This window comes from Apodemus sylvaticus, chromosome 12 (assembly GCF_947179515.1).
Source record: "Apodemus sylvaticus chromosome 12, mApoSyl1.1, whole genome shotgun sequence".
NCBI classification, from domain to species: Eukaryota; Metazoa; Chordata; class Mammalia; order Rodentia; family Muridae; genus Apodemus; species Apodemus sylvaticus.
In genome coordinates this window covers 77,497,859-77,965,208 of record NC_067483.1, presented here as the reverse complement: position 1 = coordinate 77,965,208, position 467,350 = coordinate 77,497,859, and the positions used below count along the sequence as shown (strand labels likewise).

General features: G+C 43.8%; 3 protein-coding genes, 1 long non-coding RNA gene and 1 pseudogene across 9 annotated transcripts; 1 reads left to right on the top strand and 4 right to left on the bottom strand.

Moving 5' to 3' along the window:
* Window positions 1-64,269: 64,269 nt before the first annotated feature.
* On the top strand, window positions 64,270-359,022 carry LOC127697198 (carboxyl-terminal PDZ ligand of neuronal nitric oxide synthase protein). Of its 6 annotated transcripts, none has more exons than XM_052200160.1 (12): window positions 64,270-64,836; window positions 142,966-143,037; window positions 270,309-270,401; window positions 283,213-283,271; window positions 309,858-309,966; window positions 320,119-320,260; window positions 328,166-328,332; window positions 329,769-329,948; window positions 337,091-337,256; window positions 338,594-338,746; window positions 354,411-354,738; window positions 355,600-359,022. In XM_052200160.1, exons 1-12 carry the CDS (start codon window positions 64,732-64,734, stop codon window positions 356,099-356,101), a joined length of 2,076 nt encoding a protein of 691 aa, XP_052056120.1. In that variant the 5' UTR covers window positions 64,270-64,731; the 3' UTR covers window positions 356,102-359,022. The 6 variants fall into 6 exon arrangements, with proteins under 6 accessions (XP_052056120.1, XP_052056119.1, XP_052056118.1 ...); XM_052200159.1 differs by having other exon boundaries at window positions 283,198-283,271; window positions 355,606-359,022; XM_052200158.1 differs by having other exon boundaries at window positions 283,198-283,271.
* LOC127697201 (uncharacterized) lies at window positions 252,356-265,101 on the bottom strand. Its single transcript, XR_007980423.1, has 3 exons — window positions 264,980-265,101; window positions 264,628-264,726; window positions 252,356-252,632 (listed from the first exon to the last, which is right to left on the bottom strand). It is a non-coding gene; the product is annotated as an uncharacterized LOC127697201 (long non-coding RNA).
* Window positions 344,847-348,445, bottom strand: Spata46 (spermatogenesis associated 46). Its single transcript, XM_052200164.1, has 2 exons — window positions 348,331-348,445; window positions 344,847-345,461 (listed from the first exon to the last, which is right to left on the bottom strand). Exons 1-2 carry the CDS (start codon window positions 348,431-348,433, stop codon window positions 344,950-344,952), a joined length of 615 nt encoding a protein of 204 aa, XP_052056124.1. The 5' UTR covers window positions 348,434-348,445; the 3' UTR covers window positions 344,847-344,949.
* Window positions 359,023-368,639: 9,617 nt separating the features above from the next.
* On the bottom strand, window positions 368,640-390,884 carry Sh2d1b (SH2 domain containing 1B). The gene is made up of 4 exons (XM_052200376.1): window positions 390,628-390,884; window positions 378,059-378,122; window positions 374,386-374,548; window positions 368,640-373,001 (listed from the first exon to the last, which is right to left on the bottom strand). Exons 1-4 carry the CDS (start codon window positions 390,759-390,761, stop codon window positions 372,964-372,966), a joined length of 399 nt encoding a protein of 132 aa, XP_052056336.1. The 5' UTR covers window positions 390,762-390,884; the 3' UTR covers window positions 368,640-372,963.
* Window positions 390,885-420,512: 29,628 nt separating this feature from the next.
* LOC127697078 (ornithine decarboxylase-like) lies at window positions 420,513-422,953 on the bottom strand (annotated as a pseudogene).
* Between the last annotated feature and the right edge of the window lie 44,397 nt (window positions 422,954-467,350).

Below are 467,350 nucleotides of genomic sequence, written 5' to 3'. Positions count from 1 at the left end.
TCGCGATGAGGGAGCATCACCCCCTCCCTCTTCTCTTTGAATATGGCTGTGGTGCTTGGAGCTAAACAGCTGTCTTTGGGATCATGAGTCTCTTCTGCTTCTCATCTAGAATAGAGCTCTTTTAAAGTATCTTTTAAATGTTCAGCCCTATGGCCCAAGATAGAATATGGCTAAGAAGGTTCCCACCAGAGGGAAACCCATTTCTTTCCCGTAATGATACAAAGTAACACTTTCTAAAGCACCAGGTTCTCAGACCAGGTCTCTGTTCTTCCTCCACTTTCCTATTTTCCTCAGACTACATGGTTTTCCCAGATGCTCCATTACTCTAGGTTTTTACTTGTATGTTTGTTATTTGGTTTTGTTTTATTTTTTTTTTCTCCCCCTAGAAAGGCCCCAGTTTGAAGATAGGGTAGAACATATAGAAACCAGTTTTTCTCTTCCTAAACTCAGCTCTTTTTTTTTTTTAAAGTTTAATTTTGTTTTATTTTGGTTTTGATTGGTTTTGATTTTGAAACAGTTTCTGTAGCCCAGGCTAGCCCAGAACCATTCTGGCCTGGAACCAACCCATGGCAGTCTTGCTGCAGCAGCCTCTGCATGCAAGGGTGACTGGTGTGGGTTAGCACACTCGCTCTCTGGCACAGCTCTCTCACTCACGCAGCACACAGCCATGTCAGCCCTGAGCAAGCACATTTCATGCTGATTTATTTTTTTAATGCAGTTTTGTTTTTCCTCTGTGAGTTTAAGTGGGTGGTTTCCTCTAGTCCCTCCACTTCAGTGATTTTTGTTCAGCCCAAGTATGAGCTTTTACTTTTCTAACCACTGAAAAACATGATGGGCTTGGCCCATCTTTTTGATCCTGGTTTTTTGTTTGTTTGTTTGTTTTGTTTTTTAACCTTTCTTCCAACTTTGGGTGAGTTCCAAATTCAACAAGCACAATATCTGTCTTTATTCAAATTATTTTTAAAAAATATTCCTTCAATGGGGTACTCATTTTAGAGCCCTAAACCTATAGTAAGAAAAGTCTCTCCTCAATTTTCCCCCCTCCCTTCCTCCTCTCCTCCCCACTCCTCCCCTCCATCTTTTTCTCTTATTGGATCCTGGGCCTCCTTCTGGCTTGAGCTCCACCACTAAGCTACTTTTACTAAATACCCTTTCCTTACTGATATTTTAGCCAGCAGTCAGAGATGGCCGATGCCGCCGGTCTTTGATACATCTACAGGCACCTCCCAGGAATCCTTTGGGAATGTATCTTTCAAAGATCTATATCCCAGGGCATCCTTCTACATGCTAATCTGGCACCCTGATCTGAAGATACCAGGCTAGGCTTAGTTTGGCTTTGGAAAAGCAGAGTTATGTAGACTCTCTAAATCCCTTCCTAAGAGCCTGTTGATTCCTGTCCCCCTGCCCTCAGCGTGGTCGTATAAAGTAAATACTGCCCTCCGTGCCCAACCAGTGAAGTCACCAAGAGTCTGTATGATGGCGACTCTGCACGAGTGCTAAGCCGATGCCAGGTATCAAGTGATGTTTAGTCCCAGAGTTGGTGACGTCATTTCCTCTTACACATGCGGAAATGGATTTGGAGTGGGCCACATTGTGAAAATGTTCAACAGGGTCTCTGAAGCCCTGAGTGTGCCACTTGAGCTCCCCTAGACCTGGAACCCCTCCCAGTTTTGCCTGCCAGCGTATTGCTAGATTGCCCAGCCACCTCAACCATCACGCCCTCCCCAGCCGCGTGAGTTTGCTTCTGGCAGGAGCATCTGTTTTCCAGTTTACCCAGAAGCCCCCTGGCTTTGCTCTGAAATGTCTGTCTGTTGCCAACCAAGGCTTCATTTGCCAGGTGGGGCTGGTGGCTAGAAATGACCTGCCACCTCCGTGTGTAATTTAGAAAAAACACCTGCCCCACATCAGCGGAATCAAAGAGTGGAGCAAAGTCCCATGAGCAACATGATTCTGCCATCTCCTTTCACTGGCCGGCTGAGAGTCGGAGCCAGGCCAGGGGACTCCAATAAATGATGGGGAGGGATGAAGGAAAACTCCGCCGAAAATGAAGTCTTTCCTCTCTGTGTGCTCGGCTTTGCTCTTTGTTCTGCCCTTGATCTTCCGTGTTCTCTCTCCTTCAATTCAGCTCAACTCGATTCCTGAATATATATATGATTATATATATATATATATATATATATATATATCCAGGTGCTCTAACTCGCTGACACACGATGATGCCCACAGCATGGCCTCAGACTTCAGGATGATGAATATAGGGGCCGGAAAAATGGCTCAGAGGATAAGTACTTCCTGCACAAGCAAGAGGACCAGAGTTTAGATCCTATCACTCACATAAAAAGCTGGCGTAGTGGTGTGTGCCTGTAATGCCAACACTGGGTGGCAGAAACAAGAGGATTCCCGGGGCTCACTGGTCGGCCAGGCTAGTCAATGAGTGGGCTCCGGGTCCACAGAAGGACCCTGTCTCAAAGTGTGAAGTGGAGGCCAAATGGAGGAGACCAGGTACCAATACCTGGTCTCCATAAACATGGGTACACACACAGATTATTCACGTGGGATCCTAGGGACAGGCACAAAAGAGAATTTTTTTCACCAAAGTTTTTGTTTGTTTTCAAGTCAAATATGTGTTTCTTCTCTTGACTTCTCCAGTTTTAAAGGACAATTTATATTTCTTAACTATGCCAATCCTGGAGATTTATCTTTTTATTAAACCAAGTTTGATATAACAAAATGTAGATTTTTTAAGCCAATCAAAGTAAAATCATCATGTGCCTATCAATTAGAATTATGTTTCCAATAAAGACATGCTGTTTAGGCTCTGGATTCTGAGCCAAAATATGTTGCTGGAATTTCTATTTTCTCACATTCTCTGTGGATCCCACAAAAGGACATTATTCCTCTCTACCCCCTGAGACTTGTCAACACGTCCAAATGTATATTATCTTTGACAGCCCTGCCCCCACCTTGGTGAATCTGTTCCCAGTTCTATGTCTCTCCGCCCTTCTGGGCAGCTCTGATTTCATAGAGACTCTAGAGCCGGATTCTGCTTTGTTGATGATCTTGGGGGGAACTTAGCTCAGAGATGCAACTCAAATACCTTCTCAGTGACGTATGAGGCAAAGCCGTGAAGGTAGGTGTGCTGGCCAGGTTGCTCCATAGCCTGACTGTCTGGGCTGAATAAAAAGGTGAAATCAGCCAAGGATTCATTTCTCATTCCCGGGTTGCTGGTGCAGGGTGCCCGGTGACCAGCTAGCTGCCTTAGGCTCTGGCTGCTAGGATTCCCACTACAGTGGACTATAACCTTTGACTATGAACCAAAATAAGACCGCTCTCATTAAGTTGCTTTGATCAAGTGGTTTATCACAGTAATGGGACAATTAGCATACTTGCTACAGTGCCCAAAGGCACGTGGGGTAAAGGCTTGGTCCCAGCCTGTGGTACTAGTGGGGATCGGTATAACCTTTAAGAGTTGGATCCAGTGAGAGGTCTTCAGGTCAGGAAGGTGAACCCTTAGGGGAGAGTGGAACCCTTCAGACCTTCTCTCTTCTTTCCTTTTCAGATGAAAGCTCTGAATGGAGGCGCCTACTTCTGCCTGGTATTCCCCCTGAAGAACTGTACTAGAATACGTGGAAAAGTATGAGTTATGAATGGGCTTGGTACTGTGTGATCACACTGTATCTTTTAAAAAGACCATTTTTGTGAGAATAGGACCAAGGGTGGGGAAGGGGGCGTTGAGAGGCAACAGCCATGTGACTGGTCCCTGGCAATCAGACTCCGAAGACCAGTTTCAGGGTGCAGATCTGAGTTTATTGCCTAGCACATAAGCTTATATACAGTGTTTGAGCCAATCCCAAGCCCCTAAATCCTTGCCCAATTGTATCTCATCACACGTCACTCTGCTCCAATGAAAGTCCTGCCTGATGACGTAACTCAGAAGGTGTTGTGGGGAATATCGCCTCCTGTGAGGACCTCTGTGAAGACCAGGGAGGTGGAGCCATCTTAGATCTTACCAGGAGCGGAGCCATCTTAGATCTTACCGGAAGCGGAGCCATCTTAGATCTTACGTCCTGTGAGGCAGATCAGAGTTGTAGCAGGAGCCTATGGCTCTTTTGTTCTCCGCCTAAGGGCTGACTTTCACATTCCTCACACATTTTCACTATTTTTTTTGAAAAACATGTTCTTTTATTGAAAAAAGGAAGTAAAAACATTTTATGATCAAATTGAAGATTTACGTGGAAAATATTTCTGATAAAATAGAAGAAATATATAGAAAAACATGTAAAAATTGAAGATTATCATGAAAAATTATGCAGATAAAATGGTAGACAAAAAATTACTAAATTAATTGAAATCAATTTTACAGTTTCGCTATTGTGAGTTGTTGATACTACTGTCATTATTGAGCGCTTGTCCACTGGAGCGTTAGTGTTTTTTGTTTTTGTTTTTGTTTTTTAAAGAAAGCAGCTTCGAGCAATGAATGAATTTCTCCTGCAGTAAAGAAGAGCCATTTTATAACTTATTTTGACTTTTTTTTTTTCTGTTCTTGCGTCTTTCTTTGTGGTTAAGTGATTTATTCTACTGGTATGTTTTGATTCCTTGCCGATTCATTCTGGTGTGTTATTACACATTTTTGTTGTGTAGATGCCTGAGGCTTACAGAAAATACCTTTCAACTCTAACAAGCTCTCTTGAAAGGAGAACATGATATGATCTTAAAGAAAAACAAGAGAGGAAAGAAAAAGAAAGGACATATATTAATAAAACACCACACTTGCATTCCACCCCGCCCTTTCTTTGCCAACCCATTTTACATCGTTCTGTGTGGCCCATGTCTAAGTCTAGCTTTGACTTGGGTTCTACCCTATCCTGAGCACACAGTTGGCTTTTTATAGCACCTTGCCCACATACTGTTTCTCTTTCTACACTTCCACACTGAAAGGTATTCTAACCACTACATGCAAAATGACAGAACTATACAAACATAGCTGACAGTAGCCTGTGGGTAGTAAGATAGCTGAGCCCAGGAGACCTGGCATCTGGTTTCAGCATTGCCACCTCAGTTGTGTGGGACCTGGGAAGGCACTGGCCTCTCTGGGAAGCCCCAGACCTTGGTTTTGTATACAAGAAATTGGTTTGATCAGATGATTTCCAAGTATCTCATTTTAAACCTAAGATGTTGAATTCTTTTTTTTTTCTGTTCTTTGTTTCTTTCTTTGTTTCTTTGTTTCTTTGTTTCTTTGTTTCTTTCTTTCTTTCTTTCTTTCTTTCTTTCTTTCTTTCTTTCTTTCTTTCTTTCTTTCTTTCTTTCTTTCTTTCCTAAGCTGTGAAAAGGATGGACATTCTGTATTTTCAAGGTATGATTTTCAACAACTCTGCATCCTGTTTCCTTACATTCTAGTTTAATAAATATTAAATTAATTAATAATCCTTAAATTCTAATTGGAGCGGTACCTGATGCTAGGCTGGTGGGGGGGGGGCAGCCTGGCTAACCCAAGGCTGGCTGCAGTGAGTGAATTTGCTGGTTCCTCTCAGGGACATCTCCTGGTCTCAGCTGAGCCTGGTTGTTGAACTGTAACTGGCTGTAGGATGAGGAAGCAGGGACAGCAGTATGCCTGACTATGTCACTTCTTGGATGTTTTACAACCTGTCCTCATCTCTCTAAGCCATGCTAGGAAACAGACACCTTTTCTGTTATGTCACGGGAGAGAAAACAAACTCAGAGAGTGTGAGTCATCAGGCCACAGTAGAACCCAGGGCTTAGCTGTTCATGAGCCAACCCTCGCACACTCACACCTGTGAGGTAAGGTTCCTTGGCTCCCCGGCATGCAACATTCATGCCATGGGGAGCACTCCAGCATGTGACATCATTCATGCCATGGGGAGCACTCCAGCATGTGACATCATTCATGACATCGGGAGCACTCCAGCATGTGACATCATTCATGCCATCAGGAGCACTCCAGCATGTGACATCATTCATGCCATCGGGAGCACTCCAGCATGTGACATCATTCATGCCATCAGGAGCACTCCAGCATGTGACATCATTCATGCCATCAGGAGCACTCCAGCATGTGACATCATTCATGCTGTTGGGAGCACTCCTCACATACTCACATCTGTGAGGTGAGGTTCCTCGGCTCCCCAGCATGTGACATCCATGCCCTCAGGAGCACTCCAGCATGTGAGATTCATTCTGTTGGGAGAACTTGGCCATATTTTGGATGCTAGATTTTCATTTTTCATTTTAATTGCTCTTTGGGTTTTTGTTTTGGTTTGGTTTTTTTCATTTTGAAGTGTGTTAGAAAAACAACATGCATGTGTGGGGGTCGGGGGTGGGGGGTGAAGAGATGACTCTGTGGTTAAGAGTACATACTGCTCTCAAAGAAGACCTCAGTCTGGGTCTCAGTACCCATGTCAGGCATTTACAACTTCCTGTACCTTAGATTCAGGGGGTCTTCTGACATCCTGAGGCTCTACACTCACATGACCAAACACACACACACACACACACACACAGAGAAAGAGAGAGAGAGAGAGAGAGAGAGAGAGAGAGAGTTTAAAACAAGCAAACAAAATTAAAGTTTAAAAATGCAAAACTAATAACTTCATGGTTATTGTTTGAGTCTGAAGAATTTTCAAAGAGAATTATTGTAAGGTCTAATTAAAGAAAAGCCAGTCTAGGTGATACCGGGGAAAGTGGTATAAGCATTTGAAAAACCTTCACAAATCCCTGAAGTTCTGGGACAGCTGAGCAAGGTCACTTGCTCTGCTGGCTTTATGAAGATAAAGCTAGACTATGGTCTCCCTAAACCTCCTGCACTGTGTCTCACCCCTCGGGCAACTGGTACCCTTTGAATGAGGAAAGAAGCAAACTATGCCAACAGAAGATGTAATAAGCAATGACTCAGATGGCAACCAACAAATTGGGAAAAGATCTTTACCAACCCTACATCCGACAGAGGGCTAATATCCAAGATATACAAAGAACTCAAAAAGATAGACTCCAGAGAGCAAAAAACCCTATTAAAACATGGGATACAGAGCTAAACAAATAATTTTCACCTGAGGAATATTGAATGGCTGAAAAACACCTAAAGAAATGTTCAGCATCCTTAGTCATCAGGGAAATGCAAATCAAAACAACCCTGAGATTTCACCTCACACCAGTCAGAATGGCTAAGATCAAAAACTCAGGAGAAAACAGGTGCTGGTGAGGATGTGGAGAAAGAAGAACACTCCTCCACTGCTGGGATTGCAAGCTGGTACAATCACTCTGGAAATCAGTCTGGTGATTCCTCAGAAAACTGGGCATAATACTAACAGAGGACCCAGCTATACCACTCCTGGGCATATACCCAGAGGATTCCCCAGCATGTAATAAAGGCACATGCTCCACTATGTTCATAGCAGCCCTATTTATTTATTTATTTTAATATTTTTATTTTCTATATTCTTTGTTTACATTCCAAATGATTTCCCCTTTCCCAGATCCCCCCTCCCCATATGTCCCATAAACCTTCTTCTCTCCATCCATTCTCCAATCACCTCCCTCCTTTTTCTCTGTCCTTAAATTCCCTTCCAATGCTAGATCGATCCTTTCCAGGATCAGGACCCTCTCCATACTTCTTCACGGGAGTCATTTGTTATGCAATTTGTGCCTTGGGTATTCAGGGCTTCTGGGCTAATTAATGTCCACTTATCAGAGATTGCATTCCATGTGTATTCTTTTGGGTTACCTCACTTAGGATGATATTTTCCAGATCAAACCATTTGCCTAACATTGTTTCTAATTGCTGAGTAATATTCCATTGTGTAAATATACCACATTTTCTGTATCCATTCCTCCCATGCTGGGGAATCCTTTGGGTATATGCCCAGGAGAGGTATAGCAGGGTCCTCCGGAAGTCTCATGTCCAGTTTTCTGAGGAACCTCCAGACTGATTTCCAAAGTGGTTATACCATCTTACAGCCCCACCAGCAGTAGAGGAGTGTTCCTCTTTCTCCACATCCTCGCCAACACCTGCTGTCTCCTGAGTTTTTGACCTTAGCCATTCTGACTGGTGTAAGGTGAAATCTCAGGGTTGTTTTGATCTGCATTTCCCTAATGACTAATGATGTTGAGCACTTCTTAAGGTGCCTCTCGGCCATCCGAATTTCTTCAGGTGAAAATTCTTTGTTTAGATCTGTACCCCATTTTTAATAGGGTTATTTGGTTCCCTGGGGTCTAACTTCTTGAGTTCTTTGTATATATTGGATATTAGCCCTCTATCAGATATGGGGTTGGTGAATATCCTTTCCTAATTTGATGGTTGCCGTTTTGTCCTTTTAACAGTGTCCTTTGCCTTACAGAAACTTTGTAATTTTATGAGGTCCCATTTGTCAATTCTTGATCTTTAAGCATAAGCTATTGGTGATCTGTTCAGGAACTTTTCCCCTGTGCCCATGTCCTCAAGGGTCTTCCCCAGTTTCTTTTCTATTAGTTTCAGTGTGTCTGGTTTTACATGGAGGTCCTTGATCCACTTGGAGTGAAGTTTAGTACATGGAGATAAGAATGGATCAATTCGCATTCTTCTGCATGCTGACCTCCAATTGGTCCAGCACTATTTGTTGAAAAGGCTATCTTTTTCCCACTGGATGTTTTTGGCTCCTTTGTCGAAGATCAAGTGACCATAGGTGTGTGGATTCATTTCTGGATCTTCAATTCTATTCCATTGGTCCACTTGTCTGTCACTGTGCCAATACCATGCAGTTTTTTAACACTATTGCTCTGTAGTATTGCTTGAAGTCAGGGATACTGATTCCCCCAGAATTTCTTTTGTTGTTGAGAATAGTTTTAGCTATCCTGGGTTTCTTGTTATTCCAGATGAATTTGAGAATTGCTTTTTCTAACTCTGTGAAGAACTGAGTTGGGATTTTGATGGGGATTGCATTGAATCTGTAGATCGCTTTTGGCAAGATGGCCATTTTAACTATATTAATCCTGCCGATCCATGAGCATGGCAGATTTTTCCATTTTCTGAGGTCTTCTTCGATTTCCTTCTTCAGAGACCTGAAGTTCTTGTCATATAGATCTTTCACTTGTTTGGTTAGAGTCACACCAAGATACTTTATATTGTTTGTGGCTATTTTGAAGGGTGTCATTTCCCTAACTTCTTTCTCAGCCTGCTTATCCTTTGAGTATAGGAAGGCAACTGATTTGCTTGAGTTAATTTTATAACCAGCCACTCTGCTGAAGTTGTTTATCAGCTGTAGGAGTTCTCTGGTGGAGGTTTTCGGGTCACTTAAGTAGACTATCATGTCATCTGCAAATAGTGATAATTTGACTTCTTCCTTTCCAATTTGTATCCCCTTGACCTCCTTATGTTGTCTAATTGCTCTAGCTAGAACTTCAAGTACTATATTGAAAAGATATGGAGAGAGAGGGCAGCCTTGTCTAGTCCCTGATTTTAGTGGGATTGCTTCAAGTTTCTCTCCATTTAGTTTGATGTTGGCCACCGGTTTGCTGTATATTGCTTTAACGATGTTTAGGTACGGGCCTTGAATTCCTGTTCTTTCCAATACTTTTAGCATGAAAGGATGCTGGATTTTGTCAAATGCTTTTTCTGCATCTAATGAGATGGTCATATGGTTTTTTTCTTTGAGTTTGTTTATGTAGTGGATAGCATTGATGGATTTCCTTATATTGAACCATCCCTGCATCCCTGGGATGAAACCTACTTGATCATGGTGGATGATCGTTTTGATGTGTTCTTGGATTCGGTTGGCAAGAATTTTATTAAGTATTTTTGCATCAATATTCATAAGAGAAATTGGCCTGAAGTTCTCTTTCTTTGTTGGATCTTTGTGTGGTTTTGGTATCAGCGTAATTGTGGCTTCATAGAACGAGTTGGGTAGAGTTCCTTCTGTTTCTATTTTGTGGAATAGTTTGAAGAGTATTGGTGTTAGGTCTTCTATGAAGGTCTGATAGAACTCTGCACTGAAGCCATCTGGTCCCGTGCTTTTTTTGGTTGGGAGACTTTCTATGACCCTTTTTTATTTCTTCAGGTGTTATGGGACTGTTTAGTTGATCTATTTGATCCTGATTTAGTTTTGGTGTCGGATATCTGTCTAGGAAACTGTCCATTTCCTCCAGATTCTCCAGTTGTGTTGAGTATAGGCTTTTGTAGTAGGATCTAATGATTTTTTAATTTCCTCAGTTTCTGTTATTATATCTCCCTTTTCATTTCTAAGTTTGTTAATCTGGATACTGTCTCTGTGCCCTTTGGTTAGTCTGGCTAAGGGTTTATCTATCTTGTTGATTTTCTCAAAGAACCAGCTCCTGGTTTTGTTGATTCTTTGTATGGTTCTCTTTGTTTCTACTTGATTGATTCCAGCCCTGAGTTTGATGATTTCCTGCCTTCTACTCCTCCTGGGTGAAATAGCTTCTTTTTGTTCCAGGGCTTTCAGGTGTGTCATTAAGCTGTTAGTGTATGCTCTCTCCATTTTCTTTTTGGAGGCACTCAGGGCTATGAGTTTTCTTCTTAGCACTGCTTTCATTGTGTCCCATAGATTTGGGTATGTTGTGTCTTCATTTTCATTATGTTCTAAAAAGTCTTTAATTTCTTTCTTTACTTCTTCCTTGACCAAGGTATCATTGAATAGAATATTGTTCAGTTTCCATGTGTATGTGGGTTTTCTGTTGTTTTTGTTGCTATTGAAGACCACTTTTACTCCATAGTGATCTGATAGGAGGCATGGGATTAGTTTGATCTTCTTATATTTGTTGAGGTCTGTCTTGTGACCAATTATATGGTCGATTTTGGAGAAGGTACCATGAGGTGCTGAGAAAAAGGTATATTCTTTTGCTTTAGGATAGAATGTTCTATATATATCTGTTAAATCTAATTGGTCCAAAGCTTCAATTAGTTTCATTGTGTCCCTGTTTAGTTTCTGTTTTCCTGATCGGTCCATTGAGGAAAGTGCAGTGTTGAAGTCACCCACAAATATTGTGTTAGGTGCAGTGTGTGCTTTGAGCTTTAATAAAGTTTCTTTTATGAATGAGGGTGCCCTTGCATTTGGAGCTTAGATGTTCAGGATTGAGAGTTCTTCTTGTTGTATTTTTCCTTTGACCAGCAAGAAGTATCCCTCAGAGTCTCTTTTGATGACTTTGGGTTGAAAGTCAATTTTATCTGATATTAAAATGGCTAGTCCAGCTTGTTTCCTGAGACCATTTGCTTGTAAAATTGTCTTCCAGCTTTTTACTCTAAGGTAGTGTTTGTCTTTGACCCTGAGGTGTTTTTCCTGTATGCAACAAAATGTAGGGTCCTGTTTACATATCCAGTCGGTTAGTCTGTGTCTTTTTATTGGGGCATTGAGTCCATTGATGTTAAGAGATATTAAGGAATAGTGATTGTTACTTCCTGTCATTTTTGACGTTATTTTTTAAATTTGATTGGTTAACTTCTTTTGGGTTTGATGAAAGGTTCTATCTTGCTTTTTCCAAGGTGAAGTTTCCCTCCTTGTATTGGTGTTTTCCTCCTATTATCCTTTATAGGGCTGGGTTTGTGGATAGATATTGGGTAAATTTGGTTTTGTCATGGAATATCTTAGTTTCTCCATCTATGGTGATTGAGAGTTTTGCTGGATATAGTAGTTTTGGCTGGCATTTGTGTTCTATTAGAGTCTGCATGAGATCTGCCCAGGATCTTCTAGCCTTCATAGTCTCAGGTGAAAAGTCTGCTGTGATTCTGATAGGTCTTCCTTTATATGTTATTTGGCCTTTTTCTCTTACTGCCTTTAATATTCTTTCTTTGTTTAGTACATTTGGTGTTTTGATTATTATGTGACGGGAAGTATTTCTGTTCTGGTCCAGTCTGTTTGGAGTTCTGTACGCTTCTTGTATATTCATGGGCATCTCTCTCTTTAGGTTAGGGAAGTTTTCTTCCATAATTTTATTGAAGATATTTGCTGGCCCTTTAAGTTGTAAATCTTCACTCTCATCTATGCCTATAATCCTTAGGTTTGGTCTTCTCATTGTGTCCTGGATTTCCTGGATATTTTGGGTTACAAGCTTTTTGCATTTTGCATTTTCTTTAACTGTTGAGTCCATGGTTTCTATGGTATCTTCAGCATCTGAGATTCTTTCTTCTATCTCTTGTATTCTGTTGTTGATATTTGCATCTATGTCCCCTGATTTCTTCCCAGGGTTTTCTATCTCCAAAGTTGTCTCCCTTTGAGTTTTCTTAGTTGTTTCTACTTCTGATTTTAGATCCTGGATGGTTTTGCTTAGCTCCTTCACTTGCTTGTTTGTGCTTTCCTGTAATTCTTTAAGAGATTTTTGTGTTTCCTCTTTCATGACCTCAGCCTGTTGACCAAAGTTCTCCTGTATTTCTTTAAGTGTTTTTTGCATTTCCTCATTATTGGCTTTTGTATTCTCCTGAATTTCTTTCAATGATTTTTGTGTTTCCCTTGCAAGGGCTTCTAACTTTTGATCCATTTTCTCCTGAATTTCTTTAAGTATGTCCTTCATGTGTTCCTGTACCAGCATCATGACCAGTGATTTTAAATCCAAATCTTGTTTTACTGGTGTGATGGTGTATCCAGGACATGCTGGTAAAGGAGAATTGGGTTCAGATGTTGCCATATTGCCTTGATTTCTGTTAGTGACGTTCCTGTGTTTGCCTTTTGCTATCTAGTTCTCACTGGTGTTAGTTGATCTTGTCAATGCTGGACTCACCAGTGCAAGCTGCCTCTTCCCAGGTGGCCTCTGGTGCACAGCTTACCTCCTGCACTGCCTGGAGACAGGGTGCTGTTGCCCAGGCTGTTCAGATCCTGAAGCAGACACGTGAAGGCTCCCGCAGGGGCCTGCTGGATTCACCAGAGCACACTGACTTCTCCCAGCCGGCCTCCCGGAAGCCCCTCTTGCCTCTTTTTTTTTTTAATTTATTGATATATTTATTTATATTTCAAATGATTTCCCCTTTTCTGGACCCTCACTCCCTGAAAGTCCCATCAGTCCCCTTCCCTCCCCCTGTTTTCCCACCCAACCCTTCCCACTTCCCTGTTCTGATTTTGCTCTATACTGCTTCACTGAGTCTTTCTAGAACAAGGGGCCACTCCTCCGTTCTTCTTGTTCCTCATTTGATGTGTGGATTATGTTTTGGGTATTCCAGTTTTCTAGGTTAATATCCACTTATTAGTGAGTGCATACCATGATTCATCTTTTGAGTCTGGGTTACCTCACTAACTTCAAGACTCTGAAGAAGGAAATGGAAGAAGACCTCAAAAAATGGGAAAACCTCCCATGCTCATGGATCGGCAGGATCTATATAGTTAAAATGGCCATTTTGCCAAAAGCAATATACAGATTCAATGCAATACCCATCAAAATCCCAACTCAATTCTTCACAGAGTTAGAAAGAGCAATTCTCAAATTCATCTGGAATAACAAAAAACCCAGGATAGGTAAAACTATTCCCTCTTGCCTCTTGCAGGACCTGGAGATGTGGCGTTGCTGCCCAGGCTGATCTGGATCCGGAAGTGGAGAGATCTGAGGGCTCCCACCAGAGGCCTCAGGACTGGAACCTAAGCTCTGTGCCACTGGAGCAAGCTGTGCGCTCCCAGACTGCCTCCGGGTGCACACCAGGTCTCCTGCACTTCCTGGAGACCGAGTGCTGTGGCCCAGGCTGTTCAGATCCCAAAGCAGACACCTGAAGGCTCCTGCCGGGGCCTGCTGGATTCACCAGAGCACACTGAATCCTCCCAGCCGCCTCCCGGAAGCCCCTCTTCAGCAGCCCTATTTATAATAGCCAGAAGCTGGAAAGAACCCAGATGTCCCTTAACAGTGGAATGGATACAGAAAATGTGGTATATTTACACTATGGAATACTACTCAGCAATTAAAAACAATGAATTCATGAAATTTTTAGGCAAATGGGTAGAACTGGGGAATATCACCCCGAGTGAGGTGACCCAATCACAGAAGAACACACATGGTATGCACTCACTGATAAACATATATTAGCCCAGAAGCTTGGAATACTCAAGAAACAATTCACATATCAAATGATGCCCAAGAAGAAGGAAGGAGTGGCCCCTAGTCCTAGAAAGGCTCAGTGCAACAGTGTAGGGGAATACCAGGCTAGGGAAGCAGGAAGGGGTGGATTGGGGAACAGGGGGAGGGAAGAGGGCTTATGGGACTTTCGGGGAGGCGGGATCCTGGAAAGGGGAGATCATTTGAAATGTAAATAAAAAATATATCGAATAAAAAAGGAAAAAAAATCTGAAATTAAAAAAAAAAAAAAGCAATGGCTCAGTTTACCCTGCCTCTAGCATCTCCATTTCTCTGAGTGTCCTCAGCATTCAAAGCTTGCTCTCTGTTGGGTACTTGCCAACTACCCAACCCCCACCAGAACCAGTAGCTCATCATAGGTTGCAAGGTAAGTGGCTGCAGATGTGTTAATTAGGCCAGTACTATTATTTTTTGTTTGTTTTAGTTTATGAATTTGAATGTATTTGTGTAGGGTACGCCTTAGTTACTGTTTCATTGTTGTAAAGACACACCATGAAAGACACACACACGTATAAAAGAGTTTAACTGGAGGCTTGCTTACAGTTCCATGGGCCAATCCATGCCCATCATGTTGGGGGTGACGGCAGCAGGCAGGCATGGCTCTGCAGCCATAGCTAAGAGCGTATTTCCTGATCTGAAGACAACAGGCAGAGGGAGAAGCTGGGCCTGGCATGCTCTTTTGAAACCTCAAAGCTCACATCTTCTCCAAGAAGGCCACATCTCCTCCAGCAGGACCACGCCTCTTAATCCTTCCTAAATGGGCCACCGACTAGGAAATAAACATTTAAATATTTGAGTTTATTAAGGGGGGCATTCTCACTCAAACCACCACAGGGTGTATACTCTAGTTTGCCGAGCCTCTTTCTTTCCCTATAAGATCAAACTTGGTAATTACCTTAGTGCAAGTTTGCAAACCCTGTTTAGCTTCCCCAGTGACTCAAAGGGAAGGTTCCTCAGTCATAGAATTCAATGGCATACAGCTTGGATTCCTAGGGAGTCATTCACAAGTGTCCAGCTTGCTGTTGAATCTCAAGCTTAAGTAGACTTTCTAGGACAGCCCTGCAGGAGGAAGCAGGGCAAAATGGAGCCCAGCCAGAAGATGGCACTCACACAACTTTGGAAGATTCCGTTTTCAGAGTTGGGGTATAGTGACACCTGGTGTTCTTTTCAAAATCCAGCAAATTACTATCTGCATTTATTTTCTCCAACCGGATTCTTCTCCTTCCCTCCCTCTTTTCCTCGTTTGGGTAAAGGCTGCTGGAAGGCAGGAATCCTCACAGTTATCATGAAAATTTCTGTCTCGTGTCCAGGTCTACCAGTGTAATTGTGCTGTTTAATCAATTTGCCACTTCTTGCTGCTGCTTTTTGGGGGTTCAGAAACTCATCTCTCATTGTATAATTTTCTTAAGTATTTTCTGTGGTTTAAATGTCTCCCCCCCCCAATCTCTAGCTGAAATTGAACCCCCATTGTGAGATCTTAAGAGGCGGGGTCACCTCCTAAAGGTTCCACAACCTTCCAAAAACAGAGTCACTGTCTGGGGACCAAATGTTCAAAGATGTGAGTCTGTAGGGGCCATCTCCCATCTAAACCATAACACTTCCACTGCACCTTTAAAGACCTGAAGGTTTCACGTGGCCAGTCTTTTTCTACAGTTACACACATTCTACGATCCCTTTCAGAATGTAGCATTGCTTCTGGGTCACTATTTTCCCAGACAGAAACATCTCTAGCGACCTCTAGTTAATCTTTTTCACTATAATGGCCCTCCCATAGGTTAGAGAACCAATGTGTGGATTCTGCCAGAGCCTAGGCATGTCTAGTCTAACAGTGTACTAACACCTAGAGAAACCACCACAGAGTAGACTCGGGACTCACTGGACCAACTGTGTGTCAGACCTAAGGTAAAAACTCCCTTGGTCACATGACCTACACAAACCTCTCGACACTGACTAGAAGGCTACAGCGACATTTTGGGTTTTCTAGAAGCAATGCCCCTTAAGAGGCAGAGCCCAGGTCTAATTGAATCCTTTTCTCCAGGGTACAGCCACCTTTGTAAAAAGAGCATGTGTCCCTCTGGGGAGAAGTAGGGAAGAGGGAATACAACATATCTTGGGGAGTATACAGGAGGTCTTCCTCGCAGGGGTACTGTGGGCTTAGATTTTTTTTTAAACAAACTTTTAATAAGGTTCTCAAATACTTCGACCTTCCTTCTAGTCCACCATTCAAAGGTATGGGAGAAAAGATAGTAAATAGGGCAATGGGGTATGTACCCATTTAGAAATATTTCCTCTTGGGCAATTCCAATCTCTGTTTATCAGGATACCAGTGGTAATTCAATCGTGTCAGGATACCAAATATGAATCAGTAGTGGTGGCATAATCCAGCAGAAACCACCAGGCTGTCACTGAATAGGCATGAGCCAGCAGGTGTGACCAGGACCAGCCTGGTCTTCAGGAGAAGTTCTCTGCTGTGCCTCTCTCAGCAAAGTGAAAACTGGGGAACACAAAGATGAAGATGTGAAACAAACAAATCGTTACAAGGCTAGCTATGCAAGTGTGCCTTCACTGTCTATTGAGTCCTCTTTACACTCTCTCCAAACAGCACATGCCCTCCCATAGGTCTTGCCTCAGCAAAACACCACATGAGTCTGTCTTAGTAAAACACAAGTCTGCATCACATGACATATCCAGAAACATCCACTTTAGGATATGCCTCCTCATCCAAAGTACTCTGGACACCGAACCAAATCTGAGAATTCATTCATGGGCTATAACTTTACTTTTGTGATGAGCTAACCTTTTGGTTGATTAACCCCAAAGATTTCTTCTTATATAAATCAATTGAAAATGTAATAGACTTTCTATCTATCACTTCTAGGAACTCCATGATCACCAAGTACAAACCAGGGGTGTGGCTATTGCTTTGTCTCTGCTGTATGTTATGACAGCAATACCTACCTTGTCCCTGATGGGTTCAGTGCTGACACTGGGGTCCTGTCACTCCAAGGTCCACTGATTTTCATTGTATTTAGATTTACCAGTTCAAGAGCCCAAGTTCCTATGTAAGGCCAATCTACAGAGGAAAGGTATCAGACAAAGAGCCCTTCCAGGATACTAATCATCTACTACAAGTCTTTCTCCGAGTCCTGATAAAATGCATATTTTCTGGACCCTCTCAAAGTAGGTAAGTAGCTACAGCTGTTAGCGGTAAGTCCACTCTAGCATTTCAGTCTCCCTGAGCTTACTTTAAACCCAGAGGAATCAGGTATTTCCTGTTCACTCAGTCACCATCTATGGATCATGCTTCAGTCAATCAAAGAAAGGCAGAGACATTTTTGCCTCCACTAAAACTAGAATTAAAGGCTCTCTTCTATATGGGCCTGTTTCAATGAATTTAGCCTGTCTCAGTCATAAGTTCCTTCTACTGATACCTAGCACTTGGAATACTCATTTTCATATAAGATGCCCTGATTTCTGTGTTGTCAGGTTTCCCTTCATTTGATTGAATTTTATATGCAGGGTTCCAGAGTTTGTCATGGTGGTACATGCTTGTAACCTGGGCACTGGAGGCTAAAGCAAGAGAATCACAAATTTGAGGCCATCCTGGGACACATTGTTTGCACTGATCTGTTTTATTGTTGCTGGCGTAGGATTTTGTTTTGTTGTTATATTTTGAGGCAGCGTATCTGTGTAGTCTAGGATGGCCTCATATTCATGAGGTTTCAACCTCATTCACCTGGGTTCTGGGAGTGTGTGTGCTCTACTACTTCCAGCTGCTGCACATCAAATTTGAAGCCAGCCTCGTAGTAAGATCTACACACACACACACACACACACACACACACACAACAGAAAAGAAAAAAAGAGAAAAAGCAAGCAAGCAAGCAAACAAAAACAGATTCCATTTATTTTCAATTAAAAGCCTCAATTTAACAGTAGACCCCTCACAAGGCTAGGGTTCAACTTTAATTCAGCCAATTTAATATAAAAGTCTCCCTCCCAGCTCGTTTAGAGTTTTTAGTTAATGATTGTCCGAACCAGGAGCTCAAATCATCAAAAAGATGAACCCAAGCTCATCTTTTTCTCTCAGCTCTTTGAAAGTAAACCAGCAATGTTATTTTAATCACTTAATTCTCTGGTAAGATTTGGGATGTTCAGGGTCCTTTATTTTGTAAATGTTTGGAAGTCTAAAATACAGAATCACTAAGTTTCTTGCCTCTCTTAGCCTTTCTATCAGACTCTTGTCTCTTTCTGTCTCTCTGCCCCACCCCGTCTCTGTCTCTTTTGTTTGTGTGTGTAGACGTGCAAATGCATGTGCCCATGCTTGCACATAGAGGTTGGAGGAATAGAAGTCTTTATCCATCTCTTCTCCTCATTCCCTCGAGACAGGGTCTGCCACTGAAACTAGATCTAGACTGTTAGCCAGCATTCCCATTGAACATTCCTCACAGAGCGGGAGTTTCAGGCAATGTCCAATTTTTTAAGTGGGTGCTGGGGCTTTAAACTCAGGTCCTTACGATTGTTCAGCAAACACTCTTAGCCACTGAGACTCAGAGTGACAGAGTGTCTTACTAGGGTTTTACTGTTGTGAACAGACACCATGATCAAGGCAACTCTTATAAGGATAACATTCAATTGGGGCTGGCTTACAGATTCAGAGGTTCAGTCCATTATCATCAAGATGGGAGCATGGCCCTGTCCAGGCAGGCATGGTGCAGGAGGAGCTGAGAGTTCTACATCTTCATCTGAAGTCTGCTAGGAGAAGACTTGCTTCTAGGCAGCTAGGACCAGGGTCTTAAAGTCCACACCCATAGTGACACACCTACCCCAACAAGCCCACACCTCCAAATAGTGCCACTCCCTGGGCCAAGCATAGTCAAACCATGACATAAGAGTTTTACTCTATAGCCCAGGCTGCCCTTAAACTTACCATCCTCCTGCCTCAGCATTTCAAGTACTGGAACTGCAGCTATGTACCAGCAGGCTTGACTTCCTTGACTCTTACAAATGGCGGCTTCAGATTACCTGGTTATAGTTGTGATGTGTCTTTTAAATTTTAGGCATAAAAACTGAATCCACAAGGCAATAATACTGATTAATGAGACCTTTAAAAGGCAGTTAGATCCTTGGGGCTTTGCCCTTACTAGTGAGTGAGCTCTACTACTTTGGGAGTGGGTTCACTGGAAACAAAAGCACCCCTCCATTCCACCATGTTATGGCATAGCCAGAAGCCCCTCACCAGATGTGGCTCCTCCATCTTGAACTGGCAGAACTGCCAGGCAATTCAACTGCAAATTTAAAAATTGTTTTATCATTGTTAGACACAGGGTCTTATTAAGTAGCTTAAACTGGCTCTGAACTTGTGGTCCTCCCTCAGCCTCCCTGAAGATGTGTGTCATCATGGCCAACAGCTTCTATTGCTCCTAAATGATCCAATCTGTGATATTCTGTACAAGAATGAAAAATTAACCAAGACAGTATTCCCACACGGATATTTTGTGTGTTTTTGTAAGCAACCTGTGTCATGGGCTATCAGTACTGGGTGTACATTGTGAATGGTGTAGTCATTTTAAAGTCAAATAAGATTAGAAAATAAGTTCCAGAAACTACTAAACCAACTCAAGAAACTTACCCTAATAATTCTAGTCTCCAGAACTCTCCTGGTACCAAATCTGTACTTGTTGGAATTCTCCTGAGAAGCAGAATCAATAGGCTAGACGGGTGAGAGGGGTTTATTTGGGGAATAAACTCGTGTTATGGAGACTGCTCAGTCCCATGCTATGCCACTTGCAATTTGGCTCAGTCTAAACCCAAAGTCTTGGGAGTCATCGGAGTCAACAATGAATTTCCATCTGAAGTCAAAGATCTGAAAGCCTGGGGTTCTGGTGTCCAGGGGCTAAAGAATATGGATGTCCAGCTCTAGAAGAGATGAGAATTTTTTCTTTTCTCTGTCTGTTTACTCTATCTAGGCTGAAGGTAGATCTTGCTTCCTCTCTCTGTTGTTCCAAATGCCAGTGTTGTCCATCACATCATCACAACTAATCAAAAATAATGCTTTTTGCTCTGTATAGCCATGAGTGTGAACCCCCTGACAATCAAAATATAAAAGCAATTTCAGACAGCTGTTCAGTATAAGTCAGTAAGAAAGACACTGACAGGCTCCTGACTCTGAGCCTAACAACCCGAGTGGCCAGGGGTCCACATGGTAAAAGGAGAGAACCGGGTTCTTCAAGTTGTCCTCTGACACACACACACACACACACACACACACACACACATGTAATTTTTAAAAAGGTTCTCATATAGACCTGACTCCATCTTAGCACAGGCTTGAGGATCAAGAGTGGTATGAGACATTGAGAGAACATTTCCCGAGCCGACATTCTGAGAGCAGGGAACCATTCACAGACGTCAGCTCTCAGGGAGGCTCTGCTAAGATTCTTCCCAGTCCCTCCACTAAAACTCATGAGGACCAGGAAGGTAGCTCTGTAGTAGAGTGTCTGCTTGGGATACCACAGTCACCGAGTGAGAACCCAGCACTAATATAAATACAGAAATCTATGTAAAATATGTAGCATATAAAATAACAAATTACACTTTTATATGCTGGTATGAGTTGATACTTTCATTTAATCCTTACAACCCCGATATAATCTTTCCAGATGTTATTAATAATTCTAGGTCCAGTGGATCTCCTCTCAACCTATCCACCAAGGCTGCTTTTGGAGAGGTTGAGTCAGGAATGAAGTGTCTTTTTGGACTCGAGTCTTGCTCAGGCTGATAAGTGTGGATCTATCTGCATTCTCTTACATGCAGCCGTCCAGTTCACCCAGCACCATTTGTTGATGTTTTTTCCCTCCTCTCCAGCATGTATTTTTGTTTTCTTTGTCAAAGGTCAGATGTCCACAGGTATGTGGATTTATGCCTGAGTTTTCAAAGTTGATTCCATTGACTAACATGTCTGTGTTTCTGTCAATGCTATGCCATTTCCGCTACAATTTCTCTTTAATATAACTTGCAATCTGGATGGTGCTACCTCGCTCAGCTCTTTGCTTATTTAGAATTGTCTTCACTATCCTGGTGTGTATGTGTTCATGTGTGTTTCCCTGTGAAGTTGAAGTTTTTATTTTTCAATTTCTATGAAGAATTGTGCTTGAATTTTTGTGGCGACTACACAGAATCTATATTGCTTTTGGTAAGATGATCATTTTCACAATCCGACTGATCCACGAGCACGGGTGATCTTTCCATCTCCTGGTGTCTTCTTCAGTGTCTTAAAGTTTGTATTATACACAGGTATTTCACTGGCGTGGTTAGAGATATCTAAGGCTTTTGCTCTGTTTTGTTTTGTTTTTGAGGCTATTATGTTTATTTTGGTAATGTGTACATAGGTAATCTACTGATTTTTGTGTGTTAATTTCTAGGTGGTCAATGTTGTCTATACATAGTTCTGAGTAGAATCTAAAGATCCAGATAGGAAGGGAACAGACACAACATGAATACAGAGACAGCAAGCCTTTCATCCCACTTTTGTCCTTGAGCAGAACTCTTTTTTTTTAAACTTTTTTTATTTGATATATTTTTTATTTACATTTCAAATGATTTCCCCTTTTCTAGCCCCCCACTCTCCGAAAGTCCCATAAGCCCCCTTCTCTCCACCTGTCCTCCCACCCACCCCTTCCCACTTCCCTGTTCTGGTTTTGCCCTATACTGCTTCACTGAGTCTTTCCTGAACAAGGGACCACTCCTCCTTTCTTCTTGTACTTCATTTGATGTGTGGATTATGTTTTGGGTATTCCAGTTTTCTAGGTTAATATCCACTTATTAGTGAGTGCATACCATGATTCACCTTTTGAGTCTGGGTTACCTCACTTAGCTCCATCCATTTGCCTAAGAATTTCATGAATTCATTGTTTCTAATGGCTGACTAGTACTCCATTGTGTAGATATACCACATTTTTTGCATCCACTCTTCTGTTGAGGGATACCTGGGTTCTTTCCAGCTTCTGGCAATTAGAAATAGGGCTGCTATGAACATAGTAGAGCATGTATCCTTATTACATGCTGGGGAATCCTCTGGGTATATGCCCAGGAGTGGTGTAGCAGGATCTTCTGGAAGTGAGGTGCCCAGTTTTCGGAGGAACCGCCAGACTGATTTCCAGAGTGGTTGTACCAATTTGCAACCCCACCAGCAGTGGAGGAGCATTCCTCTTTCTCCGCATCCTCGCCAACACCTGCTGTCTCCTGAATTTTTAATCTTAGCCATTCTGACTGGTATAAGGTGAAATCTCAGGGTTGTTTTGATTTGCATTTCCCTAATGACTAATGAAGTTGAGCATTTTTTAAGATGCTTCTCTGCCATCTGAAGTTCTTCAGTTGAGAATTCTTTGTTTAACTCTGTACCCCATTTTTAATAGGGTTGTTTGGTTTTCTGGAGTCTAACTTCTTGAGTTCTTTATATATATTGGATACTAGCCCTCTATCTGATGTAGGATTGGTGAAGATCTTTTCCCAATTTGTTGGTTGCCGATTTGTCCTTTTGATGGTGTCCTTTGCCTTACAGAAACTTTATAATTTTATGAGGTCCCATTTGTCAATTCTTGATCTTAGAGCATACGCTATTGGTGTTCTGTTCAGAAACGTTCTCCCTGTACCAATGTCCTCAAGGGTCTTCCCCAGTTTCTTTTCTATTAGCTTCAGAGTGTCTGGCTTTATGTGGAGGTCCTTGATCCATTTGGATTTCAGCTTAGTACAAGGAGACAAGGATGGATCAATTCGCATTCTTCTGCATGCTGACCTCCAGTTGAACCAGCACCATTTGTTGAAAAGGCTATCTTTTTTCCATTGGATGTTTTCAGCCCCTTTGTTGAGGATCAAGTGGCCATAGGTGTGTGGGTTCATTTCTGGATCTTCAATCCTGTTCCATTGATCTGCCTGCCTGTCACTGTACCAATACCATGCAGTTTTTAACACTATTGCTCTGTAGTATTGCTTGAGGTCAGGGATATTGATTCCCCCAGACTTTCTTTTGTTGCTGAGAATAGTTTTAGCTATCCTGGGTTTTTTGTTATTCCAGATGAATTTGATAATTTCTCTTTCTAACTCTGTGAAGAATTGAGTTGGGATTTTGATGGGTATTGCATTGAATCTGTATATTGCTTTTGGCAAAATGGCCATTTTAACTATATTGATCCTGCCGATCCATGAGCATGGGAGGTTTTCCCATTTTTTGAGGTCTTCTTCCATTTCCTTCTTCAGAGTCTTGAAGTTCTTGTCATACAGATCTTTCACATGTTTGGTAAGAGTCACCCCAAGATACTTTATACTGTTTGTGGCTATTGTGAAGGGGGTCATTTCCCTAATTTCTTTCTCAGCCTGCTTATCCTTTGAGTATAGGAAGGCCACTGATTTGCTTGAGTTGATTTTATAACCTGCCACTTTGCTGAAGTTGTTTATCAGCTGTAGGAGTTCTCTAGTGGAGTTTTTTGGGTCACTTAGGTAGACTATCATGTCATCTGCAAATAATGATAGTTTGACTTCTTTCTTTTCAATTTGTATCCCCTTGACCTCCTTATGTTGTCGAATTGCCCGAGCTAGTACCTCAAGTACGATATTGAAAAGATAAGGAGAAAGGGGGCAGTCCTGTCTAGTCCCTGATTTTAGTGGGATTGCTTCAAGTTTCTCTCCATTTAGTTTGATGCTGGCTACCGGTTTGCTATATATTGCTTTTACTATGTTTAGGTATGGGCCTTGAATTCCTGTTCTTTCCAAGACTTTAAGCATGAAAGGATGCTGAATTTTGTCAAATGCTTTTTCAGCATCCAATGAAATGACCATGTGGTTTTTTTCTTTGAGTTTGTTTATGTAGTGGATTGCATTGATGGATTTCCGTATATTGAACCAACCCTGCATCCCTGGGATAAAGCCTACTTGATCATGGTGGATGATCGTTTTGATGTGTTCTTGGATTCGGTTGGCAAGAATTTTATTGAGTATTTTTGCATCGATGTTCATAAGGGAAATTGGTCTGAAGTTCTCTTTCTTTGTTGGATCTTTGTGTGGTTTTGGTATCAGTGTAATTGTGGCTTCGTAGAAGGAATTGGGTAGTGTTCCTTCTGTTTCTATTTTGTGGAATAGTTTGAAGAGTATTGGTGTTAAGTCTTCTTTGAAGGTCTGATAGAATTCTGCACTGAAACCATCTGGTCCTGTGCTTTTTTTGGTTGGAAGACTTTCTATGACTCCTTCTATTTCTTTAGGCATTATGGGACTGTTTAGATGATCTATTTGGTCCTGATTCAATTTTGGTATTTGGTATCTGTCAAGGAAATTGTCCATTTCCTCCAGATTCTCCAGTTGTGTTGAGTATAGGCTCTTGTAGTAGGATCTGATGATTTTTTGGATTTCCTGTTGTTATATCCCCCTTTTCATTTCTAAGTTTGTTAATTTGGATACTTTCTCTGTGCCCTTTGGTCAGTCTGGCTAAGGGTTTATCTATCTTGTTGATTTTCTCAAAGAACCAGCTCCTGGATTTGTTGATTCTTTGTATAGTTCTCTTTGTTTCCAATTGATTGATTTCAGCCCTGAGTTTGATGATTTCCTATCTTCTACTCCTCCTGGGTGAATTGGCTTCTTTTTCCAGGACTTTCAGGTGTGTCGTTAAGCTGCTAGTGTATGCTCTCTCCATTTTCTTTTTGGAGGCACTCAGGGCTATGAGTTTTCCTCTTAGCACTGCTTTCATTGTGTCCCAAAGATTTGGGTATGTTGTGCCTTCATTTTCATTAAATTCTAAAAAGTCTCTGATTTCTTTCTTTATTTCTTCTTTGGCCAAGGTGTCATTGAGTAGAGTATTATTCAGCCTCCATGTGTATGTGGGCTTTCTGTTGTTTTTGTTGCTATTGAAAACCACTCTTACACCATAGTGATCTGATAGGAGGCATGGGATTATTTCGATCGTCTTATATTTGTTGAGGTCTGCCTTGTGACCAATTATATGATCGATTTTGGAGAAGGTACCATGAGGTGCTGAGAAAAGGGTATATTCTTTTGCTTTAGGGTGAAATGTTCTATAAATATCAGTCAAATCCAATTGGTCCAAAGCTTCAATTAGTTTTACTGTGTCCCTGTTTAGTTTCTGTTTTCCTGATCGGTCCATTGAGGAGAGTGGAGTGTTGAAGTCCCCCACAATTATTGTGTTAGGTGCAATATGTGCTTTGAGCTTTAGTAAAGTTTCTTTTACGAATGAGGGCGCCCTTGCATTTGGCGTATAGATGTTCAGAATTGAAAGTTCTTCTTGGTGGATTTTTCCTTTGACCAGCAAGAAGTGTCCTTCTGTGTCTCTTTTGATGACTTTAGTTTGAAAGTCAATTTTATCTGATATTTGAATGGCTACTCCTGCTCATTTCCTGTGACCATTGGCTTATAAGATTGCCTTCCAGCCTTTTACTCTAAGGTATTTTTTATCTTTGACACTGAGGTGTGTCTCCTGTATGCATCAAAATGTAGGGTCCTGTTTCCTTATCCAGTCTGTTAGTCTATGTCTTTTTATTGGGGAATTGAGTCCATTGATGTTAAGAGATATTAAGGAATAGTGATTATTACTTCCTGTCATTTTTGATGTTCTTTTTATATTTGAGTGGTTATCTTCTTTTGGGTTTGATGAAGGAAGGTAACTATCTTGCTTTTTCCAGGGTGTAGTTTCCTTCCTTGTATTGGAGTTTTCCTCCTATTATTCTTTGTAGATCTGGGTTTGTGGAAAGATATTGTGTAAATTTGGTTTTGTCATGGAATATCTTGGTTTCTCCATCTATTGTGATTGAGAATTTTGCTGGGTATAGTAGTCTTGGCTGACATTTGTGTTCTCTTAGAGTCTGCATGAGATCTGCCCAGGATCGTCTAGCTTTCATGGTCTCTGGTGAGAAGTCTGGTGTGATTCTGATAGGTCTTCCTTTATATGTTACTTGCCCTTTTTCTCTTACTGCCTTTAATATTCTTTCTTTGTTTAGTGCATTTGGGGTTTTAATTATTATGTGGCGAGAGGTATTTCTGCTCAGGTCCAGTCTGTTTGGAGTTCTGTAGGCTTCTTGTATATTCATAAGCATCTCTCTCTTTATGTTGGGAAAGTTTTCTTCCATAATTTTGTTGAAGATATTTGCTGGCCCTTTCAGTTGTAAATCTTCACTCTCATCTATACCTATAATCCTTAGGTTTGGTCTTCTCATTGTATTCTGGATTTCCTGGGTGTTCTGGGATACAAGCTTTTTGCATTTTGCATTTTCTTTGACTGTTGAGTCAATGGTTTCTATGGTATCTTCGGCATCTGAAATTCTCTCCTCCATCTCTTGTATTCTGTTGTTTATATTTGCATCTATGGCCCCTGATTTCTTCTCAAGGTTTTCTATCTCCAAAGTTGTCTCCCTTTGTGATTTCTTAGTTGTTTCTACTTCTGTTTTTAGATCCAGGATGGTTTTGCTCAGTTCCATCATTTGTTTGTTTGTGTTTTCCTGTAATTCTTTAAGAGATTTTTGTGTTTCCTCTTTCATGACTTCTGCCTGTTGACTCAAGTTCTCCTGCATTTCTTTAAGGTTTTTTTTTTTGCCTTTCTTCTTTATTGGCTTCTATCTCTTGGGCCTTATTCTCCTGCATTTCTTTAAGTGATTTTTGTGTTTCCATTATACGGGTTTCTAGCTTATTCATGTTCCCCTGTATTGCTTTAAGAGATTCTTTCATGTCCTTTTTGTGTTCTTCTAGCAGCGTCATGAACAGTGATTTTAAATCCAAATCTTGTTTCTCTGGTGTGTTGGCATAACCAAGACTTGCTGATGTTGGAGAGTTTGGTTCAGATGCTGCCATATTGCCTAGATTTCTGTTAGTAGCGTTCCTGCATTTGCCCTTTGGCATCTTGTTCTCTGGAGCTAGTTGGTCTTGTCTCTGGCTGGTGTTTCAGCCTCCTGAGAGGCTCTAGGGCTATTTCTGCAACACTGGATGGCAGGGTTTCCCCTGTTGCAGATTGCTGATGTGCTGTCCTCCTCTTGGGTGCCCTTGCAGCCCTAGTGTTCTTTGCCCCAGATTGTGTCTGGGAACCAGATGGTGCCCGTTTGCTCCTTCAGGGAGTGCTGAGGGTGTATGCTGCAGGGACCTTTTCTGAGTGCTGATCACTCTGCTGGGCAGTGGAACTCCCAACCGGGTTGGTGCACACAAGGCTAGCCTAGCTGCTTGGGCCCTGAGTCTAGGCAAAAGCCTGGCAGGCCAATGTCCGAGCAAAGTTCCCCTCAGCTGTGAGTGTTAATTGATTCTGTCAGGTGGCTAGGATGGCTGCGTGTGCGCACTCCCTGAGAGTGCTGGGAGAGTCTGCTGGGCTAACAACCTCCTGGCTGGGTCGGCACACAGATGGCCCACCGAGCAGCCCAGGGCCTGGGGGCAGTCCAGGGCCTGACCGTCTGAGACCCCTGCTATGTCCGCCTTGGGCTAGCCTGTTAGCCGGTTTGGTTTTGCCTGCTAGGACTCTCTGGCTTCCCGTAGGCAAAATGGCGCTGGCCTGGGCAAACAACCTCCTGGCCAGGTTTGCACACCGGTGCCCCCCCTTTCCCACGCCCGTCGGGCTTAGACCCCCGTGATGTTGGTCTTGGGTTGTATTTGCATACCTCAGTCTGTCTGATCTCTCTGGTGTCCGAGAACCAATATGGAGGCCTTGTAACTGACTGGCGGGAGGCAGAGTTCTGATGTGGCTTCTGTGTGGTGAAAGGCGCCGTAAATATTCCACTGCTTGTAGCTGCGCTGGCCAGCGATGGCCAGTGGTCGTGGGCGCAGGGTCTGCCTGGACCCTGTCAGCTTGGTTCTACTGCTGATGGCCCTTCCTCTGGACCAGCCGCTGCTGCTGTTGCTGCTGCCGCTGCCGCTCCCCGACATGCCGAGCAGATCTCTTTTTAAAGATCTTGTATATAATATATGATAGATGATAGATGATAGATGATATATAGCATATAGCATATAGCATATAACATATAACATATGACATAACACATAACACATATGACATATGACATATAACACATGACACATGACATATGACATATGGTATATGATATATGATATATGAATGATATATGATATATGATATATGATAGATGATAGATGATAGATGATAGATGATATATATGTCTTTTTAAGAGCTCTCTTTTGTAAGATCTTGTATTTATTTATTTATTTATTTTTTGTGTGTTCAAATTTAGACTCTACTAATTGACCCATTTCCCATGATGAGAAAAAACTTTCAATTGTTGAAAGTATAATTTAATCTCAACATTGTTTTCCTTCCCCTAACCCTCTTAAAAACCTTCTATATACATGTTCCTACTCCCCTCCAATTCCATGGCCTCTTTTACACAGATTATTATTTCATGCATATGTATCTAAGTATATACATATACATTCCTAAACATAATTGGTTGAGGCTTTATATTGTCAATTATACATATTTATTTCAGGATTTACAGATTGCATGATGGTAGTTTCCATAGGCAACACTACTTTAGAAACAACCAACTCTGTTTACCAAAATTACTGGTTCATCCATGAACTTATCTCTGCTCAACAGCTACACACAGAAACTAATCCCACGTTGTATGTTTCCATCATTCTCAAAGCCAGCCACTTCCTTGCAAGTATCAAGCTTCCATTGGTCATCTCGACTCCGCCATCTTTTTCATACCAGGCCCCTGTGTGCGTGTCAGATGTGTCCATGTGTCAGAGGTGTCCGTGTGTCAGATGTGTACGTGTGTCGTCAGATGTGTCCGTCTCTCAGCAGCAGCTTATGGGGGTTTGTGATCATTTTGCTGTCACAGGTCTTGACCTCACTCTATCTCTACAACACCATCATGAGCTTGCTATTATTATAATCTTCCCCGATCTTGTATTTATTTATTTAATGCATTTGAGTGCTCTATCTGCATATACACCTGCATACCAGAAGAGGGTATTAGATTCCATTATAGATGGTTGTGAGTCACCACGTGGTTGTTGGGAATTGGAACTCAGGACCTCCAGAAAAGCAGCCAATACTCTTAACCTCTGAGCCATATCTCCAGCCCCTCATCTTATCTTTTCATGCTAAAGTGAGAAACCAGTCTTTTTAGCAAAAGCAGCCTTTACATTTTCACTAAAAATGTAGGCAGTTGTTATAACTCACATATCCATGGCACAAACACCAACAACCTGGTGAGAAGTTGACAGTGGATCACTCGACTCTGCAACCTCCGATATTAGTGATTTGTAAGTCGATTAAGAGCAAATCCTGTTGATCATGGAGCCTCATCCTGTGGTCCCAACCCTCTGGAGGCAGAGGCAGAAAGATGGAAGTGAGGTCCAGGCCAGCTACGGCAACACAATGAGCCTTATCTCAAAAACAAAACAAAACAAACAAAACTTGTGTGAATGCTGTGATTTTGCTCTGACAGATGACCTGCCATCTGTGATGAGTGTGGACACACCGAGGACAGTTTATGGAATGCAGATTCTCCCCAGTAATGAGTCCCCTTGTCTGCTTGTCACTGTGTAGTCATGGTGTCTTGCATGGTATAATAGGGCATGCCTGATATGTAAACTTTCTGGGCTTGTCCGCTAATGTATGTCTTAAGACGATGCACGTGAAAGCATGCTTTTAATGGGTAACTGGTCAAGGGGTCAGAATCATTTTGCCTTTTCCCCTTTCTGGTGGTCCCTAACGGTCTTCTTTCCAGGTTGTTGAATGGATTGACATGCTGAGGAGCACACTCGTGGAGATGGTATGGAAGCACGGCACCTCACAAAATTTCCTGGTGTGTTTGCTCCCGTAAGGTCTTCTTTTACTCCTGATGTCAGCAAAGCACTTTCGTGAGTATCTCAGGTCACAATAAAAAATCATAAACAGGGTGCTGGAGAGATGGCTTAGCGGTCAAGAGCATGTGCTGCTCTTCCAAAGGTCTTGAGTTCAAATCCCATCAACCACATGGTGGCTCACAATCATCTGTAATGAGATCTGACACCCTCTTCTGGTGTCTCTGAAGACAGCTATGGTGTACTTACATATAATAATAAATAAATCTTTAAAAAAATCATAAACAGGAAGGTGGGTGACTGGGGAACCTCTAGTTTGGTAGCTAAGTTGGATGAACCGTGGGTACCTGGAGACCTGGTGATAAAGACAGGCACGAAAAGTGACTACAAGATTGTAGGACTAAAGGCCTTGAACTAGAGTTGGATGAAATTACGAGACACTGGTTGATGTCAGAATTGGCTGGTGGTGAGAGAGAAAAGCAATGCCGCTGGTATCACCGAGGGAAGCTGTCTTAATGCTCACCATGAAAAGCTAAATAGACACAAGCAGATTGTATTAGTTTGGGTTCTCTAGAGTCACAGAATGTATGGGCAGTCTCTATATAGTTAGGGAATTTGTCGATGACTTACAGTCTGTAGTCCAACTCCCCCAAAGTGGGCAGCAGCAGCTGTGGATGGAAGTCCAAGGATCTAGTAGTTGCTCAGTCCCACGAGGCAAGCAGGCAAGGAAGAATGAGTAAATCTTCCTTCTTCCAATGTCCTTATACAGATCTCCAGCAGAGGGTGTAGCCCAGATTAAAGGCGTGTGGGTCTCCAACAGAGGGTGTGGTCCAGATTACAGGCGTGTGCCTCCTAGCCTTTAATCCGAGATGACCTTGAACTCGGAGATCTCCTTGTCTTAATCTTCTAAAATTCATAGCCACTATGCTTCAAGATCTCCATGCCAAGATCCAGGTCAGAAACTTATATCTCTGAGCCTCCAGATTAGGATCATAGGTGAGCCTTTCAATTCTAGACTGTAGTTCATTTAAGATATAGTCACGTTGACAATCAGGAATAGCCACTACACAGATTGAACTGACAAACAAAGAACTTACCTTCCCCTTAAAGGAGAAGTAAGGTGTTGTAGCACTTTCAGGCAAGTTCCGGGGAGCTGGAGTCAGGCAGATCTCTGCGAGTTCGAGGGCCACAAAGAAAGACCCAGGCCAGGGAGGGCTACAAAGTAAGACACTGTCTTGAAAACAAAGCAAAGTTTAGGCTATTGCTAAAGGAAGCTATTGGCATTCTCTCATAGTGTAGTATTCTAAATGTTCAGCATCTAACAAAAATATTACTAAACACACACACACAAACACACACACACACACACACACACACACACCATGCACACACACAGACATACATCATGCACAGAAAACATGATTCATCATCAAAAAGAGTATCAGTCTGAGATGTGGTGGCCAAATCTCTAATCCCAGCACTTGGGAGTTTGAGGCCATCCTGAGCTACAGAATAAGACCTTATCTCAAAAGGAAAAAACATACAAAGCAAAACCAGTCAATAGAGATGGACCCAGGTAACTGAAAAAAGAGTTGATAGTGTAGCATTCAAAGATAAAGGAAACCTTAAGAATTTTAATGAATGGGGCTGGAATATGGCTGACCTGGCAGCACGTGTTATACTTAAGGCTCTAGGTTCAATGCCTCAGGACTGAGATGGGGGAGAGAGAGGGCTGGTGCATCAGGAAGGCCATTGCTTTGGTCTGAGCTCCTATGTGTGGCCCCAGTGACCAGGGTAAAAGTGAAACTGCAATAGCTCATGTCACTCTAAGCTGTATATCTGACCAGCACAAGAAGCCAGGGGCAGAGCGATAACAGCCCCATTTCCCAAACAGGGCAGTTGCCGTTGGCATGATAAGAGAGTGTTTGTGACGCAATCCAGTCTAACCAGGTAGTTAATTTTAGTGTGTGTGTGTGCCTGTGTGCACGTGTGTCTGCTTCTCTCTCTCTCTCTCTCTCTCTCTCTCTCTCTCTCTCTCTGTCCCCATTAATATACTTATATACTTAGTCTGTTTTAAGAAATGAAAGTTACCTGACTCCAGAGGGGGAAAAAATAAAGCCTTTAAATGTATGCAATTTTGTTCTTTGACAAATGGAAATTTAGTAATTTTTTTCCATTTTTAAATGTTGTTCTTCAAGCTTTTTTTCTTTTTATCATATTCATATTTTCAATTTGTCAAAGAACAAAATTATATACATTTAAAGGCTTTATTTCCCTCCCACCTCTGGAGTCAGTCAACTTTATTTTTTTAAAAAAGAACAACACGTAAAAATGAAAAAAAATTACTAAGCAGCATACTAGGTACTATAGACAAATGGTAAATAAACTTGAAAATGCAGCAATAAAGATTGTCTAATGTGTCTGTCAGAGGAAGAACTTGGGGTGCGGGGAGGGTGACAAAAGAACCAATGACATTTTCCCAGCACCACGAGCTGCAGGTTAACAGCAAGAAGCCAAGCATACACAGAGCCGGAGCCACATGCAGAGGTGAAAAAAATATCTCAAACTATAATAACTGAAAATTCTCCATGTGGATGAAACACACACAACTAATGATCCGAGGTGCTAAGTGAACTCCCGGTAGAAGAACACATACATATGCACACCAAACAAAAGAGTGTGATAATCACACCAATGAATAGTAAAGAGAAAATCTTGAAAGTAACAACCAGAAAAAAAGATACTGCAGTGATACAAAGATGTTTTTTCTTTTTTCTTTTTTTTCTTTTTGAGATACTATCTTATGTGTCCCAGGCTGGCCTTGAATTCTCTTGGTAGCTGAAGGTAACCCTGGTCCACCTCCAACTGCTAAGCTAACAGGCATGACACCATTCCTGGTTTAAGGTAGTACTAGGATCTAACCTAAGCAGTTGCGCATGTCAGGCAAGCACTCTGCCTACTGAGCTATGTAGAGGAATTTTAATCCAGCAACATGGCTCCTCTGGCAAAGAATCACATCTTCTAGGTCTGTGTGATCCAGCTGGGATACAGACACACCACTCACCTTTAATTCCTCAGGCAGTAGTACAGACGTGCCCTTAATAACCACCTTTAATTCCAAACAGTGCAGGTAAGGATAAGCGACATATAATTGAGGGACAGACAAAGAGATGGATCAGAGAAAGATTTGACAGAATGAGTCAGAGACAGGATTCTTCCAACTCTCGTGAGAACAGACAGGAAAGAGAGGCCACTTAGGAGCAGCGCAGAGTTAGTCAGGGATTGAGGGAAGTTTAGTGAGTACAGTTCGGTTGAGTTTAGTGAAGTTTGGAGCACTTCCGTTGAATGCAGATGGGTTCAGTTGAGTCTGTGCAGTTCTGTTCAGTTCTGCTCAGTTCTGTTCAGTTCCAGTGGTCAGTGCAGACAGCACAGTTCAGTTTATGTAATTCAGAGGCACTTTTTCTAAGCAGAGCAATTCAGGGGAAAGCTGAGAGAAGCCGGTTTGAATCAGTCAGCTTGGAGAGGAGTTTTGAGCCAGAGCAGCTGAATTGCACCAGCCAACCAGAGTTCAGAAAGAACTAGAAAGAGTGAGTTTATTCAGCACTAAGCCTCCAAGATGACAGTTATATCTGGCTAGTAAAAGTTACATTTACAGAGCTATATCCCCAGCCCCCAACCAAGTTGACTCTAACTTTTGATAATAAACAATACAAGCCAGGAGATGATATAATGCATGACTTAAAGTATAAAAATATGTATCCCAACCTAAAATTCTGTATTGGCAAGGACAAGAGTGATAAAGACAGGATCTCTCTCTCTCTCTCTCTCATACACACACACACACACACACACACACACAGGAGTGCGGGGAGCAGTGACTAACATGTTTGAAGGGTTTGTGACACGCTACCACAAGGTTTTTCTGGAAGGAAAGCTGCCTTGTGTATCTGTCTGACTTCCAAAGGAAACCAGTGACTTGGTACACCTTAGTTTGCATGAATAGTAACTGCATCACTATAGCTCTGCATCCACTGCCAGACATTCTCCTCTTGTCTTCTCTCACAGGAGGGGTCCTTAGTAACACCATTTTAACGATATTGACAATGACTATTTTCAAATAAGCTTACATTCTGAGTTCTTCCTGCTGGGTATCAATTTGGGAGTGAGGACACCATCAGTCTCATAGATCTAAGAGACCAAAAATGGAAATAATGTTGAACTATAAAAACTAAAATGGAGTAGCCAATTCAGACAATCTCTTTGGGCATGAAGAATGATGGAGTTAGACATCATAGAGCTAACCTGGCTGGGTTTAGGCATTTTCTTGAGAAGATAACAGTTTGGCTACTCATGCATACCTAATATTCATTTTTCGTCTCTTATCCAAGTGGATTGTCTTGGGGTAACCCTGTGTGTCACTCAGAGTTGTTTTGATGGGCTTCGGCCACTGTGGTTGGTTTCTGGGTCTTGCCAGTCAGTTATATGGGCAGGTAGTGCACATCTGGCCAATGAGGCACAGTGGGAGAGACTAGGAGAAATAATACACACACTTGAAAAAACAAAACAAAACAAAAAAACCAAATGAAATCGTTATACTTGTGTGTGTGTGTGTGTGTGTGTGCGTATGTGTGTGTGTGTGTATTTGAGCTAGCCAGTGCACATTCACAAATGTCATGGCAAGAAGGCAGAGATCAGAGGACAACTCTTGGGAGCTGGTTCTCTCCTTCCATCACGTGGGTTCTAGGGACTGAACTCAGGTTCTTTGGCTTGCCAGCAAGCACCTTTGTCCACTGAAATGTCTTGGCTCCAGATATCTATAATTGTTTATGTTAATTATCTTTCTCTTGGCCACAAGGTTAGCCTATTCCTTATCTATACTCGTGACTTTATCAGTTATGCAGCTATTAATAAATGTCTTACCAAAACATCCTGCCTATAGGTGATCATGTAACCTGTGACACATATCTATGGAAAGTAAGATGTGTGTAAGGTTTGTATTGTGATAGCACTGCTGTTGTCTTCATGAACGATCCAAACTGCTGCTCCTGGTGTCTGCCACTTGTAATCCCAGCATTCAGGAGGCTGAGGTAGCAGGATTGCTGGGAGCTTGAGGTTAGCCTGGGCTACATAGTGAGAACCTGCCTCCCACAGAAATAAAATTGCAAGAACTGAAAGAAAAGGAAACTTTGCTGGCATTTAAATCTCATCAGAATTTTTAATCTTACTATTTTCATTCTGAAAATATTCCAAAGGTCGTGTATAAGGTATTCTGAAGCGCGTGTAAGGCTTCTGTGATTTTAGTGTTCACACTCACATTGGCACTAACAACTCTGAGGTTCCTGATGATAAGCTAAATGATAGCGCTTGGCTCCATGTTATCTTTTATTTATTTGTACTTTATCTGTTTATTGGTTTATTTATTTGACACAGAGTCTTGCTATGTAGCCCAGGCTGGCCTCCGCCTACCTCGACCTGACCACTGGGTTACAGGTGCTCATTACCACACCTGGTGTAGTACTTGATTCTTCTTCTTTTTTTTTTTTTTTTTTTTTTTTTTTTTTTTTTTTTAGCGTGAGTTTATAATTTATTTCTAAAAATATCTTTGTCACAGAGATTATAGTTGGTACGGCATTGCAAAGCTTAAATTCTTAAGTGAGTGCCATTGTTCTCAATAAAACACATTTCACTAGATATGTCTGTTGAAGCTGAAAGTTGCACTTATAAAATTAAACATAAAGACTCCTCCAGGACACCGAGAGCTTAAGACAGGTACCTCCTCACCAATGTTTATCTATGTACCTCTCTACAGAAAAGTGAAACTTTCTGGCCTGTTCTGGGTTATACCATCTAATCTAATGGAGTCCTAAAGCTTGTTGTATCAGAGATACTACATTACAACCGAATTATTGGTCATTAATCTACATCCATTCATTGGTTTTTATCTGCATTTCTGCAGTGTGACTAAGTTAATGCTAACATTATTATATTAAAATGAATTTATGGAACAATTAAAACTTACATTCTATGCCCCATGGCCACATTGATTGAGATGTTTGAGGAAAGCATTACACTGTTTGAGAGTCATTAATGAACCAAATATTGCCTGAAAATTTTAAAACTTAATCTATTTAAATCGTTTAAAATCTCAAAAATATTTCTTCTTGGTTTCAAATAAAATCAAGAAAATGTATTAGGTTCAGCTATGTGTATTGGAAAAGATTACGCTATGTGAACATAAAAGTAAAATGCACATAATATTTTTGTAAATCACAAAATAACTAGTTCATTAAAATAGCAGTAATAATTAATTTATTTTAATGTTTTAGGAAAGCTCAAAGTGATGAATGTTAGGTTTCCAGACTTAAGCAAGTTTCATAGCATACCAATATTCTGAGAGCATTTCTATTGACATAGTATCAACAGAGATCATATCGAATTATCTTGAACTGACTATCTGAAACGTAGTACTTGATTCTTACCGTGTTGGTGATCAAGTCAGATATGTCTTAACATCAAATGACAATGACCCACAGCTGTAGTGATCATCCTGCCTTCTTTGAACAGTTCAAGGGCTAAGGTTTCCTTCTGCAACAAAAACTTAGGCTGTAAACGCAATAATCTTTTCTTTAGCATGATATATCATTCATATGTTTAAAAGAACTTTATAAAAATAGTATTGATGCAAAAATGCAGATTATTGCAAGTTCAGCATCCCTGGGGACAACTCAGTCTCCCTCGTTTTTCGCTGTTTGAACTGCCAGGGTTTACTCCTGTATATATTATTGGCCTACGCCTGTGTAGTACCAAACACAAGCGAGAGTCTTGAAATCTATGGCAGTATAGTTTATTACTTGATTATATTATATATTATTTGGTTATATGATTGACCGTATGTTGGCATTCCAGATGATCCAAATGTTTTTTTATTGTGTGCTTTGGCTTTAAAACTGATATGGAAGCTTGCAAACTCAGGAGGTTTTTCAAGGTTGGATTGGTGCTGACTGGCTAAACTGTGACCAGAAGGGATTCATTTGGGCTCACAACACACCAGCGCTCCAGTGTGGTGTCACACCAACTCATGTATCTGCTTCTATGTCTTCCGTGATCACTGCGTAAAGGTTGGCATTCCAGCAGCAACAGTCGACCAGGTAACTGTGCATTAGAAGATACGGCTTTAGAGAGACCTGGGTTCACCTCAAAACAAAAATCTCATCATAGCAACTGTAGTGTGGCACAGTGTGGCACACAGTGTGCCCTTTCATCCACACAGTTTTACTTGAAAATAAACGTTCATTGCAACGAGTCATTGGTCTGGTTCAAGGCCTCCGGCTTCTGCCACACCATCTATACTGGATCCTCACCGAGATTCCTCTAGAATATCTCATTGTTGCCCTAGGTCATGGAAACCCTGCAGCTTTGGATCTGCAGGACTGGCCCCTTTACACACTCCAGCAGTTCGTAGGTGGGGTAGATGTTGGGGTGAGCCAACCTAAAGCCCTGGAGCTTGGCCTGGATGGTAGCTGGGTTGGTCTTCTGCCAGCTCTCCTATACCTATACCACCAGTGCCCACCACTGCCCCAACTCGCTCACCCAGCACCACAGCTGGCAAGGGGTAGGGCCAGTTCTCCTGCTCTCATGTCCTTGGGGCTAGCTCACCAGTGCCAGCTCCACTATCCTGTCCAGATGAGGTACAGGGCCTGCTCTCCTGAGTGCTATAGCCCGTGAGGGGCAGGGCCAGCTCTGCACAGCCCTTGGACATTGATACAATCCCAGGTAGCTGCCATCTGTATGACCTTTAGTGGTAATATGAGCCCCAGACATGGATGGATACTGCTTCTGCACACCCCCCTCCAGGTCCAAACATGGCCCTCAGTGGCAGCATGGGCTGGGACTTCACCACGGCCTCAGGTGAGTCTGTTCCTCTCCGCCCTCACATCTCCAGTTCCATCTCTCTTCACCATGCTCAAGCTGTTCTGCGTCTCTTTCTCCCCGTCACTCTACCACATACTTGCGCACCATTGTGGCTCCCACTGTGAGCAGGCCACATGGTGGGCCTCTGAGTATTTCTTTTCTTTCTCCATCTTCCTATGTGTGTGAGGTGTGCAAGTGTATGTTTATTTGTGTGTTCGTATGTGTGGACACATGTGTATGGGGTATGCATGGGGATGCTCAGGCATGTGGAGACCCAAGGCTGAGGCAAGGGCTCTCAGTGAAACCCAGAACTCGCCTGTATGTCTCTCTAGCCAGCTTGCTCTGAGGATCCGCTTTCTGCCTTCTGGGGCTGGAATTACGGGCAGGCCACAATGCTCGCCAGGCATTTATGGGCTCCAGGGCTCCAGACCGATAGCTCTTATACTTTTGCTATAGTTGCTTTAATTACTTATCTGTCTCCTTAGATCCCCTTTCTATTTTTAAGACACACACAGATATCTAGAGTCCATATATGAGAAAAACATGAGGCAGAAAATCTAATTAATTATATATTCAAACTTTAATTTCTCAGATTTTACACGTAGAGATAAAAGTAGATAGCACCATAAAAATCCACCCTTGGGCACATAAAACAGGATATGTTTAAGCAAATATATCAGCATTTCCAATTTCAATCACGGAAACTTCTGTTGCATAAAATTATTGATGTTAAAAATGGCACTGATCAGTTGTGTGGGTTTTCATACGAGTGCATGGGTCCTTTTCAGTAACATATTGATGTCTTTCTTCTGGAACTGGTGTGCTATTTGCAAGGTGGGTGAGGAGACTTGTTTCTCATCTAGACTTTCCTCCCTAATATAAATACAGAGAAGTCTTTTTCACCAGAGAAGTCTTTTCTTCCAGAAATCTCTGTGGATGTTCACCAGATCTGTTTAAATTGTCAACCCTGTTAAAAAGAGGCCAGTAAATTCTTGAGGGGTTTTCCCCCTCTCTCTGATAGTAACCAAAGCCCCAAATTTTTCTTTTTCTTGGATGGTGATAGAAATCATTTTTATTTCTAGTAAGTCCAACAGGCCGGCACTGGGGACGTAGCCCACCGGGCGGAGCACTTGCCTAGAACTGGCTGAAGCTGTAGATTTCTGCACCAGCACCACATAACCAGGCGTGGGTGCATTGCCTGCCATTCCAGCACTTGGGACATACAAGCAGGAGTGTCAGGAGTTCAAAGTCATCCTCTGACACCGAGTGAGTTGGAAGACAGACAGGCAATGTGATAAGTAAACAAAAAAACAAAAAACCAACAACAACAAAATACATCATTTGAAAATTGTCACCTCTAGAGAAGTTATGGCAAACTATATTTCACACCAGAAAACTTTTCAGATTGCCTGTTAGGTCTCATATTTTAGGGAAGAGCTAGGCACCAGAGTCCTCAGATTCAGCTCTTTGGGGCTAGTGAAGGCACCAGAGTGGGTGAGGATCTCCTCCCCGCCCTCCAAGGTGGTTCCGCACACAACATATTCCTTTAGTATCAGAGGTTTCGTCCAGTTGTCTGTCCTTCTCAGCTCAGAACCCCAGCCTGGAGAGGTGACCGGTTGTGGTATGCCACTGTCCTTAGCTGTGTAAATCTGTAAAGAAACAGGACCTTCGCCAGGAAAATGTCAGTCTGCTTTCCAGACTGCCACAGAAGCTTTCTCTGCCCACCCCTCCCCCATCTTTTCAGTAAGCCCGGAAGGGTAGTTCAGTCTATCTCTTGTCCCAATATTTGTAACTTCAGTGCCAGTTCTGACTTGCCTTGCCCTGGACTGTCTTCTGTATTGTCTACCTGTCTGTCCGTCTATCTGTCTGTCTGCCTGCCTCCTCATCTACCCACATACCTACATATTTTATCTATTTACCTTGAGACAGGGTCCCATGTATCCTAGGCTAGGACCTTGAACTCATTATTAGCCAACTATGATTTTCATTTCCGATCCTTCTGCCTCTATTTCCCCAGTGCAGAGATAACAGGCCTGAGCAACCACACCCAGTTTATATGATGCTAGAAATAGAACCCAGGGCTTCCTAAAGACCCCAGGCGCAAAAATATAGTTTGTTTATATATATATGATATTTGACTTCTCCTCTCTCATATCAAAGCTTCGGCGTCTACCTACTGTGAAATGCTGTTCTAGCTTAGGTGACTATAACAACATCTATGATCCTTCCAAATAGGAAGAGTCCCTGATGGCAGCCAGACAGCCATCTGGAGAGCCCAGCTTCAGTGGTCAAATGCACATCCTCACCCAAAAACTCTGCGCAAAGCTGAATCGTGCTGCTAGCCTGAGGAGGCCAAGTTCTTCTCTCTCAAAAACAGTCGCCTGAGCGGACACAGAGTCCCGTGGAGGTGACAGACGGGAGGAGCAACTTCCTGAGCCATCATTCTATTTCTTTAAAAATCGCAAAGAACTTTATTATATTTAAAAAACTGTCACACATTGATAATAAGCAGACACAAAGCCTGTATATCTCAGTGAACTTCTAAATCAGTGTTTCTCAACCTGTGGGTTGCGACCCTTTGGGAGAGTCAGATGACCCTTTCACAGGGATCGCCTAAGACCATATATCCTCAACACAAAATATCCTCATTACGACTCATAACAGTAGTAAAATTACAGTTATAAAGTAGCAATAAAAATAATTTTGTGGTTAGGGGTCACCACAGCATGAGGAACTGTGTTAAAGGGAGGCAGCCTTAGGAAGCGGAACACTGTTTTTCACTTCTCAGTTCTGCCCCTTGAGGGCGCCAGAGACTGCCCAGCTGCTTTACAGAGCGGTCCCTGGAGGAGGCCCGGCTGCGCATCTGTGAGGAAGTCAAAGGGCTGTCAGCACCCAGAGCCAGGGCAGAGCCCTGAAGCAGTCCTCACAGCCGGTGATCACCTCAAGGCACACGGTTAGGGACAGAACCCAAGAAGCAAAAGTTCTGGCTTTCATTTGCTATCGCTTTGCCGTGTGGCTCTGAGCCCTATACCTTACGGTGCTGTGGGCTTGAGCCTCTTCCTGGGTAAGACAGTGATTAAGAACACTTTCCAAATGTGATGCTTCAAATGCACTAAGTGATAAGGAAAGCCGAGCTTGGTGGCACGGGCGGGCCTGGATTTCCAGCTGCTCCATAGGCAGAGAGGCAGGAAGGTTGCAAGCTTAAAGGCAACCCAGGCAACTTGGTAAGACCGGACCTCTACATAAAAAGCACCAAAGAAGTCTAGGGACGCAGCTCAGCGCATCAGAGATTATTTTGTAAAAATAAGATCTTGGACTCAAGTCCCCAGCGCCAATATGCTTTTAAAGATAGTAACAGTTTGGAAGACCTGCAAATGATTACAACAATAGCATATATTCTAATTTCTTGAAGCCTTTGAAAGTGTAGCTCTCCTGGGCACTATCTTAACATCACTAGAAATCAGTTATGGCGGAGGTGACTGTGAAAGAGGAAAATGAGGCTCACGGGGTGGATTAAGGGTGGGAATCTTGGAAGATCTTGATGGAACAAACAGAGCCCAAGCAGGGATTTGGACTCACTCTGGCTCCACGGAATCAGGGCATTTGTTTCTGATGAGCTTTCTCTTCACACCTGAGTTCCACACAATGCTTTCCTCTCAGTGACTCACTGGTGTGAGAAGAGAAAACAGGTGTGTGGTAAGTAGCATTGCTCCCAAGCGCATCGGCACTGAAGGGTTAGCCCGGGCTGAGGTTGGAAAAGGACCACGCAGGCACAGGCTTAGGAGGAAACCCTTCTGCGCACATGGAATGTGTGGGCGAGCAGGGGCCCTGGGGCACTGTCCCAGAGTGAGCTTGTGCATAGGTTGGACTCAGAATCCAGGCCATTGTAAAGGACTCAAGACAGCATGTGGAGAGGGTGCAAGAGGGTGGTCTTCCGTGCGGTGATTGCCACACACCAGACCGTAAGAGGCAGTGTGAAATTCTGGATTTGGTTGCCACTGTGCTGGGGACAACATAAGCAATGGTCTTCTTGCCCTGTAGTTATGTCAGATGGTGCACGGGCCGGTGAAGCAAGAATAATGTTAGGAGAAGAAAACTGCTCAGAAGCCTCAGAGTGAATGAGGCCTCTGGGAGCCATTCTAGAAAGCATAACCGTCCTCGCTTAGCCATTCCCGCTCCCCGAGGGGGGCCGTATGGGGCAACTTATGCTTCCTTTGGTCTTGGCTTCATAGCTGTTCCTCTTTCCAGAAAGCTCCTCCCATGAAGGGAAGGACAGACCAGAGCAGGTGATGGAACCTGCGGACTAAAGAAAGCAAAGCCCTGGGAAGGCTCCTGTGGACATGCCTGGCTCACCTCCAACCTTGACCCCACTGTTATTACATCTACCTACCTGCAGGGCTGGCCTCCAAACCTGAGCCCACTGTCACACCTACCTGATTTTGGACAATGTCATAGTCCACCTAAGTCCCGGTTTCATTGTCTACATGTGGGAGAAGGGCTCATGATCGCCTCTCCCTCGGAAGGGTCCCATGAAGTTCAGCCGGGGTAATAGATTGGAAAGGACATTGTAAACTGTAAGGAGTGGTTGAGCACAGGGCCCTCTAAAAGGCAGACAGAAGCAGTGGGTATGGATCAGAGAACCAGAATTACCATTCCTCCCACTCTATGTCTTGGAGACCCCTGAGGTCTTGCCAGAATTGTTTTTATGGGTGACTGCAGCTGCTTGCAAACTGGATTTGTTTTTGTTTTTGTTTTTGTTTTTTTAGTTGTTTTTTTGTTTTTGGTTTTTTCCAGACAGGGTTTTCTCTGTGTAGCCCTGGCTGTCCTGGAACTCACTCTGTAGACCAGGCTGGCCTTGAACTCAGAAATCCGCCTGCCTCTGCCTCCCAAGTGCTGGGACTAAAGGCGTGCGCCATCACCGCCCAGCCAAACTGGATTTGTAAGAGGCTCAGGAGTGCTCTCTGTGTGTGGCTTAAACCCTTGTGCTTGTCTTCTTCAGTCTGGTATGGTACGCTGCCTGGCGAGCAGGAATCACTTTTTGTGTCATAGGCCCTGGCGCACGGGGTGGGGGTGGGGAGTTAGTGGGGGGGGGGTGCTGAAGGAAACTTACACATACTGCTTGTAGTTCTTTTTGGTTTTGTTTTATTCTTTCCTCATTCTCTCTCTCTCTCTCTCTCTCTTTTTCTACATTCTTTGTTTACATTCCAAATGATCTCCTCTTTCCTGGTTCCCCCCTCCCCATAAGTCCCATAAGCCCTCTTCCCTCTGCCCATTCCACAATCAACCCCCTCTCACTTCTCTGTCCTGGTGGTCCCCTACATTGCTGCATCAAGCCTTTCCAGGACCAGGGCCCTCTCCTTCCTTCTTCTTGGGAATCACTTGATATGTGAATCGTGTCTTGGGTATTCAGAGCTTCTGGGCTAATATCCACTTATCAGTGACTGCATTCCATGTGTGTTCTTTTGTGACTGGGTTACCTCACTTAGGATGATATTTTCCAGTTCTAACCATTTGCCTAAGAATTTCATGAATTCATTGTTTTTAATTGCTGAGTAGTATTCCATTGTGTAAATATTCCACATTTTCTGTATCCATTCCTCCATTGAGGGACATCTGGGTTCTTTCCAGCTCCTGGGTATTATAAATAAGGCTGCTATGAACATAGTGGAGCATGTGTCCTTATTGCATGCCAGGGAATCATCTGGGTATATGCCCAGGAGTGGTATAGCTTTGTATAGCACTTGTATGACAATGGACAGTAGTGACTAGAAAAACCAGTAGGTCATAAATACCTCCCTAGAATACCAAGCCACCCCACCTACATACTGTGGTTAAATAACCAAGCATTCGCAGGCGAGTCTAGTCATAGGGCCTAGGAAGATATATCCTTGAGGCCACATTAACAACTTGCTACATCAGGATTTTGTTCGTTTGGTTTTAGGGTGTGTGTGTCTGTGTGTGCACACACATGCACAAGTGTGTATGCATGGGCTGGGGGTTGGGGCACAGTCTGAAAAATGATCTGGTGGCCCAGTGGTCTCAGAGTTGTTATATAGCTGGAGATAACCTCACTCATGATGATCTGTTTCTACCTCCCAAGACTAGGTTACAGTCTTGGGCCTCTATGCCAGGTTTTAGATTGGATTGGAACCCAGGAACATGCTTGGGAAGTACTCTGTCAACTGAGCCACACCCAGAGCCCATCTCTGAAAGGCTGGGTGATCCTTCTTGCACGGACGAGGTGAACACTCTGCCGCTGGGCTCCATCTCCAGGTCCTGGGTGGGTCTTCTTATCTAAGAGCACCACTAATGTGCTCATGACGTGCCTTTGACAGCAAGTATCCGCCAGGAGCTCACAATGTGATAGAAAGTGTGTTACATACTTGACAAGTCATGCGTGATGTCATTGTTTGAAAACATTTATTTTGGTAAAATATACTTAACAGGATTTGTCTTAGCCTTTTCCTTCTTCAGAAGATCAGATTCGTGTTTGTCAAGAGGGAGAAAGGGGGAAAGGAAATCTACTTTGCCAAGGTTCCCCCAGCACAGCACAAAACTTTCAAGGATCTGGCCTTCAGTTGTGTGTTGGGGGCAGGGGCTGTGAATGCAGGGCTGTGGTTCCAATGAGCACAGAAAGAGGCCGAAGACATAGCCCTCCCTGTCACAGGCCCCACGCTCAGCCCACTCTCCAGCCCCTGATCTCTGCAAGCGTATGTGCTGCTGGCCTGGGTTCCGCCTCCTCACCACAAACACCCTCTGCCCTGACAGGGTTAGCAGAAACATGTGTTCTCCACAGACCACAGACATGCACTTGAAGCGGTGTGAGTGTGTTATGCTGAGATACAGCCAGAAGCCACAGACTAACCAGCTGCAAAACAGTGCTAGCTGCTTGCTTGCCATTATCAAGTACCCGAGTACCTAGGTCAGTCTAATACCTAGCTTTCCCAAGGCTTATCCAGGTGTCAACTAACTAACTTCCTTCCTTCCTTCCTTCCTTCCTTCCTTCCTTCCTTCCTTCCTTCCTTCCTCCCTCCCTCCCCCTTCCTCCCTCCTTTCATCTCTCTCTCTCTCTCTGTCTGTCTCTCCCTCCCTCCCTCTGTCCATTTGTCTGTCTGTTTTTTTAGGCTTTTGACACCTAAAAGGGCTTCACCATGTAGCACTAGCTGGCTTGGAAACATGCTAAAGTTGCTATATAGAGCAGGCTGGTCTTGAACTTGCAATGATCCTCTTGTCTCTGCTGCTTGAGTGCTGAAGTGTTAGGTTTACCACCCCGACTTTCAGCTAAGAGTAGTCTTCTTTTTCTTATCCCGTCCCTCATTATTTTATTTTATGTTTGTGTGTATGGTTGTTTTGCCTGCATGCATTTCAGTGCATCCCATTCATGCCTGGCACTCACAGAGGCCAGAAGAGGAATCAGATCCCCTGAGACTGGAATTATAGATGGTTGTGAGCCACCATGTGGGTGCTGGGAACTGAGCCTGGGTCCTCTGGAAGAGAAACGTGCTCTTGAAGCAATCTGTCCAGCCCCAGGAATTATTTTCTTTTTAGGGTTAATTAATTGTGTATATACAACATATTATATTTATCTTCTTATAGATATTTGAATTGTTTTTGCTTTTTGGTTACTATGAATAATATAGTTTGGCACATTCTAATGTATATATATATACATTAGAGTATATATGTGTGTATATACACACATATATATGACATATATATATATATATATTTGGTGTAGAGGGGACAGGGCATGTAGAGGCCAGAGGACTGTGGGAGTCAGTTTTCTCTTTCTACCATGTGGATTTCAGGGATCAAACTCAGGTTTTCAGCCTTGATGACAGGTACTGTTACCTGCTGAGACAGCTCACCATCTTGGTTTAAACTGTTTTCAAAATGGAAAATTCTAAACACATAAAAACATAGATGACAACAAACGTAATGAAAAAAATGAAACAACTCTTAAACTCAAATGAACAAAGGGAGCCCAACATGTGACAGTAGCTCAACAGTCTTGATGCTCATTGTTCCTGCCTGTTTGGTGCACTTCCTAGCATTATGAACCACAGAACACCAGAACAGCAGCTGGCGTGGAGACTTTGGAGATACTGGCATGAGTTGAGTCTGAAGTCTTACGTCCTAGTTGTAAATCAGTTCAGCAGTCCAGAGATGTGAGCCTAAGTGAACAGAGGTCTTCGCTGCTCATTGGCTCAGTAGAGGCTCAGGATGCCTCCTAACCTGTGGCATGCGGGTACACGTCTCCCCCTCCCTGCCTTGTGGGGCAGTCACTTCTTTCCTCCACAAAAACAAAGATGAATAACCCTAAACGAGCAGAATGTGCCCCTCAGTGATGGACAGCTTTGTGCTGTGAAATCAAGGTTTCTATCCTTTGACTTGAGATGCAGTGTGAGCAGAGCATAGGGGTATTGTTAGTTTTTGTTGCTGGAATCGTGTGTGTGTGTGTGTGTGTGTGTGTGTGTGTGCGTGCGTGCCTGCCTGCCTGCCTGCCTGTCTGTCTTTCCATTTATGTGTCTATACTATATGTGTGTACAGTGTATCTAGTGCATATCTCTACATGAACAAATGCAGAAACAATCCCATGGACAAGTTAGACTTTATTATTTTTCTTTAAAGAATTATGATCTCAAAATGAGGAACTATGTTTTCCTTTCTTAAAATAGGAGGGGGGGGGGAAGCCTGTGTGAAGCTCTCTTCCTTTCTGGCCAGAAATGTATAGTCATAGGACAGCAGTCAGAGTTCAGGAGAGTCGTGAAGTCTGGCTCATGTCCTTCTAAACGTCTGTGCCTAAGGTCCTCGAGTTAATTTCGGAAAGGCTCAAGAGCTCAGTGGACAACTGAACAGGACTCAGCTGGTAGAGCAAAAGTCAGCCAGCATCTGGAGAGGAGGCTCTGGTCTCAAGCACATGGACCAAGAGCAACAGCCTGATTGGCTCTTCTCTCTGTCCAGAATGATCTTTTCTGTCCTTGCTTATGGAAGTAACAGAATTCTTCAGTGCTGGGCTCAAATGCTACCTCCTCTCTGACACTTCCCCTGGTTCTCAATCCCAACCCCTAACCCCCAGCTGCCACACAAAATACCTCTCCTGTTCTTCAGTTTCTGGAGTCACTTTGACCCCTTAATTTTTCTGTTTTATTTCTGTACCATGCACATACCAGGATACCAGTCCTCTCTGGTCATTTAGAGAGGGTTTTGCTATGTAGCCCTGGCTGGCCTTGAACTTGTGGCAATTGTCTAGCCTCAGTTTTCTAGGTGTTGGATTGCAGGCATGCACTACTACTCTGGGGCGTGATATCAGTCTTCACTCCTTGTTTAGATCAAGGTTAGTTTCTTGAGAAGAGAAATTATTTTTTATTTATCTTTTTTTTTAATTGTTCAGTACAGAGTCAGCAACTAGCAAATATCTATTGACCATGTGGCCTAAAGTCTTATTTAACAGTGGCATCTGTTCAGTGCTCCCTAAATTCATGCAGAGTAAGGTAGCATTGATTTCCAGGCACCTGGTAAATACAAGACAATTTTGTCCTGTCTTAGGAATTCAGCGTGAAACCAGCTTCATGTAATCCTTCAAACAATAAAACCTGTCAAAACTTCCACGGGAATAACTATAAAAGTGCTTTGGGAATCCATTGCCCAGGCCTCAAATGGAGTCTCAGGTAGATCTTCATATGGTCAAAGGTAGCATTCGTTTATTTCAATTGGCCTCCAGAAGAACTTGAATGTCACAAAATAGTACATGTTTGTTGACTTCACATGGTCTTGGTTAGAAGACAGGACCAGTCAGGAAATTTTCTTTCATCAGCAGAATGAGTATTGATTTCACATTGATGGATTGATTGCGGCTTGCGTACCACAATACTGCGTGGAGGTCAGAGAACAACTTGCAGGGGTTGGTTCTCCCCTTCTCGAATGAGGGTTCCAGGGGTCAAACTCTGGTCATCAAGCTTGGTGACAAGTCCTTTTATCTGCTGAGCCATATTGCCGGCCTGAGTTTTTTAATTTTTTATTTTTGACACAGGGTCTTGCGTAGCCCAGGGTGACCTCAGATTCACAATGTACCTGGAGATGACCTTTAGTCTCTGGTCCATCCTGCTCTCCCTCCCATGTGCTGGGATTACAGTTGTGTGGTACTACAGATCAAATGCAGGGTTTTAGACATGCTACACAAACACTCTGAGCTGAGTGACATCCCTAGCCTGAGGTCAAGGGACAACCTGTGGCATTGGTTCTTCCTTCCACTATGTGGATCTTGAGGACTGAATTCCAGTTGTCACTCTTGGCAACAAGTGCCTTCAACCACTGAGCCTTCTTGTAGGCCCATCCCTATCCATCTCTTGAACATCTTCACCATCCTTTGTATCCATTAAACTGTATCTTATTTAAGGGGAGGAATAGAGTGTCTTTTTGCAGCTGGCTTGTTTCACTTAGCTTAAGTCCTCAAGTTTGATCCCTGTAGAAGCATTGGCCAAGATCTCGCTCCCTTTTTAAGACCATAACCCTGTTTCATGTAGACACCATTGTTCTTGTTGCTGTTGTTTACCTATTCATCCTTCAACAGACAAATTGACTTGCTTCTTTACTTTTTGGAAAGCTTTGGTGGCTAATGGTGCTATGAACACAGGTCTATAAATATACAAGTCAAATAAATACTTAACCTGTTCTGAGAGGAGTGTGCTTTGATCACCTTCCTCACGTGGTCCTTGGCAAATCCCAGACGCATGACAACTTCATATATCTGATTCATTAGCTGATTCCATTCCTCCATGGTAAGGGCTTTTCCTGGGTTGCCGTGTGCAGCAGGTACACGATATAGGAAGTGATAGGAATTACACTGTCATCTCAGGAAAGGGGATGGAGGCCCCTGCGTGATGAATGGACTGTAGTAGCTTAGTGTGTTCATGGGGACACAAATCAAGATCTTTGGAGATCCTCCCATTGGGCTCTGCCCCAACCCTCGCCTTGACGCCCTCACTGTTCCAGCCATTGGGATGGGACACTTTTCCAAAAAGGTATGAACACGAGGAACTTGTTCTGACTTAAGCTTGGCTGCAGTTGAGGTGTTATCATGTACACAGAGCTCAAATTACAGAGGTTGCCTTCGGCCAGTGACTAGCACGGGGAAGTTTGCATGGGGAAGTTGCTCAGAGAGGTGGAAAATGATTGCAAGAAAAATGCTAAGAGTGGTGTGGAGAGGGGCCAGCTGGGGATGTCAAGGGATTTATAAAAGAGATTACAGGACCTTTTAAGGGAATGAGGCAGCTGCTAATGATGGAAAACTGCCGAGGCTGAATCCGAATGCCTGCCTCATCGGCTGCTCCTCCTGAGGTGCCTGCAACTATGGAAAAAATGGATCATGTCATCATTGCCTTTGTGTGTAGTTCAAAGAGACACAGCAGAGTGTGGGGAGCAGAACCTGTTTCTGTGTAATCCCTGGGGCCCTCAGAACACATGGAGCCCGAAGTGGGAACATACCTGGTTGCACTCCACACCTGTACCTCACTGTCTTGTTTGCTTTTAAGTTTCATTATTACTTTAGCACGCCAGGGATGGAATCCAGGGACTGGCATATGCTAGGCAAGTCTTCCAGCACTAAACTCTGCTGTTGGTGCCTTCTTGTTTCCTTTTAGCATTCTCTCTCTCTCTCTCTCTCTCTCTCTCTCTCTCTCTCTCTCTCTCTTCCTCTCTCTCTCTCTCTCTTTCTCATGTGTGTGTGTGTGTCCAGAAGAAGCCTATTTGTTTAGTTAGTGTGATGGCCAGAATCCAATCCAGCACCTTGCACACATACTAAGCAAATATTCTATTGTCTACTGCCTTCATTTATCTATCTATTTAAAACTTTATTATTATTGTATAGTGTGTTTGATGGGTGGAGGTCAAAAGACAACTTTGTAGAGTTGCTTCTCTCCTTATATCCTTACATTGACTTTGGGGACAAGCTCATGTCATCAGACTTGAGTAGCAAGTCTTCACCTGCTGAGGCTCTCACTGGTCCTGTTTGTCTATTAAAACAGCAGTGAGGGAGGGGACCCAGCTAGGAGCACACAGGGCCTAAGATCAGTGGAGCAGCTGGGACAGAAGTCTTCCCACCCACCGCTATTTGCACCAGGGAGCTGGGAGACTCCACAGCTTTCTGAGCATAGCCCGCTAGGAGGGAGTGATCTCCCAGAAGGCTTTCACTTTTGAGTGCAGAGGTGAGATCTCCACCTTCTCTGTGAAGGGGATCCAGCTAGGAGCACACAGGGCACAAGATCAGTGGAGCAACTAGGACTGAAGTCTTCCTGCCGCCATTTGCACCAGGAACCAGGAAACTCCACAGACTTCTGTGCATAGCCCACCAGGAGAGAGAGATCTCCCAGTAGTGCTTTTACTTTTGAGCTCAGAGGAGTAAGGACCCAGGCTTACAGGTCCACAGGAGGAACAAACTCCAGCCAGAGACAAGAATACCAACTAGCGAGAGGCAAGCACAAGAACCTTACCAACAGAAACCAAGGCTACATGGCAACATCAGAACCTAGTTCTCCTACCACAGTAAGTCCTGGATACCCTAACACACCAGAAAAGCAAGAGTTGGATTTAAAATCGTATCTCATGATGTTGGTAGGGGGCTTCAAGAAAGACTTAAGTAACTCCCTTAAAGAAATACAGGAGAACATCAGTCAACAGGTAAAAGCTCTTAAAGAGGAAACACAAAAACCCCTTAAAGAAATACAGGAGATCATGGGTCAACAGACAGCAGCCCTTAAAGAAGAAACACAAAAATCCCTTACAGAATTACAGGAAAACACAAACAATCAAGTGAAGGAACTGAACAAAACCATCCAGAATCTAAAAGTAGACGTAGAAACAATGAAGAAATCACAAAGTGAGACATCTCTGGAGATAGAAAACCTTGGAAAGAATTCAGGAGTCATAGATGCAAGCATCAACAACAGAATACAAGAGAAAAAAAGAAAGACCCTCAGGTGCTGAAGATACCATAGAAAACATTGACTCAACAGTCAAAGAAATTGCAAAATGCATAAAGCTGGTAACCCAAAACATCCAGGAACTCCAGGACACAATGAAAAGACCAAACCTAAGGATTATAGGTATAGATGAGAGTGAGGATTTACATCTTAAAGGCCCAGTAAATATCTTCAACAAAATTGTAGAAGAAAATTTCCCTAACCTAGAGAAAGAGATGCCCATGAACCTACAAGAAGCCTTCATAACTCCAAACAGACTGGACCAGAACAGAAAGTCCTCCAGGTACATAATAATCAAAACACCAAATGTACTAAACAAAGAATGAATATTAAAAGCAGTAAGGGAAAAAGGGCAAGTAACTTATAAAGGCAGACCTATCAGAATCACACCAGACTTCTCACCAGAGACGATGGAAGCTAGAAGATCCTGGGCAGACTTCATACAGACCCTAAGAGAACACAAATGTCAGCCCAGGCTACTATACCCAGCAAAACTCTCAATTATCATAGATGGAGAAACCAAGATATTCCATAATAAAACCAAATTTGCACAATATCTGTCCACAAATCCAGCCCTACAAAGGATAATTGATGGAAAATACCAACACAAGGAGGGAAACTACACCCTAGAAAAAGCAAGAAAGTAATCTTCTTTCAACAAACCCAAAAGAAGATACCCACACAAACATAAAAACAACATCAAAAATAACAGGAAGCAACAATCACTATTCCCTAATATATCTTAACAACAATGAACTCAACTCTCCAATAAAAGGACATAGATTAATGAAATATTTCTCATGAAATCTTCAATTTTATCAGAAAATGTTTGCAATTCCCCTTTTAATTAATTTAGTAATTTTTTATGTCCACTATTTTATCTGCATTATTTTTCATGATAATCTTCAATTTTAATATGTCTTTCTATATACTTCCTCTATTTTACCAGAAATGTTTTCAATGTAAATCTTTGATTTTATCACAAATGTTTGTAATTCCACCTTCAATTAATTTAGAAAGAGTTTTTACATCAACAATTCTTTATGTAAAAATTTCCATGAAATAGTCAATTTTAACGTGTTTGTCTATTTATTTCTTGAATTTTACCAGAAATATTTTCCATGTAAGGCTTCAATGTTTATAATTTCACCTTCAATCAACTTAGAATTATCTTTATGCCTGTCATTTTATCTATATAATTTCCATGACAATCTTTAGCATGTTTTTCTATATATTTCTACAATTTTATCAGAAATATTTTCCACGTAAATCTTCAAGTTTATCAGAAAATGTTTATAATTCCACTTTTAATCAACTTAGGAATACTTTTATCCCTATCATTTTTATATCTATGTAAAAATTTCCATGATAATCTTCAATTCTAACATGTTTTTCTACATTTTTCTACAATTTTAACAGAAATATTTTCCACGTAAATCTTCAATTCTATCATAAAATGTTTCTATCCCATATTTCAATTAATTTAGCAATGTTTTACATGTCTACCACTTTACTCCTTAATTTCCATGAAAATTGTCAATTTTAACGTGTTTATCTGAAATATTTTCCATGTAAATCTTTAATTTTATCATAAAGTGTTTTTACTTCCCTTTTCAATAAATAAATAAAAGAAAACGGCAGCGACAACAACAGCGTTAAAGGTGTCTAAAAGCTGTATACCGTTAGACATCTTCAAGTAAAATATTTTGTGCTATATTATTCCCAATTGTCCCTATGGTCTTTCTACAACCCGTGTGTCATCTTATCTTAAGCTTGTGGGTTTTATAAGGAGAAAGCAAGCTCCACTGCAATGCCATAGGATAAATACAGTCTAATAGACAAGCCCAGCTTTCTAAATTTAGCAGCTGGCTTTCCTTGTGTTTTAAATAGATAGCTAATGAAAATAGTCCCAGATTTAGGGACACAGCTTGTGAAGTTTAGAGGGCCAAAGGAGAGGCCTTAATATTAATTTTCAGTAGAGGAACTAAATAAGGAAATAACTCTGTTAAGGTGTGTGTGTGTGTGTGTGTGTGTGTGTGTGTGTGTGTGTGTGTGTTAGGAGGTAGGGACAGGCATCAGGTGTGAACCTTTAACCTCAATCCAGGAGTTCAAGGCTAATCTTTAAAAATACCCCAAACAAATGACCACACAAATAGAACTCAATTTGCCACCCAACAAAAAAGACCAAAGCTGAAACAGTAAAAACAAAACCAAGAATGATCTGGAAGCAAGCAATAGAAAGATACTTTGGAGTCCGGGATACCGAGTCCAATCGATTGAAATGTTCTTTTCATCATCTGTCATCTGTAAACACAAAAGACAGTGCAAAAACTTGTCTGGCCTATTCTGTACCTTTATAAAACTGAAAATCCACTCATTCCTTAACTGTCAAACCTTTTGTCAGTGATAGTGGTGACTGTGGGAATTGAACCCAGAGCCTGGTGCATGTTTGTCAAATGTGTCCTTGAGCTGCCTTCCCAGGAGATAGCTTCAGTTGTTTCTTAAAATAAAAGGTCAGGGGATGTATATTGTTTTTCTCTTTTCTTTTGCTTTCTCCTTTTCTCCTTCCTCCCATTCCTTCCTTATTTCCTTCCGTCTTTCTTTTCTTTCCTTTCCTATTCCTCCCTCCCTCCATTCCTACCCAAGTATTTCCCTTCCTTCCTCCTTTCTTCCTTCCCTCCTTTCCTTCCTTCTTCTTCCCATGGAAATGGTGTGGTGTGGTATGGTGTGTGTGTGTGGTGTGTGATGTGTGTGTGTGGTATATGATGTGTGTGTGGTATGTGATGTATATGTGTGGTGTGTGTGTGGTGTGTGTGGTATATATGTGTGGTGTGTGTATGGTGTGTGTGGTATATATGTGTGGTGTGTGTGTGTGGTGTGTATATAGTGTGTGTGTATGGTCTGTGTGTGTGTGTGTGTGGTGTGATGTGTGTGTGTGTGGTGTGTGTGTGTGGTATGTGTGGTGTGTGTGGTATGTGTGGTGTGTGTGTTGTGTATGTGTGTGTGTGGTGTGATGTGTGTGTGTGTGTGTATGTGTGTATGCGTGCATGTGTGTGTGTGTGTGTGTGTGGTGTGTATGTGTGGTATGTGGTGTGTGTGTGTGTGTGTGGTGTGGTATGTGTGTGTGTGTGTATAGTGTGTGTGGTATGTGTGGTGTGTGTGTGGTATGTGTGGTGTGTGTGTGTGTGTGGTATGTGTGGTGTGTGTGTGTGTGGTGTGTGTGTGGTATGTGTGGTGTGTGTGTGTGTGGTGTGATGTATGTGTGTGTGTAGTGTGTATGTGTGGTATGTGTGTAGTGTGTATGTGTGGTATGTGTGGTGTGTGTGTGTGTATGTGTGTGTGTGTGTGTATCAGCATCCCGTGTCACAGCTCAGTTCAGACACTTCTCATGAAGTTCAGTCACTGACCCCGGTTCTGAAGTCCTCCCCCTGGCTGTCTCCAGTCTCTTACAGCTTTATCACCAGTCTCTCCCAGAAGATCCTCCTTCCTGTGAGTTTATCTTCCCACAGCCCCCTAAGGACATTTTGCAGATTAAATGTCTCCAAAGACCCCGTCTCCATGTCTCCACTCTCTGCTCTTCTGATCTGTTATCAAATTCCTTTCCCCCTTTCAAATGCAACTCAAGCCAGACCTGTTCTTTGAACCCTATTTGATCATGGGGCCCCAGTGATTTTCTCCCCTTCATACTAAGGAGAAGTGTTACCTTTGACTTGTCTGCTTGGACTACGTGCCACCTTCTGTGCACTTCAAAGTCTCTTTCATCAAGGGCACAACACTATCTTATGTCCACTGCTGCCACTGGAAAAATCTTATAATAGCAAGAACGCGTGATAAGAGGGATGTAACTAAAAAAAAAAAAAAAAAAAGAAAAAAAAAAAAAGAGGGATGTAACTGTTATTGATCACAGACTAGTGGATCAATAAAGACTTCTTGCCTGAAATACAGAGTCGAGCCCAGAAACACAATTATTAAGTTTAATATGAAAATTATCCTTGTGAGTTAGGAAAGTGTGGGATGGTTATACTATCTGTGGGAGAGGACTGGGTAAATCTATATGAGGAATGGGATTCTAAACACGCTAAGAACCTAACTTCATTCTTCAACTCAAACTTCTTAAGACCTTATCCCTTTTCTCACCTCACCTAACTCCTTACTGCTAGGAAGCTGGCCTCTAGCTCAGGGACTTGGGCGTCTTCCTTCTGGAGCGTCCTGAGTTGCTGGAACCACAGTTGTTCACCGCAGGCCCCAGGGGCCGTAACCTTTGGTACACAGCACTGGGTCAGCTCTCTCTGGTCCAGCGATGTGTGTGGGAAGGCACTACAGGAGGAAGATACTCCGGCCAGGCAGCTTTTCCATGCTTCCCACTCGGTAGCCTCCACCCTTCTTCCTTGTCCTGGACCCACAGGCTGTTGGGGAAAATTGAGTGTCTCAAAGGCATTTCCATCAGGAAGTGAGGAAGGGAATTTCACAGGTCATTTGGGTTATAAAGATAGAGCATGCACATACTTTTGAAGAAAGGGACTTACTTTACAATTACTGGTGGTGTAGTGTTGCAGGTAGAATACATAGGTCTCTAACACGATATATGTTACCTTTTAGGATTAAAATTCCCTTTCCTTTTATTCCCTTTCCTTGTTTGTTTGTTTATTTGAGTCTCAGCCAAGTAGCTCCAGCTGGATTGGAACTTGTACTAACCTTGCTGACTCCATCTCGCCAGAGCTGAGGTTATAGGAATGAGTTATTATAACTGGTCATTTGTTTTATGCTTTTTTTTCAAGCATGGCCTTGCTGTGTAGCCCAGGCTGGCTCTTCACTCCTAGCAATAATCTTCCTGATAGGTATGTGCACCACTACACCCACAAAGTAATCTTTCTATGTGGGAAATCATCTCACATAGCAAAGAGCATCATAGCTCAAACTTGGATTAGAAAAGGTTTGTAAAACAGGTCTCACTATGTAGCTCCGGCTGACCTCAAACTCAATATGTAGACCAGGTTAACCTTGAACTCACAAGATCTGCTTGCTTCTCCCTTCCAGGTGTTGAGAGTACAGCCACACCTGGCTGACTATGCTATTTATTTTTCTTCTCCAAAGGAAAGCAACTTAATATCCTTTCAAATAGTTTTTTAATACTTATATAACTTTATAACAGTATACATACTATTATGCGTGTAGGGCCTTCCCACACACATCCCCGGACCAGAAAGACCTGACACAAACACTGTACATCAAAGGTTATGTCCCCTCCGCCCTGTGATGCACATCTGTGGTCCCAGAGACTCAAGTAGTATAAATGCACGTCCGGTGTCCTTGAAGGCCAGAAGAAGGTGTCAGATCCTCTGGAACAGGAATGACAGGGAGTTGTGAGCTGCCGTATGCAGCATGGGTTTTTGCTATCCTGCTTTGTGCTCCCGGCAGGTCATGCTCCTCCAGCTACTCTTCCAGAAGCTCCCTGGATCCATGGATGAAACACACACACACACACACACACACATGCACACGCACATGCACACGCACACATGCATGCACGCACACACACACACATACACACATGCACACATGCATGCACACATGTGTACACACACACACACACACACACACGCACCCACACACGTGCACATGCACACGTGCACATGCACACATGCATGCACACATGTGCACACACACACACACACACACACACACTAGCTTATCTTTAATGTACTGTCTAGCTCAATGACCGGGCAGTTCTAGTCCTCCGCCTGTTATGCCAGCCCAATTGGGGAAGCAGCCAGTGACCTGAGTTCTCATATGGCTCGATGGTTCTCTCTCTTGCAGCTCTAAATCTGGTCTCCCACCACATCAAGGCAGTCCTCCTTCTCCTCCACCCTGAGTCTTAGCCTGGGCAACATTACGTGTCCAGCCCCACTTCCCTTTGCCCATCCATTAGCTACTGGCTTCTTTATTGATCAATCAAAAAACCCCAATTGGGGATAAGGACCGTTTGTGTTTGGACACACAGATTCCCTACTGAATAAAAGCATTAGAACCAATCTCCAACAGCTGTGTGCGTGTCCTCTGCAAGAGCAATAAGCACTCCTGACTATTGAGCCATCTCTCCAGCCCCAGTCACTGGATATCTTTAGTGTCATCCTCTAAGGTGGGCTAAGGACTCGTAGCTCTAGACTCCCCACAGACACTGTCAGGTAAACATGGTACTGTGAGCACAGTGCTACATTCCTCTAATGCCACTCTGGAGCTGGAGCCGGGGACGTGCTTGTCCAGAGACCCAAGGTAACTAGAGCAATATGGTGAACTCCTCTTTCAACAGGAACGGAACTATGAAAAGTCACTTGAGCATTTAGAGCCTAAACATTACCCAACGGTGGTAAGAATTTGTTGTCAATGTTTGATGTTTTATTTGTATACATTTTTTGTTCTACCCATTCATGTGTGTACCAGTTACTTTTCTGCTGCATACCATGACCATAAGCAACTCACAGAGGAGTTTGTTTAGGTTTATAGTACCAGAGGGATAAGACTCCATTATTGTAGAGGCGTGACAGCAAGCTGCAGGAACAACACACTGAGAGAACAACACATCCTTAACCACTAGCATGGAGCAGAAAGAGTGAGCTGGAGGTGGGGCCAGGCTGTGAACTCTAAAAGTCTATTCCAGCAACTACCAGTTCCAGCAAGTCTCCATCTTCTAAAGAGTCTATGACACACCCCTGCCAACAGCAACACTACAGTGGAACCAAGTGTCAACTATGTGAGCCTTTTGGGAACACGTCTCATTTAAACTACCACACAGGGTCTCACTCTACAGTCCAGGATGGATCAGAACTTATGGCAATCCTCCTGCCTTAACATTCTAAGTGCTGAGATTACAGACTTAAGTCACCATGCCTAGCTGCTGATTAGAACAGTTTAAGCTTTTGCTATGCTTGATACATTCTACAGTTGAGTCTTATTTTTTGTTTTGTTTTTGTTTTGTTTTGTTTTCCAAAATCTAGCTAGAATTTGCAGGGTCGTCTCATGGATGTTTTCTCTGGACTTGATTTACACATGATCATGGAGGAGCGCAGCCACAGGGGCTGTGGCAGCCCTCATGGGGACAGAATAGAACTGGGCAGCAGGGAAATGAGGGCGTTAATATTTCTTCTTGAAGAAGAGAAGAGAGTGCCAGGACACTTCCCTAGGATCCTCTCTTGATGTTGTAACTACCACTGTCTACTGCTCTGGTACATGAAACCTAGGAATGCTAAAGTGTCTAAGGTGTAGACAACAGACTGAGGTGGGTTTCAATAAACTGAACCCAAAGAATCTTCCTTCTATCTGTGAGCATCCCCAGATGAAATTTTTGATGAATAAACACATGGTTTACATCTCCCCAGAAGAGCCATGAGACAATGAAACCAGCCATGTGACTGGTGTGTGTCTTAACATAGGATGGTTAGTTCTGTCCTATGAGTTCCCGTCACCTCTTCCACTGCAGAACATGCCATTAGGTGACTTTACTCCACATCCCTAGGCCTTTGTCACTCCTATTTAGCCCAGAGTAAGCTATGTTTTGATGTTAGGATGGCGACTGACGACTGAGTATTCCAACAATGGCTGCCTCACACTGTGAAGGATGAGAATTGGTAGTTGTTCAGTCTACAAGAGTTGATCCTAGTCTGTCACTGGAGGTCTACAGAGATGCTGGATGTCTTAGTCAGGGTTTCTATTCCCGCACAAACATCACGACCAAGAAGCAAGTTGGGGAGGAAAGGGTTTATTCAGCTTATACTTCTGCATTGCTGTTCATCATAAAAGGAAGTCAGGACTGGAACTCAAGCAGGTCAGGAAGCAGGAGCTGAAGCAGAGGCCATGGAGGGATGTTTCTTACTGGCTTGCTTCCCCTGGCTTGCTCAGCCTGCTCTCTTATAGAATCCAAGAGCACCAGCCCAGGGTTGGTACCACCCACAAGACCCCCCCTCCCCCCTTGATCACTAATTGAGAAAATGCCTCACAGTTGGATCTATGGAGGCACTTCCCCAACTGAAACTCCTTTCTCTGTGATAACTCGAACCTGTGTCAAGTTGACACACAAAACCAGCCAGTACACTGGTCTTCAGCCTGTGTTGGAATCCTGAAGAAGCTAGTTCTAATATCGATGGAAGAGCGCTGCAGCAACAGAGTAGATGAATTTGCCAGCAAGAGTGATAGCAAAGCCTGGAGATGGTGGCACACACCTTGGATCGATCCCAGCACACTGAGGGGTAGAGGCAGGCGGATCTCTGAGTTCGAGCCCAGCCTGGTCTACAGAGTGAGTTCCAGGACAGCTAGGGCTACACAGGGAAATCCTGTCCCCCAAACCAAAGCAACAACACAAAACAAAATGAGCAAGCAGGCAAAAGCTTTATTCTACATTCATTTATCCGGGCTGCCATCGGAAGGTGCAGCCCAGGTTTTAGGTCTGTCTTCTTGCTTCAAGTAATCTGATCAAGAGGCTCCCTCATATTTTTGTAGTACTGGGGACTGAACCTAGGCTAAATCCCCTGGAAGCCTGGGGGATTGGCTGAGTCCCTACGCAGTCAAGTTGACAGCCAAGAGTAGCCATCACAGTACGTCTGGCAGTATTTAGCCAGCTAGCACATTTTCCATTTTTGATGGCTATGTTCATGCAGGGATTCCAGGGACTTACTGCTTTTCCACCAATACAAAGGATTTCTTCCTCTCGGTCTTGGTTTGCTCTTCTGCCGAATGAAGATATGAACAGGAGGTAGCTTGTGTGATCAAGTAAGACTTCATTAGCAGGTCAAAGCAAAGCTTATCTATTTATTTTTGTAGTACTGGGGATTGAACCTTGGCCATATCCCCACAAAGTAGAAATTTTGAGCACTCAACAACTATCTGTAACTCCAGCTCCAGGGTGATAGGAGTACACACGGTACATATACACACATGCAGGCTAAACACCCGTGTATATAAAATAAAAATCAATAAATCTTAAAAAACCCTAAACAAAGTTAACCTAGGAAGTATTTTTATGAATAAGCAATTTCCATTTAAACGAAATGTAATTCAGATTAAGTTTTATTATGCAATGATTGAGATACAGAAGGTTTGGCTGGGAGTGTAGCTCAGAGGTACAGCACTGGCCTAATGTGTACTTGGCCTTAGATTCAGTTTCCTCACAATGAAAATACATTTTTTTTCTTCATGCAAATACATAGGTGATAGTGACACAGGTTTCATGCAGTCACACACACTTGCAACCCCGGCATTTGTGGGCTTGAGGCAGGGGCATCATGAGTGCCAAGCCAGTCTAGGTTGCATATCAAGAACTTTCTAAAAAATCTAAAATAAGACGGTCCTACTGGGATGGCTCTGAGTGGAAGCAATTTTGGAGACTGAAGCAAGGGCATCAAATACTCAAGTCCCTTCTGGGCTGCTGACTGTGAGAGAGTCTATCTTGAAATAAAAACATAAAACATGAAAACTAAAACAAAACGGAAAAATAGAATGGGAGAAATCATGCTTTTATTTGCTTTTTTTCCCCCCTTAAGTATGCTTGGAAATTCTGAGGTAATATTCAGTTGTATTTAAAGGTGTTGTAAAAAAAGATTGGTATCACTTTAAAAATATTAAAAGAGGAAATCACTGTGGAGGTCCATTGTTTTCTGAAAGAAGGCTGTTTGCATGCCTGTCTGCTGCTGACGTGAAAGAAGGCAGAGGCCAAATCAGACTGGACTCCCCTTTCTGGAACATTCCATCTCACCGAAACAGAATGAATACAGGCTAGCAACAATACACACTGAAACAACCCATCACCCTCCAATTTCACATGTGTCGTATTTGTAAATAAAATCATTGCAAGACCAGTCTCTACCTTTTGAAACAGGGTTGACCCGGCTGTGATTTTGGCTCCTCTCCTGTGACCTTGGCGAGCTGTGCAAACCTCTCTGTGCCTCAGCTTTCTCATGCAATCTGCTACATTAGGGCTGATGTATATATCATATGAGGCAATGTGAAACCGCTAAGAACAGTGTGAGACACAGCAGAAAACGAATGGCTATTAGCCGCTATTCTTACTGGGATCCAGCCCCATAAATACTGGTGTCTTCTATGGAGTACTCTCTGTGTTAGATCCTGACTGATCTTTGAAGCCTCTTGCTTCTTTGTGCCATATCTAGACACATGTTACAGTTTTAATTATGAAATTCTGATAAATTCATCAGTCCAGCAAGGTTAAAGTTAATTTAGAAGAAAAGGCCTCTTAGAGTCTGGGAACACTATTAATTTGGGATAGAATATGAAATATAAATAAAATAGTTATTTAACATCTTGCCTTTAAGTTGTTGAGTTACTGTGTTAGGTTTTACAAAGCACATTTCTGATGCATATTAAAAAACCACTGTGACATTCAAAGAGTCAAATATGCCTGATTAGAGCTTTGGGTCTTGTATTTATAAAAAGGTTACTGGTGCATTTCCTCCGTGCAAATTATTTTTGGCTCTTACTAATATTTACGAATATAATGAAGTCTGTGCAGAATAATGTATGTGATTAATCTGTCCTAGTCATCGGGTTGCTTTTTTTTATTTAGGGAGATATCCCAGAAAGATGTTATCTCTTCGCAGGAATTCTGGCAGACAGGGAACAGCAGCACACAGCAAAGGGCAGGTGTACTCTCACCCTAGGGGACAAGATAAGAAAGATCATCAGGGCAATAATGTGTTTGCTTGCATAAATTTATCACCGAGATGACACAGAACCATTTCTTTGGGGGCGTTTCACAGAGATGCCAAAGGTAGCCTATGAACAAAGGTCTAAGAATGATTTGGAAGATGTGTTCATGGCATTAAAAGCTGGGTTATTCTTGGCTTGGCTTGGTAATGCAGGTCTGTAATCACTGCCACTGAGGAGGATGAGGCAGGAGGATTGCAGGTTCAAGGCAAGCTTGGACAATTCAGTGAGCCTGCTTTGAAACAAAAAGTCAAGACGGGGCTCAGCAGCCGATTTGATCCCCAGTGCTTCGAGAGTAAAGCCAGGCTAAGACAAAACAGAGCAACACACATGCACTCATTACTTTCCTTGTTGCTGTGACCCATCCCGGGCAGATCGGGACTTCAGGAAGGAGGGATTTATTCTGCCTCACCATCCCAGAGTATTCTGTCACGACAGGAGCGCATGGTGGCAGGTGCCCTGCTCACATCACATTCACAGCCAGGAAGCAGAGAGAGATGAAGGCCGGTGCTCAGCTTGGTTCTCCCATCTATTCAGTTCTGGACCTCAGCCTGTGGAATGGTGCCACACACCTTTAGGTACATCATCCAATCGCAGTCACCCAGCATAGAGCCTCCCTCATGGACATGCTCAGATTCTAGATCTAGCTAGGAGATTCTAGATCTTGTTCCATTAGCAAGGTAGGGATCAGTATTGGTGTGGGACACCCCAAGACCAAGTTCTTAGCACAGAGGAGATTCATTTGCCTCTGAGAGACAAAGGTCGAGAGATAAGAGACAAAAGGCAGGGGATTGAGGATGAGGGGAAAGGGGAAGGGAGCATGGGGAGGGGAGGGAGGAAAGGGAGGAGTACTTGTTTTTGGGGTGGGGAGAAGAGCTGCCTTTGGATAGAGGATGCAGATGGGTCATATAGGCAAATGTGGTTTATTAAGGTAAAAGTGGAAATGCTGTGTTAGGATGTGTTTAATTTTGACTGGGCATGTTAATTAGGTGAGTCAAAGGGGGCTTTTGATTGCTGGACTTCAATACTTTGATAGTTGAACCCTGACAGTCAGCTTCAAGAGGAAGAAGTGGCCAAATAAGGGAATGGAGCTTGGTGATTAGCTTTAGGAATGTAAGCTAATGGTTTTAGCAAGGCGATGATGAAGAAAGGCAAAACCAGCCAGGGCCATGTTTGCTATGTGTGGGCTAGCAGAGTCCCTTCCAACAATATCAGCAATCACAACAGATTTGTGCAACCAAAGTTGATTATTTCTGTCTCCCGGGATCTCAGATTTGACACTAGCTGGGCTAGCTACTATTGGGGAGTCTGGAGTTCTACGAAGAGGTAGATTACAGATACTATGTATCTGAATGTTGTGTGAGAAATCTTTCCTGGGGAGACAAAGAAACATCTATTCATCCCAGATAGGAAACTCACTGCAGACCAAAGTATGGATATCACCAAAGTCCCACTTGGTTGAACCAATGGGTTTTTACCAGGGTTGCTTACAGGAAAATGGGTGAGAGGTTTCTTTTATGTTTCTTATTTAGTTTTTATTCATAATCATAAACTTAACTTTGCAATCCAGCTAGACTTGAAGGAGAATGAGGAAAATATGGAACCCAAAGACCTTCAGTGAGAGCATGGATTATAGGATCAGAAATGACTCAAAGATTGCTGCATCAAGGCCCAGCCCCATATAGGTGACAGCTCACAAAAGCTCGGGACCTGGAGGAGAGTTCGGAGCCTACAGGCAGCTCAACAGGTTGGAGAGTGTACTTTTCAAGTGACTCTGATCTAAACCTCTTCCTGGCAGCTTGGTTGGTTTTTGATGCTTCTAGGTCTGGCCTGAGTTTTTGCAGCCTCTCTCCTCTGAGAGTCTGCTTTTGCAGCTCAGCTTCAAGTTACTTGAGATGCTCTGATTTTATTGTTTACTCTGGCAGGGAGGGGCCTTGTGGATCTGGTCAGCTTCAGGAACTTCCTGAAGCTGCTTCGAGTTGTTTACCTTCCTGCTTAAAGACCTTCCTGCTGGATGCTGGACAGAATGTTTCAATCTCAAAGGAAACTGTTACACAAGACACAGAGGTCTCCAAATCCTCCTTTGGCACCTTCCAAAAAGAAGCCTCACAGAATTTTGGAAACTTTTCGTTTTTCTCTTCTTTTCCTTCCTCTTCTCTCTTTTCTTTCTTATCACCAGCCAGCTAAAAAAGTTTAATGACATAAGAACATTCTGCAGTTTCTTATCTCTAGTGCAGCCTGCTCAATTGTAAAAGGCTGACGACTTTTAAATATTTAAATTCTTCCCAAAGAAACCCTGCTGAGTCCCTAAAAGCAAGCCACACACCCAAAGGGGCAAAAAAAAAAAAAAAAAAAAAAAAAAAAAAGCACTGGAGACAGTCCTCTTATTTGGCTTTTGCCTGGATTCTGAGGAGAAGTGGGGATCTCTGAATGAATGCAATCCAGACCGAGGGTATCTGGGACAGATCTCCGGCCTTCTTGAGAAAACAAAACCCCATAAACATCGCTTCTCTCCAGCTCCCGAAACAAAACAAAACAAAACAAAACAAACAAACACTTGCAAGGCGATGTCGTTTCACCGCTACTAGCTGAGCGGACTGCGCCTGGATCGCCACGGTCCTGCGGTCCGGCCAGGGCGAAGTTCCCCGGTCCCGGCTAGGCGCTGCAGGGACTTTCACCTGCTGGGCGCGCGGGGCGCGGGGCGCGGGGCGCGGGGCGCGGGGCGGACCCGACGGCGGCGGGCGGGGCTGTGGCGCGCGGGAGGAGTCGGCCCGGGCCCGCCCCGCAGGAGGAGCCGCGGGCTGGCAGCCGATCCGGCGTCTCCGTGACAGGCACCCTGCTCCGCCGCCACCGCCGCCGCCGCTGCCTTTCTTCCTCGTCCCGGGCCGTGCGCGCCGAGCTCGGGATCGGGCTCCCGGTCTAGCCACGCTTCGGGCCGTGCGCCCTTCGCTCGGCGTCCCGGTCCGGGGCTCCGTTCCACCCGCTCCCGCCTGCCCGGCCGCCTGGCCGCCTCCCCGTAGTCAGAGCGCGGCCACCGAGCTGCTCGCGCCAGCCGCATCCGCGCCGCCCCTGCCGCTCGGCCCTCCAGAGGCTCCACTCCCGGGTCACCCCCGCCACCTCCTGGCACCCAGGCTGCCCACCTCACGACCCGGGTCCTCGCCGCCGCCTCGCCCGGCCCCACTGTTCTCTGCACAGGGTCTCGCCAGCTCTTTCTCGTCGCCACCACCGCCGCCCCCTTGGAGCAGCGGGTCCGCCGCGGGTCACCATGCCCAGCAAAACCAAGTACAACCTTGTGGACGATGGGCACGACCTACGGATCCCTTTGCACAACGAGGACGCTTTCCAGCACGGCATCTCTTTTGAGGCCAAGGTGAGGGGCTACTGGGAGGGCAGTACCCCGAGGGGGCAGGTCCGGGGGAATGGGATGCCAGCGGTCCTGGACTCAGAGCAGGTGGGTTAGGCCTTTCTCAGCTCTTGCCCAGAACAGCTAAAAAAGAGCACCTGCAAAGTTTGAGGTGTACTGCCTCATCCCCTTCTCCTACCTGCAGACACCCCATCCTTGCCCGCCAAGGCTGGATTGAGTTACTTCCCGGAGAAGGCTGAGCAGCGCAGCCTGCACGTCTGGCTCTTTAGAAAGCTTTAAGGAAGCGCTGGTGTTATTTTACCTGCTGGTCTCCCATGAGAGAGGTGCATTCTGGAGATCTTTTAAAAGGAGAATGCCTGTTTCCTGACCAGTTTAAAAAATCACACACACACACACACACACACACACACACACACACGTGTATATAGGTATATATTCATTCCAAGTAGTTGGGTGTAGGTGTTAAAGTTACTTCCCGAATGTCTGCTTTAAATGACACTTTAGCATGTGCCAGTCATTGGCGTAGTAGTGGGGTGAAACCTGTTTTCTAGTTTTGTGGTGCCCTGTTAACTCTCAGCAGTTGCTGATGAAGAATTTAGCCGAGAGGACTGGAATTTGCAGGGCCAAGGCCAAAGCCACCCCTGGGGGGAGGGGTGGAGTGGAAACCTTCTCGCTGGACCAGTGGTTGTGTTTAAGACCGGCAACTCGCTGACTGTGAGGCACCTCTCTGGGTAAGGAGTTCTGGCTTCTGAGACTGCAGTGGAGTTTCCCAGAATGGTGCTTTTCCTGATTGGTGCCCTGTCCTACCTATAACTTACGGAAAGAAAGGTGCAGGGACAGCAAGCATGCACAGTGTGTGTGTAAGTTACCGAGTGAAATTTAAGCGAGCTCTGGATAGATTGGGTTTTGACAAGACTTTTGACAAGAAGGCAAACTTGCTCCATTCTCTTTTCTACAGAGACCCGCAGGTTAGCGTATTGTGCAAGAACTGCCTTCGGGTGCTGGTTTCCTTCAATTTGTAAAGCATCCTTGGCGAGTCAGATGCCCAGAGGCCATCCGTCTTACGCTTCCTCCCCACTTCTCAGGCAGATAGATGCACGAATTGGTGACTCATACTCCCCCAAGCCCCAACTTTCCTCAGCCATATTTTCTAGAACTAGAGTTACCTTTTCACCCTATCGATATCAAACTCTACCTTGGAATGCAGGGCTGAGTATAGTTGGGACCAGAGGGGAGCTGTCAGCCAAGATCCTATCTCATGTCTCCATCTCAGAATACATCTGGTTGGCCTAAGAGATAGGATATTTGGGCTCGTGTATGTCTGGGCCTATGGATTTGGTAAGCAGGTTTTTTTTTTTTTTAAAAGAATAAGTTTTTATTATGGTTAAGATTTAATTTTCTTGGATACGCATATACTAAGAAATTGGCATTGTCTTGCTTGGTTCATCAGTGTTCTAGTAAAAACATTTTTTTATTATTTTAAATTGTTCGTTGTGTGTGTGTGTGCGTGTGCACATATATGTGGTTATGTGCATATGAATGAAGGTCCCCTGGAGTCCGGAGGCCTTGGATCTCCCTGTAGCTGGAGTAACAGATACCTCTGAGCTTCTGAGCTGTTTGATGTAGGTTTTGGGAACTGAACTCAGATCCTCTGCAAGAGTAGTGTGTGTGTGTGTGTGTGTGTGTGTGTGTGTGTGTGTGCTCTTAGCCACTCACTGAGCTGTCTCTCCAGCCTCAACAGTGCCCCCACCCTTTCTTTTTTTAAAGAACTGGGGGGGGGGAGACTAGTAAGATTTAAAGTTTTTTATTTTTATTTCTTTATCTTTTATTCTTTTTTTCCACAGGCCTCTGCATTTGGTTGCAGATAGGTGTCAAAAATCTAATGTGTGCACATAAAAATTGCAAGGAAAGTCCAATTCTTAGTATAATATGCAGTTGGAATGCTGAGGCAGGGGGATTACCATGAGTTAGTAGCTTGCCTTGGACACATAGTCCTATCTGAGAAAACCAACCACCCACTGAACCAAGTAATAGTTTTAGACAAAAATAGTCCAGTTCCTCTATGCCCAATTGTAGCTTGATATATTCCTGGGATATGTGTAGTTTTAGTGGGTATTCAGGTGACCTAACGAAGCTGTTTGCAGTCCTTAAGAAATACTGAGCTTGAGGCTTTGGCTCCGACTTCCTAGATCTCACTCTTTTCCCCCCCAGTACTAAACATGTAGTTTCTTTTCTGAGCAAATGTCTGAGGGCTGCATGGTGCAGTTTCTATAGTAACTCTCGGGCCTCTCGGGATTCACAGATAGTGGTGATCAATAAGAGGAGGAGGAGTCATGGCTGGTCTAAGTTGTGTTCCCAACACAGATCTGAAACACTTGGGGTGGGGGTGTGTGTGGGGGGTGCGAGGAGCTCTGGTGCTAAGCATTGACAAGTGTGAAGTAGAGAAGAAGAGGACCAAGGGCAGGTGGGGCTTCTGTAGGCTCAGGCTGCCTTTATGGACTGAGTTCTGACTTCTAGCTCTTTGTAGTTGATGCTGGACTCTGGCATACCATGTCAGCCAAGATCTGCACAAAGGTAGAAAGAGAAGATCATCTCTTTGTGTGCCTCTCACTCCTGACCTTGGGCGTACCAGTAAGCACCTCTGTAGCTAGATTCCACCTCTGCTGAGCAGAGCCTGTCCCTAGGAATGAGCCATCATGGGGATTTCAGGGTTAAAGTCACAAGGCACTTGCTCCTTGTTTTGGAAAAGCACAGACTGGAAAATGCAAATGCACTGTTACCTCCCTAGGTTCCTTGGGAAAGGAGCCCAAGGCTTCCTCTTCCAAGGGTTGGCACCTTTTCAGAAGCAACTCTGGATGGAGAGATTCCATGGATGTATGCCTCTAGTTTTTCAGAGTTCCACAGAGACATAAAGATTTAGGGTTACTTGGGAAGGCATGTCCCTGGCTGAACTTCCGTGTACTTAAATACACATACCTTCCGGTATCCATCCGTAGAGTGCTTACCTACCATGCAGGAAGTCCCGGGTCACATCCTCAACACCACTGGTCTAGGTGTGGTGGTGCATGCCTGCAGTACCCAGGAAGTGCAGGAAGGAGGATCTGGGTACCTGAGACCCTGGCTTCTCCTATGTACCCCACCCCAAATCGTATCACAATGAAGCTCAAATTATATGCTTTTATCTGCAAAGCCTAACTTGAGTCTTTCTACTTTTTTTTTTTTTTTTAAAACCAGGCATGTCACCATATGTCTGTTTTATATGACCTATAGGTTTCTGCCAGGGTCCCTGCAGCTGAGTTGACAAAGCTAGCTTTTGGACTCTTACATCCTCCAAATGCTTATATATTTGGTAATTTCTTAAACGTCTTAGTTGCATGGCACTGATTATTGTATTGTGAAGCACTAATCCCAAAGACTTTTTGTACAAATAGTTACACCGAGTGTTGTCTGTTCCTCAGGTGGAAACTTAGAGATGAGACTCACAGAGCTTGTAAGCATCAGATAATGAACACTATTTTACATCAGTCAGGCTCGGGTCATTGTGGTGGAATACCCAATGCATGCACCTTCAAGAAGGAAAGGTTTATTTTAGCTCATGGATTCAGACGGTTCAGTCCATGGTTCTAGTTGCTGGTCCTGGTGGCAGAGGGGAACCTTAACCCTGCAGGATCACTCACATACCTGACATACAGCCAGCAAGATGGCAGCGCTCAGGTGCTTGTTTGCCCACAGAAGCAAATGCTCCACACAGTGGAGTGCTCCTTACTGCCCATCAGGATGGTTGGAGCATGTGGCGGAAGTCAGCCACCTCATGGCATAACAGAAGCAGAGATAGCTGGTGGTGAGCAGACTGGGGACCAGGTTCGACTTTCAAAGGCATATCCTCATTTCCTTTCTCGAGCTAGCACCCACTTCGAGAAATAACACCTAAAACAACACCATGAGCTGGGTTCGACACATGAGCCTGTGGGGAACATTGCTGTAACTGCAGGCTTTTCCACCTGATCCAAAGTTCCCGAAAAATCACTCTGAGATTCAATTATTTGTGAATAATAGCCTAGGCCATATGCTTGGGCTTGTTCCCTGACTAGCTCATGACTTAACCCTTTTATTCTATCCTATTTCGGCCATGTGGCTCACCTCAGGTTCATGAGACTGTCTATATCCTCGTTATGGCGAAGTCTCCTCCATGCGTGACTATCCCAGAATCCTCACTCCCTGATGGGCCTCCCACCTCCTATTTTCTGGCTAAACTAATAGGCCAAGAACTTTTTATTGACAGGCGAAGCTTCTGAACAGTACACAAGAGATTTTCTCTACATATTTCATTTCCAAACCATTACGTACTGATCACTTACTATTCTAGCATTATTCTAGCGTCTGTCTCCTTTGGTCAGGACCCTCCAGGGCATTTGACCTCTGCTCTGTGGCTGCCTTACCTACTCCTGAAATAGTTTTTCCCTCTGTATGCCTAGCAGACACTGTCTGGACTATGGCTCAGGTTGTCAAAACTTGAAGGGTGCTTTAGCTATCTAGTGCAGACTCGCTTTATGGATGGAAACTGAGGACCAGAGGGGAAGTCTTGACCCAAGGTACATAACCACTTGATAACAGAACTACCCCTATCTCTGGATATAGTTATCTGTTGCTGTCTAATAAACAACCTTAAGACTCAGGCTAGGAACAACAGCTGTGTATTTTGCTAATGATCCATGACCTGGGAATTCAGGTAGGGCTTAGCTCAGCTGAACACGTGATGAAAGTTCTGCTGGGTTCCTTTTATTTATTTATTTATTTATTTATTTATGTATGTATGTATGACCAGGCTGGAAAGTCCTAGAAGGCTTTACTTATATGGCTGGTTCTCTCTGTCACTGTTGTAGTTAACAGCTGTCTTATAGTTCTTCACAGCACGGTGGGTCTTCTGTTTGATAGGATACTGTTAAGCCTTGAACCTGTGAGTTTTACAGGATCTCTTCTGCTGTCTTCTGTTGATCATAACTGACTATAGGGGTAGAGAAATGTACTCTGCTTCTTTTGATGTGTTTGAGTGTGTGAATGTGAATACATATATTTGTATGTACACATGCATGTGGAGACCAGGGGTCAACCTAGAGTACTCTGTGTGTGTGTGTGTGCGCGCGCGTGTGTGTGCGCATGTGTGCGCTTGCACTTGTGTCTATGAACCATATATATGTAGTGTCAGCAGAGGCCAGAAGAGGGCATGAATCCTCTAGAATTATAGACAGCTGTCATGTGGGTGCTGGGAACTGAATTGGAATTATCTTGCAGAGAACTTCTGCTCTTAATAGCCGAGCCACCTCTCTAGCTCTCCACCTCGTACTTTGGAGTCAGCCAGTAGGCCAAGCTGACTCATGGGCAATCCTTCTGTCTCTGCCGCTCACCACTGGGATTACAAGCATGTATCACCACCGTTCATGTCTTTTTTATATGGGTCCTGGGGGCTAAACGGAAGACTTTATGTTTATGTGGCAAACACTTTACCGGCTGAGCTCTCTCCCTAGTTTCCCAAGCCCCACTTCTTAATGAGGGGGTGTCAGTGTCAAGTTGCAAAATTGCATGTGGGGGTGAGAGATCCTACCGATGCAAAGAGCTTTGTCATTCTCATAAAAGATGGGCCAGAGTGTCCTGATGGACAAATCTATTTCTACCTTAGTTTTGCATTTTATGATTTAATGACATTTGGTTCTAGTTCATTTGCCTCAAATATCTTAGACCTTTTTAGTGGCCAAAATCATGCAAGCCATGTGTAATGATGGCCTGTCACCTATATATAGGACTCTAATTAGGCTCAACTTAATGTTTAGTGTTGCTTATTCATAATGGTGCTTCAAAGCACAGGAACATTCAGTGCTGCTGCTGGCTATAATTACCCATGAGCTCTTCACACTTGTCACCTGGGTGCTGCCTGTAGCTTCTTGGAGACCTGTTAGCTGTCCTTATCCTTATGCCCAAGACACATGCTGCCTTTTTCTTGTCCTACACTGAGAACTTGATTTCTGATACATTTCTTCTTCCTTTTGGTGTGTGTGTAGAACTTCACTCTTCCCTGTTCCTTTCCTTTTCCCTTTCCTTTCCTTTGCAGTGTATATATTTGTGTGCATATGGAGACCAGGTTGCTGTCCTGTGTATGGATATATGCAGCAGATACCGGCTGCAGAGGCCAGAGAACGGTGATCTCCTGGAACTAGAGTTACAGACAGTTGTGAAGCATCTGGTATAGGTGCTGGGAACTGAACTTGGGTCCTCTGCAAGAGCAGTAGGTGTTCTCACCCGGAGAGCTAGCTCTCCAGCCTCCTTATTGCTTGAGACAGGATGCCCTGCTGAATTTCGAGTTCAATGGTTTAAAGAGACTTGCTGGCCAGCGAGCTACAGGGATCTGCCTGTGCCTGTTCCCGAGGGCTAGAATCCAGATGTGTGCTGCTGTTCCTGATTTTTTAATACGGACATTGGTTGATCCTGACTCAGTTCCTCATACTTGCAGCAAGCACTTTACTGTCCGAGCTATCTTCCAAGCCCACCTTCTTTCTAGTAGCTTTACTGGATATGATTCATGTACATATAATCCATGGATTTAAAATGTACAATTCAGTAGGTTTTTTTTTTTTTTTTGTATATTCACAAACATCCATTGCTGCAGTCCATTTTAGGACATTTCCACCATTGCAAAGGGATCCCTGTCTTCAGTCCTAAGCCATTGGTATTCTAGGTTCTGTTTCTAGATTTTCCTATTCTGGACATTTGATAAATTTAAATATATAATACATATGGTTTTTTTGGCTCTGACCTTGTCTTAGTTTTTTTTCCTGTTGCTGTGATGGAAACTTTGACAAAAACAACTCAAAGGAGAAAGGTTTTGTCCTGGCTCACAGTTCCGGGAGGTCAGTCACTATGGAGGGGGCTTGGCGGAACTGGTCACACTTCATCCAAAGGGAGAGGAAGTGGTGAATAAGTCTGTCTGTCTGTCTGTCTCTCCCTCTCCCTCTCCCTCCCCCCCTTCTCTCTCTCCCTCTCACGTTCAGGACCCATGCCTACAGTGAGGGCTGTGTGTCCTGGCCCCATTTCAGTCTCCACAGGGTCTTTGGGTCTGCATTCCTTTTGTCCCCTGTGTCCTCCACAGACATGAATATAATGTCTTGTGTGCATAAATGTGAATGAATGCATACATGCAATTTCTTAGCTGTTCCCTGTGAGGCCTGCCAGGGTCCTCCCTGGCCACCCCTCAGTGGGAGATGCCATGTTGGTGCCAGCCTCTTCCCGACTGCTCCTCCTTCAGTTCTTGGTCCCCAGTGGCTTGAGGCACTCTGTGTCATGGTGTCTAGTATTGTTCTCATCTCACTTTTCACGGTGCCACTTCTCAGTAAGCTTTTATTTTTTCCAGAATGAAAAAAAAAAAACAACCCTATGATTGATGTGCAGTGGGGAATTAGAGTTTGAATTAAAACAGATGTTTAATTTCAGGAATAGGTAGTTATCATTTACTAAGTGTTCTTTATGTTTTCTTTAATGAATGCATCCCCCACTCCCATTTACTGTCTTTTTTTACTTAAATTTTTCTTTTTCTTTTTTCTTTCTTTTCTTTTTTCTTTTCTTTTTCTTTTTTCCTCTCTTCTCTTCTCTTCTCTTCTCTTCTCTTCTCTTCTCTTCTCTTCTCTTCTCTTCTCTTCTCTGTTTTCTGAGACATTGCTTCTCTATGTGACTCTGGCTATCCTGGAACTCAGGAACTTTGTAGACCAGGCTGGCCTTGAACTCAGTGTCCTGCCTGCCTCTGCCTCGCATCGCAAGTGCTGGGATTAAAGGCATGTGCTACCACTCTTGGCTTACTTTATTATTTTATGCTATATAAATTTGGTTGTCAAGAGTGCCTAGCTTAGGTTTAGGAGCTAGAGCTGTGGTTGGCTTTGAACCCTAGCTCTGTCCCTTACTTGCTATGTGACCTTGTATGAATTCCTTAACGTATTTCTTCTGGAAGGGAGGTTCCATGTTCGTGTGCCCCGTAAGGAGGCTGGGAGGGGGGGAAGGGACCTGTCCCTGCAAATGCCTAGCACAGGGTACAGAGTGGACTGCTGTTTTCATTAAGTTCTACAGCTTGCAGTTTGTTTCATCTGATTGGTCTGTGCATGGCTTAGTCCACACAGTGGCCGCACACACTTGTCTTCTCTAACTGTGAGGTTTGGTAATGTATTATCTTTATTATACATGCCTGCTTTTAAAAAATAAGTCTAGCTGCAGAATTACTCTGATTTCTCAAGTTGCAACTCAGACAGCGAGACTCTGCGTGGGCTTAAAATAGCTGTCAGCTTCCTTGGAAGGGGGCGGGGAAGGGTTAACTAGGTTCTGGTGTAAGCCCTCGTCACATTTGTTCCAGCCTTTTAACCCCTGTTAGGATTAAAAATCACAGCATCTTAAGAATGGCGTGCTGTCTGTCTTCACTTGCCTTTGAGTTTCTTGGGTAAATATTTCTTTAAGCGGAGCTAATCTAAGCACAAGGAATCCTGCAGCATGGGATTAATTAATACCTTGCGGTGCTTACATTTCCCTTCTCGGTTTTTATGCTCAGCACCATGTTTACTTTTAAACATCAGAGCAGCTGGCTTTAAAGTTGTTTGAGAAGGCGCGTCTAGCGCGGTCTGTGCCCACAGAATGCTAAGTCCTCATATACTCCTTCCTGCATGCAACCCGGTCGGTTTTCTGTGGTAAGATTTGGGTGTCATCTGAGAACGGAGGGCAATGGCTATGCCTACTCAGTCTTACTGATAAAATTAATTAGGTGTGTGTGTGTGTGTGCATGTGCACATGTATGGGTGTGCACATTCACTTGCACTTGACACACACAGGCATATGCTTCAGATAATAATTTGGGGGAGTTGGTTCTCGCCTTGTGCCCGGCTGAGGCAGGTCAGTCTCCTTTCTGCTACTTGAGCAGTCTCCTCAGTGAATTAGCCATGAGCTTCCGGCTGATTCTTCTTGTCTCCACCCCTCATCTCTGCGTAGGAAGGCTGGGATTATAAATGTGTGCCGCCAAGTCTGTGTTTGTATGTCAGTTCTGGGAATCAGCTTCCCGTCTGCGGGCTAGTGCTGCAGTCACCTTTACCTGCTAAACCATCTCCCCAGGCCCTACCCCGACTTCTTCTGGAAGCCACCACCGTGGGTGTGGGGGATGACTAGCTCGAATGACAGACTCCTCACAGTAGAGCTGCATTGGCCGGGAAGAGCGCACTTCCCATCGACACGCAGTGAATTGAGAGCATGCTGATTTCTGTTAGCCCGGGATCAACAGGCAGCTGTTCTCAATCGTTGGCCTACAGCAGAACAATCTGAGATTAGAAAGGAAAGAATAAAGCCTCCACGCCCAGGTTGGCAGAAGTAGCATGGGTGACTGTTTGAAGTTTTCTAGGTTATTCTGATCGAGTGAGCCCTGGCGTTAGAAGGTTGTCTCTCAGACATCCTGCTGATTGGAAATCTGGGCAGTGAAATAAAACGAGAAAAACTACCAGTGGCTGGTGCTCTAGTTTGGGCTTCGGGTCCTCAAAAGGACCATGTGTTAAAGGCACTATGGAGAGGTTGTGAGCCCTCTTGGGAGTGGGGTCTACTAGAAGAAAGATTACTGGGAAAGCGTCCTTGAAGATGATACAGAAACCCAGGCTCCTTTCTCCTGGTCTCTTTCTGCCTGGATGGGGTGAGAAGCCCTCCTGTGCCACATGCTCCCATGTGCTGTTACTGTGCCAGTGGAGACCCTGAGCCGGTTCAGGCCCGTGGACCGTGGACTGAAGCTGTGACTGGAATGAAGACCGTTGGGTGCCTGTCCTGCAAATGCCAGAGGGCAGCAGAGGCAGGAACACATCTTAAGTTGTGCTTTTGTCTGTGAAGGTGGCAACTTAACACCCTGGGAGACCCCATGTCTTTGTTAGGGTTTTACTGCTGTGAACAGACACCATGACCAAGACAAGTCTTATAAAGGACAACATTTAATTGGGGCTGGCTTACAGGCTCAGAGGTTCCGTCCATTATCAACCGAGACAGGAGCATGGCAGCGTCCAGGCAGGTATGGTTGAGGAGGAGCTGAGGGTTCTACGTCTTCATCTGAAGGCTGCTAGGATGAGGGTCTTAGAGCCCACACCCACAGTGACACACCTACTCCAACAGGGCCACACCTCCTAATAGTGCATGGGCAGAGCATGTACAAACTGTCACACCAGGCCTTCACATCCTGCCTCCAGTTGGCTGGCTTTCCAGGGACCTGGACCAAGGCAGTCATTCCAAAGCCCCTCCCACTCAGGGGCCAGCAACGGCTTTAAGACTTGTGATGTCTTTGTCTCTTTTATCATCTTGGTACCTGTTTGTCATTTCCTGCATATTTGGGCTCAGGTGCTTTGGGGTCACTCGTCTAGTGAGTGCTTGTGGGTATCGATCCTGTACTCCTCCAGTGCCTCTTTACTGGAGAGTCAGAACAAAGAAGCGACTGTCACTGTGTATGTGCTAAGTTAATAACAGCACACGTGTGCAGATTCCTTTCGACAGTATGGAACCCAGATGTATCTTTATCCGTCTCCAATCAAAACCTCTGAAACCGAGAGTCAAGAAAAAGTCTTTCTTTCTTTCTTTCTTTCTTTCTTTCTTTCTTTCTTTCTTTCTTTCTTTCTTTCTTTCTTTCTTTCTTTCTTAAACAGTTGATTATCTCAGGTATTTTGTAACATTGACAGAAAGCTGACTAATACAACTGAGTAATCCTAGAGATTTTAATTCGAGGATGGGGCTATCCTGGAGCATTGTGACTTTCGTCTTTTATTTGTTGATTTGTGTTTGCTGCCACTTTGTATTTTTCATTTGTTTTAAGCATTTTCATAACGGGTGAGGAATTTCCTTGTGACCTTCTGTACTGGCTGGTTTTGTGTGTCAACTTGACCCAGGCTGGATTTATCACAGAGAAAGGAGCTTCAGGTGAGGAAATACCTCCATGAGATCCAGCTGTGGGCATTTTCTCAATTAGTGATCAAGGGGGGAGGGCCCCTTGTGGGTGGTGCCACCTTTGGGCTGGTGCTCTTGGGTTCTATAAGAGAGCAAGCTGAGCAAGCCAGGGGAAGCAAGTCAGTAAGAAACATCCCTCCATGGCCTCTGCATCAGCTCCTGCTTCCTGACCTGCTTGAGTTCCAGTCCTGACTTCCTTTTGTGATGAACAGCAGTGTGGAAGTGTAAGCTCAATAAACCCTTTCCTCCCCAACTTGCTTCTTGGTCATGATGTTTGTGCAGGACTAGAAACCCTGACTAAGACACCTTCCTTGCGATGTGACCTTGAGATTGACATCTGTTTTATCCTTCCATATTTGTGCTGAGACTTTTTTGGTTCTTTGAATGAGGAGGACAGCATTGTGGAGGTGTCTTTTCTTCCTTTCACTTTGACATGTTATCTGGGCATTGGGCTTAGTTATCAGGCTTCTGTGACTTTGCCTGCTGAACTGCCTTGCTGGAACTCAACTTTTAACTACAGCAGTTGTTTTTGCCTTTGTACCCTACCGTACCTGGGAAGGCACGGTGCTTGATGTACTAAAGACATGCTGTTGAATGGGCCGAAGACTGAATGGACGTGGTATCATCGAATGTCTATGAATTCCTTTCTCAGCATGTTTTCTTGGGTACCCTTGTCAGGAGTGGGATCCTCAGCATGGCTGTTGTAGTCTATGTGTGTGGGTGTTACACGTTTGTGCATACCTGGTACTTGTGGGATCCAGAACAGAGCATTGGTTCCTTAGTTGTGAGCTACTGTGTAGTGCTTGAAATATAACCTGGGCCCTCTGGAAGGGCAGTCAGTGTTCTTTTGTTGTTGTTTTCTGAGACAGGGTTTTTCTATGTAGCTCTGGCTGTCCCGGGATTCATTCTGTAGACCAGGCTGGCCTTGCACTCAAGAGATCTGCCTGCCTCTGCCTCTGGGATTAAAGTGCTGGTATCAAAAGTGTGTGTTATGCTCAGCTGAGTGGTTATCTTAAGCACTGAGCCATCTCTACAGCTACCTAGCATGGCTCGTTTGCAGTGTAATAATTCTGTCTCCCGAGCCTAACCCAGTTATCATCTAATGCGAATTGAATTTGGTTTATAAACATGGTTTCTGGAAGCCTGGGTGGTGGCGCACGCCTGTAATCCCAGCACTTGGGAGGCAGAGGCAGGTAGATTTCTGAGTTTGAGGCCAGCCTGGTCTACAGAGTGAGTTCCAGGACAGCCAGGCTATACAGAGAAACCCTGTCTCAAAAAACCAAAAAACAAAACAACAAAAAAATGGTTTCTGGAGAGGAAGGGATGTTTGACTTCTGCACTCAGGCTTTCCCTTGGCAAGGCAGTGAGGCTCTTTATGGCGAGGCTGTCGCTTTCCCTGAAAAGGTGACTTAGTTTGTGATCTGAAGCCAGCCTCGTCGTTGGAGGCTCAAGATGATGATGAGTATCCCAACTCCATGGAGAGGTTTACTTAGCCTGTCAAATCCTGGTATCTCTCTTTGCTCCGTCTGCTGCTATTACAGCACTTGATTTCTACTCTTAGATTTCTTTATGTACTTGTGTTGCACAGGTCCATAGCCGTGGTTCCACCTTCGTGCTTCCTAGAGCACCAGCCTGTAGCAGGTGCAAAGACACATAGTGTTGGCTGAGGTTCCGTAAGGATCTTGCCTTTTCAGAGTGAAACGGGTATCCTTAAAGGTGTCAGGCATCTTGTGACAGTGATGCCTCTTCCCGATTCCTTACTTCCCCTCTCCAGTCCTAGCTGGAAATTGCTTTTCGTTAAAAATATGCCTGAAGCACACACTTGAGGCTACTGACTCACCTCTTCTAAGGGAAGAGTCTCCTGCCTCAGATGTGTCAGTTGGGAAGGCTGCAGTGTTCCTGAGTCCCTAGCCTAGTTTACATTTTCCTTCCTTAATAAGAACTCTTGGCAGGGAGCTGGGGCTGAGGTCTGGAGTGGAGGCATCATGGAAGCCATCTGAGTTGGCTGCAGAGCCCATTATACCTCTTGTTGCATAGGCAGCCTTGAATAAGTCTCTTCTACCTCTTTGTCCCCAGTCCCCTCATCTGTAAATAATGGAGGAGAGCTAGTCTCAGAGCGAGGCTCTAAGCCCCTCCCAACCCCATCTCTCTGGGCCTCTCCTTATTCCTCCTGAGTTCTCTGCAGATCATTCCCCCAGGCCCTGGCCAAGTGACATCCCCATAACTTCAAGCTCACATATTGGTTGACAAATCAATTAGAGTGAACAGACAGAGCCTAGCAAGGCTGCACTGTGCTCACAGCATGGGTTCTGGGGCTGTGTAAAGTGCCCTTAGTGATCAAGAGAGTGGAGGAAGATGTCGTGTTTCTTCCTCTGGCTCTTGGTCCACACGTGGCTCCAATGGAAGTACCTGCAGGCAGAATGGATTCTCTACATAGCTTAAATAGTTATATCATTAAATACACATTCTCAAATAGTTATACCTTTTATTGCTTCTTATTGTGCGCTCCCATGAGAGTGTGTATGTGTGTGAATGTGTGTGTGTGTTCTTGAGTGGTTCACAGTCTTTAGTTTTGTCCTATTAGAGTCTAAGGGGAATTTTGTAAAGCAACAGAACTCTATATGGTCAAATTCCACAGAAAGTAAAAGTAAAAAAAAAAAAAAAAGGTGGAGCTGGGATCTTGAATACTGACAAGTTCAAGCAAAAAGAGGCCAATGTGTGTTTGCCCCAGGGGCAAGGTCTTGACCTTAAATTATGGCACCTGTGGTCCACAGTTCAAAAGTCTTGCCCGTAACCTTGTTGCTCCAGAAACAGAATTTTGGATGACAATGTTTGCAGTCTAACTGAACCTTATGACCATCCAAAGTATACAAAGACCTTACAAAGTATAGTCCCCTTACACCCGTGGCTTCTTATTTCCTGCTTAGCTTGGGGGTGGGGCCCACATTATAGTTTTTAAAAGGTTCCAGGGTGATTGCAGAATGCATCCAGATAGCTGTTGGTGTGCATGCACACAGAATAGGGGCATTTATGGGCAGATCTGAGTTATTCAGGTTGTCAAACCTGATTTATTAGTCCAGAGTGCCCTTTTTATGAATTTACAACGGGATGCATAATTGAATGAGATACTGGATATACTCAGTGGATATGAAACCAGCCCTTATCTCCCTGCAGGTATGGGGGTAGTGGCAGGAGGGGGATGAGACATTTTTGAGAATGTCTGATGGCAGCAGGCCAGGGAGGCTTGGTGTGTACATTGCATAGGCACTTTCCTTGCTGGAATCAGTCTTCAAAGTCTCTAGGTCAAAGCTCTCTTCTGCAGTTTTGATTAGATACTGCCAGCGATTACCTTTTAAAAACATGTTATTGATCGATTGATTGATGTCTCACAATGTATACCATGCAGGCTGGCCTTGAATGTGTGATCCTCCTGCTTCAGTCTCTGGAGATCCAACCCTCCCTGTCTGGTCTGTGCCTGTTGTGCAGGGTTGAGTGATGCTTCCTTTTCCCTTGGGATAATGCCTGCTTTCCTTTTTTTTTTTTTTTTTTGGTCTCCCCTTAATGTTGGGAACCCAGTGTGAGCCCTTTCTCATGCCTTTATTGGCATTTGTAAGTACATAGTCTAGGAGCTGATTTGTCTTCTGGGTGTGGGGAGTTTCTCTTTCTCCTTCTCCATGTTGCCTGTTCTCTCTTGTTCTCCTTCCTTTTATTCCTTTAGACTTCGTACATGGTTTTGCCTCAACCCTGGGGCCACCCATTTCTCTAGGAAGATGTCTTATCTTGTTCAACAGTGGTACAGAAGTGCCATCCTGGGCACCAGGGCTGCCCGTTTCTACTGAATCCTGTGATGGCAGGGGTAGAGGTCAGTTTTCAAAGACAGAGCTGGGAAATTATATAGAAGGGTAGTATGCTAAGAAGGGCTTTAGTTAGGCCACCCTGGTATTTCCAGATAGAATTTGAATCTAGAAATTTGATATTCTTTCCTACTTAACTGGTTCTTTCTTCCACTCCAAGAATTCTAGTGTTCCTGCACATAGAAGGAAGCAACAGTTGAACATCCCACAATTACTCGTGTGTTTTATTCTGTAATGCGTGATTAGCACTCTCAGACTGATTGTACTAATAATATCAGTACCGGCTATGATTACTGAAACGTCTGAAGACTTTTCTTTTGCAAGTGCCGTCTTTAGTCTGCCGTTTAAAAGGTGATTGTGTGCTGAGTATCGCGGAGCATGAGGGTCTGGAATCCCAGCAAATCTGGAGGCTGAAATAAGAACATGGCAAGTTCAAGGGCAGCCTGGGCAATTTAGGGGGACTCGGTCTCAAAAAAGAGAAATAAGTAAATAACCGACTTGGCATATGGCGCGCCGTTCACTGGCAGAGTGCTTACTTAGCAAGTGTGAAGCTCCAGGCTCACTCTCTAGTGCCATTAAAAATAAAAGGCGAGGAGAGCGATTGGAGAGATGGCTCAGTGGGTAAGAGTAGATACTGCTCATGTAGAGGACTTGAGTTTGGTCCCTGGCACCAACATTGGCTATAACTCCACAATCTGGGGGACCTGCAACTCTCATCTTGATTCTGTGAGTCTAATGTGCATCTTGGCACTGAGCCGCACTCTTACTTACATGTACAAGTAGTTAAAAAGTAACAAAAATAAAAGAGATTACTCCTGGGGTCTGCTGTAGGTTAGCCAAGGAATGACCCCATAAAACCCACTATGCAAACAGTCTGGCTGGGGAGATGGCTCGGTTGGTAAGGCACCCACTGTATGAGCTTGAGGACCAGAGTTTGATCCATCTAAGAGCCAGATGCCAGGGAGGCGGAGAATCCTTGGAATTTGCTGGCCAGGTGATCTGGCTGAAATAGTGAGCTGCAGGTTCAGAGAGAGACTCTCTACCAAAAAGTAAAGTAGTGGGCGATGGAGGAAGACACCCAACATGTGGAGACCTCATCAGTGGAGGTTGTAAAACCTTTAAAAAGAGGCATCAATGGAGGTTGTAAAACCTTTAAGAAAGGGGACCTCATTTGGTTGTGTCCCACAACTAATTCTAACCCTTGGGGAGCAAAGGCAGAAGGATCCAGGGTTCAAGGTTATCCTACACTACATAGTGAGTATCAGGCTAGCTCAGGCTACTTGATATTAGAGAGATGTTTCTGTTATTAAGAGCATACACTGCTCTTGCAGAGGACTTGGAGTTCAATACCCATCACCCATGTTGCACGGCTCACAATCACCTGTAACTCTAGCTCCAGAGATATGACACCCTCTTCTGGCCTCTGAAGGGACTGCACACACGTGGCACCCATTCACACAGACACATACATACTCAGAGATAAGCATAATAAACCCAAAAAGTAAGTAAATAAATAAGTAGGGCCTAGTGGGAGGTGTTCAGTCGTTGGAGAAGGGCCTTTGGAGGGCCTCTAGGGCTCTGAGTTCTTCGGCCTGTTTTCATATCCTGAAGCTGAGGGGAGGACTCAGCCTTCCTCGCTTTGGCTGTGGTAGTCGTCACTCCAGGTCCCAAAGTGGCAAGGTCAAATTACTGCAAAGGGAACATCCAAGACTGTGAGCCGAATACTTGTTGATGAAGAGAAAAGTTTTATCTCAGGAATGTGTTACAGTAATAGGAAGTTGGCAAGTTTTGCAGTTATGAGGGGCAGGCTAGGGAGCGGCCCTTTAAAAAATCCCCACTCTTCAACCCCTGGGACCTGTGACTGTCACTCTGCACAGACGACTTTGCATCCATGATTATTTTGAGGCTCTTGGGAAAAGGAGGCTGTTCCTTGTTATCTGGGTGGGCCTTAAATAAATCATAGTTGTCCTCAAAAGGAAGGCGAGGGAGAGTATACACAGAGAGGGGTGTAACCATGGAGACGGAGGTTGGGGTGGTTCTGTTACAAGTTTCAGGGGGAGAGGAAAGGAATGGACCCTCCCGAGAACACCTTCAGATAGTGCAGCCTGCCAGAATCTTTTGATCAGTCAGGTAAAATTGGCTTTGGATTTTTGACCTCTCGAATGGAGAAAGAATCAATTTTTAATGTTTTAAGCCACTGACTTTATGATCAGCTGTGATGGTACAGCACTTGCCCAGCATTGCCCAGGACTATATATATTTTTTTTTAAAAAAATCTCCTTTTTAACCTTCATTTAATTCTTCAGCAATTACATACTTAATACTACTGAAACTTGGGTCTGTGTGCAGTCATTTTGCGCATGTAAAGTTCTTCTCTGGTATCCATAAGAAGGGCTCATGGGGCTAATAATCCTTTTATTTTTCTGCATCTCATTAAGCTTTTGTCTGTGAAAGGTCAAAACTACTGTGTAGTGAGAAGTTTGGTTTAAAGACACAGTTATGTTTTGTGACTGTTTTTGTTTAAAACCCAGGTGTGCGGTAGGAGACTGCTCAGTTTGTCCACAGCAGCTGACTGTGATTTGTCTCATGCTCTGGCAGGGGCATGATTCTGCCAGCTGAAGACAGTTTACATACGGAATTCTCTGTCCTCTTGAGAGGATATAAAAATGCCAGAGCCCTGAGCGGCAAGAGGCTCTGCTGCTGGTGCCTGCTGCTGCTTTGGTTGCTGGTAGCTGGTTGCAGATATCCTCACGATGATTGGACTTGCCCCAAGGAACTCCATGCCCCTAATCAGCTGGAAGTAGTTTAAAGAGGTCTATGCTCCACTTCCTCTTTGACCTTCTTTCTTGCCTGCCTAGTGTTGGGGATTTGGAGGGGACTGGGGTGGAGAAGGGTGGTAGATATAAGAAGCCAATAAAGTAGCCAAAAATTATGGTCACACTACTGGAAATAAAGTCTTTAGTTTACGTTTTCTTCAGTGTTTCTTTTTCTTTAGTTGCTGTAGGTTGACCTAACTTTTCCTTATGATTCATGTACTTTGAAAAGAAACAAAAAGGTGCCTATAGGGTGGTCTCTAAAGTGCATTAATTTAACCAGTGATTTTTCTTTTTGTTTTGAAACAAAGTCTCGTGTAGCTCAGGATGATCTCAATTTGCTATGTAGCCAAGGCTAGCCTGGAGCTCCTGATCTTCTCAAGTGCTGGAATTACAGGTGTGTACCATCACTCTCAATACTAGAGAATACCTTGATATAGTTGTTCTAGGTGCTACCCAGGTGTACCACATGCTTCCCTTTCTCACACTGGAGATTAAATTTAGGCCCTTGGACAGGTTAGGCAAGGCTGTACCACTGAGGTCCACATCCAGCCGTATAGCTAGATTCATAGCTTTTTAATAATGAAGTTTCAGATCTTTTTATTTATTTATTTATTTATTTTGAAAAACATTCTCAGATCACTGTGAAATTTTGTCCTCTGCTTCAGTCTTCTGAAGTCTCTTTCTCTCTTCCTATATTTCTCATTAAAAATTTTCCTAAGTTTCAGATATCTGTTAGATTTGATTTTTCTTACATTTTTTCTGTCTTCACGTCCTTGCCCCTCCCCCCTGCTGGGAATCAAACCCAGGGGTTCATACCCTAGGTCTTAGATTTTATTTCTAAACTAACATTCTCAACTTCCATTTATCTTTTTGAAATCTGTCATTTCACTTTGAATTTTCCAGACTCTAATTTATGTTTTTTTCCTTCCAAGCCTTGCATAATTTAAAATATTTATAGGCTATTTTAAAATATGTTATGTTTCATGTGCTTTTTAAAATGTCTTTTTGGCATGCTTTCATTGTCACATATCCCTAGAGATGTAATTTCATCCCTTAGCCTCTCTTTCTTATAGAAATGCTTATAGACTTACTGCTTTTCTGTTAATATTTATATAACTAGTTTTCATGGAGTTTAAAAAGGAGTCTTGGGTGCAGGAGAAATGACTCAGTAGTTAAGTTGTTTCTCTTGCAGAGGACCTGGGTTTGGGTCCCAGCACCCACCAGGCGTCTCACAACCATTTGGTCCATGGTTTCTGACGTCCTCTTCTGGCTGTCATGGACACTGCACACACATGCTTCACAGGCATACATGTAAGCAAAACACTCATACACATTAGGAGTCTGGATTTGATGACTTTTTTAACTTAACAAAGCTCCTCTATTTTCAGATCAGCTGAAAAGCTGGTGGTCTAGGCTATAGCTCAGTTGCCTGGCATGTATAAAACCCCAGAGCTCGTGGTTCTCAGCCTTTCTAAGGCTGTGACTGTTTAATACAGTTCCTCACGTTGAGGTGACTTCCAACCATAAGTTATTTTCATTGCTGCTTTGTAGCTGTAAATTTGCTACTGTTAGGAATTGTAATGCAGAGATCTGATGCTAATGCTCTCAGGTGACTGCTGTGGAAGAATTGTTTAACTTCCCAAAGGGGTCATGATCTAGAGCTTAGGAAACAATAGGAAAGAGTGACCATGCTTTCACAGTCTGTCTCCTGCATTTATCTGTCTATTCATTCTCTTTCTACTGTTGCCAGGTTTACTCTGCTCTGATTCTGTCCCTGGCCATTTCTCCTCAGAGTGGTGTTCTGTCCTAGGGAGTTGGTTCTGAGGACTCCAGTGAGTCTTTCAGAACCACACTGTTGGTCCCTCGCAGTTCTGTGTGGAGCTATAGTTCTCCAGTTCCTTCTGTTATAAAAATAAAAGGAAACCAGAGATATGATTGGTGGAGGTGCAGTAAGGTGTAGGGGAATGGATGCCTCTGTGGGCCCATGCTGAGGCATCCCTTCCCCACTGAGGGACCAGCCACAGAAGGTATAGAATTCAGGGCATGGGAAGAGGAGTTGAGAGAAAGGCAGAGAGGGGGGAGGGGGAGGGACAGGGGGAAGAGGAGGGGGAGGTAGAGAAGCAGAGGCCTGCGGTGAGCATGTGGAGAGAGGAGGGAGGGGAAGAGGGTAAGGGAGCAAGGGCAGGAGAGCAAGAGAGGAGGGGCAAGCAGTCCCTTTTATGGTGAGGCAGGCACACCTGGCTGTTGCCAGGTAACCATGGGGCAGAGCCTAGACTAAATGCCCACAATTCCCTTCATCCAAATCTTTGTGTGACTCATCACTCTTACCCCATTACCTTTATCTTAGTTCTTGTGCTGTGAGGCATCAGTATCACACTGGCTGCTGGCGATTTGCTTGTAATTTGGGGATTGTGGTTAACACCTTGTCAGGAAATGTTGTTGAATGTCATCTGAACTTTTAGTTTTGCTTGGTTGCTCCATTAACATCTTTTGTAGGGATGCAGAAGCCCCGCCCCCTCCAAAGTACACTGGGACATCATTTTTAAAAAATGTCACCATAGCATGTCAAATCATTGCTTTGAGTTTTAAATTTTTTTCCCTTGTTGAAGCAGCAAAAGATGTATATATTTACGTAAGATTATAAATCCTTTCTGCTTGCATGTACTTCCTTTTTCTGTTTGACCTGTGAATTGATGAGTTCCTGGAGGGAAGATCACAGGTGCCCTCTCACAGGTGCCATCTCATGGGTGCTCCTCTCACAGGTGCTCCTCTCACAGGTGCTCCCCTCACGGGTGCTCCCCTCACGGGTGCTCCCCTCACGGGTGCTCCCCTCACGGGTGCTCCCCTCACGGGTGCTTCTCTCACGGGTGCTTCTCTCACAGGTGCTCCTCTCACAGGTGCTCCTCTCACAGGGGCTTCTCTCACAGGGGCTTCTCTCACAGGTTCTCCTCTCACAGGTTCTCCTCTCACAGGTGCCCTCTCACAGGTGCTCCTCTCACAGGTGCCCTCTCACCTCTCACAGGTGCCCTCTCACAGGTGCCCTCTCATAGGAGCCCTCTCACAGGCGCTCCTCTCACAGGTGCCCTCTCACCTCTCACAGGTGCTCCTCTCACTGGTGTCCTCTCACAGGTGCTCATCTCTCAGGTGCTCCTCCTCTCACAGGTGCCCTCTCACAGGTGCTCCTCTCACAGGTGCTCCTCTCACAGGTACTCCTCTCACAGGTGCCTTCTCACAGGTGCTCATCTCTCAGGTGCTCCTCCTCTCACAGGTGCCCTCTCACCTCTCACAGGTGCTCATCTCTCCGGTGCTCCTCTCACAGGTGCTCCTCTCACAGGTGCCATCTCAGAGGTGCTCCTTTCATAGGTGCCCTCTCACAGTTGCTCTTCCGAGTCTCACATAGTGGGCCAGGAACCCATGGAGTTCACTAGTCCCACTGAGCACAGGTTGTTTGCTTTGATTGAGACATGTTGATGGGGGTTAACTTCACTTAGGGCAAAGAGGCATGGTTTACAGAGAACATGAGAAGAAATGGAGTTCCAGAGAAATAGAATTGCAGAGTCAGCCCCATTGTTTATAGATGAGGGCACTTGGGTAGAGAGAGGTGAAGGGGCCTTGTTCAGGGCTGTTAATGCACCAGGCAGCGGGAAGGGCTCTTCAGCCACTCTGGCTTTCCTTACTCAGGCTAGACACTCAGACCCCCGGCTTCCCATTGAATAGTTGCTAAATTGAGCATTGCAAAGAGAAGAGGGTGTAGGCAGAGTGGACTGGAGGGTCCTCACTCTTTTGTTTTAAGAAATTCAGTGTTTCAAATAGTGGGTTTACTTGAAACAGAGGCTACGTAATTTGGTGCTTGCATGGAGTAATTATGGAGTAGAATGGTGGATTTCCGAAGCACTCTCATGACTTGTTCATCACAGAAGCAAGGGCAGGATTGCAAGGCCTGGCTGAGGGAGTCCCAGATAACTTTCACTCCACCAGGTGGCAAACATGGGATTGGGGACCTTTCCAAGAAAGGGACTCTCATTGATTAATGGTTCTTGACAATTGACTTGATGAACTGACCTTATGTCTGCCAACAACTAGTCTATCCCAGTAGTTTTCTTGTTTCCTTGGTCAAGAGGATAGTAATTAAAGATGACAGTTTTGCTATGGTAGAGCATGCCTTTAGTTCCAGCACTCAGGAGGCAGAGGCAGGAGGATTTCTCAGTTCGCCAGCCTTGTCTATAGAGGGAGTACCGGGATAGACAGGGCTGCATAGAGAAACAGTCTTGAGCCTCCCCCCCCCCCCCACCCAAAGACAACCAAGTACATAATTCATGTTTATGTATCAAAGCCTAGTAATGCTTTGTATTCAGTATATATGCACTGAGTGAATTTGTTTGGACAAAAGGAACAAGGTTACTGCCCACGCATGCATTATGAAGTATTAAGTTATATGATATAAAGGCTGAGAAGAAAGTGTGGGAGGCCTTTCTATATGTAACATGGCAAGGAAGATTTGGATATTAATCCTTCTATGCTCTTCAGTGCATCCTTTATTCAATTTCATTATTATAGTCGAGACATCAGCTGAGAGGGAAGATCATAGAAGTGTATTTACCATTAGAGTAAAATGATTTCATTGAGGGGCACATGTTCTTTTGCTTTTCTCTCCTCTTCGGTTTCCCTCCCCCTGTAAACGTTTCTGATCTTTTGCAAGTTTTCAGATACTTGGACTGTGTTTATGAGAATGACCCCATAGGTTCATATGTTTGACTGCTTGGTGTCTTAGGGTTTCCATTGCTGTGAAGCGACACCATGGCCAAGGCAATTACAATGGACAACATTTAGTTGGAGCTGGCTTGCACTTTCAGAGGTTTAGTTCATTATCATGGCAGGAAACATGGCAGCATGCAGGCAGACATGGTGCTGGAGGCCCTGAGTTCTACATTTTTTTAAAAAAATATTTATTTTATTTATATGAGTATGCTGTAGCTGTCTTCAGACACACAAGAAGAAGGTATCAGATCCCATTTCAGATGATTGTCAACCACCATGTAGTTTCTGGGAAATGAACTCAGGTCCTCTGGAAGAGCAGTCAGTGCTCTTAACTACTGAGCCATCTCTCCAGCACCTCAGAATTGTACATCTTGATCTGAAGGCAAGTGTACCACACTGATCATATCTTGATCATAGGAGACCTTAGAGCCTGCCTTCACAGTGACACACTTTTTCCAAAAACCTGCTCCAGTAAGGCCAAATTTCCTAATAGTGCCACTTCTTATGGGCCAAGCATTCAAACACACGGATCTGTGGGGGCCATACCTATCCAAACCACCACACTCAACCATTAGGTACTCTCACCTCTGAAACCATAAGCTCAAATTAAACACTTTTCTTTTATAAGCTACCTTGGTCATGGTGTTTTATCACAACAATAAAAAAGTAACAGACACTTTTTAAAATTTGAAAGCATGGATACTTTTCACCTGTGGCTAGAACTAAGTTTTAGCTGCTGAATGTTATAGCATCCCTTTGCTAATTGAACCTGGACTTCAGGGCTTCTGGCAGAGAGAATGATACTGTGCAGAGATGACCTTGATAGAATTATCCCTCATCTCCCAGCAGAGGCTCAGTGGAGAACTGTTAAAATTGGAAGGGAATTTCATTCATGTAGCCACTGCTTTGTGTGCATTGTGGTAAAACCAGGTCCAACACTGGGTGCTGGGGATGCAACCTTGAAGATAAGGTTATCTTCAAGGACTATGTAATGTAGATATGGAGTCAGGCAGTATGGGGATGTCCTGTGGACCTTGCTTGCTTCTTTCTCCATGCAACAGGTGGGAAAGGAATGCCTTTTCTTACGCTAAGCAAGGCATGTATGCATGTATTTAGCATTTCATATCTCCTTTGGGTTATGTACAGAGTAGTGGAGGAGATACCATGGACATTCTTGAAATGAAGAAGCAGTCCAAAAGATTTAATAAATCATTATCGACATAGAGCGCAGTCTAGTTTTCTCTCCTTTAAGACATATTTCTGATGATGATGACCACGAAGCTGGATTCTTGATTCCTTCAGGAATCCCCCCACTGGTCACTCTGTGGCATGGTATGAACTTGGGGTATATAAAGTGCTCATCTGTAACCTCCCTGGCCCCTTATATCAGAGTTATATCATAGGAGACACTCAACTGATGGCAGATAACAGCTGGACTCTGAGCTGATGGGTGGGACTGAGGAAGGAAGGACTTTACATTATCTTGCCTCACCCTAGAAGTAGCTATGGCTATCTGAGGACGTGGTCTCACGGCATCTTACATGCGTTTGTTCTGATCTGTCCGCCCCATGCTCCTGAGTCCATCGACTCTCTTAGTCTGTCATCGTGACGGCGGCTGGGTTGGTAGAAAGCATACCATTTCCTTCTTTTGCACATTTGGGTCTCATTTATATATTGGCAGTGTGTGCCTGGTCAAACTTGGCAAAAATCTTGCTTGATTTATTCTTCCCCTGGAGCCCACAAAACCTATAAAACAGAATTAGAGAACCACCCCTTCCTTAATCATGCTTGCGAAGGCTAACCAATAAACACAGTCTCACTGATGGATGCATGGTTTAGTACACACCTGCTGAGTGTCTGAGCTGGGTCTGCAGGCGTCTGGCCCTGACCTGGCTGGGAGGTAGACACGGGGTGGATTTCTGTGCATTTAGAGGTCTTTCCCTTCCATTTTCTTTGCACCATTTGAGACTTTGATTTCAGATAGTAAAAATGAGTTTGACTGTTTATCCAGATTCACACAGTTGCCTTAGGGGTGAGCAGGGAAGACACATCCCTGCCTTTTGTTTCATTGATAGTCCCTTCTAAACAGCGGGCCAAGTATTTCATCCATCCTAGCTCTAGATCGAGTACCATGTACCACAGGATGCACCTTGTAGGCAAGTCATCTAGTAGCTGCAACAGCTTTTACAAGTACATTTCACTCATGTTCCCTGCAGAATTTTTATTGGTGTCTTGTGCCATGAGCATGAGTCTCATGTAACCCTCTGTTTTCCATAGTCCACTGCAAGCATTTGCTAATAACCCCAGAGTTGGGGCATGCAAGTTCTTCAAGCAGAGACTTCATGAATGACCTAACGGCGAGGTGCTGTGCACTGAATGCTCCTGTCCTACCAGTTCCATATATTGAACACTGATCTTTAGTTTGACAGCATGTCATTGAGGTAGGACTTTAGGGAATTAGGTCCCAAGTGTGAGGGTTGCAAGAATACAGTGAGTGGGTGTGTGTCTACAAGCTAGGAAGAACCTTTGCTAGAGACGCCAAGTCTTTGCTGGAGACACTGAATCTGAATCTGCTGACATCTCGATCTTGGACTCTCTGGCTTTCAAAATCATGAGAAACAAATGTCTTCTGTGTAAGCCCCTAAGTCCACAGTTAGAACATCTAAAGCTAGGACGGGGCTGTGCATCTATGCTCTGGCCTTGGAAGAGAAAGTTGGGAGATGCCATCCATCATGGATGGTTAATTTAGTGCTCAGTTGTCATTTGTCCTGTGCTTGTCGAAGGCCATAGAGACTATTTGAGATTGCTAACACATCTGTAAATGGGATTTCTCACATCCTGAACTTGTATGACCACACGTGTGTGGTCATGTGTAAAATGGAGGATTTTCAGCACCAGGACACCTGAGTTCAAAATCCAGGCAAGCCACCTTTTCAACTTTAGTTTTTTTTTCCTCCTTCCTTCCATTTATTTTGAAATGCAGGGAATTTAACACAATGCTTCATGTGCAGTAGGCAAGTGCTCTACTGCGGAGCCTCAGACTTCCACTTCCTCACTGATAGAGCAGAGTAATAAACTGTGCCTCACAGATTTTTATGAGAGTTAAATAATGTGTTAATCTCCTCTCTTCCCCCTCTTCCTCCTCCTGCCCCCCAACTACTACTTCTTCTACTTCTTCCTCTTCCGCTTCCGCTTCCGCTTCCTCTTCCTCTTCCTCTTCCTCTTCCTCTTCCTCTTCCTCTTCCTCCTCCTCCTCCTCCTCCTCCTCCTCCTCCTCCTCCTCCTCCTCCTCCTCTTCTTCTTCTTCTTCTTCTTCTTTTTATTAAGACAGGGTTTCTCTGTGTAGTTCTGTCTGTTCTGGAACTCATTCTATAGATCAGGATGGCTTCGAACTCCTAGAGATCCACTTTCGTCTATCTCTTGAGTACTGGGATTAAAGGCATGTGCCACCCCCACTCCTCCGTTAAAGGCTCTCAGGTAGTACCTTCTGGCTTTGCTTGCAAGATAACGTGTTGTATAACTAAGGACATCCTCTTTGTTATTGAATGTCAATCAATATTCTTAAGTGTTAGTAAGTTTTAGGGTTATTTTTCATTCTTTCATTTTTCTTCTGGCATTTCAAGAGACAATTAGTGGTTTAAAATTTCATTAGTCAGCGGTATTAATCAAGGGCTTCAAGCAGAGGCAACACATTAGAGTTGTAATTTATTTTTTTGCAGAGAGCTGACTTTTTTGAGACAAAGTCTTGTTTTGTAACCAAAGGTGGCCTCAGATTTAGGTCCTCCTGCCTTGGTCCTTTTTGAGTGGCAGGGTTACATGTGTGCACCACTGTGCCTAGTAAAAAGATGTAATTGTCAATGGAGACAATGTTAATGAACCTTCCCCTTTCAGCATCTCACTTCTATCCATGTAACTCCAAGGATGGCAGAGTCCCCATTTTCCGTGACAGAACATTTTCTGTAGAGACAGCTTTTGCTGTTAAAAGATTCCTTCCTTAGTTTGAGCGAGTGCCTCTGTGAAACCCTGATAGTTAGAACCACAGTTGGGCCTCTTGGCATGAATTTAATTTCTTTTTGACATTAGGAAGTATTTTAGGCATATGTTATAGATAAAACTATAAACACAAGGGCTTAGTGCAGCACACCTCTAATCCCAGCACTAGGGAGGCTGAGGCAACTGAATCTCTGAATTTTAGGCCAGCCTGGTCTAAATAGCAAATTACAGCCAAGGCAGGGAGGGCTACCTAGTAGACCCTCAACAAATAAAATGAAACAAAGAAGTCACACACACACACCAGGAAGAGAACTTACATAGTTTAAATTCCTGTATATTCAACTTGTTTTCATTCTTTTCTTTTTCCTTGGAAGTAACCACCATCTTCAAGTCATTGTTTTATTTTTTTCTTATAGTTATTTTTGGTGTGATGACATGTCCCTGTAATCCCAGCACCCTGAAACAGGAGTGTATGAATTTGAGGCTAGCCTATGTTTCCTGCTGAGAGCCTGACTCAAGAAGCTGGCCACATATAACTATCTAATACTATTCTTAGGGGCTGGAGAGATGACTCAGAGGTTAAAAGTGCTGACTGCTCTTCCAGAGGTCCTGAGTTCAATTCCCAGCAACCACATGGTGGCTCACAACCATCTGTAATGGGATTTGATGATCTCTTCTGGTGTGTCTGAAGACAGCTATAGTGTACTCATCTAAATAAAATAAATCTTAAAAATACCATTCTTAGTCTTTTTGTTTTTATGCATATGTGGGTTTTTTGGGGGGTAATTTTGGGGGGTTCTTGATGTATGTATGTGTTTGTATATGGGTATATACACATGTGTATAGAGGTGTGGATTCCTCTCTGTTTGCACATGTAAGCATGTATGTGTGCATGCATATATGTGTGTGTATGTATGTATGTGCATGTGTGTGTGTATGTGTAGGTCAGAGGTCAACATGACTATCTTCCTCTATTATATCATTACCCAACCTGAAGCTCCATGGTTCTCTTAGTCTGGCTGACGAGTGAGCTCTGGGGCTGTCTTTCTCTACCTTAGCCCCAGCATTGGGTTAGAGATGCACACCACCACACCTAGTTTTTAGATGAGTTCCAGGATTGGAACTCAGATCCTCAAGCTTGCTCAGCAGGTGCTATGCTCACCATCCCCCCCCCCCCCCCCCCCCAGTCCTCAAGGGTGAACTTCTAAGGTTTGGTTTTCTTTCATTCATTTGTTTTCATTGTTAAGTAGATTCCATTGTGTGGGCATACCATCATTTATACATTGTCCTAACATAGATTTAGGTTATTTCTAGTTTTTCAGTGTATAGAATGCCACAGCACTCTTATTTAAATCTCTGTATCTCCTTGAGCACCACTGTAAGTCCTTAGTGCTAGAATGGCGGTGGGGGAGGGGAGGTTATGGGGAGGATGGGCCCATCCCCCACTTCTTCCACTTGTGTGATTTCTGGGGGATACGAAGTCTCTGCTGCTTTGTGACAGGCCCATGCTAACACTTGGTTTCGTTAGCATTTTTTGGTCAATATGCTTGATGTGAAATACCTAAAATTCCTAATTGTCAGTTACTGTTTATTCCTAATGGTCATTTTCTGTTTATTGGTCATTAGAATTGTTCTCTCTCTCCCCCCCTTTCTCCCTTTCTCCCTCTCTCCCTTCCTATTTCTCTCTCCCTCTCTTTTTCTTCCTCCGTCCCTCACCCTCCCTCACCTCTGTCTCCTCTTCTGTCTTTCCTTGTCCTGTGCCATTTCTTAATTGCATTTTATTTTTATTTTTTTAGGTAGAGTGTTAGTATGTAGTTGTGGCTGGCCTGTATTTTGCTTTGTAGATCAGGCTGTTCTCAAACTCATAAGGATCCACCTGCATCTTCTTCCTGAATGCTTGGGATTAGAGGCAGGTGCCACCGGGCTTCTTAATTATATCTTTATATGCTTTTAGTTGGATTGGTTTTTAGAAGCCTTCCAGTTTTGGTTGCTATAGTTTCTGAAGAACTTAGATTTTTCTTACTGTTGAAGTGAGCTCTGGGGCTGTCTTTTCTCTACCTTAGCCCCAGCATTCTGGTATTAGGTGACTTCACCATGAAGCCTCTAAAGTGTGTCTCATTTTTCATGTTCTGTTCTGTTTAGACTGTTCAACTACAGACCCTTGAAGTTAAAACTAGGAACACCGGGGCCGGGCTGGAGAGATGGCTCAGCCGTTAAGAGCACTGGAGTTCTGATTATAGGCAAGGCTCCAAATCACTGACCCCGTAGCAGGAAGCCTGCCTTTGGGCCAGGCTCTTCCGAAGGTCCTGAGTTCAAATCCCAGCAACCACATGGTGGCTCACAACCATCCGTAATGAGATGCCCTCTTCTGGTGTGTCTGAAGACAGCTACAGCGAGCTAGTGGGGCCACAGTGAGAAGAAAAAGTGTCTGAAGACAGCTACAGTGTACTTAATACTAAATAAATAAATCTTTACAAAAAAAAGAAAGGAACATGAGGGCCAGCCAGGTGGCTCCGTGGCTCCGTGGGTGAAGGCACTACTCACACCAAAGCTGGCCTACACAAGTTCCCTCCCTGGGATCCACATGGACGAAGAAGAGACTGGATTCTCACAAGTGGTTCCCTGATCTCTACTGGTGTTCCATGGCATGGTATATGTACAGATACACATATACAACACACAGCATAAAAATATGAAAGCCTAGAAACATGGGTTGTTATGATCATGAATGTGTCAAAACCATGTGAAAAAAATGCTCAACTTGATCAGTGATTCAGATCACACAAAGATGGCATTTCTTAGAAACAGCGAGAAGAAGGCCACTGGTGTGCTTACCAAGTGTACCTTGAGGCCTTGACTTCAGTCTCCAAGCACTGTGTGTGTGCCTGTCTGCCTGTCTGCCTGTGTGTGTGTCTGTCGGTGTGTGTGTATGTGTTTGCCTGCCTGTCTGCCTGTGTGTATGTGTCTGTCTCTCTCTGTGTGTGTGTGTGTGTGTGTGTCTGTGTGTATCTGCCTGCCTGTCTGCCTGTGTGTGTATGTGTGTGTCTGTGTGTCTGTGTGTGTCTGTGTATGTATGTGTGTGCATTGGGGGAGGGAGGTACTATATCTGCAGTGGAGTAGTGAAAGCACAGATAACATTGCCTCAGAAGAGACTATATGCCTTTGTTTACTTCTTGTTTGTTTTTAAGAAGTAGACGAGTGAGTCATGTAGCCAGAATAGTAACAAAAGGCTGTGTTTTTAGTAGAGAGTGAACACCCTGGAGGGAAGGGCATGATGCAGCCTTTCTTTAACACACCTGGTCTCAGAGATTTAGTGCTGGGAAAATATAAAATTATACATAGTTTTAAAATAAAATGCAACCTCTAAGAAAGCCAAGCCAACGTAACTGTTCTGAAGTGTTTGGCATGACCCACTGGATCAGAGGTTGCCTGCTGTCTCTGTTGCCGTGGCCTGCCTCCCCAAGTAACAAGTCGTCAGGATGGTTCTGAAACCACAGAAAACATTGTTAGACAGTTCTCCAGTTGTCATCGTTGGGGGTAAACATCTAATTACACTGGCAGGAGGAAGTGCTGACGTAAAGACAGTGTGGTGACGGAAATCCCACAGTCCTCAGTTTGGTGGCTCAGTGGCAGGCACTTGTGAAGCATTTTATTTTTTTAAAGATGCCGGTGTTCTGATTATAGGCAAGGCTCCAAATCACCGGACCCTGTAGCGGGAAGCCTGCCTTTGGGCCAGGTTGTGATTGACAAGGATCATTTCCCAAGAAAAGCAGCCAGGCCTCTTTGGAGAAGAGGTGGGTTTCCGTTCTGGGACAGGAGGTAGAATGTCCTGGAGTTTCTTGTCACACTAGCAAGCAGGGAAATCCATTAAGGACGGCCAAGGTCGTGTTGAAGAAGTCTTTAAAACCAAACTGGAGAGGTTTCTGCTGGCCAAATGGGGACAGTTTGGACATCGTTAAAAGTTAGCATGGCAATGAATTGAATAATATCCAAGGGTAAAAGTCATTTTGCTGGATGCTTGGACAATAAACCCATTACTTTGACAACTGGGAAATAGAGGGAAAGAAAGAACTTCCCCAAGTGCCTTGGGAGGTGAGGGTAGCTAGGGGAAGGGGTGCAACAGACTCTCTGGTTTATAATCTCTGTAATGGATCCATGGGTCTAGGTGGTGGTTCGAGGACACACTGGCAACACAGAGGGAAGCTAACCAGGCTTTGTGTGCCTCTGAATTAAGAAAAAATAGTGTGTGTGTGTGTATGTGTGTGTAGAGGCCAGAGGGAAACTTGTGAAAAGGTCAGTTCTCAGGTCATCAGGCTTGGTAGCAAGTACCTCTAGCCACTAAATCAGTTTCCTTTGTCTCTGGATTTATCTTGGCCCCCAAATGCTTAATCTAACGAAACCTCCAGACTTAAGACTTAATTTTTTAAAAAATTGTTTGAGACAGTCTCATTTGGCCCATACTGCCCGTGTATTTGCTGTGTAGCCAAGGCTGGCCTGAGACCCCTGTACTGCTATGTCTAGTCTGAGTGCTGGGATTGTAGATGCACGCCACCGCACATGGCCAACATACTGTTGAAAAGATCTCCAAGGAGCAGAGGACATGCTCAGTACCACCAAGGAAGCACAGTCGGCCAAACTCAGGTTATAGAAGACCCATAGGAAAACCATCTGAGTTTTCTAATTAGCGCCTAAAGTAAATTACAGAGAAGAAAATTCAAGATGAGCCCAAGGATTAAAAATAGATGAATGAAGTAGTTGTAGTTTGGACTTCATTTGAATGTTAATGATAATGAAATATATAGCAGCGTCTTTGAGGTAGTGAGGGGAATCTTGGGCACTGAGTGATGGTAAAAAAAATCAAAGATAGTGGCCGTGAGGCTGTATAAGGAATGATCACGGGCTAGGAGATAGCTCTCTTGGTAAAGCATTGAGGACCTGGGTTAGATACCTAAAACCCACATAAAAGGCTGGGTATGGTAGCCCATACCTGTAACCTCAGTATTGGAGATGTGGAGACACGTGGATCTCGGTGCTTGCCGGCCAGCCTACCTAGCCAAACGGGTGAACAGCACCCGAGGAACATTGCATTCCGGCCTCCACACACGGACTCACACGTCCATGTGTGTGCATTCACAGATACGTGTGCACATACACTCATGATCTCTATCTTGTATATTTTGAATTACTTTGGAAATAATTTGATATCTGGGGGTTTCTGTGAGGTGATGGGCTGATGAGTTGGGGAGTAATGTAAAAAGAGCTAAACTAGGTGACTCTGAGTTGGTGGTGACTGAAACTGGGTCGTCCCTGGGGGCTGTTACAGCATTTTTCTCTACTTTTGGGCATGCTTAGGGTTATCCGTGCCGAAACATGAAATGAAAATGGAATGCTTGGCATGGATCGGCTCAGACAGGGAGTATCTGAAAAGTTCTGTGTGGATGGTGTGGAACTTCATGTCTGTTGTCCCGGTACATTAGAGACAAGTTCCCGGCAGGAGCAGAGCACACATGGGTGCTTGGATTTGTCCCTGTTTGAGTTCACTGGATTAATACTCACCAGGCAGACGGCCCATGCTGAGGGAGGCAGTCCAAGCTGGCAGCCTCAGGAGGCTCTTCATTAGCGGACCTCTCACTGTGGATTCTGAGTCTCTTTCACTCTGGTTTGTCTTTTGTTGTGCTGGCCAGGGCCAGCCGTCTACAGACTTCAGGGTCCTCTGGGATATTTCTCCATCCGCAAGTTTCACAGGTCTGTTGAGGGGCTGTGACCTTGGAACAGCTGGGATTTAATCCTTCCACTGTCCTGCCCCCATTGCTTTGTGTTTATTAAGTAGGTTAAAGTCTATACGTTGTCCCGTGTAGGGAGGCTTGCTTGTATTTTTGTTGTTGTTGAGCCTCTAGCTTGCTGTTTAGAGTTTTGCATTAAGTCATTCATGGTCCACTGTCTGTCTGGGCACATAGTCATTAGCTAGCCCCTACCCCAGCCCACCTGCCTGTTTCAGTTCAGATAATTGAACTCAGGGCCTCTCACGTTCTGCTACTAAATTAAATCTCAGACCCATTTTTTTGGTTTTTATTTTAAGACAAGTTTTTTTCTAAGTTGAGTAGACTATCCTTGAATTTGAGTGAGCCTTAAAATTGTGATCCTTTTATCTCAGCCTCCTGAGTAGCCTGGGATTCTAGGCTCGACCAACCAGGTATGGCATCCTGAAAGCTTTGAACGCATCCAAGGAGGTGAGCAGAGCCAGGGGAACCCAAAAGAATATTAGACTATAGATAGGGAAAGTTTTCATGTTGATAATATCCTGGAGTTCAGGGAACTTTTCATGTACGTGTACCATCTCCCGCATTCCTCCTCCTCACACCTGTGCTCAAGGATAGAGTGGTTAGTCATGTCTGAGGCTCTAGTCACCAGCTTCTGATGATAACCTCCTTGCTGTCTCAGCTTTGTCACTCTCCCTCCTTCCTTTAGACCGAGTTAAAACTATCCTAGGAGATTCTAGTGGCAGATCATTTGAATGGCACAGGCCATCACAATTATTGCCCTGGCCAGAGAGTGACAATTGCTACTAATATCAACTCAGAACATAACTGTGCTCCAGGGATACTGGGAACTTGAGTCCTTAACCCTAACCTTAATATTTAAAAGTAATAAGGCTTAATTCTCTTTAAAATGCTGTGGCATGCATATTAAAATTCAGGTGCTGGATCTGGTGCACACATCTGTAATACCAGCATTCAGTTAAGATGGAGGGCTGCCTGGACTATGCAGCCCTCTCAAAAAAAAAAAAAAAATACGAATACCACATAGTGTTGCCTTTGTGGCTTTAGGTAAGATGAAATAGTTGCCTGAGTCATGGCACTCATGAACATCAGACCCAGGATTTGAACCAAGGGGTAGCTCATGCCAAAGGCGTGAGCTACAGCCATGAAGTTACTCAATGGACGTTCATTTAGATAACATCTATTGAGCATCTGTCTCCTGCATGCCAGGTACTAGGGATGCAGTTCTGAGTAAGACAGATAGTCTTTTGTCCTAAAACAAATCCAGAGGCTGATAGGAAATGGTATATTTTTAGGCAAGAGTTTGAAGGAAATAAAATGGGGCCAGATCACACTGAGTATTCAAGGTATGTGACTGGGGCTGCTTTTTCTGGCTCCTTGGGGCTAAGTTAGACAGGATTTGACAGCATCAAGTGGGAAGAAGCCCAGTGGTGGGAACTGGTGTGTTGTGTTTGGGTAGAATACGTGGGGAAGGTGAAGCTATTGGAGTCAGGGTTTCTGGTTCAGGGGTGAGGGCAGGGCTTCGGGCTTTCTCCTTGATTAGCTGTGGCTGTGGTGAGGAGTACCATCTTTGACAACAGAGGAAGAGAGCTCATTGACCTACGATGGAACTCATCTCTGAGAAAAAGACTGCATCCCATAAGAACGACTTATTTTTTGTTTATTGTATTGTAAGACTTTTGGAGCTCTAGTCTCAAAATGAATAGGATGGTATTATGAACTGTGGAGAGGCCTGGCTTGCTTGCAAGTGTGAAATCTGTTTTAGGGTCTTAAATGATGTCAAGTGAAAGCAATGTCAACAGAGTGACTTGGTTGCCAGCAAGCTGTTGCAGTCAGAGGCTTTATTGATGGATGGGGTACAGAGAGGATGATGCCTGCCAAGTAGGAGGATGATGTTCCTGGACGAAAACGGACACAGGATTCTTGGATGCTGCTGCTGCACTCCCTCGTGGTTGTCGAGAAGTTGCGCTCTCCCTCAGCAGGATGAGTCAAGCCTGACTGGAGTTGGACGAGAACTTGGAACAGTTTATCTCTTAAGTCTTCCATTCTGCAGACCCAGGAGCCTTATTGCCCAGGAATCAATCAGTCCACAGGCAGTAGACATTGGTGGTAGTAAAGGTTCAGAGAAGATCCTAAATGATGTCCCTTTTGGCATGGCATGGTGGTATCTCATCATACTCGTCTCACTGTCTTGCGCCAGGGATGCCTGTATTATTCAGGGGTCTCTTATTTATCTTGGTGCCTTATTTAAGGTAGCTTAGATTTTTAACCTAACTGGTAGTTAGTAACTGTATTTCTTAGAGCCTGCCTGCCTACCTGACTCTTTGGCGGTTTGGGAACCCTAGTGACAGTCTCTGAGGATATGATGCACTTCAGAACTCTTTCTTGGTGTGGCCAACAGAGGTATTGTGTAGTGGCTGGGTACCAGCAAAAAAACCTCAGAAAGGAAGGTTCAAGTTACCATCTTAGGAGCTTCTTGTGGAAGGCACATGAGAATTTAACACTGAGTTTGATTGCATAGTCTAGGCTGATGCTTTCAGTCATCTTGGTCTCCAGTTGATGTATGTCTAAACATGTTGGGGAGGTTAGAACAGCGGCTCCCAAAGGGGCCATCCCTGCTTCAAGTTGTTCTTTGCTTGGGCTTTTAACATCATTGATAGGTTTGGACCTTTAGACAGGTTTTCTTTCCTCAGAGCTTTTGATCTAAGACATTCTGACAGAGATGCGCATTTGAAAAATACACACCCTGAAGACTATTGAATAGTTTTGTCAGTCGGGTGCTAAAGCTGTCACTTATGAAAAAGAAATGTTACATTTTACCTCTTACTTTTGCTCTTTAAATCACTTGTCTAAGTATAGATGTACTTATACCACAGACTTCATGGATTAGTGTCTAAACAGATCAGGGGTAGACCAGTTGTCCGCAGTATTAGTTACCTTTCTCATTGCTGTGCCAAAACCCTTGACAAAAATAAAATTAAGGATTTATGTTGGCTGTGTTTGATGGTGTGTCCATCATGGTGGTGCCATGGGTTTCAGTTATCTGGGCACTTTGTGCCTCTAGTTGTAAAGCAGGGAGAGATAAATGCTGGTGCTCAGCTTACTTTTTCTCCCCTGCCCCCTCTATAGTCTAGGAAGCCAGTCTGTGGGAAAGTGCCACCCACATTCAAGATGGTTTCCCTCAGTTAAACATTCTTGGAAACATCCCCAAAGCTAAGCCCCAAAATGTATCTTTCAGGTGATTCTAAATCCATTCAAGTTGACAGTGAAGATTGGCTCTCATTCCATCTCCTGCCTACATTGTTTGTGTCCTTAACAAAACTATAGATTGAGTTGCCATGCTCCAATGAAATGATGTGTAGGTCTCCAGTGTGTGTGTGTGTGTGTGTGTGTGTGTGTGCGAAGTATCCTGAAGGTTCTACCATGCCTGGTACTTCGTTAGTTGTTCTGTGCTCCATCTCTGCAGGAGCATGTTGGGCCAGTAAAGTATATCAGGAAGAAGATGGTGTCACAGAGGTCACCAAAAGAAGCAAGTTGACAAAATCCTGGTGCCCAGAGACAGAATGAGAGCACACATACCAGTCTCTTCCTGAAGGCCTTGGGGGAGGTGACATTTGGGACTGGCAGCAGGCCCGTGGTGGGTGATTTTGGTTCCTGTAGTGAGCACAGTTGCTTCTGAAGGAGAAGGACTGGCAGATATCCAAGCATGACTCAGTTGGCAGGACTTCCACATATCAAGTGCAGAAATGAGTCTGGGTGCTCAGTGGAGTCCTGTCAGTGGTGTGTGGTGTAGTGTGGGGCTTAGGCTTTTTGGGGGGGTGTCTTCTTCTACCTGGGCACCCTTCTTCTCTTAGAGGCAGGGCAGCCACAATAGAATACATGCCTGCTCCTAGTTTTAAGTAATGGAATGGTAAATATGGTTTTGTGTACTAGTCCATAGTCCTTGTTTAAGGTGTCATGGTGTGTACACAGACACACAGTTTAAATGGGAAGGACTGTGGTGGCTTTCACTGTGGATGCAGGTGGTCATGCTTTTCAGCAGGATGAGATCACCTGCTTAGCTGACATGTCAGTCAGGGTTCACAACTAGAGAAATGAACTAGTCTAAAGTAATGTCTAAGGAAAGATGTACAAGAAGGAGCTGGCTTTTACAATTGTGGGAGTTGTTAGACAAGTCACAGGGTGATGTGTTATGTGGGAACATTGTGCAGGAAGGCCAGCTGTGGTCCAGAGGTGGAGTTCCTTTAGGGGGTTCTCATTCTGCTATGCAGGTCTTTTGACCAAATCAGTCTCATCGAGGTCACCTGGGTATCTCCCACGGACTGGGTATATCCACGGACTAGGGCTCCTAATCACATGCGTACATACCTTCACTCCCAGCAGCACCTACACTGTTCTTTGTTTGGCTGATTGACAGAGGGCTGTACTTTCACCATCTTGACACAAGGACATCCTCATACCTTGTATTAATCTTGGGAGTTGGATGTGTTCCCGTAGTTGGTCAGTCCCTTCTTCAACAGCTCCCTGATGGACAGTCCCACTGATGTCACCTGTCTCCACTCATCCAGGGTGTTGTTTTTTCGACTTTATCTAGTTCATCCTATTTATTTATAGTTTTATTTCTTAATACCTCTTCCTTAGAATATGTGGAAGGCCTTGCCAAGGTGGCATATCAGTTAATTTTCTTGAAAAGAAGCAAATTACGAAAAGAAGAATTTATTCTCATCAGTTTGATGGGATATGGTCTGTCATGGTGGAGAAGGCATGGATACAGGTAGTTCCTCAGTGGCAGGAGAACATGGCTTCTAGGATCCCTTATCTCATATTTCAGTGGATGAGAAAACAGAGGCATGACATGAAAGGGAACAAGGCTATAAACCTCAGGGCCTTCCCCATATCAACTCACTCCTTCCAGCTATGCCCCATCTCCTAAAGATACAACAGCTTCCAAAAAAATAGGATCTGGCTATTCATATGTATGTACCTGTGGGCACATTTTACATCCAAACTATAACAGGTAGGTTGGCATCTTCTGCACATTTGTTCCTTGCTAGTTCATGTCTATCTTGTAGTATTCTGAGTAGCTTCTCAGAAACTGGTGGCTGAGACATATGACTTAGCCCCAGCTTCCAGAATGCTTCAGTTCATGGTCTATGTCATTATTGAAGAAACATCCATATATTGCATTTTTTAGCATTTACTCTTTCATTCAACAGCTATTATCCATTGCCCCACTGTGAACTGGATACTGTTCTAGGTTACATCTGGGGATGTAATAGTCAAGAGGACAGAAATAACCCTTGTTAGTTCTGAGAATTGCAAGCTAGATTCAGTGTTAGGCCTATTGGTAGAAGGAGAGAAAGAAGACTAATTACAATAATGTGAATAAAATGAGTAAGGTGATTTTAGATAGAGTTAAGTGCATTGAAGAAATCACAGCAGTTTAATGTGACTCTAAATTTGGTAGCTGCTTTCCGAGTGTAAATGTGTTGCTGGCTGAGTGATGTGGGGCAAATAATTTCAGCCTTCAGAATCTCAGTTGCAATATTAATGAAAAAGGACACGAATACATGAGATATTTGGATTTGGAGATATCCATTGTGGGAACCATTGCGTGCGTGTGTGTGTGTGTGTGTGTGTGTGTGTGTGTGTGTGTGTATATGTTTATGAATGGGTCCTAGGAAGATGAATGGTCCGGTAGCTCGAGTTTTACCTTCAAGTGTGACTCGTAGACCAGTAGGAAATATTGTAGTCCCTGTGCAGTTTACCAAGATGTTCTAACTGAGCCTGATACTCAGGTTGAGAAGCACTTCAGCGAGAGGCTGCAGACAATTTGGACTCTGGTAGAATAACTTGGGCTAAAACATTGGCTTTGGATGGGAAGTGGGTGGGAATGGGCAATGTTGCGCAGGAGAGCCAATTCTAAGGTATTTTCTTTCTTCCAGAGTAAGGCCAGTCTCTGAAGAATTGACTTAAAAGAAACAATGCTTTGGGCTGGAGGGATGGCTCAGCTATTATAAGCACTTGATGCTCTTACAGAGGACCCAGATTTGGTTCCCCGCACCCACATGGTGGCTCACAACCATCTATGACTCCATTTCAGGGAATCTGATGCCCTCTTTTGGCCTCTGCTGGCATTAGACATGCATATGGTGGTGTGATATACAGCAAAAGACTCATACAGGTAAAATAAAAAAATCTTAACAACAACAACAACAGCAACAACAAAATCAACTTGTTACCATGATTGCAGGGCCATCAAATCATAATGGCATGTATGCAGTTTTTAAATTCTGAAAAGTTTCCTGTCTTTGCACAGGGTGCTTCTCTCTGAGTTTTCTCTGTGAGATGGAGGATGATAGGTTGAAAGGAGCAATAAATTGAAATTGATCGACACTGGAAGGCCTTTCAACCTGCTGTTGCTAGATAAGTCACCCCATGTCAGGAAATGTCTCTTTTAAGGTCTGCGATCAGCATTGATGAGGCTGAGCCTGTGACCTGTTTGTGACCTTGGAAACTTGGGTTCTGTTCTCTCATCTGCATTGTCTTCTGCAGAGACTGGGAACTGGCAGGCGGCAGTCTGACCATCTTCATTTGTAAATACCATGCCAGCCACTGTTTCTCTCCTGCTCCCTGATCACCTCTGCTGAGTGCTTCAGAACAGGATGCTTCCAGGACGTTCCTGGGGCAGCTAATCTCATCTACAAGGTGGAGATTCTTCCGTGCCTCATTCTGCAGAGGGTGGTCCTGCCCTCCCTCAGGCTCTCCTCTTGTCCTTTTGAGACATGTTATACTCAAAATGTTCACTTCTTCAATCCCACCTTTGTGCTCAGCATTGGGCTGGTTCACTGCATTTCCTCCTAATGACAGCTCGGGGGGGATCTTACATGAGTTCTAGCTTAATATCTTAGAGTCCTTGGGAAAGACTTAGGGACCAGCCCTAAGTACGGTCATCTGTGGATGTGAGAGTTCTCTTGTAATAGCAAATGCAGAAGATCAACAAAACTCTGACATGGGTACAGATTCAGGGCGTGTTGTGTCTTAGAAGTTCTATCAGGGAGGCTTCACTTGGTTACCCTCCCCCATCCTCTTTTGTAGATTGGTCTTCTCAGAGAGCTTTCGGTTCATTTTTTTTTTTTTTGATGTTCCTATATAGATCTGTGTTCTTCTAATATATGGGAGCATATATTTCATCAGCTTTGGAAAAGAGGCAGCCTTTGTTCCGTTGTCTGAGTCTCCGTTAAATCCATTTTGTTTAAGTTATTTGACCTCTTGTGATGCCTATTACACATATATGTGTCTCTCCAAGCACCAGGGGATGAGGAACTGTGAGTGCATTTAGACATTTTCTTGGGCTTAATCTAATAATCAGAAAATGCTGGCTTCAGTTTCCAGGGGACAGGAGCTCATTTCACACAGTGTTCGTAGTGGCTGTCTCCAGATAGCACGGACTTCCTTACATCTGTCCTGTCGACAGTGGATTAATGTCGGCCAGTTAAGGCTACTTTGTGTGTGGATTTACTTGATGCTGCTTAATGGATTATAGCCTGTGCCTGACGCTTTACCTCTCTTTTTCCCTCCCCCCTCCCCCTGCCACTAGAGAATTTATCACCATTTTTTCTTTCTTTAGACAGGAAGCATGAACAGAGCCACTTTAGCTGTTATCCTGTTGAGAGGAAAGCAGAGGACATGAAAACCAGGGGACAAATTAAATGCCCTGACTTCCAGGGGTTTCTCCAGCTACCCCTCAGTTTGGATAGCTGGCCTCCTTCCTCTTCACATTTTAGATAAATTGCTGAGCCCAGTGGTAAAGGAATGTGTCCTTGTGTGTCCCATAATATAAAGGGCTGGTGCCCTGCCAGGCTGCAGCTCGGATGTCCTCTGGTTCTTCCTGTGAAGAGGCCAGCTATTCTTCCAGCTCTTCCAGGAAGGCTCTGAGCAGGAAACTATGTGTGTTTGTGTGTGCATGTGCGTGTGCGTGTGCATGTGCGTGTGCGTGTGTGTGTGTGTGTGTATGTGTGTGTAGAGAGAGACAAAGACAGAGAGACAGAGAGAGACAGACAGACAGACAGAGCGCACACGCATGTGCACAAGCATCAGGACACAGGGGTCTTCCACTGTCTCCTGGAAGCCCTAAAGGCTCTGTGACTGCTGGCCATCTGATAGACAGGCCCACATATCCGTCCTTTGTTTCCACTTTCCTACGTTAAGGCTCTTACCCTAGCTTTGGTGTGCGGGGCTATTGCATTGTCTTCCTTCTGGATGTTATGAGAAGATGGCAGATGAAAAGATTGTTAAGACATTTCTTCTGTCCCAAATTCCTACAAAGTGTGTTGTCTTGCTGATTCCACAGTCAACTCCTGACTTAAAAAACAAAACACTCCTCCACAGATTTTCTGTATGATTAACCAGTATTTGTGAGAGCTTTTACACAGCCGGTTGTCCTCTGAACCGAACTTGTGATCATCCATATTTTAAAATCTGCTTGCGCTTGCTGTGGGGTCTGTATGTCACTGAGGTTGTACAGAGGTTGTGGTAGAGGTAGAGTAGAGGTCACATACATCTTGTGGGAAGTTTCTGAGTTCCTCTGAGTCTTGGCAGTTTCAGCTTCTGTCTTAGTCAGGGTTTCGATTGCACCATGTCCAAAAACAAGTTGGGAAGGAATGGGCTAACTTTGCAATCCATCACTGCAGGAAGTCAGGGCAGGAACTCAAGCCAAGAAGGAATCTGAGGGCAGGAGCTGATGCAGAGACCATGGAGGAGTTCTGCTCACTGACTTGCTCCTCTTGGTTCGCTTTCTAATCCAGGAACAGCAGCCCAGCGGTGGTACCACTTAGAGACGGCTGTACCCTTTCCTGTCAATCACTAATTAAGAGAATGCCCTAGGGGCTTGCCTGCAGCCTGGATCACTTGGTGACATTTTCTTAACTGAGATTCCTTCTTCTCAGAGAGTATGTGTGTGTCAAGTTGACTCAAAACTAGTCAGCACAGTCTCTCTTCTCAAAAAACTTCCCCTAAACAAAATTTAGCATATCATTTCAGGAAGCCTTTGGCTCCTATAGCAAAATTCACTGCAGTTTTTAGAACCTTGGGATGAGACTCACTAATCTTGATGAATTGGTGTTCTGATAATTTGCCATCATTTCCAACATTTTGGGGGAGATAGAGGTACCAGGTTTTTTCTTAAAAAATTTATTTAGTGTGTGTGTGTGCACTATGGTGTGTATGTGTGTGTGTGCGCGCGCGCGCGCGTGCATGAGTGTGCGTGTGTGTGCGTGTGTGTGTGTGTGTGTGTGTGTGTGTGTGTGTGTGTGTCTGTGTGTGTGTGTGTGTATGTGTGTGTAGGTCAGAGGACAATTTGAAGGAGTTGGTTCTCATTCCTCCATGTGGATTGTCACACTCTGGGCTTTCAGGCCTGCTGTCAAGGCCTGTCCCTGCAGAACCATCTCACCTGGCTCAGGTTTTAAAGAAAGAGCAAGAAGAGGGACTGCTCTGGGACTTCTGGCAGGAGTTATCCTAGTAGTCTGTGGAGCAGCACAGCCGGTCTGGAGAGTCTGTGGACGCATTCCAAAAAGGGCTTTACTTTCCTGGTTTACAGACACAAGCCAATGTGAAACCTGATTAACCGGGAGGGATTTACAAGACATAGCTATGCGGGCATCGAGCCGGGAGTGGGGCATCGAGCCGGGAGTGCCTGCGTTTCCCTGAGAACTGCACTGGGTTTCTTTCTTGATAAAAGTGAAAGTTCTACTCAGTTTACTCTGTCTCCTACAAAAGCCCCAAACAAAACACAACAAAACCAACGGATGGCAAAAAAATGTAAGCAAAGGACTAGCTGCTCTTTTTGTTTTGGTATTTTGTTTCGCTTTGTTTTCAAATATTGTTTAAAAGTTGCCAACACAAAAAGGACTCAGTTAAAAAGTAGTAGAGACCTACTCAAGTGACTTTTTTTTTTCCCTCTATAAAAGGGTTGTGATGGCCTCCCCAAGCTTCTATGCAGCAATACCTTTCTCTTGACTTCAGAGTGTTTGGCTTCCAGGCTTGGGATCTCGATCTTGTTTCTTAAGGTACTGAAGGGCAGCAACAGGGATGCTAAGTGAATAGGGGACTTACAGGGACACTTGGAATTGCCTGGAACTGTCTCTGGGGACTTGAAGTGTGAGTCGTATTAGGGATCCTTGGCTTCCCGTGACGGAAACGGATGTTGAGGAGGAGGCAGCCTGGGTGGTAACAGTCTGTACGCATCCCAAGTGAAAAATAGGATCTGATGGGAGTGGAGGGGTTTCTTCAGGCTGTTGTGGGCAGTGGAAAATTTCCTCCAAACTCCTACGAAAGCTGCTGGGTTTTAGGCAGCGGCATGTGCACGCTCAAGGGCTGCGTGTGTATAAGGACATGCGTGTGGGTATACGAAGGAGCTTATCAGACCTCTCATCAGATCATGCTATCATCTGGGAACCTACCCCAACGAAAGCCTAAATACGCTCGACTGCTTTGTGCCGTGTCTTTTTACATCCGTACAGTTTCATCAGTGCGGAAACAGAAAGCGGAAATGCAACTTGAATGTTCACAACTGAGGAGTTAGTCTTTTCGTGAAAAGCGCTTCAGCTGATGGAAATCTGTACAACATTTAGCTGATCAGCAGGTGGGAGACGAGGACAAACTGACAATCCGGCCCAGGAACTAGGCAAAGGATTGATCTGGACTTTTTCCCCTTCACTTTTGAATGTTCTCTGTATGCACCGTGTGCAGTTTCCCCAGTGTCCCCTCTGTGTCTTCCCCACTCCTGACTGCCGTTCTGAGCTCTGCTGCTACCCAGAGTGTCGACACCTCTGCTCCTTCTCCTGATCCTTCTCTTGGAGTTTGTTTCTCTTGGATATGGATTCTGTGTTGGCCTGTTTAATGTCATCTTGACACTGCCTAGATAAGAGTCCTTTTAGAAGAGGGGACCTCAATCAAGAAAATGCTGCAACCAGATTGGTCTGTGGGCAAGCCGGTTGGGTATTTTCTTGATTGATGATTTATGTGAGAAGGCCAGGCTCACTGTGGACAGTGCCACCTTGAGCCAATGGTTTGGGGGTCTATAAGAAAGTAGAAAGTAGAGAGGCAGGCCACGGGGAACAAGCCAGCAGGTAGCACCTCTTGATGGCCTCTGAATCAGCTCCTGCCTCCGGGTTTCTTCTACCTTGACTTTCCTCAATGATGTCCCTAGAAGTGTAAGATGAAGCACCTTTTCCTCCCCAAGTTGCTTTGGACATGGTGTTTTATCGCAGCAGTAGGTACCCTAACTAAGATTCTGAAAAGAGACCCACACTAAGCTGAAGCTATAGCTTAGTCAGTGAAGGACTTGTTGTACAAGCATGTGGCCCTGAGTTTGGTAATCACAAGGAGTGTAAGAAAGCTAGGCATGGTGGTGTGAGCTTGTGACCTCAGGCTTGGGGAGCTGAACAGAGGTAGATCCCTGAGGCTCAGCTGGCCAGCTGGCTTAGTGAGAGAGCTTTCATTAAAAAGCAGGGTGGGGGAGGGGTGGAGTAGAGGCCAGAGATATGGCTCAGTGGTAAGAGCATTGGCTGTTCTTCCAGAGCCCCTGAGTCCAAGTCCCAGCACACCCATATACATAAATAAATTAAAAAAAAGAAGGTGCATATATCCTGAGAATGACTATTTCTGGGACACACACACACCTACCTACACTGGGATTCTTTTTCACCCACATCTCTGCAGGAGCAGAGTTCCCCATGGTGTGCCTCCCCACTCTTTTCATTCGGAACATTGCCTTTGAGGGATAATGGGTCCATTTGTGGAGTCTGAGAGGTGTGGTCCAGCCCCTCCCTCCACTTTGCTGTTGAGGAAGTGGAAGCCCCGTGGCTTGCTCCCAATCTCACAGCTGGGAGTCATAGGATGGCACCCCTACTTTTAGAGTAGTGCAGTGAAAATGTGGTCCTGGCCTTAGTCAGCTCTGTAGCGACACAGGGTCTTAGGAGGTGCAATTGTAAGGGAAGTGCCTACAGGGCACGTGCACTGTGTTATCTTCACGTGTGCACAGTAAATGATAGTATCAGAAGAAACAACAGTGATGGTGAAAGTTAGCAAGAATTCCTTCTTCCTTTTCCTACCATTGAGGAGGAGGCGCTCTCCTGTCGTCTGGACTGTGTCAGGACTCAACACCTCGCCTCCCTGCCTGCGTGGGATAAATGCTTAGGTAATATGTCCACACAGGAGTCCTGAAGCAACGTGGCAGCCAGGGCAGACTAACTGGTTCATGAGACGTTAAGGACATTTGAAGCGAGCATATTACAGCACGGGTGAACGTCTGTTATAGGACAACAGCATTTAAAAGCTGGAATTTATGGATACCTAAATCTGGGTGAGAACTAGAATTACAAAATGGTCTCTTCCTTTACGAAACAATTGATTTCTGTGTGTATTTAAATAGAAAACTCCAATTGACTACTATAAGATTGTATACTGATATTTCCCCATATGATAATAATTAGCAAAACAACAATAGTATAAAGCAAGACATATATACATACACACACATACATACATGTACACGTATATATATGTCAAAGCCATTAATGTAGCATATTCAGAGACTTTGTTATTCTGTATCCCTCTTACCTGAAATATAAATATGAATTTATTAGTTTTGCAATTGTCTTTTTAGTGTTTCTCTTGCAAATGTGGTTCTTCATTTCCTTTCTGAACCTCTACAGCATAGGGAATGTCAGAGTCACTGTTGCAACCCCACCCCTCTGTAGTGTTCCTACAACAGGATCTCCTTAGCCTGCACTGGCATTGACCTGCCTCATGAGCGGGAACTAAAGGCATGTGCTATACACTGGTAGGCTTTTTCTCCTCTTATTTTGAGTTCATTTCAAATATAGAGAATTGTAATTGCCAATAGGATGAAGAATGATAATTTATCTTTTCCCTTTCTTCTACTCACCAGCATATATACACACAAACTTTTCTTTTTCCTTGAAACACTTTTTTTAATGTTTTTTAAAGTTTAATTTATTTTATGTGCTTGCATGTGAGCCTGAGCACACGTATGTGTGCCACATGTGTGTGGTAACTGTGGAAGTTAGAAAAGGTCATGAAGTCTTCTGTATTGGAGTTATAGGTAGTTATGAGCCACGCCCCCTTCCCCCGTCCCCATTGCGGGTTCTGGGAACTGAACTCCGGTCCTCTGGAAGGGCGGCAAGGATTGTTAAGGTTGGAGCCCTCTCCCAGCCCCTTCACAAACCATTCGGAAGTGAGTTGCTTACACGAGTTTCTTTATCCCTAAGCATTTTTGTACAGCTTCCAAAGAAACAGAGTGTTTTCTTACATACTTAAAGCACGGTTGCCAGTTAGGAAAGGAATAGTGACGTCATCCCTATTGGTCATGCCTCTGGAAGCTTGGACAGGGGCGCGCGAGATGGCTCAATGGGTAAAGGTGCTTGCTGACAAGCCCGAGGACCAGAGTTTGATCCCCAGGACCCCATGTGGTGGGAAGAGAGGACTAACTTCAAGTTGTCCTCTGACCTCCACACGTATGTAATGGCCCATACGCCCCCTCTCCCAAATACAGAAATTAATTTAAATTTAGTATCTCACAAAAGAACCTTAAGGAAGGAGAACTTTATTCTGGCTTACAGGTCTAAGGTTAACTCCTTCATGGCAGGGACATTCCAGGTGGCCGTGGGTTGTCTAAGACCTCAGGTCCCTTGCAATACCTGCTGTTAACCACTGGGCATCTCTCTAGGACACCCCCCTGCCCGACCCCCAACACTCACACCCCCACATACTCCAGTGTGAATTATATTTCTCAAAAAATTGCAATTCAATTTTTCGAATAGTATTTGCTACATTAATTTTTTCCTACTTGTTCGAAATACAAGCTTTATTATATACTACATTTCCATATGAAGGGTTTTAATACTATTAGGTTTCATTGTCTGTCCTCGGAGACGTACTCATTCAGTGGAATTGAAAATGCTATCTCTAGTCTTCCCATGGTTTAGCTCTGATCACAGTCTTCATCCCTGATTCACATTTACAAAAATGTCATCATACCATACTGAAATATCCAACATTATATTAAATATTGATAACCGTCCTCATTATTCAACAGCTCTTAATGAGCACGCCTCGTACAAATGTCTGTGTGCTGAGCCTGTTTCTCTGCGGTGCTTTCCTCTTTTTCGTTCTTGCCTGTGTTCCTCCTCTCCTCTCCTTACTCACAGTGCAGGTATTTAAATGACAGCACACGGGTTGTATTAAGTGGGGGTGGGTGATTCTCCGTAGCTGACCCCTCTCTCCTCACTGCTTGAAGCGCTGCTTCTTTACCCTCCGGGATCTGCTGCAGGCCAGAGCACAGCCTGGGACGCTTCTACTTGCTGCTCTGTTTGGGGGCTGTTGAGTCACTCCTGAGTGGGTCTGATCAGACCCTGGGTGGATTTGATTCTTTCTGTAGAGAATGTCATTTTTTTTTCTTTGATAACCCCCTGGCTTCATTTCTCATATTCTCTGCACACACAGACTCATGAGGACTTAGATGAATTAAGTTTTGTAAGCCAAGTTTACCAATTTCTGTGAATTTTAAAATTAACTAATTTTTAGATTTTATTTATTTATGTGTATGAGCGTTTTGTCTGAACATATGTATGTATATCACTCGTGTGCCTGATGGCTGCTTGGATGCCCTGGAACTGGAGTTGCGGGAGGTTGTTAGCCATTAAGTGGGCACTGGGAACTGAATCCCAGTTTCTGCCAGGACAAGTGCTCTTAACTCTTGACTCATCTCTCTAGCACATTTCTTCTTGTCTATCCTATCTATCTATCTGTCTGTTTATCTATCTATCTATCTGTCTGTTTATCTATCTATCTATCTATCTATCTATCTATCTATCTATCTATCTATCTATCTATCTATCTGCCTGTCTGTCTGTCTGTCTGTCTGTCTATCTTTCTATCTATCTATCTATCTATCTATCTATCTATCTATCTATCTATCTATCTATCTATCTATCTGGGAAGGGTCTCATGTATCCAAGTCTATCCTCAAACTTACTATGTAGCTAAGGATGGCCTTGAATTCCTGATCCTCTTGTCCACACCCCCTAAGTATTAGCATTACAGGTGTGTACCACCGTGGCCAGTTTTATACAGTACCAGGGATCTCATCCCGGGCTTCTTACATGCTTGTCAAACGTGCTACTAACTAAGCTCCATCCCCAGCCATCTGAGTACCTTTGAGACAGTGTCCCTGTCTGTCCCTATGCAGCCTGTCCCTATGAAAGCTGTCTTGCCAAGTGCTTTGAACCCTCAGCTCAACTTCCTCTGCTGTGCTGTCTGTACTTCTTACAAACACGCCTCCTCTGTGATGTCACTGTAGGCCTTAGCCAACAGTTCTAGCCCTCTGTGGCCTGCCTTCCAGTCCTCTCATTTGTCCTGTGGTCACACATGCCTCATGTCAGCATCTGGCTTTGTTCTCTAAGTGACTGACCCTTCAGTCAGTGAAGCGGGTGCCTCTGCTATCCAGCTTCAGTTGTCATAGCATTCTGCCATCGTTGCCCATTAGCCTATAGTTCAAGCTTTGTAGGCTGCTCAGACCGGTCTTGCCACCTCCCACGGCCCATACCATGATGCGTGTACACTTATGCCTGGCATGTTTCCCCAACTGTCTACCTCAGATCAAATGCTGCATCTCTGACATTGGAAGAAGGCAGCCTCCCTCCAAGATGATCCCATCCCTTCTGAGTCCTCAGTCCACTAATGCCAGTCTTTGTGGAGCCTCTAGACAGATCCTTGAGGTTTCAAATCATCTTTATTAAGCTTCTTTCCTCTTGGAAAGCGTGGTGTTGGTTCCGTAGCCACACTTGTGTGCTGAAGAGTGAATGAGTCCACATGTTTTCCAGGTACAAGTGCAACCTCCTTCCATTGGAAAACCCGAACAGTCTTTAGAGAGCTTGCGATGCTACAGAACACAGATATCATGCTGATGGTATCTGCAATTTGATTTATCGTATAATTCTTCCTATCTAAATTGCATGTCACTGAAGGCCAGCGGCCTCTCTCACTCCCACAGTAATGAATGTGATTAATAAATTGCACGAGACTAACATGCACTGCTTGGCCTCATTGTGTAGTATAAGCCCTCTGGAGGAGACACTGTGCTGGACTTGGTGTGGTCCTGTTTCTCTCACCTCCGCTGCTTATACCACCAGGTTCACCTTCGAAGTGTCAAATTTACTGAAGTTTAGCGATAGCTATCATCTGTTGAGCTTCTGTTCATTGTTCAGTGGCATTAATAAAATCAGGCCTGTAAGGAAGGGGCCATTTTCTCCCTTCTGTAGATGAGGAAACAAAGGCACAGAGAGGTTAAGAGATTGGACCAGTTTTTGGAGGAACCGCCAGACTGATTTCCAGAGTGGTTGTACCAATTTGCAACCCCACCAGCAGTGGAGGAGTGTTCCTCTTTCTCCACACTGTCTCCAACACCTGCTGTCTCCTGAATTTTTAATCTTAGCCATTCTGACTGGTGTAAGGTGAAATCTCAGGGTTGTTTTGATTTGCATTTCCCTAATGACTTATGAAGTTGAGCATTTTTTAAGATACTTCTCCGCCATCCGAAGTTCTTCAGGTGAGAATTCTTTGTTTAACTCTGTACCGCATTTTTTAATAGGGTTGTTTGGTTTTCTGGAGTCTAACTTCTTGAGTTCTTTATATATATTGGATATTAGCCCTCTATCTGATGTAGGATTGGTGAAGATCTTTTCCCAATTTGTTGGTTGCCGATTTGTCCTCTTGATGGTGTCCTTTGCCTTACAGAAACTTTGTAATTTTATGAGGTCCCATTTGTCAATTCTTGATCTTAGAGCATACGCTATTGGTGTTCTGTTCAGAAACTTTCTCCCTGTACCGATGTCCTCAAGGGTCTTCCCCAGTTTCTTTTCTATTAGCTTCAGAGTGTCTGGCTTTATGTGAGGTCCTTGATCCATTTGGATTTGAGCTTAGTACAAGGAGACAAGGATGGATCAATTCGCATTCTTCTGCATGCTGACCTCCAGTTGAACCAGCACTATTTGTTGAAAAGGCTATCTTTTTTCCATTGGATGTTTTTAGCCTCTTTGTCGAGGATCAAGTGGCCGTAGGTATGTGCGTTCATTTCTGGATCTTCAATCCTGTTCCATTGATCCCCCTGCCTGTCACTGTACCAGTACCATGCAGTTTTTAACACTATTGCTCTGTAGTATTGCTTGAGGTCAGGGATACTGATTCCCCCAGACTTTCTTTTGTTGCTGAGAATAGTTTTAGCTATCCTGGGGATTCCCCACCATGTAATAAGGATACATGCTCTACTATGTTCATAGCAGCCCTATTTATAATTGCCAGATGCTGGAAAGAACCCAGGTATCCCTCAACAGAAGAGTGGATGCAAAAAATGTGGTATATCTACACAATGGAGTACTATTCAGCCATTAGAAACAATGAATTCATGAAATTCTTAGGCAAATGGATGGAGCTAGAAAACATCATACTGAGGTAACCCAGACTCAAAAGGTGAATCATGGTATGCACTCACTAATAAGTGGATATTAACCTAGAAAACTGGAATACCCAAAACATAATCTACACATCAAATGAGGTACAAGAAGAAAGGAAGAGTGGCCCCTTGTTCTGGAAAGACTCAGTGAAGCAGTATTCAGCAAAACCAGAACGGGGAAGTGGGAAGGGGTGGGTGGGAGGACAGGGGGAGAGAAGGGGGCTTATGGGACTTTTGGGGAATGGGGGGACTAGAAAAGGGGAAATCATTTGAAATGTAAATAAAAAATATATCAAATAAAAAAAATTAAAAAAAAAAAAGAGATTGGACCAAGGCCTTGAGTCTTCTAGGTGGCAGCAGTGTGATTTGAATACATCGCAGGGACTGTGGTCCTCCCTTGCAAGCGTAGGAGCGGGCTTTGTTTGCTGCCTTGCTTTGCATCTGGAAGAGTCTCACTGCACCTCAGCTTGTGTACCACAGGGTTGAGTCTTCTTTTCTCAGGCAGTAAGCACAGGACGATTCTGGCACTCTGTGTGTTTCTCTGCTCCCACCAGCTTCTCCCCTGTCGAACTAGAAGCAACACTGTTGCAAGAGAGTGTCTGGAAATACTTGGAAACTTCACAACAAAGGATACTTTATTTAGTTTAGTAGGGATGGCACATACGTGTATCCTAGACATGTGGGCTCAGGCCTGCATAGGAAGGTGGGTTGAAGCACCTGACCGTCGTGGAGTGGTTGTTGGGAGGTGAAGGTCATGGAATACTGGACTCCGCCAAATACTTTGTACACTGTGCCAAGTGTGCTATTCCTTCTACTCTATGGGCAATGATGGGGTCCTGGACTTCTGTGAAGGAGAAAGTACACCTCAGTTATACCTCCCCAGACAAGGGGCTCTCCTGAGGGCAGAGGTGCTTTTGGAGAGGACGGGGTGGTGGATGTAGAGCTAGTTAGTATGTAACTAATTTTCTCGACACCTTGATCAGAGCTTAGGGAAAATCAGCTTAACAGAGAGATAGTCAGGAAAACCCAGAGTCCTTTCTGAGTGGCTGACATGATGGAACCAGGAGCCTTAACTTAATTTAATTACCCACTGAGGTGAGCTCATGGGAATGTGACAGTTATTATTCAATAAGATAACTTCATAATTATTCGATTGAGTTTCAGCTCATTAAAGTAACATGGAAAGTGATGGTAACCTTATTCGGAAGATCTGTCATGGGTAGAAAATGATCTTCTGATGTCAGAGCAGAAATCCAGACCAGAGAACATCTCAGCCCACATCTCCACCGTGAGGCCTGAAGCTATGTGACACTGAGGGTGGCCTCTGAACTTCTTTAGTGTTCCTTGGTTCTGGGGCCATTATGGCACATTTCCAGAACTGGTACTCCGTTCTTGTTGGGACTCCCCGCCTTCCTTGAATCCTAGTTCCTTGTCTGCTCTGGCTCTTCTCCTTGAGCTACATTTTTTCCCCTCCTCCTTTGTGCTAGCTTTTGATTGTCATCGAAACTTATGTGTCAATGCAGTCTAGTGTGATGGTACTTGATGCAATATAATATCACCAGCTGTCTTTCTTAGTGAGGGTTTTATTGCTGTGAAGAGACACCATGACCAAGGCAGCTCTTATAAGGATAACATTTAGTTTGGGCTGGCTTACAGTTTCAGAGCATCTCAGCCCACATCTCCACCGTGAGGCCTGAAGCTATGTGACACTGAGGGTGTCCATTATTTGTCCATTATTATTATGGTGGGAACATGACTTTGTGCAGGCAGACATGGTGCTGGAGTTGCCAAGAGTTCTATATGTTGCTGTGATGGCAGCCAGGAGGGGAAGGATCTCTTCCACACTGGGTGGAGCTTGAGAATCAGGAGACCTTAAAGCCCACCCCACAGTGACACATCTGCTCCAACAAGGCCAAGTCCACTCCAACAAAGCCATGACTCCTAATAGTGCCACTCCTCATAGGCCAAGTATTGAACCACATGAATCAATGGGGGTCAGACCTATTTAAACTACCACACCTGTTGACTTCAGTATCCGATCTATGGCTTAATGTCCTTTTGAGTTCATTCTGTAGCATCCATGGGCCTAAGTTTTTTCTAGGTGTGTTTTCTTGTTTCATTTATTCTTGATCAGAACCAAGTCTTGTTGATTTCATGTCTGTGTTTTGGTTACCATTGTGCCTGAATTCAGAGATGATAGTTTTCTCTAGAAGTATATAAAGTCATACTGCACCAAGGTTTCCTTGTTCTAAAACAGTGGTTCTCAACCTTCCTAATGCGGTAACCCTTTAACACAGTTCCTCATGTTGTGGTGACACCACCCCCCAACCATAAAACTATTTTTTGTTGCTACTTCATAACTGTAATTTTGCTGCTGTTATGGTTTATAATGTAAAAACTTTGGAGATAGAAGTTTTCTGAAAGGGTCATGACCCAAAGGTTGAGAACCACTGTTCTAAAGTATAATTTAAAAATTTTTATTATATTTGGTGTGTGTGTGTGTGTGTGTGTAGATCAGGAGATCAGAAGACAGTCTGTAGGAATACAGTTATGTCTCTGGGCTGTGGAGAATAAATTCAGGCCACCAAGTTCCCTGGCAAGTACCCTTCCCCTTTGAGGCATCCTGTTGGCCCGAAGTATAAGATTTTATATGAACTAGATTTTAGGGTGGGAACATTCTTCTCTGGCATTAGTAAAAATTGTTGATGCTTCTTCTCTCTCTTCCATGATGGATTAAGCTGTTCAGTTGTAGTGTATGGGTCACTCATACATTGTTAGCACTTTTCTGTGGCATTGGGCAGTCTTGAGTAGTTTCTGGACTATTTTTATAAAATGTCATGCAAGAAGCATGTTAGAGCTGGTATTTGTTGCCTTAATCTTGTTGTCTACATTGGGACATTTAGATGCTCACTAAATGTTTTCTGGAGCTTTTTCTTAATTGCAGTGTGGTTAATTCCTCTCAACTGCAGGAAGCCAAGGTATTTATAGGTTGTTATTATTTTTGCGGTTGGTAGAAGAAATCAGCGTTCATTGGGTGCCAAGAGCATGTTTGGCATGAAGGAGAATTAGAATCATATCTCCTTTTTGCCCTGTGAACTCGATGTGGAATGAACTAAGTGGGAAAGAAGGAAAGAGAGGATACATTTTCACAAAATTGTTTTTTTTTTTTTAATTTTCTAAAAAAGGAAAGATAATGAACTTCAGTTCAAAAGGACACCAGAATCCAACCACAGCGTGAAACTCAGGTGACACAGTGATCAAGATAGTATTTGTGGTAAATCTGACAGATCTGACGAGTGAGTCAGAGCAAACCCAGGGACAACCGATAACTGATAACTTACCTCAAAGGAAGACCATAGAGGTACAGATGGGGAGGGGGCGAGAGCTGAGAAAATGGCTGCTATGCCTTTGCTGTAGGGCAAGGGAACCCTGGAACGATGGGTTCTTCTCCCTACCTAGTGGCTACCTTGTTGGACTCTGACGTTCTAGACATCCCCTCACCCTGTTCCCGACTCTCATGTCCTAGTTTAGAGCCTCCTCAGCTCTTCATGGTGTCACTCTCATTTTGCCCTCTCCGATCCACCACCCACCAAGCGGCCAGATACATCTGACCCAAGTGCATTGCTCCAGTCTGGAGAGATGGCTCAGCGGGTAAAGCTTGATGACAGGAACTGGGTTGTCAATACCCAACTCCCACAAAGTTTGTTGCGCAAGATCCTAAATGGCTGCCCATGATTTCAGTAAGGCTATTAGACCCTCCTACCTTGCCCTGTGTGTGCATTCTGCCTTCTGTCCCTGGTGGGCCAAAGGCTGGAAGCATCTAAACATTCCAGGGAATAATGCTGGCCTAGCTTTTGTTTCTGTGTGTACTGCGCACATGCCTACAATGGGGCCCTTCCTCTGTTTCTACCCAGCAGTTCTCCTTCTACTCAGCCTGCAAGTTCACAGACCATCTCACAGAGCACTTCTGGCCGGTGCCCACGTGAATTATGTGCTTGTCCAGCTGAACTTGTGCTGGACTTTGTAGATATCACCTTATCGCAGCTGTGACCCCTGCATGCTGTTACTGTTAAAGCGTGTGTCTGTCTCTTGTGTGCTATTGGCACTTAAAAGACTAGCGTCCTCTTTTCCTGCTTTGTAGCAATCCTTGCAAGGAGGACTGGGTCACGCCAAGCTGCCAGGTCCTCAAGGACACAGTGTGTTTTGAGAATCTGCAAAGATTTTCAGCGTTAGTATATTTGCAAGGAGAATAGGCTCTTGGAATCCTGAGAGGATGTATTTATCTCCCATTCTGGACTATTTCCAGGACTGGAGGACAGGAACAGTTGGTACAAATGTCCTGGATTTGTAGATGTCATTTTGATGTGGGGGACACCTGCTCTGGGTACAAAATTGGTATTTTCTTTGGACCCTGAGAATCAGAAGACTTCACGTCTCCTACGGGTACAGCAGAGTCTGCGTAGGGGATGGCTGCTCCAGGTTTTCTTTGTAATGCAATTAGTGTGGCCATCTGGGGATCTGCCTTAGAGCGTGAGGATATCTTGGGCACTTCTGACTTGTGGAAACTGGGGGACAGGAACTGACTTCAAGACTAGTGGGAAACAGGCAGACCCACTTTTGAGAGTACTGCAGACATCATAGTAAATAAAGGTCGATCTGTTCAGCTTTCCTAAATGTGTGCAGGAAATGATATAAATAGAGTCTGTTTTGGGAGAGAGGGTTTTCCTATGTAGTTCAGGCTTGCCTCGAACTCAGGATCCTTCTGCCTCAGTCTCCTGAGTGCTAGGATTAGAAACACGAACCAACGTGTCCAACCCAGAGTTGTCTCATATGAACCTGGGCTCACGATCTCCCCACCCCTTTGCCATGCCTCATTGTCATTTGTAGACCCATCATACCTTGGTGGAAACAGGATGCAGGGCATCACCCTTTCCTCATAATCAACCTTATTGATTACTATGTTATATAGAAAAGCTGAGAACTAGCTGCAGGGTTCAGAAATGAGAATGGAAAATTAGAGCTGGAGATTCTCTAATCTGTTCAGTGGCGGGATCCCTGGCTTACTTTCCTGTGTGTGTGTGTGTGTGTGTGTGTGCATGAACCCCCTCTCTCAATTGCAGAAGTGTATAAATTTCTTCTCTGTCTTATATCTGGTTATTGGGAAGTCTCTTTTAGCCCTTCTGGGATGAAGACTGCCTTTCCAACCAGGCATGCGCTGCTGTATTAAGGGATGTGGATTATCAAGCCAACTCGAGCTAGGCCGGAGTCCAGCAGATCCGGAGCTGCTCCTGAAGGACGGGGGACTGGTGAACTCAGCTCCTAGACTGGAGATTCTGCTCAACCTGCTTCTTGACCTTGAGCTTCCATGCTGGCCAACTCCAGACCCCTCAGAGTTTGAGTTTAGTAATGAAGGTGGGAATTGAGATTTGGAGCCTGTGATCTTAGACTTTCTACATTCATGATTGGTGCACCCTCTCCACCCCCAAGAGAAAATTAGCAGGCAAAGTGTGATTCACAGTTTACACAACCTTCTGCCGCAGGGCTGGTTCCCTCTATTTTCTATGCATCCATTTCCTCTTGGTCAGCAGCATCCTCCTAGCCACACCGATGAACACATCTGAATTCTGGACCACTCTTGCTACCCCCAGAGCTGTTTCTTTTTAACTTTGTCTTCTGTATGTCTCCAGCACTATTGATTTGCCATCCTCCTTCAGGGCATTGGGTTAGCCTGTGCCTCTGGAAGCCTTCTGTCTATCAGCTGGTCTGAATTAACACCCTTCACCGTGGTTTATAGGAGTGCTGTGCAAGGTGGTCTAGAACTCCAGGACTCAGAGAAGTAAGCCATAGGGCTGTGCTCTCTCCTACACATCCTCACTGTCCATCCTATCCATCTCTAAGCCTGCACGCCTCGGCATTCACTTGCTTGCCCCACATTCTGCTATCCAGATAATGACAGCCTTCTGCCCCCTTCTGCTGGGGTTACTTAAGTCTAAGTCCACACTTGTGTAGAGCTGCACGTGCAGTTGCATGTTGCTGTGTTGTCATATGTGTAGAATGTTATTGTTGCTTATCTATGTCTCCATTTTGCATATTTATCTGTGAATCCACAGACAGAACAGCTTCCTTAACTGAAAGCAAGAGGCAACAGTTCTCCTTGGTTTCCGGTATATATGGAAGCACTTGTTGATCTGTGAGAGACTAAATGTGTATGGGGGTCGGGGTGGGGAAGGTGTGGGGGTGTGTGGGGGGTGTTGCGGGTGGGTGTGTGGGGGTGGAGGTGATGCTCGGAAGGTCTTTGAAGCCATTATCCATTCCTTATAGTCAATATTATAAGTAAACCCAAGGAAAAGACTGTAACAGGCAGCTCCTTTTCTTTCTCCTTAGGTATGCAATATGTTGACTTGCTAAGTAACTGTAGTTGACATAACAAATATATCCTATTCATTGGTAACCAGTTGCCTCAAAACTCATCAGTCAAGGGCCAGCAAGATAGCTTAACAGGTGAAGTGCCTGCTGCCAGTCCCAAAGACCCGAGTTCAATCCCCAGGACCTACCTGATGGAAGGAGAGAACATGACTCTTACAAGTTGTCTTTTATACTTGTATTGTGGGCTTGTGCACCTCCCTATCAAAAAGTAAATGTAGTGAAAATTAATAAAAACCTTAACAGTCAAAAGCTGCTCTTGTCCATTTGTCATTATGGTTTCTGTGGGTTGGGTCTAGAGGAGGAAAGTAACTGTGGTTCTTACTGTAGGTCTTGGGAGATTATATTTAGTTTGTCTCTGTTGTGCCACAGGGCAGGGTGTTGATGGGATATGTGGTTTTCCTTTGGTTAGGTTTTGTAAATGTGGGCACGGTGACTCAAGAGGATAAGACTGTAGAAAAGGGGTGGGTAAAGTTCTCGGAATGTGTATAAAAATATAAGAATTTATATTAATGTCGTTATTAATAATTATGGTGCTAGAGCCTTTATTTCCTTCACTTGCCACCTGTGCCACATCCAACCCTGGCAGGGGATGAAGAAGCTGGTGTGACTGAATCCCTGTACTCCTGGCCAGGCGGGGCCTGGGGTCAATGTAGTTCACTGCCTGCCATTATAAGGCTAGATGCCCCAGTGTAGGGGAATGCCAGGCCGGGGAAGTGGGAGTGGGTGGGTGGGGGAACACCCTCATAGAAGCAGGTGAGTGGGGATGGGATAGGGGGTTTTTTTGGAGAGGAAACTAGGAAAGGGGATATCACTTGAAATGTAAATAAAGAAAATATCTAATAAAAAATAATAAAAGAAACTATCCAAGGCTGGATAATTAATAAAGGAATGTGGTTTATTTAGTTTGTGGGTCTGGAGCCTGGGGAGACCAAGGCCATTTATCTGTGAGGGCCTTCCTGCAGTGTTACTGGAGGCAGTGGGTATCACATGGTGAGAAGGAGCAAGCCAATCAGAAGAGCTTTTAAAACAAAGCCACTCCCACAGCCACACATCCATTAATCTGAGAATGGGTAAATCCATCCGCAGGGGCCCAGCTCCTCCCCTTCCCCCCAGCCAGTCACTTTCCAGAGGCCCTACCTCCAACTGCCACCAACATGTGACTTTGAAGGTTAAGTTCCTGACACGTTAAATCCTGGGGAACAAACATTCAAAGCATAGCTACTTCAGGTCACCCTGAAGGGCAGTTCTTTCTCTCTTGGAAATCTTCCTTTATTCCCATGAGGAGCATGGGGATGGAATTTTCGTAGCAGCACCTATGTTCTCTGGTAGGTTAGGGTGTTTACTGCTACAGGAACCCTTCAGGGTCGAGAGGAGAGGACACTTCATCCCAGTATTATCTAGGACTGGAGATTCCTGGCATGTGGGGATTTCAGGGCTAAAACCAGGACATGGCCTGGAAGACCGGACTGATTGTCCTATCTAACTGGGCCTAAAGTTGCTTCCTGTTGCAGTCCTGCACCTAACCGTTCTTGCTCCAAGAACTTCCCAGCTCAGGAGAGGCAAGCATGTAGCTCAGGCCTCCCCTGCTTGGGGGTGTCGCAACACTTAGCCTGACCCAGTCGCAGCTGCCTGTGCCTGACTTGAGTTTTGGCCTCATCTGTTCCTCGTGGGTATTGCTCTCTGAGCTTCCTGTAATTCCGAGGGTGAGGAGATAGAACATCACAGATACTAACCACCGAGGTACCGTGTTTTTGTGTGGTGCGGGGGACAGACGCAGACCTAAGATTATGGCTTGCTTCTTGTCTGTTTCTGAGGGTGAGTTTTTTCCTGTCACCCATTCTGGGGACAAGTCTGTGAGTGACTGACAGGTGTTCTGTGACTGGAACTGGCTTGATGGGAGCAGGTTCTCCATTCTCTGTAAGGACCAGTGGGTGTTTCCTCAGAGGCTCCCTTCTGAAGTTTTGCTTGTGTGGATTGTGCACAGTGACTGTTGAGGAGATGTCTTGTGAAGGGGAGAGAATAGGATGTGTCTTCTGCTGCGGTAGATGAACAAGACTGTCTAATGGAGACAGTATGTGGTGCTGGTGTAAGGAGCATGAGTCTTTGGCCCCCTCCATAAACATTCATGTTAGGCTGGGCAGTGGTGGCGTATGTCTTTAATCCCAGCACTCGGAAGACAGAGGTAGATGGATATCTGTGGGTTTGAGGCCAGCCTGGTCTACAAAGTGAGTTCTGGAATAGCCAGGGCTATACAGAGAAACCCTATCTTGAACCCCTCCCCTCCAAAAAGAAAAAAATCTTGTTAAAATCAGTTTCTCCTTGAAACTGTCTTTTCCTTTTGAACCCACCCTACAAGTCTGGACCCTTGCTGTTGGTCTTTAACACAGTCTTTAAGCCAGACTTGGCACAGTCTTACTTAGGTTTCCAAAAAACACTTTTCTATGTTGCAAAGCAGACGGTTGTCTGCAACCTCTTCTGCCCGGGATGGCCTCCTCCTTCGCTCCTGCGAGAATCTCCCATCATTTCCAAACCCTGACCTCTGCCTTTGTGCTTCCTTTTCTTCAACAGACATAAAGTGCTCTGTAACTTTCTCATAAAGATAGTAGAGTTCCAGGGTGGCACTGCATGCTTCTCCAGCACGGTCTGGTTTAACTCCTGAATTAACATTCTACTGCTTTGACAAATAACTGAGAAAGATAAGGGAGGAGAGACATAGTTTTGGCTTATGGTTTCAGTTTGTAATCACTTGGGTTTGCTGCTTGTTTCTGGGCCTGTGGTGTGTTAGGGTGTCATGATGGCAGGACATGGCACAGGGCAGATCTTTACTTCCTGGCATCCAGGAAGCAGAGAGCGACAGGGGACAAGACATGCCCTTCAAAGATGTGCCCCCAGTGACCCATTTCTTCCATCTTGGCAGGACCTCATAAGTCTCTGCCATTTTCCAATCATTCCATCAAAATAATTCGTCAGCGAAGCCAGAACCCTCATGGTCCAGTGACTTCCCAAAAGTCTGTCATCTGAGTCTCCAACACTGGAGGCTTCAGGGGACATTTCAGATACAGACAGTGCCGGGAACAGTAGGGAACACAGCTTCCTACAGAGGCTGTAACAGCCCAAGGATTTAACTTCTGAGACCTCTAATCTGGTGAGGCTGGGAATTCAATTGATACTACAGAAAGAATTTCAGTTTGACCAGGGAGAGCAAATTCGGGGTTTTTTAGGTAAAGAAAAGTGCATTGTTTAATACAAGAAAAGATAACTCACACTATGCATTTGAGCGTCGGCATTAAGACATATCCACACAAGAAAGAATAGAAATACATAACAAGGTTGGCGTAGGCATCTGCTTCTCAAAGGAGGGAATTGGAATTCACACACACACACACACACACACACACACACACACGCACGCACACATGCACACGCACACATGCACATGCATGCATGCACACATTTTTAAGGCCCTGAATATACGTGTGTCTGTGTGTGTGTGTGTGTGTGTGTAGACTAGTGGCTGACCTCAGATGTCTTACTTGCTCACTTCAATTTTGAGGCAGGGCCTCTCATTCTGAACACTGACCTTGGTAATTTGGTTAGGCCAGCTTGCCAGCTAGCCCTAGGGGAATCCTCTGTCTCCATATACCAAGTGCTGGGACTGCAGGTAGGCAGTTGTGGGTATTGGACATACATGGGTGCTGAATTACCTCCCTAGCTCCCATTTTGGATAATGGTGGCTTTGAAGTTATGGGGTCCAGAGGATTTAAAAGATTAAGTAGAAGTCTTTTGGGTATTGGTGGTCTTAGCGTGGCTGTTGCTGTGGTAAAACATCACGACCAAAAGCAAGATGGGGAGGAAGGGGTTTACGTGGCTTATGCTTTCATATCACTGTTCATCACTGAAGGAAGTCAGAGCAGGAACTCAAACCAGGGCAGAATCCTAGAGGCAGGGGCTGGTGCAGAGGCCAGAAGGGGTGCTGCCTCCTGCCTTGCTCAGTCTGATTCTTTTTAAATAGAACCCAGGACTACCAGCCTAGGGATGGCATCACCCACAATTGGGCTGAGCTCTCCCCAGTTAATCACTAATTAGGAAAAGGTCTTCCAGACTTGCCTATAGCCCAATCTAGTGGAGCCATTTTCTCAATGGTGCTCCTTCCTCTCTCTGATGATTCTAACTTGTATCAAGTTGGCATAAAGCTAGCCAGGATACTTTTATTAATCAAAATTCTTTTGTGGTACCTGGGATTACAAAAAATGGTTTACAATGTGCTTTGTATAGATTTCAGCATAGAAAGATTTACAAGTAAGTTTGCTGATTAAAAAAAAAAAAGCCAGGTGAAAGAGTGGAAGGAATCCTTCCTGCACGTAGGTCAAACGAAGTCAGGATACATGCTTCGACTGTAAATACGGCGCACAACCTTGTTTGTGATATTTACTTAGGGAAGTAGAGCTTTAAAGATGAGAAAGAAATGTCAGTGAGGTTAAAATTAAAGGTCATGCACATATTGGCTTAAGTGTGGTTTAGCATTCCTGCTTGAAATATCTTTCAAAAGGAAAGGGATGGTGGTGGTGGTAGGAGACACTGTATCTAATAAGGCATTCTGTTTAGCTGTGTCAAAATTATAATATACATATATGTACATATGCATGTACATGTATACATACATATATACATATATGCATATGTATATACATATACACATACATATACATGAGAGAGATGGGTTCTAAGTGGTTTAGCCTGACTGGTCTGGAACATACTATGTATATCAGAATCTCACAGAGAACCACCTGTCTACCTCTGCCTCCTGAATGCTGGGACATGGTGGTGCCCTTTACTATGTCAAAATTCTTACCTATCAGCCAGATCCTTAGGACAAAAGTTCTACTTTCCCTTTCAATGTTCCCTCAATCTCCCTGTCTTTCTCTGCAGCCCCCGAGACCACGGCATAGCATTCCATTACACTGGTGAGAAACTGAGGGACCAGCTGTTCCCTGCTCATAGAGCAGCTGAAAGGACTTCAACTAGATAGTCATGGAAGTGTGTAAAAATGACCACAGGGCTGTTCCATGTTAAGGGGAAGGAATTCATTATAGATATGGGAGAGAGAAAGCCAGACGCATCTGGCAGGGTCCAGAGCAGAGAAAGAAGTAGATTGAATATGGCTATTAGACTGGACCTGGCTACGATGGGGAGAATCAGGAGCAGAGAGGGGTGTGGGTGGTGTTTGGGGGAAATACAGGTGGTAGGGACAGTGAGTAGCAAGGGGGAGGGAAGTCTGTGAGCTTGAGGCTGGAGCAGGGGAGGAGCTGAGGAGGACTAGGGTGGACTCTGAAATGTGTGACTGGTCCTTGAGGTACTGCAGGAGTCTGGAGGCTAGCATGCACTTTGATGTGCTAATAGGCACCACAGATGGCCATTTGTCCCTTCTGCCTTTTGGAATATGGGAAAATGGAGTTTCCTTTGGATCTGACTGGAAGTACTTGCCATCTCCTCTGATACTGTCTAGTGTGGTATGTAGACCACTGGCTTTGAGGCAGGATCCTTGGGCCATCGTGGATGAAACACTTGCTCTGTAGATGTCAGTGGTGGACCTTATTGGAATAAAACAAGAGGTCGGGCTGAGAAGTGAGCTAGGACCTACCTTGCATGGGTCTTCCTCTCCTGCCAGGGACATCTGCCTCCACTGTGCCCCCACTTTTGCAGATGGTCCATTGTCTTTTGATTAGAACTCATTATCCTTGTCTTAACCTTTCTTTCCCATCTTTTGGAGGGAGGAATGGCCTTCCTCTTTCCTATAGGTAGGTTACTAGGATTGCCTCAACGGAAAAATTTTGCAACGATGATTATGCTAATAGGAATGATTAAGTCTTCTGCTATGAGGAATCCTGGGTGGGTCACTGTAGGAAGTTGGGTAATAGAAGGGAGTCTTTACAGTGTGGGAGGTATGGGACTGCCTGAAGGCAGGTAAAAGAATGAGATAGCATCTTAAATGTTCTTGCTTAAAAACAGGAAAAGCCACTGCTTCCTTTCATTTGGAGGATGGGCCAGGCTTTGGACCAGATACATACAGTATAGTGGTGCACCCTAGAGTTGTCCTCGAAGTCTGTTTGGTGGGGATGGGGGGGAGACATTTAATTGGAGACTCAAGCAGATGTTAACTTAGGACTCTGCTAAGTGGGACCAAATAGAACAGGAAAAGCTAACCCAGCCGGGGAGCCAAGCACTGTCAAACACTTTCCACAGTTTGACTCTACTGTGGCTCTCTGAGCAAGGTGATGCTTATAGTTGTCCCATGTTATAGAAGGCATTAGGCTCAAACTTCAGTCCAGCCTTTCCTGCCTCTCCTTGATAACTCCCTGGAAGGCTTTAATCTCAGCCCAAGTAATTTTCTGTGCAGGAGTCATTTAGTGAGAACAGATGATGGCTTCTGGGCTTTGATTTCAGGCATCTCTCTCTCTAAGCCCCTCTCCACTGACTTGCTCTTCAGTGCCAAAAGTCCTGATGACCAGTGAAGAGCCTTTGAGGATACTTGGTTTCTATGAAGTCAACCAAATGGGGGTGGTGTTGGTGACTGTAATCCCAGGATTCAGGAGGCAGATCTAGAAGAGGGAGTTTGGGACAGATTGAGGGACTCCAGGTCAGCCTAGGCTCTAAAGTGAGACCCTGTTTCCCAAACAAAACAAAATGAATAAATAAATGTAACAGGAGACAGGCTGAGCCTAGAGTGCATTAATTCTGGCTCACTTGGAGCTTGGGTGGCACTGGGTGGAGTCAGGGTTGTTTCTGTCTCTAGGGTACCTTCTTTGGCCCTGTGCTGGTTAGTTTCAAATGTCAACTTAATTCAACATGATATCACCTGAGAAAAGCATCTTAACTAGGAATTGTCTGGATCAGGTTGGCCAGTGGGCATGTCTGTAGAGATTTTCTCACTTGTTAATTAATTCAGGAAGACCCAGCCCATTGTGGGCAGTCCTGTTTCATGGTCAGGCTCTGGACTGTGTGAGTAGCTAAGTATTAAGCAAACAGCAAGGGTGCATTTATTCTATTTTCTCATCGCCCTTGCCTGTGGATGTGATGTCACTAACTGCTTGAGTTCCTCCCTTGCCTTCCACAAATGGTGAACTCCAACTTAGAGTTCTAAACCAAATCAACCCTTTCTCCCCGTTGGGAACACAGTCCAAGAATGGAGTCATGTGAGAAGATTTCTGAGTGCTTGTGAGAAAATGCCAAATGAAACAAGTTGTGAGTCTGGTGACCTCAGTTTTTTCAGAACACAGAATTGTTCTTGGAATGTGATTTTGTGCTCCTCCCAGGTACAGCAGATAGGAGTGAGTTTACTTCAGCTGTAGTTATCCTTGTGCCTTGATGGAAAGACATGTTTTTGCCTCACGCTGCTTGTCCTTGTGATTGTAGCCTTTATTCAGGCGGTTTCTTAGCCCACAGAGTATTAATTGTCTGATGCTCTGAATAAACTTGGCTATTGGATGAGACGTTAGTAGGCCTCAGATCACAGCATCAGCTCTATCGGTAAACACTCCCTTAAGTTTCTCTTTGTTCAGGATGTTTTATCAAAGCCACAAAGAGAAAGAAGGACAAGCATCCCCTCCTTAGCTCTTCCGCCATTTGCACTGCTCCCTCAGTCTCCTGCTTTCAAGCCTTGTTGCTTTTCCATGAGGTGCGTGCCTCAGCCTGCCACAGTGACGGCAGTGGTCTTGTTTGGTAGGGTAAGCAGGCTTTGAGAAGTGTGAAGCCTTGATGACAGTGCGTTTTACAGATGAGAAGGGTGGATCTGCACAGAAGAGGGTCCGTGGGCACCACAGTGAAGAGACTGAGTTACAAGGTTGAGAGAAAAGATAGGATCCACAGCTTGTATATGAGCAATTTTGTAGATAGGGTCTCACAATGTAGTCCAGGCTGGTCTATCTGGAACTCACTTTGTAGTGCAGGCTAGCCTGAGACTTGCAGCAGTCTTCCTGCTTTATCTCATTCTTGTCTTGTCTTGTCTTGTCTTGTCTTGTCTTGTCTTTTCTTTTCTTTTCTCTCTTCTTCTTCTTCCTCTTCCTCTTCCTCTTCCTCCTCCTCCTCCTCCCCTTCCCCTTCCTCTTCTTCTTGTCCTCCTCCTCCTTCCCCTCCCCTTCCTCCTCCCCCTTCCCCTCTTGTCCCCCTCCTCCTCCTCTTCCTGACAAGGTCTTGTTATGTAATCCATGCTGGCTTTGAACTTATGACTTTCCTATTTTTACCTCCCAAGTGTTGGGAGTACATGTGTGTGCCTTTTTCTTTAAGGTCTCCTCCAGCCCTGAAATTCTACTTCCCCCCTTTAATTCTCTCCACTGTATGAAACAGCTCCCATATCAGTCACTGCTTCTGGATATTTAAGATTTATAAGTTGGAAAATGTGTTATGTGTTTTTATTTCTTTCTCAGTTTGTCTTTAAAAATACACTCTTGCCTTGAATATTGGTGCTGGTAAGAAGAAAACGACCTTGAAATGGATCCACTTGGGGTCACCTAAGGCAGTCCTAGAAAATGCACAGTGGCTGGAGAGTTTGTTCTGGAACCTTCAGTGTGGTATAGAAATGATATCATTTGTGAGTTTCTGTCCCACTTACTGCCTCAGGGAGCAAGCATATACAATGGGATTGCTATACTTTTACAGTATGTGTGTGTGTGTGTGTATAGTGTATGTGTGTGTGTGTGTATATATATATATATATATATATATATACTCACACTCATAATCTTTGGGAGAGGAAATATATATTCTGGAAGAGCTAAAATTCAGTGTAGTTATAGCTCAGTCTCTCATGAATTATTTATCTAGTGAACTCAAACATCCAGATGACAGCCTGTAACACAGAAAGCCACAGAAGGGATAGTTAGTGGCCAGAACGGATGGAGGCTCACAGTCTTAGCTTGGAAAAACACTCTTCAAAAGCTTATGCAAGAACCAGTTTGGTTGTAGTTATATTTGATAGTTCACAGAAAGCCAAGTAGGGAGGATAATGTGTGTGTGTGTGTATGTGCATTGTGTATCTATGTGAGTGTGTATGCACGTGCATGTATATTTGTCTTCAAATGTGTGTATGTGTCTGTTATAGCTCTATGGAGACATAACTCACATGTTACATTTACCTTTTCAAGTATATACAGTTCCTTGGTTTTAGTGCTATCACACAATTATGCAGCCATCACTACTATATAAACTTATGTGGTGGGGGTCCCTGCAAATGCTGTGGCTGGCAGGAAAATGAATCTGTATAGGCAAGAAAGGAAATCTGCTTTAGCTCAACTCAGCTGGACTGGTTCAAACTTCTAGAGACTGACACTGGACAGTTTATTTTAGACATATTTAAGTACAGTATTGTTTTAGCAAAAAAAAAAAAAATCCTGGTAACAATGATCTCAATCCTGTGTGTACAATAAAGCTTAAGGCATGATGACATGGAAACTTTTGCAAAGTATATGTGACCTCTACTGTGAAGATGGGTCCTATAACTTAAGGATCTAGGATCTAATGTGGTCTCTGTGTGCGAGAGAGTAGAAGTCACCAAACTATAAAGTCTACATGACATCTCACCTAAGGATGGGTTCTGTTGACTCAGAAGCAGTGCTCAAGATGAGGGTCTAGGGAGGAAGAATCTTAGATAATCATAATAGGTGGGGAATTTGAGTGTGGCCTGGCCCCACAGATAGCACAGGTCACCAGGCTGGGAACTTAATCCACTCCTAGCCTTCTGGGTGGAAAACAGTTATACACGTCCCTTCCACTGAAGAGGCAGGCCTGTGTGCTAAAGTCCTAGTTTCTCTCATGCTTATCTGTGAGGACCTTGGTCCTTTTATACCACCCTTCCCCCCACCCTCCCCTTAAAAAATTTTGATAGTTGTTCGTTTTGTGTCTGTGGGTTGGTTGTTTCAAATAAAGGCGATATGATCTTTGTGTATAGATTTTATGTTGCTATATATCTTCATATATTTATATGATATACGGAATTTTATATGAGTTGAAATGCTGGTTCATACATTAACATCTGTGTATCAGTTTCCCAAAATGACTACACTGCTCTTCAGAGCTGTGGATGAGAATTCCAGTTCCACACCCTTGTGGATTCTGCTTTTCTCTTTTAAAAATTTGGAGTGTCTTAAGAAGAGGTTTTAATATAGACTTAAGTACAGACATTAAGGGGAAAGAGAGACAGAAATGTTAATGAAGTACAGAAGGACTGTAGAGGAAGCACAGAAGGACTCTGCAAGAGGAGAGGGGTCATGGGGAGAAGAGCAAGGGGAGGAGGGGATGATAGAAGAGAGGAAGGAAGGTAGAGATGGAGAAGAGGGAGGGGCAGAAGGTGGAAGAGGGAGATGGGGGAGAGATGGAGGAGGGAAGAGTGAAGAGAGGGAGGGAGAAAAGAGGAGAGGAGAGTAGGGGAGAGAAGACAGGAGGGGAGGGGAGGAGGGGGAGAGGGGCGGGAAGGAGGAAGATGGAGCCCGAGTAGCAGACTGGATCCCTGAGGCCCCACAGTACCGGTGCTGCTTTGGGACAGGCCTTGTTATGTAGCTGACACTGGCCTTTTACTCACTGTGGACCGCAGGCTGCCTTGAGCTTGTGGTTCTGACCTGGCTCCATGAGTAACTGGGATGCATGTGGATCCTGGTCTCTCGGTGGTTTTGATTTGTGTTTCCCACGTGACCGATTGCCTGACCTCACTTACTGTTAGTGTGTTTCCTTGGAGAAGTCTTTATCCATAACCCTTGTTTCTCTTTCTTGTCTCTCTTGCTTACTTTTTTTTTGAGTTACTTATGTTTTTAATTGTTACATTATACAAATGTATTTTAGATATGTTTCCCCAAAGAGATGTTATTTGTAAAAACTTTGGTCCTGAGGTTAGAGAGATTTCTCAGTTAAGAGATGGCACAGGAACTGTATCTGCTCCTCAGCATCTGTGTTAGGCTCACATATCATTTGTAATTCTAATTCCAGGGGATCTGGCATCCTCTTCTGGCCTTCAAGGATACCATAATATACATTTCTCTCTTTCACAAACAACAAAGATATAAATGAATTAAAAATAAAAACTTAAAACTTTTGTCCTGTTCTATTGTTTTTCCATTTTATTCATTTTTAAAGATTTATTTTTTTTTATATGTGTACATTGTAGCTGTCTTCAGACACACCAGAAGAAGGCATCTGATCTCATTACAGATGGTTGTGAGCCACCATGTGGCTGCTGGGATATGAACTCAGGACCTCTGGAAGAGCAGTCAGTGCTCTTAACCACTGAGCCATCTTCTCCAGACTGATTTCCCATTTTATTTAAAAATATGTTCTTTCATTTGTGTGTGTTTGAGAGGTGGAGAAGAGGGAAAGAGAGGGAGAGGGAGGGGGAGGGGGAAGAAAGAAGAAGGAGGGAGGAGGGAGGGAGAGAGGGAGAGGGAGGGAGGAAGAAAGAGGAAGGGGGAGGGAGAGAGGAAGGGGGTGTTGGTTCTCCCATTTTATTGCATGCATCTTGGTTATCCAACTTAAGTCATCGGGTTTGGCCACAAATGTCTGTCCCTGCTGAGCCATCTTGCTGGCCCACAATTTATTGATGTCTTGAACTCTGTTAAAACAGTTTTTTTCACTTCAGCTAAGTCTAATTTGTTTTCCTCTTTTGCCTTTTGTTCGTTGATGTATCTAAGCAACCATTCACTCAGATTCTGTATTCTTCTAAGAATTTTATATTAGATACACGGTACAATTTGAGTTCATTTTCGTATATGGTTTGAAGGAGAGATCCAGCCTCATTCTCTTGCATGTGGCTATTCAATGCTCCTAGTACCCCTGTAGAAGACCATTCCTTCACAAATGACGTGTTTTGGCTCTCCTGTCAAGAGGTGATCTGGATGTGGTGACATAAGCTGGTTAATTTCAGGATCTACAAGACAGAAGTGTTCTACCTGGGATTACTCTTGCTGTAACGAAACACTGTGACCAAAAGCAACTTGAGGAGGAAAAGTGGTTTGTGCTTCTCCATCTTTGTTCCCCAGTGAAGGAAGTCAGGACTGGAACTCAATCAAACAGGGCAGACACCTGGAGGCAGGAGCTGATGCAGAGGCCACAGAGGAGCTTACTGGCTTGCTTGCCATGGCCTGCTCAGCCTTTTCTCTTATAGAACTCAGCACAACCATTGCAGGGGTGGCCCCACCCACAATTGGCTGGGTCCTTTCACATCAATCACTAACAGAAAATGCCCTACATGCTTATAGAGACATTTTCTCAGTTGAAGCTTCTTCCTGTCCAATGATGCTGACATGTGTTAAGTTCACATAAAACCACCAGCACAGTGAGGGTCAGGAATTTAAGGCCAGCCTGGGTTGCATGGTGAGGAAATAAACACATGTATACCTAGCTGACTGTGATCACAAGGACTCATCTCTGGACCCTTTCCTTCTATTGGTCCACATGCCAAGCTGTGAGAAAATGCTCTACCATGTTGATTGCCACAGTCAAATCAGGTTTGAATTCCCCCGGGGTCCTTTCTCAAGATTGTCCTCTCTCAAGATTCTAGGTTCCATACATTTACAATTTTACTTACAATTTTAGGATTGGCTGACTGATTTTGCTGGAAAGGCTAGTGAGATTTCAATAGGGATTATACCACAGACCCACCTGGAAAGTATCTCATCTCAATGGTTTTAGTCTAACTCATGAGCGTGGGATGTCTTTCTGTTGATTTATGTCTTCTGCAATGATATTCTCTGTTATACTTTGTAAATTTTAGTCCATGAATCTTTGATAGAGTTAGTCCTGAATATTTTTTTCTTTTTTTGGTAGCATAGCAGATGTAACTATATCCTGAATTTCATTTTGAATCCCCTCACTGGTTTCAAACTTTACTTTTGGTGGATTTATAGGGATTCCGCATAGGAAATTGTTACCTGTGAACGTAGAGCACTTGTTTTTAATTTTCCTGTCTGGGTGCTTTTCATTTCTTTTCTTTCAGTATTTACCTGAGTCGTGCTTCTAGTCCTGTATTCAATAGAAGTGAGGAGTGTGGACATCCTTGACTTGTTCCATAATCACTTGTAGCCCAGGCTGGCCCTAACCCAGGTCCCCCCGTCTGTGCTTCTGAGTGCTTGGGTTATAGATGTGCACCCTTACATCTGGCTCTCTTCTCCTTTCTATTTTTTTTTCTTAATGGAAAGATGTTTAATCTTTCACATTAGTTATGACATGGGGTTTTCATAAATACCCTTTATTAGGTTGAGCAATTTCCTTTCTATTTACAGTTTATCGAGGTAAATTTTTATTCATGAAAGGATATTGGATTTTATCAAATTCATTTTCTTTGTGTTCTGAGAGTAGCACATGATCCTTTGTCCTTTCTTCCATGAAGATGGTATCTTACATTTATTTATTTTCGTATGTCGAATAAACCTTTTCTTTTTGGCATTAAGTGCCTCTTGCTAATTGTATATGAGCCTCTTTATGTGTTGCTGGATTAGTCTAGGTGGTACTTTCTTGAGGATTTGGGACAGTATTGCTAAAGGTAGACATGTCATTCTGATGGAGGGAGGGGTGGGAAGGAAGTACCAGCAAAATCTTGAAAGTCAGCTTCAGCGACTCAACCAGGTATAAGAGCAGAGCAGGCTGCTTCTCTCAAGGTCATCATTGCCTAGCCTCGTACATGGAAGGGCGTAATTAGTGGTTCCTCTGATTCCAAGGAAGCATGTTGAATTCTTTACTTAGGGCAGTGTATAATAAACCTTTGGGAGACTTCAAATCAGGAGAGACAGAAAACAGAGAAAGCTTTGATGTTTGCGTGGGTATTAACCTGCTGGTCATCTGGGGATGCTGCTCATGTGTAAGGGTTTCGTTTAGCACCAAGGCTGACCATGGATCGGTGACATACTTTGGACCCCACATCCTCAACCTCAGGAAAGCTTTTTCTTTAACAGCGAAGGAAGGAGGCATTGCCTCCAGCTGACCCCGTCCTGTGAGTGACGACACAGTTGGTCACTCTCTGAGGAGGAAGGCTGGTGAGTCAGGGCATTTGTCAGTTGTCTGTGAGTCTGGCCACTGGCGATGGGATCTGCTTGTACCCTTCACCTGGCTTCCCTGCTGATGCTCCGTGATTCCATGACGTCTCTGGTGTGTTGGCTTCGCCGCTCGCCTCACTTCTGTCATTTTGGATCGCATTGCTCTATACTCTGTTAGTCTATGTGAAGTCAAAGGGGGATTGTTAGAAAGCTACAGATTATGTTTCCTCATGGTGGTCTCATCTGTGCACAGAGCAAGAACATAGTAATGTAAAAACAGCCTCTCCAAGCCGGACCTGATATCAGCACAGAGAAGAAACTTGGACATCCAAGTTCCGTCTCAAGCTGTGGGAGCGATTTGCAATTGTTAGCTGCTGGGAAGAGAGTAGGCTGTTCACTAAGTTGTCTCCGCTCCAGTGGAGGACATGCATGGAAGACATACATGCAAGAATGTTTTGGGCAACACAAATTGGTCTTGAAGAGAAGCCTCCCCACCAACATATGATACAAAGTTGTGTGGGTAGGGAAGGAGAGGGATAGATTTGTTATGGGGTAAATATGATCAAAAAATGTGGGAACCCCCCCTTCTCAACTAATTAAAAAATTAACATCTTTTTGCTGTTGTATATTTTTATAAATGATGCAACTTTGGTTCTATTAGTTAATTTTTATTTATTAATTCTCTCTCAGTCTCTGCTGTCACACATACAGGGAGGGAGCAAGAGGGAGGGAAGGAGGGGGAGAGAGAGCACACGCACACGCACACGCGCGCACGCACCAAGACCTTGTATAAATCAAGTAGGCGTTCTCTCTTAGCTTCCGTCTCTAGTGGTTATTGTCTAATTTGTTCCTAGGACAGGTCTGGCGTGTAGGCAGTATACCCATGGGTAAAAACAGAGGCTTAGAGACTTGAAACCTTAGGCTTTAGTTGACAACAATGGTGGTATTGCCCAAAGCCAAGTATCTTGAGGCTTACTTGCAGTGTGGTCCTCGCTCACTTCCTGCTCACTTCCTGCTCACTTCCTGCTCACTTCCTGCTCACTTCCCGTGGTTCCATGTTCCTCTGTGGTAGCGGGATTGCCTCTCCCCTCCTTCACCGACAGGGCTCCAATGTTCATCAGGGAGCATCTTAGCTCCACCCTGAGGTGTCTTGATGGAGCCAGATGAGGACCCTTTGTCCTCGAGCTGTCTACCTCAGCGCTTGGCAGTTTTTCACTGGGTTTGACCTCGCTAGTATTTGAATGTCTGCGCACACACAGCCTCATCCAGCTTAATTTGCATCTAATGCATCGATCGAATCAGGCCTTAATGGGGCACGGGGGTGTGTTCTTCCTGATTGCTTTTATTTCCTGTTGGGATATGGAGTAGGGGAAGCGAGCCACACTACTTTCCAATTCTGCCACTCACAGGCAATGTTTCTGTTCTTTCTTTGAGTCACAATTTTCTCCCTGTGTGAAAATGAAGGGGTAGAGCAAATGCTGTTTCAGGCTACTTAAGCTATTGACCCAGCTTCCTGTCATTGTTGTAGCGTTTTGCTGGTTCAGGTCTGCTTTCCTGGTTGACTAATTGTTTCACAGACGATTTAAGTTTTGTGTGGCTTTTGTCAGTGTTTCTCTTCCCATTCCTTGAACTTTCTTCTCTTCCCTGCAGGCTGAGTAAGAATCCTAAGTGGGCGGGCGGCTCTCTGGGCAGGTGGGAGGTGCCCTTGGCCCAGGATGCTGTCCTAGCTTTGGCCCCACACCTGCCTTTGTGACAAGATCCAGGGATGTTAATTGCCACACGGAGGCTTCCATTCAAGAGCTGAAAATCTAGAGCAGCTTTTGTATAGCTTTTACCTGACAAGACCTCATAAAGAACAGTCAGGACGCCATATATCTAAGTGTTGTTAATAGTGACTAAGAGACAGTCATTGATGATTCTGTCCTGCCTCTATCTCTTTTAGAGAATTGCATAGCATTAGCCTAAAGCACAGATTTATTTTTTCATCCAGGCCTTGCATGTTGGGGAGTGAGAAGGAATCTGCTCTGATCTCTGGTGTATTTGTTGGTTACACTGCACTACTACTGATCAGAAAGCCTTCAAATACTTGCTTTTGGGGGCAGGGGCTAGCAGAAAGATAAGTGCTTCAGTCTTTGAGTAGAAATAAATAAATATGTGGTGTACAGCGGCATTTGAAGTTTTCGTGTGTGTGTGTGTGTGTGTGTGTGTGTGTGTGTGTGTATGTATGCATGTGCACGCGAGTGAGTGCATGTGCATTTGTGCATGCCTGTGTGTATGTGTACGTGTATGTACATATTCCTGTGTGCAAGGGAGGGTTGGGCACTGAGGCCTTGCCTGGACTGTAGCTAAAAGGTCTATAGCATATGCCCCATCTCTCCTCGGGTCCCGAGCACCTCAGTACCCGAGGACCAAGCTGAAGGCCTCAGAGTTGGGACTGGAAGTCTGGGTGCAATGTTTTCCTCTTCCTCCCCTCCCCTCCCCCAGAGCAGTTACTAGAAGGTCATTCACTGCGTGTGCTCTGGAATCTGGGCTGCTCTGGCCACTGCAGTTCGTCTTTGTTCCATGCTAAATGAGGCGAGAACTGCAGCCCAGGTCACATTGGTGATCCAGCACAGCAGGGCACTCAGCTGTGTGCAGGACAGTTCTGCAGGGCAGGAAGGTCGTTCCCTCTGGAGCAGAGCCACTGGCCTGCAGGAGTGCGTCTGTCCGCTGTCCGTCCATCCGTGGTGGGGTTCGGGACTCCTGTGGGCTCCATTTCCCCTATGCTGATCCAATGGGGCTTTTCTTGTTGTTATTGGGTTTTATTTTTAGTTTATTTATTTTGGCTGTTGAGCAGCGGGGTAGGGCAAGAGTCTCACTCTAGCTTAGGCTGGCCTACCTCACGGGGTACCAAAGGCTGTCCTGCAAGTCACAATAATATTCCCATCTCGGCCTCCTAAGTGTTGGGACCAACAAGTGTGTGTCACTATGCCCTGACCAGGAGATGTTGAATCTTCCTTTTCCAGACCGTGTTCAAAGAGCTGGAGTATGGAAAAAGAGCAAAGCCCCGCAGAGGCTCATATTATTGTGGAGGAAAGTAACCATGTGATCCAGATAGAACTTTTCTTGCAGGCCAAGCGAACTGCGGGGAAAGATATGAACCGGGTAACAAAAGGAGTAGCTTTAGCTGGGGTCAGCGTGGTGAGCACTCATTTGTTTTGGCAGGATGACCCCACTGAGTCTGTGACACTTTCCTTTGTGAGTAACCTTGGTGTGACTCGCACACCTCCCTATGATTCTCCTCATCTGTAGGGTATCAGGATGGGGGAACAGATCACAGAACTCACTGAGATGGATAGTTCCGGCCAGTGAATTCTAGCCACAGGCTGGTCGTCCCATGGCTGTATGCTCCTGTGCGTTGGAGAGGGGACAGGATGTGGCCAGGAGACCAGAGGACTGTGAGGAGGTAGGCAGTATACAGGATAGAAAGCAGACCTGGTTTGGGGTCCTCAGGGAAAGAATTGGGAAGAATACAGTAGGGCGGGACCTTAGGGCTCTGTTCCCTGTTAACCCAGGGGGGTGTTAAAGCATCTATCTCATCACACATGCTGGGGTAGAGACCCAATTGAGCAGCTTCTGAGAGAAGAGGTGAGGGTAGGGGGTGGGGATACAGCAGCACTGGGGACCTTAATGTTTGGCCTGTTAGCATGACTGTGACCTCCTCATGGGTGGCTATACTTGTGTTGGCCAATCAGTGGGGTGTTTAACAGATGCATGCTAGAGGATTCTGTTGTCTTTCCAAACATGGTTTTCTTGTTCCTCAAAAGAGCTGACTTAGTTGCTCATTAATCCTAACTTTATTTCCCGGGGGCAAGTATCCAGCCAACTCACCATCCCTTCTGAATGGTGTCATCAGACCAGAACCCATGTGTCCCTGAGCGCACGTCCTCTCCAGAGCTGGAGACCTGCCAGTCTCAGGCTGGTTCAAGTTATTCTAAACATTCAAATTATTACTGTTTTAATTAGCAGTCTTTACTTTTAAAATTCCATGTTAGGAACACACAGTTAAAAATTCATTGCTAGAGTAGAGAGTTCCCATAACCCTTCTTTTTAACCAAGGTATTAACATGCAGTTGACTAGAGTGGGTGCCTGTTAACACATTTAGCTTATGTGATACTTTTCTCTTTATGCTGTACATTTGATATGGTTATTTATTTCTTTTGTTTATTTATTTGTTTGTCTATTTATTTACACTTGAGAGTTTATGTTGTTGTCCATGGGAGGCTTGGTCTGATACCTGCTTGTCCGGTCATATCAGCAGCAGAATCATAGGCAGTGTTCTTCTTTGACTGCATTTCTACCTTGTCGCTGGAGACACCTGACATGAGCTTTGTAAACAGAGGGAGCCCCCAGGAGGAGGGTGGTGGCAGACATGACAGGGTGTGTGGGTGGCAAGTGTAATATGGGTGGCTACGTCAAGCTGTTCTGTCTTTCTGCTGTTCGCATTATCGGTCACACGCTGGGAGACACTGCAGTTCCAATCTTTACAGACTCCAGGAGTTAATCTCCGGAAAATACAGTGGAAGCAACATAATGGCAGAACTTCCTGAGACAGTCATGTTGTACCCAGGCTAAAGTTGTCCAGAAATTTACAAAAAAAAAAAAAAAAAAAAGCCTTTGAGGTTCTTTGATAATCTTATATGCAGTTATAATTCCTGCTTGTCTGAATCATGAAGCCACAAATATAATGTCTGTTTGTCTGTCTGTCGTATCACAGTTACTCATACAGTTTACACCTTCCTTAAGATTTCCCCTTTTCCTTTTCAATGTCTTTGAGATAGAATCCTATTCTGCAGCCTGGGCTGGCCTTACACTCATGGGAATTCTCCCACCCCAGCTTCCAAGGCACTGAGATGACAAACCTTAGTTTCCCCACCTGACTTTTCTTTTTTTAAAAATTCTTTTCTTTTTCTTTGGGAGTCTTATGGATTTTTTTCTTTCATTTTAGATATTGATGAAATAGTTGTAAGCTGTGGTATTTTTAAACTCCTTTCTTTGAGTCCTTCCTCTGCTCTGTGTCCTGTGTGGTGTTGCGCTGCAGGGATTCCTGGAAGGAGGAGGTCACAGAGCTGCTATAGGTCTATAGAAGGCCTAGTGATTAAAAGCCCACCAGCAGCAGGTTTAATATACCGCTGTCCTTTGGTAAGCTGGGAATTGTGTGTGGCACTTACGGGTACCTGGCTTTGGCTGTGATAGAAAGGGAGGTGATTTCAGCCATCACACCTTCTGCTTTGGCCTGAGGAGCTGGCTTTCTGACCTCTCTGCTTCCAGGGCATCCTGGCTCTCATTCCATATTGATAGCGTGGATGTTGAGCTCTCGTCTGGGAGATGTAGCCCTGAGTCCTCCTTTGAGTATATCTTCCAACTCTCTCCAGTGGACCCTAAGGTGCGGCTGGGTGGAGCCAGTTTAGCTCCTGCAGACTCATTTTCAGGAAGGCAGATTTGTGATCTTTCTTTACAGGGAAAGGGAGTCAGGGAAGAAGGGAGTGTAGGCGTGTGGTGTGAGTGTGATGAGTCAGTGGGTGTGCACTGTGAGTGGGTGGGTGTGTTCGAAGTATGTCAGCACACACACACACACACACACACACACACACATGTATAGCAAGTGTATGTAGGTGTGTGTTGGGTACATATACCAGCTTGGGTGGGGGCTGGCGGAGGGAGGCAGGCCCTTGTAGGGAGATGGGTCTGGGAATAAGGGCTCTCTTATATGGTATACATTTCCTAATTGTTCCAGTATTATCAGTCTAACTGCATCCTTCCCCAGGATGGAGAGGTGGGCTGTGGCACAGCCAGAGTACGGGTCCCCTTTGGGTGCTTGAGTTCGGGCTCTGTGGCTAGCAGCTCCTCTTCTGGGCTGGCAGTGATTCCTCTTCCGTGCACCTCCTCTTCCCGCTCTGGCTCCTCTACAATGGATGACCTTGTTCAGTCCCGAGGCCTTGGCCTTCACATGATCGAAGGAGGAACTGAGCCCAGAAGGTTTGGGTTTCTGAGTGCAACAGGTTCAGGGAAGATCAGCATGGAACACACAGGAACGGGATCCTGGAAACTCCCGCTGGGCTGGAGAGCCTTTGAAGTTGGGCAGTCATGGATGGCACTGTGCCATCTCTGGCTGCACAGGTCATTGACCTATTGCTGACCTTGAAGCTCCAGCAGAGCTCACTGGGGAGAATTGCTAACCCTAGAGAGACCTAGGGGCTCAGTTGTTCAGCAAGGGTCAAGGCCCTTGGCCAATCAGCTCTTATACTTGGGTGGGCTCCCCCAAGGGGCTGGCAAACCAGGGGTACACAGACTGCAGTGTACCCCTGGTTTGCCAGCCGACTCATCTGCTGCTGGGAACTTCATTCTTCATTGTGTCAACACAAGCTGTTGGTCAATACTAGGGGAACTCCGTTTGTTCCCCATGTCATTTGTGAAACTCTTCTGGCTGGAGCCAGTCCTTAGCTCCAAATTTTGGGGAAAGGCTTTTCTTTTCTCGTAACCACAGAGACTGTCTTTCAGATATGACTGTTCCTATTTCTATTAAGTCCACCTGTGCTTAGTACATGTCAAGCTGTGTAGACACATGTCAAACTGTTAGACTCCTTGACTAACTCTCGGGCATGTGGATGGGGTGATTTAGGGAAGCGAAGGGCTCTGGTATGAAGGGTCTGTCAGGAAAGGAGGCCTTATGTTCAATTTGATCACCTGCACACAGGGGCTTAGACACTGAGGCTGTGTTTAAAGTTATGAATAATATAACCTTTCCCCCTTAGAACTAATTGAATTTAGGGCCCTTGGTAAGCAAAGACAGAGACTGGTACTAACCAGTGGAGAGTGAGGGTTTCATTCTCTTGTTTACATATTTTTGCATTATTTGAGTAGTCTTTAGCAAAGAAATACTTGTTAAACATTAACCTTAATGCAATCTAGTTTAGTGGACAACTTCAAAGTATAATCAGGGCAGGTGTGGTGGTGCACTCCTGTAATCCCCGACACTCAGGAGGCTGAGACACAACAGGTGATTTTGAGGTCAGCCTCAATTAGATGGTGAACCTGTCTCAAAAAGCATTAAAAAGTCCACTTGAGCACTTTGTTTTTAATAAGGAAAATTATTAGTCTCTTCTTCCTCCAGTCAGGAACTTAGCAAAATGTTGGAGGTCTACAATATGTCTAGGGAGAACTCAATAAAATTCCAGTAATTAAAAAAGAGTAGCCAGATGTGGTGCTTCGGGCTGCAATCACAGCACCTGGGAGTCTGAGGCAGGAGACATGCCGTGAATTGAATTACCAGCCTGAGCTACAGAGTGAGTTCCAGGCCAGCCTGGGTTTACCAGTGGGGGCTTGTAAAAAGACAAACAAATCTAAAACAGAGCAAGCAAAACAAAACAAAATGAAAAAAAAATCCCAGACAATAACTCCAAAAGTGTCTATTTTTCTTAGTGCATTTATTTTTGGCAAGCACTTTTATGTAAGAGTGTCTCTGTCTCTCTGTTTCCTGTCTCTGTCTCTCTGTCTCTGTCTCTGTCTCTCTCTCTCTCTCTCTCTCTCTGTGTGTGTGTGTGTGTGTGTGTGTGCAATTCATTTGATCTTACAGATGAAGAAATTGAAAGGAGAAAAAGGAAAACTGCTCTTACCATGTCCCATAGACAGGGGCCAGGACCTCTGCCAGGAGCCTTTCTGCTTCAGATGCCTGCTTACCCAAACACAGGGCTTTGCTACTTTAGGAGCAAGATGAAAACGGGAGCAGTCATTTCTGGTTAAGCACTTATTTGTTATTGAAATCTAGAAACAATTTCAAAAGCAGCCTTTGGGATTTTAATTTCCTCCTCTGTAAAATGGGGAGAGAAATCATGTGGCCTCCAAGACTTCGCACCCCTGACATTCTGTGATTAGGGATAGTGCCTCCCCCATTCCCCCATCTCATTCTCTCTTTCTTTGCTTCTTTTCTACAGTACGTGGGAAGCCTGGATGTGCCCAGACCCAACAGCAGGGTTGAGATCGTGGCTGCCATGCGCAGAATCCGGGTGAGTGGTCCGAAGGTGGGGCTGTGTGCGAATCCGGAACTCAAGTTTCCTTGCTGCCACCCTTTCAGGCAGACTAGAGCCAGAATGGGTGGCTTCCCTCCAGGCCCCAGAGCCCATATTCCTGTATCGTTGGGGAAAACTATTGTGAACTAGGGTCAAAGATTGAGACGGATGTGATGGGTGAGCAGGAGCATCCTCCCTCTGTCATGTCCAGTCGCGCTTTCCACCTGGGACACATGCGCATGCGCTGTGGTTAGCTAGTCAAGGAGAGTGGTAAATGTAGAGTGAAAGTTTAGTAAGCAACTAGTCACCAATCAAAACATTTTAAAAGGGTAATTTACTGTGGTACAGGATAGAAGATTTAATGGAGATTTTAAGACTGGATATGAAATTCCAACAAAACTTCCTTGGTCAGCTGCTCGAGGCTTCAGGATGTGTAAGCCTCCCTTTTCTGCGACTCCTGGAAGAGTTTGGTATGTGTGGTAACCCACTGCTGCCTTCTGACTCTGATCCTTGGAGCAGGGATCCGTAAAGGAACTCAATCGGGAGCTCTGCACCAGAACCGAACTGTGCCTTTGGAGGTGGGCTTGGGATCACTTAGTCGCATTTCTTATCGTGGTGTGGCGTGAGTGGTGTTAGTTAGGGCGGTTGGCTCGGTCGTCTCTGGGTGCAGCCCGGCGTGTGTCGTGTGTCATTGTTCTTTGGAGTGATCTGTTCACCTAAACGGAAAACATGGAACAGGTGCTGGAGCTCCATTTTCCCCCTTGAGCTCACTCTCTACCCAATCAACAGAAGCCTCAATTCACTGACATCAGCGATGGGGAGGGTGTAAACATATTTACTGTTTACATTGGCTCTCCGCGTGCCTCAGTGGTGCTTCCAGCCTCTGAGCCTTTTCGTCTTTACCAAGCTGACTTTACTGAGACTGTTATTATAGATAACAGTACTTAGAAATAAAGAAATTCGAAGTACTTTCAGGAGAGTAATTCTGCTCCATAGTCACAGCGTTAGGGGATCATGCCGCATTGTTTTTTCTAGATTGACCTGAAGCTCAAAGAAATATTGAGAAGTGATGGAGGCGCGGGAGTGTGCGTGTGGCCTGAATCTATCCTATCACTTCCTCTTGGTCTCAGGGAAAAGCTGTACATTTTCCTTCCCCTTTGGGCTGCTGGTTGGGGCTCAGTACTTCCGGTCCCCTTTCCTGTCTCCTTTACCCTGCTACATGAATAGAAGCAGAGTTCATGCGTTGTGCTCGCTGCTGTGACAGAAGGACTGGCGCTGGAACTACCCACACGTGGGTGTCCACCAAAGTTCTCTGTTGTTAGCTTTTGACTGACGGGGCAGAGAGTGGCAGCTGTTGACATCATCACCATTGTGAAAGCATTCTCTTTACCAACAGTAATAGTTACTTCCATGCTGGATGCTTTTTTTAGATGCTTTGATATTGAATATGTTTTATTATTATTTGTAGATACTTTAGATGAGGTGGGGATATTGTTAGCACTTTTTATGGATGAGACCTGGAACCCAAGACAGCCTAAGTACTTCAGGTCAGGTTACTGTTCTGGGGATTCATACTCAGGCTGTGCCATGGCCCCTGGTACCCTGCTGAGCATTCGATGGAACGCTGAATGTTTGAGTCTTGATCTTAACTGGGTGGAACCAAATGACTGGAACATGACACCTTCCCAGAAAGGGAGCCTGTGGTAGAAACAACTTAAAGCGGGCAGAGGCATGGGAAAACATTCCCTGGAAGCTGGGGCAGGCCAGACACGGTTGGTGTTGGGATCTGCAGGAATCTGGGCCTGGAATGTGGCAGGCTCCTCTTCCCTCATTACCTGTGAGCTGTGCCAGCCTCACGCCTCTCCCTACAGCCAGCCCCCTCTGTGGGAGCCGCTTCCAGCTCTTAATGAGCCGCTCATTACATTAGAGGGAGAAATTAATTGGTCAGAAAGTTGTTTGGGCTGGCAGTCCGGTGGCTTGTGTGGACTGGCTGCCATTAGTAGCATAGTAGATTGTGTGTTTTCCCCACCCCCACCGCCGCCCCACAATTCACTGCTAGGTCCGGGCTGCTATTTTCTTCTTTCTCTTTGCCTTTCAGAAGCTGTTTGGGCTGTAATTACAGCTGTCAAGAACTAGGGCATGGGATTTCTGTGTAAAGGACTATAACTGACACTGTCCTTTTATGTTGAGTGGTGCTAGGCTAATACTGGATAGGACACTACAGACTTTGGATGCTGGGTGCTCGGCTGGGCTTAGAAGCCCCAGACCCCAGGGCTTGGCCAGAGCAGTAGGCAGTCCTCAGAGCAGCTATTGATAAGGACCCCGAGAGCCTTACAGGTGAGATGTGAGTGCTTGCCAAGACCGCCTCCCTCCCTCCTCCTTCCCTCCCTTCCTCCCTTCCTTTCCCTTCCTTCCTCCCTCCCCCCTCCCTTCCCTTCCCTTCCTTTTCCCTCCCTCCCTCCCTCCCTCCCTCCCTCCCTTCCTTCCTTCCTTCCTTCCTTCCTTCCTTCCTTCCTTCCTTCCTTCCTTCCTTCCTTCCTTCCTGAGATAGGGTCTTACTATGTAGCCTAGTCTGACCTTGAATTCGAGATCTCCTTGCCATGTGCTGTGGTGCAGGTGTGGCTCACCATGTCCCTCATTGCTAAACTGTAGATCTCATCCTCTGGTCCTCTCTGGAGAGCTGTACTGTGCTGTGGCAGTAAAGATTCTTATGTTTCCCAAAGGATGCATGCAGGGAGTGGAGGCCCCTGCCTGACACCGTCTTCAGTCCTCTTAGGACTTGGGGCTTTCTTGTTCATCTCCAGCCTTGTGCCCCAGTGTGGACTCAGTTCCGTCCACACTCCATCATTCACTGTGTGCTTCCTCTGCCCTTGTCTGCAGTTGCCTTCCCACCTTTTTCATCTTCTTTTTGAAATTATGATGTCTATCTTAGATACATTTTTCTCCTTTTAACCTGCTTCTAAGAAGTAGATGGTAAAAGTGCATAGCATTAGATTTTCCTTTTCATGTTTTTTTTTTGTTGTTGTTGTTTTGTTTTTCGAGACAGGGTTTTTCTGTATAGCTCCGGCTGTCCTGGAACTCATTCTGTAGACCAGACTGGCCTTGAACTCAAGAATCTGCCTGCCTCTGCCTCCCAAGGGCTGGGATTAAAGGCATGCGCTACCACGACCTGGCTTGTGCTTTCCTTTGTAAAGGCAGACAGTTCAGTAGTTAAGTGTATCCCCTCCTGTTGCATTTAGGATCTCCAGTCTTTCCTTTTTTCCTTTGTGTAAAACTGAAACTCTGTATCAGTTAAATAGGATCCCCTTTCCCTTGATGGCTATCTTCCTATCTTCTGTTTCTGTGATTTTGACAATGTTAAATTGTCATAAGAATGGAACCATGCAGAATTTGTCCCCTGGTATGGACATAAGGTCTTCACAGTCCATCGTGTTCTATAGTGTCGGGATTTCCTTCCTAAGGTCTCCTTGTATCACTTTGTATGGACAGAACACATTTACTTTATGAATTCATCTTCTGATGGGCATTTGTTTCTATCCTTTTTAGCTGTTGTGAATAGTTCTGTGAGTACACGGGTGTGCAAACATGTCTTCCCAAACTTTCTTTGATTTTTTTTTCCCTTGTCTATATTCTCAGAAAAGGAATTTCTGGGTCACAATGGTAGGTTAAATCTTTGAGCTGGCATCTCATTATGGTATCTAGGCTGGTCTTGAACTTGTGGGCATAAATGATCTTCTTGACTCAGCCTCCTGAGTAGGTGGGACCGAGGACATGCCACTGTGCCTGGTGGGAGCTGTGTTCTTTGAGAATCCTCCGACACCCTTTTCATACTGGTTTCATTTTGCCTTCCCACCAAGGATGCGCCGCAGTGTGTACTCTGTACATCATTAATAAAGGGAAAAGAAGCTAAGAAAGCATGTGTGCGACTGGGAGATTAAACCCGATTTATGGGAGACAGGAAAGGCTTTGTGGGAGTGTAGAGGGATAAGCCAGTGGTGACAGGTGCCACAGCTGGATGGCTTCTAAGCTGTGGCCATGGCCGCTGTCACAGCTCAGCGAGGTCTAGCCCTGGAGGAAGGGACCACATCCTGTCATGACCATCTTCGAATCTCCAGTGTCTAACATGATGCCCAACTACCCTGTGCCCTTTGTTCCCAGATATCAACACCAGTCCCTGCCGCTTCTCTGTAGTCTCCTTGGGAAGGGCACTCAGTGTAGTCAAGAGGGCTCTCAACAAAGAGTGGTAAGAGTTGGGCCTGGATCTTACCCTTGACTTAATGTGTGACCTTGGCAAAGCAGCTGAGGGCTGTTAATCTTGGCTTCCTCATTTATAAAAGACAGCATGCTGCCTCTCATCCTGTCTCTCTGGTGCTATTGTCGGATCCGGGATGGTGCGTGAAAAAATGCTTTATAAACCATAAAGGGCTATTTATATTCATCGCTATCATTTTTTTATACCTTTCCTCTGGGTTTCAGAGCATTTCGTACATGCAGATAAATACTCTGAGACTTCTAGCTGCTTTTAACAGCCAGCTGCCTTATCTAGCTGCTTTTAACAGTTAGCCTCTTGAGTGAACGAGGTCCTTCCTTGGGGAAGCCATCTTGAGTGGCTTGTCTTGTCCTTTCAAGTTCCTACCACAACATCCCCATGACTGGTGTCATAAGAATGACTGTATTTCTAGTGTCCAGCACATGGCCCTGGCCTCCCATTGACTTCTTTGACTAAGGGTTGGGCACATTCTGGTCCACACTACAAATGGCTTCCAAAATGATACAGAATGGAATCAAAAATCCCTCCTTAGTGTGTCTTGGTTTCTCTAGTGTATGTAGTCTGTGGTTTGATAACCAGGAACTGGCCATGCCCACCTCCTCTTCTGGCAGCTACCATTTTTGCCAGCTTTACCCAGAACTTTTCTCAAGGAAAACCAAAGGGTAGAAAAAAACCTAAGAGGCCCTGGGTATTTTCTTAGGAGGGCTTACATTGGATGCATTTTTGGGAGTTCATCATGGGCTGGTGGTTTTGTGGAGCTAGTGACTAGAGCCACAGTTCCTGTCTGCATGCCCCTTTCCCCGTGGCAGAGGGCTTCTACCATAATAAAGAGGATTTGTTCCTTTGTACCTTTCTTTGTTAGTAGCTTGCCTAGGTCAGCAGTGGTCTCCCCTTTGTTATTATGTTCTCTTTTTGTCAGAGTCTGCAAGGATCACCTCTGCTCTGTCAGCTTGGCCACTTCTTGGAACGCACTAACCAGTCACAATGTAACGGCTTAAAGTAACTCTAACTTCTCATCTTGTAGTTCTGGAGTCAGAAGCCTGAGACGGGGAGCCGCCAAGGCTTTGGTAGGCCTGCTTTCTGCGTTTCTGCTGGAAGCCCTAGAGAACAGTCTGTTTCTTGATCTTCCAGCATCCTTGTAGGAGGAACCAACCTGAGGGCCTCTGAGCACATCCTATGAAGCAGACATGCATAGATAGGAGCATATCTATGAAGGTGACCCAGCATGCCATTATAAACGGACTACATGATGAGATATTTTTCTTTATTGTTGTTGTTAATCTAATTGTGTGGTTTTCAAATGCAGCTTGTCACATCGTGACACATGTCACAAGGTTATATATGCCCAAAGATTGCCCATGATTTTGGCAAGTGCCTCCTGTCTGTCTTCAGAGCCAGCAGGGCTGCCACTGTGACCTCTGCTTCCCATCACTACATGGCGGCGTCACACTCTGTAGCCTCATCGATGGGGGACCTTTGTGATCAGCTCTCTCTCCTCTGGTTTCTCCCAAGAATCCCAGATTATTTCCCTGTCAAGGTTCATCCTCTTTTCTAAAGTGCAAAGCCTTTAGAATTGTCATGTGATACAGCACCTTTAAAGGCTTGAGGGGCATTTTTGAGTCTATCCCAATGGATTAGAGCATCAGGCTCTAGCGGGAACTGGGAAGGTCCTTCCCTTACTTAAAGTCTCAGGTACAAGATGAGGCAGAACAAAATTTAGATTGTGTTTTGTTCTGTGTGGAATCAGGGGACTTTGGACAAGGTTCTCAACCTGTCAGTCAATGTTTGATCATGAATAAAATCCGTATAATAACTTTTCTGTAGATAGATTTGACCAGATAATATGTGAATTCATACACACAGTACAAACAGATGCGCCTGACACGTGGCCTGTATACCCCAAATGATAGTTGCAGGCTGCAGCTACAGTTCAGTGGTAGACTTACCTAGTTTGCACAAGGATATGGGTCCTACACTACAAAAACAACAGCAGCAAAATGCCCTGTTATTTGCATATCTGCAATTCCAGTGTTTAGAAGGCAAAGACGGGATCACTAAGTTTGGGGTTGGCCTGCTCTACTTAGTGAGTTGCAGGCTAGCCAGGTCTACCTAGTGATACTGTGTCTACACCCCCACACGCACGCACGCACGCACGCACGCACATATAAAAACTTCTAAAAATACCAATACCGCCCCAACAAAAACTCCAAAAGGTTCCTTTCTAATTGCCCTCCATTGAGAACAATGATAAGCAGCTGAAAACCCCTAGCTTTTATTAAAGATATGAATTCATTTGCTCTGAGACCCGTTGATTATTTTTAACCAATTTGTAGATTAATGTTTCTCTGAGTAGGTTCCCTGGAACTGTAGGGTCATCTTCATTTAGTTAGGTGTTTGAGAGTTCTCTGTAAGACTTATCAAACATTGTGTTTTCGTTTGATCCTAATGTGAATAAAGTAAAATGAGCTTATTGTACGCCCTGCACGGCTCATTAGCCTTTGGCCTTTACTTCTGAGTTTGTCTGCTGGGTCTTCTAGAGTGGGCAGACTATGTCTCCTCACTGCTGACGCTCTAAAAGAGAGCAGAACCATGGATCTTCATGTGTATGGAATGAATTCTCCTAAGGCAAATCGGCCTATGGGCCCCTGGCATAGGAAGGAGCTAGGAATTACGACTTCTGTCCAGTTGAGGGAGAGGAACATGACCTTCTGGATAGTCGAGACAGAAGAAAGTAACCCAGGAGTGGAGCTAGCGCCTGCCTGGTACCCAGGCTGCAAGGAAGACTGGCAGTCGCCATGCCCCTGTCATCTCCATCTGGGTTGCTTGCAGGAAGTGTTTGGCTTTGCTGCTTTTAGTATCTTTTCTGACTTGTTGGTACCTGTGCTAATTACGAAATATGATAGGCCATAGGAATGACAATACCAAGACCCAGCTATTAATTAGCTATCACCCATTGACAATACAGAGACACCTTCACACAGTGTACCCCAGCCTTGACTATGTGGTCCTGGTGGTGGACATTCTGAGTATCACCGCTGAGTCTGCTTGAGCTGGACACTGCAGCGCTCAGAGAGCATATCCACTGTGTATTCACAGAGACGTGATTTCAGTGTGAAGTCTTCTCTGACTTGTTTGAATGTATTGATTATATAATATAACTTGCGTTTAAATTATAAATCTATATAAGGCCTGTATGCATAAGCAGTTTATATCTAGATGGATGTTTTACATATTTAAATGATATTATAATTTGCCAATACTTTTTCGGGTAATGACTTTATTGAGATATACCTCATACACTATATAATTTATACATCATGCACTATACAGTTTTAGCAGTGGGATTTAGTATATATCTATATACATCATTATACAGCCGTCATTATAGAACTTACTTCCTCCCCAAAGGAAGCTCTGAACCTCTATTGGATTTTTTAAGTTTTTGCAGCATTGGGGATCAAACTCAGGACCTCCAGCACACTAGTCAAATGCTCTACCACAGGACCACGTACTTCTAGCCAACTCTGTGCTTCTGTCCTCTCATCTCCCAGTGTCCCCGAGGCTCCCAGCCACAAGTCTCCTCCAGCAGTTCACTTCCACCCTGAATGGATTTGCCTGTCTTGGACATTTACCATTGATGGTCTCATAAAATATGTGGACCTTCGTCTCTGGCTTCTTTTAGTGTTTGCACAGTTAACCTGCGCCTTTTATGCACCAACACTTCATTTCTTTTTATTATTGGCTACTATTCCATCTCGTCGTACTTCTGATATATGAGACATGAGCTGATCAAACAGTGGATGTTTGCCTTTTTGGTTTTCTTCGAAAGGGAGCTTGGTGTTTTCAGCAGTGTGTGATGAGGGGGTTACAGAGGTCTTCCTTTGGAGCAAAGGATGCAGATCAGAACTCCCAGGTGGCCTGAGACAGGCATTCTCCTCCGAAGGAAGAATGGTGCACAGAGAGCCAGCTTGATCCCCCTCCTCACTGGGAGAGAAAGTGTTGACTTCTGAGCCAACATTATTTTAGGTTCTGGAAGCACAGAGTCTGAAAAACAAAGTCCCTGCTCGGATGAAACTTACAGTCTGATGGTGAGAAAGAATAGGAGAGACTAGAAACACGGAGTCACGGGGACATTCTCTGCAGACTGCTAAATTAGGACATGAGACCAGGAAGAGCCCGAGGTGGCCTGGTACTGGTTTTCTGCAGATCGCAGGGGAAGTCGTTCTTGTTCTTGGTTGTGTTGAAGTGAGTCTTTATATGTGAGCAGGCAGAGGGAGGGAGCCGTCTGTTTCTCTGCAGGAAGTGCTTCACACAGAAGGAGCAGGAAGCAGGAAGCCCAGAGCAGGTATAGGCTTTCTAGGTTCAGAAAGCAGCCCAAAGGAAAGTTTGAATGGTGACCTGTAGGAATGGTAGCATTATTTGTAGGAATTTTTTCCCTCCAGGTCACATCTCAAGAGAATCTGGGTCACTAAGAGGCTCCTGAGTTCCTGGACTACACATGAATAAACCCATCTATCTTTCCTTGATTTCAAACCAGATTGGAAAGTTACTCGATTCGGTTTTGTTCCAAAGAGGAAGGATTCAGGAATGATTCTCGCTTCTCTTTTGAGATAGGGTCTCATGACTTAGCCCTTACTGTGCTGACCTGGCTGGCCTTAAGCTCCCAAAGATCTGCCTGCCGCTGCCTCTTGAGTGCATGGAGTAATGATGTGAGGTTCTACGCTCTGTTCAAGAATGATTTAAACAAACAAATAAACAAAAAACCAGGGCAGAGATACTTCATTATCTTCCAGAGTTGTGGTTAAAGCAAAGCACACAGTTGATTTTAAATAAGGGGCCTGGCTCCATTACAGCCTTGCATCCCTAAGAGTCAGCAGTGATATCTTTGAGTTTTCAAAGGAATGTCAGAATGCATCCTGCTCAGTCCAGTTTCTTGTAAAGATCCTCTTCCTTCAGCTGGCTGACATTATGATGATGTTGTTGTCCACCACCAAGCCTGGCTGTTGGGTATCCTTTAAACAAAGTTTTTTTGCTGTAAGAAAAGGAAATGCTGAATGTCAGTGTTTGAAGCCTTTGGGGACCCTTTGTTCTTCTTTCTGGCATTGGCAAAGAGGGTGACATTGTACATCTTTAATGACTTCTTTGGATTTAAAGACATATTTATGTGTAAATGGATTTTTTTCATTTTAGCCACTCGTAATGTATGACTCGGTGGGTTTAAATATGCCACACTTTGTGCTCCTCACCACTGTCAATATCTAACGCCTTTCATTAATAATCTCTGTCATAAATTGTGCTCATTCAACAGAGACTTCGTTCCAGCCCTGGAACTCTGTCCTGTCTCCTGTCTCTTGATGTTATCTATTCTACAGACCGCACACCGGTGAAATCTTATGCTGTATTTGTTACCTGTTCCTGTTTATTCCACTGGCCAGGATGTTTTCAGGGTCCTCTGTGTCATGGTGTGCATCATCAGTTCACTCCTGTGCAGAGCTGAAAAGTATTTTCCCTTGTGACTTCTGCGAGCCAGGCTCTGACAGCCCAGGCTGGTCTCCCGTGACTTTCTGTACTTAGCGTATGACATAGGTTTTGATGTATGGCCAGAGTGCTCCCAGGATCATTCGTGCCCTATAGGATAAAGATGCAGTGCGATCTAATGAGACAGCTTTGGAACCACAGTGAAGACAGCTTCCAAGAGGCACATGTCTTTGACTTGTGTGGTGAGGTTCCACCTTTGTGGCTTCCGTTGTCTGCACGGTTGCTTGGGTGGGTTTTGTATCTACTGTGATTTGATCCTAGTTTCCAACAACCTTGTAAGGGATGGGTATTACTGAGTTTTCTACAGAGAAGGGTCATAGGAGTGACATCACTGCTCAGTGTTCTGGTCCTTGTGCAGCCTCGGCAGACCAGAGTCTAGATTGCTCTGGGCTGTGTCTGGCCACGGGCAGAGAGCACATCATCACCCTCTAAGGGTGAGATCGCCCCACTTTATAGATGAGCAAGCTAAGGCAGAGAAAGGTTAAACAGGTTGCTCTGGTGAGTTGGGGGTCTAGGATTTGCTGCAGAGTCTGAGCTTGGTGCTGCTGTGGTTGGGAACTGAGACTGGAGTCTGGCTCAGAGATCCTACAAGAGCAGACTGATTATCCTCATTTTCCAAGTGTCTAGCCAGACAGTATCATCTGTGTTCCTGATTGTGTCTGTCTTCCATCCGGGAACACGGCCAGGCAGTGCATAGCACTAGATGTAAGTAAGGCCATTATTTGATTTGTATAAACTTCTTTTCAGAGCTTGAAATTCATATATCCTGTGTGGCATCCCCACCTCTCCCCTTGTGTTCCAAAGCCACCTTGAATTTGGTGTGTCAAAAACCTGGCTTCGTCATTTCTGCAGACGTTTCTCCTCTTTTCTCTTTGCTTTCCCTTGGATTTTTACGGATGCCAGTTTATGCCAGTGAAAGCCGTGTTACCCAGCTTCAAACCTCAGGGTCACTTTAGACACTCCTTTCTCCAGGTTTCACATGAGCCACCAATGCCAAATTTCCTTCTAAGCAAATATTTCTCAAATATGCAGATCCCTCTTGATCTCTCCAAGTAGAGGGAGCCCTGTCATTTATTGCACAGATGGCTGCATTGGTCGGGGTGTGGCTCGGTGGTAGAGGGTATACTTTGTAGAACCCCCTGCACCCGCTCCTTGAGTCCCCGTGCTTTCCTTTCTCCTGCTGACCAGCTTGTTTCTCTAAAGGCAGTCCTGTTGGCATTGCCCTGTTTACAGTTCTTTGTGATGCTTCTCTATCATCTCTGGTTTGGACCCTGAGCTCCCAGCAAGGTGTGTGGGCGTCTGCAGGTACCGCAGGCCTGCCCCAGCAAAGGTCAGAGCATCTTCATATCAGCCTCCATCCTTCCTTCCACCTGGCAGGTGCTCCCTTCTCTGTGTGGCTCAGGCCCGTCTCCTTAGGACCCAGCTCAGCTTCTGCTGCCTCTCCACGTGCCCAGTTTTATTTCCCCCCCCCCTTTTATTTCTATAAGTTTCTCTTGACACCTACAAAATAACTTTTCTGGCTTTTATGTCACCACCACACTCTGTAGAGACCTGTGCATTTCCCCAGCTATCTCGGAAATGGTTTCCGTTTGTAAGAATTCACTGAGAGACCTCATGGAGGGCTGGGGCTGGACAGGAGTTGACAGCGCAAACTCCTTGTTCAGGGCCCTGGCTAGGAGAGCATTCCCTGTCTGGTGGTTCTCCCTGCTTGCCTCTGTTTGCCCCATCAGGGCTAGATTGAACGCCTGCAGAGCAGAGACCTGCTGACCCAGTGTACACTGTGTAACACTCAGCCCCTGGGTATTCAGTCAGCGTCAACAATGCTGTGTAGCTGCTGTTCCTCACGCTCTCTGGGCTGCATGAGATCTGCTTCCCTGGAGAGGCCTTTTAACCACGCAACCGTTGGCTGTGGGAGTGACAAATGGCTTTTCCACATCCCTCTCAACCCTGTTGCCTACAGTGGCAGTTGCCCTGTTAATGTGATGTTGGTGTTCTATTAGCAGCGCGTCCTGCCTCCTTACCCGCTAGACCTCCTGATGCAAAGACCTGACACTTGCTGTGTTAGTCTTCCCCTCGTTCATTCCCCCAGGGCTGATTCAGTAGGTGAGCTACACCTGCCTTTGGCCTCCTGAAAAGAGTCATGGAGGGAGCTTGGCCTCCTCTCTGGCTCCTTTAGCTGCCTTGCTGAGCCCTGGGGCCTGGATCACAGGGTGGTCTGGCAGTGGGCCAGGGAGTCAATGGTTTGTGTCCTGGCTTATTCAAGATGCACGTTCTGAGTAGGATACTCAGGGGGGCTATGAGCTGAGGAAGGTCAAGTGTGCCTCATTTTCTATTCCTTGACAAAAGCAGGCTGGCCCTCCCAGAAGCCCCCACCCCAAACCCCAGGCCACTGTCCTTCCCTGCCTGCCTTCCGTTTCATATATCTCCCAATGCCTCAGCTTCTTCCAGACAGGGAGAACTCTTCAGTAGCTCAGGTACAGACTACTGGCATTGTGTCCTTGTCAGTTGTCACCTTGTCCTCTCAGCCTTGTTCTGTCCCTTGTGGAGCCAAGTGGGTCTTTGTTTATTCTGGCCCAGGAGGGACTGGGCGCGAAGGCAGGTGACTAATGCAGGATATATATGAGTTGTGAATATTGTTAAATGTGGTCTTAAATATCCCCAGAATTTTAGAGATAGGAGCCGGAAAGCTATTTCTTAGAACAATCAGGGAACAGCAGGAGTAGGGGGAGGGATTTCTTTTCAAGAAATATCTGTCTAATTATGTGTATCTATCTATCTATCTATCTATCTATCTATCTATCTATATTATATATCTATGTAGTATATATGTATGTATATATAAATCATTTATCATCTGTCAATTTATTATCTATATGTCTATGTATCTATCCATCTATCATCTGCCTATCTATCTTCTATGTATCTATTATCTATCTATCTGTCTGTCTGTCTGTCTATCTATCTATCTATCTATCTACCTATCTCAGAATCTCACTTTTTTTAAAGATTTATTTATTATATGTAAGTACACTGTAGCTGTCTTCAGATACTCCAGAAGAGGGAGTCAGATCTTGTTTTGATGGTTGTGAGCCACCATGTGCTTGCTGGGAATTGAACTCAGGACCTTCGGAAGAGCAGTTGGTGCTCTTAACTGCTGAGCCATCTCAACAGCCCCCGGAATCTCACTTTTATAGAGTAGGCTAGCCCAGCACTTTCAGAGTCCTCTTGTCCCATCCTCTAGTATATTGGAATTACAGGCACAGCCATGCGTGACTCCTGGCATGGCTTTCTTTCAGGTTCAAGAGTCCGCTTAAACCCCCCAGTACTGTGCATATCTTTGACACCAGGTGTTACAGCGAGGTGCTACTCTCTGTGCATCTCATCCTACTGGTAACTCACTGAGCTTAGGGAGCTACTTTGGATGAGATGGTTCAGCAACTTGCTCAACATTGCTATGTTGCTAACTGCCCAGGATCTGGGATCTAGAACTTGGCTTCCTCTCTAAGGCAGATAGAGATAGCTACTGTATCCTCATTGGGAGCCTCTGCTACTCGGGCAGTGCGTGTTTCTTGCCAAGTGTGGCTGTGACCTTTCCTTAGGTCTGACCCTGCATAGAGTCAGCACTAGCCCACGTTTGGTCTGTCTGGCTAAAATTAGGGCCCAGCCCTCTACACTTCTCTGGACTGCTGGTTGAGCTGGCCTGCTCAGGTATGAACTTCCACACTGACCTGTTCCTCTTGGGCCACAGCCGTGTTTGGTGACATCAGCTGCTACAGCTGTGAAGACAGCTGCTGGACAGTTAGGTTAGGACTCCATATGCTGGGACGCTTGCTGGGACTCAGGGGCTGCTAGGGGCTTGGGTCCTGAGCACACACTCTTTCTACCCATTCCCTTTCTTCCTACATTGACAAACCAAACTGAGGGGCTGGGGATATAGCTTAGTGGGTGATTGCTGTGCAGGCATGAGCACCTGGGTTCAGAACTCTAGCATCCATGTGTTTGGCATGCATCCGTTACCCCAGTGCTGGGGGTCAGGGTGTTGATGGACAGGTGGATCTCTAAGCTTTCTGGCTAGCCATTCTGCTGGAATAAACAAGATTCAGATTCAGTGAGGTGACCCCCATCTCAAAAACATGGTGGAAGGCTGGGAGCATGGTTCACTGTGGGTAGAGAGGAACATCACAGCATTGGGAAGGTTGAGATCCACTGTCTTGGGGCTGAGGCAGTGAGGGATGAAAGAGATTTTGGCTTGGTTCAGGCATTCTCTGGAAAGGGTTAGCCTTGGCTAGTGTGAAGATTTTAGCAAAGGGCGTGGGGCACCAAGTTTGATTCACACTACTGCATAAGCTAGTCATTACATCCCATGCCTGTAATCCTAGCAATTGGGAAGTAGAAGCAGGAGGATCAGATGTTTCACGATATCCTTGGCTACATAATGAGTTCAGGCCTAGCCTGGGCTATAGAAGGCACTGTCTAAAACAAGACAAAACAAACAAACAAAGAAACAGACAGACAACAACAACAACAACAACAACAACAAAAAACCCAAAGGCAGAGGGTGAAAAAAATAGATGACCACATCTCGTCTCCAAATGTATGCACACTTGAGAGTGTGGCCCCTCAAATGTATATACACGGACACGTACACTCTGTGCCAACAAAAGCCAAGCTAGGTGTCGTGGTTCTTGTCTGTTATTCCAGCACTCGGAAGGTGAAGGCAGGATGGACATGAGTTTAAGATAAGTCTGTTCCGCTGTAAAAGCCTGTCCCAAACAGAAAGAAAGGGAAAAGGAAGGTGAGGTCCTGTGGAAGCCGACACACGGAAGAGGCTCTGAGGCCCCAACCCCTCTCTCTTTTCTACAGTGGGATAATGTACCACATGCTGCAGAGCGGGAGACTTTAGAGCAGCAGTTCAACCTGTGGGTCTCGACCTACTTGGGGTGGTGGTGGTGTCAGCAAATGGCCCTATCACAGGGGTCTCTAGGATATTTACATTATGATTCATAGCAGTAGCAAACTTACAGTTATGAATAGCAATGGGAATACTTTTATGGTTGGAGGTCACCACAGCGTGAGGAACATCACAGCATTGGGAAGGTTGAGATCCACTGTCTTGGGGCTGAGGCAGTGAGGGATGAAAGAGATTTTGGCTTGGTTCAGGCATTCTCTGGAAAGGGTTAGCCTTGGCTAGTGTGAAGATTTTAGCAAAGATGGCTTTGCCTGCTTTGGGAACTTGGGCTAGGACAGTGCCCTCATTGGTTTTAGAGGTGAAGGTAAAAGACCAACTGCACTTTCCGAGCTGAGTTGGGATTCTCACTGCCTAGAGAGAAACCGTGAGCGCCCCCATGTCTGGGCTTTAGGACAGCATCAGCCTTCCCTTGCCGAGTGACCTCTCATCTGGAGCCCCGGGTTTGTCTGTCCGCCTCAGCCACCTGCCCAGCTCTGCCGGATCCCAGCCTCCCTCAGTTTTCTCATTTCGGGCAATCCTTTCTTCAAACTTGATTAGATGCCTTTGTTGGCTTACACATCTGGTCTTCATTTAGCAGGGATGACACTTAATTTAAGTAAGAGTTTGGCTGCTTCTAAACTAAACAACCAAATCCTGCTGAGAGACTGGTGGGGAGGCAGTAGCTGGGTTGTTTATTGAAAGAGATCATACTGATTTATGATTTTCACTTAAGAAATCTATCCCAGATTCTCTGCCCTTAATTGAATGGCTGGGCACCCCAATAGCTCCTTAAAGAGTCTACGTCTCACTTCCAGGAAGAGGAAATCTTCCCAGTGTACACAGGGCCCGTGTGTCTGGAAGTGTAGCTATATGTCCCCAGAGAGCAGTCGGAAGGTGGAGAGCTGGGAGTTCATCTTAGTTCATCTTATCCACATAGAACCCCACCTTTGGTCACTCACTATACATACACACACACACACACACACACACATAAAAGTCACTATATATATATATATATATATATATATATATACACACACATATATATATATAATTACCCCTCCTCTTCCCCCTCCCTCTCCCCCTACCCCTCCCCACCCCCTCCTCCTTTGCCCACTGGTCTGTTTTCTTCACAGCCTGTCTCACACTGAAAATCGTTTGCTCTCAAGTCTCTTGATTTCTCTGCTATAGCTACCTGAAAGACTGCTACCCTCTCCATATGTCTCTGCATGTATATCAGTCTGCTTTGATTATGATTTTAATTTTAAAGATATGGTCTTAGCCTAGGCTGGCCCTGGACTTGCTCTGTAGACCCAGGGTGACCTTGAATTTCTGATTCTTTCGCTCAGATCACTGGCGTTACAGGTACCTGTGGCTGTGCCTAGTTCATATAGGACTGGAGATGGAGCCTGTGTCTTTGTGCATCACTCTAGAGGAGCACTCTAGCCACAGAGCTACATCCCCAGCCCTGATGGTTGTTTATTCTTATGCGGAGCTGTTTAGCAGTGGAGATCCTGTATTCACCTGTGTCCCTTGGTGACACCGGGCTCAGGAAGTGGTAATTAAGATTCCCCTGAGTGGTCTATCCTCAGCACTCCCAGGGTGCTTGCCTTGTAAGTCAGTGTTTCTCAGCCTGTGGGTCATGACCCCTTTGTGGGGTCAAATGACCCTGTTACAGGGGTCACATATCTGACATCCTGCATATCAGGTATTTGCATTATGACGCATAAAAGTAGCAAAATGACAGTTATGAAATAGCAGTGAAAATCATTTTATGTTTGGAGGGTCACCACAGCGTGAGGAACAGTATTACAGGGTCTCAGCGTTCTGAAGGCTGAGAAGCAATGGTTTAACTCTTCACCAAAGTCCCAGAGGGAGAGAAGTGCTCTTACTAAGGCTATTTGATAAGGTAACTAGGATCAAGAGCGAACAGCTTGCTGAAGGCCTCAGTGTGTGTGTGTGTGTGTGTGTGTGTGTTAATGTGGCAGAGTGGCAGAGCTGCGGCCTCCTCCAGGACTACGTGGTCTTTGACCCTGTCTCTCAATCTCCGTGCTGTGTAATGTCCCTCATCATCGGTACTTGCTCTGCACATGCTCATAAAGAAGAGCGTGCCCTGTACTGATAACAAGATATGAAGATGAGTAGGAATAGAAGCAAGAAACAGGAAGAGGAGAAGGAATATGAGCGTGGCTGGGTAGGAGTAGATGATGGGAGACCCCAGAAACTCTGGAACTGAAGAGGAAAGGCTGCTAAGAGGGCAGAGCTAATCCTGTGGGGAAGCTTGACTTAGCCAAGCCTTTGGAAGTGAGGTAGGGTGTGTCTGGGGTATTATGATGATCAGCCTACTGGGGCTGGGGGGGGGGGGGCGGAGACACAGGAAGTGGTTATTACTGTACACTTTAGTAGGCTCCTGGCACACTTAGTAGGTCACTCCAGGTACTCCAAATGTGATGGCTTTTATCAAAAGGGCTGGAATAGGGAGACACAGAGACCAAAACTCAGCAAGTGTCTTTCTGTTGGGGAGGAAGTCCGCGAGGTTGTGTCTTCCTGGGGATCCGTCCACAGGCAGCCTCTGTGCTTCATGTCTTTAGCTTTACAGGTCCCTGGGATCCTCGTCTGCTCTCTGTCAGCTGGGATCCTCGTCTGCTCTCTGTCAGCACCGGTTTGTCTTTCCAGAATGTCATGTAATTGGAATGGCGGAGGCGGCGGGGTGGGGGTGGGGGTGGGGGTGGGGGTGGAGGTGGGGGTAGGGGAGCTTTTTCAGAGCTGCCTCATTTATTTAGCAATGTGTAGTCAAGATTCAGCTCTGTCTGTTGTGGTATGAGAGCCCATTGTTTTGGTTACCAGGTAATATGCTAGATGTATGGCAGTTTATGCTGTCACTTACCCAGAGGCCTTTGGTTGCTTTGATGACTATGGTCATCAGAATTTGGTGACCATGAAAGCAGCTGATATAAACACTCATGGGAAGGTTTTTATGTGGATACAAGTTCAATTCAATTGGATAAATGCCTAGAGGGTTTTTTTTCTCATTTGAATATCCTTTTAACATCTTCTTTCCCCTAATTCTACCAAAGCACTATCAACATGCCCTGAAAACTGGCAATTCTACTCTTGACCTGCCTATACACTGATCTATTGATGCTTTTCTTCACTGTCTGTAAGTGGCAAATGCTGTCATGTCAGAGAACTTTCAATGATTTTTTTTAAAGTTTATTTAATTTATTTGTGTGTGGGTGTATGTGGGCACAGGTGTGCCACATTGTGTGTGTGGAGATCAGCTCAGAAGACAACCCGCAGGAGATAGTTTTTGAGTCCACAATGTGCATCCCTGGATCAAACTCAGGACATCAGTTTTAGCCAGCACCTGTTCCCAACAGAGCCATTTTGCTGGCCTTTCTTTTTTAAATCCAGGAATTGATATGGGGGAGAAGGGAAATTCTGTGATCTGGAGCAGAGGATCCTTCTGTTGTTGAACCGTTGAGTCCCGAAAGCATTTCCTCTGCATTAGTGAGGTCTTCAGGCCAGTAGGCCTGGGGTGGTTGTGTCACACACTCACCTCGTGTGACTCAGCAGAGGAACTGGCTCACACATGACCCTTTCAGGTCTCTGGGACAGGCTGTGACGGCAGATCTTCCAGGTAGGTTGGGAGGGAGTCCTCCATTTGAGCAGCTGGCATGAAGGCCCTGACCATGGATGGGGCGGAGTCACCACAGTTCATCTCGGCCACAGGCTGGCTTTCTCCCGTTTTGATTCCCGGCAGGTTGCTGCCCCCCGGCATGTCAGATGTTGACATCCAGAGTTTGCCTACTCTTTTATTTACTTATTTTTGGTCTGTTTGTGCACCTTTTTATTCACTTTCTCAATTGTATAAAGGTGGAAATGTTTTCTGCTTGAGAAAAATGAATAAGCCAAGTTTTTTGTTTTTGTTTTTTTTTGTTTGTTTGTTTTTTGTTTTTTGTTTGTTTGTTTTTTGTTTTTTTGGTTTTTTTTTGGTTTTTTCGATACAGGGTTTCTCTATAGCCCTCGCTGTCCAGGAACTCACTCTGTAGACCAGGCTGGCCTCGAACTCAGAAATCCGCCTGTCTCTGTGCTGGGATTAAAGGCGTGCGCCACCACTGTCCAGCCAATAAGCCAGTTTTTAAGAACAATGTTAGCCACATTGCACGGAAAGTACAGAGGAAGTCCCGGTGTCACCGCCATGTCTTGTCTCCCCTGCTGATGCCGTGCTGTGCCCAGGCGATACTGTGATTACAATCAGTGACCCTGCCGTGACCCACTGTTATCACCCAAAGTCCATATGTCACGTCAGGTTCACGCTTTTGCAGCAGTCTTCCCCGTGGCGCTGGACAAATAGATGACGGCGAATGTTCAGGGTCAGAGTTCTGAGCAGGACTTTCACTGCCCTAAAATCCCGTGCTCTGCCTGCTTCTCCTTCAGTCTCCCCTCTCCTACTCCCACCCCGCCCCCAGCAACTACTGATCTTTTGACTGCGTCCACAATCTCTGTCTTTCCCAGAAAGTCATGTGGCTGGAATCACACACAGAAAACAGTCTTGCAGACTGGCTTCTTTCACACTGAGGCGTGTTGAAGGCCCTCCATCTTTCTTCCTGGCTGTCTAACTGACGTCTCTTGAGCTCTGATTACTACTTCATTGTTTGATGTACCACAACTTGTTTATCAATTCGTCGGCCGAAGCACATGCTGGCTGCTTCCAAGGTCTGACAATTATGAATAAAGCTACTGCAAACATCTGTATGAAGGTTACTGTGCGGGCATAAATTTTAATTTCAGTTGGATAAATACTCAAGCTTACGACGGTCTTAGGGGTGGGCTGTGTTTACTTTTATCCTGTTTTTAAACTATTCCTACGTTTTAGAGGTAATGAAACCAAGGCACAAAGAAAGTGAGCAACTTGACCCGAGTCACAGTGTGTTGTTGTTGTTGTGGCCTATAACAGAGACTTATACACCAAATAAATGACAAAGAAAAGAAGCTTTGGAGCTCAAAGTTGAAATGGCCACATATGGCTTTCTGTGGCAGAATCCTGAGGTGGTGTAGGGCATCATATGGGCAATAGATGCATGTGTATGTGAGCGCGCGCACGCTCAGGCATGGGAACTGCACCCTGATGACCTCATATAATCCCAGTGACCTCTACAAACCCTACTATAGCCCCACCTCCCATTACCGTAGTTAGATGAAGTTTCATCTCTTAATTCTGAACAATGGGAATTAAATTTTAACATATGGAACTTTGAGGGGAACCCAAATTATGTCTAAGCTATAGACATAATATTAAGAGCACAGCTACTGGGGACCAAGCTGGCCTCCAAGCACAGGCTGTGTGGCTCCCACAATCTGTGTCTTAATCATCATGCTGGGTGAGAGACATGATAAATTCGGTAGCCATTGCTACTATTTATTCCTTAGAACTACTGAAAATGTAGGAAGGAGAAAAATTACTAGCTTTTCCCTTCAGATACTCCCAGTCTGGAGGAAAAAGTGAGCTGGAAACTCGTAGCTATCAAGTAGAGCAGAGGGTGTAAGGTGCTAGATAGTCACACAGGAAGTTCAGTGAGGGTATGTCACATAGTGCCTCCAGGGGAGGTCAAGGCCGGTTTCACAGAAGCCATGATCCTCCAGATAAGAAGGTTAGGTGACAAAGAAGAGAGTCGGGACAGATGGTACCTACTGGGCCTACAGAAGAGAGCACAGGGAGGCTGGACAAGGATGCACTTGGAATTCTCTAGACAATAAGGTCACAGATCTTGTCTGTTGAATGCTGAATTCATCCTGTGGATGGTAGCGAGCTACTGAGATAGTTCTTCTGTCAGAGAAGAAACGTGGTGAGTGTTGTGTGCTCTCTGACAGTGTTGAGGATGGATGAGGAAGAAAAGGCTGTGGAGGCCTAAACTAGAGCCCCAGAGCGGGGATGGAGAAGATGATGCGAGAGATGAGGACCAAGCCGGGATGGTCTTCAGAGTCTAGCTTTCTGATTTATGATGTAGTTTGGAGAGCAGCTGTGGCCCTAGCAACTACACAGTCAGCTTCTAAGACAGTCACTTGTAGAAGTAGCCAGTGGCCCCTAGTATATCAGGTTCTTTGTTGTGTGATGTAAAACTCCATTTTAGCAGACAGGAGTGAGGGCTGCTCTCTGTAGGCAGTATAGACAGACCTAAAAAGCCATGTCATAAGAGGGGCAAGTAGGAGGAACTGCAGGGGCCTCTAGGATCTTCCTCTGCAAACTTCTAGCAAGGAAGTGAGGGCTTTAATTACTATACAACTTGTTGTGTTGCTGTGACAAAAATACCAGAATCAACTTATAGGAGAAAGGATGTATTTTGACTGATGGTTGGGAGGCTCTATTAGGTTCATTATAGCATAGAAAGCCAGAGAGCATGGCAGAGCTTGTGTGAGGGGAAACATATTGCTAAGTTAGGAAGCGGAGAGATGAAGTCTCCCACTTCTGTCTCCTTAAGGTTCCATAGCCTCTCCAAATCGCCCTAGCCTTGGGGAGCAAGTATTGAAAATATGAGTAATAAGGAATTCTCAGTTCCCTGAGTTCCCTGGTCTTGTAGCCGCAGGGAACTGAGTTCTACCAACAACCACATGAACTCCGAAGAAGATGCCAGGCCCTTCAATGGAGCACAGCCTCATGGACATCGCAATAGAGGCCTCGTGAGATCCTCCATAAAGCCCCAGGAGAGCAGTGTGGGAAGTGTCTTAGTTAGGGTTTTACTGCTGTGAACAGACACCATGCCCAAGGCATGTCTTATAAGGGCAATATTTAGTTGGGGCTGGCTTACAGGTTCAGAGGTTCAGTCCATTATCATCAAGGTTGGAGTATGGCAGCATCCAGGCAGACAAGGTACAGGAGGAACTGAGAGTTCTACATCTTCATCTGAAGGCTGCTAGTGGAAAACTGACTTCCAGGCAGCTAGGATGAGAGTCTTAAACTCACACACCCACAGTGACACACCTGCTTCCACAAGGCCACACCTCCTAGTAGTGCCATTCCCTGGATCAAGTGTATATAGACCATCATAGGAGGGTTGACCCAGGGAAACTGACAGGAAATAAACGTGTGTTATTTTAATTTCTGAAGTTCAAGGTCATTTATTACTGAACAGTGGGAAGCTAAAGGGCCTCTTTTCTGTAACCCCTCCCCAGCAGCTTCTGGTCCTGTGCATTCTTCTGTCAGCTGATCCCTGCAGTTAACCAGGACCTAGCTTTCATATTTGCATTACAGTGCAAAGTCCATCAAATATATTTCAAAGTCAAATTGCAAATCTTGTGGAAGGCATAGGATTATAGGTAGTCAATAAAAGGATTGCTGGAGACTGCGCAAACCTGCCCGAGATAAATGAGAACAGGGCAGGGTGAGCCCCACACGTAATTGGTGAGAAAAACATTTAGCCTACTGACAAGCAGCTCCCTTCAAAAGAGGAGGATTTGAATATTTTTGCATATTAAGACACACCTTTGAGAAAGGCCTTACATAATTTTGCAAGGATTATCTTCTGTGTTGAAGTGTTGTCATAGTCAGAGGAGAATTAAAGGATGCCATGTTCTCATGTTGTGTCAGGAAAAACTGCAGTAAATCAATAGCTAATTAACTCAGCCCAGTCTACAAATTTAGGGACAATTCAATCTAATCTTCATGTCCCATATCTTAAATAATGATTTCCATTTAAAATAGCTCATTTGCATAATTCGCTCATTTGGAGAGATTAATGGGCTCTGTCAGCCCTTTTAGATTGTACATTATTTACTGTGGGGTGGTCCCTGTGTTTAGGGGCATCTCTGGTGTCTGCTGCTTCAGGGTAATGGTTATCTACAACCTCTGAGAAGGTAAGCAGTGTTGGCCTGAACTCTTACTAGTGTGGCTACTTCCCCATTGCCTGGGACCAGAGAATGGACTTGCAGGGGTTGTCCAGAATACCTGTTTCCCCCGTGGCCTCAGTGAGCGCCGATACCTACCACATATGCTCCTCACAGCCTGCAGTAAGGATGGTGAATATCCCACGATGGGCTGAGATGAATTGCGAGTGCCCAGCTGTGAAGGTTCTTCTCTGTCTCTGACCCGAGAAGACCAGCTCTCCTGAAAGAGTCTGGCAAGTTCATGAATAGAAATGAAAGCTCTCCTATTTTGTGTTTGTGTTGGGCTTGTGATTTTTGCTGGTCTTCTTCAGACACTGTTGTTTTTAGTTCTCAGAGTAATGGGATGAAGTGGATAGGGGGGCTGTCTACTTTATTTATTTACCAGAAGAGAAAGCTAAAGTCTGTAGCTATTTCCCATTGTTCCTTACCCTGGCGAGGAGTGCAGATAGATCGAGATAGACAGGTAGAGAGGTAAGTACGTAGGTAGGTAGATAGATAGATAGATAGATAGATAGATAATAGTAATTGCCATTATTATGACAGTTACCATTTATAGTGACTACTCCCTGGCAGGCACTGTGCAGGCAGGGGGCTGTCATATGCACCTTTATGGTTGGTTAGTCACATTTCTGTCAAGTTGGTGTTTTTATCTTGTTATACGTGAAAAATTAGACTTGGATATGTGGCTTGCTGCTTGCTGAGATGGGGAACTGAGATTTCAGCCCCTAACACCTCACTCCTTCTCCCACATCCCATGGCATGTCCACCACCATTGGGAAGGTTCCCAGAGGACGCCTGTGCAGAGCTGACAGTCCTGCTTTCCTGTAGCTCCCAAGACTGAAGGACTGAGAGGTTGGATTGAACTAAGAAGTCTTGTTTGTTGTGCCACAGTGGGGACCAGGTTCTAGCTAGCTATTGCATAACTGTGATAGTAATTGTTCAGTTTGGTGTGGCAGTCCATGCCTGAAGTCCCAGGACTGGGAGGCTACAGGAGGTGGATTCTGAGTCAAAGGCTCCCTGGGCTACAAAGGAAAACCTGGTTTTAATACAAAACACACCATTCTCTGCTGTCGGAGACTTTGTTTTGGGCTAGAGAGATATTTCAGTGGTTAAGAGCACCAGCTACTCTTCCAGAGGTCCTAGGTTCAATTCCCAGCAACCACATGGTGGCTCACAACCATCTGTAATGGGATCTGATGCCCTTTTCTGGTCTATCTAAAGAGAACAATGGTATACTCATATACATAAAATAAATAAATCTTAAAAATAAAAAAGAAACAAAGGTAGTATCTATGCTGTTTTATATCCTGCTGTAACAAGTTACCACAAGTGTAGCAATTTAACAAACTTATTGTAAGGTTATGGATGTCAGAGGCCTAACAGTCTTCCTAGGAACTAAAATCAAGGCGTCAACAAAGCTGTGTTTCTTTCCATAACTTCTAGAGAATCTTTGGCGTTGGGTTTTTCAGCTTCAGGGGATTAGCGGCATTCCTGGTTTCAGCCTGTTCCTGCATCCTCAGATCTTGGCCTTTTGTGTCATCCTTCTGCAAACGCATCTCCTCTGCTCCTCCTCTGCCTCCTTTTCCACGCTTAAGACTTTGCTATTACATTGGTCACTGGATAGTCCTGAGTAACCTATCTCTAGGTGCTTTACTCAACCTGTCCAGTTCCCCTTACAGCCTTAGGTTCCATGTTCACTGGCTTGGGAATTGGCATGGGGACATCTTTGGGAAGGAGAAAGTGCAGTCACAGCCATCCCCATCTCTGTTTGGTGGCATGAGCTGGTAGCTCACGATTCTTCTGTGCCAAACTAATGCTGCTCTACTTCCCAGAACTCATTACGATAACAGAGAACCTTAGTCTTTGGTCAGTACTCTAGTGCCTTGAAAACTCCAGGGTCTTGATCAGGGTCCTCCAAAGAGCCAGCTGGGTAAAGGGCAGGAAAGTAAGGAGGTGGCCGAGTCAGGGCTGTGTCCGTCCTTGCGCTTGAGTTCTCATGTTAACTCATGTGCAGAGGGACAGATTACGTTGGCTTGTACAGATGTGAGCATTCCAGCCACATTCAGAGATGCTCGAATATCTAGATTATAATGCATGCTCTAAAGGAGCATTTTCACACGTGGGCACAGAGTATAAAAACAAATATACTCTATAAGGAGGAGTGCCATGGCTTAGTGATGGAGAGAAAAATCACATGGACACCCACTCTAGGAAGGATGTACCGTGCATCTTCTCCCAGAATCAGATTCCAGTTCTGAACCATTGGCTGATGCCTCCTGCCCCAGCTGACACCTCTTGCCTGCTCTGAGGATACTTTGAGTTTCTGTAGTAAATCTAGGCTTCACCAGTGCCAGGCCCTAGCAAGGGAGTAAATCTGGTAAGTTCACCCTGGGAGCCAGGCAGATCTTCCCTCTGCTTTCCTAGTTGCTGTTAAAGTGTGTGTGTGTGTGTAAGTGACAGAGAGAGAGAGAGAGAGAGAGAGAGAGAGAGAGAGAGAGAGAGAGATTGATCTTCCTCTTTTTTTCCATGTTTCCTAGTTGCTTTTCTTACTTTTTGGTGATGTGTGTGTGTGTGTGTGTGTGTGTGTGTGTGTGTGTGTGTGAGAGAGAGAGAGAGAGAGAGAGAGAGAGAGAGAGAGAGAGAGATATTGATCTTCCTCCTTTTTTCCTTGTTTCCTAGTTGCTTTTCTTACTTTTTGGTGGTGTGTGTGTGTGTGTGTGTGTGTGTGTGTGAGAGAGAGAGAGAGAGAGAGAGAGAGAGAGATTGATCTTCCTCCTTTTTTCCTTGTTTCCTAGTTGCTTTTCTTACTTTTTGGTGATGTGTGTGTGTGTGTGTGTGTGTGTGTGTGTGTGTGAGAGAGAGAGAGAGAGAGAGAGAGATCTTCCCTCTTCTTTCCTAGTTGATTTTCTTACCGTTTTGTTGACGTGTGTGTGTGTGTGTGTGTGTGTGTGTGTGTGTGTGTATGAGAGAGATCTTCCCCCTTCTTTCCTAGTTGCTTTTTTTTTTACCATTTTGTTGATGATATGTGTGTGTGTGTGTGTGTATGAGAGAGATCTTCCCCCTTCTTTCCTAGTTGCTTTTTTTTTTTTTACCATTTTGTTGATGATATGTGTGTGTGTGTGTGTGTGTGTGTTAAGAGAACACTGGTAACTACCTCATCAAGGCAGGTCTATATCCAGCAGCATTTGTTTAAGCTCTGTGGAGGCAGGCAGCAAAGCCACACTGTGGTTGGCCCTCTGTTCTAATGCCTGTCGCTGGGCAGAAATCTTAACACTGGCGCACTTGCTTCTGAATTGTTGTGACAGCCTCCCACGCACGGGTTTTTAAAGCCTATGAGATATTCCATGGTACATTTAATTATTTTTAAACAGCAATTTCTAGTTACTTTGATGCAAAGCCTGAATCACATTTTTAATAAAAGGGTTGCTTATTTATTTATTTTTAAATGTGGGGGATGGGGAAAGAAGAACAGATCTCCCTAAAATGGTCACGGTGCATTTTGCATTTTCTTGCTATGGACTGCAAGTTTGTGTCCCCTTCTCACAAATTCATGTGTTGAAATCTCAGTTTCTCATGAAATAGTATCGGGAGGTAATACTTAGGTCTAGGTAGTATCAACGGGGTAGGGCTCTCAGGAGGGGCTTGGTAGTCTTATAAGAATTAGAAGATATCACTGAACTCTTTGGCTATTTGAAGATACAGTTTGAAGATGGACATATGGAAACTAAAAATCAGACTGGTTTGAATAAAGTGGGTCCCACAAGCCCATAGGGAGCATGGCCCTGTTGGAGGAAGTGTGTCCCTGGGGCAGGCTTTGATGTCTCAGATGCTCAAGCCTGGTTTTAGTGGCTCAGTCTCTTCCTGATGACTTCAGATCAGGATATAGAACTCTCAGCTCCTTCTGTTACACCAAGTCTGCCTGCACACTACCATGCTTCTTCCTGTGATGATAATGGACTAAACCTCTGGACTGTAAGCCAGCCCCAGGTAAATGTTTGCCTTTATAAGAGTTACAGTGGTCATGGTGTCTGTTCACAGCAGGAACACTCTAAGACACATGTCTCCAGCAGACGTTGGATGTGCCAGCATCTTGACATCAGATTCCCTGGCCTTCAGAATTTCAGATGTGTTTGTTGTTTAAACCACAAGTCTATGGTGTTTCTGTTACAACAAAAGACAGATGCTTTCAGCTTACAGTTTTTGCAAACAAAGCTGGTGGTACATGCTTATGGTCTCAGCATCCTAGCACCTGTGAAGGTCAGGGGTTCAAGGTTAGTGAAGGTACACAGCAGAGTTAGAGGCTAGCCTGTGCTACATAAGACTCTGTCTCAAAAATCCCAAAATAAAATACAATTGATTTCAAAAACATGGAGGGTTTTTTTTATTTTTTGGAAAAAATGAGATGTCTCCATGCATGTAGAATGTTTTATAATTGTTATACAAATAATTGTTATAAAGTAATTTTTGTCTTTAAATAGCTATTTCTAGCATCATTTAATAACATTCTAAATAGCTGTAATAGTTTATTAAAATATTTTAAAATACATTAATATGTCTGTATATTTGTACATGATGTGTGTGCTTATACATGTGCATGCATACATGTATGTCATGACATGTGTGTAGGTTAGACAACAAATTTGCAAAGTTGGTTCTTTCTTTTAAACCTTTATGTGGATTCTGAGGATTAAACTCAAGTCACCAGACCTGTACATCAACCACTCTGCCTGATGAGCCATCTTTCCTTTTATTAAATTGATATAATTTACTTAACCAGGCCCCATTGTTTGCCCTTTAGTTGGTTTCTATTTTATCATAGACCATATTTATTCTGGTTTATTGCTGACCACATGAAGAATTATTTCTTTACATTTCTAAATGGAATTGTGTTCAAGGAGTTGCAAAATTCTAGGCCTTTTGATGCATACATTATCAGTGCCCCCAGTCCAGTCTTCTAAGTGTGTGAGAGTGCTGGCTTCCCTGTCCAACATGCAGGGGTACGAACAGACACGTGATTCTGGTTGGGAATGGCGGTGATGGCTGATTGGAGGGATTGAGGCAGACACTGCACTGGAATCTGAGAGAGAGCGACTCTGTGTTTGCAGTCATATCAAGAGCCGTGACCATTTAACCCCTTGCTATACTGTTTGCCTGTTGCCCAGTGTCTGAGAGGCCACGCCATGTTCTGGCCTGGAGTCATACAGGCTTTCGGCTGGTGCAGCAATACATTTTCAGTCACGTTCGTTCAGAAAGAAGGCAGCTTGCGGAGTTAGTGTAGTAGGAGACATCTCTTGTCATTGTTCTGGTTTGCCATCCTCTCCTCTGTGAGGAGGCCTTTTCCCCACAAAGGTCAAAGTCACAACCAATATAATCACTCATTGATGTCCCATCTATTGGGTATGGAAAAGGGCTGGTCTCTTTAAAATTAGCACCAATTGTCACTCACACTTAGGACGACGTCTGTAGAAGCAGCCTCTGCTCAGGTGGCCACTGCAGTTGTTCTATGGAAGGTACTAATTTTGTAATCGTTTTCGTAAGTGGCCTGCTGGGACACTGCTCGTGGGCTGCTCCACAGACTCTGCCCAATGAGATTGTTCTTCCGGGATTGCCATGGCTGTAGATGGGCTCACACGCTGTCTGCTTAAAGGCCAGTTCTGTAATGCTTGACTAATGCTCTGCTGCTAATGTCCCTTTTAAGACCCAGACCACTGGCTTTACTGATTTTTTTTTTAAAGAGTACAGGGCCAACAGTCACGTTTATGGACTCGTAGCACTCTAGCTAGCTGTTGAATCTTTAGGAAAAGTGAACAGAGGAAAATTGTATATAGGCCCCAAGTGTGGTGGTATTATAGACCAGCTTGAAGATACAATACATTTTGCTAAATAGCCCCAGTATGACCAACATTTCTATTTCCCCTTTCTTTTGAGGTATTTTGTTTTCCCCTTTCCATTCCTTCTTTCCTTCTTTCCTTCCTTCCCTTCTTTCCCTCCCTCCTTCCCTCCCTTCCCTTCCCTCTTTCCTTCCTTCCTTCCTTCCTTCCTTCCTTCCTTCCTTCCTTCCTTCCTTCCTTCCTTCCTTCCTTCCTTCCTTCCTTCCTTCCTTCCTTCCTTCCTTCCTTCCTTCCTTCCTTCCTTCCTTCCTTTCTTTCTTTCTTTCTTTCTTTCTTTCTTTCTTTCTTTCTTTCTTTCTTTCTTTCTTTCTTTCTTTCTTTCTTTCTTTCTTTCTTTCTTTCTTTCTTTCTTTCTTTCTTCTCTACTCAGTATCCCAGGCTAACCTAGATCACTATGTATCTCAGGGTAGCTTTAGTTTTTCATATGCTGAAATTATGAGTTTAAACCATCAGTTTTTATTTTCAAGTTTTTTTTTTGGTTGATATTAAGATTAGCATTTTTCTGAAAACATACAGAGTTTGCATTGAAATCATATAGGCATCAGGCTGCATCCTTCTGTTAGAAGGTCTAAGAATGGTCTTCTGGGGTTGCAATAGAGCTGAGTTGTAGGTAAACACTTGCATCCCCCAGAGTCTGAGGCTGATGACTAGCACTGCTGACAAACAAAAGCTCTGATCAAACCTAACAGCTAAAAGGATGGTCTTTTCCATGCTGAGCATTCGGCTATTAATAACTACCCGGTAATTATCACTTGAAACCAGTGTTATACAAAAGCAAAATGACATGCTTATCTGAGCTGGCTTCATCAGAAACACGGAAAGCATTTAAAATTCTTCTCTACTAATGATTTATTTGAGAGGAAATGGCAGTTTGGTTAGTTTTATGCTAATTCTTTCCCTTTCTTTCTTTCTTTCTTTCTTTCTTTCTTTCTTTCTTTCTTTCTTTCTTTCTTTCTTTCTTTCTTTCTTTCTTTCTTTCTTTCTTTCTTTCTTTCTTTCTTTCTTCTGAGACAGGGTTTCGTGTAGCCTAGGCTAGCCTCAAACACCGTGTAGTTAAAATGTCCTGAACTCTTAATCTTTTTGCTTCTGCTTCCCAGATACTGTAGTTAAAGGCATTTGCTGCTGTGCCTGGCTTTGGTGTCCTAATTCATTAAAACAAAAACATCTTAAGACATGTATTTATTTGAATATGTGTGTGCGCACAGACATGTGCCGCAGCAAGCAGGGGGGTCAGGGGACTCCTGGGAGTGCTTCTCTCTTTCTGATGTGGGTCCCAGGAAGGGAACTCAGGTTAGTAGGCTTGCCTTGGTAGAACTTGGCTCTGATTCCAGATCTTGGGGGGTTGGGGGTAGAAACAGGTTCTTTGGGGCTCCCTTGCTAGCCAGTCTGGTCTAATGGGCAAGCCCCAGATCCTGGATAGCTGGTAAGGAACAGCATTAGAGCAATGGAAGCTAAGGTTAACTTCTTTCCATACACATCTACATCCCCCTTTGCACACACATGTATACATGTACACACACAAGCACGCATATGATGATGTTGGGGATGGTGATGGTGATGGCGATGATGATGATGATGATGATGATGATGATGATGATGAAAGACAATTCTGCTCTGAGGCTCTTCCCACACGCTCCCTCTGCTCCATCAGCTCTCCTCCTCCGTACTCTCCTGGCTTTTCTTTGAGCATTCTTTTCAGAATAGGGAGGCATCTTTGTTGCTTGAAAGCATCTCAGCATCACAGAGATCTGTGAAAGGAACGGCTTAGTTTCTTTCCTTTCTGTTCCGTCTCTATCACCGTAGAACTGAGAGGAAAGGCGGCAGGCTGGGAGGTGTGGTGGGAGAGCCCTGCATCCTCTCAGGACTGTTGGTTTGTATTCTTTGATTTACTGGGTTGCTTGAGAAATCTGTGTTTGGTCTGGCAGAGAAGATAAGGGATTCCAGAAATTCTTGCTGCCTTCTTCCAGATAGCTAGCTACTCCCCCTTCTCTGTTTGCCCCATAAAGAGGCTTCGGGGCAGGAGAGAGCTGGGCGCAGATTGATCCCGAAATTGACCTCTTTGGGTTTGGCTTCTGCTCTTGATCCTTCTGATCAAGATTTATTGGCCAATTAACTTTAATAACGGTGATAATAATAATTATTGTCACTGCAGTGGCACCGCTCATTTAGCCTTGGCATCATTCTGTTCATCTAGAATTAGATAATGTAAGCTGCCGCATCTGCGTAGATCCCGGCTTGTGGTTTTGGCTCGGCTAATAGATTTTGTGTTACTGCTTCTCATAGATAGGAAGGGGGTGATTGACCCTTTGGAAGGGAATTGTTAGCCATTGTCTGATCAGTGGCTGTGTCGTTGAACTGAGAATGTAGCTCAATGGTAGATAGACTGTGTGCCTTTCATGTGCAAGGTGTGCACATGTGCGCGCACACAGACATACACACAGACTGACAGACACACAAAGACACACACAGAAATTCAGGTAGACAGTGACACATACATACATGGAGACACTCGAACAGTGATTGTAAGTGTGGTGTAAATGTGCTACCATTGTCAGGTTCATCTGGGAGCTGACTAGCTATCTAGAGTCTTGGGCCCTTACACAGGACCCTAGAGCTTGGGCTTAACAAGATGTATTGTGACAAGTCCTTCAAGGGCTTTCGATGTTTGCTTGTTACATCATCTAAGCCATCAGCTTGGATTCTCTCCACATTTTTGTTTGTTCTTGCTTTTGAGACAAAAATGTATGCTTGGGCTATGTAGCTCAGGCTAGCCCCAGACTTGTGATCCTCTTGTTTCATCCTTCCAAGTACCCCGGGGGTGGGGGAGGGTGGGGTTGGGATTTGTAAAATGCGAGTATGAAAGATAAAACTCTCTTAAAAGCTATTTATTTTGTGTGTAACATATGCTATGGTGCATGTGTGGAAGTCAGAGGGCAACTTTTTGGAGTCCTTTCTTTCCTTCTACCATGTGGATCGCAAGGATTGAAGTTAGACTGTCAGACTTTGAGGCAAGCACCTTTATGCCCAAGCTGACTCGCCCAATCCAGGTACTTGCTACTATTAAGATGAATCTGTTACGTGGGGAAGGTCTTAGAGTTAAGCAAAGAACAGCTGACCAGCCAAAACCCCCTAAACCAGGAGCCATTCCCAGAGGGACAGACCATCAAAAGGCAGCTGTGGCGCAGAGACCCAGTGCCACAGGCCAGTGGCAGGGTAGAGCCTTGCTGTGGAGGTGAAACTAGACTTCAAGGCGTTTTCTTCCCCTGGGCGGTTTTGCATCTGCTGTATTTGAGTTTTAAGCTTAATGCTCAGCAGAAGTTCTGATGTACTTCTAGAGCCCTGCAAGCAGTCTTTATATAGTCTACAGAAGAGCTGCTGAAGTTACCTGGTCTGGTTACTCCACCTTCTAACCTGCCACTTATGAATATCAAGGGCATGTCAATGGATGAGGAATGGTTAGTCACAGTGATGGCGTTGCTATGTTGAGAGAGTTCAACTTGACCTTTGTAGAACACTCAGTATTTTAATCATAGTACTGTTTAGTTGTAACTGAAAAGGTGACTCTAGGACTACAAGGAAATTAAGGAGCAGTACTGAAGTGTCCAGAACAGCCACAACCAGGAGCCCATGGCTTGTTCTGTCATAACAGGAGTGCCAGGACCATTCTCTCCTCATCCCCGCCCCCACTTTATATTTCTTTCTTTCTTAACAGGGAGTAAAGGCTGTCCTTGAAGCCCTGATGATTCTGTCTCCACTCCTAGGTGCTGGAATGTCTGTCTTGGGTCTCCCACTTTAGATTAATTTTAACAGCAAGTTATCTATTGTGTATGGGCTTAAGATGGAGTTGAGGACTCTTCCAGGTTGAAGAGGAGGCCAAAGGAGGAGATGGGAAATGAGATTCTGTGCCCTGGTGCATGTGTGGTGTCGTACTGGCTCATGCCCCCGCCCCCCAGCTGTTGGACGTGGGGCTATTGGAACCGATGTAAGCGAGATCAAAGAGGAATGGACGGTGACTGGAAAGGAACTAGGTGCAGTCAGGTCGGAGTGCTGGGGGGAGGAGAGGGTCTTGGAGCAGAGCTGTGCTGTCGGATAATATTTCCCTTTTCTCATTTCATAAATGTTTGTCTTGTCTTCCTGATGAGCAGCCAAGACTGGATCCCCGTGGCTTTCTTCTGTGTCTGTTTGGGTTGTCTGTTCCTTTCTCTGATAACTCTCCCAGGGAATCTCACCTGCTTTCTGAAGAGGAAATGGAGAAAGGGGGTGTGTCTTAGAATGACACCTTTGTCCCTTAGCCCCGGGGTTGTCCTTCCTCCACCCTCTGGTGTTGTTGTTTTGTTCTCTGGGTACAGACAGACAGACTGACAGACAGATATTTCTTTTCTTTCTTATTTCTGTCCTTCCTTCCCTCCTCCTTTCCTTCCTCTCTTTATGATTAAGAGGTTACTTTTCTATCTGAGCTATTGGCAAGAGTTTGCCCAGAGCCAAGGCACAGCTGCCAGCTTCCTGGAGTGTGACACACTGCTAAGGCTGCCTGTCTCACAAGCTCTGCAGAGATCCAGGTCTGACACTTCAACCAGGCACATAACATGGTGGTTGTAGAGTTTCCTGTTGGCAGCCTTGAATGAGAATCCCAGACATATCGTTGTTTCCCTTCTCCCATTCCTTCCTTCCTTCCTTCCTCCTTTCCTCCCTCCCTGTCTTCCTTCCCTCCTTTGAAGTGTATGTGTGTGTGTATGTGTGTATGTGTGAGTGTGTATGTATGTGTTTGTGTGGTATGTACACATGCATGTGCATGGGAGACATCCAGGGTCTGGTTCTATTACTCTGCTTGTGTGTGTGTGTGTGTGTGTGTGTGTATAATGTGCACATGCATGTGCCTGGGAGACATCCAGAGTCTGTTTGTATGTGTGTGTGTTTGTGTGTGTGATATGCACATGCATGTGCCTGGGAGACATCCAGAGTCTGCTTGTGTGTGTGTGTGTAATATGCATGTGCCTGGGAGACATCCAGAGTCTGCTTGTGTGTGTGTGTGTGTGTGTGTGTGTGTGTGTATAATATGCATGTGCCTGGGAGACATCCAGAGTCTGCTTGGGTGTGTGTGTGTGTGTGTGTGTGTGTGTGATATGAACATGCATGTGCATGGGAGACATCCAGAGTCTGGTTCTATCACTCTGCTTGTGTGTGTGTGTGTGTATATGTGTATGTGTGTGTGTGTGTATTTGTGTGTATGTGTGTGTAATATGCACATGCATGTGCCTGGGAGACATCCAGAGTCTGCTTGTGTGTGTGTGTGTGTATGTGTGTGTAATATGCACATGCGTGTGCCTGGGAGACATCCAGAGTCTGCTTGTGTGTGTGTGTGTGTGTGTGTGTGTATTTGTGTGTATGTGTATGTGTGTAATATGCACATGCATGTGCCTGGGAGACATCCAGGGTCTGCTTGTGTGTGTGTGTGTATGTGTGTATGTGTGTGTGTGTGTGTGTGAGAGATATGCACATGCATATGCCTGGGATACATCCAGGGTCTGCTTGTGTGTGTGTGTGTGTGTGATATGCACATGCATGTGCCTGGGAGACATCCAGGGTCTGGTTCTGTCACTCTGCCCTATTCCCTGCTCTCAGTGAACCTGGAGAGCTGGGCTGGCATCTGGCAGTCTCTATGCTTGCTCTTCCTGTGTCCCTCCCATGGCACTCAGATTCTAGACACTCACCTGCTGCCACGTCTGACTTTTTACATGGGTACTGGGGATTTGAAAGCTCTCCTATCTACTGAGCCATCTTCCCAACCTCCACTCCATTATTCTCTCCCCTTTTGCACCCCCCATCCAGACAGCTTCTCACTCTATAGCCTAAACTAATGTGTAACTCACTACATAGCTCAAGCTAGCCTTGAGCTTGCAGTCATCCTCCTGTCTCAGCCTCTCAAGTGCTGGTTTTATAAGTGTCATTTACCATGGCCCAGTTTTCCAAACATTTTCCAATTTCCCAATGACCACTGCCCTGGATCTACCCGTAGTCCCTTCCCTCCTTATCTGATAAAGTAAGGAACTCAAAGAGCCGTTGCCATTTTTCAAGACTGGAAAGCCAGCTGTGTTGGCTGCTATGTCTGGCATGGGTTGCTGAGAGCCTGGCTGGGCCTTGCCCTGAGTGGATCCTTCTCCTCGTGAGGAGTCTTCCCCTTGTTGAACCAATAATTTCAGTTCCTTTTGTGTCCCTATTTGATTCCCTTTCTCAAAGGGCACTGTGGTTTTCTTCCCTGTGGTTCTGTGAAAGTTTCCTCGCAACCTTTTGGGGTTTGTGCTGTGTTCTGAAGGGAAGCTTGTGTATGAAAACGGTCCTTTCTTTCTTAAATGATCTCACAGATCATCAAAAGAATCACATAAAAACCGCCCCTGGGGTTTGGCAAGGTTGCCTCGTTCTCTTTACCTCTTGTCTGGGATTGTGGGGATGAGCTGGTGTCTTGCCAGCAGCCTTTGGCTGTCCTTGGGGACAGGGATGGAAAGAGAAGGGGAGGCAGAGGGGGTGACTGGAATACTTTGAGCAAATAGAGCTGTGTTTTTATCCTTGAGGTATTTGAAACTGGGTTGGCATACTGTGTCCTGAAGAAAAGCAAGCTTTCTGCAGCAGCAGTTGGCTGCTGAGCCGTGTCTTGGAGGATCGCTTGGGTACAAGGTGTCAGGCCTAACCCATGTTAGGAGTCTGTCTGGGTTAGGATTTCTGTGCTCCAAGCCATTAGCAGAGGAAATGCCAAATGTGCTGTTGCTTCCTGGGTTCAGGGGCTGCCACTGAACACAGTTCTTTGATTTTATTTTTCTTTAAATAAACATCGCTTCTTGCCTAGTGCATTGGGAGTAGGGTGGCTAACTAGAGTCTCTCTCAAGTCAGGTAATACCTAAGCTGTCTGATACCTGGTAGATGCTGTGATGGGGGCTTGCAAACCCAATACTGCAGAAAGCAGGGGCAGGAGGACCCCTGGAGCTTGCTGACCAGACAGTCCAGTAGAACTGGAGAGGGTCAGGTTCAGTGAGAGACTGTCTTGAAAATACTGTGGACAGCAACTGAGGACATCCTCAAACATGTGCTGGCTTATAGGCTTTGTCCCAGAATGCCCAGGTCTGTTCCCCTGCCTGTATGAGAGTGCTGTGGGGTTCACTGTCTCTTAAGATCCTCATATTTGATGCTTCAGTTCCCAGTGTGCCCTCCCCCTCCCTCACGCTCTCCCCCTTCCCCCGGAGTCCATTCTCTCAGACATGTAAACATCCTGATGACTCTATGTTAACCATCACACTCCACCATCTATAGCATCTGGCACAATATCTTTCCATTGCCATTGTCAATCTGATTCACTATCAGACTGAGGTGGTAAGGGTGAGGGAAATGTCTGCTGTGGAAGAGTCCTTAGCATCCTGTAACTACGGTGCTTTGAAGACAGGTGTCAACACCGAAGCGTTGGATTTGGTTACCGTTCTTTCTCTGCTGCCACATTTAGATATCAGTTCTTTACTGAGAAGGGAGGAGGTGTCCCTTTCAAGACTTCTCTTGTGCCTGGAAAATGAGCCTGGTTCAAGGAACCGTAGGACTGAAGGATGGAAGGGACCCTCCTCCTTAATGCCGGAGTCTTCGTCTCCTCATGATGAGCGCCCACCCCCACTCCCCACTGTTTGAAGAGTGAAGAGTTCACACCTGTTGAAAGGCTGGAAGGGAAGTTTCCAAAAATGAAACCCTCTCATCTGGCTCTGGGGATCAGGGCCACATGCCTGGCACTCACTAAGGAGACCAGGCTGAGTAATGGCAACATTTGAAGCTTACCCCTGCTTACAGCTTACACCCGAAGACCTAGGAGGCCTTCCTTTTATGAGGGTTATTGGTACCAAGCTGTTTCTCAACTAAACTATAACTTAGTAATTCCTTCAGTTGACCTTTATTGAGACCAGATGTGTAGCAGAGTCTGTTTGGAAGGAATTTCAGGTGTGATCATCTTGGTGTGGTAGTTCATGCACTTGGGAAATGAGGCAGGAGGATTCGTGTGAGTTCAAAGGCGGCCTAGGCTGCAGACTGAGACCTTATCTCAAAAAAAAAAAAAAAGGAAGCTATGGTATGCAGTACATAGTAACAGCTTTGTTAGTGTGTTAGTGTTTGGGACTGCCGCCCACCCTCAGGGATGCCGGGCCTGGTCCGAGCTGGGCTGCAGTGGCGGTCTGTGTGAGTTATGTGTGTGAGGGGGTCACAGGGGTCCAGGAGTCAGGGGTGCATTTCCTGACAAGAGAGGATGCCAGCTCTCAAGGGGAAGCTGGCAGGAAACAGAGGCAGGAGCGATGCTGGGTGAACTTCCCATGAGTGTGCAATTGTAGAAGGCCAACTGTAATGCAGATGAACAAATGGCATGGAAAAAAATGCAATATCATATTCTATTATAAGATAAACATTTAAATCATCATAAACTTTACAGACTAACAGTGGTTTGAGGGAATAGACTCCGTGGCCCTTAGCAGATGGCAAGAGACATTTATTGTGTGAATGAATCTAGGGCAGAGGGTGTTGGGAGGCTCACCATGCTTTTGACTGATCTTTCTTTCTTTCTTTCTTTCTTTCTTTCTTTCTTTCTTTCTTTCTTTCTTTCTTTCTTTCTTTCTTTCTTTCTTTCTTTTCTTTCTTCCTTCCTTCCTTTCTTTCTTTCTTTCTTTCTTTCTTTCTTTCTTTCTTTCTTTCTTTCTACCTACTCCAGCTCCTGGTTCAGGCAGCAGCTCTCTGTTTTCTAACTGTGACTAGAGAACTTTCCAGACTGGTTACGATAGAGTTTCTGGGCTACTCTCCTTTTCTTCTCCTATTCCTTGTGAGGAAGAGCCTTCAGAGCTACTAGTATATAGATATTTACTGACTCGTGAGTAGAAGAGACCGTCTGGGGCAGAGTCCATACATTTCAGTAATAATTAACTGCTGGTGGTTCTGCCCTGAGTGTTTTATTTTATTTATTTTATTTTAATAAAGGCTCAAGAAACAGGCCTCCCTCAGTGAGAGTTTTTAGGCCAAGGCAAAGGCCACACACAGACAGACTCTGAAGATGTTTGGCCCAAATTGGACTGAACAATGGGGAAATATCATGGTTTTGTGTAGCCATGTTTAGCTGTGTCCCTCACTGTTTTCTTGTCTGGTGGAGGGTACAGACCTATGGGTGTCCTGCCCAGTGAGGAGGACGACAGAATTGTGTGTATGTGTGGGGGGGGGGCTTGTTTGTTTTTTTTTTGTTTTTTGTTTTTGTGTTTTGTTTTTTGTTTTTGTTTTTTGTTTCTGTTTCTCTGTATAGCCCTGGCTGTCCTGGAACTCACTCTGTAGACCAGGCTGACCTCGAACTCAGAAATCTGCCTGCCTCTGTCTGCCTACCCAGTGCTGGGATTGAAGGCATGCACCGCCACCACCCAGAAGAACTTGACAGTGACCACACGGGCCCTGGTTTCCTGCTGCGGCTGGATCCCAACTGGGAATTTTCAGAGCTGAGTCTACACAATGAAACAAGTGAACTGAGCCTGCTCTGGTCTAAGAAATAAAATCTAAGACCCAAAGTCTGTGGAGAAAGGGCCTGGGACAAAGCTGGGTTGTACACTATCCAGGGTTCCTCTTTCCCAGCCGTTTGAAGGGCCAGGAGAGAGGAAATGTGTGGTTCTGCTCACTTAGGATCAGCCCTGTAGGCTGGGGTTGCTGAAATTCTGTCAGGAGCTCTTTTCCAATTACCAGGCTGTTTGCCACATCTGAGAAAGCAAGCTGAGATGGGCAGGGCCTCAGGTGTGCCCCAGAACCCAGGTCTGAAACGCTCACCTTCCTGGCTCCTGTCAGTGTCTGTGGCTTAGTTGGGCCTGTGCCCTGAGGGCTGTGCTGGCCCCATGAATGGTGGGGTCCCCCTCCCCCACCCCCACCCCCAGGCTGCCTTGACAGTGTGCCTCAGTTCTGCTGCTGCTACTGCTCTATGACCGGGGAAGGTTTCTTGGGCCTGGTGGCTGGCTTCTGGGGTCACCTCCTTCAGGTATGACCTAGAAGGCATTTTAAGAAGCTCTGAGGTGAAGGGGATGCTCCTGTAAGGGCTTTGGGAGGGACTAGGGAGCCAGGGGAGAGTGGCAGTTTAATTACCCTGTGGGCCGGTTGGGCCTACAATCTTCCCTGATGGCCTTCCTTAAATTCCAGTCACCAGAGACATCTGCATATGAATCAGAGGTTTGGTGCTAAGGCTAAGGCTTATCCTGCTAAACTGCCCTCAATCTAACCTTTGTGATCCTGACTTGAGTGAAAGGAGCTGGTGTGGTAACAGCTGACACCCAGGGGAGTCAATTCAGGCTGTTCCAGGCTGCTTTTAAGAGACTTGAGGCCAAAGTCAACCCCTAAAAGACACCTGAAAACGACGTGGGGTTCTAGGTTATTCTTGCTGCCCTGACTTCAGAGGGGTGGGTCTCAGGCGCCCCAGGGACACTTTATTTCTCCTCATAGACACTGGAAATGTGCATGCCGAATTGCGGTCCTCCTACTCAGGTTGGATTTATTTAGGTTCTCGTTGATTTCTTTACTAACCCGATGCTTACTGAATCCCTTCTCTGTGCTGCCCTTGGGCCCTGAGAGGGCTATGGCAGACTCGGCTTACCTCTTGCCTGCCTTCTGAACTCGCACGGGGCCTGCAGGACACTGTCTGGCCTGGGGTACTCTGCTTCTTTTCTGCCCCTGGTTCCTGGCTCCACTTTCCCAGCTAGCAGGTAAGCAGTTGGAAGGCAGCATCTGGGTTTGCCTTTCTGCCTCGAACTCCAGAGAACAGCCACAAGACTCCTGTGGACTCTTCAATTAAAAATGGCAGAAATCTTCCTCACTGTCCTTTAGGAGATGCTTCTAGCTCCCTGCCTCAGAGCAGCAAAGACTTAGAAATTCCCCCTTTCTCACCAGTAGCAGTTTCAGCCATCACTTGACCATCAAAGTTCCTTCTGCTTCTACAATTGTGTGGCTCTTAAAGCCCAAGACGGGTAACTCTTTCAACAGAAACCTGCAAAGCTGTCATGAAAGAAAGAACAGGAGAAGGGTCAGCGCTCATTGTCCACCCTGCTAAGCTCAGCTGCTCTGCCACAGTCATTGTTCACGCTGCTTTGACTTAATATTTTAAACCGTTGTAAGGCCCTGTAGATGGTGTCGCCCGCCACTCTGCTGAGGACAAGCAACAGTAAGTGGCAGAGCTGGCTAAAGCTTCTGTCCTAGGGTTTCCCATTCTGATTGGCAGCCAAAGAAGTGGGCAGGAAGGTGAATCTTGAGCTTGAGTGGCTCCTGGGGTTTCTATAAGGACTGCTCAGGAGAGTGGAACTCCTGGTGATTCTGCAGTTAATCCTGGATGTGTGTGTGTGTGTGTGTGTGCGCGCGCGCGCGCGCGCGCGCATCCTTGTAAATTCTCCAGTAAATTCACTCTGAAGTGATTACAAAGAAACTGTCAGTTTCAACAGCTAATCCTCCAGGGATTTCTTATTCCCTGGGCTATAATTGAGCAAACTCAGCTTAATATTTAATATTTTTTGGCTAAAATACATAACTTTGGATTTGAGGATAAGTGCAGCAGACTGGGCCTAATTGTTTAATTTACCACTTGAAAACAGGTGCTATTAATTCTATATGCAAATACAAAGTAAGTGAAATGCAAATTAATGCTTTGGCCTTAATGCCCAGAAAGCAGTTGATGCCCACAGCAGCAGGCCCTGGTGGAACCAGCGTGTATGCCCAGAAATGGGCACTCTTTGTTACTGGGGCAGCTTTCAATGCGAGGTCTTGGGAACTCAATTCACTTGCACAGTTTTCCTATCATGCACTAGGAGAAGAAATGATGCTACTGCTGCCACCCAAGCCCCAGGGCTGGTTTAGCAAGCTAAGGTGTTCAAGGAAGGGGAACTATTAACTTTTTTGGGAAGAATAACCTCTCTCTCTCTCTCTCTCTCTCTCTCTCTCTCTCTCTCTCTCTGTCTCCTTCCTTCCCTCCCTCCCTCTCCCCCTCTCTTCTGTGTGCTCATGTGTGTGTGTGTGTGTGTGTGTGTGTGCACATTTGATATGTGCCTTGGCATTCACCCTCATGGGCTTTCTGCTATTCATTTCACAAGGCCCAGAATGTGGCATACTGTCCCCTGAGCTTCATTTCCTACAGGACTTTTCAGAGAGAGCAGAGATGCAGTCTGTCGCTCTGGGGCCACATGCTGCTCATCCTTACAGGGTCCAGGAAGCCATTTAAAGAAAGTCTGTCCCAAGGGCTTCTGTGTGCTGTGAATCTGTGGATCTCTAACATTGGGGAACAGAGAGGATTATCCCCAGAGAGCTTTGACATGTAGAGCTTCTGCTGCCCTGAGATTTCAAAGGTGCTACAGCAAATGGTTCATAGGGATACTGCCTCCAATGGGGAAGGCTGGCTTGTGGAGAGTCAGGGGCCTTTGAAAAGAAGGGAACTATCTTTGGCTAAGTCTCAGGTTCTTACTTCTCTACCATTACTTCTCTACTCCTGAGAAGAAGAAATGGGAGTTAGCGCCATATTAATTAAGATGCCTGGCTAGACATAGAGAGGCGAAATTTCCACTTTGTGGATGCAGTTTATTTTACAAACTTGGAGTATCGTGAAGAGGTCTCACTATGTAGCTCAGGCTAGCACCAAGTAGATGAGTAGATTAGAATATTTTAGAGGGTAACAACATGTTAGAGCATGTTCAGAGACAAACAGAAGAGCCCACTCTGGTCTGTGGGTATGGGAGAGCTAGGGTAGTAGTTTTAATGTCAGGTTAAGGCCATTGGTATATCCATGTCTGAAACGGATCAGCGGTGCTTACAGGATCCGCGGTGCTTACAGAGGGGTTAGAGGCTTTGAGTAGGAGGCTTGGGCAGGAGGCGGGGTGTCTAACATAAAGAGAGGTGCCTCTTTCATTTTGAGGAATGTGTTGATTTTTTTTCCTTGATAACTAAAGTATTATATGCTCGTGGAAAAGTATTTGATGAGCAAAAAATATTAATGAAAAACAGAACACCTGTAATATCCCACAGAGAAGCAGCTAATACGTACATCTGATACAATGTTTTCTGTATTTTGTATATTTTGTTTGGCTTTGCAAAGTTAAAGACAGAATATAGATACTTTAAATCCTTTTACTCACCAGTCTAGGCAAAATGTTTCACATTAAATTTACTAATTTGTGTAAAACATACATTTTAATGGTTTCATTAAAAAATGCATTAGTATTTTATCCTAGAGCTGTGAAGTCATTTTATTTAATCATTTTTTTCCAATGAGGGCCATTGAGTTTATTTCCTAGTTTGTCCTTTTACAGTAAACATGGTTATACATACATTTTTGCATGTATTTCAGATTATTTCCTGGAGTTAAATTCCTAGAATCTAATGTCCAGAAATGTCAACAACAAATTTAAGTTTGGTGACAGGTCAAAATACAGAACAATTTAAAAATCTTGATGTACATTGTACATGTGGTTTCACAAAAAAAAATACCAAATTTTTATTTTTTATTTATCAGAGGTTGGGGAGATGGCTCAAGTATTAAGAGCACTGGGCGCTCTTTCAGAGGATCTGGGTTTGATTCCTAGCACCCAACGGATCCAATACTTTCTTTTGTGGCCTCTGCAGTCACCGGTCACACATATGGTACACGCAACACACATGAAGGCAAAACACTCATACATGTAAAGTGAAATTAAACAAATACTTTTCTCCAAATAAGTAGAAGATTTTACCTTAGCAGATTTGAATAAAAGGGGACTCCCAGTCTCCTGTTATCCCAGCACTTTGTAATCACAGTATTTGGGAATCTGAGGCAGGAGGATCACGGGTTTAATGCTAGTCTGGGTTACATAGTGAGATCAGATTTCAAGTAGTAAACAGAGAAAACAGGAATTAATTCAAAACTTAAGGAGTGTATTGCCTTTATTAGCAAATATAAAGCTAGTTTAGTGTCTCATGTAGTTGGATACAGGGGTTCAAATCTGTTCTTATGTCCGTAGGAAGGGCTTGTTGGTGTGACGTGTTCATGGCGGCCTTGTGCCGGGTAGATGTGGCTGAACTTGAGTTATCAGGCAGCCTGAGTCACAGTCTGAATCCTCTACCTGAGGAAATGCTTGCTTTCGTTCTAATAGGTGTGCTTTGTTGACATGAGCAAAGTTGTTTTTCCTATGCACTGTTCTGTGATGTAGAGCAGGTGGCTCTCTGGACCTTAGAGTGTTCACTGGGCCACTCATCTCGCCCTTGCTTGCTGGCCTGTTCACTTCTCCAGCCAAGTGAGGGACTTCATTGAGTCCTGGAGCAGGAGTTAGAGGTATGGATTCTAATCCAGTTCCCTCCCACAGTTCCATGTCTTAATTTCATTGACCAAAGCACGGAGAGGAACAGTTTTCTTTCTGGGGTATATCCTCCAAAATCTTCCTTCCTTCCTTCGCTCCTTCCCTCCCCTCCTCCTTCCCTTCTTCCTTTCCTCCCTCCCTTCCTTCCATCCCTCCCTGTTTCTTCCTTCCTTCCTTCCTTCCTTCCTTCCTTCCTTCCTTCCTCCCTCCCTCCCTCCCTCCCTCCCTCCCTCCCTCCCTTCCTCCCTCCCTCCCTTTCTTCCTTCCTTCCCTCCCTTCCTTTTTTCCTTCCTTTTTCCCTCTCTTCTCTCCCTTCCTTCCTTTCTTTCCTCCCTCCTCCTTCCCTCCCTTTCCCCCTCCCTCCCTCTTTTCCCCCCTTCCTTCCTTCCTTCCTTCCTTCCTTCCTTCCTTCCTTCCTTCCTTCCTTCCTTCCTTCCTTCCCCTCCTCCTTCCCTCCCTCCTTCCCCCTCCCTTTCTTCCCATCCCCTTTCTGCTTTTCTTTAAGTTCTTCCTCTGAGACAGGATCTCACGGACCCTACACTGCCCTTGCACTTGCTGAGTAAACAAAAATGAAGGTGCTCTTGAACTTCTGACCTCCTCCTTTCCGCCTCCCAACTATTGGGATTGCAAGTGCGTGCCGCCATGCCCAGCATCTCCTTGTGGCATGTTTTTAAAGGCGAGATGGCAGCACTGTGACAGAAACAACAGGAGAGGGAAGAAGAGGGTCAGGGCTGCCCGAGAAGGTCAAAGTGCAGCCCGGGTCTGGCTTGTTTGGATTTTGTTTTTGTATTTTAGGTTGACTCACAGGTATTTCACAGAAGCTCACTCACTATGTCTTCAGCTCCTGTCTTTGGTGTCTTCTCTGAATATTTCCCTAGTATTTAAGAGGGCTGATGCCACTTCTGCCAGTCTTAGGACATCGAGTGACAAACAGTCATGTGTGTGACTTGAGGTTTTCCATATGTGTTGCCTGCCCAGATCCATCTTGCTTCTGAAGGGAATTTCCCCACAAGTTCAACAGGGCCCCAGAAGAGTGGGTCTTTTCCCTTGGTTAAGAAACACAGAGAGAATTGTAAGAACATGTGACAATAGCAAGGCCCAGGAAGTGCCTGCCACAGCCCAAGTGGGCCGTATACCTGTGATCTCAACACTCAGGAAGCTGAGGCAGGAGGATGGTGTGTTTTGAGGCTAGCATGGGCTACATAATGAGACCTGGTCTCAAAAGACAAAAGCAGAAGCATGCCCCAAAAGCAGTTTCTTTGTATCATTTGTTGCCACAAGTGCCTGGGACTTGGGTTAGATTTGGCTGTCCTCCTTCCCTCCCTCCCTCCCTCCCTCCCTCCCTCCTTGCCCCTATCATTTTTCTTTAAAAACTAAATTAGGCTAGAGAAATGGCTCGGGGATTAAGAGCACTGGATGCTCTTTTAGAGAACCTGGGTTTGATTCCCAGCACCTACATCATGGCCTATAACCATTGGTAACTTCAATTCCGGGGGATCTCTTCTGGCCTCTGTCAGCATCAGGTATGCAAATGCTACACAGATGTACATGTAGACAGTACACCCACACACAGCAAATAATGAATGAATGAATGAATGAATGAATGAATGAAATAGAACATTTTGAATCATACTTCATTTGGTCTCTGTGTGTGTGTGTGTGAGTGTGTGTGCACACATACCACCATGTACATGCCACAGCGTCTGTAGGAGTTGGTTTTCTCCCTCCTCCACATGGATCTTCAGAATGACACTCAGATCCATGGGCTTGGTCTTCTTTTTATTTTTATTCATTTTTATTGAGACAGGATCTCACATACTCCAGCCTAGCCTCAGACTGGCTATGTAGCTCAGGCTAACCTTGAATTCCTGGTTCCTCTGCTCGCCCTTTCCAAGTGGTAGGGTAACAACTAACCTAGAGCTCTTCCACTTCCTCCACAGGTTATCCAAGCGCTCTTTCTAAGATGTCTGCACCCCCACCCCTGCTGTGGCCAGCCATTGTTCTTAGGGCTGCAGCCTTCCCTTCACATCCTCAAAGGCCACACGGAAGTGACCTGGCCTGGTCTTCCTCTTCCTTCTCTGCTGGTTCCCTCTTGGCCCTATGAGCTCACCTGCCCCAGGCCTTCCTGTTTGTCACCTGCTTTTCCTTGGCCCCCAGACCCTGAAGCTTTTAGGTCACCCCTCAGGTTCCTGTGTACCTATGGTGTTGAATGTCTGTTGAAAGTGGGAGGAGCGGGAAAGCTCAGGTTTCTGATTTCTTAGAGGCCGTTCCGGATCTGAATCACTGGCTGGCGATGCTGTAATTATCTGCAGACTATATGTCGCATGTGGCTGTGTGCGTTTGTGCGGGGCACGAATTCGTGACGATTTGTTTACTGGGTAGGAGTGAGGGGCTTTGAGAAAAAGCCCTGCACATTTTATCCCAGATTTTGTTCAATCAGATTTAATAAATAAACAAACAAACAAACAAATAAAACCAAAAAAAAAAAAAAAATGAAGGTCCAGCCTTGGTGGGGGTTTGTTGCTGCTGTTTATAAAACCAAACATTTTTATTTTAGTATTTTATTTTTTCAGACGGGGTCTTATACTATAACCCAGGCTGGCCTGGAACTTACTGTGTAGCCCAGGCTGGCCTTGAATTCTCAGTGCTTTTCCTGCCTCAGCCTCCTGTGCTAACATCACAAACACATGCTGTCTGGCCAGGCTCTCTCAATAGTAGATGACTCAGGAACTGCCTCGTTTGTAATGCTTGACTGACCACAGATCTCTGGCTCAGAGTCACATTGCTAATAAACTGGTCCTAGTGACAACGCCTTGTAATGAATTAGGATATGAAAAGAAGATTATTGAGTCCCAGACAGGATGTTGGTTCCTGGTGATTATTCATCCATTAGTTGAGCAAACATTTATTGATTACTGTGTGTCAGGCATGCCTGAGCCTGGATACACATCACACCATTTTCCCAGGTGCTAGATGACTTTGCGCTGTATTTTAGGAGTGTTTAGGAATTAGCGTTGCCTTGGTTATACGGGCTCCTGTGTTTAGTTAATAGGAGTGTGGCTTACTGTGTCCCTGGCTTGTAGGACAGAGCATTGGAAGCAAGCGAGACCCTCTGCCTGGTGCTGCTCTCTGATCTTTGCACTGGTGAACTATGACTATCAAGCATGGGGACCAGAGACCGCTTGGTTAAGTTAAAGGGGTTTCCTTCATTGTAATCACCACTTAGTATGGCCGAGGTCACCTTTCCATTTGCATTTCCGTGCAGAATAATAATGCTGTGTTTCCAGGAAACCTTTTCGTCTCATCCCTGTTGGATCTCTGTTAAGGGGGGCCCAAGATGTTTATTGACGGGAGGCTGACACAGAGATCAGTTTGGGAATTGTTGGTGTCCTATGCTAGGTCAGCCCTGCTATAACCGCTAGCATGTGTGTGAGCCGACCTGCAAAGTAGACTTTGCTCCAGGGCCAGCTGGGGCCTTTCAGGTCTTTCCTCGATCTTTGCTGGTGTCAAGAGTAAAGGTTTTTATCCAGCTGTGTTGTATCTATGGGTGGAGTCAGTGCTCCTGGCCATGTCTTTGCACAATGAAGACCCCTTTGGGAAGGACCTGGGAACCATCTGGTCCCACTTAGAAAGGCTAAGCAGGACCAGAAACCCTCGTAGAGAATGTTATACCAGAGATAGGAAAACTGGAAAGGAGAGGGGAGGAAGGAAAATGGTGTATGTGTCAGACCTAGCAAGAAGGAGGGAGTAAGGGAGAGAGGGAGGGACAAGGAAGGAGGGATAGAGAGAGACAGACACACGGGTACAGTCAGAGACAGAGAGAGAGGAAGAGAGAGAGGAAGAGAGAGAGATAGAGAGAGACACACAGAGATAGACACAAAAAGCAACAGAGAGAGAGAGAGAGAGAGAGAGAGAGAGAGAGAGAGAGAGAGAAGAGAGAGAGATGGAGAGAGAGAGGGAGACAGAGAGAGAGAAAGACACAGAGAGAGCCAGAGCCAGAGGAAAATTTGGCCAGTGGCTGGAGTAGGTAAAGAAATGCTTAGTTCATGAATTCTGGAGAGGGACATGACCATGGTATCTTGAACCTTTTTTATTAGGCAACACCCACACACTCAGCTCAGTCTTCCATTAAAAGCATGGGAGAGGGGTTGAGGGCATGAGGAGGGGGCTGTAGTTCTTATTCCCCAGATTCCCGTTTTGTGAATTTGACATCTGGAAGTCAGATTAATTTGCAAGATGGTGGGACAGCCCTCTCGTTGGCTCAGGAGATGGTGAGCTAGCTCTGTACACAGATCTGCGCTCTACGTCTCCTTTGTGTATCTGTATTTGGAACAAATCCACACCTGTGTACGACTGCTTTTGCGCAGGGCAGAAGTGAGTGATTGTGGCGTCTCCGGTCTGTCTTGTAAAGCCTACATTGCTCTAGGTTTTGCCTACCTGAGAAATTAGACAAGTCATGTTAAGGTAGGAGGAGGGCCTGGTCAGCTGTAGCATGCTGCTCTTTTTTGACTTCCAAATGCACATTATTCTGTACCAGTTGCAAAAACACAGAAAAAGAAGGGGGAGTAAAAACCTACCCACAGGGCTTTGCAGAGTGGCTGGTTCAGGACATCACTACCAGGGCAAAGCCACTGGGCTCTGAGGACTTTGCTGTGTGCTCATGAGCAATACATCTGGCCTGTTTGAGCCTCAGTTCCTCCCTCCCCTCCCCTCCCCTCCCCTCCCCTCCCCTCCCCTCCCCTCCCCTCCCCTCCCCTCCCCTCCCCTCCCCTCCCTCTCTCCCTCCCTCACTCCCTGTATGCATCTTTTCCTTTGAGACAGGGTCTCTCTACATATCCCTGGCTATCTTGGAACTGTCTATGCAGACCAGGCCAGCCTAAAACTCAACAGATGCCTGCCTGCCTCTGCCTCTGGAGTTCTTGGATCAATGGTATGTGCTACTACACCTGGCTTCAATTTTAAATTAATTTAGTTAGGTCTATTTACATAACTATCGACAAATGTATATTGAATTGGAAAAAAAACCCAGGATTTATTTATTAAAATTAATTACTGATTTTCATATACAAAGCAAGAAAGTTTTAGAAAAGTTTTCATGTTGGGAATACATTTCCCTTGTTTTAATTTTCCCTAATACCATATATGAGTAAGTTTGAAGCCCATTATTGTTTACTGAGTTATTATTGTCAGCAAGTATCATGTACCCTTATTTATGATCATGTATAGAAATGGGAATGATTTATCATATCACATAGCTAGAACATTAGGACCACTTGGAACAGACAGACTTCCCTGAATATGTCTGATGTTTGCTGCTAAATATCTCAAACACTATATGTGAGTTAGACTAAAATGTTTAGAAAGGCAGATGGAAGAGCTCAGATTGGCTAAAGATTTTGAATCATTAGGAAGAGCATGCTGATAGAACATTGCCCCCCCCCTCCATATATCCAACACTGAGAACCAAAGAAGGCTACATCACAGAAATAACATAAATCACAGATTCAAACTAAAACAACTAAAGCATAATAAACAGACAAGCAAACGAAAGATTTTGAGTGCTGGCGAGATGGTGGAGCAGTTGAGTGCTTAGTGTTCTTGCAGAGGTGTGTGGAGATCCCCAGCCACCTATAACTCCACGTCCTAGGGATCCAACATCCTCTTCTGGCACGCACCAGTCACATACATAGTACACATATGTGAATTGTGACAGGCTCATATATGTACATATACACTTTAAAAATATTTTTTAGAATATTCTAATTTTATTTTTAGTTATGTGTATATGGGTACATGAGTAAAAGTGCCCTTGGAGTGTGGCATCCCCTGAAGATGAAGTCATAGGTTGTCAGAAGCCACCTGGTGTTGGTACTGGCAACTGAATTTCAGGTTCTTTGTAAGAGTTGGATATGCTCTTAATTTCTCTGCTGTCTCTCCAGGGCCAAGCCTCAGTTTCTTTAGCTATGGAATGGAGATAAGATGATGGATCTTATAGCATGGTTGCTTGGATCTAGTGAAGTTAGATCATCAGTTCTTCCTATAAATGGCAGGAGAGCTGTATTAATAGAAGGAATTAACCAGCACCCATTTGAGCTGTTGCAGCTGCTGCCAATACGTGCCTTGGAAACCTACCCTATTATTTAGAGACTGAGAAATATTTGGATGGTGGTAATGTGCTGCTTTGGGCAAAGCAGTTGCCAGTGGGATTTTTATCACATAATTAGAGAGTACGTTAAATGTGCAAGTGAAAAGAAGTTGCATGTGCTCTGCTGCCCGGGTTTAACACATGCCAGGGTTTGGACTTCATCCCCAAGGATGCCCTATGATGCTGTCCTTGCTCTGGTTTCTTTTGTGTACCAGCTTCTGGCTAATGGAAGCCGTGGGAAATTCTGGGTAAGTTGTAGTACTAGTGCCTCAGTGGTCTTTGTAAAATATGTCTCATATACTTACTGAACACATCTGCTGTGGACAACTGCATGTGCTGTATAGCCACTGCATGTGTGGCTATACAGAAGAGAAGAACAGGGCATCTAGAGAACAGTAGGAGCTGGCCAGATCCCAAGTTCATCTGTTTAGGCTGGTTCTCTGTTGGCTGATTGTCAATTAATTAATTAATTAATATTCCAGGTACTGTATAGTGCTGTAGTCAAGGGCTAAATGAGATACTACAGAAAAACTGTTACACAACAATCTGGCATGAGTAAATGTTCAGTAGATGAGAGCCTTTATTTTATATAATTTTCTTTCTATTAATTACTCTCGTGTTACAGGCATAGGCAGAGGTGGGAGGAAACTGTGTACTGACTCTGGTCAGCCTTGACTGCCAGCTGGCCGTGGTGTGGGAGGGCCAAAGGAGAGTGTGTTTCCTGGCTTGTCCTTGTAAAGCCAGGGATGCTGTGAATGCCACGTAGCTCAACCTGTTCATCTCCCAGACTTCCTATTCAAGTGTTTCCTATACTCTGACAGCAAGCATGGCCCCTTCTTCCTGATTAATGCTGTTAATTAATGCTGGCTGTAAGTTGTTGAGCATTTCTCAAATCCTAAAGTACAATTTAACTCCGGATCATGTCACATCTTATTTGGGGTGGGCAGCAGGGAAGCTGGCCTTGAACTCAACTTGTGTATACAAGGGGTGAGGATGATCTTGGGCTTCCTCACCCCACTTCCTGAGTGTTGCCATGCAGAGCCCACTGAGCCACATTCCCAGCCCCACATGTTGTATTTTACAACCAGAAAGTCCAGGAGGACTTGGGCTAAGCCGAGTTTTCTATTTGAGACTGGGTTTCATTCTCAATTGAAGATTCATTCTCAAGACCGTTTCTTTTATATTTCCGGAAGAGAACATTGGTAGCAGAGTTGGATCAAGGTCCCACCACACACTGTAAGGGCTCGGCATCTTCCTGCACTACACAGACTGTCGTAGAGTGGCGAGCCTGGGGTGCTTCTGTGCCCTGACAGTAAAACTCAGAGAAAAGAAGCCAGTTTTTAGCTGGGCGGTGGTGGCACATGCCTTTAATCCCAGCACTTGGGAGGCAGAGGCAGGCAGATTTCTGAGTTCGAGGCCAGCCTGGTGTGCAAAGTGAGCTCCAGGACAGCTAGGGCTACACAGAGAAACTCTGTCTCAAAAAAAAAAAAAAAAAACCAACCCCCACCCCCCCAAAAGGAGCCAGTTTCTAGCTAGATGTAGAGAGAATCTCTAGCCATCAGAATTGTTGGACACTTTCCTTCACTAGGGATGCTGTTGTAGAAGTCCAGGAAGACTCACGTGTGATAAATTGATGAGATTAGCTGACTTTCTCCTCCTTGGGATTTTAAAATATTATAAGCTAATTATATATTATATATAATATATATGTATTTATATATCATATATAATATTTATATACTATATATTACATATTATATACATATTTTATATATTATAGATAATATCCATTTATTATATATAATATATACGTATATATGGACATATGTGTGTATGCATAATTTTGATTTTATATGTTTATAAGATTTTTATAAACATTTTATAAGTTTAATTTAATGCTAATTCTGGGGAGATGGAGGGATCTTCCTGTCAGGAGATGAGTCCTCTCTAGGGATAGCTGGTTAATGTTTAGGTTCTGAGGGAAAGCAACTTTGACTTCAGGTCTGGTGACCCTGGCTTTATTACTCTAGCGATGCACACTAGTGGGGGCCTAAGAGTGGAGGAACTCTGGTTTACCTGTAGGATTGTTTTTAAAAGGTAATTTCAGTGGGGAGTCGCCCACCTGAATGTAGGTTCTCAAGGGTGCATTGAGTTAATAACTCTGGCCTGATAACTTCTTATGCCCAGTGACTGCCCGCCCCCCACCCCAAACCCACAGCTGCACCCGTCTCACTCCCTGTGAGCTGGCTTGCCTTCTTGAGCAGCCAGCTAAAGCTTGCTTTCCCTGCTATCTGTCCCCCTGTAGCTCTAAATCAGCTGTTCCTAGAGGTGGCTGGGACTGAGAATCAGAATTAATCTATTTTTTGTGAACATTCCTTCTTCGGGGCTCATGACTGTCTCAGCTCTCAGAGGCCAGCCCTATTCTGTAGTGTCCTTGGTTTTCAGGTCCCTGTTTCTGTAGGACATAGATTACCTGTTCCACGCTGTAATTGACTGGACAAGGTTTTGCTGCTTGTAATTACCTCTAGGTAATTGCCATCTGTCAGGCTACAACAATGGCTCCTTGGAAGAGTGGTGCCCAGACACTCAAAATAACATTCTCCCTGAATGTGGACCAGGTATAATTCAGATGTAGGACGAAGGTGACACGTCCAGATGGTTGTGTGACTCTTCTTTCTCTACCCTCTGCCTTTATTTCATCTCCATTGCTGTAGACAACCGCCGTGGCACAGCATGGGAACTGTCACCCACTTAGCTGGGTCCCAACCTGTCAAGATGCCAGTGTGCATGCTGTCCTTGTGCCTGGAAAGTTTAAAAAGAACTATTTAAACTTTTCCCTGGCAGTCTCCTGTTTGACTCCCGTGGTGTCTCCCTGTTCCCTGATTCATCCCCACTAAGCTCAAATTTTCATGTGGAAGTGTGAAACCCAAGGCATGCCTCTCTCGCTTTGGAAATGAGCGTGTGTGGCATTGGAGAATGGACAAAGAGGGGGACTAATTGGTTCTCTTGCCTTAGCTTGGCCTGCCATGGACCAGTGTCTTGGATAGTAGAAATTTTATTTTCTCGAAGCTACTGCCATCTTGCTGTGTCTTTACTTGGTCTTTCCCCAACGCGTGTACATGGGGAGACAAGGGTGGAGGTGAGATAGATATCTTGTCTTAATCCTTAAAATTAAAAAAGTATTTATTATTGTGTGTGGGTGGAGGACGCATGTCCATTGATGGCAGGTGTGTAGAAGTCACAGGACAACATAGTGCAGTGAGTTTTTGCCTGTCACTCTGTGTTTGTTTTCCAAGACCAGGGTTTCTCTGGCTGTTCAGGAACTCACCTTATGGCGAGAGAAATTTATTTCTTTGTAACCAGGCTGGCCTCGAACTCACAGAAACCACCCTGCCTTTCTCCAGAGTGCTGGAATTTCAGGCGTGCGCCACCATGCCTGGCTTTACATTCCCTTACACTTTTACAGGGTTCTCATGGTCTAACTCAAGACTTAGGCTTATGTGGAAATCACTTTACCTGCCGAGGCATCTGACTAGCTTTCTTTCCCTATTCTGAGAAGCCTGCAACCTTCTTGGGTTAAGACCTTTGCTACCTCGTTTAATCATTTTCTCCTAACAATTTACAATAACATTAAGGGTGAGTGATTCAATATGCGAATACAGGGACATGTATAATTGAGTCCATGTTATTTGGTGTTTTGTTAGAAAACAGTAGGCAACTTTCTGAGGATACAAACAAACTTAGGATCTTCCCATTAGTACCCTGGTTCTCTTCCCCTGGCATTTTCCTCACTATGTGGGGAGACTCTCACCTTCCTTTCCACGTAATTCTGTTCTCAAAAAAGAACAGACCATTTCCTCATTAAGGAAAACAGATAAGGGTGTAGGTTTTACACGTGTCATGCCATGGACATGTATGAAGGGAACAAGCTGCATTAGGGCTGCCCACCTCTGGGTCATTCTCAACCCCCAGGAGTGGTTTGTGTTTTAAGCTGGTCCTTTTGGCCTTCCTCTCCTTAAAGATGATTTTCTAGAAAGAAAAACAAAGACTCTAAAGAATGAAATGGCTGGAATGAGATCCGCAGAATCGTTAGCTTAGCTCCTCATCTCTGGTTGCTAGCATGGTGGTGAACTTCTGGGCAGATCTACGGAAGGAGGAGATGTTTTGCATGGATTGTCATGTCACCCTTCCTTGTTCTGCTTTGTATTTGAAGAGACAGTGAGAGGCCTGTCAGCTCACTCTCCAGCCTCTGCTACAGATTGCCGTGCTATTTGTCCTAGTTTCAAACCTTCTGAAGTTATAAAAGATTACGACAAAAGCAACTTTAGGGAGAAAGGGTTCATTGAACTCTCAGTTCTAGGTTAGCCCATCATGGTGGGGGAATCCCAGAGGCAGGAACTTGAAGCAGCTGGTTCCATTAAGTCTACAGTCAGAAGAAAGAAATGAGTGTTTGCATGCTAGCTTAGCTGGCTCCTTCTTAGACAGACAGGGGGATGCTAGGATGAAGAGTTAGCTTGCCCTACCTGCAAGTAGATTAGTTTGTTAAGACCTGCTCAGCGAGAGGGAAATCGTGCCTGGTACTGGTAACCTAGCCTAACTACTCAGTGCTTGTGAATGCATGGTTATTGGAAAAGAATCTACAACTACTACTTTGCTCAACTAGCATAATTCCTAGCAACAATTTATAAACTGTACTGGGGCATTTTCTCAATTAGTGATCAAGGGGGAGGGCCCCTTGTGCGTGTTACCATCTCTGGACTGTATTCTTGGGTTCTATAAGAGAGCAGGATGAGCAAGCCAGTAAGGAACATCCCTCCATGGCTTCTGCATCAGCTCCTGCTTCCTGACCTGCTTGAGTTCCAGTCCTGACTTCCTTTGGTGATGAACAACAGTGTTGAAATGTAAGCTGAATAAACCCTTTCCTCCACAACTTGCTTCTTGGTCATGATGTTTGTGAAGGAATAGAAACCTTGACTAAGACATTAACACTTTTCCATATACCCCAGATAAGTGTAGTCTTCATGCCTCATCAAGAAAATTTCCCTTTGCAACAGAACCCACTACAGAAAACCACAACTAGTCAAAATGCAGAGTTATAGACCTCAGTCCCAATGGCTACATCTACAAAACACTCCTGTGTCTAAGGCTAAGGGATTATTGGGGAAGGAGAAGAGGAAAGATTGTAAGAGCCAGAGGATGGGGGCGTTTGCTGTGAGATTGTATCTCCTAGAAGTGCCAGAAGCTACACGCCCATAAAGTCTCACCAACATGTCTGCCGAAATGCCAGCTGAACCAGGATGACACCAAAGAACATGTCAATGTGGAAAGGAAAAGTCCACAAGGGCCCTACCCTAAAAAAAGAACTATAGGCAGCTGAGAAAAACCGGGAGCACGAGAGATGGCTGTCCAATTGGTCGTCCAGTGTCAAATAGTCAGCCCTGAAAACATATATACATTTAACATTATATAGACTTAACATGTTATATTTAGGAATATATATGTATACATTTAGGGACATATGCATATGTTTATACATATACTCATACAATAACCATCGATGAATAAAGAGCCGTAAATTTGAAGAAGATTGGGCAGGGGTGGGATGGGTAGTTATGTGGAAGAGTTTGGAGGGAGGAAAAGAAAGGGAGAAATGTTGTAATTATATTATACTCCCCCAACATAAAAAAAGAATGAAAGAAAAAGAAAGCACAGTCCACTAGGTACATCTGTATGCTCCTCGCTCACATCCTCATGGACATGTGAAGATCGGGAACCTCTGAGCAGCTGAGGTCCGGGTGGGTGATGTGTAGGCCCTGATTCTGGCTTCTTCCCCCAGGGTAACAGACGTGCATTTAGAAATGGTAGGGAAACAGAAGCCCACAAGGTGACAGCAGATGGTAACTGTGAGAAGCTTGGAGTTTTGTAAGGCAGAACAGTTTAGGAGACCTCACCGTGGGTGGAGATCTGGGAAAGGAGTAGTGGGGTGAGGGAGATGGTGGCTTGTCGCGTGGCTATGAAGTTTCTCCCCATCCCCGTTCTGCTCCGCTCAGGTCGATCTCACACCCTGGCCCCTCCCTGGACTTTGGCTGTTGCTATATAACTACCTTAATCATACATACACACAGTATACAGTTCATGGACAATACCAGGTCCTGGGAGTCTGGAGACTCCTTTGAAAGCTTCTTTATGGCTACTTTGAGCGTATAGTCCCAAACTACAGACTCTTGTCCAGTGTAGCCTTTTCTGACTATTCTGTAATACGGCACAATGTAGGGCACAGTGTCTGGGCAAAGTAGGTGGTTGGTATCCCTGGCCTTCATAGCAGGACAGGCTGCGTGCCTCAGTCTCCACGATTCGATGCATAGTTAGGGAGTCCTGGAGAGCCTGGAACCCAGGCCTGTGTCCTTAGGAAGCAAACTTGTGATCGTGACCCCTTCATTAGTTCCATCCGCGTTTAAATAGTATTTAAGTAGATTGGCACCACTTGTCCCTTGCACCGGCCATAATAACCACCTTCATTTCCTGTGCACAACCTTTCCTTCTTTAAGAATTAGCTCCTTTGTTTTGCTCTTTTTGTTCAGTGGTGGATATGCCGGGTACTGCCAGCTCACGGAATTTTTGCCTCACGGGAGTTTTCCATTGACCCTGTGCAGGCATATTTGCTGACAGATTACTCACCTGGAGCTGCCTAGAGCAGGAAGCAGAACCTTCCACCTTCACCCAGACTGGCTGCTTTAGTGAAAGAGGCCATGCCAGCCCCCTGATTGACATCCAGCTGTCCAGTCTGCCGTGCTATGCAGTGAATTGGATAGTTTTTAAGTTCTCCACTGGATGAATTATGAGCTTCCTTGACTTTGGTCAGGGTGCCTGGAGTCTGTCCCAGCTTGGGCAGGTGCTGTGCCAACCTCCCTGGCATGTGCCCGTGCCAGCGGATTTTACTATTGACCCCTAGCTCTCCCTTGGAAATACCAAGCATGAATCTCTGGAGAAGGCTCTGCCACTCGTGTAGTTCTCAAAGGCTGCCTTTGTCTGGAGGAATGCCTGTCTCAATGGAGCCTGATAAATAGCCAGCTCATTTCTCCTGTAAACTGAAATGAAAGGGCCTCGCCTGCTAGAAGTAACTTTCCTTGTCTCCTCGCATATTCTTTGTTCAAGTTTATTTAATGAATATCTGTTTAAGTCCATAGATCTGGTGCTGTGCCAGGCATTATAATGGGGAACAGAGAAGTAGAAGTTTGTAGTCTCTGCCCTCCGGGACCTAAGATGTCTGGAAGACATAGTGAAAAAACATGGTATATGCACATCAAAACCATATAAAATTGAAATCCATTAAATGTCAAGTAAACATGTTGTCCTTTTGTTATTTTTCAGGGGTAGGGGGCTGTTGTTGTTGTGGGTTTTTCTGGTGTGCATCATGGACTTAGTTTCTGTTGCCCATAGTGTTCAGAGAAAGCCTTTTCATTCAGTCCTTTTAATTTGCTACATCATTCATTCATTCATTCATTCATTCATTTATTCTTTCATTGCCAATGTAACATGTATCCTTTCCCCAGCTATGTGGTAGACACTGGGGACATGTGTGTGCAACATGGACCTCTCCAGGGTCACAGTCTGTTGGAGGTGAAGGAGAAGGGTAAGGACAGAGAATAGCAGCCTTTGCTGTACCAGAGGCCGGAATAAAACATCATGTAAACAAGAGGATGGAAGAGGTGCTTTGCGTCTGGGTTTTGATTTGACTTGATAATTTGTCTTCTGTTCAAAATAGCTCTCAGTGTTCCCCTTATCTGCCCACCATTCAGATGGCTGAACAATCTCCGTCTTCTGCTAACCCGCTGGTCTTGCTCCTGTTGGGAGATCCTTTGCTACACGAGTCCTTGCATATCCCCTTAGCTCTTGTCTCATATCAGATATTTACTGTTCTCCGTTGTGCCTAGGAAACATCTTATAGAGCTATCATTTGTTTACCTCTTATATGTAAATTATTTATTTTCCTCCATATGGAATGGCTGACAGCTCATGGGGTTTCTGACTCCATGTTTAGATTTGCATATTTCTCCTGCGTAACGTAGCTGCTCGCCTTGAGTTACCAATATGCCATTGTTATTAATGAATTCGTAACATTATTTTAGATTGTCATTTTCCCCCTACCAATATGCCATTGTTATTAATGAATTCTTAACATTATTTTAGATTGTCACTTTCCCCCTCTCTCTGGGGCTCAGAAGATGGAATAGTAAGAATAATAAAGTATTATTCTGGTTTTGCCCCCATCTACTATAGTATCTTATGTTTCTCTTAAGACTTTCCCCAAGAATGCATGAGTGTCCCCGGTACATACCTCATGTGTTTGCAAGACCACGTGATGTTTAGGATGCCTTCAGCTATGACGCCTGCATGAACCCTCAGCCAAAGAGTCAACCATCTCAGGATGTACCTCCCAGAGGCCCCACGGCTTGCCTTCTCTTGACATTTTCCAGAGTCGGGGCCAGGCCCCTGCTGTGGTCCTGGTACTGCACTGTTTGAAGCTGCCTTGCTGGCATGTTAGTGACCCTGTTGACCTCTATTGAAATGAGGTCACCTTAACCTGTGGCACTGGGCAGGTTTCATTGCTTCAGCCCACTGTTGTCTGTGGTTCTCAGACTTCTCCTTGGTCCTTTCCTGAGATGTAAAGGTGAGAACCAGGATGCCAGCTGGATGGCAGTCAGAGTGGCAGGTGGTACGTTATGCTTAGAACTGCTCTGTGTTTGGCTCAAACTTGAGCTTCCCATTCTTTTGCCCCAGAAGAATAGATTCCTCCAACAGGTCCTCCTGCCCATCATCTGCAGGGCTCCTGACAGAATGGCCTCCTGCATTCTTCACTTACCCTCAGATCAGCCTGATTCTTTCAATGAAAACATTTCAGGCTCAAGCAAGATACTGTAACCTTCTTTAAGACCATTTGGAGAACAGGACAGAGAGAGAGAAAATGACAAGCCACTATCTTTACTTTGGTTGCTTCTCTGCCAGCCTTTTGCCATGTAAGTAATCATTCTGTACCATGCAGCTTTTAGGCCATCCCCTGTGTGTGTGTGTGTGTGTGTGTGTGTGTGTGTCCAGCTTCTGATGTGTTTGCCTGTGCATGGTACGGTAGGGAGAGCCAGGGCAGAGCCCTCATGTGTACCTCTGTTTCTTTCCCGGAATTCCTGCCTCCCATCATCATCACTCTTGGACCAGTGACATCTGTTTACATTCCTTTGCCTCTGCCCTGTGCTCATTCTTCAGATGCCTTCTGAGGTTGCCTGCCCATTAGTGCCTCACTATCCTGAGCTACCAGTCTCCCATTCCTACCTTACCCCCTCTTTTATTTTAAAACCCCTGCTGGATACTTCCTCTAGTCGACCTACCAAGAGAAAAACCTAAAATAGCAAGACAGAAGGAAGCCTAGGATGGGGCTGGAGCTCTCTCAGAGTCTGTGCAAGGCAAACTCTCCAGGTCAGAGCTATAGAGGAATAGGTGTTGCTGATAGGAGAACATTGATAAAGTTGATTTCTTGATAGCCACCCCGCCCCCAACAGTGACTTTACATTGCCTGGGCTAGTCTTGAACTCATGAGCATCCTGCCTCAGCCTCCTGAGTAGCTAGGGGCTATAGGTGAGGGCTGTCAAGTTTGGCTCTAGTTGTTTTCATCTGTGCCCCAATGATCTTTGAACTCTTTCCCTGTAGCGTGGATCTGCTATCTTACGGCTGCAATCTTGGTGACTTGCACCTTAATTGTGGTGGTCTTATCCACTTAGTCCTGTCAGAGACTGTAGGTGAGTTGCTTAACCACAGTGCTTTAGCTTAGTTGTTTGTCAAATGGGAATATAAATACACACACACACACACACACACACACACACACACACACACGTTTGCACACAACACCCAAAGCCTGTTATTAGTCTAGGAGTGCCACAACCTGTAAGAGGAAAACGATTCTTTCAAATAGGTGTGTCAGAACAAGACTATAGGAACTGTGGAGCCCTGCAGACTTAGTTCACATCTCTGCTCTGCCGTCATCACTTCCTCCTGGGTGAGTTCCCTGATTGCCCTTCCCGAGGATTCTCCTTCCTTCCAGGGGTCAAGGTGGAGTAATAGTGCTTAGCACATCTATAAGTGTTATTGCTGCTATCATCTCTAAAGGCCCTCTGTCAATAACCTTTGTCTGCTGTTTATGGAAAAGTCCCCAGTGACTCACTCAGAAAGGAAGGGAGTTGGTGCCTATTGGGTGCTATTGTGATGGTGCAGCCTGATGTATATCATGTCTCTGTTTTATCTCTCTTAGCCAGAGAAGCTGATATCTCAGGAAAACTTAGGGAGACTCAAACTTCCCTAACTCCAGTTGGTGCTGTTGTGTCATGGTGCTGCTTCCCATGTGGGTCCCCAAACCTGTGGGGCCACTTTCTAGGTCAGTCCCTGCCATGGCCTCATGGACATAAGTACCCTGGTCACCCTCAGAGCTGACAGGCAACATGAGTCTTTGGTACTGGCTCTGTGATGCCTGGGTGAAGGGCACAGCCCATTGCTTTCACCCCGTGGTTATCAGTGATCACCTGTCCACCTTTCCCTGCATCTTTGCCGCCCATCACCTGTTTTCTTTGTGGTTTGATCAATGTTGCTTGCCATAAGGAGCCTCTGGCTACTCTGATGCCCAGTTTGCTGAACGCTGTCAGCTTCCTTCTAACCTCTTGGTAGAGTCGCCGGAGTAATGACAGTCACTGCTGTGTTTCAAGCTCCCAGGGATTTGCCATGTGCGCGTTTATTCTTTATAACCAGCCATGAGAAACGTTATCCTTATTAGAGACTGGATTTTTACATTTCTCATCCCTGTATCTTGTTAATGAACAAATGAACCCCGAGGGATGAATGGAGTTTATCTTTGCTCATAGCTTAAGAAGAGCTATAGTCTATCCTGGTGGAGATGCAAGGTACAGCCGCTTACACTGGGTTGGCAGTGAGGACGCAGAGAACAAATAGGAAATGGGGCATGCCTGTGAAATCGCAGTGACCCATTTCCTCCAACAAGACTGTGCCTCTGAATGGGTCTACAACCTGCAAAAACAACATCACTGTGTTTGCAGACCACAGGTTGTGGGGCGGGGTTAGGGGGGGGCATCTCTATTCAAATCAAAGCAGAACTGAAGAAACTAAATCTCCATGAGACAGATTAACTTCAAGCTATCCAAGCAAGTAAGTGGCTGAGTGGGTTTGGTCTGCTCTGTGCTTGGCACGTCTAGCACCTCTGAGACCATCGTCTTTGGACTGACTTAAAAGATGAGCTACTGGGGAAGATTGCATTTGAGCTGGGGTCAGGACCTCACCAACTGGAGTGACCTATAACTTAGGATCTTGCTGTGATGCAGAGTCTCTTGACCTTACTAAGCTCAGTGTCCCTGTTACACTTTAGGTTTCAAGCTAATGAGTAGCCACTGTGGTGGCAGGCTTTGAGCACACCCCTTTGGTTCTGCCTTCAGCAACCACAGTAAGGATTTTGTTTATTTGTTTTACACTGTAGCTATCTTCAGATACACACCAGAAGAGGGCATCAGATCCCATTACAGATGGTTGTGAGCTACCATGTGATTGCTGGGACTTGAACTCAGGACCTCCGGAAGAGCAGTTGGTGCTCTTAACCGCGCTGAGCCATCTCCCCAGCCACAGCAAGGATTTTGAATGTGGAAAGCTACAACTGCTATTCTACGGTTGCTCTGGCTCCTTCTGTTCTCCAGGGCCACGCCTGGCGGTTACCATTTACAGACCTTGAGGACTTCTTATAGGCTTCTTGGTCTTGGAGAGCTGATCATACGCTTTCTGCTTGTCAGTGGTAGAACCAGCCTGAGGTCAGTTTCTCTTGCTACCTGGCTCTTCTGGGACCCAACCTTGAAGGGACCGGGAGAGGTAGGCAGGACCATCTAGAGAAGACTATCTCCTCTAGCCCCTGACACCTGGGGCTGATGCCAGGAGATGGGTGTGGCTTGGGGATGCTGGGACTTCTTCCTCACTTCTTCGGCTACTTTGGAATGTCTCCTTTCCACCCGTGCCTGGCTTGAATATTTGTCGATATCTGGGATTAGAACAGCATTACAGGTTTTGAGCTGTCATAGGATGTTCACCACCATGCCCAGGAGAAGTGTCAGGTGTGACTGGCAGGAGTGAGAGATCATCAGGGCGTGGGTGACAGTGTGGGTGCTAAGTGACAGCTGGATTCCTACATCTGTCATTTACCTACATCTGCCCCTCCTTAAACAACTCCCCAGCTTTCAGTCTCACTTTGTGTAAAGTGGGGGTGAGAATACCTCATTCGCTTCACGGGGTCACTGTGTTCGTGACACGAAGAGTGTCAGGCGCACTGGACAGTGGCTGGTACTCTTGGTTACTCTGAAGGTACTTAGTAAAATTGGATATTACTAGTAATTTGCCTCCAAGGATATGAGGAGTCAGACTGAAGCTCTTAATGGTGTTTTAGGTATTGGATGGACCGATGGTCTGATCTGTCTGCCTTTCATATCATTGGTCCTCGAGGTGGGTCCTTCTGCTTAGAATTCAGCCATCCTTTTCTTGTTACCCTACCTAAAAGCCATGAATCCAGGGCACTGGCTTTTCCTTCACCCATTAACCTTTCTCCCCATTCCTTCCCTGACACCCATCCTGTCTTAGGGCTTCATTGCCTCAAAGAGGCACCATGACCAAGGCAACTCTTACAAAAGAAAACATTTCACTGGGGCTGGCCTACACTTTAGAGGTTCAGTCCATTGTCACCATTGCATGAAGCATGACAGCCTGCAGGCAGATATGGTGCTGGAGACAGAGCTGAGAATTCTACATCCTGATCCATAGGCAGCCAGGAGGAGCCTATCTTCTACAGGCAGCTGAGAGGAAGCTCTCTTTCACACTGCATAGCACCTGAGCCCTAGGAGACCTCAAAGCCTGCTTATATAGTGATGCACTTCCTACAAGGCCACACCCCTAATAGTGCCACTCCCTATGGCCAAACATTCAAAGTGAATCTATGGGGACCAAACCTATTCAAACGATCTCACATCCCTATTTGTCTGTCTGTCTGTCTGTCTGAGGACAGACAGCTTGCAGGAAGTGGTTCTCCTTTTATTATATAGACAGGTCCTGGAGATGGCCTCAGATCATCAGCCTTGCCCTCTGAGCCATCTCTTAGGTACCCTTTTCTTTTTAAGGGGTACTACTGCAGGCGTTTATCAGGAAACAGACATGGTGCAGTAATTATTCATTCGCAGAACTGCTGGGCAGAGCAGCGTGTCACCCCGTGGGTAGCAACCCTCCACACCCTCCAAAATTGCAGGATTGTGTCCTGCAATCAAGGACACAGGACCTCCTAGGACTCACCTTGTGTTAAGCTTTAGTCTGTGATCGTCCTGATTTGGACTGATGGCTCTGTTGCTGGAGGGAAAGATTGATAGCTTGGACAAATGTTGCCTGTAACTTCCATTCCGGAAGGAGCTTTAATCTGCGGGTGCCCCTGGGGAAGAGTAAATATTGACATCTGAAGTGAGGACCTCATCCTGTGGATGTGAGTGATGGGTGCTGTGGATTCTTCCTTCAGCAGAGTCTCCTCCTTCCGTTCCCGAGGCAGCTGCTAGGTAAAGGGCTTGCCTTTGAAACCAGCATTGTAATATGGAGTAGAGGTGACCAGGGAGCTTTAGTTTCCTGATTGGGTGCAGAGCCCAAGGTTCTCGGTCATTCAGAAGGTCCTTCCCAGGCCCTCTGGGGTTGACCTGAATGCAATTTTCCATGTAGCTCTACATTTCCACACTTGGCTTCCTTTAAGCAAATTTACTCCTTCCCCGAGAACCCCATCCAAAGAATGCCATGTTAGTTTACACATGTGCATTGGTTTTCTTTAACATGCGTTTATAGACTATTTGGGTTAATGAGAGGACATGCATGCTGGTGTGATCCTTTATTTGAATGTACACATCAGTAATAGGCCTTATTATCCAGAATAGGTTAAACTAATGATCAGGGCTCTGTTCTGAACAAAACATAAGAAAACCCCTTTAAACACTATTCTTATATTTTGGAGGTGGTGGTTAAGCTAATTGCATGGTGTTAACCTATTCAGGAATTTTACAATGAAACCTTGCTGATTTATGTTTCTCTCTCTCTCTCTCTCTTTCTCTCTCTCTCTCTCTCTCTCTCTCTCTCTCTCTCTGTGTGTGTGTGTGTGTCTCCCCCTCCCTCCTTCCTTCCCTCCCTGTCTGTCTGTCTCTCTGTCTATCTATATGTCTGTACTTCTGCTTCTGCCTCTCTTCCCCTGACCCCCTCCAAGCCTGGGTTTACAAGTCACGAGCCTCTCCAAGCCTCGATTTCCTAAGTTTTCAAATGGAGAACATTAAATAGCTTTTACATCATTAGAATTGTTACACTTCAAACTCATGTTGATATTTTAACACAGTGTTTGAACCATGAAGATTTCATGAATGTCAGCTACTAATTTTACTTAAACATAATAGGATTGCAGTATATACATGGGATCACAGTGTATATATATTATAGCTTTATTTCTCTTTATTTAGTTATAAATCATAGATACCGTCCTGTGCTGATAAATACAGACACCCCATCCTTTTCTAATGGTCTCATAGTGTTCTTTTATATAAATAAGGTGACAAAACATCTAGCCATTCTCCCACTAAATATTTGTATTAAAATTCCTTGCCATTATAAACATGTCACAATGAATATTCTTGTCTGTCATTGTACTCTTTGTATTTTAATAGCCTTGTCCTGAGATGTGAAATAGTGGAATTAGAGACTATGCCAGTGTGTGTGTGTGTGTGTGTGTGTGTGCATGTGTGTTAAAAAGAGGACAGTCTTGGGTGGTGTTCCTTGGGAACGATCGCCTTATATTTTGAGCCAGGATCTTTCTTCGGCCTGGAGCTTACCTGTTGGGCTAGACCAGCTTGCTGGTGGTCCCTAGGGATCCATCACCTGTCTCTACCTTCCTAAGCTAGGATTACATGTCATTATGTCAGGCTTCTTTTAAATGTGGGCTTTGGGCAATCCAACTCAGATCCCCATAATTGGACAACAAGGACATTAGTCCCTGAGCTGGCTTTCAAGCCTGGTTATGCCAATTTTGTTGGGTATTATCAAATTATCTTTTAAGCGGTGCATGGAGTTTTGCACTGTAATATTTGACTGTTGATGTGGCATTGGTGTTCCTCTTAGGCATTCCTGTTAAACATGGTGGTAATAACACCCCTGATGGACAATATACATGTCAAACACATTATAATAATTTATCCAGAATATTGAGTGTATGACATGCAGAAAATTTAAGAAAATGGTTCTAAAAGCAAGCCCAGTAGTGACATCTGTACCCCTAATATTTAGAAGTAGAGACATGAGGATCCGGGATTTAAGACTTGCTTTCATGGTAAGTTGAAGGCAAGCTTGAGACAGCCAAGACCATGTCTCAAGAACTAAAACAAGCAACAAAGAAAAAGAAGAAACGACAGAAAGAAGATTCTTAAACTATACCCAATACAGTTGTGTTTTCCTCCATATAAATGTGATGTTAAACCAATAAACACATTGTTTAGAATAGGTAGAGTTTGAAGATCTGTTTCCTATCCCCATGTCATTCTTTCCTGCCCCCAACATTTGGGGGCTGGGGTCCCATATTGAAAAGAAACAGGGAAACTCAGCTGAGGATAGAAAAACAATGAAGACCTAACTTTCTGCGGAGCCACAGTATAGACTTTTTACTGATCAGTGGAGGTAGGGCTAGGGCTTGAAGCGACAGTAATTAAGGTAAAGCATCCAGGAGGGCCTCTGGGGCCAGGCAGAGCTGAATTTTTGCAAGGTCTAGGGAATGGGGTGCCTGGGGTAAGGTATAGAGAAAAGGACAAGCAGTTGAAGGTTAAACTCTAAGCCCAATTAAACAGTGACATGGGAGAAGAAATTCTCAATTTCATTTGTAATTGCTTACATAAATGATTTTGGTATAATTATCTATTGTTAAATTCAATATTATTTAGCGTTAAATTTAATAGCATCAATTTTGTGGATGGATTATAGAGAGTTAGTACAATGCCAAGCCGTCTGTCCTATAGTTCTACACACCTACCCCACTGCTCACAGCATAGATGGTTTGGAAGACAAAGGTTGAAGATGATTAGGATAAATCAACATCAATATTTTACTACTATACATGAGATTGTAGAATGTGTGAGATTTGTTTTGCATCTAAAAAACTCCTTTCCCTGTGCCTGGGCGCCTGGGGTAATGTGGTTTCTGCCAGACTCATTCACTAAGGGCCATGTCTACTTCACTTTTGGGAAGTGTATGTAAATAGCAAGCTTAATTTGTGGTAGATGGCAGTTTTCCCTCGCAGGTTTAAAGACTGTAGAGGCATTAACTTGTAATTAACTCTGCCATCCTCACACCTTATTCAGGAGCACAGGAGTGTTTGGGGGAAAGAAAAATAACTGTAGAACTTCTGTTCACAAGACACAGCTGGTGAGACCTGGTGTGCCTCTAGGTAGGAATTTTGGAGACAAGACAAAAAGAGCATCCTCCATCCTCCCCTCCTCCCTCCCTTTTTGTCTCTTCCTCTGTTCCTCTGTCTCCCCTTCCATCTCTACCTCTCTTCTCTTTGCCTCTCTCCTCCCCTTCTTTTATCTCAGTCTCCCACGTAGCCCAAGCCACTTGGGAGTGGTTTCTGTGTGCACCCCCACACCTAGCAGAATTGATTTTAACAGTCTCCTGCTGCTTCTGGCCACCACACATCCTTCCTTGCTTTAGTAATGATCATTCTTGACTTCATTACTTTTTTGAGAATGAGAAACTTTTTGGTAGAGGGGATCAAAAGTTGCTAGTGAAAAACTAGGATATTATTTAGTTTTTAAGGTCATCGAGCTTAATAAAAATTAATCTTGTGGGCTGAGTGTGGATTGTAAAGTTTTTTGGACTCTAGAGTGACTTTGGTTAGGAGGAAAAGAAGCCTTGGGGAGACTGGAAGTTGGCTGCCTGGTTGCTGCTATGACTGAGTAGATTTTGCACTTCTGTTTTGCAAAGGCTGGTGTTCCCTTAAAGTGTCTACTTTTATCATGGTGATTCTAGTGATAAATTAGGGCCCTGGAGAGTCAGGGTCTCACTATGTAGTATGCAGGAGACTTGAGATCAAACCCACTCGTTTTTTATCTATGAATCTTGGTCCCCCAAAGGCCCAGAGTACTGCCATTGATACAGGAGCCGTGAGCACCCCTGCCATGCCTCTGCCCGTGGGCACTCCTGCCATGCCTCTGCCCGTGGGCACTCCTGCCACGTCTCTGCCTCCCTCACTCTCTCCTCAGGTTTCTGCTCCACCCTTGTGCTTCCTCTACCCCAGCAGGAGAACAGTCCTCTGTACCTCTAGGGACATTATTTATTCTCCACAATTTCAGTATCTTGCCTGTGACCTAGGCAGAAGAGTGGTTTGTGTGCCTCTCCCTAAAGATGGTTTGTAAGAGTCACTGTCCCAGAGGGCTTTCTACTCACCATGAGTTAAAGAAGTAACCTTCCTTTTCCAGAGGCCACCGAGTGCCACCAGGTTGTTTCCTAAGCAGCCAACTCTGTCCCCTATTCTGTTTCTTCTGCTCTGGATCTGAAGAATCCAAATTACAGATGGGAATTTGCAAGCCTCTGAGGTTTTATTTACTTAAGAGGGTGGGGGCTTAGGAACCAGGCCTCACAGAGTCCCTCCCCCACCCCCCCCAGCCCTTCTCCATCTTTGCTTTCCAGGAGACTTTCCAGGATAGGACAGGGCCCCAGGGGAGAAGGGACACCTCCCATCAAACATGTTTATGTAAAATGATTTAAGCTAATTGACTAAATGTATTTTCTGTTTGGAAATAAGGCATATTATAGAGGAACTGGGAGAAATTGAAGCCAAATAAAAATATTTTTTGCTTCTATCAGCCATTCAGTTAAGAACTGTTTCTTGATACCTGTTCTAGTGACAGGTATTCTAAGTACCAAGGCAGCATACCTTCAGGAAGGGTGACAGTGTTGTAAAGTGGGCAACAGAAGACTGACCGGTTAGTCCAGACATACCAGAAAGACCTAGCAAGGTCACAACTAACTTTCAAGATACCAGTTTGTCAAAATATAGATTGTCCGTCGGTAATCGACGCTGCTCTGGGTTGTTCCCAAGTCTGAAACACAGAACCCAGAAAATTTCAGAACTCAGAGCACTTTGGATTTAACTCTTGGATTTGGGATGTTTAACTGGGAAGGTCTAACAAACCACCCCATATCTGAACAGCTTTCTGATCTGAAACACGTCTGGTTCTGGGTGAGCGTTCGGATCTATGCAGTTTGTATTTACTTTCCCCTGTAGGTGGCTGCAGTCACTTTCCTGCCTCTGGGCTGTATTTCTTTCTAAGCACTGTAGCCAGTTAGGGAAGGAGTGATGAATACTTCCATTAGCACGTGGTGCCTTTCTAAACTAATGCTGCCCTGGGGAGCTCCTGACTTCTCCCCTCTTAATCCCCTTTGAGGACAGCCCTTGCATGCGCTTCACACACGCTCTCCAGTGGACTTTATTATATGCCTCAGCTTTATATGTGTGTGTGTGTGTGTGTGTATGTGTGTGTGTGTATTATACATATATATATATATATGTATGTATATATATATATTCATGCATACATACCTATCAAAAGCAGTTTGATAAGAAGGGCTGGAGAGAATACCTAGACCCTTGTGCTGCCTGAAATCATGTTGTCTGTTTTCCTTTTTTTATGTTTTGGTTGTGCAAGGTCAAGAAGAAAAGCATCCTGGGTGATGAGACAGGGTTTCTCTATGTAGACCTGGCTGTCTTGGAACTTGCTCTATAAACCAGGCTGTCTTTGTACTCAGAGACCTGCCTTCCTCTGCTGGGAACAAAGGCATGTGCCACCACTACCTGACTTCTTAACAGTCTCGTGAAGGTGTAATACAATCAACACACTCAAATCATCTTTCTTCTTGTCTGATCTGAACACACAAGGACAATCTTTAAAAATCACTCAGAAATGATTTAAACTTCAAGTGGGTTTAAGGCCAGGGGTGGTGAGGGAGAGTTATGGCTAGCTCTAGAAAATGGTTCCACAGAGCCAGGCCCATGCGTGGACCTGGGGTTGGGATTGGGTAGACTGGAACCTGGTCATTCATGGGCAGATTTGATGATAAAGAGGAATCCTGTGACTGTGGAGTGAAGCAGAGGCAACTGGAAAGAGTCAGACCCAGAACTGTGTAGCACACAGTTAGGTGTCTAGTGCTTTCCTGTCCATATTCTAGTTGGTCCTAAATGTCTACTTTAGAGCCTTGGTCAGAGCTATGTATTCAGAGTTGCTAGGCCTGGCATAACATTAGCTGCTAGGGAGGGACAAATGAGAAAAAAAAATCTTGGCAAGATGAGTTTTTAAACAAAAATCCTAGAGCACTCAAGGAAGTTGGCTACTGTATGGAAGACCCCTCAAAGAAAATCAAAAGCCAAGAAAGGGAAATGACAGCTCAGTCTGAAAAAAAAGAAGCTCAGTCTGAAAAAAAAAAAAAAGAAAGAAAATGCACACATTAGGAGTATCAGAGAGAGGGGCTGGAGAGACGGCTCAGTGGTTAAGAGCACTGACTGTTCTTCCAGGGGTCCTGAGTTCAATTCCCAGCAACTACATGGTGGATTACAACCATCTGTAATGGGGTCTGGTGCCCTCTTCTGGTGTGTCTGCAGAGAGCAAAGGTGGTGCTCTCTTCAGACACACCAGAATGCATAAAATAAATTAATAAATCTTAAAAAAAAAAGGAATATCAGAGAGACAAAAGGAGGAACATTTATTAAATGAAAATAGGAGTTATTGAGCAAGGTAGATCATGATGAAGGAGTCAGTTCCCACTAGAAATCTCTGAAGTGAAAAGGGCAGAGTTGGGAGAGAAACACAGGGGAGAGGAGGGATCAGGAAACAGCCAGGCTGCACAGAGAAAGAGCTGGCAAGTTTCAAGGAAAACAGGAGCAGCTGGAGTCACAGCTCAGCTGGTGAGAGCTCATGCTGCTCTTGCTGCGGCCCCGGTTCTGTTTCCAGCACCCACTTGGTGGCTCACAACCACAACCAGTTCCAGGGGATCTGATGCTCTCCTCTGGTCTCCATGAGTGTCTGTGCATGCATGGTGTGCGTGAATACATTTAGGCATGTGAGTCAGTTCATCAAATAAAGTAAATCTTTTAAGAGAGAAAAGGCATCGTGTAGGCAAGTCTCTGACATTTCGTGATGAATGGTTTTCTTAGATTTACCCCCTGCTTCAGTTAGCCTTATGGTATCAATAATATCCCTTCCACGTGGAGCACTAGGAAGGTCCATCTCTCTGCCTATCGTGTGTGTGTGTGTGTGTGTGTGTGTGTGTGTGTGATCTCTGTCTAGAGCAGGCTGTGGCAGTGTTACTGAAGAAAGCAAGATCCTGCTCTGGAGGACAGAGCGATCAAGTGACCCCTTTCCTTCCAGGTAATTCCCAGTGTGGATGTGGATGTGTAAAGGCTTTTAAATAAGTGGTTGGAGCTCTGGCTTGTGTCAGAATAGAGGCAGCGTGAGCTGTATTTCATAGTCTAGGGCTTGCTCAGGTGGAGAGACTCTGGGAAACTCTTTGAGATTTCAGTTGGGATGCACACGGTACTTTCTGTCTTGGGAATAAGGACAACCGAGAGATAAAGTTTCCCTCAGCAAGATCAGGTAGGCTTCTGGTTAGCTAAAGGAGGTGGAGACTGGTTTTTGTGGTCCCACCTGCCTGCGTAAAGCAAAGAGAAGGCTTCCCTGGAGGCAGAGGGCTTCACCTAGAACTCACTTCACGCTGATACTGCTTACAGGTAGGTCGTCATAGGCAATGCCTGTTAGATAGCAGACACTTTTGGATGTTTGAGAAGGTAAAGCCAAACACAAAACTGAGAGGAAACAAACAAATGAGATAGACCATCAGGTGAACCCCATAAACAGGAGTCTTCCATGTGGATCTTAACATAATTGTGATTAAGAAGTTCATAGAGGACAGGAATTTGGGGGCAGGGAACTGCAATCTATTAAAAGAAATGGCATGGAAATTCTAAAGCGAAAAGTTTCCCAGGAGAGGCAACATTTTTTAATCCTTTCTTTACTAAAGGTGGATGTGGGAGTGTGGGCTGGGATCCTGGCGGATGAAATAGTGCCGCTTGTTTGTTTGAGATTGTCTTCAGGGGTGTGCAGCGGGCCGGTGACTCAGGAAGGAAGCTGAGGTGAGCATGGGAACAGGGAACCAGGCTCAGGCTGTGCACATCTACAGGTTGCGTGCAGTGGCAACAGCATCTGCGATTGCTGGGTGACAGTCCGGGGAAGCCCTGGTTGGTAAGCCTTCAGAAAGGTTCCTGGAGCAGAGAGGTAATCCCGGAATGAGAAAAAGAAGGTTCCATTAAAAAAATGTTTTCTTCATAAATTTTCCCATGATTAATTAGGGTATCCAGAGAAGTGGTATATTTTCTGCTGTAAGTTACTTTATTTTAAAAAGCATTAGTTTTCATAAATGTATATATTGTATAGACATCCCTATGTTGCCTCCTTTGTTCCTTGCTGTCCCTCCCTGCAGTTAGCCCTCATTCTGCTTCCACATCTATATAGGAGAGGGAAACGCAAACATTTGTTTTCTTTCATTACTTTCTCTTGTTCCCCCCTACAAAGACTGCTTCTTTTCCCTAAAAATCAAACACCAAATTCTAGATTCTGGATTTGGGAGAAAACATGACATTTGACTCTATGAGACTAACTTCACATAATATATTGATCTCTAGTTCCATCCTTTTCAGGGAAGTAGCATAATTTCATTCTTCTTTACCCCCAAAACCCCCTCTCCTGCTTTATCTATGTATTTGTTGATGGACATCCAGGCTGGTTCTGTCTCTTGGCAGACAGTGCTGTGGACATCTCTGTCCTATTGTGGATAGACTGTCTCAGTGGTGCACTGACTTAGAGTCCTTCAGGTGTAGACCCAGGATCACTGAGTCACATGATGGTTCTGTTTTAGTTTTTTGGGGAATCATCATACAGATTCCCAATAATGGCTGTACCAGTTTATATGCCCATAATCCTGTCCCTTGGATCCTCACCATCATTTACCCTTTCTGCACTTGATGATAGTCGTTCTGCTTGGGGTGAGACTGGATTTCTGTATAGTTTTAATTATGTTGACTTTTTTGTTTTTAAACTTTGAGACAAGATCTTATCAGTAGACCAGGCTGGCCTAGAAGTGACAGCGATGCCCTGCCTCTGTTTGCCAAGGGCTATCACACCATTTCCTGCCACACATTTATTCGCCATTGTAGACCTTCCTTTGAGAACTATCCACTCAGTTGATTTCCCGTTTGCTAGTTTGCCCTTTTGGATGTATCCTTTGTAACTAAGCATTCCAGGTATTAGTCTATTGTTTGATTTCTAGTTGGCTGAGATTTCCTCTCAGCCTCCTGTGCAGTTGTCCTTGCTTTGCAGAAGCTTTCCAACTTCTACGAAATTCCCTCCGTCAGTTCTTAGCATCATTTCTTTTTCAGAATGTCCTTTTCCTGTGTCCTTGCCTCTGCCTGTGGCTCAAAGGATTTCTCTCATGTTTTCCTTCAACTGTTCCAAGGTTTTGGCTCTTTGATCCATTTTTTTTCCTTTTTCTTTTTTTAGTTGATGTGTTTGCAGAGCTGGAGATGTGGCTGAAGTTTCCCTCTTCTGCGTGTCCTTCTCTAGCTTTCTCACAACTCTTTGTTGAAAAGGCATGGCACCTTGGCCAACATCCGGCCATGGTGGCAGTGTGGGCTAGCATCAGGGCTCTTCCCTGCACTGGGTGCCTGTCTGGTTGGGGGCAGTGCTCTTTGTCTACACTGTGACTTCTGCAGGGGAATTGGGAAGCAGATCCTGTGGTCCTGTTATCAGCATTGCGCTTTCCACAGGCAATTGCTTTGATTTCTTGAGCCTTTTGTGTTTTCATATGAATTCCAGGATTATGTTTTTATTTCTGTGAAGAGTGGCATTAGAATTTTGATAGGGATTGCATTGAATCTATCCATTGAATTCTTAATCCCACTATTTTATAACCATTAGTTTTTTCTGTCTCAGCGTTGGAGGTCTTTCCACATTCTAGACCAGTGGTTCTCAACTTTCCTAATGCTGTGACCATTTAATATAGTGCCTCATATTGTGGTGACCCCCCCCCAACCTTAAAATTATCTCATTACTCCTGCTGTACCACTCCTGGGCATATACCCAGAGGATTCCCCAGCATGTAATAAGGATATATGCTCCACTATGTTCATAGCAGCCCTATTTATAATAGCCAGAAGCTGGAAAGAACCCAGGTATCCCTCAACAGAAGAATGGATGCAAAAAAATGTGGTATATATACACAATGGAGTACTATTCAGCCTAACAATGAATTCATGAAATTCTTAGGCAAATGGATGGAGCTGGAGAACATCATACTAAGTGAGGTAACCCAGTCTCAAAAGATCAATCATGGTATGCACTCACTAATAAGTGGATATTAGCCTGGAAAACTGGAATACCCAAAACATAATCCACACATCAAATTAGGTACAAGAAGAATGGAGGAGTGGCCCCTGGTTCTGGAAAGACTCAGTGTAGCAGTATAAGGCAAAACCAGAACAGGGAAGTGGGAAGGGGTGGGTGGGAGAACAGGGGGAGGGAAGGGGGCTTATGTGACCTTCGGGGAGTGGGGGACCAGAAAAGGGGAAATCATTTGAAATGTAAATAAAAAATATATCGAATAAAATAAAAATACATTGAAAAAATTATCTCATTACTACTTCATAGCTGTAATTTTGATCCTGCTATCAATTGTAATATAAATATCTGACATGTAGAATATCTGATATTTGACCCTAAAGAAGTCAAGACCCACAGGTTAAGAACTGTTCTAAAGACTTCTTCAAGGTCTTTAGTGATTTAAAGTTGTCAGTACAGAAGTCCTTTCTTCTCTTTTTTTAAAAGACGTAAAGTGACATTTTTTTTGTCAAAAAGTTTGTCATTGGTATATATATATATATAGTAAAACTATTGATTTGTATATGTTTATTTTGTACCCTACTGCTTTGCTGAAAGTATTTATCAGATCTGTGGGTTTTCTGGTGAAGTATAGGATTATACTGTTTGAATAGAAACACTTTGACTTCGTTTTTCTCTTTTCATTACTTTTATGTTTTATGTTATGCTATTATTTGCCTTATTGCTCTAGCTAGGACTTCAAACACTATACTGAATAAAAAAAATACCATTCCTGATTTGGGAGGAATGCTCAGGTTTTCTTGCATTTGGTATAATGTCAGGTACAAGTTTGTCATGCTGAGCCTTTGTTATGTTGAGTTGTGTCCCTCTGCTCCATGTTTCTTCAGGGCTTTTACTGTGAAGTGGTAGTGTGATGAACATATGATTCCTGTCTCTGAGTCTGGTACTTATACTCACTATTACACATATAAGTTTGCTTATATTGAACAATCCTTACATCAATTATGAAGCTAACTTGATCATGACATATGTTCTTTTTTTTATGTGTTGAAATGTTTGTATCTTATCAGGAATTTTTATGCTTATGTTACTTGGGGAATTTCATCTGTTGTGTCTTGTGTTAACTGGTTGTGATGTCAGGTTATTTTTTGGCTGATTGTTTATCATTTTGCATTTTCTTTTCTATTGAATATGATTTGCAGCATTATCTGTTTGTTATCTGTTGTGTGTGTTACCCCAGGTCTCTGCTTTTTCCTGTTTTCTGCAGTCATTTTTCTTTCCCTTCCCTCGCCTGCCATCTTCCCATACATGGGCAGCACCCTCACATCACAGTAACTAACATAAATGCCATGGGAGGAATAGCAGGAAACACAGCTCTCACTTGACTTATTAATTTGACTCCATAAAAACGTGTCTGAATGTAAACTAATCCCAGAGTGGTAGACATGCCATGGGAAACACATAGTTACCGTGGGGACATTAGCATTAGGGAGGACAAAGTGAGACTCACGGAGAGGAGAGAAGGCCTACATTGCAACCGTGTATCTCACTCCATTAGCAACTTAATTCTCCTCATTGCCGACTATATCTATGGAGTTCAGACTATAACTGCACTTTTCTGTTTTCTTGATAGCGTCTTGTGGCATGGCTCAGGCAACTTGGTACAGATTAGTCCAGGCTAATCTGGATCTTGTCATGCTCCTGCCTCAGCCTGCTGAGTGTTATATTACACATGTTCACATGTATTGCTTGAAGGAAATTTTAATACAACTATTAACTAGTAAATGATAATGAACCCCTGAGAAGGGTTAAAGAGAACTATGAAGTGACTATGTATATATGTATATATGTATATATTGTGTATGTGTGTGTATAAATATATATATATTAGATAGATAGATAGATAGATGTATAGTTTAGGGGTATTCTCAAAGGGCCCATGTATCAGAAGCTTGGTCATCAATCTGTGGCACCTTGGGGACATGATGAAACCTTTAGAAGTTGAATCCTGGCAGAGCGCAGCAAGTCTGAGGTGGCATGTCCTTGAAGAGGCTAGTATACATTCACTGTGATCAAGCACTGGGGAGGCAGAGCTGGGTGGATCTCTGGGCTCATTGGTGAGCAACTGTAGTCAAGTCTAAATCAATGAGAGATACTGACTCAAAACAAACACAAACAAAAGCGGGTGGTGCCTGACATTGAGTTCTGACCTCTATAGGGACGCTCGTATGTGTGTGCAGCACACATACACACAAAGGCTTGCGTTAAATCACAGGCTACAGAATTACAAATAGTGGAACATCAATATTTCAACAACATAAAACTTCAAGCAAACATTTCCGTGTTGCAAAGAATAAAATGTGAATATACCAACACAGCCACAGGGAGCCCTTTGCTGGGCTTAAGTATTCTGAAGTTTTTCCTCTAATGAGACCACAGTGAAATCCACAGGAAGTTCCTGCTCATAGTTCAGAACTGTTATTTGTGATTCCAAGCAGAAGAGTTTCTTTGGGGGGGTCTGAGTCCTTGGGCTTCCACTGTTTTTGGGAGGAAAGGGTTTTTAGTCCAATGCTGTTGCTATTCTGAGCATAAAGCAATAAGCAGGACCCTTGAGGTAGCAGGAAGCCTCACCTCCGGGTTTGTGGGTAAAAGATGGCGGCCTGCTCGGCTCCAGCTGAAAGTTGCTTAGCGATGGCTGGCTTGGAATGCTTGGCATTGCTCCTTTTCTTTCTTCCTTGGGGATCAGGGGATTAAAGGGCTGTTATTAGAACTGATTTATTTCACCTCTTTTATACAGAGCATTTTATCCCCTCTTTCATAATAAGCAAAGATGCTTTTGTGTTTTCCTTGGGGAGGCTGAAGATGGGAATGTTGTGATCTTTGATTGGGTGTGTGATGGGGGAGGCTCTGTGCACAGCTGCAAGAGAGCTTGCTCCTTTTGGTGCGGTTTCTCTTGTGCTTTGACTCTGTGCCTCATCCTCTTGCTAGTTTGCCCCTGAAAGGCTGAAAGGACGTGAAGCCAATACTGAATCTGAGTGTCCTTTTTTTTTTAAAGGCATTCTATACCTGACCAAGGACCACTCCTCCTACTGATGCCCAACAAGGCATTCCTCTGCCACATTTTTGGCCTGAACGATGTGTACCCCTTAGTTGATGGTTCAGTCCCTGGGAGTCTTGGGGTGTCTGGGTGTCCGAAGTCATTGTTCTTCCCATGGGGCTGTAAACCCCTTCAGCTCCTCCGAACCACCCTCCAGATCCTCCGTTGGGGACCCCAAGCCCAGTCCAATAGTTGGTTGCTAGTTTCTGCCTCTGTATTTGAAGGGCTCTGTAGTAGTCTTTGTTCTAAGTGCTCATTCCACATTAAATTCTACTGTCGTCATGTCAACCCTCCATATATAGTTGTTTCTCCCTATTACGTATGTGGTTAACTAACAGACAGAAGTTTGATAACTTACTAAAGATCACACAGCCTGTAGGAGGGTGACACACGATCCCAATATTCAATCTGTTGCCAAAGCCTGTGCCCTTAAGAACTAAGCTGCTCATCTCGCATTCCTCGCCCTCCTCCGTCAAGGGCGGCTTCCTGTCTGCTGTGGGATGTCATGAAGCTGAACACCAGGTGGTCTCTTCCTTCAGTGCATGTCAAGTCTTTTGGGAAAGACCACGTGTAGTGGGCCAGAACCCAAGGCAGAGTGACAGAGTGACAAGGAGCCTGGCAAGCATGCCTTGATCACACAGTAGGAGGCATGGGCAACGAGCCTTGAAAAAATGAGTGGGGTTTTTGTTTGTTTGTTTGTTTTGCTTTGTTTTTGTTTTTTAGTAGATGAAGATGAGGAAGCACTGTAGGTGGGGAACAGCATCCAGAACTGGGGAAACACTAGGTCCAGAGACCTAGCCATGAGTTGGCCCTGTGGACAAGATGGAGTGAAAAAGGAGCTTGAGTAGGAAGCCATGATGAACTTACACTGCAGGAAGCAAATATTGTCTGTGCTAGGATGGGAGGAAAAGTCAGTCGGTTTTTGATGTGTAGCCCAGGCTGGCCTCAAATTTGTAATCCTCTTGCATCAGACAATCAAGTCTCCAGATTATAGACCTTTGACTCCATATTGGGCTCAAATCCAACATTTTTAAATTTAATTAATTTGTTTATTTAATTTTTTTTTTTTTGGATCTGAGTGGGGCTCTGTGGAAGCTATGTTACAAGAGGTCTTTTTAATAGAACTTTTGTTCTGTGAAGTTAGCAAGATCTTTCTGGCATCTTCTCTAAGTGGCCCAAGGTGTCCATTTTCTAAATCCCTCCCAGATGAGGCCTGCCTGTTCCTCTCTCTGAATCTTGTATCCTTTCATGCCGCAGCCTTTCTAACTCTGCCTTCTTTAAGGGTGCTGGCCCTGCCCCCACTGGATTTCCAGTCCAGTCCCAGAGGCTTACTCCCATCAAGGGAAGAGTGGACACTGCTCCCACACTGGTCCAGTCTGGACAGCTCAGGGTGTGTCTCGGAGTTCTGCAGAAGGACCACCTATGTCCAGCCTCAGCGCTCACTCCTGTGCTTAACCACAATGCATGTTGAACTTGTAACTGTGATACTTCTAGGGTCATACAAGCTGCGTTCTGCCAGTAGCACTGAGGCAGAACTCCACTCTGATTGCAGCCCATCTTTGCCTTACTTGTATGCAGTCCACACTGGCCCAGTGTGTCTTTTATAACATTCTCAACCCGTCCGTTTAAGATTCTGGTGACACTTGCCAAGGGTTCCTTCCAGGAGCCCTTACTGTGTATAGGAAGAGATGTAAAACAGAGAGGAAGGGCTTTATTTATTTATTATTATTAAACTTTGGCTTAAAAAATATTTTTTGTCAGCTGTTACAGTGTTTAGTTCCTCGTGCCCTGCTTCTGAGACATCTCAGGATGGAAAGGTTGACTCAGTAATCCTGAATTTGAACTGACTTGTTGCCCCACAGCAGCCTCTCTGTCAGGATTTTATTGTCCCATGTGACCGTTGATATAACTTGCTGGGACGGTGCCTAAGGCTTCCCCAAATTCCTCTTGGGCTCCAGGCTGGGAGCTTTGCAGCATCCGCCCCCAAGGTCCTTCTGCCCCCAAGGTTCCCCACTGTCGCATGTACCTGGCGAGGGGCCGCTAGGCGTTTCGTCAAGGCTGAACTGTCAAAGACTCTCAGGTCTATGTTTCAGGCTCTTAGGAGTGTGGGCAACAGTGCAGAAACATGCCCCATAGGGAGATCAAAGCTTTGGTGGCAGACAGATGCAGTCATTGCTTTGCTTAATTAAAATCAGGATTATGTGCCTGCCAGTGTGATCAGAGACAAGGGACAGTTATCCACACACACAGACAGGGGCATGGTGGGTAATTCCTGGCATTCCATCTTTTGGTCCACAGGGGGCTGGTATGCAGGAAGCACTTGCCTCACCCACTCATGATGTGAGCATATTCACGTGCACACCCCCTACAAACACTATGAAACCTATGTTTATGGGCAGATACAATGATGTACCTATCCTGTTTGCTGAGTTGAGTTTTAGAAATACAGAACCTGAGAGGCGGAAGGGATTTCGAGTCGCCATGCCTCGTCCCTTTGAGATGAGAAACTAAGGCCACAGATGCTCTGCGAGAGCCGGCGAGGAGCAGAGCCAGTTTCTATGTCACGTCTGTCCCAGAGCAGAGTCAGTTTCCAAATGTTAAATACAGGTTGGCCATTTATATTCTCACCCATCTACTCCACAGGTGCTTACTAATCAGCCACGGTCAAAGAAAGCCTTCCCTCTCGTTGCTCATTTATATGTTGAAACTTTCTATCAGGCCAATCCAATTTATTTATCTCTCTGTGTGCAATTCCCAGGTTCCTAATGCCAATCAATAGTTCTGAATACCTGTGAGGTTCCAGGCCTGGTATAGACATTTTCCTTGGTTGCCAATTTGAGGCTATAATGTTGACTCCATGTAAAGGCTTGCCTCAAAAAGGCGCCTTATAGAAGAAACCTTATCATTTATTTAATGCTAAGGGGAATGTTAGCTGCCGTATCTGTCACAACTCACCACTCTGGTTTTTAAAGTCAAAGGGCACAGCTTGAGGAGGTCCCCAAGGATATCCAGAGTCACTGGTAGAAAACTTTCCATTCCTATGTGCCTGATTTGATGGCAAATATCTTTATGTTCCCTTGGTAGTCTCTGGGGAGGCTGAGCTAGTTACCCTGACGTCCCGTCTCATCGTTTCATTGTCTGTCTTCTAATCTTGCTTCCATTTATAGAATTACCCCTCTCTTAAAAAAAAATTGGCCTGTTCCCCAACTCTCTCATAACTTATTTTAACCTGTTTATACTACTCTATGTCTGCCATATAGCTAGTTACCTCTCCTCAGTTTCCTATGTCCGACTTCCTCTGAGTCTGTGTGGGGTATCTTTTCCCTTGCCTGACTATATATCCCAGAGCTCCCCTCTCCCTGCCAGAGGTCCCACCTTCTAAGCCTGACTCAGCTTATTGGCCATAGCTTTTTGATTGACAGGTAATATTTCCACACACTACATAAGAGATTATCCCTAAACCACTCTACTCCCACAGAAAAGCCTCATATCTGCTGCACCCCAGTTGAGCTCTTGCTGACTTGTATTTACCCTTCATAGTCAGAAGAACTTCATCTTGGTGAATTGCTACTTTCTCAAGAGTCAAGATGATTCCATCTTGATGACAGCTTGTCCATCAGCCATGGACAATTCCAGCCCTCACAGAAGTTCATCTTAGAGTGTGGTGAGGGTGGTGGTTTAAACATGTCTGCTCCCCACTCAACTCAGCTTTGCCTCAGAGGACTCTCCAATCTCTCCTTGTATCAGGAACTCCTGAGGCAAGTGTTTTCAAGAGCTTCAGGCTGAAAGCCAACATCCCTCAGGTTAGATTGATGTTGGGATTTTAATTGGGTAGATTCTCATTAGGGTTTAAGGCTGGGGCTTGTGCTGGGGGCGAGCGATGTCTGGTAGCACTGCCTTCCAGTAGCAGCACTCTCATTAAACCATATGGCTGTAAAACTGGAGTTTGGAAAGGTAGTGCAGTTTGGGGGTTAGAGGTTAGAAGGTTCGTGTTTGGTCTCCAGTCCTCTGCTTGTCGGTTCCTCCTTCTCAGGCAATTGGCCAGCCACTTTCTGCCATTGCTTTCCTGTTTTCTCCCTTTGCAAAGAGGCTTATGCATCAAGGCATGTTCGGTCCCCTTTTAAGCTCAGGGACTGGTTTGTCGAAGGTGCTACTAATGTTACTTATTAGTCAGTCTTACCAGGCAAACTTTCTAAAGTAAGGTTTGTTTAGCTCATAGTTCTGGAGGTTCCAAGACTCCTGCACTGGTTCAGTTCTGGTGGAAGCCCTCTGTGCCGCACCACACCATGGCAGACAATGGTGACAATAGCCTGTATGGTATGAAGCAAGCAACCACACTGCCACTCAGGAAGCCAAAGCAACTGGATGGAGACTGGTTCAGGCTTTGTGATAAGCCTTTTGCAAGAACTAACTGCCAAAGGGATCACTCTATAGCCTTACAGGGGCCCCAGTGACTCAACGACCTCCCATTGGACTCCACCTCTTAAAGATTCCATCACATCCTACCAACACCACCCTAGGGACCAAACCTCTAACACAAGTGCTTTGGAGGCTCAGAGAGAACTAATACCATCGTGCTATTCCATATAGATCTTCACACTCTGGTGATTCTAGATTAACTTTATTACCAGTGCCTGCAGTGACCACGGAAGATTGTCAACTTGCTAATAAGCCTAGAAATGAGGTCTAAAGGATGAAAGTATCTGTGAGTCTTTGTTACCTAAAAGGAATCTTGAGTGGACACAGTCCATCCATTTCAATGCTTCCTCCCCGAAAGGAAGACTTTGCAAAGGACATTGCTGCTTGACTATTTTGAAGATCTTAATTTAAGTGCACTCTACAAAGACTATTTTTGTTGCTGTTATTTTTGGTCTTTATTAGAAATAGAAGTTCTTTGTAGAGAACATAAAAGAGATATGAGTTGTTTGCAGTCTCCTCATCTACCTTTCTTTGAGGGTGAAATGAGAGGATCAGGGTATGCAGCTGTGGTGTGTAGTCAGGCTCACAGCTAGACTTGGGTAGAGTAGCTTGGTGGTAGAAGCATAGGTATAATGGGCATGAAAGATCACATTTCCCTCTGCAAACTATTGCTTTTAACAAGTATTGTTTTAAATGAAGGTGCTACTGACCATGTACTGCAGTGTATCAGTTTGATAGCTTTGCTTAGCTATGTTATGTTGAGAGCACTGGTTCTCAACCTTCCTAATGCTACAACCCTTTAATACAGTTTGTCATGTTGTTGTGACCCCCCACCACAAAATTATTTTGTTTCTTTATTTCATAAGAATAATTTTGCTACCGTTATAGGAAAAGAATATCTGTGTTTTCTGATGGTCTTAGACACCCCTATGAAAAGGGCCATTTGACCACCCCAAGGGGTCGCCATCCACAGGTTGAGAACCACTGGTCTAGAGTATGGGTTTGAGTGACAGCTCAGAGAGAAGAGGAAGGAGGAGCTTTGGAAGCTAGGGACAGTTGTCTTCTCCTCCTGGTGAGGTTGGCCCATGACAGGATGTGTGATAAGAAAAGGAATGCAGGATAGATCTCACTCCTGACTGAGTTAACCTTTCCCTGGTGCCTTTGGGCAGGCCACAGTCTGTGGTACCTTATTTATCAGCCCTGGAGGGAACAGAGCCAATGGTAGAGGGTGGGGATGAAGGTAGGGGTGGGGTAAGAGATCTGAAGGTCTAAGAAAGGTAAAGAGAACCTTCTTCTAAAATGACCTCCATTTAACTCTGTCTCCGTTCCTTGTGTGGACCTGCATAATGCTTAATAATATCGCATGCTCGTGCTACTGTTCATTTTGTTCCACGGAAGACTACCTGTGCATCCTAAGAGCCAATTGGGAGTTCTAACCCTGTTTGTATCAGCTAAGTTTGCTATTGTCATTGAATAGTTATTATATGTGGATGGCATGTGAGGGAGCACAGCAGCTATCCTTCATAGGTCTCTCTCTGTGCACTAGGCTCTCTTCTAGAAGCTTCTTGTGCCCTCGCTTATATCTGCTGCATTTATAAAAGCATGTTGAGTGTTTGGGCCACAACTGGTAAGAGTGAGTTGCTGCAAAAGAAGTTGCCAATTAGTTCATGAATTAGGAATGAAGAAAATAACCATAAAAGCTAGAAGGAAACAGAAAACCACGGAAGAGCTCTGTACTTGGATTACTTATTAGCAAATGCCCTTTAGCTCTTAATTCACTTGAAAGCATGCAAGACTCGGAGGCAGAGCCAACTTGCTATGTGTGCAAAGACTATTGTGGAAAGCTATTCCATCCACCTCCACCTACAGGGAAGACCTCCAAGCTAAATCAACATGCAGTGAATAAATGTATGCTCATGTGCTTTCAAGTAATGTTTAAGGTATGCACATATTATTTTTAATGGCTCACTGCCTTAACATCTGTTTTAATTAATGTGCCAGCTTTTGTTGGGCATGATTGTATTGATATAAAAAGTCTTTTACTAGAAGAAAAATCACTGAAGCCAAATCGGGTGTTTCTAGCCCCTTCATGTGGGCTGTTGTATGACCTGTGGAGACTCATCTCAGTAAGTGTCTATGACGTAACTATGTGATTGACAGATTATTGAATCTTAGTACAAGTCTCCCTTTTTTCCCAGCTACTGGGTTTGATTAGCTTTGAACTTGTCAACTATTCTTAGAAGTCAGTGGACTGTGCCAGCCAATGCTCTAGAGCCCTATCTTGAGCATAATGAAAATTTACATGTCATAACCCCACTCTTTGGTCACTGTTCACCAAAGGAATTTGTTTTTCTGATGATCGGATCCTCTGAAAACAGTAAGGCTAAACATGTATACGTATTAACATATACTTATACAAGTTATATTCAAGGAAGCAAGTCTTCAGCACATGTGCAGTGTGCCAAGGAAGGGCTGTGTTGAGTCTAAGGACTAAGACATTTCATCATGTGATCATTAACTCCAGATGACCTGGGAATGTCCCTGATGGAGTCATACACCCCTAGCTAAGAGAACCAGGGCGTGGAAGCCATTGTGAAGCATGAGAGCAACAGGTGAGGGTCGCAGTAGAAAAAGCAGACCCAGAGGAGGGGCCGACATCTGGAGGAATCCTGCGACTCAGTGAGAATAATAACTTGGAGAGTGATTTGCTTTTACATTATATTCATTTGTATCTGTCTGGTTTGATTCTCAAAATAAGTCCAGGAATTTAGAAGGCCTCCATATTGCTAGCTGACACTTGACATGTATGTAGAGCCAAGGTGAATCACCAAATCAGAGAAAGCCAGAACTACAAGCCCACATTCTGGTGCCTCTCCAGACAGCGTTGCATCTTGCCACTGTGTCCATTCTATGTACATACCTGTACACACACACACACACACACACACACACACACACACACACACGTAGACAGACTTATTGAAACCCATGTCATTAGCAGTGCAGGCAAGTCTTCTGACTACTTAAGTGTCACTCCTTGGGAAGCTCCCTCTACTTCCCATTTTCCAAATGTAGGGCCACGCGGATTCAAGTGGATGTAGTCAGTAGATGTGTGTATATTTGTTGTGACACTGTGTTTACCTTGAACAGCCCGGGACTCCCATCTTTTAAGCCTATAAGCAGTGCTGAGGAGCACTAAGGAGGTAGGAGGAGTCTCAGGAGTTCAAAGTCACCTTTGGCTATATAGTGATCTTGAGACCAGCCTGGACTCCTGTGGGTCTCCCCACTCTAGTGGATCATCAGCTGATTCAGAGGCATCGACAGGGGATTCAGAAGCCCTGTGAGTACTTACATTGGGACCTCTCAGTCACTAGGCAGATCAGTCTTACTTAGGGTAAATGAAGGCTTATAAAGTTTTGGGGGACTGAGGGCAGGATCATCCAGGAAGGGCAAAGGTCATTGGCTGGGGGCTTAGGGTACCTGGTATACCTCATTAGCATGGGGAAGCATTTCAGGAATTTCAGGTGCTGGCTGAACAGGTTTTGTCAGGAGAAAGGAAATTGATCCTCTAAACTAATCGAGGTGAGGGCTTAGAATACCTCAGACAAGGTCAAAGAAGGAGAAATTCTGATAAAGAAGGTAGTCTTCTATTATGCACTGATCCCTAGAAAGCTGTCTAGTCAGTGGTTGACTTTGACCTTAATTAGCAGGTTTTCCACAGACTATATGAAAGCCTGTCCAAAACAAACAAACAGAAAAAAATCAAGTAAAACCCCCAAATCACAAAATCTATCTGTTGGATGTCTAGTATATACACGAAGCTCTGCTAGACTTCAGAGATAGGTATGGCAATAAACAAATTTCCTAACCTCAAGTACATGAGAGCTTTCAAATCCCTGAAAACAAGCCAGTGAGAAGGTTTTTAGATGTGTAAGTCTTTTGACTCTCATCTCATCCAAGGTGAAGTTTCTGACTGATCCCGGTAAATCTGGGCTGACCTTAGTGACTTGTTTACAGCCAACAAAACACAACTGAATAGGCAGTTTCTGAGGCAAGCTCAGGCCAGGCTGCTACTGCTCACTCTGAGGGACACTAGCTGCTAAGAAACTTCTTGGCCAGATCCAGACATGCTGGGCCGGCCATGTGCCGGCATGCTGGCGGCAGCTCCAGCTGGGTGTTCAGTCGACAGCCAGCGATCACCAGCTAGCTCACTCTGTCCTCCTGAGACAGACATCCTGGACACCCAGCAGAGTGCAGTTTTTAAAGGGCACAGCCCCAGCCAGCAGCATACAGTGACTGTGTGACAACCCCAAGTGCGAACTGCCCAGCCAAGCCTCTCCCGCACTCCCTCCCAGGCCACCAGAGCGAGCAAAGTAGAATGGAGCTTAGATTCTAGATGCCCTGCGCTGTGTAGAAATTATAGTCAGAAAGCTGGTGTCTCAGAAGAAGTCAAAAGAACAGCACAGACAGAGCTCATTAGTAGAGCACTTGCTTAGCCTTGTTTGCATAGCCTAATATGCATGAGGCCTTAGGAGCTAACATATACAGGGGTATGTACATGAACACACAAGCACACACACACAAGCACACACACATACACACACACACACACAAGTACACCCATCCACACACCATCTCAGCTCTGATTCAGAGAGAGTAACAATTTACAGGACTCAGTAGAAAAATGACTTAAATTTTAAGAGAATGGCTTGAATCTGCTGCTGTAGCTGTGAGACCTGAGCACACCTTCCCACTTTCGTTTAATTGGTCTTTGGGAAGGGGGAGGCAGGGAAAAGCAGAAAAGGAGAAAGGAAAGGAGAATTCTCTAAAGGAGACGAATTGATTTTTCAAGCTGTTCTAGACTCAGTACCTCCAACCCTCTGTGTACTACTGCAATATCCACACACACACACACACACACACACACACATTTGGATAAAGCAGAAACTGGATTAACTCTTTCTTGGAACCCACTGCACTCAATGTGAAAGCTGGCAGTGAATTTTTGCCCTTGATTTGGGCTTGGCATCTCAATGGTTAAACTTGCAGAAGTTGGCCTTGGTTTTGCTTCAGGAGGGTCCCGTGCAGGTGACTGTGCCATGCACAGGACCAAGGTAAAAAAGACTGAGGGGGCCACTGGTGAAGGAGAGAAGCCATATCTGCTCTAAAAAGCAAGTGAGGTGGGGGCGTGAGGGACGGTGGGAATGGGCCCAGAGATGACAGAATTCAACGTTGCCTTTGATTTCCTAGAAACGTGCAGGTGGGAGCCTTCCTTTTCCTGCACAGGAGAGAAACACAGAAGAGAGAAGCCAATGGCCAGTGCAGTGGCTTCATCTTGTTGGGCAGAGTCAGGAAAGCAGTGTGGTCTTCTTTCAGACCCCAAAGAACAATATCTCTTCATTCTCACCAAGAACTGGCCTTCTCCTTCTCTTGCTCTGTCAACTCAGGCAGAAGTCAGGAGGTTTCCACAGGAGGAGCCAGCCTCGGGCAGCAGGGAGGATCCCTTCTGAGAGGCAAGGCGTTCCTGGGGACTATTTTTTTTTAATGGGCATTTCTAATTTTCAGCTCTTTTTTAAATGAATAATCTTACCATTGGTGGCTGGCTGCTCCTCCTTGCAAGGGACCCACAGGGGCCATTTCCCACCTCATTAAACCTGTGAAACAGCTGTTACAGGGATTGTTGAAGGCGCTCTTTCCTCTCTAAGAGAGTATGAATGGCAGAAACTTGATTAAGATTCAAGACTCACATTGACTGGTCTATAGTGAAGCCTGCCCTTTGACTGAGGACTGTCTCAGCACCCTGCCACGAGGCAGCAGCACGCTCTCTCTGGCTTTTCACAGATACCCCAGTCACTGGCATGCTCAGTTGGAAACAGCTCTGTGAGGCCTGGAAGGGTTCACACCTGCGCAACTGTGACAGTCAAGTGTGCTTCTGAGTTTGTGTTTGAGATGGAGAAGGGAGGACAGAGAAAAGTATGATCTGGGGTATTCTTAGGCTGCTGACCCGGCGCTTGGCGTCTGCTGCTTTGCAGACATTCTCAGAGCTATCCTGTTGAACATTTTGTGAAACCCCTTAAGCGTGCAACCTAAGGACATCCCCATGATTGCTCTAAGAATTTCGTGTATTTTTGAATAAACAGTCAAGGGATTGTGCCTCTTTGCTACTGGAAGAGAATTGATAGATGACTTAAGCTAGCTCCCTGTGGTCTACAGGGGAAGAATTGCATTCTGTTCATTGCAAGGTCCCATGGCATATGAGAAGACCATCCCTGCTGTTGCTTTGCTTAATGTGGCACTTAGATTATAGTTCTGTTCTGCTTTGATGGGGTAGAAGATAAAGGTGGTCTGAGGGAGGAGAGGAGCCTGGTAGGATGCTTGGGTTTTAATATAAGGTAGGTGATGGCTATAGGCATTTGTCTTAAGGACTTCTCTCTAAAACACATAAGGTTATTAGCACGCAATAAGAAAATGATTTAGCAAGTAGACGAAGGATTGGTGAGATAGTTCAGTTGATAAAGCACCTGCTACGTAAGCAGGAGGACTTGGGCTTGCTCCCCAACACCAGCGTGAAAAGTTGGCTGTGGTGGCACATTCTGTGAGGGGTGATGAAGACAAGAGACTCTCTGGGGAGTACAAACCATCCAGTGAGGCGTAAGCAGTGAGTACCAGGTCCCAGAGACAGAGGGTATCTCAAAAAAAAAAGTGAGGTGACCAGTCCTTGAGGGCCAGCACCCAAGGTTGACCTCTGGCCTCCAGACAGAACCCATACATGCATGCATTTTTCTCCATACACATGAATGTAAATATGCACCCACACTGCACATACACACCTGCACAAAGAAAATAATCGTTTAAGGCAGATGAATGGTTTGGAAAGGCACTTCACCAGAGAAGCTACTCAGATGACCAATAAACACTTGCAACAGTGCCCAGCATTGTTAATCATGAGGAAAATGCAAATTGATGAGGTTCTGCATGTAACTATAAGATTAAAACCTGACCATATCAGGTGCAGATGAGGATGTTGGGGAGGTGAGACTCCCATGCCTTGCTGGTGGAAATGCATGGTAGAATGGCTACTCTGACAGACAATTTAATAGTCTCTTAGATGTTAAACATTCACTTACCGTAAGATCCAGCCATTACCGGAGAGACATGAAAGCATATTTCTATGCAGAGATTCATATATGGACATTTCATGGCCCAGTTAACAATATTGGACAAGGAAGGAAGCAGGCAGCTGCCTTTTGACAGTACCTTGAAATCCCATCAACTAGTCAGATTCAGTAGAGAAATGGGTCAGATTGGGAACATCCGTTTGGGCCAAAATACAAGCTTGATTTTTGGGGTGTGTGTCAGAATGTCATTAAAGTAACTGTTTTCTTTGGCAGTAGAATTGGCTATCCTTTTCTCACAGTCTTCTTGTTGGGCTGTTTACTGATGATGGATAATGATGGACCAAGGTTTGTGTTCTTTCTAAAAACAAAAGTTTAAAAAGATTATATGAAATTCCAGCTACTTGCTTCTTTCATTTCTACCAGTGTTAAAACAAACAAGGGAAGTAAAGATGCCATTGGTCAATATTGATCTCTCCTGAAGGTATCAGGCCAGATGATCTGTGGCTACAATTCCTTCTAAAAAAGACAAAACAGTAGTGCAGGGGAGGATGGGGTGGCTGTCCCATCCATGGTATGACCCGGCATTTTGTGATACATGCAGATCAGACTCCTTTTATAATCATCTTTTAGTTCCTAGTGTATGGAGATACAGGAAATAAGACACGATGCAGGCTTCAGAAATCTTTACAGCGCAGCAGAGAAAAGGAGATATGACTGAACAGGACAGTCTGGAGTGACTAAGGCCATGGTGAAGTTGGCGACTAGATGCCACTAGGAAAGGACAGTAGCGGAATCCTTAAGAATGGGTGAGATTGGTCTGAAAACACTTGAACATTTTTTTTTTCCCTCTAGATGTCTTGGCATGGCTTTTGTCTAGAACTACTAGGAAAATTATCATTCTTCCTGCCCCAGCGTTTCTGGTATAGTTAAGGAGAGATGGTATCAGTATGCAGTTGTATGTTGAGTACAGTGGCATATGTTGTAAGTGTAATCATTCTGTAGTGAGAGTCAGTGCAGATCCCAGAACTGCAGTGCTCACATACACACTTAGGGAAATGCAAAACCTACACAGCCGCTTGGCAGTCCCTTAAAATGTTAATTGTGCACCTTCCATATGATCTGATCTTTCCACTCCTAGGTATCTGCTCAAGAAATATTAAATCATATATTTATGTCAAGACCCACACATGAGTATTCATGGCGGTTCTATCAGGCTGGGACTTTCAAGCTAATTACCTCTGTGACTGGGCAAATCACTTACTGGATCTCTTGAACTTAGATTTTAAAACTCTTGTGAGAAATCCAGTCTATGTGTCAGTTCCATCCTGCCTCTCCCTTTCTGTGCTGTGTTCGGGGATGCCTGGGCAGGGAGGAGCATGGCTAGTTCATCCTTACTGGAGAGGAGATTTACCTTCATGGAGCACAGAAGCTGTTGAGAGGAATGGCACTCACTGGAAAGCAACATTGTGGGGCTGAGAACTTGGTCAGGCGCTAGAAGTCCTCTTGTAGGAATTCTGTTTAAAGCTGGATCGGAAAATTCATAGCCACTCCCTGGGAGCCGGGACTTTAGCTCCTCCCGTTAGCTCCTTCTGTTACTGTCTGTCCCTTATGCTCCCAGATCAAGAATTGACAAATGAGACCTCATAAAATTGCCAAGCTTCTGTAAGGAAAAGGACACTGTCCATAAACAAAACGGCAACCAACAGATTGGGAAAAGATCTTTACCAACTCTACATCCAATAGAGGGCTAATATCCAATATATACAAAACTCAAGAAGTTAGACTCCAGAGAACCAAATAACCCTATTAAAAATGGGGTACAGAGCTAAACAAAGAATTCTCAACTGAGGAATAACAAATGGCTGAGAAGCACCTAAAGAAATGTTCAACATCCTTAGTCATTAGGGAAATGCAAATCAAAACAACCCTGAGATTCCACCTCACACCAGTCAGAATGGCCAAGATCAAAAACTCAGGAGACAGCAGGTGCTGGAGAGGATGTAGAGAAAGAGGAACACTCTTTCATTGCTGGTGGGATAGCAAGCTGGTACAACCACTGTGGAAATCAGTCAGGCAGTTCCTCAGAAAGTTGGACATAGTGCTACCTGAAAACCCAGCTCTACCACTCCTGGACATATATCCAGAAGATGTGCCAACAGGTAATAAGGACACATGGTCCACTATGTCCATAGCAGCCCTATTTATAATAGCCAGAGCTGGAAAGAACCCAGATGTCCCTCAACAGAAGAATGGATACAGAAAATGTGGTACATTTACACAATGGAGTACTACTCAGCTATTAAAAACAATGAATTCATGAAATTCTTAAACAAGATGCATGGAACTAGAAAATATCATCCCGAGTGAGGTAACCTAATCACAAAAGAACACACATGGTATGCACTTGCTGAGAAGTGGATATTAGCTCAGGAGCTCGGACTATCCAAGATCCAATTCACAGACTACATGAAGCTCTAGAAGAAGGAAGATCAAAGTGTGGATAATTCAGTCCTTCTTAGAAGAGATGACAGCGCCCACACCGCCATGCTACAGAGTATCTCGCGTATAGGCCTGGGGGATTAACAGAAAACATAGACTCGGGTCATTCTGGTGAGGAAAATGCCAAAGTTTTACTGAGGGACCAGCAATTTATACTTGAGTCTGGGTGAAAAACAACAGAAAAAAAAAAAAAACAATCATAGCCATAGGTCAGGCACCTGGGAAGTTCCTACCACACCGGGCAGGACAAAGGAAATCAAGCTGAGCTACATGATCTCAGGAAACTGCAAACAGCTCAGCTGGGGGCCTTGAGCTAAGCTCACCATGCTCTACTAGAGGGAACAGACTACCCAGGGGAGGAGATAGAGAGACAAAGTATGGAGCAAAGACTGAAGGCCATCTAGAGATTGCCCCACCCGGGGATCATCCCATATACACTTACCAAACCCAGACACTATTGTGGATGCCAGCAAGTGATTGCTGATAGGAGCCTGATATACCTGTCTCCTGAGAGGCTCTGCCAGTGACTGACAAATACAAATGGGGATGCTCTCAGCCAACTATTGGACTGAGCACAGGGTCTCCAATGGAGGAGCTAGAGAACCGACCCAAGGAGCTGAAGGAGTTTGCAGCCCTATAGGAGGACCAACAATATGAACCAACCAATAACTCCAGAGCTCCCAGGGACTAAACCACCAACCAAAGGGTACACATGGAGGGACGTATGGCTCCAGCCTCATATGTAGCAGAGGATGGCCTTGTTGGACATCAGTGCGAGGAGGGACCCTTGGTCCTCTGAAGGCTTGATGCCCCAGTGTAAGGGAATGCAAGGAAAGGGAAGCAGGAATGGGTGGATGGGTGAGGGGGGTTGGGATAGAGTGGTTTTGGAGGGGAAACCAGGAAAGGGGATAACATTTGAAATGTAAATAAAGAAAATATCTAATAAAAAAATCTCCCTTTAATTGTATGTGTGGGGCCCTGCTGTCTACCCGATGGTTATCAAAAGGAAATGCAAGCTAGGCCTAGAACTCCAGGGTGTTTTGCATTGTCCTGGTTCCTGCCTTCCTGGCATCTAGAATTAGTTAATGTCACCAGCCCCATGTTTGGAAAGGTATTGGTTCTCCCCGCCTCTCTCTTCCACTATTCCTTCAATCTAATCCCTTGAGATAGACCCTTCGGATCTGAGAAGATCCCAACAATACTTAGCAGTGTTACTTGAAAGAATAACATAAATAAGGAACCAGAGGCACTATACTGTGCTTTCTTTTCTCTACCCCATCCTGAGGTACCTGAATGTTTGCTTTGTCTGGCTCCTGGAGTGCTCAGCATTGAGAACCATTCTGAGAGCAGGTTGGGAGTGCCACAGGTCCCTCCAGATAAGCTCTGTGAACGCAGGTGCCATAAGATGAATTTCAAGGTTGAAGCTATCATCATAAAAGAGGAGAAACATCTGAAAGACGTTTGTTTTGGGGCGTGTATATGTGTGTATGTGTGTGTGCATGCATATGTGGGTTGTGCTGGTTATGTTCATGCTGTGTGCACTGAGTGTGTGGGTGTGAGTATCCTTGTGTGAACATGTAGAAGCCAGAGCACAGTCCTCTACTGCTCTTCTTCCCTTCATTACCTTGAGACACGGTCTTTTACTGAACCAGAAGCTTGCTATTTTGGCTAGGTTGTCTGACCATCAGGCTCTTGGGATTTCACTGTCTTTCTGCCCCTTAAAGTCAGTGTTACAGACATGTGTGGTAGTGCTGCCTCTTATATTGGAACTGGTGGTTCAAACTCAGGTCTGCATTTTTGCATAGCATGCACCTTTGCCCAATGAGTCAGCTCCCCCACCTTGGAAGGGCTTTATTTCAGACATGGGCAGCAGCAGTTTGTTTTCTATTATGTCCCTTTTCTGACAGGCCTGTCAGATGCATCCTCTTTCCTTACCCAAAGTGTCCTCTTCCCATCCCATTATTCCAAAGTACCCACACATTATGTAATGTATAGAGTTGGTATCTATGAATATCTATTATGTAGACTTGGTGCCTACACATGTCACCAATACAGTATTGCAGTATTGATGACCTAGTAGTATTGATAAGAAGGCTATGAACAAATAATCTATATTCTTCTCCACAATTTTAATATCATAGGAATTGGTTGGGTACCACATATTTTTCAACTGGAAACCCTATGTGCCCATACTCACACCTGATAATAATCATATATGTAGAGACACATGCATAATACATACATACATACATACATACATACATACATAATGCAGACATACAGATATACACACAATGAAATTTAAAAGGGGTTTTTAAAGCTAGTACTGTAGAAATAGTATTGGTAGGTAGTAGCAAAAATCATAGGGACTTCTCAAAGTGCTCCTCTTTTACTGGAAACAGGTTTTTAATAGGGAAGGGATTATGCAAGACAGCTGACCTCAGTTTCCCCATAACTGACCCGATATGGCTTATGGTGTGGGCTGTGCTTATGAGTCTCATGCCCTAGTGCTTCTGCTAGAGGATCTTGTTGACAGGGCCAACAGATGGGTGGAGGTCATTCTCATGTGCCGCTTTATTCACCCCAATTCCACCAACACAAATAACAACAAACCATCAACACTCATGTCTAATTCATTTGCTTTGGAATTAGACATTTTGTTATTGATGCCATTGAGGTCTTTGGAGACCTATCTCAATATGTTTCTTTCATCCTGACTTAAATCCAACTCTTCTTGTTTCCTTCTCCATAAAAACACAGTGCCCTCCTTTCCCTTACTGTCAGGGGGTGATGGACAATAAATGGTAGCAATAGTTTCTATGGTAACAACATCTGACTCATCTCCTTGGAAACCTGCATAAAGGCCTTCCATCTCCAGACCAGCTCAGTGCAACTTGGAAGGGCTTTGTTTCCTTGAATGGATCAGCATGGGGGAGCAAGCTTTCCAGGGCTTTGGCCACTACCATTTCCTTTGGCTCCTGATGTGCACAGCATTTTAGATATAGAGTAGGATTCAACCAGAAGTGGGGGATGGAGCAACCGGGAGTGCTTTTCTTGATTTTGCGTATGTTCAGAATGCACTTTCTCTGGTCCAGCACCAGAGTCCCTGCTGATTTAGCCAACAGACATCTCACTCTTTTGGATGCTCATGTGACTCAACCCAACCTCCCACAGTGACCATCTATGGATAAGAATAAAGAATATTCCATTGGAACACAGATGAGCCGGACATTTTGGCATGGTCATGAAGAGAATTCTGAAATCGGGCACTGTGGGACAGCTTGTCAGAGTCTTTTTCCTTATAAAGTCCTTCCAATCGGACAGTTTGTTCCCGAATGGAAGCAGAATGGTTTCCAGCAGCTAAGAGGATCACTCCTCACCATCCATACCAAACAAGAACCACTAATATCACCACTGTGTCTTCTATTATGCAGATCATTTCTTCATGCATAAGCTCATCTGCTCAACTGTTCAATACATTTTAATTTAAAACCATAGTCCCTTGGGATTTGGATTCAGTGGTGAGTGGGAAGCTGGGCCTGGGTTCTATGCTAAGTGAAGGTAGGGATAAAGAAAGTGAATGATAATTAGATACTGCAGATAGAGATGAACATTCGTTCTAGATTTGTTCTCCAGGAAAAGCGGTTGTGTTATTTGTATGTATAATGTATATAATGTATGTTTAATGTCCCCCATGGAGTAAGTAGCTTCCTTAAAGGATGAGAAGCAGTCAGCAAGACCTTTTATATATGAAGCAAAGACTTAGAGCTTGAAGATTTCTGCCTAGTTTACACAAACCGTTGATAGCCATGGGATGTGACCCTGGGACTTTTGGATGCTTATGATCACAAAAACGGATGGCCTTGAGTCTGTCTGAAAAATAATCAGTCATATCCTGTATCATAGAAATGATGATTACTGTCATGGAGAGACAATGTCAGCTACTATGGAGGCTATAAGAGAGGTGAAGAAACAACAGGATTGCTGGATTCTGCATCTGGGCAACTGAGATAGTTTATTCTTCTCATATGGACAGTGAACAATGAGATTACCTTAATGCTCTGTTAAGTCCTTCTGGGGTATGTGTGTGTGTGTGTGTGTGTGTGTGTGTGTGTGTGTGTAAACAGTGGCCAAAGTAGGTCCTTGTAAATGTCTATAGATTGAATCTCCATTACTCTCAGTAATTGGAATCTAGTTTGTTCTGTAACAGCAGGCCTGAGCATTGGAATTTCCCACAAATAGCTTGGTATAATATTGCTGGTTATATATTCAGGTGGAGAGATGTCAATATTGCCACTTATCCTCAAGGGAGGCTCCTGGGTAGGCCTGCAAGAATGCAATTAGAGAGGACCGGGGACAAGAGAGACTGTGTCAAGCAATGGGGCTGTTAAAGGGAGATACAGAGCTTGGAAAACTTGGACTCCAGAAGCGGATCTGGCCAGTGGACTGTACCGCCACCCTGCTGGGCACGATGGGAAATATGAGGCCTTTATGAGTACCTGGGAGTCTTTAGTATTATGTGAAAGCTGGATTAGTGGGTGAATATAAGGAAAGGATTAGAGGACTGAGTCTCTTGGTTACAAACTGTACTATTTTATAATATGCTACAGTTCTTTGAACAGTACCAGTTTGGCTGTAAGCATAGGTCCCTGTAGACTGGGAAGACCATGACATTTTACCGATACACTTTGTGATGTAGGTGGACTTTTGCAGATAAAGAGGCAGAGGCTTAGTGGGCAATACTAGCTTCCCAGGGCTCTCCCGGTTAGTAGATGCCTGAGCTAGGCTTTTGCTGGTCCATTTCAGGGTGGGCAGTCTGTAATGTTGTCAAATGGTCTTCCTCAAAAGGCCCTTTAAGAAGCTGTCAGAGCTCAAGGGATAGTGCAGACTGCACCCAGGTCCTCAGGGCTGTGGGGTTGGGATGGTTAATTGGCCTTTGTTAAGCAGATCAAAAGTCCAAGGCCTCAGAGATAGCCTTGAGGAACATCTTATTTTGAAATGGATTCTGGACCTTCTGGTTAGCTCTCTACAGGATTAAGTGCATCCTCTCCCACTGAGGCCAGACAAAGCAGTCCTCTACTATGTATGGGGACCAGCCTCTGTATGCCCTTTGGTTAGTGCTCTATGACTTAGTCCCTGGGAGCTCCCAGGGGTCCAGGTTAGTTGCTACTGTTGGTCTTCCTATGGGGTTGCCATCCCCTTCTGCTCCTTCAGTCTTTTCCCTAACTTCTCCTTAGCGTTACTTTTTAAGGCAGGATCCCTCACTTGGACCTGAGGCTTACTGAGTCAGCGAGGTTGGCTGGTCCAGTAGCTCCAGGAATCCTCCTATCTCTGCCTACCCAGTGGGAGGGTTACAGATGCATACCATCATACTCAATTTTTTACGTGAGTGTTTGGGTTGAACCCAGTTCCTCATACACCCATAGCCGGGTACTTTATCGACTGAACAATCCCTCTGAGAACTTTCAATGATGACAAGGGCTGTTTCATAGCAAGCCATCAGCTGTAGATTTCTCCCCTCTCCTGTTCCACGCGGGCTTGCCCAAGCAGGTAGCTTCCCAGACCAGTCTCTTTCTCTAATGCAGTGGTTCTCAACCCGCCTGATGCTGCGGCCCTTTAATGCATGCAGTTCCTCACACTGTGGTGAACCCTCCAGCCATAAAATTATTTTTGATGCTACTTTATAACTGTAAATTTGCTATGGTTGTGAATTGTAATATAAATGCCTGACATGTACGATATCTGATATACAACCCCTGTGAAAGGGTCATTCAACCTCCAAAGGCGTCACGACCCACAGGTTGAGAATCACTGCACTAATGGCATCTTCCAATCAGTTTTATGCTGAGACCTGTGGCTGGGGAGGAGACTGGGGAGCATGGTTCAGATGTAGGTTATTTGCTGATGGAGAGTTCTCCTGTCGGGCAGGTAAGGAGCTACTCTGTGTCCAACATCCGTATTCTCTCTAATTTTCTTTCTCCCAAATTGCCATTGCTGTGTGTAAGATGCTCATGAGGGCCAGTGTCACAGCCGGTCAAGGTGAGCACTGCGTTCAGTGGCCTGGAACAAGCAAGGTCAAGTGAATTCTTTGGAAAAATGATTTCTGTAGCTTTGTAAGCTCACTGCATGCATGAGACAAGCTGCAGTGGGCTGATGTTGGGGAACCGAACAACTATGCCTGCGGCTATTTTCCCTGTGAGACAGCAGGTCCAGGTGTTATAGAAGGAAGAAGATAAGCAGCAGTTGGGTACATTGGAGGAGCGGTGACAGACAAAACATCATCTACCTGGTCCAGCCCATGAAGACACACTGACACATGGCAGTGTGTCTGAGTGAGAATTCTGCTTTTTGGCCATCTGGTTTACCTACTAAGCTTGACTGCCCCTGTTTTCTGTACATTGGCTTCTGAGTTGAATATAATCTTCTAATGGATTTAACTCCCCTACCAAGGTCTTTGTAAGCATCCTAGCTGCTCATGAGTCCTTGAGAATTCCAGATGCTGGCTCAAACTACACTGGTTGGGAAGCTGATTTAATGGACTATTTCCCCTGTAAATAAACCGTCCTTGAGCCCCAGTGTGACTCACCTTCCATGGACACATCCGCTCTTCCTTCTAATTCACTTGCCTTCTTCCCCTTTGAGATGCACATTGTTGCTTCCCTTCTTATAAACACCCACAGCTATGCACATGCACACTCCAATGTATGCCTTGATGGAGTAGCCAGGTCTCCTGCCCCTTAAAGATGAAGTGATTGGGAGAAGGGAGATGGTTTGATTCCCTGCTCTCCTTGTGACTAACAACAGTCTAATATTCCAATTCCAGGAGATTTGTTCTGATGCCTGTTCTGATCTCTGTAGGCTCCTGCACACATACGGAGTATATCTATACACTCAGTCATACACATAAAGTAAAAAATAAAATAAAAGTATATTTTTAAAAGGAATGGAGTGGTTGATGATACCAAAGTCATGAATTGTTAGGGTCTCTTATGAGTTTACTCTGAAACTTGCAATGTCAAGGACATAGGGGTTTTTTTCCTTACTCTCTTTTTAAAAGTTTGTTTTTTTAGCATTTAGTGTGTGTGTGTGTGTATGTAACAGACCATATACACATGTGGAAATTATAAGACCTCTTATAGGAACCAAGACCCTCCTAACATGTGAGTCCCAGAGATTGAACTCAGACCATCAGACTTTCCTGCAAGCTCATTTACGCACTGAGCCATCTCATTGGCCCCTGACTCTGTCACCTTGACAGACATCCAGAGTTGCTTGGGAATGTGTACGTCCTTAGGAAATCACTTCAAACGGAAATCTTTCAGTCACTATACACTTGTAAAGCTTCCACCACATGTGGGACAGCCTCTGCCCTCTGCCCCTCCATCTTGGAACCAGCCTCTCCAGGCAGCCTAGGCTGGTCTTTCATTAGTAATCTTTGTAGCTCTGCCGCCTGGGTGCTAATGAACTTTTCTACTTCCTACACATTATTTCTGGATGGAGCTAGCTTTTGTTCAGCCTTTTCCTAAGAATAAATCAGTTGTTTATTCTTTCCTAAGAATAAACCTATTACAGGTAAAAGGGCTAACAGAGGGGAAATAAAATTATAGAAATATGGATGAGCCTAAAGGTAAGTAAAAATTTAACCTAATACACAGCCAGTCACCCTTAACTGCGAGATAAGTAGAACATAATCTTGTTGGAGAATTGGTTATTAATTTGTTAAGGATTAAGTTATCCATTCAGTTATTAATTAGACACAGGGTCTCTGTGTGGTCTAGGCTAGCCTGGAATTTGCTGTGTAGCCCAGGTTGGCCTTGATATAGGATCCTCTTGCCTTTCAAATGTGAAGAGCATAACAGGTGTTTGCCCCTTTCACACCTGGTTGTAAGGCTATCTTAGAGAGGGGCTTGCCTAAGACCAAGGGGCTGGCATGTTGAGGGGACACTGGAAGACTGGGTTTCTCTGATGCTGCCTGTATGTCAAGTAGTGCAGGAAGAGATAGAAAGCCAGGCCCAAGTCGGGCACATATACATAAAGATGGCGGCTCCTGCAGGGGTGGTGGCCATCTGCAGTGCATCCTCTCGTTTGGTCACCCGTGTAGTCTCCTATCAAGTGTTTATCGAACACAGCCTATGGGCTGCTAGGCTAGTGCTGGGATTTCATAGTCAACAAAAACTCCTTTAGATGCCAACTGAAGGCTCAGCAGCTAAAGCGCTTGCCACCAAGCTTGACAACTTGAGTTTAATCGCCAGCACCCACATGGTAGGAGGAGAGACACAGCTCAGCTGAGAGACACAAGTCCTGAGGCCTGGATGGCTGTCCTCCTGCCGTGGATCACAATGAGTGTAGCCTGAGGTTGCTGGACTCACTTTAATCTTCATCTTTTCAGATTTTATTTTATTTTTTTTGTTACCTTAGCCATTTCTCTTTTTAGTCCAAATTTCTGAGAGTATTTCCTGCCATTATCAGGAAATACAAGCATGCTTAATGGGGCATGACAGATTTATTACCCTGTTTTGTTTTTTCAAATTGTCCATGGACTGTTCCATGGCTAAATTTTGAGCAAGCCTCCCCCCACCCTGCCCCCGTGGTTTCCTCTGGAATAATGCTACTTGCGTTTCTTTAACCATGGGTTGCTGGCCAGAGCTTTCGACACGCATCCTCACTCCCCAGTGTTCACCAGCCTTCAGATGCTTCTTCTGTTTCTAACAAACAGCTCGTCACCCTGTGACATCACAGACAGCTCACCATCCTGCATCATCACACAGTATTTATCCCAGTGGAGTCTCTCTGAGCTTTGTACGAACAGAACCATGTCTTCATAACTATATGTATTTTTGTTTTATAGCACGGGTCTCATGCTACCAAAAGGACTGGGGTCTAAGCTCCAGCCGCTCTTCTTACCTGTCGTTTTGTCTTCTATGGACTCCATCACTATCTTTGTTCTCTTCCTGTGCCTTTTCTGTTTGCCATGATGACACAGTACTATCTGCTAATCCTGTGTGAATTAACCTCCCATAACACAGCTTCAAGCTCCAGGTATTTGTGTCTCCTCATGGTCAAGCCCTTGCCATGTATGTCAGTCATGGTGCCATTCCTGTCTGACCTGTCGTGGAACTGAATGATGTTCTGAACATCATGTTCATTCCATGCTATCTAAATGAAAATTAAAAAAAAATAATAATTGTATTGTTTTAGTCAGTGTTTCTATTCCTGCACAAACATCATGACCAAGAAGCAAGTTGGGCAGAAAAGGGTTTATTCAGCTAACACTTCCCACATTGTTATTGATGGCCAAAGGAAGTCAGGCCTGGAACTCAAGCAGATCAGGAAGCAGGAGCTGGTGCAGAGGCCATGGGGGCGGGGGGGGGGGGGGGGGGATGTTACTTACTGACTTGCTTCCCCTGACTTGTTCAGCTTGCTTTCTTACAGAACCCAAGACTACCAGCCTAGGGATGATACCACCCACAAGGGACTAGGCCCTCCCTACTTGATCACTAATTGAGAAAATGCCTTACAGCTGGATCTCATGGAGACATTTTCTTAACTGAAGATCCTTTCTCTCTGGTAACTCCAGCTTGTGTCAAGTTGACACATAAAACCAGTCAGTAAAAGTATCTATATAATATAAATATTATATATATTATATAGTATATATAACAGATAATATATAGAACAATATTTAAAATATATATATTTAATATACAGTATAACACAATATACTGTATATGGTATATAAAATATACCATATATGCTTAATATACAACATGCATTTTACATATTTTACATAATATATCATAATTATTTATCAATAAAATATATCAATATAATATAAATTATGTAGTGTAAATATAATAATAACTAAATAATACATAAAAATGTGCATATTTGGGGAGGTAAAAGTGTTTACAAAGCAGTCTACTATTGAAATGAATCTGTTTCTTGTATGACAAAACCATTCCTGGGTAGACGAGACACACACATCTACTTATCCCAGATAGGGATCCTATGACAGACCGATGTGCAGATATCACCAAAGTCCAGAATGGTAAAACAAAGAGTTTTATTTGGCTTACTTACAGAAGTATTTGTGAGGGGGTTCTTATAGGGTCAGAGATGACTCAGCAGCTGCATGGCCAAAGCCCCAAGCCCAGGATAGGTGACAGCCCCCAAAGCTGGGAATGTGGAGCATTGCACAGCCTGCAGGCAGCTCCGCAGGTTAGAGAGTGCCCTTTCCTGGTGCCTCAGTTGGGCTAAACCTCCTCCAGGCAGCTCAGCTGCTTCCTGTTCTTCCGGCAGCTTGGCTGGTCTCAGTCTTTGCAGCTCTTTTTCCTCTGAGTCTTTGCAGCTCAGCTTCAGATCTTCTGAGAGGGAGGCTCAGCGTTCATTTACTCTGGTAGGGCAGGGCCTAGTGAGTCTGGTCAAGTTTCAGGAACTTCCTTAAAACTATTTTGAGTTCTTTACCTTTTCTGCTTAAGGAGCTTTCTGCCGGAGGTTTGAATCTTGGAGGAAATTGTTAAATCAACAGGATCTTTCCAGTTACCATTAGTATTAATTAAATACTGGATTAAGTATGTAGGCTTAATGGGATTATGGGTAGATCCCAATTCATGGGGTATGGGATGATATCCTCCTGTTTCTGATCAATCTGAGCTGGTAAGTTCTATAAATTCCCTGGACAGTCCTGCATAATAAAGAACCCTTCCCCTGTAACATCAGTGGGAAGGTTCAGCCTCACCATGGCTGATGTAGACACAGAAAGGAGATCTCTGACAGGTTGATAGGTGTCTGGTTGTGATTTTCATCGTCCCGACTGGCATTTTCCCTGTGGCCACAACTCAGTTGCAGTCTTGTCTTTTCTGAGTTGAATTGCTTTTGGGTGACTGGTTTGAGCAATATTTCCACCCCGTTGCAAGACTATCCCACGTTTAGAAAGGCATTCCTAAGATGCTTCTAGAGTTGTAAATCAGACTATTAATTATAAACACTTGAAAGGATGAGCTGGATTCCCGCACTAAGCTCAGCAGTCTATTTCTAACAATACGAACAGACACTTGTATGTCTGAATAGACAATCTTAGGATGTGGCTGCTATCTGATTATCTTTGCCAGGGATCTCTGCCTGTCACTGTGATTATTTTAGAAAATGTTTGTTCCACATTTACATAATAGTTTAACTTTGCCAACCTGTGCGTGAAACTTCACACACATAGTTCTAGCCTTCAATAGTTGTGATTGCAATTTTGTTTTACCTGTTATTATAGGATTTAACTGTATATGAGATTAGCTTTTAGTTGAACTGCTAAAAACTCAATAAAATATTCTTTCAGTTACACTAAATTCACAGCATATATAAAATCAAAAGGGACATTAAAACATTTAATGTTTTAAAAACTATTCAAGTATTCATGGGGATTAGAGAATTATAAGTCTTACTTTAAGAAGAATAAATTTTAACATAAATCTGGCTTATCCAAGGTATAATATATTTTATTACAGAAAGAAATTTGGTAGTTACAATTTCTAGTTTTTTGTATTGTTTTAAAATCTACCATTTTTCTCCCAAGAAACTAAGAGACCCTCAGAAGAGCATGTTAGCTAATAGCTTACTTATTCCAGTTCAATTGTTTGGGTTTTGTCTTCTCTGAGAATCCCTTTTAGTTTCTCTTCCTTTGAAAATGCTGTGATGTTGTTTCTATGGAAACAATGATGTCATGGCTATGAATGGGGCTTTAGTGACCACCAAGGGTGCCATATATCAAGGCCAGCGGCAGAACCCTGCTTTACCTATGAAGTTGTAAATAGGGGTCTGCTGTCAGAAACTTGAGATATGAACACATAAGAGATGGTATAATGATTCTGGACAGTTCGTGACTAGTGTGTATTTGTGAAGCCATGTGTGTGTGAGAAATGCATCCCACATCCCTGTAGATCATCTGGGTTCCCAGATCTGCAGGGTGGGAACCTGAAATCCTTGAAGTCATATCCTAGGCATCCATGGGAGGAATTGGAGGGAGCACATTTATGTTTGTTTGACATGGTATTCAGAAATACCCGGCAAATGGCATTAAATCAGTACAGATGGGAGCTTTGTGAAAGATATTCTGTAGGTATTACTACAAGTAGATATCATCTAGTTTAAGTCATTTGAATTTGTATTTCTCTCTATATAAATGAAAATTGATGAATGATATATAAATAGAGACCCTTTGATCAGAGGCAGTGTCATAGTAAACAGGACCCATTGCTTTCTGAGGACTGTGCTATTGTTCATGGAAAGTGCAGTGATTGTGACCTCTCTTTTGTCACCTCTCTTTTAGAACTAACTATATGCCCCTGTTCTTAGGCTTTCTTGGGTATGGGTACAAAGCAATGCGACTGCTATCAATTGTTTATATAAATCATCTTAACAGTTTCCTCCAAGTTTTAATCAACAATTATTTCATTCGAATTTATAGCATTTTTTAAGGTGACTACTTTGAGGATTAATATCTATTTGATTACACAAGATCAAGAATACTTGATGGAAATAAGCCCTTGATCAACAGAGTGAATATCATATTTGATTGGTTTCAGAGAATGAGACTTTCTATATAAGCACAATTTCCAAGTAATAAAATGTTTTCATTTAAGCAACAGTCCTACCTTTCAAAATTAATACTCATGTGATTGAAATATTTTGTTCTCTGCCATACTTTCCTTAAAGCAAATATGCCATGCTATCTGTTGTCCTGTGTACATGACCTTGAAAGATGGGAATAAGAATCTTGTGAAAAGAGTAACTTTGATTATCCAGGTGGGCCCAAGATAATCAGAAAGACCCGCATAATGATGGGGTCAGAGAGATAGAAGGCACTGTAATGACAGTTGTAGATCTAGAAAACTGTGCTTCTGTCTTTCATGGTGAAGGGAGGCATTGGGAGCCAAAGAATACAGTCATCTCCCAGGGGCTGAACAGAGTCAGGAAAATGAATGTATTCTCCCTAGGAGTTCCCGGAAGGAAGCTCTCCCCATACAGATTGTTTTATACTCCGGCCTTCAGAATTAAAAGAGAATACATTTACATTGTTTTAAATCAGTAACTTCATGGTGCTATTTTACAGTAGCAATAAGACACATTGCCTTTCTTCTGACTTTCTGTGGTAGATTGAATGGTTAAATTTGTTAGAAACATACCACTCACTTGTTCAACAAAAACTTACCAATTATATGGTAGGCATCCTGAATGGAAAAAAGTAAACATTATGTCCCCAGATCTTGCTTTATGATGGAAATAGTCTAGTTGCCAGATTGGACTGGGGAAAGACAGTAAACTGACCATTGTAATACAGAATATTGTGGGCTAACGCTAAATTATGAAGGAAGACTAGAAGTAATTCACAGCAAGATGGCTGACTCTTTTATGGGAGTGGGTCATAAGTGTCTGACAGGATGAGTGTGTGTGTGTGTGTGTGTGTGTGTGTGTGGTCACAGTGTTTGTGAAGTCAAGAGAGGTTTCCTTGTCTGATAAAGTTCTAGATGGGAAAGGGCATCTCAGCAAAGTAAGAAGTGCTGATTTCTCTCCTTTGGGGACTGTGGCACCTACATTGGTTCCTAAGGTCTTCTTTGCTTTTTGTCCTTCAAATTGGAATGTTGCTCATGGGTAAGAGAAGCAAGAAAAAATATACAGTAGGATTAAACGTTTGCCCAATGTATTTTCCATTTTATCAGAAGGAGCAACCCTGAAATCAGCCCCATTGTCAGACGTTCTGATGCTGGAGGCCTTCGTAGCTATCCTCACAGCTCTCCTAGTAAATCTCCCTGGTGGATTGTGTCACAGACCTGTGCCTCTTTTGTCTCTTTTTATGGACATTTTCTTTTTACGTTGTCTTTTTTTTTTCTTTTCTTTTTTGGAGGAAAGAAACTTTATCATGGTAATAGTGCAATAACACTCTGATGAGAGTTTTGCCAATTTTCAGAATGAGAGAATGAGGAGCACAGAACCATATTTACATTAACTTACTTTTTTTTGGAGGGGAAAATGGGCCATCTGATTCTCTAGGAATGTGTAGCTCACTTTAATTACAAATTATGTAAAATGGTTTAGAATGCTTTTGTTCCTCCTTAAGAGCTATTATTATCACATCAATATATTTACTGGGTACCAGTTAAGTACAAAGTACAAAGGTACCAGTAACCTTAAATGCAACATAAAAATTATATTTCACCATTTAGACCATTTATTGAGCCTGTTAAATAAATGCACTGCTGCTAAGCTTGATGTTGGCTTTTCAAGCTTTGCCTACATGTTCAGGTTCCGTCCCTTGCCTCTTTCATCTTTAGTTGCACCCTTTCTGCCGCAGTAAATCTCGGCAATGAAGTTGACCCCGCTCCACTCTCTTCAGACCTGCAGGATACTTTTCAGTTGTCGTCTGAATACTTTTCAGTTGTCTCTCTTGGAGTCTCAGCATCAGACTGCTAGCATGGATTTTGATTGTCTCTTTAATTCTTTTTGAACTTTCCCTGCCGATCGAGGAGGTGACTTATTTTCACCTTCTTTGGCTATCATTCCCATTCATTTGAAATGTCTAAAATTTCTGTTTGCCTTAGAATGGGTTGTGCTGTCGAAACAGAGTACTATAGACTAGGTAACTGATAAAGAAGAAAAAATTATCTCTTACATTCCTGGAGTCCGGGAACTTCAAGATCAAGGTTCTGGCATCTGATGATGGGCTTCTTGCTGTTTCTTATATAGCAAAGGCACAAGAAAAGCAGCAGCCCTTTAAAATGGCATGAATTCATTGACTGTTAGTCTAGCCTAAACACTTCCTATTAAGCTCCACCTCCTCAACTGGACTGGGGATTAAGTTGCTGACACTTGAGTTTTTAGAAGATACATTCAAACCATAGCATGGGTAATCAACTATGCAGGTCTACAAAATACCAATTTCCTGTTGTTTTGTAGAGACTCATATCAGCCTATTGGTAACTATAAATTATTTTTGTCATTTTTCTCTTTTTTTAAAATCACTCTGCCCAATTTCAGATAATTTGCAATTTTCTACAGACTTCCAGAAATTGTATTTTTGGCTTAGCTCTCTCTTCTGACTCCAAACTCTAATTATATACCAACTTCCTGTGTAACGTCCCTTGGATTTCTCAAAGGCATCTCAAAATTGTTGTGCCAAAATCAAACTGTTTTGTCTTTTGTGATAGTGTCTCACTATGTAGCCCTGACTGGACTTGGATGTGAGATCAGCCTCTCTCAAGTATGGCCATCACAAACAAGCAACACCAGGCCTGACCTAAAATCAAGCTCTTCATCTTCATCTTCCCCCTGAGCCTGGTTCTATTCCGGTTTCCCTGATGTGGTGCCCGGGGCCACTCAAATGTAGTTGCGCAAACCCGTAGACCTACCTCTCCCTTCCACATCCCTGCTCTCCTATGTATCTAATCCAGCACACGTACTTCCGGACCAGTTTTTGAATCCAGCTGTTTCTGCCCATTCCCCACCACCCCCCACACATACACCTAAGCATTTTGGTTGACCAGAAAAAGTCAGACTCGTCTCCCTGTATTACTACCAGCCCCCTTAAAGATGGAGGTGAGAAGAGGGTGCCTTTGTCATAATTTTAGCATAGGGAATTATACAAGTGTGTTCCTGGAGGGGCTCACCAGTGTTAGGGAACATCAGGTAACCTGATGGATGTGTGTATTTTCTTCTCTGTCTCTGAAACACCACTGAAATACTTAGTAGGATAAAGAAGATGGGAGGAGAAATGGTCAATTAAGAGATTTCCATGACTGTTTTAAAGACAGAGCACTGGGGCAGATGACACTGATGGCTTCACTGGGACAGAGGCAACCTCTTGAGTCCAAGGTCTCAGGGTGAGGCATTGATTACAACAAGCTGGGAAGCCTGGCAAAGCTCACAGCACAGAGGTGCTGGGTAATGTAGGAAGTGGAGCCCTGTGCCTGGGAAGGCTGGTGGCATGGAGGCGTCCATAGGAGACAGAGCTGCAGTGCCTAGGAAGGCTCAGGGCGTACACTACACTCCTGTTAGTGTAGGAGGCAGGGCCTAGGTGCCCTAGGGACGAGTGTTCAAACCAACCTGGTGAATCCTCAACCTCTCTTGTGTTTCTAGAATATTGACAGTGAAAGTCCCCCTGCCCCACACCTGGAGTAACTGAATAGTTCCAGAGGAAAGACAACCAGATCTTTATCTGTGATGGCTTCTACAAACAAAAGCCTAGTTTGCCTTATGGTTACTTTACAGCAAAGCTCAGTATCAGTGAAATCTAGACAATAAGTGTCTTCCCCATAGCGTTCCTAATTGCTGTTTACTGTCCTTTGTACATTTGGATCTGTGCTCTGACTTCATATAGTAAATTACTTAAGGAAATACAGACACAGACACAGACACAGACACAGACACACACACACACACACACACACACACACACACACACACGTGTGTGCGCGCGCGGTCAAGAAAGTAGACGTCAGAAATCACACACAGACATAGAAATGGGTGGTTGTGGGGGAGACAAAATTAGTATTAAGAGGACACTGCATTCTAAAACAAGAAAAGGACCCTGAAAAATGAGTCAGAGAATGCTCAGAAGTGGGAACCACTGGTAGTCAAACTAAAAACTAAGTCAGTAGAATGGCCACATTTTTAAAAAAGAAGAAATCAGCCTAAGAGTAGACTAGAAATACAAACCAGGATCCATTCAAGTCCATCTGAGAAGCTCAGGACCTGACTGCTTGAATTCCAAAGCAGAACAGGAAAGGTATGTGTGTAGGAGGTGGGACTGAGGGTGTGTGTGTAGGGGGTGGGACTGAGGGTGTGTGTGTATGTGTGTGTGTGTATGTGGGGGGGTTGGGGTGGGGTAGGTGTGTGTGTAGGGGGTGAGACAGGATGGGTGTGTGTGTGTAGGGGTTGGGCTGAGGATGGGTGTGTGTGTAGGGGGTGAGACTGAGGATGTTTGTGTGTGTAGGGGGTGGGACTGAGGATGTGTGTGTGTGTAGGGGGTGAGACTGAGGATGTATGTGTGTGTAGGGGGTAGGACTGAGGGTATGTGTGTGTAGGGGGTAGGACTGAGGATGGGTGTGTGTGTAGGGGGTGAGACTGAGGATGGGTGTGTGTATTGGGGTAGGACTGAGGATGGGTGTGTGTGTAGGGGGTGAGACTGAGGATGTGTGTGTATGTGTAGGGGGTGGGACTGAGGATGGGTGTGTGTGTAGGGGGTAGGACTGAGGATAGGTGTGTGTATAGGGGGTGAGACTAAGGATGGGTGTGTGTGTGTAGGGGGTGAGACTAAGGATGGATGTGTGTGTAGGGGTGGGACTGAGGATGTGTGTGTATGTGTGTGTAGGGGGTAGGACTGAGGATGGGTGTGTGTGTAGGGGGTGAGACTGAGGATGAGTGTGTGTGTAGGGGTTAGGACTGAGGATGGGTGTGTGTGTAGGGGGTAGGACTGAGGATGGGTGTGTGTGTGTAGGGGGTAGGACTGAGGATGGGTGTGTGTGTAGGGGGTAGGACTGAGGATGGGTGTGTGTGTAGGGGGTAGGACTGAGGATGGGTGTGTGTGTAGGGGGTAGGACTGAGGATGTGTATGTGTGTGTAGGGGGTAGGACTGAGGATGGGTGTGTGTGTAGGGGGTAGGACTGAGGATGGGTGTGTGTGTAGGGGGTAGGACTGAGGATGGGTGTATGTGTAGGGGGTAGGACTGAGGATTATCCAAAGAAGGAACAGGCTGGGCAGTGTGGCACATTGCCTTTAATCCCAGGACTTGGGAGGCAGAGGCAGGTGGATTTCTGAGTTCGAGGACAGCCTGGTCTACAGAGTGAGTTTCAGGACAGCCAGGGCTACACAGAGAAACCCTGTCTTGAACAACAACAAGGAACATAGGAAGAGTTTTCTGTTAACATATTTCTATTTCTAAATGGAAAGGACTCACTGAGTACTCCAGATGCCTTCAGGCTAAAGGCATGCGGAGATGGATTTCTTTTCCACACTGGGATGCTAGAGCTTTCCTTGTTGGCCACCCTACCCTCTTTCTGGCTTAGAAGAGGCCTCAGTATAGGCCTCTTCCAGAGGCCTGCTTCCAGAGAAGCAGGATAGGTTTGGGGGTGTTCTGCCTATTAAGCTCACTGACTTTGAAAACTGTGAGCCACTTTGTTGGCAGTTTCTCAGGGTCAGTGGCCCCTTCAGGTCCTGACTGCACCGTTCCTGATCGGACGTAAGGTCCCCATGTTTAAAGTGGCTTTGCCGTTATTCTCTGTAGTCACTGGGGAGGTAGGTATGAGAGAAGGAGCCGTCAAATGAGGGGCCCTCTAAGAAGTGACTTTCAACATTTTAAGAAGTGGACAAACACATTGAAGTCTAAAAAAAAAATACTGCTTATTTTTAAGCTGTGATCTAAATGTAATTGGTTGCAACTGAGTGTCTCTTCCTAATTATACTTTTTTTTTTAAAGCTGGGGTGGGTAGTAGTTGAAACTGAGCTCCTTTTAGCCTAGAGGAGAACTGTTCTCTTTTGGGCATAATTATTCCACACTGATAAATTGTTAAATGGCATATTATTATGGAACTTAGTCATAGATGATCTTTGATTTGGGCTCAGGGTACACTGATTGCCACAGAACAAGTTGCCCATTAGAGGAAATTTTCAAAGAGCTCTTTTTCCTTTTTTCAATTTTTTTCTGAAAAAGTAGGAAAGAGAGCCATTTACCTGTGGTCCTCTCAGAAGCCCCATTACCTAAAAGCCATTAAGCTCTTAGGGAAAGAGAAGCAGGCTACAGGGGCTGAGTCTGTGGTTTGTAGAGAGAAAAAACATGGCGGTTGGCCTTGGAGTCTGGGGCCCACTAAGCAGCCACCACTGAACAAATACACAGATCCATCAGAGCTGAGATTTCATGCCATGTTCTTTAGAATAGCCAGATAGGTTGACAATATACAGAAGGGAACAGCAGGGTTGCTTTGGGAAGACTATCCCTTGTCAAATTAGATGGCATCTAGCCAAGGGGCCACCCACAAACTCTCCTGCCCGGGTCTTCCTTTCTTTAGGTATGGATAATGCTAACAAGCTTGGGTTTATAGTTTTTGTATGCTTTTCCTGCCCCACTGGGAGCAGCTGGGCTCTGTGATGCTTCTTTGCTTTGTCCCTTTGCTTCTTCATATTCTTAACACAGCAGCCCCAGCCAGCCACCTACACCTTCAGAAAGTCCTTGTACTGGGCTGAAAATTCCATGAATAGGCACTGAAGAGGACAAGAGACTGACCTTACACAACATCTACCTTCAAAGAATTTATATGTCCATTCTCGAAGAGCTTATATGCTGGTTGCAAGGAGGAAAAAACCTTGTTAAGAGCAGGAAGATATACATATACATATACATTATTGTAAAGCTGGCCTATTCCTTCAGGCTGTGATAATCAAAAGGAGGTCTTATTTGAAGTAGAACTATAGGATATTTTAGATGGATTAGGGACTGAGTAGGAATTTAGGGGTAGTAATTGCTAAATGCAGGTATAGACATGGGGAAAAACTAAGTATGCTCAAGACAGACAGAATACAGTAGAGTGCTGGAATTATTGAAGCAAGTCAATGATTCTTTTATCTTTTTATTTTTAAAGTCAAAGGGTTTGTTCAACAAAATATTACATGGGATGCCTACATATAAATGCTAGGGTGGCAGCTTTGGTTGGAGAGTAGGATGGGGAGCTAGTATGGGTGCCAGGGTCTCCGCCCCATGGTGTCTTTGAGGTCTCTTATCATGTGCAGGATATAGCATAGAAGACTCATGTTGTAGGAACTGCTTGGTGAGAAAAAGAGAGCAGATTTGGATCCGGTGGTAGTATTCAGCCTCAGTTTTGATCCTCTTGTTTCAGCAGTAGGTGATGTGGACCATCTTCAGTCAGGTCCTAAGATGTAGTATTTTAGAAAGATTAAAATAGGAAGGAGGTGCCCCATCTTCTGACACCCGACATGATTTGTGGAATATCCCCAAAGGTGCAGTGAAAGGAAGGTGGCTACTTTTACATACAGGGATTCAATTATGTGTGGCTAGAATAACTCACGTGGAGAAGCTAAGGGCCAAGCTGGTGAGCACTAGATGCTGTTAAATAGGATAATAGAATGATCGTGCCCTGGAAGCTATTAAAGACCATCCGGTCCAACGGCTAACTTATGGTGCTGATGTGGCAGAGTGAGGGAGAAGAGCAGCCTTTGAACGGGAGAGACCAGTTCAGCCCCATTTGTGCTGGTTTTCAGGGTTTGAGCACAGCCCTGCCTCAGTTACCATGAGCAACCATCTTTCTTGCCTTTCATACTGATAACTCTCTCGATTTCCTCCACCGGTTCTGTCTTAATCAGCTTGGGGTCCATAACAGAGCACCATGGGTACAGTTGCTCAAAAAGCAAGCATTTATTTCTCATAGCCCGGAGGCAGCAAGTCTCCTGGCAGCCAGCTTGGTTACTTCTGGTGTGGGTCCTCTTACTGGTGTCCACCATCTTGAAGAGTTTCCTCACATGGCTTTTTCTTAGCCTACTCCTCCTCCTCCTTCTCCTTCCCTTTCCCTGCATCTTCACTGACACCAAGGGGACTACTGTTGGCCTCAAACTTTCAGTCCTTCTGCCTCTGCCTCCCAAGTGAAGGAATGGGGAATGTGCCACCAAGCCCAGCTTCTCAATCAAGTGCTTATGAGGACACCAGACCTATCCTTAGGATGCCCCTCTCCTCACACTTAGTCTAAATCCAGTTATATTCCAAATTTCCCACCTCCTTAAAACTAGGCCACAAGCATAGGAACTGGAAGGAACACAAAACCCTGTGCCCTGAAAACTGGCTTTCCCCTTGTCTCGTGTGTGGAGAACAGGAAGGCCATTCTTTGTTGTGTGTTCTAGAATGCTGGCTGAAGTGTAGAGCACTCTTAAGCTCAAGATCCCATGTCTTCTGCACTCCGTTGGATAAAGCACAGATTCCTGGTATTCTAGGTAGGAGAAACATGTGCAGAGGCAGCTAATGGGAGAGACCATGTGATGAAAGGCTGGACACGCCAGATTGTGCCCTTCCTCTCTAACCTGTGATCGCCCCATGACTTCATCGGCTTCGACCCTGAGGACCTTCCTTCCATAGTCTGCCAAGACACACATCTATTATTTAGCGTGCCCTTTTGTCTGAGCCGTACCTCTGTGAGCATTTGTTTGATACACACTCAGTGAGGAGGCAGAGGTGTTCAGAAACCAACCGGTCTGTCCAGTGTTGGTATGAAACAGAGCTGAGGTGAGTGAGGTATCTACACAGGAAATCTAGACTGGACAATTACTTATGTACATGGAGATGATAGAGTTCTTTATACAGAGCCTCAGGGCCTACAGAGGCGTGTCCAGACCTGACTGCAAATCCATGAAATAATAGCATAGCTTCATTATGGCTCAATGGCTTCCAACAGTGGATGAGTAGTTCTAGCTGGGTAGCAGAGTATCTTGATGACCCTCAATATGCTATGGCCCTTCCCCAGGGATCCCGTTCCTTCCTGGACTGACTGTAAATGTGCTAGTGGGAGCCCAGTGTCCAGGGGCCTGCCCTGTCTTCCTCAGGCACTGTGACGTTCTCTATACGGAGACTCTACAGACCCTTACCTTGACCTTGGAGACAGCAAGTCCAGAGTTGTCACTGCCATTTCTGCTATGGAAGGTAGGGTGCTCTTCAGTGTATGCTAAGATTGGCAGTCTGGGACCTTCCTGAAGAATAGGGAGAGGCTGGGAAGGACTCCCTATCCTAATGTGGCCCAGCCTGATTTTCATGTTGTTCTTGAAATTAACACAGTAAAATTGATTTGTATGCCTGTAGTTTTGGAAATTTTAATCTTTGAGTCTTATAACCTCCCCTACTGTCAGACTACAGAACATTCTACCATCCTTAAAATGTCCCTGGTACTGTCACTAGATAGTCATATCTTTCTCCTTCCCTAGTCCTTAGCAACTGCTGGTGTTCGGGGTTTTTTTTTTTTTGTTTGTTTGTTTTTGTTTTTGTGGGGTTTTTTTGGTTTTGGACATCTTCATCTCAAATTTAAAGATTTATATATATATATATTTTAATGTCTCAGAGTATTTTGTGAATTTGTTTTAAGATTTAATTACTTATGTGTATGAGTACACTGTAGCTGTCTTCAGACACACCAGAAGAGCATTGGATTCCATTATAGATGGCTGTGAGCCACCAAGTGGTTGCTGGGAATTGAACTCAGGACCCCTGGAAGAGCAATAAGTGCTCTTAACCACTGAGCCATCTCTCCAGCTTCTCAGAGTATTTTGTCTGCAAGTATTCATGTGCAACATGTGTGTGCCCGATGTCCATGGAGATCAGAAGAGACCCTCGGATCTCTGGAACTACACTTTGGATGGCTGTAAGCCACAGTGTGGCTGTAGGAGCCAAGCCCTGGTCCTTTGACAGAGCACTCAGTGCTCTTAATGCTCAGTTTTCACTCCAGCCCCATACGGACCCATTCTCGTTGTAATTTTGTCCTTGGGAGAATGTCAGACAACCAGAATCAGACAAAATGTGATCTGTTGAGACTGACTTCTACCAAGCAGCAGAATGTCTTTGAGATATATTATGCTTTCTAATATATATCAATAGTTCTAGCCTTTGTATTAAAAGGTTTACATGTGAACCAATTCACTTGTAATTTTCTGTAGTTACTCTGTCATCCATGAACCACACAGTTTCCATTTTATTATATAACAAATATTTTAAAAATTGGAGACACAGTCTTATTATATTGCCTAGTCTGACCTCAATCTTCCTGCCTCAATTTGCTGAATGCTGGGATCACAGATAGGCAAACAATAGCTCATTAGTAAAATCTGATACATTGCCCTTTTTTATAAATAAAGTTTTATCAGTACATGGCCTCATTTATTTATCAGTGATTGCCTATTGTTACTTACATGTTTCTGTGGCAGACTTACATAGTCACAACAGAGAAAACATGGCCCTCCCTCAATGAATAAAGTGACAATTTCACTAGAAAAAAAAATTACTGATTCTTATAGCTGTGGCTGGTACCAGGCATGAGTTGGAATAGTCACTTTGCTGTGGTTAATGCTGAGTCCTAGAGCTAAGGAGATAATAGTTTGCTTGTATCTGCTGTGTAAAAATGAAGATCTCAGTTTGGGTCCTCAACACTCGGTATCCACATGAATAGCTGCAGGCAACAGAGCATGCAAGTTAGGTGGGTCCCTGGAGCTCGTTGGACAACCAGGCTAGTAATTATATTCAGTGTACTCATGCATGCACACACATGTGCATGCACACACATGTGCATACACACACATACACACAATTCTTATGTGCTCACACCTATGGGAACATGTACACTAATCTATTTCCCATAGAAAACAAAGGATACAATGTTTTTCCTCCTTAAACATCCAGACATGTTTTTACCCAGGACCATGGGTTAGCCTAGGAATTTGGAGCATGTAAAATCTGATCTAAGCTTGGAGCAGTGTAGGTGAGAGGCTGAAGGGGAAGATGGCATGGAGGTTGTATGTGGTGCATTGCATCCACTGCCAGGATGGGGAGACAAGAACTAGGGAGTGATCAGACAACCTCTTCTTCATTTCTGTGGTCCACTCTAGCTTCCATAGCTCCTGGTCCTCAAACTTAGCTACACGTGAAATTTACCCTGGATGATACATATCTTCCTCAGCATCTCAGCTGTGTTGTATAAGTGATTTCAATCAAAATGTTTGGGAGTGAATCTGGTTGAGAGCATTTTATGTTTCCCACGTGGTTCCAGTGCTTAGTATACCTTGAGAAGTTTGTCCCTTTGACCCCAAGGACAGTAGGTCAATCTTGTGCTTTGGATGAAGCCTTTACTCTGAAAACTTGTAATGTGAAATCTCACAGCTTTACTGTGATGTATCAGCGCTATATGCGTTTTATCATTTGTGTGTTAGAATTTGACTTTTGGCTGTTTCTGAGAAATAGCTTATGCTGAATGTTATATCACTTGAAATACTGATGTATTCTAATGCCTGGAATCATAGAATGTTTGCAGCCAACAGCTCTAGAGTCTTACTATTCAAAGCTGGTTCTTAGAGTGAGTATCAATGTCACTGAGACCTTTTAGACATTAAGGGTCCTCAGATGCCTTCAATACTGCAGAGCTTACTCATAAGGACTTTAAGAGTTGTGAAACACAACTTTAAAGATTATCATAAGTGGATGCTTGGTGGTGAGGTACACATCAGTTGTAATGGAAGAAACTGCTTTTCAGAGATTCCATTGTTCCCTGAGAGCAGAATGAGTGACAGCTCTTATGATTTCTAACATCTTTCCCAGTACTGATTTTATTATTGTTCTCCATGTAATTTCCCAGCATCTCCTTAGAATCCTTCCTGCATCCCCTCTGCCTCTCTACCCTGGGTGTTCCCTGGCGTCTCCATTCTTCCTCTTGTAGTTTTTGTATCAGCCTCATGTTTAGATCTCTCAAGATCCTGAGAGGTGAGCACAATCTATTCCCTTACCTCTTTCTTACCTTCAGTTGTAGGGGGAGTCAATGTTTCAAGGACTTGGGGCTTTAAAAGGAGTCCCAGGGACGCCTGTCCCCTGACTCTTCTTTCCTGGTTCTCTGGTACAAGATGCACAGAGAGCCCTTTGTGCTCTCGTGTGCTGCCTTCATTGAAGGCATAGCTACTTTTTCCAGCCATGGGATTTAGAGACTGTTTTCTTCATCCTGCTTCTCAGACTGTAACTTAATGTTTGGTGCATGTTCCTGCTCTGTCCTGGATTTCTTGTTTCCAGTGTCATTTTTTTCTAAGTCCTCAGTGCTGGTGCCAAGATCAGGCTCAACATCTGCCTGTCCATTTTTTCACTCTCTAAACACCCTTAAGCATGATGCTGCCTCCTTTCAGGATAGGGCCACATCTCACATTTCTTCTCCGTCTACATCCTTTTCCTCCTACATCTTTGTTTCTTGCTCTGAGATCCACCTGATGTCACCAAACACCTTCATTTCTCCATGTGCCCATTCCACCTATCAGGGTTCTGAAGTTTGTGTTTTTCCAGGACGTTTCTCAGATGTGGTCTAAACCAATTCACTCACCTTGTAAAAGAGAAAAATGATACCCAGAGAGGTCTGAGGACCTGTCAAGGTTGCACAAAGCAATACAAATGCTTGTTATGAGATTCACATTAGGGTTCAGTGTGGCTTTTGTCTTAGAACTTGATGAAAGTTTTTCCATTTAACTTCATAGGGTAAATGTGGGATGTTTGGGGTGGATGTTGAGAGATCCCTGAGATAAAACATGCCTTTTATAGAGAGAGGGAGAAAAATCAAACCCGAGAGACAGATGGATTCATCATTTGTCGCGTAACCGCTTTTTTTTTTCCTGAGGAAGAAAACTTTTAAATCGTGACTCCTCTAACTCTTGGGAAACGTTTATTCTTCCTGCTGTGTGAGCCTGTAGCTGTGAGTTGTCCCTATGAATGGTGTTGTGTCCCCCTCCCCCACAACCATCTGAAAGACAAGTTTGATGACTCTTCTTCCTATTGTGTGATATTAACCAGTTAATGTATTAGATAAGATATTGTGTCATATTAACCAGTTAAAGGAAAGCCTGGCCTGAGTATCAGAGGAGAAGGATAGAATTGGTTAGCGGTGGTAACTGTGTTATGTTTTCAGATTGTCCTTGGCCTCCACCTCCGATTTTACTTGAAGAAAGGGCCGCTAATGCAGTGGCCTCTCCCTACTACAGTCATGGGGGAAAACCTAAACATCTGTCCTGAACACGTGCACAATTTTTTTTTCCACACAAAAATCAAAAGAGTACTGCAACTGTTTCAAAGCATTTACATTTGCATAATGGACTATAAGACGTCCAAAGATGATCTAAAGTATAGAAGAAGCAGAGTAAAGATTATGTGCACGTGTTACACTGTTTTATATAAGGGACTTCAGCCTTTGTGGTTTTAGGGTATCTGCAGAGGATCACGGAGCCAACCCGTACAGAGGAAGGGATGTCTAGCCTTGTTTCTAATAGGCTGTGGGAGTTGCTAGAAGGAAAGGCAGCCCAGAAGCAATGGGATATTTTTAGACCGTTACTTATCTTGCTTCATAGATCAGTCCGTCAGGCCCTCAATCATTTGAGATAGCTGATCGGTTCCCCATGACCTATCAACATGCTCCTAGCTGGGGGAAAAAAGCAATGGCTGTATTCTGGAGCATGTCCTGTCTCTCTCTTCTCTCCAGGGAGCGGCCACTCTGCAGCTCCCAAAATTGCCTGTGCTCCAGGCTGCCGCTGCCTTTCCTCCGGAGGCCTGCTTAATTTGTCCTCTTCCATCATTCTGGTCTCTTGATGCTGTGAAAATGCCTCCTACCCATAAAACATCTGTGTTTGGACGAACGTCTCCCCCACCTTCTCAGTCTTTCTGACAGCTACGAACTTGACTGCTTCCTGCCTGGAAGCCTTCTATGTTCAGAAGGTCCTTTTACTGTGGTTTGCTGACCTTGTTAGTATTCTGTACTTTCCCCAGGTTATTGGCATGTATTCCTGAGTATTGAAGGCAGTAGACAAGCAGCAAAAGAAACGAGGTCAGGCTTTTCACCTAGGAGACTAGAAATGTCGCTGCCCCATAATTTCCAATGAGGTCCTCTTCCTTTTAGCTTCCTGTTTTAAGATAGGGTTTTCATATACATCGAAGATCTTGTTAAACATACACTAGACGAATGGAGATGTTAGTGAATAATTTTAATTCCTTGAAGAATGATGTGGAGCGAGTGAAAAAGACAGATGTCAGGCAACATAAAAAAATCACCAAACCTAAGAATCAAGAGATGTGAGTTCCAGGCTTGGGTTTTCTGCAGAGGGACCTGAAGGGAAGTCTTTTCGCAGCTTGGATACTATCTTTCTTCATCTGTATGAAGAAAACCTTGGTCAACATTTGTGAATCAAAAATGTTTCAAACATGGGTTTCCTCTAAAAACTTTTAAAATGAGGTCTTACAGACATACAGAAGGTATGAGATTGTGTGTGCGTGCACACCTGCGATCATACACACAGCACCAGACACCTACTATCTAGCAGGATTTACTTCCAGCGTATGGGTCATGATTTTAGCAGTCTTCAGTTTAGAGACTGGATGATGGCAAACCACAATGCTCCTTCCTTAAGAATTTGTGTTTTAGCTGTTACAATAATAGATATAATAAAAAGTAGTATAGGGATGACCTATATACATTGTTTTCTTCCAAGGCAGCCCTTTTTTTTAAATGCTTAGTAATATGAGTTTCTCATCACTATGCTAAAAGCCTCTGACAGAAACATTTTAAAGGAGGAATGGGTTATTTTGGCTTAACATCTTAGTGATTTCAGTCTATGGCCAGCTGGATCCCTACTATGGGATTGAGGCAAAGCTGACCATCACAGCAGGGAGCATGTTACTTAACCTTGTGGTAAAAGTGAGAGATTTGCTTACAGATATAGTCACACAAGTGCAGCTGATGTCACGGGCAAAAGGTAGTTTTGGACTCTTCTGGACCATTGTAAGTGATCGTCCGAGGTAGCTATGAGAAGGATCATCTAAATGTCCCCTGGACCTGTCTTGGTTGGAGTGAAGTCTGTAAGTGTCATTGCAGAATGTCTGGGTGTAAATGATGGTGCAATGGTAGTGCAGTGAATCCTGTGACTGGAATACACAAGTTCCCCTTGGGATACCAGTGGCTGTTTAAATCTCTTGCCTGATACCAGAAGACTAGACTGGAGTTCCCAATAGCAACAGGTTTTATATTTTTTTTAGTTTCATTCCATTTTTTTCTTTACTTTGCTTTTTATCCCCTGTGCTGGGGATTGAAGCCAGCATCTTACATACAGTGTTCTATTACTGATGTACTGCTCTAGCCTTTAGACTACAACTTGGAGCAATCCTCTTGCCTCTGCTTTCCAAATGCCCAATTACAGCTGTATACCACCACACTGAGCTTCTTGGTCCTTGTGTTTTTGAGACTAGGTCTTACTACGGAGCTCAAGCCAGCATAAACTTGGTGTGTTACCCAAGATGGCCTAGAACTTGTGATCCTCCTCTCTCAACTCACCAAATACTGGGAATGTAGTTGTAAACCACGACCCCTGGTGATCAGAAAGTTTTGTATCCAGCCAAAATCATGCGTTCTGTGCAAATGGTGGGGCTGAAGTTGTGGTTGGTGCTGGCCCAGGGACTTTAGAAATGACAAAAGTCTCTTTTATAGTTTTTGACTTGGGAACTGAGAAGATAACAGCGGAGTATCAGATCAGTTCACTACCTCTTCCTGGTCAGCTAGCCAGGCTTGGAGGAACAGTCCAACAGTGTTCAGTCAAACAGGAGAACTCTTCGCACCTGACAGCTTTCATCACTTGACGCTCTAACATGAAATTAACTTTACTTATGTTCATCCAATATGTAACCTCAGTCAGATATACTTCCAGAGGGAAAAATGTGTTTTTTAGACATGACTGAGTCCTGCTGTCTTACCACCACTCCCATTAGAAACAAAAGAAAAGCAACATTGGCCCCCCTGCCAGGCCTGAATGAGCATCCCTGAGATTAGGTCTGACATCTTTCCTGCTCTTTGTTGTTGGGGGTCCTGTTCATTTGCAATGTATAGTTTAGAACTTGACTCTAGATCTCCTTGGTTTACAGAGCTGATCTGTAATTCCAAATGCCATGAAAATGAAGAATATCCCTTTTATAACCTCTCTGTTAAACACTCTTTTATGGATTTTGAATATTATAGAGATTATTATTTATATCTAGTTTTGTTCTCTTAAAATAATGAAAAGTTGTAACTTTTTATTAGAATGCTAAAAGTTCTCATTACATCATAACGGCTCAATCTCTCAAAATGCAAGCCTTGTAGGGACTGAGCCCGAAGTTTAAGCCTAGAGAATAGCTAATTAGTTTTCCTTAACTGCCTGTGGCTGTGCTAGAATTGAAACTGATAGAGAAAAAAAATCAATTCCTCTTTCCAGCTTCCCCAAGAATCCTCACAGACTGTCCACAGAGCAGATCTACTTCGGTCTCCGTCTCACTGGTGGTTCTAAGATTTCTTATCTGAACCCTACAGGCCACCAAGATGTACAACAGTGCCAGGACCCTGGCTCTCGGGCCTCTGTTTCTCAGGTTCCCATGTCATATGTACAGGAGCTGGACCTGAGAGAACCTGGGTGCTCTAGACAACAAACGTTCATCTGTAGCCCATTGCCCTCCTCACTGGCTCTAACTGAGCCTTGTTAAGCTCAAGTTCTTAAACCTGGTGTGTTCCCCAGGGTGGCCTTGAACTTGCGATTCTGCTTCTCCAGTCTCTGCAGGTATGAAGTTTTCATTTGCAAAAGAATGCAATGGGCATAGACAGGCTGTCACTCAGCCACATACTATGTAAGAGACTGTTTAAAGATGATCAGGTCGGGTTTGTTTCATTTGTTAACCCTTCAATGTCATACTGTGCATCCCTAGCCAGCCTGGAACTCCCTCTGTAGCTCAGGCTGATCTTTAACTCACCATCCTCCTCTCACAATCTCCAGATGTTGTCATTACAGCCCAGCGAGATTGGCACTTACAAAAATCCTCCTTGTGTGCTTTACTGTCCATGCTGTCAGTTAACTTCCAGAGAGCTTACTTTACCCTTGTAAAATGCCCTTATGTGAATAACTATTGTTCATTGAGTCTGCTCACTTGTTTGACCTTTGTGTATTACCCTGCTGGGGCCTGGTGCTGTGCTCTTGCATAAAAATGTATGTAAATCATGTTCCTTGTTCTCAGGGAAGGTATGGCCTTTGCTAGAAATCAGAAAGCAAACAACCCACATCCGGTGGTGAATAGAGGCTTGCATTAACTGTAATCCTGGAGTTGGTGGAGCAGCTCTGTGGGGTTTGTGAGGTACCAGCCCGGAAAAAAAATCTGTTCCATCTCAAAGCCTGAGCAGTTCCTTCTGAAGTAAGGAGAACTTGGCCATCAGATGGAGTGGGGAGAACATTCTAGGCGTGGGGATTGTCTTAGTTGGGGTTTTACTGCTCTGAATAGACACCATGGCCAAGTCAACTCTCATAAGGACAATGTTTCATTGGTCCTGGCTTACAGGTTCAGAGGTTCAGTCCATTATCATCAAGGCAGAAGCATGGCAACATCCAGGCAGGTATTGTATAGGCACAGCTGAGTGTTCAACTGACTGAAGGCTGCTATGAGGAGACTCACTTCTAAGCAGCTAGGATCAGGGTCTTAAAGCCCATGCCCATGGTGACCCACCTACTTGAACAAGGCCACACCCCCCAAATAGTACCACTCCCTGGGCTAGGCATACTTGGCAGGGATTAATGGGTGTAATTATGTGGAAGGGTGGAAGCTGGTGACATGTTTGTCCTGCATGCTGGGTGCATTCTTCAGTGCATGAGGTAGTGTTAAAGTGTACTCTCTTGGAGCAGAATTCTGTTTGCTCTGTGAGGCTTTCAAGTCTTTGGGTCTTTGAGAATGTATTTGGAGGTTTAGCAGGGGAACTCAGCTACTCTATACCCTGGCTGCCTAGCCAGCCAGATTGCCCAAATCAACCCTGACAGTCCATGGGGTAACAGGTGTCTCAGCTAGATCACTATCACACCCAAGTTTTTGTCTTTGGATTGTGGTAAAGGATGTGTACCAAAAAAATGACCATCTTAACCATTTTTAAATTTAAAATTGTGCAGCAGAGAATATTGTCATACAAGTCTCTGCCACCATCTAGTTGCAGTTGCAGGTGTTTTGTAATGTAAGTCTAATGTCCAGAAAGCTGAAGCAGGAGGATTTTGAACTTGAGGTGAACTTGGAATATGTGTAGAACTTGAGGTGAGTTTGTTTCTAAAAAACTTCCAAATTAACAAAACTCTCTGTAGCTAAACTCATAATATACTATCTCCCCATCTTCCCCACCTCAGTCCCTGGAATCAACTCCACTACCATATGTATCTAAAAACTTGACTATCCTGGCCATTTCATAAGAGTGGACTCCCAAAATACTTGTGATTCTATAACTGGCTTATTTCACTTAGCACAACTGCCTTCCCTTGAAGACTGAATAGTATTCTGCTGTCTACATGGATAACATTTGGTGTGTCCATTCATCCATCCAGCAACACAGGTTACTTTCAACTTTTGACTATCATGAATGATGGTGTTACGAACGTGGCTGCACTTGGCTCTTTGAATATCACTATACATGTTACTAAACTTTCAATAAGTGCAGATTGCTTTCATGAAAACCCTTTATGTTATAGCCATCTCTTCAGAGGCATTCACCATTTGTGACAGAGATGTGCTTTATGTTCAGGAACTGAAACTATAGGTGGGGTTAGTGACTCGTTGCCAGAGTTCATCAGCATAATTTCCGTGCTTGGATCTGGGAGGTGCTCGGTAGGTAAAGCGCTAGCTGTGCAAGCATAAGGATCTGGGTTCAGATCTCAGGCATTCAGATAAAAAGGAAATGAAACAGAAAACATGTCACTGCAAATCTGTAATTCCAGGTACTGGCTGGGGAGGTCGAGCCAGGAAGATCCCTGGGACTTGGTGGCTAGCTAGTGTCACTGAAACAGTGAATTCCAGGTTCTGTCTCAAGGCACACCTTTAATCCTGACAGTCAGGAGGCAGAGGCAGAAGGATCTCTGTGAGAGATCCTTGTGAGTTCAAGGCCAGACTGGTCTACAAAGTGAGTTCCAGGACAGCCAGGGCTATTATATAGAGAAACCCTGTCTTGTATCACCCCCCCCCAAATAAAAATTAAAGTAGAGAACACACACACACACACACAGAGAGAGTAAAGTTGGATGTTGAGAGGCATCCTTTGGTCATTTACAGCAAGCAAAGCCACAGGCTGCTCTAGAAAGAAAGCAAAACCCAGAGCTTACCCTGCAAGCCAGTTACCATTCGCCTTTGCAAACTGATTCTCTTCTTCCTGGTGAAGTCACCCGTGAACACTTGACACCTCAGCAGCCCGTGGCTTACATCTGTAGGAAGGAGAAAGACCAAGGTATTCGAAGCGGGAAAAAAATATCATCTGTTAAAAAAAAAAAATTCAGTGTTATCATCCACAGATTCGTCGGGGAGCAGCACATTGCTATGAATGTCGACCGTATGGAGTGTCTAGTAGCCCTCACCCTGTCCCTGTCTCTGAAGTCCCTCTGTGACCCCTCTTTCCAGTGTCCGGTTGTTCTTTCAGTGGCTGTCAATCTCAGCTGCTTCACTTGCCCCGCTGCTGACCTGCTTCTTGGACTTCCTGTCCTCCCTCTGCTTCCTGGACTGAGACCAAGATGCATGGTTTTAGGCGGCAGGTCTAGGAGTCAGTAGGTACTTAGGAACCAGGCTTTGGGTCTGGACACAGCTGTGGCTTCCAGCCAGCGTTCTTGTTCCTGTCACTTCATGGGGACTTCCTCTTGACTCCTTTGGCATCCTCAAGCCAGCCTCACCCTCCTGTCCCCCCACCCCTCCGCCCCTGACTGACACAGCACACTAAGTTCTCGGGCCTTTATTCTAATACAAGATCCCAAGTCTGCCTCTGAACTCAGACATTTTCCCATGGACGTTCCAGTGCGGTGTAGTTAGTGGTCCAGGACGTTGTATTGTTTGGTTCCCTCAAATGTTAGGTCCTAGGGGTTTAATATGGCCATCGGAGGGAATGTATCAAAACAGTCTGGCCACCGTGGGTGGAGGGCCGGGCCTGTTGGCCTGTACTCTGGTGCTGGCTGGAACCACAGCTGGTGGCACCAGCAACTGTGTTTGTTCTTCAGCTTCTGGCAACTTCTGAGCACATTGGATTCCTGTCCCAAGGAACACAGATGCTTCCTCCAAGCCAGCTTACCCAGGCAGCGCTTACTTCAGAGCAGCAGTGTCTGGGGAAAAGGAAGACTTGTTTCTGAGAGCCCCTTCCTTCTCTCTTCCCCCAGTCACTCCATTATCCTCTCCTCTCCAAATCTATTCGTTTCCCCGCTAATAAGCGTGAAATCATGCCTGTCTACGTGAGTTGTGATTGCCCTGTAAAGAAATGGCTTAATGATAAATATTTAAGCATTTGGCTTCCATGTCCTGGGTTCCCAGCAGAGGTGCAGCTTCATTCGAAGTCTGCAGGTGGAAAGTGCTTGGGACATCAGGAGGCAGGTGGGAGAATGCAGTCTGACAAAGCTCAGAGTGTGACAAAGCTCAGAGCGTTTGCCAGCAGCTAGCAGCTGGGATGGGACCTGGAGGCCTGCTTCCTGCTTCTCTTGTCCTTTTTCCGTTTTGGAGGACTCCAGAACATTGTGCCAGCTGTTTGAAGTGCACCTGTGTTACCGATGTCACAGTTCTGGGGGAATATTGGGTCTCACTTTTTTGTGAAGTCATTGTGCCCACAGACCTGAAAGAGCCCGGCGTATGGGAGTGTGCACGGAGGTAAAGGCAGAGGGTGCCTTCCCACTGTCACAAAGTTTAGTTCCATTTGGGGGCTTTGCTGTTGTTGTTGTTTTACACTTATTTATTTGTGTGCGTGAGTATGTGAGTGTGTTCTCACAATCATGTGCACACTTGTGTGCTTGCAGATGCCACAGAGCACATAGGGAGGTCAGAGGATGACTTGAGGTAGAGTTTCTTTCCTTTGACTGTGTGGGGGCTGGGAATTGAACTCATGTTACTGGGTTGATGGCAAGCGCCCTTTCCACGGAGTCGTCTCTGGCCCCGTACCTATTTCATGGTTTGTCTTGTTTTGTTTATTGGCTTCTGTCGTTGTTGTTCTGTTTTGGCTTGGTTTTGTTGGTCTCTGAGATATGGTCTCATTCTGTAACCCTGGATGACTTACACCTCCTAGGGGCCGGCCTGCCCCTGCCTTCTGAGTGCTGAGACTAAAGGTGTGTGCCACCAGAGTTAGTATATTTGGTTTTGAAGATCGAGGAATTAAAAGACATTCCCAAACATCAAAGCACAAACTGTAAAAATACAGGTAAGATTCAGAAACACAGCAAGGAACTAGCCAGGCACCTCTTTCTAGGCATTCGTGATGGAATGCATTTGGACCCAGAGAGAGTTAATCCACCAGAGAAGTGGATCAAATAGGAAAGAGATGTAGCCAACTGCAAGAGTCTTCTTGAAATAGGAGATACCTGTGTTTGGCTTAGCAGGTAATTAATTATCTAAAATTGGGGCTGTAAGTGGGGAGATCTCAATGTGCCTGACCTTGAAACCTTGTTTGAGCCTCACAACCCTTGTAAAAGAGTCAGGCGTGGTGGCGTGTGCTTGTAATCCCAGCAGTTAGGAGACAGCCATGCAGAGTCCTGGGTTTCACTGACTGGCCAGTCAGATCAGCAAGCTGGAGGCCTCCTCTCAAAAAATACAAGGCAGCTCTCTCCCGAGGAATGAAACCTAAGGTCGAGTGCTGGTCTTCACACGCATGCATACGTATGGGCACCCACACCATACATACACTCCAAATGTAATAAAATTGAAGGTAGAAGAAATTGCATAGTACTTGGCAGAAGTAGGTATTTGGTATTTCTGCTTTAGTTTTGTTGCTATAAAAGAGAAAAAAAGCAAGTCTGTAAAAGAATGTGAAAGTGACATCCAAGAGGAAACCAAAGACCACCCCCCCCCCCAAAAAAATAGTTGAGACTGACCTGACCTGTGTGGCCGTGCTTACCCTTGCCTGGGTCTTTCTAACTCTTGTGCCCCTAGCTTCTGCCAGAGTTCATTGGCATGCCTCTTTAGCCTGAAAGTGGTTTCAGGAACAGCCTTAACTTTCAGGACTTGTTCAGAAAGGGGTGCAGCGGGAAGGTGTGTTTATTCAAGTTCAAGTAAGCGGAGGTAAAGGCAGGCGTGGTGGGGAACTCGGGCTGGTTTACCTCGCCTGGTGGGCATAAGGCCAAAGTCAGCTGTATTATGAATTGCCGTGGCTGTTTTTTTTTTTTTTTTTAATTTTTTAACCAAGGTCATTTTAGTTCATCCAGTCTGCAGCTGGGCAGAATGCTGCAGTCCAGAGAGAAACAGAATTGGAGTCCTTCCCCAGGTGCCTGCTAAGCAGATTCCGTCCTACCCACTGCAGAGCCAGAGGGCACTGTGTTATAAAGCTGAGATCCCATCCCAAGCTGGACTCCAGCCTGTCCTTTCGCACACATACCATCCTCTTCTTTCCTTTCATTCTCCATGAGCTTTGATTCCGGCTGAAGCAGACTTTTGCTCTCTCCAGTGGAACTGCTCCGCTTCTTCTATGGCCCATCAGAAGCAGTTGGGTGGGGTAGAATGACTGGGGCTTGGTGGATGGGGCCAACAGACCGAAAGCTGTATGGTGTTGGCACCTAGAGATTACTGAGCTGTGATCCATTGTGTGTGCTGATCACAGAAAGAATAATATACGACCATGCCTATACGAAGCAGGTAGCTAAGAGATATCAGCATTGTATGCAGAATAACAGAATGACTACCAAAAATTTGGTAGAAGGGACAGACTGTAGATGATAGGAATGCGTGTGTTTACTTCCATGTATTATTTGTGTGTTTACATACACATGGAGGTCAGAGGACAACTTCATTGAGTTGGTTCTCTTCTTCCATTTTTATGTGAGTACCAGAGATAGAACTCAGGTCACCAGTTTTGTTCAGCCAGTGGCTGTAGAAGCCCAGTCTAGCTTCATTTTGGTCTCTAACAGAGGAAGACCTTTGACTTCTGCTCTGCCTGACCCCAGCTCCCACGTACTGCAATTAGAGGTGTGTGCCACCACCTCATACCCTGCATGGCAGGCAAGTACTATTCCAACTAAGCTACATTCCCACCTTGGAATCCCTTGAGATCTGATTGCTAGAGGACAGGGCCAGGGAAGAAAGGCTCTGTCTGATTCTGGTCAGGTTTTCAATGTGGGTTACATCTTCCTTCCAGTGAGATAGATGACTTGGATTCCTATCAACATACTCTCTGTTGAAATCATTGAAGTTCAGGAACCTTTCGAGGAACCAGGGGCCTTCAGCCAGGCCTAGATGGTGGCATAGTAGGAGGTCTTGGCTCTGGGTCTGAGGTTACTGATTACATGCTTTAGTAAGTATCCTACATGTTTGATTGAGAACTTCCCATGGAAATTGTTTTTTTATGTGGTGATACTAAGATGGAGACCAAATAGTAGTGTTTGTATATGTTCTCATTTTGGCTTTTTGATGCAAGGTCTCATTCTGTAGCCCAGGTGAGCCTGGAGCTCACTGTGTACACCAGGCTGGCCTCAAACTCATCCTAACCCCCAACCCCCACTAGCCTCTTGAGTGCTGGAATTACAGGCATTGAGCATCTCAAATGCTTTACTAAACTGGAGGAGTACTCAGAATGAAGTTCATGAAGGAAGATGATGAATTAGACCAACCAGAGAGAAACATCTGTACAGACATAAAAGATGGTTGTGATTGGAGAAACATGATGGAAAGACTTGAGGGGAAGGCTGAGTGACTGTTGTATTCATGCACACTGGTGGTTGGAACAGCCTAACCAGGACTTCGAGTGTGAAGGGAAACATGGAGGTGTGAGGCAACACAAGCTGTATAGCATCATTGGTCTCCCCACCTCCCAGTACCTTGTAGATTGACAATCTTTAGCCAGACTGTGGGGAGGTTTAGAGATTGACCCGAAGGTAAAGGGATTTGGGGATGGAACTCATGGAGGAGAAATTAGAATTTTCAAGGGTTTTTTTTTTTTGTTGTTGGTTTGTTTGTTTGTTTGTTCCTTGTGTAAAAAGCCCTGGTGTGAAGGCCCTTAATGTTCACTGGGGATGGAATGGCTTGTGTCAGCAGCATTTGGTTAGACACAAGAAGTACTTGCCTGACAGTCATTAAATGGCAGGATGGATTATTCCGGAAGGTTGTGGTATATAGAGAAGACTTTCAAGATAGACTGTGTACTGGCTGGTTTTGTGTGTCAACTTGACACAGGCTGGAGTTATCACAGAGAAAGGAGTTTCAGTTGGGGAAGAGCCCCCATATGACCCATCTGTGCATTTTCTCAATTAGTGATCAAGGGGGAGGGCCCCTTGTGGGTGGTGCCATCTCTGGGCTGGTGCTCTTGGGTTTTATAAGAGAGCAGGCTGAGCAAGCCAGGGGAAGCAAGCCAGTAAGGAACATCCCTCCATGACTTCTGCATCAGCTTCTGCTTCCTGGCCTGCTTGAGTTCCAGTCCTGACTTCCTTTTGTGATGAACAGCAATGCAGAAGTGTAAGCTGAGTAGACCCTTTCCTCCCCAACTTGCTTCTTGGTCATGATGTTTGTGCAGGAATAGAAACCCTGACTAAGACAGGCTGTTATTTGTATCTCACTGAAATGGCTTAAGTCCTTCTTCAGATGTTTTAGTTCTATCCCTTTGGTCCTAGGTGATGACCAAGTCAGGGAACTGCTGACTACTCAGGCCCCTGTCCTAACTTCAAGGTTCCCCCAGAACCTTCCCTGCAGTTGTCCATGTGCTCATACATCCCCAAAGGTGCTTGGTATGCCACAGACTGCACAGCTCCCCAGCCCTTGTTGCTGGGCCAGAGGCAGGCTATGACCCTGCAGATGGGCTGTGCCAAGCTGAATCCACTCTTCTCTTCTCCCTTTGCAGTATGAGTTTAAAGCCAAGAACATCAAGAAGAAGAAAGTAAGCATCATGGTCTCCGTGGATGGTGTCAAAGTGATTCTGAAGAAGAAGAAAAAGGTGAGTGGCTGAACCGGAAGCTGGCAAACAAGGCATGGGATACCTTTTCCTTCTAGAACATTCTCTAGCGCTCTCTTCTTTGGCTGGCAGTCAAGTTTGCTAAGCCACAAATGGAGCAGAGAGTGAGACAGAGGCCAGTGGCCTTAGTGGGACTTGGGTCTCAATAACTCATAGCCTGTGGGTCATTTCCCCATAGCCTGTGGGTCATTTCCCCATAGCCTGTGGGTCATTCCCCCCATCCTCATCATCAAGGCCTCTTCTCTATTTGAATATCTTTACATTTAAATGTGTGTGTGTGTGTGTGTGTGTGTGTGTGTGTGTGTGTGTGTTGAGATAGTATCTCACTTTGCAGCCTAGACTGGATTTGAATTTGTAGTTCTCCTGCTTCAGCCCCCTGAGCCTGAGAAACCAGATTGTCGCAGCTGGTTTGAGTCTTGATAATGGGAAGTGCTTCCACATTAAGTGATACCTGTTGGGCATCCCTCAACTGAAATCCCAAATGCTTCAGAATTTGACATTGTTGGGTATCATGTCAGTACCCGAAAAGTTTCTGATGTTGGAGCATTTCAGAGTTCAGATTTTCAGACTGATCAAGTCTATAAAAATAGTCTCAGGTTAGCATCCCCTCCCCAAACCTTCTGAACTCTGAGACTCACTAGTGTTAAATGTTTTGGATAGAGATTAACCTGCAGTTAGTTACAAGTACATGAGAGAAGACAGCCACTGGGGACAGCACTGCAGCCCCCTTTTATGTGACCCTTGGCTTTCGTTCACACCTGCTGTCACAGGGACATCCTGAGTGCCTCCTCTCTACCCCCACATATCGGCACATTGTGCATAGCCATGGAAAGTGCTAGAGTATCTGTTTCTGGGGACCTCTTGAGTTAAGAAAGATGGTGAAGCAAGTGAATGGCTGTTACATCTCTGGGCTTGAAATTATAAGTGAGACGATGCTCTCTTAAGTAAGACCTATTTATGGAGTCAGAGAAACCAGCACAACCCATCTTCCTGCTTTGAGGAGACTGGCTTCTGTCTTTGTGTGTTAGGTTGCTTCTCTCAGCCGTTCACACGAGGGGAATTGGTGGCTCAGCACCCTCTACTGATAAAAATCATTTGTGAATATTTCCCAGGTGACAGGATGTGGTCACACCCTTTGTCACAAACTGCCACAGTGGCCATTTCCTTGGTTAGTGATTTCCTCACAGACTTTCCTCATCCCTTTGCCAGGGGCTGAGTTATTAGTCTTTCAAGCCACAAAATCCAGGCAGGGAGCATTGTAGAAGAAGGGGGGGTAGGAAGATCATACTAAGGATGGAGAAGAGTGCTCCAAACTCTATCTTCTGGATGTGCTGTGGTTAAGGAAGTCAGGAACACACTGCAGCTGGGGCTGTCTGCACAAGAGCTATGTGTCTCAGGACATGAGAGTAGGAAGAAAGAGTAGGTCAACAGGAATGGGAAGGAGGCAAGAGAAGTTAACAGGGGTGGTTATGATCACAATATACGGTATATAGGTAAGAAATTGTCAAAAATAAGAAAGGAGGAAAAAGACATAATACGTGTATTTCTCTGACCTTAAAAAGTATTGAGACTTACAGTTTTGAATTATGACCCTCAGGATGCTAAGTCACATTGACCAACTCAAGGCAGTAGATGTGTAAACTAGACCATTAGTTTCCTAATCTACTCTGAAATAGAATTGTCTCCTGGATCAGCGAGTATCCTGACAAGCACCTATTTCCTACCAATTGGAGGCAAACCACATCAGAAGCCAAATTAGCTCGGGCTTCTGGGTGGGCACCGAAGTGGACCAGGTCTGCCTATTTTACAGTAGGAATGTTGGGACCACCTGAGGTTCATAATGACCTTGTTGGGGGATACAACCTGTCTTAGGGTTTTATTGCTGTAAACAAACACCTTGACCAAGGCAAGTCTTATAAAGGACAACATTTAATTGGGACTGGATTCCAGATTCAGAGATTCAGTCCATTATCATCAAGGCAGGAGCATGGCAGCATCCAGGCAGGCATGGTATAGGCAGAACTGAGAGTTCTACATCTTCATCTGAAGGCTGCTAGTGGAAGACTAACTCCAGGCAGCTAGGATGAGGGCCTTAAAGCCCACACCCACAGTGACATACCTACTCCAACAAGGCCACACCTTCTAATAGTGCCACTCCCTCGACTACGCAATCCTTCAAGTCTTTTTGACAGTTCTGACCAAGACTTTTGTTCATCAATGGCTAACATTCCCAAAAATCTCTCCACCACTCTATTGTGCATATTACTTCTAGTTAGGCCCCTGGGAACTATTATGTCCCCATTGGATAGCTTGGTGTCCCCCTGATATCATCCACTATGGAGTGACTTTAGGTCTTGTCCTTAAAGGACAGTCTTATCTCCCATCTCACCCCACCCCCTTGTATCAGGTACCATGTGTGGTGTCAGCTCCATCATGTATTGGAAGATAGGTTAGATCCCACACTGACAAGGGTTGCAGAATGCTGGGGTATTACCTGGGAGAGAAGCCACCCCCTCTTTCCCTAAGTACATGAAAGCTAAGCTAGAGCATGTCCCCGAGGGAGTCCTGGGGACCTGTGACTCACTCTGAAACTGCAGGCTTGGTAATCTCTAGTATTTGCCCTTCTGACCCAGGAAGAAGGCTGGGGAGCAGGTCAGTTCTAGAGATGACTCTTCCCATGCCAGCTTGGGAAAGAGGAGCCTCCTATCTCCTTTCCTCCGCCCACGCCTGGTGTCCATCTCAGGCCCAGGCTGTGATGTGGATAATGCCTTTAATCACTGTGTGCATATCCTGCCGCCTCTGGCAGATGAATGCGCATTAGCATTCGCAGTAATCAGCCTTTTCTGTCGTCTGCTTCCCACGTGACAGCCCTGGTAGCTGAGAGTGCTGCCACCAAGCTCAGGCACACACACACACGCACACACACACACACACACACACACACACACGTCTCTTTCTCTCTCAGAGCTGAGAAGAGTGTGATGTGCTATCATGTAAATGTTCAGTACTGGAACAGTCTGGCCACTATGGCTGAACCTGAGACCCTCTTGCCAGCTAAGCATAGGCAGAGAGCATCAGCACAGCTTCTGTGCATCCTGGCATTCCTGCCCAGTACTCAGTAACTAGCTTGTAAGATGCTGAATTGCCCCCTCTCCTGCAAGGAACGCTTTGGTTTTCATTGGGTCAGTGTGACATGCTGGAAGGAGCTGTTGGCAGAGGCAACAAGACCTGAGTTCTGGTCCTGGTGCCACCCTTCCTGGCATATGTTCTGAAAAACTCATTTTGAGCCTTTAACTATGGAGTCAAGAGCTGGCCTGGGGGGAATTATTGTACATTTTCAGGTCAGAGCTCAGCACGAATCGTGGAGCCATGCTTTTTAAAGCTTGTATATAAATCCAGGTCACCTGAGTGTACTCAAGCCTCTGACAACAGAATGGGCAGCAGAGAAAGCAGACAGAACTCCCAGAACAGCCGTCCCACCTTCTCTTTGTCTTTAAACCATCTATAACTGATCAATGCCAAAGTTCTTCCCACCAGAGGAGACATCTTTTAAAGGGGCCTCTGCCTCCTAGTGAGCTTTACAAGGACAGGGCTGTCTTTGTGAGTTTAGAATTTTCCTGGATGGCCAGACATTTTTAGAATGTTTTCATTACCTATCACTGGATGAATGAGTGTTATTTGTGTGTGGTGAGGTCCTGAGATCCAGAAGAAGTTAGCAGTGGGATATAGTGACGTCTTACTGTGTTTCTTTAGGTCACCATGCCACTCTCCTCTTCTGACAATACATCAGTTTAAGGCTGAGCAGAGACTGAGATCTCTAAGGCTAAGATCACCAGGTTCTGTCCCCAGAACCTATAAAGAAGCTGAGCATGGGGGCTTGAAAGGGTTCAGTGGGCAAAGAGCTTGCTGTCTAAGTGTAAAGACTGGAGTTCAAGATCCCTAATACCTGGGTAAAATCCAGACAGGCATGTTGGCTGTCTGAAACCCCAGCACTTGGGAAATGGAGGCAGGGGTCCTGGCCTAGCTAGACAGGCCAGAGTCAATGATCTATAGCTTCAGCGAATGGCTGTCTCAATAAATAGAGTACAACAGCAGACGTTAACTTCAGACTTTTTTATGTGCACATACGCAAATGTACATATTCACCCATTATACATGCAAAATATATGTACACGTGCCACATGAACTCACCCCCCAGGAATAAAATTGAGCATAATACAATCCCAGCAATGGATACAGCCAGCCTAACTTCTTTGTAGAGCTCCAGGCCACACACACACACACACACACACACACACACACACAGAGAGAGAGAGAGAGAGAGAGAGAGAGAGCAATCAAAGAAGGATCACTTTTTATTGGATTTGTCCAGGAGACTCAGCTCTTCATATATATTCCACTAGCTTGGGCAGTAAGTAGCTAGATATGATGCAGCCATCTCGTTGCTGGGTAAGAGCCATCTTTTTGGTTTTGTTAGCAAGCATCTAGGAATGCTCACTTCTTGAACCGATGCCAGCAGATAATGAATCTTAAGTTGAATTAGTATCATAAGCTCAGTTGCTAAGATAATTGGCTTTGCTTTGATGTCCTCCAATCAGAACATCATTTTTAATGTTCCAGGAGGCCCAAGTAGTTATCTTTTCTGTGTATCTAATCATGGTTATTTATTATAATCCCAGAATTACACTCTAGCACCATTTGCTGGGAAGTAGAGTCCTAAGATTAACCTTCATCTTCATCTAAGGGATTTTTCTGTTAAACAGCTCAGTTCCATGTGATTTTTCCAGTAAACCACTAACTTTGCTGGGATCCGCTAAGGTGACCGATTGTCATTGAAGACACGTGGCTTAACATTCTAACAAATACTTACCGTGGATCCGCTATGCTCTGGGAACTATGGGACAGATGCATAGAGGAATTATGGGTATGCATATGTGGCTTGTGGCTTTGTTTTGGTTTTGCTCTTTCTACCTTCCAGAGTAGATGAGATAGCATTAGAGAAGACATGGTCCCTTCTCACTAGGGACATACACACAGGTGGGGAAAGAGGGACACAGCGGGGTGCAGGGGGCGTGTGTTTATGTGTGTGTATGTTGTATGTTGTATATATATGCTTTGAAGGTATGTACACATGTACATTGAGGGCAGAGGTTGATGTTAAGTATCTTCTATCATTCTCTACCTTTTTTTTTGAGATATAGTTTGTCACTAATATCAGAACTCATAGATTCCACTTGATTGATCCCCTGCCTCTACCTTTCCAACACTAATGTTATAGGCATGTGCTTTCAGTGCCTTTTATATGGGTGCTGGGAATCCAAATTCAGGTCCTTAATGCTAATATACCAGATACTTTCCTGCCTGAGCCATCTCTACAGCCTTAAAGTAGCTATTTCTTTTTTAAAAATATATTGCATTTTGCCTATGTATATGTCTTCTGTCTGTCTGCCTGTCTCCCTGCCTGTCTGTCATCTGTCTAAGAATCCAAACTCAGGTCCTTATGCTTCCATAGCATATTTGACTGCAACCATTTTTTCAGCCCCAAATTAAATGTTTCTTAAAAACATTTCATCACATTTGCATGTGTGTGCATGCACACAGACATGTGAAAAATAGAAAGAGGCTTGGAAACAAATGCCTTTACCACTGAACTGTCTTGCCAGCCCCAAATTACCCACTTCTCATGGCACTGTGTTTCCATATAAGGTCCATCTACAGCTCTTAGAAAATGACTTTAGAATTATTTTGTTGAATTCTGGGTGCTAGAGAGGTGCCAGCCCCTCAGTCATATTAAGCATGGATTGTATCACTGAGCTATCCTTCCTTCCATCTCCACATTAGGTCAATTTATCTCTTTCTCCAGCTGTGTGTGAGCCTCCCGTGGGAAGGGACCATGTCTTCTCTAACATGTTATTTCATCTGCTTTGGAAGGTAGAAAGAGAGGGAACAAAGTGACGGCGGTAATTATCCAGGAAGATGATCGTGGGACCAGCAGCTAATCATAGCATACGCTGGCAGTGAGCACCTACGCTGTGCTAGCGGTGTTTGATGGCCTTGTACTTCCTAAATCCTCACACACCCTGTGGTGTGAAGACCATTCTGATGCTTGCTTGCCTTACCCCCATTTGTTGTTGTTCCAGACCTGAGGATTGAACTTAGGACCTTACACATGTCAGGCAAGCATTCTACCACTAACCTATATCCTCTGCCAAATCCAGTTTTTAACTTGTATCACAAGGCCGGCACCTCACAAGGCAATCAACTTTCTGTCCAAGTGGTAGTGTTACTATGGAAACAAAGCATGCTCTCTGATCTAACAGAGTAAGAAAAGGAGGCTCTCACAGTTACAGAACCACAATTTAGAAGGCCCTCTGAAATGATTTGCTTTATGACCCCGCCCCCCCCCCCAAGTTGATTAGATGTGGCAAGAAGGGATGAGAGCTTGGTCAGCAGGTGGTTAGTGCCAGGACACGAGTATAAATCCACAGACCAAAGCTGGCACGGGTGTCTTCCTGTTAGATCGTGTAAACGCATGTCTTCCTCATGCATGGTGTAGAAGACGGTTGTCTTCCCATTGCATTGTGTAAGACTTTATTTTCTGCTAGTTTTAAAATAACCACATGAGCCATCCCATGCACTGTGGGAGTTCATTAGCACTTCAGTTTTGAAATGCAGTATCCTATAGCCATAGACTACTCTTAGTGTGGGAGACAGCTTTGTTTTCAGTCTAATAATTGTTCACCTAGAAGCATGGAGAATACGTTAAGTAGAGTTTATATAGTCTGTGTTTACATCACCTTGCTGGGCCTTTTATTTTTATTTTAAAATAACTCACCATTGATGTTCAATGAGTGAACAATACCAAACTTCAGACTTTAGCATGTGCTTACCTGTGATCTCTAATAGGGATAACAAATACATTTCAATAGATACTCCTCCTCTGCTTTGGGGTTCTTAGGAGAGGACTTCCAAGATGCCATATACAGTTCTGCCGTCCAGAAGGAGGGCAGACCATGCTGCTAGTTACTCTTTACTCTGTTTTCTCTTGTTTCACTTTCCTAAGCAGTCTGAACCTCTGAACCAGATCTCACAAAATAGTTCCTGGTACGAGCTTTGGCAAAGACAAAATGCTGGCACTTTCTACACAGGGTTTGACATGAATTCAGTACATAAAGGAATGAAGGGTCTGTATCATGGACATACTTACCCCAGTCAGCCACAGAACTACTTAGAGCGCTTCATCTCTACTCTCTCTTGGAAGTGAGACCTTCCTCACCAGAAGTAACACCGAGAATAGGGTTTAGAAGCAGAAGATAAGGTGAACTATTTACAACAAGGTGAAAGGCCCTTAGAGAGAAATCATTTGCCCCCAGGGCCTCCCCATTCATCTTTAAAGTAGGAGGCTAATTTTAATATGTAAATGGAGTGTTATGCATATGTTTAATATGTAAATGGGGTGTAGTTGCCTATTTAAATAGATCTATGAGGGCAAGAGATGTTAGTAGAGTATTTGCTTCACATGCACAAAGCCTTGGATTTGATCACTAGCGCCACACAAACCACTTGTAGTCCTACTAACTTAACAATCTTAATATTTTAAACACAGAAGAAGGAGGATTGAAGTTAAAGGTCATCCTTAGCTCTATATAAGTTCAAGGCTACCCTTGGCTACAAAAGATACTGTCTCAAAACAAAACAAGAAAAGCCAGTAGGAGGTGGTGATTGGAGAGATGGATCAGCAGGTAAGGGATACTGTTGCTCTTGCAGAGGACCCAAGTTCTACTCCAGTACCTACATGATGGCTCATAACCATCTCTAACTCCAGTTCCAGGGGATCTGATCCCCTCTTCTGGCTTCCATGGTCACTAGACATGTACATGGTATGCATGCATGCATACATACATACATACAGATAAAACATTCATACATATAAAATAAAGAAATCTGTTTTTTTTTTTTTTTAATTTTAAAGCAAAAAGCTACAATGGGCTTTCCTTTCATAGCAACTAGGAAACATCTGAGAAACAGGTAAAGGTGAGTTCCCTCCTTTCCTTTCTGATCTGCCCTGTTAGTTTAGGCAAAGGCCTAGAGGGTCCAGTGGTGTGGCACCTGGGAAAAGTCAGATGACTTCCAGATTATGGGGTTAGATGTTTAGAGAGGTGGTTAAGCTAATAACCTTGGGCTTGGCTCAGTGCCCTGGGAGGCAAGCAGGAGACAAGGAATCAAAGGCAGGAGTCACACTCCCAGGGCTGCAGAATGGGGTGTGGTCAGAGGCTAGGTATTCCCATGGAGTCAGGTACCTGCTCCACGGCTGGGCCTCATTCCATTCCATTTGCAGAGCAAGAGGAGAAAGCTACCCTTGGGGACTTTGCTAATCCATGCCCTTCTTCTGCTCTTAATGTTTGCCCTCCCGAAGGTGACACTTGACTCATGTCTGTGGTGGAAGGAGGCCGAAGCAGCCCTGTCCCTTGCTCCTCCTTTGCTGTGAAGGATACCCAGTCCCCAGGAGGTACCCAGAGGGGTGATGCTGCAGGGTTAGAGTCCTGGGCCCTCCTCCATGTCTTCTTCATTTCCTGTCTGTCTCAGAGACCACAGCTGGCCCAGGACGGAGAATAGCAAAACTAAAACTGTCCTCACAGCTACCAAGAACCGAAGCCCTATTTTCAAGCATTTATGTAAGGAGGATGGGAGGGAGGAGGAGGAGGAGGTTGGCTTTGGCTACAGCTCAGAAGATGTGGGCTTGCTGAAGATGGTGGAACCAGTTTGGCTAAAGTAACTGATCTAACCTAAGCTTGAAACTAACCTTAATTTGTAATCTGGCAAAGTCCATTCTTTCTTGCTATTTCATTTTATCATTATCATTATTATTGTTGTTATTGTTGTTGTTGTTGTTATCATTATAATACTCTTCCATGAAAAGAGCATTTCCATTTGGAAAAGTAAGAAGAAAGTGGCTTGTTCATGTTGTTGTCTATTTGTCTTTAAAACACTTGCAAAGCAGAGGAGGTAAGACTTTATTTCAGACTAAGGAGACTAATACTTCTTCCATTAAGCTAGGTGTATATGGCTGGGTGGTGGTTGCTGTGGGGCAGGCATCTCTAGGCTTAATCCCCTGTGCTGCAGAAATAAAACCCCACCACACTCTTCCCTGCTGTGTGTGAGGCTCCCTGTGGGGTAAGCCACTCCCAGCACTGCATGGTTTCTAGATTGTCCCTGGCAATGGGGCCAGCATTGCTCTAAGAATCCCAAAGACTCAGTTCTGTCCAGACCAGGCTGCTATCCAGGGGCCACATTTTCCCTTGGTGCATCCAATGCTTTGGAGCTTTATCTGGAAGAGGAGGTGGGTAGGAAGAGAAGCAGGTGGAAGGGGATGAGGTGTGTAGACCTCTTCCTTTTCCTTTGGGTAGTGAACAGGCTTGCATGTGCTCCTGGGGCATATCTGGGTTGCCAGCCTCTCAAGCTTCGAGTCTTGGGTGGATGAAGCACAAAGAAACCTCCGCCCACACCATTTAATTTCTGGTTTCCAGGTTCTTTCAATATCTCCATTCCGATGCTCTGAGAGTATGACTGGCACACAGGAGATACTGGGTTTAAGACAAAACAACAACCAAAACCAAAAACCAAACTCTGTGTTTGCCTAAGGTTCTTGGATAAGCAAAGCCCTGGTGAGGCTCTCCCAAGCCCTTTGAGTTACCTTGATCCATTCTTGCCCTCTTCGTGGATTTATTGGATTTGCCCAAAGCTCACAGCAAAGTTTTAATGACAAGGAGAAGATTTTAATGGGAATTTTCAGAAAAGGAAACTAATTAGGTGGAGATATTGTTAAAGGTTGCCTTCCTTCTATGGATATGCTCTGCAGATGTGGTGATAGCTCCTAAAATTAATTTCTGATTTCTATGGTCTCTGCCAGTGTTGGTTGATCCCCATGAAATTCGTACAAGATGCCTGGAGCCTGGCCTTGCCACTATCCTGTCCAAGAATGCCAAAAAAGGGAAATAGTTACTCTGCACTGTTTTTCCTCTCTAGTTCTTTCTTTTAATGACAGGATTAGTTGCATTCTTTAGCATTGCAAAGAAGAGTCCTCCCAGGGTTATCTTTGACATTGGAGGACCATTGTTGGGCAGGGAAGATTTCTCTCTTAGCACCACAGCCACTTAGAAGAAATGTATGCTGCAGGTCACAGAAACCCTCTGCCATTACTGGGGCTCAGAACCTGGAAACCAGAAATTAAATGGTGTGGGTGGAGGTTTCTTTGCGCTTCATCTACCCAAGACTCGAAGCTTGAGAGGCTGGCAACCCAGATATGCCCCAGGAGCACATGCAAGCCTGTTCACTACCCAAAGGAAAATGAAGAGGTCAGCTTGGCAAGGCATGTTCTTCCAGGCAAACGCTTAGAAAATAAAACTGTTCTTCCTTCGTATCCCCACCCGACAAAGCCAACCTGGCTAAAGTTACCGGACAAAGACTTTAAGGAGACAGTCATAAAAATGCTTTTATGAGCAATCACAAATACTCTTGTGGTCTATAACTCCTGGGGTCAGTAATCCTCCTACCTCAGTTTTCTTACATGCTTGGAATTTTAGACATATGTCCCATGTCTGGCTTCTGTCTTTGAACAGATAAAAAAGTAGAAAGTAGATACATGAGAACTTAGTATCCAACTAGAAATAACAAAACCAAAAAAGTTGACAGTCAAAAAAAGCTGAAAAAAGTTGACAGAAGAGCTCAGAGGCAAATAGTAGGTGCTTTATAAACATTGCTGATTGAGTTGAAAGTACACAGAATTTATTGTGACTATCAATGTAGCTTAATGTTCATGACATAAAATTCACCACCTCTAAACCAAATCACATTTCAAACATATGTTACTCTTTAAATAGTGCTTATAGTAAACATTTATGTATTGAAAACAGGTATCCATGTATTTAGACTTTTAACCTTGAAAATACCTGTTTTTCAGCTGGAAACCAGCTCCAACGTGTGTCAGTGGGTTAGGAGGCAACTAATGAAGGAGGTTGGGGACTTGATGGGTTCATGGTGTCATGGCTAGAACACAAAAAGGAATGTGTTTTTCTACCATGCTGATCAGACCACAGGTTACTTCAAAGAAGCAGGAACAAGTGTTTGCTACCATCTCAACTATGGTAGCAAAAAGTTTAGAAAATGAGTCCAGGTAAGGGTTGTTTGCTTGCAAACCTAGGACTTAGTGTAAAGAAGTTCCAAACCTGCTGTGTTTTGAAAGGGCTCTTAAAATATTAGTCTCCCCACTGTGTGCTATTGCATGCAGGCCCTTCAGAATGCTGAAGGGTACTGAGTAGCCGTCATGAAAGAGAATCTTTAAACAGTAGCCCAGTTCTAACTGAAAATTTGTTGTCTGTAAAACTGTTTAAGCTGATTAATACTGAGCGCTTGTAAAACAGTTTAAATATCCCTCCAGTATTGTATTGATGTTGCATCTTCCAGGATTAAGAGAGTGTATGTCAACAACTGTGACTGCTTGTACAAGATTAAGCCAGCCCTTCCTCGCATAGACGGGCTAGAGACTCATGATACCCCATCCTTAGCTGAGGAGCTGTTGGTACTGGCTGGCTGCTGGGAAAGGGGAGAGTCAGTTTCATGTTCCCATAAATGACCCTATACCTACGCAGTACAGGCAGCGTTACATGAACTCAGTTGATATAATTAAAAGAACACATGATGTTGGGAGCAAAACACAGTCAGTAGATAGGGGAGGAAGCAAAAGAGAAGAAAGGGGGTAGATTTGATCAAAACATATTACATACATATATAAAGTTCTCAAACAAAAGAATTTAAAGGAAAAAAAGTATGTGTGGTGTGTGTATGTGTGTGTGTGTGTGTGTGTGTGGTAAAGCTGCTTGCATCTTCTGATGTTACTTTCTGGGCCTGAACATGTCGGTCTTCTGGTAGTCTCCTGGAGAGCTTCCAAACCCCATGTTTTGAGAGTGGCCAGCCACCGTGTGCCTCCGATTTAAAACTCTACCTTGCTAAAAGACCTTGTTCATTAATGCAGTGTCTCTCCCACTCTCCTGAGTCTTTTTGTTCATAGATGAGTCCAGTCTTCCCTAGTTTGTGGACAACTCTATGTATCTGTGACAAAGACCAGGAAGGGAGGAGCAGGACTCTGTCCCTGCAGTGGGGAGTCAGCCTCCTGCTTTCTCTCCTCATATTAGGATGCTCGTCTGAGTTTGCTCACCCCCATGCCTACCTTCATCTAGAGCTGCTTCTCTTACACAGAAAGTGGTTCACAGCCAGAATAAATATCCTTTCATTCTGCAAAGGCACTACTTAAACTACATGACATACAGGCTAAGTCCCCATCCCCTCCCAGAGGATCCTGGGACTTCATCTCACTTTCATTCATTCAACCGCATCCTCCACACATAGTGAAGTTTTATCTTAGCCCTCTTCTCTTATTCCTCTTTCTCCACGTATATCCTCCAGATTGATATATGGCTTCTTTTCCCCCACTGTCTTTTTAATTTCTCTAAGGAAATTTAGAGTCTGCCTGTGCTCCCATGAGGCCTTCTGGGCTCCTGCCCATCCTCTTGTGCCTAGAGAGACACTTTCTTCAATTGCTTGGAGGGAACTGATCAGACCGGACACATGACATTTTCCACTTGTCCTTTTGAAGCAATCAGCTCTGAGCTTCTTAGAAGGAAAAGGCCAGGAACAAAATGCATGTGCTTGCATATGCATCCGTAGCACACTGAGCGCCCTGGTTCTGTCCTGAGGACAAGCCTAACTTATTCATGTACAGCTTCTTTTATTGCAGAAAAAGGAGTGGACGTGGGATGAGAGCAAGATGCTGGTGATGCAGGACCCTATCTACAGGTAAGAGCCCTTGCCCAGCGCTCAGGAGGACGCTGAGCCCCAGGCACCCTCGCCGCCTCCTGGAGCCATCTCTTATGAACTGGTGGGTGCAGACCAAGTGAAATAAAGGACTAATGCCTTTGAAACCCCTCTGAGACCTGATACTTCTGTAGAAGTAAATATCTTTTAAGATGAAAAGTTTTTCTGGCCATGAATTGCCCTGGGGGAGGTTTGAAGGATTTCTCTGTGGTATTTAATTCAAATGGCCACATTGTAATTGGAGGCCTTTTCAATTTGTGCTGATTTTTGTGCTCCTTGGGATTCCATAATTGCATAGATATTGATCGTGAGAAGTGAGCTAACTGAGTTATCTCTTCCCTCATACTTCCAATTTCCCAGTCGCCGTCTCTTCCACTTTTCTCCCTCTTTAGGATTTGAACATAATGAAGAGGTTTTTGATCATGTAAAAAAGTAAAATGTCCCAAATGAAACTACCAGTCCCCTGTGTAACCCCAGTGCTTATGGTTCTCCAAAATTCATCTGTGGAGATATTAACCCTCAAGCTGGTAGCCCTTGGTGGGGGGAGGGTGTCAGGTAATTAGGTCATGAAGGTAGATGTTTGAGATTGGTGCTCTGGATAATAGAGGCTCCAGAGAGCTCTTAGCTTGCTCCTATCACTATACAAGAACGGGGCTCTTGGGTACCATGTCTAAACCAGAAAATAGACCTTTATCAGACACTGATACTACTAGTCCCTAGATATTAGACTACCCAACCTCTGGAACTGTGTGAAATAAAATATTAATGTTACAAGCCATCCAGTTTATGTTATTATTAGCAAACTGAGCTGACACACACTCAGAAGTTGCTTTCCTGGTTAGATTGGTATGACTCTCAAGGGATGTCAGATGTCTGTCACCCATATGTTTTCGCTAGAGAGGAGAAAAACACGACAGTAACACACAAAGCCCAGAGCTTTCCTGAGAACCTAGGATGCCCTCCACCTGTGGCCATCATTCTTCTGTCCTGGATTCTACACGTCCACCTCCTCCCATCTTCCTGTTTTCTCCACTGGGGAAGTAGTCAGCTGTGGGAGAGTTTGGAGACCCAGAGTTGGATTTTTGCCTTTGCCCACCCTCACACCACTGATATGAAATAGTTGTTTCAGTGTGTTATTGCAACTTGTTTTTTTGCTCATTACATATTCATTTAATTTACCCCCCTCGCTATTAGACTGTAAGGTTCTTTATGGGAGGAACTGTTCCCTGTTCACTTTTGCATATGTAATACCTAGCCCGTGCCTGGCTCATAAGAGGCACGTAATAAATGTGCAATAGGTGGGTAGATGAATGCATTAAATTACTGCACGAAAATTAATATAAATTATGGCAATTCACTACAGGGAACATTTACTCTCTACTTGATGAGTAAGAGGAAAGCTTTAAGAAGTAGATTGCGACATGACACTTCCGAAGGACCTTGCTATACCTCTCCTAGGCATATACCCAAAGGATTCCCCAGCATGCAATAAATTATGTTCATAGCAGCCTTATTTATAATAGCCAGAAGCTGGAAAGAACCCAGATGTCCCTCAATGGAGGAATGGATACAGAAAATGTGGTATATTTACACAATGGAATACTACTCAGCAATTAAAAACAATGAATTCACGAAATTTTTAGGCAAATGGTTGGATCTGGAAAATATCATCCTAAGTGAGGCAACCCAATCACAAAAGAATACATATGGAATGCAATCTCTGATAAGTGTATATTAATTAGCCCAGAAGCTCTGAATACCCAAGGCACAATTAGCATAACAAATGACTCCCATGAAAAAGTAAGGAGAGGGTCCTGATCCTGGAAAGGCTTGATCTAGCGTTGGAGGGGAGTATCAGGACAGAGAAAAAGGAGAGAGGTGATTGGAGAATGAGTGGAGAGAAGGTTTATGGGACATAAGGGGAGGGGGGAACTGGGAAAGGGGAAATCATTTGGAATGTAAACAAAGAATATAGAAAATAAAAATATATAATTAAAAAAAAAGAAGTAGATTGTATCAGAACTGGGATTAGAAGATATAAATAGACAAACTACTACAGTGTGCGCTTTGTAAAAGGAAAACATTATTTTATATGAGTGTGTGGTGTCCGTGTGTGCGTCCACATGGCTATGGGTTCCCATAGAGGCCAAAAGAGGGCATCAGAGCACCTGAACCTAGATTGACACGGTCTGATGTGGATGCTACAAATGTGGGCTCCCTGGAAGAACATCAAGTACTTCTAACACTGAGTCATCTCTTCAGCCTCCAGGAAGAGAGGTTGGTTTGTTTGTTTGTTTTGTGGGTTTTTTGTTTGGTTTTGGGGGTTTTGTTTTGAATTGTTTTGTTTTTGCATCATATACATAAAACAAGATGACCTTTTGCACATGCTATTTGTGAATTTTTTTTTTTTTTATGAGACAGGGTCTTACTATATAGCCCTGAATATCCTGAAACCCTGAATATAGAGCAGGCTAGCCTTAAACTCAGAGAGCTCCACCTGCCTCTTCCTCCCAGGTACTTAGATTAAAGGTAGCATACACAACCATGCCTGGCTTGTTCATGAATTTAAGTTTTGCCTGTTCTTGATTGGAAAGACTTTCCCATTTGACATTCCAGTCAAGCTGTTTACTTTTAAACAGTTTTATTGAGGTAGAGGGGCATTCAAAAAAAGGGAACATCTGTAAGGTGAATAAGTTGGTAAATTTTGATACATATGGACATTATGAAACTGTCACCTTAGGCAACACGGTAGACACTGTTGTCACCTCCAGAGTGACTGTGCATCTTTCTCTGTTCCTCCCTCATCCCACCCTATCCTCCTCTAACTGCCACACTCTGCTACTGAATTCTGAGAGACTTTTAGTTAGATGTTCTTTTCACATTTATGAGTTTGAGGCCAGCCTGGTCTACAGAGCAGGTTCCAGTATAACCAGGGCTACACAGAGAAACCCTGTCTCAAAAAACAAAAAACAAACAAACAAAAAGAATAAGCAAATAAAAACCTTGTTTTTAATTATAGTTTTTAAATTTTTAACTTTAATTAATTTATTTGTAGTCCAGGCTGTCCTCAAATTTGCAATCCTCCTGCCTTGGACTACCAACTATTGCAGCCATTGGCAGGCACCACTATGTCTTTATTAAAGTTTCAATTTTTGATGGAAGTCAAATTTACCAAAAAAAAAAATCTTTGCCCAACTCAAAGACTTTCTGTTTTCTTTTGGAGATGTTATAATGTTAGGTTTTATATGTTTTATGATCATGTGGATGATTAGTGTGGTTTCGTGTGAAGGATGAACCAAAATCTACCCCCTCCACTTTCTGCTGTCCTGTGCTGTTTATATATGTCCACTCGTGCAGAGACAGTCATCTTGGCCCCATTTGTAGATTATTCTTAGATTGTTCTTTTTCCACTGAACTGGCTCTATGTGTGTGTGTGTGTGTGTGTGTGTGATATATATATATATATGTATATGTATATGTATATATATATATATATCCTCACATTATTTTTAAAAGTGTTAGAAATTTGTAGGCTATTCTAGATGATATATTTACTCCCATAATGTGGCATTTTATGGTTCTTAAAAAATTACATCATGTTATCATTTATTTATATAACTGACTAACTGTGTCAGGTCTTAGCTTGTAGTGTTTCCTAGACTTTTAAGAATATTTACAGTAATTGCTTTAAATTCTATTTTTCATGTTTTGTAGTGTTATTCTTCTTAGCATAGATACAGAAATGAAGATACCATGTCTGCATATCAGTGGGAACTGCAGTGCATTTGAGTCAGCTTGGCTTTTGAATCTTTGAGGCGAGAGGTTCAGTGAGGGACAAGGGATGGGTTTGGGAGCGTGTGGTAAGGGCTTTGCTGTGGAATTTAGACTTGCAGAGTTGGGTGGGAGTTGCAAATAGAAGGTCCAGAAGAGGTCAGAGCAAACTCTTTCATCAATCTTGCCTGCTGTGGGTCATGAGTCAGCATATCAGGAACAGCTATGACCCTGAGCTAGAGTCTACTAGCTCTCAACTGCAGAGGGGCCGAGTGCAGGGTCCGTGGGAGGCTGCTGGCTCCTCATGGACCTTAAAGTCTGTAGTAAAGCTTCTGGTATTAGACCTGGACCCACAGCTGTTCAGCAGATATGACAGTTGTGCAGGAGAACTAGATGCAGAGTATACAAAAGTGAGAACAAACTCCAAAAATCCAACTCAAGAAAACCATGATGCCGCCCTCTTGTCAGTCTAACCATTGACCTCCAGAGGATGATGGCTGCTGTTTCACTTCCTGTCGCCAAATTCCCACCAGTTTCTTTTATGGATAACCCCCAAAGGGGGACTTTGAGGGAAGAAGATCCTGGGACACCGATGGCTGGCTTGGCTGAGGTCAATCAGTACAAATTTATACAGTAGACTCTAGTAGCCTCTCCTTACTGGCTTTCTGTGAGTGCTGCTTAATGGGAACATTTCCTTCTGTGCCACACATGAAACTGTGGAATGAGACAGAGATAGCCCTGCAAAGTGAAGTGTGCAAGGGGTTTCGTTGTTGTTTTGTTTTGTTTTGAACTCCTTCCTAACTTTGGATTTCACTGCCATCATGAAGATGCTTGCTCTTCCTGTCTCTCAACGACATAGTTCTTAGGATAAAAATAAGGTCAGTAGTGTGCTTAGTGTGAAAACCATTGCCTTTGAATTTTAGTGTGACTGCCTGGGACTCAACTCCTATTCTCATTGAATCTGAGAGAATTCTCATGTTTGACTATGACAACCCCTGTGGTATTGACTCCTGGCTACTGGAGACAGAACTAGGAACTCCTCACTCTGTTTTTTTGTTTGTTTGTTTGTTTTTTAATGTTAGACAAAGTAAGTTATAACTGAAAGCCTTCAGGAAGCAAAGTGTAGGAATTCTTCAGTTCTTTAAGTGACCAAACCAGGTAGATTTGTTCCCACCTGGTTTTCAAACACTTCTCAGAAATGGGTTTTTTTTGGGGGGGGGGGGGTCCGAGACAGGGTTTCTCTATGTAGCCCTGGCTATCCTGGAACTCTCTCTGTAGACCAGGCTGGCCTGGAACTCAGAAATCCGCCTGCCTCTGCCTCCCAAGTGCTGGGACTACAGACTTGCCCCACCACGCCTGGCAGAAATGGGATTAATATCCAAACAATTGCTGTAGTCAGGGCAAACGCATTCTGGAGTTGATCATAGTTTAAGGATATAATCCATCGTTGCAAAGAAATTACAACAGCAGGAGCTGACAGCAGCTGGTCATATCACAGGCACAGTCAAGAGCCAAAGAGCTGAATACTTTGGCTGACCTGAATTTCTTTTTAATGCAGTATTTAGAGTCTTCTGAGTCAGGGAATGATGTTACCTACAGTAGCCAAGAAAGACTTCTTGCCTCAAGTAACCTAATCAAAATAATCCTCCCTGCTTTATCTCTCAGATGGGTCTGGATCTGATCAAATTGACCATTGAAAACTGGGTGGTGATGATGCATGTCTCTTCCTCCTTTAATCCTAGCACTGGGGAGGCAGAGGCAGGCGCATCTCTGAGTTTGAGGCCACTGTGGTCTATAGAGTGGGTTTTAAGGCAGCCAAGACTACACAGAGAAACTGTCTTGAAAGAAACAAACAAAAATAACAATTGAAATTAACCATCCCAGGGCTCCATACCTTTCTGAAGATTTATATGTAGATAATGGTTGATCAGAAAGAGAGACCTTTTCTTCAGTGTGTTGTAGCCACTGGTAAGGTGGGCATGCCCCTGAAAACAAACCCTCACCCATGGAACTGAAACAACCTTAGAGAAAGTCTCTGGTTCACAAAAGCAAAGAAATAAATGACATGTAAATAGAAGAATAGGTTAGGAAAGAAGGAGAGGGAGAAGGAGGAGGGGATGGGGGAGGGGAAGGTCAAGCAGGAGGAGGGGATGGGGGAGGGGAAGGACAAGCAGGAAGAGGGGATGGGGGAGGAGGAGAAGATTGAGTGAGGAAGAGAAGCTTGATGAGGAGGAGAGGAACAAGAAAAAATAATGGGAATGCGTGTGAATTTAATCAGAATATATCACATCCATGTATTTAAATGTCATAATCTAATAAAACTCACTATTACATATAACTAATATATGTTATATGTTAATTGTATTAGTCAAGGTTCCTGGAACAGACATTAATAAAAAAACTCAATCATCAATAAAAACAATGCAACAAAGTGTTGTCCACAGGCCAGTGTTTGGGGAATATTTTCCCAAGTGAGGATGCTTCTTCTTGTCCAAAATGATTATAGCTTGTTTTGAGTTGACAGTGTGGCAAACCTGGATTCCCAAGAGAAGCAAGTCTTGATTAAGGATTTGTCTGTGGGTGTGTCAGTGGGGAATGGTTTTGATTGTTAATTCATGTGTGAAGAACCTGCCCACTGTAGACAGCATCATGCTCTGGGCATGGAGTGTTGATCTCTGTAAGAGTAGAAAACCACAGAGAATAGCAAATAATCAGCGTGGGTGTAATTGTCTCCCTGCTCTTGGCTATGGTTGTGATGTGACCAGTTGATTCAAACTCCTGCCACTGTGGCTTCGTAAAGTAATGGGTGTCACTTGGAGTTATAAGTCAGACACAGCCGTCCTCACCTCAGTTGCTTTTGGTCAAGGTATTTTATTGCAGGAACAGAAAAGAAACTAGAACACGTGTAAAGAAACACATTTTTCAGTGTAATGGAAGTCAGAAAACACTGAATTACTGTTCAGAATATGATAAGTGTCGCCAAGTGCTAAAGCTTAGTGAGAACTCCTTAAAACATTTTAATTATGAAAAACCAAGCAGGAAAAGGTACTAGGTAACTTTTGTAGAGGGGCTGAGAAACAGGTGAGGAGAGCATCCGTCCTGGAGCAGGGACCAGGAGTTTGGATCAAGGCGAGTGGAGATGGAAGGAAAGAAGACGTGAGGGTATCTGGGTGGGTGGTAGGAAGAACTGCTTCAGTGAAGGGTGTGGACAGAACCTTTCAGTCATTTGGCAGAGGCAAAGAGAATCGTGATGAGATGAATTGGAACTTAATGATAAGGTGAAGCAGAAATCTATTTTAAGGAGAAGAAACAGTAACATCCTCAGAAAAGGGAGGAGGAATAGTTCCTAGGGGACGGAGATTGGCAGTCTGTAAAGATTTGGAGTGTTAACTATTTTTAGGCATGTAATTACACACAACTCTGAACTGAGATATGTAGGTAGGATCATGTCTTTATGAGAGACAGTAGAAGCACTTATCAATAGTCACTCTCTTGTTTTATGAAACCAAAGGAAAACACTTTCAGCACCCTTAAAACTCTCAGAAATGTATACTGTCCCTCTAGACTCAGGGATGATTCTGCTCCACGACAGTTTGACCAGAGCAACTCTTATAAAGCAAAACATTTAGTTAGAGCTGGCTTACAGTTTCAGAGGTTCAGTCCATTGTCATCATGGTGGGAAGCATGGCGGTGTCCAGGCAGGCATGGTGCTGGAGGAGCTGAGAGTTCTCCATCTTGATCCACAGGCAGCAGAAGGCGACTGTGTACCACACTGGGCACACCTTGAGCATGGGAGACCTCAGAGCTTGCCCCCAACTGACACCCTTCCTCCACCAAGGCCACACCTACTCTAACAAGGCCACACCTACTCTAACAAGGCCACACCACCTAATATTGCCACTCCCTATGAGCCAAGCATTCAAACACACAAGTTATACCTATAGGTCTAAGTGCCTATACCTATTCAAAAAATACCACACATCCGTTCTGCATCAGACAAATTTCAGTCACAATAGCAAATACTCAGCCCTGATTCCTTATATAGTATTATGAGGTGTATTTCAGCTCACAGTTCAGATTGCTTCATTGGTTTGAACCTCTAGTCGGAGGTTGCTTATAACTGAGGCACACACTTGAGTCACTGGTCACATCTTGAGCCAGGGATCAGAAAGAAAGAGAAAATGGGTGTGGATTCCATAGTCCCCTTTGGGGATCATCACCAGTGACCTAAGGAGCCTCTTATAAGACCCCATTTCTCAAAGATTTCAACACCAACCAGTAGCATTTTACTAAGAACCATGCCTTTATATATGAGCTATTAAGGACATCGCCAAACCATAGCACCTTCTTCCAAACCACAATTTCACAACTCAAACCCTGTTCTCAATTCATGATGTGCTCTAGACAAAACCCAAGCTATGTAGGTTCATAAACGGTCACAGAAGGAGGTGTAGACCTGGATCTTGAATCCGCCCTGGCTTATAGCATCTCCTAAGTGACTGTGGTTCTCTGCAGCTTCCTGGAGTGTTTCTATAAGGATGAATCCTTTTCCCTCCTCCAGCTCTTACTTCCTATCATCTGGCTTCTTATGGAGCCCCTGCTGAACTGGAAAAAGCCATATTAGGAGCACAAAGGCAGCCTGGCCTAGGATTTTCTCCCTAACTCTCCTATGGCATTTCTGGACAGCTCATTTGACAAAGATAATTGTTCTGTCACTCCAACCATGAGTAATGCTTCATGAAGAGTTGATGTTTTTATTTCTTCCAGCTTTGAGACCTTTCCTTTACAGTGCCTCATACATATGCATGAGCAAGAATAACTCACCCAATTTTCTGCATGGAGAACATTATGAAAAGAACTGACAAGGAGACGGGGAGAGCATTCAGTCTGTTACCTCCCAGGGCTGCTCTGTGATCCCTTGTTCACTCTGGGAGAAATGCCCCTCACTAATACCCTAACCCTTTTCACCTTCTTCTGCTTGTCAGCGCTACACCCTCATTGCCTTGGGAGACCCCTTCCTCTATGAGATTCTGTGGCTTTGCTCTTGTGCCTTAGAGCATCTTCGTCCCACCGCCAGTGTGCCTGTCCCGGATGCACCTTCCTTTTGTGCTTAGCCTCAGCTGCTGCTTGTTCTCCTTTGCTTGGTGTCGACGGGCTCTCTGCCTGTCTCCACATATGTTCAGCTGCCCCCTGCCCTGAAATAACTGCCTTTTATTCCTGATGATCTCATGCAAGACTATGTCCTCTTTCAGCCCTCCTTCCTTCCCAAAGTCATGGTCCTGTCTCCATCAGAACCCCGCTGTCTTAGAGTTAGTTCCTATGATCTGGCTTTGATATCCTTCATTAAAACCAGCCCCTTTTGTGCTCATTGTGTAATTTCTTCACGTGTCAAAATACACAGGCATTTCTCCTTGGTTCTTCTGCATAATTTCAGCTCCATCTCCACCACGCACTTCTCTTGTTTATCTCTTACTTTTGCTTATTCCATCTCTTCTCCCTTTGTTCTCATGACTATAGAGTTATGGGCAGTCGTTACCTTCTTTGATGGGCAAGTTCTGGATTAAGTCTTTATTCCTCTTCATGGGGCAGAAAAGGTCTCCAGTATTTCATTGGTGTACGGTGAGTCTCAGTAAACACCTAGAATGGACACTGAGTTTCCAGCATGGATTGATGACTTAGAAAATCATTTATTGCAGCTTCATGCTCTATTAGAAATGCATCTGACATTTCTTTTCCCCTTTCTCCCTTTCCTTTCGTTCCCTCTTTCCAATGTCGGTATATGCTACTCTATAGAAATCAATGGGAACGTAAATACTAAACGACTTAGCCCTATCCAAGGCTTTCACTCTGGCTTCTGCTCCTATGGTGGGGCAGATGTTTAGAGAAATACGATGCAAACCTAAGTTCTTTTTTTATATCAGTTTATCCTGTGTGTACATGATGTGTATGTACGTGGATGGGACACACATGGAAGTCAGGGCACAATTTTGTAGAGTAGGTTCTCTGCTTTGATGTGGGTTCCTGGGATCAAACTCAGGTCGCCAGGCCTTGCACAGCAAGTGCTATACGGGTTGTTTTTGTCAACTTGACACAAACCTAGACATGTTCGTGGAGAGAGAGTCACAATGGTGAAATTGTCTTCATCATATTGGCCTCTAAACAAGTTTATGGGCATTTTCTTGATTAATGGTTGATGTGGCAAAGCCAAGCTCCTAATGGGCAGTTCCCACCACTTTTGGACAGGTTATATTAAAACAAAACAAAACAACAAAAAAAAAAACCTAAGTTGATCAAACCATTGGGGCAAGCCAGTCAGCAGTGCTCCTCCACGGCCCCTACTTTAGGTCCTTCCTGAAGCTCTTCCTTGACTTCCCTCCATGATGAACCGGAGCCTAGCCTAAGAGATGAAGTAAACCTTTCTTCCTCGAGTTACTTTTGGTCATGATGTTTTGTCACAGTAGTAGGACGTGAACTAAGGCACTTTCTGAGCCATCTGGCTAGCCCTCAAACAAGTTTTTTAATTGACCAAATAATATATACTTATATAAAGTAATAGTTTTCTAAGGGAGAAACTACAAATATTTGCCCCGTAACTTACATTGCATCCATCTTATTTCCTGTTAAGAATACTGTATTTGCAAGTATATAAATAGTCTAGTTTTCAAAGCTTGGTACAAGTTTGCATTGTGATTTTTCCCATGGTGGGTTTGGCTCTGAATGTGCCAAAATGGAAGTAGCTTTGTAGGGAATCCAACCAGCCTTGGAGTGCACTTTCAGTGGACGAACACTCATGTCAACCAAATGGACGCCCATGTCAACCAGATGGACACAGGAAAGATTGCCTTGTAATCTAAATGTAATAGGAAATATTGGTGTCTGACCAATCCAGGCAAGAGCAGCAGAAACACATCACCTGTGAGCTGTTCTAGTCTTGGACAGACCAGTGCATCTGAGTACATAGGGTAAATAAAGGAGGGGCAGGAGGTTCCAGCAACCTCCACGTGGAACTTTAACACTCTAACAGCTTCACGTCTCTTGTGGCAATCCCACTTGATCGAAAATTCATTCCTGGTAATAGGATAGAACTTGGTGTCATGTTCTTATCATAAGTGCTGCGAAGGCAAGGACAATACCTGTGTTGTCTACTGTTATATCTCTTACCTGGAAAGATGCTTAGTAGGTTTTCAGTATATGACAGAGGTAGGGTGGGCTAGATCTCCCTTGCTCTGCTAATACATTATTGCAGGGCTGAGGACCTAGCTCAGAAATGTGGCTAACGTATGCAAGATCCTGTGTCATCAGGGGATAAGAGCACTTACTGTACTTAGAGAGAACCTGAGTCCATTTCCCAGTACCCACATGATGGCTCACAGCTATCTGGGAGATCTAGCGCCCTCTTCTGACCTCTGCAGGTACCAGGCATACATGGTGGGTGGATGGGTGTGTGTGTGTGTGTGTGTGTGTGCACGCGCGCGCGCGTGCGCATGCATGCGTGCATGCAGGCAAAACACACATAAAGAAATCTAAAACCAAAAAAAAAAAACATGACAAAGATTCTGTGTTGGATCCATAACACCATCAAAATAAGTGAATTCATAAATAAAATCCTTAAATGGCTTGGGTCAGAAAGGCCATTAAGCTTATTTATTCTCTCGGTGGCTGTTTAAGTCAGTGTTCTCGTACTGTGAAGAGACACCATGACCAAGACACCTTATGAAAGGAAGCATGCCATTTGGGGGACTGGTTTATCATTTCAGAGGGTTAGTCCATCATTACTATGCCAGGGAGCATGATGGCAGACATGGCGCGCTGGGGCGGTAGCCAAGAGCTTACATCCAGATCCACAGGCAGCAGACAGAGAGTGTGAGGCTGGGACTGGTGTGGGATTTCTCTCTTCCTTAACGGTTCTACCAGCTGGGAACTAAACATTCAAATATATGAGCCTATAGGAGCCATTCTTGTTTAAATCACCACAGTGGCTTTGTCCTTTATTCATTTTGCTTGCCTAAAGCCCAGCCCAAGAGTGGTCCAAAGCCTCCTGCTGAGTGAGTAGACAGGCAGACTCAGCATCCTCTCTGAGCCTGGCCTTATAGAGCATCTTTTACACTAAAGATGAAAGATCCAATTAGGCCAGCATTGGGTAACATCACATAATTAACATTGTCTTCCAGGGAGAGGATTACCCTATGGAGGAAGAAGCAGGGACCTGGGGAGCCAGGCTGGACCCAGTTCTGCCAAGGAAGTGCCTTTCATTACTCAATGCTTCATTTTTCTCTTTCTTAAATATGAAGAGAGAATTGACTTAGAGGTTGCTTGGGACCCTGAAGAATCACAGATGGGGGAAAGTATGTGCAAAGTAAAACCCTTCCTCCCTGATGCCTGGCAGGCATTGGCCTAGGAGGCCACTGAGTGGTCTGGACACTTGCTAGGATATCAAGTATCTTTGAAAATCTGGGGAAAGACTGTCCTTGTACACTCCCAGCCTTTCTCTCGCCTCAGCCTTCCAAGTGCTGGGATTACAGATGTGAGCTACTATTTTAAGAAAATTTGTGCATTGAGTACTGCTTTTAAAAAGTTACTTTTAAAGCAAAGATTTGCCTTCAGCACTTCTATCTCTGATGCTAAATAAGAGCTGGAAAGCAAAAGAGAAAAATCAAAGCTTTCTAGTTTTCTTAATAATTTGATTGTTTAAGCGACGATGGATTGATTTTACTTCACCAATACAGGAGCCATTTATATCTTGCTAGATATAATGGACTTTTGTTATTCAAACACAAAACAATCTTGCATTAATGAGTTTCAAACAGCTTTAAAGGAGTAGCTTTGCAAAGCGGGTAGCTAGTCTTTGTGGTATTCTCAGTGTCTGTGGAACCTTTTGATTATAAGGAAATTGGCGTATACACCAGTGTGAAAAATGCAACATGTTGGTAATGCCATGGTAAGGCTAGCTGCTTACCAGAGACCAAGTAATAATGACTCATGGAAAAGGCTACCATGTGACCAACCTTAAAGACAGATGAAGACTGCCCTTGATGTGGTGATATAGCCCATAGCTGACAAATCTTTAATATTAATAGACAACTTCTAGGTGGCAATAGGCAGTGTCATTGCTTAGCCCACAGAGGCCACTTAAGATACTTGGCATTAAAAACCAGTCTAGACACTACTGTAGTGCTCTGTTTTCTGGCCTGACTGGTAAGTTCCCTGTGGATTCTTTCTTGTGTCTTATAACAGTTGGGAGCAAAGCCAGATTTTGACTTTGGGTTTTCTTTCTGGTAGTCCCTCAAACTGGAAGAGTTATATATAGAGAATTCAAGAATGGGATGGGGGATGGTATGAATGGGGTGGGATGATGGGATGGGATGATGGGATGGGGTGAGATGATGGGATGGGATGATGGAGGATGATGGAGGATGATGGAATGGGATGAAGGGTAGGATGGACAGGAAGTGAGATGAAATAAAAGGATGAGATGGATGAATAAGAGTTGACCAGTCTTCAAGGCTATGTTCTTTATCAAGTCACTTTGAGATTTTTCCAAGTTGCTGGCAGCAGTCAAGATCAAACTATGATTAATTAAGTATTCTCTGTGTTTGGTTTAACATTTCTGCCTGTCAGATTCTTACTCATCTTTCAAGATTTATATTAAATATCAACACCCAGCGGGAATTCCTGATTTCATCCCTACCTTCAGATTGGAAGTCTGATGTCCTTTCCTTTCCTTTCTTTTTCTTTCCTTTCTTTTTCTTTTTCTTTTCTTTTCTTTTCTTTTCTTTCTTTTCTTTTCTTTTTTTTGACAGGGTCTTGCTATTGCTATAAAGGCTTGGCTGGCTTGCTACTTGCTATATAACTCATAATAGCCTCAAACTCTGCAGCAATCCTCCTGCCTCAGCCTCCTGAGTGCTGACATTGTAAGCATGCACCCCATCCCTTATCTGTTTTTTTCTTTTGCCCATAATTCTGTATAGTCCTTAAGATAATCAGTAATGATTATTTATCTGTATTCTGTATTCTGTATTTCTGTAGGGACTGTAGTTGAGGGCCAGCAAGATGGCTCAGTGAGTAAGAACGCTTGCTGTGTGAACCTAAAGACCTGAGTTCAATCCCCAGGACCCATGTAAGAGTGGAAGGAGAGATATAACTCACAAAATTGTCATCTGACCTCTACACATGCACTGTGACAGGAACATACGCTCCCTCCTTTTCTCCCTCCCTCCTTTTCCTCACCCCCCTCACTGCACCACTAATAAATTAAATTGTAGGGAAATAGAACCTCAACTTACTAACTGCCAGGACTCCCTGATCTCCATCTTACACATAGTACCGCTCAGTGCATATTTGTTCAATTTAATTGATTTCTTCTTGAATCTTTACAAAATTTCCCCGGAATAGGAATGATCCTTCTGCAAACAGAGGCATAAGACTAAATAAACAAATGAACTGACCAACCACCCTATACAATCATTTCCTGAAGGGTGGATGACTCCCCTGTGTGAAAGTGTTTGGAAAGAGAAACAAACATTAATGTTAGACCATGAGAATGTATGTCCTAACAGAAAATAAGCTGTTGACTCACTACTATTGCAAAGAATACGGAGAAACAGTAGTCAGATGATTGTGTTCACTGTCTCTCATAGAGCCCAGGACCTCTCACTGTGGTGGGACTAACCACCATGAAGGCTGCCTTTGAAAAGGTCCACCCTTCTTCCTGCAGCTGGCAGAGGATGTCTAGCTAAGGCCTATAACTGCACAGTTACCATTTTGCTTAATTGCATATTATCTCAGCCTCTGATGTCACTTCCTGTTCTGTTTGTTACAGTTTCAGTGATAAGTCATGACATCCAAAGAGTAGGGGAGATGATGAAATCATGAAAACCAGTAGCTCCCTTATAAAATATTTTCTTTTGGAGGGGATAAGTAAAAAGCCCCCCCTCCAAAATGGCAGCTTCCAGTAGTTATGATGTGTACATAGGATCATGGTGTATCATTAGCACATTATTAACCTTTGAAGATGGGAAAAGAGGACAGGTGGGCTTCCTCCTACACTTGGGGGCCCCCATCCAAATAGTAGGACAATGGTCTGGTTGGCCTGCTGTCATATCCAAACCTTGGTGTGAGCACATGTGTGAGTGTATACATGTGTAAGAATTTTATTAGGAAAAGAGCTAAACCCAGATCTTCCCAATTGCCTCTGTTCACTGAAGGAAAGACAAAGCCCTAAGGAAATAATTAAGCCTGTCAGACACCTCAGCTGACGAAGAAGAATTTGACAAGCTAAATGTAAAAGAGAAACTCCAAGCGCTGAGAAGCCAGGTCCCATGAGAGCCTTTGGCGCCTGGCCTCCTGGTGTATCCAGCCCCCATGTTTACATAAGCCTCATTCCTCAAGAGTCCAGTGGCAGGATAAACCAACCTGTATCTCTGCTCTAAGACAGCAGCAAAATGTTTCTGATTCTGCATGCTTTTTCCCTTAGACCCAGGTCATACTTCTGCTAGTTCTCCTCACCTTCAGAAAGTCACCTCAGTAATGGACAGATGTCATGTGGACCTGGCAAATTAAGTCATCCTTGGCTTTGATCAGGACAAGCCCGTGCTAACCTCCTCCTTCCACCAACTCCACTCAGATTTTTATCTCAAACAGCTCCAGCTCCCTGGCAGGGAAAAGCCTGGTTGCCTCAAAGGCTGCCAGAGAGCTACCTGAAGAGGAGGAGGAATCAAGGCAGGGGTGGGACCAGCGCCCACCCTAGGCTAGTGGCAGCTTGTCCTCTGGGATTTGAGGTGAATCCTCCACTTGGGATCCTGACTTCTGCTGCCTCTCTGAAACATGAGCCATCATTCGTCCTGTAATTCCCCCTGAGTCCTGAGACTGTTTTCTATTGTTTCTGTCTGTCTGTCTGTCTGTCTGTCTGTCTGTCTGTCTGTCTGTCTTGCCCCGTTGCTGCTCAGCTTCCTAACTAATTGCATTTCCTGTCTGTCTCTCTAAAACTCTCTTGAGCATTTCAGCTCCTTCTAACTGGGTCTCCCAAGTTTCTGCACAGAGACCTCACTTGCTAATGTCTCCAGTGATGTTGACATTAAGTCTCTTCCCCTCGGCACCCCCTGTGATCTCTGAGCCATGTTTGATGTGGTCCTTCAAGTCCTCCTGAACCTTCCTTGAATCTGTTGCTCTTGTGATGCTCCTTGTCTGGTTCCTTCCCTGCTCTCCTAGCCTTTCCTCTACTGACTCCTCTTCTACTCTCTACATAGACAGAGACTGTTAATGGGGTTCTCTTAGTAATCTCTATTGTGATTTGAATGGGAGAAGAGGATCAATGTAGCCCTTCTACCTGGCAAGCCCCAGGCCCCGACACCCAAGTGCTGTGCACTCACACATTTGCTGCAGCAACCTCTTCATTAGCAAGCCTTTGTTACTATCCTCCTCCAAGCCATTTATCATACTGACTTCAGCTACCACATTACCCTGCTCAGAACCCCACCAGCTCCCTCAGTTCCTGAGGGAAGCTCTGAGTTACTCAGCTGGCTTCCCCACTATCAGCCCTGACAACCTTCTGGTCCAGCTCCTTGGCATGTCCTGGGGCTTCCTGCCCATGAATGGACTGCATCTCATGACTCTGTGCCTCTCCACATTCAGCGCCACCAGACATGCTCACCAGCAATTCCCACCATGCTCCCTGTTTAGAGAGACTATCTTTTATGAATTCATTATGGACTTCCTACAATGAGCACATGGTTCTCTGTGGATTTTGAAAATTCTCATCATCCTGTCTCCCTAGACCTTAGAGCACCGTGAATGTCCAAGGGACCTGCTCTGTCCTCAGGGATGCCTCTCTACCCTGCCCTGACCTTTATCAATATCAATCCCTGTTAATTTTCCTCAGACTTTTCAACTAACACAGTTGCTTTCAGAACCCCAACTCAGGTGCCCATACCTGTAGTGTGACGTATTTTGTTTGCCTGGCCCTTGAAGGCTCCCCAGTTGACTAGCAAGTCTTTGGGAATGCTTAGCCATTAGAACTGCTTGACCCTATGACCTCTAGTGTGGTTGCTTCTTAGATTTCTGGGAACAAAAGAGGATATAAAAGACCTGCAGAAGCTGAACAGAAGGAGAAGGGTCCATGTGGCAGAAGAATAGGGTCTGGAAGACAGAAGAGGTGGGTCAGAGAGCCAAGTTAGAGAAGACGGTTGGTGCAGAAGAAAGATTGAGTAGGGTGAGAGAGAAGGCAGTTGAGCCAGGAGACCCTGAGCTGAGCCAGAGGATATGTTGGGAGACAGGGGAACCCATGAAGAACCCACAAAGTAGCCAAAAAAGAAATAAAAAAGACTACAAATACCTTACAATTCTCTAAATAACACAATGGGCCTCTTCTCCCATTTTGCAACAGAAACGACCAAGTCTCGGTGTTCCTTAGCTTTAAGTGGTAGAACTGCTGTGTTGCATATGGCTGTTCTGTTCTGTGATTTCTCGACAACATGGGGGTCTCAGTGTACATACGGGGAGCAAAGGGGCAGAAGTATGTACACCTTTGTGTGTGATTGTCACTACCTTGCTCCATGGGGTACTTGAGGGACTGTGTTCACTGTCTTGCAAACAAGAGGGAAAACTGTCATGAAGAATAGAGAGGAGTCTGCAGATTTATAGGCAAGGTCCTTCAACATGTACCAATCAAGGTAAGGGCGCTGGCTTTCTCTCTGCCTTCTGGTTCTGGCTGGAAATCCTGTTTCTAAACAAGAGTCGTTGGAAAGTGTGAACACCCTGAGGTGTAGAGAAAAAGCAAGGATTACCCTGGGCAGAAATGAGCAAGCTCAGTGATTAGGCAGTGCTGGCTGGTGTCTCTGTGACAGAATCCTTGAGAAAAATAACTATGGCCAAGCTTTCTGATCGAGGTCAACTGGCTCCATGGATTTAGCACGGTAGTGAAGCAGGAAGATACAACTGAAGAGCACAGAGAATGAATGGCTTCTCCCTTGGTGGCAGCCAGGATAGAAGGGAAGGGAGCATTGGGAGAGGAAGGGAAGGAGGGAGGGAGGGAGGGAGGGGGGGAGAGAGGGAGAGGAAGGGACTGGGCACAGGGTTTCCTTCCAGGGCATGTCCCCAATGACCTGCCTCTTCCAGCTAGGTTCAACCTCTTTGTTTCTGTCATCTCCCCACAATGTTGTCGACTTATGGATTATATAACATAAATATAATAATATTTAGCTATTATGAGTGGCTGATTCTTGACAAGCTTCAAGTTCTCATGATCAAGTCACCTCTGCATTCTGTTTCAGGTTAACACCTGAGCCTTTCAGAGATGCCACACATGCAAACGCTAACACCGCCTTAGAGGAAAGAGAATTGGTAGGTTGTGTAAGTGGATTTGGGTCTTGACAGCCAACAGCAGGTGAAGTTATTTTTAAGACACTCTAAGTGTTAGAAAAGAGTGAAAGCTTTGAAGTATATGAAAAGGATTTTTGTATGTTTTTTTTTTAAGGAGTGCTGGTTCTTTTTCTTTCTTTTTCTTTTTGCCTGCTTGTCAAGTACAGAACAAGAAGAAATTAACTTATCACGCACTTGGCATTTAGGAAGGGCTGTGTGATGCTTTGTGGTTGATTCAGGCAAAGCAGGGGAGATTTTAGTGAGGCATAAGAAAGAACTTGTTAACAGCTGTGAAATTAAAACATAAATTAACTGCAGAGATCGGCCACGAGGGTGCCTTCACTAGACTTTCAAAAGGTAAGCGTACGTTTGTCTGCTCTCTGTAGATTTTGAAAACTCAGTAGAGTGTTTATTTCTTTCTCTCTATGCACAGTAGATATTTTGCAACAGTAGCAGAGATATTTATATATTTGTTCCTTGAGGGGACCATGTAAGCCATTCCTGTGTTTGCATTTCTATGCCTGCAGTTAAAGCGGCTAAGGAGAATGAGTCTTCCTGTCAAAAGTTTCTTCTAACTCTGGGATCCCAGACTTCCTTCTACAGGATACCGTGGCAGGTGACATATATTCCATTTGTAGTGACAAGCAGATAGTGGACAATGCCACAATACCTACATATCATATGAAACTTCTATGAGGAACTCGTGGGCATCATTGCCAGGGTTTATCCCTTTCTTCCCGCCCCGCTCCCACATACTTCATGCCAAATAGTAGTCCTGAGAAAGCAAAACCTGAGGAAATCCTGCTTCTGTTTTGAGCACAAGGGATGAAAAAGATGGAAATTCAAGTAACTGCTAATGAAGGAAAAGCAGCCAAAATGATAATGAGCACCCTAAGTCCAGAAGGAAAAAGATAAGCAGCCCAAGCCAATGATAAGAGAGAAAAATGATCAATGCAAAGGAAGGTCAATGTTATCCTAAGATTAGACTAACACTTAAAAAGTGGCATGGGAGAGAGCGTGAGACAACCCAGGGTGGGCATCTGAAAGTGTACCGACGCTGTAACAAGGTGTGGGAAGAGAAAAAGACACCGCGTATCCAAGCAGCGTCTGAGGGCGGGGGTGACCCTGCGGATTCTCTGTGTGTGCTTGGCAAAGCATAGGGGACGTTGGTCCCGCTCCGACCCAGCACCTCTTCTGAACTCTTTTCAGGGTCCTCTAAGGATAGCACATCCATTTGGGGGGTGGACGGGTCACCAAACTCCTTTGAGATGTCTGGGGACTCATTGTTCCTGAGTACAGAGTCAACATGTAAGGATCCCTCTGGTCATCGCCAGGGGCCACCCACCTGGTCTGGAGCTGTCTTCTGGTTTGCAGTTTTTCGCCTCAGATTTACTGTCCTGGAGATTTCCCTTAAGAAGATGACTTGAGTATGTCTCTACCAACTGGAGGTTATGTCATCTCTTATCTCTTCCCCATGGGGTTTTATTTACTTCTGTCCTATAGAATGCCTTTCTGAGTCAGGAGTGCCCGTGTCTTACAGAACCTCAAGAGAAAAAGCCTCTCTTCCTACTGTGATCTGAATGTGATTTATCATTGACTCATCCCACCGCAAACTCTAGCAGAAGTTTGATCCCTAAAATACTGCATTAATGTTATTGATTGAAAACTTAGCTGCCAATAATGTTTAGGAGTGGGATTTTAGAAAATTATGAGATTAGGTTAGATTAGATTGGATTAGATAGATCAGATCAGATCTTGAGGGTAGAAACCCCTAGCATAAAGTTTATAACGTGCTTCATAAGACCAGGGAGAAAGACCAGAAGACATGCAGAGGTACGCATCTTTTCTACTATGATCATACAGCCAGGGGGACCCTTACCAGGTCATATGCTGTGATGTTTAGATTTCCAACCGCTAGACTGTGAGCTGTATAAATAAATCTGTTTTCCTTATAAACTGTGTTGCCCTAGGGATCTCATTATATTAATAAAAAACAGATGAATACAGTTCCATATCTTGTCCTACCTGTAAAGATAGTGATATGGGGACAGCAAAGAATATGTTTCTTTGTACTTCATTTCATATTCTTAGGCTCACTAACACAGTTTTAAAATATTTGTACAACACAGACTACTGTTACTTGCCATTGTCTAATATGGACATTATTGCCACACTAAATGATGTTTCTACTATTATCATTTCAAAGATTAAGAATGAAGGCTGAGAGAAGGAACGGAGTTTACTCCAAGGCCCTTGGCAGATGCAGACCTTTGGCCTCAGGGTCTGTGCTTATGGTAGGGTTGGGATGGCTGGATGAGACTTGGGTGAGGGGAAGGTGAGAGCAGAAAGACGGAAGAGGCTTCTCTGTGAGTCTGGGATGGGGGGCGGGGGAGCCTAAACACAGACCTGTCGGGAAACCTGGCAGGTAGCGTAAGGCTTCCCACATTCTGTGAAGCCATGGAAACTTCGCAGATTCAATGGAGACAAGAGGCATTGGAGGAAGGATGCTAACACACTGAGGAATATAGCTATATTAATCAAGGTTCTATAGGAAACAGAGGCAACAAAATGAGTATGTGTCTATGAGTGTATGTATATATATATATATATGCATATGCACACACACACACACACATACACAAACACATACACACAGATTTATAAATAATTCACTCATGTGATTCTGGAGGCTGAGAATTCCCAAGATCTGCCCTTGGGGAGCTAGAGACCCAGGAAAGCTGATGTCTGCTTTCAGCCTGAGTCTGAAGGCCTGAGACCAGGAAAACTGATAATACAACTTTCAACCCCAAAGCTGATGTTTTAATCTAAATCCAGCTTCAAGAAAAGACCAGTGTTTCAGTAATGTTAAGGCAGGAGAAAGTCCCTCGTGACCAGCCACTGTGTTCTTCTACTTAGGCCTTCCTTCACTCGAGTCCTCCACACACTGTGGAGGGCAATCTGCTTTGTCAAGTCCATTGTTTGAACTGTTATCATCGCAGAGATATACCCAGAATATATACAGTGCCAGGCTCATGGCTCAAACAAGCTGACACGTAAAGCTAGGCATGAGTGCCCTTGCCACCATAGAGTTCAGAGAGAAGAATGACACAGTGAGAAGCGAAATTATGGCTAGAGAGAGGAGAACTTGAAGATTAAGGTATGGCATAGTTGATTCAAGGCTCTAGAAAGTAAGACAATCAAGAAAAATCACATAGCTGTGTCCGAGTGTCACAGAGTGTTTAACTGGAAAACTCATACAGTAAAAGCAGGGCTTCAAAACGAGTGCAAGAGATAAACCTTTGGTGAGATTGAGGAGCCTTGAGACTGGACTCGGGGGAAGGCTGGAGATGAGGGAATGCGGGTAAGTGACGGAAAAGGTAACGTATAGGGAGAAACTCTCAAATCTTCCCCCCCCCCACTAATCATCTCTCTTGTTTGTTTCTTCTGCTGTCAAGTAGAAAACGGATCTTAATGTTAGAAACACTAGAATATATGTGATTAGAACAACAGATTATATATATATATGTGTATATATATATATATATATATATAAAACATATACTTAAATATATTGTATACAATATATTATATAAAATATGTAAATTAATATATTTATAATATATAAATATAATTTATACTATATATAAAAGCAAGGAAGTAAGGCATCTCCTTTCAGTGTAGCCAGACTCCAGTTCCTCATATCCTGAAGAGCATGATTCCAAAATAACCATTTGGTTGACTTTGTAACCTTGCTCAGCATGCATACGAAATTATAAGAAGACATCCTGCCATTTAAAGAGGGGACATCTAGGTCTAAGAGTGGTAAAGCGTGGATTTGTCATTTGTTACCCATAGACAGGCTCTGGAAGCCATAGTTGAGCAGATGGTCTGTGAGAGGTTGGAAGAGGAAACAGTGTCCGTTAGGAGCCAGTCCTAGAAGCCAGGTACCAGATGAGCTTGGGAAGGCTGCCTCGGAGCAAATGTGCAAAAGGTTTGAAGCTGTGAGCTGACCACAGTGTGAGCTGTAACTAAAGAGAAAGCAGAGATACTCTGATGAAGTTCAGCTCATAGGCTCAGAAAATACTCGTCATAAGATATTCTCTGTGATGTTAGATGGCTGTAGGAAAGTGCATTTGGTTCTAGGAACTGCATTTCAGTGGCAAATTGTTATATGTACAGAAAAGGTTAACAGGGCAGGCAATACTCCGGTGTACTGAGCAAGCAGCTAATTGTGCGTTAAGCGTGTGTGTGTGTGTGTGTGTACATCTATGTATGGATGTATGTCAGTACTTGAGAGAGTGCCAGATAGAAGTCCTTACTGTGATGCTTCAGATGCAGGAACAAAAGTATCAATGAACACTTGTATCATTTAAGTGTCTTGCTTAAGCCTAACAGCTAGGAAGTAGCAGACCTGTTGCGGGAAATATTTAAAAAAAACAAACAAAAAAACAAACAAAAAAAAAACCAAAACAACAACAGCAAAAAGAACCCACCAACTCTCCACAGGGTCAGACCACGCTCCTGCACTCCTGCACTCCTGCCAGCTCGCCCCCAACTGCACCTGATCGATGCATTCCCAGCTCTCGTTCTCTTGTTCCTGGTGCTGCTAGTTTTCCAATAACTAAATGGAACTGCCAACCTCTCGGCTGCATATCACCATACCCAGTAACCCGGTAGAATCAAGACTCTTAAAGCTTAATTAACCAACCAGATTTATGTATCAATAAAATCACAATTTACAAGATGCCAATACAATAATTTCAGAGCCAGTTGATAATGATGAAAGCTTTATCCCAGTATTTCTAACCTTGTGAAATCATGCTACTTGTGGCTGGTAAATACCACGCCGGTTCACGTCCACAGCCATCTTCCTTCTCCTCCTACCCTGAGACACCCCTCTCTCTGCAACCCTTAGCTCTGCCTCCCTTTTCCCTGTCCAATCACAGACCTCCTCTGCACTAATGTAATTGGACAGGGAAAATCCTGTTGCACAGACCTATGATTTGATTCTAGGTCTTTCTCACCCCAAAGTTCATATTCTTTCCACAGTTTCAATCAACCAGAGCAATAAGAGATCTGGAGATGGGTAGTTGAACTACTAAAGGAAGAGGAGATGTTTAGTTTTAAAAAGGAATTAGCAAATATATGCCCCTTCACCCAACACACTCCCACCTCCCTCCCCTCCACCCCGGTTTCCCTTTGTTAGGGCATCTATTAAGCCTTTACCTGACCAAGGACCATTCCTCCTACTGATGCCCAACAAGGCCTTCCTCTGCTACATTTTTGGCTGGAACCATGGGTGCCCCTTGGTTGATGGTTCAGTCCCTGGGAGTCCTGGGGCATCTGGGTGGCCGACATTGTTCTTCCCATGGGGCTGTAAACCCCTTCAGCTACTTCACACCACCCTCCAACTCCTCCACTGGGGACCCCACGCTCATTCCAATGGTTGGTTGTTAGCATCTACTTCTGTATTTGTAGGGCTCTGGCAGGGCCCCTCTGGGGACAACCATGGCATGCTCCTTTTGGTATGTACTTCTTGTCATCCATAAAAGTGTTGGGGTTTGGTGACTGTTTATGCCCAGGTGGGGCAGTCTCTGGGTGGCCTTTACTTCAGTCTCTGCTCCACACATTGTCTCCTTTATTGCTCCTGTGAGTATTTTGTTCCCTTTCTTAGAGGAACCAAAGCACCCTCACTTAAGTCCTCCTTCTTCCTGAGCTTCCTGTGCTGGGTGAATTGTAACTTGTTTATTTTGAGCTTTTGGGCTAGAATATAAGATTTTCTACAGGTTCACTTTTGTTGTAAATAAGTGACAACTATAATTCTATGTATATAATGAGATCTTTGCATTTAAAGAGGAAACAAAGCCTTACAGACCTTAAAATCATTACTAGCATCTTAGCCTTATTATGGTAAAGGGTAAGAACACTGACCAGGATACTTTTTAGAAACAGGTTTAGAATCCTAGTCTTAGGAATAAAGAAAAAGACGATGGGAGAAGGGAGGGGAGACAGATTCCTGAAATATATTTTTCTTCCCTTCCCTGTTTTGACTACCGTCTTATCCACAGTTCTTAAGCAAACCAAGTGATGGAGACTGAGGTCTTGGTATGTATTTCTACATCTAGAGGTCTACAGCTGAGCCTTTGACTTGTAGGCTTAGTCATTTGCTGAGGAATGAGCTCTGGTGGGAAAGCTTCCTATTTCTTGGTTCTGCTGGGAGAAAGTTTCCTGTGTTGACCAAATAACTATTTTTGGCTACATAGAGTTTGTAGCCAAACCTTTATAACAACATATTGACACTTCTGAATTAAGATACAGCTAGCAGAGTGGTCACCAAAAAGCTACAGTCCAAAACAGAGCAACGCCTTCTATGCAGAGGTTGTCACCAGACTGTCTGAAAAGGATCTTTGTCTATTAAGATAAGATTAACCTTAGCTCTCCACTGCTCCTGCATACTTCCTACATCTCTGTGTCTTGCTGGCATGCTGGTTCACATTCATCTTTGCTGCATCAGTTTTAAATCCAGTTCTTGGTCCTTAGGGGTATTACATAATAAATTAAAAACTTGATCAAAGGAGTTTTATGTGCAATGCATCTGAACTAACTGGTCCTGACTTCCTGCAGGGAAAATGAGTAGCTGGGCAGACTACATTATAGGTTCTCATTAATGAGAGTTGGAATGCCTGTCTCTCACATGCCAGTCACTGTGCTGGACCTGGGAATGCCAAGATGGATCCTTAGTTCTTCAAAGAGCTTCTGTACAAATGTCATAGTGTGGTACATATTATGACACAAATGAGCCACAGGGGTTTGAGCAGCTTAGACCTATGAGGGGAGGAGGAGGTTTCTCTGATCCAAGTCTTAAAGGATCCCCAGGGTGTCTCTAGGGATTAGAAACTCAAGATGAGGGCTACTAGCTCCCTAGACCTGAGTGGGTCAGGATTCTGGAATGAGATGCAAACAGGGCAGACCCTCCATGCTAAGGGGTTTGGGCCTTATCTTGCAGGCAGTCGGAAGCCTTTAAATGGTTTTAGGATAAAAATAGCGGAGTGTAATATATTTTTCAAAAGATCACTGCTGGTGCTGTAAGAACAGGTTGGCGGTAAGGTACAAAATAAAAAGACACATCATGGGGGGAAGATCTTACAACAATCCAGATGACAAATGAGAACAAAAGCAGACTGTGGAGATGAGAAAAACAAATGTAGAGACACACCAGGAAGGTGTCGTGGGGAACCTGACCATGAGGAATGGGTACTGGCAGCAGTGGAGAAAGAACCAAAGGTTGTTCCCTAGATTTCTACCTGGGGTGGATACTGTGCCATCAAGGTTGGGTGGAAGAGAATGATGGATGGACCTGATGCGAGTTCAGGTATAAGACAGTGAGTGTGAGAAACCTGAGAGCCCAGGGGGGAGGATGTCTAGGGGACTAGTAGCAAGGGCCTAGAGTTTAGTTGGGAGAAACTGAGGCTCAGCTGTTGGAATGCTTACTCCATTAATACAAGTGTAATTTGGTGTATTTAGAAGGCTAAAGGGATCCTATGCATCCAGCAACCTCAGATTAGCTTGAACCACAACTGGACATTTTTCAAGCCCTTCTGCCACCTTCTGTGCTTTGTAGGGCTTGAATTCTTTCTGTGTCATCTTCCTGTAGTGCTTTTGCCCAGCCATCTCTGTGACTGCCCTGAACATGTCGTCTAGGTCCCTGCGTCCCTGTGATGCTGCTTGTCCATCTTTCCTAAGACAGCAGCCGCCACCCTACCCTGGCCCTTATTCTGTTGGATTTCCCATCACGGCATGTTTTACTTGTGTGTCGACATCTACATGTAAAAAGCCCTGTGAGCTCAGGAGTTCCCAGTGCCCTGTTGCTGGAATGGTACCTGGTGACTTGTGCTTTCAAAGACTCATGTGGTGGACATGTGGAAACCTGGTTCATGTAGAGGGGGTGGGAAATGGAGTTACTATCACCAGGACACCTGTAATAATGCAAACATTTTTTGATTTCCCAACGTGATCATGATTGTTAATTTTCCAATTAACTTCTGTGGGAATAAATGTAATCAGGTCTCAGAAATCTTATGTACATTTCTCTGGGTTTAACATAGATTTATTGCTCAGGCAAAGATCAGAACATTTTTCCCCCTTCTAACTGACAACTTACCAAACCTAGGTTTGCCACCTTGGGAGGAAGTCAGTAATAATGTGGTTTTCACACCCTACTAAACCTGCTCTTCTATGCCTGGAAGTCACTCACAAGGGCAGCCATGTTTGTACAGCCTGTAGAAAGTGCCTCCTGCATAGTAACTTTTTGATCCCATAGGAAAAGGACGTCCTTGGGCAGCTTGGCATTAGTGAGCTCTGTTTTCTGCCCCTTGTGACCAGAGGTTTCCTGTTGACATGGGAATCCACACACAGTGTATCTTTCTGTTGCTCTTTCTCCAGGATCTTCTACGTCTCTCATGACTCCCAAGACTTGAAAATCTTCAGCTATATCGCTCGAGATGGTGCCAGCAATATCTTCAGATGTAATGTCTTTAAATCCAAGAAGAAGGTAAAGGAGCTATCTTCTATCATGTTATCTTTTTCTTATGGGCCCAGCACATATATATCATTGGCCTGTACCCCTGTTGATGGTTTGGAGGTGGATGTTTAATACCAGATCTGGTTGCACTACTAGCCATCTGTCATTACTCCTGTATGATGAAACCCTTTTTGACTTTAGAGTTGTCTGAACTTTGTGCTTAGTCCATTGATTGATTGTCTTTTGAGAGAGGACCAGATAAACAGGACCAGCAATGATGCTGGCCTTAACTTGTAGTAGGAAAAAAAACATTAACTAGTGTGACCCTTCACCACAATCTTGCATGTGAATCAGTGGGCCATCTGTATTAGTAAGTCATGACACGGGGATATCAGCTTAGGTTAGGGTATGATGTTAGTAGTCAAGGGAAATTATTTTAATATGACAACCATGACACTGACTAAATGTAATTTTTACACTTCTGTAGAGGTGTTCCTTTCCTCTGCCATTTCTCTATGGGCCTGACACACAAAACTAGGGTTTTGGGTTCCTCCCTTGGGAGTAGAAAATCTAGAATGTAGCCTACCCTCTTATGGTGGTCCACAATGATGGTAAGCTGATTGCCACCCCCCTAAGTCTCAGCTTCTCTGAAGATATATTGAGGATAGACAAAATTAGCATTTTCTTTAAAAATGTCTTGTTAGCATATAGTAATTATAAAATTATGCATAATAATAAGATTTAGCATGACATTTCCATATGTATTTCAATCTTCTTCATTCCAGGCGTCCTGTCTTGTTCCCTTCCTGCTTTCTCTGAATTTCTAAAACCAACATTTTCTAAAAATAAATGCATTTTTTAACATTTATCATCTACATTTTTTCATGTTAAAATTGCTGTATTTAAGTTTCTAAGAGGCCCTGAAGTTAAAGAAACCCCTTAACTTCTTTATTCTAGCATTTCACAAACTGATTTGCCTATAGAACCATTTTTTTTCATACAATATATGCTAGAATCCTGGGAACTATTTTCCTTCAGAAAAAGCTTTGGAAGGCGCTGCTGCTGTTTCTAAGGCCTTACAGGTCTACTCTTGTAGAGAGAAAGCATTTAAGTCTGGCTTCTTGTGAGACTTCCTGCCCCCTTCCTGCACATCCATCTTATGCCTTATTTCATAGATTTGTAGCTACTTCATCATTATCAAATGGGGATACTATGAATAATACCTGACAAGGTCAAATTTTACATATACACATGTCTCCTGACATATGACGGGAGCTATATCATAATATACTCCTAAATTGAAAATATTATAAGTTGAAGATGTATTTAATATATCCAGCATAGCAAACATGACTGCACAACAGCACAGTGCCTTGTAGACTATGGGTCATTTCCAGGAGCTGCCACTACCCAGTGTCACAAGCATTTCCTACTGTATTAGTCTAGGTAAAGATATATGGATGGATGGACAGAAGTACGGACGGATGGACAGATAGACTTTGCACTATTATATAGTCAAGAATTAACAAATCAAACCATCACAACTGTATAGGTGTCTTGTCATACAGAGAATTATACATTGCTAATTAGCCATACCCTCTAAGGAAATTTGTGCCCTAACGTATTCTGTTTTCAGGCCTTGCATTTATTTATTTATTGTTTGTTTGCTTGCTTGCTTGATAATACTGGGGATGATTTAGAACCTTATACAAAGGGTCTACCATTAAGCTACATTTCCAGCTCTCAGGCCCTTTTAAAACGACGTGTCCTCGAATGGCTAGAAAGCACTAGAACTTGTAACCTCTTTGATGGAAAGGGGAATCCGTTGCCATACTTAACTTTTATATAGCCGTACAGATGAAAGGGGGGAGATGTGAGGGAGGCCATATTCGGCTGTGTGTGAGCGGACTGATGGGGACTGGAGCAGGAAGGAGGAGAGAAAATCAGCCCTAGGCACTGGAGATGTACATGCATAGGGTCTAGGAAGGTGAAAGGCTCTGAAAAGGGAGGAGGGGAATTCAAAGTGTCCCTGGACGATGTGACTTGGACAGTCTGCAGTGTGTCTGGCCTGCCACCCAAAAGTGAAAGTCCCCTCTTTCTCGTTGAGTTGTTGTTGTTGTTGTTGTTATTATTATTATTATTATTATACTTTATTTTCTATATTCTTTGTTTACATTCCAAATCATTTTCCCTTTCCCGGTTCCTCCCTCCCCATAAGTCCCATAAGCCCTCATCCCTCTGCCCGTTCTCCAATCAACCCCCTCCTTCTCCGTCCTGGTACTCCCTGAGTTCTTCCCTGTACAGTAATGACAGAGTTGAGTGATGTATAAGTGCATGCATTGTTCATCTCATTAAATCTTTATAGTGTGTGCGTAAGGAAGGTCAACACAAAACAAAACTTGGCGTCGTCATTTCATGTTAGTGAATGGATACTCATCCTACGTGACTTGCAAGGTTCTCCTAGAAGGGCAATGGTTAGAACCAAGAAAACATGCAGAACAAAGGAATTTTGAACAAGAAACATATGTAAAGGAGACTTCCTTGCTGTGGGCTCTAGTCTGGTGGCACAGGCAGGTTGCTCCCAACCAGAGTGACAATGGTCTCTACCTCCATGTGGCTCCTGGAGTTAGGCACTGAGTCAAATTCCTGCTGTCCTAAGGCAAGTCCTCTGCCTCCCTTCACGTAGGTTTTTTTTTTTCACATATCATAGCTCTCAGAGCTGTGCCTCCTTCTCTGGTTCTTCTGTTTTCTGAATTCTTTTTGCCCTTACCTACCGAGTCTGTAGCTCTCAGTGGGGTTGGTTCTCAGGCCCTATGCTGGCCTGCAGCCATGCATCTAAAAGAATTATTTCCAGGCTGCCTAGACTGTGAGCCCTGTTGCTTCTGAACTCTAGACGGGAGGACCAGCTTCCAAGCCAGGAAAGAGCAAAGAATTGTTCCACAAAGGAAACCCAGTTTGGGAGGGGTGGGGAGTATGTCTGGAAAGCGTTACACGCCATCCTGGTTGGCCTCCCAATAAGTGTTTAACTTTCTTACAAAGCGCTTCTGGTTTCAGGAGATAATAGCTTGGGAAGGAGTTTTAATTGGCAAATCATAAGTATACTTAATAGTTGGGGGAGAAAGGGCTGTATGTAGACCCTGAAGAAATGTGTCTTTTAAGGATGTTTGTGGACCAATAGAGTCCCATTAGAGACCTGTTGCCAATAGAGTCCCATTAGAGACCTGTTGCGGGAAGCCAGTTCACCCAGGAGGGAGGGAAAGTGAGAGAGAGAGAGAGAGAGAGAGAGAGAGAGAGGTGAGAGGGACAGAGGGAGAAGGAAAGAGAGAGAGAGAGAGAGAGAATGAGAGAGAATGAGAATGAATATGAATTATATAAGTTGTAGCCTTGATCCTTCCCCAAAGCCAGTCTGTAGTATCATTTCACTACTGAAATATAAAGAACTCCTTTCTCAGAGTGCCCCAAATCAATGTGATATAGATCCCCCTACCTGGACCTCCAATAGTGTCTACATGGTTAACAGTGCTTTGCCCCCACTTGACAATTGGCAAAGTAAGGACCCAGGATACTAAATTACCCCTGGTCACACAGTCAATGGACAATGCCACTGAGATTAGAACTAGGAAGTAGGAAGTAGGAACTAAGTAGGAAGTAGTTCCTGCTTCCCAGTTCAGGGCTGTGACCACTCGTCCTGTCCATGAAGCATGAAACGCCAGGAGCCTCGCTGGGCTTGAGTTTTCTCCAGCCATCAAATAAGATGCAAGGCATGTTGGGCACGCTGGTTGCTGTCTGTGTTGCGAATCGGTGCTGATGGTCTTTAAGGAGCAAATTCTGCCTGTGGATTGGGGTGGAGAGGTCCTAGCACCCTTCCCACTGGTTGCTAGGACAGAGTGAGAACTCTTGATGAAGAGACTTCTAATAGCCTGGTGCTTCCCTCCTCATGCGACATGATGACAGTGTCATTTGCAGGGCTGTTCCCGTCTTGAGCAGTCTCATGCCTGCCCTCTCTACCTATCCTGCAGTGTGGATGTCCCTCTCCTGTCATTTCTTCACAGCCCCAGGAGGATGCATTCTGGGCACATGGCTGTCCTTATTAGCACATCACCACAGGCGCTGTTAGTGGTTAGCAGGAGCCACATGGAGCTCAACCAGCTGCAAAGGCAGCACCTTGAAATCTTTTTTTTTCCTGCAGTCACAGTTCAGTTGACTTGGGTAAGAAGTCGCTTCGTCTTGTCATGCTCTTATCAACAAACTAGAGTCCCCAGCTATAAAGCTGAGTGTCATTTAGAGTTTACAGTAGATTTGGAAGGATGATGACAATCATAGGCTAAAGTGTGACATGTGTCTGGTGACACTTGGAAAGGTAAGTTAAGTTGTCCATTCCTCCCCAGACGCTTACTGACAGTACTGAGATTACAGCTTAGTCTTGGAAACTCTGTGATGCATTATCTCCTGTCAGTGTTGAAAGTCAGATCCACTTTAAAACTAAGCTTTCTATACCAGGCAGTAGTTTATTGTCTGAAGCAGCCCCTCTATCAGATTATGTAATCAAGCCATCAACAATGTAGTGGACAAAAAATACCTGACCTAATTTTCATCTCAAACCCTAGTGCCTTATATACAGAGGTCCACATATAAATATGCGCTTCAGCTTATAGTCATTTAATAACTCTAAGCTAAAGGTACCTTTATTTTCTTTTGCATGTATAGGGTTGTTATTTATCTTCATGCAGAGGCCAGAGGTCAGCTTTGGTGTCATTCCTCAGATGCCATCCAGTTTGTTTTTTGAAACAATCTCTTCATTAGCCTGGAACTTAGGCTAGGATGGAAGACCAGCAAGTCCCAGGGGTACACCTGTCTCCGTCTCCCCAGGGCTGAAATTAAATGTAAACTGGGGCCACCATACCTCATGTTCATGTTGTCTCTTTCTCTCCTTCACTTTCGCACCCCCAGTGTGTGTGTGTGTGTCTGTGTGTGTATGTATATGTTTGTGTGTCTCTGTGTGTGTATGTGTGTGTATGTTTCTGTGTCTCTGTGTGTGTATGTCTGTGTATGTGTGTGTGTCTGTGTGGTATGTATATGTTTGTGTGTCTCTGTGTGTGTATGTCTGTGTATGTGTGTGTATGTGTGTGTGTATATGTTTCTTTGTCTCTCTGTATGTATGTGTGTGTATGTGTGTGTGTACATGTGTGTGTGTGTGTGTGTGTGTTTGTATATTCTGGGACTCAAACTCAGGCTCTCAAGCTTATGTGGCAAACTCTTTACCAGCTAAGCGATCTCCTTGACTCCTTCCTGAGATAGCTTTAAACAACACATTAAAGAAACATAGTATTCAGTTCTGTTTTTGTTAAGATTCTGAGGTAGTTGAGTTCCACATAAAGGCACTGTGTTCTATTGCTGTGGCAGATGAGAACTATAAAATTCAATCCATGACTGACGACAGGGAAGTCAATTCCCTAGAACTCAGAGGTACTTGGAAGACCAATCCCCAGTGCCCAGAAGATGAAGAACTGGGTATACACAACACAGAGAAGGATGGCGGGCCAATGCAAAGCGTCTCGCCGGAGTGCACGCTCACTCTTCTTTTTCTCCTTGTCATCAGCCTCGTCTTCTCTCTGTCTCATGTGTGCCTTGCATGTTGTGCTTTTGTTCTTGCTTTCCTTGATCATCTGGTGGCTCTTTAATCATCTCCACAAGTTGTAAACGAGGGCTTTGTCCAGGGTAGTGAAATTCACAAGTGCGCTAACAGTTATCAAGTCTACTTTAGGATTTGATGAATCAAACCATGCTTTCCATGTCCAAGGCACTACCAAGATTCCCAAGTGTACACAGCACCAGCCAGTAGCAGGCTCACTTAGACCGGAGGATGAAGTGGTCTTATAAATGACTTTGCTGTGGCCCAATCAAGTATTGGAATTGACATTTGACTTCTGTCTTCTTAAAGCCCATACCAGTAGACTATACCAGCCGTTGTGTACTTTCTAGCAGATAACATGGGTTACAGAGGATAGTTTTGTCTTCATAGCCATTGCAACATACTTTATCAAATATTCACACCTGCCATGCTGAAGCCCAAGTTAGGCATAATGAGGAGAATAGCTATTTGTTGCATCTTGACTTGGTTTGTGTAGTAGGACGGGAGGTATGCTAGGCTGGGAGAGGGCTTCTCTCGGGAGGACAGAGAGCTGATGTAAAGGGTGTGGTGGAGTAGGAGTATCTCATTCTGAGGTTGCCTCCTTCGCAGGCCTGTTTTCACCAAATTGCCTATGGACTTCCACCGAGTGTCATTGCTCTCCCTGTGCCGCTAGAGCCACTCTGAGGCTAGGTATTCCTTTCCAGCTCCGAAAACATCAAAGCAGCCTTATCCAAGCTAATCTTGATAACCACGAGGCCACTCTTGCTCTGAGCAGCTAAGAGAAATTGGCTGCTGAGCGGGAAGATCTGGTCCATGTGCCACCCAGCACTTGCAGGGGATTATGTAAAACTAAGCTGGATTTGTACAAAAATCATGTGACATAATGATGCTTTTTTTTTTCCTCCTCCCAATCTAGTCAATCCCAGAGAGTGGCCAGATCTCTGAAAGCTGAAAAAGGCCGTCTTCCTAAGAGTCCACTTGCAGACTCCGCCGTGTGCATGAATGCCTGTAATCTTTAAACTTCCGCTTTGATTTCCAAATGTCATGAGATCTGGGCAGCTGCTTCCATGTGACCCAGGAGACCTAAAGTATTCATGGCAACCTCTGAAAGAGTTTGTTTTAAGCGTTTTCTTTAACCAGCTCTCCCTCTTAGGTTCAGACATGATCTTCTATTAAGTCCCAGCACGGATGACTCCTGCATTTCACAGCAGCAAACGGAACCTGTTTTCTTGCCTGTGATCACCGAGTGGGGTTAGCCTACAGAAAGGAACCCACAGGGCAGGTGTAGAGAGTGTCTGTGGGAGGATCAGTCTCTGCTAGGTGTACACTGCCCCTGCTTTTTCCTAGCTGGCTTCTCTTAATTGCTCTACTACTGAGGCCCTCTTATAAAGTCCCCCCAAAAGACTTTTCAGTAGTGACAGAGGAAAGTCTTACAGGTCAAGGGACATCTAGGCTCAACATAGCCACTGATAAGTTGTGTTGGGAGCTACCTAACTGCTTCTGAGCCTCAGAATGGTGAATGGGAAAGACTGCATATCCACAGAGGTCTGCAGTCATGCTGCAGCCAGATAGGCTAGTTTGCTATGTACTAAGTCACTACCTCAGGAACACTGGGCTTCTCGTCAAGTATGCCACCATGTCCTTGTGCTGTGCGTGGAAGCATAGCCTTTATTTAAAGAAGAGTAGGAGAAAGGGAAATGAGGTCATTTGACACCAACTGTGCACATCTACAAGTTGTAGTCACCCACTTCTTCCTGCCCAGAAGCTATTTGGCTAGCTCAGAGCTGAGGTGCATTCTCCCTTTTGGGTTTTCCTCTTATGCTATGGGAAGAGACAGTGGATACTGTCCTTTTGGCCCTAGGATATATAAAGAAAAAGAGATTATCTGAAATTCTTCATATTTCTGTTATTGATTTTAAAAAACAGCTATTGAGCCCTACCGTTGAGCCTCTTGAGACCTACCTTTTGTCCTGACTTAAGTATCTTTTGATGCAATGAATTTTATAATCAGAATAAAGGTTTTTATTTCTGTTGCATAATTTGTGTGTGTGTGTGTGTGTGTGCACATGTGTGTGCATACCCACCCAGCATGTGGAAGTCAGCAGACAGCTTGTAGGAATTGGTTCTCTCCTTCCACAGTGTGAATCCTTGAGATCAAACTCAGGTCATCTCCACTGAGTTGAGACAAGGTCTGGATATGCTACTGAGTATGACTTTGAACTCCTAATCCTCCTGCCTCTGCCTCTCAGCCACTGGGATTATAGAAATATGACATTACATCTGCCAAAATAAAGCATTTCTTGAGCACCGCTGTATATGAGCCCTGTGGGAGGTGTCTTATATATTCCTGGCATACCAATTCTCCATGAAGTACATGAGATACAGTGAGAAACACATATTATTAATTTACATCCTTAGTGGCCTAGAGAAACTTAAGTGGAAAATTCTGCTAAGGGGAGGATAGAAGGGCATCAGGGGTTGAGGGGACAACATGCCCCTTCCAACATGGAGGAAGGCATGCCCAGTATGGTCTTCATTTTCAGGGGAATCAGATAGAGCTCAGAGTCAGTTGTTGATTCTAGAAAATGTACTCCAGTGTAAAAGCACTGTAAGTATTGAGCATTAAACCAGCGTGCATCCTTAACAGACATTTTGGGCTTCTACACAGCTGAGCGTGTAGATGTGCCCACACCTCTGTCTGTTCTGCTGAAGGTGGCAGAAGGTTAGGTGAGCCAGAATTCAGAGGCTTTCCGTGCTTGGTTCTGAGAACCATCCATCATCAGCTAGGGCTACATGAGAGATAAAATTCCTCCATAAAGGCCTTTCCCACCCACTCCAGCCTCTGATATAAATCCAAAAATAAGTTTATAAATCCTACCCCTGCTCCTATCTAATCCCATAGTCCAAGGACATGTTTATGGGCCTTTAAAAATTTAATATCTTAAAAGCTAGTTAATGGAAATGCCTGTGATTTATAGAGGTGATAGGAGTTGCACCATGCCTTTCTTGGGAAAATTTGAAAGTTTATGGCAACACACCCAGGAGTAAACTTTGTTTCCTCTTTGCCTGTGTCTTCAAGAGGGAAACTGAGTTTTTACTTTGGGAACTATGGGAAAAACTGACCCTGTTCTTAAAAAATATTTACTCAGAATGTGATTTCTGGTTTAATTTATCTAAGAAAGTCACAAAATTAATCCCTTGGTCTTTCTATATTACTTAGTCTTATCCATGTTTATTTCAAGAACCTAAAGCACTCAGCTTTTCTGCCTCATGTAAAGAAGTCTAGGAGAGGAAAGTCTGTGAGAGTCAGTTGGGGAGGGGGAGTGAAATCTTCCATGCAAGGGACATTGGCAGGCAGAACAAAGCCCACAAGTTCAGTGATTTGGTAAATAAGCTTTGCCACTTACTGTTTGTCATTGAGAAGCCATAGTGTTTTAGTTTGGGTTTTACTGCTGTGAACAGACACCATGACCAAGGCAACTCTTATAAGAACAACATTTAAGTGGGGCTGGCTTACAGGTTCAGAGGTTCACTCCAATATCATCAAGGTGGGAACATGGCAGCATCCAGGCAGGCATGGTGCAGGAGGAGCTGAGAGTTCTACATCTTCATCTGAAGACTGCTAGCAGAATACTGGCTTTCAGACAGCTAGGATTAGTGTCTTAAAGCCCAAACCCACAATGACACACCTACTCCAACAGAGCCACACCTCCTAATAGTGCTACTTCCTGGGCCAAGTATATACAAACCATCACACATAGTACATTCCTCACCCCAGGGCCTTGGGGATTCACTCCTAATTTCTTTGAGTAGCTTTGTAGTTTCAATTCCTAAATCTGTAATCCATTTAATTAATTTCTACATATGTTGTACAGTGTTAATTACATATGTTGTAATTTTGTTGATTTCTACATATGTTGTAAGGTGGGAGTCCAGTTCATGCTTCTGTGTGTGAATATTTACTTTTCCTCATATCATTGATGGAAGAGATTTTCTCCATTGTGTATAGCTGGCAGGCAGACTGGGTATACAGTGTCTTAGAGAAAGGCTGGGAGAGGCATGCCTCTACTCTGCTGGCCACCATAGGTGTGTGGCTGCCCGTCTTCAGGTGGCTCTGCAGTAGCCTTTGCCTTTCTAGCCCCATAGAGTGCCATCTACAGAAGTTCATAGGAAACCTGACATTTGAAGATGGCCAAGTCCCTCCTAGTTCAATGGGCTCATTGGGCATTTGAAGGGGCTGGTGACAGATCCTGAAGGATCAGAACAACTTTTACTCTGGAAGGGACAAATGAGGCCACACCAGGTTCTAAGTCCAGAATTGGTACACTTGCCTCTGGCTCCTGTCTTCAGGTGGACGCTTCCCTCAGAACTGGGGTGACACAGGTGCTATTTCTAGAGTACTTGTGCATCTGAGAAGTGTTGGATATTTCCACCTCTTTCCTTCTCTGGCTGCCTAGGTTTCTGATCACCTTGTGTTTCCTCAGTCACAACGGTCTACTGTGTCCTTGTGGAATCTCTGCATCTTTCACTGTTTCCTTCTTCCTTCCCAGAGTCAAGCTATGAGAATCGTACGGACAGTGGGGCAGGCCTTTGAGGTCTGCCACAAGCTGAGCTTGCAACACACACAGCAGAACGCAGATGGCCAGGAAGATGGGGAGAGCGAGAGGAACAGCGATGGCTCTGGAGACCCAGGTAGGCACCGCGGCTGCAGGAGAGGACCAGGGATGGAAGGGTAAACCTCCCCCGGGAGCCGGCTTATTACGTTATCTGAAAACTAATTCGAATAATTTTACCATTACATCGTTTATGGTTTTTCTTTTGTTCTCTTTTTGTTTATTCTTACTGTGTAGCACAGACTGATCTTAAATGTGAGTTCCTCCTGCCTCAGCTTCCTGCATGAGAAATGGTGTTACTACTAACAACTAGTCAGAAATAATATCCACTGTGACTTCTTTTATGGAAAAAGAAGTCCATCGACAGTATAACAAGGATAAAAGTATTTAAGAATAGATTACGTATTCTGCTTGAGAAACAGAAGGCCATAACATAGTATTGAGTGGAAAACCTGAACATCATAAACATGAATTATGTTTTACAAGGCAATGATTTCTAACAGCAAAGGGGACATCATGGCAACCTTGGGTATGCACTATTCAACAAGCCTGTGGAGTAGAGTTAAAGTGGTTCCCAAAGGAAAGCACAAAGGTCCAGTTATTGGCTTTAGCAGATGAGACATCCTAAACGTCAGATGAAATTAAGCATTCAAGCCAAAAAGTTAGAAAACAGAGGGGGCAGAGGCAGGAGAATCATGAGTTCAAGGCAAACTTTTTTATACAGATTTTGTCTCAAAAACAAAAAAAGTTAGAAAAAATCACAGAAATAAATCGTATACTTAAATAGCAATATTGTCACGTGGTTGGACACACAGGCTCTTGGTTTGCACTGTAGCTAGCAAGCTATATGTAGTCATGGATGTGTTCTACTCGGCCTTAACCTAAGTGTCTGCTTCTGAAAAACAGCTCGGTGTGTGTATGTGTGTGTGTGTGTGTGTGTGAGTGAGAGAGAGAGAGAGAGAGAGAGTGTGTGCTTCAGAGGCACATTGTAATTGCATGAGCTGATATATTTTAAAAGGCCAAGTCTGATGCTTGGTACATAGGTAGTACCAGACATCTACATGTTAGCTCTTATTGCTTGAGCACAAATGTGTGAAAAATTTTAAAACAAGGGTAGAAGTTTTGTAGAAAAAGCACACAATAGAGGACTGGTTTTCCATATTTAAATAAATGTTCATGCATATATGACCAGGTAAAGCTGTACTGAGTAAAGTAACTGAGCAACTCAAAGCAGGAGGTCAGCGCCAGCGCCAGGCACATGTGCTGATTTATTGCAGAATCCCTGGGGAGAATAATGTGGAAATACCTATGAAACTTGAAACTTTTACATGCCTTTTGACTCTTAAGGTATCCTCATAATATCTCTAAGACTGTATTCTAAAGATAGACCCATTCATGTGAAGTGATGAACATGCTGTGTGGTTATGTAAGTGAAGATTCAGTTATAAAACCAAAGGGTTATAAAAGGCATTTTTTTGAGGCAGAGTCTCACTATGTAGCTCTGGCTATCCTGGAACTTGCTCTATAGACCAGGCTAGCATCAGACTTGCAAAGATCCTCCTGCCTCTGCTTGTGTGTCTGCCCTTACCTCTGCCCCTCTGTCCTTCTGCCCATCTACCTCTCTCTGTCCCTCCCTGCCTCCCTGCCTTCCTACTCTCATGATTAAAGGCATGCACCACCATGCCTGGCTATGAAATCACTCTTAAATACAAAAAGGAGACTGCTGCACGGAGGCTAAGAAGAGTGGACCCGTTAATGTGAACTGATATAAAGCCATCTTAAGATATTTTGTTCATTTTTTAAAATCAAGTTCTAGAACTGTGGCTATACATTTTATTATAGGTACATACTAATAATTATCTGTATATATGTGAGTATATATATATATATGTTTCATCTGTGTGCACATACAAGTTTACTATGCATAGAATCTTTACAACATGATACACAAGAAAGTGGGGACATGGATCTGTAAGAGGGAGCTGGGTGACTGAGGTGGCCAGAAGACTTGCTCCCCACTACACTTACAACTTTTCTACCCTGGACATATATTAGTTATAAATTAGGAAAACCTAGAATTTCATCTAGTGCTCTGTTCCCATGTGACCCCAGAGAGTCACCTTCCTTCTTTCTTGGCTCACTCATTTGTACCAACTGAGGGTTCCCTCTGGCTAACACGAGCATCACAGTGACCTCAGCTAATAAAAATGATCATTAGGCAGAACCTTGTATCTTCCTGTGTGGGCTGGACCACTCGAGGCTTAGGATGGGCCGTGATATTAATGTAAATTTAAAACCTTTCCACCTCTGTGCTCTGAGATGTAGGGCTTGGGGTCACAGGCAAACTTTGGCAAACACCTCACCTGCATGTGTAACTATGAGGAGAGAGTGCAATGGAGAGAGTTCCTGGCCTGATGCTCTGTGAGACCTGTGCCTGACCACTTTGCTAAGAGAATGGAATCTGCCTGGTCACTTCTGCACTGTAGGATGCTATAGGCTGCTGGCTGGCTGTCAGCATTCCTTTTGTATATATGACTGTGAAGATATGTTTATGCACATGTCTGTGTATATGTGTAGAGGTGAGAGGACAATCTTGGGTGTCATTTATTTCTTCTTGTGGCTTTTTGAGACAAGTTCTCTCCCTGGTCTAGACCTTACCATCTAGGTTGTGATGCTGGCTAGCAAGCCCCTGGGATCTCCCTCTCCCCCTCCCAAATGCTGAGAGTACAAATACATACCTACCATGTCTGGCTTTCTGCCACCTGGATTCCAGGGACCAGACTCCACTCTTGCAAGCACTAGGTAGACTGAACCATAACCCCAACCTCTAGGAACACTTCTTTGCCAATTCCCTGCTACCTTGTTAGTGGAGAATGGTAGCCTACATCTCAAGAGCTCTCAACCCCACGCTCACATTTTAGTCACTGTCACCAGTCATTGTAAAATGCTTACTCTGTGCTAAGATGAACGTGGAGAGGAAGAGATTTCAACAGGAATGACTTCTAAGCCTTGATTGGGAAGGATGACACTTAGGCTGGGGGGATTAATAGGGTAGAGGTGGTAAACACAGAGGAGCACAGAAAGCTGAATGCATGTTCCTGGGAAGACTGTGAGAGTGGGAGTGGCTACGGAGGAGTCCAGCATGGCTGCTCTTTTCTGGCTGTAATAGAAGAAGAATTACCCTCCAGTCATGGTGGGCACCACTACCCCTCTCTTCTGATACCTTTTTGGTGTGTGTGTGTGTGTGTGTGTCTTTATGTAGTCTTGTCTGTCCTAGAACTTGCAATATATATCAGGCTAGGCTGGCTTCAAACTCACAAAGGTCCTCCTGCCTCTGCCTCCCAAGTGCTAGGATTAAAGGCATGCACCACCACACCTGGCCTGGCCTATTGACTTTTTAGAGACGATTTTCTTAGCTCACATTAATATATATGAGTTGTCAGCTGCTTGGCATTTTCCACATACCTTGAAGAGGGTGTGATTATGTAATTGGTGTTCCACGGGTAGTATCAGGCCCAGAACATTGGTTCATTTTTATCATCTTGACATAAACTAGAGTCACCTAGGAAGAGACAACTTCAATTGAGAAATTACCTGTATCAGATTGTGCTGTGGGGCATTTTCTTGAGTTTCTTGCTTAATGATTGATGTGGGAAGGCTCAGTCCACTGTGTAAGTGCCACCCCTGGGCAGGTGGTATTTGGTTTTATAAGAAAGTTAGGTTGCCAGGTGGTGATGGTGCATCCCTTTAATCTCAGCACTCAGGAGACAGAGGCAGGAAGATCTCTAAGTTCAAGGCCAACCTGGTCAACAAAGTGAATTACAGTAGAGAGCCAGGGCTACTCAGAGAAACCTTGTCTCTAAAAACCAAAAGAAAAATAAGAAAAAAAAAAAAAAAGAAAGAAACCAGGTCGAGCAAGCCAGTAAGTAGCCCTCCACCAAGGCTCTGCTTCTGCTTGAGTTCCTGCCTTGACTTCCCTCAGGGGTGTATGGTGGCCAAGAGGTATGGGGAAGCAAACCTGGTCCTCCCTGGATTGCCTTTGGTTGTGATGTTTGTCCTGGCAGTAGAAAGCAAACTAACACACCCAGCATGCTTTCTTCAAGCCAAGGTTTAAGATGTCAGAGATTCATCAACTGTGTCATTCAGAGTCAGTCAAGTGTGAATTGGCACTCTCTTAAGTCACGCTGGCTTCCCTGTGTGAGGAAGGGAGGTGCCTGCTGGTGTAGACGAGGACCTGGCCTCAGAGTGATGTGAGACGCAAAGTATGCATGACATGTAATTTGTGTGTTTCTATTACTGTGTGTAGGAGTGTGTACGTTGTGTGGCTTCTCCTGTACAGATATGAGCAAATGTTTATTTATTCAGTCCAGAATGGGCACTGATAGCCAAGAACGCCCCCAAGTCTGACTTCAAAAAAATCTGTGAGTTTATTGGGGCTCCTCACAGAAGTGTGGATGACTTAGAAAGCTACTTCACCAAGACCACCAAGACCCAGTTCCACTGAGGACTCTTCTCTCCCCGGCAACTAAATATAGCTTGATAGAACTCCATAGGAATCTCTTTCCTCCTTCCCATCTCTTGTGTTTAACGGGAGGTTCATTTTAAATACTTGTTACTTATGACTAGAAGCCTGGTACATCAGTAGTTTGCATGTTGGAGACCTGGGGAAGGGTGCTTTTGGGTGTGAAGGCCGTCTGCGTCTGCTGGGTCCTCTCATCTTCATGGAGATTAGTGTTTGTTCTGTTGGACCGTCCATCTGATCAGATGTCTACCCACATATAGTTCTCTACTTGATAAAGGTAGGGCCTATTGATTTATATAGTAATTGCAACTAAAAAAGGAACTTAGAGCAACCTCTAGAATAACGTTTGCCGATGCCTGGATTCTGTTGTGCCTTGACCCTTTAGCTGACTGTTGGGTGTTACAGAAGGGAGGAGGCAGTGAGGTGCTAAGAGGCCACTGGAACACACAGCAGCTGAACTGTCATCCTGGCCCTACCTGGCCCACTCAAGATCTCCAGCAAACCCTTAGATGTTGGTTCCCTTCTGAGGTGCCGAGAGAGTGCAGGCGAAATGAATGCAGGGTCCGGTATACAGCAAGCCCACAGCACCAGCAGCATGGCGGTGGTTGCTCAGTGTGAGCTGAGTGGCTGAGGTGTGATCATGAGGCTGGGATCACTTCCAGTGTCAGCAGCTGGTACCATTTGGATCCGGGGTTGGAACCCTTGCTTCTGGCTGCTCACTGCCTTCTCCTGGTCACTTCCTTTATACCTTCAACACGCCTTCTTGGTGTGTATGAACTGCAGGCAACGTGTTTTTTTCTTTTGCCATCTGCTTTCCTCAGAAGGATTTTCCAGTGAAGGTCAGGAGGAAAGCGGGTGATTTCCTGTGGGGGTCCGACTTCTGTGCACAGGAGCTTTTCATTGAATTCCGTGTTTATCTTTCCAGTGGAGCCCTGCGTGTGGTGGGATGGCGGCCCCGTTATTGTACAGAGGAAACTTATTTACACTTGGAGATTGGAAAGAGCAAGGGCTGGAGGCGCCCCTGGCTTCTTTGATGTCAGCGCTTTCCCTTCTGGGATTCAGCAGGGATTTTAGTGCTGTTCTTCAGTGGCACCCCTGTCTCCTCCTCTCCCCTTCCTTGTTCTGCGCCTGTCTTTCTCCTTTCCCTCTTCCTTCTGCTCCCTGTGCAATGGAGGAGGTATATCTTTTGAATCCTTTGGCAACAGCTGCCCTTGGCTATCCCTGAGAATCAGCACAAGATGGGGGTCACTGCTTTTAATTCTTGCCTGTTTGTGCAGCATAGCTGCCCTCTTTCAGAATCCTCCTGGAGAGAGTTTCCTGGGAGAGATCATTTCCTTGGAGGTATGCCTTCTCCCATGTAGCAGCTGTCCAGCATGTGTGTGTGTGTGTGTGTGTGTGTGTGTGTGTGTGTGTGTGTGGACTGGGAGGCCTTTGGAAGGCCTTATTGAAAATAAGATCTGCTAGGGCTCAGCAGGTAAAGATGCCGCCAAGGCTGGCAACCTCAATTTGATCCCTGGAACCCACGTTGCTGGGAATTCATGCAAGTGCCCACGAGTGCACATTGGCACATCCTCACCCAAACACATACACACAAGTGAATAAATAAATGCAATAAAAATTAGTAAATAAAAAACTGGACCATGGTGGCACACACTTGTAATCCTAGCATTCAAGGAGGCTGATACAGGATGAGTTTAAGGCCAGCTTGAAAAAACCAAAAATATATACATATATGTGTACATGTATAATCCCTTCATGTGTTTGGCAAGAATGCCTAGTTTGCTCTGAGCAAATGAGAATGTATGTTAGTAGCCAACTCCCACGTCCTAAGTTAGTGCTCCAGGCTACTCACCAGGTACACCCGTGTCCCTTCACCTTCTACTGTCACCCGTCTTCACCCGTGAGAACTGCCACTGTATTCTCTAATTCTGCCTGTCCAGCTTCATGTTTAGACTAGTGTTTCCATTCTTTCCCCTTTGTCTCTATGATCTGCTTCCAGCATCCCCTGCAGACCCTTCTACCTCCCCCTAAGTGTACTCAGGTTTCTCCTGAATGTGGTCCCTGGGGTCTTTTCAGACATACATGTGCTCATGGCAGACTTCTGTCTACAAGTTGACCCTTTCTCCGTGTCGCCATCCATATGCTTTCTTAGTCTGGTTAGTCCTGGGCTCCTCTGCTAGTTTACCAAGATCAGAATTGGTGCCCTAGGAGGCTGTAGTCAGGACTAACAGCCTTTATGCCCCGGGGTGGAGGGGAGGAGTGGGGTTAGGGGGATGGGGTGGTGATGGGGGGTGGGGGTAGCACTCAGCTCCCAGATAAAAACCAAGCATGCTATTCACTTGTAAACACCAGGCTTATTTTTCCCCAGAGGACTGAGCACATTTGTATAGGAAGGATTTACAGTGACTTTGTTGGGTAAAAGAACACTTTCACTTCGTGGTTGGGATAAAAAAAAAAACAAACTTAACCAATCCCTGAGTATAAAAACCTGAGCCTGAGCATGAAATCCCACCAAGCCCTGGGCTTGGATTTAAACTTCACCAATACCCACCCTGGAAAACTCCGCTCTCAAGAAACCCTATATAAAGCCCGCTTCTGCTCAGCCCCCTGTGCCTTCTCACCTTGGCAGAGGCAGCCAGTGTCTTGTGTCTCTCCCCATAAACCTCTTGTGTGAGGTTTATTTTACATCATAACTTTGTGGTATTCCTTGATTCCTTACTGTCAGGATACCTTTCCTGTCAGAGCTGTAACACTTGCATCAGGGAAGCCTTTCCAGTCAGAGCTCTTACACACTTGTTCTGCATGGCAGATCCATGCCTCACACCTGGTTGTCTGGGCTAACCCCAACATTAGGGATTTCGTACTCTGTCCACCCCAATGTCACCAGCTTGTTCTATGTTCCACCTGCTGCTTGGTCTCTGAAAACTATTAGGGAATTATATTTGAAGGCAACAGTGATGAACCTAAGGACCATGGTGGCCCATGCCTGTAATCCCAGCACTCAGGAGACAGAGAAAGGAAGACATGCATAGGTTGGAGGCTAGCCTTGGCTAGCGAGTGAGTTCTGGGCTATCCTGGGCTACAGAGTGAAGCCCCCATCTCAAAACAGCAAAACGTGGTGACAAACCTAATCCCAAATATTAGGATAAGGAAATAGTCTCTGTGGACCTGGAAAACAGCCCTGAGCTGGGATGCAGTAGAGATAGCAACACTTTTCTTCTAGAATCTTTACACCTTGCTGATAGAAATGTACCAGGCATCCACCTTGAAGAATGTTCATTTGTTCCTGGACTTGAGGATGATACTGAAGAGACATATCCTACTGGGTTGAAAAGGTGTATTTGTGTAATCAAACGAAAGGATGTGTGAAATGTCAGTCCATGGCACGCCTGAGCTTGACTGGCTGAGAACTAGCAGTCAAGAGGTACGGCTGTATCATGTGTCGTGGTTCCCTTCCCACAGGCCGCCAGCTCACGGGAGCTGAGAGGGTCTCCACAGCCCCCGCAGAGGAGACTGACATTGATGCTGTGGAGGTCCCGCTCCCCGGGAATGACATTCTAGAATTCAGCCGAGGTGTGACTGATCTGGACGCTGTGGGGAAGGAAGGAGGCTCTCACATAGACTCCACGGTAGGTGATCTTCATGTGTGGTCCTGGGGCCTCTGAGAGCAAACTGGGTCACAGCTGTAGCTCTGGGCCATCAGGTGCCTCAGGGCTCTTGCTGTGGCAGCTTCAGAGTGAGGTGCTCTGTCACTGGTAGCAGTGTGGGAGCAGATTTCATTGCCCCCTAGAGGGGTCTGACCTCCATGGACTCAGCACCCATATGCCAGCGCTGATACAAGAGAGGGTGCCGAGAAGTTCATATCTGGGGTGCGCTACCCGTCTGGGGAATCTCCTCAATGGTCTACCCCCCTTTCCCTACACAGCAGCATCTTGTATTTGTGCAGGGCTCATCCAGATGAGCAAAGTGATATTGGTAATCACGAGACTCGGCGAAAACAGACAGACCCCTGTCTGTTTGAGCCCTCTCACCTTATCTAGTGGTTCCATGCCTTCAAAACCCGTGGATCACAGCTCTGTTGAGTCTGGAAACTGGCTCGCTGCATGTTAGAAACTGAGACCGCATTGAGGCAGGCCTCCTCACCTCCAGCCACAGGTGGGATGATGAACGCATTGGGGGGCTTCTAATTGAACCCAGGAAGCAAATCCCAAGAGCCTTGAGACTAAATTCAAACCCGAAAACAATTAAACTAAGACAAAAGCCAAAAGGAAAGTCCCTGACCAGTGGCCTGACCCTGGGGTTCCCAGGCCACTCACTGGCTCCTTTTCTCATCCTCTGTCTCAGATTAGACCAGTTCATGGGGAAACACCTGTGTCGTTTGGTGTGCAGTACCTCCTGTTTCCTCTGATGCCAATTGCATCCCTACAAGGTGCAATGGGCCTTGTCCCCAGGGGCCTTTTTCCTATGTGTCTGAAGGCCAGCAGAGCCACCAGAACCAGAACATACCTCCCTTGCGTTGAACTCTGACTTAAAGGAGCCATCTGGGTGAAAGCGTCCAGAGTGGGAGAGCGAGACAGCAGCTGTGGTCACCTAACTCACAGAGGTCCCACCGCCTGATCCTTTGTTGTGATATCCAAATGTACTTACCTCACTGTGAGAAGAGATGGGGGAGGGAGGCACATGGGACCCTGGAAGAGGAAGCGAAGCACAGCGCAGGAAGAAACCGGGGCTGTCTCCCTCTTGTTCCCATAGCGACCTGACGGGTAGCTGTGCAGGTAGACATAGATTCTAAAGCTAGAACCCCAATTCAAGGTGTATAATTGGAAATAAGGGCTAAGAAATATTTTACCAGCTGCCTATCTCCCACCGTAGCAGCAGATGTTACCAAAGTGTGAAGATTGAGTTTTCTGACTGGGTGCTCCAAGGGCAGGTGTGCCAGCATCTCCTCCCTGGAGCTATTCCCATGTCATTCAAAATGGAGCATCTCCGGGGTATGGGTTTTGATCTGAGTGCGACCTCCGCGGTGGCTTCTGCCTATGAGCCATGTTCTGTCTTCTCTTCCCAGGTCTCGCCCCATCCTCAGGAGCCCATGCTGACCACCTCCCCTCGAATGCTGCTCCCTTCTTCTTCCTCGAAGCCACCAGGCTTGGGCACAGGGACGCCCCTGTCCACTCACCACCAGATGCAGCTCCTCCAGCAGCTCCTCCAGCAGCAGCAGCAGCAGACACAAGTGGCTGTGGCCCAGGTTCTCCTCAGCCTCCTCCCTTCTTCACAGGCTCCACTCTCATGGGCTTGACACAGCTTCCCTAGCAAGGGGCTCAGGGCAGGTTTAAAACCTAGGGAGCGCTGAGGAACTGCTCATGCCGTGGGTTCATTGCTTGTTGGGGTTCCGGGAAGTGAAAGGGGAGGGGGGACAGATGGGGACTGCAGTTAAAATGGAAAAAATTACACCACATTGGTTCCCCATGTATCCCTCGCTCTGAATTAGGCTTGGCTGGCTTGGCTGGATATTGTTGGAAAATGACTTGAACTTACCAAGGAAAAAAAAAAGATGTATGCAGCCCCTCCCTCCCTTCCCTGCCTTGTTTCCTTGTGTTTGGGGTGGGAGGGGATACGTACCCTTGGACTTAGGACAGGTGTGGTTATCATACAACTCTTAAAACGGCTCAGAGTATAAGTTTGTGCTCAGCATCCTTGCACAAGACTGCTCTGGCCTCCCAAACACTCTTGACTGTCTCCTTATTCCAGACAGTACTTGATTAGGAATCCATTATAATAGCAATGGACTTTTAGGAATTTAGGTAGATGATCTGAGCCACTTGAGAAGAACTGGCTACCTCTCAGCATCCAGATGGAGACAGGATGCCCTGAAGTCGGGTTGGACTGCGACTGCTTTGTGGGAGATTGGGCTGATCGCCCTTGCTTGTTTTCAGAGGAATCCTTCGGTTTGATTTCTATGAAGGACACTGTCATTCATACTCCCTTGGAGTTCAGTAATCTGAGCCTTCTCTCTATTATGGGCAAGTCAGGGATGGTGAAGAAATGTGCTTGTGTTCCCTATAAAGGCTGGAGTCTGAAGCCAGAGCCAGGCAGGGTCAGGACTTATATGGGTAGAGTAAGGTGATTGGGAAGAGCGGATAGCTGGAGAGTTATCTGGGAAGGCCACTGTATGCACCAGCCTTCTAAATCTTCCAGGCTTGACTGCACGCTTAGATTGCCCGTGTTCAGTACAAGGAGCAGGCTTCTCCAGGAAGAACTTACTCACCCTTGTTGTTTGTTCTGCTTACCCTCTCCTGGCTCCTGACTGAAGCAAAGCCCCCTGGCAGAGGGATTCTTTCATCTGCACACTTTCAGGAAGCATCCGGCAGCCTATCCTTAATAAAGTCCGCACTGGTGTGGCTTTAAGGAACTCTTGTCACCTTGCCTTCGCTGACTGTCCTCAAGGCACCGGCTTTGTGGGTCACTTTGTTCCACATTTCAGGGGACTTGGAATCAGTATCCAGGGGACCAGATAGAGCCTCATAGGTGGGGTAGGGGAGGGAAATCTGACTCTGAAACCAAAGGATATGCCGTGCCAGGTGAGAGGATTTACAGGTGTGTCCAGAACAGTGACAGAGAAAGGGGATGTCACTAATGTCTTCTGATGTTTGGCAAAAAAAATCATCCTCTGTCCAATGAAAGAATCCATCTCTGGCTAATGACAGCATGGCAGTCTGAGACTGTCCTCCTTGGGGTGGGGGATGACAGGAACAAGGCCTGAGCACTTCAGCCCTGGCCCACCCCAAGACTCAAAGTTCCCCAGGTTTCCCATTGAATCCAGATCCATTCTCCAAGCAGTTCTCCTTCAGCATATCAATGCCCAAGTAATTATTATTTACCCAAGAGTAGATCTGATACCTGTTCACGCTGTTTTATTATCAGAGGGCATCTTAATTGGAAGTCAGCCCAGCTAAGTGCTAAAGGGAACCCAGTCTCAAGTGTGTAATCTGCACACAGCCTTGTGGCAGTGGAGGAAAGCGCTCAGCCCACAGTCAGTCAAACCCACAACTTACCACAAGTCTGTTGCAGTCAGGACAAAACCCAAGAGTGGTTTTCTGGCATAGAAAGTATCTGTCTTAACAAAACATCCATGCCCCTGCCCTACTGCCCAAATGACTCTCTCCTAGAAGACAGCAAGTCTACGAAAAGAGTACAGTGTAGTGTTTCAGACTCGTTTCACAAGCATCTAAGCTCCAGGTATGTTACCGGGTTGGTCAGCCCAAGCCTCTCGTAAATTCAGTCTATTGGATATAGTTGGCATTGAGCTGCTAGACTCTCAACTCAATCAGTAATGTGATGAAAGTCTACCATAGGGCATCAATACCCTGTATTGACATAGTGACTTTGAGGAGAGTGGCAGGCTTCCAGAATCTTTCAAACTAGACTTAAGGTCGTTGATGGCCTCTCAAACATAGTGCTCTGCCTGTCCTTGCTGTCCTCCCTAGTTGGTCTCTGACCACGTTCCTTCTGCCTGCGTCTTCTATACTGCCAGGGACACAGTAGGGAACAATTGAGCCTCTCAGCTGACCATTGGCTCCTTAATCCTGCAGATGGGTTCAGTCCAGACCCAACCTCTTCAGTCTCTCTTATTCTGTAGGATCTGATCCAGGCCTTTCTGTCATTATCCCCATCCATGGGTAAAATCGGTTACATAAGATATGCAGGTCAGTGGATGATAGGTTATCTTGGCTTTGTTTACACTTCCGCAACAGACACCCTGCATCGTGCTTGGTTCTTCTGCAGGACTGATTAGTTTCTGATGAAAAGTTGGCTTTCTCTTGTTCTGTCAGACTACTGCTGGCAAACTGCAGGGGCTCTATCTTTCATTGGACTCTCAGTTGTCCTCAGAATTCAGTGAGTATGTCATCTCAGTGTTTCTGGTGAGAACATAGTTTCTGTTTCTCTGAGCTTGCGTGTAATATACTTCCCAGTTTAAAATCTTAAGAGGAAAGCCCTAATTTCATGTGGCTAAGTGTGCTCTTAATGTTGCTTCTTGCATTCTTTATGTCCCCAGTGTATTTGTTGTCACGCACCGATCTGATTTGGCTGTTGGCCTTTAGGCCCATATTTAGTTCTTTTTGATGTCACGACTTTTTCTAAGGCCTCCAAAGACCTCTTCCAGCCTCACCTCAATCCGTTCAGAGCTGATCTTTTGCATGCCTTCCTTGGTCTTAAACCCATAGGGTCAAAGAAGATGTTAACCAACTCCCAAGTATTTCCCGGTCATTCTTCAGTGTGTAAATAGTGAATTACCCCAGTCCCTCTGAAGCTCTCCCAGCCTAGCATGAGGCTTGCCTGGCTGCATTAGCTTTTCTGCTTTTACAGTGGACCAGAAGTTCAAGGGTGTGTGTGGATGAACATATAGCCACACCTTGAATTTGAATCGTACCTGGGATGTAGCTGCTGCCTGCATAGCTGCATGCTGGGCCTGCCTGGCTCCAGGATTGTGGCTGATTGACAGCAGTTAAGTAGGCCAGATCTGCTCATCATTTGCCAAGCCCTAGCCTAGCTCTTGGGGAAAAAAACAATAGCGAAGCTCATTGTTGCTATTTAAAGAGCTCCTCTACCTGTTGCCACTTGTGCTTATTTAGGAACAAGTAATTTGTTATTTATGCTTTGTGCTTTGTGGTTCTGTATATGTGTGCCATAGTTAGAGAAACAGTGCTGAAACGCTCTGCACCCCCACCCAGGCCCTCCACAGTAGCATCTGTCCTTGTGGCTTCTCCCAGTCCGTGGCCTATGCATGCCGAGACAGCACTGCCTGCCTCTGCTGCCTGCCTCTGCTTCTGTCTGCTATGAGGAAGGGGGTCGGGGGTGGGGGGCGCAAATCGCTCTGGTTATCTCCACCGCCATTTCCATGTGCCTGCCACTCCCTAACTTCAGCCTGGCCCTGCCCCCACTTCTGATGGAGGAGCTGGAGTCCAGGCAAGTAGGCCAGCGGCGGAGAGTGAGTGGTCTGAGGTGGTGGCCGGGTGGGTTGAGGGTGAGTGTCAGAGTTTGGGGAGCGGTGTAGAGCTGGAGGGATCAGGGTTGGCGTTATATACATTGTTCAGGGATCGGGGTACAGAGCGAGACACCAATACGGCATGTGACTTAGTGCCACATTGCTGTATCTGTGCCACCAGCCTAGTCTGAGTGGAATAGTCCATGCTCAAGGTAACAGAGTACTGTGGGCAGTTTTGTGAAAAAAAAAAAAAGATGTTAAATTCTTCCTCTATGGCTGGGGTCAGGGAGGGCAGGTGAGGTGGAACCTTCTGTTCCTGTCATACTTTGAGAAACAGAGACCAAACCAAGGGTGAAGCTAACACTATTTCAATACTCCACAACTCCATATAAACTTAACTCCAGCAGTTTGGAGACACCTAAGCCGAGTTGTCCTTACTTGGCCTGGGGTTAGTTCTACAGCCCAGAGCTCTGATCCTCATGCCTGATGCCACTTCTACAGGCTGCAGAATCAGGTGGCTTGTTAGTACAGGCTTGGGTAGTGACGGCAGTGTGCTGTTTCTGTGCTCACAGAGCTTAAAACATCTGTAGTGATCCGGCTCTGCGCTTGCAGAGGTAAAAATCCATGTGTAATCTGGGACAAGAGGCACTTACACCCTGGGCTGTTCACTCATGGCCCTTAATGTCAATGGGTTTTACCAGAAGCACAGTATCCGGGGTATCTCAGCTATGGGTGGCGCGCTGCCTTTGGAATTTGGACACCTGCCAAAGAAGCATCTCACCTAACTTCTGCAAGAGAGAGCAACTTTTTTCTTGTTGTTCTCCTTCCTAATTCTTAGATGTCACTATGGGGATCTGAGGACTTTTCTCAGTGACCCTTTATCAAGTGGCCCCTAGTGTTTACGTCTGTCTATCTGAACACAGGATCAACTATCCCATTGACAGGTAGGGCAGCTGAGGCCCAGAGAAAATTGCCTGTAATTGTCTTAGAAGTAAAGACTCCAACACCCCAGCTGCTAGTGTCCTACTTGCTTCCTAATGCTCTATTCTGTTGGGATGCTGGTACCCAAGGGTGTAGCAGGTGTGTAGGGAGCTCATAGCAGATGCTAATTAATGGTATGCAGCCATGTTCCATATTTCTGTCTTAAATTTCTATTTGATTCCAACAGAAGTAGAAAGTGAGAGATCTAATCAGTAAATGGTAGATTCCTTCCAAAGGTACTCTTATTTTATGTAGGTAACAGTATGGGCAAGTAGAGGTTTAAGCTTGCCTGTCCTGTGGGGGGTCCATGTGGGGGTTTCCCACAGCCCTTTCCCTGTTTCTTAGATTAAATAGGCTTTAGGGGACTCCTGAGTAAAATTTCTCCGTGCCTCAGTTTCCAAGGAAGCTACAGATTTGTTGCCACCCAGCATAGGAAACCCAGGTGACAAGGTTACTGACTCACCTTTTCCTGGTCTCTTCATGTCCCTCCAGTGAATATGAAAGAGCAAAGGGGGGAGGGGTGGCATCCTGATCAGGATAAGAGCTGTGTCCTCAGCAGTCCTGTATAAAGGAGGACACGTTTTCTTTAGATTCATTAGGCATCTTCTCCCTGGGGAAGGATGAGTCCAGCCTTGAGGATCCACTAATGGAAAGTGGCAGAAAATCTCATTAGTGGCTCTGCACAGTCCAAAGCAGAGCCAACTGCAAGGTCAGGGCTTAAGAACCGGACAGAAAAGGAAGCGCCCACCATGCCCGAATGTAATTTTCTCAGTACTATGTCCTGAGAAGGCAGATTAGAGGTTTATAGATGCCTTGGTCAGCCTCAGCAAAATGTGAATTTCTACAGCTTACTGCTTTTGATAAATCCAGAGCATCTTGCCTGAAAAGCAGCCAGTGAATGTGTCCCCTCATCCGGCTTTCTCCTCCACCCCACATCCCACACACTCTGGTTCTTTGTCAACACCATGGTTTAGATCCAGGAAACCCATCTTCCCTATAGTCTGACTTAGTTCCAGGTGACCAATCCCATTCATTCCCTTTCTCCAGAGCCTTCTAAAACCCTCCTGGTCCACTTCCAAAGCACAAGAATCATGTTTGCGTGATCGCTGACCTTGTACCAATTTTCTTGAGGCCAGAGTCCTGGGTAGAACTTCTCCCTCCTTTCCCGCTGGTCTCACCTCCAAGGTGAAATGCACCAGGAATGGTCACTTAAGTACCATTGGCGTAGAGCCTTTTGAGTGTGCTGTGGTTGGTCCTCGTACCACAGGGATATGAATAAATGAGGTGTTCACTGTAATAACAACCTTGGCCTTTATATGCTTGTCAGAACACTTCTATAAGTCACTCAATAAACATTTAACCCCTTCTGGGAAAGAATTAAGGCTCTATGGGTGTCCATTGGGAATAAGAAGAGAACAGAAAGACAGAGAAGCTGGTACCCAGACATTAGAAGTCAAGCTTTAATGTAACCAGCTCACTAATAGCAGTATAGCCGTACTTCCTGTGTCTTAGTGCATTGATGTTCAGGAAATTGGAAGGAAAGATTCTAAGATTATGGGCAGCAGGTGTGGGGAGATGTTGTGATGGTCTAGTTAATATATCAGTGTTTGCATTTTATTTTTTTAATTGGTTTGAGACAAGGTCTTGTTGGCCTGGAAGTTGCTATGTAGAATAGACTGGTCTCAAAATTGTTCCTCTGTTTTCCAAGGATTACAATCATAGCATGTATCCACCATACTCAACTACTTTTTTTTTTTAAAGAAAAGATTATGGGTAAAGCTGGGTGTGATGCAACATGCCTGGAATCCTAGCACTGAGGAGGTAGAAACAAGAATATGACTGTAAGTTCAAGGCCAGACTGGTCTGTGGAACCAGTAGCAGGCCAGCTAGTGCTATGTATCAAGACCCTGTCTCAAACAAAATGTAGTTAGTTAGAAAAGTATGCTGTGTTGGCGAGCTTTAATATAGCCAGCTCACTAATAGCAGTATAGATGTACTTCCTGTGTCTTGTTGCATTGATGTTCAGGAAACTGGAAGGAAAGATTATAAGATTATGGATCAATGTTTGCATTAAATGGGTTCTTAAAATAGAGATGGGGGGAGTTTATCCACAGGGACATTGCAAGAAGTGGGAATGTCTTCATTCTATCTTGTATTTGGCATGATAGAATGGTGCCTGAGGGAGATCATGGCCCTTGATAAATATAGAGAGGTCCATAGGGCCTCTGACCTGTCTCCTCTCTGCTATTTTTTCAATATTACAAACCCAAGCGCCCATTTTCCAGGTAGGGTTTCTTCATTGTGTTTTGACTATGGAAAGGGGTGTCTCTGGTCCTGGCCATCCACCAGCAACTGTTATTTGTATTGATGTTCCTCTCTTTTCTCTGTCCCTTCTCCTCTCTGCCTCCCTGCCTCCTCTCCAGGTTCACTTGCTGAAGGATCAGTTGGCTGCCGAGGCTGCGGCGCGGCTGGAGGCCCAGGCACGAGTACACCAGCTCCTGCTGCAGAACAAAGACATGCTCCAGCACATCTCGCTGCTGGTCAAGCAGGTGCAGGAGCTGGAGCTGAAGCTGTCGGGACAGAACACCAGTAAGCCAGGGGCCCCGCCTAGCCTTGCTACCTGTGCCCAAGCTCCATAGAACAAGCTACTTCCACGAGCCCTGGGATGCTCCTTGTTGGTGCCTTTGTATTTCGACCGAACATGGTCAAATTGTTATTAGTCTTCACATCTTGTGAATTATTAGATCTGCAGAACCAGAGTACATCTTGGCTGTCTTCTATCTACTACTCAGACTTGACCTTGAAGGTCCCTGGGAGACACAACCACATTCATCTGCTCTCTCCTGGCAGGGGCTTAGCCACTCTGTATACAAGAAAGCCCATTTCTTCCTCAGAGGGATTTCTCAATGAAAATATAGTCCGTATGTGGCATCATGTCATAAGCTCTGTGAGACATACAAACTCCTCCAGAGTTGATTCTCTACACTGTAAAGTTCACCCACAGAGAAATGCATATCTATTGAATCAATAAGGCCGCTGAGTAATTATAACCAGAGTAACAGTAACTAGACTATATAGTCCCTGGTCTGAGATTCTTGACTGCCTCTATACCAGATACCTCCAAGCTGAACTGGAAAGCAATAGACAGTCTAGGTCCAAGCCTTCAATGTGAACTTGCCTATGGGTAACCCTTGGTATGCTTAAAGTCTGTCTTGACTGTGGTCCGACCAAACCCTGTTGATCAGCTATTACAAACATAATTGTGATAGTATTTTTTAATGAGTAAGCTTGTTTATTCGCTGTAGTTGGTAGATGCTGGTAGGCCCCTCGCACAACAGAGGAAACACACTCAGGGAGGTTTAGTAAATAGCTCTGAGTCACAGTTAGCAAACAGTGAGTGAAGCCTAGACTCACACTTAGTCACTGCAAATCTAATGTTTTTCTAACTATACTAGGACTTCCCTCAAGCTACCGTCTTAGCTATTACCTCAATAGTCCAGCCCATTGAGGTTCCTCAGTAGTAGTCAGAGACAGGGCTGAACATCTGAAAGGTAGAGCTGGGAGCCACTGTGTGTAAGCCAGTGTCCACGTTCCTCTTATGACTCTACTGCTCCCGGTTACTCAGAGGGTGTCTGGATTGGTACCTCCCCCATTCCCCATCACAAATCCACGACAGGGCATTCAGCAGTCTTCCCAGGTCTCTGAAAGCTGCTCTTCTGCAGCCAGGCGCATCTGATGCCGAAGGGGTGGAAGTTAATCAGTCAAAACATCTCAGCGATGCTACAGGGTCAGTCAGAGAAGGACCCTTGCAGGAACGGAAGTTGTCAGAACCGGTCCTTTCCGTGCTACAGGCGTTGATAGATGAACTTACATGTGAAGCCTTGCCTAACCCTGCCTCTCCTTGCCTTTTGTTTCTGTCCCTGCAGTGGGCTCCCAGGATAGCTTGCTGGAGATCACCTTCCGTTCAGGTGCCCTGCCTGTGCTCTGTGAATCCACCACCCCTAAGCCAGAGGACCTACACTCACCACTGCTGGGCGCTGGCTTGGCTGACTTTGCCCACCCGGCAGGCAGCCCCTTAGGTAGGCGTGACTGCTTGGTGAAGCTGGAGTGCTTTCGTTTCCTCCCACCCGAGAATACCCAGCAGATGACACAGGGGGAGCCGCTCCTGGGTGGCCTGGAGCTCATCAAGTTCCGAGAGTCAGGCATCGCCTCAGAGTATGAGTCCAACACGGACGAAAGCGAGGAGCGTGACTCGTGGTCGCAGGAAGAGCTGCCGCGCCTGCTCAATGTCCTACAGCGGCAGGAGTTGGGTGACAGTTTGGATGATGAGATCGCTGTGTAGGTGCAGGGCAAGGAGCTGGCGACAGTGGCAGCATGATGCCAAGGGGGGTCAAGTCTACCTGTCCCTGGCTGGGGATGCCTGGGGAAGGCGCTGCTGAGACTAACGCCCAGGGCTGAGAGTGTAGGGTGTCAGAAGAGGGTTCCGATTTTGCTTTGGAAGGTGAATGGGGGAAGAAATTGGATTCCTAGAGACAGGAATCAGCACCTGCCTTCTGCTAATGACTGAATGGAGTGGAAGCAGGGCTTTCCAGAACCCAGGGCCTTGAGATGGGTCCGTCTTCAGAACCACAGTTCTGGAAGCCTTGTTGTTGCCACCGTTTTATCATCAGGTCCGAGAAGTCTCAGTGACCTACACTCTCCTGTCTCTGTGGTACAGCCATAAAAGGAAGCCATTGGTACCTTCTCAGGTACTTAGTTTTTGGATATCAGGATGCTATAAGTTACCTAACCCTCCCTTACGCTGTAGGAGAATTGCTTTCCCAGACTGACTGAGATTATAGAAGATGGATGATACCCTGGGCTGCTGGGCAAGTGAGGATCTGCCATTCAGTGGGCATAGAGGTGACAGGAGTCACCAGTCACAGGGAAGACGCTAGGAATTTACTCTAGCTGGGTGTTGGGTGTTGCTTCTGAGGAAGCTGGGAGTGTTAATAGGATTGAGGACTGCTGGGTGAGCCTAGGGGTGGGTTAGCCTAGGGGTGGGTTAGCCTGGGGGGAGGGTAGCCTAGGGGTGGGTTAGCCTAGGGGTGCTGATGACAGTTGCTGCAACTCATGTAGGTCTGATTCTTCAGTTTGGAAGCCCTGCCCTGACCCATCTCCTGCCTGTAGCCCAGCTCACATAATGAGACCAAGAACTATCATTAATACCCCCTTTCTTGCCTCAGGGGCTGTGCCTGCCTACGCTTTGGCAGTACTATGCCTTTGTGTACGTCTCAGAGACCCAGAACCCCCTGCCTTACCTCTCTACCTGTCCCTCCACTGGGCAGTAGTGGTCAGTTTTTATTGGAGAGAGAGAGAGAGAGAGAGAGAGAGAGAGAGAGAGAGAGAGAGAGAGAGAGAGAGAGAGAGAGAAGTAGATGTAAACTGATAACCGAGACTGTCTACCCTTCAGAATCACTGCCACTTAGATCAGATCAGGGACCACAGCTGTGCCACCCCAGCCTATCTCTCTGCAGGTGCATGCCTTGAGCACAGGAGTTAAAAGTGCAACCTTAATCTCTTACCATCTAGGCCTTGCCTGGGGGTCTCCACTCAACAATACGTTGGCTAGGCCCATGAGAAAAGTTCCTTCACCCCTGTAAGACCTTAACTGGTTAATAGTTATTTCAACCCCCTGAAGAGAAATCTGACATACATGTTCAAAGTCACATGATATGGGGAGGAGGTCATGTTCATCCTGGACAAGGGGTAGGCCAAACTGCAGTGCTATCAGAGGGACAGTAAGTAAGGATGGAGTTCTTCAGCCCAAGGTCTTCTTTGAAATGTATCTAAATGCAAGCATGGTCCATTTTATAGCCATAGTGGGGCTTCTTTTAAACAAAACAGTTAGGTAGTAGGTAGAGAGTTAAAGGAAATTAACACAGCTTTACATGATCACTCCCTAGTGTACAGGGGTGTCAATAGTAATAGAATGGAGTGGTGTGTGTGTGTGTGTGTGTGTGTGTGTATGTGTATGTGTGTATAGCAATAGTATGGGGTGGTGTGTGTGTGTGTGTGTAATAGAATGGGGTAGTGTGTGTGTGTGTGTGTGTGTGTGTGTATGTGTGTGTATGTGTGTGTGTATGTGTATGTGTGTATAGCAATAGTATGGGGTGGTGTGTGTGTGTGTGTGTAATAGAATGGGGTAGTGTGTGTGTGTGTGTGTGTATGTGTGTGTATGTGTGTGTGTGTGTGTGGTATGTGGACATACTTTTGGACTTCTGAGAAGTGACTAGAAAGATTCTCCAGGGTGTTCAGATAGACAGTAAAGTTGTATCCTCTTCCCACCCTGATTTGTTGACAAGGTAGAATTCTGTTAGTTTTCTAATTAACCATTGGAAAGAGGTCCAAATACACAAGGAAGGGAGAATTCCAGGTGTGAGGTCTGCAAAACTGAAGGGGGCAGATGGTGGGATTCAAGATAGGCTGAGGTGAATTTACTCAATGCCAATCCAGGGTTCCTGGTGTCAAGGACCTTGAGATGCAAGCTCTTGTGTATGAGAGCAAGTGGGATGTCTGTTTCCTCAAGGTGACTTCTCATGAAGGAAGTGTGTGGACTGTGGATGGAAAGGGCTTTGTGGGATACAGTGAAGAAGTATGTTTTCAAGGTGAAGGCTTTTAAAACCCTGTGAAGGAGAAGGAAGGAATGGACGTGATGGGGAACTGGAGAAATGGGCGATGGATAGATAGATGCCAACTTGAGACTCATGTAAGACTTGGCCCTTGGTTTCTGTCGTCTTTGATCCTCCCCTTTCCCTGATTAAAGACTTACCTGAAGAATTCATTCATGTGCCATATCCTCCCCGTAAGACCCAGACCTGGACACACTTGGTGTGTATGTGGAGATGGGAAACAAAGAATAGATCTAGGGGCCTTGTGGGGTCACCAGCCACCGACCCTCCATGTAGGCCAATGAACAGGACAGGGAATGTCACAGACCTGATTCCCTGCAGCAGCAACGCCCTTCCTTGCTTCTTGCTCTGCTAACTTAACTCTGCCTTCATCCTTTTTCACCCTTCTACTCTGCGCTATGTGGAGGACACATGGACACCAGGGTTCCTTAGTGGTACCCACCCCAGGTGCAAGAAAGCTCTTGGACATACAAGGCTTCACAATTGCAGAGGCAGGACAGATCTCTGCACAGGATGGACTGCACATGGGAACTGGAAACTGTACTCCTTACATTCCTGCTTCTACTGATGCTGTCTGTAAAAACCTTTCTGAGCCTTGCTCTCAGCTGACCTTGTTTACGGATTGTGTTCCTTTATTGACTCTGCTTGATTGCTCTCCCCTCTCTTCCCTCCCTCCTACCAAGCCTTCTGCTTCCTAAAACTGTTTTGTCATTAACTGTTGGGTCAGCTCTCTGGGAAACGGTTCTGTTGATGTAAGTGCACTTACCCTTGGATGTTGTCACTAGTTAGTGGCTTTTGCTAAATAAACCTTTCTTATTTCTAAAAACTTTCCCATTGTCTCTACTTACTTCTTCTATCCAACCTGCTTCTTCTGTCACCCTCCCTCGTACCCACTTCCTAAGCCAGGTATCATGAGCTCTGGGACACAACATAGAAAGAATTCACACTGGGCAGTGATGGCACACACCTTTGATCCCAGCAGCCAGTAGGCAGGGGTAAGAGGATCTCTGTGAGTTCAAGGCCAGCCTAGTCTACAGTTCCAGCCAGGGATAGAAATCCTGTCTGAGGAGGGAGAGAGAGAGAGAAAGAAAGAGGGGGGGAGGGAGGGAAGGGAAGGGGAGAGAAGGAGGGAGAGGGAAGGAGGGGGGGAGAGAGAGAGAGAGAGAGAGAGAGAGAGAGAGAGAGAGAGAGAGAGAGAGAGAGAGAGAGAGAAATATTGAGATTTTTCAGTGGAGAGGAACAAGGTGGATCCTCCACTGCAGGGCATAGGAGATCAGTCCCCGCAGGGTTAGGCTGTCCACTGGTATGAACTGGAAGTAAATGTGTTTCTCTGGGGTATATTTGACAGTGTCTGGATACTTCATCAACTAGGAGATGGATGCTTTCGGAATATAGAGGGCTCCTACCAACATAGGACAGTTCTAACAAGGAGTTATCCAGCCCAAGGCCATTAAAACCAATTGCAAAGCCCTAGCCAACATCCAGGATTTTTTGGACTCTTCTGACCCCAGTATTTTCAGATTTCAGATGCCATTAGAACATGACGGTAGTAGCAGTGAGTTCCAGCACAAAAACACTATGTCATTGTTTTTTCCATGACTATGATCAATACTATTTAATTTCACTGACCCCTGGACTCAGTGTCTGAGATTTCTATTTGGTAATTGCCCACATGGGGCCCATTACAACCAAGTTTTTACAGGGAACAGTCTCCTTCCCCTATCATCCTAGAAGGATCGTAGCACCAAGGATTCACAGAAGAATCCTGGTACATGGGAATATAAGTGTCCCCCGCAACAGCAGAAAGAACATTCCAGAAATGGTCTGCAGAGTCTCACAGTGTAGCCCATTTGGGAGGCTTTCCTTGACGTCCCCAAACGTCAGGACTTCAGGCTGTTTGGAAGGCAAAGGGGAGGCTGACAAGGCTTATCCACTGTTGACTCTCCTCTGACAGTGAAGTGAGCTGAATGATTCTCTCCCCTGTACACTGGAATGGTATACGCCACTTGAAGCTTCCATGAGACTGTAGGAGAGCCTTGTAAAAGCCTTAGCAGAGAGTACCTACCCGTGCCCCAGGGCACAGTGAAGTTTGTATTTAGTGTGCTTCCTCCTCTCCACGCCTGTGCTGGTAGGTACAGGTGTCTGCTGGGCGCTCTCTTCTGTGTGCTGAAACCACATGAAGCTCTGTCCCAGAAACTGTCTTGGGGGTTATGATGATGATATGCTAGACATTAAATGGCAAAATGTGGGAAGCACCTTCCTGTCCCTAGCAAGAAGATACTGGAGACCGGCTGAATAGCGATGAACATATGCTGTGGTCCCCTTCTAGCCGCTGCTTTCCCCCTGGCTGTTTAGGGAATGGGATGCAGAGGCCCTGGAGCAAGGAGCATAGGGGTTGGCAGAGGTTTAGGAGCCAGTTCCCTGGGCGGTGGTGAAACTGAGAGGGGCCTCTGCCTTGTGTGCTTCTCACTGTATCAAAGGACCAGGGCACATGTGCACAGTCACGCATGTAAGAGGCCACGTTCCAGAGTTCAGTAGCTTTTCCAGTTAAGAAACAGAGTAGGTCCTAGTAAGGCTCACCAGTCACTTCTCTCTCCCTTGGGGAATGATATCCATGGAGTGATGTCAAGGTTGCCTAGACACCACCTGGCTTCTGCGTGGCCAGGTTGTGACCTGCAAATTCCAGCTCTTGAGCCTGACAGACTCTGGGCTCTTGCTAAGCAGAGAGAGCACAGGAAAGGCAGTGCAAAGTGGGGATTGATGCTGGGCTGAGGGTGCTCTCATAGCATGTTGAGTGATGGGGATGTGAGCACAGCGTTTCTCATGCTGGGGAAATATTAGAACCAGACATGATATTTTGATAACACAGTGATAAACAGGAGCAACTCTGCTAAGACCATAAAGTCAGGCCGTGCATCATGGGAAAGACAGGAGGAACCTACACACTCACTGACCCCACTCTTGGAGGAGGCAAAGACTAAAAGATGATTTATACCCAGTCCCTGAGAGGAAATGCCAAGTCATCTTTCTGCTTCAGCTTAGCAGAGAGTGTTGCCCCGGAATGAAGTAAGGGTCAGAACTGTCCAACGGGTACATTGTGTGGTGACAGCACACCTCAAATAGTTAATGTCTAACTGCAGGAATCCTTTCTCTGCCCTTTGTCCTCAGCTTTGTCAAGGAAGGACTAAACCTGGAGACCAGCATCCTGGTGCAGTGCTGTTTATATATGAGCTGTTCAGAAGCTGGTTATGGCAAAAGCCAACCAGGCTCTTAAACCTGATGGAGTAGAGACTGTCTCTAGTTAGTTCCCATAAGTGCTAGTCTGGCCACCTTGCTTTAACAGCCACATAGAGGATATTCTCAAACTTCAAGAATTATGTTTTATCATGAGAGAGAGAAAGAAAAGGGGAGGCAAAGAGGTGGGTCTGGTGTTGCTAAGCAACTACTGATCAAAAGTGATGAAGAATCACTGGGTACCAAGAGAAGCAGCAGATGATGGAGGCTGTCCAGACTTGACAAAAGAAGGCTATGACTAATTTCAATTTATTGTTACCACTCTAGAGGCATAAATAGGCTTCATCCCTATTTACCTGAGATGTCAGCAGGAAGGACTACTTGAAGGCCTGGAAGCTGCCCAAGGAGAGCCTATCTCCTGCCCGGGCCTTCTGCTCTTTGCCCAAGAGGGTTTTGAGCTTGCGGTAGTACACCTTGCAGCTGAAGCCCTCCTTGAAACCCCCCTTGATGTGGCTCTTGAGGGAGTGCAGAGTGGGATACATGCGGCAACAGGCTGCACATTTGTAGCCATTCTGCTGGGCTGGGTGCCACTTGGAGGCCATTAAGATGTCCTGGGATGTGATACAATCCAAACCGTGCTTGGATTTCTTGTTGGCCTCCCTGGGGTATGTGTTCTCTTGGGAGGAAGAAGATGAGCAGACACTTTCAGCCACATCCTCGAGAAGGCAGTTATCCCCTCTGCCCTCTTCCCGGTCCACCTCTGGGAACCCATAGGCCTCCAGGTGACTCTCTTTGTCTGTGCATACGAAGTAGCTGTAAGGGGAAAACCAGGGTCGGTAGATGGTGCAGTTCCGTCTCAGCTGCTCCCCATTCAGGGTGTCCCCCAAGTCTGCAAAGGAAAGAGCAGCGTATGAGTCTGGGGCTAAGGGAAACAAAAAGGGAGCCATAAATGGCTGGAGGCAGTCAGGAGAACCAGACAGGTAGACAGTTGACTAGGCAAGACCTCAGGGGACCTATGTTCTACTTGGATGATGGCCGGGAGACCCCAGGGGTTGATGGGATAGGAAAAACAGCCTAAGACATCCATTCCTGCTGCATTCTTTTTTCTGCTGGTGAAAATGGCCACCAGATATCTGGGCAGGAGACTGACCCCTCTCTGTGTAAAGACACCTTGACTTCTGACTCCTCTAAGGATAGGCAAGAATAGGTAGACATCTGACATCTAACAGTTGTTTTGCCACCAGTGAACCACATTTCCAGCCTCAGTGACCATCCTAATCCCTCCATAGACCACTCAGACAGAAAGTAACTATTCACATGAGCTTGAGAGATGGCACTGAGGAGGCAGAAGCCTTCATGGCCTATGGACCTCTACTGAAGAGACACAGCTGCAAAGGCAGCACGTGGAGTGGAGATAGACATCCTTCCCTCGGGGTACAGCTCCTGCCCCTCTTCGGCTTCTCATATGTCCTTGCCCAGAACAGGAGAAGGCCTCACATGCTGTGGGCACTTGCCTGTGTACCCGGTGCTGGAGACCATTTGCTTGGGTCCTGAAGAGGCAGGGCTTGACCTGTTTTGACAGTGAGTACCGCTGTCTTTACAATGTCTGAGTTACAGAAGAAACAGTGGTGAGCGGAGCAGGATTGGGATTCCTCAGAGGGGGACTCCCAAAGACATACTTTTAGAGACTCACCTTCTGTGTGTTAGGGATCTCAAAACTAATGCAAAACAGTGACCTCTGACCTCCCAACAGGCCTGTTCTAGGTGGTGTTCCCAGGTAGTCACAAAAGGGGCAGTTTCTTCAGACCTACAGAAAAGGTCCTCTGGAAACCAGGTTGTAAGACTTAGCCAGACCAGAGGCATGTTGTAGCAGTAAAGGTCATATCCAGCATGATTAAAGCCTTGGTTTCAAACCTTATTACTGATGACTTGCCTCAGATGACACCTTTCTCCCTGGCCCACCCCTCACCTGATGTTCCTGCTTACCACGAGAAACTTAAGTTTCACAGGACACTCGACACAGGTTCCAGGATGGAAGCCCTAGTCACAGCCCACATAGGCATGTGGCATGGTCCCTTTGAGAATGAGAAGCCAGGTTCTCCAACTAAAGGATCTCAAGCCTTCAGCCAGAGGAGGCCTGTGGGCCCTTGTTGAAAAGTTCACTTGAGAAAAGTTTATGAGGGGGCATCTAGCGTTGAGGGTTAGCTGGATGGTAGAGCGCTTGCCAAGCATTTACGAGACTTTGAGTTTGATCCCTACCACTAGGTGGGTCTGGGAGAAAGTGGATCTACCTTAAACGGCAGGGGAATAATAGCTAGGCTTCTGGGAGATAGATTTTAAAATGTTCTCTGTAGAGGCAAATGGATGTTTAGGATAATTCCCACAGCAATACATCTCAAGTCTAGTGTGTGTGTGAATCCCTAGAGCTGGTTCTCGGATTAAGGGTTGAGACCCTTTTGGTGATCTACCAACCCTTTCACAGGAGTTACCTAAGAGCATTGGAAAACACATTTTTACATTGCAGTTCTTAACAGTAGCAAAATTACACTTATGAAGTAGTAACAAAAATAATTTTTTTGGTTGGGGGTTCGTCACTGCAACATGAGGAACTGTACTAAAGGAAGCATACAGAAGGCTGAGAACCACTTTCCTAAAGGATCTTGTTCCACACCATTGGATCTGTGGACCCCTCAGAACCTGCCTCTCTCAGCTTCCAAGTGATGCTCACATCGATGACCCAGGGACACAGCAGTGACAATTTTGGAATTTTGGTTTCTTTAAAAAAAAAAACACAGTAATATTGCATGAATATGTTTTCATTTTAATCCCAGGTGTGGGATATGAGGCTGCTTCAGATTGTCTACAACAGCTGACTGTGATTTACCTCATGCTCTGGCAGGGTGTGTGATTTTGCCACCTGCAGATAGTTTCTGTGACTGTGTGACATTTGAAATTCTGGAGACTTTTCAGAGGATGTATCAATGCTAGGGTCTTAAGAGGCAAGATAGGTTGTTGGTTGCTGTTGGTCCCAGTAATGCAAAAGAAGAAACAAGAAGAAATTAGATATCCTGACAATGAAGATCAAACTTGACCCCCACCCCAGGAACTCAATGCCCCTAATTAGCAGGAAGTAGTAGGGATTGAAAAGTAATTGTAAGACTGCTTCCTGCTGATTAGGGGGTGGAGTTCCTTAGGGGCAAGTTTGATCTTCATTGTCAGGATATCTAATTTCTTTTTATTTCTTTCCTCTCCGTCCTTTTCTCGCTCCTATCTAGTGTTAGGGGGTTGAAAGAATGGAAAGGGGGTAGATAAAGGAGGAAGAAAGAAGAACCCACAAGGCTTCCAAAGACAACTACAGGCCACACTTCAGTTGGAAAGTCCTCATGTGCTAACCTTTATTCCTTCCTATGGTCCTCAGCCTACTACTTGCCAGTTTAAGACCAAGTTAATGCGAGCACATGCTCTCTATGTAGACAGACTACCACCTCGAGATTTCACATAGAAGCAGGCTCTAGGGGAAAGAAGTGTGACAACAAATGTACCTCCAACTATCCCTTGCTAGAGATAATGAAACAGCAAGGCTTACCAGGAATGCAGTCTTTTGAAATCTTATATCCTCACCCTATATTATATGGCTTTCTCAACCAATCATGATTGTATAGCATGATCTGACAAGATCATGTATTTAAATCAAAGCTCTGATAAATTTAATGCACAGAATCCCACATCTTTGTAATCCTAGTGACTTCAGCATTTACCTGGCAAGCTGGTGGCAAGTGAGGACATAATGTCAGGAAAAGCACTCAGGGCAGAGGAAGAGATCCGAGGCCTCGAGGTACTGAGGAGTGAGAAGTTCTCCATGTTCTGACCACACAGGGTAACGGAGGTCACACACCCGCGCGTGAGAGGTTGGCTAGGTTGTCTAGGCAATCAGCATTCTGAATGCAGCTGACATCACAACCCATGATTCCATTAACCAGTTAGGTTATAAGTTTGAAAGATGGATGTAGTTTCCTTGTATGCAAGGCTTCTTCCTTTTTAAAACTTAGCTAGTTGTTTGTCTTCTTTTTAATTTAACTTTTTAATTTGTATACTAGAATTAGCGATCATTATAGAATTTTTGAACAAATATGTTTTAGTAGATTCCCTTCTCGTCTCCACTGCACTCTAACCTCCCAACCGCCACATTCTTTCCTAGCATCTTTCTGCTTGCATGTCACGTGTATCCTTTTGTCCCTCACCTCTTTCCTTAGCATACCTCTTTATTATTTCTGGGTCTCTTTCTAGTTTCCTTTTTCCTGACTTTACCAACCTCTACTTATAGATAGATAGATAGATAGATAGATAGATAGATAGATATGGAAATAAACACGAAAAGATGGTAGCCACCTAAGTTTTGTCAAAGGCGTCAAAAGCATGCAATGGGGGAAAGACAAATAGTTCTGACAAAATCAGATATCCATCTGTGAAAGAATAAAATTCGATTCATTGTCTTTCACCCCATGCAAAGGTCACTTCAGAGTAGATCACAGACAAATACTGGCTGGAAATACTGGAATTGCTAGAGGAAACATAAGAAATACACGTTAGGATATAGGTAAAGGCGAGAACTTTCTAAGCAAAGCTCCAGTGACTTGGGAAACATGCAATCATGGGACTACATGCAATCATGGGATTACATGCTGTCATGGGACTACATGCAATTTAAAAGCCCGCACACAGCAAAGGAAAGTATGAGTGGAGTGAACAGTAGTGCACAGAGTGGGCGGAGATGTCCTCCACCTATCCTTCACATGTGGGACTCAGAGCTTGATTTTTTTCTTAACTTGCCATTCTTCAGTGGCCTGTCTTGGCTAAGAATACCCAGCAAGAAGGAAGAACACTGGGGAATCATTTGCAGTGGTGTTGCTTGCTACTTATTTTCTTTATGACTGTCGCCTTTTCTGTGAGAACATCCCTTGTGTTCCCATCTCGGGGAACCTCCTTCCTCTGGGAGTAAGCATCTTGCTCTTATTCTCCTGGCCTCTACCACACAATATTTTCCTTGTTCGGTTTCACTGGTTGTGCTGTTTAGGGCATGTTTTTTTAATATGCTTTTAGAAAATAATTTCAATATCTAAAGTTTGCCGAAGTTAAAATTTGTACCATATACTATGAAGACAGATTTTTTCCTGGTTTAATATTTTATCTCATTTTGGGTTGTCAGTTCCTCCTCTCTCTCTCTCTCTCTCTCTCTCTCTCTCTCTCTCTCTCTCCCTCTCTCCCTGCCCCCATGTGTGTATGTGTGTGCATATGCACCAGTCAGTCATTGGGGATTAAACCCAGGGCTTTGTGCATGCTGGGTAAGCATTCTACCACTGAGCAACATTCCCAGTCTTTAAATGTGTTTTGTTTGGTTATCTGTGTTCCAAACTATTTGGAGGTAAGTTAACCTATTTCCTTTTATACTAAACACTTTAACGTATATTTCCTAAGACTGGTGACCAGATATTGTTTCTAATAGTTGGTGCTTTTTTAGGCAAGTGCTTCCTCCACCCCATGCGCTCATTGTAAGGTAGTGTGCGGATGAGACGATGAACTCCGGGACTGCCTCCTCTCTCTGCCTGCTTCCCCATGTAACAACCTGGCACCCTAGGAAGCTGCATAATAAGAATAAAAAGTGATTGTGACACTTGGAAGAGAGATGTTGGCGCCCCATTCTGGACCACCACAGCCCATTGTGTAGATACATAGAAGTGCTTTGGATATAAATGACAATGTGTTTATACTGGCTACAGAAGACTGTCCACTCCTAAGCTCCACATTCATTCACATGTACTTAACATTTGAAGGAATGAGAGAACTGATTTCCCTCCTGTTTCTCCCCTAGGTTGGTTTAGAATGCTAGAACATTTAAGTGTAAATTAAGGTTTGATATTTTGGTGCCTCTGAGGTTGTTGGTTATTTCATTTGGCTTACCGTGGTGTAAAGGAAGCTCATGAGCTCTGGGAATCAGGATACATGATTTGGAATCCCCTTTTCCGTCAGCTGCCTGTGTGTTGGGCAGCCTCTGCCACTTGGCTTTTCCATACTGTTTCTTTAGACTGATGTAGAGAGTAAGAATGTCTTCCCAACCATAGTCTAGCAATTTACATATGAAAGGGGTGTAGATGTGAGCCACATGCACAGGACCCAAGGGACTTAGAAGTGTTGCTGTTGCTAACTAGGAAGATGGAGTTCTTGTAAAGGGAGCCCAGAACTTTGGGAGGGGAGTTGGGAAGGCTGTAGTAGTGTCTTTTTCTTGGTTTGAAATCATGAGCCTGTTTTGATTGAGATGCTAGAAAGTTCATGGGAACTTGGTCTCTCCAGGGTTCGCCATGCCCCTGGGTAGCACGGTCTTTTTGATGTGTTGTTGATGATAGAGCAAACAGGAAGTACCTCTCTAAAAGTGGTTGCTCACTACATAAACGTGTCTTTCTCTCATTTGTCTCCCACCTGCTTGTCGAGCCCTTTTCTCGGACAGGTAAGATCCCCTCTTTCTTGTGGATGACATATCTTCCCAGATGCCCCCCTCTGCTTGAGTATGTGCATGTTCTGGGGTGTTGTTGGGAGGTCCTCCCAGCTGGGATCCAACCACGTTTCATCTCCTCAGCATTGCTCTCTCAGTCACCAAGGCTCTAGTCCTGAGGCTGAAGGGACAGAGTGTGAGAGGCTCATCAGCAGGACAGAGGCTCACTACACCCACCGTGGGGATGATAGAGGCCTAGGATAGACGCCAGCTTTGCAGAGAAGGCAAGCATTTTCTAGCTGGACCTCACAAGCCCTTGCAAGCGCTGCCACAGAGAGGGCTTGTGGGCCTTCTGAGGCTGTTTGCACAAGTCTGGAGGCAGTCTGAGTGATGTCCTTATACTATTGGTCATCACTGAGATGTGATTAAGAATTCCTGCAAGGGCTGGAGAGATGATAGCTCTGTGGTTAAGAGTACTCACTGCTCTTACACAGGTCCTGAGTTCAATTCCCAGCAACCACGTGGTGGCTCACAACTATCTGTGATGGTATTCGATGCCCTCTTCTAGTGTGTCTGAAGACAGCAACTATTGTACTTACATATATAAAATAGAATACATCTGTTTTTTTTTTTTAAAAAGGAATTCCCATAAAAGTCAAATTTGGCTAACATGATTTATTATATGTTTATTCTTATGCAAGACCCTAAGCCAAGCCTTGTAATTGATAAAAGTACTCTAAGGGTCTATAGCCCTTTCTAAGGGGGCTTCTATTACATAGACAAGGTTTATTTCTCAGAAATTTTGAGGTAATGATAAGAAAAGCATATAATAGACTCACCTTAAATTACTGAACCATTTAGATATTTCATAAACTATATGATAAGAAGTAGAGAAAAACTTGCCCAAACTGGGCATCATCTAAGTTGTTTGTTAAGGGTGTGCTTTGAAAGTAATAGATGTTCCTCATTTGGAAATCATGTTGATGGGCAATTTGAGTGTTTCTGCTTTTAAAATCAAGTGTGTTTGCTCTGAAAATGTAAAGCAATCACCAGAGAAATCTGAGGTCGAGCAAGTAGTGGAGAACTTCCTCCTCTTAGCACACACGTGGAGCATTACATAGGCTTCCTTTCTGTTCTCTGCACTTTCTGGATGCAGAGGGATAGTGAAAATAATTTCCAAATCAACTCTGCTAGCTGGCAGAGTGCATGAGTAAAGACAATGAGAAGGAGTTTGGATCATGATAGGAAATTATGTCAGAGTGGATGAGTGGAGAGACACACTCTTATGGGTGTGGTCAGGAGCAGCTGTGGGGTAGGCAGAGCACTCTGCTACTGTGATAGGTGCATATCTGGAGTCTCAGCAGCTTGGGGATTGCCTCAGTTCCCTGGCATATCCTTCTCACCACACAGTAGTTCCACCCCAGGAGACTAAGGAGCTATCAGCCCATATCTCATGGAGGAAACATGCCTATTGAGCAGTGTGAAGACCAGGGAGGTTATTCATACTTCTTCACATGGTTTTCTCCATGCTCCCCAGGGACCCTTCAAATACAAGTTGTCTAGGTGGTTGACGCAGTTGGGAATCTCTCAACTCAAGTCACAGAAAGTGACGTATTCCCCCCCCTCCCCCAGCCTGGAATTTAGCATGCAGTTCAAGAGAGACTGAACATAAGGACTTAACCTCAGGTAATCTAAGAAAAGGCTTCCTGAGATAGACCCTTAGCAGACATATTAACAGTGAGAGCCCAGGGACAGATGGACAGCAAAGCTCGGACAATGGCCACAGACAACTCAGGTTCGAGGTCTGGCTACTTTGATAACCTAGATGAGTCTCCAGAGAGAGTACAAATGCCCAGGAGTCAGTGTGTCTTAGGTAGGGTTACTGATGTGATGATGAAATACTGTGACCAAAAGCCAGTTAGGGAGGAAAGAGTTTATGTGGCGTATGTTTCCACATCCGTGGATGTCACTGAAGGAAGGAAGGATGTAACTCAAACAGTGTGGGAACCTGGAGGCAGGAGCTGATACAGAAGCCGTGGAGGGATGCTGCTTACTTACTGGTGTGCCCCCAATGGTTTGCTCAGCCAGTTTCCTTATAGAACCCAGGACCACCAGCCCAGGGATGGTACCATCCACCTGTCACTATGAAAATGTTCTACAGACTTGCTTACAGCCCTACCCCGTAGAGACATTGTCTTAATGGAGTGTCCATCTGTGGTAACTCTAGCCTGTGTCAAGTTGATGTAAAACTATCCAACACACAGTGTGTGAGCAGCACAACACAGAGCCTGGAGCTCCAGACACATCAACAACAGACCTCAGGCCTCCCGTCTTGCCCCTCATAATTCAAAGTGAGTCTGATTAGTTCGTTTGAGGTACTTATTGAGTGCCTTCTCTGTATAGGCCCAACCTTGGTGCTGAAAATACAAATAGAAGATGCATGACGTGTGGCCTCAGCCTTGGGAATGGTTCCCTCTCAGTAAGCTAACACTCAAACCAACTGTTCAAGCCATACACAGGTCCCAAGATGACGATCTTCCATTGCTATCCCATGACCCAAATAGAGGAAAGAGCCCTGAACGTTGGGTCCAAAGGCCTGAGTTCTAATTGCAGCCAGCCAGTATCTGGTATTGTGACGTAAGGCCCACAGCTACTACTCTGAGCCTCTCTCTAGGCTAACGAGCTCCCTCACTAGGCTCTCATGGGGAGCGAGTGAGTATGGATCTGTCAGGGGATTTGTGCTTCGCTGGCAGCAAGTTCCTGCCTGTGTGCCACACACTGGGTCTGACTGACTGTCTAGCCTCTGTGACTGCAGGCTTACCTGCTCTCCCAGGTTCCACTGAAGAGCTGCTGGCCCCTGTTCCATGAAAGAATGAGTAACACGTGAGGCTTGCTCATTCAGTAGGCAGCTCCCAACCAAGAATCCTCATCTGCCATTCAGTCCTGCAGCAGCCTCTGGTCCTGGTGCCTGAGACAGAGAGCACAGCATGTCCTCAGGGCAGTGTCAACATGTCACATTTCATTGCTTCATCCCCTTTCTCTCTCTGCTTCAAAGGGCCTAGTGACACCAAGGCCAAAGAGGTCAAGACATACGCTGAAGAGAGGAATACACTTGACTTTCCATGATTACGGTCATTCATTGATTAATCTGGGTGGGGAACAACTGGAATGCTTGTTCTCGTGTTCTATTACAAATAAACAACAAATCCTGGAAAGTTTAAAAGCATCTTTACTGGAAGTTTCCAGAAGCTTCGGGGTATATTGCTAAACCACAAAAGCTGACTGACAAAGTCCAGGGTCCTGCTCCCCTCCACTTACGTGACACTTTCTTTTTCTCTTCTTTGTTCATAGTTGACCACAGCATGTTTGAGAATTTGAATACAACCCTCACTCCAAAGCTCCAATCCAGCCATTCCTTCCCTCATCTGTCCAGACCGGGGGCCCCAGGCTCCATCGCCCCTGGCTCTGGAGAACCAGGAGGACCAGGGCTGAGGGTGGGCAGCAGCCAGCACCTTAGGAATCTGGGCAAAGCTGTGGGGGCCAAGGTCAACGACCTCCTGAGAAGAAAGGAGTCTTCAAGCCTGGGCAGTGTGGGTGTGATGGAGATTAATAAGACTGCTGGGGCCCAGCTGCCTGGTGGGGAAGATGCGGCCTGTGGACCCTGGCTGGAGGATGAAAGGTGAGTCCTTTCCACCCCCCACTATCCCTGCTGTAGAGGTAGGAACATGGACAAAACCACAGTGCATGCAGGAGAGAGCAGACCCAAGGAAGAGGTAAACATTTGTCAAGAAAAGCACGGCTAGGCCAGTGTTCATCAGAGCTCACTTCAGCCTTCATGACCAGAGAAGCATTTCCTGCTTGAGTACTGTGTCTTGAGCTCTGTTTCATACTGTAGTCCTAGCTAGCCTGGAACTCACAGCCCAGACTGACCTCAAAGTCATGGCAACTCTCCTGCCTCAGCTTCCCTGGGATAGTAGATATGAGCCACCATGCCCTGCTTTAGGCATATTTTCATTTGCAGATGACCCAAGTTCAGAGAGTTAGTATTTGGAACTGAATTCGAACCCTGGTATTCCTCAGAAACTGTCCACATGGGTTCTGTTGCCAGCCGTCCCTCGTAGCTGCTGCTGTAGACCTGAGTGCCTCATAGGGAGGGGGGAAGCCTGGTCTAGCTCCCTTTGTCTCCATCCCATGGCTCCTTCCTGGGCCTTAATTCCAACCCCTATGCCTATGAGCTTGTGTGCCCTTTACTGGGGCCCAGTACTTGGGTTCTGAGATGACTCAGCTCTCTGGAATCTTTAATCCATCCTCTCAGAGGCAACACTTTGAGCCACTGTGAGCACGTAATTAGGAGAGAACAGCCCTATAGCTAATTGTTGGCCAAGATCTACATCCTAAACCCAGAGCAAGACCTCAATGGAGAAAGCACTTGCTGGGGAGTTGGGGGTATAGTTGAAGGGGCAGTTGGAGCAGAGAATCAAAAATGTTTTTAGACTGGTGTGCAATCATCCATAAAGCCTGAGTATGTATTGTCATGGAGTTTCAGGTCAGTCCAAGAAGCCTTCCCTCTGCTGGATCCTCCACCTCCCATAACCCGGAAGCGAACCCCTCGGGCCCTGAAGACCACCCAGGACATGCTGATTTCATCGCAGCCCGTCCTAAGCAATCTAGAATATGGGACAGAATTGTCACCCGTGCAGGCCCAGGACTCTCCACCCACTGCTCAGCCTGTATCTGCAGACACTTCGCGGCCGGAGTCTACCATTGAAATGGGAGAGAAGGGAGAGGCTCTACCCAATGGCGAGGTGTCCCTGTTGGTACCTGACCTAATACACAAGAACACCCAGGAGGAATCTAAGCTAAAGGCAACAGAGGGCAGGAAATCCTCCTCCCCTGCCCCCATGGAGAGAAATGGCCTCAAACTTAGCTTAAGCCCCATCAGCCTGGCTGAGACCTGGGAGGCCAGCAGCCCACCTCCGCAGGCACGGACTTCCAGCCTTGACAGTGAAGGCCTTCACCCAGACCTGCTGTCCTTTGAGTAGACTCTCTTGTCTCCCCTGATGAGCGTCCTCTTCACGTTGTCATCCACTACACACAAGTCTACTGTCCCAACTCTGCCGTGCCCTCATCTTCCTCATTGGAAGGCACAGCAGAGTCCACTCTCTGCCAGAGGCATCATGGGACCAGATGGCCACACATTGTCCCAGTTAAGGAATCTGCAGAATGCCCAAGGGTCTCAGTGGCATCTCCTCCTGCTCCTCTGCTGGCTGCTGGCTACTGGCTGCAGCTTTGGCACCGGAACTCATCCTTCTTCAGGCTTGTCCCAGCTTCCTGCTGACTCACAGGGCCACCAGCCCAGGAGGATGGATCTAACAGGAATCCTCTTTGCCTGTCTGCTCAGACTCAAATGCTTTCTGACCTCTCCCCCACCAATCCTTGATTCTGTTCCTTTCTTCCATACTGGTCCAGGGCCCCCCTGCCCTGAAGGGAATAGAGCTAGGGAAGAATGGAAGGTTTTGACTTGATGATGGGGCCTGGCCTGGAAAGCTTTACCTAGATTGAAATCTCACCATAGTTCCTTCAGCTTCAGGGCTGGGTGGACCCCTAACCCCTACCTTTCCTCTGCTTCTGGCCCGGAGTCAGAGGAGATGCTTCCGGGGCTTAAGGCCTTGAGAGCTTCTCAAAGGTTGAGCCTTGTCACCAGGGTTCCCAGGGTTTTCTCATCCAGTTATGTGTGCCCCTACCTATCTGGAGAGGCACTTGGGAACGGTGCTATAGGCAGACTTGCTCGGGTTCCTTGCTATGTGCGTGTGAATACAGAGGTAGGCAGGCCCCTGCAGAAGCAGCAGAGAGGGTTCTGTTGTTCAGAGAGGAGAGCGCGGGAGCACAGAATGGTCCTGCAAGAGCAGAGATCACAGGGAAGAGAACAGAGAGGACTGAGAAGGGCATTGCGAGAGTCAGGGCAGCTTTTCAGGCCACTCCACACCAAGAATGAGGCAGTGCCTGGGTCTGGGAACAGTATGTGTGAGAGCCGGGGTTGGAGCATGTGCGAGAATGTGGTGAGGACTGTGGAGGCAAAGCAGTTGTCTTTAGTGAAAGTGCTTCTTTGTGCTTGTGCTGAAGTTTCCTGAATTCCTGCAGCACCAGAGATACCTCAAGCCTCGGTCTTTTATTCAGGTAATGGTGATCCTCCTCTGCTTCTGCTGGAATCTGTGTAAGGACCCAACAAGACTTACCAACCGTTCCCTGGTTCCTGCCTTCCGGGTTAACTTGCTTCATATCCTTCTCCCTTTAGGGGCCCTATCATGCTGTCTTCCTGTGGCCAGGAGACTGTAGTGATCCCAGCCACAAGGGCCTTTGTAGCCAGAAGAGGAATCCCTATTCTTGAACAAGGAGGCCAAAGCCCCACAAGGAGGCGGGGGACGGTGCATCCACCCAGGGCAGGCCACGCAACAGTCTTCTTGCCCTACTTCCTGGGCCCTTCCCTTTTCCTCTTGCTTGGCTTCCCATCTGTGACATTGGGGTACACAGGTCTCACTTCCAAATTCAGCATCACCGGTGTGCTGCCCTCCTCCCACCCTGCATCTGGAGCCCCAGGATGGAGGTTTCCTTCTCATACACCTGCTTCAGCAGTTGCATAGCTTCAGCCATCTATGCCCTCCAACCCTGTTCTCTCACCCCATCTTCCACTGCCACAGAAAGTGAGGCTTTATCCCATGCTCCCTGCAGACTCCAGTCTTTTCCTCTCAGATGAGAATCCATGCAGCCAGGCATCTGAAGGCTCTGTTGGAGGATACAGGACTGTTAGTACACATGTAGCACACGTGCCTTGCTCCAAGAACATCCCAGGGATGTGACAATTGATCCTGAAGTCAGAGAAGTCCTTAGAAGTAGCCCTTGAGGACCTGTGGATTTCCCACAGTGATGTGGGATAGCACCCAAAACAGAATTCAGGCTCTAGACTGGAAAGTATAAGCATTCCCCAGAGAGCAAGTCCATTGTAATCTGAGCTCCCCATACCAAAATCTTGGTTTGCTCCTCTCATAGGAAGCTCACAGGTAACTGCTCTCTGGGGCGTCTCCTCCTCAGAGATTAGGTAATATGGTTTCCTAAGACCAACAGCATGAGACTTGGCTTGCTTAAGCACCCAGGACACTGCTAGAGCCCAGGCCCCCGGGCCCAGGGTTAGCCAAGAGCCCTAAAGAGGGATCTTCTGAGTACTTCAGACATAATGCTTGATGTCGGATTAGGTACCATGGATGCCTGCATCAACCTTTAGGATCTTTGGCCATCTCCCTGCTACAGGTGTGGTACTGCTACCTCAGGAGGCCCCCTGAGACTGAGCCTTGTTTTAGATGCTGCAGATAACTGCCTGGTGCTATGGGGCTACATGTTTCCCAGCAGCCACAAATCCTCCTGAGGGCTTCCATTCACATCAGCTCTTCCAGCTAGTGACCTCATCAGGCTCACTGACCATCTCAGCTGTGTGGACCACAGCATGGCAGCCTTCACAGTGAATCCAGATCCTCGGGGTTTTGACCTTTGGGTAGTTTGATCTGCGTGGCACAGAGGCAGGCTAACGGGGAGGAATGAAGGGTCTAACTTGAATGTCTGTTTAAAGAAGCTGGGGTCTTGGAGCCCTTTTCTCTCCAGCCCCGTTGTATAACCATATTCAGCCCATAGCTTTACCTTGATAGGTGACAAAGTGAGCTTCCAGAAACATGGAAAGAAGGTGTCCCCTCCCTAGTCCCAGCCCACACGTCTCTCTAGAAATGTATCTGTGAATGTTCTGGGAGATCTGAAGGCATGTGTTTTAATCCATCATCTTTTAAAGAACAAGTTTGGACCCTGTTGAAAAGAACAAGATTATAGTTCTATTCTGAGTATTTTTTAGAGAGTTCATATTTATATTTTTAGAGATTTTTCTTGTAGAAGGAACTTGCATAATAAAATGATAAATGTGTCTTGCTGGCTTGTCTTTTTTCCTCCTGAATGGTGGAGAGTTCTAGAGTCCTGGATTCCTGAAGGATACCTGGTTGGGTATAGAGCCATGGCAGCTTGCTTTGCAATCCGGTAAGAGTAAGGAATGAGGGAACTGGAAGAGACGAGGAGGAGGGGTTCTACAAACAAGCCTCCAACTTGAGACATGTAGAGTAAAGAGGACAAATCAGGATGGGTCATCTTTTATGTAATTGACTGACTGAGGGCTGTATCAACAACTTGATGCATACCTATCCAGCCCTCCTTGGGGGAAATCTGTAAGGAAACGCGATGCCCATTGGCTCCATAGCCCGCTTCCACCATAAATGGACAGAACAACATCCTCATGTGCATGTTCTTCCCCACAGGGACCAGAGCAGCTCCCTCACAGGGAGTTAGCAGCATCAGCAGCTATCAGCACAATACTCAAAGCTGTCGACTTTGGGGAAATTACTTCCATGGCTGCGCCAGCCCTTGATGTCATTTACTGAGAGAATGTGGCTTAAACAAGAGCTGGTGAGGAGTCCGTTTGCCATTAATGTTGTCAGATCTCAGGATGCAGAGGAGTCATGCTCTAGAGCAGTGGTTCTCAACCTGAGTTGTGCAACCCCTATGGGGGGGGGGGTCAAACAACTATTTCATAGAGGTCACCTAAAACAATCAAACAATACAGATATTTAAATTACAATTCATAACTAGCAAATTATGTCATAATTAACAGTTATGAAGTAGCAACAAAAATAATTTTATGGTTGGAGTGTCACCACAAAGAGGAATTATATTAAATATTGCAGCATTAGGAAAGTTAAGAACCAGTGCTCTAGAGAATCAGTTTATTGACTCTCTTAATAGGAAGAAGGGAAGAAGGTAGAGAGGAAACAGGAAGTCCTAGAGGGAAAAGGACTGTTGTGTTCATGCAGCAATCACATTACCAAGGGGGGGAAAGATGGGATCCTTTCTTTCTAGACCTTTGCTGCCATGACTAAGACAGGGTTTGGAGTCTATAGTCTAGAATGCAGAGGTTCCCTGGTTCTGTGTCTTGAGCATTGCTACACGAGGGAAGTCTCTGGCCTTTTCTGTATCTCATTGTGGCTTACTTGAGGTGTCAAAAAAAATGTGGCTTTCTAAGCTACTGGCTTTTCCCACTGCAGAGCACAGCTATGTCATTTCAGAAAAGCAAGAGTAAGACAAAAAACAACCCAGCAGAATTCCATGCATGGGAAAAGGCATTGAAAATACTAACAATAGCAACATTTTTCTTTAAGCCTATGCTGCAGTGACCATTCTTTAGGTGACTTCATCTATTGGATGGCTTTGGGTTCTGCTTCTGTCATCAATCAGGTGTTAAAATGTGTCTGTTACACCATGCTGTCCCTTCCCACAATTGTGCAATGTTTTTGTTTTATTGCTAATTATAAAAAAAATGTTGGGAATTTTTTATAAGTGTAGAAATGGGTGTGCATATGACACTGTTTCAATGTTGTCCTCTAAGCTGGTCTGGAACCTAGAGGGGGAAGATGCGTTTTCATTTAGACACTGGTGACAAGTAATACAGGGCCCTCTCTTAACAATGGGCGATGATGCCACGCCTCTTCTGTAGGTACTATGCTAACACGATGTGTTAGAGCACAGACAGAATCACCCAAAGCTGACCAATTAAATTCAACTGCAAGAGTGTTCATTTCCTCTGGGCTGAAAGCAATTGCTAAAGGACAGTGACAGTCTAGGCTACTGAGAACTCAGGCAGGTTTGCTGGGCCAGTGCAATGCTGGTAGGGAGCCCCAGTTGATATTCAAAGGTAATAGAGTTAGTGCTTCCAAGCCTGTGCCCCAGATGCTGTCCCAGACTCAGAGAATTTCCTCTCAGTCGGTTTGCTCACCAGCTTTAGAATCCCTCCGAGGAATACGAATGCTAAGAATGTTCAGGAACTTGGTAGGCTTCTATTGTCTCTTCATTCCCTGCCATCCCAAACCTCTGAATTTCCAAGCCCAGCCTGGCCATGACTATCTCTGAGATTTTTGACCCTCTTGGTCACCTAGGCTTCTCTCAGCAGTGCTCCCCACAAGGTCCTCCCTGGATTATAGCACCTCACCTGGAGCACCACCATCACCACCACCACCATGTGGCTCTCCTGGGAGTAGGGACAACACAGATTGATCATGTGGGCAGACTTACAATCTCCTTAAGTACAAGTGGCGTGTCTGCTTTTTGTCTCTCAAGAAAGCTCGCTCCAGAAACTTCAGTTGCGCAGTGAGATCCCCGTGAAGGTCTTTCCCCCTCCGGTGAGCCTTCCTCCCTACTGTCATTGGCACCAGGGGCAGATGATGAAAGCCCAGTCTTCCCACCACCCACTTCCTACTAATGAGAAAATTCCTCTGCTTGCTGTATCTAGGGACCGACCCTCTCGAGACAGGAGTCTTTGTATCCAGCTTATCTCCAGCTGCTGCCATGATGAATAGCCCAGCGCAAGCGAGCCTGGGGAAGCTCTACCCCCCAGGAAACTTGGTTATTAATACAGACAGGGAAACAGGCTTGAGGAAATATTTAAAGACCAACTCGAATACACTAGACTGCATTCTCTCCCGTGGGAGTTGCTTAAGATCGTGTTGGTTACATGGAGCAGGAAACATGGCCTGTGTTTTCCTTTGCTATAGGAAAAGAAAAAGGTGCACAAATAAAACCTCCCAGCAAACTGTGGCTTTTTTTTTTTTAATTCTCCTTTTACCGTTTCAACAGTCAGCGGTTCCTAGCACCATCTGCTTGGCAACCTTCTTCCTTCAAACACCCCTCTGTTTGCCACCTTATCTGGCCTAAGCTTGTGCTTCTTACATAATCCTAGTTGGCTCCATCTGATGTTCAGGCACATCCAAGTGTTCATCCCACACCGAGGGCCAACGCACTGCTCCCCAGGAAGTTTGGGATTGTCCCAGCCACCGAAGGGTAGTCAAGGGAGCAGCCTGGACTTCCGAAGCAGAAGGAAGTAAGTCCCACCAGCTTGAGACATCAAAGATGAGTTCCCCACGCCTGCGGTAGACAGACCCAATCTTCCCAGGTACCTCCTGGTTCTGGTTAACTGTTCAGCCTTCCTGACTTAGCTTAGTCCTGCATCCTCTGTCTGGAACAGACAGCGGAGCTGGAAAATGCTTTGTAGTCTTTGTAGTCGATAAGGGTTTTTTTTTTTTTTTTTTTTTTTTGGAGATGCTGTGTTGGCCTGTATGGGCAACGACTGTGTGTATTACAGCTCCCGTGAAAGAGTGGGGTTAGGGGCCTTGGCCAGGCCTCTCCCTTATCAATCATTGACTGTGGGTAGTGTATGTTGTGACCAGGCCTGGGCATTGCTGTGACGTGAGAGATGTCAGGTGGTTCTCTGTACTCTAGGTCATCCTCTGCCCAGCCTCAACCTACCTAATATTATTCCAAGCTTGAATGCTTCTATTCCCTAGGACCCCAGAACACCAGGACCCCTGGACCCCAAATTGCCCAGAATCTCTTCCCTGCCTTTGTTTTAGTTTTGGTGTTTAGAGTTGGGGTTTGACTACATAGCCTAAGCTAGGCTTGAACTTGCAACCCTCCTGTCTCAGCCTCCCAAGTGCTGGGATTGCAGGTGTTCACCACCACCGCTGCCTCAGCTACACTTGTGCCTTCCTTCCTTTCCTCTGATTTTGTCAGACCATGACACTTCAGCCTTCACGTTTCCACTGGTGTCTTCCCCTCCCTCTGTTTCTTTCCACTGTTCCCACCTTATTGTGAATGTGAAGTCACAAGGTCTGGGCCAGGTTGAGCTCTATGTTCCCAAATCAGCTGGGAAAGCAGGTATGCAAACATTTAAACCTATGGGGAACACTCACCCTTAAGCCCCACCCCATCCCACGTGGCCATGTAGTTAGTCCCACGTGGTTTGCTGAGCAGTGCAACCTTTTGTGTCTCTCCTCAAGTCTCTGAGCACTTGGGACAGGCCTCATACCATCTTCAGTTCGCAATAATGCCATTTGCCATTCTAGGCCTTCGCTGGTGCTTAATTGTATCTCTGAAGTGCCTGTGTAGTTAGGCCAGCAATTGTTCTGATCAGTTTGCACACGTCTTCTCACTCGAATTTTTCGGTAATGCTATAATCTTATTAAGCCCATTTTCCAGACACAGATAATCTTTTACTGTGGTCAGAAAACCCGACACACATGATCTCATTAATTCTCACATCTCAAGAGAGGAGCTATTTTGGCAGCTCTGGGGGGCAGGGAAGTCAAGGGCTATGAACCTTATGACTGATGAAAGCAAAGTGAACCCCAGAAGGTCAAGGTTATCAGATGTGCATGGGGGGAGTTGGGTTGGGGGTAGGGTGGGGGTGAGAGGGTGGGATGTCACTCATTTTCCCTGCCACCAGACTAATGAACAATTCCATGCTCTAATCATGGCCTGGAAATATGTTTTTGAGTTTGACCTTCTCCAAGGATAAATGGAATTTCCCCAAACGCTGAATATTCATTCAAAATGGGAATTTAGAGACCCTATCCTCTGCCCCTGTCTTAGTCAGGGTTTCCATTCCTGCACAAACATCATGACCAAGAAGCAAGTTGGGGAGGAAAGGGTTTATTCCTCTTACACTTTCAGGCTGCTGTTCATCACCAAAGGAAGTCAAGACTGGAACGCAAGCAGATCAGGAAGCAGGAGCTGATGCAGAGGCCATGGAGGGATGTTTCTTACTGGCTTGCTTCCCCTGGCTTGCTGAGCCTGCTCTCTTATAGAACCCAAGACTACCAGCCCAGGGATGGCACCACCCACAGTGGGCCCTGCCCCCCTTGATCACTAATTGAGAAAATGGCCCACAGCTGGATCTCATGGAGGCACTTCCCCAACTGAAGCTCCTTTCTCTGTGATAACTCCAGCCTGTGTCAAGTTGACACACAAAACCAGGCAGTACGGTCCTCTTGTTTTATCGAGAAGAGGGACCAGCAGACTATGTTTTTTAAATGGTGCTAGGAATCTCATGGAATCCCCACGGTAACGCTTGGAAGTAAGAGACCTTATCCTTGTCTTCTAGGTCCCAAAAACTTAAGGACTGTCCACAGCCCATGTCTATCAACAACAAAGCTGCCATTAGTGTCTCCACGAAACATTCATTCTTCAGGGCGTTCGTAAGAATCTGCTCTGAAATGTAAGCATTTCCACTTGCAGAAGATGGTGGATCCAAGAGGCAGAAGCGCTTACAAACTCACTCCTAAGGGATGGCTTATGCACTTACCTGCGTATCGACCCTGACGTTCAAGTATTCACCTGGGCACTGAGTCCTGTTTGGCAAATACCTGCCAAGGAAATCGGTCAGGTTTCCCAGCTGCCATGGTTACTCAAACAGTGCTTGAAACAAAACAGAACAAAACAAAAATCCTCGTGGTCCTACTTTTCTTGATGGCTGGCTGACCCCGTGTGGATTGATTTAGGATGGCAGTTTCTCATTCCTTCCCCAAAATGAAGATTTTTTTTTTCAAGACAAAAATGGCATTAATAAATACTGCCCTCTACCTAGAGTAGCTGGTATTTACGCTAACATCATTCCACTGGTAGTTTGTGGAGGAAAAAAAAAAAAAAGAGAGATGACACTTCTTAACTAGACATGAAAAGAGAAAATGATGGTGAGAAAGTCTTTGAACAAAACTGTAGTTCCTGCAATGGCCATGCAGTCCTATAACGATTGCATGAGGGAATCTGGAATTTGAGGGCAGCCTTAGCTACACAGTGATTGAGGATGTCCAAGTGTTTTGAGTTCATGACAGTTAGATGATGCACACAGTTAGAGGAGGGCAGAGAGGAGAGTATAGATACAGACAGGATAATTCATAAAAACTTATTATTGGACACAATTCATAGACATTTAATATTATAAATACAAAGCAGATCTTAAATTTCCAGGAAGAATAATCAGTTATGAAGGAGAATACAGTTAATATGTTTTCTCAGTAAGATGCCCATGCACAAAGTTAAAGGGACTAAAAGATAGTGACATAACATTTTTACATTGTGAGGTTTTAATCTACCATTTGCTATTTAGTCAGCTACCATAATGTCTAAAAAATATAAAATCTAAATGACATTATAAAGTATTTAAGACTAAAGAAGGCTTACCACTGAAAGGATCAGCTGTAATGGGGATACTAAAATTTTGCAGTAAACATGTTAGTAAGAATACTAACAAGTCAGGAAGATACTGTGGACTTTGAGACGTATAAGAAGAAAGGATGATTTATTGTCATTTAAGTAATGAAGGATGCAAAATGAATGGGCTGAATTTTAGATCCTATCAGAAAACCACATGGGATTGGTAATGGTCATGAGGAAAATGAGGATTTGCTAAATTGTGGGAATTGGTATACTTAAAGTGTTGTAGAAAAACCAGAAATATAGGTCATAATGAGTATTAGGTAAACCAAACACTTCAGTGGAGCTTTCATATTTAAAGCAATAATTCAGTCTTCTCAATCGATAGCAGAAAAGGGAAACAATTATATTATTATTATATTATATTATATTATATTATATTATATTATATTATATTATATTATATTACATAGAATGGGGTGCCACCAGCCTGAGGCCAGCCTGGGCTCCACAGCAAGACCCTGACTCAGAGTGAATATAAAGGACTGGCTTTGACATGCCCAAGGTAGAATTGATAAATATCAAAGAGGAAGAGAAGACATAAGAGTAATGAATGAGATAAATCTGTAGTTGCAAAAGGAGTATTAGAATAAAAAGGATATGTCAATGAAAATGAGATATCAATCATTATAGAATAGATATGCAAAACCAAAAGACCACACTGGTAAAATAATATAATAAACCAATTTTTATTATTTGTTATTCACTTCCCTTTGACATGCCCAAGGTAGAATTGATTAATATCAGAAGGGAAGAGAAGACATAGAGTAATGAAACAGATAAATCTGTAGTTGCAAAAGAAGCATTAAAATAATAAAGAGGATGGCATGTCAATGAAAATGAAATGTCAATCACTATGGAAAAAATAATGGAAAAATCACTGCAAAACAAAAAAGACAACACTGCTAAAATAATATAATAAACCAATTTTTATTATTTAATTAATGATAAAACTCTTCGTGAAAGGCTCAAACTTAATTTTACAAGTAAATACTGACATTTAAAAAGAACAGTTAGGAAAAAGTGAAAGGCTTTAACTCATTAACTTGCTGTATTATGGTTTGGAGCTAAATTATTACATGGACTCATGTGTTTTGTTAATTTGCCTTATTTTTTTAAAATAATTTTTATGTGTATCAGTATTTTTGCCTCCATGTATGTCTGCGTACCACATGCATATACGGTGTTCATAAAGGTCAGAAGAAGGTATTGAGTCCCTGGGAACTGGAGTTATATACAGTTCTAAGCTGTTGTATGAGTGCTGGGAATTGAACCCTGGTCCTCTGAAAGAGTAGCCAGTGACTTTAAGCACTGAGCCATCTCTTGACTCCCAGACCCATGTGTCTAAACACCTGGCCCCCAGTTGGCAGTCCTAGTTTGGAAGGCATAGGGTCTCGCTGATGCCATCTTTGAGAGTTATAGCTCAGCTTTGTGTCTGTTTCCCTTTTCTCTGCTTCCTGATCTGCCAGGTGTGAAATCCACCATAACACCGTCCTAGCGCCATGTCTTCTATGTGATGAAGTAAACTTCTGGAGTCATGAGCTGATATAGTCCCCTTTCCCTTTATTTCCTTCTGTCCAATAGCTTGTCCTTCTGTAACAGGAAAAGCAACAAATACAGCTTTGTGAATTTTAGTGTAGAAACATTAGATATTAACTTATTAAATTTAATAGTTTATTGAAACATAATACATCAAGGTAACCAATGCAAGGATAGTTAGTTTCATTCATTTTATTGACTAAACTTTATAACACAGTGAAGATATAAGGAATGTGCCAATCTCAATAAATGCAGAAAAATAGCACAATAAACTCCACTTTTTCACATAAAAATCCTAAAATGGCCTTGATTAGAAGTATTTACTAAAAATCTGTAACAATATGCTTAAATTAAAAAAAAAGAAAGCATTCCTGTCTTAGTTACTTTTCTATTGCTGTGACAAAACCCCATGACCAAGACAACTTACAAAAGAAAGTGTTGAAGAGAGTTTAAAATTTCAGAGGGTTAGAGTTTGTGATGGCAGAGCAAAAATATGGTGGCAGGAACTGCTAAGAGCTCACATCCTGATCCACAAACAAGAAGAGATCCAGCACACTGCGAATGCCACAAGTCATTTGAAACTTTAAAGCCCACTTCTAGTGATACATGTCTTCCAACAAAGCCATACTTCCTAATCCTTCCCAAACAGTTCCACCAATGGGAAGCAGGAACTAAAACATAAGCCTGGGGGACACTATGATTCAAACTACCACAATTCCCCCAAAATACTGCACATAAAACAAGAGTATCCATTATCATGATTAGGGATTAATGAATAGGAGGGGCCCTAGGCAATGAAGTAAACCTAAAAAGAGGACAGATCAGTATTGAAAAGAAAGAGAACCAAAGGTTATTAAGTATACCCCACAAGAAACAGGACAAACCCAGAACCAACAGGTAAACTAGCAGGTCTAATGAGAAAATACTCTGCAACTATCATAGACTAGTTAAAAATTAATAAAATATAAGATGTAAGTTATGTCAACTGAAAAAGGACTAATACAATGGAATATACAAAGCCTGTATGTTAAAAACTTGGATCTCCTTTACAAACTACCACAAATGATTGGGCAAATGCAAGAAGCATATATATGTATAGGGAAAGATCCCAAAGATGTCCATTTCTTTACTAATGCTAAGACAATGGCAATTTTATTAAACATTCCACCACAATATCTTGAACAAGTTAACATGTAACATAAAATATATTGGAAGATTGTGAATAGCTAAGATAGTTTTGAAAAAAATAGGAGAGGGCAACTTGTCCTACAAAGCAGGCAATAAGCCACAATTTATTAAGGCAAGGATGTAAGACATAACAAAGCCAGAGGACTAAGATTATTGTGATATTATATAATGAAAGAGCCATAAATCTGAGTAAGATGGATTACCGAGAAGATTCATTACTAAGATGGATTATTAACTAATAGGGCTCCTAATAGTGAAATGTGAAACTGGCTTCATTGATTTGAAGAAAAATATAGTTAGGATTCTACCTCTGATGATATATAATTAAGCCTAAATTATCATTTATTCAACAGATACTTATTCTATATGCAGAAGGTTTTCTGGACACTGGATATACGTCGGTGAGAAGGGGGAAACCTCTCTATACTGTTAACTGCTAAATATAGAAGATAAAAGTTAAAAATTGGTAGAAGAAAATGCAGCCTTATTTTTTTCATAACCTTGGAATGGGGAAGGACTCCTTCCTAGACAAGAACCAGAAAATCACAGAGCATAAGGGAGAAAATAAACTTCATGGTGTAGTAAATATGAGCACCTGGATCCACCCTGGAGAACTCCTCACTGTGCCCTAGGGCCCTCATGAAAGGCTACCATCACGGTGCTGTTTGTGGAGGCAGAAGCTGGAACCAACTTTAATGCCTACTTTTATAGGAACAGATGAGCAAAAAAAAAAAAAAAATGTGCCTGACACACTGTGGAACATGGCATGTCAGATATAGGCACTGAACAAGACGTACACTCAAAGCTGCGGAATCAACCATACAGTATTTCTGGAACCAAAGTGATAACAAAATTGAAGGAATACTGTCATAACCTGTCTACAGTCAGTACTGTGTAGTCTACATCCACATTTAATGCCTTCTATCAAAAATATAGAAGTGGCTCCCATGGAGGGACGTGAACACTACAAATTAGGAATGGGAAGAAGTAAAATTATGAAATAAACAAAAATACTTTTTATATACTGATGCAGATAGTAAATTAAAAATTAAAGGATAAACTCAGTCTTTCATACCTAATTACAAAGAGGACATTGAGGGAGGAAGAAGAGAAAAAAGAAAAGAGGGAGGGAAAGAGAGAGAGGACACTTTCCATTGTGATCACGAGAGATTGGGGAGGGATGAGTTGGAAAATATATCTCCTCCCACCTGGACCATTCCGCAGGACTGAGCTGGGCTGTGGGACAGCTCTAGAAATCCAGCCGTCTTTTTTATCTTTGGATAAAACTGCTCTGCTCAAACTCCCAGCCATTGGTCTGAGTTCTGCAACTATACTAATTGGCATTATACTCAGAGACACATCCTTCACAGAAAAGCACTTCAAACACATGCAATGGCTATTAATTATAATAATTAGATAATAATATAGTAATATAATTATATCATACTTATATATAATTTAAATATAATTATGTTATAATTATATTGTTAATAATATTAATGTGGTCTTTACTCTTCCAGTGACTTAAAGTTTCCAGTTGCTTAAAGTATGGTCTATTCAACATCTTTCAAAAAATATCAGGGATTCCAGCAAGTCGACATCAAGCATTGGTTTTGACTGTCTGACAAGTGCAGCAAAAGTCGCTGGGATCAAGCATCACGTAACCCTTAACATGAGAAACGGAGAGGGAATTGCTTCTAGCAGGTGGCATGTGCCTAAAATCTCAGCACTTGGGAGACAGAGGCAGGAGGATTTTGATGAGGTCAAATTCATCTTGAACTACTGAGTAAGACTGGATTTGAATTGTGGAAAGCACTGTCAAATCTTGGCTATCCAAAATGAGTGATCATGTCTTTATAGACCTACCCAATCATTCATTTACTCGGAATATTCATACAATATATTCCCTAGCAAAGGATTACTGCAGGCTCCAGAAACTTGTTGGTACCACAGAATGAAAGACTGAAGGGACTGAAGAGGAGAGCCTTGCTTCCTGCTTTGTGTGCATCTTTTACTGAAGACACCCACCCCACCCCCGCACCCCAGCTCCCTGAACATGGCTGTGTTCATTTTGCTGCCTCTCTACTTGGTAGTAGTGAAGGGATTCCTGGGACTCAATTCAACAGTTGTTCCCTTCTTGGGGAAATGGGTAGCAAAATCAGTTTTTTATTACCTGGAAGTCTGGAGTTCCTCTCTTCAAAATGGACCAAGACAGTTTGAAAATAAAATGTACAGAACATGTATTCTCTGTGCTAACTGGGTTGCTTGATTATTATTCTTATGAAGGGATATTGCTGTGTCTCAATGGAAGAGACTCAGTACCTGTGGTTCCTCTACCATTTCCGATTCTCCCTGCTTCCCAGCCAAGGGGCTGGCTTCTGTCTCTTCTCCTTTCTATGTAAACTCAGCCATTTGGCTACAGGCTCTTGAGGTTCCTACTTCCTCTCTTGGCCTTTTGGTTCCCACGTAGTCTCCTTATTCCCTCTCTCTTCTCTTACTCACTTGATCCTCCCTTAGCCTTTGCACATGCTAAGCAAGTTCTCTACCATTGAGTTACATGTCCATTCAGACTTTAGTTTAATATTTTGAACTAGCAAAAAAAAAAATCAAGGTGCCTTAAAGTGAACTCAACCAATCTTTCAGAAAAATGCTTTCAGTCCTTAATTCCTATGATCATGGAGTGTATATTTCTATGTATCATCTCCCTATCACAACAACCCGATTCATTCTGATGTCCTGGTTCAGCCTGGACCCTTCCAGATGACACTGGCATTTCTCTCCTTTGTGTCTACAATAAAATTTTCCCTGTACCAATTACCTTGAGGCAGTCGTGTCTTCATTTTCATTCACCAATGGATAGGTCAATGGACATATGATCACTCATTTTGGATAGCCAAGATTTGACAGAGCTGCCCAGGCTGAACACTTAATCCTCCTTGGTAGTTAGGATTTCAGATGTATAGTAACAAACTTGGGTTCTAACTAGGGCTTAATTACCTTTCTTTGTTTTCTTTGTTTATGTTACATATGTTCATGATTGGACCCTGGGGCCTTTGCACATGCTAAGCAAGTTCTCTACCATTGAGTTACATGTCCATTCAGACTTTAGTTTAATATTTTGAACTAGCAAAAAAAAAAAAAAAATCAAGGTGCCTTAAAGTGAACTCAACCAATCTTTCAGAAAAATGCTTTCAGTCCTTAATTCCTATGATCATGGAGTGTATATTTCTATGTATCATCTGTTTCCATAAGCTGGGCACAGCCATGCTCTGATGGCTCTTAGAACCTAGGCAGGAATAGAGACAACCACATGAGAACATCTTTAAAATAGACACACATTGGTACACATATGTAATGAACTTAGAGCATTCACACAGAAAGATGGACAGGCATGGAGATCATCCTGTTAAGTGAAATTTGTCAGGTTCAGAAGAACAAGCCACATTTTTCTTATATGCAAAATCTAGATTTAAATTAATATGTGCAAATACATACATATGGAGGACATCAGGGCTTAGAAACAGGAATATGAGTCAGGAGGAAGAGCCCAAATGCAGAAGGAGGAACAGAAAAGGCAGGGATATAGGCAGAGGAGGGTCTCTGGGGACAGGAGGGTCACAGCAAGGTGGGATGATGGGGCAGGTCAAGGGAAGGTCAAGAAAGAAGAAAGGATTGGCCACATGTGGCCACTTATGCCTGTAAACCCAGCACTTAGGGGCTCAAGGCAGAAAGATTGCCTCCAGTTTGAGGCTAGCTTGGGCTAGACTGAGATTCTGTCTAAAATAATAGCAATAACAAAATAACAATAAGAGAAACAATAACAAGCAAGCAAACAAAAACCCCGGAGTATAATGATTTATAGGTATAAAAAGGTTAGAGTGACACCCATTTCTTTATAAGCTAACCAAAAAATTTATAAAAATAAATATTTTTAATCATGTTTACCAGAAGGCAGAGCTATCAAAGTGATGGCTGTGGATGTCAAATTCAGAAAAATTAGGGGAAGGTGTGGCCAGAGGAATGTTGGACAGAAAGTAAGCCTTAGAAAGAAGAGACAGAAGACTAGCCCAAGGTGAAGCGAAGGGGAGCATGGGAGCATAGGGATAATCTCGTGTACTGTGTGGAAGCATCACCTGTCAATAAAAATCTGATGGTCAATAAACTAAGGTAGGATTTGAAGGAAGGAAATTCATCAGAGAAAGAGAGGAACTCTGGGAAATAATCAGGCAAGGGAAGATTCACTACCACCAAGTCTGGGAGGAAGTCAAAGGTATGACACTGAGGAGAGGTAACCAGGCATGTGACAGGCACAGAATGGTATACATGCGTTAACTAAGTTACAATCTATGTAAGAATTCTAGCTCAAAGCTTAGGCATTTAACTTCATAAATAGCAAGCCAAGGAGTCATTCCATTACTCGGGAACTGTGGCATGGGTGAAAAAGCCTTCAGTTACAGGTTAGGTCACAACCTCCATCAAAACCACAACCTCACAGGTGGGGAGGACATGTTTGCTTCTTCGGTATCCTTAGATCCTGATCCTGCTTCTCAGACCCCTGCTCCACCTGACACAACCAGGTTCAATGAAGAGTCCAGGTAATGCATATCAACCACTAAACCACTCGTTTAATAGATGAAGAGGCTAAGAACGAGGGGGTGACTTGTCCAAAGTCATAGAGCCACGGGAACTCTGACTTCACTGTTGAGTACTCTTTCTGCTGCATGAAGCTTCATTTCCCATTGTCTTATTGGAAGTTGTCAACCATGAAGCAGGGGAGCTGCCTCTGAGCAGACAGGAGACTGGGTGATGGCTGTCCAATTTCAAGGCAGGCGAGTCAGAGGTAAGTAGTGGCTTTGGAACCCTTGAGGAGTGTGCCAGAAGGCAGGCGTGTGGGAAATGACTCCTCCAAGGCTGCAGAACAGATCTTGCCATCTGAATCAGAGGGTCTCAGGGCCCACTAGAAACTGGCATTAGATTCACACTTGCAGATGTGACAGCTGAGAGCAGAGCCATCTCTTCTCTAGAGCTTTGCCCAATGTCTTTGTCTTTAAGGCAAGACGTCCACGTACTCCTCATCAGTGTTCTCTGGGGGAAAGCAGAGGACAGCCATGACATTTCAGACCACGAAGTCCCATCTGCCAGCCCCACTGGAGGGAAAGAAGAGCAGGCCCAAAGCAGGGCTGATGCCACATCAGAGACATCCAAGGCTGCAGGGCCACCAGGAACTTTCCTGGCCAAGGAGGGGTCCTGTGACAAGTGGAGTTCTCTTAATGCTTTTGTGTGTGTGTGTGTGTGTGTGTGTGTGTGTGTGTGTGTGTAGGCATGTGTGTACAGGTGCATGCACATGGGTGCCCATGTGTGTGGAGGCCAGAGCTTAACCTCATATGTTTTTCTTCAGGTTTCACCTGCCGTATTTTTGGAAACAGGGCCTCCCTCTCACCAGAGCTCACCAGGCTTCATGGTCAAGGAACATCCAGCATCTATCTGTTGTTCCCACTGCAACATTGAGATTATGACCATGTGCCACCATGTCCAGATTTTGAAAACCACCACTTCTGAGGATCAGATTCAGGTCTTCACACTTGCGAGACAAGTACTTTACAAACTGAACTATTTCTTAAGCCCTTTTAATATTTCTTAATTCCATAAATTTTATTGGAAAAAGGCAGTGAGGCTATATCTGTGGCTGGGCCTACAGAAAATGATCAGACCATAATGATCACACAATCTCCTGAATGGTGGTGAATCAACAGGTAGAAGAGTAGGGCTAAGGCTTTATTTTAATCATTAGAATTCCACATTCATCTTTTTAGAGAAAAGCTTACCGTGGCAGCCTAAAGACTGACTTTGCTCAGACAGAATACAGTGGATGTGGATGCTTGCAGGCTCCCTGAGAACTCAGGGCTCTCACCTTTCCCCCTAGTTAGCAGATCTGCTGTCAGCACAGATGCTGCTGCAGACAACTGTAATCCCTCTCATGCAGAATGAAACCACAGAGAAATGTCTCTTGGCGTCTGTGCTTAACTCAAAATTTACCTCAATGGGCAGATGCTAGATTCTTTCAAAATGCAGAGCAATAGGTAGATGATGGAGGTGAGGGTAAGCTTGTGAGATGATCTGAGAGTTCTGTGAATAGACTTCCTTCAGGAATATTGACCATCTCCCCCCCCCCAATTCTCAAGGGCTTCATACTTTAGGGATATATGTGAAATAATTTGTCCCTGTTCATTTTACAAATGTGTGCTTAGCAAAAATGGAGGGAAATGTAACAATATAAGCCTTGGTAGGGGATTTGACATGATTTTCCCAGTGAAAACCTGTCTACATGTGAGTTTATTCCATAACTTTAGTGGACCACTACACATGGTCACAGAATGAATTCAGAGTCAGCCTTTTGCCTGGGACCTTCCTCCTCTCATTCCTGGATATAGGATTAGAGGCTCTTCTAATCCAGGGTGAGGGCTCTTACCATAAACATTCAGCTCTATCTCCAATCTTCTCCCTCTTGGGCACAGGTTGCTTCTCATTATTGGGTTTGAAAGGTGAACCACCAGTCCTTGACCTGGTTTTTCGTATTTGGAGACTAATTCCTTTAGGTTTGGAAAGATCTTCCTTGGAGTATCAGCCTCAGTCTGCAAAGATATAAGAAGGTCCCTCTTACTGAACCACCAACCAAAGAATGAGCAGTGTTTGACCTAGGCCTCCTGCAAATATATAGATCTACAACTTGCTCTTCATGTAGGTCCCCCAACAACTGAAGCAGAGGCTATCCCTGAATCTGTTGCTTGCCTGAAGATCCAGTTCCCCTCTCTGGACCCCTTGTCTGGCCACACTGGGAGAAGCTGCACACAGTCCAGTGGTGAGTGAGGGGCAGGGTGAGGCAGGACCCAGTCAGTGGAGAAGTTGGGGAGAATGGAGAAAGATCTGTGTAAGGGGGGACTGGGAAGAGTTGGGAGGACTGATATTGGGATGCAAAGTGAACCAATTCATAGTGCAACCCTGGGTAAAATGTAACACTTCTTGCAACACTGGGTTTTAGGGCTTGCTTCTGAGAATCTACAAGTAAAAAGTAAGAGGCCAGCAACTCAGGCGGAGTGCTCCCACCAACTGCAGTTCATAGAGCTTCCTCATTTTGAAGAGGAACCTCTCATCTCAGCTACTCTGATCAAAGGGGACTTCTATTTAAGAGGTCCTCTGTATTGAGCGAGCCCTGTCCTTGGCAATCTGTCTGGAGTGGTTCTTATCCACTGTAAACCATCCCGAAGACTTATATCAGACTCTGCCATGTTGCTAGCCTTTGCTGAGTTAGGGGACTCCTGATGGAAAATGCAAAATATGCAACTAACCTATAGGATAAGAAGCATCTGGACTCTCCATAGAATGCAATTAAGAGAACCAAGTTCATACTGAGAATATGATGTCAACTGTGACTGGGTAAAACCACAGACTTGTTTTCTGGTTAGCAGCTAGAAATAAAATAGAAGTAGAATCCTCTTTTCTGTTAGGATCCTACAGAAGGAATTTAAAAACAAAAGAATTTCTTCCTCTGATCTTTTGTAAGTGTTCTGTTTGTTTGATTGTTTTTGTTTTTGTTTTGTTTTTTTATCATCGCTATGGTGGTTCTCTGGTCCTAGCGTTGGCCAACAGAGATGCTCGAATGGTTGGAAGGAGCTTTTCAGAAGTGCATACTCAACCTCCACAGCAGAGATGAGTGCTTCAGTGAGCCTGCCTTGGCTCTAGCTACCATCTGCTGCAGTCGGTGAGGGGGGGAGGGGGGAGTGCCATTTTGTTCAGAATGGGGACAAAACAGACTCTAAGGGAACACCCAGAATTCTCCAGCGTATACAAGAAAAAGGAAAAATATGTTTCAAAACTGTCTGCTTTTTAGAAGGCATTTTATTTTGAGGTAATTTCAGAGACATACAAATTGGAAAAATAATAAAACTAAAATTTCTATATATTCTTCATTCATGTTCTATATATTTTGTTTGCCCTTTTATTCTCTCTAAAATATATAAACACACACACACACACACATTTTTGTTCTGTTTTTGAGACAAGGTTTCATGTAGTCCAAGAAGGCCTCGAATGCCCATGGTTGGGGATGACTTTTTCCAGATCTTCCCGCTTCTACCTCTTAAGTGCTAAGATCACAAGCATGAACTACCACAGCCACTATACAGATGTATATTCCTTTAAAATTTGTTTTCAGGCCTGACCCTTTGGTATTCAATAACCAGCTTGATGTGTTGTTTCCTAGGCAATATGGTTTCTCCCATGCTCGGCATCCTTTAGTTGCCTGGAATTCTTTATGTATGGCCAAAGCCTCTTGAGCTTCCCCTCACCCATGTTGGCATTCCTGTTGGAGTCGTCGTCGTTGTTCAAGTCATGTTCAGGCAGCTGTGTTATTGAAACTTTATGGCTTCATGTGACATTACAGAGACTGAGTAGGTTATATTTATGTATTTAGATAGGTGTGTGTGTGCACATGCATGTGTGTGTGTGTGTGTGTGTGTGTGTATGCTGGTGTGACTGTACATGAACATGTGTGCATGTGCAAGTATGTGTGTATGTGCATGTGTCTATGTGCATGTGTATGTGTGATTGTACATGAACATGTATGTACACATGAACATGTGTGTATGCCTATGCATGAACATGTGTATGACTGTGTGTGCCTGTGCATGGACATTGTATGTGCATGTGTGTATCTGTGCATGAGCACGTATGTGTGCATGTGTGTATGTATGACTGCATGAACATGTGTGTGTGTGTATACATGTGAGTGTGTTTGTGGGTGAATAATAACAATATAAAAAGAAACCATGAGGCTGGGCAGTAGTGCATGCCTTTAATCCCAGCACTTGAAAGCCAGAGGCAAGCAGATGTCTGTGAGTTTGAGGCTAACCTGGTCTAGAGAGTGAGTTCCATTACAACAGAGGCTACACAGAGAAACCCTGTCTTAGAAACAAACACAAAAACAACAAAACAAGCTAAAAAGAAACAAAAAAAAAGTGTGAATCTTCCCACATCACGTTAAGCAAAAGAGGCCATGAGTTAAAGGAGAGAAGAGGGGCGAGTTTAGAAGTGTCCGAAGGGAAGAAAGATAGACGCAATGCCACAAATTCATTACATCATATTACGTAATTATATACTGGACTCCCAAAAATATTCAAGGATATTTGAGGAGTCAAGTGTAAGGCATGGTATTTCTTTAACTAATTCTAAGTACTTCCGTAGTCCAAAAGGCAAAGACACTGTACAACCATATTTTAGTGTTTCAAATGAGACAATTAAGTTTTGTGAAGTACTAATTAATAATCTTGTTTGAATTTTAAAATTAACTTTTTGCAATTGGCTTAAGGATGTCCTGTACAACAAAAGAAACAATAGGTGCTTAAGTATTTTAGGGGTTGTTGTATGTTCTAATCTTTTCTGATATTCACAGTGAACAAAAGCATATTGAAGGTTTTTTTCAGGATGTATTTTCAGATCTTATGTTGGTAATTAAGAATTCTATTACATTTGTTATACTTACTTCTTAAACAGATGACTAAATTCAAAAGAAGCAGAGACATTTCCCTGTTGAGTTCACAGTAAGTCACAACAACTAAAGGAGTCCTTACAACACACAGCTGTTTAACGTCTCCTTTTCTGTTTTCAGACAACTGTGGATATACTTGCCTTGTGAACATTTGAGCCTCTTCCCCCTTGCCTTTTCTACTCTCATCCTGGGATATGGTTTAGTTTTCGAATTCAAAATCAGTTTTTTTGGGGGGGGACTGGTTCACCCCAATCCCCAGACAGGCAATCTCTCTGTATCCCTGGTTGTCGTGGAACTCACTTTAGACCAGGCTAGACTCCAACTCAGAGAACTTCCTGCCTCTGCCTCCCGATGGCTGGGATTAAAGTCATGTGCCACACTGCCTAGCTGTACAACAGTTTTAAATGGAGCCCAGGACCATGTGTTTTACCTTTACATGTGTGGGCTTGGCTGTCTCTTCGCTTTGGAGAGATAGCTAGGGTTATTAAACCGTGAAACACACTCCAGCACTGTTTCTCTCATGGGGAGACAAAGCTTGCTGTTTATCTAACTTGGTATGGACCTCCTGCTTTGGAGGCCCTTATGTATGTAGTCTTACCTGTATCCTATAATATCCATGTTTCTCTCTGAAGATTCGGTAGCTGTAGACAAGCTTTTTAAACCTGTGGGAAAATAATTCTGTGAGTCAAAAGGTTCTTTTTTTTTTTTTTTGACTTTCTTTTTTTTTTATTCGATATAATTTATTTACATTTCAAATGATTTCCCTTTTCTAGCCCCCCCACTCCCCGAAAGTCCCGTAAGCCCCCTTCTCTTCCCCTTCCCCCACCCACCCCTTCCCACTTCCCCGTTCTGGTTTTGCTGAATACTGTTTCACTGAGTCTTTCCAGAACCAGGGGCCACTCCTCCTTTCTTCTTGTACCTCATTTGATATGTGGATTATGTTTTGGGTATTCCAGTTTTCTAGGTTAATATCCACTTATTAGTGAGTGCATACCATGATTCACCTTTTGAGTCTGGGTTACCTCACTTAGTATGATATTCTCTAGCTCCATCCATTTGCCTAAGAATTTCATGAATTCATTGTTTCTAATGGCTGAATAGTACTCCATTGTGTAGATATACCACATTTTTTGCATCCACTCTTCTGTTGAGGGATACCTGGGTTCTTTCCAGCATCTGGCAATTATAAATAGGGCTGCTATGAACATAGTAGAACATGTATCCTTATTACATGGTGGGGAGTCTTCTGGGTATATGCCCAGGAGTGGTATAGCAGGATCTTCTGGAAGTGAGGTGCCCAGTTTTCGGAGGAACCGCCAGACTGATTTCCAGAGTGGTTGTACCAATTTGCAACCCCACCAGCAGTGGAGGAGTGTTCCTCTTTCTCCACACCCTCTCCAACACCTGCTGTCTCCTGAATTTTTAATCTTAGCCATTCTGACTGGTGTAAGATGAAATCTTAGGGTTGTTTTGATTTGCATTTCCCTAATGACTAATGAAGTTGAGCATTTTTTAAGATGCTTCTCCGCCATCCGAAGTTCTTCAGGTGAGAATTCTTTGTTTAACTCTGTACCCCATTTTTTAATAGGGTTGTTCGGTTTTCTGGAGTCTAACAATCAATATAGTTAAAATGGCCATTTTGCCTAAAGCACTATACAGATTCAATGCAATACCCATCAAAATCCCAACTCAATTCTTCACAGAGTTAGAAAGAGCAATTATCAAATTCATCTGGAACAACAAAAAACCCAGGATAGCTAAAACTATTCTCAGCAACAAAAGAAAATCTGGGGGAATCAGTATCCCTGACCTCAAACAATACTACAGAGCAATAGTATTAAAAACTGCATGGTATTGGTACAGTGACAGGCAGGAGGATTAATGGAACAGGATTGAAGATCCAGAAATGAACCCACACACCTATGGCCACTTGATCCTCGACAAAGAGGCTGAAAACATCCAATGGAAAAAAGATAGCCTTTTCAACTAATGGTGCTGGTTCAACTGGAGGTCAGCATGCAGAAGAATGAGAATTGATCCATCCTTGTCTCCTTGTACTAAGCTCAAATCCAAATGGATCAAGGACCTCCACATAAAGCCAGACACTCTGAAGCTAATAGAAAAGAAACTGGGGAAGACCCTTGAGGACATCGGTACAGGGAGAAAGTTTCTGAACAGAACACCAATAGCGTATGCTCTAAGAGCAAGAATTGACAAATGGGACCTCATAAAATTACAAAGTTTATGTAAGGCAAAGGACACCATCAAGAAGACAAATCGGCAACCAATAAATTGGGAAAAGATCTTCACCAATCCTACATCAGATAGAGGGCTAATATCCAAAAGGTTCTTAAACAAATCTCCATGTTGGCTGTCTTCATACTATAGACACAATGTGTTTTTCAGTTTTAAATCCCAAGAAGGAACTGGACATGTCTAAACCCTCTCATCTGAATTTGAAAGACAGAAAGGTTTGGTTTTGAAACACAGAGCCTCATAGAGATGATGGAGTGTGAACTCTAGCAAAGAAGAGGGGAAAGAATTAAGATCCTTGTTTCAACCTGACCTTTGTCAGGAAGTACAACCTTTAGTCTTTCCCTCACCTGCTTCTCAAGGCAATCTCAAGATTGACTCAGCTGGTTATCCTGCTAGCAGTTTTCACAAATCAGACTAATTATAATCCGGATTGAGTGTGTGGTCCTTCCCAGGAATCTCAAACTCTGTAACTCTTACTTCTCTGGCCTATACTGCTGTGTGTGTGTGTGTGTGTGTATTTGTTAAATTTCCAAGAAATCATTCCAGAAATTATTTTGTCTCAATGCTTACAATAGCATTACAGAATAACTTCTTTTCGTGTTCCCTACTGTAGGGGAAGGTCATTTCACTGTGACTCCCATTTCAGAGTCATGTGTGCATCGTTACCAAGGCAGTATGAAATACTGTGAATGCTGATAGTCAGAAGCAAAATTCTACTGGTCACATATGACCTTTTCCTGCTCATTTCTAATAATACTGTTGGGATTCAGACTCAAGAAAATCCAGCTGAGGTGTGTATTTAATATATCAAAACAGACCTGGCCTCTAGGTTCTCCCAGCATGCCCCAGTCCCTTCTCAGGAACTTTCCAGCCAAGGGGCTGGGCTTTCCCTCCCCCAGAAGAAGCTCCTCCCTATGTGATGAAGACATTCTGTTCTCCCTCTCTCCCTTCTTCACTCCCTCCTTCTCCCCTCTCTCCTCCCTCCTCTTTCTCTCTCTCCTCCCCGTCTCTGTCTCTCTCTTTCTACATATGCATTCTCATTCTCTCATTCTCTTTCTCTCTGTTTCTCTCTTTCACTTAACCCTCTCCTCTGTCTCTCTCTCCATGGAGACTTCCCGACCCCTACTTCCTTGGGAGCAGTGGCTTCCCAATAAACCATCCTTTACATATTTTAGCTTGAAAGAACTCATTTTACTGGCAGAGAATAACTTATCAATAACCATTGTTTTTTCATATCCCATGTGAATTCATTGTTTTACACATGAGTAAATATACCAGATATGATGTGATTTTTTTTTAAGGGAGTAGAGTCGGGTAGCTGAACAGGAGTCTAAGGAGCAAGTCGGTAAGCAGCTTTTCTCCGTGGTTCCTGCCCTGACTTTGCTGAATGGTGGACTGAGGTCTGGAACGGTAAACCAAATACACTATGTTCTCCTCCAGTTGCCTTTGGTTGTGTTATAAACGAGGCCTTCTCCCAGCCTGCCTTCAGTGGCTCAGCACCGGCATCTTGCATTCCCACCTACCCACTGCATGGCCAGTGCATGCCCTCTGTGCCCATGAGCTCCGTATTTTCCTATGCAGCATGCATACACCCTTTGAAAGGTCCCTCTCTATATATCCTGGCCCTCTGTCAGTCTGTCTGCCTCTCTCTCTGTCTCTGTCTCTCTTGTCTGTCTCTGTCTCTCTTTCAATCTCTCTCTTGTGCTCACTCTGAGAATGCCTTTTGCCTCCTGCCTCCCAATAACCCTCTTGTATTGCAGACCCACCAAGGTACCACTTAATCCTAACAATGGTGGTGTTTATTAAAACAGTAGAAAACAAGCCAATATATTAGATTACTTACCCATCATCACATTATCATTACTTCACTTCCTTTAATATCAGGTGAGATGTATATATATATATATATATATATATATATATATATATATATATATGTGTGTGTGTGTGTGTGTGTGTGTGTGTATATAAAATGTGTGTATCATATATGGTTTATATAAATATATAAGGAATATAGCCTAATATAATGGTTTGACTTATAAACTTCAACTTTATTATTTCTTTACTTTATCTGTATGAAAATAACATCTGTTCAGTAAAAACTACACTTCAGATCTTGAGATTTTAATCAGTACACTATATCAATCTCTGAGCCTCAGTGAGCCATGAGCCATACAACCACAAAGGGACATGTGGTGGGTTGAATATGCATAGCCCAGGGAGTGGCACTGTTAGGAGGTGTTGACTTGATTGAGTAGGTATGGACTTGTTGGAGGAAGTGTGTCATTGTGGGGCTGACTTGGAGACCCTCCTCCTAGCTTCCTGGAGAACTGTAGTCTTCTATTGGTTCCCTTCGGAGCAAGAGGTAGAACTCTCAGCACATTGCTTGCCTAGACACTGCTATGTTTCCTGCCTTGATGATAATGAACTGAACCTATGAACCTATAAGCCTGCCCCAATTAAATGTTGTCCTTTCACTAGGGATGCCTTGGTCATGGTGTCTCCTCACAGCAATGGAAACCTTAAGACAGGAAATAACCAGTTTTCTGAGTGACAATATGTTGTTTGGCACATTGTGTGTAGTTTGAACAGCATTTTCAATTTGCATGGGGTTATTGTGACATAATTTTATCGTAAATCAAGGAACATATACACTTACAATTGTTTCTTTCTTTTTTTTTTTTTTTACCATCTTTGGCTTCTTTATTTACTCAATCAATAAACTAGAACCTCAACTAAGCTCAACTCTCTTCACCTGTGTATAGGTGGGAGGCAAACACAGTTGTGTAGATTGGTTTTGTGTTAAGACTTTCACCCCCTGGTCTCCATCTCCCTCTTGTCCCACCCCTTTAAGATAAGGTCTCAACATGTAACCCTATTAACCTGTAATTCACTGGATAGACCAGAATGGCATGGAACTCACAGAGATCTACATGTCTATATTTCTAAATTCTGGAATTAAAGATCTGTGCTATCACAACCAGCTTCACTTAAGGAACAACTTCCTCTTCCTCCTCTTCCTCCTCTTCCTCCTCCTCCTCTTCATATCCTCTTCCTCCTCTTCCTCCTCCTCCTCTTCATATCCTCCTCCTCCTTCTCCTCCTCCTCTTCCTCCTCCTCCTCCTCCTTCTTCTTCTTCTACTTCTTCTTCTTCTCCCTTTTTGAGATAGGGTTTCTCTGTGTAGCCCTGGCTATCCCATAACTTGCTCTGTAAAGCAAGATGCCCTTAAACTCAGAGATCTCTCAAGAGAACTCCATCTCCCAAGTACTGGGGATTAAAGGCATGCACCACAACCTGGTATAACTTAAACTCTTAGTGGTTCCAGAGAATCATTTATTTTCCTATGCTGCTCAGAAACAATTTTCTACCTTGTTTTTTCTCCTTAAGCCCATCATCTGCTTAAAAAAAAAAGGAATATGGGTGTTTGCATGTGTGCTTGTATACCATATACTTGTCTGGTGCCAACAGTGGCCAGTGTTGTTAGTTGTTGAGTGGAGGAAGAGAGAGATAGAGATACCAATATTGAATCAAAGCAGACAATGCCAACATTCGATCATCTATTAAAAAATAAAGATTGGTGAGCCTAAATATTTAATTCATTTAAGATATTTCAAAAGCCTCTGAAGAGATGGCGCAACACGTAAGAGCCGTTGCAGAGGATTCAGGTTCAGTTCCCAGCACCTGCATGGCAGTTCATAACCATCTATACTTCAGCTCCAGCAGATTTAACTCTCTCTTCTGTTCTCTGTGGGCATCAGACACACTCGTGGTGCACATATTCACATGCAGGCAAAAACTCAAACACTAAAAATAAATGTATCTTAAAGATAAAATCTATGAATATATAAACCAAGTAAAAGCATAAAGTGATAAACTACATATTTATTTCTAATATGATTAAATAAAATTATTAGAAATAATTACAAAATGGGGTCTAGGAAGCTTGGTCACTCTTAAAAGTATGTATAATGCCAAGTGTGAGGACTGGAGTTTGGATTCCCCAGAAATCCACAGACTTCCAGGTGGGTGTGGCTGACATCCTGTAACTGCAGCCTCAGAAGGAATAGGTGGAGACAGGGCATCCCAGGGCAAGGTTTCTGGTAAGTGAAGAGCTATAACAAGACCAGACAAGGTGCTGGAAGGATGCCTTTGCCCTCTTCTTCCCTGTACTAAGCCACTAGATTTCCATATGTAGACACTTCCTCATTCCTGAGGTTGACTACCAAGGTCTAGCTAGCAGCAGTCCTTATTTGACTACCCTTACCCAACCAGGCCTTACCAGTTCACTCTAGCATAGACTTCCTTATCTCCTCCTTTAAAAATAACTGCAGACACAAAGGCTGCTGTTTCTGCCCCCTTCAGATTCTGCCACCCTGTCTCTTTTATCTCTTGCTTAATAAAGGATCTCTTTGTGTTGAAAATTAGTGTCTGAGTGTGATAGTGCTTAATCCTTTGTCCCACAAGGTCTCTTCTGTAAGACTAGTTTCATCTGTCAGTTCTGCAGCCCCATAGGAAGAACAATAATATGTACCAATGAGTAAAAGTTTTTAAAGGCCAGAATCACACTGTCTGACTTTTAATACAGACCTAGTACACAGTTTTTGGCTTACATAAAATGTGCTGAGCCTATATGAAGAAATCATACCAGGAGATTTTGAATAGTTCATCTAAAGAAAGCTGCAATATTTTTAAACAGAAAGTCCACTGGTAAAATATTTTTATTGAACTATATTTTAATTTGTGTTCCTAGCTCCAATTTGCCCCCTGAATCCCAGATTTGTTTTTCCACCTGTCTACTTCATATCTCCTTTTGTATACCCATGAGTTATCTTGGACCTGATGTGATGAATACCTCATCATCATCCCTCTGTTGGATACTCTTGTGTCCCACATCCTCTTTCAAACCTTCTCCAGGCTGTACTATGTTCTGATGTCGATGAACTTCAACTATTCATTTAGTTCATCCTTATTCATTGGACACCCTTATTCTATTTCTGTGAATGTTGCTTGTATACATGTCTCCCTTGGGCTGAGCCCCACCAGAAGCATCAAGTCCATCTTCCAAGACCATATGCAAACCTGATATCCCATCTCTGCCTTAGGCAAGCAAATCTTGAATCCATTCACAATGTTAAAAAAAAATGTGCTTGCTATCTTTTTCTAAGAATTAGGAGGCTGGGGTCTTGGAATGCTCATTCATGGGATAATCACAAGAGAACCTGGAATAAATGACTGAATTTATATATAAATAAAAGATTAGGCCTTGTTCTCTAAGAGCTGAGCTATCTAAAGATCTTCAGAAAAATCTGTCTCAAACAGAACACAGGCTGTCAGCTTATACCACATTATTGACTTTGCATCATTTTTTTTCCCTGCCACTCTCAAATACTCCTTCTCTCAGGAACCTCTCATCAAGCCGAGCCTGGACCTTGACAGAAATCTAGTTCAATGGGTAGAGTGCTTTCATGAGGCCCTGAATTCTATCTATAATACAACACAAACTTGGTATAATGGTACACTTATAATCCTGGTTCATGGAGGACCTGGTTCATGGAGGCAGAAGGAATACTGTGAAGTTCTGGATAACCCGAGCTATAGTGTGAAATTCTCTGAATAAATAATAGATAGATAGATAGATAGATAGATAGATAGATAGATAGATAGACAGACAAACAAGAGAGAAATAAACTATGGCTGTTCTGATCCCTGAGACAAGGGAAGAAATCATATGAAACTGGCTACATTGGTTTTGTCTGGTAGACAGTTTTCTTGTGGCCTGGCAAGGACGATTATGACTCAGTACAGGGATGTCTAACAGTTCCCTTAACATGAAGAGGAACAGGAGCTAGAGGGAGGCAAAAGTCCCAGAGTTTATGTTCTGAGAACTAATTCTTCTCATCAAACATCTTGGATATCTATCAGTGGGCTATGCAGAAAGATAGCCCACCTCTACCCAGGAGGGGAACACGTGTCACTCTGGAACCAATGCTATTGCTATTACCAGTTCTAGTAAACCCTCAAAAGATGAGACTATTTTCATGTAACTTAAAGCTTCTTAGTACAAGGTTCAAGAATAATCATGGGAACACTAACATTTCGACACTCTGGAAGGTAAAATTCACCATGTCTGGTATCTAGCCAAAGTTTGGCAGGCAAAACAAAGACAAAAAAGAAAATAAATGATAAGAAGTAAACTGATAATAATAAGTTAATCAATAGAAATAGACTCAGTAATGACAGAGATAATAGAAGAAGCAGACAGGGTAATAATACAATGTTATCCTAGATGATTAAGGATCTGGGAGAAATATGTAAATATAAAGTGTAGATAATAGTGATACAAAAAATAAAATGAGCAAGATGAAACTTAGGTAAAAGGCCTCTGAGTCTGAAAGGAAGAATATCCTAAATGGGTTTGGCAGCAGAATAAATATCACAGAAGAAAATTTAGTGTATATATATATATATATATATATATATATATATATGCACAAGGAAAGGCTAGCCCCCTCTTAGTTTCATTTATTTTGAGCTTCAGCATGAACTAGGCCTGGGAATCTTCGTTTGGTGCTGAAGGCATGAAGCACTATGTGTAGATCTTGGTTGATTCATGAACAGTTTGTTCATGAGTGTTTTGTTTCAAGCCGTGGCTATCATGGTGGAAAATCATGTTTGTATGCAGGTGTTCTGTCTTATTTTAACCAAACTTTGAGATATGAGTTGAAGAAAATGGAACCTATGGGCCTCATCATGTCTAACAATTGTTGGCTACATTTCTCCATGCCATGCCAAGAAACTCTGAAGAACTCAAGGAAACTCATGAATATTGTGTCAAGTGGCTTTGGCATTGTGTGCCTGTGTTCTCAACTGTTAATGGCTGTGCCTGTGTCACTGGGCTAGCGGAATATGGAAATGTTTGTGACTTCCTTACCTGCTCACAAAGAAAGACAAGCTACCTTAGGAGAGGATATTGTAGACCCTGATGCCAAAGGGCACTACAGAGATGGACAAGGCTTTGTCCTGCTTCTGATTGGTTTGGAGCTGGAGCTGGGGTAGAACAACTATGCAGGACACAGAGTCAGACACATGGAAGCAGAACAGTAGCTGGTTATGGAGGAGGAGCCCAGCGAGAGTCACATGGGGGGATGAAATGGCAGAGAAGTCACGTTAGAATAGATGTGCTAGCTGAGTGACTGCCCCAGCAAACAGGCTAATACCTTATACTATAAAGATATCTTCATGTCCTTATTATTAAACCACAAGGAGACCCCCTAAAACTTGAAATATTTGAGTCTGTTGACATCCATCTTTTTCCTGCCCTTGCTTAGAAGTTATGACAATGAAATCTGGGGATGTATTTGTCAATGTGCTTGACAAAATTCAAATGTCTCGATTTTTTAGAGAGGCAAAATTTACAAGATATAAGTACAAAAATGTTAATTGTTCTAATTTATATTTAACCCATCACATAAAATGCAAAATTGGAAATAACTATATATGAATTAATCTGCTACTCAGTCATGAAGAGATGATGGTGGCAGCTTTGTTGGGCTGGAGAGATGGCTGGCTCAGTCAGTAATGTGCCTCTGTATGAATACTGAGCCTGGCATTGGGTGCCTATATTCCTAGCAGAGGAAGAGGGAAGGGGAAGATCCCAGAGGATGGTTGGCAAGCTAGTCTGGCCTAATCAGTAAGCTCCAGGATCAGTGAGCTACCTGGTCTCCAAAACTAAGGCGGATAGCAACTGAGGAAGATGCTTGACATTAACTTCTGGCCTCCGTGCACACATATTCATGTGGATGTTTGTACTATTCCCATATTAACATGCACACACAGACACAGACACACACACTATGTACCGAGAAAAACAGGTTAAAAACTATCATGTGCAGAGAGCCATTTGTTATATATACAATTATAATATGTGCATGGAAAAAAGTTTGTGGATGTGTGTACTATATACATATGAGTGACTTCTGAAGGTAGAGAAAATGAGTTCTGCTTCTGTTTTTATGTGCCTTTAATAATTCTTCTTTTTCTCCTCCTCCTCCTTTTCCTCCTCCTCCCCCTTCTCTTCTCCTCCTTCTCTTCCTCCCTCCCTCCCTCCCTCCCTCCCTCCACCCATCCCTCCATTTCTCCCTCTCTCCCTTTCTTTCTTATTTCCTTGGCCTTATCTCATGTCATATTCCGGGATGAAACTCACTGTGTCACCCAGGCTGGCTTCGAATTCATGACAATCCTCCTTCCCAGACTCCTACATACTGAGAAAATAGGGAAGGCTCACCATGACCAGCTTGAAATTCTATTTTGAGAATTAGTAATAGTAATTGTATTTTCATGCTGTGGTTGACCTCAGAGCCTTGTGCATACTAGAAAAGTTCTGAACCACTGAACCATCCCTAGCTCTTTGCAAATGTCTACAGCACTCTTAAAGGGAGTTTGCATGTCTTAATCAATGCATATTGTTTGGTTACTGCTTTTCATTCTGAACTCTTTGTCACTCTTTCTCAGAATTTAGGAGTTACAAAGGAGCCAACGGCTGCCTAGGCCAGGTTGCTTAGGCAGACCCAGTTTCAATTTCCTCATTTTCACAAAAATCACACCACACACACACACACACTTCACACATTGAGTTTTTCTAGCTCCACTTGTTGAGAAATCAGATGCCGTTTCCGGTCTGTGTGAATTGTAGCTCTCTCGTCAAGACGCAAGGTAGATGTTCTCTGAGGCTTCCCTCTCTTTCCAACAGTTCCTCTTCCTGTCCTCCTCAGCTTTGTTCTCTATTTGTTCTCTCTCTCTCTCTCTCTCTCTCTCTCTCTCTCTCTCTGTATGTGTGTGTATCTATCTATCTATCTATCTATCTATCTATCTATCTCTGTCTGTCTATCTATCTATCTATCTATCTATCTATCTATCTATCTATCTATCTATCTATCTAATTATTTTAAAAGTTTGCCATAGAGCTCAAGTTAGCCTCAAACTTACTATGTAGCCAGATCTGGCCTTGAACTGGTCTTCTTGACTCTGCATCTCAAGGGCTAGAATTGATTACAGGCATACATTACCATGTATAGGTAAAAGGCCCCTCCCTCCCTCCCTTCCCCCCGTCCCTTCCTCCTTTTCTTTCTCCCTCCCTCCATCCCTCTTTCTATTCATTTCTCCCTCTTTTTTTCTACTCTTTGGAATTTTGACACAGGACTTCCATCTATAGCCCAGGTTAGCAATCCAAACTGGGAGGTTCACAAGCATGAGCCATTGCTCCTGGATTCCCTCCTTTACATGTAACTTGTCTTCCTTTTTTCATTGGCTGTGGGACAGATCAGAAGTCCACGTAGTTCAACAAAGAAAGGGCTTGTCTCCTGTAAGTAGGAGGGCATTTTCTCTATTGCCCTGCACTCTACCATAAGTAGCTCTCCATCTCCCATCCAAATCTGCAATGGTTTAGCACTCTAACTTCCCATCTTCAGGACAGTGTCCTCATCAGCTTTAAGTTCTGAATCCCAGCACTTGTCACTCCTCTGCTCAGTATGGGACCAGGTGAAGTGAGGCTCAACTTGGCTGTATCATATGTTGGGAGATATCATAGATGGAAAGACCACATGGAGAGACAGTAGGGACAGTCTTATTCATTTGATAACGACACTAGTAGAAAGAACTGAGTGTCCCCTAAGAGACTTTGAAGGGTAATAGTTCCAAAGTCCTATGGTGTCCCCTTAGGCTCCATCTCTTAAAGATCCTACCACCTCTTCACTACATGGGGACCACAACTGTTACACAAAAACTACTAATGGATTCGTCAAACAAAAAGTAAAAATGAACAAACACCTGAATATCACACGTAGCTTGAAAGCAAAGATAGACTTAATATCTCTCTCACAGCTGTGTCTTTGGCACCACGTACAGAAACAGAGTTCTCTCCTTATGTAAAAACTAGTAATGACAATCACTTTTGCCTTCTGACCTTTTACCAGGCTCTAAGAAGCATAAGAGCTCTCACCTCCAGTGACACTGATTCTTTGTTCACTCAGACTTCAGTCAAGCTGCCAGGCCTCTAAGGCTGGCCTGTGCATTTCCTTACAAAATTCAGCTTCCTCAAAGAATCTTGCTTCAATAATACCTGGGCAGCCTTAGTATCTCCTCAGCTTCTTCATCAGCCACCATCCCCCAGATGAGGTCTGATCACAGTGACCTTTCCTCAGCTAGAATCCCAGGGTCATTTTAACTATACTTTCCCTTGTCTCTAAAGTTTCCTCTTAGTTCTTTTCCAGGCACAGACGCCCATCCTTCTCCTTGCTATGAATTCATACTTATTCATACAATATGGAGGGTTAAGGCTAATCTTTTTTCCACATTGCATCAATCTCTACACTTATCAAGAGGGCCCTAATAAAGTCTTCCTAAGTGTCTGTAACAGGCATGATAAAGGGTTTAGTGTTTCTCTATTTCTTCATCTATAAAATGACAATGGATCCTGCCTGCCTTGAGAAACCACAAAAAGGATAAAAAGAAATGAAGAAATGCTGCTTGGTAAAGCCCTTTACCAACCTGAAAAAGTATAAAATATTAGCACTTCAAATACTTCAAGGGACTGCAGCCAAGCAACCTTTCATGCTATGGTAAAGCTCCCCTGGCCTTCTCCACATCATGTAAAGAGGCAGGCAGAGAAGATGCTGTTCTGTCCCCCATCCCCCTCTCTCTTTCCTCACTTGTCTACCCTCTTCTGTTGTCTCAGACTCTGCTCATGAGGCATGCACAACTGAGAGAGGAGGCAGGCAGAAACACTGGGTAGAGGCAACCTTCTGTCCTCTCCTGGCAGTGCCTGGCTCATTACCATTCCAAAGTAGAATGACGCCCAGCTCCCTGAGTGTCTGGCTGCCATCAGGGTTCACCTGCATGATGAGGGTACTCACGAGACACACAGGCACAGGGCTCCTGGCACAGACTCGCTGTCTCTTATCAGAAAGTTGCCGTCCTTCCCTCCCTTGAGGAGCAAGGCTTCACACTCTCGCTTGCTCAGGCAGCCATGGTAGTAAGGCAGATCCATGGAGGGTTGGTGTGCTTAAACTGCCCTATCACCCCGAGATCCAGTTCCAGGCCAAGGAGGCACTGAGAAGAGGGAAGTAGAGAGAGGAGCTTCCTCCAGTGTGGCCTAAACAAATGAAGGTGCTCTGTGGGGTTCAGAGAGTTTTACAAGACACAGGAAATGAGAAGGGAGGGAGATGGAGGGAGATGGAGTGACCATGACACTTCAGCCCAGGGGTGGGTGGCTCAAGAATGACTCACACAAGTGGGTGAGAGTAACTTCCACCTCAGTCACTGCTGTTTGTGGCTGCAGCAACAACACCAAAGTCAAGCTCACTTGGTCCAGGTTACAGTATGTCTCACACAAGTTCTTACCCTTTATAGCTACTGGAGTACTTCCCACCACTAACCCTGCTGACTAGGTGTCCATTTTCTGCTTGAGCTTTCTCATATCATGCTCTGCATTAATGGCCATCTGTTCAAAAGTAAGCTTCCCTAATGAAGGTTGAGAAATGTCCCGATCTGTGGATACAATAGTAATAAGTCATTAGGTTTAATACCATGTCCATTTAACAAAGTAATAGTAACAGGTTCTCCCCCCAGTACCTCTCTAGCCATGGGTTCTTGACGCCAATAACACAGTCAAGCATGAACTTCTGTTTTGGGGTATCCATCATAGAAGACTGTGGATATGTGTTTAAGTCAATAGAAAATCTTCATTAGCTAGCCAGAAATACACTGGGTATTTGGGATCCCAGTATATCCCTGAGCATTTTGGGGGGTGACATTTTAGGCACAAAACCACATCCTGGGTAACACACTTTAGAAAGAACAGTAAGCTTGAAGCAGAAATATAGAGGGCAGAACGCAAGGACAAGTAACTTTAGAAGATTTACCAGATTTGCGGTCTTTGAAGGATGAGGTCTTTGTTATGTTACGGCCAAGTGGTTCTCAACCTGTGTGTCATGGGTCTTACATAAGGTATTTACACTATGATTCATAAAAGTAGCCAAATTATAGTTATGAAGTAGCAATGGAATAATTTTATGGCTGGGGTTTATCACAATATGAAGAACTGTATTAAAGGATCCCAGCACTAGAAAGGTTGAGATCCACTGTTTTGGCACATAGCAGTGCCCATATTATGAGTTTTCTTTCTTGGATGGCATTTTCATCATGGCACCAGTTGTGCTAAGGCCTGGTGTCCTACTAAGGTCCAGGGGCATGTTACAATTTCAACTCGTGGAATGAGCCTTAACTCCAATCAGAAGTTGGGTGGGTTACTTCTATGACATTGGTGCCACTGTTGCACCTGTGGGTGTGTCATTATTTTATCTAATAGGGTTCACAGCTAGGTAAGAGTCATGATTTCCATATCTTCTCTAGTAGCATGTATAGCACCTTTCAGTACTATGAAGCCTAGCTAAGAAGAATGAAGCTTCCAAGCAAGACTCAAGCTTAATTTCTCTGTCTTTTGTAACTCAAGTATATGATGTCTTCAGAAGCATGGTCTTAACATACAATTCTTAAGAACAGCCAAGAACAATGCAATACCCTAAAATGTTTGAGGTCCAAAGGACCTCACTGGACAACTGCAAACGAGGCAAGCAATTCCTGGCACTAGCATTTTTAGTTGTTAGCTTGTGGTGTCTAATAGGGGTATTGTTGCACTACCCCAAGTAACTGCATTTTAATTTTTATATATACTTATTAATATTTATATATTAATATTTATGTATTTATAATTTTATATATAATTTTATATATAATATGCATGTATACATACATAAACAAATACATATAGCTTCTACAGTAGAAGGATTTTTTCAAAACGTCTTTAGTGTTAGTTATTCTTTCCAGTATTCTGTCCTCTAGCTTTCCCTCCCATTCAGACACCTCATTTAACCCTTCATGTACCATGGTTTCCTTATAACCCTTTACATCACTGGATTCTGTCTCCTCTCTCTTGAAATACCACCCACAGACCTTTACTAATTTCTGACCTCTATGGATATTTCAAATAGAACATACATATTTGAAGTTTCAAATCTAACATCCACAAGTGAGAGAAATTATCTGACTTCTTTATTTCCGGGTCTGAGTTACCTCATTTAGAATGATTATTTCTGGTTGAATATGATGGGACATACCTTTAATCCCAGGACTCAGGTGACAGAGGTAGGTGTGTCTCTATGAGTTTAGGGCCAGCCTGGCATATAAACTGAGTTCCAGGTCAACCAGTGATACACAGAAACTCTGTCTTGATAAACAAAAACAAAACCAGAATGATTATACCCAAATTCATCATCTATTTACCTGAGAATTTTGTAGTTTTGTTCTTTTTAACAGCTGAGTAATATTCCATTTAGCAAATGTAGCACATTTTCATTATCCATTTATCAGTTTATGGGCATCTAGAGTGTTTCAATTTCCTAGAGCAGCAATGAACATGGATAAGCAAGTATCCCCATAGAAACCTTTGGATATATGCCCAAGAGTGATATAGCTTGATCATGTGGTAGATCTATTTTTAGCTTTCTAAAGACCTCCACACTTATTTCGATAGTGGTGATACCAGCCTATATTCCTATCAGCAGTGAATGGGTGTTTCTCTTTCCCCATGTTCATGATAGCATTTTTTATCATTTGGCTTTTCAGTTGGAGTGGGTTGAAATCACAAGGGTCTTTTAGTTTCTATTTGCCACATGGCTAGGGATATTCTACATTTTAAAGTGTTTCTCTGCCATTCGTATGTCACAGCTTTAGACATCTATGTTTAGTTCTAGACCCCACTTTTTAATTAGGTTGTTCATTTTCTTGACGTTCAGTTTTCTTGGTTCTTTGTGTATTCTAGACCAATCCTTTGTCAGGTGTATAGCTGGTAAAGGGTTTTGTTTTCCATCCTGAAGGCTGTGTCTTTACTTCCATGACAGTGTCCTTTACTCTGCAAAAGCTGCTTAACTTCATTAGGTCCCATTTATTAATTATTTTTCTTATTTAATGCTTAGAGTCCTGTTCAGAAAGTCCTTTCCTATGCCAATAATTTCAAGCATATTTGCAGTTTTCTCCTCTATCAGATTCAGGGTACCCTGTCTTAAGTTGAGGTCCTTGATCCATTTTGAGTTGAGTTTTGTTCTGAGTGAGAGGTGAGAGATAATTATAGAATATCCTTCTTCTATGTGTATCTACATGTTGATCAACAACATTTCTTGAAAATGCCACACTTTCTCCAATGTGTACTGTTAACCTCAAAAATTAGGTGCTTTGTATGAGTGAGAGTTTATATGTCAGTTTGATTCTATTTGATTAATCAATGTGTCTATTTTTATTATTTTAGCTCTGAAGTATAGTTTGAAACATGGTTTACAAATATCTACAACTCCAGTTCCAGGGGATCCAACACCTTTGGCTTTTTCAAGGCCATATGTTCATGTGCATGAATCTCCTACATGAATATGCACAATTAAAAAATAATACAGTTCTTTAAAATATTAATATGGTCATGAAGAAATGTTCCTTTTTGAGGTTCAACATTTAAAAAAAAATCTTCTGGGCAGTGATGACACATACCTTCAATCCCAGTACTCTAGAAGTGGATCTCTGTAAGTTCGAGGCCAGCCTGGTCTACAAAGCGAGTTCCAGGGCAGCCAGGGATGCACAGAGAAACCCTATCTCAAACATGCACACACACACACACACACACACACACACACACACACACTCACAAATATACACACATACACACTGAAAAGCAGAGACAGGCACACACACATAAATCCATCTTCAGTGTACTAGGGTCATAAGTGGACTCTTGTTTCATTGCGATTGCAGTTAAGAGGATCAAATGGTTGGAATTTTTATTGTTACCTGTCAGTTAAGACAGTTCTCAATTTCCAGACTCTTCTGAGATTCCCTGACTCATCACCTTTGTCTTCTACCCTCAGAGCAAGTCTTAGAGACTGGCTTCTCCAACTCTCACTCAAATGCCTTACTTTTGACTGAGTATCCATGCTGTCTCACTCCATGTTTAAGAACAACCTTGTTCTCCCACTGGATAATACTGCAACAAATCAGAATATCTTATTTTAAAACAGGCTGACTGGAAACCTCAATTTCAACTGAAAACCATCTTTTCTTATTTTATCGTTTTAGCTTTCAAAGCTAATTTTAAAAGTCATTATACAAACTATTATGTTTACTTATGAAACTGTCAAATAAAATTTAGATTTTTCATTATTTTCCATCCTTCAGTTCCCCTTTGCACCTACCCCAATAGCTTCCTTTCTGCTTCCATTTCACAAGTGATCTTACCCTACCTTCTTCCCCCACACCTCTTGGCTTTGTCTTGTGGTTCTCTTTTTAGTGCAAAACATTTTTTCCTTTGGTTAAGTGACTGAATATATCTGCAGGACTAAGAGCAAAAAGAGCCATTATTTCCCCTTTCATTCTTGGGGCACATCAGAGGGAAGACACAGAACCAAAAGAGGGTGCAGAAACAAACGTCAAGGTGAAGCAGAAATGAAGAAGGATGTGAGGCCATAGCGCCCTATATGTGTCCAGCCTCATCTCAGAGCTAAGCATGGCTGGGCCTGGGTAATATTCAGACAGAAATCAGAAAGGATGGGCTATCTGGTCAACTTGAAGAAACCACATAGCTCTCCACTTCCTAGTCTGCATTTCAGATGTTATCTTCTCTGTTCTTTATTGTTGTTGTTTTGAGACAGGCTCTCCTGTAGTCCTTGCTTGCTTCAAACTCACTGTATTGCCAAAGATGATTTGGAACTTCTAATCCTCCTGCCTCTTCTTTCCACATGCTGAGAACACGGGCACATACCACTCCTGGCTCTGCCACATTTAAATGTTTTCTGGGCTTTAATACAAACCAGGACCTTCACAGAGGTGTATAGTCACTGGCTACTCTCAATTACAGTTAAAGCAGAGGGGTGGGTATCTGTCTATGCCCAATATTTCTGGTGGCTCCAGCATGATGATCATAAGTCAGGATAGAAGGGCAGAGAATATTTGGGAAGAAAAGGGAAGGAAAAGGATTTCTTCAGTAGGGAAACTGGTTGGCGCTTCTCAGAAGCAGAAAAATCAACAATCCAGCACAGTGAAAATTGTTCAAGGTGTCCTCCCAACCATAAACCTACTATTCCCTAGGAATCTCTCCAAAAACCCCATTTACAGGGACAGTAAAATGTATTAAACTTCTTGTGCAGCCTAGTGGCTCCTGGTTTCACATCATCTTGTGATAATTATATATAAGTCACCTGGAACCACTTCACCTATCTTTTCTCAAGGGACGGAGGGGACAAAAGATTTCTCAACATTTTCAGATAACCCACAGAGGTTCTCAAACTTCTAATGCTGTGTGACCCTTTAATACAGTTCAAGTTGTGGTGACCCCCAACCATAAAATTAGTCCATTGTGATTTCTTAACTGTGGTTTTTCTCCTTTTATGATTTCTAATGTAAATATCTGATATGTGATACCCTCTTGGGGTTGCAACCCACAGGTTGAAAACCACTGTCTCAGAGCCATGAAGATGGTATACATGGCTAATGCTAGGACAATGAATTGCTTACACTCTCTTGGAGAAGCCCATACCTGTACTTAGACACAACTTAAGAGAAGCCCACATCCATACTCCAGTATGTCTTACCTTCTCTGGAGCCCCTCTTCTTTCTCTTAATGCTCATGCTTAAGCCTGTATTAAAATGTCTTTAATAAAATTTCTACTCTGCTTCACCATATCAGTTAGTCTGAGAAGTTAATCTTACACCAAAGCCAGAATCCAGGTTTGAACTGATTTGAGACAAAAAAGGGTATTACAGAACTCCTTAGGTTGCTGAGGACAGCAGTGTGAACCTATCCCCTCACTACTGTGTCCCCTCACTACTGAGAGTTTGCAGACCTCCTACCTAAGGGGATAAAAAGTGTCCATAGAGATACTTCTGTAGAAAATTCCCTTCTGGGATACAAGAAATCTAATTTCTCACACTAAACCTAAAGTGACATGCGTGTAAAGTAGTTGGTGTCTCTTCCTCAAATGTTCATATGGAAAAGCACGTTAATCCCACCCCTTACCTAATTCCTTGGCTTTATAGCTCTCACCCCATTATACCCAGAGAAGCAAAGCCAAACGCATGATATGGAAAGCAAACCTGGCCTCCCCCAGTTCTACTCCCTGAAGCTCCATGCTGTAGTCCCATTAAAAGGTCCAGATCACATTGTTGACTTGGGAAACACTTTCCTATTTCCCTCTGTGTATCTGCAGTAGATATTAGGAATGCCCCATTGTAGCCTCAAGGTCTTAGGGAATGCATATATCATCATTAAAGTGCTTCCCCTGTTTGACTGACATGACTGGAAAGTCTAGAGTCCTTTCTGGATGAAGCTTTCATTTCCTCCCTGTATTAGCTTACTGAAGCCTCCATCACAAATGATCAGGAGCTGGAGTTCCAAAGAATAGATTTATTGTTTCTCAGTTCTGGGAAAGAGCCTTGTGAATATTGTTTAGGACTCCTCAAGACTGGTGAATTTTATTAACTTTTTGGACTTACCCTTCAGGAATGTTTCACTTGGAGGAAAAAGGTACCCATCATCAATCAACTGAATACTATGCAATTATATGCAGGAATAACTGCTTTAGTGAATATATAAACATCTCCATGGTATATTTAGAGCTGGAGATCAGCAATCCCTTTGGGATCTTCAATGTGTGTATGCACGGTGTGTGTGCGCTCATACACGCGTGTGTGTGTGTGTGTGTGTGTGTGTGTGTGTGTGTGTGTGTGTGTCTGTCTGTCGTCTGTCTGTCTGCTGCACATATTCTAGAAAATAATCATCTAAATACTAATAACAATAATTTCTTAGTAGTGAAAGATAGTCAAGTGTCTGCTTACTTCTGTATGCCTTTGGATTATGTTTGTTTTCAACAATGAACCTGCATAAATATTTTCTTCTCTACTTTGTAGACACTTTGCAAAGACCCTAGAATCTGAAAGTTGAAGATCACCATGAGGGCCTATCTGACTCATTCATTCAATTGACTGACGCCCTCAGTGAAGATGGTAGAAGGCTAAGGCTCCTCTTTCTCACTTATAGCCCATGGTTTCAGAAAGTACCCCACTCACCCCCACTTTTCCCTTCTCGTGGACCACCAAATCCTCCTACCACTTGATGTATCATTTGACTCACAAGGGACAAAGCAGACACAGTTTCAATTTCCTCATCCTCACCAAGTCACATGACACAGATGACATTTCACACAGCGGTATGTTCTAGATCAAGTTTATTAACAGATCACATGGTTTCCTGTCCACGATTGCCACAGCTCTCTGGTCAGGCTGTCTTCTGCTAGACTGACTGTCTCTGTGGCTTCTCATTCTTATGCAAAACTCTTCATACTATTTTCATTTTTTTTTTCTGAAAAATCTCAGGTGTCATTTTAGTATTCGGTTACAACAAAGAAGGGGTTTGTCTCCGACAAGCATGATGGCAAGTTCCCATATGGGGGATACAGCCAGGCCTCAAGTTCCCTGCTTGGGTGATTTGTGATGTGCTTGCTAAGTGATCACTCAACAGCCCTGGGGACACTGGTAAGTTCAGGGCCTACGGTAAAATGTAGAAAGACCGGCCTTGGACAGACCATTGGATTAGGAGCTACAGTTCCTTTCCTTACAAGATAACAGAAATATCACCACTTGTGAAGGACTTCGCAAAGAATAAAGGAAACACTGATGTAACCTGAATGTGTTGTTCAACTCACAAAAAACACTTGCATGTACTGAAAGCATTACTGGAGTGCCGAGAAAACTTGTGGCTTTAAACATTTTAGGAAATCTATGTTTCCTATAAAGTTTTATCTTTGAGCTTTTGTTGCTGTCTAGTGTCTTACAGGATTGTTACTTTCTTTTATTTGACTGAAGATCTTCAGAGCAGAGAAATTAAGAATTCCAAGCGTCTGGAGCTTTCCTTTGGTTTAAGGCTTAAAGTTTTTATTTATATTATGAATAAGTAGCTTGACATACATGTTTCCTTGCTGGGAATTGTTGAGGTTTTGTTTTTTAATTTCTTTTGAAAATGTGGCTCAGTAAATAGTAAACTTTTGTTTCAAGGTCATATATGAGAATTAAAATTTACTGTTATCAGTATGATTTTTTATATTTATTTTCTATATTCTTTGTTTACATTCCAAATGATTTCCCCTTTCCTGGATCCCCCCTCCCCATATGTCCCATAAACCTTCTTCTCTCCATCCATTCTCCAATGACCTCCCTCCTTTTTTTCTCTGTCTTTATATTCCCCTCCAATGCTAGATCAATCCTTTCCAGGATCAGGACCTTCTCCATACTTCTTCATGGGGGTCATTTGTTATGCGATTTGTGCCTTGGGTATTCAGGGCTTCTGGGCTAATTAATATCCACTTATCAGAGATTGCATTCCATGTGTATTCTTTTGTGACTGGGTTACCTCACTTAGGATATTTTCCAGATCAAACAATTTGCCTAAAAATTTTGAGAATTCATTGTTTCTAATTGCTGAGTAGTATTCCATTGTGTAAATATACCACATTTTCTGTATCCATTCCTCCTTTGAGGGGCATCTGGGTTCTTTCCAGCTTCTGGCTATTATAAATAAGGCTGCTATGAACATAATGGAGCATGTGTCTTTATTGCATGCTGGGGAAACCTTTGGGTATATGCCCAGGAGAGGTATAGCAGGGTCCTCTGGAAGTGTCATGTCCAGTTTTCTGAGGAACTGCCAGACTGATTTCCAAAGTAGTTGTACCATCTTATAGCCCCACCAGCAATGGAGGAGTGTTCCTCTTTCTCCACATCTTCGCCAACACCTGCTGTCTCCTGAGTTTTTTGACCTTAGCCATTCTGACTGGTGTAAGGTGAAATCTCAGGTTTGTTTTGATTTGCATTTCCCTAATGACTAATGATGTTGAGCACTTCTTAAGGTGCCTCTCGGCCATCCAAAATTCTTCAGGTGAAAATTCTTTGTTTAGATCTGTACCCCATTTTTTAATAGGGTTATTTGGTTCCCTGGGGTCTAACTTCTTGAGTTCTTTGTATATATTGGATATTAGCCCTCTATCAGATGTAGGGTTGATGAATATCCTTTCCCAATTTGATGGTTGCCGTTTTGTCCTTTTAATAGTGTCCTTTGCCTTACAGAAACTTTGTAATTTTATGAGGTCCCATTTGTCAATTTTTGATCTTAGAGCATAAGCTATTGGTGATCTGTTCAGGAACTTTTCCCCCGTGCCCATGTCCTCTAGGGTCTTCCTCAGTTTCTTATCTATTAGTTTCAGTGTGTCTGGTTTTACATGGAGGTCCTTGATCTACTTGGAGTGAAGTTTAGTACATGGAGATAAAAACGGATCAATTCGCATTCTTCTGCATGCTGACCTCCAATTGAACCAGCACCATTTGTTGAAAAGGCTATCTTTTTTCCACTAGATGTTTTTGGCTCCTTTGTTGAAGATCAAGTGACCATAGGTGTGTGGGTTCATTTCTGGATCTTCGATTCTATTCCATTGGTTCACTTGTCTGTCACTGTACCAATACCATGCAGTTTTTAACACTATTGCTCTGTAGTATTGCTTGAAGTCAGGGATACTGATTCCCCCAGAATTTCTTTTGTTGTTGAGAATAGTTTTAGCTATCCTGGGTTTTTTGTTATTCCAGATGAATTTGAGAATTGCTTTTTCTAACTCTGTGAAGAACTGAGTTGGGATTTTAATGGGGATTGCTTTGAATCTGTAGATCGCTTTTGGCAAGATGGCCATTTTAACTATATTAATCCTGCCGATCCACGAGCATGGCAGATTTTTCCATTTTCTGAGGTCTTCTTCGATTTCCTTCTTTAGAGACCTGAAGTTCTTGTCATATAGATCTTTCACTTGTTTGGTTAGAGTCACACCAAGATACTTTATATTGTTTGTGGCTATTGTGAAGGGTGTCATTTCCCTAACTTCTTTCTCAGCCTGCTTATCCTTTGAGTTTAGGAAGGCAACTGATTTGCTTGAGTTGATTTTATAACCAGCCACTTTGCTGAAGTTGTTTATCAGCTGTAGGAGTTCTCTGGTGGAGGTTTTTGGGTCACTTAAGTAGACTATCATGTCATCTGCAAATAGAGATAATTTCACTTCTTCCTTTCCAATTTGTATCCCCTTGACCTCCATATGTTGTCTAATTGCTCTAGCTAGAACTTCAAGTACTATATTGAAAAGATATGGAGAGAGAGGACAGCCTTGTCTACTCCCTGATTTTAGTGGGATTGCTTCAAGTTTCTCTCCGTTTAGTTTGATGTTGGCTACCGGTTTGCTGTATATTGCTTTAACAATATTTAGGTATGGGCCTTGAATTCCTGTTTTTTCCAAGACTTTTAGCATGAAAGGATGCTGGATTTTGTCAAATGCTTTTTCTGCATCTAATGAGATGATCATATGGTTTTTTTCTTTGAGTTTGTTTATGTAGTGGATAGCATTGATGGATTTTCTTGTATTGAACCATCCCTGCATCCCTGGGATGAAGCCTACTTGATCATGGTGGATGATCGTTTTGATGTGTTCTTGGATTCGGTTGGCAAGAATTTTATTAAGTATTTTTGCATCAATATTCATAAGAGAAATTGGCCTGAAGTTCTCTTTCTTTGTTGGATCTTTGTGTGGTTTTGGTATCAGCATAATTGTGGCTTCATAGAATGAGTTGGGTAGAGTTCCTTCTGTTTCTATCTTGTGGAATAGTTTGAAGAGTATTGGTGTTAGGTCTTCTATGAAGGTCTGATAGAATTCTGCACTGAAGCCATCTGGTCCCATGCTTTTTTTGGTTGGGAGACTTTCTATGACCCTTTTTATTTCTTCAGGTGTTATGGGACTGTTTAGATGATCTATTTGATCCTGATTTAGTTTTGGTGTCGGATATCTGTCTAGGAAACTGTCCATTTCCTCCAGATTCTCCAGTTGTGTTGAGTATAGGCTTTTGTAGTAGGATCTAATGATTTTTTGAATTTCCTCAGTTTCTGTTGTTATATCTCCCTTTTCATTTCTAAGTTTGTTAATCTGGATACTGTCTCTGTCCTTTGGTTAGTCTGGCTAAGGGTTTATCTATCTTGTTGATTTTCTCAAAGAACCAGCTCCTGGTTTTGTTGATTCTTTGTATGGTTCTCTTTGTTTCTACTTGATTGATTTCGGCCCTGAGTTTGATGATTTCCTGCCTTCTACTCCTCCTGGGTGAAATTGCTTCTTTTTGTTCCAGGGCTTTCAGGTGTGTCATTAAGCTGTTAGTGTATGCTCTCTCCATTTTCTTTTTGGAGGCACTCAGGGCTATGAGTTTTCCTCTTAGCACTGCTTTCATTGTGTCCCATAGATTTGGGTATGTTGGGTCTTCATTTTCATTAAGTTCTAAAAAGTCTTTAATTTCTTTCTTTATCTCTTCCTTGACCAAGGTATCATTGAGTAGAATATTGTTTAGTTTCCACATGTATGTGGGTTTTCTGTTGTTTTTGTTGCGATTGAAGACCACTTTTACTCCATAGTGATCTGATAGGAGGCATGGGATTAGTTTGATCTTCTTATATTTGTTGAGGTCTGTCTTCTGACCAATTATATGGTCAATTTTGGAGAAGCTACCATAAGGTGCTGAGAAAAAGGTATATTCTTTTGTTTTAGGATAGAATGTTCTATATATATCTGTTAAATCTAATTGGTCCAAAGCTTCAATTAGTTTCATTGTGTCCCTGTTCAGTTTCTGTTTTCCTGATCGGTCCATTGAGGAAAGTGCAGTGTTGAAGTTACCCACAATTATTGTGTTAGGTGCAATGTGTACTTTGAGCTTTAATAAAGTTTCTTTTATGAATGAGGGTGCCCTTGCATTTGGAGCATAGATGTTCAGGATTGAGAGTTCTTCTTGTTGTATTTTTCCTTTGACCAGCAAGAAGTGTCCCTCAGAGTCTCTTTTGATGACTTTGGGTTGAAAGTCAATTTTATCCGATATTAGAATGGCTACTCCAGCTTGTTTACTGAGACTATTTGCTTGTAAAATTGTCTTCCAGCCTTTTACTCTAAGGTAGTGTTTGTCTTTGACCCTGAGGTGTGTTTCCTGTATGCAGCAAAATTTAGGGTCCTCTTTACGTATCTAGTTGGTTATTCGATGTCTTTTTATTGGGGCATTGAGTCCATTGATGTTAAGAGATATTAAGGAATAGTGATTGTTACTTCCTGTCATTTTTGATGTTATTTTTTAAATTTGATTGGTTAACTTCTTTTGGGTTTGATGAAAGAAGGTTACTATCTTGCTTTTTCCAGGGTGAAGTTTCCCTCCTTGTATTGGTGTTTTCCTCTTATTATCCTTTGTAGGGCTGGGTTTGTGGATAGATTTTGGGTAAACTTGGTTTTGTCATGGAATATCTTAGTTTCTCCATCTATGGTGATTGAGAGTTTTGCTGGATATAGTAGTTTTGGCTGGCATTTGTGTTCTCTTAGAATCTGCATGAGATCTGCCCAGGATCTTCTAGCTTTCATAGTCTTAGGTGAAAAGTCTGCTGTGAGTCTGATAGGTCTTCCTTTATATGTTACTTGGCCTTTTTCTCTTACTGCCTTTAATATTCTTTCTTTGTTTAGAACATTTGGTGTTTTGATTATTATGTGACGGGAGGTATTTCTGTTCTGGTCCAGTCGGTTTGGAGTTCTGTAGGCTTCTTGTATATTCATGGGTATCTCTCTCTTTAGGTTAGGGAAGTTTTCTTCCATAATTTTATTGAAGATATTTGCTGGCCCTTTAAGTTGTAAATCTTCACTCTCATCTATGCCTATAATCCTTAGGTTTGGTCTTCTCATTGTGTCCTGGATTTCCTGGATATTTTGGGTTACAAGCTTTTTGCATTTTGCATTTTCTTTAACTGTTGAGTCCATGGTTTCTATGGTATCTTCAGCATCTGAGATTCTTTCTTCTATCTCTTGTATTCTGTTGTTGATATTTGCATCTATGTCCCCTGATTTCTTCCCAGGGTTTTCTATCTCCAAAGTTGTCTCCCTTTGAGATTTCTTAGTAGTTTCTACTTCTGATTTTAGATCCTGGGTGGTTTTGCTTAGCTCCTTCACTTGCTTGTTTGTGCTTTCCTGTAATTCTTTAAGAGATTTTTGTGTTTCCTCTTTCATGACCTCAGCCTGTTGACCAAAGTTCTCCTGTATTTCTTTAAGTGATTTTTGCGTTTCCTCCTTATTGGCTTTTGTATTTTCCTGAATTTCTTTCAATGATTTTTGTGTTTCCCTTGTAAAGGCTTCTAACTTTTGATCCATTTTCTCCTGAATTTTTTTAAGTATGTCCTTCATGTGTTCCTGTACCAGCATCATGACCAATGATTTTAAATCCAAATCTTTTTTTACTGGTTTGATGGGGTATTCAGGACATGCTGTTAAAGGAGAATTGGGTTCAGATGCTGCCATATTGCCTTGATTTCTGTTAGTGATATTCCTGCGTTTGCCTTTTGCCATCTAGTTCTCGCTGGTGTTAGTTGGTCTTGTCAATGCTGCACTCACCAGTGCAAGCTGCCTCTTCCCAGGTGGCCTCTGGTGCACAGCTGACCTCTTGCACTGCCTGGAGACAGGGTGCTGTGGCCCAGGCTGTTCAGATCCCGAAGCAGACACCTGAAGGCGCCCGCCGCCGGACCTGCTGGACTCACCAGAGCACACTGACTCCTCCCAGCCGGCCTCCGGATGCCCCTCTTGCCTCTTGTAGGACCTGGAGATGTGGCTTTGCAGCACAGGCTGTTCTGGATCCCGAAGCGGCAATCTGAGGGCTCCTGCCAGAGGCCTCAGGACTGGAACCTAAGCTCCGTGCTGCCGGAGCAAGCTGAGCACTCCCAGTCTGCTTCTGGGTGCACACCAAGTCTCCTGCCCTTCCTGGAGACCGAGTGCTGTGGCCCAGGCTGTTCAGATCCAGAAGCAGACACCTGAAGGCTCCCACCAGAGGCCTCAGGACTGGAACCTAAGCTCTGTGCTGCTGGAGCAAGCTGTGTGCTCCCAGTCTGCTTCATCAGTATGATTTTTGCAGGAATTTTTGTTTGTTTGTTTGTTTGGTTGGTTGGTTGGTTAGTTTTGGTTTTGGCCTGGTTTTTTTTTTTTTTTTTTTTGAGATAAAGTTTCTCTGTGTAGCCCTGGATGTCCTGGAACTCAACTCTATAGATCAGGCTGGTCTCAATTTTAAGAGATCTTCCTGCCTCTGCCTACAGGCATGTGCCAGCGCTGCCCTGAGATTTCTGCAGTAGTCTCATTTTCCCTGGATGCTGGGATTGAAGGCTTGTACCAGCATCCCAGGCATGTGGTTTCTGAAAAAGCCTCAGGTACAACTTTTTTAAGGGAGCATTTCCTACCCACTATAGCCCCCTTATAGCACAATCACAAGAGATTCGAAACACAGACTTTAAAGGGGCATTCCTCATCATAAAATGGCTTCCTCACAATAGAACCAATATCTAAAGGCAGTGGCAACCACAGAACTCCAGATTTATCTCCAGATGAGTTTCCTGGTGCTTCACATGGTAAGTAGAGTCAGAAGCAGCAGCTGAGAAGCTTCCATTGATGATTGGAGCTTCAGAATGGATCAGTTCTTCAGGGTGTCATCAAGGACTGGAAAACTCAAACCTGTGGGAATCAGTATCTGCTTCAGCCTCGAGAAACAAGATCCCCCAACCTTTCTCTTTCCATTACATTTTCTCTACTTTCATTGGAACTTCTAAGGAAGAGAGGAAATATAGAAATGATCTCTTATAAACATCACCTGTCAATAAAAGATGCCAATAGTCAATGAGCTGAGGCACAAAACAGAAGGTGGGACAATGGCAGAAAGAGAGAGGATTCTGGGAAACAGTAAGAGAGAAAAGCCTGATGCTAAGAGAGTCACAGAGGACTAGAAAGGAGATGAGACTGGAGATGACCAAGTAGATGGATGTAAACCAGCAAGTAGATGAACTTGGAGAGACACTGAGGAAGACGAAAAAGACAAAGGGCTGGGACTGAAAGAGGGGCCATTAACCACGTGTTAGACAAATAGTTTAAATGGTTAAATAAGTTAAGAGCTAGTCAGGCAGGGAATGAGCCAAAGCTTATGGCCTAGGCACTGAATAATAACTGATTCGTCTCAGAGTTGGCATTGCAGGAGCCAGCGCTAGAAAGGAAAACTTGGAATTTAATATTTTTTAACAAGTGAAGTTGACAGAAGAGTAGCCATGACTGAGAGCCCTCCTCAGTTTGGGCAGGTTTTGCATTTCCCAGACTAATAGGATCTTCTAATTGGTTCTTTCTCATTTTATGACTCATTGATAATAAAATCCCCTGCCAATCAGAGTCTGCCTAAGCCTACATACAAGATTTGGTACAGCATTTTCAGGTAACCAGTTCTCTGACAGCTCCTAGCTCTGGCCAGGTTATCATCCCACAGATGTTCTTCAGAGGAAGAAGGAAGACTTTAATGTCAACAATTACTTACAAAAAAAGGAAGACAGCTCTTCGCTTGAAGACTCTGTGGACACAGGTCCTTCCAAGACTCCACTCTCACTGCAAGCAGAGGAAGTCATTCCTGTCCCCTTGAGACTTTGCACTTCTGTCTGAGACCTGCCCTCTGCATACCCACAGAGAGCTGTTCTCAGTTGCTCTCAGGAGGTCCACTGAGTGCTCAGAGCAGGAATATATGCTTTCAGCCTCCTGCTTTGCATCCTGATGTGACCCAGAGTTCAAATTTTCTAGGATGCCATTGGAGTTGTCGGCTCTTGCTAGTTACAGTCTATTTCCTTATTTGAAATGTTCTTTTTACTCATTCTTCATCAAAACATCATAAGAACAATTTCTAAACCACATATTAACATTTGTCTCCTCTGAAACCTCTTGAGCCAGGCCCCCATAGTTCAAATCACCCTCAGCACCACTGGCTTCCATGTTCATACTAGGGTGGCTCATTAAACCTCACTTAAACCATTCCACTGCTTTTCTAATCCAAAGTGACAAAGATTACATTCCTCCAAACAAAACTTTGGTCATGCCTATCCCAGCAATCCACTAGTCCCTGGTACCAACTTCTGTCTCAGTTAGGGTTATATTGCTGTGAAGAGACACCAAGACCATAGCAACATTTTTTTATTCTATATATTTTTATTTACATTTCAAATTATTTCCCCTTTCGTGGCTCCCCACTCCCCGAAAGTCCCATAAGCCATCTTCCCTTCCCCCTGTTCCCCCATACACCCCTTCCCACTTCCCTGTTCTGGTATTGCCCTACACTGCCTTAGCAACTTTTATAAAGGAAAACATTTCATTGGGTTTGGCCCACAATTCATAGGTTTAACCCATTTTTGTCATGGTGTGAAACGTGGCAGTATGGAGATAGACATGATGCTAATGAAGGAGCTAAGAGTTCTACAACTGGATCAGCAGGCAGCAGTAAGTGATGAAGACATACTTCTTCCAACAAGGCCACACTTAACTCCAATAAGACCACAACTCCTAATAGTGCCACTCCCTATGAGCCTATTAGTACCATTTTGTTTTCCACCACACCAATGCAATAAAATGGAAATTCTTTTTTTTAAAGACACTCTTAGGGCTGACTAATTCTAGGCATAATGTTATTGTGCAGTGTGGAAAGCTCATCCTTGCATTTTTTTCAATTGTCAATTTCTCTGCCCTCATCCTGGTTGCAATCTGGGTATGGAATCATAATGCTTATATCAGGAATCTCCTCTCTCAAGTTTGAGTAAACAATGTGTAACATTTATCTCTACCATGCCAATAAAAGCTGATCAGCCAATAGCTAGAAAATAGAGACTTCTGCCAGCCAGAAGTGGATGAAGAGAAAGAGAAGAAGGGAGGAATCACAATGAGGAAGGAGTCCATATCAAGGCAGAACACACCTGAAGTGCAGAGGGTCAGACCAATACAGAAAAATGCAAGTATCTCAGGGATTTTTCCTGGGAGGTAGCTTGATTAGATTAGAAGATTAGAACAGAATTATAATGTCTAGCTTGTTTTCTTTAAGTTGAAAATAAATTATATTCTCTCTGTGTCGTTATTGGTGTAAGAACTCGGATAAAGAAAATGAGCCATTGTGTTAATTTACTACCTATGCAAATTACTGGTATATGACCCCAGGCCAATAAATATTCCTGCTTCTACAAGAAAGGATCTGAGCAAGCCATGATGACCAAGCCAGTAAGCAGCAATCATTCATGACTACTATATCAGCTCCTGCCTCCAGGTTCTCATAGGGATAATCTGTTGTGCACGGGTAAAACCATGCCCTGTTAATAAAAATGGCTAATAAGCTGAGACAGAATTAGAAGGTGAGGTAACCAGGAGACAGAGGGGGAGGGGAGCAAGAAAGGAAGAGAGAGGGAGGGAGGGAGGGAGGGAAAGAAGAAAGAGAGAGAGAGAGAGACTCTGGGAATATAAGCACAGGAGGATTTGCTTCACCACCAGGACTTGGAAGAAGTCAGATATATATGATACTGAGGAGAGGTAACCAGAACCAGCCACACTGCAGACCCAGAATAGTATAAATGGGTTAATTGTTTTATAAGACAATTGGGAAACAAGCCTAGATTAAGGTCTATACATTAATTCATAGATTAAATAAGCTTCTGTGTCATTCTTTGGGCCTTGGGGAACATAGAAAAGCCCAAATATATGTCACTAACAGAAATCAAGGCAATATGGCAACATCTGAACCCAATTCTCCTCTACCAGCATGTCCTGGATACCCCATCACACCAGGAAAACAAGATTTGGATTTAAAATCACTGGTCATGATGCTGGTACAGGAACACATGAAGGACATACTTAAAGAAATTGAGGAGAAAATGGATCAAAAGTTAGAAGGGAAACACAAAAATCATTGAAAGAAATCCAAGAGAATACAAAAGCCAACAAGGAGGAAACGCAAAAATCACTTAAAGAAATACGGGAGAACTTTGGTCAACAGGCTGAGGTCATGAAAGAGGAAACACAAAAATCTCTTAAAGAATTACAGGAAAGCACAAACAAGCAAGTTAAGGAGCTAAGCAAAACCATCCAGGATCTAAAATCAGAAGTAGAAACAACTAAGAAAACTCAAAGGGAGACAACTTTGGAGATAGAAAGCCTTGGGAAGAAATCAGGGGACATAGATGCAAATATCAACAACAGAATACAAGAGATAGAAGAAAGAATCTCAGATGCTGAAGATTCCATAGAAACCATGGACTCAACAGTTAAAGAAAATGCAAAATGCAAAAAGCTTGTAATCCAAAATATCCAGGAAATCCAGGACACAATGAGAAGACCAAACCTAAGGATTATAGGCATAGATGAGAGTGAAGATTTACAACTTAAAGGGCCAGCAAATATCTTCAATAAAATTATGGAAGAAAACTTCCCTAACCTAAAGAGAGAGATGCCCATGAATATACAAGAAGCCTACAGAACTCCAAACAGACTGGACCAGAACAGAAATACTTCCTGTCACATAATAATCAAAACACCAAATGTTCTAAACAAAGAAAGAATATTAAAGGCAGTAAGAGAAAAAGGCCAAGTAGCATATAAAGGAAGACCTATCAGAATCACAGCAGACTTTTCACCTGAGACTATGAAGGCTAGAAGGTCCTGGGCAGATCTCATGCAGACTCTAAGAGAACACAAATGCCAACCAAAACTACTATATCCAGCAAAACTCTCAATCACCATAGATGGAAAAACTAAGATATTTCATGACAAAACCAAGTTTGCCCAATATCTATCCACAAACCCAGCCCTAAAAAGGATAATAGGAGGACAACACCAATACAAGGAGGGAAACTTCACCCTGGAAAAAGCAAGATAGTAAGTAACCTTTCATCAAACCCAAAAGAAGTTAACCAATCAAATTTAAAAAATAACGTCAAAAATGATAGGAAGTAACAATCACTATTCCTTAATATCTCTTAACATCAATGGACTTGATGACCCAATAAAAAGACACAGACTAACTGACTGGATACGTAAACAGGACCCTACATTTTGCTGCTTACAGGAAACACACCTCAGGGTCAAAGACAAACACTACCTTAGAGTATAAGGCTGGAAAACAATTTTACAAGCAAATGGTCTCAGGAAACAAGCTGGAGTAGCCATTTTAATATCAGATAAAATTGACTTTCAACCCAAAGTCATCAAAAGAGACTCTGAGGGACACTTCTTGCTGGTCAAAGGAAAAATACAACAAGAAGAACTCTCAATCCTGAACATCTATGCTCCAAATGCAAGGGCACCCTCATTCATAAAAGAAACTTTATTAAAACTCAAAGCACACATTGCACCTAACACAATAATTGTGGGTGACTTCAACACTGCACTTTCCTCAATGGACCGATCAGGAAAACAGAAACTAAACAAGGACACAATGAAACTAATTGAAGCTTTGGACCAATTAGATTTAACAGATATATATAGAACATTCTATCCTAAAACAAAAGAATATACCTTTTTCTCAGCACCTCATGGTATCTTCTCCAAAATCGACCATATAATTGGTCACAAGACAGACCTCAACAAATATAAGAAGATCGAACTAATCCCATGCCTCCTATCTGATCACTATGGAGTAAAAGTGGTCTTCAATAGCAACAGAAACAACAGAAAACCCACATACATGTGGAAACTGAACAATACTCTACTCAATGATACCTTGGTCAAGGAAGAAATAAAGAAAGAAATTAAAGACTTTTTAGAACACAATGAAAATGAAAACACAACATACCCAAATCTATGGGACACAATGAAAGCAGTGCTAAGAGGAAAACTCATAGCCCCGAGTGCCTCCAAAAAGAAAACGGAGAGAGCATACATTACCAGCTTAATGACACACCTGAAAGCCCTAGAACAAAAAGAAGCTATTTCACCCAGGAGGAGTAGAAGGCAGGAAATCATCAAACTCAGGGCCGAAATCAATCAAGTAGAAACAAAGAGAACCATACAAAGAATCAACAAAACCAGGAGCTGGTTCTTTGAGAAAATCAACAAGATAGATAAACCCTTAGCCAGACTGACCAAAGGGCACAGAGAAAGTATCCAAATTAACAAACTTAGAAATGAAAAGGGAAATATAACAACGGAAACTGAGGAAATCCAAAAAATCATCAGATCCTACTACAAGAGCCTGTACTCAACACAACTGGAGAATCTGGAGGAAATGGACAATTTCCTTGACAGATACCAAATACCAAAATTAAATCAGGACCAACTAGACCATCTAAACAGTCCCATAATGCCTAAAGAAATAGAAGGAGTCATAGAAAGTCTTCCAACCAAAAAAAGCACAGGACCAGATGGTTTCAGTGCAGAATTCTACCAGACCAACACCAATACTCTTCAAACTATTCCACAAAATAGAAACAGAAGGAACACTACCCAATTCCTTCTACGAAGCCACAATTACGCTGATACCAAAGCCTCACAAAGATCCAACAAAGAAAGAGAACTTCAGACCAATTTCCCTTATGAACATCGATGCAAAAATACTCAATAAAATTCTTGCCAACCGAATCCAAGAACACATCAAAACGATCATCCACCATGATCAAGTAGGCTTCATCCTGGGAATGCAGGGTTGGTTCAATATACGGAAATCCATCAATACAATCCACTACATAAACAAACTCAAAGAACAAAACCACATGGTCATTTCATTGGATGCTGAAAAAGCATTTGACAAAATTCAGCATCCTTTCATGCTTAAAGTCTTGGAGAGAACAGGAATTCAAGGCCCATACCTAAACATAGTAAAAGCAATATACAGCAAATCGGTAGCCAGCATCAAACTAAATGGAGAGAAACTTGAAGCAATCCCACTGAAATCAGGGACCAGATAAGGCTGCCCCCTTTCTCCTTATCTTTTCAATATTGTACTTGAAGTACTAGCTCGGGCAATTCGACAACATAAGGAGGTCAAAGGGATACAAATTGGAAAGGAAGAAGTCAAACTATCATTATTTGCAGACGACATGATAGTCTACCTAAGTGACCCAAAAAACTCCACTAGAGAGCTCCTATAGCTGATAAACAACTTCAGCAAAGTGGCAGGTTATACAATCAACTCAAGCAAATCAGTGGCCTTCCTATACTCAAAGGATAAGCAGGCTGAGAAAGAAATTAGGGAAATGACCCCCTTCACAATAGCCACAAACAGTATAAAGTATCTTGGGGTGACTCTTACCAAACATGTGAAAGATCTGTATGACAAGAACTTCAAGACTCTGAAGAAGGAAATGGAAGAAGACCTCAAAAAATGGGAAAACCTCCCATGCTCATGGATCGGTAGAATCAATATAGTTAAAATGGCCATTTTGCCAAAAGCAATATACAGATTCAATGCAATACCCATCAAAATCCCAACTCAATTCTTCACAGAATTAGAAAGAGCAATTATCAAATTCATCTGGAACAACAAAAAACCCAGGATAGCTAAAACTATTCTCAGCAACAAAAAAATCTGGGGGAATCGGTATCTCTGACCTCAAGCAATACTACAGAGCAATAGTGTTAAAAACTGCATGGTATTGGTACAGTGACAGGCAGGAGGATCAATGGAACAGGATTGAAGATCCAGAAATGAACCCACACACCTATGGCCACTTGATCCTCGACAAAGAGGCTGAAAACATCCAATGGAAAAAAGATAGCCTTTTCAACAAATGGTGCTGGTTCAACTGGAGGTCAGCATGCAGAAGAATGTGAATTGATCCATCCTTGTCTCCTTGTACTAAGCTCAAATCCAAATGGATCAAGGACCTCCACATAAAGCCAGACACTCTGAAGCTAATAGAAAAGAAACTGGGGAAGACCCTTGAGGACATCGGTACAGGGAGAAAGTTTCTGAACAGAACACCAATAGCGTATGCTCTAAGAGCAAGAATTGACAAATGGGACCTCATAAAATTACAAAGTTTCTGTAAGGCAAAGGACACCATCAAGAGGAACCAACAAATTGGGAAAAGATCTTCACCAATCCTACATCAGATAGAGGGCTAATATCCAATATATATAAAGAACTCAAGAAGTTAGACTCCAGAAAACCGAACAACCCTATTAAAAAATGGGGTACAGAGTTAAACAAAGAATTCTCACCTGAAGAACGTCGGATGGCAGAGAAGCATCTTAAAAAATGCTCAACTTCATTAGTCATTAGGGAAATGCAAATCAAAACAACCCTAAGATTTCATCTTACACCAGTCAGAATGGCTAAGATTAAAAATTCAGGAGACAGCAGGTGTTGGAGAGGGTGTGGAGAAAGAGGAACACTCCTCCACTGCTGGTGGGGTTGCAAATTGGTACAACAGTCTGGCGGTTCCTCCGAAAACTGGGCACCTCACTTCCAGAAGATCCTGCTATACCACTCCTGGGCATATATCCAGAGGATTCCCACCATGTAATAAGGATACATGCTCTACTATGTTCATTGCAGCCCTATTTATAACTGCCAGATGCTGGAAAGAACCCAGGTATCCCTCAGCAGAAGAGTGGATGCAAAAAATGTGGTATATCTACACAATGGAGTACTATTCAGCCATTTGAAACAATGAATTCATGAAATTCTTAGGCAAATGGATGGAGCTAGAGAACATCATACTAAGTGAGGTAACCCAGACTCAAAAGGTGAATCATGGTATGCACTCACTAATAAGTGCATATTAACCTAGAAAACTGGAATACCCAAAACATAATCCACACATCAAATGAGGTACAAGAAGAAAGGAGGAGTGGCCCCTGGTTCTGGAAAGACTCAGTGAAGCAGTATTCAGCAAAACCAGGACGGGGAAGTGGGAAGGGGTGGGTGGGAGGACAGGGGAAGAGAAGGGGGCTTAACGGGACTTTCGGGGAGTGGGGGGGGGCTAGAAAAGGGAAATCATTTGAAATGTAAATCAATTATATCGAATAAAAAAATTAAAAAAAAATACAAGGGGACAAAACTGTGAGGTAAGAAAAAAAATGACCAAGTTGAGAAATGTAAAATGTAAAAATAAAAATGTAAATGTAAAAATGAAATTAATAATAATGACAAAGAAAAAAAAGAATATGCATGTAAGTGTTCTCTGTTGTCAACGTCTATTTCAATTTATGATTTTATTTTTTGTTCAAACGTGTGCTGAACTTTTTGACATGTGGTCATCTATTCTGAAAGATGTATAAGTGCTGAAGACAAAAGAGATGAGAGGAGAGAGAAGAATTTTTCCCTTTCCCTGCTTAGGTTCTTTCCACTTTTCCCCTTAGAAAGCTTTCATAGGAAACTTTTTTACAACTTCGTAATAAACTCTATAACCACTTCAAAAAAAAAAAAAAAAAAAAGAATTGACAAATGGGACCTGATAAGGTTACAGAGTTTCTGTAAGGCAAAGGACACCATCAAGAGGACAGATCGGCAACCAACAAATTGGGAAAAGATCTTCACCAATCCTACGTCAGATAGAGGGCTAATATCCAATATATATAAAGAACTCAAGAAGTTAGACTCCAGAAAACCGAACAACCCTATTAAAAAATGGGGTACAGAGTTAAACAAAGAATTCTCACCTGAAGAACTTCGGATGGCGGAGAAGCATCTTAAAAAATGCTCAACTTCATTAGTCATTAGGGAAATGCAAATCAAAACAACCCTAAGATTTCATCTTACACCAGTCAGAATGGCTAAGATTAAAAATTCAGGAGACAGCAGGTGTTGGAGAGGGTGTGGAGAAAGAGGAACACTCTTCCACTGCTGGTGGGGTTGCAAATTGGTACAACTACTCTGGAAATCAGTCTAGCGGTTCCTCCGAAAACTGGGCACCTCACTTCCAGAAGATCCTGCTATACCACTCCTGGGCATATATCCAGAGGATTCCCCACCATGTAATAAGGATACATGCTCTACTATGTTCATAGCAGCCCTATTTATAATTGCCAGATGCTGGAAAGAACCCAGGTATCCCTCAACAGAAGAGTGGATGCAAAAAATGTGGTATATCTACACAATGGAGTACTATTCAGCCATTAGAAACAATGAATTCATGAAATTCTTAGGCAAATGGATGGAGCTAGAGAACATCATACTAAGTGAGGTAACCCAGACTCAAAAGGTGAATCATGGTATGCACTCACTAATAAGTGCATATTAACCTAGAAAACTGGAATACCCAAAACATAATCCACACATCAAATGAGGTACAAGAAGAAAGGAGGAGTGGCCCCTGGTTCTGGAAAGACTCAGTGAAGCAGTATTCAGCAAAACCAGAACGGGGAAGTGAGAAGGGGTGGGTGGGAGGACAGGGGAAGAGAAGGGGGCTTACGGGACTTTCGGGGAGTGGGGGGGCTAGAAAAGGGAAATCATTTGAAATGTAAATAAATTATATCGAATTAAAAAAAATTAAAAAAAAAAAAGAAAAGCCCAAATAGTTACAAATGGCACCCAATGTGGGGCTGTTAGAATCTTAGAGCCTGAGAAGGTGGAAGGTGGTTTCCTAGTCAAAGAGTGGGAAGGAGCAGGAAATCCCAGAGGGGCAGTATGGAAGGTAGCACATTTGAAAAGCCCACACTGAGTAGAAAAGCAGATTCCTCTACTGGAGCTTCAGGGCACAGTGGCTGATTCTTCTGAGCACAGCATAGTTCCAGAGTAGGGTCAGAGAATGTGCTAGAAGGAGCTAGGTAGCTTGTGGGAAAACCACAACCCAATTAGAAGCCTACCATTGTTCAGAGTTGAGTGAAGAGAGGGGACAACCCCAGAGGTGGGGGGACAGAGCCAGGAATCAATAGCCTGCCTATGCACTGGCTAGTTGATCAGCAGAAAGAGCCTGCACTCACAGAAGTCAGCGAGGCCAGAGAGACTTGGCAGGTGTCAGCTACAGGAACATGGAAGTGGGGGCTTGTAAAGTCAACAGACGGTGTAAGATAATTGGGAAGTCCTTAAGAAGAAAGAGATTGAAATGAAAGTATTTTCTGTGGTAAGAATGGAATAATGGAAGGCATTTGGATCCTGTATAATATTGTTCCAATTAATGGCATGCAAATAATTATATGTGCAGTAATGATTATAGTTCTATATATCCTCTTTAAGGAAACCAGAATAAAGCCAACTTAGAGAATGAAAAGACTAAAAAATTAAATGCTAGGGCTGGTGAGATGGCTCAGCAGTTAAGAGCACTGACTCCTCTTCCTAAGGTCCTGAATTTAAATCCCAGCTACCACATGGTGTCTCACAACCATCTGTAATGAGATCTGACACCCTCCTCTGGTATGTCTGGAGACAGCTACAGTGTACTTACATATAATAATAAATAAATCTTTTTTTTTTAAAAAAAAGGCAAATGCTAAATTGGATGCTACAGAACAGAGGTGAGAAGATTTTTTAAATCAGAACAAAAAAACTTCAGAAAAATCTAGTCTGGAAGCAACAACAACAGTAAAAAAGGGTATATCTAGATAAGAAAAATCCACACAGCCTTGATAAATTGGAATGGCAGCCTAGAGAGATACAATATACTGAGTTAAGAATACAGATTCTGTTTAATGATACTACCTTAAAGCAATGCTATACTATAGATTATGTGTTTCATTTTGTAGAGTTTGGAGAATTAAGATATGCACATATGGGAGTATATCATATGATTGATACATACTCAGGAATTCAACATGCTTTTGCTTTGTGTTTTAAAAGGGCTGAATCTAAGATTGTACATTTATTAGAGGTGATGGCTATCGTGGAAAGCTATATAGATTGAAGCTGATAAACCCTCAATAAATGCATCCTTAGAATACAATAATACTTTAGATATTGTGGCATAAAACATGTTAATGAAATATCTCACAGCCCTGGAGGACATGCAATTAGAGAGATCTAACAGGACTTCAAAGAAAATGCTCATAAAATAAAAGAGTATGTAGGACCTTCCAGAAATAGATTAAATAATGCTACAATTACATTAAAATTTGTAAATGTTAATGAACAAAAACAAACAACTGCTGAGACATTGCATTATGAGAAAATGCTGAACAGTCCATATATTTTTAAGATGACTTACCCGCAGAATGAAAGGAAGGAAATGTGGTGTGTTGGGGAAGAAGCTTTGTCCTTGTTTCAGTAGGAGAAAAAAGCTGTGGATTCCACCAAAATCAATAAAGATTAGAGTTGACCAGGGGAGACCTTCAAATAATCTTGACATGAAGGAACAAGAACAACAAAACAGGAAGAATATGCCGATCCCTCTACATGGGAACAGCTCTGAGCCTGGCTGAGACATGGATGTCTCCAGCCAGAACTTCAGCTATGCATAGCCAATAAATCTTGTTGGCTAGAGTCTATATGACTTACCATGGCACTCTTTCTTTGTGGAAAGCCCTGGGCTTGTATTTTGATGCTAATTCCACTCCTGGGAGGGGCTGCAGATGAGGAGTTGCTTAGTGAACCTTCTCCCCAAAGAAAGGCTAGAGCCAATGATTAGGCAGGAGGAAGGAGGAGGAGCTGAGAGTTTGTGGGAGGAGAAAAGGATCAATGGTGCAGGGGGAGGAGCTACAGAGGATCTACCAAGAGGATGGGGAAAAAGCTAAATGGCCTGGAGAAACCCCAAGTTATATGGGATAACATAGATGGGAATAGAGTAGTGTAGTGAGAGATCTGTCCAATCTAGGCACATAGCTTGTATTGTTACTGATTGAGTTGAGATTTCTTTTACTGGGTAATTGGGTTGGAAAAATATAGCAACATTCTTTCATACAAATGCAAATTTAAACTACAGTTTGGAATATCGAGTCAAAATGGACTTGTAAAGTTTGATCCCTTTTCCCTGCCCAAACATAGAACAGTAAATCATTTTTCAGCTGAATTGTACACACTAAGCATTACATACATTTGTTAATGCAGAAATGTGTATTACCTTTGAAGGTTCATATGTTTGCAGAGCAAAAGGACCAGACACCACAGAAGACAAGTAACTCAAGTGATCCTACCTCATAGACTGCCTCAAATACGGTTTTACTCAAAACAATCTGCATCCCCAACCACTTTCAAGAGGCTAACTAAAATCATCCAGATGTACAAACCATTCCAGGTGGGACTGCAATTAAGCCCTGCACTTTTCCATCACAGAGAAACAGTACAACAAATGTTATGCCTAGATTTCTGAGAATTTAGCTGTTGTTCTGCTTTTCTTAGGGTCCTTGAAAGAAAATGTCACCACCAGATGGCAGGAAGAAATTGTAAGGGAATGGTGCTCAGGGAAGAAATAAAGAAAAGGAGATAAGACTCAGGAATTTCCTTCTCTAATTCTCTTTTCTTAATCTTTGCTTCTTTTTCTCTTATTTAATAGAAGGAAAAGGGAGAAGAAGGAATGGAGAGAAAAGGGGGATATAGGAATCATAGGAGAAAGGGGTAGATTGTTGAATCTACTTTTAAACTAAAGAGCAACTACCAGTCTGGAATGTTTTACATTGGTATGGATCTTTGCATACCAGTTCACATTTAAGGTTACTTTTGTTACATCATGTATATATTATATAGCACATGTATGATATACACATATGTATATATGTATGTATGTATGTATATACATGCATATGTTTCAACTCTTGTTTAAGGTATTGTACCTATGCAACTCATTTTAAAATGTGATGTAAAATATTATTCCTTAAGTTGCTATTGCAAACAGTTTAAAATAATTAAGAAATGCAAGTAGTAGTCACTCAATCAAACTTGTGATCTTGATAGATATTAGAGTAGCTAATTACAGAAATAAGTCCTGTTTAGGTTCCTGTAGATGTTTTCAAAGTTAGAAAGGCAGTAGATAGCTAGAAACAAGCAATGTGTGACTATTCAATATAATATAAATAAATAGATGGATTTCAAAACCTCAGAGATCTACAGAATATGGCATTTAAAGATGTTTTATTAGTAAAAGGCTTTTCATGACAGGAAGACATGTCAGCTCCTGGCATCACCCCCATTCTACTTCAAAGAAGATGATGGGCATCAAAGGACCTCCATATGGAGGTTGCTTCAAATATAGCAAGCCAGCCACTCAGCATGGAGCTGCCCTTGCCAAAACTGCAGACAGCATCCTGTCCAAGCTGTGGAGAAACAGGACATGGAAGAAGATGGCTTCCAGACTTCGAAAAAACAGGGTTGGAGATTTCTTCATAATTCTAACATCACAGAAAAGCCTATCAGGTCAGAAGGCCTAAGATGATGCTCCAACGGCACAGAGAAATCTTGGGAGACTGTCCAGGTAGCCAGCAGCTTCTGCAATTTCTACAGATTTAGAAGCTGTTTTCTCTGAACTTCCTGTTAACTCAGATAATATTTATTCTTCTCAGGTCTCTGATATGCTTGAAGACTAGATAGTTAGAGACCCACAATTAAACTTACGCTGTTTAGGACTTAAGAGAATGTTTTAAAATCTAAAAATATATATTTTAGGTTGGTAATGCAAGTCATAATGAAAACTAATTTAGGTATACAATTTTGGACTCACCAAGAAGGGATATATAATAGAGTACTTTCTTCAAGTTTGCCAAATACAAATGAACTGGACATTGTGAATGTAAGTTTTACCTGTAATTTTCATAATTGTTCTTATTTTATATAGTTTATTGATGTTAGCGAGAGAAACTTTTATTGGACTGAATGAATTCAATATAGAGAGGGCATATAGAAGGAAATAGAGAGAGGGCTCTATGTGCTGTATGGAAGCACCACCTGCCAATAAAAAAGCTGATGGCCAATAAGCTGAGGCAGGATTAGAGGATGGTACATCAGTCAGAGAGAGAAAAACTCTGGGAAACAGTCAGGCATGGGAAGACTCACCACCCAGACCTGGAGGAAGTCAGATGTATGATTTCAAGGAGAGATAACCAGTCATGTGGCAGACACAGAATAGTAGAAACGGTTTTATCGAGTTATGAGGTAGTTGGGGAACAAGTCCAGCATTAGGGCTAGTCATAAATTCATACATAAATAAGCTTTTCTGTCATTATTCAAGACCTGGAGATCATAGAAGTCCAAACGGTTACAGGTTCCTGCCCTGCTTGAGTTCCCACCTTTACTGCATTTGATGGTGAACGGTGATATAGAAATGTAAAGCAAGCAAATGCTTTCCTCCTTTCCTTTGTTAGAAGTTATTATTGCTGTGATGAAACACCATGGCCAAAGGCAAATTGGGGAAAGGGGGTTTTCCAGCTTACACTTCTACATCCCACTTCATTATCAAAGGAAGTCAGGATTGGGTGTCAAGCAGAGCAGACACCTGCAGGCAGGAGCTGATGGAGAGGTCATGGAAGATCGCTGTCTATTGCCTTGCTCTTCATGGCTTGCTCAGCCAACCTTCTAACAGAACTCAAGACCAGGGATGGTACCTGTGGGCTGGGCCCTCTGGAGCATACATTTTTGCAACCTACTTTTTTTTAAATTTCAAGGTATTTTATTTTCAAATTCTATCACAACATAAGCTTTTGGCCCATTCTGCCAATGTATAAGCTATAAATGCTTCCTCAGCAGCTGAGGGGCATTCATTAGTATCATGTCTGAAAAGTGAATAAAAATCCATATAAAACAAATATTCAAAATTTCCACAGGAGCATACTAAGTGTGACCCCCATCTCCTAGCCTTCCATACTGCGCTGGTGCCAACCCTACTCTTACAGAGACATTCCAAACTGGCAGTAATTAAGTTGAATGGTCCCCCAAACGCCTTAATTCAAGCTAAACTTGCAGGTAAGAGCTACAAGAATGGCATCTACACATTGATCCTGGCAGAAGCACAGGCTGCAGGGTGACGGTCCATCCTGCTCTCCTGGGCACAAGACATGGACAGAGTGCCATCATCCTGCTCCTCCACTTCCAGTGGGAAGCCATGGCCCTGGATCTGCTTCATGAGTTGCCACATTGGCCAGGACATTCCATAATAGATGCTTGGCCTCTGGAACCCATCGAAAGTAGAAGCAGCAGCAATGATGTATGCACCTGTGTTCTCAAACAGCATCCAATCTCCCACATGCATTCAGGCAGGTTACAGCACTCAGCAATCTGATTAAGGCCATCACATGTTTGTCCCCAGTTCCTGGATGAGTAATAGTTCTGATCTGGCTTGGGTCTCTTCTGCAGCAGGGCATTCACATGTGCATGATCATAAAGAATGCAGTTAAATGATCCATTCACTCAATCATTCAAATAATGCATGAAGGTTTGCTCATTGGACTCATCCTCATTTTCAGAGTCAGCCTGCTCTTTCCACATGTTTTTTGTTTGTTTGTTTGGCAATGATACTGACTGCAAGTGTGAAAGCTGACTCGACATGTTATCAGTCCGGCTCAGCTATGATTCTCACTCCAGAGTCTGATGGGAAGTACTTGTCCAGAGCTGGGTTGATCACACTGGTGATCTCTTCAAATGTAAGCTTTGTATCTTCAGATCCAGGAAAGCCACCACCAATATCAAGAAGATACATGCTGAAACCGACTTCTGTTCCCATGTCAAACATACAGCAGGCAACTGACACCGCCTGCACGAAGGTCTCAGGGTCAGTACATCCACTGCCCACATGGAAGCTGACACCAATGATGTCAATATTTAGCTCTTTTGCCCATTCCAAGAGAAGCCTGCTGGTTTTGAGTGTGGCACCAAACTTAACACTGAGGCGACAAACTGCTTTGGAATCAGCAATTGCAATCTGCAAAAGTAACTTTGCCTTTGGCTGTGCCCTGGTGACTTTCATCAATTCAATTTCACTGTCAAAAGTCATCATCTAGACACCGATACTGGCAGCGTACTTGATTGGAGACACTTGTTTATGAGGATTTGCATAGATGATCCTCTCTGGAGGTGCCCCAAGCCCCTGCACCAACTGTATGCCAGTCTTGCTTGCACAGTCAAATCCTGTCCCAGCGGTAGCTAGGGTGTTCACTATGGCTCTGCTCTCCTTACACTTGACTGCATAAAAGGGAGTAACATGGGGAAGAGCTTTTAGCTACCTCAAGTGCTTCTTTAGAATGTCTCCAAGTTCCATAACATAGAAAGCATCCTTATCATCAGAGGAAGAGACTTCATTGATATTTTGGTCCAGAACGTCCTTAGCAGTAAAGCCTTCATAAAGACTATGGCAGTCAGACTCTTCCTTGGTAAAGCTTCTCACGGTTCTTGATGTTCCTACAGAAAACCTCGAGAAGGAATTAGATTATTCCTGCTCCTCACAAGGCCAACTTATCCAAGAACTCTGAATGCTGTCTCCTTGGAGCAATAGAAACAAAACGCAGGGGCACGGTTGGCCGGACCAATGGAGAGGCGGCCGCTGAACCCTGAGGAGCTCCTGAAGTTCCACCTGCTACCATCGCAACCCCAGGTGGCATAAAGCTGCTGGCTGTAGGCGCCCATTGGCAGCAGTGGTAACGGCTGTAGGAACTGACCTACAGCCTACTTTTAATAAGGATTCAACCTCTCCTCTAGTCGACCACCCAGCAGAGGCAGTGAAAGGTAGGATATGGGGGAAGTGGACCTGTCCATCAGTAGTTCTTTGGGGGTGAGCTTGATCTTCTTTAGCAGCAGGTCAGTCCTGTAGCAAACACCAAATAGGATGCAGCAGCTCCTGACCAGTCCTCTAGGCAGGCAGACCCCAGGCATGAACCAACAGCTACAGTCCAGTCTTTTTCAGCAGGCAGACATCAGGCAGCTATAGTTCAATCTGTAGTTTCATTTGTTTGCATTAGCAAGACACCCGTTCACCTGTGTGCCCCAGTGAAACATCATTTGACATAACTAACTTTCCAAAGAAACTAGACATTTCCACTTCATCCCTCCATCAATCACTAATTAAGAAAATGCTATAGAGGCCCATTTTCTCAATTAGAGTTCAATAGCATTTCTATTCAGTCTTACGGACCATTTTCTCAATTAGAGTTCCCTCTCCAATAACTTTGGTTCGTGTCAAAATGAGAAACTATCCAGAACACTTCACAAGTTGCAGTGGTCATGGTGTTTTATCACAGCAATAGTGATCCCAACTAGGATACTACCAGATGCAAGATGGGAAGGATTTGGAGAAGGCAAGTTAAGGAGTGGAAGAGGCAGAGGAATCGATGCAAGGAAAGCACAGCCAGCCTTTCACTTCTGTAGTTTACTTTCCTTCCAGTCTTTCCCTCACACTTACTGCAGCCACTTACCCCAGAACAGTTTTTGAGCCATGTAGACGTCTTTTTTTTTATTCGATATAATTTTTTATTTACATTTCAAATGATTTCCCCTTTTCTAGCCCCCCACTCCCCAAAAGTCCCATAAGCCCCTTTCTCTTCCCCTGTCCTCCCACCCACCCCTTCCCACTTCCCCGTTCTGGTTTTGCCGAATACTGCTTCACTGAGTTTTCCCAGAACAAGGGGCCACTCCTCCTTTCTTCTTGTACCTCATTTGATGTGTGGATTATGTTTTGGGTATTCCAGTTTTCTAGGTTAATATCCACTTATTAGTGAGTGCATACCATGATTCACCTTTTGAGTCTGGGTTACCTCACTTAGTATGATGTTCTCTAGCTCCATCCATTTGCCTAAGAATTTCATGAATTCATTGTTTCTAATGGCTGAATAGTACTCCATTGTATAGATATACCACATTTTTTGCATCCACTCTTCTGTTGAGGGATACCTGGGTTCTTTCCAGCATCTGGCAATTATAAATAGGGCTGCTATGAACATAGTAGAGCATGTATCCTTATTACATGGTGGGGAATCCTCTAGGTATATGCCCAGGAGTGGTATAGCAGGATCTTCTGGAAGTGAGGTGCCCAGTTTTCGGAGGAACCGCCAGACTGATTTCCAGAGTGGTTGTACCAATTTGCAACCCCACCAGCAGTGGAGGAGTGTTCCTCTTTCTCCACACCCTCTCCAACACCTGCTGTCTCCTGAATTTTTAATCTTAGCCATTCTGACTGGTGTAAGGTGAAATCTCAGGGTTGTTTTGATTTGCATTTCCCTAATGGCTAATGAAGTTGAGCATTTTTTAAGATGCTTCTCCGCCATCCGAAGTTCTTCAGGTGAGAATTCTTTGTTTAACTCTGCACCCCATTTTTTAATAGGGTTGTTTGGTTTTCTGGAGTCTAACTTCTTGAGTTTTTTATATATATTGGATATTAGCCCTCTATCTGATGTAGGATTGGTGAAGATCTTTTCCCAATTTGTTGGTTGCCGATTTGTCTTCTTGATGGTGTCCTTTGCCTTACAGAAACTTTGTAATTTTATGAGGTCCCATTTGTCAATTCTTGATCTTAGAGCATAAACTATTCTCAGCAACAAAGGAAAGTCTGGGGGAATCAGTATCCCTGACCTCAAGCAATACTACAGAGCAATAGTGTTAAAAACTGCATGGTATTGGTACAGTGACAGGCAGGAGGATCAATGGAACAGGATTGAAGATCCAGAAATGAACCCACACACCTATGGCCACTTGATCCTCGACAAAGAGGCTGAAAACATCCAATGGAAAAAAGATAGCCTTTTCAACAAATGGTGCTGGTTCAACTGGAGGTCAGCATGCAGAAGAATGTGAATTGATCCATCCTTGTCTCCTTGTACTAAGCTCAAATCCAAATGGATCAAGGACCTCCACATAAAGCCAGACACTCTGAAGCTAATAGAAAAGAAACTGGGGAAGACCCTTGAGGACATCAGTACAGGGAGAAAGTTTATGAACAGAACACCATGTAGACTTCTTAACCTCTCTGCTCTTGTCTCCACCCTCTGGTGGGAGTGTTAATAAGCAGGAGAAAGATGGTGAGCTAAACCAAGGAAAACCCCCAGTGCTGGATAAATTAGTCACACACCACCATGGCCTGGTTGGTACTGAGCATATTTAATATCATACCTTTTCTGGTGTGTTTATTTAATGCAGAAGGGGGGTGTGCAGAGAGAGAGGCAGAGTTGTCAGTCTTTCCTTTCTATTTGGTTGTGCTAGACCAGTAACATATTAAAGAACATAATGCTCGATTTTCTTCTGGACAATGATTTGGTATGCACTAAAAAAAAAAAAGAAAAGATTTATATTTCACCCACTCCACATTGCAATACTAATACAGAAGAGAAGAACTGTATTTTTCATAAAAAATGTGGCAAAGCACGATGAGGAAAGCTTATGAGGAATCTTATTCCTCTTTTTAAAAACTTTCGACCATCTGTCTATGTGGAGGCAAGGACAATGACTTCTCAGTCTCACTGCTCTCTTCTCTACCTTCTCGTAGAAGGAGAATTACATTAGTAAACAGCAGATGTCTTTACTTTTTACCACCTGCCCCATAAAGCCAGAATGCCTTAGATACACCACTAGCCTCCCATAGTTATATGTGGCAGGTTAGCAATTGTGGGCCTAGCAGACTTTTAAAGAGAAAAACACATACATTAGTAAATATAGCATCTGAAGAAAATAAGTATCTATTTTCTAAAATATTCATCTAAGATCTGCTGCAAGACTTCAGCAGACCTCATCAGAACTGATGAGTAATAGTGTTCTTTTAAAAGATTAATTACTTTATGGTCTATAGAAAACAGAGTATGGTTTATATTCAAATGCATAAGTGAGAACATAGGCTCCAGAATTGGACTGCTCAGTTTTTAACTCTAAGCCTATGACTTCTTCATTATGCAAAAGACATTGGAGAAATAACTTCCAACCCAGCATCCTTTTCTCCTACTATAAAACACTAATTTGTTGTTATGGAGACTGAAACAAATACCATCTTCCTGTCATAGAATAAATATATCTGGATATTGGATTATTTGTGATAGTGGTAGTCTACCCTCAGGGGTCTAGAAAGTTCAGATTGAGGAGGCTCAAGCATGCCTCTCTTGTTGGGACCTGTGATGGTGCACCATCTCTTCTATTTTGTCTTGTTAGAAGATATTGAGCATGTGTCAGGCATCCCTGAACTGGGCTCAGTCAGTCTGGACCAGAGCCAGAGGGGTAGATTGTGCAGTAGCAAAAAACTAAGCTGGAGAACAAAAATTTTCTTCTTCTATTTCTGAGTCTTTTCTTGGGCTATTTTTGGAAGCTCATCTGCATGATCAGTTGGGATAGACTTGATTTTTTTTTCTCTTCAAGTGATAATGAAGGCAACATGTTACTCTGGAGTTCATCTTGATTTGAATGTCATCACTCTGCTTTTAACCTGTGAGATTGGTCTGTTTCATCAGGACAAGTAAAACGTCTCTCAATGTTTCTTTCTAGATCATGAAACGTTCATGTAGTTACTAGCTATCTGTAACAAACACTGCCATCTCTGATGCCATTTGTTTTTTCAGATTAAAAGCATGTTTCTAGCAGCTCTTACTGCTAAAAGTTTCAACAAAATTGTTCATTCTGTTTATGGTGTGTGGTGTGCATACTAGAAGCCAAAGGACGGCATCTAGCAAATCCTAGCTGTCTTCCTGTCCTTACAGTTCCCACTGCCAGAACTGAGGTTACAGGCATGCATCCCATACCTGATTTTTTTTTGCATAAGTGTTCTAGATTTGAACTTTATTTTAGAGGGAAGGGAGTCTCTCAGTTTAACAGACTAGTGAGGAATAAAAATCCAAAATTAATGAAGTGAGTTCAATTGTGTCACCCCATTTTCAGGTTTCTACATGCTAAGAATTTAGCACCTGGTGTGTGTGTAAGGCCGGTGGGAGGTACAAGACAGAATGTAAGGTGTAGCCGATCCCTCTACCAAAGCAGCCTCTGTAATCTAACATTCTTTATCTTTTGCTTATCTAGAAGAAAAACTGTCTAAAATAGAGAGTAGGATGAGAAGGAACCCTACAAATTTATGGTTGTCAATGTCAGTTCTTGCTGCTTCATGCTGAAATTGGAGCATCATGGTGGCTAAGTTTAAGCCCCACTCCCCTATTTCCTCGTCATTTGGTCAGTTAGTGATCCTTGAGTTATTGGCTTCTACTTATATTCAATAATCAAGATGTTATCCACGTGAGTCTGAGTGATATATGAATTGTTATTTGTATGAAGACATGTTAACACAAGTTAACACATAGACTTAAAAGAGGTCTATGGGTTCAGTTGGCAAGAATTTTATTTAGTATTTTTGCATCAATATTCATAAGGAAAATTGGCCTGAAGTTCTCTTTTTTTGTTGGATCTTTGTGTGGTTTCGGTATCAGCATAATTGTGGCTTCCTAGAACGAGTTGGGTAGTGTTCCTTTTGTTTCTATTTTGTGGAATAGTTTGAAGAGTATTGGTGTTAGGTCTTCTTTGAAGGTCTGATGGAATTCTGCACTGAAGCCATCTGATCCCGTGCTTTTTTTGGTTGGGAGACTTTCTATGACTCCTTTTATTTCTTTAGGAGTTATGGGACTCTTTAGATGATCTATTTGATCCTGATTTAATTTTGGTGTTTGGTATCTGTCTAGGAAACTGTCCATTTCCTCAAGATTCTCCAGTGGTGTTGAGTATAAGATACAAAAAATGTGGTATATTTACACAATGGAATACTACTCTGCAATTAAAAACAATGAATTCATGAAATTTTTAGGCAAATGGTTGGAACTGGAAAATATCATCCTAAGTGAGGTAACCCAATCACAAAAGAATACACATGGAATGCAATCACTAATAAGTGGATATTAATTAGCCCAGAAGCTCTGAATACCCAATACACAATTAGCATATCAAATGACTCCCATGAAGAAGTAAGGAGAGGGCCCTGATCCTGGAAAGGCTTGATCCAGCATTGTAGGGAATTACCAGGACAGAGAAAAAGGAGGGAGTTGATTGGAGAATGGGTGGAGAGAAGAGGGCTTATGGGGTATATGGGGAGGGAGGAACTGGGAAAGGGGAAAGCATTTGGAATGTAAACAAAGAATTTAGAAAATAAAAAAAATGTTTTCAAAAAAAAGAAGTCTATAGGTATAATAATTAAAATGAAATGGTAGATTGTCACAGACTGAGGAAAGGAGGGACTGGAGGCTTGCTTAATAAGAAAGGCATTTAGTGGGGCTGGAGAGATGGCTCAGTGGCTTAGAGCACTGACTGCTCTTCTGAAGATCCTGAGTTCAAATCCCAGCAACCACATGGTGGCTTACAACCATCTGTAATGAGATCTGACTCCCTCTCTTGGAGTGTCCAAAGACAGCTACAGTGTACTTACATATAATAAATAAATCTTAAAAAAAAAAAAGAAGGGTGTTTAGTATCTGCAAGATAAATAAAACCAGTTCTATGGATGCTTGTTGATAATGTTTGCCTAATGTACTTCATATTACATACATACAAACTTAAGGATGATTACTGTGGTAAATACTATGCTATATATATTACTTGCATTCAGAAAACCTCTGTCAAAAAAAAAAAGAAAGAAAACCTCTGTCATATTGTTAACACATTAAGATGCTTAAATCAAATAGACACCCTGCCCCATGCCCCCAGCAAGACTTCTGGAGAATGGTTTCAAGAAGCACAATGGATTTCTACCAAGCTGTCAAGGACCCAGAAACCCTCTGCATCTCTGTTGGATCATGAGTGAGGTGGACTTGCTTTAGTCCCTAAACACCAGTTTTCCTGTTCTACTCTTAGTACTTGAATTTTAAGTGGATTTCCAAGCTAGACTGGGGCTAGCTATAGTCTTATGGCTAGCTGAGCACTAGCTAATGGGTAAACGGAATACTTTTCTGAGTCTAACACTCATCAGAATCAGGTGTGTGATTCTCTGGCTTTGTTTCCCATCTCAAATCTAAGAAAAGCTGAAAAGCAAAACAAACACATCGGAAATAAAGATAGAAGCCCATTGAGAATGGCAGAGGCCTGCCTTATTGACTAGAGACCGGAACGGCTCCATAGTTAAGAGACTGTTCTTTGGGGGTTTTGTCACAATAGGCCTATATCCACATTATCCACATGATGTGTTAGTATCTGGCGTTCATTCTCTCAGTTGCTTCATGCACACAAACTGACTAATCTGTCTTTAGCTATATGTTTATTTTTGTTTAAAGCAGGAGACATGAAGTGGCATAGACGAAAACACAATATTCATGTGAGTCAAGCAAAACTTGCCAACAAATCCTTGTCAGTGATACAGGAAGGTCTCATTGGCTAGACCTGTGGGCGTGGTCACAACCAGCTCTGAGAGAGGACAGGTACTTTTTCTGCATACATCACTGTCCCAAAGAAAATCAGGATTATATTAGAAAGGGTGGTAGTGATGATGGGTATGAGGCAGCTATGAAAGCACGTAGCTTTAGCCTTGTCATAGCAGGTAATAAAAAAAAAATAAGATAGTAGCTGCAGAGAGCTTCCGCAGTTAAGAGCACGTACTGATCTGCCCTAGTACAGAACTTCAGTTCCCTTTACTCAAACCAGGTAGCTCACAAGCACCTGTAACGTCAGCTCCATAGGATATGACACCTTCTGACTTTTACCACACATGTAACATAAACATAGAAACATACAAATACAAATATAATAAATCTTTAAAAAAATAAGGTAAATAAAACAACAAAAAATCAGTATTCCCCATATGTGTTGCTGTATCCAGGGCCTTCCTTGCACATGCAAGGCAAGCACTTTACTACTGTGCTACACCCATCTCTAATAATTAAGTTTAATAGCTCATAGTCTTTTTGTTGTTGTTGTTGTTGTTAAACAAAATTTTCCCCCTGGAGGCCCCGCCCCTCTTAGGCCCGCCTCCTTCAGCCTGTAGGATTGGCTTTCCCACACTTCCCGCTTCTGGGTCTGAGTGCACTCCCACTTCCGGTGTCATGGCAGCCTGAAGTCCCGGGAGTCGGTGCGGGCGCTGGAGGCCCCTCCCTGCGGAGCGGCGGGTCCGGGGGCTGGGATGTGACGGCGGGTGCCGCGGGCCTGCCTGGCGCGTCGTGTCGGCTCGCGAGTCCTCGCCCCAGCCCGCACTGGAGGCCTTCGGGCGGCTGTGGCAGGTACAGAGCCGCCTGGGCAGCGGCTCCTCGGCCTCGGTGTACCGGGTGCGCTGCTGCGGCATCCCGGGTTCGGCCCCTCCCCCCCCTCCCCCCCGTCCCCCGTGCCCTCAAGCAGTTCCTGCCTCCGGGAACCACCGGGGCTGCGGCCTCGGCTGCAGAGTATGGTTTCCGCAAAGAGAGGGCAGCGCTGGAGCAGTTGCAGGGTCACAGGAACATCGGTAATTGTGGCTGTCCCCCATCTCCTCCCCAAGTCCTGGTCCAAGCATAAGCGTCCCTGGCTCCTGGCCTTTGGTCCTTTAGGTGGGAGGAGAGGATCGGGCCTCACTAGTTGTCATGCGATGCAGATCGCTTTTCAATCCACCTTTACTTTGCAGCTCTTGTGATTATCAAGGTGGATGTGATATCACATAGCAAATGTTTAGTAAAGCCCTGTTTGCTTCAAGAGGCACAAGCACTTCTGTTACAAATTCATGGAGCCTGCTTTATGCAGTTTACTAGTTATAGACCCTTCAGTTCAAGCTTTCAGCTGGCCAAACATTCAACTCTGGCAAATACCTGCCAAAGAAGTGGGTCTGGTTTTGCAGCTACCATAGTTACAAAGCAGCATTTATAAATGCTTCCCTCTGTCTGAAATAGCAAGTATTTATGCTAAGATTCTTCCACGGAAAAGTTTGTGGAGAAAAAAAAAATAAGAAGAGGTGACACTTCTTAACTAGACATTCCAGATGAAGAGAGAAAATAATAGGGAAGAAAATCTTCAAGTGTAGTCCCTGGAATGGTCAGGTAGTCTTATAATGCCTGCATGAGGGAATCTGAAATTTGAAGCCAGCTTGCTTGTCCTAGCGAGTTCCCCAGCAGCCTCAGGTACGTAGTGACTGAGGGTGTCTAAATGCTAGAGATCCTGACAAACGAGGCACAGAATTACAGACAGAGATGATGGGGGGGGGGAGGGGAGAATAATAATAAGCTTATAATTGGTCAGAATCCATAGAAATGTAATATAAAAAAAAAACCTTTTACATTTGAGGAAAAATAATCACCTATAAAGTAGAATACACTTAATTTGTTTTCTCAGTAAGATGCCCATGCACAAAGTTTAAGGGACCAAAGACAGTGACATAGCATTTTTAGATTGTGAGCTTTTAATCTACCATTTGCTATTAATCAACCAATATGCCTACAAACTGTAAAGTCTAAAAGACATTGGAAAGCATTAAAACTAAAGAAGACCTGCCACTCAAAAGATCAGCTTTAATAATGACGTTAAAAATTTGCCACAATACTAAAGTCAGGAGGGGTCTCAGTACTTTGAGATGCATAAGAAGAAAGGATAGATAATTGGCTCAGAGGTGTATTGTCATTAAATCAATAAGGGACAGAAAATGAATGGACTGAATTTTAGATAATATTACAAAACCACATGGGATTAGTGATGATCACGGGGAAAATGAGGATTTGCTAAATTGTAGCAATTATTATACTTAGAATATTGTAGGAAAAAACCAGAAATATAGGTCATAATGAGTATTGGGTAAACCAAACACTTCAATAGAGCTTTCATATTTAAAGCAATAATTCAGTCTTCTCAATCGATAGCAGAAAAGGGAAACAATTATATTATTATTATATTATATTATATAGAATGGGGTGCCACCAGCCTGAGGCCAGCCTGGGCTCCACAGGAAGACCCTGACTCAGAGTGAATATAAAGGACTGGCTTTGACATGCCCAAGGTAGAATTGATTAATATCAAAGAGGAAGAGAAGACATAAGAGTAATGAATGAGATAAATCTGTAGTTGCAAAAGGAGTATTAGAATAAAAAGGATATGTCAATGAAAATGAGATATCAATCATTATAGAATAGATATGCAAAACCAAAAGACCACACTGGTAAAATAATATAATAAACCAATTTTTATTATTTAATTAGTGACACAATGCTCCATAAATGATCAGCTATGGAAAGGTGAAAGGCTTTAATTCATTTACTTCTATATTATGGCTTGGATTTGAAACCTACCCATGGGCTCACGTGTTTTGTTCATTTGTCTTATTTTTTTTAATACAATTTTTATGTGTATAGGTAATTTTGCCTTCTCGTATGTCTGCATATCACTTACAGGTATACTGCCCCTAAAGGCCAGAAGACTCCCTGGGAACTAGACTTAAATACATTTCTGAGCTGTATGAGTTCCCTGTCCTCTGAAGGAATAGCTAGTAGCTTTAAGCACTGAGCCACTGCTCCAGCCACTCAGTAGTGCTGCTCTGGTAGGTTGCAGGTCCTGGCCAGTGGAGTCTTTGAGCGTTGCTGCCCAGCTCTGCTTCTGCTCCAGTTTTCTCTGCTTCCAGATCTGCCAAGTCGTTGGCATCATGACACCCTCCCATTGCCACCATGTTTTCCATGTGATAACTAAACTTCTGGATTCATGAGCCGCTTTAGTCCCTTTTCCCTTGAGGTTCATTCTGCCAGAAAGTTTGTCCTTCCAGTAACAGGAAAAGCAGCAAGTACAGTTTTGTGACTGTAGAAATCATAGATACTTGCTTCATGTAGAAATCATAGATATTAACTTATTAAATCTAATCATTTATTAAAATATAATTCATGTTAAACAGTGCTAGGATAGTTTGATACCTATTTCACTCACTTTAGTGACTAAATTTGATAACACAGTGAAGATAGAAGGAATGTGTGTACCAAGGAATCTTAGTAAATGCAGAAAGGAAGCACAGCAAACTTCACATTTTTTCATGTAAAAATCCTGAAATAGCCTTGATTAGAAATGTTTACTTAAAAAAAAAAAAACTGTAACAGTAGGCCTAAACTGAGAAAAAAAATTTAAGCATTCCTGTCTTACATTTCTATTACTGTGACAAAGCACCATGATCAAGACAATTTATTAAAGAAAGTGTTTAATTGAGCTTAAAGTTTCAGAGAGTTACTATCTATGATGGCAGAGCAAAAATACGGTGTCAGGAACAGCTGAGAGCTCCCATGGCAGTTACATTCAAAAGTCTACCACAGTATCTCGAGCAAGTTAACATGTAATTTAAGATGTATTGGAATGTTGATGAGTAGCTAAACTAAGATAGTGTTGAAAAAATTAGTGAGAAGAATTTATCATTCAAAGCAAGCAACAAGTCACAATTTCTAGAGGAAAAGATGTAAAAAATAACAAAGTTTTGTTACTAAAACTATTGTGATATATATAATAGATATGATAAATGATAGATATTTTATAATGAAAGAGCCATAAATCTGAGTAATTGGAGAGATAGATTAGTAATGGAGAAATGAAGAAAAATATTGTTATGTTTGTGTGATATATATGATTAAGCCTAAACTCATCATTTACTTAACAGATACTTCTTATCTACTATGTGTGGAAGGTTTCCTGGACACTGGATATATATCAGTGCAGAAGGGGAAAGCTTCTCTGTACTGTTAACCCCCAAATGTAGGAATAAAAGTTAAAAATCAGTAGAAGAAAATGCAGCCTCATTTTTCATGACCTTGGAGTAGGGAAGGACTCCTTCCTAGACAAGAACCAGAAAAGCAGAGAGCATATTGCAAATAAACAAAAAAACAAACCAAAATAAAATAAAATAACCAAAGCTTGATGATGTAGTAAATCTGAGCACATCAATACGTTGGTTCACCCATCTGGTCTAGAGACTTCTCACTGTTCCTTAGGACCCTAGCAAAAGACTACCATTACTGTGCCACTTGAGGAAGCAGGAGTTGGAACACAGGCCCTGACCTCAAACTCTTAATCTTCTTGGGTAGTTAGGATTTCAGATGTGTAGTAACACACTTGGGTTCTAACCAGGGCTTAGTTAACTTTCTTTGTTTTACTTATGCTCAAGATTGAACCCTGGGGCCTTTGCACATGCTAAGCAAGTTCTCTACCATTCAGTTACATGTCCATTCAGACTTTAGTTTAGCATATTGAACTAGGCAGAAAATTCAAGGGACCATAAACATGAGTCCTTCCAAAACAATGCTTTCAGTCCTTAATTCCTATGATCATGGAGTGTACGTTTCTGTGTATGTATCTGTTTCCTTAAGCTGGGCACAGCCATGCTCTGATGGCTCTTAGAACCTAGGCAGGAATAGAACCAACCACATGAGAACATCTTTAAAATAGCCACACATTGGTACACATATGTAATGAATTTAGAGCATTCACACAGAAAGATGGACAGGCATGGAGAAGTTAAGTGAAATTTGTCAGGTTCAGAAGAACAAGCCACATTTTTCTTATATGCAAAATCTAGATTTAAATTAATATGTGCAAATACATACATATGGAGGACATCAGGGCTTAGAAACAGGAATATGAGTCAGGAGGAAGAGCCCAAATGCAGAAGGAGGAACAGAAAAGGCAGGGATATAGGCAGAGGAGGGTCTCTGGGGACAGGAGGGTCACAGCAAGGTGGGATGATGGGGCAGGTGAAGGGAAGGTCAAGAAAGAAGAAAGGATTGGCCTCTTATGCCTGTAAACCCAGCACTCAGGGGCTCAAGGCAGAAAGATTGCCTCCAGTTTGAGGCTAGCTTGGGCTAGACTGAGATTCTGTCTAAAATAATAGCAATAACAAAATAACAATAAGAGAAACAATAACAAGCAAGCAAACAAAAACCCCGGAGTATAATGATTTATAGGTATAAAAAGGTTAGAGTGACACCCATTTCTTTATAATCTAACCAAAAAATTTATAAAAATAAATATTTTTAATCACATGTACCAGAAGACAGTGATGGCGGCCTCTGTGGAATTGGGATCAGGAAGACTGTTGCCAGAGGAGTGAAGTCTGACAGAAGGTCAACCTTAGAAAGAAGAGAATGGACTAGCCCAAGCTGACGAGAAAGGGAACATGGATGGTGTAGGAATAATCTCTTGTGTACTCTGGGTCAGTATCACCTGGCAATAAAATCTGATGTTCAGTAATCTGAGGCAGGATTGGAAGGTGGAAAATCTGATAGAGGAACTCTGCAAAATATGCAGGCAAGGGAAGTCAAAGGCATGACGCTGAGGAGAGGTAACCACCTAGGCATGTGAAGTCAAGTCAAAGTCATGACGCTGAGGAGAGGTAACCACCTAGGCATGTGGGTGTCAGACACAGAATTGTACATATGGGTTAACTGAGTTACAATCTATGTAAGAATTCTAGATCAAGGCTTAGGCATTAATTCATAAATAACAAGCCAGCGAGTCATTATTCGGGAACTGGAACTCAGGTGAAAAAGCCTGCAGTTACAGGGTGGGTCACAACCTCCATCAGGACCACAATCTCACAAGTGGGGAGGACATGTTTGCTTCCTCTCAGGATCCTTAGATCCTGATCCTGCTGCTCAGACCCCTGCTCTACCTGACACAACCAGGCTCGATGGAGGGTCCAGGTAATGTATATCAACCAATTGTTTAATAGATGAAGAAGCTGAGAACAAGGCGGTGATTTCACTGAAGTCACAGAGTCACAGGATGGGAACTCTGACTTCACTGTTGAGTACTCTTTTCTCTGAATGAAGCTTCATTTCCCATTGTCTTGTTGGAAGTTGTCAACCATGAAGCAGGGGAGCTGCCTCTGAGCAGACAGGAGACTGGGTGATGGCTGTCCAGTTTCAAGGCATGCAAGTCAGAGGTAAGTAGTGGCTTTGGAACCCTTGAGGAGTGTGCCAGAAAGCAGGTGTGTGGGAAATGACTCCTCCAAGGCAGCAGAACAGATCTTGCTATCCGAATCAGAGGGTCTCAGTGGCCCACTAGAAACTGGCATTAGATTCACACTTGCAGATGTGACAGCTGAGAGCAGAGCCGTCTCTTCTCTAGCTTGCTTTGCCCAATGTCTTTATCTTTAAGGCAAGACGTCCACGTACTCCTCATCAGTGTTCTCTGGGGGAAAGCAGAGGACAGCCATGACATTTCAGACCACGAAGTTCCATCTGCCAGCCCCACTGGAGGGAAAGAAGAGCAGGCCCAAAGCAGGGCCGATGCCACATCAGAGACATCCAAGGCTGCAGGGCCACCAGGAGCTTTCCTGGCCAAGGAGGATATGACTCAGTATCTGCCTTCACCAATGCAAATCCCGTGCCTTCCTTAGAGTACCACTGCTTGAAGCTTGTTCCAGTGAGGAACGAGGAAGGGGACCAGTAATTCAGGCATGGGAAGGCATTTCCCTTTAGTAACGGGGTACCTGGGCACTGTACCACAGCGGACCATGCTTGCAAACTTGATGTGCTCAGACCCATGTCCAGTTCTTGGGGAAAAAAATCTCTCTAGGGATTTGGATTTCTCTTCGAGGGATTTCATAGCATTTTATTAAAGTGTAGACAACACTATTACCATAACAACCACTGCAACCAACTCATCTTGATTTGCATAAGCATCGGACTTTGACACATTTATGCTTTATTTCCCTTAATGCTTTTTTATGTGTGTGTTGGCATGTGTGTACAGGTGCATGTGAACATGGGTGCCTGTGTGTGTGGAGGCCAGAGGCTAACTTCATATGTTTTTCTTCAGGTTTCACCTACCATATTTTTTTGAAACAGGGCCTCCCTGTTCACCAGAGCTCACCAGGTTTCATAGGCAAGGAACATCCAGCATCTATCTGTTGTTCCCTCTGCAACCATGTGCCAACATGTCCAGATTTTGAAAACCATCCCATCTAAGGATCAGTTTCAGGTCCTCACACTTGGAAGACAAGCACTATATAAACTGGGCTATTTCTTAAGCCCTTTTAATGTTCCTAATTCTGTAAACTTTATTGGGAAAAGGCAGTGGGGCTATATCTGTGACTGGGCCTACTGAAAATGATCAGATCGTAATAACCACACAATCCCCAGTGAATCAACAGAAAGAAGAGTAGGGCTAAGGCTTTATTTTAATCATTAGAATTCCACATTCATCTTTTTAGAGAAAAGCTTACCGTGGCAGCCTAAAGAGTGACTTTGCTCAGACAGAATACAGTGGATGTGGATGCTTGCAGGCTCCCTGAGAACTCAGGGCTCTCACCTTTCCCCCTAGTTAGCAGATCTGCTGTCAGCACAGATGCTGCTGCAGACAACTGTAATCCCTCTCATGCAGAATGAAACCACAGAGAAATGTCTCTTGGCCTCTGTGCTTAACTCAAAATTTACCTCAATGGGCAGATGCTAGAATCTTTCAAAATGCAGAGCAATAGGTAGATGATGGAGGTGAGGGTAAGCTTGTGAGATGATCTGAGAGTTCTGTGAGTAAACTTCCTTCAGGAATATTGACCATCCCCCCTAATTCTCAAGGGCTTCATACTTTAGGGATATATGTGAAATAATTTGTCCCTGGTCATTTTAAAAATTTGTTCTTAGCAAAAATGGAGGGAAATGTAACAGGATAAGCCTCAGTAGGGAATTTAGGGAATTTGACATGATTTTCCCAGTGAAAACCTGTCCACATGTTAGTTTATTTCCAAACTTTACTGGACTGCGTATGGTAACAGAATGAAATCATGAGATCCTTTTTTGTTTTTTAAACCAGATCATTCCCTCTACTTCCTGGCTGTCTTAGCATACACACCTCGTTGTCTTGTTCATGTTCAGCGCCTAGAAGATGATGTCTCTTGGCATAGGATGTAGGTCTTTAGATTTATGTCATAGAACAAGTCTTCAATTTTCATTGACCCTGCAGAGTAGGCCATGCATGGATATGGGATTAGGGATCCAGCTGACCCATGGTTAGGGTCTTACCATAAACATTCAGCTCTAATTTCAGTCTTCTCCCTCTTGGACAAAAGCTCCTTCTCATTATTGGGTTTAAAAAATGAGTTACCATTCCTTGTCCTGGTGTTTTAAATGTGGAGATTAATTCCTCTAGGTTTCAAAAGACACTTTTTGGAGTATGGGACTCAGTCTGCAAAGATATAAGAGGTCACTCTTCCTTGTGAAACCATGGGTAAAATATAACACAGCTTGTCACAGAGGGAGGGTTTCATGGCTGCTTCTAAGAGTTGACAAGCAGAATGTAAGGCTGGTGGAACCCTGTCTCAAAAACAGACCAAAAGGAAGCAAAAGTATCATCTTCCCACTCCAAATTAAGGAAAAGAGGTCCTGAGTTGAAAGAGGGTAAAAGGAAGAGTATATAAGTGTCTGAAGGGAAGAACGGGCAGAGGCAATGCTCTAATCTCCTATCATAAGTAGATATTATAATCTCAAAATTATTCAAAAACGTTTGAGGGGTCAAGATGAAGGTGTGTTTCTTTAATTCTACGTAGTTAGGTAGTTCAAAAGACAAAGACTTTGTACCACCATATTTTAGTGTTTCAAATGAGACAATTAAGTTTTGTGAAGTACTAATTACTAATCTTGTTTGAATTTTAAAATTAAGTTTTTGCAATTTGCTTAAGGTTGTCCTATATAGAAAAACAAACAATAGATGCTTAAGTATTTTAAGAGTTGTTGTATGTTCTAATCTTTTCTGATACAGTGAACAAAAGCATATTGAAGATGTTTTGCAGGATGTATTTTCAGATCTTATGTTGGTAATTAAGAATTCTATTATATTTGTTATACTTCTTAAACAGATGACTAAATTCAAAAGAAGCAAAGACATTTCCCTGTTGAGTTCACAGTAAGTCAGAACAACTAAAGGAGTCCTTATAACACACAGCTGTTTAACGTCTCCTTTTCTGTTTTCAGACAGCTGTGGATATGCTTGCCTTGTGAACATTTGAGCCTCTTCCCCCTTGCCTTTTCTACTCTCATCCTGGGATATGGTTTAGTTTTCGAATTCAAAATCAGGTTTTTTGGGGGGGTGGGGGGCTGGTTCACCCCAGTCCCCATACAGGCAATCTCTGTGTAGCCCTGGTTGTCCTGGAACTCGCTTTAGACCAGGCTAGCCTCCAACTCAGAGAACCTCCCGCCTCTGCCTCCCGATGGCTGGGATTAAAGTCATGTGCCACACTGCCTAGCTGTACAACAGTTTTAAATGGAGCCCAGGACCATGTGTTTTACCTTTACATGTGTGGGCTTGGCTGCTTTGGAGAGATAGCCAGGGTTATTAAACCGTGAAACACACTCCAGCACTGTTTCTCTCATGGGGAGACAAAGCTTGCTGTTTATCTAACTTGGTATGGCCCTCCTGCTTTGGAGGTCCTTATGTATGTAGTCTTACCTGTATCCTATAAACCCATGTTTCTCTCTGAAGATTCGGCACCTGTAGACAAGCTTTTTAAACCTCTGGGAAATAATTCTGTGAGTCAAAGGTTCTTAAACAAATCTCCGTGTTGGCTGTCTTCATACTATAGACACAATGTGTTTTTCAGTTTTAAATCCCAAGAAGGATCTGGACATGTCTAGACCCTCTCATCTGAATTTGAAAGACAGAAAGGTTTGGTTTTGAAACACAGAGCCTCATAGAGATGATGGATTGTGAACTCTAGCAAAGAGGGGAAAGAATTAAGATCCTTGTTTCAACCTGACCTTTGTCAGGAAGTACAACCTTTAGTCTTTCCCTCACCTGCTTCTCAAGGCAATCTCAAGATTGACTCAGCTGGTTATCCTGCTAGCAGTTTTCACAAATTAGACTAATTATAATCTGGATTGAGTCTGTGGCCCTTCCCAGGAATCTCAAACTCTATAACTCTTACTTCTCTGATTTATGCTTATATATTTTTTATTAGAATTCATTAAATTTCCAAGGGCATATTCTTTTATTACAACAGAAATGATTTTGTCTCAGTGCTTAAAATAACATTATAAAATAGCTTCTTTTATTGTTTACCACTGTAGGAGAAGGTCATTTCACTGTGCCTCCATAGAAGATAAGGTGGGCTATTTCAGAGTCATGTGTGCATCATTACCAAGACAGTATGAAATACTCTGAATGTTGATAGAAGCAAAATTCTACTGGTCAAAAATGACCTTTTTCTGCTCATTTCTAATAGTAACTGTTGTTTTTGACAACTGCTTTACGAAGGAATAAATATACCAGATGTGCTAGTTTGAAAAGTAGCAGTACAGGAAAGGGTAGCTTCAGACAAGCCTAAGGAGCTAGTCGGAAAACAGCATTCCTCAGTGGGTCCTGCGTCTGCTCTCTTAGGTTCCTTCCCTGGCTTTGCTAAGTGAGACTGAGATCTGGATTGTAAACCAAATAAACTATTTTCTCCTCAACTTGATTTTGGTCATTGTTCTAAATCCCGCATTCTCACATCATGCCTTCACCGGCTCAGTACCAGCAGCATACATTCTTGCTCCCCTCTACCCCTCTGCCAGGGTCAATGCATTTCCTCTGTAACTGTGGGTGTGTTTGTATGTTATGTGTGCCCAGTCTCTGAAAGGTCTCTGAAAATCATGACCTTCTCTTTATCTTCCTGTCTCCTAGTTGGTCAGTCTCATCTCCCCAATTCCCCTCTCCCTGTCTGGTCTGTGCCTACTCTGAGAATGCCTTTGCCTCCTGCCTCCCAATAAACCTCTTGCATTAGACCAATGTATAGTATGGTGTGATATATTACTGGCACACTTTAGCCCAGACCCACCAGGGTACTTCTTCCTCTTAATCCTGAAAGTCATGGTGTTTATCAAAGCTATAGAAAACAAGCCAATGCATTGAACTTGCTTAGATTACTTACCAATCATCACATCATTACTTCATTTCCTTTAATACATACACACACCCACCCACCCACCCACCCACACACACACACACACACACACACATATATATATGGTTTATAAAAATGTATAAGGAAATATAGGCTAATATAATGGATTGACTTATAAACTTCAGTTTTATGATTTCTTTGTATTTATGAAAATAAAATCTGTTCAGCAAAAATTAAACTTAAGATCTTGAGATTTTAATCAATATGCTATATCCATCTATTATGAAATTGAGCTACAGTGATTCATGAGACATGCAACCACGAAGGGAAATAACCAATTTTCTGTGTTGTGAAGATATGTTGTTTGGTATGTATTGCATAGTGTATGTGATTTAAATAGTATTCTCAACTTACATGGGGCTATTGAGACATACTTTTATTGTAAAAAATTTATTTTAAATCACAGATCACCTTCAGTTGGCATTTTTTTTTGCCATCTTTTACTTTATTTAATCAAATTAGAATCGTGGTTAAACTCAACTCCTCTTGTCTGTACAGTTAAACGAAAAACACAGTGCTGTTGATTAGCTTTAAGTTAAGACTCTTTCTCCACTCTCACTCTCCCCTTACTCTCCCCCCTCCTCTCTAAGACAAGATCTCTCAAAAATGTAAAACCCTATTAAACTGGAATTCACTGGATAGACCAGTCAGACCTAAAACACACAGATTCACCTGGGTCTGCTTCTGAAATTCATGGCCAGCTTCACTCACACTTTACTTTTGGTTTTTTACTTGTTCAGGTCATTGTTGCTGCTTTTTCTCTTTCCCAAACAGGGTGTCTCTGTGCAGCCCTGGCTGTCCTTGAACTAGCTCTGTAGACCAGGATGGTCTGGAACTCATGATCTGCCTAATTACTCCTCCCAGTGTTCTTAGTTGTTGAGTGGAGGAAGAGAGAGAGGGTCTCAATCTCCACTGATTGCTTGCATCTTCTCAGTGAAGTCATCAGGAGAAACAGGATCTGAGGAGATGATACCAATCAGGAAAGAATCTCAGCCTTGTGCCACACTCCCTTCATAGGGATCTCAGATACACTGCGGCACCTATCCCTGCCATGCTTACAGCCATCAAAGCCTGCACTCAAATTCTGTGCCCTTGTCACTGTAGATAAAATGAACGTGGCTTTCCAAGCAGGACCCTCTTATTTCCCCTTTATCTGTTCAGGGACAGAGCTCAGGCCATTCCCCGCTCACTTTCTCCGACTTCACCATTTTCTACTCAACAGACTGCACAGTCTTGCTGTAAACTGTGAGTCAGTGCATGTCACTCCTCTGCACATACAGAATCGAGGCCTCAAATTGTTAGGCCAATTTTAGAAAAGCAAAAAACTGTAGAAGTGGAGTGTGTGTGTGTGTGTGTGTGTGTGTGTGTGTGTGCACTATACCGGAGACAGTATCCCCTCTCAAATCATAAAGCTTCTTACAAAGCTAGTGAGGCACTAGTTCCAAGGATAAAGCTATTACCAGCATAGATTAGGTATATGCCTGTGTGTGTGGTGGTTGGATATTTACAGCTCTGCCAACACAGACTGATGGAGGGCAGGGCCCACAACAGCAGCATTTTCATATGGAAACACACAAACTTGGATCTCTGCTCCATACTCTAAAGAGGTCGTGATGGGGAAAACACATTAACCTTTGGAGAGTTAACTATACATGAACAGCTTAATGACCTTGAGGTAAGGAAGAATTTTATTTTTAATTGTAAAAAGTGGAAGCTATAAAGCAAAGTAATGTGCTTGTTTATTTAGTTAAAGCTTCTTTTTATCAAAATATGCTATTGAGAAAATGAAAATGTCCAGAGATGGGAGGCAATTAGCACTAATAGACAGACAATATTATATAAATTATATATTATAGAATGTACTATGTATAGTTATATAAATTATGTGAGTAAATAATATATACAATATATGTTATATAATATGAGAATACTAGGACAAAGCACATGGCAGTAGACACAGGAAAGATGTTTCATTTGCTACCATCAGAGAAATGCATATTACACAACACTGAGGTCTCATCTTAACAGACTGGCAGATCTGAAAGGTTTTATCAGTGCAAAATAATGGCTGTGATGAAGCCTTGGAAGTTTAATGTACTTTCCAGTGTAGTATCTGTGAGAACTTTAGTAAAAGTAGAAAATGTATCTTATGAGATACCAATTTTGAATCAAAGCAGACATTGCCAACATTTGATCATTTATTAAAAAGTAAAAATTGGTGAGCCTACATATTTAATTCATTTAAGATATTTCAAAAGCCTCTGGAGAGATGGCTCAACGCTTAAGAGCAGTTGCAGAGAACCCAGGTTCGGTTCCCAGTGCCTGCATGGCAGTTCATAACCATCTATACTTCAGCTCCAGCAGATTTAACTCTCTCTCCTATCCTCTGTGGGTACCAGAAACACTCGTGGTGCACATATTCACATGCAGGCAAAAACTCAAACACTAAAAATAAATACATCTTTAAGATAAAATATAACAATCTATGAATATATAAACCAAGTAAAAGCATAAAGTAATAAACTACATATTTATTTCTAATATGATTAAATAAAATTATTAGAAATAATTACAAAATGGGGTCTAGGAAGCTTGGTCACTCTTTAAAGAATGTATAATGCAAAGTGTGAGGACTGGAGTTTGGATTCCCCAGAAATCCACAGACTTCCAGGTGGGTGTGGCTGACATCCTGTAACTACAACCTCAGAAGGAATAGGTGGAGACAGGGCATCCCAGGGCAAGGTTTCTGGTAAGTGAAGAGCTATAACAAGACCAGACAAGGTGCTGGCAGGATGCCCTTGCCCTCTTCCCTGTACTAAGGCACTAGACTCCCATATGTAGACACTTCATTCCTGAGGCTGATTACCAAGGTCTAGCTAGCAGCAGTCCTTATTTGACTACACTTACCCAACCAGGGCTCACCAGTTTACTCTAGCACAGATTTCCCCGTTTTCTTTTTAAAACTACTGCAGTCTAGACAATGGCTGCTGTTTCTGCCCCTTCAGATTCAGCCATCCTGTCTCTTTTCTCTCATGCTTAATAAAGAATCTCTGTGTCAGAAATTAGGGTCTGAGTGTGATAGTGCTTAATTCTTTGTCCCACAAGGTCTAGTTTCATCTGTCAGCTCTGGGTTTGACTGAGAGGGTCTGCCTCAATGAATAAAGTGAAAGCCATCCCAGAGACTCTCTGCTTCAACCTCAGGCCTCCATGTGCATGTGACACCCCACATACTCGCACACACAACCAAATGGAAAAATATTATTTAAATATGATTTAAAACTTCATAAACTTAATATGTGTCTATCAGTCATGAAATGAACAGAAAATGGCTTTATACAAATATGAATGTAATGTTACACACTAAGGAAGGACAGAAGAAAGGATAAAGGGAGGGACAATCAAGTAAGTAAGGGGTGCTGGGGAAGAGGAAGGAAGTAGAGGCTCATCAGTGGGTTCTATGTGCACAGAAGATTTGGCTATGTGTAGATAGTCAGCTACTGAGTAGAGGACTGTCAGCTATTGAAAAGCTTTATTTACCTTGTTTGTGGAGCAGTAATACAGGAGCCCCACACCCACCAAAAAAAACTCTTGCTTATCCTTCTTTAATAGTCTGCTCAGATTTATGCAACTTTGAAAAGACCATTCATGAACATTTTTAATTTTAAAGGATCAATATTTTTGTATTGAAAGCAAGTTACAAAAGCCAAAAATGATACTGTCTGTTCTTAATCCCAGCACTCAGAAGGCTGAGGCAAGCAGATCCCTCTTGACTGTGAGACTAACCTGATTTATATAGTGAATTTTAACACAACCAGGGCTATGGAGGAGGAGGAGGATGAGAGGGAAGAGGAGAAGGAGAGGAACAACAAATGAAAGGAAGAGGAGGAAAGGAAGGAAAGGACAAATGAACTGGTTGCAGGTTTTGGTACGGAAGCCTCTAGTGATCTCAGTGGGAGCCGTCTAGATGTCCATTGTTTACTGACTGCTCCACTCTTAATAGAAACTCAAAACGACACAAAGAGACATAGGAAAAAAGCTAAACCCTAAGGACTTATTTTTTCATCAACCTCTTGACATTCAATATTTGGACAGCAAAGATATACTTTTTTAGCAATTATTTCAGGGGGTATTTTATTCAACATACAGAAAAAAATCTTTATATCTTTTAAGAAACTGACCTCAAATGTCAATCTAAGAGATTTTATTTCTTGATTTCTTTTCCACTGTGTGCTTGAGATTGTCAGAGGTAGTGTGTCCTGTGGGCAAAGGAACTGTTGGACGCTTGGGACTTCCCTGTCTTAACAATCCTGGGTCTTCATATAAAGCTATGTGCCTTACTAACATTTCTGTTGCTGGGATAAAGTACAATGACAAAAGCAACTGAGGATAAAAGGTGTATTTGACCTCATTGTTATAGTTTATAGTTCATTATTGTAGGGAAGTCACACGAACAGGAGCATAAGACTGCATCCATAGTCAAGAAATAAAAGGTAAGAAAGTAATGCATCCACATTTGTACTTAGTTTAATTCCTTTACACAGTTCAAGACTCTGTTTAGGGAGTGGTGCCACCCACAGTGAGTGAGCCTTTCCACTTCAGTTAACATAATTAAGATACTTTCCCACAGACATGCCCACAGATCAACCCGATCTAGACAATCCTTCCTTAAACTCTCTTCCAAGGTGATTCTAGATTGTGTGATATTCACATTTAAAACCAAATATCAGACTATGATAAGACAGTAAAGACATCAGAGTACACTAACCATCAACAGGCCGTATTAACTGGACCACATGCCATGTTTGCCTCCCAGGGCCTGCACTAAAAGCTGGGGATACAAAGTTGCTGAGTTCAGGGCATTGAGAGTCTCAAGTGCAATGCATTGAGATGGAGCAAAGAAGGCAGACTTCTGGAAATAGAAAGCACTACCTGCTACTATCCAAATCCAGTACTTAACATATTGAACCTAATTATCCACTTATCCATTTGTAGTTTACACTAGAATATATGTTTTTCATTTTACTTTATATTTTATTAGATATTTGTTATATTTGCATTTCAAATGTTTGTGATATTTACATTTCAAATGCTATCCCCTTTACTCATTACACCCCTGACAACTCCCATCCCATCCACCCTTCCCCTGCTTACCATCCCCCCCCCTTTCGTAGGCATTCTTCTACACTGGGGCATCAAGCCTTCACAGGACCAATGGCCTGTCCTATCTAAAAAAGGCCATCCTTTGCTACATATGTAGCTGGAGCCATGGGTCCCTCCATGTGTACTCTATTGTTAGTGGTTTAGTCCCTGGAAGCTCTGGTGGTACTGGTTGGTTAGAAGGGAGGTCAAATACCCATGGATCACAGCCAACCAATGGACTGAGCACAGGGTCCCCAATGGAAAAGCTAGAGAAAGGACTCAAGGAGCCAAAGAGGTTTGGAGCCTCATAGGAGGAATGATAATATGTACCAACAAGTATAACTTTTTAAAGGCCAGGATCACATGGTCTGATTTATCTACTCTTTAAAAAAATGCCTGACTCTTTTTTTTCTATATTCTTTGTTTACATTCCAAATGATTTTCCCTTTCCTGGTTTCCCCCTCCCCAAAAGTCCCATAAACCCTCTTCCCTCCACCTGTTTTCCAATCAACCCCCTCCTATTTCTCTGTCCTGGTACTCCCCTACAATGCTTGATCAAGCCTTTCCAGGACCAGGGACCTCTCCTTTCTTCTTGGGAATCATTTTATATGTGAATTGTGTCTTGGGTAATCAAAGCTTCTGGGCTAATTCCCACTTATCAGTGACTACATTCCATGTGTGTTCTTTTGTGATTGGTTTAGCTCACTTAGGATATTTTCCAGATCCAACCATTTGACTAAGAATTTCATGAATTCATTGTTTTTCATTGCTGAGTAGTATTCCATTGAGTAAATATACCACATTTTCTGAATACATTCCTCCATTGAGGGACACCTGGGTTCTTTCCGGCTTCTGGCTATTATAAAAATAAGGCTGCTATGAACATAGTGGAGTATGTGTCCTTATCACATGCCAGGGAATCCTCTGGGTATATGCCCAGGAGTGGTATAGCAGGATCCTCCAGAAGTGTTATGCCAAGTTTTCTGAGGAAGCACCAGACTGATTTCCAGTGTGGTTGTACCAACTTGCATTCCCACCAGCAGTGGAGGAATGTTCCTCTTTCTCCACATCCTCGCCAACACCTGCTATCTCCTGAGTTTTTAATTCTTAACCATTCTGACTGGTGTAAGGTGAAATCTCAGGGTTGTTTTGATTTGCGTTTCCTTAATTACTAATGATGCTGAACATTTCTTAAGGTGCTTCTCAGCCGTTTGAAGTTCTTCAGGTGAAAATTCTTTGTTTAGCTCTGTATCCCATTTTTAATAGGGTTATTTGGTTCTCTGGGATCTAACTTCTTGAGTTCTTTGTATATATTGGATATTAGCCCTCTGTCGGATGTAGGGTTGGTGAAGATCTTTTCCCAATTTGTTGGTTGCTGTCTTATCCTTTTGATGGTGTCCTCTGCCTTACAGAAGCTTTGTAATTTTATGAGGTCTCATTTGTCAATTCTTGATCTTAGAGCATAAGCTATTTGTGTTCTGTTCAGGAAAATTTCCCCTGTGTCCATGTCCTCAAGGGTCTTCCCCAGTTTCTTTTCTATTAGTTTCAGTGTGTCTGGTTTTATGTGGAGGTCCTTGATCCACTTGGAGTTGAGCTTAGTACAAGGAGAAAAGAATGGATCAATTTGCATTCTTCTGCATGATGACCTCCAATTGAGCCACCACCATTTGTTGAAAAGGCTATCTTTTTACCACTGGAAAGTTTTTGCTCCTTTATCAAAGATCAAGTGACCATAGGTGTGTGGGTTCATTTCTGTGTCTTCAATCCTATTCCATTGATCTACCTGCCCGTCACTGTACCAATACCATGCAGTTTTTAACACTTTTGCTCTGTAGTACTGCTTGAGGTCCGGGATACTTATTCCCCTGAAAATTCTTTTAGTGTTGAGAATAGTTTTAGCTATCCTGGGTTTTTGTTATTCCAGATGAATTTGAGAATTGCTCTTTCTAACTCTATGAAGAATTGAGTTGGGATTTTGATGGGGATTGCATTGAATCTGTAGATTGCTTTTGGCAAGATGGCCATTTTTATTATATTAATCCTGCCAATCCACGAACACGGAAGATTTTTCCATTTTCTGAGGTCTTCTTCAATTTCCTTCTTCAGAGACCTGAAGTTCTTGTCATACAGAGCTTTCACTTGTTTGTTTAGAGTCACCCCAAGATACTTAATATTGTTTGTGGCAATTGTGAAGGGTGACATTTCCCCAATTTCTTTCTCAGTCTGTTTATCCTTTGAGTATAGGAAGGCTACTGATTTGCTTGAGTTAATTTTATATCTAGACACTTTGCTGAAATTGTTTATCAGCTGTAGGAGTTCTCTGGTTGAGGTTTTTGGATCACTTAAGTATACTATCATATCATCTGCACATAGTGATAGTTTGACTTCTTCCTTTCCAGTTTGTATCCCTTTGACCTCCTTATGTTGTCTAATTGCTTTAGCTAGAACTTCAAGTACAATATTGAAAAGATATGGAGTTAGGGGGAAGCCTTGTCTAGTCCCTGAGTTTAGTGGGATTGCTTCAATTTTCTCTCCATTTTGTTTGATGTTGGCTATTGGTTTGCTGTATATTGCTTTTACTATGTTTAGGTATGGACCTTGAATTCCTGTTCTTTCCAAGACTTTTAGCATGAAAGGATGCTGAATTTTGTCAAGTGCTTTTTCAGCATCCCCAATAAAGACATAGACTAACAGACAGGATACATAAATAGGACCCTACATTTTGCTGCTCATAGAAAACACACCTTAGTGTCAAAGACAAACACTACCTCAGAGTAAAAGACTGGAAAACAATTTTACAAGCAAATGCTCTTAGGAAACAAGCTAGAATAGCCATTCTAATATCAGATAAAATTGACTTTCAACCTAAAATCATCAAAAGAGACACGGAAGGACACTTCTTACTAGTCAAAGGAAAAATCCACCAAGAAGAACTCTCCATTCTGAACATCTATGCTCCAGATGCAAGAGCACCCTCATTTGTAAAAGAAACTTTACTAAAGCTCAAAGCACATATTGCACCTAACACAATAATTGTGGGCAACTTCAACCCTCCACTCTCAACAATGGACAGATCAGGAAAACAGAAACTAAACAGGGACACAGTGAAACTAATTGAAGCATTGGACTAATTGGATTTAACAGATATATATCGAACATTTCATTAAAGCAAAGGAATATAACTTTTCCTCAGCACCTCATGGTACCTTCTCCAAAATTGACCATATAATTGGTCACAAGACAGACCTCAACAAATATAAGAAGATCAAACTAATCCCATGCCTCCTATCAGATCACTATGGAATAAGAGTGATCTTCAATAGCAGCAAAACAATGGAAATCCCACATAGACATGGAGGCTGAACAATATACTACTCAACGATACTTTGGCCAAAGAAGAAATAAAGGAAGAAATAAAGGAAGAAATAAAATACTTTTTAGAATTTAAAGAAAATGAAGGCACAACATACCCAAATCTATGGGACACAATGAAAGCAGTGTTAAGAGGAAAACTCATAGCCCTGAGTGCCTCCAAAAATAAACTGCAGAGAGTGTACACTAGCAACATAATGGCACACCTGAAAGCCCTGGAACAAAAAGAAGCTAATTCAGCCATGAGGAATAGAAGACAGGAAATCATCAAACTCAGTGCTGAACTCAATCAAATAGAAATGAGAATCATACAAAGAATCAACAAAACCAGGAGCTGGTTCTTTGAGAAAATCAACAAGGTAGATAAACCCTTAGCCAGACTAACCAAAGGACACAGAGACAGTATCCAAATTAACAAAATTAGAAATGAAAAGGGAGATATAACAACAGAAACTGAGGAAATTCAAAAAACCATCAGATCCTACTACAAAACCTATACCAACACAACTGGAAAATCTTCAGGAAATGGACATTTTCCTAGACATACTCCAAATACCAAAATTAAATCAGGATCAAATAGATCATCTAAACAGTCCCATGACCCCTAAAGAAATAGAAGGCGTCATAGAAAGTCTTTCAACCAAAAAAAAAGTACATGATCAGATGGTTTTAGAGCAGAATTCTATCAGACCTTCAAAGAAGACCTAACACCAATACTCTTCAAATTATTCCACAAAATAGAAACAGAAGGAACACTACCCAACTCATTCTGCAAAGCCACAATTACGCTGATACCAAAACCACACAAAGATCCAACAAAGAATGAGAACTACAGGCCAATATCCCTTATGAATATCAATGCAAAAAATTCTCAATAAAATTCTTGCAAATCGATTCCAAGAACACATCAAAATGATCACCATGATTAAGTAGGTTTCATCCCAGGGATGCAGGGATGGTTCAATATATGAAAATCCATCAATGCAATCCACTATATAAACAAACTCAAAGAAAAAAACCACATGGTCATTTCATTAGATGCTGAAAAAGCATTTGACAAAATTCAACATACTTTCATGCCTGACTCTTAATACAGACCCAGTACACAGTTTTTGACTTGCATAAAATGTGTTGAGCCTATATAAAGAAATCATACCAGGAGATTTTGAAATTTTCATCACATAAAGAAAGCTGCAATGTTTTAAAACAGAAAGTCCACTGGTAAAATATTTTTATAGAACCTTATTTTAATTTGTGTTCCTAGCTCCAACTTGCCTCTGAATCCCAGATTTGTTTATCCACCTGTCTACTTCGCATCTCCTTTTGTATACCCATAAGTTATCTTGGACCTGATGTGATGAATATGCCATCATCATCCCTCTGTTGGATACTCTTGTGTCCCACATCCTCTTTCAAACCTTCTCCAGGCTGTACTATGTTCTGATGTCGATGAACTTCAACTATTCATTTAATTCATCCTTATTCATGGGACACCCTTATTCTATTTCTGTGAATGTTGCTTGTATACATGTCTCCATTGGACTGAGCCCCACTAGAAGCGCCAATTCCACCTTCCAAGACCATAATGCAAACCTGATATCTCATCTCTGCCTTAGGCAAGCAATCTTGAATCCATTCACAATGTTTTAAAAAAAATGTACTTGCTGCCTTTTTTTTTTAAGAATCAGGGGGCTGGTGTCATGGAATCATGGGATAATCAAAAGAGAGCCTGGAATAAATGGCTGAATTTAATTGTAACTAAAAGACTAGGCCTTGCCGGGCGGTGGTGGCGCATGCCTGTAATGTCAGCACTCTGGGAGGCAGAGGCAGGCGGATTTCTGAGTTCGAAGCCAGCCTGGTCTACAGAGTTAGCTCCAGGACAGCCAGGGCTACACAGAGAAACCCTGTTTTGAAAAAGCCAAATCCAAAAAACAAACAAACAAACAAACAGACTAGGCCTTGTTCTGTAAGAGCTGAGCTATCTGGAGATCTTCAGAAAAAGTTGTCTCAAACAGAACACAGGCTGTCAGCTTATACCACATTATTGACTTTGCATCATTTTTTTCCCTGCCACTCTCAAATACTCCTTCTCTCAGGAACCTCTTCTCAAGCCAAGCCTGGCCCTTGACAGAAATCTAGTTCAATGGGTAGAGTTCTTTCATGAGGCACTGAATTCTATCTATAATACAACATAAACTTGGTATAATGGTACACCTATAATCCTGGTTCATGGAGGACCTGGTTCATGGAGGCAGAAGGAATACTGTGAAGTTCTGCTTAACCTGAGCTATAGTGTGAAATTCTCTGAATAAATTATAAATAAGTATATATATATATATATAAAAGAAATAAATAAACTATGGCTATACTGATCCCTGGGATAAGGGAAGAAATCATATGAAACTGGCTACATCGGTTTTGGCTGGTAGACAGTTTTCTTGCAGCCTGGCAAGGACAACTGTGACTCAATGCAGGGGTGTCTAACAATTCCCTTAACATGAAGAAGAATGGGAGCTAGAGGGAGGCCAAAGTCCCAGAGTTTATATTCTGAGAACTAGTTCTTCTCATCAAACATCTTGTATATCCATCAGTGGGCTATGCAGAAAGAGAGCCCACCTCTACCCAGGAAGGGTATACATGTCACTCTGGAACCAATGCTATTACAGGTTCTAGTAAACCCTCAAAAGATGAGACTATTTCCATGTCATATTCCAGGCTGAAACACACTGTGTCACCCAGGCTGGCTCCTCCTACCCAGACTCCTACATACTGAGAAAACAAGCAAGGCTCACCATGACCAGCTTTAAATTCTATTTTGAGAATTAGTAGTAGTAACTATTTTCATGCTGTGGTTGATCTCAGAGCCTTGTGCATACTAGAAAAGTTCTGAACCACTGCACCATCCCTAGCTCTTTGCAAATGTCTTCAGCACTCTTAAAGAAAGTTTGCATGTCTTAATCAATGCATATTGTTTGGGTTATTGCTTTTCTTTCTGAACTTTTTGCCACTCTTTCTCAGAATTTGGGAGTTGCAAAGGAGTCTCTGGTGACAGAAAGGCATGACCTCAATTCCTCCCATTGCACACAGTATCTGCAGCCTTTCCTTGGCTACAGAAAGTCTACCCTTCCCTTGATGGACTCTTTCCAGGGATGAATCCTTTCCACCAGCTAACATCTATCCTATATTGACCCTACAAGTTGCAAAGGAAGACCCAATTTCGATTTCCTCATTTTCACAAAATCACACCCCCCCCCCACACACACACACCACATGTTGAGTTTTTCTAGCTCCACTTGTTGAGAAATCAGATGCCATTTCCGGTCTGTGTGAACTGTAGCTCTCTCATCAAGCTGCAAGGTAGATGTTTTCTGAGGCCCCCTCCCTTTTCAGCAGTTCCTCTTCCTGTCCTCCTCAGCTTCCTACTCTCTGTGTTCTATCTATCTATCTATCTATCTATCTATCTATCTATCTATCTATCTATTTATCTATCTAGCCATCTATCCATTGATCTACTATCTATCTATCTATCTATCCATCTATCCATTGATCTACTATCTATCTATCTATCTATCCATCTATCCATTGATCTACTATCTATCTATCTATCTATCTATCTATCTATCTATCTATCTATCTATCTATCTATCGTGTTTCAACAGTGTGCCATAAGAGCTCAAGTTGTCCTAAACTTACTATGTAGGTAAATCTGGCCTTGAACTGGTCTTCTTGACTCTTCACCTCAAGGATTAGCATTGATTACAGGCATGCATTACCATGTATAGGTAAAAGGCCCCTCCCTCCCTCCCTTCCCCCTTCCCTTTCTCCTCTTTCTCCCTCCCTCCATCCCTCTTTCTATTCATTTCTCCCTCTTTTTTTCCCTACTCTTTGGAATTTTGACACAGGGCTTCCATCTATAGCCCAGGTTAGCAATCCAAACTGGGAGGTTCACAAGCATGAGCCATTGCTCCTGGATTCCCTCCTTTACATGTAACTTGTCTTCCTTTTTTCATTGGCTGTGGGACAGCTCAGAAGTCCACATAGTTCAACAAAGAAAGGGCTTGTCTCCTGCAAGTAGGAGGGCATTTTCTCTATTGCCCTGCACTCTACCATAAGTAGCTCTCCATCTCCCATCCAAATCTGCAATGGTTTAGCACTCTAACTTCCCATCTTCAGGACTGTGTCCTCATCAGCTTTAAGTTCTGAATCCCAGCACTTGCCACTCCTCTGCTCAGTATGGGACCAGGTGAAGTGAGGCTCAACTTGGCTGTATCATATGTTGGGAGATATCATAGATGGAAAGACCACATGGAGAGATAGTAGGGCCAGTCTTATTCATTTGATAATGACACTAGTAGAAAGAACTGAGTGTCCCCTAAGAGACTTTAAAGGGTAATAGTTCCAAAGTCCTATGGTGTCCCCTTAGGCTCCATCTCTTAAAGATCCTACCACCTCTTCACTAAATGGGGACCACCACTGTTACAAAAAAACTACTAATGGATTCATCAAACAAAAAATAAAAATGAACAAACACCTGAATATCACACGTAGCTTGAAAGCAAAGATAGACCTAATATCTCTCTCACAGCTGTGTCTTTGGCACCACGTACAGAAACAGAGTTCTCTCCCTTTGTAACAACTAGTAATGACAATCACTTTTGCCTTCTGACCTTTTGCCAGGCTCTAAGAAGCACAAGAGCTCTCCTCCAGTGACACTGATTCTTTGTTCTCGCAGACTTCAGTCAAGCTGCCAGACCTCTAAGGCTGGCCTGTGCATTTCCTTACAAAATTCAGCTTCCTCAAAGAATCTTGCTTCAATAATACCTGGGCAGCCTTAGTATCTCCTCAGCTTCTTCATCAGCCACCACCCCCCAGATGAGGTCTGATCACAGTGACCTTTCCTTAGCTAGAATCCCAGGGTCATTTTAGCTACGCTTTCCCTTGTCTCTAAAGTTTCCTCTTAGTTCTTTTCCAGGCACAGACGCCCATCCTTCTTGCTATGCATGCATACTTGTTCATACTCTATGCTGAGTTAAGGCCAATCTTTTCCCCACATTGCATCAATCTCTACACCTGTCAAGAGGGCCCTATAAGTGTCTGTAACAGGCAGGATAAAGGGTTTAGTGTTTCTCTATTTCTTCATCTATAAAATGCCTGCCTGCCTTGAGAGACCACAAAAAGGATAAAAAGAAATGAAGAGGGCTGGGGAGATGGCTCAGCGGTTAAGGGCGCCCGACTGCTCTTCCAGAGGTCCTGAGTTCAATTCCCAGCAACCACATGGTGGCTCACAACCATCTGTAATGGAATCTGATGCCCTCTTCTGGTGTGTCTGAAGAGAGCAATGGTGTACTCATATAAATAAATAAATAAATAAGTAAACAAATCTTTAAAAAAAAGAAGAAATGAAGAAATGCTGCTTGGTAAAGCCCTTTACCAACCTGAAAAAGTATGAAATATTAGCACTTCAAATACTGCAAGGGACTGCAGCCAAGCAACCTTTCCTGCTATGGTAAAGCCCCTGGCCTTCTCCACATCACGTAAAGAGGCAGGCAGAGAAGATGCTGTTCTGTCCCCCATCCCCCTCTCTCTTTCCTCACTTGTCTACCCTCTTCTGTTGTCTCAGACTCTGCTCATGAGGCATGCACAACTGAGAGTGGAGGCAGGCAGAAACGCTGGGTAGGGGCAACCTTCTGTCCTCTCCTGGCAGTGCCTGGCTCATTACCATTCCAAAGTAGAATGACGCCCAGCTCCCTGAGTGTCTGGCTGCCATCAGGGTTCACCTGCATGATGAGGATACTCACGAGACACACAGGCACAGGGCTCCTGGCACAGACTCGCTGTCTCTTATCAGAAAGTTGCCGTCCTCCCCTCCCTTGAGGAGCTGGGCTTCACACTCTCGCTTGCTCAGGCAGCCATGGTAGTAAGGCAGATCCATGGAGGGTTGGTGTGCTTAAACTGCCCTGTCACCCCGAGATCCAGTTCCAGGCCAAGGAGGCACTGAGAAGAGCGAAGTGGAGAGAGGAGCTTCCTCCACTGTGGCCTAAACAAATGAAGGTGCTCTGTGGGGTTCAGAGAGTTTTACAAGACACAGGAAATGAGAAGGGAGGGAGATGGAGGGAGATGGAGTGACCATGACACTTCAGTCCAGGGGTGGGTGGCTCAAGAATGACTCACACAAGTGGGTGAGTGTAACTTCCACCTCAGTCACTGCTGTTTGTGGCTGCAGCAACAACACCAAAGTCAAGCTTGCTTGGTCCAGGTTACAGCATGTCTCACACAAGTTCTCATCCTTTATGGCTACTGGAGTACTTCCTACCAGTAACCCTGCTGACTTGGTGTCCATTTTCTGCTTGAGCTTTCTCAGATCATGCTCTGCATTAATGGCCATCTGTTCAAAAGTAAGCTTCCCTAATGAAGGTTGAGAAATGTCCCGATCTGTGGATACAATAGTAATAAGTCATTAGGTTTAATACCATGCCCATTTAAAAAAGTAATAGTCATAGGTTTTTCCCTAAGTACAAGGATATCTCTAAGCCATGAGTTCTTGGCCCCAACAACACTGTCAGGAATGAATCTCTCTTTTGGGGCATCCATCATAGAAGACTACTTGGATTTGGTTTTAAACTGATAAACCAAAAGTTTTTATTAGTTTTTATTAGTTGGACAGCAACTACAATGGGTATTTGAGATCCCAGTATATCCCTCAGTGTTTTGGGGGTGACGTTTTAGGCACAAAACCACATCCTAGGTTAATGCACCTCAGCAAGAACAATTAGCTTGAAGCAGAACCGCAGAGGGCAGTAAGCAAGGTTAGTATCTTTAGCGACTTTACCAGATCTTCAGATGTTGATTGATTCGATCTTTATTTACTCTGGAGCAGTGGTTCTCAACCTGTGTGTTGTGGGTCACACATCAGATATTCACATTATGATTCATATGAGTAGCAAAATCATGGTCACATAGTAGCAAAAGAAAAATTTTATGGCTGGGTTTATCACAATATGAGAAACTGTACTAAAGGATCCCAGCACTAGAAAGGTTGAGATCCACTGTTTTGGCACATAGCAGTGCCCATATTATGAGTTGTATTTCCTGGATGGCATTTTCATCATGGCACCAGTTGTGCTAAGGCCAGGTGTCCCACTAAGGTCCAGGAGCATGTTACAATTTCAACTAGTGGAATGAGCCTTAATTCCAATCAGAAGTTGGGTGGGTTACTTCTATGACATTGGTGCCACTGTTGCACCAGAGGACTTATCTTTCTGGGCTGGTCATTATTTTATCTCAGAGGGTTCACGGCTAGGTAAGAGTCATGATTATGACTCATGACCTCACACATACACATAATATAAATCTTTAAAATAGTTTTCTGTTTGTGAAGTAATATTCCTTTTTGATATTCTGTGAAAAACAAACAAACAACCACTGGGCACATGCCTTTAATTCAAGGACTTGATAGACAGAGGCAGATGGGTGTCTGTAAAATCAAAGCCAGCCTGGTCTATAGAACAAGTTCTAGGACAGCCAATACTGCACAGAGAAACTTTTTTTCAACCACACAGATACACACACACACACACATGCACACTCGCGCACACACACACACACACACACACACACACACACCTCCTGTGCATTAGAGTGGTAAGTAGGCTCTAGTTTCTTTGCAGTTACATGTAAGAGGATCTAATGGTTGTACTCCTTGCTGTCTGTTAAGATTACTATCAATTTCCTGACTCTTTGAAGATTCCCTCACTCTCACCTTTATTGTCTAGTCTCAGAGCAGGGAATAGTGATCGACTTTTTTTTACTGTCACTCAGACACTTGCCCCTCCTTTCTCTGGACTGCATATCCATGATGACCATGCTGTCTTCCTCTACTTTTAAGAACATACCTATTTTTCACTGTCTGTATCTGTGACAAATTAGAATGGAAAGCACAATTCTATCTGAAAACCATGTTTTCTTATTTTATCTTATTTTTAGATTTCAAAGCTAGCTTTAAAATCACTCTACAAAATACTAGGTTTACACATGAAACAGTCAAACAGATTTGTTTTTGATTCTTTCCCATCATTGTGTTCCCTTTGTATCCTACCCTGGAGCTTACTTTCTGTCTCTATTTTGTTGTGGATAGCCCTGGGCTTGTATTTTGATGCAAATTCCACTCCTCAGAGAGGCTACAGATGAGGAGTTGCTTTGGGAACCTTCTCCCCACCTTAACTTTTCAAATAAAGGCTTGAGCCATTGATTGGGCAGGAGGAAGTGGGAGGAGCTGAGAGTCGAGGGGAGGAGCGACGGGAATAAACTGGAGGGGTAGGAGCTACTGGGGAGAAATGAAGAGGAATCGGAGGGAGAGAAATGGAGAGGCATCGGAGGGAGAGAAACCGCAAGTTATGTGGGTAATATAGATGAAATCGAGTAGTGTAGTGGGAGGTCGCCCAATCTAGGCTTTTAGCTTGTTTTGTTAACTGATTGAGTTGAGCTTTCTTTCACTGGGGAACTGAGTTGGAAATAAAGTAGCAACACTATCTTATGTCCTAACCCCACCTTCTTCCTCCACACCTCTTGGCTCTGCCTTGTGGTGCAAAGCATTTCTTCCTTTGGTTAAGTAACTGAACATAGGCACAGAGCTCAGAGCATAAAGGGACATTATATAGCATATCATATTTTCCCCTTCATGTGGACTACCTAATCCTCCCACTACTTGATGTATCTCATTTGACTCACAATAGGACAAAGCAGACCCAGTTTGTTTCTAGCTATTTACTATCCCTTCAACCTTAGAAACATTTTTTTTTTATTTAACTATACTAGTATCTGCCACACCAACTCCAGTAGATTCTATGTGACAAGTTCCACAGACTGAGGCATTAGACTCCAAAGGGAGGAAGTCTTCTGGGACCCGTTGTGGAACTCTCTAGCTAGAGGATAATTCTGAGCCATAGTTCTCACAGGCAGTTTGTTTGCTTTTAATTTCCCCTCTTCCTTTTTCACAAGATGATCCTAATAGCCCGGGCCAAGTAAGATGGATAAGAATCTGTTCTTTGAAGTAGAGTCACTCTTTTCTAAGAACTGCAACACTTTGTCTCATAGTCATTTAAATAATTACGACACAAAATAACCTCCCAACAACATGTAAATTTACACACACACACACACACACACACACACACACACATACGCGCGTGTGTAGATGAGGGTGGCACTGATACTGTGGTATGGAAAGCATTGATTAAGTACAGTTTTAAATTGAATTTCAAGAAAGTATCTAACATGAGTATGAGTTTGATTGTCTGACTATTAACTTGTATTTCTTAATTATTCTAAACAGTTTGTAATAGCAGCTTTTTCAAAGGAATAGAACTTCATATTTTATTTTAAGAATTATATAGGTACAATACCTTAAACAGGAGTTGAAACATATACACACACACCATACACACACACACACACACACATATATAATGTAAAAATATGCAATCCTAATTCTGTACCAATGTACAAAGTCCATACCAGTGTAAAACTATTAGTGCTATTGATATTGATTATTGTTGTATCGGTCTAAAAGTAGATTCAGCAATCTATCCTTTTATCCTGTAATTCCTATATTATTTCTAAATTCCCCCTTTTCTTTTCATCTCTTGTTTCTCCCTTTCCCACTAACATTAGATAGGAAAAAAAGAAGGATAGAGGTCATAAAAAGAAAGACAAAAGGAAATCCCTGAATCTAACCTCCCTTATTTTGTTTCCTCCCTTTATGGTTTGTAAGACCATTAACGATTTGCAATAACCCCCCACCCCCACCCCCTTAACAACAACAAACATCCATCACCCCATGAACAACAACAAACATCCATCACCCCATGAACAACAACAAACATCCATCACCCCATGAACAACAACAAACATCCATCACCCCATGAACAACAACAACAAACATCCATCACCCCATGAACAACAACAAACATCCATCACCACATGAACAACAACAAACATCCATCACCCCATGAACAACAACAACAAACATCCATCACCCCATGAACAACAAAAAACATCCATCACCACATGAACAACAACAACAAATATCCATCACCCAATGAACAACAACAAATATCCATCACCCCATAAACAACAACAAACATCCATCACCCCATGAACAACAACAACAAACATCTATCACCCCATGAACAACAACAACAAACATCCATCACCCCATGAACAACAACAAACATCCATCACCCCATGAACAACAACAAATATCCATTACCCCATGAACAACAACAAATATCCATCATCCCATGAACAACAACAACAAACATCCATCACCCCATGAATAACAACAACAAACATCCATCACCCCATGAACAACAACAACAAACATCCATCACCCCATGAACAACCACAACAAACACCCATCACCCCATGAACAACAACAAACATCTATCACCCCATGAACAACAACAACAAACATCCATCACTCCATGAACAACAACAAACATCCATCACCCCATGAACAACAACAAACATCCATCACCCCATGAACAACAACAAACATCCATCACCCCATGAACAACAACAAACATCCATCATCCCATGAACAACAACAACAAACATCTATCACCCCATGAACAACAACAAACATCCATCACCCCATGAACAACAACAAACATCCATCACCCCATGAACAACAACAACAAACATCCATCACCCCATGAACAACAACAGCAAACATCCATCATCCCATGAACAACAACAACAAACATCCATCATCCCATGAACAACAACAAACATCCATCACCCCATGAACAACAACAACAAACATCCATCACCCCATGAACAACAACAAACATCCATCATCCCATGAACAACAACAAACATCCATCACCCCATGAACAACAACAACAAATATCCATCACCCCATGAACAACAACAACAAACATCCATCACCCCATGAACAACAACAACAAACATCCATCACCCCATGAACAACAACAACAAACACCCATCACCCCATGAACAACAACAACAAACATCCATCACCCCATGAACAACAACAAAACATCCATCACCCCATGAACAACAACAAACATCCATCACCCCATGAACAACAACAAAAACATCCATCTCGCCTTTTCGGAATGAGGATGTCCTCTCATAAAACTGCTTTCTGCTGATTTGAAGCATCATTTTTATTTTTCCTCCACCCTCAAATTAGGATATTGGTCAGTCCCAAGAAAGTTAGCCATAGCACTTGCTGTCTGGTCACTGCATGCTGAGAAAGCTCAGGGCTTAAATGAAGCCCTGACTGGAACAGTCTATGATGCTGGGCAATCTAGCTAGCATTTAGAAATTGTCTTGGATGCACATTTTTGAGGAAACAGAATTGAGGCAGTCCTTGGTAGGATCAAGCAGGCTGCTCGCATATAAATGTATTGTAGTATCTCAGCATCCCCAAGAATGACTCTCGGGGACTACATTAATTTTATTGGTGTCTGTAAACATATAACTCTCACAGGTAATACATTTTTTCTGCAATAACTTATGTATGAAATGTGATGTGTGCACAATTCAGTTAAACATAATTGTCTGCTCTCTGTTCAAGCAGGTAAGACAAACCAAACTGTCTTTCTTTATAAGTTAGATTGTATAACCAAACTAATAAATCTTTCTATCAACGCTATTTGAAAGGATGACATAAGGATTCTATATTCAACAAGATTTATTAGCTATGCATGGCTGAAGCTCTGGCTGGAGATACTTGAATGTCTCAGCTGGTTTCAGAGCTGTTCCCATGTAGGGGGATCAGCAGTTCATGAGCCTTATGTCTGTACCTTCCACATCTACATGTCATAGCAAACGTTCTCCCTGAGTTATTATTATTGTAGAAGAATATATCCTTAGGAACTGTTTACTTACAGCTCTTTAGGGAATGACCTGATGTTTCCCAGCCACAGCAATGGGCATTTTGAGTTTTTATATCTCTTGTAATTGTCCGACCACAACTGGATTGTAAACATTAGATTCTATATCCACAGTAAATTTAGTCCATTCATAATGAGGTGCAGATCTGGTCCTTAAAATCTAAAAGGCTTTTTGCATTCATCATTAGCATTTTCAAAAGCTAAATATTCAATTAAAATTTCTCTCCCATTTCGATCTGATATTGCTCTATTTAGAATTGTAGTTAATTTTCGTAAAAAGTCAGTGAAAGATTCATTTGAACCTTGGGCTAGCTTTGTAAATGAATCAGCTTGCCCCTGTCATTCAGCCGTGTCCACAGTTTTAAAGGCTACTGTATGACATTGTTCTAGGATGGCATGGTCAAGGGCAAGCTGTACTCTCAATTCAGAAGAAGGACCTTTGCCTAGTAAGTGACTCTTGATAATCTCAGTGCCTTGAGTCCTATTTTGTTGCTCTATGATTGAAGCTGTAAGACCCTCCAAAATCCAGGGTGCCCCAGCACCCCACACCTCGGAAGGCGACACTCAAATCACTCGCAAGAAATGGTCTCAATGCGATAACATGAGGATTTCTTTATTCCAGAATTCTGGTTTCCACAGCCATACACCGCGCAGGGTTAGAGGAGTGTGGACCCCGAGTACAGAATTGGGACAGCTTTTATTAAGTTCACGACGAAGCCCGCGAAACACCAACCAATTGTTCCTTAGCATCGAGAGCCCGTGAAATGTGAGCCAATAGATTTGTACCACTCCATAGTTTTTAGGCCAACCAGTTTAAATTATTGGAGCCTGCACTCAGTGGACCAATTAGTTTCCTATTTTCTTGGAGGCTATAGCTGCGTGACTCCAAGATAGGGGTAATGGTGTAAGCAGTTTACAGAAGCAAGATAAGCTTAGCTCATTTCCAGTAACCTTGTGGGGCCAAGATCACCTATTCAAGGCCTTTTTGTCTAGCTCTGAACAAAAGGTGGGCTCTGGAATGTGACCTTTTACCTAGTTTCTAACAAAGAGCACAAAGAAGCAGGCTCTGGAAAGAGAAGTGTTTGGGGCTCCTTAGAAGGCCAGAGTTAGGCTGTATTTTCTATTCTTTCAAAGCCTCATCTTTCCACCACGTTAGCCACTGTAATTGAGGATTTCTAAGATGGCTTTCATCAAATCCATCCAATCTCTTGGATATAATCATACTATTTGTTTTTCCCAGTCCTTAAGTATCTGTTTGACATAAGGTGAATATAGCTATAGGTCGATACTGCTTCCTTAAATTGTTTGAAATCTTGTGTCTCTATATATAGCCATTCAAATTCTTGATAACCCCATGGATCTCTTTTATCTCCTTCTAATCCTCTTATCAATGCTGGAAAATAATTTTGTTTTATTTTTTAACAGATATAGACTGCCGTTTTGCAGTCTTGTTACAAGGTGGTACTATAGGCTCTGGGCTTCCTTCCTTTGTCTCTGAGTATCTTCCTCAATTTTATCTAAAATCTTTTTCTAATTATTCTTCTTAAAATTGTCTCCAATTTTCATCATTTTCCTTTCTTGTTTCTCTTTCATCTTAGTATCTTCGTCATTCTTATTTATAAACTTTTCTAATTTTGCTTCTTAGGTTTGTCTCCATTCTTTATTTCTCTCCCATTCTCGTATCTCTGCCATCTCAGTATCTTTCTCATTCTTATTTATAAACTTTTCAAGTTGCTCTTCTAAGGTTTGCTTCCATTTTTCATTTTTCTCTTTTTCTTATCTTTCTAAAGCCCTTTTCCTTAAGAAGACATAAGAAGCCATCTTGGCTATCAGGACTAAAATAAATATTACCAACATGATAGTAAACACAAATCTTTTTTTCCCTTTTTAAAAAATTATTTTCTATATTCTTTGTTTACATTCCAAATGATTTTCCCTTTCTTAGTTCCCCCTTCCCCATAAGTCCCATAAGCCCTCTTCCCTCCACCCATTCCCCAATCAATCCCCTCTCACTTCTCTGTCCTGTTACTCCCCTACAATGCTGCATCAAGCCTTTCTAGGACCAGGGCCCTCTCCTTCCTTCTTCTTGGGAATGATTTAATATGTGTGTTGTGTCTTGGGTATTCAGAGCTTCTGGACTAATATCCACTTATCAGTGACTGCATTCCATGTGTGTTCTTTTGTGAATGAGTTACCTCACTTAAGGATGATATTTTCCAGTTCCAGCCATTTGCCTAAGAATTTCATGAATTCATTGTTTTTAATTGCTGAGTAGTATTCCACTGTGTAAATATACCACATTTTCTGTATCCATTCCTCCATTGAGGGACATCTGGGTTCTTTCCAGCTTCTGGCTATTATAAATAAGGTTGCTATGAACATAGTGGAGCATGTATCCTTATTGCATGCTGGGGAATCCTCTGGGTATATGCCCAGGAGTGGTATAGCAGGGTCCTTTGGAAGTGTCATGCCCAATTTTCTAAGGAACCACCAGACTGCTAAAACTATTCTCAACAGTAAAAGAACTTCTGGGGGAAGTATCCCAGACCACAAGCAATACTACAGAGCAATAGTATTAAAAACTTCATGGTATTGGTACAGTGACAGGCAGGTAGATCAATGGAATAGGATTGAAGACATAGAAATGAACCCACACACCTATGGCCACTTGATCTTTGATAAAGGAGCTGAAAATATCCAGTGGAAAAAAGATAGCCTTTTCAACAAATGGTGCTGGCTCAATTGGAGGTCAGCATGCAGAAGAATGCAAATTGAACCATTCTTTTCTCCTTGTACTAAGCTCAACTCCAAGTGGATCAAGGACCTCCACATAAAACCAGACACACTGAAACTAATAGAAAAGAAACTGGGGAAGACCCTTGAGGACATGGACACAGGAGAAAAGTTCCTGATCAGAACACAAATAGCTTATACTCTAAGATCAAGAATTGACAAATGGGACCTCATAAAATTACAAAGCTTCTGTAAGGCAAAGGACACCATCAAAAGGACAAAACAGAAACCAACAAATTGGAAAAAGATCTTCACCAACCCTACATCCGACAGAGGGCTAATATCCAATATATACAAAGAACTCAAGAAGTTAGATCCCAGAAAACCAAATAACCCTATTAAAAAAATGGGGTACAGAGCTAAATAAAGAATTTTTACCTGAAGAAATTTGGATGGCTGAGAAGCACCTTAAGAAATATTCAGCATCATTAGTCACTAGGGAAATGCAAATCAAAACAACCCTGTGATTTCACCTCACACCAGTCAGAATGGCTAAGGTTAAAAACTCAGGAGGCAGCAGGTGTTGGTGAGGATGTGGAGAAAGAGGAACACTCCTCCACTGCCGGTGGGATTGCAAGATAGTACAACCACTCTGGAAATCAGTAACCACAATTCTTAATGTGTCCCAATTAGGACATTTCTTTTCCCCAGACCAAGCATAATAATCTGTAACATCTACAGGGATGACTATGTAGATGTTACACCACAGAGGCCTGAAAAGGCAGGGAAGTCTTTGGATATTTGTTTGTTTGTTTCTGATCCTCAGTCTTAGACACTGATTGTTTCTGGTATGATTTAAAAGACTTTTTAAAATAAAAACCAACTTTAATTCTCTTCCTCAGTTGTAGAAACACAATCTCTTAGAGGAAAAGAGAAATTCTTACATATCTATTGTACTTAAAGATAATAATTGTCACCTTTTGAGTCTGGGTTACCTCACTTAGTATGATATTCTCTAGCTCCATCCATTTGCCTAAGAATTTCATGAATTCATTGTTTCTAATGGCTGAATAGTACTCCATTGTGTAGATATACCACATGCACTCACTAATAAGTGGATATTAACCTAGAAAACTGGAATACCCAAAACATAATCCACACATCAAATGAGGTACAAGAAGAAAGGAGGAGTGGCCCCTGGTTCTGGAAAGACTCAGTGAAACAGTATTCGGCAAAACCAGAACGGGGAAGTGGGAAGGGGTGGGTGGGAGGACAGGGGAAGAGAAGGGGGCTTACGGGACTTTCAGGGAGTGGGGGGGGGGGCTAGAAAAGGGAAATCATTTGAAATGTAAATAAATTATATCGAATAAAAAAATTTAAAAAAAAGATAATAATTGTCTTAGCGCTGTATTGCTGCAAAGAGATTCCATGAACACAGCAACTCTCATAAAGGAAAGTATTTAACTGGGGCTGGGATAGTGCTTGGAGGTTTAGTCCATAATTCTCATGGTGGGACATGGTGACATGCAGGCAGACACTGTGCTGGAAAATGAGTTGAGAGTTCTACAACTGGATAGGCAAGCAGTAGGAAGCAACTAAGACACACTTCCTCCAAGAAGGCCACACTTCCTTGTAGTGTCACTGCCTCTGAGCCTATGGGGATCATTTCTTTCAAATCATCACATCCCTGGCCCCAGTAGGCTTATAGCCATAAATGTGAAATATATTTAGTCCAATTATATATAGTCTATGCAAATCTAAACCCTATAAAAAATTCAAAATCTCTTCTGAGATTCATGCAATCTCTTAACTGTAATTCCCTATACAATCAAAATAAAAAAGCAAATCATATACTTCCTACAGATAATGACACAGGATGTACATTACCATTCCAAAAGGATGAAAGCGAACCATAGTGAGGAAATACTTGACCAAAGAAAGATCAAAAACCAGATAGGTAAACTCTAAACTCGGCATCTTTGCATCTGAAGTCAAAGCACTCTTCAGATCTCCAACTCCTTTCTACTTTCTTGACTGCCACACACTTTTTTCTCTTGGGCTGTTTCTTCTGTTCCCCTTTAGCAGCTCTCCAAGAGGTATCCCAAGGCTCTTTAGCATCTTTAACATTCTGGGATCTCCAAGGCACTCCAGGCTTTACTTTCATTGCTTCACACAACAGCCTCTCCAGGCCTCCATGCAGTCTTGGCCTCTGTGGCTTTCCGTAGTCTCAAAGGGATATTCTATTACCCACCCTTTTCTGTCATTGACTCTAAAGCCAGAATGGCATGGCTCAACCTGACAAGGTCCGCTGCTTTCTGAGGCTGGAACATTGCATCCAATTACCTCTTCCTTAGTTTTCTGTTAGTTTCCATCACTGCCTAAGCTTGTTTGTCCTGGAACTCTATAGACCAGGGTGGCCTTGAACACAGAGATCCACCTGCCTCTGTCTATGGAGTCCTGGGATTAAAGGTGTGCATCTGAACACCTGACTGAGCTTTTCTTTAATTCTTCACAAATTGTAAATTTAGCTGGGTGGATCTTGCCTTGAGGTTGCCACTCCCTTTATTCCATTTAACCTCAGATTTTTCCTGAATCTATTTATCTCCTTGAATGCAGGATTTAGCGCCATTGCTTTTCCCCCCATAGTTCAAATCACCCTCAGCACCAGTGTCTTCCTTGTACCAAACAGGATGACCCATTAAGCCCCACTTAACTGCTTTTCTAATCCAAAGTTTCAAAGTTCTCATTCCTCTAAACAAAAACATGCTCATGCCAATCACTTTTAGATTTTTTCTTTTCTTTCTCTCTCTCCTTTTCTTTTCTTTTCTTTTCTTCTCTTCTCTTCTCTTCTCTTTTCTTTTTTTTTTCTTTTCTTTAGATATTATCTTTATTTACATTTCAAATGTTATCACCTTTCCAGATTTCCCCTCTGGAAACCCCCTATCCCATTCTCCCTTCCCCTGCTTCTATGAGGGTGCTCCCCATCCACCCACCCACTCCTGCCTCCCCACCCTGGAATTCCCCTACCCTGGGGGCATGGAGCCTTCCCAGGACCAAGGGCCTCTCCTCCCATTGATGCCTAACAAGGCCATCCTCTGTTACAAATGCTGCTGGAGCCATGGGCCCCTCCATGTGAACTCTTTGGTTGGTGACTTAGTCTCTAGGAGCTCAGGGGAGTCTGGTTGGTTGATATAGTTGTTGTTCGTCCTATAGGGTTGCAAACCCCTTCAGTTCCTCCAGTCCTTTTTCTAACTTCTCCATTGGAAACACCTTGCTCAGTCCAATGGTTGGTTGTAAGCATCTGCTTCTATATTTGTCAGGCTCTGGCAGAGCCTTTCAGGAAACAGCAGTAACAGGTTCCTGTCAGCAAGCACTTCCCGGCATCCACAATAACATCCTGGTTTGGTGGCTGTATATGAGTCGGATCCCCAGGTGGGGCAGTCTCTAGATTGCCTTTCCTTCAGTCTCTGCTCCATACTTTGTCTCCATATTTCCTCCCTTGTGAATATTGTTCCCTCTTCTAAGAAGGACTGAAGCATCCACACTTTGGTCTTCCTTCTTCTTGAGCTTCATATGGTCTGTGAATCGTATCTTGGGTTTTCCGGGCTTTTGGGCTAATGTTCACATATCAGTGAGGACAAACAATGTGTGTTCTTTTGGATTGGATTACCTCACTCAGGATGACACTTTCTAGTTCCATCTATTTGCCTAAGAATTTCATGAATTCATTGTTTTTAATAGCTGAGCAGTACTCCATTGTGTAAATGTACCACATTTTCTGTATCCATTTCTCTGTTGAAGGACATCTGTGTTCTTTCCAGCTTCAGGTTATTATAAATAAGGCTGCAATGATCATAGTGGAGCATGTGTCCTTGTTAT

Bases quoted from the DNA above. Each gene is read 5' to 3' on its own strand.
- Sh2d1b (XM_052200376.1), bottom strand. From the start codon at position 390,761: ATGGATCTGCCTTACTACCATGGCTGCCTGAGCAAGCGAGAGTGTGAA. The intron at 374,549-378,058 runs GTAAGACTACAT...ATATCTTTGCAG, and splicing joins ATGGATATTATAGGATACAG to ACTGAGGCTGATACTCCAAG. The intron at 373,002-374,385 runs GTAAGAGCCCTC...GCTTTCCCCCAG, and splicing joins GATAGAGCTGAATGTTTATG to AGAACACTGATGAGGAGTAC.
- LOC127697198 (XM_052200158.1), top strand. From the start codon at position 64,732: ATGCCCAGCAAAACCAAGTACAACCTTGTGGACGATGGGCACGACCTA. The intron at 309,967-320,118 runs GTAAAGGAGCTA...CTTCCTTCCCAG, and splicing joins TCTTTAAATCCAAGAAGAAG to AGTCAAGCTATGAGAATCGT. The intron at 338,747-354,410 runs GTAGGCGTGACT...CTTTGTTCATAG, and splicing joins CCCGGCAGGCAGCCCCTTAG to TTGACCACAGCATGTTTGAG.
- Spata46 (XM_052200164.1), bottom strand. From the start codon at position 348,433: ATGGAGAACTTCTCACTCCTCAGTACCTCGAGGCCTCGGATCTCTTCC. The intron at 345,462-348,330 runs GTAAATGCTGAA...TTTCCTTTGCAG, and splicing joins ACTTGCCACCAGCTTGCCAG to ACTTGGGGGACACCCTGAAT.